This window comes from Myotis myotis, unplaced genomic scaffold (assembly GCF_014108235.1).
Source record: "Myotis myotis isolate mMyoMyo1 unplaced genomic scaffold, mMyoMyo1.p scaffold_m19_p_13, whole genome shotgun sequence".
Lineage (NCBI taxonomy): Eukaryota > Metazoa > Chordata > Mammalia > Chiroptera > Vespertilionidae > Myotis > Myotis myotis.
The window spans coordinates 22,449,641-22,903,733 of record NW_023416317.1 but is presented as its reverse complement, the minus strand read 5'-3'; the positions used below and the strand labels follow the sequence as shown (position 1 = coordinate 22,903,733).

General features: G+C 47.5%; 5 protein-coding genes across 34 annotated transcripts; 3 read left to right on the top strand and 2 right to left on the bottom strand.

Moving 5' to 3' along the window:
* The first annotated feature begins 566 nt into the window (after positions 1–566).
* ATP2B2 (ATPase plasma membrane Ca2+ transporting 2) lies at positions 567–368,041 on the top strand. 12 transcript variants are annotated; one of them, XM_036332183.1, is made up of 26 exons: positions 567–727; positions 76,247–76,290; positions 235,679–236,196; positions 275,322–275,519; positions 282,485–282,742; positions 283,764–283,889; positions 294,652–294,777; positions 296,409–296,441; positions 297,576–297,635; positions 302,516–302,557; positions 303,353–303,511; positions 306,319–306,533; positions 310,101–310,343; positions 332,245–332,486; positions 333,432–333,666; positions 342,259–342,438; positions 342,652–342,739; positions 346,237–346,343; positions 346,801–346,992; positions 349,820–350,033; positions 351,906–352,117; positions 352,261–352,368; positions 354,309–354,491; positions 355,665–355,840; positions 360,005–360,059; positions 363,069–368,041. In XM_036332183.1, exons 3-26 carry the CDS (start codon positions 235,998–236,000, stop codon positions 363,378–363,380), a joined length of 3,963 nt encoding a protein of 1,320 aa, XP_036188076.1. In that variant the 5' UTR covers positions 567–727; positions 76,247–76,290; positions 235,679–235,997; the 3' UTR covers positions 363,381–368,041. The 12 variants fall into 12 exon arrangements, with proteins under 12 accessions (XP_036188076.1, XP_036188066.1, XP_036188064.1 ...); XM_036332173.1 differs by lacking the exons at positions 355,665–355,840; positions 360,005–360,059 and adding an exon at positions 156,688–156,780 and having other exon boundaries at positions 363,069–363,380; XM_036332171.1 differs by lacking the exons at positions 355,665–355,840; positions 360,005–360,059 and having other exon boundaries at positions 363,069–363,380.
* Positions 368,042–370,234: 2,193 nt separating this feature from the next.
* On the top strand, positions 370,235–400,132 carry SEC13 (SEC13 homolog, nuclear pore and COPII coat complex component). 3 transcript variants are annotated; one of them, XM_036332162.1, is made up of 9 exons: positions 370,235–370,460; positions 373,517–373,561; positions 376,026–376,141; positions 379,439–379,590; positions 380,047–380,180; positions 395,606–395,739; positions 396,164–396,287; positions 396,933–397,025; positions 399,723–400,132. In XM_036332162.1, the coding sequence occupies exons 1-9, from the start codon at positions 370,458–370,460 to the stop codon at positions 399,834–399,836; spliced, it is 915 nt and encodes a 304-aa protein (XP_036188055.1). In that variant the 5' UTR covers positions 370,235–370,457; the 3' UTR covers positions 399,837–400,132. The 3 variants fall into 3 exon arrangements, with proteins under 3 accessions (XP_036188055.1, XP_036188053.1, XP_036188054.1); XM_036332160.1 differs by having other exon boundaries at positions 396,933–397,079; XM_036332161.1 differs by lacking the exon at positions 373,517–373,561 and having other exon boundaries at positions 396,933–397,079.
* Positions 392,624–414,447, bottom strand: LOC118668060 (60S acidic ribosomal protein P1-like). Of its 8 annotated transcripts, none has more exons than XR_004971507.1 (5): positions 414,404–414,447; positions 408,681–408,778; positions 400,867–400,935; positions 399,701–399,940; positions 396,761–399,359 (listed from the first exon to the last, which is right to left on the bottom strand). XR_004971507.1 is itself a non-coding variant. In XM_036332169.1 (2 exons), exons 1-2 carry the CDS (start codon positions 399,764–399,766, stop codon positions 392,695–392,697), a joined length of 483 nt encoding a protein of 160 aa, XP_036188062.1. In that variant the 5' UTR covers positions 399,767–399,832; the 3' UTR covers positions 392,624–392,694. The 8 variants fall into 8 exon arrangements, 1 of the variants encoding a protein (XP_036188062.1); XR_004971504.1 differs by lacking the exon at positions 414,404–414,447 and adding an exon at positions 409,503–409,746 and having other exon boundaries at positions 400,867–401,129; positions 408,681–408,933; XR_004971503.1 differs by lacking the exon at positions 414,404–414,447 and adding an exon at positions 409,503–409,746 and having other exon boundaries at positions 408,681–408,933.
* On the top strand, positions 412,189–420,047 carry GHRL (ghrelin and obestatin prepropeptide). Of its 5 annotated transcripts, none has more exons than XM_036332165.1 (5): positions 412,189–414,208; positions 415,589–415,724; positions 415,944–416,066; positions 418,889–418,997; positions 419,447–419,644. In XM_036332165.1, the coding sequence occupies exons 2-5, from the start codon at positions 415,617–415,619 to the stop codon at positions 419,614–419,616; spliced, it is 510 nt and encodes a 169-aa protein (XP_036188058.1). In that variant the 5' UTR covers positions 412,189–414,208; positions 415,589–415,616; the 3' UTR covers positions 419,617–419,644. The 5 variants fall into 5 exon arrangements, with proteins under 5 accessions (XP_036188058.1, XP_036188059.1, XP_036188057.1 ...); XM_036332164.1 differs by lacking the exon at positions 412,189–414,208 and adding an exon at positions 415,028–415,166; XM_036332166.1 differs by lacking the exon at positions 412,189–414,208 and having other exon boundaries at positions 414,629–415,724; positions 415,947–416,066; positions 419,447–420,047.
* A 4,128-nt stretch (positions 420,048–424,175) lies between these two features.
* Positions 424,176–451,183, bottom strand: TATDN2 (TatD DNase domain containing 2). Of its 6 annotated transcripts, none has more exons than XM_036332155.1 (8): positions 450,519–451,178; positions 449,968–450,387; positions 440,116–440,613; positions 436,780–437,652; positions 430,327–430,454; positions 426,835–427,081; positions 426,243–426,414; positions 424,176–426,102 (listed from the first exon to the last, which is right to left on the bottom strand). In XM_036332155.1, the coding sequence occupies exons 2-7, from the start codon at positions 450,379–450,381 to the stop codon at positions 426,274–426,276; spliced, it is 2,301 nt and encodes a 766-aa protein (XP_036188048.1). In that variant the 5' UTR covers positions 450,382–450,387; positions 450,519–451,178; the 3' UTR covers positions 424,176–426,102; positions 426,243–426,273. The 6 variants fall into 6 exon arrangements, 5 of the variants coding, with proteins under 5 accessions (XP_036188048.1, XP_036188049.1, XP_036188052.1 ...); XM_036332156.1 differs by having other exon boundaries at positions 426,835–427,018; positions 450,519–451,175; XR_004971502.1 differs by lacking the exon at positions 424,176–426,102 and adding an exon at positions 426,539–426,636 and having other exon boundaries at positions 426,273–426,414; positions 450,519–451,179.
* Between the last annotated feature and the right edge of the window lie 2,910 nt (positions 451,184–454,093).

The following is a 454,093-nucleotide window of genomic DNA, read 5'->3' as shown; positions in this document are numbered from 1 at the left end:
TTTTTGCTTTTCTTCTCAGGCTGGGGCTCTGTCCTGGTCTCCTCCAGGCCCTAGGCCATAAGCCAGGTTAGAGGCCAGAAGCCAGGGACCAACAGGTACCCCTGCCCTACCCCCATCCTTTCTAGAGTCAGTCCACCAAAACTATGTCTTCTCATATGCCGGCTCCACACCTCAATTCACCCCACACTGTGTGACCTTAGCCACACAGGTTCCAGTTGTACTGGGGAGCCTGGATGGGGCTGGGGCACCCTAAAACCAGGGGAAAGGGTTGGGAAAGGTGTCTCCAAGGGCCAGGCTGATGGTGGGGGTGGAGTGGGGTAAGAGGCAGGTTCCCATCGAGGTTCCTGGAGAAGACACCCAGAAGAGGCCAGAGACCCCTCTGCCGGCTGCCCCACGTGTGCGCTTAGTGGAGGGAGCCCGCTGGACAACGCGCTCAGGTCCTGTAGGGCGCTCTCCATGCAGAGTTTGGGGAGGGCAAAGGGGTAGTGCGCAGGGAGGAGGGAGCAGGGAGGAGGGAGCGGGGAGGGGAGGGAGGCGGGCGGAGCGCAGTGCAGCGGCGGCAGAGGCGGCGGCGGAGGGAGGAAGGCAGGCGGGCGGCTGAGGGGCCGCGGCGAGGCAAGCGCGGGCAGCCGCGGCAGAGGATCGCAGCCGCAGCGGGGCCGGGCCGGGCCGGGCGCGCACCAGTGGCGGCGGCAGCGGCAGCATCTCGCTCGCGGAGCCGGCGCAGGTGAGGCAGGGGCGTCGGGTCCGGACTCTGGGCCTCTTCCCCTCTCCCCTGGCTTCCTTTCCATAGGTACTCAGCCCCGGGAATCCCTGCGGGCCAGAGCCCCAGCCGGTGCACGTCCTGGGTCCCCTTGCCCCGCGCAGGCAGGCGCCTTGTCAGCAGTGACCTTGAGCGGGCACCAGGCGGCGAGTGACGCGGGCCGGGGTGGGCGCCTGCGGACCCGGCGCCGGTGGACGCCGGGAGGGGACGCTCAGCGCGCCTTCAGCGCGCAAACTTTCCGGCTGCGGCTGCGAGCAGCCCTGGAATTGGGGGGCATCCAGGGTGCTAGAATCCTCCTAATTTTCTCCTTCCCAGTTGGCTTGACTTCTCTGCCTGGTCTCTCCCCGGTATTACCCGCCTCCCCCCTTTATCCAGGCCCCGATTCCTGCAGGTCAGGAACATGACTAGAGCTGTGGACTGTGACCCTGGGCTGGGGGCTTCTGTCTCCAAAGGTGGCTTCTCCCCTGAGTCCAAGTGTGCACTGGTGTACCCTCCCCTCCACCAGGTGCTCTCCGCATCTCCAGCTTTGCCTTTTCCTTAAGCCCTTCACCCTGCCCATAGCTCCTCTCTAATCACAGTGGGGGTGGGGAAGGGTTGCTCTTGGAGGAGTCCCTCACCTAGTGACACATAGCTCTGAAGCCCCACACTGCCTTGGGCTCTCAGATCCGCAGCTTAAATTTTCAGCTCTGCTTTAAAGGCTCCTTCAGAAAGTGGGCTCAGGCTGGTATCCCGCCCCAGACCCCCATGATGGATTGATATGTTCCTGGACATCTGGACTCACCCAGCCAGGGCTTGGTCACCCTGAAGCCTCCTATGGTCTCAGGAGGAAGGGATGTCCTGGCCTTGGGGTGTGCCCTGGCCTCCTAGAACACTATTAGCCTTGGAAAAGGGAAATGAGGTTCAGAGAGACTTAGCCAGACTCAAGGTCACACAGCCAGCCTGAGCGGAGCAGAACTGGGCTTTCTCATTGTAATGGGTTGGGAGTGATGGAGAAGACGTCTGTTTGGTTCCTACACCTGGGGGATATGGCTCTGAGGACACTCTGTCTCTTACTATCTCTGTGACCTCTGAGAAGTCATTTCCCCTCCCTGACTCACTTTATCCATGTGTAAAATGAGGGTAGCTACCTCATAGAGTTGGTCTGATAGCTGAGTTAATGTTCTTTAAGTTCTTACCATTCATGCCTAGTGCATGGTCTGCGTCCAAAAATTTTTGGCTACAACATGTGAATTTCCTTTCTGAGCCTGGAAGGGAAAAAAAATCTTTCCCATCCTTTTCCTTCTGCTTCTGGCTCCTAGATTTATTGGGTTCACCCCTGTGGCTCTGTGGGCTGTTGGGAGCAGGCAGTGCCTGTTGGAACCCTGAGCACCTGTGCTCTACTAGTACATGGAATGTTGGGTGGAGGCAAGGGTTCCAGCACACTCAAGAGCCTGCTGGCCCACTGGTCAGGCTAACTTAAGCTGTGGCTTCCTGCTGCTTCCATGGGGAGACCTAATTTCTATCTGGGAAATGAAGACAAGGCTCTGCTGCGGCTCCAGGAAAAGACCCCCTCTCCATGCAGTACCATGGGAGGAGCATCATTCTCACCTCATCCATCTGACCCACTCTTCTCCTACCTCTGTGAGATGTCATTTCTTCCCCCAGAGGCACTATTGACAGCAGAGGAGATGGTGTGGGTTGGGGGAGGGGGGTCTCATTCATTCATTCATTCATTCATTCACTCACTCACCAAACCTTGATTTATGCCTTCTCTGAGTCAAGAGGTGCTTAGAAATACAGACAGATTGGCCATATCTGGCAGTTATGACATATCTACCAGGTGCCAGACCTTTGCTAGGTACCAGAGACACATTCATTCATGTGATAAATTTTTATTAAGTACTTAATATGTGCTAAGCACAGTTTGATGTGCCAGGGACATGGGTAAATAAAACAGACCTCCTCCCAACTGCTTAGGATGACCATATAATTTGTCATCCAAACTGAGACACTTTCAAGAACGAGAAAGGACATTATTAATAACTAGAGGCCCCGTGCACGGATCTGTGCACTGGTGGGGTCCCTCAGCCTGGCCTGCTCTTTCTCACAATCCGGGACCCCTTCAGGGTTGTGGGACTGCTAGTTTCAGCCGGATCCCGCAAATGGCCTGTGGGAATTGACCGAAACCCGCAGTCTGACATCCCCTGAGGGCTGTAGCAGTTTGCGAAGCGGCAGGTGGCCAGGGAGGAGCCCAAGCTGGGTTTGGGCACCGCCCTGCTCCTGCTCATCCTGTGTGCTGCGACTGCCATTGCTGCCACTCAGTAGCACTGCCTCAGAGGTGGGAGACGCTCCCATTGCCACAGCTGCACTTGCCAATCATGAGCCTGGCTTCTGGCTGAGCAGTGCTCCTGCTTTGGGAACACACTGACCACCAGGAGGCAGCTCCTGCGTTGAGCATCTCCCTCCTGGTGGTCCGTGTGCAACATAGCGACTGGTCAACTGATCGAGCAATTGACTGGTCATAATGGTTGCTTAGGCTTTTATTATACAGTTAACACCAGGACCATTCAACTAAAGTGGGATATGTGGCTATCCTGTGACCTTATGTGTCCACACCAGTGTCCGGGGAGAACTGTTAATATTTTGAGCTTGTTTTTTTGCCAGGCTCTGTGCTAAGCCCTTTAGGGTTATCATCTGATTGAATCCTCACAGTCTTGTGAAGTGGTTTACCATCTGTGTGCATCTGGTTACTAGTGGAGCCCCTTCTGCAACTTAACTCCTGGGCTGCACTGCCTTACCAGAGATAGGGTCCAAGGCTACTCTCTTTCTCTCTCAAAGAGGCACATAGACAACTGTTAAGCAGGAATACAAATGCTGTCATAGATGTGCCATGGGGTGCAGATGGAGGGACAGATTCTGCCTGGATGAATCAGAGGCAGCTTCCTAGAGGGGGGACCTTTGATCTGGACCTTGAGACATGAGTTAGGATTTTGACAGACTGTGCAGATTAAAGGGAGAGCGTTCCAGGCCCAGGTTGCTAAGGTCTGAAGGTGTGGGGTATGTGCACTGTTTGGGGATACCAACTCAAAATAGATCTGGATCCACTTGTGACCAGACATGAGTTATGTCTGAAATAGTAGGAGACAGTGGATATTCAGTCCAGAAGTAGTGTGCTATGGCATTCGATGAGCTCGGCATTTCAGAAGGATGCTCTAAAGATGGGCTATTCTGTGGGCCGGGAGCAGAGAGAATTTGTTGTACTAGATTTCCCTTTGACAAGATTTTCTAGTGTGTGATCTATACCAGAGATTGCCTGCAAGGTCAGGGAAATAATTTTGTTATATAGAGTCACTGCAGAAGAATTTTGCCAGCATCTGTAGCAGCAAGAAGGTTTCACCCAGCGAAGTGATTGCCAACAAGAGAAATATTAACCTACTTAAGGGATAGGGTTTTTAGTAGCACCATTTGCAAATAAAGAATATGCTTATACATTAAATCTTTTCTCTGTTAAATCACATTAAAAAAGCTCTAACTTCCTTTCCTTCTCTCCTCTCTATGTCATCACTGTCACCATATAAACCTGGGAATAATAAAACTATATTTTTTAGTAATGTCTCATTTCTCAACTTTTCATTAATTCAGATTGGTCTCCTTTCCTCCCTCTCCAATGCAGTGGAACTATCAAGTCTTTATGGCATCTAAAAATTTGGACCCATTAATAGAGAGCCAAAAAAGGGGGTCAATTATTGGGGTCTGGGGATTGGAAAATCAGACTAGAAAGGTCTGAGAAGTGGAAGAAAACCTGATGGATGATGGGAAGGAGGAAGGAGTGTGTGGCTTGTGCAGTCAGTCACACAGGGGCCTGTGTTGAGAAGGGCCACGTGATTTAATGCTCTGTGGTTGCAATATTCAAATGCTTAATAATTTTTCGCCAGGGGCCGGGGGGGGGGGCACATTTTCATTCTGTACTGGGTCTCACAAATTATGTAGCCAATCCTGGGAGGGAGGAAAAGATAGAGGTAGGAAGTGGTAGAGGAGGAGGGACACCACACAATGGGAAAGAGGGAGCAAATGGGAGGAAGCACTGGGGTTGGTCACAAGGCACAGGAAGCAGGGGAAAACATGGGCAGGAGCCTTTATTTTAGTTTCTTCAGAAAGGATTGGGAAAGGTGGGTTTACAGGTTTACCATTGCTTGGTTTGAATAACTTCAGTGGCTCTGGGACATAGGGGCTGTCCCTAGTTGTCTGGTACCTGGCACTGGGGTAATTAAGGCAGGAGAATAATGAATGGCCCGGAGTGCAAGAGCCCCATAAAGGAAGTAGTGAGGAGGAGTATGGAAGTATGCTGTCTCTGCCCCTTCCCACCTGTCCTCACTCCAGCAAGTCATAGAACTTTAAAGTTAAGGTACTCCTTCTCTTCAGGAGTAAGTGGGCCAACTCCGTGATTTCACAGAAAAGGGGAAAGATTGGCCCAGACAGGGAAAGCAACTTCTCCAAGGTTACACAGCATTTTAAGGGAGCTGAGCTAGAATTTGTTCAAACCACTACTTGGTTAGTATTTACTTTTTCTAGAACAGAGTTATAACTAAGCCAGATCCGTCAGACTGAACCAGTTAGGTTCTGAATTCCTGTTTCATTTAATGTCATCCCCAGTGAGTCTGGAACATAGTAGATGATCAATACACAATTGTATAAGTTTCCAAGGGCTGCTGTAACAAATTATCACAAATTGAGGAGCTTACAACAACAGAAACTTATTCTCTCACAGTTCTGGAATCTAGTAATCCTAAATCAAGGTGTCAGAAGGTCCACACTCTCACCAAAATCTGCAGGGAAGAATCCTTTTTCCCTCTTCCTAACTTCTGATGGCTGCCAGCAACCTTTGCTGCTCCTTAGCTTGTAGCTACATTACTCCCATTTCTGCCTCTGTCTTCTTTGTATGTGTGTCTCTATTTACAAATTTCTCTCTCCTTATAAGGACACCAGTCATATTGAAATAGGGCCCACCCTATTAAGTATGACCTCATCCTGATTACATCTGCAAAGACCCTATTTCCAAATAAGGTCAAATTCACAGGTACTCCCACATGTCTTTTGGAGATGACACAATTCAATGTACAACAACAGTGAACCAAAGAGTAAGTGAATGTTTATGATTTCAGATAAGAATGAGTTCCCTTCCCCAAAGTTAATACCATTTCTGAAGACTCAAGAGTCCTTTAGAAGGTGAAAACAAAAGCAGTAACAATGATTCAATCCACATGTAGAGAGAAAATAGTCCAAGTGTACACAACAGCATCTCCCCCCATGCACCAGCTTGCTTGGCTTATAAGGCTGGCACCATCATTTTCTGATTGTGTCTGTGTGATCTTGGATAGGTGGTGTAAGCTCTCTCTGTTTCCTCATATGTATCACAAGAGACTAACAGTTTCTACCACATGGGAACTTTTGTTGTGAGGAATGACAAAAAATTAAGTCAAGTTCTTCGAACAGTGCCTGGCACACAGGAGGCACTTTCTTTTTTTTTTATTTTTCTTTAAATATTTTATTGATTTTTTACAGAGAGGAAGGGAGAGGGATAGAGAGTTAGAAACATCGATGAGAGAGAAACATCAATCAGCTGCCTTCTCCACACCCCCAACTGGGGATGTGCCCGCAACCAAGGTACATGCCCTTGACTGGAATCAAACCTGGGACCTTTCAGATCGCAGGCCGATGCTCTATCCACTGAGCCAAACCGGTTAGGGCAGGAGGCACTTTCTAGATGTCAGCATTCATTGCTACCATCATCATCATCTTGTAACTTACAGAGCACTTTTCACATATCTTTGTATCTTTCTGTCTCTCCAGCAAGCCTATGATGTAGTTCAATAAATATCAGTTTCCACTCTAGCCAGTTTGTCTCAGTGGATACAGCATTGGCCCTCAGATTGAATGGTACCAGGTTCAGTTCCGGTCAAGGGCATGTACCCTGTTTGCAGACTTGATCCCGGGCCCTGGTCAGAATGTGTGAGGGAGGCAACCATGTGTCTCTTACATTGGTGTTTCTCTCTGTGTGTCTCTCCTCCTCCCTTCCACTCTCTCTAAAAATCAATGGAAAAATATCCTCGATAGAGGATTAATGTAAATAAATAAATAAATATCAGTTCCCAGCCCTCTGATGTGAAGACATTGCTATCAGATATTTTCTGCTTTCATGGGGCTGAGAGGTTGGGGAGCAGTGACGCATCAGGCCATGGTAGGGATGGGTGTGAGGGGAGGTAGACAGTACCCAAAAACGGGAAATAGCTTCAGCACCTGTTGCCCAGTTGTCACTGTGCTTCCTGGAAGACGGGACTGATTAGGTCTTTTGTAACCTTGCATCCTTAGGCCCTAGCATGTAGTAGTCGGTTGATAATGTGTGATGGATTTCTTATAAAACACAAATAGTCACTTCCTCCACCCCAATAACAATAACAAGACCCTAGGATGTGGCTATCTTGCCTAAGTAGTGATTTCTGTTCACCAAAACTCACAGGTGAGCTGTCAACATATGATCAACTTGGGAAAAAATCTGCTTTTGATGTTATTTGAGGGAACAAACTATTGAGGTGAACCTCCAAGAGTCATATTATAGAACTGAGTAAGTTCTGAGGGGCAGAGGTGTATAGAGGGTCCAACATGTAGGTGGGATATAAGAGGTACTGCATGTAGTGAATGGGCATTGGAGAGAGATGCCACATTGAACAGAATTTCCCAAATGTTGCCATCAGGGGTAGATAAGAACATGAGGCTAGGAAAGTTCTCTCTTAGCAAATCAGTGCAAAGGACAGCCAGTTGAAAACTGAACATTTTTATTGTTCAGTAATATAATGATGTTTAAGAGTGTGTAGGAACACATTCTGGACAGACTTCTTACTAGTTGTGTGACTTTGGGCAAGCTTTTCTGTGCCTCCATTTCCTCAGCAGTAAAAGAAGGAAAATAAAAGTAATGCATAGGATTATTTTAAGGATTAAGATTTGTGAAGTGTTTAGCAAGAGCCTGGATCATAAATGTCATCTCCCTCCCTTGCCCTCTTCTTCGTCCTCCCACTTCTCCTTCTTTTTAATATGCTGATTTGGTTGGTCATTAGTGATTTAAAAATACTCCCAGTTCCTTACTCTTTAGGCACATGATAAATTGAACTTTCTTACCTCTTTTGACATTAGTTGTAGCCATGTGTCTTCCTTGGCAGTGAACTTTGAGAAGTAATATGTGTTACTTCTGAGTGGAAGCTCCAATAATCAGCATGCTGTTTACCTCTTTTCCCTTTTCCTCCCTTGGCAATCGAGGCAATGGAGCCTCATTCAGTCTGATTCCTAAGTGAGAGTGATACAGAACAGAACCTCCAGCCAATCCATGATGGACATGTAGCATCACTGGGCAGTAAGCCTTTGCTTTAAGCCACTGGCAGTTTGGGCTTATTCATTATTGCAGCATAACTTGGCCCATCTTGACTGATACAGATAGGGAGTGAGTTGAAATAATCACAATTTGTTTAGAGATATCCATGAGTCTTTTAATTCCTTCAAGTGTGATGCCAAAAAGTTTAGCGTTTGAAGGTGTTATGGCCAAAAAATGAATAAGAACCACTGTCCTATGAGTTTAAGGCCAGTCTCCCTAGCATGACATATATGGACCTTTCCAATTTCACCCTGACCTGATCTACTTTTGTCTCCACATGTTCTCTGAGCTCTTCCTGACAAATCCACAGCATCCTTGAAATGGGCCACGTGTTTGCACATCTCCAGGCCTTTACTCATGTCCTGTCTAGAATGGGGCATCCTGTCACCCAATGAATGGCTACGGTGGAGTGGAACAAGTGCATGGGGGGAAAGGGAAGCACTGGGCTTGATCTGTGAGGCACAGAAGGCATAATTAGGACTGAGAATGAGATTCCTGTTCAAGGTGAGTTTCCTAGCCATTAGAGCTTGGCCTGGCAGAGGTGGGGCGTCATCAAGGGGGTTCCTGGTTAGCGGAATTAGTGCAAACTCTTCAATCCTGTCACACGTGACTTTAGGTGAGATTGGCCAAAGAAGGTGAATCTTAGCTGCAATTCTGTATCCATTTTTACCTTTTCAAAATAAAAATAACTTTTACCCCCTGATTATAGACATGCTACAAAATGATTATGGAAAATTCAAACAGTATTGAAAAGTACAAAGAAAGGAAAACTCAAATAAATGCCACAAAATAGCCAACCTCCAAAAACATTTTATCAAATGTCCTTCCAGACTTTTCTCTAAGATTGATAGGAAATAGAAAGATGGTTGTTTTTTTTTATCTTTCTCACTCAGTAGTAGAGTATGGACATCTTAAATATCAATAAATATACCTCTAATTCATCTTTTATAAGTAGCTCTGCCATAATTGATTTAATGGATCCCTTCCTGATGGACACTTAGGTTGTGTTCATAATTTTGCTATTATAGACAACACTGTAGAAAACATTCTCATATGTGGACCCCTGGGCATGTGTCCAGGCATTTTCTGAGGATGAATTCCTAGAAGTGGAGTTGCTGAATCAGGCAAAACTGTTTGGAATGAAAGAAGAGAAGAAAGCTGTGGTATGATTAGGTAGAGAAATCATTTCTGGCTTAAGGGCAACCTGAAAAGGGTCTGAAGGAAGAGGGAGATGAGTGGGAGATTGCAGCTGGGCTGGAAGGTTGGAGGAAGTGAAAGAAGGGGAGAGGATGTGGAGGGAGCTGGTTTAGAGGACCTCAGTTCCCAGTTTGAAATGATCCATTCCCCAGACAAAGGCAAAATGCATATGGCAGTTATGATTTATGTAGATCCAGACAATTATAAGCACTTGGTGTGCTCATTTCTATTCGAGCTTCGTCACCACCTTGCAAGAAAGATCTCTGTTCTCATTTTCAGAGGAGCAAAGTGAAGCCTGGAAAGGATGTGGTGAAATGAGCAGATAGATGTCCTCATTTTATAGCATGTAGGCTTCTTCACAGCCCTACACCTTTCCTTTGCACACACCATAGGCTAGCTCATGCCTCCAGTTTTTGCAGATGCCATTTCATCTGAAAGGCCAACACTTCCTCACTCTTGGGAAGGAAGACTGGTCATATGTGACTTCTTTGTGAAACTTTTCTTTATGACCCCTCAATCCACCCCTCACACCCCTAAAAGCAAGACAGAGTGGGACAGGGCTCAGAAAGCAGACCATCACCAGAGCATTAATTATTGTGTACTAACTGTTGAACTAGGGAGTCCACTTTTGGCTTCAGTGAATTGGATTCCCTGACTCAACTGAAAAACAAATAAGACCCCTTCTTATTGCATGTAACCAAAACTTTGCAGGTGGGTAATTCAACAGCTCATCCATGCCATTGAAACCCACAGTCTTTCTGTTCTTCTCTGCCATTAGAAGCCAGAAGTTCCTACATCCCAAGCATCCCCTGCAGATATCACAGTGCCCAGAGGGCAAAAGGCATCTCTGTGTCTCTTTTATCAGGGAAGATGTCCCAGCCAACTTCCCCTGTGTCTCATTGGCTGGAGTTGGGGCACATGGCCATCCATGCCGAAACCAATCACAGCTTAAAATGACCAAGACTGCCTGACCACCATGACTCAGTGAACCAGGAGGTGACTGTTCGATTCCCAGTTGGGAAACATGCCTGGGTTTCAGGTGTGGGGTGTGCAGGAGACAGGCAATCAGTGATTCTCTCTCATCAGTGATGTTCCTCTCTCTCTCTCCCTCCTTTCCTCCCTCCCTCCCTCCCCCTTCCTCTCTGAAATCAATAAAAATATATTTAAAATATTTTTTTAAAAAAGAGAACCAGGACTTATCTCTGAGTCAGTTGGGGATACAGTCAGGACTCTCCAAGCCAAAAAGGAGGAGAGAATGGCCACTGGAGGGGCAGCTTCCAGAGCCCATCCAACCATGTGCTCACTCTCCTGGCTCCCCTGCTAGGTTGGGTGATATGAGAGAACAGGGGGTTGGAGCTTATTTCTCTCCCTGTCCTTTGCAGGTAAGCACACAGTTTTTCACATGTAGATATTGAGGAAACTATTGGTTGAAAGAAATTAATCAGTAGGTGCTTCAAGAAACTCCATCAGACCTTGAGATTTAAGGATTCTCTGGGTACCAGCAATGCCAATGCTCTGTTAATTTGATGGGTGATTTTGGTATTTTGAAGAGTATATAGGAATGGCTTACATTGTCCTCATAGTTGTGGGAAAAATACTAGAACTTTAAAAAGATGTAGAATAGGTGCCCAGAAAAGCAGAACAAGGTGTATTAGGGACTAGATACCACGAAGGGCAGGGGTAGGTGGTGGAGAAAAGCACTTGTGTACTCCTCAGAGAGTGGACATAAGTGTGATGGATTTGAGGCAGTAAAGGCATCTACTAGGCCTAAAGAGGATTCATTCCTGAGAACCTACTCTGTGCTGGGCATCGTACTTGTACCTATTTTGTCTCACCCTTCTTGTGTCTCTATGTAAATGGGGAAGCTGAGGCTCAGAGGATAAGGTTGCTTGTCCAATATCACTGAGCCAAGAAGTGATGGAATTTGGCTGAAAAAGCAGATCTGTTCTGAAAAGCTGGCTCCCTTCTGCAAAGGGGAAGTGATGGCCATAAGGGGCCCACCTAAGTCCAATGGGAAATGGGAAGGGGAGCCTGGAAACTGACAGGAGGGTCTAGAAAAGGCTTGGTGCAGTGGAAATACAAGAGAAAAATCCCAGTGGAAGAGGTGTTTATACCAAAATTCAGGGTGGGCTTGAGGAGCCACTGTCTTTGGTATTGAACTTGACTTCAAATCCCTGATCTACCAATTAATAGCTATGATCTTGGGCAGGACACTTCCCTTTTCTATACCTCAGTTTCTTCCATTATAAAATTATGATGATAGTTAACTGCGTGCCCAGTGACTGACATATAATAAGAATTTAATAAATGGAGTGATTATAATTATCGTTACTGTTGTTGCTGTTCTTTTAGAACTTGGTGGGTAACCAGATCTAGAGGTGACTGGCTCTCAGTTATGTCGGTCACCATATGTATTGGACCTTGGCTTCATCCCTCCCAGCCTGACTCTCTAAGCCTCACCTGTAAACTGAGGGAGTTGGGCCCGTTGACTTCTAGCATCCTCCCTGGTTCCAAACCCTGCACTTGTGTGAGGTGGAAGGGGGAGGCTGTAAAGACAAAAGGAATCAGAATAGAGTGAGGGGGATGCCTTTATTCTGGGGAAGCAAAGCAAGGGAAGGGCAGAGAATGGAAGGAAGAACAAGGGGAGCCAGAGGAGGCTGAGCAGCCAGAGAGGACCAGGCAGGTGTGCAAGCCCCAGGCTGGGCAATTTGGAGGCGGGCACAGAAGTGAACAGCTAAAACTAAATGAGGCAGAAGCACGTTGAGAACAGCTGCCTCTAAAATCTGCCCTGGTTGTGGGAGAACCAGAGGGAGAGGAATCAATCACAGCTCTTCCTGATGCTTAATATCTGGGGTGTGGGGGGCAGGGCTTTGAAGCATGTGTGTTCAAAGACTGAAATTGAATTTCTCCAAAGTTTGCAGGAACACTGCAATTATGCCTGAGAACATGGCTATGAAATCCCCTTGAAATCTATTTTTGGGCACAAGGTTTTATAACCAGAGTCAGAAATTGAGTGGAAGTGTGTGGGAGGCTGACCCTGGACAGTTTCCATGTTTGAGAGGAGGGGAAAGAATATTTTTAACTGCAAACACCATGTCTCATAGGGTAAGACTGGGGAGGAGGCAGCCTCACCACTTTGGGTTTCTTACCCACTGCCATGTTAAGACAGGAACTATCTTTGACAGAAGTTATTAAAGTCTCTTACTCAGAGTGGGTGGCTGGAGGCTTGCGATTGAGCGATGGAACTTGTCTGGGACTTTTGCGTTTAGGAATATAGATATCTGAAACTTAATTTTCTAGAGACTCCTGCACTTGTGTACTTGTTATAGGACCCAGGGTACTTTGTCTGGCCAGAGACTTTGCTCTTACACTACTATATAAGTTAGCTACTGCTATGTAACAAACTGACCAAAACTTGATGCCTTAAAGCAGTAAGTTTGTATTATTGCTGAAAAACCTATAGGACAGCTGGATGGTTTTTCTGGTCCTGACTGGGTTTCCTCACATGTCTGTGCTTAGCTGTTGGTCAGGCAGGTAGCTCTGCTGATCTTGCTGGGCTCTCTCACATATTTGGGGGTTGGCTGGCTCTGATTAGCCTAGGATGATTCAATTGGGATGGCTCATCTCCATTCCAGGCTCACCTGAGCTTGTTCACATGGCAGTGGCAATGGCAGGGCTGTGTGAGCCAGGGACAGAAATACGCAAGGACTCTAGAGACCCAGGTGTAGAATTGGCACAGTGTCACTTTCAATGCATGCTGTTCGCCAAAGCAAGTTAAGAAGTCACCTCAAATTCAAGGATGAGGAAATATGATGATACCTCTTAATGGCAAAGTCAACTGGAAAAGGCTTGGATCTAGGCAGGCTTTTATCTAGGACCATTGATGCCTTCAATCTGCACAACCGCCAGCTTCAGTGTTGGCCTCCAGGGCTGTCACTGCCACAGTGGGTGGCCATCCCTCCTAAAAGTCCTCCTTAAGCCCAGGATTCCCTTTTTGAGCAAAGAGTTTTTCATAAGAGTCTTATTTGTGGAACCAGGAAAATGTATGCCCCCAAACAATGAGAGATTTTCACTCATGAGACTGACAGAAAATAAAAAGTGTGATCCTCTCAAGAATTGGTGAGAACGTGGGGAATGTATGTACTGTATACACTGCTGGTCAGCGTTTCCATGCCATGGCCCATTCTGCAGCATCTGTTAGAATTGAGAATACATGTAAGGATTTAAATGTGGAATACTACTCAACAATAAAAGGGAATGAACTGTTGATGTAAGCAACCACCTGGATGAACCTCAAGGAGTGAAAAAGGCCAATTCCCACTGCTTATGTACTGCATGATTCCATTTAGGTAACATTAGTGAAATGACATAATTACAGAGATGGAGAACAGGTGAGTGGTTGTCAGGGGTTAGGGATGGGGAGAGGGGCATGCAGCCATAAAGGGGGAGTAGGAGGAGGTCTTGTGGTGATGATACAGTTGAATATTTTGGTGGTGGTTGTGTGTGCACAAAGATACACATATGATAAAATTGCCTAGAATTACACATAGGCTTACAAGTGGCTATACAACTGGTATAATCTGAATAAACTCTGTGGATTGTACCAATGTCCTTTTCTTGGTTTTGATATTGTATTCTATTCATGCAAGATCTTGATTTTGGGAGAGGCTGCTGGAAGCGTGTGTAGGTCTTCACCATACATTTTCTTGACACCTCCTGCAAATCTACAGTTATTTCCAAATAAAATGTTAAATGTAACTACACAGGTTCTCTGGCCTGGCAAGCCCATGCTATTGTTAGTATCCATCACAGAGACATGATCCTGTGCCCTGGGAGGCTTATGCAGATGGTCACTGGACACTGCTTAATACTGAAGTGTTGAAAACCATTGGAAATAACCCAAATGTATTCTTTCACCTAATAACCATTTATTAAGCTCCTACTATGTGTCAGGCACTATGCCAGGCTCTGGGGATATAGCCATGAACAAAATAGTCCAAGTCCCTGCCCATGTGGGGTTCATGTTTTAGTGATTGTCCTACAATAGGAGATTAAATAAACCACCGAGTAGCTGCACTGAGGAATTCCACGGTTCTATCTCCAGAACATATTACTGTGAGGAAAGGGAAAGAAGCAGAATCAGGCATTTAATATGCCATTTATTTAAAGAAGAACAAAGAGCCTTAATAGATATTTACAGAACAGTTCATCTAAAAACAGCAGAATACACATTCCTTTCCAGTGTACATGTTCCATGTATAGAATGGACCACATGTTAGGCCACAAAACAAGTCTCAATAAACTTAAGAAGATTGAAATCATATTAAGCATCTTTTCTAACCACAATGGTATGAAACTAGAAATCAATTACAAGAAGAAAAGGGTGGGGAGGAGAACAAAAAACACTGTCAAATAAAGGAAGGGCCAAACTTTGGAGTGCACCCTGTTGGCTATTAAGCTAGCCCGCCTCACTAGAATTTTGAGCTGTTTTGTTCCTTCAGTAACCCCACATCAGAGCACGCCTGGCACAGAGGAGGAACTCAAATATCTGTTAAAGGAAAGAGATCATTGTACCCGTTTTATAGGTTGGCCAATGAAAATAGGAAGTCCTTAGCAATGATATATTGGCTTTATTCCCAAGAGAGCTGTGAAGTATCGATTGAATACCCATGATCTTGAGGATACCATATATTTTTCTTTCAACTTTGTCATCATGAGCGCATTTCCTGCAGCTCCAAGAAGCTATGATTGTCAAATCTTAGGTCTTACTTGTCTATACTGGTAGGTTGTGGAATGGTTTCACACTCTTATGGTTCATGATACAGTGTGTCAGGCACACCTGCCTGCACTATCTCATTTAATCCTATCAATCCTGTTTGGGACAAAATTGATATTCACACATTTTCTATTTAATCTCAGGCCCCAATCCCTCATGTACATTTTTATGTACACAGAGATAGATGGCTGGAAGCAGAGGGTCAGTATGGGACCCAGAAATTCCCTGGAACCTACATGAGGGCCTTAGAGGGCTGGGATGCATTCTCTTTCCTCTCTGCTCCCACTCAGCTTTTTAGAGACCCCACCATTGTCCTGTGATCCATGGGGAAGGCTCCTCACTCTCAGATGAGGGGCTTCTGACACCCACTATGTCTCTTCCTCTCTGTAACCTCTGTGTGTGGTTTAGAACTGAACACAGAACAGACACCTGTGAACTGTTTGCTGGGTTTGTTATGAGTTGAGAATGTTTAAAAGCAAGTGCTGGATTTTCAATCACAAGTAATGCTTGTACAGCACTTAGCTTTTACTGTAAGAGAAAAGAGTGGGTTCATCTCCTTCAAATCACACTAGAGTTTACTAGTATGTGGTAAGACAACTTACCAGTGAGGAAACAAACACTCAAAGCAACTCACTTATTCATTCATTCATTCACTAAACATGTCTGAGGGCCTCATTTGAGCCTGTGACTGGTCCTGAGCATGTGGCTTTGACCCCGCACCATCCTCAGGATGAGGAAGCAGGCATGCAGGTTACTCAGTGTTGCTGGAAACCTGCATCGTGGGGGTTCACAGCAGACAAGTGCTGCCATGCCTTGCTGTCCTCATCAGACCACGGACCATCTTTCCAAGTGTCAGGCAAGCTGCTGAAATATGAAGATGCTCTTGGGGTTACCGAGGGAATCATTTCAAACCCAGGGATCCCCCAGAATGTGGGCATCAGTAGCTGTGATCATGACCTCAACCTGTCCCCTCATCCGTTTCCCTGCTGGGTCCTTGCAAATCATTTATCACTGTGCTGCAGAAAAAAGCTTGCGAGGCCAGACGACTTGTCTGCAGCCCGTGAGTCTCGGCGCCCACAAAGCAGAAATTAATGAATGATGGTTGGGAAGAGAGTCGGGGAATAGGACAGCAGCTATTTTAGGCTCCCGCTGCCAAAGCAGATCCTAATGCCTGCATCTGTGTGTTAACTCTGTACTCCCTTCGAGCAGAAATCGAAATCACATTGGCTTGATTTTGTTTGCTTGCCAACTCCAAGCTCCTCAAGTTTGTATTTCTTGTAAAAATATGCAGATTTTGAATTAATAAGAAGAAAATAGAGCTACTGTGAAGATGGATTCTCATTCTCTCTCTTTCTGACTTACTATGAGTCATCAAAACTCTCTCAGAGCCAGCCAGTAAAATAGACGAAGGTCAGAATGACCTGAGTTCCCATCTTCACTTTTTCACTTTAACTGTCATTCGACCTCTCTGGGCTTTAGTTTTCTCAACTGTAAAGTGGGGACCAGAAGGCAGCATTGTTGGAGGGTTAAAGGAGATACTGTATGGAAAAGTTCCTGGCACCTGTAATCCCTTCGTTGATGTTTACCCCTTATCTGTAACGGAAACCATCACCTCCTTTCTTCCTAGGAAGAATGTGGCCTCGGGGTATTAAGGTTTGAGTGTGAGCTGCTGTGTGATCCTGGGGTTTGGGCATTGATGGGTTCATGAGACATGGGAGAAGGAAAGTCTCCATCCTTCTGCCTCAAGGTCTATGTCTGGGATAGGGAAATGGAAATATAATATTAATTGATTATCAGAATTTTGCTGATCATCTCCTAAGTGCAGCCGCATGATGACGGTGGGGACCTCCTTTTGACTTCTGGTGCTGGTCGTTGGTGCTGGGCCCACGCATCATGGAAATGGATCTGAGTTCAGTGTGGTTGTTCTCTAAAAAGCAGCAGTTTGTTTTCATGTATAAACCTGAGCATTGCCTTCCTGGGGTTTGGCCATGTCAGGCTCCAGTTGGAGGACTGCTGTAGAGGACCAGGAGAAATAAATGTGAGCTCTCAGGGTGAAGCCCTTGGTGGGGTGGGTCCAGAAAACCACAGCTGGAGCACTCAGGCCCTCTCTTGGCCAGATGGGGCTGCTGGTCTTGTCCTCCCAAGGCTGCTGGGATATGTGGGGGCCTGGAAAACAGCAAAGGGAACGTAACTTAACGCGGTAGCCGATTGGAGCCCACCTCACGGCACTTGTGGTCTGGAATGCTTTCCTTCATGGCACGATCTGCTGTGGGTTTTAGGAAGGTCACTCTCTGAATAGTCCTGTGATGGAGAGATGTCTTTATCTCCACTTTACAGATGAGACCCCGAGGCTCCAAGAAACTAAGGAAACCTGGAAATCACAAAGCCAGCAACTAGAATACAGCCAGAACCTTCTCCCCGCCCATGCTGTTTCCATTCTTATGTTACAAGAAATAGTCCTATTTTGACTTGAAAGTATCTGGTTATGAAGAACTGGAACCTGAGTAGGCCTTCAGAAAGTGCCTTCCACATGGGTAAACAATTCAGTAAAGTCTCTGCAGGTACCAGTTGAGCACCAACTATGTCAGTACTGTACTAGGTATTTGGGACTCACCAGTGAGCACAGCGCTACACAATAGGCGATTATGGATTGAGTTTAAGAAACTTGCTTCAAAGGCTTTTCTAAAATGGATTTGGGCATCTTTTAATTCATAACCAGGTGAGAATTACCAAGCCATGACCTTTCCCATAATTAAGTGAATGATTTTTTTCTCTGGGAGTCGATTTTGTTGCTTCTCACTGTTGTATGCAGGTGGGCTCTGTGCCCTATCAAAAGCCACTTTTCTGTCTCTGGGAGTCATTATGAGAAAAGTTTTATGCATCTACTTCACACAATTTAATCATCAAAAGGTAGAGAGTTTAAATTCTTTTAACAGCTTGAGTGAGTGACTAGAGCTAGTGACTTAAATTTCAGAAACCTGTTTCTTCATCTGTAAAATAAAAACCATAGAACCTTTTGTAAGAAGAGACTGAGATATGGAAATGTATATCTACTAGAGGCCTGGTGCACGGATTCATGCGCCAGTGAGGTCCCTTGGCCTGGCCTGTGGGGATTGGGCTGAAACCGGCACTCCGACATCCCCTGAGGGGTCCCAGATTGTGAGAGGGCACAGGCCAGACCTAAGGACCCCACCGGTGCACGATTGGGGCCAGGGAGGGACCGTGGGAGAGCTCCAGGGCATGTCCAGCCTGTCTCACCCAGTCCCAATCAGCCAAACCCCAGCAACAAGCTAACCTACCAGTTGGAGCATTTGCCCCCTGGTGGTCAGAGCATATCATAGCGACTGGTCAAATGGTCAAAAGGTCGAACACTTAGCATATTAGGCTTTTATTATATAGGATGTCTTTTTATCTTCATTCATTCATTCATCCATCCATCCATCCATTCATTCATCACTTAGTCTATATTGGCACGTGTGAGTGCTCTGAGTCAGCTGTTAAGAGTGTGACAGTCCAAGGTTCTATAGCAGGGGTGGGCAAACTTTTTGACTCGAGGGCCACAATGGGTTTTTAAACTGGACCGGAGGGCCAGAACAAAAGCATGGATGGAGTGTTTGTGTGAACTAATATAAATTCAAAGTAAACATCATTACATAAAAAGGTACGGTCTTTTTTTTTTTTTAGTTTTATTCATTTCAAACAGGCCGGATCCGGCCCCCGGTCCGTAGTTTGCCCACGGCTGTTCTATAGTAACGACAGCTCCCCTGTTGAGCCTTCTATTGATTTTAAAGGGGCCTTGTTCCAGAATCTGGGTGTATACTTTTCTGTGTCAGTCACAGATGTTGACCAAAGTCATGGCTGGGACCTAGCTCCCTCCCAGTCCCTTTTCTGCTTTGCCTTTTCAAAATGAAGACTTGCATTCTTTTGACATTAACATTATTGTTGCACTTTGTCGCCGGAGCCTTTGTGTCTGCTCTGCAGTGTGAGGACAGAATCCTCTGTATTTGGGGGATGGCAGGAATGGATTGGTGTGTGTTGGCCCTCCCCCCTTCAGTTTTGATCTCTGAGGCAGGCCTTCTGCCATCTCTAGGATGTTGTTCCTTCTCTCCTTTGAGCACCTACTCTGCCCACGCAACACCCACTGCTGGGAAGATGTGCAGCAAACATCTTAACAGCATGGCAGAGTGTAACAAATAAGGAAGGGCACTAATAGCCATCAGGCTTCCTCCATGTGCAAAGTATATCATAAGTGGTTTCCCAGCAACCGCATGGGGGCCAGTGCTGGTCCACAGCAGGGTTCTCTGGTCCTAGGAATTGAGGGACAGTGGGGGAGCTTTCTATAAAGCCAAGAGGAAAGGAGGCCCTTTTGTCCTCAGATTACCACCTCCCTACTCTTTCTGTGTTAAAATGGCCTTTTCTCTATGATGTTGATACAAGAAGGCAGTCTTTTTATTTATTTATTTATTCATTTATTTTTTGTTTGGCAACACTAGATTGATTTGCCTAATGTTATTTTGTTTGTTTGGTTGGCTGGTTGGTAGGTTGGTTGTTGGTTGGTTAGTTTTGTTTTGCTTTCAATTTTACTGGCCCAGCACATCCCTAAGTCTGGGAAACACTAGCTTATCTTATTCTGGGAGGGGTTTTATCTTTGTTAACAGTCCTAACAATTTTGTGAAATAGTAATGATTGTTCTCATTGCACGGATGAGAAAATTGAGGTGCAGGGAGTTCATAATAGCAAAGACAAGTATCAAACCTAGTTCTGTCTCATACCAAAGCCCTCACTTGTTCCCCTCCCTAGCCTAGGGCTACTCCAAGTGACTCAGGATGGTCAAGGTGATGGACTTCATAGAATATATTGAGATCTGTACCAGATAACTCAAGGGCTACATAGTGCTGACAGGTAGGTAGGTGGTCTTGAACCTTCAAATCTGGTATTCACACACAGCTCAAAGTGGATCATCTCCACTGGTCATGGATCTGTCCTTCTCCCCAGCACCTCACACTGAGTAATTGCAGCATGAACATTGGTCCACATCAGTACAGTGAAGGGGAAAACTTTTATAATCCTTTTGCTTTTCCATTTTTTTTTAATCTTCACCTGATGATATATTTATTGTTATTTTTAGAGAGGGGGGAGGGAGAGAGAGAGAGAGAGAGAGAGAGAGAGAGAGAGAGAGAGAGAGAAACACATCTATGTGAGAGAGAAACATCCATTGGTTGTCTTTCCTACATGCCCCGACTGAGGATCAAACCCACAACCTAGATATGTGCCCTGACGGGGAATCCAACCCACAACCTTTTGGTGTAGAGGATGATGTTCCCACCAACCAAGCCACCCGGCCAGGGCTTTGCTTTGCCTTTTTAAAGTGAGGACTACACTAATACCTCTCAGGGCCCCTTTCTCTCTTCACTGCAGTTCTGTCCTCAATCAGCCAGGGTTTCCATCTTGCCCATCTGATGCCACAGGAAATTAATGGCCTGGCATTCTGATGAGTAAGCACTTGGCGGGTTTTATAAAATGACTTTACTGATTTGGCTTCTGTTGGCCATACGTGGTTTGGTGAAGGATAAATCATGACGAAATGGGAATCTGTTTGCCTTAACTTTGTCCCCTTCTGAGAATGAATTTTCTTTCTCTGGTGGCTGTCTTAGAGGACTCAGGTCATTTGGCACAAACCAACAGGGACAATCTATAACTAAAATGGACTCTGACTCATTTCTGAATAAAATGTTTTTCCTTCTGATCTTGGACAGTAGGTAGTTGAGGCAAAAGACGTATAGAAGAGTGTTGGTAAGTAAGACATACCTGTTATTTTAGGTTTGTGCTCTCAAGAGTCAACGTGCTGTTGATGATAGGTTCCATAGCGGCAGGTGCTACACCTTAGAATTGGGATGTCCTTCCCACAGTGGGCCACTGGGGCCCTCTCTGTGGCTGGAGGTCCTCAGAGAATGGCTGACATCTGGCAGTAGGGACCAGCCCTCATTGTTTTGGGTCTGAGAAGCAACTTCACATATCTCATCTTCTGGGTGTTCCTGACAACCCCACAAGGTGGGCCATTGTGCACTGGCCTCTCTCAGTGTTAGAGAAACTGAGGCTGGGAAGAGTAAATAGCAAAAACACCTAATACTTTCCTCACAGGAGTTGTGGGGAGAATTTATTATGTATATGATATGAATAATGACAACAAATATATATATACATATGTGTGTGTGTGTGTGTGTGTGTGTGTGTGTGTGTGTGTGTATGTGTGTAAAAATCAGAACCAGTAGTTGGCACATAGGAAGTGTTTAACAAATTTTGGCTATTGACCATTATTATTATTTCTAGGGCCACACAACTAATAACTAGCAGATGTCTTGAGTCCCAATGACTCTTGATTTCCACTGTTTTATCACCTTGTTATTTGTTGTTCCACTGAGACTAAAATGTCTGATTAGAGCAAATTTCCTCGAGAGCTGTTCCCAGAAGTTTCTGAACTGTAGAAAACAGTGTTGGCCTGAAATGCCATTGGAATGCATCTTATATTCGATTTGTATATTCAACAGAAGCATTAAGAGCGCTCTTTAGCAAGATGATACAAGTAGACAGTACTTGAGCACTTGGTATATACCACACATCATGCCAAGCATTTAACATGGATTATCTTGCTTAATCCTCACAGCAATACTTTGAGCAACTTATTTGTATTGTTCCCATTTATATATGAGGAGACTGGGATGCAGAGGGATTAATTGTCAACCAAAGGAGGCTGCCAGTAAAAGGCAGAACTAAGTCTGAAACCCATGCTCTTTATTTCCTAAGGTATATGTGTATTAGAAGGTCTTCCATGTAGAAACAATTTCTCTATACCACCCCTTGGGTCATGCATAATGTGTCAGCCATGGCCCCATGTTCTCAGCACCAAATATGCTTTCAGAAGGTTCCAGTCCTCACTTGTGCTTCTCTAACACCCCAGACTCCTCTTTGGGCCTCAGTCTCCCTATCTGTATAATGAGCATGTTAGGTGGTTTCAGTACCGCACCCCCACCCCCACCCCAATGTTCCAGAATTAGAAGCTTCCATGAATGGAGTCCACCTGCTTTTGTTCCGAGTTTTATCTTTTTAGGGCATAGAAACTGCTATTTAGAAAATGTTCTCAGTTTACTTATCTGCAAAATAGGATTGCTGTGAAGATTTACTAAGAATGCAACAAGCACCTAGAATGGTACCTGGCACATAATGAGTGCTTAATAACTACTCACCTTAAGGAGACAAAAGTACTTCTATTCTATGGAGACACTTGTCACATACTCATGGGAGTCCCAAGACATAGTCCCTGTTCTCCACAAGCCTAATATCCGTTTGAGAAAACCACGTAGAGTTAACTGATCTCTTGGTGTTTTTCTTTGGAAAACAATTCATGCTGGGCTGCCTTTTTTCAGAGGCATTTACCACTATTTGCTTAAACAAATTAAAGTTCTCATTCTGCATGGCTCAAATGGGGCAACCATAAGAAAGCAGAAAGGAAGGGGAAGAAGACAAGGGACACAGGAAGGAGGAAGAGATGGAATAAGCATTTTACAAGTTAGCCATGAGAGGAGAATGAGTGGCTCATTAAAACAAATGGATGAGTGGCTCTAGATGGATCCATCTGATTGAAGGTTGTCCTTTGGTGTCTTTAGCTAAAAAGTCCACATGTCATATAAAAAGAGACTTCTTTTTATAAATGCGAAGCCTTTGAGTTGGGGCTTAAAAGACAAATCAGTGAAGAGTGGAACTAGAATTCTGGTTGCCCAAGATTTGTCCATCACAAAGGTCACACGTGTATGCATTCGTGTGTGTATTTGTGCATGTACACACCCACCACTAGAGCATAGGCACCTTTGTGCACATTAGGAAAAGGTGCCCCTCTGGACATAAGCAGGCCTAGGGCACCTCGGTTGGCAAGCAGACAGTGTGCTGGATGTAAACCCTATTTACCTTCTGAGCCAGGTGCGTGTGGCTCTGCACAGAGGTGAGTGCAGCCACACACATACGTACTCATACTCCCAGGCAGGAGAGGAGACTGTTAGCTGAGGTCTGGTAATCTCACAGTGAAGTGGAGACACCTCAGCTAGAGTCTCCATTGAACATGTGGCAGTGTTTGCTTTCCAAGAGTCACTTCTACAAAACCCACAGCTTTGCTTTGCTTTCTCAGCTGCCTGCTTGAAGATAATCAGTTTTGTTCTGTGCTCTTCCCAACCCTTCTGGTCCCAGCAAACACACTGGTCTGACTCCAGAGTGTGGATTTTATTCCTCATTAGGTACCTTCTTTCACTGGGAAACAAGTTTTGAGTCCTGCAATTTACAGAGTGCCTCATTTGATCCTTGCAGTAACCCTGAGGATTAGATAGTTGAGAATTAATACACCCATTTTACAAAAGAGGAAATGAGCTCTAAGAGTGGAACTTCAGAGAAACAAAATGTCATGGGTGATCTGGATTTAGAGAGTGTGTCACGTGGTCTTGAGTGAGTCCATAGCTCAATTTAGCTTCTGGTAAATTCTCATGAAAGTGTAAACCTTCACAATCTTTCAGGCCTAGCTTCCCTTCCCCATGTCCTCTGACTTGAACCCCCATCCTGACCAAGTATCTTCCATGATGAACTCAAACCAACAGAAACTCAATAGTTGTCTTGATTTTGTCATTGTCCCAAGTAAAATAGCCATCCAGTTGCTATTGGAACTTGTTGCCAAACAGTCAATTAGCTTTTGTTGTTAGTGTGATCCCTGCTGTGGTTACTGCTGTGGTCATCATTGCTACAAAGCTGTTCCTTAGAGCTGGACCTGGACCCAGACATGTTGAACACTTCTCTTTAGAAATTGCCTTCAGAGCCTAGGTCCCATTGCCACAAATACTTTAAGATAATAAATCTTCTCTAATTTCCACTTAGGCAGATAGCATATCAGTGCCAGGCCCAGAGTGAGTACTAAATAGATCATTGATGAATGAGGCAATTAATTGATGAATCCTTTGAGGGTGGTATTTAATAGAGTCTTCCAATTGCCAGTGGCCAAATCACAACACAAATTAATTTAAGCAAAAAAAAGAGAAAAGAAAAAAAGAAAAGAAAAGAAAAAGAATGTATTGGCTCACACAACTGCAAAGTACAGGGGTGAGGGCATCAGGCACAGCTGAATCCAGAGGCTCAAATCATATTACAAAGGCTTGGTTTTCCTCTCCTTCTCTCAGCTCTGCTTCCAGTGTTGGCATTATTCTCAGGGGTTCTTTCTTCATGGTAAACCAGATAGCCACCAGTAGTTCTGGCCTGACCTGGTTCTTACACCTAGCTCACAAACTTAAACAAAGGATAATCTTTTCCCTTCCCTGTCCACAAAGCAAATCTTATCAGTGGTTCTCAACCTTCTGGCCCTTTAAATACAGTTCCTCATGTTGTGACCCAACCATAAAATTATTTTCATTGCTACTTCATAACTGTAATGTTGCTACTGTTATGAATCATAATGTAAATATCTGATATGCAGGATGGTCTTAGGCGACCCCTGTGAAAGGGTCGTTCGACTGCCAAAGGGGTCTCGACCCACAGGTTGAGAACCGCTGTCATAGATGAACTGAGATGGCCCTGCTTAGGTCATGTGCCGTCCCCTTTAAACCAATCACTGTGGTCAGAGGGATGGGCTGCCAGGGTTGGCCAGGGGAGGCACAGTGATTGACAGCTTCACCCAAGCCCTAAAGGATGGGGAAGAGATCATTCTCTAATGAAGACTGGGGCTCTGCAGACAGTAGATGCTCATTCAAGGGCAGACGAAGATTCTGGAATGGGTAAAATGTCAGTAGGATTGTAAGTTGAGTGATAAGACTTTAAGTCAAAATGAGAAATAAAGTAAGGAAACATTTTCTTGGATGATTCACCACCGACCTTGAAAGGGGTGTTGGCAGAGATGTTCTCAGTGGTGGCAGCCAAAAAGAACAAGTCATGCTTCTCCCAGAGACTTCTTTGATGGGCAGAGAATCTTAAGGTTGGAGTTTATATTAGCCAATCACTGCTTCCCCCCCACACACCCCGATTCTATAGGAGGAAATGGGCAGAGCCATGAAGTCAGCAAAACTTGTCTTTAGCAAACATTAACACCCACTCCCCTCTTCCCAGCCCATGAGGAAGTTTTCCACTATAGTCATTTAGTAGCAATATCTTTCCTCACATTTCCCCTGTGTCTCTTTCTCTGGCTCATCGTAGGCATTAGAAAGAATGGTTAAGAGCACAGACCCTGCAGCCACTTGAACCTGGTTCAACCTCTCTGAGCCTCAGTTTTCTCATGTGTAAAATGGATCTAATAACAGTACCTATCTGGCAGGGGCCTTGTGAAGGTCAATGAGATCATGGAGGTGAAGTGCATACAGTAAAGACTCAATGGGCATATGTATGATCATTATTAGTAACCACATTCATTTTGTGCCCCCGTCTTTTAGCATATCAGATTCCATAGAAAGGCCTAATACGTGCACAACGCTTACCGGTCTACAGTCTCAGGACTCTGTGCACACAAAGAATAGGCCAGTCTCACATTCCAATTCCCATTCCAGTTGCAAAACTGCTTCCTGCCAGGTATGCTGTGGTTGCCTTATCAGAAGCCAGTGGAATCATGAACTGACCCTTGAGGCCTCCCATTCTCAGTCCTTCTTTAACCAGACTCCAGGCTAGGTATGGAGGATTCTGGAATTTCTTGTTTCTCTTGGATTTATTCACCTACCTCTGCCCTAGGGGGAAATCCTCATACTCAGAGTCCACAGGGACCCCTTGCCCGGGTCTGTCCTTTTTATGGACCTTCATGCAACTTCTCTTTCCTAGAAAGCTTCCAGGTTTAGAATATTAACTTAATTAATTTTATTTTATTTAAAATATAGGCTATGCTTACTAAGCATTCCCCTTAGTGCTTTGTAAATACTTGTACTGACTTATTTAATCACCCCTATAGGTTATAGGTGCTATTGTTATCTTTTTTTTAATGGGTGAAGAAATTTAGATATAAAGGAGTTCAGTAGCTTAAAGGTCACATAGCCAATTAATGGGGAGTTTGGATTTGAATCCAAGTCTCTTTGCTCCAAGGTCATGTTCTTGGCCAGTAATCTGATTCTGTACCTCTCTGATTCATGCTTCCTGTTTTAGGCTTTAATCTTAGGGTCCTCCCTACCTTCCAAGGTGAAACATGCATTTAAATAGGACTTAGTGCTCCAAAAATGCTGTCAGATGCAAAGCAAAGAAGATTTCAGACCTGGTGATAGAGGCAGATGGGAAGTCCTTAGTGGCATACCTTAGTAAGGCATGGACAGAAGCCCAAATAATCCTAAGATTCCTTTCCAGCAGTCTCTGATTATTAGGGGAATTAGTGTGATTTGTTGAGAGAATGGAATCTGGATGTGGAGTCCTAGTGAACTCCTACTCATCCCTTGATGCCCAGGTCCAATGCTTCCTCCTCAGGGAAGCCTTCCCTAACTGCCTCGTGCATTTGTGATCCCCCTAAGCTGCCAATCATCCTTTTATCTAGCAAGTACTTTCTAAGCACCTACTGTGTGTCTGGAGATCCTGAATTTTCCATGCCAAACTGCAAACTCTCAAGGCAAGGACTAGATTAGCAGAATAGTTACCTTTGCAGGTTTGGGAGCTAGACTATGTATTTGAATCCTCATTCCTTTATTTGCTAGTAGTATGACTTTGGGTAAATTCCTTAACCTTGGTCAGTCTCAGTTTTCCCCTCTGTTAAATGAGCCTAAAAATAGTACCTGCCTCTCAGACTCTCCAAGTGTGGTTGTAAATATTACTTGAGTTTATATGTCTGAATATGGTAGGGACCTAATGATTCTTGCTATGTAGCAGGTGCTTTATAAATGTTAGCAGTTGTTATCAAAGCTGTTTTTCATATTTGTATCCTGAGGATCAAGCACCTACACCCAGTAGGTGCCCCATGAATGTTTGTGTGAACAGGAGAAGGAGGGAGAGAAGAAAGAAAGGGGGCAGGGAGAGAGGAAGGGAAGAAAAAAGGAAGGGAGAGAGAGAATTGGATACTTCACCCATCTGCACGTGAATCCTCTCACTATGTGAAATAGGGAGACATACACCTGCCTCCCAGCTTGTTAGGTGGATTAGTGGGGTGCGTAGAATGTGACAGCACCTTGGAAATGGGAGGTGCCTTGCGTAGAGTGGGGAGATTGTGATCATGTTGGCTGCAGGAATAAATAACCTGGGGCTAGGCCTCTGGGACCCCAGCGTTGGACCCAGCCTGGGAATGTGGTCACTCAGGAATGGCCGGGAGACCTGTAGGAATCTGCCAACTGAGATATCCCACCTGTAGTGGGTCAGCCTCCAATGAGTTCTGAGACCACCCTCTGCTCTCCAGGAAACTTGCACCTTCCAAAAGGAAGAATATATGAAAACCAGTTTTTGCTCATCAATGAGAAAGGATTAGCATACTCACCGTAGATCTTGTATTTGGAAGGACACAGAATATGGCCTAAAAAGGGCTGTCACACCGGTCATAGCCTCTGATTGGCAGGTTGAAGATGGATCACAGTTCTCACTTTTTGGATGTGAACACTAAAGCATCAAGAGGTGAGCAATCTGTTTATGGTCCCACTGCTGCAAAGGCCAGAGTTGGGGCTTATGGCCACACAACCAAGCAAAGTCTGACCCCGCGCCCTTAAAAGAATGAGGGTAACTTTAGGTTCCATAAAAGGGGAAATTTCATAGGACAGATACTTGTGCTGGTCTCTGACAACCCCATCCCTCCCTCACTCTCTTGTTCACACAGATATTCATGGGACACCTACTGGGTGCAGGTACTCTGCTTGGTCCTCAGGATACAAATATGAAAAACAGTCTCAATAACAACTGGTAACATTTATAAAGCACCTGTGATATGGCATGAGTTATCAGGTACCTACCATATTCAAGATATATAAACTCAAGTAATCTTAACAGCCACACTCAGAGAGGCAGCTATTAGTTTTAGGCTCATTTAACATAACCAAGGGGAAACAGAGGCTGACCCTACTCACCTGGGCCTCCAGAATCCTCAGAGACCACAGACTCCTGCAGCAGGAGGAAAAGTAAGCCAGTCCATGCAGTGCTCCATTTTACAGATGCCAAAGTGGAGGCACCAAGAGGGGCAGTGATCTCCCAGGGCCACTGAGCAAGTTGGTGGCTGCCAATGGGAATCTCTGGTGCCAAGGGGTTTCAAGGTTTTCTTTTAAAGATTTCAGGATCTAACAGGGAATAATGTAACCAACATCATTTATTTATTCAACTAATATTTATTGCATACCTACTATGTGTCAGGCACTTTTCTAGGTGCTGGGACTCCAGCAATGAACAAACCAAAGGTCCCTCATAGAGCTGACATGCTACTAACATTCATGCAACATTAACTCACCACAAGCTTAAGAAATGAAATATTTTTCATATAATTGAACCTTTCTGCTCACTTATTCCACACACACCTTACCACCCTGGAAATGCCACAATCCGATTTTGAGGTTTATCACCCTCCAGGCGTCTTTTGATACTTCCAGTACATATGCATGTTTCTGTACTTTATGTAAGTGGATCGTACTGTTACCAGACAGGGACCGGCCCAGAGAGGGTCTACTTCAGACTGGCCTGTAGCATGTGGGTTCGTGATTTCCTGTAGGAAAGATTTCACAACATGTGTCCAGGTGATTTTGAGAGTATGTTTTATTAAAGCTGGGAACCGACCGTGAAACAAAGGAAGGACCTTGGGTAGAAGAAGCAACAAGGGAGAGCCTAGGCAGTGCTCTGCTTTGGCTCCCTAAAACATTATAGGAAAGTGAGCCACGTCGGGGCTGCTTTTAGCTCACAGGAAAGCCAGAGGAAAGGGGGCCTTGGACACAGGATCAGGGGGTAAGCCTGGGGCGAGCTGCCACTGCCACTGCTCCTCTGGCTGCAAGTCTCATGGAGACCCTTAGAGTTTAGGAGGAAGTACAGAAGCGGCATGGGTGGGCTCTAGATTCATCCCGCAGTGAGTCTTTGTGGGTTTGTGGGGGTTTTTCCTGTGAGCGAGAATTTTAGGGAAGGGTTTTAATAGAATACTTATCAGCTTTCCAGGTGTGTTTTTAATGTGCTGATGCATCAGGATGAGCATATAGGATAGTTTGGAATTATTCTTTGGTCTGTTTTACTGTTATCTTGGGTCTGTCTGGCTTTAATGGAGTTTTGCTATTTGTTCCCCTGACTTCACCTGTCCTTGGGTTTAGTTGGCACAAATGGCATTAATTGGGTCTCTGTTCTTTATTTTCCCCAACCTGGGTGATTTAAGCTATGTATTTTCTGGTTAAGGAGGAGGGGTATAAACCATTTGCTCTCAAGTGTCCTTGGTTAAGGTAGACAAGGCCTTGCGATTCAGTAGCTGGCTGTAAGTTGTTCAAATTGTTTGGCCTTGTTCAATTTTCTTAATCTGTTTCTCCATTCTACTTGCCCAGAAATTTTCCTAGCTTCTGACTATCCTGCCACAATGCTGTATATACCATATTTTTTTCCATGTATAGCACTATCTTTTTTCTAAAATCATTACACTGAAAATCAGTTGGCTTCTTATACATGGAAGTCAACCGAGGAGAGGAGCTGTGCAGGTACTTAGCTGCCCGTATCTTACCAAACAGGCTTCCTCCAATCACGAGCCTTACTGTTACTGATGTCAGCTGATGCCGTAATTGGAGGTGGAGGTGGAGAGTGCACAGATGCAACAAGGACCTGAGCATTCTGAGCCCATAAAGATGTCAATAAATAAAAAGATAAATACCGGTAAGCATTGTCTTACTCTGCAAAATTGAAACTGAACATAATCAGCTATGCAAGAGAGCATGGAAACAGAGCTGCAGAGAGACAATTTGGATCTCCTCGCACTGAGTGTATGATCAGACAGTGAGAAAACAGGAAGAACAACTCCTTAAGATGCCAAAAGAAGAAGAAGGCCTTAAGAGGAAAACCAGCAAAATGTTTAAAATATTGATTTCTTAATTTTGGGTTGGAAAAGTGGGGGGCGTCTTATACATGGAAAAAATACAGTAACTTTCTGCAACTTACTATCATTTGGGATATATTCAGATCAATATATGAGGGGCTAGTTCATTTTTTACTCTGTGCAATATTGCACTGTATGGAGATCTGACAATTTATTTGTTCTGATATTTCACAATGACAAGAGTCCCTTCAAACTTCAACTTCAGCCTTGACCCTCCTGATTATTCCCCAAATTGGACAGGACCTGGAAGCCAAAAAGGATATCTGTTCCTTTTATTCAAAGTGAATTGTTGGTTACCAAGCATCTACCATGCAAGCCCTTGGTTAGCTGTGATTAGGGGTAAAATGATGATGGTGGCCTCCCCTGGGGAGGGTATTTTCCTAGCTCCTTCAAGCCTATTCAGGGGTTCCAGATTGGAGTGCTAGGTTCAATGGAAGAGCAGTGTTGAACAGACCTCCCTAGAATCCCTGACATTTAGAAGAAGAGAAAGGAGATCAAATATCTGAGCATAGACTGTGTGTGTGTGTGTGTGTGTGTGTGTGTGTGTGTGAGAGAGAGAGAGAATGGCATGTGCATTATCTCATAAACATCCCTGTGACATAATTTATTAGTTCTCTCTTGCCGCATAACAAATCATCACAAACTTAATGGCTTAAAACAACACACATTTATTATCTCACAGTCTCCATAGGGCAGGAGTCCAGACAGGCTTATTTGGGTATTCTGCTCAGGGTCTCACCAAGCTGCAATCCAGGCTGGGGCGGGGTCTCCTCTGTGGTTCAGGGCCCTCTTGGCAGAACTCATTTTCTTGCAGCTATAGAACTCATTGGTTCTCCAAGGCCAGCAGGAGAGAGGCTGTAGACCAGGGGTGGGGAACGTCTGGCCCAAGGACCATATAAGGCCCACGAAATCTTTGCTCTGCCCCTGCCAATGCATTAGGGGTGAGTTAATTAAATGTTTGACTAAATATAGCAGGCTAATATTTAAATTCATAATTTTGTATGGCTCTCAAATGATTTTATAAATGCCCAAATGGCCGTTGTCAGAAAAAAAGGTTCCCCATCCCTGCCTAGACCCTCTTTTGAAGGATCACCTGATTAGGTCAGGCCCACTCAGGATAATCTCCTTATGGCTTTACCTTAAAGTCAGCCGATGAGGAATCTTATTTACATGTGCAAAATCCCTTCACCTTTGCTATATAACCTAACATGATCACAGGAGTGATATGCTATCATATGTACAGGTCCTGCCCACATGCAAGGGGAGAGGATTTTTCATGGTGTGTACACCAAGGGGTGGGAAACTTGAGGGCCACTTAGAATTCTGCCTACCACAGGTTGGTGCTATTGTTTCGCCATTTTAACTCAGCAAAGTGCATTGGTTAGCCAAGGTCACACCTTAAGCAGGTGGGTGCTGGGATTCAAATTCTAGCCTACCGTGAGAGCACAAGTTCTCTCACTGCTCCCAGAAGCTCTCAGTGCTTTTCTGAGAGGGGAGAAGGAACCTCCTCCCCATGCTTCACAGACATGTGCTCTCTTGGGCACCACCCCTTCCCAGGCTCCTCCTAGGAGAAAGGCCATCTTCTCAGCTAGACCTGGATTCACAGAAGCCAGGGTCAATCCCTTAGCCACCGAGCTAGCCCCCGCACACAGTAGGTGCTCAACAGATACTTGCTTGCTGTGGGCAGCTGGTGTCGCCTTTCCTTTTCTCTCTCTAAGCTGGCCGCTTCTGGGACTGCTGAGCACATCTCTCATTTTTTCAGGGAACACCAGATTTATACTACAGAGTTTCATCTCACAGTTTGGCGAGGACATGATGCTCCAGTTGACTTAGGGATTGCCCATCCAGATTTCATTAAACATTTTTATAGTTTCTATTCTTGTTATGAAAACAGTAAATATTATTTTCAGCATGGGAAATGCCAATGAGCAAAATAGAAATAATAAAAAGTTAAGCACCTAGACATCTAGCCTCCTGTAAGACCACTGTGCGCACCTTCTTCCAGCAGGCAGGATAGCCTAGCAGTTAGGAGTGTAGATGCTTGGGTCACTGGCCTCGTTTTTAATTCTGGCTTCCCTGTTAACAGCTGTGTGACCTTGGGGACAAGTTTTTTAATTTTTCTGTGCCTCAGTTTCTTCACCTATAAAATGAGTGTGTCTCTAGTACCTGCTTCATAGGGCTGTGGGAGGAGTAAATGGGGTCATGTATGGAAAGTACTTAGAACAGGGCCTGGCACACAGTATGTTTTATGTCATCATTTGTCATTAATATTGTTTTGATTTAAAAAAAAAAAGGGTCATACTTAATATGCTATCTTATAACCTTTCTTCACATCACATGTCTTTTCTTGCCAGTAGATATTTACCCATGACATAATTTAAAGTGGATAAATCCCCTTCCATTTCATGTATTCAAGCAATCCTTTATTGTGGGCCTATATGTATTTTCATTCTTTAACTATTTTAAATAACACTGTAGGGAACTGCCTTGCAGCTAGATTTTTGTGTAATCCTTACTTTTCTCTGCTCTAGAATGGCTTTCTCAAAGCATCCATGGGCCAAAGGCCATTCAGTTCCTTGGAGAGATCACCATTGCCCTTCTGTTGAGTGCCAGGTAGAGTCAAATTGACCTCTGGAGCCCTCGCCGATTTGGCTCAGTGGATAGAACATCGGCCCTTGGACTAAAGAGTCCTGGGTTCGAATCAGGCCAAGTGCATATACCTCCATTGCAGGGTCAATCCTCGGCCTCAGTTGGGGGGCACATGCAGGAGGCAACCGATCGATGTGTGTCTCTCACATCGATGTCTCTCTCTCTGTGTCTTTCCTTCTTTCCACTCTCTCTGAGAATCAATGGAAAAATATCCTGGGGTAAGGATTAACAACAACAAAATTGACCTCTGGAGACATTTTGCCACCAGTTTAGTCCTCACCAGGAGTCTGCGCGTGGTTCTGTCTCCCATGCCCAAACCTGCCACACAGAGGATTAGTCTTTATAGTCACTACCTGAAGGTGAGTGAGGACCTGCTCCAGGACCAGCTGTTCAGACACCGTGGACTGTGCCTGGAACCCCTGTTGGTATTTACTCCTCAATTATGAGCAAGGAGGTGCCCCAGTGTGGAGCAGGCCAGGCCAATGTAGAGGGCCAGAGTAGCTCCAGACGCTCCAATTTGTTCTTAGGACTGAAAACATATGATGCCTGATTCACTCTTTATTCCTATGAAAATAAATCAATAATCAAAAATGCCATGAACTACAGATATATGTAGCGACATTCCTGAATCTCAAAAAGATGATGTTGAGTAAGAGAAGGCAGACCCCAGAGGGAACTTGCTGACTGGTCCCTTTCGTGGGAGGGTAAAGAATGGGCGAACTCCCCGGCCGGTGTGGCTCAGTTGACTGGAGCATTGCATTATCCTGTATACTGCAAGGTTGGGGGTTCAATCCCTGGTCCGGGTACACATGGAGGGCAACCAGTCGATGTTCTCTCTCACGTCAATGTATCTCTCTCTCTCTGTCTCTGTTTCTCCCTCTCCCTTTCTCTCTCTCTAAAATCAGTGAGCATGCCCTCAGGTAAGGATTAAAACAAACAAACAAAAAGAATAGGCAGAATTAATCTGTGATGACAGAATTCGCAGGGAGGCTAGGATGGACAGGAAGAGGGCTTGTGGGAGGCAGGTCCTTTCTGTGTTTTGACCCGGGGGCTAGACACATAGGTGTGCTCAGTTTATAAAAATGCAGTACCTGACATTTCTGTATTTCTGTGAGATTTAATAAGATGTTTACTACAATTAAATCTGATTGCCCTCTACATCACCTATGTAGTATTCCTGTCTGGAATGTTTACTAAGAGTCTAACTGTGAGAAATAGTAAGGCAAATCCAATTAAGGGACTTCCCCCAAATACCTACATTGCAAGAAAGAAAACATCTGGAGAACTGTTCTAAATTAAAGAAAACTAAAGCGACATGACAACAAAACCTAATGCATAATCCTGGGTAGAAAAAGAAGTTGTAAAGACCAGGGACACCTGGGGAAATTTAAACAGGACTGTGGATTAGATGATGCACTGTGTCAATATTGAACCTCCTGGGATGGAAATGGGATGGTGGAATTGTGCTTGTGTGGGAGAATGTCTTTGTTCTTAGGAAATTCATGCTCAAGTACTTAAAACTAAAATGGACTGATATCTAGGGGGAAAGGGAGGGAGATAGGGAGAGAAACAGAACACAGATGAGGTTGAATGTTAACAATTGGTGAATGTAAGTGAAGAGGACTTCTGGCATTAAGATATTCTGGCAAATCTTCTAGCAGACTGACATTTTCAAAATAAAAATTGGGGAAATAAAGAAAAAAATACTATTTCCTATTTTTTTTAAAAAAAATTAAAGAAAATCTACCAATCATCAAGTTATGGAACTGTGTCTTTTACCTGTTAGGCATTTAATATGCATTACATACAATCTCATGAGCCCTTTGGGTCTTTACAAATAATACAAATCCAACCAAATAACTAAAGTGGATATTTATTGGCCCACATAGCTGAACAATCCAGAGATATCCAGCTTCAGGTCAGGTTTGATCCTTTCAGGATTTGAAAGGTCTGACACATTTTCTCTCCCTGTTTTCTCTGTTCTGGTTCTTCTAATTTGGCCTCACTTTCAGAATATTCTCCCCTCCTGAGCATTAGCTGGCTGCCAGGACCAAGTGGATAGAGGATAAACTCCCCACAGGGTGGAGGAAAAGGATGCTAGAAAGGCTCCCGAAATGGCTCCCACACCTGCATGTAACCCATGAGGCAGATGGTCTTACCCCCTCGTGTATATCAGGAACCCATGACGCAGAGAAGTTACGTAATTTGTCCAAGGTCTCACCCCCAGGAAAGGAAAGCTGGCATTTGAACCTGGGTCTGCCTGCCCTCCCCTTCCCTCTTTTTTATACAAGTGCCTGTGTTATTACAAAATGTCTGCGAAAATGGCAGAGAAAAGAGCACCTGGATGCCATCCCGACACCATCACATCTGTGTTTTCTTCCAGTCTTTCTTCATTTTCCAAAGGTTTTTTCTCTTTTTTTACGGGAAGCACATGAAATTAGATATTGATATGAGAACCCCTGAAGACCCCCAAGCTACCAGGACACCCTCCATTTGGGAGCATCTAGGGTCAGATGTTCTAGCCTGTATTTGAGGTTAACCCTTTCAATGCAGGGGTCCAGATTTGCCTTCACCAGGTGGTAAATCACCTGTTCAGGCAATGGGCAAGTACTTGGGAAATAAAAGCAACGGTAACAGAATTAATGGAAGCGCTGCATGTTCCCAGTGGTTCATATTGTCAATCACAGCATATCTTAACCCTCACCACATTCATGAGAGTGCACCTTATGACCCCCATTTTTTAGAGGCTCTGAGAAGAGCAATGACTGGCCCAGGTCACCATCAGCATGTGGCAGAGGCAGGAGCCAAGCCACGCCCTGCGCCAGCTCTTCAAATCACAACCTTGAGCTTCCACCAGGCCTTCTTTGAATAATTCTGAGAGCATGTGCCACCCTCTCCCCCACCCCTACCGTGGGTTATAAGAACTTGAATCAAAGGCCCCTCTGTTGTTGGAGAAGTCCTCTGGCTTTGCTTCAGCCCAGGCACTTTCTGTCAAGGGGTAGGATCTGCGCTAATAAAAACAAGTGTCATTTTACAGTGCTTTCTATAAATCTGTTAGTGACCTTTAATAAAAATGTATGACCCTAATAATCCTGTTCTGAACACCCTGGTCAGATCATTGCTCACTGACCAGTAATCTGCAAACCTTTAAAATTTAGTGACTGGACCTGGGCCCATGCCAGGGGTTCCGCTCCAAGTGATGGGAAGGGATGAATAATGATTAATCCAAACCACTTCGTGCCAAATGCAAAGCTGTTTGTGTGTGTGTGTTTTTTTAATCAGGTCTGGGAATCCTACGAAGAGCAGTAACTGGAAGACACCTGAGTTTCCCAGAGAGCCCATAAACCAGCTTATAACCAAATTTAGCCCCACCTGCCTGATCTTTCCCCAATGCCTTTCTCTTCCTCCATGTCATCATGGAGGAAGCCAAAAATAAAGTGTGACCCTCACTACCCAGCTGTTATGGACAAAATCCAAGGGCATGTCCTGAACCCATGAATGTGTCCACTTTGCTTACGGGGTTGGAAACCGGAGCACCGCAGGGAGGTTGGGAAAGCTGGGATTGACCTGGGTTTTCTCATTTGTTCATAGTTCTCTCAGCAGAAACCCAAGTGGGTCATTGAACCAGTGGGGATTTATAATCTTGAAGAATCGCCAAAAGTTTGCAGGCCCAAAACACCTTATCAAGTGTTTACTTGACTGTCTCGTTGCATAAAATCATACTGCTTTTGCTCTGAGGCTCTGTAACAGGCAGATATGGAGAGTTGCACAGACAGTGCCGTACTTTGGGGCTCCCTGCCCACAGTGCATCCTGCAGAGATCCTCAACAACTTCCGCCTTCTCCATCACTCAGGATTCAGGGGAATGATGCATCATGGGGACTTCAAGGTGATATATGTTCCTTCAGCAAAGGGGTCCTCCCAGGTCACCAGCATCCTTTGGGTCTTCCACCTCAAGTTGCTAAGCAGCTTTGGAGCTTCTCCACCAAATTTCTAATTTGAAGAAGGGGCATTTGTAAATAACATGGGCACCAGCCACAAGCACTTCTTTTTCTTTGTGGAGGAGGGAGCACGGATTCTGGAATCCCAGACTATCCAAACAAAAGGCACTGAAACCACAGGATCCTTGCTGCTCTAAGTGCGCCCCTCCCCTCACCATCAGCAGCATCAATATGGGAACATTACATAAACACAGAATCTCAGAAAAGGCTTCCTGGGACCTGGAATTCAGGGCTCAAACAGGATGGGTACCAGGCCTACTGAGTCGGCATCTGCCGTTCAATAAGATCCCAAGGTGATCCATGTGCACTGGAAGTTTGAGATGCATTGACCTAGCCCACACTTCCTGGCTGTGTATTTTGGAAACAGAGGCACAGAGAGGACCCCAAACCACACAGCAAGTTGGTAGCTGAACTGAAGCCAGTTCTCAGGATTCTCAGCTTTCTGCTTCTTTCTCCTACTCACGCCATCTCCTTTACCACAAACCTGCGTTCCAGCTGTGTTTTCTGCCATGCTCGTGGCTTGCTGAAAGAACAGGAGGGATGCTGACTATTAGGGTGTCTCTAGGGCAGTGTTCTTCAGGATGCCCAGAGGATAACCATTCAGATGAGAAATGACCACATTTGCACCTAAAACATTCAGGGATTTCAGAATTAAAGGGACTTTAAAAGTCAGCTGATGCAGAAAACCCTTTTTAGACTCTCAGCATCAAGGCCAGCCAGCTCCACTTGGATGCCTGTAGTGACAGGGAAGTTACTACCTTAGAGGGCACCAAATCCGTTGTTGGAAAACACTAATTGTTTTTGTATTCATTTCCAATATTAGAATTAATTCTGCCTTGCTGATCTTCTACCCACCAATGCCACTTCCACTCCCTGGAGTAGCTTAGAAAGGCCCAGGCCCTCTTCCACTCAAGAGTTCTGTAGGCACTTAAACACTAATATCAGGACTTACCCTGTTTTGTTATTTTTAGTGTGTTCGTTGAGTAAATGATTTTTAGATGCCTCTCCTTTCCTGCATCCTCAAACCACCATCTCAGTCATTATCTTCAGAGCTGCCTGACTTATTCAAATGCCCCTTATTCAACTCTTCAAGGGAGTTGAATATCACACTCTAGTTCAGAATGGCCTAGTCCAAAAAGAGGGGCACTATCACCTCTTTTGATTAGATATTCTACCTCTTTTAATGCAACCTAATTTTGATGTTTTTTATTTTATTTTAAGCAACAACATCACACTGTTAACGCCTATTAACCCTGTCAAATATGCCTCTCAAAGCTTCATCACATGAACTACTGCCAAGCAAATTCCCCCACTGATTTGTACTTAATTGTCTAAGTCCAGATGCCTGACTTTCAACTATCCTTGAGTATCATTCTCTCTCAGTCTTGGTTTCTGCCTGTTGGGATAATTTTGGCTCTCAAGTCTTTTACTTTGTGAATTAGTCATCCCTCCCAGCTGAGCTAACCTCAGCCAACCCTCAAAAATTTATTGAGCACCTACTGAGCATTCAGGGTCAAAATTAGAAGATAAAAGTGGGACATGTGTCCCTGTCTCTTCAGGGGTTTACCGTCTGGTTGTAAAATGAGGACTCATCTCCAGGGCACAGAGGCAAGTGCAAACCAAGGCCAAGGTTGGGAGGCAGCCTCTGAGGAAGCTCTTGTTCAGGGAAGTCTGTGAATCACCCACCTTACAACTGCCCAGGAGCTTGTCAAAAACACAGGTACCTGGACCCACTCAGCTCAGGGACCTAGCCCCTTATTTGTAACTCTGTAGGTGACAAGCCAAAGTTAGAATCCACAGTTTAAAGGGCTGTAGGAGGTGAGCCCAGAACGCAGGGATCAAGGAGGAGCTGGGGGAGGGGAAGGTAGGGGAGGGGTGGGGCACTCTAGATGCAAAATAAGAATGGGGCATGGGCACAGGCCAGAAGGAGCTCTGGAGACTGTGCTGGGTGAGACAGAGATTAGCTGACCGGCCATGCCCCAGCCCTGCTCAAGAAAATTCTGCAGCATCTCCATGCTGTAACCCCAAAGATGTGGCCCTGAGTTCAAAACACCTCAGTGTCCTGAGCAGGGCCCCAAACTGAGTCCTCTTTTCGACAAGAAGAGAAAAGCATTTGGCAAGTAGCCCCGCACCCTGTTCTCATGAGTCCAGGTTCCCCACCCACACATTCTGAAAAGGGTCATCATCTCCACCATCACCCCCCCGCCCCGCAACCCCCATATTATAGTCTCAGTATCTCAGTTGTTGGATGTTTGCTTCCTGAGGCTGAATTTAGCATTTACAAGTAGTGTGACTTCGGGACAGGTCCTCTAACATCTATAAAAGGGGGATAAAATAGTACCTCTGTCCTCAGGTTGCTGTGATTTAACATGATCCACTGAGTGCTTGCTGCTTACTGTGTGCTGTACTCAGTGCTCAGGGCTGGGGATATAGCCAGAAGGAAGCAGGTGGGGGCGTGGGGGAGGGCCTTCCCTGAGCAAAGATAAATTCTCATGGAGACAGACAGCAAACAAAATACACTGAGTGTTTTAGATACACTGAGGTAAGAAGTGCAATTTAAAAAAATAAAACAGGACAGAGGGATCGGGAAGTTGGGGCAAGGAAGAAGGGGTGCAATTTTAAATAGGAAGTTGGGAAGGTGACATTTGAGTGAAGACTTGAAGGAGGTCAGGGAGGGAGCCATGAGGATAACTGGAAAAGAGCCTTCTAGGAATGGGAACAGCCAGTTCAAAGACCACGAGGCAGGGGCATGGCTGGAGGCATAGAGGATCAGTTTATGGCGAGCACAGAGTATGCGATTTAATTGCTTGATATTATCACTGATATACTTACTAGTACTTATAATCTTGGTAGAGCCATAGAATTTCACTTGTGAAGCTGGGGCAGTTAGAGCATGGATCAGGAGTTAGATTAGTCTGGCTTTGAATCCCACCTCTGCAATTCTCAGGCTGTGTGATCATGGCCAAGTTACTTAACTTCTCTGAACTTCCACCCAATGGTGACAATACGTAATAAGACCTAAAGTTCAAATTTGTCAATCAAATGCACAGAAGTATGGAGTTGACCCTAAAGTGCAGGGCACTGGTGAGCTGCTCTGAGCACCCAGCATCACTCTCCCACTATACAGGCTGTGAAGCCACACCCCCTTGCTCCTGCACCTGGTCACATGGCACCAGTAAAGCCTGAGAGTTCTCTCACCCAGGCCCACCCCCACACTTTCTATCCTAGTTCAGCTATTTTTTTTTAAAGTGAAACTCAGCCTTTGATTTTAAAAATAGATCACTCAGAGTTCTCCTCCCTCTAATTAGGTTGTGCCAGTTGTTTATTTTGCATAGTGAGGACGGGAACTTGAAATTTACCTGGAAGACTGGAGAGAGACCTAAACTGACAGAGTTTTTTGGCCACCAGTTACGTCTCTCCATCCTGTTCTTTCTGAATGTCCAGAACACACTGGATCTGGGGTCAAAGGATTCAGGTTTGAATTGGGGCACACTTTACTTTAGCAACGTGTGCCCCAATTCAAACCTCTCTCGACCTCATTTCTAAATCTATAGAATGGGGTCACCACTCAAGGTGCCCTGTAGAGCTCAAGGGCTCTTTGTAAAGATCAAGAATGGGGACATGCTCAGTGTTGACCAGCTGAGTGTTCAGACGGTGTGGGACTTCCTGATGTGGCTGCAGCCCAGGTTAACATGCTAAGAGCAGGGAACCCAGAAAAGCCATGTACTGAGCCACCTTTCCCCACTGCCTTATTTCTGGGGGCGGTTATACTAAGAAAGGTCAGCCTCAGGAACCCTTCTGGGTCCTCCAACCCCTAGAAATGTCTCCTAATCTCCCAAGGGCAGCATGTCGCGCTGTTTGAGAGCAAGGACAATTCTGAATTAAATAGGTTCAGACTGGAATATGCCCCCATGGCTGACCAGCTAGGTGACCTTGAGCTAGTGACTTGGCCTCTGCCTCAGTTTCCTTATCTATAAAGTGGGGAGAATAAATAACTCTTCTGGCCATTGCAAGGACTTCTGGACAGTGCCAAGCAAAGAGTAGGTGTTGGTAGGAACTACTTTTGAAATGGTCCTGCCAAATCTTTTCATTTTTCAAATGGGGAGACTGAGGCCCAGCAGGGAAAAGAGTCTGCTCAATAACACACCACCAGCCAGTGGCCATGCTGGGCCTCTTGGGTCTCTAGGGCTCTGTCTTGCTGGAACCCCAGTGAGGGTGGAAACCTTACCTGGATCCTCACAGGAGTCTAAAGTGGAGGGAATAGTCCCTGTTGCCTGGTAACCTACTAGAGTGGGAAGCCAGGAAAAGGGTGGTAGAATTTTGAAGCTCAGAGAGTAGTTCAGGCAGAACTTCATGTTCCTGAAGGGATGAAAGACCCTCCCCTCTCCTCCAGCCAAACCCACTAAGCTCCAGAGGAAAGTAGATCTGGGTGTGGGGGACCTATGCCCCTCTGCCCTTGTGGGCTCCCCTCCACGGCAACAAGATTAAAAACATGCAGAGTCTCCCCATGCCAGGAAGGGAGTGGGAGAAAGATGGCCAGGGGCTGGCCAGGGATTGGAGCCTGGTCTATCCATCCATTCACTCTTCCTCTGAGCTTCCACCAGTGCATCTTGAAGGGTGCTGAGTGGACTGGGAAGATCATCAGATGTGCCCAGACTTCCTTTGCCTGGAGGAGGAACAGATGTACATATGGACATTCCTAATGAACAAGAGGCCCCAGGGACTGTGAGCCAGAGAGAGCCAGTACCATCAGTAGTGACCTAGGGGACTGCCTGCAAGAGGTGGAGATTGGAGAGCTCGGTAGGACTTGGTGAAGAGCAGGGAAAGGCCCTGGTTACTGGCTTGCAGCTCTGTGCAGATCAGCAACAGGGGTTCTGGGAAGGCAGGGGAGAGGCTCCTAGAGAAGGATGGAGCGGGGCTCTGGGTTCAGAGGTGTGTGTCTAACATGGGGCACAAGGCTACGGGGTTGATATTTTACCCCCAGTTGGAAGAGTTGCTTTCCTGGACCCTTTGGTGGTCTCTCTGAGTCGCTGCCAAGTCTCTGCTTTTAGAAGCAGCACCAGGTGGGGCAGTCCCTGACCAGCCAAATCCCTCTAAGTAAGTGTCTTTGGGGGCTCAGGCCAAGCAGCCAGGGGCACAGTGTGCAGCGGGAAACCTCTAAGCCATGAACTGGATCTGATCCCTGGTCTACCACAGGCTTCTTCTAACCAAAAGCAAATCCTTAACTGTGTCTGAATTTTGCTTACTTTCTCTGTGACGTGGATAGTCCCCACTCAGGAGACTCTCAGAAGTTCCTTCCACCCTGAGGAATCCCTCACGGGTTTGCCTCACAGTGAGGTCAGAAGCAGAGCCCTTCACCGGTGGGTTCAGGCAGCAGCCCTCTGTCTGTTTTCCCTTCTGTGGTTGATTTCTCTCTGCTCCCAGCTCTGACACCTGCCGATTCCTGTGCTGAGTGGGTGGGACCCCCAAAGCAAGAGCTGATGCCATGCCTGTCATTCCTTCGGGAGCTTAAGATGTCAGAAGGGGACGTGGAGCCTAAATTTTAGGAAGAAATTATTCTTTGGCAAGCACCAAAGTGGTTTCAATGACAAGTTCCCACACATCTTAGCTTTCATTCACTCATCCAGGCAATATTTATTGAAGGTCTACTATGTGCTAGGGGTACAACAATGAACAAAATCAGATGAAGTCTCCTCCCCATCCAGCTGGGAGACAGACGTTAATCAAGGAATCATCAAGCTATGTGTCAAGTTATATCTGTGGTGAGAGATGGACACAGGGCATACATGGAGCTGTGGGAGGGTTGTAGGGGTGCAGCCTGTGCAGCATGGTCAGGAAAGGCTTCCCTGAAGAAGTGATGTTGAGCCACAGCCTACAGGATGGGGAGGAGTTATTCAGGCTAAGGGAATAATGAAGAAACAGAAGTCGTTCTGTGCAAAAGGCCTGTTGCCTAAACTCTGAAAGTAAGGAGGGTGTGATGCAGGCTAAGATGGGTGGGGCTGGACCTGAGCTTGGGCAACCCCCTCTAGAATTTTTTCCTCACTCCCAATGCAAAGGGAAGTTTCATGGGTGTTTGAAGCAAGGGAGCTGGGGAGCAGGTGGTGAGGTGACACAGAGCAATTTGCATTCCTAAAAGGTCAGGTGGTAAGGGGCTGAGGTGGATGGGGAAGCCTGGGGAGGAGCCACCACAGTTACCTGGGCAAGAGGCCCAGAGAAGGGCAGCAGCAACAGGAATGGAGAGGAGTGGCTGGACTGAGAGGACATGGAATGAAATGACAAGACTTGGAGATGGAGCACGTGGGGGGAGGGGTGTCCTGATGAGTCAGGTTTCTGGTTTAGGTATCTGTGCAATTGCTCGTGCCTTTTTGTTTGTTTGTTTGTTAATCCTCACCCAAGGATATTTTTTCCCACTGATTTTTAGAGAGAGAGAAACATCAATGTGAGACAGATCGATTGGTTGCCTCCTGCATGTGCCCCCACCAGGGCCGGGGATCAAGCCTGCAATTCTTGACTGGAATTGAACCCGGAACCCTTCAGTCCTCAGGCCAGCGCTCTACCTACTGAACCAAACTGGCCAGGCTGCTCATACCTTTTCCTGAGATGGGAGAGACTGAAAGAAGACTAAAATTTGTGGGGAAAAGATTAACTTTTTCTTTTTCCCCAAATTAGGCAAATGTGGCCCTCTCCATTTCCTTTCCTTTTCAAGGCACCAGAGAGATCAAATACCTTTGCTCTTGTGTTTCCAACAATGTTTTATCATCTCTCTTACCTCTGAGAAAAAGCAAATTAAAAATATACTTCACAGACCCAGGTCCGAGGCTCACAAAAGAGTTTTGGTGAATAGGATTAGTCCCTAAGTCCCAGAAAAGCTGTGGGGTCACGCCAGGCGGAGAGGGAGATCCAACCTGCAGAGAAGCCGAATCTCATGACCAGGGAGCCTTTCAGAGGTGCCCTTGGTGACGCCCACTTGCCACAGGAGGAAAATCTTTCAGGAAAGGAGCTCCGGCCTTTGTAAGTAACTCGACTGCTCTGGAGTTGGGGGCTAGGCAAAGGGGGCTTTGCTTTGGGGGGAAGGGGACATGTGGGCTTGGGTTTCCTTGGAGACCCCAGAAACCTGCCAGGGAGATGACATGATGGAAGGACTCAGGGTCCTGGCTCCAGAGCGAAACACTCCGGGTTTAAATTCCCTGGCTGTGGGGGAAGATCACACCCCCCTCCTTAGAAGCAACCTGGGAGTGCTCTCTTTATATATCACTGACACAGAACCCTCATCTTAGCAATAAGAGTACCTGTTTTCCCATTCTCCAGATGAGCGTACTGGGGTGCAGGGCATTTCAGCCACTTCCTCAGGTGTCTCCCAGCCAGGGGTGGCTAAGCTGGACCTTGGGCCAGTTGTGGTCTGACTCCAAAGCCCAGGTTTTTTCCACACTGCAGCATGTATGTGATAAGGGCTAACGGAGAGAGAGAGAGAGAGAGAGAGAGAGAGAGAGAGAGAGAGAGAGAGAGAGAGAGAGAGAGATCCATTTGCAATTGATGTCAGAGGCAGGAATAGCAAATTATCATGTTTGGGCATGAGTGTAGATGATGTGTGGCTGACACTGAGCAGTCTGTGGAATACGGTGAAACTTTTCCGATAGAGATGGTGGGAATGGCATTGTGGAAAGAGGGAATAGCATGTGCAAAGGCATAGGGGTATGAAAGACAGTGCTTGTTGGGGAAGCATATGTGCCTTCCTCTTCCTGCCTCATCATTTCCCACCTCCTGACTGCCTCCCTGCTTCCACCCCAAGCTCCTCCAGTGTATCCTCCAACAGAAGCAGCCAGCAAGGAGGTTTCTTAAAATGTAAAATATAAAAATGTTAATCTGATCGTGTCTCACTAAGCCTCCTCCAAAGAAACCCTTCAGCGACTTCCTCTTCCACTTAGAAAAAAATCTAAACATCTTTCCATGTCCAGTTATCCCTGGTGATCTGACCCACCCAGGCTCACCCCTCATCTCCCTCCCTGCTCTCCTTCACTCTCACCAGCCACCAAGGCCAGAGTCTAGCTGTGGTCTCTTCTAGAGGAAGAAACTTTCTTCCTTTAGAGCAACGATTTTTAACCGGTGTGCCGCAAGAATTTTTAAAGCATGCAGTACTTGACTGTTTAGTCAGGGACACTGACTTCTTTTCCCTTGGATTGTCAAATTAAAAAAAAAAAAAATGACAACCGTCAACACAATAGCCATCCAGTGTGTTAATCAAAATTATACTGATTTTTTTGTCAGATTGGCAAACATGTATTTTCGGTGTGCCACAGAATTTTAATAATTAGTTTATGTGTGCCATGAGATGAAAAAGATTGAAAATCGCTGCTCTAGATCGTCACAGGGCTGGCTTCTTCTCATCCTTGAGGTCTCAGTTTATGTCAGTACTTAGAGAAGTCTCACCCCAGCATGTTGTCCTGTTGGATTCATTTGTAACACCAGTCGTCAGGCTTGACTGTTTCCTGGTCTTTCACCTCTTTATCGCAAGTGCCTCTAGCAATGCCTGGCACTCAGTGGGTGCTTAAGAATAATTGCCGCCCTACCTAGTTTGGCTCAGTGGATAGAGCGTCAGGCCTTCGATTTCAGTCCAGGGCATGTGCCTGGGTTGCAGGCTCACCCCCAGTAAGGGTGTGCAGGAGGCAGCCGATCAATGATTCTCTCTCATCACTGATGTTTCTATCTCTCTCTCCCTCTCTCTGCCTCTCTGAAATTAAATATATATATATATCAGAGGTCCTCAAACTTTTTAAACAGGGGGCCAATACACTGTCCTTCAGACATTCCACACATGCGCACTGCGGGCCCGGGACTAGTCGGCTGCTAAGCAGGACACGCAGCGGCAGCAAAAACACCCGGTGGGCCTGATAAATGTTTTCGGCGGGCCGCATGTGGCCCGTAGGCTGTAGTTTGAGGACCCCTGATTTTATATATATATATATATATAATATATATATATATTTTATATATAATTATATATAATTATATATATTTTTTATATATAATTATATATATATATATTATATATATATATATAATTTTTTTTTAAAGAATAATTGCCACATTTGCCTGATGTGTGTGGAAGGATCAGAGGCTGAGGAGAGGCCTTGAATGGCAAGGTAAGGCATTTGGACATAATCCTTTGAGTAATAAGGAATTACCAGTTCAGGCTGCAAATTTGCCCACAGCTAATGAAAATGGGGCACTTTCAAGTCTTGAAAAAAATATTCCCTGGGTGGGTTGCTGGGCAGCAGCAGTATGATAAGCATCATTACATGGCCGGCTTTCACCCTAACTGCTTTGGGGCACACCCATTGAACAGAAGTCCCCACATAGGAGCTCTGCCAGCCTGCTGCTCTGAGTGCTTACCTTAGAAGTGCCTAGTAGAAGAGACTGCATTTTTTTTTTTGCTTTGATTTTTTTTGTATTGTAGTAAAATATACACAACATAAAATTTACCATTTTAATCAATTTTAGTTATTTGGTGAAATAGCATTAAGTACATTCACATTGTAGTACATCTGTCAGCACCATCCATCTCCAAACTTTTCATCTTCCCAAACTGAAACTGCCCTAAACCAACTCATAATAGAAAGCCATTATATTGATTTACCATTGAACCGCCATTACCCTGACCACTAATTCCCATTCCCCTTGCTCTGAGCCCCTGGCAACCACCATTCTACTTTCCATCTCTATGAGTTTGACTGCTCTGGGGACCTCTTATAAGTGGAACATCAGTGGAATAATTTTCCTTTTGTTGCTGGCTTATTTCTTTTAGCATAATATCCTCGAGGGTCATCCATGTTGTAGCATGTATCAGAACTTCCTTTTTAAGACTGAATAATATTCCACTTTTTTTTTGTCCCCTCATATCTGTCTATTCATCAGTAAATGTACACTTGGGTTGTTTCCACTCTTTGGCTCTTATAAATTATGCTGCTAATTAACATGATTGTATAAGCATCTGTTCAAGTCCTGTTGTGTATAAACCCAAGAGTGTAATTCCTGGAACACATGGTATTTTACTTTTAATTTTTGAGGAGCCCCCATACTGTGTTCCATAGTGGCTACACCAAGGACACTGCCTTCTGCTGCATTCCTCCATGTACTTATGCAGCCAAGGAGGTCTTGGATTCAGATCACCCTGTAACATCTATGTGCAGTGTTACTATAACAACTTAAGTGACTAAGTTAAAGCAGATATCTAGTTTGCTTTGTGAGTTTAAAAGATCTTAACTTATAGCTTCACCTCATGTCTGACTCCTAAAGGGGACTGCCCATTCTTTATTTTCCTTGATGTAATTGTGGATGGGTGATAGATTTCATCTGGATATGATGGAAATATTCTACTTGAGGATGGCCCAGAGCATCTGCCCCTGAAGACAGTGTGTAGGATTACCAGCCTTCAGGGGCAATTCACACCAACCAGGCCACATCCAGGGATGGAATGGACACAAGAAGATCCATTTATTCATTTATGATTTTTAAGAAATAGCCTCATTCTCACAACCAGAATATTTTTTCCTTGAAGCCCCAGAGCTCCATGGGAAACCAACTCATAATAGAAAGCCATTATGTTGATTTACCATTGAACCGCCATTACCCTGACCAGAAACCTAGAACTATCATGATCAATGCATTCTCTCGTGGTTTACGAAGTTATGTGGGTATCATAAGATAGCCCCAAAATGAAGCAAGGGAGTAGAGGGAAGGAGTGTGGGATGCCATCAAGCTAAAGAACTCTCTCAATGGTAAGGATTGGTTAGACCAGTGGTCGGCAAACTCATTAGTCAACAGAGTCAAATATCAACAGTACAACGATTGAAATTTCTTTTGAGAGCCAAATCTTTTAAACTTAAACTATATAGGTAGGTACATTGTTATTAACTTAATTAGGGTACTCCTAAGGCTTAGGAAGAGCCACACTCAAGGGGCCAAAGAACCGCATGTGGCTCGCGAGCTACATTTTGCCGACCACGGGGTTAGACGATTGTAGTTGTTGATACTAGCTAAATCTACCACTACCTTCACCCACTAATTTACCCATCCACTGATCCATTCATCCATCTGTTCATCCATCCATATATCCATCCCTGAGCTAATAAGTTTAATAGTACAGAGAACATTTATCCAAGCTGAAGGAATATCATATGCAAAGGGCCTGAAGGAGTCTATTGGCCAGTAGAGCTGGATTGTGACACAAGATGAGGCTGGAGGGGTGAGCAGGGGCCAGACTATGCGGGCATGTTGGAGACCGTATGGAGTTCTGACTATACCAATGGTATCAATAGAACTTTCTGTGGTGATGGAAGTATTCTGTATATGTGGGTCCAATATAATAGCCACTAGCTACTTATTGCAACTGAGCACTTAAAATTTAGCTGGTATGACTGAGGAACTGAACTTTTGTTTCTTTTTCATTTTAATTAATTTAAATTTAAGGGGTCACATGTGGCTCATGGCTGCTGTGTTGGACTGTGCAGGTCTATACCCTAAAAATACTGGGAGGCCACATGAAGGGTTGTAGCAAGGGGTAAATCACCATGATCATGCTATGTCTGGCTGCCATGTGGAGAATGGATTGGGAAAAGAGAGGGTGTGGAAACACCCAGTGAGGAGGCTTCTGCCGTGGTCCAGTAAAGAGGAGTGGCTGCCTGGACTGGGAACAAGGCAAGATGGAGGTAAAGAGAAGTGAAGAGATTTTGGAAATCAACAGGACTTGGTGAGGAGGAAGATGGTGATTTTGAAGTGCATCGAGGTAACCTCCTGGCCTCTGGCGGACACAATGAGCTGGAAGAAGGGTGCTTTCTCTGAGACATGGAACCTGGAAGAGGGCCATATTTGGGGGAGTTTGGAGTTCCTGAGTTCTGCTTGGGCCACATTGAACAAGAGTCGTTTTGAGTTATCTAAGGGGATATGTCAATTGGGAGCTGGAGCTCTGAAAAGTGTGAATGAGTGGAAATTAAGAGCATGGGTGTGGATGGGCAAGGAAAAGGCATGGGCCCAAGCCTTGATTGCCTCCAACTTCAAGGAGGTTGATGCTGGGTGGAGGAAGATGCAACTGCAGAGGTGATGTCAGAGGAAACCAGGATGGTGTAAGACCATGCAAGGTCATTGCAAGGACTTTGTTTTCATTCTTGAAGACAATAGGGAGCCATTTGAGGGTTTTGAGACAAGGAGTCACATAATGTGGCTTGGATTGAACAGGACCAGTCCTGTTAGGAGGAAGCTTGGGGCAGTGACAGAGAGACCAGTGATGCCATAATCCAGGACAGAAATAATAGTGATGGAAAAATACAGTAGTTGGCAGTGGAGATAGTCAGATTCTGGATTACTTAAAGGTGGACTGAATGTGGGAGAGGACTTAAGGACACCACCCTTTGATAAGAACAAAAGATGAAGGACGAGAGAGAGAGAGAGAGAGAGAGAGAGAGAGAGAGAGAGAGAGGGAGAGAGAGAGGGGAAGAGAGAGAGAGAGGAAGAATAGGCAGAATCAGTCAGAGAATCTTGGTCCTCTTCTCTGTCTACATTTACTACCTACATTATCCCATTCCATGTTAAGACTCCCTAATTTATATCTCCATCCTGGACCATTGTATCCACCTTTCTGCTTGACAGTTCCTCTGAGATTTTTAACAGGTATCTCAAGTTTAATATATTTAGAAGCCAAACTCTTGACATTCCTCTCCACCCTGCTTTTCTGATTATCTTCTCTAGCTCTGTTAAAGACAACTTCATTCTCCCAGTTCTTGCCCTATATTGTCCCTCACTCCACCCAGCCATTAATAGATCCTCAATTTACCAGTCCTCAGTTTGGGCCACAAGAAGAGAGAAATGAACTTCTCTTTCTCAAGTGAAGTTCTAAAATCTCAGGGAAGGAATCTGATTGGTCTAGCTGGCTCAGGTGCCTATCCCTGAACAATCAGCTTTGCCAGGGTGTGTCTCCCTAAGTAATCATGTGGGCACAGTTCCCTGAAATGGCTGGGCATCCTGGGCAGGCACAAATCCAGTATGGTTTTCAAACATGGGTTTAAGGGCACACAAGTGACTCTTTCTTAAGGGAAGACTAGCCAGCAAGACATGGACCAGGAAATGCCTGTGTGAGGAGTGGTGTCTATACACCAGCACAGTCACTTTCCTCAGTTCCCCAATCAAGTTGTTGAAGCTGAGTCATGATTGACTACTGCTACAACTACCACTGTCATCCTCACAGCCCCTCCCATCACCTCTGTCAGCTCGGCAGTCTTCAAGTTGATTTCCTTGCTGATTTGCTGGGAAGACTGTTTTCAACCTTCTCCTCCCAACTTAGACCCCTAAGTGCTCCCATCTTTGCATTCAAAGGCACCCTATGCTCATTGCTGGTCCTCTGCTTCCAGGTGGTATGCCATCTTTTCAGGAATAAGCCATGGAGGAAAGTAGAGAGCAGCCTGGAATCAGGTGATGAGGACCGCTCGTTGCATGTGAACTTCATCATCTTCCCTTCAGGCCTTGTCCACCCTCCCTTCTCTCCCTGAAGAAGGGCGGTTCCTTAGGTGCACTTCCCTGGACTGCATTCACTCCTGATTTTTACTTCCCCATCTGACTGTTCTTCAACGATCACCATCAACTTCTTTTCTTCTCAGACATGTTCAGGCTTCCTCTTTTGATGCTTTCACTGTCCATGGATCATCTTTTAACCTCTCCTTCCTTTTCCAGCCTGAGTTTCCAAGAGAGAGCTCTACACCTGCTGCCCACCCGGCACCCCATCCTCTGAAACTCTAGCAGGGGCCCCAGCCTGTTTTGGGCAAACCCAAGGGGCCCTTTTCACCTCCCCACTTCCCCGAAGCAGCTGTGGTGACAGAGTGGGGACAGCTTGCCCAACTTCTTCTTCATGGAACTCTGCTGCTCGGATTCTGTGATGGAAAGTTTTGCACCTAGATGATTCGGGTGCTGGCGGGGGTGCGGGCGAAGAGAAGAAAAACAAAACAAAGCAAAGGGGGGAGGACTATTCAGATTTCAGTCTGATATGAGGGCACTTTCCCATCCACTGTGCCTCCAGATTCCTGCCACTCACCTTCCTCTCTCCCAGACTTACCTACCCAAGATCCCTGAGCACACCTCCTGTCCTGTTTTCACTTTTATAGGCCCATATCCCCTGTCAGTTATGCCTTCCCCTCATCTGCCCCATGGAAACCCTCTCCATGGGCTGACACAACTCAAATTTTTCTTTTGCCCCAATCCTGCCCCTTCCCAAACCCTCACCCTGTGGAAGGGGCTTCCCATTTGCTCTCACCCCCATCACCCACTATGCACAAAAGCCCCATGGCTTTGCTGAATCACAGCATCATATAATGTTCCTTTGTAGTCTGTCATTCACCTGGCAATTAATCACATCCTGCTGTGCCCCATCTCTGATGCTGTTGATTTGCAGGATGCTTCATGCCTTGTATTATTATGTAACTCCCCACGTGTTGTCTCATCAACCTGAATTAAGTTCCGGTGGGGGTGGGGGATAGGCAGGGTGACTTATCTGTCTTTGAATTCTCCAAAGCTCTTAACAGAATGGCTCACACAGGAGATGCTCAATAAATGCGTGACGATTGATGGGTTTGTTGTTGATTTTTCTCCAGCCCATGCTTTATGCTGCTGTCAGAAAAATCTTTCTCAAGGATTGTGTCATTACATAACTCATCTAGCTCCTTCAGTTCAGTCTGCCAGCATTATTGAGTGTTTGCTGGGTGGGTGGTACTGGGTAGGGACTTTGAGTGTGAAGAAAGGGTAAATGAAGAAACAACTGATAGAGGCCGCCAGGGGCCTGACATACTCAGGAAATGGTCGCAAGTGGAAGGTGCGTATGGAATTAGGCGATGAATAGAAGAACCTTGAAGGCCCTGGGAAGTCAGAGCAGTGGGGGGTCCTAATGAGCTTCTCCGGTCATCAAGGCTGATGTTGGGAGGTAGAGGTGCTTGAGCTGGGTCTCTTGAATGAGGAGGTTTGGGACAGGAAGAGAGAAATTCCTGGCAAGGAAAATTGGAGGAGCAAAGGGATGCAGCCAGGACTATGATTGCAGCGTTTGTGTCCTCTCAGCCATCCCCAGGACAATGTGAGAAGGTCAGAAACCAGTATGATTTGCAGAAACCTCTGAGTCTTTATAGATTTCAGGAGGGTCATCGATGTCCCCAATAGGCAATTTTGCTCAAACTGACAAACAGCGATATCAGCCAGAACTCTCTCAACACCCACTTGCTCTCCCATCTCTTGCCATTTTAGTCCCCGCCCCCCCTCCGTCACGTGGAAGCCCTCTGCCCCTGATCTGGCATCTGAATCCAGGGAGGCAAAGGGTGGGCTTTGAGTGCTTGTCTCTGAATAGGATGGCCCACTAGTCCCTTAGTCGCCTGTGATAGCGCCTAGCAAGCCACCCTGAGCAAGGCTCCGTGCATCAAGGTTTTTTGCAACAGGGAGGTCAGGTGGGTCCTCCCAGGTTCCTTGGAGACACATCAAAGATTTTGTGAGCACCGTGATGCCATGGCTTTGTGTTGCAACACAGGAGGGTGAAGCCCCCTCACTCCTCCCTTTGACTTCTATTCTAGTCACATAAGGAGACTCTGAATGTTTTAGGATGAAGGGAGATCCAGACTATCACCCCAGGAAATAGCCAAAGATGAAGTAGAAATGGGAACTGTGGGGGGGGGTGGGGACATGTGAACCAAGATTCCAGGTTTCACCCAGGGTGGTATACAGGAGATAAATAAAAATCCAGGTCCTGGGCCTTGTTTCTCACACCTGTCTCCTATGGCCTCTTTTTTGTCTTTTTGTAACATTTTTCGGGGGTGTAATTTCAACTGTTATTCACAAGCACTCACTGTTTACATTTTCCTCCTGTCTCTGTGTGTGCTCACGTGTGCACATCTTCTGAGCAAGTTGCAGACCTACTTATACTTCGCCTCTAAATATGTCAGTGTGTATTTCCTAAGAACATAAAGCCAGTACAGTTATCAAAATCTGGAAATTTAACATCAATCCAATGCTATTGCTTAATCCATTGTCCATCACATACCATCAACTGCCCCAATAATGTGCTTTAAAGCTTTTTCCCTGGATTCTTTTGAGCACACACACCCTTTTTTATTTTTAACTTTTTGTTTGCAAATAATTTTAAGATCTGAGAATAGTCACAAGAATACTGCAGAGAACATTTATAGATTGTATTTAGATTCACCTACTGTTGATGTTTTTCTCCACTTGCTTTATCATTTACACAGATTCTTGCTTTCATTCTTTCTTTCTCTTCCTCCCTTCCTCTCTCCCTTCCTTCCATGTTTCCTTCCTTCCTTCCTTCCTATCCACATACGTAAGATTTTTTTCCTAAACCATTCGAGAGTGATTTGCATTCACATATCCCTTTACACCTAAATACTTCAATTGTATTTCCTAAGAATAGAGACATTCTTTTACATAACCACAGTACAGTTATCCACTCCATAAAATTAACACTGATATAATTCTTTTTTATTAAGATGAAATTTACATAACATAAAATTAATCCTTTTAAAGTGAATAATTCAATGGCATTTAGTACATCACAATGTCATGCCATGCCACCACCACATCTATCTACTTCCAAAACATTTTCGTCCCTCCAAAAATAGACCTTGTACTCATTAAGCAGTTTCTCCCCATTTATCCCCTTCCTCTAGCCCCTGGTAACCATCTATCTGTGCTCCGTCTCTATAGATTTATCTGTTCTGGGTGTATCAATGGAATTATATAGTACGTGACCTTTTATGTCTGGCTTCTTTCACTTAGCATACTATTTTCAGAGGCATCAACATGTATCATCACTTCATTCCTTTTTTATGACTGAATAATATTCCTTTGTATGGATATACCAAAATTTGTTTGTCACTTCATCTATTGATGGACATTTTAGGTTGTTTTCACCTTTTGGCTATTGTGAATAGTGCTTCTATGAAGATACCTGTACATGTATTTGTTTGGATACCTATTTTCAATTCTTTTGGGTATATGCCTAGCAGTAGAATTACTAGGTCAGATGGAAATTCTATATTTAACTTTTTGAGGAACAACCAAACTGTTTCCACAATAGCTGTGTCATTTTACTTTCACCAGCTACATACATAGGTTCTGATTTCTCCACATGCTCACCAACACTTATTATTTTCCATTTTTGTTTGCTTATTTGTTTATTAGAGCCATTCTAGTGAGTGTGAAGTGTGGTTTTGATTTGCATTTCCCTGATGGTTAATGATGTTGAGTATCATTTTATGTGCTGTGGACCATAGATACATCTTTTTTAGAAAATATCTGTTTAAGTCTTTTGCCCATTTTTGAATAGGGTTTTTGTCTTTTTTTATAACTTTTAACAGTTCTTTATATATTCTGGATACTAGACTTTCATCAGATAAAAAAATTATAAATATCTTATTCCATTCTATAGGTTGTCTTTTCGCTTTATTTTTTTAAAATATATTTTTATTGATTTCAGAGAGGAAGAGAGAGGGAGAGAGAGAGAGATAGAAGCATCAATGAGGAGAGAGAATCATTGTTCAGCTGCCTCCTGCATGTCCCCCATTGGGGATTGAGCCCGCAACCCAGGCATGTGCCCTGACAGGGAATTGAACTGTGACCTCCTGGTTCATCGGTTGATGCTCAACCCCTGAGCCACACCAGTTGGGCTTTTCACTTTCTTTATAATGTTATTTGATATACAAAAGTTTTATTTTAATGAAGTCCAATTTATCTATTTTTCTTTTGTTGCTTGTACTTTTGGTGTGTGCTATAATTATTTTATCTAATTTGCTGCCCTGTTTCAAGGGGAAAAGATAGGTCACTTGCATTTGGTTGACATATCTCCTTAGCTTCCTTTAATTTAGAACATTTACTCAACCTTTCTTTGACTTTTATGACACTGAAATTTTTCAAAGAATACAGTCCCTGTACTTTTTTATAAAATGTTCTTCATTTTGGGTTTGTCTGATATTTCCTCATGATTAGCTTCCAGATATGCCTTTTCAGCCAGAACACTGCCTAGGCAATGCTGTCCTTCCCAGGACATTGAGCCTAGAGCACATGATGCCTAGGAGCCTCGCACTGGAGATGTTCATTTTGATTATCTAGCAAGGTATCGTTTAATTCCTCCACTGTATCCTTACCAATTTGTCTCCAACCTCAAAGACCATGTAAATATCCTGCTTCTCCACAAAGTTTTCCTAGACTTAGCATCCATTGATAACCCATGCCTGGTCCATCCTTTACTATGATGATTTCCAAATGAGGATTTTGCAACTCCAGCACTCTGACTGCATTTACCAGTGAGTCTTGGCACTCTAAACAGAGCTCTCCCTTCTCTCCATTGATTCATTGATTTATCTTTTTTTTTTTTTGATGTGTTCATGAATTCCTATTTTCCCTCAGTGGTTTATAATTCATTACTGTGTTTAATTATTTTGGTGGTTAAATCATCTCAGAATTGGCCAGTGGGAGCCCCTACAAGTTAGTGTTTGTGTCCTTGTGACAGGTCTCTCTCTCTCTCTCTCTCTCTCTCTCTCTCTCTCTCTCTCTCTCTCTCTGTGTGTGTGTGTGATACCTCCTTAACCTTCCAGCTAACAAGATGTTCCTCCTGGCTCACCATGAATCCAGCCTTGCAGTCAGCCATTTCTCTAAGGATCTATGGTTCCTGTTAGAGGAAAATTGCATTAGAGAGCAAGATCTTGGCCCCAGGTGACCACACACCTTTGCCAGGCCTTCTCCATATATAGGTAATGTGGGAGGATCAGAGCTGCTTCCCCCCCCGGCTCTGCATGGAACTTTGGCAGTCACAAGTGTGAAACACCCAGCCCACCATAGCAAGTACTCAAAAGAGATTGGCCTCAGGCATTATTTCATGCCACATCTCTTTTTAGCTAAATCTTTGTGCATACCTGTGATAATTTCCAGAGGAGTGAGCCTCCTGTGTCATGAAAAATTATGTGTTCTTTAAACATAGAAATGGATTATTTGTTGGTATGTGAGCACAGGGCTCTGCTGAGTTTTATGCAGGCCGGACACTTGTGCCTGTGTACTTGCTGTGGTCGCCAACCATCCTTCCTTACTCATCATGTACTTGGCCCCTAAAGGGTGTGAGTTTGCAATCCCAGGTCAAGACACTGCCTCCCTAGTCAACCAGTCCCAGGGGAGATTCGCTTTCTTGGCTGCAGCGTTCCACCTTTGCACCCCTGCTATAGTGGATCCTGCTGTTTCTGTGTGTTTCCTTTTGTTCAGTTATGGTCCCAAGGTTGTTGGCTGCCCTGAATTCATTTGAGACTCTGAGGTTGCTTCCCATCCTAGAGGTTCCCTAGTCCTCTCTGCCCTGAGTCTACGCTGTTGGTCAGGAAGCCATTAACATTCTCATCCAGATCACTGATCAGCATGTTGAAGTCCCCTTTAACAGAAACATGTGCTGTCAAAGATGCCCCTCTAGTTGACACTTCCAAATTCATTAGGTCATGCAAACACTGTGAATCCCTCTGCTATCCTGTGACCTGGTCCTCCTCTCTGCAACATTTCCTCAAAAGCATCAAGAGAGACCCCCACCCCCACCCCCCGCTCCCCACCTCAAACACACACACACACACACACACACACACACACACACACACACACTGTTCTTGTTTCTCTGCTTAGAGATCCCTGTGAGAGACAGCAGGAGGCAGGAATATTCCAGGCAGCAGTTGGGAGGATGAGGGGGTGACCTGAGGATGTCCAGGCCTTACCCCCCTCTTTCTTGGTTATAAGCTGCTCTCCTCCTCCATTGCTGAACTTCCCAGAAATCCCCAGGAAGGTCACTGCATCTCCCTGCAGCCTCTGGCCTCTCCTGCCTTCAGGCCCTCCCACAGTTCCTCAGATCCCAGACAACCACTGGGAGGTCATGTCACAGGGCCCTCCCTTCCCCTGGATGACCCCTAGAGAAACTAAGTGTTTCCAGGCCAGCACTACCCCCTTACCAACTCCCCTCTGTGGAGTTTGCAGCCTGAGGATGATTCTCCTTGACAGGGAAGACAAAAGCCAATCCTCAGGGGAACTGCTGCACTGTTTTCTCCCCTGGGGCCACCTGAGTCCTCTGTCCTAACCTTTGGCACAATGGCCAAATCATTTCCCACCTTCAGAGCAAGCCCTATATGGTGAAAGAGTACCTTAGATGTGAGATCAAATCCTGCTGCCTTGCTGTGTGGATAAGTGACTCAGCCCCTTATCCCTCAGTCTCTGCATCTGTACAAGGGGAATGAGAACATTGCCAGTGTGCTGGTTCCTCACCATTTGCCAATCCACCAGAGTAAACCACCACCCACCCACCCCCATCCCAGTTTGCCTGAGACTAACAGGATTCCTGGGATGCAAGATACGACAGGCCCTAGGAAGACCAGGATGGTTAGTCACCCTCTGGCCCTACCCAGATCCACTCTCCACCCTGCTCTGTGATGTGGGAGACTAACCCCCAGGGACTGTTCCTGTGAGCTCCTCTGCCCTCCAGCTTTAGCTTGGGTTCAGCCAATGGGAGGCATCAGCAGGAGATGGGAGGGCTGGAGGAGAGAAAGGGGGCGGTATTTCTTCCTTACTCCCTCTCTGCTTCCAGGCCTCTGCTATGGCTCCAGCTGTCACTGGGCTCCATTGACCCTATTTCTCCTTGTCCCTTCAAGTCTATGTGAGGTAGTAACCTTCCACCCAACTCTTAGCCCTTTGGGTGCCTTAACATCCCTTCCTGGACCCCATCCACTCCTTGCAAATATTGCCCGCATTCAAGTCTCTTATTTCTTTTTAAATTCATCTTTATTGTTGAAAGAATTACAGATGTCCCCTTTTCTTCCCCCATTGACCCCCTCCATCCTGCACCCACACCCTAAAGTCTCTCATGTGAGTCAACTGAGGTAAATGCTGCTGGGTATGTGGCAAGGATTCAATTATATACTGTGTCTGAAGGACCCAGCTCAGTGGCTGACACAAGATGAGTGCTCTGTAATCTTTTTACTGTTTACTCTTTTCATCGTGCTGATTTCTAGCTGTCACCTTTTTTTTTATCTGGGTGGAATAGAAAGTGTACTGGGTTTGTAGGTCCTGAATGTATGGCCTTGGGCAAATCCCTTCATCTCTCTGAGTTTCAGTTTCCTCATCCTGAAATGGAGTGAATAACAGTATCCTCTGCTGTTGACTGGTAGGTGTTTTGAATCTATGCTTGGTGTCATCTAAAGCTGTGATCAATGGTACAAGACCCTCCCTATGGCCTCCACTGGCCTGTGAGCAGGAGGACCATCATCTTTGCCCTCAAAGACTAGTAGTATATCTGGACGAGAAAGTGCTGCTTCTCTGTCCTTGTTTGTCCCCAGGTAAGCACTGGTGACAAAGTACAACAGTCAGAGGTTGTTTTCAAAGTTTCTCTCTTGGCCTCTGGCCCGGAAGCAGCTCCTTCACTCAACCTTTCCATCTGGCAGATCGAGAGGAGGATGCGAAATGTGGGTTTTTGCCAGCTTCCCAGTTAGTACAGCTTCTCATCTGCCAAATAGGGATGGCGCAGCACCTCCCAGGCACTCCCTTTGTGGGTTGAAACAGAATGTGAACAGCCATCATTGAGCTCTGCCAGTGTGTCTCCCAGGGGAGGTAGGAGAGAATGGGGGTGCAGGCCTTAACACTGGTTTAGAAAACACCCTTCTCAAAGTGAATTGCCCTGATGTGGCTGGTAGTGTAATGGTTAGCATAGTACACACTTAGAACCCTCAGATCCCTTCCAGCTTTGAGATTCAGAGGCTCTCGTGTCCCCTATTACAGTGCTCAAACGCCTGTTGCATTAATTTTTGTTAGGAGCACCCTGTCTTGTCTTTGATCATTTGGGTTGCAAGTTGTATAGCCTCAGTTTTGATGGTGGCATCTCTTTTTCCATCTTTTGTTTTGAACGTATTTGCCTTTATGTTGAAGTGCATTTCTTGTAGGCAGCACAGAGTTGTGTCTTGCTTTTTTACTAATCTGACAATCCCTGCCTTTTCACTGGGGCTGCTTAGACCACTTGCATCTATTGAGATCATAGATATGGTTAGCTTTAAATCTCTCATCTTGCTATTTGTCCCATCAGTTCTTTGTTTCCCTTTTTCTCTTTTTCTGCTGTCTTTTGAATTCATTGAACATCTTTATGACTCTATTTTATTTCCTTTGTTGATTTATTAGCTCTATTATTTTGTTCTTTTAGGATTTATAGATCTTTAACTTATCACAGTCTATCAAGTTACATAACATGTTACATATAGTATATCTTATAATAGTATACTTCCATTCCTCCCCCAGATCTTTTTATTAATATTGTCATATACTTTACTTTTGTGTATGTTGTAAGCACCACACTACTTCTTATTATTTTTGTATAAACAGTCAATATCTTTTTTAAAGTTTTGAATAATTTTTTAAAAATCTTCTATATTTGCCTATTTATTTTCCATTTCCAATGTTCTCCATTCCTTAAAAGGATCTGTATTCCCATTTGGTATTGTTTTCCTTCTGTCTGAAAGACTTCCTTTAGCATTTCCTATAGTACGACTGCTGGTGTTGAATTCTTTCAGATTTTGTGTGTCTGAACATGTCTTTATTTCGCCCTTGTTTTTGAAAGATATGTTTGCTGATAGTTTACAGCTATTTTTCTTTCTGTGTTTTAAAGATGTTGCTCCACTGTCTTCTCACGTATCTCATCACAATGAGAAATCCGTCATCATGTTTCTTTGTATCTTTTATTCTGGCTGCTTTTTAATATTTGTCTTTATCCCATGTTTTGAGAATTTTTACTTTGATGAAACTTGGTATAGTTTTCTTTATATTTTTTGTGCTTGGTGGGATTCTTTGGTTTCGTGTGTGTGTGTGTGTGTGTGTGTGTGTGTGTATGTTTATAGTTTTCATCCAATGTTAGAAATTTTTTAGCCATTATTTCTTCATATTTTTTTTTCTGCACTCCTTCCCCTTTCTTGTCTCCTAGGAGGACTATAGTGAACATATGTTAGGCCACTTAACATTGTCTCACAGCTCACTGATGTTCTGTTCAGTTTTTTATTCTCTCTTCTCATTTCTGTTGCTGTCTTCAAGTTCAGTAATCTTTCTTTCCACACTCTCTGATATTGATCTCATCTAGTGTCTTTTTCATTTCATGCATAGTAGTTTTAATCTCTAAAAGTTCAATCTGTATCTTTTTTTGTATCTTCTTTATCTCCACTTAACTTTTGGAACATGTGAATCCAGTTATAATAACTGTTATTGTGTCCTTATCTGCTCATTCTGACATCTGGATCAGTTCTGATTGACTGATCTTCTCATTATGATTGTAATTTCCTTCTTCTTTGCATGCCTGATAATTTTCATTGGATTCTAGACACTGCATTTTACCTTGTTGGGTGCTAGATATTTTAGATATTTTTGTGCTCCTATCAATATTCTTGAGCTTAACTGAGATGCAGGTAAGCTGCTTGGAAGCAGTTTGATCCTTTTGGGTCTGGCTTTGAATATTTGTGAGATGGGCCCAGAGCAGTGCTCAGTGTAGGGCTCATTATTCCCCGCTCCTGAGGCAAGACCCTTCCTTAACTCAGTGTCGCACAAATCCTGAGGTTTGCCAGTCTGGCTGGTGGCAACAGGCACTACTCCCAGCCCTGCCTGAGTGCCAGGCCTTGTTTCTTCTAATTCTTTGAATGGTTCTTTCCCAGAAGTTATTCCTGATCTCCCTGAGGTCTTAGGCATCTGGGCCCCTCTGCCTGAGTGAGCTTATTTCCTAGTTTCCTCACACATAGACCCTCTGCTGATCTCCAGAGATCTCTCTCTGCACTGCTCTCATCTCTCTGGTTCTCAGTCTTAGACTCTCAGCTCCATCTCTTCAATTCAGGGGGTTCACTAGGTTCCACCTGTTTTCCCTCCTGAGCAGTGAGTGGCCTGGAAACCTCTTAAGGCAGTAATAAGCTGAGGCAGTCACTGGGTTCACCTCATATTTTCCATCTCTCAGTTATCACTTACTGTCATTGTCGGATGTCTAGTTGCAAACAAATCATCGTTTTATATGTTTTGCCCATTTTTAATTATTTGCAGGCTTGAGGGTGAATTGGTCTTTGTTACTCCTCTTGGCTGGAAGTGGAAGACCACTGAGCAGTTTAAATCAGGAAAGCAATGAACCAGCTTTGTTTGTTGAACAATCCCTGTTTCTAGAAGTTATTCCTGATCTTCCTGGGGTCTTAGGCATCTAGGCCCCTCTGCCTGAGTGAGCTCATTTCCTAGTTTTCTCCAGCCCAGAAAGGTGGTGTTGGCATGAAGCCAGCCCTTGAGGACCAGCCCTGTACATTTCCCGGGAAGTGGCCCAGCCTCCCCTGCTGTCACCTCACATTCTTGTCTGCAGGTCCCTGGCACTCAGAAGCAGGGAGCGTTTGGGTGAGCAAAGCAACTTGTCACTGTATTGGCAAGAGTGAGGGAGTTGATGCCAGGAGAGCCCTCATGGGCCATGAGAAGAGGAATTAGGCTTTACACTGGAACAGCACCTCCACCTCAGACTCATCCACACCCTGACCCCCATGGGACTTTTAACCCCTTCCTAGAGGCTGGAGTTGTGGGAGGTCTCCCAGATGCTAAGTGGTATAATTTGTGTCTCTGAGCACTTGTGCAGGTTTGGGGGGCCCAGAGCAATGATTTGGGTGGCTCCAAAGGATCCTCTGCCTTTGCTCGTGTCCCCAGGAGGCCAGCAGGAAGATCTGGGAGTGACGCTAAAAGCCACCCCACAGCCTTCCTGCCAGCAGAAATCTCTTTGAGCTGAGGCCGGAGCAGCTCAGTGAAACACCCCCTGGGGACCATTTACAGAGGCAGGCCTTGCCTGGTCAGTGCAAAACTAGCAGGGATTGATGAGGAGAGCTGATGGGGGCGTGTGGGGGCATCCTCGTCAGGGAAGAGCAGGGCTTTGTGGCAGGATGCTTGTGGCTGCTGTGTTGTCACTGCATACAAAATGCTACCTAAGAGGAGCCAGTGGAATTTTCCACCAAGGCTAAATTATGGCAGACTGTGCTAGACAGCAGCCTCTGATTCTTGTCTGTCCCTGCGATGTCCAGTGCTCAGAACACTGGAGAAGGCAGAGGACACAGGAAAAATGGCACGGGGTGAAATGAAGAAGCTTCACTACTGGGCACACACCTAACAGCCAGAGTTAGTTGTGTTGTCTGGTGTCCTCAGATGTCATCTGTGGAGGGAAGGGAACTGCATGTGGCTTCCAGAGCTGCTTCCTGAGTACTTGACCTGCAACATTCCTAACCATTGAAATTCTAAATCAGAGCCTCCCAACTGGAGTGGGGGCTGGGGGGAGGGTCTTCAGGCTTACCCTGTGAATTTGTGTTTAATTTGTGTATATTACGTAATCTCGCCTACTGACTTAAACTGGAATTAGTTACCCAGATCCCCAAATTGGGTGGTCATGGGAAAACCTGAATTTCCAACTTCTCTTGAAAATTTAGAAGCGCAGGCATCCCTGAGCTGGGGAGTGGCCACTCTCCAAGCCCCAACAGTGCCCACAATTCCCTATTGCCTTCCACATACCAGGCCGGTGAGCACCCACTGATTCTTGTGGACACTCACCTTGTGATCCTGTGAGTATTGGAAGACCCTGTCCTCTGCTGTGTAGAGCCTGTCCTCCTCTAGTTTCCCACTCAAGGGGTCCCTGGAACTACATGGAAGGATCATCTCCCTTTTCATTTGTGACCATCTCATGCTGCTGTGTCTCCCTTACATACTCAACTCAAATCTCCCAGCCTCCTGCCAAGAGTCTTGGGTCCACATATAACAGGGCTTCCCGATCAACCTGCCCCTTGACAAAGTGACCTGAAGCTCATTCCTGGGAAAGTGGAGCAGTTTGTTTTGGCAAAAGGCAAAGCCTTACACCACAGGCATGACCTGCTCATGTGGCATTCTGGCTACTGAGGGGCTCACAGGGGAGGGACTTGGGGGACAGGTCCTTGTGGGTGACCTGGATAGTCTGAGATGGGGGGAGGGTGAAAAGATAATCATGTATTCTTCTTCCATGAAGAAAACAGTCCATCTCTCTGGAAGCAGGGGGCTGAGCCAAATGGCCTATGATTTGGAAGCTCCCAAAGGGATGCATTTTATATTTTCTTTATGTCACAGTGACCACAAAGACATGTTTCCTCAAGGCCACAGAAGAGAATGTTTGGGGGCTCTTTTTAGTATTGGGGAGCTTGTTCATTTGGTTGGGGTTTGGGCACTGGCCTGGAGCTTCTATAAGAGGCCATGGAAGGTACATTTCTTGAGGGGAGGAGAGGCTTGGGCCCCCCCCCCCACCCCCACCCCGGGGCTGTCTCCCGGGCTGAGTTGGATGGGGCCCTCGCAGGGTCACCTTGGGATACAGTGCTATGGCAGATATTAAAACTATGGAAACCAGGGTCTCACCATGCAGCCACTACCACCAGCTAACAGTGGGTTGGCTATAAGCAAGTCATAGGGCCTCAGCTGCCATGTGCACCTGGAAGGAGCATTTTGCCTGCAGGTAACAATACATAGCTAAAAGTACTAAAGTAATAAGCACCTAGTAGTGGAAGATCCCAGGTTGATTCAGTAAGGATTCAGGTGCCATCTCATTGTGTCAGGGAACCGTCACACTCAATGCCATCCAATAGTTCACCTACAACAAAAAATCATCTGCAGGCTGGATTCAACTTGTGGCTGCTGCCCATGCTCAGGAGGCCCAGAGAAGGATAGGATTTTCCTGAGATCACACAGCAAGATAGCGGCTGAGCCCAAATCTTCTGACCCAAGCAGGGACCTCCTGGGCCTGCTCCACATTAACTTCAAAGTCCATTCTCTCTCTAGATGTTGGACAGTATTTTAGCTTTGGGTTCAAACCACATAGGGTGAGAAATACAGCCCTCCAGAAATTTTTTCTGTAAGAAACAAACGGGGCAATTGACAGCAAGTTATGTTAAATCTTCTGGCACGGTCTGAAGAGTGGCCAGCAATCTTAATCCTGAAACTATGTTCGACATGGGGCTATTTCTGTCCTCTTGTTTAGAAGGCAGAGGACCCAATGCTTCCTCTTTAAGGGAGTCAGAGCCCATCATTCATGGAGTATGGAGCCCTGGGGTTTTGTCTGAGCTGCCTGGCCTCATGTAGGGCTAGGGGAGGAGGCAGTGGGGTACACTCTGTGTGATCTGTCCAGCTGTGTCCACAGCAGACCCTTGACAAAGACCTTGTCTCCCAAAGTCTGACCTCCAGGAGCAGGTCTCAGTAGGAGCTTGGGTAGCACTAATTAGAGGGGAGGCAGGGTGGTTAACAGCCCAGGCCTTGTTGCTGGATGGAACTGGGTTTGAATCTTGCTTCGTCACTTACCAGCTGTGTAAATTTGAGCAAGCCACTTCACCTCTCTGCGCCTCAGGAGTCTTCATCTATAAAATGGGTCAATAATACTTATGTGCAGAATTGGAATACAACTCTGTTCCTACTTAAAGTTCCTATAGGTAGGAAAGACAGACTTGTCACTCACCTGTTAACAGTGGTGTTAATTACAACAAATCAACATGTAGTTCACTGAATTAAGAAACTAAAAATTTGGGGACTGAAGGGTCCCAGGTTCAATTCCAGTCAAGGGCATGTGCCTTGGTTTCGGGCACATCCCCAGTGGGGGGTGTGCAGGAGGCAGCTGATTGATGTCTCTCTCTCATCGATGTTTCTAACTCTCTATCTCTCTCCCTTCCTCTCTGTAAAAAATCAATAAAATATATTTAAAAAAATATATATATATATATTTAAAAAAAAAGAAACAAAAAATTCGGGGTAGCAACAAAATTGGCAATTGCTTTCCCCTTCTGATTTATGCCTAGGTTAATTTTTTTTAATTTTAAAAATTATTTATATAGCATTTACTATGTGGAAAAATCTGTGCTAAGCAGTTTACAAATATTGACTCATTTAATCCTTACACCCATTCTCGGAGGCAGATACTATTTTACAAATTTACAGATGAGGAAACTGAGACCAGAGAGAGGAAGTTACTTGCTCCAGGAAATGAGACCAGGGAGAGGAAGTAACTTGCTCCAGTAACAAGCTGCAGGGCTGGGCTGCAAAACCAATCCATATGGCTTGGGGGCTGTTCAAGTAACCATTACTTCCTCCTTTGCTGCTTTATTCCTCTGAAACACTTTTTCCTATTTGGAATTGATCAACTGAAAGGAATAAACCATTCTTCTTCAACCTGAGGAAGTAGTTGAAAGACTGTGATGTTGGGAGATAAAAGACATAGATCAGATTTCCACCCTGCCTCCTGCCCAGCTGGGTGACACACGCCAAGAAAGTCCCCCCGCCCCTGAGCCTGTCTTTTCTCATCTCTAAACTGGGCTGATAGCCCCACCTACTCCTCAATTGGAGGGAAATGGACTTAGCCAATGGATGTGAAAGTGCTTTATGAAGCCTTAAATGCAGTCTTTGGGGCTTGGGGAAGTTAAATAGAATCATAACGCTGGTTTTCACTAAAAAAGTGTCCAGCACTTAAGGGTTGCTCTCCATTGTCTATGCGGGTCCAGAGGCTCACAGTGAAACCAGCAAGCAAAGAGCAACCCACACCCCTCGCCATGGCGAGTGATCATTCTGACCTTGGGCTTGTCCTATGACCCTCCCTGGACTCTCTGCTCCAGAGTTCAGGGGTATTTAACAATTGGCCACTGAGAAGCTCAGCCCTCCCTCAATGCACAGCATTAATACCCATGTGGGTTGTAAGAGGATTTCTGCCTTTGTGTTACTTGGCAATATTTTGTTTAAGTGAATTTATGCCCTGGATTAATATAGTTTGTGAGCTGAACTGCTTACTTGGCAAGCAGGGGGAAATGAACAGGATTTTAAGAAATCTGGTGTGAAATCAGTTTTTAGAATGAGGGTGTGCCTGGGGGGTGTGGAGCTGGGCTCAGGAAGAAGCACCCTTGTTTTCCATCCCTCCCGGGCCACTTCCCAATTGGGACACTCCACCTGCAACCAAAGCTCTCCCTCTCCTCTGGAAAATAACAGTGCCAACCACAGGGTGGTGGAGCAAGATGATGCACAGTCCCTGGTGTGTAACACTGCTCAGCTCCATGAGAGCAGACTCTGCACCCTCGATGGGCATGTGGCACATGGGAGGCCCTCAGGGAAACTGTGTGGAATCAACAAATGAATGGTAAATACAGTCATTTGTTGTTCTTCACAGATTCCATGTTACTTATTATATTCTTCTATTTGCTGAAATTTATTTGTAACCTCCAAATCCATACTCATGGTGCTTTCGCAGTCATTGTAAACATGTGCAGAGCAGTGAACATTTTGAGTCACCCAATGCACACGTTCCCAGCTGAGGCCAGACAAGGTGTCGTTCTGCTGTCTTATCTCAGCTCTCATATGTAAACAAGTACGCTGTTTTGCAGTCTACTTGGTGCCACTTTTCTTTTCTTATTTTTGCACTTTTTGTTGGTGATTTTGCTATTTAAAGTGACCCTATGCTGTCTAGTGTTCCGAAGCCAAGAAGGCTGTGATGTGTCTTATGGAGAAAATGAGTGTGTCAGATAAGCTTTTTTCAGGTATGAGTTATAGCACTGTTGACCATGAGTTCAATGTTAATGAGTCAACAATAGATATTAAATAAGGTGTCTTTGCACAGAAACATAGATAAAACAAAGTTATGTGTTGGTAAATTGATGAAAAGGCTGTGAATAGAGGTTTTCAGGAACCTAACCCTGTATTTACCCTAGGAACAAGATTTCAGTATTCACTAATTCAGTTTTGTAGACATGATTACTGCAAATAATAAAAATTAACTGGATAGCAATAGTTATATGATTATTATTTTTTTTTATTATTCAAAAGGGAGTCCATTAGTTGGAGCATCACCCCGTTCACCAAAGGGTTGGGTTCAATCCCCAGTCAGGAAGCATACAGGAGCCACCTGGTCAATAATGTTTCTTCTCTCTCTCTCTCTTCCTCTCTCTCTCACTCTCTCATTCTCCTTCTCCTCTCTCTAAAATAAATAACATGTCCTTGAGTGAGGATTAAACAAAAAAAGCTGTCAGGAAAGAGGTTGGAGTTTGGAGTTCTCTCATCTTGACCATGGTTGTGAGGATCACATATGATAATGTCTGTGAAAGGTGGTTGTAAACTGTGAAGTCAGTGGATGGGCATTGTAAATGGCATCACATTAACTATAGCATGGACAATACTATTCCAGGGAAGTTGTCCTGTGCCGAGGCCTCTGGGGAGGTCCTGCCTTGGTCCATGGGGCTGAGATTGAACTTTAGGGCCTTAAGAAACTACATTGAAAGAAACAGGGGAAGTCCTAGTGGACTCCACAGGCATCACTTCTCTGCATATGCCAAAACCTGGATGAGGACTGTTCCTGCCTACTGTCCACTCCATGTCCAGCACCCAGTCTGGGCCACCGTTGTCTCTTGCCTGGACAGTGGCATGACTGCCTCAGTGCTCTCAGCCTCTCCTCTGGGTTCTCTACATCCATTCTCCACATCACCGTGAATGGCCTCCTCACTCTTCCACTTTATGCCCTTTAATGCTTCCCATTTTTCCCAGGAAACAAACCCAAAGCCCTGCCTGTGATCCACAAGTCTCTGGGCAGCCAGGCCCCTGCTTATGTCTTCAGCTTCCCTAACACCATGCTGTCCCTCACTCTCTGCTGCAGCCATACTGGCTTCCTCTCAGAGCCTTGAACGTGCTGTGCTCCTCCTGCCACAGATCCTTTGTACTTGTTAAACCTGTTTTTGTAACCCAGTCCCCCCACCTCCACCGCTTTCATCTGATCACAGCCTGCACATCTTTCAGGTCTCAGCTCAAGTCACTTCCCTGATGACCCTGCCCAGGACAAAGTGGGCCCCTCACAGCCCCCACTCTACCCCACTTTCCCTTTTATTGAACCTGACACTTCATATTTATTTGAGTGACCATTTGGTAAATGACCATCTTCCCGTCCCTTCCCCCAAACTTTAAACTCTATGAGGTCAAACACTAGGGCTGCCTTAGCTCACCACTGAGTCCCCAGAGCAGAGGAGAGGGTCTGGCACATTGTAGGTGCTCAATAAACACAGTAGGTGAGCAAACATCCATGCCCATGCTGGCCACTGGGGAAAATCCTACTGGACAAGATCCAGGCTCTCCCTGGAGTTCACAAACGGAAGGACGATGAGCTGACATCTTTGGAGCCCCCCAACCATATACATGGATTATCTCCTTCAATTCTCTCAACTAGCCAATGAAGTGGAGAACTAATATGTCCCCTGCTTTGGAAGAAAATGATGATGCTTCTCAGAGAGACAGGGAGAACTGACCCAAGGTCACAAGCTAAGAAGGGGCAAGGACAAGATTTGTACTCAGGTCTGGCTGACTCAGGAGCCTGTGCTCTGACCCCTCCCTTGTCTTCTTACCTTTGGTTTGTCCACACCCTGTACATGACAGTTTCATGTGCAAAGAGATGCATTATTAGGGGACTGAGAACTTGACCTCACGTCACAGCCATTCAGATGTTTTCTCCTTTTTTTAAAGTATATTTGTATTGATTTCAGAGGGGCAGGGAGAGGGAGAGAGAGATAGAAACATCAATGATGAGAGAAAATCATTGATCAATTCCCTCTTGCAGCCTCCCCTCACCCCACCACCACCACTACCACCACTGGGGATTGAGCCTGCAACCCAGGCATGTGCCCTGATCAGGAATTGAACCATGACCTCCTGGTTCATAGGTCGACTATCAACCACTCAACCATACCAGCTGGGCTGTTTTCTCCTTTGTATACTCTGGGTCCAAAGGCAGAGCCTCTTGCTGATTCTGTTCTTGTTGGGGGGACTTGACTGACTGCCTTCAGTATATCACTTTGCAGAAGCCAAATCTGACAGACAGATTAAGTGCCTACAGTCAGCATTGGAGGTGCTTGGCGTGGCTTTGGCCTCTGGAAGGCATTGGAGGGCCACAGGATGCTGAGATAGTAGGACTCATTTGACTCAACCCCTTATTTTACACATGGGGAAACAGAAGTCCAGGAAAGGGAGGGAGTATAATTCATAACAGTAGCAAAATTACAGTTATGAAGTAGCAACAAAAATAATTTTATGGTTGCGGGTCACCACAACATGAGGAACTGTATTAAAAGGTCACGGCATTAGGAAGGTTGAGAACCACTAAGGTCAGAGAGTTTCAAAAACAAAATGAGAAGCAGAGGCTCTGGGATTTCTGGGCACTGTTGCTCACCTTTGCCTCAAGGCTTCGCTGGCAAAATGGAAACTGAGGAAAGTTTTCTCTACCAGTTCATTGTGGTACCTGAAATTTTTTTTAAATATATTTTATTGATTTTTTACAGAGAGGAAGGGAGAGAGATAGAGAGTTAGAAACATCTATGAGAGAGAAACATTGATCAGCTGCCTCCTGCACATCTCCTACTGGGGATATGCCCACAACCCAGGTACATGCCCTTGACCGGAATCGAACCTGGGACCCTTCAGTCCGCAGGCCGACGCTCTATCCACTGAGCCAAAGCAGTTTCGGCATGGTGGTACCTGAAATTTCACCATTAATTCCTTTGTCTTAGAGAAATTCTGCTAGTTCTCTAACAGAATGAAAATACTCTTGGATAGGTGAAGTGGGGAGAGAGATCCTAAATCATCAGTCAAACAATTTATTCATGTCTCCCCTCATTCCCTCTCTTTCCATCTATGTCTTCATCTATCCACTTAGCTGTCTCTCCAACCATCCTTATACCCATCCATCTACCTATCCATCCATCCACCCACCCATTCATCCATCCATCCATTCATCTACCTACCAACCCTTTCATCCATGCAGCCCTTTTACCAGATTCTCACTGAACACCAATTCTGTGGGATAAAACAATGAGTAGGTCTTAGTTTTGGCCTCTGCGGAGCCCCCAGTATCCTGGAAGCAGCAGAGCTATGAGGCCACATTTCCCCTGCACTGTGAGGACCACACGAAGGGAGGTGTTCACAGCTGGGCTTCATAAGCAGAAAGAATCTACTGACCCTCACCCTGAGTTCTTCATTCCAGCTCTTGCTGTGAGTGCTTGGGTAAGGCTGCTCCCCTTTGGACTCAGTGCACCCATCTGTGATGTGGGCAGATTGGACTAGACTCATGTTTCCCAGACGCCAGTCATTCATACACCTCCCTCCACACCTGTAGATTAGATCACCTGCTCTAAAAAGTACTTAATGTCTTTATTCAAATGAGCTCACTTTTTTTTTAACCTAAATAAATTTTAGAATGAAACCTTATTGCTACCATAATGGGAAAATATGGTAATAGCTGTTATAAATAAAAAGTAACTGTAAAAATAATTGTTGAAAAGGAAGCAAACTGTGAGGTGGCTAAATTCTAGGTAGACATTGCTTCCCACTAGTGTGATTAAATTCTAGGTAGACATTGCCTGTTCTTGGTTAGGAGAGAACTTAGCAAGTATTGGAGAGGTGGTCAAGTCACCTCAGACTCTCCCCTGGAGTGTTTTCCTGCAGTGTGCCTCAATATCATGGAGTGATGGTGGGGATGAGGGTCACCCCTGAAGGGTCTGAGTATAGATGCCACTCTTGCCCAGGAGAGGAAACATTGCCCTGGAGGAAGCTTCAGTTCACGTGCTGTCCCGGCCACTCCCTTCTGAGCCCTTTGCCTGTGCCCTGGGCCTGACCCCTCCTGAGAGGTCACACCTCTCCTGTAGGCCTCCCAGAAGGGTCAGGAAGCCGTGAGCCAGATTCTGTAACTCAAACTGGGTGGTATCTACTTCAAATCCTGCCTGAGGAGGGAAACCAATATGGAAATCTGAAGCCAGCCCATCGGTGCTTCGCAGGCATCAGGTGCAGCCCATCACTAGGAGAGGGCCCTGACCTTTTCCAGTTTTACCTTCAGCCACCAGACTTCTCCACCCAGTCTCTATCACCCCTCACCCAGGGTCCCTAAAGCCCATGACGGTATAGGGCCCCCAGGGTGTGGTCTTTCTGAATTTCCCTGTGGCATTATCAGGTCTGATCAGAAAACAATATGTCTCTTAGATATGCCAATGCCTGAAGTGTCTCACTAACTCTTCATGCCCCTGGAAGGCAGGTGATCTGGCAGATGGAGCCAGAAGGTCCAGGGTTTGGGTTACCTTGTGTTCTGATGGCTCCCCACACGTCCTCACCTCCGGGTTTGGGGGTTGCTGAGCCTGCTGTAGCAACATTAACATCAAGGGTATTATTTACTTGAAAAAATGTTCCATTTGGACTCAGATTTCAGAAGGATATTTGAAATACTAAAGCTGCTGCCAAATCTGTTGAGGACAGAGAAAAGGCCTTGGCTCCAGGTGGGGCCCATGGTAGGGAGGGGTGGTCTTTGCAGCCCCCAGACCCCACTCCCAGCTCTGAACAGCCAAATCAGAAAAGCCCAGAGGGGGGAAAGGTCAAAAACACAGCTTTGGGTTTGCCTTAGAAAGTGCTTTTCCTCTCCAGGTAATAGGTATATTCTCTCATGCAGTTCTTGCAATTCTGACCTTCCTTCCTCCCTCCCTTCCGTCCTTCCGTCCTTCCTTCCTTCCTTCCTTCCTTCCTTCCTTCCTCCTTCCTTCCTTCCTTCCTTCCTTCCTCCAGGCTGGTGTTCAACTAACTAGCATGGTCAGGAGAGCCCTGTGGGTTATTTATAGCTTTTGGCCCTCTAGGTACATGCCATGGCCATACTACTTGTCAAATATTTTAAATCTCCTGTATTCAAAAACATTTATTGAGCACACACTGTCAAGCCCTGGGACACCTCAGTGTCCAGACATGGTCCCTTCCTCAAATGCTTGTGGTCCACTGCAGAAGGAGATGTGCCCCCGACTGCAGTGCAAGGATTGTTGTGGTGGAGATCCAGACATGGTGGCTGCTGTGGGAGCCGGAGGAGGGTGCCTTCACATCTTGGCCAGAAATGAAGCAGATATTTTGGAAAAGTTACCCAGAGAGTGAAATTCCACACTCCCAACTTTTATTAAATCCCCTATTGACCGAGCAGGAAGGTACCTGAGAGATCTTTGAAACTAGTATTCCCTCCCAAAGTGGGTTCTGAGGAATGCTAATTTTGTGGTGTGTCAATAGACATTACTCAAAAAAAATGTTCCAAGGTCAAGGTAGTTTGGGAAATGCTGAGTCAAGCAAAAAATCTAAGCTGGTTTCTATGCTGCAGGACTTCTCAGAGCCTTGATCTATTTAGTTATTGCTTTCTTAAATCTACAAGGAAGGCGATGGCTCCAGCATGAAACACGGTGCCGTGTTTTCAGGAGCCTCTCAAAAGACTAGTGCTCCCTGGTGTCACCTGGGAAACTCTAATCTAGTTCAACTCCCCTGTTCACAGATAAAGGAAACTGAGGCCAAGAGAGTGGCTGGCACTTGCCCAATGTTTTACAGGGAGCAGGGGGCCAAGCGAGGACTAAAACCCAGGCCTCCTTCCCTTCAAAAAGGCTCTTTAGGGTGTGTGGTTTGGGCTTTGAGTGCTAGTGGCACATGAGAAGAGTGGGATCCGTGTGGGCTGAAGCAGTCCTGGAAGGATTCCTGGAGGAGGTAGGATATAAGCTGGAAAGTCCAGGGCCCCTAGTTGCCATTGACTCATGATTTTATTGTCTAAACAGTAGTACCACTGCGAATCAGATATACACTCACCGATGCCCAGTTTGCCTGGAAAGGACTTCAGGCTGGGCAAGGCTTCCCACCAGAGAGAGATTAGTCCCTGAACTCCCAAAGGATGCAAGCACTTGCAAGTGCGTTTTCCAGGTCCTCTCTTCCTGGAAGCCTTGCCTGACTGCACTGCAACCTCTAAGTCAAAACGATCTCTCACCCAAAGTCTTACCCTGGGTGTCATTTTCTTGTGAGTTTTGTTTTTAGCCGGTGTGAGAGCAGAGCTGGTGGTTTAGTCTTCTTTGTGACAGTTCATGTTTATCAGGAATTCACTGCGTGCCGGTGAATTCAGCGTTTCCCCTTCTCATTTACCTTCTCCACTCCGTCGCTGTTTCTAACCCCATTTTATGGAGGAGCAAACTGAGGCTCAAGAGGAGAAGTGACTTGCTTGAGAACATGGACCAGTAAATGGTGCAGAGACTCGAACCCAGGCCTTCGTGTCTCTTTAAGTGTCTGGCTTGTGAAATTGGACAGAACTGAGTCATGGATAACCTCACAAGCATCCTGCTCTCCCTGGGGTAGTGATCTGAAGCCTGGTCTCTCCTGTGTCTACAAGGCAGGAGTTGGGGCCCCTGCCCGGCAGCCATGCTCCACGCTCAGCACTGTCTCCGCTTGTTGACGGTAAGAGGATCCAGGGTGTGTGCCCTTCTACACCTGCAATGTAGAAGGGTACGAATCATAGTCTGACAGCTGGCATGGCCCCCAGGCTCCCATACCCACTGCCCCTGTGTCCGACTTGCCCAAGATCTTTAGGAGTCCTGATTTCACTCTACCTCATGTCGCTCCAGAACTTTCCATGCTGGGGGCCCGGCAGTTTTTCCACCAATTACCCCCATCTCAACCCCTCACCTTTATTTATGGACAGAAAACTTGGACCCAGGGTTCACAGCTGTTGTCTGTGTGGATGAAATTTAACAGTGGTGACACCCAAGAAGCAGCCTGCCTTGGTTTAGGCCAGGGGCTGGGGTCTTCTTTCTTCCATAATTAAAAATTCACCAGTGAAGACAGATTGCTCATCAATCTTTCATCCCAACAGTTCCCTCTGGGGAAGAAAGGGGCACCAGCCTCACTGCCCACAGCCCAGGACCTTGCTCATGTGTGTGAGTTCAGGGCCTTGTGTGTAGAGCAGGCAGGCCCAGCCAACCCGGGAAGGCCCCTTGAATATCACAGGGCACTGGATGTGACAGGTGGCCAATGCTGAGCTTTCTGCCTCCCATAACCTGCGACGTCAGGAAGAGGCCCACACACCAAGGGTCAGAAAGTGTGTGTGTGGAGCAAAACAGTCAGGAGGCGTTTGAATAGCCACATGGCTAGTCTTATCCGATTGAAACTAGGGGAGATGCACTCTTAAAGCTGCTAAGAGAGTAGATCTTAAATGTTCTCACCACAAAAAAGAAATGGTAATGCTGTGATGTGATGGAGGTGTTATCATTACTAAGTATATCAGATCAATACAGTTTACACCTTAAACGTACACAATGTTATATGTCAGTTGTACCTCAATAAAACTGAAGAAATATATACACTCCATGTTTTAGCCAAGTGGGAAAAGTTAATACAAACAAGCGAACGGTGGGATAAGGTGTTTGAGGACCTCAGCACAGGGCCAGCCTTGTCGGCAACGCTAGTTATTAATGTTGATGGTGTTGACTCTGCCTCAGAACTCACCAACTGTGCTGGTCTAAGGATGTTAGGTAACTTCTCAGGGGCTGAATTTGCTAATGGGTAACACGGGAATCTTAACAGTGCCTGCCTCAGGAAGTTGGGGTGAGGTGTGAATGAACTGGGGATCCCTTGATGTTGTAAAATCGAGTAAGCCCAGCCTAACATCAGTCGCCTGACACAGCCAGGCCCTCATGTGTCCTGGGCCAGGAGGAAGGAACAGCCTGGCAGACAAAGCACTGGCTCTGTCTGCTTGCGTGGCCTGTGCAAGCCCCACCCATTTCCTGGCCTCAGTTTTCCCGTCTGACCAAAGCAGGTACCAGAGCAGATGATTTCCTGGGTCACTTCCGACTCTGGGTTCCACGAAACCCTGCACGTGGTTGCCTCTTGTCAGGCTTGTGCTTTTCCCAGAAGAGATTTGGGGAGGGGAGCCCTCCGCTGGCCACTTTATGCGTCCTGTGACAGCTGTGTCAGCCTCGTGCCGGCAGCTATGCTCCCGGACCTCTGGGAACCTGGGCTGGGCTGTCTTTCCCAGAATGGAACAGCCTGCCTCCCCAGTGAGAGGAATTTGAAGGGTGTCTAGTGGAAGAGAACAGGCAGAGGCAGTGAGGGGGACTCAGGACCTGGGCTAAGCTCCAAATGCTGGGGGCAAGGGCAGGGGTAGGCACTGAGGGATATGGCAGAAACCTGGAGTTCAGGCCAGGTGAGCAGGACAGAGGCTCAGCACCAACTAATAGTCCTTGGCGTAGAACTGAGCTCCTGACACTTGCAGGGACCTGGTTAGCCTTGCCTTGGGGTCTGAGGCTCCTGTGGGTGAACAGAAACAGGACCACTGTGCTAGACATCTGCCATTTGCCCCTTGAGACTCACTCTCCACCCTTTCACCCCACCTGTGCTCCAGGGAGGTGTCTTGTATGCATCAGTGCCCCGCTCCCTCTCTGGCTTCCTGTTGACTTTGACCAATGTGGAGCTCTGGCAGGATATAGAGCAGTGATGGTGAACTTTGTGAGCTCGGCGTGTCAGCATTTTGAAAAACCCTAACGTAACTCTGGTGCCGTGTCACATATAGAAATTTTTTGATATTCGCAACCATAGTAAAACAAAGATTTATATTTTTGATATTTATTTTATATATTTAAATGCCATTTAACAAAGAAAAATCAACCAAAAAAATGAGTTCACGTGTCACCTCTGACAAGCGTGTCATAGGTTCGCCATCACTGATATAGAATGAGAGGGAGAAACGTTAGGGTATTTAGTCTCTCAGCTCGCTCTCTCCCTCAGAGTCACCTTGAGTTGGCTGCATGCCTTGACCACAGGTAACAACTCTGTCGGGGTCTCTTCCACGCAGCCCTCTCTGTGCCTGGGTCTGGAAATCATTCTCTCCTCCCACCCCCTTCCAGACTAGAGGTGGTAGCAAAGGAACCCTCACTTCTCCTCTCCTGCCCATGCCTTTGTCAAGATGTCGTTTATTAAACCCTCAGGACTCTGATTCATCTCCACAGCTGCAGAGCAGGAATGTTGGAAAGGGATCCTGGAGAGGGGGCAGCCGGGCTCCCCTTCTAAACTTTGTCTGGAGTCTGCCCCAATCTTCTTTCCCTTGATTTCTCCAAGGGACGGTCCTGGCATTCTTCCTCCGGACTTCTCAGTTTATGTGTCTGGAGCAGGAAAAGGGAAGGGAGGGGTGGGAGCCCAGGCAAACCCAAAAGGTGAACATGCTGGGCTTCCAAGTCAAAGGCAGACACCAGAGCAGGGGCTGAACTCCAGGTAGGGGGCAGAGGGAGATGGCAGACAGGTTGGGATAGAGGAGCATTTGTGGGCCTATAGGGGTAGCCCATGTGGATCCAGCCCTGCTGGCACTCAGCCCAGAGGTGCAGCTCTCCCCAAGGGATTCAGAAAGTGAGACTAATACATGAAATCCCTTGGTTTCTAAATACTGGGATCAGTTCAAATATTAAAATTTTAACCAAATATTAAATTTGAAACAGCCAGATCTGGATCCCTGGCCACCAGTTTGTGACCTGTAAAATACAAGCCCCTCTGATGGGCCTTTCTGATCTCTTTGCTTGTAGGTTTCCCACACCTGGAGCCAGACTGAGAGCAGCCCAGGAGACAGGTGAGTGTTTGAGCAAGACCCTTGGTTCACCTGGGGGGACTCGGGATCCCTACCCACAGCTGTGTGCACGCTTCAGCGCCGTTAGTAGCCCCAGAGCTGTTAGTGGTTTGCAAACCACCTGTCTGTACAGTCAACCACCCCCTATCTTCCCACCCCTGCTGCTCTGACCACCTTTCCAATACTGGAACTCTCAGCAGCCACTCCCAAAAACCTGTGGGCCTGCAGGTATTAGGGAGGAAGAGGGAAGCTCCAAGCTGATTGGAAGCTGCAGTTTGGATATATTTCCTGCATATATGACTTCTCCCCTTTCCAGTCCCCACAGAGCCTGGGTGTTGCCATCTTTACTTCGGTGTGATATTCTACCAAATAGAGGTGTACTTGGATTAGTAAATGTCCTTTTGAGATAAAGAGCAATGTTTCTGGGCGGACTGGCTCTCATATCAATCATTCATCCTTTAGTATCTTTTAACACCATCATGGAAGTTTTGTTTGTTTGGGGAGAGGGTACTTGAGAAGGAGGAGTAATGTGCCCAGGGCCTGAGCCCAGCCTGGGAGCCTGAAGAGGCCTATCCCCTGGGAGCTTAATGACTGTGAGTCCATCCATTTACAAATGAGCATTTGGGGACACAGCCCCCCTTGCCTGGGGCACTGCCTGGGAGTTCTGCCAGTGGCCCCGGGGCTCCTACTTCCCCAGCAACATCTAAGAAATTGTCCTTCACGGTGTGTGCTTGTGTGGACCTGGCTTCATTCCTAGGTGGAATAAGCTTGCTCCTGTGTTTGATAGAATAGAGCCTTCCCCACCCAGTGCCCCTCCCCATGACCTGTCATAGCACCCAAATTGCCACCATCTGTGTCATTCCTTAGGAGCAGATGAGAACGCTTTAAAAGCTTCCATCAAAATGTCATCTGTAGGTTAGTAGTGGTTATTTCTAAGTTATGAGAATATGAGCAATTTCGGTTTTCTGTTTTCCAAGTTGGTTTTCTGTTTTCCAAGTTTTATGTAATAAGTATGTGTTACTTTATCCCCCAACCCCCACCCCCAAATGCTACCTGGAGTGGTCCAGCAACCCATGGGCACCCATGTCCATTGTAGAAATTGTCTGACCAGAATAGCCCCAGCAGAGAGCAGGGTTTGGGGAACTGGGACATGGAACAGGTAACTTTTGATGGAGAAGTAAAAGGTGATACTAGGGAAGGAATAAAGATCTATCAAAAGTGAATGTGGCCTCCTCCTCTGATTTTTCTGTGGTCATGAGCTAAAGAGACAAATTATTTTCTGAAAATAATGTGGACTTGGTTTGTCCCTTTGTTAAACTGCTCAGAATATAATTGTTTCTCCCTCTCCACACTCTGCTTCTCCAAGAGCGGGGCCCTATCTACTCTGCATTTCCAGGGCTCAGCAAGGTGGTAATTGTATGGGAACTTATATTTGCTGAGAGCCTGTCCCATGATAGGCACAGAGCTAAGGATGTGATGGGAATCTCTTACTTCAGTTCATCCTGAGAACAAGACAGAATACTTCTCCCCATTCTGCAGGTAAGGAGACTGAGGCTCAGAGAAGTGAAGCAATTTGCCCAAGGTCACAACTGGTGAGAGGCTGGATAGGAACCCATGTCCATCTGACTTCAAAGACCTAATTTTTTTCCACCACATGCCTGTGAAAGCAACGTCACTTTTTTAAAAGGTTGGAAAACACAGATAACCATTGATTCGCAGTTTTACGTCGTTGCCACAGGGTTTTATTCCTATTTTTATCTATCTATGCTTGCTCTGACATGCTACTACATTCTTCTCTAGGCTGTCACACCTCTGTGGCTTTTCTCAAACAGTCAGTGCGTCAGTGAGAATTTGTGAACCAGATGAGCAGGCGGAGGGGCAGTCAGGTGGGCCTTGTTAGCTCATGTGCCTGTGAGGCACACACCAGCCCTGCCTCCTCCAGCCCTGCACACCCAGTGCCTCATGTTGCCAGTGAGATCAGAAGGTGGAACAGGACATCTGGGCTGGATCTGGGAGCCATCCTGGAGTCGTCCTGTCCCCACAGACCCTGTCCTAGGGTAGTGTGGTGTAATGGTTAAACTCTTGGTGGTAGAGCCAGGCAAAACTGAATTTCAGTCCTGACTGTTTCATTCCCAAACTGGATGGAGCCTTGGACAAGTGAGTGACAGTACTTCTCTGTGCCTCAGTTTCCCAGTCTGTAAAATGCATACCCAGTCCATCGAGTGTTGTGATTATAGCCAGACCACCTCCTTCCCTTTCCTTTCTAAGTAACCAGGCTCTAAGCTGAAGGGCAACTTTATCATAGCCAGGGATGGATATCACTTTCTGGCGTTGACGATAGCCATATAACGTAGGTTTTCTTTGTTCTTCCATTTGCATTTTTTTTTAAAGATGTCTAAAATTACTACATAGATTCTAGGGAGCTTTTAATATGTGTGATTAGAAGTTGTTACACCCCCAAGGTGGCATAACTTTATAGAACATTTTAGGAATTTAAAAAATTTTTCTCTTTCAAAATGTGAGTAATCAGTAATTCCACTTTTAGTGACTATGCCCTGAGGAAATAGCCCAAGACACATACTGAGATTTACCTACAGAGATGTTTATGGAAGCATTGTTTTTATCAGTGAAAAACAGGGAACACCCTGAGTGCAATAGCAGGGATTGGGGATGCCCTCATGGCACATGTAGATAGTGGAAGGTTCTAGGCAGCCATTGTATATGATGGTTGAGATGAATTTTTAATAACGTAGGGGGAAATATTCAGATTCCAGTGCTAAGTGAAAAGGCAAATTGCCAAAACTAATCCTAACTGCATTTTTAAAAATAGATAGAAAGGAACATAAGTAAGCAAAGTAGAAAAAGCAGAGAGAGAATGAGAGGGTGGGGAAGTGTGGGAGGGTAGCAGGTAAGTTATTTTCTTCTTTGTGCTTTTCTGCATTTTCTATATCCCACAGTGGGATGTTCACTGTGTATATTATTATCACAAAGAGTAGTTATAGTTAAGAAAAATTCTCTGCCCCCACCATATGCGTGTATGTGTGCCAGTCAGCAATATATAGTGGCATTTTCCACTCAAAAGAGTTCTTTTTCTCAAAACGTTTTTTATCCAAAGCCAATGCCAATGTCATGTGGTCTTCCTTCCCTAGAACTGTCTTTGGGGTCTGTATTAGTTTGCTAAGGCTGCCATAACAAAATACCACGGACTGTGTGGCTTGGGCGATAGGAATTTATTTCCTCACAGTTCTGGAAGCTAGAAGGCCAAGATCAAGATGTTGGCAAGTGTGGTTTCTTCGGAGGCCCTTCTCCTTGGCCTGTAGATGGCCACTTTCTCCCAGTGTCCTCACCTGTTCTTCCCCGGTCCTTGTTGTCTATGCCCTGATCTTTCCTTCTTACAGGACCATCAGTCATATTGGATCAGGGCCACCCTAGTGACCTCATTTTACCTTAATCACCTCGTTAGAGACTGTCTCCAAATACGGTCACATTCTGGGCTGCTGGAGTTAGGGCTTCAACAAATGAATTTTGGGGTCACAACTCGGCTCAATAGGGGCAGCCTGCCTACTTCTGGTGACTGTGGCTATCTATTTTGCAGAGTGCTGAGCTTGAAGCTTGAGTAGGAGCAGGGGAATGTAGATGAAGAAGACATTGTCCCTGCCTAGAGGTCCCCAGGGGAGTATAATGCAGACTCCTAATGCAAGGAGTATACCCGCCTCTCTCCAGCAGGACCCAGAGCAAAAGTATAACCCTTCCTAGCTGAGCCCATCCATCACCAATTGGCTGCTGAAGGTTAGAGCAAAAGAGTTCAGTCCACAAAAATTAATTTTACTAAGAAACTCTCATGCACTTCTACTATGCTAAGAAGTAGTGAGGTAGCTATAAATAATTAAATCATTCAAATGGACTTCAAAAATAATTTTTCTTAGCATCAACTCAAAAACTACTTTGATTTATAAAATCAGTGGTGGAGAGAAGGAATAGGATGAGCAAGTCAGGTATGGAAAGTGTGGTTGTTGAGTTAGTGGAAGCAATGCTGATTATGTCAGTGGGTAATGAGAGAAAAAGTTACTGAGAGTGATAGGGAGAAGCTGATGCAGGCATCCAGTGGCAAGCAGGCACCTTAGATTTAAGGTGAAAGGTAATAGGGAGCCATAGCAGGTTCTTGGGCAAAGGTGGAACAGAATGAGAACAGAGCTAAGAGAGACTGCAGCAGAAAAATCTAGTGAGGAGGCTTTGCAGAAGTGCTGGGATGAGGTGCTAGATATATAAATGGCACTCCAGAGGAAGATTTGGGAAGATGTTATTAGTGCTATTTCATTTTTCTGGGCCTTTGTCCATGCCTTTTCCTCTAATTCACCCCCAACCTGGTAAACTCCTAAGCACCCTTTAAGGACCCATTCATGGAGCCTCTCTGCCCTGAAGCTTTTCTTGACCTCCTAGGAAGTCACTCCTTCTCTTGGGCTTCCCCCACATTAGAGCACTGGCATACCATATTATGGGGATCTGACTACACATCCTCCTGTTTGCTCTGGACCTCACTCAGCTGAGAAGAGGCCACTAGCCTGAGTCCCAGTGTCAGGGCCCAGGCTGGGTCCCAGGACTGAGCCCAGGATCTTGGAGTTGTGGAGGGGATGGATGATTGAGAAAACCTGGCCCCACAATGCATGGCAGCTTGGTTTTAGCATTTCCCTCTGATTCAGCAAAATCTCTTTCTCAGCACCTTTCCTGGAAAACTGACAATTGATCGTTATTCCTAGAGATTTGCTTGGTACTCACTGTTTATTTCTTGCTCAAATGTCCTGGGACTTCCTGCCCTGGTAGAGGTTCACACAGGAGTAACCTAAAACACATGTGATGGGTCTGCTCCATCCACCTCTCAGACAACTCTGGCAGTGAGTCTGGGACACAGTTCGGGAGGGATTAGCATTCTCCCATTCTGCAGATAACAAAACTGAGGCTCACGGAGAGGAGGCACTTGTCCAAAGTCACACAACTCAGAAATGGGAGAAACAAGACTAAACCCAAGTAAGGAGTTTCCATGTCCAGTGCATTTTTCTCAATCGTGTTTTTTTGTCTTTAATTTCTTAGTAACTTTTGAAGTAAATGGTCTGCCACATTTTGCTTTCAGAGCATCTGTTTGTTACCTGCTACCAAAATATGTTTTTTATAAGGTTTTAAACTGTATAGCCCTATTGTGATTCCTTCCACATCTATGTAAATAAGCCTATATCAACCAGCTGCAAAGCAAGAGATTCCACGAGATATTATATCATTTGTATGAAACCTTTCCCTGCACCTGGCCAGTTTTCTTGGCAGCATATATTTATTCATTTGACAAATATTTATTAAGCCGATTACTGGGAATACAGCAGCAAACCAAGCGGCTGTGGTCCCTGTCCTCAGAGAGCTGCAATTCTACTAAGGGAGATGGATGATAAGCAATTACAGTCACGTATAATACGTCAGAAAGGCTCTCCAGGAGAATAAAGCCAGCGAGAGGAGAGAGAGGAGGGGAGGGGCTGGAGGGTGGGCAGGGAAGACCTCTCTGAGGAGGTGGCCTTTAGGACTAGAATGAAAGGAATGAGGACCTAGAACATTCCAGGGAAAAGGAAAAGCATAGCAGGTAAAGGCTTGGGCTGTCTGGGGAATATGAAGGAGCCAGGATGGCAAGAAATAGAGCAGGGAGCAAGTGGTAGGAAGTGAGGTCAGGGAGGGAGGTGAGTTGTCAGATAGTGAGGACTTTGCTTAATTTCAGGTGGGATGGGGGCATGTGAGAACTCAGGCAGGGGAGTGACTTGGGCTGACTTGCATTAACAGAAGCCCCCTGGTTACCTGCTGCAGTCCTATCTCATAGCTTTCTGGAATTTCCCTACCTAGTTCTCAGTATCTTCCATGAGCCCCTGAGAGGGGCAGTTAGGAGAGAGGAAAGCACATCTCTTGAGCAATTGCCATGTGCAAGTGCCCTGCCTGGAGCTTTGTGGGCACTACTTCACTTGAGACTTGCACCACTTCTGAAAGGGGTGGGCATCGCTCTCTCCATTTCACATGCAGGCAGACTGAGGCTCAGAGAGGCCAAGTAACTTACCGTTGATGACCCAGTCAATAAGCACCCAGAGCAGGATGGGAAGCAGTGTCTGTGGGACTGCAAGCCTGAGTCTGGAGTCTGCCTCCTGCTGCCCGGTGTGCACGCCCTCAGGTGTGGTCTGTGAAGCTGGCGCGACATTGATCCTGAGCTAGTCTCTCAGCTGCTCTCTTCTCCTCCATCGTCTTTGCAACCCTAGAGGCCTGCTCCCCTGAAATGCAATTCATATTGGACTCCACTTTGGGAATCCCTTGGGCAAATCTTGGGAAAGCCCAAGGTCCTGGAAATGCCCCTAAATGAGGCCACTCAAAAACTAAGCAAAGAAAATGAGCAGCTTTGAGAGTCCAGAGGACAAAACTGATTGGTCAGGGCTAGAAGGAAGGCTTGGGCCAGAGCCTAGAATAGTGGAATCTTTTCCTAAGGATGGATGCATAGATAAATATATGAGAGAGACATAAAAAGGAAAAAGGGGGAACAGGGAGAAACAAAAAAATCAGGAACGGTCAGAGAGGGTAGGCTGAGTCACAGCTTTTTCCAGACCTGTGATGAGTCCATTGGGAATGTGAGATGACATCAGAAGCAGCACAGTGTGGGGGGTTGAGAGGGAGGGAGCTCTATGGGGTCATTCACTGTCTGGCCATGAACTCGCCCATGAACAGACCAAAGGCACTGTAGTGTCCCAGTGATAGTCACCTCTCAGCCCTGAAACATCAAAAGATGCTGAAATTGCAAGTGAGTTCTGCTGTTCGTTATGTTGTGAGTTTTATACCTATTCCCATTAAAACAAAACCAAAAACCTGGTAGGCAAAGGAGTTAACTCTCATAGGGTTCACCTTCAGCTACCTGGAACTCCCTCTGCAGCCCCTCCCCTTGCATAACGGTCAGAGGGCCTTCCTCCACGCTGTCCAGTGACATTTTTGTGTTGGCAAATGGTTTACGTCCGCCCTCACCAATGACCTTTAGTTATATGTTCTTTAATTTAGTTTAGTTCTTTAATTTTCTACCTCATTTTACACACACTTGCGGAGATCCCAGTTTCAGTCAGCCAGGCGTGCCAAGGAGGCTCGTAGTAGCAGGACTGATCAATGCCGGGAGGCTGCTTGCAGCTGCCAGCGCCGCAGTCCTGGGTGGGGGTTGGCTGCGGGCTCTGCAGCAGTGGCTCTGTCCGCCTCTGATGCTGGCAGCCAGAGCTCCGGATAGCTGCTCACCCTGCAGAAGAGCCCAGGCCACCGGAGAGGTTTGCTCCTCTGTCAGCGCTGGCCCAGGACACACTTAGAAAGGTAAGTGAGGGGCTGCAGGTGCTGTGGACAATGGAGACTGGGAAGGAGCCATGGGCTCTGGGACTTCTAGAAAAACAAAGCTGATAAAGCTGTTGCTGCTGAAGTTGGAAGAGGAAACAGCTCAAGAGCTATTCTTGGTGATTCTATGAAGTAGCAGCAGGACTTGGCTCTGTCTACACTTGAGGTGGCCCAGAATTCTGGGGAAGGAAGGTTGCTATTGGCTTGCACCCAAAGCAAGGCGGTTATAGGACTTCCCCGAAGGACCTGCGCTCCTTCCCTCAATCTTTGCCAGGACCATATACATGCCAGGCTCCCGGCTGGGTACCAGGGGGTTCGAGGAGCACAAGAATGAGGCCTCTACCTAGAAATACTCCTCGTCTTGCCAGGAGGATGGCTGTTCAGATAACTGTGGTGTCATGTGATATGTGAAAGGAAAGGGTCTGTCTAAGTCAGGAAGAGGTTAACTGGGGTGCTAGAGAGTATTTTTCAGATAAGGGACCATTTGGGTTGGGTCTTGAAGGATGAGTAGGAGTTCCTCAAAAGGCAGCCAAGATGTTATGGACATACAAAAATATAATAATGTGTGGTAATGGGCTCATCAGGCCTGAGCAGAGGCTACAGAAAACAGAAGAGTCCGATAGGGCCATATCATGAAAGGCCTCAAATGCCAGGTAAAGGAGTTTCAACTCAGTCCTGCAGGTAGGTAAGAGGCACTGAAGACTTTAAAACAGTGGTGTGACGTGGTCATTTTTGCATCTTAGAAAACTCAATCTACCATAGCATGGACAGGGTGAGGAGAAATACCGGAAGATCCTGAAGAGAAAAACGTGACCTCAAAGTCATGGAAGCCAAGGCTTTAGACGGAGACCATGCAGTCCGGAGGTGGGAACAGGGGGCAGCACTGCTCTTTTCTAAGGTTGAGTGGCAAGGCTGGTGAAGGATCAACTGTGAGGGAAAAGGAGGGCAGGGCTCTGGGTGGGCAATGGGGCCTCTTGATGAGAGGGGAGAGGAGTGAGAGAGGAGGTAATGAACTCTGTGGGAATATCTCTGGAGGTTCCTAGTCAAAGCTGGATTCCTATTCCTCCACATGTGGACACGGAACTTGTGATATCAGCCATCAGTCAGACAGCAAGGTCTTACCCTGCACCTACTCTGTGCTTAGCCTCGTATTGGGAATCATATTGAGTACAAATATGAAAAAGAGGTGTGTGTCACATCCCCACTGTGGGCATATTTTCCAAATATTGAAAGGGAATGCAACTGTGCAGAGCCTAAGCTTGAAGTTGGGCATTTAGAATGACCTTGTGTCTTGGCTAAATGCCAAGAGACCCTGGACAGGGTGGCAGAGGGGCAGAGGAGGGGTGAATAGAAACTAGTTAATTGAGCATTGCCTCTGCCCACCATTGACCCTTCTCCTAGGAGGCCAGAGATTCTGCTTGGCTTTGGAAAAGACCTTAAGGTTAGTAGAAAGCCCCAGTGCTGGCGGTGTGGGGGATCTCCCAGGTCAAAGTCACCAGAAGAGACAATTCCATTGTACTGTGCCGGGCATTCCCCTGTCTGAACATATTCAATCCTCACACAAGAGGATCAGAGAGGCAAATCATCTAGCTAGTGTCACACAGCCAGTACATAGAACTGGATTCCTGCCCAAGCCTGGCCAACTTGGGTGTAGGGTTTCTCCTCTCCCTATACTGACCACCACACTAGTGGTGCACGTCAGTCTTTGGGTGAATTGAGACAGTACATTTAAAAACAGTTGGAAATTCATCCCAGAATTATCAAAATAGAGGTGTGTGTGTGTGCATGTGCGTGTGTGTATATGTGTGTGTGCGTGTGTGTATGTGTGTGTGTGCGTGTGTGTGTGCGTGTGTGTGTGTGTGTGTGTAGAATCCTTCATCATACATTTATTGAGCACCTACTATGTGCCAGGCCTTGGGGATATAGCAGTGACTGAGACCGACATTGTCCAGGCCCTCAGGGAGTCATGGGTGGGCATATGGGGAAGGCCTTTTACATAAGCAGATATGTACAAACACAAACACACACATAGGCATGCCTTGGTGTTCTAAACCAATGTTAGGAGGATAGACACATTCACCTCACCCAGACACACAAATACATGCCCCCATGCTCGCACTCACCATATCCACAGCTTCGTGCACACCTGTTCACCCACAGGAGTTAACTAAGGAGAGGGATCTAGAACTATAGCCTGATACGGTAGCAGGAGGATTTGAAGTGCCACCTGCCCTACTTCTCCACAAAGGCCATCGCAGGATCTCAGTGCAGGCTCCTACATCCACCCCCCTCCTCCCACCAGTCACAGCTGAGCTCCTGGAGCTAGATGGTGCAGACTGCAGCTTTGCCCAGGGACTTTGCTGAGAGTTGTCATCACCATCTGTTAAACATGGGCATAGGCACTTGGTGTGCATCGTTTCCTATCACCTTTACTCCAGCCCTGGAGATTGTTACCTCCATTTTATAGGTGAGGAAACCAAGGCTTTCAATACTGGGGAAGCCAGACAAAATATACCTGGGGACTTCAGTCTGCAGCCTCTCCTGGGATCTCTTGTCTAGGGTCTCATTCAGCTCGAGTGACAGCCTGGACTTGAACCCTGAACTCCTCCAATGGACACAGCAACCCTGTGCTAGGGCTGCTCAGGATGACCTGGATGCCAGGGGCCACCTTGGACAGTGGAGTCCTAAAGTCTTTCCTGTCACTTTCTGAAAAGCTGAGACTTCCCGGAACATGGGCACTTCTTTTCCTGACACTCCAGGCCTGGTTCCTGGAGCCACTGTCCAGTTTCCTTCCAGCATGGCCCCTTTGGGCAATGACTTATCAGGTGAAAAGAAAGGACTTTGAGCCAAACAGAGAGGCAGAAGGCTACTGCTCAGGGTGGTGATCAGGCCAGCTTTGCACTCCCCACCCCACTCCAGCCTGTCTCTCCACCATACACTGGGGATAATAATTGTATGCCACATTGGGTTCTTTTGGGTGCTAAATAGTTTGCACATGTGAAATACTTAGCCCAGAGCTTGCACACAGGCCAGCACTGTTGTTTTGTTACTGTTAGCATCTGTCCATCCTCCCACTAGTGATTTCCTGCAGGCCTGTCTGGTGGAGGAGTCAGTGTGTTATGCTGTAGAGAGATGGGGGAAGCTCACTTTCTAATGGGGAGATGGAAGTATGAATAAACAAGGGTGCTTTGATGTTGCGGGGGGTGGGGGGGGGGCTGTTTCCTCATCAGACAGGGTAAGAAAAGAGATTCCAGGAAGAGGAACCAGCAGAGGCAAAAGGTCAGGGCAAGAACAGTCAGATGCACTGGAGAAACTAGACATGGACCAGGAGGAGCAGGTTCTAATATCCATAGGACCCAGGCACATGAGCTAACTGAGAGGAGCAGGCTGGGTGTAAGGCAATATGGAGGGGTGGGGACTGTGGCCAACTGGAGAGTGCTTGCTGGCTCTGGAGGAAATAGGACTCAGCTCTAGGCCATTGTTGTTGTGAAGAAAAGCTGGCCCAGTATTGCCAGGTCTTCCAGGTTTTTAAGAACCTAGGTTTTTATGTGAAATCTCATAACTTTCAAACATGGGGCCAACACTAGGGAAGCCAAACAAATTATACCTGGTGACTGTAACCTGCAGCCTCAACTGTAGACCCTCGCAGTGGGGTGGATGGTGAGTGGTGGCACCAGAGGAAATGTAGCTGTGGTTCCAGACTCTACGTTGTGCCGGCAGGCTGGGTCTGCCACATAGGTAATGCCTAATCCACACTTGCTCTACAGATGAGTCAGGGAATTTGGACACTATCTGGAAGGTCAGGGGAGACTGGAAGGTTGGGTGCAGAGGAGTGAAGTGATGGGAAGTTTGTCTTATGGCTATCACTCCACGTGCCACAGGGAAGCTGGCTTGGAGCGGGGGCAGATGACAGGCAGAGAGGCGTGTCAAGATGCATAACAGGAGTCCAGGCAGAAGGTCATACTGCCCAGGACCAAGACTATTGGGTGAGAGGAGAGGAGTCCAATCTATGCAGAGATGAACTTGGAGAGTGCAGGAGAGGGGAGGCCAGGGTGTCCCACCAGCTCCCTGACCCACCTGGTGACCCAGTGGTGCTTCTCACTAAGGTAAGGAATTGGGGATGAGAAGTGTGCAGGGGCAGTACGAGGAGGGAGGATAAGTCTGGTTTGGGCCAAGTTAAGTTTAGATCCCCATGGGACACCCAAGGAAAGATGTGTCACTGCCAAACATGCCGGTCTCAAGAGAGGGAAGGCTGAGGACTCAAAGTTACATCCCCATCTGGCTCTCACTGGCTCTCCAGGGACCCCTAAGATCATTGTGCTCTGTAGTCTGAGTTGAGAAGTTTATTTCTTGGGTTTTGGTTTGTGTTTTGTTCCTAGAAAGGCTGAAGAGGGAAAAGGTGGGTTAATCCTTAGTGCCAGAACAGATATCTGTGAACACATCAACTCTGCATACTCTCCCCACACACACCCCATGAAGTCTTCCAGGTTTTTAAGAGATGCCAGGAACCTAGCATCTCTGGTTGTGGGGCAGGAACACATGGGTTACCCAGGCCCCATGGCTACTACATAATAATACCTTATTCCCAGAAGCCAGTCTCTGAGCCCAGTGTTCTGAACTTTTGCAATGGGATTTTACCTGCCCTTGAGAGAAGAAAAGGATTTGCTAAGCAGATTGATGGGTTAACAAGCCCACTTAGGAAAGCAGGCTTTTAGCAGCAGCATTTGCATTCCAACAATGAGTGTACAAATTATAAATGACTTCTTGTCTATTTTTAAAGCAGTTTTAAGACTTCTCATCTGCTGTCAAGAGTGTCACTGAGTGTACCAAGGATATTCCCAACACCGCTGTGCTCCTTTTTGAGAGAGGGAGGGAGGGAGAGGAGGGAGAGAGAGAGAGAAAGAGAGAGAGAGAGAGAGAGAGAGAGAGAGAGAGAGAGAGAGAAAGAAAGAAAGAAAGATTATCCTATTAGAGCATTGATTTCTACTGGTGTACCACAAGAATTTTGCAATACCTGACTATTTAGTCAGGGGCACTGACTCTTTTCCCTTAGATAAAGGAGGGGAGGAGGAGGAACGCCCAGCCCCGGGCCATATAAGGCTCTGAAGTCATTTGGTCTGGTCCTGCCAAGGCATTAGGGATGAATTAATTAAATGTCTGGCCAAATATAGCAGGATAATTTTTAAGTTGATAATTTTGTATGGCCCAAGAATGAAGTTATAAATATCCAAATGGCCCTTGGCAGAAAAAAGGTTCCCCACCTCTGCTTTGATTGTCAAATATCAAAATGACAATAGCCAACACAGCAATAGCTGTCTGGTATGAATGGATCAAAATTACACCTGTTTGTGGGGTTTTTTTGTCAGATTGGCATAAATTATATTTTTTGGTGTGCCACAGAATTTTAGTAATTAGTTTATGTGTGCCGTGAGATGAAAAAGGTTGAAAATCACTGTATTTAAGAACTAACATTTATTGAGCATCTGCGAAATACACCAGGCACTGTGCTAGGCATTTTAGTGTCATTTAAGGCTCACAGTGGTCCCAAGAGAGGTGGCTGTTTTGTCAATTTTTACAGAGGAAAGGAGGCGAGGCCCAGAGACAGTGCTGGCAGTGCAGATATGCTCAGCTTGCAAGGACCATGCCACCCCGCTCTGAGTTCTTTCTATATACACCTCATAGTGGTTTCTCACTAATTCAAGTTTCTGTCACTTGACCAGAGCAGGAATGGTCTGAAATTATAGCTTCTCAGGATTTGGAGAGCTGGGGCAGGGGTGCTGAGGGGAAGGAAAAGGTGGGAGAGGGAGCTAAGTCAAGAAGAGGACTTGTCCATCCACCCATTAGTTCAGAGAGAAGAAACAGGAAACAGCGTAAAAATGGAGAAGAAGGGGGTCTCTGAAGGAAAGTATCAAATATGATGTGGTTCAAATCCCAGCTGTGCCACAAGCACCCCTCGGACAAGCCCTTACTCTCTCTGGGTCTCAGTTTCTGCATCTGCAAAGCATAGCGTCTGTCCTCCATATCAGCTTTCCCCACCTACAGTCATCTGTGTTGTGCTTCACAATTTTCACCATATCTGAAAACCACCTGCACTGTTATCCACTTATTCTTACTTTTACCCATTCATCATTTTACGCTATTTTAAAGATAAACTTTATTATGCAACTCAACTGGGACAGAAATCACTTGTCAGTCATAGAAGCTAACCATCAAAATAAATACCAAAAAATGTATATTACGATGTTAAATTCTTCCCAGCTGTTGTGGCCTGACATCTGCTCCCCGCTCCCACCACTCCCATCTCTGTCTCTGTTAGAAGGGTAGGGGTTCAGCAAGTGCCAGCAGGTGGATGTTAAAAACACACTGGCTTTGAGCTGAGTCACTTTTCCTGGAAAGAACCAGCACGAAGAAAGGGAGCTGGAACCCCATTTCCACATCGTGGGGCAGCAGCATTTAGCGCCTCCTTAAATTCCCTCCCCAGCAGTCTCCAGGGTCTCCAGAGTCTGAGGTCATGCTCTGCAGAAAGCCAGGCCAGATGTGGTTCTAACCCTGCTGGTACTGACAGAGCCTGGGGAAATCTGGGCCTGAGAAGCCCACAGGGGGGCACAAAAGAGGACAGGAAGTAGGCAGGATTCCAGGACAGCCCCCCTTTCTGTGACGAGGAGGTGAGTGTGCTTTCATGCTTCCTCCCTTTTGGTGAGGCTGGGGAGGGCAGAGCCGCTCCAAGGGGCTTCAATCAGCAGTCTCTCTGCCGTCTTGGATTGCTGCTCGAGCCTCGGTTTCCTCCTCTGCCAGGTGGGAAGGACATCTTGAAGCCCCTCAAGCTTGCCCTGGGTCACCTTCAGGGTGGGGCAGCCTGTAATCCCTGTAATCCCATATTAATGAATTTATGTGCCCAGGATCAGGCTTAGTGGGGAAAAATGGAAAAAACTAAGCAAGCTCCTCTCCCGCCCTGGGAAGCTAGGGGGAACCGGCAATGCTCATAATGGAGTCAGAGTGGTGCTAAATCCCTCATCAACCCTGAGCCCCAGTCAGACTCCTTTGGGCTCCGACCAAGTTCTGGGGTTGTGGGTCCCCTCTGTGGCCTTCTCTGCTGTCGTGTGAGCGTGTACAGTACGTGCGTACATGCATGAGAGGATTTTCCCCCTCTTGGCCTCTGATGGGGCCTTCCCTACTGGCTTCACTCAGCTACTGGCCTTAATGAGGAGGGAGGACAGGAAATGGGAGGGAGAGACTTACTCTGAGCCACCAAGAGCAGACAGAGAATGTTAGATTAAAAGAATCTTAGAGACTTCATAGTGTATTGTTACTCCACAACCAGGGTTCAAATTATGAGCTCCATTTCACAAATGAGGAAACCAAGGCCCAGAGAGGGAAAGGTCTAACCGCTCGTCTGGGGCAGAGCCAAGCCAGACCCGGGTTTCCTGACTCTGGCCCAGGCCTCTCGACCTGCATTATTCCTCCTCTCAGGGGAGCTGATGTGGGTGGCTTCTGTCAGAAATGCCTGCCAAGTGGGTGTCCATTATATGGGCCTTATGCTCGGGGTTTGATCCAATTAGACTCTTACCTGTACTAATGCTAAAAGTTTCAGGAGCATCTTTGCTCACACTCACCTCCAGTTGTGGCTTCTATGGACACCTTCCCCTAGAGGTTGTAGCCACTTTCCCTGTCCTTTGCCAAGCTTGACATACAAAAATCTCACCAGGGCAGGCAGGCAAGGCTGCCCAGGCTCCCAGCACACATAAGAGGACTGCTCCCCCCTTCCAGGGTGTCCTCTCTTGTGCACCGGGACCTCTTCTTTCAGAGCATCTGGCTTGTGCAGGCTCAGAGTATATCCAGGTCTTGGAATCTGGGGTCTTGTCTGACTGCAGGATGGATTCCTTAACTGCTGGATAATGAGTCACAACTACAGACCCAACCTCTCTCTGGGGGACTTCTCAGTTTTGCCCTGCTCCTCACACTTCATCTAGTCTCCGCCTGACCTCCATCTGTTTTCCATGGTCACCCTGCTCATTCCAGCTCATCTTCCCAGGTCCTCCCCAACTTTGCAGGGAGGGAAGAAGTTGGCCTTCTGGTGAGTAAGGTAACTGTTGTTCCCCAGGCTCCCCTAGGACAGTTGCATGCAAGCCTTCAGAGCCCCCTGTCCAAGTCTGAGCCAGAGTTGGCACGGGCTGGGCCAAGAGCAGAGAGAGGGCTGTCGATCCTGCTGATGGAGAAGTAAAGCACCAACCCGTCTGGAGTTTGAAACTAGAAGCTTGTGAGTAAAGCCATAGCCGACGCCACTAATGCCACCGAGCCAGTTCCCACCATGAAAGGGCCTTTTGTTTTACTCCCTGGTTCCTGGGTGAGCAGTGATTCCATTTTAATTAAATACTCAGCAGCTGAGGTTGAGCAAGCTACCAGAGCCCTCTGCCCCCGGGCACAGGGGGAATGACAAAGGAGAGGTGAGGGGACCCCACCATGGCTGGAATTGTGAGCAGGAGCAGGGGAGAGCCCTGGGCAGGTAGTTCTATGCTGGTCAGCATCTGGTTAATGTTCAGTACAGAGGAATTCACCCTGCAGGATGCCAACCTTCCTTGGGTGTCTGGTTAACGGTACCTTCAGGGACACACTTGGGAAAGTAAACCCAAGGACAGGAGGAAGATATTTTTTTTATTTTGCACAGGCTCAGGAGGGACTCAGGGAGGGGCTGATGGAGGGCTGTGCTGGGATGGCAGCCTTTCTACCCCCTGCTGGCCCCAGCCCCTCTGCTCTCTGATACCATCTTCTCTGCCTGCCACATGCTGGCTCCTTGCTCAGAAACAGTCCACTGTTCAGCAAGACAGCACAGACAAAACTCTGAATCAAGAGACCTGAGGGAAAACTCAGCAGTTACCTTCTGATCTTACCTCTACCTTGATCCATGTCATTGAGGTTCAAATGTCTCCTCCCCTGAGAAGCCCTCCAAAATCTAGCTTAACTCCTACCACCCCACACTCTGTGTTACCCATCATGCTGAAATCATCTTGTTTGTGTATTTGAATTCTTGTGTGCTGGCAGGCTCTCCTCTGTAGAATGTAAGCTCTGTGAGGGCAGGGGCTTGGTCTACTTTAGTCACTCAGTGTCTGGCACAGATCAGGTGCTCAGTAATGGTTGATTAAATGAATACACTTAGGTAAAGTGTATTCTGCCTGATGGCAAAGACTCCATCTAAAAATGTGACATAGGGTAAAAGTCCATTGTGAACACCCTGATTCTGGGACTAATCAGCAGAGTTTCACTGAACCCCTGTCTGGCTCTGTACCAGTCTCTGTGCTGGGCAGTGTTGGGGTACAGAGATGAAGCCAGCACCATGCCTACCCTCAAGGGGCTGTAAGTCAAGGGGAAGACAGACACAGAACCACAGTTCGGTGGGATACAGCTGTAATGGAGGGGAGACTCTTGGAGGATCCGACAATCAAGGAGGATGAGCAAGAGCCCACCTGGCAGAGAAGAGCCCACAGTTAGAGGTGGAGTGTCTGAGAGGGTGGGGTCAGTTCTGAGAACCAAAGTTGAGACATGGCAAAGCCTGGAATTAGAGGATAAGTGAAGATCTGTCTCTTAAGGGGCTTCAAATGCCACACCTGGGCTCTGACTGCAGTGGGGAGCCACTGAAAGTTATTCAGCAAAGTCAGTGTCCCAGCAGAGCTGTGTTTTAGGGAGATGCCTCCAGCAGGAGCTGGGAGTGTGGACTGAGGCCCCAGAGGATGCAGGGCCTGCCTTTGCTCCCTCTGGGGAAAGGGAATACGATCCCGGACACTGGGGCCACTCTCTGAGGACGATTGTAAGTGCAGGCCTCTGCAGAGGGTCTGGTGGTAATGCAGGGGGAGGGGGATCACTTACCTGTTATAAGATATGCTTCCCTCTGAAAGGGATAATTTTCTTCCTAGATCAGAGGCCAAGAGGGCAGGTACCACGTCAGTGTTCCCTGGTATGATCTCTAGGCCTGAGGCTGCAGGTCATCACCCTGCTTAGTTTGTTCCAGGACTGAGAAGCCACCTCGGAAATGTTATCCTCTTGTTTAAATGCATGTTGTGCAGTCAACCAACAAACACTTATTTAGGGCAGACCAGGTTTTTGTTTGTTCATTTGCTTGCTTACTTTTTGCCTTATTCTATTCGACCACAGATTCTCCTAGGATGGGGAGTGAGGGGACCTGCATGGGCAAAAGCTCAGAGGTCAGAGTGAGTTTGGAGTAAGTTGAAGAGGAGGTTAAGGATATTTTCATTTAAATCTCTGTAGGCTTGGGGTGGAGTTCTCTTTCTCTCAGTGAACAGTTGGGAGATGTAGAAACACATTTCTTTGTGTCCACCCCACATTTTTGTCATTTAAGAGCAAAGTTTGTGTCATTAGGCTACACGCCTGATGACATGTAGACCAAGGCCCTGTCCTCATTGTGTTGGCCTTCTACAGGGGAGAGAGAGTCAGCACACAGGAATTCAAATAATTACGATAGGCTATCTCTTCATCTTGATAACAATCCATGAAGTAAGAACTGTAATTATCTCCATTTCACAGTTGAGTAAGCTGAGATGCAGAGAAGGTAAGTCGCTTGCTCAAGGTCACACAGTTTGGAAGCAGAGCAACTGGGCTTTGAACCCAGATCCTCTGTATTCACAAACCCTGTTTTTATCCACTACAGCAGTGCTTTGTCCTTTACATATCTCTGAAGCTAAGTCAGTTAACCCCAAATTATGCTCAATTCATCTCTTTCTCTTTTCTTTTTTTGTTTTTGGTTTGTTTGTTTTTTGTTTGTTTGTTTGTTTGTTTGTTTGTTTGTTTTGAGGCCTTTCTAAAACACACATCTCAAAAGACCTTCCCATGAATTCTGGGGAGGCCTGTGCATTCTGAGGAGTCTACTTTGCTGGTGGGTTTCTCACTTCTTTTCCCCTGATATCTGCTTTTCCGAGTAGCCCTCCCTGGAGTCTAATCCTTCCCCTCCTAATTCACCTTCACTGTCTGTAAGTCCTTTTCCTACTTGATCTTTGCCACGCCCTTTTGAGAGTTGGTGGCTTGAAGGCCATTTGACAGAGAAAGTGACCAGGGCACAAAGATGTGAGGACAGTGACCATAATAAAGTTGCAGCAGCTAAAATGTATGCAGGGCTTTCTTATAGGTAGTAGATACTGTTATTGCTGTTGTTCCCATTTAGCAGATGGTGAAACTGAGGCACCGATCTTTAGAGCAACTCATCCCAGTTCACAGCTAGTAAGAGGTGGAACTGAGGTTCAAACACAGGAAGTCTGGCTCCGGAATCCTCACTCTGAACCATTTCACTCAGCTGCCGAACATCTGGCTCATGGGGAGAGGGGCGGAAGCACGTAGCAAATATTTGGGCATGACTTGATTGGCATACTGCTCCCTACTTCAGCTCCATTGGTGGCTGCCTCTTTCCTTCCATCTCAACCTAGGGTTTCTGACTGCCCTGGCTACAACAGAATCCTGCAGGTTTCATGCTGCAGGGGTTGGTTTTAAGTGCTGTTAGTCTTGAGAGGATGTGTGTGTGTGTGTGTGTGTGTGTGTGTGTGTGTGTGTCCTTGGTGTGCCACATGCAGGTTTGCTGAGATTCCTTGTAGAGTATGCCTGGGGCAACCTAGCACATCAGCATGCTCTCTGACTCCCTGCAGCCTCCTTCATTTGAGGAGGAAGTCTTTCTTGACTGTGTGTTTCTCCCATCCCTGGATGGCAGCTGACTGTAGAGTTTTCATCTTAGAGACAGAGAGAAGTGGCCTTTCAAAATAACTTGAGCCTTTAGGAAACTCTGGGTTGTTGTTTTTTAAACTAAGCCATGTAGGAATGACAGCGAAGGAATTCACAATCCTGCCTGAGACTGTTTTTTCCTCTTTGAAGAAATATGGGGGGTTTTTTTTAGCTACTGGAGTGACTCTTAACTATTCTAAATTGACAGCCTCTCACTCTACAACTGTGATATGGGTCGTGCTAATTAAAAAAAAAAATGTTTTTAAGAACTTGTTTCAAAGCCTTGGCATAGCCGTGGGCAAACTACGGCCCGCGGGCCGGATCCAGCCCGTTTGAAATGAATAAAACTAAAAAAAAAAAAGACCATACCCTTTTATGTAATGGTGTTTACTTTGAATTTATATTAGTTCACACAAACACTCCATCCATGCTTTTGTTCCGGCCCTCCGGTCCAGTTTAAGAACCCATTGTGGCCCTCGAGTCAAAAAGTTTGCCCACCCCTGCCTTGGCATCTCTCTCGTGGTAATGAGACACACCTTGGAGACCTGCAAAATATAAATGTGCATGATATAAATGATAAACTTTATTTACTCAGCAGACATTTCTTGGGTGCCTACACTGTGCATGATGTGGGACTTACAGTGATGTTCAGACCTACATAGTCCCTGCCTTAATGGAACTTGGGTGCCATACAGGGAGAAGACAATGCACCAGTAAATCAAGTAGATCATTTCAGATAGTTATGAGTGCCCGGGAGCATATGGCACAAGGTGATGTGATAGAATGACGAGAGGCTACTTAGCTCAGGTAGTCAGAGAGGCCATCTCTGAAGAGGAGGCCTTGGAGCTGAGAGTGCAGTGACAAGCAGGCAGCTTTGCAAAGATCTGAGGGGAGAGCATCCTGGGCAGATGGTACAGTCAATGCAAATGCGTCAAGTTGGGAATGAGCTTGGTGAGTTCAAGGAGCAGCAAGGAAGAGGACATAAGTAGGAGATGAGGTCAGAGAACTGGGCAGAGGCCATTTACGTAAAGCCTTGTAGGCCAATCAAAGAGCTTGGATTTTATTCTATTAAGTAGACTACATTTTTGTTAATTAATAAATGATGTTTGACTCCATGAAAGGTGATAGATTATGGTTTATTTTATTGTTTTGCTATGAAAACAAAGTTTTCAAACATCAGGTAAACATAATTTTGATTAAGGTATGCAGGTTCTCTTTTTATTGTAGTTTTATGTTATTTTTATCTTTTTATTATTGTTTAAAGTATTACATATAGTATTACATATGTCTCCTTTTTCCACCATTAACCTCCCCCAGCCACCCCCACCCCCCAGGACATGCCCTCACCCCCTAGTGTCTGTATTCATTGGTCATGCTTATATGCATGCATGCATAGATGTCCTTTGGTTGATCTCTTACCCGCCCCCCCCCCCCGCCCCAACCACCCTCCCCTGCCTTATGCAGGTTCTCTTTAAATGAGTCATGGCAGCTTGATGTAATGATCACAGGGTTCAAGTTTCAGCTCTGAAGATTTCCTAGCTGTGTGACCTTCGGCAGGCCATCTACTATTCCCGAGCCTCTGTTTCCTTATCTGCATAGTATGGTAATATGTATAAACTGCCAGGTGTTATGTCACTGAAAATATGTATTATTCCATTGAAAATTCTCCTCTAAGACACCCCGTACTAATTAGGACCTTAGATTGCACCTAGGGGAGGAGATGCTTACTGGAGTGTTAAGAAAAGGTCTTGAATTACCTCAAATGGGTGTGGTGTGTAGAGGGGTGATATCTAAGAAGAGTATCTAACTAACACCCCAGCTTATACCTTCATGACCTCCACCACTCCTCCTTCCCCCAAAGGCTCCCAACACCTGACAGTGCCCTGTACCTAAAGACCAACTTATAGCAGAAGATGTCAACCCTGCAATGGTTTCCTGGTTAGAGTGGGAGGGATCTGTCCAGGACGGGCCTATGGGAGCCTTGGAGTGTACTGAGATCAAAATCCTGGAGCCAATCAGCACAAGGACTCTGGGAGCTCTCCAGGGTCCTGGCAAGTGGGGAAATCCCAGAACATTTCAGTCACCTCCAACTCCAGTTGCATTGTCTTAAATGAATTGTGGTTACCACAGCTGGACCAAGAATGAGTGTTTGGAAAAGGAACCACATTCAGGATCATGCAGACCTGGGCACAGACAATAGGGTGGCAAGGGCCTGGAGCAGGGTGGGAACCAGGTGGAGGGGAGCTATGGGGGGAAAAAGAGGGACATATGTAATAATCTCAACAACAAAGATGAATTAAAACAATATATCTAACCAGCCTTGGCTGGGTGGCTCAGTTGGTTGAAGTGTTGTCCCATGCACCAAAAGGTAGTGGGTTCCATCCCCGGTCAAGGCACTTACGGAGGCAGCTGATCAGTATTTCTCTTTCATATAGATATTATTCTCTCTCCCTCTCTCTATAAAAAAATCAATTAAAACGTATTTTAAAAATCGCTAACCGGATGATGACCTTATCCACTTAAACTTCCATTTCCTCATCGATAAAATGGGAATGGTGATGCCTATTTCTTATTGGCTGTATGAGTTAATGAGCTAAAGCATTAAAAGAACCTAATGCAATGTCAGACAAATATAGATGCTCATTAAATAGATGTTTCTCTCCCCAGGTAGAGATCTCTCCGGGGAACCTGTTCTGGGCCAGAGTATCGATTATAAGAGTATGGACTCTGGGGTCCCTCAAACCTAGTATAAATGGCAGCTTTGTTTCCTCCTGGATGTGTGAGTGACTAAACCATTATTAGTCTCAGTTTCCTCACCTGTAAAATAGGGCGAGTCCTGCATAATTAATAGGGTCTAATAGCTAGAATTTGGTAAGTACCCAACAAAGACTTGTGATTTGTATTGAATTTTTATGTCACCTTCATTTCCTTCTCTCTTCTAAATAGAAGTGAATTTGGAACCCACCTCTAACCTGACAGAAGGTCATTGATGTTTCTCTGAACCCCATTAAGAGGGGGAAGACAGTAAATGGCAGCAAATGAACATGTTCCATTGTGACCGTGTGAAAGGAAATGAAACCTGAGTTGTTTGAGTTGAGCAGATATTACCACCAGAGGAACACCATCAGTCTTAGGTGGAATCTAGGGCACATGACCATCAGTGTTTTATGGACATGACCCCAAGAAAAATGTGTGTTTTTTCTTACACCCTTGGAATGTAAGAGGAAAATGGCTGTGAGGTTTGTTACTAAAGTGTCATATTCATTGAGGAAGAAGAATGAAGCTGTGGTCCTTTGAATGCCTAAAACTTTTCCAACAGAAAAGCACAAAGGTGGGATGGGCAGAAACCCTGTGGAACAAAGAGGAAAGCACATGGGTGTGAGAAACCATAAGGCTTGACTTTCAATGTCTACTACACCCCTTAGCTAGGCAACATTATTTGTGTTTAACTTTTAATTATAGAGAATTTCACACTCTGCCTCCCGGGAACATGCCAGAGCCTTTCCCTTCTCCCTCTTCTTTCTCCACAAACATGTATCTCCTAAATTCTAAGGTACCTCATGAGACTTGCAACCAGGGGAGCAATGGGCAGTGGCAGCTCATCCCAGGCCAATCCCCTGAACCTTCCTCCAAGGCCCCCTTTTCTCTGACTCTCCACTGAGCTGACAGCAGTCCCGCCTTGGCTCACTTCTTTCCCATGACGTATCTAGAAAGCCAAAGCAGCCCTGCCTAGTCTTTCTCCTGTTTCTTCTTCTTCTGTCCTAGGCCCTCCTTGCTTCACTGTCCCCAGCTTCAATAAACGTACTCCCCAAAACACCTGGAAAAGGAAAAATATAAAGCCCCATGTACTCAATACCCAGCTTCAATAATAATCAACCATTGGTTAATCTTGTTTCACCTCTCCTCCATCCTTTTCCCTTCCTCTTGTATTGTAGTGAGGCAAATCAGTTGGGTGCAGTAAGTATTCACCTCTGTGAGCCCAGTTTCCTAAGCTGTCAATTGGGGTGATAGTAACATAACAGGGTGTCTTGGAAAATAAAGGAAGAGCATAATGAAGTCCTAACAGTGGTTGTCCTCAGTGCCTGTGAGTGCCCTTGTCTTCCCAGCCTCCCACCTAGTTGAACCATAGACCAGTGCAAACTGGGGCCTCAGACCTCCTTCTCCATGTTGAAGTTCTCTGATCTGCCTCCTACTCAGACCTGAATTCTGCATGTAGACCTTCTGGAACTAGGCCTCCATTATTCTATTTGCTTCTCACCTTTGGGAATTGAAGTTGCCTCTCAATCCTCTGGTCTATCTTGATCCAGGGCTGATGAAAATGCTGTGGAATTGAAAGTCGGGAATTTCTATCACACTAGTTAAATGGCTTTCACCAGTGCAGACCTCAGCTTCTTCATCTGGAATAGTACCAACTTCATGTTAGGAAAATTTAAGCAAAGAGTACTTTTTCAAAGCTAATATTTGTTATTCATTCACTTTGGAGTAAGCATTGTGGAAAGGGATTGTAGCCATCAAGGAATACACAGAAATGGAGCAAAAGAGATACCTGAGATCAAGAGAAGTTGTGTTTAAAGATGGGAGAGAGCACAGCGTGCTTGGAATCAGTAGAGAGGATCCAAGAAGAATGATTCAGGGGAGAGAGGCAGGGGTAGCCACTGGAATTAGCTCTGTGTGAGACTTCAGTGTCAGTGGGCCTTCAGTCACAGCGGCGTTAGTGATCAGCTGATGTGTGACCCTTATCCTTAAATCTTTGGGGCCATTGAAGGGCTTTGAGAAGGGGAGGTGACATGATCATGCCTGCTAGGTGGGGGACAGATGGTGAGGGCAAGACAGTTTGAAGAGGCCCATCAGTAGGGGTTTGGGGAATATTCAAGCGAAGGAGACCGTTTGCTCCTTACTGAATCCCCAGTGCCTGGCACACCCTCTGGAGGGATTCAGTTAAATATTCAACGAAGGAGCATCTGCAGTGCTTCTGGGACATCTGCTGGAGAAGTTCATGCATGGTGGGAAGCACAGGTATTCTTTTCAGGAGAATGTGTTGACTTGGGGGTCACCAGCACTGTGGTTCAGCTGTGGGAGGGAGAGGAGGATTTATCTGATGAAGTATATCTAGCCAAGACTTGTAAACTCTCATGCCTATAGGGACCGAGCACATTGTGTAAATACAGATGTAATTACAACAGAGAGTTGTAATGCAACAGGGAGTGGTAGAGACTGTGGCAAACTGGTGACACATGCCCTCTCAAAAGCTCAGCAGCTACTCGGCCCCAGCTCATCATTGCCTGCAGACCCAGTGTTGCCAGATTTTTCAAGAGGATACAGAAGTTTAGATTTTTTCTTTCTAATACTACAGCCTGGTAGCCCCTTCATTTTTTTAATATGTTTTTCTTATTGATTTCAGAGAAGGGAAAGGAGAGGAACAGAAAAATAAAAACATCAATGATGAAAGAGAATTACTGATTGGCTGCCTCCTGCATGATCCCTTCTGGGGTTTGAGCCTGCAACCCAGGCATGTGCCCTGACTGGGAATCAAACCATGACCTCCTAGTTCATGGGTCGCCTCTCAACCAGAGCCACACTGGCTAGACCAGAAGTTTAGATTTTTATGTGAACTTACCCATCCTTTAAACCAAAGTGATACATAGAAATATAATTCAAGCCACATGGGTAATTTAAATTTTTCCAGTAGTTACATTAAAGAAGTTAAGTTGCCTTGGCCAATTTGGCTAAGTGGATAGAGCATCAGCCCTCAGACTGAAGGGTCCTGGATTTGATTCCGGTCAAGGGCACGAAACTCGGTTGCAGGCTATGCCCTCAGCCCTGGTCAGGGCACTGCAGGAGGCAACCAATCAATGTGTCTCTCACAGTCTCACAGTGATGTTTCTCTCTCTCTCTCTCTCTCTCTCTCTCTCTCTCTCTCTCTCTCTCTCTCTCTCTCTCTCTCTCCTTCCCTTCCACTCTCTCTAAAAATCAATGAAAAAATATCCTCAAGTGAGAATTAACCAAAAAAAAGGAAGAAATTGAATTTTATTTTGATACATTTTATTTAACCAAATATATCCAAAGTATTATTTCAACATGTAATTAACAAGACAAAACAAAAAGGGGGAAGACATTTCTATCCTCTTTTTTTCACACTAAGTCTTTAAAACCCGGTATGTATTTTACTAAAGCACAGCTCAGGTGGGACTAGTCACATTTCAAGTGCTTAGTGCAGCGGTTCTCAACCTGTGGGTCGCGACCCCTTTGGGGGTCGAACGACCCTTTCACAGGGGTCGCCTAAGACCATTGGAAAACACATATATCATTACATATTGTTTTTGTGATTAATCACTATGCTTTAATTATGTTCAATTTGTAACAATGAAAATGCATCCTGCATATCAGATATTTACATTACAATTCATAACAGTAGCAACATTACAGTTATGAAGTAGCAATGAAAATAATTTTATGGTTGGGGGTCACCACAACATGAGGCACTGTATTAAAGGGTTGCAGCATCAGGAAGGTTGAGAACCACTGGCTTAGTGGCTGTAATTGTTTTAGAGCACAGTGAGGGTCAAACAGAAGAGGGCTCTACGCATTGGTGCCCAGCTTGCTGGGCTGGAATGGAGTAACTTGCCCAGAGCCTGTACTTGCTCAACCCTCCTGCTCTGGCATTTCTGCACTCAGGCCTGCCTGGCACCCCTCCCACTTCCCCTCCCCATGCTGAGTTGTCTGCCAGGGGAGACACCAGGGATAATGAGGCATTTTTGAATCTTCAGCAGGAAACTCTACTTGCCTGGTGTCACCACTCCACAGCTTGTGCAGTGTGGAGACCAGAAGGGGTATCCGGGAGCCAAACCTTCATGTCAGTGAACATGGCCAGCTGGTTTGAAACCTGATCCCCAGTCCCTGAGTCTAAGGCATGTGCACAGGGGCACATGCTGCAGACCCTCTTTCCGGATGCCAGCACTGTGAGCACAGCTGCCTTCCCCTCAGCTTCAGCAACTTCACCTGGGGAGGAGGGCGCATGGGGGCTCCACACAAATGAACTGACAGAATCCATAGCTCCCACAACCCTGGGAAGCTGCTGAGGAAAGCAAATGATAATGAAGAGACAGAGTAGATTCAAGAGCATCTCTGCCTCCCTCCCTACGACGGGGTGGAAAAGGTCGGGCTCCCAAGCAGGAGGAGGTGAGGACACACCAGCCCTGGGCAGTCCAGGGAAGGAAGGATTGGTTGGAAGTGGTCCTAGAGCTTTGAGCAAACCAAGGACATTTTAGAAGTCCCCCCCACCTATTTTATTAAGGTTAATTTTCATACAGTAAAAGTAACCTCTTTTAATGTACAGTTCTGTGAGTTTTCACAAATGCATACTATTGTGTAACCACCATTCTAATCAAGATATAAAGCAGTTTCATCACCCCGAAAAATTATCCCCTGTCACTTGGCAGTCATTTCTTCCCTCCCTCCAATCTCTGGCCACCATTGATCTATAGATTCGCCTTTTCCATAACACCATATTGATGTAATCAAACACTCTGTAGCTTCTTTCACTCACCATAGTGCACTTGAGATTCTGTACATATATCAGTAATTTGTTCCTTTTCATTGTTGAGTAGTATTCCATTATAAAGATGCCCCAGAGTTTGTTTATTCTGTCATTTAATCATTGATTGAGAGGCATTAGGGTTGTTTTCAGGTTTGGGTAGTTATTAATAAAGCCACTTTATTTTCATATGAACATAAGTTTTTATTTCTTCTGGATGAACACTTAGGAGTGAGATTGCTGGGTTATATGAGCTGATATTTAATTTTACATGAAACTGCCCAACTCTTTTTTTGGAGTGGGTGTCCCATTTTGCATCCCCACCAGCAATGAATGAGAGTCCCAGTTGCTTCACATCCTCACCAGAACTTAGTATTGTAATCACTTTTTTTTTAGCCATTTTGATGTGTTGGGGGCTATTACTAAGTACCTCCTAAGTGTTAGGCACTGAGTTAAGTGCTCTACCCACATTATCTCACCAAATGTTGGGTCTGTGATACCATTTTGCAGGTTTGGAAACTGAGGCCTAGAGAAGTCTCTGAGGTCCCTCAGGATAAGGACTGGCCCAGAGCATAGAATCACAACTGTCTGATTTGAAGCTGAGCCTTTCCCCTGGGCCATCCTGAGAGGTCGTGCCCAGTGTGGGGATGAGATCACCCCACAGGAAAACCGGATTCAGCACAGACTCACCTCTCCCTCTGCTTTAGCACGACTCTCATGACAGTCATTTCTTAGCCTGTCTGCCTCTGTTGAGGGTCTGTCAGCTTTTGAGGGACTGTGCCATAGTCAGCTGTATATCTCCAGGCCTGGGTCAGACCCAGCCAAAGAGCCAACCAGCAAGTGTAGGAGCTCCTGCTGCAAGACTGACTCCCAGGCTGGCCCCTGAGGGGCTTCTATCTTTCTCTGCATTCCAACAGCCTTTCTGGGCCACTGGTCTTATCCCCTAAAGAGGGAGCTACTGAGAAGATGGGGCAAGAGGTCAGGAGGACCAGGTCAGGCGTGAACAGTTCTGCCAGCCCTGACCCACGCCAGCCCCCCAGGTCCTCTCAAGGACTGGCTTCTCAAAACCAAGTGCACAATCCCCCTCCCCAGTCTGTGGGCTTTCTTTCCTCATGCCTAGAAGAGAAGTCAGGATCTGGGAAACTTCCTACTATCTCCCAATTCCTCCTAATATTTAATATACAGGCGCATGAGGCATTGCCAGCAATGGACAACTCTGGGAATCCATGCAGACTTGAAATATAGAAGGGAAGATTATTTCCAGTTGGATCTACATCTAGTTCTTTTCTTCTTAACAGTAATTTCTATTTTTGATTGTCATGACTAGGGAGGAGCTACTGACATCCAGTGGGTAAAGGCCAATGTACATGGCAAACCCCACAAAAGAATTATGCAGCCCAAAATGTCCACAGTGCCATGGCTAGGAATCCTGCCATAGTCAAAGAGTTCATAAGAGCCCAGTGCTTAGCACAGCTCCTGGAATACAGTGAATATGCAATACGCCATTTGTGAATAAGTGAGCATGTGAAAAGACACATACGTCTGTGATAAGGAAAATCTGGCAGAGAATGAGTAATGTAGCAGTGGCGTGGTGGGATTACTAAAGATTCTTATTTTCCTCTCTGCTTATCTATATTTTTAAAAATTCTCCCACTATGAATTTATATTGCTTCTATAATTAAAACTTAAGCCTTAGCCGGTCTTGCTCAGTGGTTAAAGTGTCAGCCCTAGGACTGAAGGGTCACAGGTTCAATTCTGGTCAAGGGCACGTACCTGGGTTGCCAGCTCAATCCCCGGCCCTGGTCAGGGCATGTGCCAGAGGCGACCAATCAATGTGTCTTTCTCACATCAATGTTTCTCTCTATCTCTCCTCCTTTGAAAAATCAGCGGGAAAAAAAAAATCCTCCAGTGAAGATTAACAAAAAACCCACAAAACTTTATTTAAGGAAGAAAAAGAATAGTTATAAAATGTGTACTGAATATACACAGTAATTAAATTCATTCACTTATTTAACCAATATGTATTGATCCCTCACTACATACCAGGCATGGTTCTAGAAACTGGGGACACATAAGTGGGAGGGGGTCGGGGGGAATAAAGTTACCCTCTTAGAGATTATGTTCTAGCAGAAAGAGACAACAAAGAACTAAACAAATAAATGTATATTTATAATACAACAGAATGGCGAGTGGTACCAAGTGCTACGAGGAAAACTGAAACAGGGTTAGGGGAAGAGTGTGATGAAGAGCTGATCAGAGGAGACCTCTGAGGAGGTGACTTTTGAGGAAGGACCTGAACGCTGCTGGTGAGCAGAACATGACATGATGAATGAATCAAATGTGGATGTCATGTGTGTTTAAAGCAAGATATGCACCACCCTTCTCTGGAAGGTCTCTCTCCGTCAAGCTTTGAGAAATGGCAGGGATTCTTATTTTGGAAGTGCAATCTATCAAGATGCTCCCTCTGACACCTCTGAGAAGAGGTTGATGGTGTGTTTCTAAGCAGTGCCTTCCTTCCTCTGAGGAGGACAGAAAGGATGCACTGCCATGCAAGGTATGGACTTTCAAAGATGGAGAAAAGGTTCTTTCAAGGAACCTCACAGGTCCTCTTTCGAGGGAGGCAGTGTAGAGTTCAACTCTCAACACTTGCCTGCTGTGTGATTTTGGGCAGGTTGCTTAAACTCTCTGAGCCCCAGCTTTCTTATCTGCAAAATGGCAACACTAACACATGCCCCACTGGAGTGATGGAGTTTCAGATGAGATGATACAATGCAGTGGGTATACCTGTGGGTTTGCTGAATGAAAAAAAGATGCAGAATCTCTCTCTCTCTGAATCTCCAGTCTAGAGAGGAGAAATAGAGTGATGGTTGTCAACTTGGGGAATTAATCAAAGACCTGCAAAGTCTCTGCAACTCTCAGGCATGGGCGCTCACAATAAGCTCTGCAGCACCTCTGGCTCTTACTCCTTTGTCCCTAGAGCTCGGGTCCCAAAGAAAACAGTGACCCCAAAACTAAGGGTTTCTCCCTGGACCTGGTTGCCACACGATTCTGCTTTGGAATGGGAAAAGGTATTTTTAAATGTTCTTGCAAGTGCCGAAATGTGTCTTGTTAAAAATAAGGTTTGTGTTCATTGAAATGCTGTTCAGGTTCACCACTCTGCCGCAGTGTTTAAATTAACCACATTGTGCACCAAGCGAATTCCAAACAGCGTGTGAATCATTTGAGTCAAAAAAGTTGGGACCTGCTATTTGCTAAAGTTGGATCTTATTTGTGTTCTGTATTTACCTAACACGCTCTTTTATAGCACGAACTCTGTGCCAGGCACTGTTCGATGTGCTTTGCAAATATCAGTACCTTTAACCCTCACACTAGCCCATGGTGCTTCCAATTTTACAGTTGAGGAAATCAAGGCAGTGAGTTAAATTACCCAGATTCCTACAGCGTGCCATTGGGGGTTTTTGCCAACATTTTGGCCACAGGGAAACCTTGCTTATAACCTCCCTGCCAAAAGCCGCCCAACTTTCCCTTGTGTCCTTTTTAGGAAATTAGGAATTCCTTGCAATGCCTAGGTAAGGCATTTCCTGCAGCATTCCCTCCTTCACCTGCCTGTGGACTTGGCAGCCTTTTGGAGTCCTGCAGATAAATCACCTATATGCGTTATTTTAAGTGTCCTTTTGTGGTTCCCCATCACCCCGGCTTTCAGCCAGCCTTCCCCAGCTGGCTCGTGCCCCTGCTTTGTCCCAGTTACCTGGCCCAGGCTTCTAGATTTCCTTATGTGCTCTTCCAGATCTCTGACCTCCCCCCTCCAGCTAAATCTCCTCTCCCTGAATGACTCAGCTCCGTTTCTGCCTCTTCCAAGAGCCTTCTGGGCTCTGCTGGCCCCATTTACCCTCATCTACAGAACTTACCTTGTACTTCCAGAATCTACTTGCAACATGCAAGCTAGTCCTGTTGTGCTTTTCTTGTGTTTGCAGTTAGAGGCTGTTCCTGGAATGTGGGACATTGGTGAATTCAAATCCCAGCTCTGCCACTTACTTGTATGACCTTGGGCAGGTCCCTTTATCTTGAGCCTCCATTTTCACATTCATAAAATGGGCATAAGATGTGAAAAATAATGATGTAAAATCTCATAGATAGTCTGCACTGAATCTATGGCAGAGGTCAGCCAACTTTTTCTGTAAAGGGCCAGATAATAAATATTTTAGTCTTTGCAGATTGGACAATTTCTGTCACAACTTTTCAGCTCTGTTGTAGTGTGTAAACAACCATAGACAATACATAAACGAGTGTGACTGTGTTCAAATAAAACTTTATTTACAAACACAGATGGAGCCAGATTTGGCCCACAAGCTATATTGTTTGCTGACACCTGGTCTATAGAGCAGCCTTTGTTATGATTGTCTCTGAAATGCTGTAGAAGATCAGAAGAGCGAAAGCTCCCACTCTCCTGACAGACATGACAGTGAAGAGCAAGGCATGGAAGCAAGCAGGCGGGGAGCAGGGAGTCAGGGAGCAGGTGTGCTGAGGACTGGGATGAGACCCAAAGATAAAGAAGCAGAGGGTGGGGGAGGGGCTCAATGTAGAGCATGTGTGCAGGGATATCATGAGAGGGGGCCTAGAGATATCCGTTCAGGCAAGGTCAGGCTGACCTTAAATGCCATACTCATTCACAGAATCACCAGTTCCCTCACGTAACAAGTATCGACTGAGTATAAGTGCCATGCATTGTGCTGTGTGCTGAGGCCACAGGAGAGCAAGACACACAAAAACCTGGCCTCATAAGAACTTAGGTTCCCTCGGAGGAACTGAAGCCCAGGAAGGCTAATGACTCCCCTGGGGTCACATAGCCATCCTTTGGTTCAGTGCATTCCAAAGTTATTGTTGTTGCAGTGAGATAATCACAGGACTCAGCTTCATGGTGACCTGGACTTGATCTCACTTCCCCTGCCAGGCATTCCTGTCACCTCTGTGAGCCTCAGTTTCCCTGTAGGCAATATGAGGCCCATGATCCACACTCCCCCATTGATGCAGGATGGTTGGGACCTCAGCCTGTCCTTCCTGTCAGAGACCCTGTGTCATGGCTTCACGAGTGCCCTGATGCCTCCCTGTGACCAAAACTCCTACCTGCTAGAGAGCATTAGCAACGTACTGAAGCTAAATGGAATGACTTGTGCTATGATTAAGGAAGGGCATGGGGAGGGGTGGCACTTTGGGGCAGAATTTCTGGGTCTCCTTCTGGGAGCATCCGAGAGTGAAGAGCAGCTGCACAGATACCCACCTTGGCCACCTGGATGGCAAGCCCCATTCTATGTGCCTTCAAGAGGAGCCCCTCCTTATTCCCATTTTACAGAGCAAGAAACCAAAGCCTGAGAGAATGAGAGTTACTCCCCGACTAGATTGCAGTTTAACTGTAGTGATCACTGAGAGTCCACTAGGAGCTGGGCACTTTCTCTTCTGTAATGTAATTCTCAGAGCACCCCTGTGAGATGGTGATGATCCTTCCCATCTCTTTCACTCTCTGAGTAAGATTGCACAGTAAAATGAAGAAAGCTGACATGTAGCTGGATAGATTTTTACCTCTGTTTATACCTATGTGACCACCACCCAGATTCAGTTATAGCACATTCCCAGCTCCCCAGGGGGCTCCCCCATGCCCCTTTCCCATGATTCTCCCCTTCACTTACCCAGAGGCAACCACTACTTGGACTTTATCACCACAGACTTGTTCTGCCTGCTCTTGAACCTGTATCAGTAGAATCAGATGCTGTATTCTTGTGTCTGGATTATTTTGCTTGCCGTGTCTCTAAGATTCACCCCTGTTGTTAGAGGCCTCCATGGTCCATTCTATTTCAGTGCTATGTAGTATTCCTTTGCATGATTGCATCACAAGTTCTTCTGTTCTCCTGTGGGTTGGTGGATGTTTAGGATGTTTCTAGGTTTAAGTCTCTATGAATGTTCATGTCAAGTCTTTGGACATATATTTTCATCTCTCTTATTCAGAGTGGGATTGTTAACCATTGGGTAGGTATAAGTTTAGCTGCCCCAGAAACTGCCAAACCTTTTTCCAAAATGGCCATTTCATTTCCTACTCCCACCAGCAATTTATGAGAGTTCCTGTTGTGCCATGTCCTCATCAACTCTTGGTACAATCGTTTTCATTTCAGTCATGCTGGTGAGGCTATAATTATACCCATTTCATAGAAGCAGAAACCGAAGCTCAGAGATGCTAGGCCACTTGCCCCAGACCACATGGCTACTGATGTCAGAGCAGAGATTCAGGTTCTATAAGATTCTGAATTCTGGGACTGTGTCACAGCCAAAATTCAAGACATGGAGCTCAGAACAGAATCAGAATGGCAGAGGTGCTTGTAAATGTTTTCTGAAAATGAAGCAGATGGTTGAAAACCAGAACATTAGTCAAGTGGCAGTGACAAGCCATGCCAGTGCTCATCCCCCCATGGCATAGTGCCTTGGGTCCCCTCCAATATCCCCAGGACGAGCCCAGGCTCCCTGGTAACCCTGCTCTCCCAGGCCACTTTGCCAGCAATGAGTCGCCATGGGCTTGCCAGGAAAGACTGTTCTTTTGGGGGCTGGCAGGACACAGTCTCCATTCTGCAGCCCAGGGCCCTCTCAGAGCCCCATCTCAGGGGCTCTGCTGTGCCCAAAGGCACTGATTGTTCCTCTCAGGAAAACAACGCATCTGAGGTTGGGAGATTAATGGTTCTTCTGGGACTGTCGGACATGAACATTCCTGGTTGGCTCTGGCTTAGCCTCGAATTTCCAGAGCCTGTGTTCCCCTGCGTGTGCCTTGGAAATTAAGGCTGGGACTTCGGACACTAAGAGCTCAAGATCCTAGACCAGCTCTACTACTGTCTTGCTGGGTGACACCAGGAAAGTCACCTTCCCCCTCTGAGCTCCTGTCACTGTGCATAACATGGAGACACTGGCTAAGAAGAGGCTGGGGCTTGAAGGCCTCCCTCAGGATTCCCTATGGCAACTTGGTAGTTTTGCCGCAACTGTGGACCACCCAGGCCAAGTTCTAATGTGCATATGATTCTCCTGGGGGTCTTGTTAAGTGCAGATTCTGACTCAGTGAGTCTGGGCTTGGGTATGAAATCCTGGATTTCTATCAAGCTCCTGGGTTATGCTGATGCTGCTATTCTAAGGACCACACTTAGGGTAGCCACAGCCTAGGCACCCCTCCCCCCAATCCCATCTTTTAGTCACCTTTTCCAGAACTTAGATTTATCCTAACCAGTATCATAGATGAACCACTGGTTTGAGGTACCAGGCATATTTTTTGCCAAACACACAATAAAATGGACACATTAACTATTGACATAAGCATGGTTTCCCAGGTTACACCAAGCTCATCTCCCTGGCCAGTTCTTTAAATGGACTCTGGCCCTTTAATCATTCTGGTTGAAATTAGCCTGGATAACGAGGGGAGATCCAGTCAGGACCACCCATGCCCATGTGGAGGACATTCTGCCAAGAGTGCAGCAAGACCTCCTCAGTCCCTGCCTTTTCTACAGGTCTCTTCACTCAAGGAAGTCATCACAGTGTCTTGGGCACCTCTGGAGGCTGGATACAGTCCGGAGAACTGGGTTTGACACTTTGCTGTGCCAGCAGCTAGCTGTGGGCCTGGGAGGAGCACATTACAGCACTCAGGGAACCATCCGTTGTGTGGAGAAAATTAGACAACATACAAAGAGCTTGCTAAGTTGGAATGTGTGCCTGTGAATAAGGGATGATTTACAATTTTTCTACCTTGTTTGGAACCAAGCACATGCAGTCTATAGAGCCCAGACTTTGTACTGTTTTCAGAAGTTAGATTCTCTCTCAAGTAATCATCCTCCTCTAGGTTATCCTAGAAGGCTATAGATTTGGGCCAAACAAGCATACATGGTTTAGTCAGAAATCCAGAGACTCTCTCCTGCCCAGCTTGCCCAGAGACAGCTCACCAGCCCCGTAGAAATCCTCCCACCAACCCCCACAAGTACCACTGTTAAGAACAAGGGACTTTTGTGCACCTTCCCCAACTTCCCTCCCCCAGATGTGACCTGGCCTGCACCTGCTTCCAGCTAAATCTTCCTCAGTTGGTACCCACAGGTCATCCACTTGCTCAAGAACCTTCATAGCTCCCCACAACTCTGGAACTCTATGCAGACCCCTCACCACAGACAGAGCTCCAGCATAACTTTGCAGCGCCCCTGTTCTACACACACACACCCTAATATGAAAAACTTGCTCTCCCCAGAACATTCTCTGAGCTTGCCCATCTCCAGTTTCTGCTCCTTCTCCCTCCAGGTGGACTGTGCCTTTATTCCTTCTCTCAATTTCCAGCAAGGTATGTCATTCCCAACTCCCATAGCCACATATGTGTTCTCTGACTTTTACATATGCATACACTAGTATACACCCATCTTTGACTCTGACTTACACTCACCACTTGTGTGTGGTGTGTATAGTGGTTCTAGCTTCTGCCAACTATAGAGCTAGTTTTACCTGGCACTAGGACCATATTCAGTGCTTTTTCCAATGACCTTTTATGGTCATTATCTCATTTGAACCACATCTGTCTCTGTTTTCTGATCTGCAAAATAGGTACAATAGCAGGGCCCATAGGCTCAGCCCTCTCCCACCTTCCCGCAGTACACCCTCTGCCCAGCAATTCTGGATTCTGTTTCAGACAGCTTTTGCTGGTGGTGAAGCCTGAGTGGGAGGGTTGGGGAACCTAGCCTGACCCATCCCTTCCCCTCAGGTACTCCCCATGGAGGACAGGATGCACTGTGAACCCAGGCACTGAGCAGTCTGGAGTGGGTGGCTTAGCCAAAGATTCAGAAATGCTGTTGTGTAGTCAGGGGCCTGTGGACATAGGGGCCTGGGTGTGTCCCAGCCCTGCAGGCCCTGAGAGGCAGGCCCAAGAGGCAAGTTAGTTGGCAATAAGAGTTGCTCCCACTGTAGACCAGCCAAGTCTCACACCCTTATATCTGCCCCCACTAAGTCTCCCATCCCCACACATCCTCCCCCATCCCCTCAAGTCTCTCACCCATGAATGATCTGCCCTCTCCTTCCCCACACTGCCAAGACCTGTTTAATCTTTAAAATTAATATTTTAAGCTTTGCCAATTTCCTTACACTCATGACCTAATTTAATCTTTAAAATAGGCAAGTAGTTATTAAATATCTTTTCTCCATTTTATGAAAGTAATATAGGTATAGTGAAACCAAGAGAACATTTAGAAGGTAGAGGTAAGGAAAAATACAAAATACAAACTCATTTCTCAAATAGGAAACTGAGGCACAGATACACAGAGTAATTTATCAACGGTGACCCAGTTGGCAATGCCAGAGCTGAGGCATGGATCAGGTCTGTCTCATTATTCTCTATGATTCCACACTGCCTTGATTTCAAACTGCTTTTTAAAAAAGTAATCAAGCAATGTTATAGAAAGTTTTTTTAAATCAAAGGAAAACTATGGCACTATCATGTTTTGTATTCCCTTATGGCTTTTTTTTTTTTTGCATTCTATTATTACAATATAATTGTGAAGTACAATCAATTTTATATTGTATTTTTTAATTGATTCATTTTTCAGTGTTCCTTTCTATAAAACTGGATGTGACCTAAGGTTGGAGTGAGGAAGAAACATTATCCTGCATGCAAAGCACAGGCCCAGCACCTATTAAGTGCTCAGTCAAAATAAACACTATATTGCTGTAGACATTATAATCATGAGTTTAAATAGCCATGCCCTAGAACATCGAGTCAGTGTACCGCAATTTACTGAACCATTTCTGTGTTACTGGACAATGAGGAGGATTTTAATTTTTTGTTATAAATAACAGTACAATGAGCTGGATTATGGCCTCACATCTGATTCACATGACAGCTTCCAGCATCCAACAGAATGGCCAAGTTCTCCCCATCAAGGGCACATCAGGGCACACTTGACTCTATACACCTATGTTGAGGAAGAGAAGAGTGAATATGTATTGATCGCCAATGGTGTACCTAGTAGTAGGCCAGATACATTTATACTTGTCTTCCTTAATTCTCACAAGTCCCATTTTACAGGTGAGGAAAACTGAGGCTCAGGCAGAAACACACACACACACACACACACAAAGAAATAACCTGCTCTCTATTAGCTAAGACTTGATTAGTTATAGTGTTATTTTTCTTAATATGGCACTTTTAAGGGAAAGCAAATAAAACCCAAGAACTAACTCCACATATGTCCAGGAGTAGCTTACCCCTTAACCTTCTCTGTTCCTAGTCCTGACTGGCAAGGACTTGGAGGGCTGGAGGGGGCTCAGTTATGAAAACCTGAAAAGCCCAAGAAAGACAGAATTCCGATGCAGCTTCTGGTCCCCTGAGACAGGAAGATAACCAGTGCGGGGGGGGCTGGGGGACACGTGGAAGCTGAGTGGGGATGGGACTGGGATTTTGGAACCCCTGCTGTCTTTTCACCTCTGTATCCCTCACTGTGTGTCCTTGGACAAGCCCATTTGTCTCTCTGGTCCTCCATTTCCCCACTTTTTCAGTGATCCTAGAAGCGACTTCCAGCTCTGAAATTTGATGAAGTGATTTGAGATTTTTAACAGTGAGTTAACTTAAACAAAATGGTTAGAGTTATTTTCCTTCAAGTTCTGTATTACTAAGAAAGTAGAAGAGAGAGTGGGATGGGGAGACAGGGAGCTTTCACAGGTATTGCATATATTTGTGAATTATGGGATATGTTTATACAGTAAACAGAAAAGGCCCCCCATGATCTCATTGACTTCATTGGCTCCCTCCTCCTTCATCCCTAGAGATGAAAGCAGCAGGACCCTTTGACCCTGTCCCTGCCCGGGCTGTGTCCACCCCCTTCCTGCACCAGGCAACCGCCTTTCCGCTTAAGGCCCAGTTTGAATTAAGAGCATGCTCAATTCAGAAAGGTAATAACAGCAAGAAGAGCTAGCATTTGCCAAGTGTGTGCCCTGCATTCGTGTTCCACACATTCTCTCCTTTCATCCTCTCAGGGGGGAAGTGCTGCTCTGATGCCCCTTTCACAGGGCAGAGACTAGGTTCAGAAGGGCCAGCACTTGCCAGGCCCCGGTAGATCCTGAATTAGGGCAGTCTGGCTCCAGAGCGTTCTTGCTGGGTGCATGAGGCTCAGAGGAAAGGCAAGCAGTGCTGGAGTGGGGACATGCGGCTTGCAAGCTACGCCTTTAGGGGGCATCCAGCAGGGCCTGCAGGGGAAGAGGAGCCTGCGCCACAGTGGCTGGAACCCGCAGTCTCAGGGGGTGTTCTGACGCACTGGGTGAAAATGTGTTGCCAAAACCGGTTTGGCTCAGTGGATAGAGCGTCGGCCTGTGGACTGGAGGGTCCCAGGTTCGATTCCGGTCAAGGGCATGTGCCTGGGTTGCGGGCACGTCCCCGGTGGGGGATGTGCAGGAGGCAGCTGATCGATGTTCCTCTCTCATCGACGTTTCTAACTCTCTATCTCTCTCCCTTCCTCTCTGTAAAAAATCAATAAAATATATTTTAAAAAAAATGTGTTGAAGGGCAGCTGAAGATGGGGGCAATGTCAGAGGCCATGTTAAAAGCAGGGTTTGGAGTAAAACTCAACAGAAGAAAAGGTCAATATGGGGAAAGCCCCTTGCCCTGTTTGCTCTGAGAATGCCTACAGCCAGGCAGATGCCCCAGGCAGAGGACTGGGCAATTCTTCTCCAAGGAAACTCACCAGCCTCCAAAGAAACCCCCATGGACACTGCAATATTAGAGTCTCCTAACTCACAGCCTACCTCAGCCACCTCCAGTGAAGCCCGGCCTGCAGGGATCACCCCCACCCCGCAGAGCTCCCAGTCAGCTGTTTAGTGCTTCTCCCCTAAATGGAAATAGACATCCAGGCTCAGCAAGCATCTGAAGGAAGCAGGGACCAAAACGGAGAAAAAAGAAAGTGGGAGAAAATAGAGATGATGCAGAAAGCAGAAGATAACTTCCCCAAACCACTGTAATTAACATCTCAGAGAGAGAAGGAGGAGATATGCATCCATGAGACAGGGAGGCAATAAAGGGACTATTGGGAGAACAAAAAGAACTCTTGGAAATGAGCATTTTAAAGTCTCAAATGAATATTCCAATAGGATTTGTAAAGGGAGGGGAAGGGAGAAGAGACTGGAAGGATCTGGCTGCTGAATGGATGTTTGGGGAAGAGCTGGTGAGAGACTTCTGGGTTTGAGCAGAGTCCTTATTTGCTGAGCTGGCAACTCACAGGAGAAAAGCAAGTTGTGGGAGGCCAAGAATGGATTCATTCTCAATGAGTTGGGCTGGAAGGCAATCTACCAGCAAAAAAAACGGAGGGTTGAAACCCTCTGAGAGGAAGCCTGGTGTCTCATAGGGCATCTACTTCAGCCAGCGCTTCTCAAAGGGAGCCCACACCCAGCCTCTGAGATACTTGTCGACAACACAGGTTCTTAGCCTGCCAGATCAAAACCTGGGGCGCAGAAATATGCATCTCAACAAGCTCCCCTGGAGTCAGATAAAGGCCAAAGTTCAGGACCCACTGATCTCTGGAGGGAATGGTCGACGGATCCAGGGAAGAACTAGAGAAGTTAGGATAAAAGGAGCGAACAGGAAACACAGGTAGGTTTAAACCCAGGAAAACACTCCACTGGTGCGCTCTGCCATCTCAGTGCAATGAAATTATGACTAATTTCCAAATAGCAGCAGCTAGCTCTTCGGTATTCAGTAGCAAAATCACTGATTCAGGAAGCAATTAACATAGAAATTCAATCAATTATTCATTGCATTACTAATGTGTAGCAGTAATCAAATTGGCCTTTTCATATGTATTTTTTCTTTTAATTAACTCTGTCCAAAACTGGAGTAAAGATCCCATGTATAAATGCATTCAGCTAATTTAAAAAAGGAGTGGGGGGGGGGCGGGGAAGCATTTTATCTCCTTATCACTCTTCAAAGAACCCTTTGCCAGGAATTGCTTTGTGCGCAGGTTGATGTCATGCTCACATGCTTTGATACGCATGAGGAATTCCCAAATCCCGTCTGTAGGTACCTGAGATTCCACCATTAGTGATTAGATGAAGCCTGATTGTGGCAGAATAGAAAGAGCACTTTACTAGGAGTCCAGAGACCCAGCTTCCAATTTTAGATCTGCCATTGACTGCCTCTCTGAGCCTCGGTTTCTCCCGCTAAGGGGATTAGACACTGCTAAACAGTCTTCCAGCTCTGACATTGCTCTTCTCGTGTCACCACTGCTAATGCCCCTGAGCCCATTAGTCTGAATGAGTTTATGTCCCTTCTTTTAGGAATTGACCAGAGAGGTCAGGTCCAGTCACCTGGGAGACTTGATGGACCACCATGCGCCTCCTCCTGCCTTCTGATCATTGCTAACAATTGTCAAGTGCTCCTTATGTGCCAGGCACTAAGTGTTGTTCTTTTTAACTGTGGTAAAATATACATAATGTCAAATTTACCGTTTTATCCATGTTTAAGTGTAGTTTAGTGGTAGTATGTTCACATCGTTGCACAAACATCACCACCTTCCAGCTCCAAAAAATTTCACCTTCCCAAACTGAAACGCTCGTGTAAGAGTTTTATGTGAATTATTTTCATGGACTCCTCACCACAACTCTATGAGATAGGGTCTGTTATTATCCCTGTGTATCAGAACCACAGCCATAGCCATTCTGTGTAATAAACATCCACAATACCTTAGCCAGATATAACCTAACCACTTCTTTAGCTCAGTATTCTGCAGGCGGGCCAGGGGTCGGCTGATCCAGGCTGGCTTGGTTTGTCTCTGAGCTTCTGCCTGCAGCCAGCAAATTCATTGAGGGGAATGTTCTTCTCATAGTGATGGCAGAGGCACAAGGGGGGGCAGATGGAAACCCGTAACACCTCTCAAGGTCTAGATCAGCGGTTCTCAACCTGTGGGTCGCGACCCCTTTGGTGGTCGAATGACCCTTTCACAGGGGTCGCCTAAGACCATCCTGCATATCAGATATTTACATTACGATTCTTAACAGTAGCAAAATTACAGTTATGAAGTAGCAACGAAAATAATTTTATGGTTGGGTCACAACATGAGGAACTATATTTAAAGGGCCAGAAGGTTGAGAACCACTGGTCTAGATTCCTATTGGCCAAACTACGTCACACAGCCAAATGCAAAGCCAATAGAAGGGAAATTGATTGTACTCCCTGAATGAGAATAACAGCAATGTTACTTAGCAAAAGGCATGAATCGGGCAAGATCAAGAATGGGGGCCAGTGATGTAAATGGATCTTCCATAGCTCCATTGTAGAGATTACTCATTCCTACCTCACAGAATCATTTAAAGGAGTGGCCAGGATGTCATGAGAAGTCATGCAGGACACTGCTGGGTGCAGAGGAGCCCAGCTCATTTCCTTTAGGTAGGGATTCATCTGAAATGCACTTACTTAAGGGCACACAGCCCTCCATCACAGAGATTTCAACTTTCTTCCACAGTTTACAACTCCCTCCAAAGCTTATAGCTTGGCATTCAGTGCTTCTGGGAGCAGAACTTGAACAGCCCAGCCAAGTTTATCTGGCCCACCCTGCCAGGCTCCCAGCACTTGCCACATTGTTCACCACACACCCTGTTTATGCCTTTGCTCATGTGGACTTCTTCATGGAAACCAAGTCAGGGCTCCCTTCCCCAGGCTGTCTGCCACTAGAGACTCCAGGCAGAGAGCTGGCTTTCATAGCCCATGGCGCCCAAAGCCACGGGTCACCCGCCCCATCTCCTTGCACCCCTGACAAAGGCTGTTTCTGACACCACTGGGTAGTCCTCCTGCCTCTAGGGCAAGGACCTTCCCCAGCTTCTGCCCATCTCAAGAGAGCTGGAGAAGCCAGGGTGATGGCATTGACCCTGTGGGCACCACATCCATCTTGGGAATATTCTTCTCTTTACCTGGGGTAACCACAGCATGAGGAACTTCCAGAACACCTCCCCCTCCTCAACCCCTAGAGTTTTAGAATTGCTGTTGGAGCAGTTGGAATATGGAGAAATTTCTCTCTTTTCATTTGGGGCCCTAGGTAGATGAAAAATATGAAGTAGGCCAGCTCCCTGACCCAGAATTTTATATTTAAACCTCGCTTTCCATATGTACTTTAGTAATGACAGTGAGAATTTATCTTCATTAAGGAACAAAGGACAGGGCGGGCTCAGGTGGACAAAGTGGGCATGGCAGACAGCAGGAGGGGCCTTTTAGGACTGGATCAAGATGGCAGGATGTTGATGGAGCTGAGAAATCATGGGAAGAAAAGCGATCTGTCCTTGGAAGACACAGGAAGCCCTTTGCTTGTGAAGGGCTGGGCTGGGCTCCAGCGGGGGTCGCCCTGTGCCAGTTTATCACTCCACATGCCAGGGGTTTTCTATGTGTAACTCTTCACCAAGAAGCCTTTGTGTTCACATAATTTTGTCAAAAAAGTAAGGAATCTACCTTCTAACCCTTGCCTTAATTATGGGATAAAATCAGCTGTGATAGTTGACAACTATTTCTTTGTTTTCAAGTGCAACTAGGACCCATTACAGTTCTAGCCCAACCTACTGGGAAGACATCGATTTCTTAAAAGCTCAAACAATGGACCAAGCTGACCACATGGTCACTAAGCAGAGCGGTGTCACCTTAGTGATGTGACTTGAAGGTTGCCAGGAAGCTCCCCTGCTGAAAATTGCTCCCACTCACCAAATTGCTGCTGCATGCAATTCCACCATTAGCATCAAATCATAAAACATCAGGTTGTAATTAGCCTGGGAACCTGTCTACTTCAATGTCCTGGCTCTAAGTACTCTTGGAGAATACCTGAACAGGCCCCTTATTTTAGAGTGAACTCATGGCAGAGCTGGGATTAGAGTTCAAGGGATGAGATTCTCAGTCTAACACTAAATTCCCGATGCTGGTGGTCTCAAACTTTGCTGTGCATTTCAATCTCCTAGGGATTTTGTTAAAAATGCATATTCTGGGTCAGCAGGTATGGCATGTGGCCTAAAATTCTGCATTTCTGACACGCTCTCTTATTCAATCCTCATGACTAGCATGAAAGAGATGTTGTTATCCTCATTTTATAGATGAGAAAAATAGAGGCTCAGAGAGTTAGGTAATGTGACATGCAGAATAATAGCTCTTTTAAAATGTTGGTGCTTTTATCCTAGGAATCTGTGAATCTGGGACCTTACATGGCTGAAGAGACTTTGCAGATGTGATTAAGGTTAAGGAACTTGGAGCAGAGGCTATCCTGGATTTTCTCGGTGGGCCCAATCTAATCACACACATTCTCAAAAGTAGAGACGCTTTCCCAGCTATGGTCCGAGAAGCTGTGACGATTAAAAGAGGATCAGAGATCAACCAAAGAACTTGTATGCATATGTGTATAACCCATGGATACAGACAATAGGGTGGTGAGGGCCTGGTGCAGGGGATGATGGGGACAGACTAGAAGGGGTCGATGGGGAAAAAAGGGGGACAGATGTAATACTTTCAACAATAAAGATTTAATTTAAAAAATAAAAAGGTTAGAGACATGTGATGTTTGCTGGCTTTGAAGATGGAGAAAGGGACATGAGCCAAGGAATGCAGACAGCCTCTAGAAGCTGGAAAAGGCAAGAGGATAGATTCTCCCCCAGAGCCTCCAGAGAAGAATGCATTCCTGCCCACACCTTGATCTTAGAGTGAGGCCTGTGCGGGAATTCCGACCTTCCGAACTGTAAGATGATACATTTGTGTTGTTTGAAGCCACTATGTTTGTGGTAATTTGTTATGACAACAGAAAAAAAAAAAAATAGCAGATTCTGGTGCCCAGAGCGGGTTGTTGCTTTTACAAATATTTTAAAATGTAGAGTAGCTTTAAAACTAGGCAGTGGGCATAGGTTGGAAGAATTTTGAGAATTTTGAGAAGTGATAGAATTTTGAGAAGTATGATAGGAAAACCCTCGAAGGCCTTGAATATGCTGTTAGTAGAAATATGGTTATTAACGCCTGGTTAGTGGTGACTTAGAAGGAAATAAAAAGCACCATGTAGAAACCGTCAGTAGCAATATGGACATTTTAAGGTGCTGCCAGAGAGGGCTCAGGAGAAAACGAGGATTGTGTTATTGGAAAGTGGAAGAAAGGGGATTGACCCCTTCTAGTCTACTCCCGCCCCCGCTCCCGCCCCCCCAATCATCTCCTGTGCCAGGCCTTCACCACCCTATTGTCTGTGTCCATGGGTTATTCATATATGCATACAAGTTCTTTGGTTGATTTCTGCATTGTTATACAGGGGCAGAAATCAGCAGGATTGTGTCCTGTGGTTATGTGGGAAACAGAACTTGTAATAATGAACTTGGATATTTAGCTGAGATTTCTAAGTAAAGCATTAAAAGTTGTCTGGTTACTTCTCGCTACTTATAGAAAAATATGAGAAGAAAAAGGCAAATTTGAGGGAAGAACTGTTAAACAAAAAGGAAGCAGGACTTGATGACTGAGGAGTTCTCTGCCTATCTCACTGCGAAAAGATGCTAAAATAAGAGGCTCACTCTCAGGAAATCACATTCTAGAGGAAAGCCTGAGTGTGGAGCTATACAACTTTCTGCTCATACCTTAGGAAGAGCAGAAGTGCAACAAGTTCAGTCACACAAAATGCTCTTTAAAGAGATTAAGGGTGTGAGTCACAGATCCCCTCTATCAAGCCAGAAAGTACGCTCGAGGTTGTAATTCCTCAGCCATCTCAGGAAATACCAAAAATTAGGAAGGGATTATCTAGGAAAGATATGGCCATAAGCCTCTTGTCTGATGGAGTGAACCTCCAGGGCATATACAGGAGACCCACAGTTTTTTAAGAATGTTATACCAGCAGAAACACTGTCATCTTGGGCTGAGATGGAATATGAAATGAAAGAAGGCTGTCAGACCCCCAACGTTCTACTGACAGTACAGAGGCTGATAAAATTAGTCATCCACAAACACATGCTACCTTTCACGAAAAAGGAAGGAAGACTTAGATGGTGACATGGTAAGCCCAGAGGACAAAACCCCAAGTCACAGAGGTTTATTCACAGACCTTGAGACTTAACAGAATTTACTTGGATGGATTTCAAAATTGCCTGGGAGCAGTGACTCTTCTTTTTCCTTCTATTTTCTTGTGTTTTGAATAGGAATGTCTATAACTGTTATCTTATATCTGTCTCATCATCATATTTTAGGAACAGATAACTTGTTTCTTTAGAGGAATTGGATCCCAGGCAGAATCATACAGAGCCCCACCCATTCCAATTTACATGGTTTAGTTGGTGACATTTGGGGCTTTTGAGCTGAAGCGATTCAAATGAAATTTTGAAGTTCAAATTGATGTAATAATAGGGTGAGAATTTGGGGGACCTTGTGATGGAGGGAATGTATTTTGCATGTGGGATGGACATGAATATTAGTGGGCCAGATGACAGTTTGTTGTAGACAGAATCATAACCCCCAGATCCATACCCTAATCCCCAGAACCTGTGACTATGTTACCTTACATGGCAAAAGGGACATCACAGATGTGATGAAGGTTAAAGAATTTGAGCTGGGGAGATTATCCTGTATAATCTAGGTGGGCCCAACACCAGTTCTTAAAAGTAGAGGAGTTTTTCCAGCTGTGGTCAAAGAGAGACGTGATGATGATGATGGCAAGAGGGTTATAGAGATGCGATGTTTGCTGGCTTTGAAGGTGGAGAAAGGCGTGTAAACCAAGGAATGCAGACCACCTCTCAAAGCTGGAAAAGGCAAGAGCCAGATTTCCCCCTAGAACCTTTAGGGAAGAACACAGCCCTGCTGACAACTTGAGTTTAGACTTAGTGCTGGAATTCTGACTTGCACAACTGTGAGATGATACACTTGCATGTTTTAAGCCACTAACTTTGTGGTAATTCATGACAGCAACAGAAAACTAATACAAGCAACTTCCCAAAATGGTACAGCTCAGAGGGAGGTGGTAGTAGAACTTGGGCTGCTTTGATTCTTATGCTTCTGCTCTTTCCCCTATAATGAACTTCTTCCGGGTGGAAGTTACGCATTGACCTCTTATTTTAATAGTAAATGTCCCTGGACAAGTAAGCCACGAAGTGCTAGATCTGCATGGATTTTAGACTGCAATCAACAGATTGATTCTGGATGATCTGGGCAGAAAAGGAGTTTATTAAAAGCACCTGGAGACTTTTAGAAACCCTCAGCGAGGACTGGGAACTGGGCTCAGGGATGTTTGACCAGGATCAAGGCCCCACACTCTGCAGCAGAACCAGCCTGCAGAGAGCCCCACACCCAAGGTCACTGCCTGTGCACTCACCAGTTCCCAATGCCAAGTCTGGGAGAGCTGTTCTGTAGTGTGGAGCCTAACCCTGAGCAGCAAAGGAGGTGGGGAAGCCAGTCACAGGCATTTTCAGCTTGTTGAGTAGAGAAGCATGCTCTGAGTCTCAAGGTTGGCAGCTCCCTAAATAGAAGAAGGGGTTCAGACACTAGGTAGCCAAAGTATATGACAAGAGTCCCAGGAACAATGTGACGGGCCAGGCTGGGTTTTAAACTTCCTTCCTGTGATCCAAATAAGCCATAAAATGGCCCCCAGTAGACACCAGTTTAGCTTCCCATTTCATTTCCTCTCTTTCCACTCCTGGAAATTCTCCAAAGTCCTTTGGCCAACCATGTGTCCCAGTCTGTGTGTGTCAAATAGAGTCAGTAGGTAGAGGCAGCCCCAGGGGATGTGAAGAGCAGTCCCCACCCTGAGCCCCACTAGCCTGGCATTGCTGACCCCTGGTGGGACCTTTCACTTCTGGGCCTCGGCTCCACCACTGTCACCACAGAGGGCTGAGCCCGAGCCCCTTCTAGCTCACATACTCCCCAAGGCTCCGAATGGCTCAGCTTAATATTTTTTCTTGAAGTCGCTTACTCTAACCATTTAAATATCATCCTTAGCTTTGTCATAAGGAATAATATCCAGGAAGTCAGCATTTACATTCTAGTTATGTTTTCTTTTCCTGGTTCATAAAAGTAATCCATAATTACTAAAATAAGAACAGCTGTTTGCCAGGGCACCTTCTAACAGGTAAAAGCATCTGTACCACCTTTTGGGAGAGGAAAGTAATCAAGTCAGTCCTGTTTCCACCACTTCTTCGCATGGGACCCAGGGCAAGTCACTTCACCTCTCCAAACTTCAGTCTCCTCACCCACAAAATAGGCTGAATTCTTATAAAATACATCACCGGTAAAGCCAGGGCAGTGTCTTGCACATGGTAGGTGCTCAGTACAGATTAGCTATGGTTTTCAAGATTATCACCTTTGTCACATTACTCTTGGGTGGAGCATGGGCTTTGGAGCCACATGAGGATTTGACACCTGACTCTGATGCTTCCTGGAGTGTAAACTCAGGTAATTCATGTTACCTCCCTCAGCCTGACTTTCCTCATCTGGAAAAAGAGGACAGCAACCCGCGTCACAGAATTAACCGGAGGCTCAGTGGAGATGGAAAGGGCTCTGCAAATAGCAGCTGTGGTTATATTTGGCCTGATTGTTTTTCCTGCTGATGGCAAAGCTCGATCCTTTCTCTATTTTTTTTTTCCATGGACACTGGTCAGTCTGCAGGCTTTTAGTTTGCCTGTCTGTTGTTCAAACAAAAATGAGGCAGGGACAATGGAAAATTGAGGCTACATGTCTGCATTCTAAATAGTGGAACCATATAAATGGAAAGAAATTATTTTAGGGTTGGAACGAATGGCCAAGGCTGGGAATGTGTTATCTGAATCATTTGAGCAGCTAGTAAGGGATGTTGCCTGATCTTATCGGGGAAGTCACCTATGATTCTCAGACCGAGCCAATGGCTCCCCAAGACCCCTCTTCCAAACAGACATTTCTGAAGCAGTGGGAGCCAAAAATAGCTGGTAGTAAACTGATTGTCAACAGTCAGAATGGAGGTGTGGGAGGCAAACTTTCCCTTGAGCTCCAGCCACCTAAACTTATGTCTCCTTAGATCTCAGAAAATTCAGGCTTTCTCTGGGCCTTATGTTCGGGAGGTTGTTTTTATCCCTTTGAATGTCAGGTGTGTGGATATCCACACTACAAGTCACCCCTAACCCCTAATCCTGCCAGTGGTCTAAAAGCTCAGCCTGCTTTGAATATTGCTTCCTGGACTCACATACCTTTGGAGTGTGGGTGGTGGAAGGGTGGGAGCAGGCTGGCTTAGCTCCACCATCATGGTCCAGGCAGGCCCTCCACCGCCCTCTCCAGTGTCCCCTGTGTAGGCTGAGCAGAGGGAGAGGGCCGCCTTTCATTCAGCAGCAGCTCTGCACCTGATGCTGGCATGACTTGAACCTTAGACCCCATCCCTAGAAAGGACCGGGTGCACCCTTCCTGGTTCTCCTTGACTCCCCTGAGGGACAGAGCCTGGCTTCAGCAACCAAAGGCCTCTGCATCTTGCCTTCCATTCACCCGGGGAGCAGGGATCATTTTTGAAATTGGCCAAACAGGAAATACTATCTTAGCCCTTCTCAGAAGACTATCAATGCTTCCTCCTTCACACAACTCACTCCATCTTCAATGGCCTTTGGGTACAGTAGGTCAATTTGTTCATTCTCATCATGAACCCAATACCATTCATTAATTCCTGGAGCACTTACTAGGTGCTGTGGATAAAACATAGTCCTGACTGGCATGGAGTGCCAAGTCTAGTCATTGTTTTCTATCACTATATCGCATTCCCCAAGGCTAACACATAATCCTTATCTATAATAATAAAAGTGTAATATGCAAATTGACTGAATAGCTGAACAACAGAACGACCATCTGGACAACTATTGGGATGACCACACTATGACACCCACTGGCCACCCACTGGCACCAGGCCAGCCAAGGCGGGTGTGATGTGATTGATCATCGCCCCATGATCATCCTGCAGAGGGAGGCCCAGGCCACCGACCAGCAGGCTGCGGCAGGTGGGCAGGGCCTACCTCTCTGGGGTGATCGATCATGGGGCTCCCCGACTGTGAGAGGGCACAGGCTGGGCTGAGGGACAACCCTCTCCCCCCCATGAATTTCGTGCACCAGGCCTCTAGTGTTCAGAATAACAATCAATAGAAATAATCACAATAATCTAGCTAACGCTTATGCTCTGGCTGAAGCACCTCTGCGAAGCACTTTGCATGAATTTTCTTGTGAAAATCTCACAATTATCTTGTGAAGCAACCTTTGGTATCCATTTTATAGATAAGGAAACAGAGACTCAGAGAAGTCATGCATCTTGCCCAAGGCCACACCCCTCAGATGACAAAGCCAGACTGGTGGGTTCCTGGTCTTCTCCCACCATGCCTCTCCTGTTACCATGAACAAAATCAGCATTAGTCAATTCAGGTTTGATTTGGCCTCCTCCCCACACAGGAGATAGTCCTATCGTGGTGATTCCTAAAGTTAAAGTTCAGAGAGGCCAATAGACTTTCTCCAGCTGGTACTTTGGTTTTGGCACTTCTGGTTGCAAATCTACTTTTGCTGAATAACGTAGCCCCTAAATTCCAAACGGGCATTTTGTCTCTCAATAGGTTTTGATTAGCTAGAGCTAAAAGGAAGTCTTATAAGTTTATAAAATATACCTTGGACACCTGGCCCCGTCACACTCTGGCTGGGAGGAGAGACTGGCATCAGAATAATCCATTCTGAAAGGAGGGGGCCCAGTCTGACTGTCAGTGGTGGGAAGGGGGAGCATTCCTGGTGTGCTACAAGATTTTTTAAAACATGCAATACCTGACTATTTAGTCAGGGGCACTGACCGCTTCTCCCTTAGACTGTCAAATAAAAAAAAAAAAAATGACAATAGCCAACACAATAGCCATCTGGTGTGGATGAATCAAAATTATATCTTTTTTTTTTTTTTGGTCAGATCACAAAAAATACATTTTTGGTGTGCCACAGAGTTTTAGTAATTAGTTTATGTGTGCTGTGAGATGAAGAAGGTTGAAAATATCTGCTGTGGGCTGCTGTCATTTGTGAGCAAGGAGCAGAGGTGCTATAGGCTCTGCAGTGCACATCCAGGATCTGTCCTGAGCCTGGCCAGAGTTGAATGTTTCATTGGATGTTGATGTCAGTGAAAATTCTGTTGGTTTGTACCTATGCTCAGAACCCAACTCTGCTACATATTAGCATAGTAACATATGCTGGAATTTCCAGGAGTAAAACCACCAGGTATATAGAAGGAAAACAGTACTCATTTTGTTCGGAACTTCACCAAGAACTGTTCCCATTTTAAAACTCAGGACCAGCAGCAGCATCTGTGGTATTTGATATGCAAATAACAGCCCTGTCTGTGTTAGTGGCTGTCACCTTTGCAGTGATTCAATGTATATATGTGAATATATTTACTTAGCCCTCACTTCAAAATGTCAAATGTAAAAAAAAAAATAGAGTTGACAATTCTCAGTTGAATATTGTCTCCTCTTTCATCCGAACTAGTTCATCCCAACTGGGATCCATCATCTGACTGCCTCATTATGTCTTCTAGTGTCTTCATGCCCAGGCATTGAGATGTGGAAATGAGCTTCGTGTTGTTACAGAAGACTTTCCTTTCATTTCTCCTCTATATTACAGTTGAGGCATTATACACCTTTTTAAAATTATGTGTATTGGTAGGTTACATTACCTGTGTGTTTGCTTTCAGGATAATCAAAAGAGTATTGGGTCATACAGGGCTGCCCTGTCCCTAACTGCTGAGACTTCAGAGCATTAGCTCTTACCCCAGGCCTCTGAAGTATGTTCCCCCACTAGACTAGTGGGTAAATAGTGGGTGTTGACAGAAAATGGGTGATGGCCATTTGGGTGGACAGACAGGAAAGTAAACAGATGGATGCATGGACAGGTGGGTGCACAAAAAAATTGAGTAGATGGATGGACATAGTAGGTGAACAGACAGATGAGTGGGCAGGTAGGTGGATTGATACAAGAGTAGGTGGACAAATGAGTGAACTGATGGGTTGGATTGGTTCACAGACAGGCAGGTGGTGAACAGATGCACTGATGGGTGGATAGATACATAGGTGGGCAGACACGGATGGATGGATGGATGGATGGACGGACAGATGGGAAGGTGGGTGGGTAGAGAAATATATGTGTGGGTAGTTAGGTAGACGCATGGATGAATGAAATGAGGAAAGATGGAAGGAGAGGCACAGAAAGGTTTATTCACTTGCCCAAGGTCACACAGATAGTCAGTAGAATTGGAACCCATTCTTTTAATTACTGCATTACATTTGATTAAATCACTTGCCCAAGTCACCAGTCAGAAATAGGTGAAACCCAAACTTTGAACCTGGATTTGTTTAACTCATTACTACTCCACTGGCTGAAGACTGGAAAATATCAGGGGTCAATTGTGACACAGGAGCCTGGACCTCATCCTCAGGCAACCAGAGAGCTGGCAAAGGGTTTGGTTAAGCCTGGCTATCACATAATCACTTCTGAGTTTAGAAAGACAAGTCACCTAGCAATGTAGTGGCAGGTTTTAAGGGAGCTCACCCATCAGGAAACTCTTGTAGTAACAAGGAGTTCAGCCAGAGATAAAGAAGCAAGAATGGTTCAAGAGACTTCTAGAATTTGAGCTGTCAGAACCTGGTGATTACGCCCATGTGAGAGATAAGGAACAACAGAAATCACAGATCGGTGTGACGAACATAGTCACTTCCCCTTCTTGAGCCTTGCCTCCTACATCAAATGTGTTAGTTAGGGCAATAAAGGCTAGGCTTCTATAACAAAGAGACCCAAAAATACTGTGGCTTAACCAAGGTGGAGTGTTTTTCTAGGATAACACTTGGCTGCTCTAGCCTGACATAGGTGTTCTGCTCCACAATGTCACTCATTGACTCAGGTTCCCTTCACTTCATTGCTCTGCCACTTAGGATGTTGCTCTCATCCACACAGCAGAAGCTGGGTTCAAAGCATATCACATTCCAGCTCACAGAGAGGGGAACCAGATGGAGAACACACACACAAATGTTTTAAGGCAAAGTCTAGAAGTAACACACATTTGTTCTATTCATATGCCACTTGATGAGGATTTGGTCACATGGCTACACCTAGCTGCAAGGGAGGCTAAGAAGTATAGCCTATCTGAGCAACCATGTATACAATCAGATCTCACTTACCCTGAAGTAAACAACTTTGGGAAGACAACAGAAAATCTATCATATCTTGGAATTGTTGGGGTACAGAGTTATTACCAGGACAAAATGAGATACTGTTCATGGAGTACCTGGCACAGGACTGGCATGAGATGGAAGCACACAAAGGAACAGTAAGGTGCTCCCAGAACTGTGAGGTATGGTCACAAAATCAGGATGTGGCGAAAGAGATCAGACATATCTAGAGGCAATTTCAAAATGGAAAGTCTTTCATGCCAGAATCTGGGTAAGGCAGGGTTGGGTGAGGGAATGTCATAGGAGAAGAGGGAAACAAGGTCAGCCTGGAACCAGGATCTGAAGGCAGAGGGATTTTGGCAAGACACATGCTTCTCCTTGGGGAGGAAGAGAAGAGGAGCTGCTGGTCTAACAGCCCACCTGTGGAGCCAGCTTAACTCAGATGTAAACATGGAGGTGCAGGAAGCCAATTGGAACACCAGAAACCACTCCAGGTACTTCAGACAGAGGGAATTTAATGCAGGGAATTGGTGGCATGGTAATAGAATAGAAGCCACATAAAGGACAGGGAGGCAAACCAGGGATTAGCAACAGCAGAAAGTTGCTGCCACCCTGTGGCTGTTGTTAATCAGTCCCTAAGAGTTTGGTTAGCATGAGTCTATTCCCAATGGACAGATCCGTGTGGCCTTAACCGCCCGGGTCAAGATTCCAAGCATCAGAGCCAAGGCTAGACCCAGAATGGATATCTGACTGCATCCTTGACACTTCTTTCTCACCAGAGTTACGGGGAAGTTTCTGCAGTGGCAGCACTATGGAAACACACTCCATGTAGGACTGGTATGTGTGTGGACACCACCTGTTATCATTTACCATAGCTACTACTCTTCCCCTTCCTGCCCTGCCTCACCATATCTCCTATGTCCAGGAGACAAGAGATCAATCTCCAAATATCTGAAAAGCTACCTTGGTCAGAAGTGTGGGCTTGTTTGCTGTGTCTTCTGTAGGTGGAACTGGGCTCCACAGGTGGAAGTGAAAGTATAAGCAGACTTGGTTCTCAACTTGGCTCCACTACTTAGGAGCTATATATCCTTGAACAAGTTGCTTAACCTCTCTGAGCTTCAGTTTCCTCTTCTGCAAAATGAGGATGTTAATACTGCCCCTGGAGAATTGTTTACAGGAATTAAATGAATTAGTCATAGCAAGGTGGCTAACACAGTGGCCTGGTTTTCTTGTTCATTGTTGTTATTAATGATATCTAGTTACAGTGAGGCAAATTTCAGTGTAAAGAAATGATTTCCAACAGTCTGGGACAACCAATGTGGAGAGGCTGCCTTGGTAGGTGGTGAGGTCCCTTTCACAAAAGGTATGCAAGTAGAAAAGCCTTGCTTATCAGGGCTCAGAAATCCACTTCTTAGAGGGAACAGTTGCTCTGGATGTCCTCTGAGGTCCCAGACAGCCTGAAAGGCAGCGATTGAAGTATTTCCTGTAACCTTTCAGGGGCAGTCCGGGGGGGTCACCCACATTCGAGGAGGTTCTGGTTCTCAGACTTGACAAGTTTAACCAGCAATGCCTGGTCATCGCATCTGTGATAATAGGAGGAGGAAAGCTACATAAGGTCTTGGCCACCCAAACAGTGAGGGTCAGAGTGGTTCTATGATGGCTTAACTGTATTATTTACCTGTCAGGAGGTAGTATGGAATAGTGGTTAGGACTTCAGGTTCTGGAGTCAGGCAAAACTGGCCTTCGTCCTGGTCTAACCACTGCTGAGCAGTTGACCTTTTAAAAGTTACTTAATCTCTCTGGCTTCAGTGCCTCCATCTATTAAGTGGTGATGAGAGTATCTTCCTCATAGGTTGATGTAAGAATTGGATGAAATAATATATGCAAAGTTCTTGGCTCAGTTGTTGAACCATAGCCAGCACTCGACATAAGGTGCTTGTATTATCACTACTGTAAGAATTTTTTTTAAATATATTTTATTGATTTTTTACAGAGAGGAAGGGAGAGAGATAGAGAGCTAGAAACATCGATGAGAGAGAAACATCAATCAGCTGCCTCCTGCACATCTCCTACTGGGGATGTGCCCACAACCCAGGCACATGCCCTTGACCAGAATCGAACCTGGGACCCTTCAGTCCGCAGGCCAACGCTCCATCCACTGAGCCAAAACGGTTTTGGTTGTAAGAATTTTTTAAAAGGATTTGTGTCTGCCTGTTTATACAATAAGATTGAAGAGAAATGAGCTAGGGAATCAAAAACAATGGTAGAAAAATAAGATGGAACCATGGGAAGGTTAGTTCACAGCATGTAGGCTTTGTATTTGGTTTTGAGTTTCCTAGAAGCCAAATCAGAGGGAAACCAGATTATTTGTGGATACATATATAATTGTAACAATACCTAATGTAAAAACAATCATATTCATTGTAGAATACACGGGTGAGCATTACATAATTCATTTAATTAATACCCATTGATGGGTATTTATATTGTTTCCAGTTTTTCTCTATCATAAACAGTGTTACAATGAATATACAAGTACCCACATGTTTGACTGATTCTTGAATACTTACCTAGCACTTCTATCAATTCAATGACCTTCCAGAGTCTTTCTGGAGAGAAAAGACAGAGATCGGATGGGCTAGGGGTCCTGAGAAGAGATCACAGACTAGAGATTGAGAAGAGCTGTGGGGGGAGAAGGCAAGGCAAGAAGTGATTCAGGGAATCAGACATCCAGGCATTGTTGCTGCTGAGTATTCCCTACTTCCCCAATGCCCGGTGGGAGAGATCCTAGGGACTGAAAAGGGAAAATGAGGCAAAATGCCCACCACAGCAAGAGTTCATCATGAGCCCTAACCGGTTTGGCTCAGTGAATAGAGCGTCAGCCTGCGGACTCAAGGGTCCCAGGTTCGATCCCGGTCAAGGGCATGTACCTTGGTTGCGGGCACATCCCCAGTAGGGAGTGTGCAGGAGGCGGCTGATGGATGTTTCTAACTCTATCCCTCTCCCTTCCTCTCTGTAAAAGATCAATAAAATATATATATTTAAAAAAAAAAAGAGTTCATCATGAGCTCATACTAGATAGGATACTGAGAATAGCAGCTCACCCTCCCACCCCCACACAGACGCATGCCTCACTCTTCAGCCATGCCACTCTACTCACCATTCCCATCATGCCTCTGCTCCTGCTACCCCTCCAGCCTGGAGCACCCTCGCATTGGTTCTGGCCCCCAGTAAGCCTCTCAAGATGCAGCTCAAATCATCCCTCTTTCAGAAAGGCTTTTGTCCCCACCCCACAGCACTAAGAGTAGCACAGTTCCTCCTACAATGTAGCACCACGACTATTTATGTATTGCTGAGCCCCCCCACCCCCCAACATCCGGGCTCTGATGTTGTCTTATTGAGTCCCTCATAGAAGCATGTTCTAGAAATGAACAAGGGACGTAGCTTTTGTATGAGGTGACTTGAAGGTACAGGGTAGCCTAGCAGTTAAATGAAGCAACTTTAAAGTCAGGAAGCGTTCAAAATTATGGCTCTGCCTCTTGCTAGCTATGTGACCTTGGGCAAGTCACTTCACCTCTCTGAGCCTCAGCCTTCTCATCTATAAAATAAGGATAATAATAATATAGCTGACATATTCTGATCCATGTGCCATACATTGCAGATATTTGCTTATTTAAATGTCAGGGGACTCACAGAGCGTTCATCACTATGAAGAAATACAGTACTTAGCACATGTGCCATGAAAGGCGGGTGCTGCCATGTGCCTCTCTGGCCAGGCATTCATAGATCAGCTGACTTCCCTGTCATTCACTCAGAGGATCAATCGAGCACCGACTGTGGACTGGGTACAGTGTTAGCCTCAGAGTATAACTTTAGACAGTACAAGTGTTCTCTGCTCTTGGGAGCTCTAAGCCTCGTGGGAGTGACAAGTATTAAACATATCATCATGCAGGTAACTGCACAGTTTCCATCCCAGGTAATTGCTATGAGAGACATGTGCATAAAGCTATGCAAGCCCGACAGAAATGACTTCTGGTTAGAGGGTAAGAGAAGCCATTCTGCAGCAGTGACCTGGCTGATCAAAAGGATATGTCAGGAAGAAATAAGTGCACAAGTGGTCCAGGTAGAGGCCCTGAGGTAGGAAGGGGTCTTATGCACTGGGAACTCTGAAGGAAGGCCAGTGTGCTGGAGCCTAGAGAGCAGGAGATGGTGCTGGGAGGAGAGACAGCAGGAGATGGTGCTGGGAGGAGGGTGGGTAGAGAGGGGCTTGCAGGATGTGTGGGGAGTTTGGACTTCATCCTGATTGCAGGAAAGCCATCAAAGGACTGAAGCTTCATGTGATAGGATTCAGCTTCCAGAAGACCTCTCTGTTGGAAAGTGGATTACTGGGGGCAAGAGTGGGAGCTAGGAGTCCCAGTGTAAGGTTCTGCATTCAGGCAGGTGAGCAAAGAGGTTGGACTTATGAGATTGGTGACAGTGTAGGGAACAGGGTGTAAGAGGTACTGGGTGTGGAAGCTACCAGATTGGGTGGTGGGCTGGTCGTGAGTGGATGATGGATGGCAGACAACTGGTTGACTGGCTGAAGAAGCCATATCCTGGGATGGGAAGACTGGAGGAGGAGCAGGCTGGAGAGAAGGATAGGGCTCAGTTGGGGCCATGAGACATTTGAGGTGCTTTTCAGTTGTAAAGGCCTGGCACTCAGAAGAGGGGTCAGCCATGAGGAGGTTTCTTTGGTTTTTCAACACATTAGAGAGCCTCCGTGCGACACCACGGGTTGTCAGCTCCTCTCTTAAACACCTGCTGAGCGCCGTGCCTCCTAGGAGGGCATGTCTTGGCTCACCGTGGCCATCGTCAGAAGCTGGGAGCATTCCCACTGCGGAGTTCCCACTCCCAAGGCTTCCCCATCCTGGCCCACCCGTGACACCTCGTTATAAAGGGCGTCCACGACACAGTGGTTTTCCCTGGTTTGTTCAGAAGCCCAGCTGCTGCCTTTGAGTTGTTCCCATCTCATTATCCCCGGAGTTTCTACTTCTTTTTGTGAAAATTTAATTTTCTGCTAGATTTGAAAGGGCCTGGACCAGCTGTTCAGGTTTGGGAAGTCAGAGTTAAATGCACCATGATCAAAGGCTGCAACAGGCCAGCAGCATCCATCTCAGCAGCTCCTTAAATCAGAGCAACTTCACTCCTCCCAAAATGGAAAGCAAATCGCTCAGCATGGACACTTGAAAGCAGGAGTGTTAGGCAATTCCCAGCCTTCAAACTGCCTGCTGCATCTTTAAACCATTTTGCTTTGGAAATGGAATACCCAGGCTTCGTCCTGAGCTCCCCATGAGAAGATGTGCAGAGATGGCATCTGTGGGCCTTGTACTTCCTTGAAGTTTCTTTCAAATCAAGCCCAGGATAAATCTCAAGAAACAACAAGCTCTGAGAATTATCTCCCAGCTCCCACTCAGCCCACCCCCATGTCTTCTCAGCAGGATTAGAAATCAGGCCACCTGGATGCAAACCCCAGCATCACAGGCTGGCAACCTTGAGCATGTCTGTCTGTGCCCTGGGTTTGCTCATCTCTAAAATGGGCTGATAACTTCCATGTTTGTCTCGCTAGGTTTTGAGTGGCCTTAGTAAGTCACAAACTGTGAAAGTGCTTTGTAAACAGAAACATCACCCCCATCAATGGTTACTATTGTTCAGCTTCTTACCCTCCCAGTGATACTTGCATTTCAAAAAATAAGGAACTTTGAGAAGCAAGCACTGTTTCTCAGGGAAGAAATGCATTTCTAAAATGCTGGAAAACAAATTAGTGTTTGAAGGGCAGGAACACCAGGTGTGAAGTTACCTTGAGAGCCATAAGGTGTAAAAATAGCAGAGTAGGTGACAGGAGCAGCTGGCCTCCCTCCTGGAGGCTGCAGGGCCACCGTCTGTTACTCTCCTCCTTCCACTCCTCTCCTCTCTTCCCCTCACCTCTCCTGCCTTCCTGTCCTCCCCTTCTCTTCTAATGTCTTCCCTCACCCATCTTTTTTTCTTTTTTAGCACACTGGGGTTTTTTTTTTAAATTTACCATCTTAACTATTTTAAAGTGAATGTGTACATTATATGCACATTGCTGTGCAACAAATCTATAGAACTTTCTCATCTTGCAAAACTGAAACTCTATACCCATTAAACACCAGTTCTCCTCTCCTCCACCTATCTTTCTCCTGTTTGTTTTTTTTTTCTTCTGAGTGCCATTCTCCCTTTTGGTTCCAAGAAAGCTATGTAAGTTAAGAATCTTTCTGTTGAAAGTGACTCAAACTGGCTTACACACAAAAAGGAATGTATTGGCTTGAGTAATTGAAAAATCCTGGAGTAACAGGCTTCAGGTACAGCAGGATCCAGGGGCTGGAACAATAATCAGAACGTATTCTCTCCTCTCTCTGTCTTTCAGCCCTGCCTGTGCTGGCTTTACCGTTAGGCATCCTCTACTTACTAGGATCCTGTCCTTCCTTCCCAGGTTTGTCCAGTATTGCATATGGGGGAAATGTCCCCATATTACTTCCTTGCCACAGTGCCATCGTAGTACCATATTCAGCCAGGATACAGCCCTGCCCCACCCGCAGCTTTGGGGCATACCTGACCCCACCACTGGACCTTCTGGTCCCACTTCCTCCCAATTACATTGGTCCTGCCACCATGATGGCCCACCTTCTAATTCCCAGAAGAATGACATAGAAACAACATAGGCTTCAGACTCACACCGATCTGAGTTCAAATCCCTACTCTGCCACTTACTGAGATGATGATGGGGGAAGGATAAAAACAGAATAATTATATAGAACATTACCACCTGGTACAAAGTCCATTCTAGCCATTTCTGAGCACTCTCCCTACCTTGTGCACAGCCCTCAGTGACTGCCTGCAGTCCTTTCCTCCTTCTTCCCCATGGGGCCAGCATCAGTGCCCTGTCCTCTGGGAATCTGTCTCCTCCATCCCTTGCCCCTGCATCCCAATGCAGCCTGGTCTCTCCTGCAGGCCTCCCCTAGATCACTCTCTCCATTACTCTCCTACTGAAAGGTTCTCCTGCCTCCTTCCTTTTCACTGCCGAGCATGACTGCCCTGGGAATCCAGCCTCGTCCAGGCAGCCCAGATGCTGCAAAAGCAGTGAGAGTCTTGAAATGATCTCACATACTTCTCATAAGTCCTTAAAGGTTCACATTTCCCGGGCATCTGCCTGCCCTCCAGCATCTTCATTTACCTCCTCAGCAGGCAACATCCCAGGGGCCATGAACTGGAACTGCCTTCCAGAGCCTACAGTGACCACAGAGGGCCTACATCCCATGTGCACCTCTGTGTCTCAGAACAGAGCCCAGCCTAGGAAGCCACAGATGTCAATAATAAATACCCAGCCAGGGAGAAAAGGAGAGAAGTCACCCCTGGGGCTGGGAGTGACTAATGGTGGGAGAGCAGGAATTATGGGGTGAGAATACCACCCCAGTCTGGTGTCCCAGGAGGAAAAGCAAGAACTGACATATCACAGTCCTGGGTTTAAATCCTGACTTAGCTACCTAACTGCTGTGTGACCTTGGGCAAAGCCCTTTACCTCTCTGAGCCTTAGTTTTGCTCAACTGCAAAATAGGGACAATTGTGCCTACCTCAGAGGATGGCTGTGAGCATTCAGTGACACAGTACATGAAGAGGGTCAATGAATATGAGTTTCCTATGAATAAGAAATAATAAATAGGCATAAATAAATATTACCTATAAAATAGTATAAATGATATAATAACATTTCAGTTCTGCATATGTCTCCTGAGCACACACTAGGTGGCCTCCCTCTGTTCCTCAAACCTGCCAAGCACACTCCCCTCTTCAGGGATTTTGCCCTTTCAGTTTCCTCCCCAGAAGTGCATTTTCCCACATTTCTGTGTGGCTCATTCCATTCCCTCTCTTCAGTCAGGGCTTAAATACCACCTCCTCCAAGAGGCCTTCTCTGCCCTCTTATCCAAAATAGAGGCTGCCCTGTTACTCCCTGCCCCTTGCCTTGCCTTTTTAGCTTCATCGCCGAGATCCCTTCCTGATACATCCTTTTTTTTTTTTATTTGTGTAGATTGTTCAGTGTCTGTCTCCCCTGCTGCTAGAAAGTCAGCTTTTGGGGACAGGGACCTAGTTCCCTCTGTCCTCCAAAAGCTAGAGGAAAGCCTGGCACACAGTAGGCACTCGATAAAGATCTGCGTTCTAAGACCTGAGTTCTGTCTAAGAGATGCCCTGGAGATCTCGGTTTTGCACTAGATGGCGTCTAAGATGATAACCATTCTAATGAAACCAAGTGACACTTGCGGCATGCCACTCTGTGCCATCACTGCGCTAAACCTTCCCCATGTGCTCCTCCCCCAATCCCACGATGGAGGTCTTGCCACTATTCCCACTGAACAGAGGAAATGAAGTTCAGAGAAGGGGTGGAACTGGCCCAGAATCATGCAGGCACAGCCAGGATTGTGCCAGGTAGATCTGCCTCCACGGCTTAGTCCCTAAACACAAAAATCAGGGGACCACAGGGGAGCCAGAAGCCCAGCACAAAGAAGAGCATGACCTTTGGATCAGGGAAGGCTACCTGGAGGAGAGGGCATTTGAGCTGGACCTTGGATACATAGGAGCCCTCCAGGCAAAGAGGGGGTAGAGGAGCACTTAGGTGTCAACCCTGAATCCATTCCATAAGCATTCATTTAGTGCCTCTGTGTGTCAGGCAGAGATAGCACCTTTTGGGAATGAGGCCTTCAAATTCCAAAGGAAGCTGAGGTGTTAGAATCAGCAGCCTTGGGAGAACCAGGGCAGGGCCTGGACCTCACTGAGAGAGAGGGAGGAGCAGGCATTGAGCACCCACTGTGTGCCAGAAGTGGTGCCACAGGCTTCCCTTTATCCTCTCATGTAATATCCTCAACATTTGATGTGGAAGGTGATGTTCCCACTTTTAGATGAAAAAACTGAGGCTCAAAGGCCATGCACTGCAAGTTCTGGCTCCAGACCACCTGTGTTTGGTGGGGAGGACATAGGAAGAGAGTGCCTTCTAGCTGCTTCTGGCCAACAGAAACAGAGGAGATGGGGTTTGGGGCCCAGGTCCTGATCAGGCTGGCTGTTGAGAATCAGCAGAGAAGTGGCCTATACAATAGCGGACAGTCTTGGTGGCCTGCAGGAGATCTGACCCACACACGGAGGTCTCTTTGTCAGTTGCTTTGTGACCCTGAACAACTCACTGTATTTCTCCCAGCCTCCTGTTTTCTTAACTCCAGGGAGTTAAATGTCTCCCATGCCCCTCTTCTGGCTCAGACCGTGCAGATTTCTAAGCTTGGTGTGTTTCCTATCGCTGCTCTGACGAGTTACCACAAACTGAGTTGCTTAAAGCTCACCAGCTAACATCTGTATAGGTCAGAAGTCTGCTGCAGGTTTTCTGGGCCAACATCACGGGAGGGCTGCGTTCCTTCTGGAGGCTCTCGTGGAAGATGACTCCTTGCTTTTTCCAGCTTCTAGAGGTGGCCACGTTCCTCATAGGCCCTTCCTTCGTCGTCAGGCTGGCTTTGGTTTTCTCACATGGCATGCTGACTTCCCTGCCTTCCTCTTCCACTTTTCAGGACCCTTGTGAATACATTGAACCCACCCAGATCATCCTGCATCGTCTCCCATCTCAAGGTTAGCTCATGAGCAACCTTAATTCCATCTGCAACCTTCGTTCCCCTTTGTAACCTAACATAACCACAGGCTCCAGGGGTTAGACCATGGATGTCTTTGGGTGGCCATTGTTCCACCTGAAAAACAAGATATTTGGGGGAGGCTTTGAGCAAGCTGCTTCTTCTCTTTGGACTTCAGCTTCTATGTTTAGAAATGGGGGTGATCATTATGACCCCCACCTCGTACAGCTGCTTTGTAAACAAACTGAAATGATGTGTGTTCAGGTGGATTGCAGAGGGTCAGGCACTGTGTGTGGGGTTCAGTCTTTATTTCTGGGGTGTTTCAGTGGCTGGTAGCATCAGCTGATGGCTCTCACTAGGTACTCAAGCCTTCTTATGCTTTGCCCTGAAAGTCTGCACCCCCACCCTCACACCCGACCCCGAGAAAACAAATGTGGGTCTGTCAACTGCTCCTGCTCGTTATAATCTGTCTTCTTTTCACAGAACCCCAGGGGGCCCTGGGATTTAGGAGTTGGGGAATGTCACTCAAGGATGCCTATTGAGCACTGAACAATAGCCCCTCATGAGGTCATTCAGCCTCTTAGCAACCACTCGGGCCCTTAGTAACCAGCCTAGAAGTGTTGATATTTACCCAACAGAAACTTTGGGTTATATGGATAACGCCCAGTTCCTTCCAGAAAGCCACAGGCCCTGAAAAGCAAGTTCCACCCACTGGTAGCTGCTGTTCTGGCTCTTCTAAGAGCAGGCCTGGGAGGGAGCAAGGAGCTGTTCCTCTCCTGGGACTCAGTTTCCCCCACAATACGGGGATCAGACTAAATGATCAACAAAGAGGGTGCCCATGCATCCTGTTTGGCCTAGAACAATCCCAGCTTATCGTGACTATTAAAAGTATTCTTTTCATTCTCAAAAGTGTCCCCAAATTGGAAGATCCATTTTCTGCTAATCCTAAAGTCATTCCCAGCCCGTGATTCTATTTTTCATCCACTCCAGTCTCTTCCCCTGAGCTGAACTAATCCTGGGACTCTCTCTGTGTCATGCTGTGAGCTTGGGAAACTGAGGAAAATCAGACATGGTGCCTGCTCTGGGAAGCTTCCAGGTCAGGGAAGAATACCACTTAAGCACTCTGCAGAACTCTAGGATTGAATCCAGGACCTTGTAATTCTCAGCCTCACTTACACTCTCCCCACTAAGCTATTTTAGAAAATAATAATATTCCTTAATATTCGAGTGGCATTTTGCAGTTTCTAAAGCGTTTCTCTTCTGTTACCTTATTTAACCCTGGCATCAATGGTTTTCATATATCCCCATTGCTCAGATGAGGAGCTGGAGGCCAGAGGTCATAGAGGGCGGTGGGTTAAGACAGCGAGTGGCAAGGAAGCAACTCAACCTCCATTTCCTCACCTGTGAAAAAGAAATGTTATCACCTGCTTCATAGAACTGTTATGAAAAATAAATGAGACAATACATACAGAGTTCTTTAAAAAAAAATTATATATATATATATATATATATATATATATATATATATATATATATATAGCAGCTGCCCTGGCAGTGTAGCTCACTGCCTTGGTTGGGCCTTGTCCCATGAACCAGGGGGGGTCACTGCTTCCATTCCTAGTTGGGGCACATGCCCGAGTTATGGACTCAATCCCTAGTGGGGGATGTGTGGGAAGTGGCCGATCGATGTTCCAGTCTCCCATTGATGTGTCTCTTTCTCTCTCCTTCTCCCTTCCCCTCTCTCTGAAAATCAATGAAAGTGAAAAAATAACAGCTGCCAAAAATGAAGGCCTCTGCTGTGAGCTGTCATGCCCAGCAGTTGCATTTCTGGAACATTTGCCTGCTTCTCACATGCCCGCAGACACCACTTTGGGGATCTCCTGAAACATTTCAGAGCACTAGAAACAGTTCTTGGAATTCAGCTTTGCCTCCAGGAGCTGTTTGACCTGCTTCCAGCCTCGGTTTCGTCGTCTGTAAAATGGGCATAAAAACAGGTAGTTCTGAGGATGAAATAGAGCAAAGCACATAAAGGGCTTGGTACTCAAAGTGGATGGGTCTGTATTACTTTTCTGATGTTTAGTATTTGAGGAGTCTTTGAACCTGGGGGACAGAAGGGAGCATCCACAAGGTGGGATTTGCCTCCCACCCCAGGAGCCAGTGCTAGCACACATTTTAGGCTCTCTGCTTCCAGTGGCATTGACAGTGAGGGAGTTCAGCTGATGAAAGCTGTTCCCTCCACGCCCTGTTCACCTCAGGGAGGAGAAGGAGCCCCCCTCCCCTTTTTCTTTACAGAGCAGCTCCACAGGGGCAACTCTGTCAGGTTCCATGGTGATGCCTAAGTGGTTTCCTGCCCACGCCTCTTGCTAGCGCTATGAGTCACCACCCAGCTCTGAGGTGGCGGCGGTGGGAAGGGTGTTCCCTCTCTGGCTGCAGAAATGCTGTTGCAGGATTGCTCTAGAAAGCCAAAACCAGGCCCCATGATAAGCACAGCTACCCTTCTTATGCAACTTTTGACATTGTTCAAAAGTAATGTTAATGTTCTTAACTTCCGTTTGCCAAAGGCCCTAGAGAGCTTGCCCAGTCCAGACCTCATGTTCTGCTTTCAACAGCCCAGGCAGAGGCTAGCGTCCACATTTGACAGGTGGGGAAACTAAGCCGCACCTGAGACCACAGGACTAGGACACTCCCAGCCTGGCTCTCTGCACCAGCCCTCAAAACTATCCCCACTGGCCATCCTAGTTAGCTTTTGGAACCAGAGACAGAACAAAACAGGTAAATTTGATTCATTTTATTCTTTTTCAAATGAATGTAATTGTTAGCATTTATGTCCTGCTGCTGGGGTAGAAGTTTGAACTCTGATTTCTGATAAAAGTCTATTTCTGTCCTATGAGCTAATTAAGAATCAGAGCTGAGCTCCAGGAGGCTGGGGGAGAGAAGGAGTATAAAATATTTGCATAGTCATTCAGGGGATTTTGCTTGTTGTCTGCCTTTGGCTGGAGTTCTCTTAATGAAACACTTCCACTGTCTTGCCCAGGCCAGGGGAGAAATAGCCATAAACAAGAGTGGATGGGGCAGAAAGGGTCCACGTGCATTCCACCCACCTCAGTCCTGTCTAAGCCTTAAACTGTCTTGGCCCAAATCAAGAAAAGCCAGACTGCACCTTTCAGCCAGAGAACCAGCAGGCTGAGTCCCATCCTGCTAGCAGCCCGGCCTGGTTGGGATTTCTGCTCTGCGTCAGGCCTTGGCTACTGTGCATAACAGCTTCCTTCTCTCCCAGGGCTACTGAGAGTGTTTCCCCTTCATCCGCACCATGACCTCACCCAGAATAGATTTCCTACTATTTGAAATTATTTAAAATTAATTCTGTAGATTTTGGGGTGACACTGATCCTCTCCATAACCAGAAGAGTATGTGATGTTGGTGCCCAGATAGCCTGGGTTCCTAAATGGACATGTTAAGTCTTGACAGGCTGCCTGTAAAATGATTTTTTTATATCAGCACCTGTATTGTATAGACTTTCATTGGAGCACTCCATTGAGAATGTGTCTGTCTGAAAGGGATGAGAGCCCTATACCTCAGATTATACTGGGGGTTTTTTTTTTTAGGAAAAAAGAGCCACATAGAGAAAAGTATGCTTCTGAAAATGAACAAAAAGTTTGATCTATAGAATAAGGATCTGCAAAGGAAAAAAATAAAGATATCGTTATGTAGTTTATAAATATTTCTCTCTTTTCCGCATCCAGCGCAGCTAGAGAGCAGTCCCTTTCCTGAGTAGGGGCAGCTGGGGGTTGAGAAAATGAAAGAAGAGACAGACACAGAGATAGAAGGAAAAAGCTGGGGCCGGGTGGGACAGCTGTCCTCTGATGGAAAGACAGTGACCCAGAGCCGATACAGCGAGTTTATTTTATACAGTCTGATTAAAACAAGGGTGGATTAATATGTATACAAAGGTTCTTATTTTGGCAACACTTGCTGCACCTCCCACAGCCCATTAGCTACTTAGGAAGGCATTAGGGAGGGCAAAAAGGTTACATTTAAATATGCTAGGAGAGCTCTGCCCTCCAAGCTGGGACTTGTTTGTGGCCCTGCCACAGGTCAGTCTGAGGCTTAATCCTATAGCCACTCCCTACAGTAGTTGAGTTAATCTTGAAGTGACTGAAAAGAGAAACAATAGCCTACAGCAATGTAAAATGCTCTAAGTTCCAGTGTGGTCCTTATTCTTCAGTAAAGTGTCTTGTCCCATCTCTGCTATTTGCTTAGGTTCTAAGTCTCAGAAGAAAAGTCAGTATGTCTTATCAGCTCCCCTTTGAGATAAATACTTACTGCTTTCATATTGTTCACAATTCTTCAGTTGCTCATTCTAATGAGACTTCAGAAGCTCTGTTCTTTGTGGGTAGCCAGCCACAAAACACTCACTTGGGCTGAGTCCCCAACCTGTCTTGCAATACAAGTCATTGTTATTATGGACTCTTTGGGGCTCTTAACAGAATGTAACCACATAGCATGACATTAGAAATCATATAGGATTTGGAGTCAGACCAACTTGGTATGTGGCCTTAAGCAGGTGACTTAACCTCTGAGCTCTGTGGCTTCCTCCCCTCAATTCTGACATTACCAGGCAAGGCCAGTTGCCCATCCTCATGCACCCCTACACTTGTATTGGCTTTTGTTCACCACACTGAGCTATACAGTTAGTTCCCTTGTCTATCTCCTCATTTCCCACAGGCTCCAAGAGTTCCCTGGGGGCAGAGTCTTGTCATATCTGTGTCCCAGTGCCCAATACAGGGTCTGGCAAGGAGCAGAGGCCAGGGGTTGGGTGGGTGGGAAGAAGGAAGGAAAAGAAGGATGGAGGGAAAAAGGAAAAGTAGAGATATGCAAACTTTAAACTCCAATGCAACTCACAGTTATTTATTATAACTGTGGACTGGCCTAAGTGATAAGACATGCTAAAAATGATAATATTGCTGCCACATATCACTTCCCAGTTTTCAGTCCTGACATAACCATCATTTTATAGTTAACCATATTGACTACTTATTTATACATGTGTGTCTGTTTACCCTCCCAACAATCTGTGAGGTAGGTACTACTGTGATCCTCCTTTTGATAGATAACAGAGAAGAGATAAGGAACGGTTAAGACACTCACTCACATGACACAGCTGGTACATGGTTAGAGCCTGGATTTGAGGTGAGGTTCCTAAGACTCCAGAGCCAGTGCATTTAAATAGTGTGCTCCCAGTACCCAACTCAAAGCTTGACAAGTAGTTAATTTCAATAAAGAGACATGAATGAATGAATGAATGAATGAATGAATGAATGAATGAATGAGTTAATGTTCCTCCATGGCCATTGACTCTCAGTCTTACTCTTAATTCATTCTTCCTGGCATATGTGATTATTAAAACAAAAATTCTAAGCTTAATTGGGTCTGGGTTCAGATCTGGACTTTCCATGTCACCCTGGAAAGTCGCTTCTCTCTGAGCATCAGCTTCATTCCCATCAAATGGGAATAATATTAGAGCCTTCCTTTCTCAGGCTGCGTTCTCCCAGAAGCAGACCACAAGACAATAATTCAAGTGCAAGTAATTTATGTGGGAGGCACGGGAATGCTGATAAGGGAGTGGGGAAGTGAGACGGGAAAGAGAAGGAGATCTTTTCAAGAAAGTTAATTACCACTTTGGGCAACTGGAGCTCAATCACGCTGGGGACTCCGGGAACCATTGGGGAACCCATAGCTCACAGTGTCCCCACCTGAGGAGCAAAGGAGCTGGGGTAGTGATATGGTACACCAACTCCCACCAGTCATTGGCTGAGGGTTCAGGAGTGAGAGGAGTGGTGTCACTTCTCTAGAACTTGCCCACCAGAGAAAGTCCTCAGGCAAAGAGGTGCAGATGCTGTGGGGGAAATCGCACCAAGTGGTTAGTTAGATCTGTGGAATTATGGGCAGGGCAATAGCAGCATCTCTGAACTCTTAGCATCACTATGAGGATTAAGTGAGTTCCTTAACCCGCTTGGAGTGCAAACTCTTGCACATATTAAACATTTCCTCCATGTGATACAAAACAGATGCCCTTGGGACTTGCTCTTTAGAACCTTGTCACCAATCTATAAGCAGCAATGTGATTCTGCTGAGTGCCAGGGGCTGGGGTACAGCAGTGAGCATTGCCAGCAGGGTCCTGGCCATCCAACATTCATAACCCTTTCTGGCTGACAGAAGATGAATGAGAAATGACAGACTCATCTCTGGTAATGACCGGGGCAGTGCTCAGAGTGGTGAGGACCATGGGAGCTGCCTTGTCCACCCCCTTCACTTTACAGAGAGGGACTCGGCCCAGGGCACACAGCTGAGGCGAGCAAGACTGGACTCCCAACTTCCTTCACAGTGGCTGTCACACATGTGGAGGGCCTTAGGCAAACCCTCCAGCTGGGATGCCAGCGATTACTTTTGTAGCACAGGAAGCATGTTCTGCATATGCCAAACAGAAATTCCCTGTATGTGGATTCCCTCCCACCTTTGGCACAAGATGGTTTTGCTTACAAGGGGCTTCACCTTCTCTGGACAGGTGTCCAGATAGTCCTTGCCTGAAAGCTCCCTGGGGGACAATATTTTAGAAGTTTCATGAAACAAATGCATAAGAACAAGGATCTGTCTTCCCTGTCATGGGTCAGCTGTGTGGCCTTAAGCTACGCTCCCTTTCTGATGCTGTTTCCTCATCTGTAAAATGGGGACTGTGGATGAAATGGTGGGCATGAGAGAGATTTGGGAGATGTAAACTGCCTACCTCTTATGGGCAGGGGGAGTATTATTACCATTGTTGTTGATATTGTTGTTAGGAATGGTGTCACTGTGGGCCAGCCAGTTCTTCTCTCTATGAATCCGCTCTTCTTTTCCCATCGGCTATTGTCAACCCCAAAGGACCAGGAATGTGAAGGCAACCGCCAGAGACCTGCAACCATAGACTGTGTTAGGTTTGGGGAAAAATTGTATGCTCCAACCCCACAATGGGGGAAACTGAGGCCTGGAGAGCGAAGAGGACTTGTCTAAAGCCACCCACCTTCAGTGGCTGTCAGCTTTTGCCCACAGACTCACCACCCACAGCTCTCCCCCACATCTACCAAAAACTTTGCCTACCCCGACCCCTCTGCCCCACACACCGGCCCAGCCAGGGAAGCCTGGGAGGGCACAGGCCTCTTGCTGTTCAGTTCCTGGCTGCAGGCATGTTCCCTTCTGCTTCAAGTCAACATTTCTGCCTCTGAGTTTGTGTGTGGCAGATGGCTCAGCAGAACTGAGCCTCGATTGCTGATGGGGGCAGCAGGTCTGGAGCATGGAAGTAGAGCCTACTGGCTCTGGGAGCCACACAGCCTGGCTCGGCCACCTTTAGGTGTGTACTTTCAGATATGTGGTCTTACCTCTACGAGTCTGCCTCCCGTTTGTAAAATGGGGCACTAAGGTGACTAGGTCATTCCTCATCAATCTGATAGGCAGGTGTGTCTTCATAGTGGGAGAGGATACAGATGTGGTGGGGGGACTTTGGAGGCTGATTTCTATCTCTGGAGAGGGGAAGCGATGCGAAAGGGGGAACCTCAGGAAGGAGGAATCCCTAGCAGGCCCCAAGCCCTGGCCTGGAGTGGAGCTGTCCACGGTTCTGTCCCTCCATTCCTGGCCCCCGCCCCGGGGAGGAGTTGTGTGGCTCTAGTTGTGTAGAGAGGCTGGTGGCTGGGCAGAGCCAGGCAAAGCCCAGGAACCTGGCCCCTTCCTCCGTTTTCAGTAGTTGACCCTGCACAGAGGGGCTGTGTAGGATCAGACTGAGGTGGGTGAGGGGGGCAATCTGAGGGGGTGCTTTAGTCCAGAGACTGAAGGCTGGGAAGGAGGGGGTGAGCTGAGGGGCTGTCAGATGCCTCCTTCCTCCCTCTCTAGTCCCCTGATGGAGTCAGGCTGATGGACAACTATCAGGCACTAAACTCCAGCCTCCGGAGGCAGGTGGGTAATCATTTAAGAAGAGGGAGCTCTGAGGGTGGTGCTAGAAAATGGGCAAGCTGGTTTTCTTATACTAACATGCCATGTGCTAGCATGTTTTCCTACATGCATGTTTACTATAGAAAATGGGGAATATATATAAGCTTTTTATAGAAGAACCAAAAATCTTAACTCCACCAAGTGTTGATATTTGGAGAACACGATATCTTTCAATGTTATATATTTCATCATTATGTCTTTATATATATATACTATAAACATAGGTTTCTTGTTGGGGTCAGGAAAATTGAGATCCTGTTTTATTTCCATTATCTATGTGGCTTTTTTCACTTGATGGTATTAAGACATTTTCCTGGGTCATTCAAAATTATTTGAAAACATGATTTTTGATAGATGCATAATCTTCTATTTTATGGCTGCTCAGTAATTTACTGAACTAACCCCCTAGGGTTGGATATTAAGATTGTGTCCAAATTATTGCCATGATTTAAAAGGGAAAACACTGATGAACATCTTTATGACTAAAATGTTTGCATTTCCAATTATTTCCATTAGAATATGTTCATAAGCAAAATTACTAGCTCAGAGGCTGCACATTTTGTCTTTTATTATGTTCTTATATATTTTGACATGTGCAAAAGAAATTATGTAACATATATATTAGTTTGATAATACAATGTATATCATGGACCTACCACCCAACCCAAGAACTGAATGACAGCAATTATTTTGTGTATTCCTAAGAGTGTGAGTGTCCCCATCTCAATCTCTGCTTCTTCCACAGGAAAGATTATCCTGTTTATCATTTCCTTGCTTTTTTTTTTTCCTATAGACTGTAATTTTAGAGCAGTGTTAGGTTCACAGCAAAACTGAGCAGAAAGCACATAGAATTCCCATGTGCCGTTTTTCTTAAACATTTTTATCTCGTGGGTGTATGCTTACACTACCTATAGTTTAGTTCTGCTTTTGTTTTAGTTCTTTGAAATAGCATTACATAGTTTGCAATCTTCTGAGACTTGCTTCTTCCAGGCAACATTGTTTCTCAGACTTATCCATGTGGTGGCTGTTGCTGGAGCTGATGCATTCTCGTTGCTATATAAAATTTCCTGGCATGACGATACCACAGTCTTCCAGGGTTGTTTCCAGGGTTCAGCTCCTGCAAACAATGTTGCTGGGAACATTCCTGGCCATGGTGCCATTTACTTAGAAAAGGAACACGGGAGGGAAAACATATTTGGAAGAGGGATTGCATCAAGAGTGGAGATGCACAAGCTTGAGTTAAGGTGTCTGCAGGCCATAAACTGATTTTTGAGGAGAGTTGCGACAAAGAACATCTCATGGGCTTGCCTGAGCTAGAGCAGTGGTCGCCAAGAGGTGGTCCGCGGACCACTGGTGGTCCGTGAGGTCCAAAAGGTTGGCAACCGCTGAGCTAGAGTATGCCGTTTCTCAAGCTTAGCTGCAGAGGTCAGTGATCTTGGGCCTGTGAGCACAAGTAGCACCTTCCGCCGTGCCCACCTTTGAGGAGGCAGGGTTTGTGAAGGGAACAGCTCCCCCACCTTTCAGTCTCTGCCTTTAAATCTGAGTGTCCCTAAGTGTGACGTATGTGTCTCTGAGGATATTAGGTAGTATGCAAGATCAGCCCATCACCTGATAGGAAAACTAGTCTGTTTTCAGTTCTCTTTCAGTCTTCCAGGTCACATCAAGGCAAAAGGAACTAGTGCATCTGTAATTACAGCCTCGTCCCCTCTAAACATTGGCTAAACTCTGAGCAGAGAGCAAACTCAGGGTCTTAAGGGGACAACCAGGTCCACTCAATGGAAGGACATCTTATTGCATTTCTCTGATGCAGTCATCTTTTATCTGTGGTGCGTAGCATTGGTTTTCCATTGATGGTAGTGACAAAGTTTCCTTTAAAAATAATGTTTATGTTTTAATCAATCAAGTTATTAAGAAAAAAAACACATGAGATCGATTAAAGGACAGATACTAACCGTCTTGACAGTATATTCAATTGACCCAGGTTTGGGAAACACTGACCTCAATCAGTCATTTTCAAACCTTCTGTCTCAGGACCCTCTATGTTCTTAAAAATGATTGAGAACTCCCCCAAGGAGATTTGTTTATGTGAATACTTTGCATAATATTTACCATGTTAGAAGTTAAAACTGGGGTTTTAATATTTATTTTTATTTTTTTTAATATATTTTATTGATTTTTTACAGAGAGGAAGGGAGAGAGATAGAGAGTTAGAAACATGGATTAGCTGCCTCCTGCACACCCCCTACTGGGGATGTGCCGGCAACCAAGGTACATGCCCTTGACTGGAATCGAACCTGGGACCTTTCAGTCCACAGGCCAACGCTCTGTCCACTGAGCCAAACCAGTTAGGGCAATATTTATTAATTCATTTAAAATATCAATCATAAACTCACTATGGTACCATATACAACATATTTTATGAAAAATAACTGTATTCTACAAACCAAAAATAAATTAGTGAGAAGAGTAATGTTTTACATTTTTACCAATCTCTTTAATGACTTAATTGAGGGCAGCTGGGTTCTCATCTGCTTCTGCATTCAATCTATTGCTATATGATGTGTTGGTTAATGTATATGAAGAAGTTCCAGCCTCACAGAGATATGTGGTTGGAAAAGAGAGAAGTATTTTAATAACCTTTTCAGATAATTATAGATTTTTTTCTTCAATACTACACCCAAACTCAACAAGTGATAGTGTATTAGTTTGCTACAGATGCCGTAACAAAATGTCACAGGCTGGATGGCTTTAATAACAGAAGTGTATTTTCTCACAGTTTTGGAACCTTGAAGTCCAAGATCAAGGCCTTAGCAGGATTGGTTTTTTCTGCGGTCTCTCTCCTTGGCTTGTGTGGGCTGTCTTCTCACTGTGTCCTCACATGGCCTTTCCTCTGTGCACACGCATCCCTGGTGTCTCTTTGTGTGTCCCAATTTCCTCTACTTATAAGGACATCAGTCCATTAGGGCCCACCTGAAATGACCTCGTTTTACCTTCATCGCCTCTTTAAAGGCCTTATCTCCAAATGCAGTCACATTCTGAGATACTGGGGAGTTAGGACTACAACACGTGAATTTTAGAGGGGACGCAGTTCAGGCCATGATAGCATCTTCAAAATTAATTGCAATGAAGAATCTGAAGCTATCTCAATAAATTTTACCTGCTGTGAATTAAAGTCCATTTTCTCTACCTTACACGTCAAGGAATCTGTTACCTATGCATGCTTTCATAACATCATTCATTGGCCATTTAGAAAATATTGGCTCATTGAATTGCATAGATCTTTCTAATATTTTGTTATATACGATTTTTTAAAGTCATATCTGGAATCTCACCACTGACCTCATCAGAAGTGTTTTTACATCCTGGGAAGCTATCAAGCTCATGATACCAAATATAAGTTTTCCAAAATTCTGATTTTCACTTTGAAATCTCAAATTTTATCATTAGCAACAAAAATTGTCAGTTGTTTTCCTTGAAGCAATAATCTTACTTTGTTCACTTTTTGAGAAAATTCTGCCAAACATCCAAGTCTGAATAACCTTCATTTATCTGTCGGTGGTTCCCTTGTGTAAAAAAAATAGCGTTTCATGAAAACAGAGGCTAATTCAGCTCACAACTCAAACGATCACACAAAAACTTTTCCTCCGACACCCATCATAATTTGGTGTGCAGCAGACATATTTTATGCATACTTCCCACTTCATGTTCTCAAGGGTCAAGCTTTAATAAAATTAATCATTTTTCCTGCTTCACCCAGGATATTCCTAAGTGAGGCTGGCATTTTTGTACCGCAACTGTGTGGCAATGAAAGAGTAGAATAACTGCTGTACAATTTTGTGACACTCCCTTGATTTGCACTAGGGCACCAGCAGACTTACTCACCATTGCTTTTGCACTAGCAGTGTAAATATCAACACAGTGAGGATGCAAATAGCATCCTAGTGTTATTAGAAAAATAATTTTGACCTCTCAGCCCCCCTACAAGGGTCTTAGGAACCCTCAGGGGCATGTGGATTACACTTTGAGAACTGCTGACCTAGATAAAAATACAGAGAAGATTTGGGGCCAGACAGGGTAGAGCCTCAAAAATGACATTGGTGCCAGAGTCACAAGGCCTTGGTGTGCACCAGGCTCTTCTAGTGTGGAACTAAGTGGGTTTGGACAAGTCACTGTTCTCTGGAAGCCAGACACTTAACACAAAAAAAATGGTGGGTGCTTCCCACATCCCAGAGCTGGGGAAGGGAGGAGATGAGGCCCACACTTGAGAGCCTCTTAATGCGTAAATGGTAATGCACAGACCAGTGGGAGGAACCAGCTGCCTTGAGGAATGAGGCAAAGTTATGAACTTTCACATCCTGGCTTAAGCCACTTATGATTAGAAACACTGCTCAGATTCCTGTATTCCCCTGAAGAAACATAAGAGAGCTAGACCTGGAGACCCTGAAAGAAATCCAATTAGGTTTCTAATTTTAACAAATTGACAACTTTGGGGCTCTGCTTCAAGTCACGCATTACCACATATAAAAGTCCACATTTCCTCTTGTCTCCTATTGGACAGGTAGGCTCTGACTCAAGTCAGGTAGAAGGCTGGAATCCCACGGGAAATGACAAGCATTTCAGAAAATATGATTTGATTAGCAGTGTCAAGAAGATAGGTGATTCTGTAAAACTTCAGGGAACTAGGAAGTACTTGTTGAAAGGTTTTTAAGTGGACTTCTGCTTCCAGGAGCATGGAGTAGAGGTACTTCTCCTTCTTCCACTCACCAAGTGCAACTAAAACTCTTGAACATTATATATTAAAAAACAAACATTAGCCCTGACCAGTGTGGTTCAGTTAGTTGGAGTATCGTCCCATACACCAAAAGATAGTAGGTTTGATTCCTGGTCAGGGAACATACCTAGGTTGCAGGTTCAATCCGCCAGTCGGGGCATCACAAATCAATGTTTTTCTTTCTCCCTTCCTCTAAAATAAATAAATAAATAAATAAATAAATAAATAAATAAATAAATAAGAAACTCTGCTAATGAAGAACATAAACTGATGAACAAAAATAGATCCAGAGATATAGAAGCATCAAACAGACTGTCAAACCTCAAGGGAAGGCAGGGGAGGGTGGGTGGTTGGGAAGAGATCAACCAATGAACTTGTATGCATATATGCATAACCCAGGGACACAGACAATACGGTGGTGAAGGCCTAGGGTGGGGGGCATGGTGGGCTGGGAGAAGTCAATGGGGGAAAAGATTTTAAAAAATAAAAAACTATATTAAAAAAAAATGCAGAACAAACCAAAAAAATCTCTGAAAGAGAGAGAGAAAGAAGACAGACCTGTTATGGATCTGCAGACCCAACACAGTAGTGAGTTCCTGGGCTTTCTTTTGTCTCACATATCCCAGAGTTAAAGCTAAAGAAGCAAGAAATGAGGAAATGCCAATGAGTAAGCAAAATACACACAAAAAAAACAAAAGACAAGACAAGACATCAACGGAAGTTTGCTCTCTCTAGCCAAAGAACAAGAAAGGGAGCAACACTTTTATTTTTTTAATAATTATTTAATAATTATTTATTGTTGAAAGTATTACAAATGTCCCCCTTAAACCCCCATTGACCCCCTCCAGCCTGCCCCCACCCCTACTCCAGGCCCTCACCACCCCATTGTCTGTGTCCACAGGGCCATGCATATATGCATACAAGGAAGGGGCAACACTTTTAGATAAAAACTGCTCTATCAGCCAAACACCATAAAAACACTGTGCCCCCTGCTCCCGCCAGCAAGATCCAGTAGAGAAACTAGACTTCTACTTTCATCAGGCTACAATGAGGCACCACTGGGATGGTGTCAGAGAAGGAGAAGCACGGAGTCAGGACTTTCGTTCCCCACCAGGTGGTAACAAGACCTCACCCCCCAGAACCCATGGTGTCAGTAGAGTAACAACAAGGCACTCCTACCCTTCCAATCCAGGGAGGTATCAGTGGAAGCCTAATGCAGAGCTGGAGTTCCCAACCCCCCTTCCTATACTGCAGTAATGTCAGAGGAAGCCAGCTGAAATACTGGTAGAAGGTTTAAATATGATCCAGAGGCCATAACATAATATCCCAAATGCCCAGGTTTCAATTGAAATTTATTTATACCAAGAACTAGAAAGATCTCAAATTGAATGTCAAACGACAATCAGTAGATGTCAACTTTGAGGTTTCAGAGATGTTATTTTATCTGACAAAGATTTTTAAAGCAGCCATCATAAAAATACTTTAAGGATCAGTTATGAACACACTTGAAACAAATTTAAAAAATAGAAAGACCCAGCAGTGAAATAGAAGACAGAGAGAGGAACCAAATGGAAATTTTAGAATTGAAAAATATGATAACTGAAATTTTGTTAGAAACTCAGTGGATGTGCTTAACAGTGAACTGGAGGGAACAGAGAAAAGAAATCATTGAACTAGAACTTAGGACAATAAGAATTATCTAATCTGGATAACAAAGTAAAATAGACTTTTACTTTTTTATGAGAGTATAACAAAAAAATCTAATGTGTATGTCATTGAACTCCTGAGAGAAAATGAAAAAGAGAGTGGAGCTGAAAAGGTACTTGAAAAAAAAAATTTCTAAAAACGTCTCAAATTTGGCAAACAAAAAACCATAAACCTACAGATTCAAGAAGCTGAGAAAACTCCAAAGAGGCTAAACCCAAATTAATCCACACCAAGATACAAAGTAGTTAAATTCCTGAAAAGTAAAAACAAAACTAAAATCTTTAAAGCAGTGAGAGAGAAATAACCCACTTATCAGGGGGAAACAATTTGAATGCCAGTGGATTTCTCATAGGAAATCATGGAGGCCAAGAGGAAGCGGCACAACATTTTTTTCAAATGTTGAAAGGAAAGAACTGTCAAGTAAGAATTCTATATCCACCAACAAGATTCTTTAAGAATTAAGGGAAAATCAAGACATTCTTAGATGAAGGAAAACTAAGAGAATTTGTTGCTAGAAAATCAACCTAAAACAATGCTAAAAGAAGTTTTACATGCCAGGACTGACCAGCAGACCCTAAGTGATGGATGAATTACTCTGACACATGTTTCTGTAAAAGAGAAGGCTAAGGGGCTGCTTGGCTATAGGCACCAAACAGCCCTATTCACTTGCCTCCTTAGACTTTTATTGTAACAACAGCTTGAACTAAAATTAACCTCTAGATACAATCAACAGGGTAAGTATCCTTGAGAAAGCACATGCTTCTACAAGGTTGGGTCTATAGACTAAACATAGAGATTCCAGTAGAATACCCAGGGGTTCGGACTTGTTTGGAAAAATCAAGGCAGGGGCTGCTGCCTTCAGCAAGGCTCCCCCTAGAGGTCCCCAACCTTTTGGAGAATTCTCCTTACAGACTTTCCAACAAAGTCCCATGCTTCCCCACATCTACAAACAGAAAGGGAAAAACTTTTTTTAAAGGAATCTTAGAATACCAGGAAAGAAAAAAGAATCTAGTAAGCAAAAATGTGGGTAAATGCAATAGAAATTCTTTCTCCAGTTGAGCTTTCTAAATTATGTTTGATGATTAAAGCAAAAAAAATAAAACTTTTAGATATGATTGTAAGTGTATGTAGAAAAAACAGAAAACAGAAAATAAAATTGTAGACTTAAATTTTAACATATTACATTAAACCTCCAAACCAGATAGTTTCACTGGAGAATTTTACTAAATTTTTTAAAAAAATAACACCCATTCTACACAATGTCTTTAAGTAAATGGAAGAGGAGGGAACACTTTCCAGTTCAATTCATAAAGCTAGAATTACCCTGATATCAAAACCAGACAAAGACAGTGCAACAAATAAAAATAAAAACTACAGGCCCACATCCCTCATACATATAGATGTGAAAATCTTGAATGAGACATTAGCAAATAGAACTCAACAATGTAAAAACAATTATCCCTTATGACCAAGTAGAGTTTATTCCAGTAATGCAAGGTTGGTTCAACATTTTAAAATCAACAAATATAATCCACCATATTAATGGGCTAAGGAAGAAAATTCATATGATCACATCCATCAAATCAGGAAAAAACATTTCATAAAATTCAACACTGATTTATGAGGTAATGCTCAGAAAAATAGAAATAGAAGGGAACTTTGTCAACTTGATAAAGAATGCCTACAAAAAAATACATCTAACATAATATTTAATGGTTAAAGACTAAATGCTTTCCCTAAAATTAGGAACAAGGCAAGGTATCAATTCTCATCATTAATATTCAATTACTAGCCAATGCAATAAGATAAGCCAGTGGTTGGCAAACTGCGGCTCGCGAGCCACATGCAGCTCTTTGGCCCCTTGAGTGTGGCTCTCCCACAAAATCCCGACTTCTGCACATGGGCCACGAAGTTTCAATCGCACTGTACATGCGCGCCCACACATGGTATTTTGTGGAAGAGCCACACTCAAGGGGCCAAAGAGTCACATGCGGCTTGCGAGCTGCAGTTTGCCGACCACTGAGATAAGCCAAGGCATGAAGATTGGAAAGGAAGAACTAAAACTGCTCCTGTTTGCAGGTAACTTCATTCTCTGCATTAAAAATCCCAAAGAATCTACAAAAAAAGAAAACCTCCTAGGACTAATACGTGAGTTTGGGAAGGTCATAGGATACAAGACACATAGAAAAATCTATTGCATTTCTGTATACAAGATTTGTATACTGAAAACTACAAAACACTGATAAAAGAAATCAAAGAATGCCTAAATAAATGAAGTGACATAGTGTGTTCATGGATTGGAAGACTCAGCAAAATTAAGATGTTAGTTCTCTGCAATTCCTACCAAAATCTCAGCAAAATTTTTGTGGATATAGAAATTGTTATTCTAAAATTTATACAGGAAATGTAAAAGAGCTAAAATAGCTGAAATAGTTTTGAAAAAGAATAAAGATACCTGATTTCAAGATTTATTATACAAAAATCAAAACTGTGTAGTACTGACAGAGAGATGACATATAGATCAATGGAATGGAGTAGAGGATCTAGAAATAACCTATACAAATAAGCCACACCAATTTTTAACGAAGGTACAAAAACAATTCAATGAAGGAAAAATTATAATCTTTTCAACCAATGGTTCTGAAGTCATTGGGCATCCATGGGTTAAAACACACACACACACACACACACACACACACACACACACACACACCACACCACACAAAAAAACCTTCTACCTAAATGTTGCACCTTATACAAAAATTAACTCAAACTGGACCACAGATTTAAATGTAAAACTAAAACTTCTAGTTTAAAAAAATGTAAGGGGGAAATCTTCAAGATCTAGAGCTAGGCAAAGCTTTCTTAGACTTGACACCAAAAACATGATCCATAAGAAAAAAGATGATAAAAAAGATGATAAACTAAACTTCACCAAAATTAAAAGCTTTTGTGCTACAAAAGATTCTGTTAAAAGGATGGAAAAAGATAAGCTACAGACTGGAGGGAAATATTTGCAAACCACAAAATCTGACAAAATACTGATATCTGACATATATTTTAAAACTCAACAGTAAAAAAAATCAAACAATCCAATTTAAGAAATAGGCAAAGTTCATGAAGAAACATTTCTCCAACGAGTATATTTACAGATGGCAAATAAGCACATGAAAAGATATTTGGCATCATTAGTCATTAGAGAATTGCAAATTGAAACCACAATGAGATATTACATATTTATCAGAATGGCTAAAATAAAAAATAGCACCACCAAATGTTGATGAGGATTCTGAAAAACTGGATGATTCACACACTGCTGGTGGAAATGTAAAATGGTACAGCCACTCTGTAAAAGTTTGGAAGTTTCTTTTTAAAAACACACACAACTAGACATGCAACTACCATGCAACCCAACAATTACACTCTGAGGCATTTATCCGAAATAAATGAGAACTTATGTCTACACAAAATACCTATACTCAAGTATTTATAGGAGTTTTACTCATAATAGCCCCAAATTGGAAATAACCCAGATGTTTTTTTGTGGATGAATGATTAAACAAACGGTACATCTACCATGAATAGCATTCAGCAATAAAAAAAAAAAATAACTATTGATACACACAACAACTGGATGGATAAATCTCCAGAGAATTATTCTGAATCAGAAAGTCAATCCCAAAAGATTACATATAGTGTGATTCCACTTATAGAACATCATTGGATGAGCAATATTCTAGACATGGAGAACAGTTTCATCACTGCCAGGGCTTAGGATTGAAGGTGGGGTGGAAATGAATGTTACTATAAAGGGTTGGACTCAGTAAACATGTGATGGAACAGTCCTGATTATAGTGGTTGTTACATAAAACTACATATGTGATAAAAGTGCATAAACCTACACCACCACAGACACAGACCCATAGACACACACACACACACACACACACACACACACACACACACGGGAATGCTCATAAAAATAGGTATTATCTCTCTCCTGAAGTTGGGGAAATGGAGGTTCAGAAAGGTTAAGCCACTGAGCCCAGGGACTCTTGTCTCTCTCCAAAGCATACTCGCATGACCACTTTACCACACCCCTGCCCTGGCAGGCTACCCCAACCAGCAGACAGAGGACAGAGACCCCAGCTTGACACCCCTGACAGCAGGTGGACTTGCTTTCCCAAGACGGAGCCAGAGAGGGGTGATGCCCACCAGGCAAGTTTTGATGGGGGAGGCAGGGGCTGGGTCCCCATTTGGTTGGGTCAGCCCCTACAAGGTAGGTGAGGAGAAGGGTGCCCCTGCTTCTCTTCTATCTCCATCCCTACCCAACTCTGGCCCCAGCCCAGTGCCAGCACACAGGATACTCCACACCAGTCTTCCCTTCCTACCCCTTCCTGACTCAGGTCCTCATCAAGTCACCCACCCCTAATCAATGCCATCTCCCTTTTCCACAGCTGAACTTCATCACCCCGTCCCCAGAGCCAGCAAGACATGGGCCCCACTTTCCAAACCCCCAACGCCTTTCATTTAACCTGACACATGGAGGGGTGAGTTGAAGACTGGGGTTTTGCTGGGGGTGGGATAGATGTGGGAAGAGGGCACTTTGGGGGGGCTACTAATGGAGGTTCAACCGAACAGGAAAGCAGGGTTTGACAGCAGTGAACTTTCCTGTGTCACCCTGGCAGGGACACATGAATTATTTATGCACCATTGTGCTGCTTTGGGAAAATTCCCTTACATCCCTTTTGCGTTTGCATAGGGAATAGGCATAGAATGCAAAGGAGGAGGACAGCATCACTTCACACAGTGAACCGAGTCTGTTCTCTCACCTGTAAAATGGGGACAGTGAAGCATCTCCTTGTGTTAGTCAAGCAAAGATGATCCATGTAAAGTGCTTAGCAGAGTAGCTGGAACATAGTGGGTGCTCAATAAATGCTGTGGAATGAATAGGCATACGAGGTGCCCAGTGCAGGTTAGTTAAATGGGCAGCCCTCTCTCTGGGGTCAAAATGCCACTCAGCCTTCCAGAGCCGGCTGACATGGCAGCTCTGTGAGAGTTCTCTGGCTCCTAGCCTGGATTAAGCACATCTTCCTCTGTATCCTGAAGCCCTTTGGGAGGGCCTCTGTTATTGCCTTGCTCAGTTTACCTTATGTTATATATCTCCGAACCCCGAAGTCCATGCCCCACACCCCCACGCCCACCCCTGTTGAGGACCAGAGCTCACACTGCTTATCTTCCAGCATCAGACCCAACTTACCTTCCGCAAGAACATCCTCTGAGCCAGAGCTCAGAGTCATGATCTTGTCTGACTTCCCAGGAGGCGTCTCTAACCCTTTCACAGATGAGCAGACTGAGACCTCCCTTGCCAGCCAGGAGGCGGGAGAGCCAGGATGCACCTCCAAGATCCTGAGCTCGCTTCCTATTATCCCACACTGCCCGGGCAAGGAAGATAAGTAACTCCAGACCGAATCAGGGAGGGAGCACACAGGCAGCCTGGCCAGGCGCCTCTGTCCCCAGCCCTGGAAGATCACCCAGACCTCTTGCTTTGCTGAAGTTTTGTTTCTCACCCAAGCACTCTGGGACTAACCCGATTGTTTGCAAACACATTACATAATTGCTCACATATTTATTTAATGCCGTCTCTTGAATATTAAACAATTGATAATACAGAACAGAAACATGGGCATTTAAACCCAGCAGCTTTTGACAGGCGTGGGTGGGTAAGGAGGTTGAGGAGAGCCATCGATGAGCCACCCTGTCAGAGGGGGAGGTGACACCTCCCCTCTCCTCCTCCCGAGATGAGTGAGAGGCTTCTCAGGCCCATGGCTGGCAACGGCAGTGGAGTTTTCACCGTGGGGCTCAACCTCTTTCATTATATAAAGAGATGCATTCTCTCTTCCCTAAAGGAGGCTTGGAGCCAGGGTTTATTTGTTTACTCGTGTTTATAGAGCACCCTCTATGTGCAGTCACTGTTATGCTTTTATTCACCCCGGGTGCCCTGGGAATGAAACAGACATGACTCCTGTCCTCATGGTGCTGACACTCCAGCAAACAGGTGACCAAATAAATAAAGAAGATAGGTTCAGGGCATCACAAGACTGAAGAAAACAAAACAGGGTGGCAGTGGGGAGTGATGGGCAGTCTCTGAGGAGGGAACTTTAACCAGAGCTCTCACCGGTAGAAGCAGCCAGACATGCAGAGGTCCAGGGCTTGAAGAAGAGCATGGAGGGCGGTGGGCTGGGAGGAGTGAGCAAAGGCCCCACATGGGTGATGCATGCAGAGGAATGACTGACTGCCCAGGGCCGATTGGGCCGGGCCTAGAAGCACCCCATGCAAAGTTTGAATTATAGTCTATGTGTAGTGGCAAAACTATTGGAGGGTCCTAGCAATCTAATGAATGTTTGGAAAACATTTCTCTGCATCTGAGAGAGGACTGGCAGGTGACAGGTGTGCCAGGAAGAGCTGGGTCAAAGTTCCTGGTCTGCAGTGCTGGGGAGTGGTCAGGGAGAATCTAGGGAAAGCATAGGAATGGCTGACAAGGCTCCAAATGCTAGTAGATCTGTCCAAGGTTATAATGAGTTCCTCCCAGGCAGCAGTGGAGGGCCTGGCCTGACCCAGGAATCCTAGTAACACCAGTGATATAGATGATAATAACAGTATCTAGGACAGGGGTGGGCAACCTTTCTGTGAGTGCGTGCCAAAACCAGCAAAATCTCTGACTCAAAATTCTTCTGCGTGCCAACCCTAATTTTTTGAGAACATGTTACGTCTACTTGATATCTCTTAAGGTGTACGTATGTGAAGAACCTTGAAGAAATAATAAAATTCGAGCAACAAAAACACAGTATATGATGATGAAAAATACATTTATTTTTTAATGTATACATGTACACTGATAGTCCGACAGAAAACTTTATGACTCCGTTTGATATTATCAGTGGGACTTTTGCTGCTGCATCACTGATGACAGAGATTTTACATCAGGTTTATATTTCGTGACCTTCAGAGATATGTACGAGCTACTTTCATCCGTCAGGCTACTCCTATTATGAGACTTAACAAAATTCATCACTGAGAACAAGGATTCACAAGCGTATGTGGATGAAACCAAAACACTGGTCGGATCTAGGAAGGCAAGGAGAGTTAAGGCAGAGGCATAGAAATTGCTCTTCCCTTCTCTTGTCAATCCATGTCTATGGTCTTTAAGATAATTTGTTATGTAAAATTATTTATTTATCTAAGATGCACCTACACTGAATTTATCTGAAAAATAAAAAAGTCGATATTAAGAAAAAATTGTAAATGGAAGATTGTAAGAGAGGGTTTCGTGTGCCAGCAAAAGTTACTGGCGTGCCATGTTTGGCACGCGTGCCAGGGGTTGCCCACCCCGATCTAGGATTTACTAAGTACTTACCATGAGCCAGGAAAGGACATGCCCTCTGTCCTCACCACCAACCTGCAACATATGCAGTTTTGTTGTTCCCATTTCACAGTAGAGGAAAATAGGCACAGAGTGGTTAAGTAAAACACCCAGGGTAGCTCAGCAGGTAAGTAGCAAAGCTGATCCATCTTGACTCCACACAATCCATGTTGACTGAAAGAATAACAATAATAGCAATTAGGATGGCAATCACTTAAGACAGTGTGGGTTATGTGCCAGGCCCTATTCTAAGTGCTTTAAAAATATTAATAATGTAGTCTTCACAACAGCCCCATAAGGTAGTCACAAACACTATTCCTACCTTTATAAAAGGAGAAACTGAAGCAAAGAGTATTAAACTCACTTATCCAAAGTGGTATTCAAACCCAGGAGGTCTGGCTCAAGTCCACGATTTTAGCAAAATGCCGTGGGAGTTGAGGAAACTGGGGAACCAGCAATCCAACTCAGCTATATCTGCATTTCTAAGTCTGGGGTTGAGGCCACTTGCTAGCAAGCGTTCAGCAGCACCCATCCTGGGCTGGGCCAGGGGATGCAGGTGAGTGAGGTATTGCTCCAGGAGCCAGGAGCAACCATGACTGGCAGGATTGTCCTCCCCAGAGCCATCTGGATCCCCATTGGCCAAAGAAGAGCCTCCCAGAGCCTGATCTACAGGCCTGCAACTGAGAAATGTGCCATTGCAGCCTAAGTGGAGAAGTGTCACCTCCTAGATCCAGGAATCGGGAAATCCCTTCAGAGCATCCAGAGAGAAATGAACTGAGAGAGGTTAATGGAGTCTAAGAATATTTATGGGAAACGTTTTACGCCAAGTCTGTGCCACAGTAACACCCAAAACATTCTCAGTGGAAATACCTTTTAAGTAAAAATTACAGGCATCCTTTCTTATAAATAAATGTGATTAGTAGAATTTCCATGTTGGAGCAATGTATTAGGCGGTTATAACTAACACCAGTGTACAAAGAAACTCATCCCCCTTCGAATGTGGACGGTAATTCCCACTAGAGGGGCTGTGGTAGTGTGGGGGGTGAGGGAGGGACAGTACATGGGAAGTGCTCTGAAAAAGGTGAAAGCTTGCACAAATGGGGGCTTTAAAAGTACCCAGGCTTCTTAAACACCTTGTCCTCTTAGGCAGTTGGAACATTTCCTTCCTTTCTGTTTTCCTCAATGAGAGAATGGAGAAAACCATACACACACACACACACACACACCCCACCCCCAGCCACAGTCTGAAATACAGGGGACAGAGCAAAGAGGTTGGGTCAATGCATCGCAAACCTCTGATACTCACCATTAATTCCAGGGAGCTCTTCTGCACAGGTCTGTCTTGGGGTTGAGGGTTGATGTGGCACCATATTGACAGCCTGGCCACACAGCTCACAGTCCTTGCTGTGCCGTCCTGCAGTTGTTTACATGCTCTCCCACCTCAATGTTCTCTGCTTTTAAATGGGAGTAAGAAGCCCTTCCTTTAGAGTATTTTGAAAGGATTGAGTGGGAGAGAAATCCTGATGTGTCCAGCAGGGGGCCTAGGATATCAGGCACTGCTTAGTGGTCCTCTGTTCTGGTGGCCCCAATGGGAACATAGCCTCAAATTGTGAGGACCCCGGGCCCCTTTCCACTGGGACCGTGTCAGTCTCTCTCACAAGCACTGGGAATAGACAGTTTGCCATCGGTATTGCTTGCTGAGGCTGCCGTAACAAAGCACCTCAAACTGAGTGGCTTAAAGTCACAGACACATGTTGTCTCATAGTCCAGGAGGCCGGATGTCCAACATCATGGATTCGGCAGGGTTGTTACTTTTGAGCATCGTGGCAGAGAATCTGTGCCAGGCCTCTCCCCCAGCTGCTGGCGGTTTGGTGGCAATCTTTGGAGTTCCATGGCTTCTGAGTGTGATACCCTCATCCCCCTTCACACCATCTTCCCTCCATGAGTGTCTGACTCTGTGCCCAAATTTCCCCTTTATAAGGATACCAGTTATATTGGCTCAGAGCCCACCCTAATGACCTCATCTTAACTTGCTTGCCTCTGTAAAGACTCTACCTCCAAGTAAGGTCATATTTACAGGATCCCCACATATCTCTGCGAAAGGAAGGGTTACAGTTCAATCCATAACACCATCATAATTGTTTGAATCTGACTCTAAACAGGCTGCCAGTTCATTCATGACATTTCTCAAATAGACTCGAAGAATATTTTGTGTCATTTTCCAAAAGAGCAATGTCCTTCTTCAAAATCATAGACTCCTAGCTTCCAGAAGATTCCCATTGACTCTTGGCCTTCACAAACTCCAGTCTGGGTCTCTGGTCATTATCTTACACGAAGAGGAAGTGGGTTTGAACTCAGGCTCTTTGTCAGCCCAATTATGTGCTGGACTCTGGGAATACGGGAGCCAGGGTCCTAGCCTTCAAGGAGGTCACGGGGAAGGCCACAAGGACAGGCAGATGACAGGCAGGTGAGCAGCTGGCTGTTACTGGGCAAGTGGGTGCTGGGGCCACCAGGGCCCTTCCCAGCAATGATCTACAAGGAGCAGGAGGAAAGGCTTCCTTCCTGGGCCACTTCCTGTCTTAAAGTGAGAAATGTCACCTTGAAGGGAGAAATGTCCTTCCTGAGTATGCCGAGGACCACGGGAGAACCCCAGTCACTCTTTGTGTGGTCAGATAATTGATCACCACTCAGCTTTCATTCTGGAATGAGATCCTGAGTCCCTGCCTACACAGCAAGTCTAGAAGTGCAGAGGAACCCAGAGCCCATCACCCCGATAGTACCCCAGCTTGGCCAGGGTCCCTGAGGGGTAGACCGCCCTTCTTGCCAGATCCTCATTCTTAAAATAAACTTCCCAACCGTGAATATTGGAAGTTCCACATCACTCGAACTGAGAGCACGATAACCTATATTTCCAACGTTATAGTGACCACGGAGGACAATGCACTATGAACTGGTCGGAATGCACCAGACTAGGCACACTAGGTGCTGGGTTCGAATCCCAACGCTGCCAGTCTGAGCTTTCTGACCCTAGGTGAACGTTGCCACTTTTTCTCAGTTTCCCCATGTGCAAAGTAGAGATGGTTCTCACCTCACAGATGAGGGAAGTCTATAAAGGGCCTCATGTGATACTGGCCCCCCAGCAGGTACTTTCCCTCTTCTCTCTCTGTGCCTCAGTCTCCTCCCCTGCAAACAAGGGACTTGGACGAAGTGGATTCTGGCCAGCTCTGTAGGGCTTTGGGGAGTGGCCTCCAGGAAGTCCAGCATCTGGCAGGGCAGAGGAAACTTCCCATACCCACAAGCCTATTTTGCCAGAAGCTGCTGTGTGACCTGGGCAAGTGCTCCCTGCTCTGTGCAGGCTGACTGGTGAGGCCTCAGGGGCTTCCATGGGGGTTGCTGAAGGAACCAGTACCCATGAGCCTGGTAGGCATTTGCTCAAAACTATTTCTTGCATCTGAGTCAAAGGCTCCTGGGCTCCAGGTATCACTGTGCTCCCTCAGGTCTTGCCCTCAGCCTTGGCCTGCCCTCCCCAGGTCAGTGGGAGAACTAAGAAGGGACCTGCCTTCCTTTCACTATTAAACTGGTAGGATCTTATTATTAGAAGGAACCAAAGAACTCCTCCACAACCGCACCCAATGCTAAAAGCTTTATCCAGAATCCTTGACTGGTAACTTTTTAATTTCTTCCTAGTTACCGCCAGGGATGGGGACCTCATTACCTGTTATGTGCAAAGTGGAGAGATGGCACGCCATTCATGAACTTCATGTTCAGGCATTTTGTGTATGAAGAACTCCTCACTCAAGGCCATTTGACTCTTATTTTAGACACAATTTTAACAACATGAGTTATCTGTTTCTTAAATTAGAGAATAGAAGACCCTTCTCAGGTTTCGCCTCCCCTGGAACTGTCCCCAGGGTAACTTCCATCCCCATGAAAATCAATCACTTTACCCTCTGTCTGGCCTCTTCAGATGTGCCTCTGTATCATAACATGTTTTATTAGGTTGTTTAGTTACATCTTTCCCACTAAATCCCAAACTCCCCAAAGGGGCAGGGGCAGGGGCGGTGGAAAGAGCTTGCTTGGGGCTTTGACTCAAATACGTGTAATGTTCATGCCCTATTTCTTCCTACCTGTGTGACCCAGAGGAAGTGATCTAACCTCTCTGAGCACATGTATCAATCAATGTGTTCACCATCTCCCTGAGCCCAGAGTCCAGGTCTTGGCGATCTCTGTATCCCTAGTCCCTGATACACAGTGGATGCTTAGCACTTGTTGAGTAAAGGAAGTATCAGGAGGCCTCTGGGTGGGGTACATTATGAAATCACAGGAGAGGGAGTTTGCTACTAGGAGCAAACACACCACGGTCATAGAGAGCTTACAGAGTTAAGCCAAGATCAGAGACAAAACAGGAAAATAGGATGCACGGGCTTAAAACATGCTGCTTAGTGAAGGGACAGCAGAAGTAAACATGCTTAGGGGAGCCTCCCATTACCACCCAGCAGTCACCCCACAGGAACCACCAGCACTGTGGTCCCTGCACTAGCTTGGACATAGGCATCTAGTACAGTGATGGCGAACCTTTTGAGCTCGGCGTGTCAGCGTTTTGAAAAACCCTAACTTAACTCTGGTGCCGTGTCACATATAGAAATTTTTTTATATTTGCAACCATAGTAAAACAAAGACTTATATTTTTGATATTTATTTTATATATTTAAATGCCATTTAACAAAGAAAAATCAACCAAAAAAATGAGTTCGCGTGTCATAGATTCGCCATCACTGATCTAGTACCTGTGTGACTTAAACTGGGTTTTAAAAAGCGAAAGAGGCTGGGAAACAAAGGAAGTCACTACATTGACTAAATAATATGTTTGCGACATAGATGTTCAACTATTTGTCAAATAAGAGCTGTTTTGATTAGCAAAATATCAATTCACTTAAAAATGAAATAGTCAGGTTAGTTCCTCACCTCTGAAAGGCTTAAACTAAAACATACGTCGGCACATGAAGAGGAAAATGGGAGCTGGGAAACTACTCGTGTGGAAACACTCCCTCTTCAGTGATGTTGGAGAAAGGATGTGGGCTCTGCTTCATGGGAAACAAGAAATGGTTTTTGCCTGTTCTCTGCAAACCCAGAGAAAGGATCAGGCATGTTATAAGGGAACAAGCAAGGAGTGTCATGGGGCCAAGAGACAGGGTGGATGGGAGATTGTCGCCATTTCCCCCTCTAGTCCAGGAAGGCTTCCTGAAGGAGGTGAGATCTGGGCTGTTGGCCCAGGCCCTCCCCATCTCTCCTGGCCTTGGCCTCTGCCCAGTGTTCACACCCATGTGTCCTGATTCCTTAGAAACCTCTGTTCTTGGGTCCTGCCAGTTGCACACATGGCAGCTGCCCTTCCCTCACATTCCCAGGGCCACCCTACACTAGCCAGCGTACAGGGAGTCCTCAGAACAAAAAGAACTTCCAGGTAGTCAGGACTGGAGCCAGGGCACAGCTGATAGGATCAGAAACTTCAAGTGAACAGTGGCCCAGGAGGAAACTGTGACACAGGAATGCCCACCACCCACACTGCTTTTGGCAGAGGCCACTGTTTCACCAATCACACAGCCCTGCGGAAGCCAGCCCATGGCCTTAATAGCCAGCCACCCTCCCCTGCCCCTCCCCACCCGGCCTCCCCACCTCACTGATCCCAAGGCCAAAAAGGAAGGCAGCCCTGCTGGCAGCAAGATGCAACCAGCACCGTGGCTTCCACACAAGGTGTAATAGCAGACTGCAGACGTCTGCAGTGGCTGTTGGTGCTGAAGCTGAGAGGTCAGAATAGGGGTTTGTGTCTGTGACTTGAGACCCAGCGGGGTCACCAGGGGATTCGCCACCATCTCCAGCCCAGGTATGGGAGGGTGGGTTCATTGGGCACTGCCCATGGCTCTGGACTGGCTGATCCCCTCAGGGGCCTGGGTCTCCAGGGCACAGGGTTGCTGAGATGGAAACAACTTAGTGTCAGGGGAGGGACCTGCAAGCCTTTGAATTCTGGGCTAGAAGGGAAGGTGGAGGGTGAGGCCTGTTCACAGGGCCCTTTGGAATTGAAGAGGACTTGGCTGGGGAACAGTCTCTGGCCCACAGTCTATGGATGCCCTTTCTCCAGCGGGCTGTTAGAGTGTGCAAGAGCGTGAGCTCTGGAGCCAGACTGCCCAGGTTCAAATCCTGGCACCTGTGTACAACTTTGCACATTTGCCTCGGTCTCTCTGTGCCTCAGTTTCCTACCCTGTAAAATGGAGGTGGTGATAACTGTACCTATTTTATTTGGCTGTTGTGAGGATCAAATGAGATGATAAACACAGCCCCTTAGCGCAGGTAAGTGTTCCATGGCTCTGAGCATCCTCACTGGAACTGGCTTTCCAAGGCCACAGGGTCAGCCTGGAGAGAAAGTTAAAAGACCCTTTAGGCTACCTGCCCATTTCACAGATGCAACTACAAAGGAGACCACCTTAGACTTTTGAGTCATACAGACCAGGGTTTGAATCCTGTATCTGTAAATCTGTCCGCTAGGAAGTCTTAGATAAGTCCTTGCCCTCTGACTCCCATTTTTTTTTCACATGTGAAGTGGAGATAATTATGGGACCTACTTCATGGGATACTTAAAAAGATGAAATTATGCTGCAAACACATAAAGGGCTTATCCTCTACCTCATACTTAAATTAGGAGCCACTATCACCACTACCATCATCATCACCATCATCATCACCATCATCACGGTTACTGCTTATTGGTGGTGTTGTTATTGCTATTGTTATAATTAATATCAGGAAAGGGAGACATAGAGAGGGAGAGGGACTTGCCAGTGGCCACACAGCAAGTCAGAGGGCAGGACAGGTCCCAGCATGGCCTTCTAACCCCCATCCCTATTCTTTCTGCTCCCCTCACCATCTCAGTGGCCTTTATTGGTCTTTGTTGTCTCTCCACACATCCTGCCTAGAGCTTAGTTTCTCTGTGCAAGAGGCCCCCCTAAAGCATCTGAGAACCCTAGAGCACTAACTGCATTGTTTCTGGGCGCAGATCTTGGGGCATCACACAGGGGAAACTGGCATCCCCCAAGAGGCTGGGCCAACAGAGAGCAGGGAGGGAGAGTACCATCTTCCATGATTTCCGCAGCTCCATCTCAAAGCCCTCCAGCTTCCCCACTGTCCCAGGGATCCTTAGCCAGGATGCAGACAGAATGCAGCTTTTGAGGGCAGATGTCGGAAGTACAGCACTTCTTGCACCCCAAGGAGCTCCTTAAGAAAGGAAGGATTGGGACTCCACCTTTCACCAGAGTTTCCTTGGACACTGAGGTAGGTCTGAGGGTTATCCTCAAGGGTCCCCTGGATCTATTAGTAGATGTAGGCCCTCTCTGCAGGCTTGTCTCTGTCTCTTTCACCATCTGGCATTCAGAGTTTGGATCTTCCCTAGCAGGGAGGGATGGAGACACAAGAGGAGTCAGGGAAGGGGGACAATTGGGTTTGCTTTGAGGAGAAATAAGAGCACATACCTGTTTTAATAATATAAATGTTACATGAGCAATTTATTCAGCACTTACTTATGTACCGGGCACTGTGCTAAGAAATTATGTATGTTATCTCAGTCAATCTTCACTACGGCCTCATCAGGTAAAAATATCACTATATTCATTTTACAGGTGAGTGAACTAGACGTGGCTTACTTATACACCACATGGTGACTACAGATACCAAGCAAATGATATCAAAGAATGATAGACTCAGGGTAGACTATAATAGGGAGTTCTGGGGACTGTGGCAAATTGAAGAGAGACATTCAATTGTTTTTTGTAGAGGCATGATACACACCCATTAAAGTGGGTAAAGTGCTCAAATCTTAAATGTAATACTTAATGATTTTTATATATATTTGTAGATGTGACCACAACCCAGATCAAACTATAGAATATTCCTGGTACCCTAAAACATTCCTTCTAAGGCATTAAAAAAATTTTTTTAATTCTGCAAAACCAAAAGGAACCTAAAGAGATGATGACTAGCCCTAACCGGTTTGGCTCAGTGGATAGAGCGTCAGCCTGCGGACTCAAGGGTCCCAGGTTCGATTCCGGTCAAGGGCATGTACCTTGGTTGCGGGCACATCCCCAGTAGGGAGTGTGCAGGAGGCAGCTGATTGATGTTTCTCTCTCATTGATGTTTCTAACTCACTATCCCTCTCCCTTCCTCTCTGCAAAAAATCAATAAAATATATTTAATTAAAAAAAAAAGATGATGACTAAATATAATGTGGTATTTGGAACAGAAAAGAGGACTTTAGGTAAAAACTAAGGAAATTTGAAGCGAATATGGGCTATACTTAATATTAACATTTCAATATTGATTTATTAATTGTGAAAAAAGTACCATACTAATATAAGCTGTTAATAATAGGGAAAACTGCATATGGATAGATGAGAACTCTCTGTATTTTTCTTAGCGATTTTTTGGCAAATCTAAAATTGTTCTAAAACAAAACATTTATTTATTTTTAATGTTTTTATTAATTTTTAGAGAGAGGGGGGAAGGGAGAGGGATAGAGAGATAGAAATGCCAATGAGCAACATCATCAATGGGCTGCCTCCTTCATGCTCCCTACTGGGGATCGAGCCCAAAACCCTAGCATGTGCCCTGACCAGGAATCAAACTGGTGACCTCTTGGTTCATGGATTAAGGAGCAACTACTGAGAAACACTGGCCAGACCAAATTTTATTTTTTTTTAAAGCATTTTGCAAATACTCAAGCAAAATATGTCCTTGAGCTGGATCTGGCCTTTGAGCTGCCAGTTTGTGACTTCCAGTAGTCTAATGTTCTCATTTTACATATGAGGAAATTGAGGCCCAGAAAGGGGAAGCCCCTTGTTCAGGGCTCCACATAATGTCAGTGGCAGAACCAAGACTAAAAGTCTGGTTGGTACTTCAGCAGTAAAAATTGGTCTGGGGTGTGGGTAGGGGGCTGCTGAGGTCTCCCTGACAATGTGCCTTGCTGAGGACTTGCCCTGCAGGCAGCTGCCAGGGGCCACCCCCCTTCCCTCTGCTGCTTCCTCCTGAGCTCTCTGGGCTGTTAGTTGGAAACCAGTTCTCCCACTGGCCTTAGCAATAGAGGGAGTGGTCATGGGCAGCTCCTTTTCTGACAAGAGGATGTCACTTTCCTGATCCAGCCAGCCTCAGTGCACCTGACAGCTGTCCCTCATGCCCAGCACACCGTCTGAGTTGAGTGCTGGATGGATGGGTGAGTAGAAAAATAAAGGAGGGAAGAAATAAATGTCAAGGGTGGGTGGTTGGGGTGTTTTGGGGCAGATAAAGCCAAGAGCAGACTCCACACCAGATGGCCTGCATCACACCCTGGCTCTGCCTGATCCTGGGCAAGTCACTTACCCTCTCTGTGTATCAATTTCCTCATCTTAAAATGGGGATAATAGTAGTACATGCACCTTACAGAATTGTTGAGAGAATTAAGGAGTTGATTAGCATATGAGGGAGGGAAGTAATAGATTAGGAGAAGAAAAAAAGGGAAAATAGGGGAGGGTGATATTTAGTTTTCATATTGGGACATAGAAACTTGGACAAAGCCACCAGTCTGACCACTAACACAGGAAAGGGGATGAGTAGTATCATGCTGTGGTTAGAGCACAAATTACAGAGCCAGGTTGCCAGGGTTCAAGTCCCAAGGCCACCACTTACTAGCCATGTGGTCTTGGATGAGTAAGTTAACTTCTGTGTGCTTTTGTGTCTTCATCTGTAAAGTGGTGACAGTGGCACTCACTTCGCAAGGTTGTTTATGAGAATTAAGTAATTTACTGGTATGTGATTAGCGCTTAGGACTATACCTGATATGTTTAAGACTACTCTTGGCATATAGCAAGTATTTGTTAAATAAGTGGGAAAGCTCACTCTCTTCTCTGAGAGGCCCTGACTGATCAGACACTGTAAATCCCTTATCTCCTGTATCCAGGCGAGAACCACCCTTAATGAAGTCAGATGAGGGGAAGGCTGAACTTGTAACCAACCAGCTGCCCACCTCTCTGGCCTCACCCACCTCTGGCCAATCCCAGAGTGGGCAGCACTTCCAATATTTTAAGAGAAACCAGAAATCTAGATTCTAATGCATGATCTCCCAATTTTTAAACGTTGGCATTTGTTCAATTTTATTTTAAGCTCTGGGCAAAACAAAGAAATGTATATTAAGCTGGCTGCTCTCCCAAGTGGCTGGTTTGCAGCTTCTACCCCAATCTAGCCCTGCTTTCTTTTATTTTTCTCCTGCATTTTAGAGGAAGGAAACTGAGACCCAGAGAGAAGTGCTTGGACCAGCTGTGTCTGACCAATTAGTGAAGCCAAAAGCAGTCTCCTAGCTCCCCAGTCCTGGTGGCTAGTGACAAGGGAGTCCCTGGGTAACTGACCAGACTTTGGACTAGGTGAGGGAGGGGAACTCGAGGGGGAATTTCCCCCTCGGCCTCAGGCTCTTCCAGTAGCATATTTGAAATACGGTATTTGTTAATTAGGTGCCATCTGCACCATGTGTCAGGGGTGCAGCTGAATATAAAGCAGGGGCCTCCCCATAGCAACGATTCACAATGCAGAGAGCCACAGATTCACTCCTGGCCCTGGCCCTGGCCCAGCAGGTGAGGAGCCAGGATTCCAAGGGGCTCCGGAATCTCAGGCTGAAAGAGGGAGCTAGCAGTGAACTCTATGGTCAAAAAAGCCACTACCTGAGAGCTGGAGGGGTTGAGGAGAGAAGAGCAGCATTTCTGGAGAGAAATTTTAGAGGGGTACTTTGGGGAAAGAGGGTTCATTTACAGCAGCGATTTTCAACCAGTGTGCCTCAAGAATTTTTAAAACATGCAATACCTGACTATTTAGACAGGGACACTGACCTCTTCTCCCTTAGATTGTCAAATTTAAAAAAATGACAACAGCCTCTCAGGTCAGGCGATTCAGTTGATTGGAGTGTCCTCCTGTACAGGTTTGATTCCTGGTTGGGGCACATACCTAGGTTGCTGGATTGATCCCCGGTCAGACATGTACCGGAGGTAGCCAAATGATATTTCTCTCTCAAATCAATGTTTCTCTCCCTCCCTCACCGTTCCTCTCTCTCTCTAAAATCAATAAAACATATCCTTAGGTGAAGATTTAAAAAGTGGTAGCAGCCAACACAGTCATCCGGTGTGACTGGATCAAATTTATGCCATGGTGTGTGTGTTTTGTCAGATCGGCAAAAAATATATGTTTTGGTGTGCCACAGAATTTTAGTAACTAGTTTATGCAAGCCATGAGATGAAAAGGTTGAAAATTCCTGATTTATAGGCTTGTAAAACTTTGAATTTAAGTTGTTTTTTTCTTTTCTATTGAAAAAATGCTCTTTGATTCCCTCTTACTTAACCTGTCTGCACCTCTACTTCATCATCTGTCAAATGGGGATCAAAATTGTATTCACCTCCTGCAGTTTGTGATGAGGATGAAATGAGACAACCAACACGTGCGGAGGATTAAACAGTACAAATCAGCCATTGTTTTCATTGTCCTCAGCAGCCAGCCTGCCTGTTTGCACTAGTGGTGGTTTGAGAACTTTCCACTCTTGGCCTTTCTTTATCCTGACTCTACACGTTTGTGATCTTTGTTTTGTCTGTAGAGTCAAGTGCATATACCAGCGTGGAGCACCTCTCGGGAGTCAGGTTCTGTGTTAGCCCCTTCCACCGTTTTCTCTTCCTTACCCTCAGAGCAGCCCTGGGAAGCCAACACCATCACCATTCTTTCAGATGAAGAACCTGAGGCTCTGGGAGGGAACTTCACTTACCCAAGGTCACCACCAACTGGGGACATGACCTTGAGTAAGCCCCATTACCTTCCTGAGCCTCCCGCTTCCTCATCTGAGGTTCAGGACACCTATCCCAGGGCTGCTGTGAGGACCTATGAGGTAATGAGTTGGAAAGTGCGCGGTCAGCTGTAAATCCAAGCCAAACGGACATCGATGTGAGTCCTGCAGAGCCCTGCTCCTGTTTAGGGTTCAGTTCATTTTGGCAGCAAGAGCTATGGAGAAAAGTTATTTCAAGTGTCTTTTTCTTGGGTGGTTTCCAAAATGCATCATCTCCCTCCAGCTAACAAGTGCAAAACTGGCTTCCGTAGGGGCTTTGCTCAAAGCAAGTAACTTCCCATGGGATAACCTGAGAGCTGAAAAAGAGAAGGGCATGAGGTCCCAGGGAAGACAGGATCACAGAGAAGGCCTCAGGCTACGGAGTCAGACAGATGTGGGTTCAAATCCTGGCTTTCCCACTTGTTAGCTGTGTGACCTTGAGACAGCTAGTTAACCTCTCTGAGCCCCACCCAGAGGATTGTTATGATGAAGGGGATGAAAACAGTAGTTGAGAAGAAGCAAAGCATGGGGGTCCACTAACATCCAATGAGACCAAAGCCAAGTCCAAGGCTGGGGCTGCAGACCTTGCATGGTGTGGGGAGCAGGATAGAAACCAGTCAAGGGGCCCAGAAAAGGGCCAACTACTGAACCTGGAAGGGAAGATTGGTCAAGTAGTGCTCAGCAGAAAACATACCCTGGACCATGAGCAGCTGGAGAGCAGGCACTGTGTACTTTTCATCTCAGTGGCCTGGCCCCTTATAGGTGCACAGCATCCATTTCAAAAACTGAATTTAATATTCACTTTCTGCCTCATCCCATCCATTCAATCCTCTGTGAAGTGTAGGACACTAGCCAGTTCTGGTAATTGACAGATTTAGGTTCCAATCCAAGCTCTTCCCTTTCTGGCTAGGTAGCCTTGGGCAAGTGACCTCCCCTCTCTGACTCTCAGTTTCCTCTTCCGCAAATGGGCTGAAACTGCCTCCCCAGCAGTTATTGTAGGACTGAGAGATGATATATGTGAAAGCACCAACATGCTCCTAGACATTCTGAGAGGCAGCAGTAAATGCTGTGGCTCCTTACAAGGGTAGCCCATGGCCACCTCTGCCTTCCCTCCTCACACACAGGTTGAATTCCCTAAGGCGTTCAGGATTTGTCTTTCCATCTCAGGTGACACAATATAAGCACCTGGGCTGCATACATCTAGGAAGAGTGAAGTGTCACCTCTGCTCCCACAGCAGCTTTATATTATTTCCACACTGCACTATGTTGATTGGACATGGTGGGGTTAACAACATCCATAAAACAGGTCAAAAATGAACTAGTACAGGCAAACCACTCAGGATCAAGGAACAAACTGCCCTCAGGAATTAAAACACCCAGCCTCCATCGCTAACACCACCCATTGCTGCAGGTTTATTAGTGTCTGTGGACGTTTTTAGGTTGCTAGTTCAAGAATGGAGGGCTTTCTGGTGCCACTTTCCATGTCTTATTCTCAAGGATGGCCTGTCAGCTCCGCACTGTCGCTTGACTATTTCTGAGTGCTTCTCTGGTACCTGCAGGTCAGGCTGAATTCCCGAAAGGTGGGACTGACTCTATCTCTCCCTGTGGCAGAAAACCCACCAAGATGGGGCCTGTGAGGCTGGGGCCCAGAGAGGGGCAAGTTTGGGATGTGTGTGCCCTTGAAGTCTGAAGCTGGCAAAGGTCTCAGGCAGAGCTTGACATGTCTGCTAACTCTCTCCCTGTTCATTCAGTGCAGAACCTGTCCTGGGAACCTCCTCCTCAGAACTGGGAACAGGTTTTGCCCTGTGATTGGTTGGGAAAATCCTGCTTTCTCTCCTGGCACCATTGGAGGATCGCCATAGCTATCTGCCGGGGGCCTTGGAGACTTTATCTGTAGCAATTTAGCCTCATCAGCAACCTCTGAACCCATGGTGATGTGTTGCCTAAAGAAGTCACATAGTTTGGTCCAATACCTATCAAAATGCATGAGCACAATCTCAGCTCCTCCAGCCCACACCTCTTTCTCTGCATTTATTTAGGATTTTTCTCCACAGGCAACAAGGGGTTTGCCCAACCTCTATTAACTGGCAAGACCAGGACTCTGAGCTTTAAAACCAGCCCCACCCCGCCCCCACCCTTTATCACCTGCTCCAGCGCTGACTCCCACCCCGGCCTCTACCTCTGGGCCCCAAAGCTAATTACAGGCTTCCCTAAATCACGCTAAGGTAAAGCTAATTAAATCAGGGTCGGCCAACAATTTTCTGGCTTGGGGCAGGCAGTCCAACACCTCTCTTCTACTCCAGGATCCTAAAACCATGGCTTGCAGCTTCATTCGAGTTTGAGAATAGTGTTTTATCACTTAGGTCTGATTTTAGGAAGAGCAGCCAACGGAACATTTTTTCCCAACTGCTCCTTTGCACCATCTCAGGGTGACCATGTGGATCAGGTTGGGGGCTTGAAAAACTGAGGTGCGGCCAAATCTGTGCTGCTAGGGGAAGGTGTGCGCAGAGACAAAGTAGATAACATCTTCTTCTTGGCAACTCCCCACCATGGGGGTGCCCCGCCCATGCTTAACGTGAGCAAAAAACCCTATCTTCAATCCCAGTCCTGCCACTTGCTAGGTGAATACCCTTGGGCAGGAGACTTTGCCCCTCTGTGCCTCAGTCTCCTCATCTAGTAATGATAGTGCCTACCTCACAGACTTGCTGAGAATTAAATGAGAAAACATCTAAGGCAGCCAGTGTGGAACACGTTTCTGAGCCAACGTTGAATGAACAAGTGCCTGGCACAGAGCCACATACGGAGTAAACACCAAACCATATTAGTTTCCTTGTCCCTGGATTTATAACTGTGAATATTCATGGGACAGAGTGGCTAAGTTCCCAAAACCTTTATGTGAATAAATTGCATGCTTTCCCCCTTTGAGATGCAAGGGTGAGGGCAGCAGGGGTGGGAACGGAGGACTCTATTCTCACCACCTGCTCTTCCTTTTCCTGGGCCTCAGCGTCCCCCTCTGTGAAGAGAAGCCACTTGCTCAGTGTCACTCAGAATGAGAGACTTGTACCAGATGTAAGTTCCACCTGTGATTCTCAGTCCCTTCCTGCTCTGTTTCCTCATTCGCTGTGTCCTCACTATCTTCCTAGAAGGGGCCAATGTCCAAGACCAGCACGTGGCCTTCATTATTTGCCACCAACCTGATCCACACAGTCACCCTGACATGGTGCAAAGGAGCAGCTGGGAAAATGTCATGTTTGCTGCTCTTCCCCAGCCACTTGATTACAGACAATGAGTGACATGCTTACCTAATTAAGGAGACCCCAAAGGCAGGGAACATATGGGGGCAGGTCCACTATATGACTGAGGACCTACTTTCAGCCAAGGCCAGCATAATGCTAAGGATACAGACTCTGGAGTCTGGTTTGAATCCCAGATAGCTGTGTGGCCTTGGGCAAGTTACCTAACCTTTCTGTGCTTCCATTTTTTTCTCTGAAAAATGGGCATGATAATAACTGTATATCCCTTATAGTGTTGCTGAAAAAACTGAGTTTATATGTGCCAAGTGCTTAGAACAGGACCTGGAACTTAGTTGGTGCTCCCCAAACATTTGTCATTACTCATATTTCAGAACCAGGATCTCACTGAAACTCGCCACAGCCAGCCCAGCCTGGGGTTCTGATGGCTCCCATTTTATGGATGAGGTTCAGGGAGGAGAAGCCACGTGCCCTGGTCACCCAGAAATGGAACCCCTGCTGCAGTCCTCTGTCTCAGTGAGGACAAGCAGGGCTGGGGCAGCACAGGGGCGACTGAGAAGAGCCAGGCCTTCCTCAGAGGTGCAGGCAGTGTAGGGAGGTGGCTATAAATATGAGAGGCAGGGGCTTTCTAACTAGGCCAGGAATGTGTGTTAGTCATTGAGGTCAGAACAGGCTGCAGCAGCTCTTGGCTGGGAAAAGAGTGTATCCAGGAGTGAGCTCTCCTGGGCTCAGGTAAAACCTGATGATTCGAGGAGGAGGGTGACAAGCAGTGCTCAGCTAGGGGACACACTGGCACCACCCACCTTTGTGATAGGGGCAAGGGTGACCCCCGGGAATGCCTCTCCTACCCCTTCTAATTGCCAAGAAATCCTTCTATAACCCAGATGAGATCAGTGGGCCCAGGCCACAGCTGCCGATCGCAAAAAGTAGAGCTAGCCGCCATTCTGGGGAGTGAGCAAGCTCATCCTTTCTATTTTAATAGCTGTGTACTTATGTTAATGTGTTAGGAGAAAAATACAACTATGATCAAATCTATGTTCTCGTGGCTATAAATGCTTAAGATGATGCTCAGTAGGTGTATATGTCTTCAAAAAAGGGAGTTTATTTTTTAAGAATGTGAAGTATGTAGTAGTACATGTGGAACTGGCAAACATTATTACTGAGGTTTCATGGGTTCTGGGTCACAGCTGAAATGCTAACCTCCTTGCTTTGGGGTTCCAATTATTTTCTGTGACTCCCACCCACCCACACCCAGCCCTGCCTTGCCCCAAACATCCCAGGCACTTGCACCCTACCCCACCTCTACTCTCACTGTGCCCACCATCTGGGATGCCTTTCCCATCCACCTTTCAACTGGCAAGGACCAGGAGAAATGAGATCCTCGCTGGAACCTCCATGAGGCCAAATGGAGGCATCCTCCTCCAGGCCACCCCAGGCCCTTGTCCGTCCACTGCCAGTCCCTGCACTGCCTGAGGCTACCATAGCTGGGACCATCGCCCCCTCCTGTTATGTGGTGATGGGGAAAGCAAGGTCTGGGTGTGTCTGTTTTCCTACCTGCTGTGCCCAGCTCAATGCCTGGCACTGAGCACAGACCAGGAAGCAGACACCTGGGCACATTCTGAAGCTGTCCCTGCCCGGCTATAGGCCATGCATATGCAACCTCAGCCTTGAGGCTTAGTTCATTCCCTCATCTCTCACATAGGGGACAACAAGTTCCCTTCCGGGAGGAGGGAGTGGTGCATGGAGTCAGTGAGTTACACCACCTAAAGGTACCTAGAGGCATGTGCCTGGCAGGTTGTCAGCGTTCTGCAAACATTGGCTCTGATTATTCACATCACCAAGGCTGTGGTCATTATCAGAAGCCAAGGGATATTCACTGAGTCCACAATGATGCAGGATGGAGGGGAGGGAGGTAAGACTAGAGCATCTTTGCATTTAGGACCAGAGAAAGCCCTTGGCACCTATTTACTTCACCCCTCTCATTTTGAATATGGGGGAAACTGAGGCCCACACCCCAGCCTGGAACAGAGCTCATGACTTCCACCTATGGTTGTCCCACCATCATCTCCCTCCCCAGACTAGGGGGGGCGGGTAGGTGACTGAGGCCAGGACTCACCTGCCCATCGAGACACTGTAGTCCCCTCTCCCCCAGTTTCCCTCACCTCTTCAGCATAGGCCAGCGAGACCCAGCCAGGAATTCAAGGGGCTATGGCTGGCAATTCTCACTTCACTGAGGCAGTGAGTCAAAAGCCTTATTCTTTCTAAATTCCTCTGATAGGTGGGAGCAGACATGACCTTTGTCATTTGTTATTTTTAGCTGAGCAGGCGAGGAATAATAAAAACCTGTACGGGAGCTGACTATAAATAACATGTCTGTGGCGTATTTTTCTAAACACATCTAAAAATTGTAGATCTAAACAAGTCTTGTCCTCCAAAGCAGAAAAGCAGTATTAGCATGGCACTTTACAATCAACAGAGCCAATTTTACAAAAGCCATTGCTGGGGATCACTACACAGGGCCCTGAGGGAGACTCTTTTATTGCCCCCATCTTGCAGATGAGGAAATAAGAATGAGATTCGGCCAGTAAGCTGTCAGCAGAGCGCCTGCCCCAGGACAAGAGCCCCAATATAGATCACTGTTCTTATTGTGGTGCCTTCAGGAGACCGAGTAGCTTGTCCAGGGAGAAGGAAGGGAGCAGGCCCAGACCGCCGTGGGGCCACCTGTCTCTAAAAGCCATGCGCCATTAGCCATTGGAAAGATGAGAGGAGTGGGCAGTGGGTGTTGTGGAACCTTCAGAAATAGAGGTTGAGTAAAAAGGTGGTGGCTAGAGTGCTGGAGGCAAAGAAGGAGGGGGAGAGAAGGTAATTGAGCATCAGTTTTCTAGGGCAGTGCCCCACCAGAGTCACCCTCTGACACTGAACTCCCTTTGAGCAGAGCGGTGATGCAGTGATCCGAGGCAAGCCCCTGGTGGGAGAGTAAGAGTGGTGACCCAAGAGCAGGTTCCCAGCGCTGGGTGGGCAGTGGCAGTGGGCAGGGAGGAAAAGGTCAAAGGAAACTAGAGCAGAGACGTGGTCTGGGGACACAAAAGGCAGTGACTCCAGACAGCAGCGTTGAGCTCCTGCCCAGGGCTCAGTGGTGCGCAGTGAACTTGGAGTGACCAGCTCTCAGGAGATGAGGGTGCACTTTATAGTGTCCGCCAGTTTTCTGGCAGGCGCGGGGTGGAGGGGTAAGTGCTCCCACCCTGGCAAATTGCAAGCTACCAACACAAGATCGTCAATATGCACAGTCAGCTCTCGAGTCAATGCAAGCAACTCCAGAACACCACTGGGCAAGACTGCCGCCACACCAAGCCCCCAGGATAGGATACTGAGGTCCTGCTCGCTTCCAGGGAGAGAAGAGGGACTCGGGGGTCATTTTAAGCTACCATTAATTGTGCCTGTAACACATGAGCTAGCTGTAGTATTTCAGTTAATTCTCAGCACAATCCTCCGAGGTAGACATCATCTCTCTCTTACTCCTAGAGAAACAGATTCAGAGAGGTGGAGTGACTTGTCCAAGGGCACACAGCCAGTGAGTGGTGGAACCTGGATTTGAACCTAGGTGTGTGTGAGTTCAGAGCCCATACCCAGGGCATACACCAGCTGGCCTCAAGCCAGGATAATTCTACTGAGTTGGGGATGAGTTTTCAGGCAGGAGTTCATGGGTGGACTCCTCTGTGGGACTGGCAGCTGAGAGCCCCAACCAAGTCTCAGAGGAGTTGGTTACCAACCTTGGGGGAGGTCCTGAGAGGCTTGAGACACCCCTACGGGGGGGAGGGGGATGCTGAGCAGGAGGAACACTGTCTCCCCCTGGTCTCAGGGCAGAGCCACCACTTGGCACCTCACAGGGCTCCCTAAACCATCCCTCCCTCCTTCTATGCAACTGAGTATCCTATGGAGCCCTGCTCTAGGAGGCAGTCCCCACACTGCTGGGCATGTAGTAGGTGCTCAATTAATGCTAGAGAACTGAAGAAATGAACCAATGATATCTTCACATTCTCTGTCATTTTGTTTGAAATCAGAGACCAGATTTGCTGTGACTTAAAAGTGTTGTTACCTTTGCAGAACAGAGATGGAGAAGCAAGGCAGACTTTGTTAGGCACTGTGTTATGTGCCCCATACATACATGTTACTCATTGAAGCCTCCTAACACTCTCATAATTGCAGGTATCATTATTCCCACTTCACAGATGTAGAAACTGAGGTTCAAATTGGCCAAGTGATTAGCCCAAGGCCACCCAATACTAAGTAGAAGAATAGGGGTTCAATCCTGTATCTTTTTTATCTCCAAGCCCCTGCTCTATTGTGCTATGTCCCCCCGAAACAAAATAGCAGTTTATATCTGAGAAGCTGCTTTCAGTTTGCCAAGACCCATTCATGTCCTTCTTATATGTCATTTTTGCAAATCAGCCTGTGGGGTGGGCAGGGCAGAAAGGCTGGGAGAGAGGAGGTTGGACTCAGGAGAGCAGGACATTCCCTACCCAAGCTGGCTCCTGATCCAGTGTTCGCCCCACCCCATAGGGCAGCCTTTCGGTGGCCTTGTAGTGAGAGAGCTGCCCAGACTTGAGGGCAGTCCCATCCACAGAGGGCCTGCAGAATGGAACAAGTAGGCCTGGAACGCCCCCCCACTGATGCAGGGTCTCCTTGAAGGAGAGCTCTGGCCTCTGTGCAGATGTTCTTTGGAGCCATATTTGATGAAGATGGGTTCTAAGCAAGGTGGCCCCATAAGGTGACAGTGGGCTTTTCTTGTAGGTTAACGGGCTGTCCTGGAGCCAGCCCTTGCCTCCCAGCCCTTGCCTTGCTGTGATGTGTCCAAGGTAGGTGGCTGCCCCTCTCTGGACCTCAGGTTTCCCATCTGTAAAATAGAGTAAGGCTGACAGAGGGTGCCCAGCAGCACCTTCCGGCCCTGGTGGGCCACAATTCCACATAAACCAGCTCCACAGGCAGGTCCCAAAGGGACTTCCCACTGGGGAGAATGTGGAGGCCCCCATGGAATTGACTTAGGAGACCATCAAGGCTCTGTCAGCATTGCCCAACATCCCTCGGCCCCACCTCTGGTTGCACACCCCACCTACACCCTGCTCCCTTTGGCCACTTGCTGGGCCCAGGCATTTCCCAGACTGTAGCATGGTAGTGAAGAAGTTGTCTGAGCTCAGAACCCAGCCCTACTTACCAATAAGACAACCTTGGCCAAGTTATGTGACCCCTCTGTACCTCAGTTTTATCATCTATAAAATGGGGATGATAATCAGACTACCTTAAAGGGTAGGAATTAAAAGAGCCAAGACATGAAAAGTTGTTAGAATAACATTCCATGGCATGTAGTAATTGTTCAATCAATGCCACCTCTCAGTACTATTATTTGTAATAATTCATAGTAATACTACCTCTTCTACTCAGCAACTCTCAAACAAAGCTACCATTAGGGGCAGCCTTGGGGCCTAGAGGGAGCACTGGATTGAGAGTCCTCGGCCCAAAACTCCCATTTCAATTACTCATGGCCCCAGGGAGTAGGGGCTTCTTCACTTCTCCTGGCCTCAGTTTCCCCTTCTGTCAGGTAGCTCCCCTCAGCTCCCAGCACATTTGGGACTCCATAAAGACCTACTGGATGTTCTTGTCCTCCCTGCTGTGGCTCTGTGCAAGCAGGACCCCTATCCTGCTTGCTGACGTGTGCCCGGTGCAGGGTCGCCTCCAGTCATGGTTGGAGGAATGAATGTGTTGCCTGTGGAAGGTGTGATGTTACTGTGGTGTGGCTGTCTGACAACAGTGTGGAATTCTATCATATGGCAGACCCCTCACCAAGGGCTTTATGTTCCTCATCCTGTTTAATACTTAAAACCCTTCTAAGGTTCCTCCTATTTCTGGGATAAGGACAGAAATCTATAATGTGGTCTAAAATGCTCCCACCCCCTTCCCCGTTCATTCCCTATACTCTTCCCCTCTGGTCATTCAGGCCTCCTTTCAATCCCTTGAGAATTATTAAACTCTTTCCAGCCTCAGGGCCTTTGCATATGCCATTCCCTTTCCCAGGAACATCACTTTTACCCAGTGAGCTTCAGTTCAGCCTGCAGACCCCAGCCAGTCACCACCCCCTTGGGGAAACCTTTCTGTGATTCCCCCTTCTACTCCCACCAGAGGCAGCCATGTCCTCCTATGGAATGTGCTCATGGCCTCTGCCCTTTCATCTCATGCCCTGGTGTACAATTACATTGGTTTGCGTGTTCATTTCTTTTCACATCTGTTTTTAAACCCTCTCCAGGGTAGACACCATAGGCTTTTCTGCTTACCACTGTATCCTCAGCCCATAGCACAGAACCCAGCAAATACTAGGTGTTGATGGATGCTTGTTGAGCAAATGAGCAGGCAGAGAGGTCGGAAGTATGCCTATCTTACACATAAGGAGCTTGAGGCCAGAGAGATTAAGAGACTTGCCCAGAGTCAAGGGGAAACAGGATTAGAACTAGTCCATTGGGTTCCAGCTCCCAAGCTCTTGTCACCCAACCTCACTCCCTTGTCACCTTTGAGTGCAGTGGAGGACCGAAGCAGGTGGGCCCTTCGCATCTCAGAGGAAGGGGACTTGAGTGATGGGGCAAGGTCTTCTGTTCCTCTGAGAGCCCTGGCTGCTTGGAAACCTTGTACGGGGTAAGCCCACATCCCACTGCACCTCTGCCAGTCTTCCAGGAAAGATCTGAGTTCTAATTCTGGCTCTAGCTATGTACTTGTCACCTCCACACTCCAGACCTCAGTTTCTTCATCAGTAAAATGGGATGATACTCTCCACATAGTGGGTTAAATATATGTCCATAGATTGTGCATTGGCACATAGGAAAGCACTCAGCAGAGACAGCTGATGTTGCCCCTGTAGACTCCATCCCACCCCGATGACACATGGACAGCTGGGATGGCCACATTTTATTCCCTAACTTCCTATTGGTTCCAGTCCCGGCAGTGTACAGCCATCAAACCAGTCAGCTTGCAGCATTCTCAATTGTCACCCCCCCCCCTTCCTATTCTCTCTGGAATCGCTATTTCTCTACTGGGTCCTTCCGGCCTCCTCCATGGGAACACATCCAGAGAGATCACAGGCTGTGTGGCAGACAGTGGTTTGAATGCCCGGTCCTGTTCCTCACAACTGTGCACCCCTGACCAAGACACATACCCTCTAAGTTGAGGACTGATAACACCAAATTCTCCTGGGGTAGTGATGAGGACTAGATGACAGCTCATGTGTTAAGGGGCTGGCACATAACAGGTGCTCAGCAAATGTCAGGTTTCCTCCCCTCCTCTACTGACACTCCTGGAGTCATCACACCCATCCCCTGTTTCCTTTTTCCTCTTCTTCTGTTTCCTCAAAGGAGTCAGCCTTCCAGCAGGGATGAAAACACACACACACACACACACACACACACACACACACACACACACACGTTAACAAGGGACCCCAACACAGAACCTCACATTCAGTGAAAGCTGACTGTATATTTGCTGAATTAATAATCCAAAGGAATGCATTAGTAATGGTGAAATGTCAGGCTGTAGAGGGAGCATTTAGGGACAGGGACTCCTCCCTGCGTGCTCAACTCACCTCAAGTCCAACCCTGGACTCAGGCCTTCTGGTCCCAGTTGAGACATTTCTGGACTTAGGTATCAGAGTGAAGTTAGGGTCTTTCTTTCCCTTGACCTTGCTGGGCATACAGAAAGAGCCCTGTTCATTGACAGGCTCAGGAAATAGTAACTCTTAAGCCAGGACCTCCAAGCAAATGCCAAGAAAATTTCCAGAGCCACAGAAAGATACAAATACTAGTTTAAAACTACCAAGGGAATTGTTTTTTCATTCAACAAACCTACCCTCATCAGTTCAATCAATATTTATTGAGGCTCTGTGCCCAGTACTGGCAATACAACAGGCAGATGAGACCTATTCCCTATCCCTAGAGAATCCCCTGGCCTGATGTACAAGACAGATGCACATAAAAAGCTCAATTTGAAGAATCTCTTCTTAGAAGGGGAGGGGAAATGGAGGGGAAATCACTAAAGGCTTCATGGAAGAGGAGTTGCTGGATCTGATCTTGAGGGATGAGGAGGTCTTCTTCAGGCAGAGAAGTGGGGGGGGGGGGGTGAGGGGTGGCCCCAACAGAGTGGTTGGTGCATGCAAAGGAACAGAGGCACAGAAATACAAGAGTGTGTCTGAGGAGCGAGGGAGGCTTGGTGTGGGGAAAGCAGACAGAGGACAATGGGAGGTGTGTAAAATGGTCATCCGGGCCTCATGAACCATGGTAAGGAATTTGGGTTTGATGCCGAGGACACAGGGGAGCCAAAGAAGGGTTTAGAGGAATTGAGAAAGCCCTTTAAAATATAGGGGGTAGATAAATGGGAGGAAGATGCAGGAGAAGAGGCAGGGAGACGGATGTAAGGAGTTGGGATTGATGGATGGGAGAAGGCAGTATGTATGAGTGCCTATTAAAAAGATGGCATTAACTAAAAGGGGTAGGATAGCTGAGACCTGGAAAAGGCAGCCTCCCCCAGGAAGTTCTCCCAGGGAAGCTCTTGACTCTTCAGGCTCTCCCAGGAGAGAAAGTGCCAGCTCCCTAATTGGCTCCTGTTCCTGGCCTCTTGGCCTCTCAGAGGGGTTACAAGGTCAACCATCACAACACACTTGCCCTGTCAGCTAGAAGGCTAGGATAGGCCCTCCAGGCTGAAGATTTATGACCTGTTACAGTGAGAAGACACACCCGCAGCTGTGGGAAATTCAGGTTCCTTGTGGCTCCCTGGACAACATAGTCTATCAGCTAGGAGTGGGGCCTCATGCAGCACTGGATTTGAGCCCCAGTTCCCCTATGACCCTGGGCAACATTGTTTCACCTCTCTATGCCTCAGTTTCCTCATCTGTAAAATGAGGATAAAAATAGGACCTACCTCCCAGGATGTTGTGAAGCTCACACCATATGAGACACACAGTAGGATGTCAATGTGAATGGTGGCTGGAGTTTGCCAGCAGTCAGGCCTGAACCCTCCTTATTGAGGGAGTAAGAACCATGGGGAGGAGCCAGGAATTAGGGCCTGGGTTCAAGTCTCAGCAGAGTTGCTTGAGCCCTAGAGACCAGTCCTGACCAGCCCCAACAGGTGACATATGAGAGCCCTCATACTCCAGTGGGATGAGGGGCTGAAATAGACCCACCCTCCCCCCAACATTTCTCAGGAGCCATCCAGAGAATCTTACCCCTCACCCCCACTCTTCTATTAATAACAGCTGCCTTCTCCTTTAGCTTTCAACTCTGTCAAATAGGTATTATTGTTCCCATTTTGCAGATGAAAAAACTGGGATTCAGGGAGGTTGGATCATTTGCCCAAGGTCACATAGCCGGTAAATGAAGGAGCTGGAATTTGAATCCAGGTCTGTCTAGCCACAAAGTCCCAGCCCAAGGTTGGGTTGGCTGAGAGAGGGGCCTTGGTAGGAGTGGGGATGGACCCGCAGATGGTGGAGGAGCAACTTGGGACAAAGCAGGCCATGTGGTCCTCCAGGCACACATTCTGTGGCCTCTGAAGGCCATGGTCCTAGGAGAACCTGAGCGGTGTGCTTCACATTTGGGTAACTTGAGGCAGGGACAGAGGGAAGGGTCTAGAGCAGTGGTTCTCAATCTGTGGGTCGCGACCCCTTTGGGGGTTGAACGACCCTTTCACAGGGGTCGCCTCAGACCATCGGAAAACACATATATAATTACATATTGTTTTTGTGATTAATCACTATGCTTTAATTATGTTCAATTTATAACAATGAAAATACATCCTGCATATCAGATATTTACATTACGATTCATAACAATAGCAAAATTACAGTTATGAAGTAGCAATGAAAATAATTTTATGGTTGGGGGTCACCACAACATGAGGAACTGTATTAAAGGGTCGCGGCATTAGGAAGGTTGAGAACCACTGGTCTAGAGCTTGAGTGAGACAGATCTGGTTTCTAACCTTGCCTCTTGTCCTCACTGGCTCTATAACTCCCTGCAGGTTGCTTGAGGTCTCCAGGCCTCAATTTTCTCTTCTGTAAAATTGGAAGAAGCCCAGTTTCTCCAAGGGTGACTTGTGGAGGTCAGACAAGGGAGGGATGTGAGCAGCCTTTGGAAATAGATTCTTGTCCCCTAAGGGGCCCTGTCAGCATCTCTTTGTAACAGCAGCTGACCCAAGAGCTGCCCTGAAATCCCTGCCCAGGTGTCAGAAGACCCTGAGCTGGGCAAGGTGAGGGCAGATGTAGCCTTCAATCCTGCTTCTCCTCAATAGGGGAAGCAGTGGAGAGCCCACAGCTTACAGAAGACACAGCTGGCCTCTGAGTGCATCTGTTTCTGCCTCCCTCAGACCTGTGTGGACCTACCTCATCCATCTCCCTTGTGCAGATTGCCTCCATCAGGCTGGGCCAAGCTGCCCACCCCCATCCCTAGGCAGACTGACCCTCTCCACTCCCCACACTCCCCTGCTCTAGGATGTGTTCCAAGAGAGAAAACATGGTCTGGCCAACTAAACACCATCTGAAAATAAAACTAGGCTGGCTCTCCCCTCACCCCTGCCTTATTTCTCATGCCTTTCCTCAACCCTGACCCTCGCTCCATGTCCACCATAAGCCAAATCAGTAATCCTCCTGGCCAGCTTCCTGCCTCTCTCCTCCTCTTCCCTGTGGGTAACCCTGACCTGTCATTTCCAATCTTCCCGGAGTTGCAACACTAGCACCATTATTTGTCTGATTTCACAACACCTCTGCCTGTCCAGTCGGCCCTGCCTCCAAACATATCCTGTAAGGACAGGCCAGATGCCCCAGGTGTGCCTGCTGCAGAAAGGGGAGGCACAGGAGGCAGGGCAGGGACAAATGTCTGTGACCAAGTTCCACACTCAAGGGTGACCTTGGGCAAGTCGTCCTTTTCTTGAGGCCTCAGTTTACTCAACTGTAAAATACGAGAATTGCATAGGAGTCCTTGAAGGGCCTTCTAGTTTTGGCATTTGACTAATCAAAATCACAGCAGCAGATTCATTCAAGGTTTTACTATGGCATCTACCATATGGGACTCTGGAGACAGCTAATGTGGTCATAGGCCAATGAGAGAGACAGATGTGTAGACCATCACAATACGGTGTGGTCAGAGATGGACAGAGGCATGAACTACTTCTCTTGGTGGAATCAGGAAGGATTGTCTGAGAAAAGGGCACTTCAGTTTGACTCTGAAGATTGGGTAGAAGTTCATGGGCCTAGCATAAGGAAGAACTTTCAAAATATGCTATTCAGCATTTGGGCTGTCTCAGAAGTTAGGGGGGCGGGTATCCCGAAATTAGGGTGTAGATACCGAAGTACACAAGGCCTGGAATGCCAAGGAGATGGAAGCTTAGCCAGGTGCCAGTTCTAGCCTTTGATTCTGGGAACCAAAATCCAGGAGTTCCTGAGAATTTGGTGTCTGTTGGTGAAGGCCCAGCCCACCACAAACAGGCCAGTGAGCAGGCAGGACTCGGGACTTCCAAGTAGATGAGTGTGAGGGCTCCCAGCCATCCCACACCATGCTGACCTTCACACGGAAAGAGCCCTGGGCTTGGAGTCTGTCTTGGGTCACAGGTTTGGCTTACCCCTTCCTAGCTGAGGAACCTTGTCCTGGCCACCACGAACCTCCAAGCCACTCATAGCCTCCTCATCTGTAACTTGGGTGCTCAGCAGCTACTCTGGTAGTTGTTATGAGGATCAAGGGATTTACTGTTTTGCAGGCAGGTGGCCTTTTGCAAACTGTAAACTGTGTTGGACATGGGAAGGACAATTATTATTGAAATGGTGGTTCAGAACCAGCCCCTTGAGGGGCTATTTGTTTTGTAATCTGGTAAAGTGTTGCCCCCAATGGTGTAATAGTAATAATGGTGGGATTCAGGACACAGACTCATTTGCTCAGACCACATATGAGCTGCAATATGCCTTTCATCCTCTGCCCTTCTTTGCCACCCTCACTCCAGCCATCTCAGATCACTTTTACTTAGTCCTATGTTGGGGGGCAGAGGCTGCCTCTAGGTCTTGGAGAAAAGGGGACTCCTGGCCTGGCCCTACCCTGGAATGGGGGCTGACTTAGAAGTCTGCCTGGAAGAGGCCCCCCACCCGTACCCCCCAAGAAGTGGGCTAATGTGGGAACTCCCTGTCCTGGGCTGTTGGTGGGAGGCAGGATGCTTTCTGAGAGCTGTCCTGGGCTGCTCTGGTACCCTAGCTAGGTACCTGTTTTGCCTGCCCAGTGAAACCCAGGGCCACCCAGTGCTCAGCATCCTTAGTTTCTCAGCATCCTCCCTGCATTGAGTCCTCTCTATCTGGCCCAGGGATAGAATGGGACCCTTGGTGGGGCTTGGGTGGGGAGTGTGGGGGGGAGGTGATGGTGGAGGCAATGAAGAGTAAGGGGTTATCAGTGTGGTCCTGCTGGCAGGGGCCCTGCTGTGGTGCTCTCAGCTCTCTGCTTCCCGCGGCCCCTCTGCCCAGCCAGTTCTCATTTTGGTGCAGTGCAGACTTTCAGCTTAACGAGACAAATTGATATTCTGTGCCAGCCCAGGGATGGAGCGGCAGCTCGGGACACTCTGGCAGGCAGCTCAGAAGTGGGCAGGGGGTGGGGGCAGGGGAAGGAGGCAGCTTCCATCTGGAGCTGCCTCCTGGGGCAACTCTCAGCGCTGCCCCCTCTCCCTCCCCCCCTCCCCATGCACCCCCTCCACACTGACAGGTGCCCTGAGACACTGGCCCTGAAGGTCCTTCTACCTTCAGTGCCCTCCTCCCAAGCAGAGCACCCCCTCCTGGAGGGGGCAGGGCAGTGGAGTGGGAGGCTTCTAAATCTAAGAGAAGCCCCTCCACCCACTGTGACCTCCTAACCTTGCTCCTGGGGCTGCCCCCACCATTCTGGATTAAAGGAGCAGCAGCTCTGCCAGAGATGAGGCAGGAAGATGTGGGAGGGGTTCTACTCCTCTTTGGGAGTCCCTGAGGTGCTCTGGACATCATCTGTCCCCCAATATGGCCAGCCCCCAACTCATCGCAGATGTCCCCATGGATTATGTAGATGCACAAGACATATGCAGACATCCCTGCCAGTGGGCACCTGTCAGGCCTTCTTGAAGGGGTCTTCTGCCAGGCCTGCAGCCCCCGCAGGTGGGAGTGCGTGCCGGCCTGTGGCTGGGTTGCAGAGGTAGTGTTTAGGTGGCAGCAGAGAACTCACTGCAGGCTCTACTCTGCAGGCTCTGCAACCACAGATGTGTAAGTCCACTCCAACTCCCACGTAACCTTTGCCCCCAGGCATGGGAGAGTCCTGACTGAAAAGAGGGAGGGGCAGACTCCCTTCCCAGCCACTGTTGGCCCCCCAGAAAGAAGGGGAGGACTCAGACCCATTTTTTCCCCCTCTGCTATCACCACCCCACCCCTTCCACCGCTGGAGGGATCCCTCCCTCCTGCTCAGCCCCAACCCTACCCTCACCATGCCCTTGACATTCCCTCCTACTTCGAGGGAGCCGGCTGATTCCTGGGACTCTGCCAGCTTTAGTTCCTCTTGATCCCACGGGAGGAATTAAAACCGCAAACAACACCGTGGTGGTTCGGTCCAAGCAACAACCCCGCACACCGCCCCCTACTCTCCTCCCCGGTCCGCCCCGCAGAAAAGCCCTCGCCAAGGCCCTCCCCCGTTCTCCGCCCCCTCCCCCCAGCCTCCGGCAGCGCAGCGGCAGGGGTGGCCTCTGCCTCCCCCGAGATCGCATTTTGCCGGTGCGATGCTCTCCTAGAAGCCAGCGCCGCGCCTCCGCCCCCCGCCCCCCCACCTGCTCGGGAAGGATGGTACAGTCTGCAGAGGGACCGGGCACGCTGGCTGGGCTCAGCCGCGGCACCAGCTGCCGCACCGCGATTCTGGGGCTGCCCGCCTGTAAACCGTGCCGGATTTGTGCTGATTTTCGTAGCCAAGTAAGTACCGGCATCCCCCAGCATGAGAAAATAAAAAATAAAAAGCTCCCCACTTCGCTCTCCCCTTACTCCCTCACCCATTTTATTTTGTTTCATTTCATTTGCTTTTTCTCAGCGCTGATGGTGGTGGTGGTGGCGGCAGCGTGGAGGGGGGTGCGAGCTGGGCTTGTTTATCTGGCAGCAGCCGAGGCTGCATTGGGAGTTGCTGCTGAGAGAGACACTAGTTTGAGGGTCTGTCTGTGTGTTGGGGCTGAGGGCTGGAGTGCCGGGGACACGGGCAGGGGAGCCTCGGACAGGCGGATGCCTGGGGTCTCAAGTAGATTCCAGGTAGCAAATGCCCCATTGGATGTTATGCAAGGGCCGGCCAGCCGGTGGTGGGGAGCGGGTGGGGGCAAGGTTCTCTTCCCTCTGAGCTCCTGGACCTGGGTACCCCGCCTGCCCCAGCCAGGGTCCCAGGAAAGAGGCAGCAGGAGCCCCCCACGGAGGGTCCCCTTGGTGGGGTAGGCTGCCCTGTGCTGGGACCCACCAGGTCTGGCCGGCCAGCCTGGGCATGTGGCAGCAGGAACCAGGTCCCTGAGACGGCCAGGATGGGGACACGAGTAGGATGGCCAGGCCGTTTTGCAGCAGTCATGCTGGGTGGTAGAGTTGGCACTTTCTGCCAACTGGAAGCCCAGTTCCTCAGCCAGCCTGGGTGGCCTCTGGCTGAGCACTTGGGCACCTGGGCTTTTCCCTGCCCCCTGCAGGGTCAAAATTGGGAAAACCAGCAGGGGACCTCTGAACTCCCAGAGGAGGGGCTGCTGTGGGCAGCCTCCCCTTACTAGCCAAGTGGCCGTTCCACACCACTTTGGTCCTCTGCTCGCCCAGGTTGTGAAGGGAGGGGTCTCTGCACTGGCCAGCCCCAGTCAGGCAAGGGCCCCAGGAGTCTCAGGGTCCCCACACAGAGGCCCAGCCTGGCTCGACCTTCAGAAGGGTAAGTGAGCAGGCGAACTCGGCCAGCAGATGCACACCCCTGGCCCAGTGCAGAAGGGACTCCCTCCTCACCTGCATTGCTCTCTAAATCGCTGAGAGGAGGCAGAGCTGATATTTGGGGCAGTTCCAGGAGTGGCGGGCGCCATCCAGAGAAATTCTCCTTTGACGTGTGCAGTAGGAGGGGGCTTGGAGTACAGACTGCCAGGGCTTCCGCCTATTAACTTCCTTGAAGGGGCAGTGGCAGGTTTGGGGCTGTGGCTCTAGGTTCAGGAAAGATGCCAATGTTATTTAGCCACCTTCATATGTCCAGTCCCATTCTCATCAGGGCCTATTCATATCCACAGATTTGCACAGATGCATATATACAATAGAGTGCCCATTGTAATGCACGATATAGTCCAATCATAGACACTCATACGGAGTACCCATGCCCACAGATACAGCCCACCATATGGGACTATAGCTCACATCCCTATGTACCATCTAGCTCACCTGCAAAATACAGCCTGCACATGAATGCAGCATGCACGCACACACACCTGTGAAGAACGCATGCCCACATATGCAGGTAGCACAAACATAAGAATGCAGTGGGCTGCACATGGGCAACCGGCCTACATGTAGTGCCCTACAGCAGCCACAAGTGTGGTATGTGTCCATGTGAGGGCTGGCCCTAGTGTGAAAGCTATAAGCACACACACGTGTGAGGTCCTGAATGCCAGCTGCATGCATGTCTGCACATTGGCAAGTACATGGCATGCTGGAATGTGCCCACAGGTGAATGTAGGTTGCACATGTAGAAGACGGCCCTGGGCACACACAGATGCAGCACCTCTGCGTGATACTATATGCACGCCCCCACTCAGCCTCCAGGCATCTCGTGGAATTAAAGGTGCCTCAGGCACTGGGGAGAGGCTAGCCCTTCAGGGGCCTTCCGGTGAGGACAGAAGGACACTGGCCTCCAAGTGGCAGCCGCAGCCCTACACAAGCCTGAGGGGAGGGCCAGCCCACATTCCCAGAGAGCTGAGATTGGATTCAGCAAGGCCATCTTGGGTTATTGATGTTCTGCAGGGAAGGCTGCCCAGTGTTGGAAAGGAGACAGGAGGGGGCGGGTGCAACTGCTTCCCATGGCCCAGACCACCAGGACCCCACAGGCCCCCTTCCCTGGCACCAGGAAGCCAGTACACTTGTGGGGGATCTCTGAGAGATGGGGCCCCGGATGCCTCTAGCATTCGCCAAAGTCCTCTCCAGACAGGTCAGAAAAGCTGCCTGTGGCTTATGCTATAGAAAGACTGAATCGCTGGGCCCCTTTATCTGTTCTCCAACGGCCCCCTCTCCCTTTCTCCCTACCCAGCACAATTATGGGTCGGGGAATTGGGTAAATAATAACCCAGGAAGGACTCACTGAGCAGATTACTCTGCATACATCACTACAGTGGGGCTTCATCTGGCCTTGTTATTCTCATGCACAGATGAAGCAGCAGCACAGAGAAATGTAGACACTTACCCAAGGTCACACAGCTAGAACATGCAGAGTTGGAAGCCAGGCCGTCCGTCAGGCTCCCTGCCTCCCATCTTAGACCCTCACTTCCCCTCCTGTGTGAGTCCAGTTCCAATTTGGGGTGCCAAAATCTCGAGAACCAACAGGTCAAAAATGTGTGATTTTTTTTTATTTTTTATTTTTGGTGAGGATCCAAGAAAGGGTCTAGAATTCTAGAGCAGCGGTTCTCAACCTGTGGGTCGCGACCCCTTTGGCGGTCGAACAACCCTTTCACAGGGGTCGCCTAAGACCATCCTGCATATCAGATATTTACGTTACAATTCATAACAGTAGCAACATTACAGTTATGAAGTAGCAAAAATAATTTTATGGTTGGGTCACAACATGAGGAACTGTATTTAAAGGGCCAGAAGGTTGAGAACCACTGCTCTAGAGAGTCTCCTGTAGGTAACGACAGAGCCTCCCTGGGCCGATGTGGACCTGTCTTAAGCAGCCAGATAACTCCGCCACCCCTCTTCTACATGGAATTGATGGCACCTAAAAAACCAAAGCAGATGAGTACACGTTGATGTTACCTGGCCTGTGTCTGTTTGCTAGAGGGAAACTAAGGCCTGGTCAGGTCCAAGGTCACATTGTGCTCTCTAGAGAACAGGGAATCTTGCCAACCTCTCTCAGGTCCCAGGCAAGAAGCAAGCAGCAGCTGCCTGTTTGCACCCCTCATTTTCCCCAGATGTCTGACTCCACGTTAAAATGATGAGCACGCCAGGCCCAGCTTCTGCTCCCGACTAGCTATGTGACCTTGGGCAAGTCACTTCGTCTCTCTGCATCTCAGTCTTTTCACCTGTGATCAGGACATGCCTGTCCTGCTCTGCCTCAACCCACAGCTGTCTGAGAGCCTTGGACACTGTGGAAGGCTGTGCATAGGGGCGGGATTGGCACCAGAACCTGGAACCAGAGCAGCTGAGCATCTTGCTTCCGCTATTGGCCAAGGTCAGGAGGGGGATCAAGGAAGGAAAATCTCTAGACTGGTGGATCTCAAGCATCAATGGACATATGAGTCACCTGGTGAGAGCCAGGTTTCTGCTCCCCTCCCCTGATTCAGGAGGTCTTGAGGGCTACATTGTCACAGGTGCCCCAGCGACCAAGGTGATTGAGAGTGGGCTTGAGGGAGCTCATAGGCTTTCAGAGCTGGAGTGACCTGGGTATCATGCTCTGCCCCCACTCCTGCCACATCTGCAGAAACTGAGGTTGCCTGGCAAGTTGGTGACAGAGTAAGACTGAAACTCAAGTCCCTAGCCCTCCGTCCTCTATCCCACCCCTAGGCTTTGGCTTCACCCTGCATTGCTAAATCAGGCCCTTCTGACGGCCGGTCAACCTTCAAATCCAAAATAAGGCTATATTCTCAGCAATGTGGCTGGAAAGCGTGCTCCAAAGAGACCCACCGAGCCTTCTGGTTGGTCCTGGTGAAGCCTCTTCCGGGCATTTGACAGTGGGGAAATGACTCCTCTTCTGCAAATCTTAGCCTTCATTTTCCTAGAAGGGGGATAGATTTAAACAGGGATGTTTGGAAGATTTAAAATCATGTGTGCGAGGCAACTGGCACATAGGAGGTGCAGGGTCAAGGTAGACAGTACTGGGGGACCCTGAGGTGCAGGATGTGGCTCCTCTCGGCCTCCCTTAGAGGAGCTGTGTGGTGTGCAGGTGCTGGGTGCTACATGCACACACATGTTGTGGCAGGGGGTGGGGTGGGAGAGTGGACAGGCTTCCCCCCCTAGTCCCACCTGAAGTACACAGTTCTGTGTGGGATGCAGGGCTGGGTCTCCTGCCTTCTCCAAGGCCAGGACAGTGAACCTGCAGTAATTCATTTCTCCCTTCCAGTGGGAGCCTCAAACAAGAAAATAGGGAGAATGTTCTCCCAGACAGATTCAGTTGGATGTCTATAAGAGCTGGTAGTAGATGGAGAAGATGGCAAGGGCCTGGCGTTCACAGCAGTAGGGTGGTGCCTCAGTTCACCCATCAGTAAAATGTATGATAATAGTACCCACCTCTCAGGCTGTTGTGAGGGGCAAATGAGAGAAGCATGGACATAACGTGCTGAGCTCTGGCCTGTATTTATGGCTCAGTGAATGGAAGTTGTCAAGGTTGACAATCAGAAGGTGTGAGTTCAGTAGCTACCTCTGCCACTTAAGGGTGCCCTTGATTAGTCACGTTGCCTCTTCAAGCCTTGGTTTTTGATCTGTAAAATGGAAATATGCCACTCCATTTGGAAAATAGAAGGCTGCCCAATTCATAGGACTGCTCTATGACAACAATAAACAATAGGTGACACTTTCCGAAGCAACTCCTGAGAACCTACTGGGTGTGCTGAGGGCTTCACCGTGGTCTCTGGTTGAGAGTCCTGCAGTGGAAGGAGGGAGCGTTATTAAGATCTTAGAAGCATCACCTGGCCAGTGTGGCTCAGTGGTTGAGCATCGACCTATGAACCAGGAGGTCACCGTTTGATTCCTAGCCATGGCACATGCTCAGGTTGCAGGCTCCATCCCCAGTGGGGATGTGCAGGAGGCAGCCAATCAATGATTTTTCTCTCATCATTGATGTTTCCATCTCTCTCTCCCTTCCTCTCAGAAATCAATAAAAAAAAATTTTAAATAAAGATCTTAGAAGCATCATACACAATCCAGGAAACCTCTGAAGAGTCAGAGTGGAGGGCAAGGTAGCTGGGCCTGATGGAGGTGGGGGTGGGGGGCCAGGGCTGGTGTCCCTGAGGCTAAAGAGGTCCCCAGGTAGGGAGAGAAGGCCTTTTGGCCTGAGGGCCAAAATAGCTGATTCTGGGCCCAGCTCAGTTACTGTGGGTGACCTTAGGCAAGTCGTGTCAGCTCCCTGGTCTCATGATTTCCCTTTGAAAGAGGCGGCAGTGATCCTGCCCACCTCGTGTGTCTTCAGTGAGCCTCCTGCCATCTGGCTCTAGGGTGAAGGGGCTGAGACAATGCAAGTCTGCAATAGCAGTTACAGCCACTGTGTTTGTTTCCTACAGTTGCCTTAACAAATTACCACTAATTGGGTGGCTTAACACAGCAAATCTTAATTCTCTCACAGTTCTGGAGGCTGGAAGTCTGAAATCAAGGTGTTGGCAGGGCTGGTTCCTTCTGGAGGTCCTGAAGGAGAGCCCACCCCTTCTTCTGCCAGCTTCTGATCGTGGCCAGCACTCCTTGGCATTCCTTGGCTTGTAGCTGCATCACTTCAATCTCTGCGTCCATCCTTACATCACCTTCTTCTCGGCGTGTCTCTATGTCCTCTCCTTTTTTTTTTATAAAGACATCAGTCATTAGATATAATCACCCTAAATCCAGGATAATTTCATCTCCAGATCTTTAACTAAATACATCTACAAAAAACCTTTTTCTAAATAAGAGCACATTTTGAGGTTCCAGGTGGACATGAATTTGAGGGGAGAAGATATTCAACCCACTATAGTCACTAATATTTATTTACTGCTAGTAAGTCCTCACTATCTCCCATTTTACAGATAAAGAAACCAAGGTCAGAGAAGTTAAGAATATGCCCAAGTCATACAGCAAGTGAGGGACAGCTCTGGGATTTGAACCCAGGAGTCTGGTGATCTTTCTTTTTTTCACCTTTTTGGAGCTGGCTGGGGCTGCCCATAGCCAGGACTTATGGGCAGGAACTCCAGCAAACTCTGTGTTGACACAAAGAGAAGAGCTGGAGGTGGGCAGGGGAGTTTGGAGGTGTGAGGGGGCTGCACAGCAGAAGGTTGAGAGACCACAGTCCTTTAAATCTGTCACTCACTCTCTGTGAACCTCAGTGTCCTCACCTGGAGAAAGGGGACAGCAACGCCAAACTTGTGGAGTAATTGCCAAGTTCTAAAGTGTTAATCATAGTACCCGTTACTAAGAGCTAAAATGTGCCCATCCTCAAGCACTTTGCAAACATTTTTTCATTTAACATGTGGTACAGTCATTGCTAATTGCAGGCCACATCCTACCTAATAAGTGACTTTACCATTGAAGAGTTGTGTATTGTTGAACTAGCGACTTAACCTCAGTTTACTTCTCCATAAAATGAGGGTCACATTAGTACGCACCTTCCTAGTTGTTCTGAGAGACAAACGGGATTTAGGTCAAGTGCCTAGCCTGGGGTTATGGTCCAGTTAAAGGATCAGAGGGTGTTTCCTCATTTGTAAAATTGGGGTAATAATCGTGTTGTCGTTATTATTGTTATTATACTATTTGTTGTGTGAGGTTTTGGTGAAGTAACCAGAGGAAGCACTTGGCTCAGGGCTTGTCCAGAGATCAGTATTTAGGTGGACTCCTCTCATGCCACCAGAAATGCAACGAATTAAAATCCCAATGCCAATGTTTACTGCTGTGTGACCTTAAGCCAGCAGCTTTGCCTCTCATGGCTTGGCGTCCTGACAAAGTGGGGTTGAGAAAACCTGCCTCACAAAGTAGTATGTGTGATGTGATGTGATGGATAGAAACCTGTCACAAATGGAACCCCAGTCATCCCAGACGTTCGAAATATGTCAAGCTTCTGTCCTGCTTCCGGGGAGAGGCCCTCAGAACAGGCCATCCTAGTCCAAGGGGGAGGACTGGATTTTTGCAAAGATGCTGAGAGGCCATGCTGTGCTGGAACAGGGGTTGGAGGAGCCTGTGGGAGGAACCTGGGAATGGGTGGTTAGGGTCCAAAGGCCACAAAGCCTGGAAGAAAGGAAGCAGGTCTCTCTGGGGCTCCCATGCCAACCTGAGCAGCTTCCTATAAAGTGGTGGCGTTCTCCATGCTGGCTTGGGCTGCTCCTCTGGGCCATGCCAGGCCGCCCCAGGGGCGACTTTGCAGGAGCCATGGGGAGCATCATCCAGAGGAGCTTTTCCAGCCTGGCTCCTCAAACCCCTGCCTCACTGGGCTGGCTCAGGGAGCTAAGCTGTCAGTTTTCTGTTGAGGCTGTGGAGGGGTGGGGCATACTTGGGAAGCCTTTCGGGGGGTGTCCTCCAGCCTGCCTGAGGTTCTGTGTTGGGTGAGGGCCACAAGCTCATTGGGAGCAAGGGGTGCTGAGCTCTGGCTAACAGTCTTCTCAGCATTTTAATCTGTGCCCGTGAGCAGGGCACACAACCCACGTGGCCTGACTCAGCTGTGACGTAGCATGGTGGTTCCAGACCAAGTCTGCCCAGGGTCAAACCCGAGGTCTCGGGGCTGGCCAGCTATGCGTCCTTCATCTTCAAGCCTCGGTTCCCTCAGCTGCTAAATGGGGATGGTAATAGTGCCTGCCCTGTAGGGTTGTTGTGGTTAAAGCTGAATTGTGTGGATTCCCAGATGCATGTTTTGGTATCTCTGAAACAGGGTGCCTGTTACAACTGGCAAGTCACAGTAGACCAGCCATGCCTTTGTCTTAAGTACACATAGAGTAGTGATGCATCTTACAATGGATGCATCTCAGATTCAGTGAAATATGGTAAGTAAGATAAAACCTATAAAGAATTTAGAACAGGTCTTCCAGGCTGGTGGGAACAAGCCATTCTCCCATCTGCCTCCCAAGCTCAATCATGGTGAGACCTTAGGTATTTCTGTGTACCTCACAGGAGCCTTTGTGCCCTGTTCTGAAACAATGGGCATGAGAATACCCACCTCCTAGGGTTGTTATGAGAAGACAGCACATTTATGTGGTCTCACGTGCCCAGCCGAGTGCCTTTATGGAGTAGGTGCTTAATAATTCTCAGCTCAAAACAAACAGCAAAGATGATAGTACAGAGAGGAGTTTAAAGCATAAACTCTAGGATTCCAATTCTGCTCCACCGCTTCCTTGCTGTGTGACCTTGTACAAGTTTCTTAACTTCTCTGTGCCTTAGTTCCACCATCTGTAAAAATAGAGATAACAAAAGTATCCAATTCATAGGATGGCTATGGGAATTAAATAAAATTAAAGTGCTTAGGGAAGTGCTTGGAAAAAGTGTAGGCAATTATTATTTGATGAACTTCTAACGAGTCTCTTCTAGTTCAATAAATGGTAGCTAAAATAGACACTTGGCTCAGTAAAATAATAACAATACAGACCACACTCATTTTACAGATGGGGCAGCTGAGGCCCAAAATGCATCTTGGTTTGTCCAAGGTCACACAGCTGCCTCTCCCCAGTGCTAGAACCACATCCCAATGTCCAGGCACCAGCTTGATGTTGCCTCCTTGCCCATCAGGACTCTGTGATTCTTATGAGAAGGGGGTTCTTGACAAGGGAGGGTTGGTTTCTAGAAGCTGCAGCCAGATGTGGTTTCCTTCTTTCTTCATGTCTCTCCCTATTTACCACAGTACAGGGAAAGGGGCTGGGCTGGGCTGGGCTGTGCCCAAGGTCAGCTGAGCCAACCAACCACTGCATAAGCCTACCAGCCAGCACTTCCTGGCCTCCAAGTGCCTTCTCAGTGGCTGCTGCAGAGTTGACACAGCAAAACTCCCTCCTGAAGAGAGCAAAAGCTCCGGCTGGCCAGCTGGTCCAGCCACCAGGCAGTGCCAGGGCCACAAAAATGGATTGGGGAAGGCGTTGAGGAGCAGAGACCTAGGTGCACAACCTGGCCTTGACAAACACTGGCAGTGACCTTGGGCCTGTGACAGTCCCTTTTGGACATCTCTTTCCCATCTTTGAAATAAGGACTTTGGGGCCAAAAAAGGGCCTCCAGGCACTTTAAATGTCTAAGATTCAAAATTGCTCTGGTATTATTGATCATCAGTAATAGGAAGGGATACGGTAAGGAGCTCACAGCTGAGTGTGTGTACACTTCCGTGTGGATCTAGGAGCAAGCCTGACCCAGCAGCAGTTGCAGTTCATCCCAGGGTGGTTCTTCAGAGAAGGAGGTAGATGGAAGGTACACAGCCCAGCAGCTAGGGCATAGGCACTGCAGGCTGGCAAAGGGTAGCCTGGCAGGGCAAGACAGTGTCCAAGATGTCATATATATTTGCAATGCAAGGGTTGTTAAACCCAGTTTTTCCTAGCAACTATCTAAAGACAGGAGATTAAGAGCTCTCTAAGCCACTTTAAATTTATCAATTTATGTGACTTACTTCAGATTAAAATTCGGCCCTTTTCCCCATTCCCACCTCCAGCAAATTTTAGGTTTCTAAACTCAGAGGATCTTGAAAAAGGGAGAGAATGTAAATCAATAAAACCAATACCAGCTAAGGACTTGGTGTGTGCCGGCCATGTGCCAGGCTCCTCGCTGACCCAGACGTGAATCAGCTCCAGAAACACCTCTCACTGGGGAGCCCAGGCAGCCCCAGAAGAAGGTGGCAGCTGATAGCAGACATCCAGCTGGGGGCTGGACCATGAATAACTTCCATGGCCGTGACTGGGATCCTCACCAACTGGACCCCCTAGGGCCTCAGTTTCTTCATCTATAAAATGGGGCCAGTGTAGGACAGAGTCTGTGGCCTTGGCTACCCCTATGCTCAGACAACAGAACTAAGTGTGGCTGGGTATTGGGGTCCAGGGCTGTTTCTGGGTGTTTCTCTGCCCCCTCAGAGACCTGAATCTGCTCCAATGGCCTCAGGGGAAGGGAATTCCAATAACTTCCCTTGCCCTGGGAACCTTCTCCAGGAAGTCTCTCTGAACTCCAGAGTCAGACCTCTACAGTGGGACTGCAGCAGCGAAACATGAATGCAAATGCTGGCATTGGAAAGGGGCCAACAAGCCTTTACACCACAATCTCCCCCAAGCCGCACTACAGCCTCCAAGGCAACCTGGAATAACAGCCGTCGTTAACGGAGCACATTCCATGCTCGGCTCTCTATGCGCAAGTGTTCCTGCACCCCCACAACTGTGAAGGGACCCACTTACAGAGGAGGAGACTGGTCTCTGAGAAGAGCTGAACTCACAGGGAGATTGAGGCCCAGAGCAGAGCTGCCCAAGGTTGCCCAGGGAGAGCCCAGAAGACTGGGACTCTGTCCATGGTGTTGACTACTCCTGCCCTCCCCCCCTCTGCTCACATACCACCCAACCCTCCAGGAGAAAGGGCAAGGTCTTGAGCCAGACCTTAAGCCAGGAACAGGGCCATTCATACCCAGCCTGTGTCCCCAGCACAACTGCCCACAGGGGCACAGGGACAAGTTTAGGACACCCTTAAGCTGACCCCTTGGCAACGACAGGCCTGGGCCCAGGAATCAACCATGTCCTTGCTCTTCATCTTTAATCCCTAAAAGACACTGGGTAACTAACCCTCATTAAGTTGGAGGTACACTAGGTCCATATTTTGGGGAGAGAGGACTTACATTTCTTAAGCACCTACCAGGCACAATAGAGGGAACTATAGTTCAAATACCTGTAGGTGAGTTATTGTTCCTTTCTGCCTCAGCTGCTTTACCTCTATATGGGGGAAATGACTGTAGCCATGTGGAGATTATGCAAGATGCGAGTGAAAGGCTCTGTGTAACTCCTGTCCAATTCCTGGTCACTGCTGTGATTATCACCTGACCAGAAACATGTCCATCTCATGTCCATCCTGTGAAGAAGGCATTCTTATCCTCACTTTACAGATGGGGACACAGGTCCCTCGGAGAAATCCTGGGACTCACTCCTGGTCCCCCAGGTTAACAATGGCGCCATGAGTGGGAGCCCATCCGTTCATATACTATGAGTCATAGTCTTGTAACTTCAAATGGCAGCCGGGGACATACTATAGATGGAGATTGTTTCTGCCAGGGAGACAAAATCACAGATTGCCGAACTGAGGAATCATAGATGGAGCAGACAGCACAGGTAGTGGTTAAGAGCAAACCCTAGACTTTGATTTTAAGCCTAGCACTTCTTAGCCCTGTGACCTTGAACAAGTGACGTAACCTCTCTGTGCTTCAGTCTCCTCACCTGCAAAAGTGAAGTAAATAATAGTACCAACTTCTTGTACGAATTAAATAACTTAATAGATGTAAAGAACTTAGGATTTAGAACAGTGCCTGACACAGGAAGCTCAATGAAGTATCAGCTGTTTATTATTAATCATGGAATTAGAATGGGAGGGGGAGCCGGGCCCTGCCCTTTCCCTCTCTCCCTGAATCTTGCCCCAGCCTTCTCCATGGACCCCCCATGGCCAGCAGGGGACCATTCTAAGAATGTCATCTGGCTTGCCCCTTTCTGGTCAAGGTCTCCACTGCTCCCCATTGCCAAGCAGATAGGCCCAGTCTCCTCGGCCTGCATTCAGTACATCTGAGATGTAGCCCCTACCTATCCTTCCACATCTCCTCCACGATTCATCTTCCTCAGTTAATTACTTCATCCACTTAGTCAAGAATTTGGCCATTCAATAGAAATTGGAGTTGAGCTCTGCCCTTTCCCCACCTCTGAGCCTTTACCCAAGCTGTGCCCAACCCCAACACACCCTTTAGCCATTCTTCCAAGCCCCCCTTAAATGGTGTTTTCTTCAGGAAGCCTTCCTGCCTCTCCCTTTATTGTAAGCTTCCAGGCTGCAGACCCCAGACCTCTGGCATCATGCCCCAGCTGATGAGCTTGGTTTGTTTTCATTTTTGTATTTTTTGGAGATTTCATTAGAATGTTTTTTGATAAACACAATGAATAAATGAAAGAATGAACTTCCTCGTTGGTTCTCCATATCCTGTCCCCCCCACTCCACCCCAATCATGTGTTCTCCCTAAGGGGCCAGGTGGATCCTTTTAACAATATAAGTCAGACTGTGATGCTCTCTGTTTAAAACCCGATAGACCTCCCCATGATGTACAGGATCCAGACTCCTTCCCATAGCCTGTGAGCACTTCATGGTCTGGTCCCCCACCTACCCCTCTTTTCTCACTCTCTCTTCTCTAGCTTACTGGCCTCCTTTCCAGTCCACAAACTCATCCGCCTCTTTCCTGCCTCGGGGCCTTCGTGTGTGCTGTTTCCCCATCTAGAATGCGTTTTCTCTTTCTCCTTACAAGATAGCTTCCTTCTCATCGAGCTAAATGGTATTTCCCCACTTGGGCTATTTAAAGGAGCTTCTTCTGTCACGGCACTTGTTTTTTAATAGAATTTATCACAATTGACATTCTTTTCAGTATTTATTCCCTTGTTTGTTGTCTGCCTCCCTCTACACGAGACAATCACCTCCTTGAGTGCAGGAAGCTTACTATATTGTTTACTCTTGTATCTTAGGGCCTAGGATGGGAGGTGAGGGGCTGGCGGGTTCTGTTCTGTGCATCTGTGAAGGAGAAAGCAGTGTCCTGACTCAACATCACACCTGACCTGCTATCTGCAAGGCAGGGGAGGAATGATTGTGGGAGGTTTCCCAGGAACCTCATGCTCACCCCACCTCTCTGTGGGGGTGCGGTGGAGAGAAAGAGAGTGGGCAAGAGGTGCAGCCTAAATGACGCAAATGCAGTTTCTAGTCTCCTTCCATTTACAGTCTAGCTGGGGAGAAGGCAGCAGAGAGGTGGGTCTATAAATTGTCTAACACCAGGTCGCAGCACAAGGGTTTGAGGCAGGAGAAAGCTGAGGAAGGCGCAGGAGGAAGAGCTCGCTGGCGTGCAGCCCTCTTGGAAATTGGGCTTTGTTGCATTGTTTGTCGTCCTCTGAGTATTTTTTATCTTGAGGACACCTCGTTTAGGAACCAGGACTTAATAAAGGGAAATTTCTGTTGACTAAACCCATATAGAGCTGAGCTCTGGAAAGAGCACACCTGACACTTACCTGTCTCACCCCGCAAGTCCCCAGCCTTCTCCCCAAGCCAGGCACCCCAGAGCTGCCAACCCATGAGGTGGCCAAAAAGGCAGCCAGGCAACAACCATTTGGCAAACCCTATTTTCCTTTTGAAACTGCAAATTTATGTCGCATGCTTGTTGAAACAAAGGAATGATACAGACGGATCTATAGTAAAATAACTAATTTTCTTCTCCCCACATGTGCCTCATGTCACCTCTGTTAATATCCTGTTTTGTCGATTCTGGATGTACATTTTTTTCCCACATTTCACATTCCTGAGGTCAGGATATAGGTGGGAGCTGATGACAAGTCACAGTTTTGCTGGAAGCACTCTATCTTTCCTAGTGGTACGAAAAATCATGGTGGAACATAGGATTCGACTTAGAGTCAACGAAATCTGGCAACTTGCTGTTCTTTCCCTTGCTTGTTCATTCACTTACTGGCAGATATAAATTCAGAGGGCTGCTGTTTCTTTTCTAGTGGATCATTTTATTTATACCCATGACCTTATTCTGTCCCTAGTGGACTGTGGCCATCCAGGTGGCTCGGCAGGCTTTGAATGAGAGACAGCAGAGGTGAGTGCACATGACACTGGCTCGGGAGCTGCCAGCCCTGCCTTTTCCCAGCTGTGGCGTGCCCTCTCTGTGCCCCCATGCTCACATGAAGGCACTAGCATGTGTGCACCTGGGGCTGGCACTTCCCTCCTTTCCCCCTGACATGGATGGTGTGGCATAACAGGACACGTCATTGCCCCTCCCCTACCAGGTAGCCCTGAGACCCAGAGGATGCCAGGGAGTCTGAGCTCAAATACAAAAGTTGGGTGCAAAAGGTTGGCTTCAAAAAGGCACATGCAAACAAAGGCAGGAGGTAAAGTCAGAAAACAGGCTCAAAGGTCAGAAGAGAGAACAGAAGGGCAGAAAACATGAACCTGAAAAGACATTTCCCTCAAAGCAAATAAGACATATTTTTAAATATCAATGGAAACAAATAGAGGCTTCTTCCTGAGGAGAAAGGCGCAGAAAGTCCAAGGTGATCTACCGGCCTCGTTGGCTCAGCCCTCTTCAGGTAAAGGTCCAGCATTCCAGGAGTCCCTGGCAGCCCGATGCACCTGCTGGCCACAGACCCCTGAGTTCCTTCTGGCATAAGTTTCTGAAGCAGAATGCTGCTGACTGAGCACAATGCCATTGACTTAGGCACTGTTCTCAGTGCTCTGTGGGGCTTAGTTACTACACCATCCCTCTGGCTGTTACTATTCCCATATGAAAGTCAAACGGCCAGAACGACTGGTTGCTTTGATGCCCACTGAGGCCCCAGTTGACTCCCTCACCCCAATCAGGGGCGAGGCTGGCCAGCCAACCGCCCATGTCCCCTCCCTCCAGCCGGCCCAGCCCCAAGCGGCCCCAATTGAAGCAGGCTGTCCAGACCCCACTGGTGCACGAATTCATGCACCAGGCCTCTCATGCACTAGGAAACTGAGGCTCTGCAACATACAGTGACCTGCCCAAGGGCACCCAGCCAGCACCCATCTTAACCAAGACAACAGCAGCCTCACAGTCCCAGAGTGCTTAGTCTAGCAGGGAGATCAGTAAACAAGAAGCAACATGAGCACCAGGCCAGGGGCAGGCACTTTGTTGGGCAGCCAGGGAACAACCTTGAGAGGGCTGCACACGGTAGCCAGCCGAGTGGAAGGATAAATAAGAGCTAGCCAGCTGGGAAAGGAGGTAGGAGGTGGGGAGGTTGCTCCAGGCACAGGCACAGCTTAAGCAGTGTGGAGGCCACCACCGGCCAGCAGCCCAGAGGCTCCAGGCAGGGGTGGCGAGTGCTCAGCTGGAGAGGTGGCTGAGCCAAGCAAAGGGCTGAACAGTTTTAAGCTGGGAAGTAATATGATCGGATTGGCCACTTGGAAGATCCTGTGGCATTAGTGAGGAGAATGGTTTGGAGGGAAGAGCCTGGAGGCCCACAAGGAGAAAGTCAGACAGGCATCCCATGAACAAGGGCAAAATGGAGGACACGTTTCCAAGAGGGGACACGGGCCAGCTGACAGGGCTTTAGGACTCACAGCAGGCATCAGGGGAGGGGAGGGTGAGTCCCAGTTAATGTTGGAGTTGTTGGGGCCCTTTAAAAAGGGATGGAGGTGGTGAGAGGTGGACCAGGCAGAAGCAGTGAGAGCCCAGATCACGTACGGCTTTGTAGGTCATGGTATGGAGTTTGGGTTTGATCCTGACATTGAGGGTCTTGGGCAGGGTGCGACACATACACAGCCCCATCTGACTGCTATGTGAAAAAGGGATTGTCACCTCATTCAGTCCTTACAACAGTTCTGGGCAGTTGGTGATGAAATTCCCATTTTAAAGATTTAAAAAACTGAGCTGCGCGGGTAGTAAGTAGCAGAGGAAGATTTGAACCCATGTCTGCGCAACCATATCCTGCACGCTTGATCAGTGGGCACCCATGGAAGGTTCCTGGACTGGGAAATGATATGGTGCAAGTAGGATTGAAGGAGGCTAACCAGGGGGAGGTGCCTCAGGTTTGGTTCCTGCCCCTGCACCTCCATACCCCTAGGAGCAGAGTCCGGGCTGAAGGGCCAGCCTTTGGGCCAGATAGGGAAGCCCTTTCCTTAAGCCACCCAGTAGACCATGTCAGCTGGTGCTCAGCCTGTCTTTGTGATTCTCTGCAGAATGAGCAGGAAGGATGCGCAAGGCTCTGCCCACCCGCACCCACATCTCTGGAAAAAATACGGAGAAAGGCAGAGTAAATTTGGTTTCTTTGCTGTAATTCACAAAGGCCTGTTCTATAAAGCCTTCATGAGGAGACAATCGAGGGGCAAAGGGAGCAGGACCCACTGGCTGGAGAGGAGCCTGCTGCAGGCCTGCCAGGCCAGGGGAGGCTGTGGCAGGTGTGACCCCCACTTCCCTTTAGCAACCGCCCACAGGAGAGGACGTAAAACCATCACCTGCCTCCTCTTCTCCCTTTTGTCACCCCACTGCTCCCCTCCTGTGCCCTGACTCAGTGCAAAGCTCAGGGATGAAGGCACTGCCATGTCTGTCACCCACCAGCCAGTGACCTCACCACTCTGAGCCTCAATTTCAACAGCTACAAGAAGCCCTTCACTCAAGGCCTGGCACATCGTAAGTTTAAAAAGCAGACACTGCCCCTGTGGTGGCAGAGATGACAGTGGCTACCCAGCCTCCTCAGTCTCCTGGCCTCTTGCCCCATGCCTCTGCCTCCCTCTTCTCCCCTCCCCCCTCCTCTATATCCCTAGCTGAGGCCAAACAGGACTCAAAACAAGCCCTCACCCAGCGCCTATCACAGAGGGTTCCCATCGAGTCAGCTCTGCCCAGGCTCTGCTCCAGGCCAGGCTCTGTGCCAGACCTTCTGTCTCATCCTTATCTTATCCTCCCAACAACAGTGCAATGGACACGTCCTCATCCCCATTTCATGGCTGAGGAAACCGAGGCTCAGAGCCATGAAGGAGTCCGTACAGAATGTGAGGAGCTGGGCTCAAACCCAGGTCTGCACAGGAAATTGCCTCTTTTACCAACCTGCTGGGGCATTTTCCAGGGCTATCAGTGAAGGCTGTATTCTGTTGAGGGCCTCTAACGTGTAAGGGGATTTTCCTGCATTTGGAAGTGAAGTTTTACGAGAAGAGAGGTGATGCAATGGGTCATTGCCCCAATTCTGCTGTAGCTGGGAATTAGGGCTGTGGGAGCCCTGCAGCAGGGTTGGCAGGACAGGGTCAGAGCTGGGATGAGCAAAATCAGCCTGGCTGGTGAGTGAAGACAGTCCAGAGTAGGGCAACCTGGGGACAGGTGGTGAGGAATTAACCAAGGCGGAAGGGGGTAGTGGCTATAGTAGGTGGGTGTGGAAAGCTAAGAATGCCAGAGACCCTGCCAGAGCCAGCAGCCTTGGAATGACTGTGGTGATAAAGGCGGGGAGATGCTGAGGATCCTCACCGTTGTGCAGACCCCCAGCCTGTCCGTTCCTCTCACGGAAAGGCAGCTGGGGAAGCTGTGTGCCTGTGGGGAGGCAGATGGTGACCAGGCAACGAGGAGGATCCAGCTCATACCCTCCATGACCTGCAGAGCAGTCAGGTCTCTCCCTCCCAGAAAGCCTCTGGTCTCTTTAGAGCAGCGGTTCTCAACCTGTGGGTCGCGACCCCTTTGGTGGTTGAACGACCCTTTCACAGGGGTCGCCTAAGATCATCCTGCATATCAGATATTTACATTACGATTCATAACAGTAGCAACATTACAGTTATGAAGTAGCAACGAAAATAATTTTATGGTTGGGTCACAACATGAGGAACTGTATTTAAAGGGCCAGAAGGTTGAGAACCGCTGCTTTAAAGACTGCCGAAGTTTCTCTGCACCCTTCCCATCTTCAGTCCGCAGAACTGACACACCATCAGCGCCAGCACACATCACTAATGCTTCAGACCTAGAGAATTCCTCCAGTTGCCTCTTTTCACAGGGCGGAGTTGGGCTCAGAAAGGTCTAGTAACGAGCTGCTCAAGGTCACACAGTGAAAAGGTGGCAGAGAAAATAGACGCTGGGCTTATGACTCACTCCTAGGGGAGCATCTTAGGTGTTTCCATCCAGAAGAGAAAGGGATCCCCATTTTCCTTGTGCTCTGTGCTGGGGACTGATGGTGATGCACTGGTTCCTGCACTTCTTTGTGAGCAGCTCCAGCGTCTGCCTGGGCTGCAGTGGGCCAGTCCAGCAGTTTGGTTTTACTTTTTTGGAAGTATTTTTCAGGGAGGTGTTTGGAGGCCAGCCAACGAGTCTTTTCTGCCTCCATGGAAATTGCCAACAATGGAATTATTAAAACCTCCCGCGACCCTTCTCCCACCCCACTAATGAAAAACAGCTCGTTGGTGGCCAGGCAGGGGGCAGAGCAGCTGAAATCCCAGAATGAAACGTGCAGAGAATTCCCCAGCGAGAGACTCCCAAGTAGATGGCTAATCAGACCCACGGGATCCCAGTTTGGAACCCAGGCAGCCTCTCAGGAATGGATTTCAGGAATGGATTTCCAGCTGCTGTGGGACAGGAGCCAGGGTGTCTCCTGAGCCCAGGACTTCCTCCTGTCAGAGCTCGAGCGGTGTTGGCAGGGTGGGCAGTGCCTTGCACATCATTGATACTCAATAAATGTTGGTTGTTAAATAGGTACGTAAGTGGGTTGGTAAGAATGAAGGACAGAGGGAGGATGAGATAGGTCCCTTTAGAAATCATCTGTGCCGTGTGACCTTGGTCAATCACTTTACTCCTGTGCTGTCCAACTTTCTGTAAAATGGAGACAGTTATACCTACCATTCAAGGTGGGTTGAAATGAGAAATAATGCATGTGAAGTGCCTGGCATAATAAACACCAGTGACTTGATCATCTCCATCATCACCCTGAAGATGAAGCTTGGGAGACAGCCCTGAATATGTCTCAGAAGCCCTTTATGAGCTTTGTCACCTTTGGCAAGTGACTTCACTTCTCTGGGCCTCAGTTTCCTGATCCATGAAATGGGGATAAAAAAGGACCATCTGTTGCAAGGTTGATTGTCGGGATCAAATGAGAGTTAAATTTGCCCAGGAAGCACTGCTCCTCCCCCCAGTGTTGTTCCTCTTGTTCTGACCAGGAGGGGCAGGACAGGGGGTAGTGGTGGGTCTAGAATGGCAGAGAGACACCCTTCCCTGAACTAGGGAGGGTAGGGTATTTTAGGTTAGACCTCTGTGAGCGAGCAGAATACAGGATTCTCAGTGCAGGGGTTAGGGCCAGCTGAGAATGCCACTGTGATTGACAAGCCTTCAAGGAGACCTGGAGCCAGTGGAGCCTGGACTAGAGGGTCCCTGGGGATACACAGCTCAGGGACAATGACCACCACACTCTGAGGTTCCAGCCTTAGTCCAGCCCCTGAACTTCCCACTCTCCCTCTTCTCTCACCACCAACCTGTCAGGAACAATCTGCCCTTGGGCCAGTTCTCACCCACTTGGGTGGGGCAAAGCAGGGAATGGGCTTCTCTGGGCCCAGGCAACAGGAGCTAAAGCTCAGTTGGTGTGAGCAGAGCAGGCAGTAACTGGGAAGCATGCATTGTAGAACAATTAAGGGTTTGACTTCTGGAGCCTGGCAGAGCTGGGTTCCAGTCCTGCCTTCCCAGCTGTGCAGCCTGGGCAAGCTGACCAAGCCTCAGGCTCCTTCCTCATCTGTAAAATGGGCATAACCGGTTGGCTGTGAGGATGAAATGAAATAGTGCACATAAACACTGCAGGGTACTACCTGGGAAGGGCCTGCACTCATTTACCCACTCAACTGTGTGCTGAGCATCTACCATGTGCCAGCACTAATGTGGGCAGGGGGGGTTATGGTGAACAAACAAGGCAGTATAGGGTGATCAACATGCCCTGGTTTGCCCAGGACATTCCTAGTTTTAGCACTAGAAGTCCTGCATCCCAGAACACGCCTCAGTCTCAGGCAAACCAAAATAGCTGGTCACCCTAATACAATCTGTGCCCTTGTGAAGTTTAAAGTTTAGCGGAGAGAGACAGACAGGTAAATATGTAACAGTCATGGTAAATAAAGGTGTTATTTAAATAATAACACAGAGTAAAGGGGTAGGCTTGTTATTTTTGATGAGGTTATCAGGGCAGGCCTCTCCAAGGAGGTGACATTTGAGCAAGGACCTCAAGAGGTTAGGGAGTGAGACATGTACCATCTGGGGAAAGCACTCCAGACAGAGGGAACAGTATAGGCAAAAGCCCTGAAGTGGGACATTGTAAGAACAGAAAAGGGGATAGGGTCAGTTGAAAAAGGTTGGCCAGTCGAATTAATTGGGACTCCCTTCAAAAGTAAGTAATGTAAGTGCCAAGTCAAGTTAGCCTAAGAAAAAATTATGCTTTGGCTAACCTAACAGGAAAAGAAAAGGGTATGACTATATCCTGGTGCTCAAATAAGGTCTTTTCATTCCTCAGCTCGCATCTGTGTTATCTTCATGTTTAGGAAGGTCCCAGCAGCCCCTACCCATCTGTAACTGCAGCAAAAAGACATGCTCTGTTCTGGGGTCCAGGCATGGCATGTGGCAGCATTCTGAGGTCTAATGTGGCTGGAGCAGAGAGTTGGAAGATAAAGATGTAGAAGAGGAAGGAGGCAGGAGGAGCAGCAGGGCCAGAGCACCTGGGTCTGGCCTTGTAGATCCCAATGACTTTGGATTTAGTTCTGAATGTGCTAGAAGCCACTGGAAGATTTTAAGCAGAAAATTGGCATGATCTAATTAATGTTTTAGGGATATCAATCTTGTTGGTGTGTGGAGAATGAGTTGTAGGAGGCTGGGGACAGTAGGGAGAACAACTAGGAGGCTAGTGCAATCACCCAGAAATGAACAGAAGGAAATGGACTTGAGAGGGACTTGGGACAAAGCCTGGACCATGCTTTGGGTCTGGGTAGGAGTAGGAATACAGGCAAGAACTTGGGTCTCAGCCCCGAAGGAACTGGGGTATGGGTGGGAGTTAGGGACAAGGTAGCCAGTCCCTAGAGTTGGGACCTATTTGCCTGGATGACATAAGCCCCCTGAGCCACATGGGATCTTTGAATACCCTCCCAGTTAGGTGAGCCCAGAGTCTGAAGCCTTAAGTTTGCAAGTGGGTCCAAATGGCCCCAGCTGTGAGGAAAGAAGTATGGAAGGGCAGGGAGCCTACCAGCAACCATGGGAGACCCAGAATTGAGGGAGCCACCTATTTTAGCCATGGTTATTCCTCATTCCTTCAGTCCTTAGAGGAACATCAGAGGCCAGCTTGGGCCCCAGAGCTTCTAATGTTTTGGCTTTTACTTTGTGCCTAAGGGCAGCTAAGGTGTCTCCTCTGCCCACCAGGGAGACTGGTTGGAGTCCAATGCAAGAAAAGACTTGCCCAGAAGGTTTTGACTTGTAGGAGGCAATAAGCCCTCATTGGGGTCACCTGCCTCCTGAACCACCAGGTTGGACTAAGTCCTGGGCCACTTCTAGAATGGGTCTAGTTTTGCATGTCCAAGCAGATGAGCCATGATCACTTTTATAAGGTTCCTGACCAGGCTTCTGGTATGGCCATCTCCAGGTATAGCTAAGTTAAGCCTCTAAGGACATACACCTGGAGGCAGAAGGGAGTCAGTTCTCCCTGCACCATTCTAGGGATGTGTCCATGCCCAAATCTGGAAGCTGATGAACAGAAGACTAAGGCACAGAGAATCTAGGAGAGTTGGCTGTATTTGGGAGCATGGCTGGGCTCAAGGTCATCTATGGAACACCCCTTTGGGGGCTCAGCACTTTCATACATATCAACAGCATCTCTTCCAATACAACAATTTTGCAGGGGGTGCTGCTTTTCCCACTTTCCAGATGAAGAAACTGAGGCTGAGAAAGGTCTGTATGGCATTTGTTACATAATAAGTTCCCAGAAATTTGAAATGAACAAAGTGAGTGTCACCTCCTGCCCCCTAGAGATCGTGCACTGAAAGTCATGGCTTCCCACCTTGGGAAGAACATTCATAGCCAAGGAAATCAATCTTTTCATTCCATGCATCCATCCTTCCTTCCTCCCTCCATCCCTCCATTTCTTTTTTCTTTCCTTCCTTCCCATACTATTTACAGATGACCTACTGTGTGCTAGACCCTGTGCTAGACCCTTGGAATACAATAGTGATTTAAAAAATACAGGCCTTGCCCTCAGTGGTCTAGTGTCGAACACCAATCCAACAGTCACACAAAAACATGTAAAATACAATATAGTAAGTGAATCAGGGAAGCCCCCCAACCCCCCAGCCCCGAGCAGGTGGGATTAAGCTTAGAATAGAAGGAATAGTAGGAATTTACTAGGTGATGATGGGGAGGGAACAACATTAGCTTTCCAGGCAGAGAGAACAGAACAAAGTCCTGGTGGGGAGAATGAGTAGCATGGCTGCAGCAGAGAGAGGCAGGAAAATGGGGTGTTGGAGCCAGGACAGACCACCCAGGGCTTTGAAGATCACATTAAAGCGTTTAGTCTTTATCTAAAGCAGTGTGGGTGGAGGAACGTTGTGATATGATCAAAATTGCTTTTCCAAGTGCCAGCAGAGAAGCCAGTTAAGAGGCTTGGCTGGGTGGCTCAATTGATTGGAACATTGTCCCATACACCAGAAGATTGCAGGTTCAATTCCCTGTCAGAACACATACCTAAGTTGTGGATTCAATCCCTGGCTGGGGCATGAACGGAAGCAACTGATCAAGGTTTCTCTCTCACATCAATGTTTCTTTCTCTCTCTCTCTCTCTCTCTCTCTCTCTCTCTCTCTCTCTCTCTTTCTCCCTTTCTCTCTCTTTCTCTCTCTCCCTTTCTCTCTCTCTCTCTCTCTCTCTCTCTCTCTCTCTCTCTTTCTCTCTAATCAATAAAAATGTATATCCTCAGGTGAGATTTAAAAAAACAAAAGAGGCTACTGTACTCATCCTGACAAGAGTTGAAAAAAACTTGAACAAGGGGTAGGAGCTGTGAAGATGCAGGGAAATTAGTGGTTTCAAGGAAATGTAGGGTGTAGCAAAATCAATAGGACTTGGATGATGGAGAGGAAAGTGACAGGAATGACTTGTTTTCTAGCATACTAACAGTGAACCCCAAGGGAGAATAAGGTAGGGGTAAGAAAGCTTAAGGGTTGGATTTCAGAAATGTTAAGTTTGAACTCCTACCTTATACCACACACAAATCAAGTCAAGATAGAAGAAAAGAGGGGGTGCGGGGCAAGCTTCATGACATTGGATTTAGCAATCATTTCTTAGATGTGATAACAAAGCACAGGCAACAAAAGGAAAAAAAAACAGATAAATTGGACTCAATTACACTTAAAAAGTTTTGTGCATCAAATGATTCTATCAACAGAGTGAAAAGATAACCCATGGAATGGGGGGGAAATACCTGCAAATTGTATATTTGATAAGGGGTTAATATGTAGAATATATAAAGAACTACTACAACTCAACAAATAAAAGACAACCCAATGCAAAAATGGGTAAAGGACTTGAATAGACATTTCTCCAATGAAAATACACAAATGGCCAATAAACATGAAAAAAAATGCTCAACATCACTAATCATTAGAGAAATGCAAACTAAAACACAGTGAGATTCTATCTCATACCCATTAGGATGGCTACTATAAAACACAAAACAAAACAGAAAATAATGAGTGTTGGTGAGGATGTGGAGAAACTGGGACAATGGGTGCTATTGGAGGAAATGTCAAATGGTACAGCTGCTAGGGGAAATTATATGGTGTTTCTTCAAAAAATTAAACATAGAATTACCATATGATCCGGCAATTCCACTTCTGGCTATATCCCCAAAAGAATCGAAAGCAAGGACTCAGATATTTCTATATCCTTGTTCATAGCAGCATTATTCATGATAGCCAAGATGAGGAAACAACTTAAGTATCCATCAACAGATAAGGAAAGTGTGGTGTATACATACAAGGGAATATTATTCAGCCTTAAAAAGGGAAGAAATTCCACCTGGCCAGTGTGGCTCAATGGTTGAGCATTGACCTATGAACTGGTCAGGACACATGAACTGGGCTACAGGCTCAATCCCCAGTGTGGGGCATGCAGAGACAGCCAATCAATGATTCTTTCTCATCATTGATGTTTCTATCTCTCTGTCCCTCTCCCTTTCTCTCTAAAATCAATTATACACACACACACACACACACACACACACTCACGCACACACTAGAGGCCCAGTGCATGAAATTCATGCACTGGGCGGGGGGTGGGGGGTGCCTCAGCCCTACCTGTGCCCTCTCACAGTCCAGGAGCCCTTGAGGGATGTCTGACTGACGGCTTACGCTGTACTCACCAGTCATGAGCCCGGCTTCTGGCTGAGCAGTGCTCCCCCTGTGGAAGCACATTGACCACCAGGCGGCAGCTCCTGCATTGAGTGTCTGCCCCCTGGTGGTCAGTGTGCATCATAGCAACCGGTCATTCTGCCATTCAGTCAATTTGTATATTAGCCTTTTATTATATAGGATATTTTAAAGGGAAGAAATTCTGACACATGCTACAACATGGATGAATCTTGAATACATTGTGCAAAGTGTCACAAAATGACAAATATTGTATGATTCCACTTATATGAGGCCCCTAGAGTAGTCAAAATCATGGAGCCAGAAAGTAAAATAATGTTTGCTAGGGGCTGGGGAGAAGGGGGAATGGGTAAAAGGTTTCAGCTTGGGAAGATTAAAAAGTTCTGGAGATGGATAGTGGTGATGACTGCACAACAATATGGATGTTTTTAATGCCACTGAATATACTCTTAAAAATGGTAAAAATGGTAAATTTTTGTTATGGAGATTTAACCACAATAAAAAGACAAGTAGATGAAAAAAATTAAGATAATTCATAGTTCTGAACATAAAAACTTACAATTATAAAGCTTCTAGAAGAAAACAGGAAAATATCTTACCACCTCGGTGTAAGAAATGATTTTTCAGAGAAGACACAAAAACACTATCATAAAAGAAAAAATGGACAAGTTGGACTTGAGATCTGTTGAGTATGAAGTGTAGTAACATCCAAGTAGAAAGGCCAGTAGGAAGCTGGTATCTGTTGGTCACGATGAGGCCTGGACTGGAGGGCCCCCATGTTGAGGCTCCTGCAGTTACCTACAATCTGCCTTTGGGGTCCACAGTGGGGTCACCTACCTTATGGCCCACCAAACTAGACTAAGTGACTTTGGGCCAATTCTGGAATGGATCTAGTTGTGGATGTCCGAGCAGATGAGCCCCTGAGTGTTTTCCCAAGGTACCTACTCGGAGCGGCATCTCACTGGGGTGCAGCCAAACTTGGGGTGCATCTGTGATAACAGATCTCTGTACAGCTCTGTAGCCTTCACTCCTGTCCTCAGGGCTAATGAGGGAGTCAGATGAAATCTAATTTCCTCTAAACTAGAGGCTGATCAATTATGGTTATAGGAGCTTGCTGTCTAGAAAAATTAGCTTTGCCTTCTGCTCGGGAAAGAACAGCATCTGAGTCCTTTCTCCTCCACCATGTTGGCGTGGGGAGGAGTTGGTTATTGTGGGAGCCCAGGTCGTGGGACCATGGGAAAGCTGTGGAGCGGGAAGTGATTGTCAAGTGGTCTTGCTTTGCTGAAGCATGGGGGTCCTGGACTCAAACCTTGCTCTCTCTAACCATCCCCAGATGCCTGAGTTTCCTGGCTTTGGCATCTTGGTGTTATTTCTACCCAGCATTCATTGGAAAGCAGGGAGTTGAGTTGGTCCCAGTAGATAGTGATTCTGGGGCTTTGTGGTACAAAGGGGTCAGAGACTCCTTTAAGAAGCTGATGAAAGTCACAGGCTTTCTCCTTAGAAAAATGTAAATCTACACAAACCTTACAAAGGACCCTTCATGGACCTCAGCTAATGACAGCCTGATATGGGGCTCCCTAAAATGGCACCCACCTCACCCAAAGCTTTCTTGCTTAGCCCTCTGGTTATCTTCTGGGTAAGGTATCATTATGCCAATTTTGCGGATTAAAAACCTGAAGCTCAGAGAGGTGACCCAAGCTGCCTGCCTGGTCCCGAAAGAAGCAACAGGCCCTTTGAGCTGGGAATTCCCAAACTCACTCTCTCCTCCTATACATTCGGGAGGCCCCATCCCCAGCTTCTCTGAGTGGGCGTATAAAGTAGTCGGTGGGGGGATCCTGGATGGTGGAGGGTAGAGCTATTGTCTGAATCACCTTTGAGTTCCCAGTACCCAACCCAAAGTTCCAGATTTAACCAACTGAATGATGAGATGGGAGGAGTTGGTCTCTGGCTTTGGAGGTAGATATGCTCTTAGACATCAGCTCTATCCATCCTAGCTCTGTGACCTGGGCCTCTCTGAGCCTCAGTTGCCCTGTACAAAAAAAGGGGGGGGGAAGACCTCAACACTCCTCTAATAAGGTTGTTAGGAAGATGAAAGGAAGCAGTTGTGTGTCAGGCTTTGTGCTCAGTGTTTCACATGTCACCTCTCTCAAAGCCGAAGCAGCGGGGTATAAATAGCCCCATCTCACAGATGAAGAAGCTAAGGCCCAGAGCAAGGCAGTTACCTGGCCAAGGCCGTGTAGCAAGCAGGAGAGCTGGAATTAGAGCTCAGGTCCACCTGACCCATCTGTGCCCTTGACCAAATGCATGGCACCTGACACCAAGCAGGTGCTCCAAAAACTCGCAAGTTGCCCCTCCTGAGCTTTCTTCAGGACCTACAGCTGGTAACATTAAACATAAGACAGAGTAAAAGTGGCCCAGGGAGGGTGTAGGAACTTTGCATGAGCCCCTCCAGGCCAAGTCCTTAAAGTACTTTCTGATTTCCTACACAGTAAAGTCTCTCATCGTGAGCTCAGGGCAATCGTCAGGGCAGTAAAATTCACTGCTCTGTTTCTCTGCTTTTATCTTTTCATTTCTCTCTCCCCACTACTACTGCAATGGCAGGTGGGAGGCCCAGCAAATGCCCAGTGTGACCACCCCTCATTCTCGCACCTGCTCGCCTCCTCCCTCTGTTAACCTTCCTTCTTCCAAGTGTGTTCAGAGCAGCAGCCCAGGCTCAGACTGGAAGTGATGAAGTTCACGTGCTCAGCCCACCGCAGCCGTGATGGTACATCTCAGATTGTGGGGCACAAGGGCTCACCACAAGCCTTGGACACGCTGGGCCCAAGTCACAGAGATGGGCCAGCCTCCTTCCCCTTGGAGCTCCCAGAAAGACTATAATAGTGTGGTATGTTCAGAAGGCCATAGAAACACAGAGGAGGGTGTTGCAAATTCTGCCCTGGAGGAAGCAAGAGTTACAATTCACTTTTGCCTGCACAGGGACACCTTTGCCTGGGCAAAGGCCTGGAGGTGTGGAACCTCCCAAGGTGTTTATTATGATTGGAAAGAAGGATACAAGGAAAGGGTCCCAGGACGTGAGATTGGAGAAGGAGGCAGGGCCTGTGTGTCAGGCTAAGGATTTTGAACCTTGTTCTGAGGCAATAGGGACTCACTGAAAGCTGTTGAGCAGAGAAGCCACCTAATGGGGTCAGCCAGTGTGGCTACATGGCTGCTGGGGCTCATCTCTGAGCCTCTTCCCTTCTGTCACTACGCTCTCTCCTCTGGTGATCTCACCCTGTCCCATGGCTTTAAATACATCCCTAAGCTGCTGATTCCCATATTTATATCTTCAGCCGGAGTCTCTCTTCTGCACTCCCAACACATCATCCAACTGGCCACTTGGCATCTCTCCTTGGACATCTCACAAGCATCTCAAAGTTAACAAGTCCAAAACAGGATTCTTGATCATGCCCACCCACCCCCCCAAACCCACTCCTTCCCCGACTTCCCATCCCAGTAAATGGCACTGCCAACCAGCTTCTTGCTGAAGGCAGAGTCTTTATTGGCCATGCTCCTCCTCCCCCTTCTCCTGGATCAACCTTTTGGTTTCACATCCTAACTCGCACCTGCCCACGTCTCTTCAACACCACTGCCGCCCCTGCAGTCAGCGCCCTGTCCCCATTTGCCCAGTAGCCACCTCTTTCTCCCTACTCTCCCTTCTTACCCCCTGATAGTTCATTCTCCAACGAATGAGGGATCTTAAAAAAAAACACAAAAAAACTTTGTGCTAATCTGCCACCTAAAATTCTTTAGAGGTGCCCCTCTGCACCTGGGATAAAATCCAGCTCCTGACCATGGCTTTGAAGCCTGGCAGTCTGGCCTTTGTCTGAGCTTACCTTTTCTCACTCTCCCTTACTCACATGCCCCTGTCTGGGTTATTAAAAGCATGCCCCACCCCTCCCCACCTCAGGATCTTTGCCTGTGCTGTTCCCTGGAACACTGGGGCCCAGCTCTTTACATATCTACCGAGCAAAATAGGTCCCTTGACAGTGGTCATAACACCTTATTCTCTTCAAAGCACTTTTCACCATCTATCTTCCCTAGGAGCAAGCACAATGTGCCAGGCGCACAGTAGGTGCTTATTAAATAACTATTGCATTAATAAATCAGAATATAGCAGGGGAAAGAGAATGAGATCTGAAAGGATAATGGAAGAGCAAGTAGAACAGGAAATACCACCAGATGGGATGTGGGGATTTGATTCTAGTCTAGAGGCACTGGGGAGCCACAGAAAGTTTTTGAGCGTAGTCATGGAAGTGGAAGTGATCAGTAGAGCAAGGGAGGCTGTATGCCTTGTGGTCATGTGATTGTGCTCTGAAATCAAACTGCCTTAGGTCAGATCTTGGTTCAACTCCTTCCGAACTGTGAGACCTTGGGCAAACCACTTAGCCTCTCTGAGCCTTGGTTTCCTCCTTGGTAAAATGGCACCTTCTAATGAAGCCTACACATAAGGCTATTGAGAGGTTAAATGAGATGATGCATGTAGTGTTCTTGGGATGTCATAAGTGCTCAATAAACATTGGCTGATTCTGCTGCTGTAGGGTTGTTGGTGGGGCTTATTACAGCCAGGTGTGTCTGGCATCACATTTGGTGCTGGGGAACCAGCCCTGGCTGTTATTCAACTCACAATCTGGTGGGGGAAATGGGCAGATAAAAGCTCTGCCTTTGGTTGCTCAGGTTAAACACCCTACTGTAGGTACAAGCTAGGCCCTGTGCAAACAGAGAATTAAATCTGGTAGAGTCTGGGAAGCCCTCCCAGAAGAAGTGACATTGGATTTCTGGGTGACAATTTCCTTGAGAGAATATTTTGAGTCAGCAGCCACTGGCCCGTGAACAAGGGGGGTGGGGTGGGGCGGTTCTGGCTGCTCAACTTCCAAAATAACCCAGATTCAAGGGCAGACAAGCAGGCAAGCCCCAAGAGCCACTACCATGCCTTCCCTGGATGGGTTCCAGTGACCTTGGAGCAGTCCTTGCCCTTCCCAGGGCCCCTAGATAGCACAATGGCCTGGCAGAGGGATGCCCAGGCCAGAGCTCACCCCCATCCCCTTCAGGCCGAGGATCTGGGTAGTCAGCGCAGGCACCACAGTGTAGACCCTCTCTCCTCTCACATGCAGGCCACTGAGGTACCCCCATGAGACCTGAGTCATGTTTGCTTTCCGGCTTCTAGGCCAGCAGTTTGACTGCCAGGGCCAAAGAGGACGTGCTCTGGAACTCGGGCCCTGCCCTCTCCCTCGGCCTCTGTGTCTCAACCCCCATCCCACATGTACCCATCACTGTGTCTTTGCTCCAGTTCCTCTGACTCTTTGTCTGTCACTCTACCTCCCTCTTCCACTCCTTTTTCGTTCTTTCTCTTTTCCTCCCTCTCTCCCTCCCTCTCCTCCTCCTTTCTATCTATCTCCCTCTCCCTCTCCCTGTCCTCTCTTTTCTTCTACCTCCCTCTCAGTCTCACTCTCTTTGAAGTCTGCCTCTGTTTCTCTCTCCCTCTTCCCCCCACTCCCTCTCACTTCTCAGCCTCTCAAGTTTCCCTCTGCCTTACAACTTCTTTTTCTCCCCTTTCTTTCCCTTCCACCCCTACCCCCTTCTCTCCCTCCAGTGGAGGTATCCTAAAACACAGGGGTGTGTGCACAAATACACACACACACTCTCTCACACTCTGATCCCCCTTAAGACCAGAGTCTAGGCTTTAGCCCTGCTGCTTCCCACCTCCAACTCCCATCCCTCCCACCCATCCCGAGACCCACAAAGCAAAGCCTGGGCCAGGACACAAGGATGAAGGTAGGATTGGACAGAGAGGTGGATATTGAAGCTAATGGAGATAGCCGGGGAGAAGAGGGTGTTCCGTCTTCCCCCTGACCTTCCCTCACCCTTGTGCTCAGAGCAGGGGCCCGGGAGGAGGTTCCTGAGCTGTGTCCTCCCTCTGTGCAGCTGCTGGGCTTCCCAGTGTCAGACAGCAGGTCAGGTCATTGGGCCCATTCAGCAGAATTATAAATAGCAGCTTGTACCCCGCCTGGCCCACAGAGCAACCTACGCTGCCGCAGGGTCCCCAGGGCCCCTGTCCTCTACCCCTCCATCCATCTCTCTGAGGCAAGGCCTGCCCCTCCCCTGTGCCGCCAGTGGGTCCTCAGGTCAGTATCCGATGTGCTGTCACCATAGCAACCTGCTTGTCCAGCCCAGGCTCAGGTTGCTGGGAGGTGTGGGCAACTGAGGGAGAGGTCCAGTGGCCTGGAATCAAAGGTTATGCCTCTGTGCTGGGGCTTTCCTCTCTTGTGGGCTGGGGAATGGGGTCCTGTCCCCCAGAATTCTCAACCTTCTGGGGGACAGTGGGCAGAGATGTCTGATACTGGGAGACGTGGCATAGGGGGGCCACCCGAGGCCTCTCCCACTGAACTGGGGCAGTGGGTTAGCCCTGGCCTTGAAGCCAGAGAGTCGTGGGTTTAAATCCTACATCCACACCTGCTACTTAGGTCACGTTGGGACCACCATTTAACCCTCTGAGCCCCCCCTTCCCCTCTTCCAGGGGTTGCTGTGAGGCAAGTCCCTCAGTCTTCATTCTACTCCTCTTAGCCTCTGGGGGCAGGGCAGGGGCCGGTAAAGCTTGCACTGACCTGGGTTCCAGTTGGCTTCTGCCATTCACCAGCTGTATGATCTCAAGTAGGTTGCACAATCTCTCTGGGCCTCAGTTTCCCCATCTATAAAATAGGCACAAAAACAATGTCTGCACCTCACCATGTTGTCTGAGGATGAATTGGGCCTCAGTGGGAGAAGCCATTGGTATATGGCAGCCACACTTGCCATCACTTTCTGAACTGTTTTTTCTATTCCAACCTTCTTGGCAGAGGTGACCCTGCCTGCATCACTAACTCACTCGTCACTTCAGACAACACACTTTCTCTCCCAGATCTGTCTCCCCATCTGCAAAATGACCACAGGACCACTCAGGCCCTACCCAGGTCTGAGATTTGTATATCTCAAGCAGGCCCACTAGGCTGGGCCGTATCTAATATTATATACTGACGTCCTCGCCAGGCCCTGTCCTTAGCTCCTGAAACTTGAGCTATGTAGTTGCCTAGCAACCAAGGCGTGAGCTCAGAAGGCTTGGGTGTCAGGATGTCCAGCTGCAGCCCCTTCCCTGCAGGCAGAGTCCCAGCAGGGGGGATAAGGCCAGGGACCATTGCCCAGCCCAGCCCAGGAGGGGCCTCCTGTTCCTTTCACACCTGTCGGGTCCAGCCTGTCTGAGAGCCCACTTTTTCAGGGTAAAAGGGACCATTGGTCTCAGATATTTTTATAGGTAGGGCACATGGTCAGACTCAGAGAGAAACCGGAGCCTTCTCTCGCTGCTAACTGATACAGTGGCTGTCACCATCACCATCTCCCTGGAAGCTTGCAGCCCAAGTTTGTCCTAAAAGCATGGAGAATTCCCTGACCCTCTCTCAGCACTGCCCTCAGGAGGCTGATGCCACCTCCTGGAGCTCCCAGGGCACCTTGCATGGCCACACTTAACAAATCTTATCACCCTTACGTTTACCTGCACGACCTCTCTCATGTTTCCATTCATTCACCCAACAAATGTTTTACTGGCCATCCATCCCCGCTCTATTATATTCTGCCCGAGTGACCTTGGGCAAGTTACTTAAACTCTCTTTGCCTTAGTTTCCTTTTCTGAAAAAATGGGGATAATAAGAATAGCTGCCTCAGAGAATTGTGATGTGGGTCAGATGAGATGACATGTATACAGTGCTTGGCACCTAGAAAATGTTCCATAAATAGTAGTTTATTATGATTTTTTTTTATTAAACTGTTATAATGTTCAGTCGCTGTGCCAGAGGGAACAGTGCACAGCTTTTTGAGAACAGGGGTTTATCCAGTTGCACTCCATCCACATTGCATGCCACAACTCCTGGCCCACAGCAAAAGTTTGCCCAATGAGTAGAGGTGAAAAATGAACTGTTTCCCCTGAAATCCATTACTGCTCAGGGAACTAATTAGTGAAACATTGACTTTAAACATCTTTTACAGTCCGGGTACAGCCTACATCATCCACAAAGTTACCGAAATGGGTTTGAAATCTCGTTGTAGATTTTCCACCTCTGCCTGTGTTTGGGGTGGGGAGGGACAAATAGTCCCATGGACGCCTGAGGTGGACTTAAACAGCTCGTGGAGGGAGGGGATCTGGCATTGACAGGAACCTGAGCATGAATACCTCCTGCATTTTGCACCCTAGGTGTCGATTTGCCTTACCCTAGCCCCAGCACTGTGTCCTCTTTGAACCTCAGTCCTCTCATCTTTAAAATGGGCACCCTGTTCCCTCTGCCTCATGGTCACAGGTGAGACAAAGGAGGTTGTACTGGAAGAACCCTTTCCAGTAACAGTCCTTCTTAATAAGAAGATAGTGATGCTACCCATGGAAGAGCGCTGGGCTGGTGGCCAGCTCTCCCCAGAGCCTAGAATTCGTGAGCAAAGCCACTTTGGGTGGCAGCCAGCCCTCTGGCCTGGGGGCTGTTTCTAACAGCAGGTAATGCGGTCAGGCTGACGGCTCCAGGATTTCACCCTCGACTTCTTCCAAACACAGGAAGGGGCTGCCATCTGCTTCCCACCCCTCACACCCAGGCTGCCAGGTCAGCCAAAACCCCCGCCCCACACCTGTCAGCAGTGCAGGGAAAAGAACCCAACAGGGGGTTCCCTAGTGGATGCTAAAGCTAGTGATATCCAGGGTGGCTCCCCCAGGACACTGCGCACTATTCCTCCACTTTGGGGAGGAGCAGGGAGACACTGGGTTTCTCTCTCCCCGCTGAATACCACATTTCACTCCACTGGTGTCCCCACTATGGGGCAGCCCCATTTGTGCTGATTCTGGGTCTGGAAATCTGTTGAGTGCTGCGGCTAAGAGCACAGCCGTGGGACTCAGACCCTAATGCAGACTCTAATGTGACCTTGCCCAGCCACCCCACCATCTGAATCTCAGGTTCCTCGTCTATAAAATGCAGAAGAGTGTCTACCTCAGGGCCTATCATGGGTATGAGTGAGATCATGCCTGGAAAAAAAGCTGAATGCAGTGAGTGGTACTTGATAGTAACAAAACTTAGCTGCTCCTAATGATTATTTTTGTTTCTGTTACTGCTGTTCTGATGCCATTATTACTGTGGCCACCTTCCTGCCAGAAATGTTACCTCGTATCCTCTTCTATCGTTCCTGCAGGCCAGGGCTGGTACACAGAAGGTGCTCATTGCATGTGTCTGCCTTTGTATTTAAATTCAAATGTTTGTTGAGGAAGTAGATGAGCCCATGACCCAGGCAGCCTTGTTCTCTCTCAGTTTATGAGGTCAAGCTATGTGTTCCTCTAACCCAGTGGTTCTCAACCTTGGCTGCACATTAGAATCACCTGGGAATCTTTTTAAAATCCTGATTTCCGGGCCTCATCCTCCGGAAATTCTGTTTCTTTGTTATGGGTGGGGCCACAACATTAGTAACAAAGAAACAGAATTTCCGGAGGATGAGGCCCAGAAATCAGGATTTTAAAAAGATTGCCAAGTGATTCTAATGTGCAGCCAAGGTTGAGAACCACTGATCTAACCACTCAGAAAGCTCCTATTAGACACCAACTGTGTCTGTCAGGTGCACTGGGGACCTAGAAATGGATGGGCACAGCCCTCTAGGACATGAATAGCCAAGCCCGGTGGAGGGATCAGTTCACTCTTCCTGGAGAATGGGTCAGCATAGTGTTCACCAAGGTGGGGCCTTCTGAGTTGGGCCCTGCAGGGTGAATAGGAGTCTACCAGACAGAGAGGCAGAAGGGAAGGAAACAGCTTATGTTAAGGCATGGCAATTGGTCCACAAGGGAGCTCTGAGTTGATTTTTTTATTAGTAAAGCAAGAAATCCTCCCATAGATATCTCAGAGGATAACTGGCTGATTCAAGGGCATACACATGCCCATCAGAGTGGGGGGTGCCAGGAGCCAGGGAGGCTCCTTCCCTGGCCTATCCCAGCATCTAAGACTTAACACAACTGAACATGTGAAGGTCTCTTGGAAATCATCTAGTCCAACCTCATTTTACTGATGGAGAAACTGAGACCCAAAGAGGGAAGACAGGGTAGCAGGTACAACTAATGGGGGACCTTCTTGCCAGGTTGGAGGTGACCAGCCCTGGAGTTGCATCTTCTGTGCAGGATCTTGAGCCCCCCCATCACTTTGTGAGGATGTCACTCTCTGTGGGACCTGTGATAGGCCCCTGAATCTCTTTAGCCTTAGTTTCCTGCTTGTGAAATAGAAAAATCCAGTAGGTTCTTGGTGGCCTTCAAACCAAAGAGCACTTTAGGAACACTCTTGTAAAATGCCATTTTGTCATCACTGTCTTTTTGCTCAGGGTGAACCCTACTGGCAGAGTTCCCTGAGAGCTACAGTCATCTGATGGAATGGTTTCTGGGTTTAGAGGTTCAGGGCCAGCCTGTAGACAGCCTCAGAGATAGTGGTGAGCCATCTATGACAAGCAGCTATCCACACCTTATATGTAACCACACATGTGCTCTGCTCTGCCCTGACATGCATAGACACACATCTATACATGCACAACTGGTTGCACAACCATGCACACATTCTACTCTACATATACACACATATACAGCACACATTTATGCAATCATGGACATGAACTTCCAGTGGAAAAGAGGGAGCAGGGTTGTTCTGCATGAGTCATAAAATGCCCCTTAACTCTGAAATAATAAAAATAGAAGAAAATTTCAGGTCAACCTAAAAAAAAACTTTGTAAAACCACCAGCACTGGCACAGATGATTATGGAAGGAGGGAGTGAACCCCTGTCAAGGGAGGCATGCACACACAAGCAGGACTGGACATGGGTGCAGTGAAGAGGCTTAGGCATCACAGAGATTTTCACCTCGAAGGTCCCTTCTGGTCTCTAGAGTCAAGTGAGCTCGGGGAGTCAGGGCTTCTTCTGGCTTTGCAAATAATGGTGCCCTTTTGGTAACCCTGCATAGACTCGCACTATCTTCCAACAACCCTGTGGGGTAGGAATGATTATTGTCCCCACTTCAGAGGTCTGACAACTGAGGCCAGAGAGCTGCCTTGATTTTCCCACAGTCACTCAGTGATGGCAGAGCAAGGGTTCTAGCCCAGATTTCTATGACTCTAAGCCTTAAACAAAGGGGTTAAGCCCCCACTAAGTTGTGAGTCAAATGAAAAGTGGTTTAAGAATCCAGAGAAGTTAAGTTTCTGGAGTGAAAGGAAATTCCCAAGAGAAGGTGGCACTGGCAGTGGTAGATCTAGAGACCCAGATATGGGGTGGAACATAACAGGCAAAGAAGAAATGGTGGTCCAGGTAGGGATTCCTGCCATGCAATATATGGAAATGCAGCTGTCGGGGTGGCCACAACGATGGGGACAGAGGGGTGCCAGGCTGTACATATCCGCCATGCCTTGCTCACTTTCATTTCTGGGCTCGGAGCCTCAAGATCAGGCCATGGGTCTGCACAGCTTCAACAAGGCTGGGGTCCCCTGGGTCTGCATCCCCCAGGGTGGTTGCATTTGCATCTGTCTCTGCACAGATGGCTGGTGAGCACAGCTAGCAGCCCTCATCCCCACCCGCACCCCCTTCTGTCGCAGGGACTCGGCTGCACCGGGGAGCGTGGTATGGTTTTATTTTTAGAAGTGGCACCATCTGTTCAAGGTGCCGGGTGGATTCTGTTTGTCTCCGCAGTGGCCGGGACGGCCATGCCAAGTCAGAGGAAAACTGCAGAGCTGGCCGGCGGGGTAGTCACTAATTAGCATGCCGACCTGCTGAATGCAAGAGCCAACGAGATTCCACAGGCCTCAGGGTGTGAGATTCTTGAATCCGGAGGCTGGGGCTGCTAGTGGGGTGGCTCTGGGGCCAGGGCAGCTAACTCAAAGGACAAGCTCAGCGTGGGAGGCTTCCTGTGTTCCCAGCACCCTGCCTAGTCCCTGGGCCTGAGCCTGGGCCTGCCTCCTGGCAGATTCAGTGTCCTGCCCTGATCTTATCCCTGACCTCCAGCTTTGGGTGGAAAATGGGGAAGAGACATCAGGAGAAAAGAACAGTGGCTAGCCCAGAGGGATCCTCTGTGGGACCTAACCCTGGGTGTGGCAGAAGACACTGTCGTGAGCAGTTTGGTTCAGAAGGGCTGGCACATCTCCCCACTGGACTCCAAATGCTTCAGTGTATCCCACCGCCTGAGCTACCACCACACTGGGCTTCTGAGTCATCTTGGGGAGGATTTAGGCTGGTGATTCCAAGCAGGCGCTCTGATGGAAGACTGCCTGGGTTCAAATCCAAAAGTTATGTGATCCTAGGCAACTTCCTTAATCTGGCTGAGCCTCCATTTGCTCGTCTGTGGAATGGGATGCTAGTGGCAGCTACCTCATAGGTTCCAGGTGTAGATTTGCCGAGTTGCTGCCTATAAGGCTGTGGCATGTACCTGGGTGCATTCAGCATCAGCTCTTCCTACCATGTGGCTGATCCGGTTCACTTTTCAAATGCAAACTGCACCCTAACGTTTGTTGTCCTCCATGTCCTTCCACAATCATATTGCTTTCTCAGGTGTGGAACCAGTACTGGTGGAGGCCTATGCCATGCTGAGGGCCGGGGAGGTTTTGTTCTCCGGAAGTTCATGGTCTAGTGAGGGAGACACGCTGGCAAGACTCACTCCAAGAATGAAGCTGGAGGGTGTGAAATCGAGGAACAAACCACACATGATGGGCTGGCAGTGGGAAGAGGGTTGGAATGTAGAGCCAGGGAATTAGAGACGTTGGTATGCTGGGCCTTGGAGAGGAAAGTTTTGATTAATGGGAAAGCAAGTATAGACAGTCCTGGATAGAGGGAACAGCGTATGCAAAGGGTGGGAGGCAGAGCATGCGTTAGTTGTTCTGGACATGCAAGAGTTCTGTTAGACCAGAGCTCGGGGAGGCTAGCTCCAAGCCAATCAGGCAGGATCCTGGATGGCAGTGGGGAGCCAGCGGTGGTTTTTAATCCAGAGAGTGGTGTGCGCAATCTGAGAGGCAGCACAATATGTTGGTTTTAGCATCAAAGAGGTCCCATTTCTGCTCCTGACTCTACCGCTTGCTAGCTGTGTGACCCTGCACATGATGTTATTTTACTTCCCTGAGCTTCAGTTTCCTCACCATAATAATGCCTGCCTTGAGGGCTTATTGTAGGATAAGGTGTGTTCAGAGCCTAACACAGCTCCTAGCACATAGACACCACTCAGTAAAGGACAGTTACTATCAGCATCACTCTGGAGACAGTGAAAGGACAATCAAGGGGCCACTCAGGAGTCCATGGATGAGGAGCCTGCATTCTCAGCCCACAAAGAATGACTTTCCCCCACATCTTACCTTCCTTCTTCTCTGGTCCGCACCCCAAAGGACTCACTTGCTATTCAAAAGTAATCTCCCAACTTGGACTCATCCCCTGGCACACCTGTGGATGAATAGTCCTACTCCAGCCCATAGAGGAAAAATGTTAATAAGCTCAGTCAGACTGAGATGCCACCACTTATTAGTAAATATGGTTCTGGCAGGAACCAGAAGGAAAGAGCCATGCACAGTGCAAAAGAATGGGTCACTAGTGGTGGTTTTCTGGCACTGGTGACAGATGGCACTGATGGACCAAGGTGAGTTCTCTGGGCATGCGCTTTAGTGTCCCTGAGTGGCCTTTTGTTTAGTGTCATTTTGTTGGCTCACACCTGTTCACTAGGATACCCCATTGTCTGAGAACCTAGCTTTGAGTGTCAGTACCAAATATCTGAGGTCAGCTCCCCATGCCTATTCACAGAGCTCATAGAACAGGCCCTGTGCCTTCCCCAGTCAACCTACACCCAGCACCTCAGGCTTCCCAATCCCACACTTTATTGGTGGGCACTGCTATCCTAGACAGCTCTTAGGGGCACTTATAATCCTTTGCTCTATATCAGTCAGCACCACCGCTTGTGGACAGCTCCTTGGCACCGGGTTCTTAAAGCCCACCTCATACCCTCAGTCAGCACTGTGTCCTTGGGAACAGCTCCCAGTGAAGACACTTCCCCAGTGCCTGTTTCTTTGTCCTCCCCAGAGGGTATGTCAGTCAGCACCAGGACCACGTGGACAGCACTCACTCCCAGCCACTGCTGGTCCGCCCTGCAGGGAGTGGGGGCCTGCAGTTATCAGGTTCCTTGACCTCAGCCATCCAATCCCTCCCAGCACCCACCTCCATCCATCAATCAGTACTTTATCCCCAGAGACAGCTCCCTGCACGGTCAGAGTTGAAGCCTGAAAACTCACCAAGTGATCTGTTGTGTGTGGCCAGAGCACTGACTACGCAGGACCCTGTGCTTCACTACAGAAACCAGAGGCAAGGGCAGGAGCCTGGTCTTTTGGAGAAAGGGATGTGAGTGAGCAGTGGGGGGGGGACCTTAAGTGTATCTCTGTGTGTGTTTGATATCTGGCTCTGCTATCCCCTAACCAAGGACCTTACACCAGTCACTGTACTCTCTTTTTCCCTTTTTTCTCCTCTGTAAAACAAGGTGCCAACAGTTATTGTATCACAGGGTTGTTGTGAAGGATTAAATGAGCTAACAAATGTAAAGTGCATAGGATGGTGCTTGGCACATAGTAGCTGCAGTCTAAGCATTGCCGTTATTATCATTCTTTGTCCCCCCCGCCCCACCCCCTTTTCAGGCCTCTGCTTGTAAACCATGGGAGAGCAGGAGGAAGATGAAGGTAGGATGGGACAGTGTCACTGAAACCAGTTAGGATCTAGAGGCTGGGGGCAGTCAGGGCAGCAAAGGGAGCCTCAAGGAGGTCAGTGCAGCTATAGGGATAGATGGGCAGGTGAGAGCTGAGGCCAGAGAGGTTGCCAAGGCTTTTGGCTGAAGCCAGAGGATGAGGTCCATCCCAAGCACAGTCACAGTCCTCAACCTTCTTAATGCATATCCCTTTCTTGCAGCCCCAAGTGAAGTCTCCACAAGGCTTTCTTGCCTCCATCTGCTAGTGACTTTACTATTTTAGCTTCATCAGGAAACTCTCAAAGATTTTTTAAGGAAAGATTTCTAAATAAGGAGCATATCAAGGGTACAAACCTTGGAAAGCATTCATTGTCCTGCCAAAACCAAGAAGGGCAGTGCATGTCAAAGACAGCAGGTGAATTTTGATCAGCTCGTGACTACTGGGTTCTAGGGCATTTCTCCTTCCTTCGGCCTATAGCCAAGCTGGACTTGGCCTGCAGTGGGGGTGAGTTGGTGGCAAAGAGGCCCAAGGAATTATGTGGGCTCTGAGGAGCAAGTATCAGATGATAGGAGAATCCTTGAGGATGGTGCTACACTGGTCCTTTGAGACTGAGTATTTTTCCAAACTCCCTCTCACTTTACAGAAAAGGAAATTGAGGCACAGTAGAGAAGGCTGTAGTCCAAGGTTATACTACAAGTTGGTGAAGGACAATGGGGCACAGAGGAAAGATGGAGGCCTTGGACTGAAGCAAGTGTACTTAAATTGTGCCAAGTCCTATCTGAATAGCCTTGGCCAGCTGTAACCTCTCGGAGTCCCCAGCTTCCTCGCCTGTAAAGCAGGGACAGGGATACCACACAGCCCATGGAGGCTTATACTAAGCAAGAGAATTAATAGTAGTGGTCAAGCCGAGATCAGGACCCAGCAGATCTGGTTCCCAGGCAAGTGCAGTTTGAATTACATCCTTCCAAAATCTGAAGCAAAAGTTGTGCAGGAATCACTCAACTCAGCCTGCAGGTCCCGATCTTGGAGTTGTCACGGGGGCGTTCTTTATGGCAGAGTGATCAGACCTTAAACCGCAGGGTCTGTGTACCTCTCTTGTTCTCCTCGGCATCCTAATGATTTGGGGCAGGGCCTGAGATGCACCTCCTTAGGTTGACTGAATGAGTGGAAGAATTGAGAGATAGACAGATGGACAAATGGTTGGACAGCAAATGATGGATGGATAGATGGATGGACAGATAGATAAGTGAGTAGGTGCATGGATGGATGCATGGATGGATGAACAGATAAATGGACGAATGGATTGACAGGTAGGTAAGTGGGAGGATGAATAGGTATGTAAGACACCTGGAAGACTAGAAATGGGTGTTTCCTACCATCTAACATTGGCAGCTCCTCTGGAGAACAGGGATAGTGGAGGGAGTTGAACATGGTAGGCAGCTAAGGGCTGGATCTCCTCTCCCTCAGGACAGGCATGAGAATGAGAGGGTTCACGAAAAGTCCTACATCCCGAACATCCCACTCCCGGCCCTGCTTCTGCTATCTGTGCCTTCAGGGCTGATGCATGGCTGTTTCTCTGAGACTTTTTAAATTTTTTTTGGATTTTCCTTTTCTGGTTAGCAAGATAGGAGTTTTCTAAAAATAGCACTAAATTCACCTCTGAGGTATTCATTTTTCAGTTCCCTTCCTCCTTCCCAGTTCCCTCTCCTAAACTGTGAGAATTCAAAGCTGAGATTTTCATTGTCAGCTTTGATACACACACACACACACACACACACACACACACACACTGTGGAGCCTGTCTACTTAGAGACAGGGGTGAGCACAGACATCTCTGGCTCACTCACACTCACAGACACACATTCATGCTGGCAGTCCAGTATAACTGTACAGCAAACCTTTTCCTTCAGGGTCACCTACATTAGGCACAAATCTGCCAACACACCGCAGGGACCATCACACACACACACACACACACACACACACACACACACGCACGACCACAAGACTCACAGGCCCAAATCAACACTAATATTTCACATTCCTTATGACCCAGGCGTACCCCCAGACTATGGACTAGCCATGATGAACATCTACCATCACACACTCCCACTGACCTTACACATTCACACTGACTGACTCCTACCCTCACACTAACATGCACACTCTCACTCACACTCACATAGTCACTACAGATCCATCAGGCTCTCTACACACATACACACACACACACACACACACACACACACACAAAGGGACATCTAAGGCAGAAAATACAATAGTCTGGCTGAGGCTGAGGGAGGAGCAGTTGTCTGTCTCTGGCTGGTGGCTGAGTCCACCCATTTTCCTGGGTGATAGCCTACATGGAGGTTCCCATTGCTGGGACAGGAGGCCCTACAGAAAGGCCAGAATTTGCATCTAGGAGAGGAAAGAAAATGTCCTACCCCAAAGAAACTAGTTAGCCAGGACCAGAGCAGACAGGAAACTAGCCTTGTATGCTGTGTCAAGCTGGGACCCTCCCCAACCTTTTGAGTAGTGCCAAGGGCTTTGTGGGTATGGTCCTGTCAGTCTGAGTTCTGCGTTGAGCACAGTAGTGTGGGGGACTGAGGATAGAGGCATTGAGCTATGATTAGAACAACCACATTTAACAAGTTCTTCCTCTGTGCCAGGAACTGGGCTAAGCTCTAGCTCAGTTAGTCCTCACAAAACCCTGTGAGGTAGGCTGTGAAGTTGGCTTTGTTGGGGAGGAAAAAACCAAGGCACAGGGAGAGGTTAAGAGCCTTGCCCAAATCACAAAACTAACCAATGGCAGCATCAAGCCTCCTCACCCGGGGTCCCTAGACAGGGCCTGTGTCCCCTACATTTGTCATGGCTGCCAGAGATCATTCAAAGAGAAGATGACTTTTAAAATACATATTAAGGTGGCATTTAAATTCAGCACATCTTAAAACAGAAGAATTCAGCATTCAAAAGTTATTTTTAGCACATAATTCATTTGCAATTGTCCCAGCTACCATCCTTCAGTAGGATTTAAAAAGCTGTTGGTTTGGATTTTGTTTTCTTTTTTAATCCTTCCTTCGAAAGATAGATTCCTTCTTTGTTAAATTAACTCAAAAAAAAAACATTGCTCCTTCCTTTGCAAGCGTCCTTCCTAGCAAAGACTTTTTATTAAGGTGCCCCTAACCTATTCTTGAGTCATTGAAATGTAACAATACAGAGTCATTTAAATGCTAATAAGATGAAATCGAAATGCATAAATCCAATATTGTCAGAATGTTCTCCTGGATTCTGAAGGTCCTGGCACTGTCAGAGCCTAAAGGGACCCTCAGAGAGCACTAGTCCAATCCCTTCACTTTCCACATGGGGAAACTGAGGTCCAGGGAAGAAAGGGGCTTGGTCAAGGTCATGCTGCAGAGCTTGGAAAACAGGGAGGGGCCTTCAGTGGACTCTGGCCTCAGGTGGCTATGTGACCCCTAGTATGTTGCTCACCCTCTCTGCTCCCAGAACTGGTCCTATGCCCTGCCCAGGTCCCTGTCTCATGCCCCACAGACACTATAACAGAATACCATAGACAGGGTTACTTAAACAACAGAAATTTATTTCTCACATTTCTGAAGACTGGATAGTTCAGCTCAAGGTGCCGACTGATTGGGTTCCTAGTGAGGGCCCTCTTCCTGTCTCGCTATGTCCTCATATGGCCGAGAAAGATCTTCTCTCGTGTCACTTTTTATAAGAACACCAATCCCACGCGTGAGGGCTCCACCTTCATGACCTAATTACTTCCTAAAGGCCCCACCTCCTAATACCATCACATTGGGAATTAGGGCTTCAACTTGTTAATTTGGGGTAAACACATTCAGTCCATAGTAGCCTGTGTGCCTATGTGGGTTTTTTTAGGGCAGGAGTGTGCAGTGTTGAGAACTGGCTGCAAATGAACCTCATCGCAACCATCAGAGCTTCACTTCTAATAACAGGGTGGGAGGGGAAGGTAGAGGAGCCAGCGTTGTTGGGTCTCCATAGGTCCTCATGGCAGCCTGTTAGACAGATGGGTCAACTCGTTTGCAGAGAGGCCCACCAGTGAGGTTAGATGACTTCTCCAAGGTCACACCACTCATTAAATGTCTCAGCTATAGAGTGGTAGTTCAGGTGATATTTGGGCAAGGCAGCAAGGATGTCAGAGTCTGGTGAGCTGCGCTTGAGGGGACAGCTGCCTGCTCCAGCCTCACACCCATGCCTCGTTATGATGAAAGGAACCTGGGACATGGAGAGCAGGGGATGAATCTCAAAGGAAAAAGTATGACTACTGATTGTGATATCTTTCCTTATCTCTAGCAAACCTGTAAGATAGGCAGGATAGGATCACTAGCCCATTTTACAGATGAGGAAACTGAGATCTAAGGACTTCCCATGGATGGATGACCCAGGGGCTAATCTAGACATTCATTCATTCATCAAGCATTTATTGAGTGCCTTTTGGATGCCAGGTACCATAGTAGGTACAAAAGTGACATGGCTACTGCCCACTGGGGAAGGGAGACAGCTAAGCAGGCCCAACCAATAGTGTGTGAAGTGTGGTATGATGCAGGAGGCACCCAGTAGTCAGGAGCATTTACATAACCCTGCATGGTCAGGAAAGGCTTTCAAGTAAAGGACATTGCTGGACAGAACCAGCCATTGTCAAGGCAGCAAAGGCTGGGGGAGTGGAAAGTGTTCCAGTCTAGAGAATTCAGAAAACTGATAGATTCTACACTAACTAGCAGGTCTTCAGCTCTGTCCGTCTATCAGAATATCATCTGAGAGGCATCATTTAAGTACTTCTGGGCCGATGGACTTCAAGCTCCCTAAGCAAGGAAATCCCACAGTTAAATCAAATACCAAAGTGAGCTCTGCAACTTAGAAGGAAAAACCAAGACACCCAGAACAGGATTGGTCTCATGCATGCACTGGTGACATGTAGGAGCAAGGGGTGATAGGGTTTGGGGACAAGCCACAGCAGAAGAGTAACTACAGTGGGAAATCTCAAAGAAGGACGTTTAAGATCAATCTTCTACAGTGTTAAAATTCTGATTTTTAACTGATTTTGATATCCCAGCATTTCATTCTTCTATACCTGCTCACACAGATCCCTTTCTGAACCTTTTACTATGTCCCTCCTGACCTTTTACTAATAGATAATTGTATAGTTCAATTTCTTCCATGTCCATCTTTTGGCTTAAGGCCTACTTAACCTGCAGAAGGAAAAGTATTCCCTATTCATCTTCCTTGATACCCTGGGTCAGATCAGATCTTCCTTCTCTGGGTGTCCACAGCACCTGGGACTCGCCATCATGGCAAACCCATCATGTTATATAGAAATCGCCCATTTAATTGTCTCTCTTCTTTATTGTCAGCTCCTGGAAGGCAGGGACCATGTCTGGATTGTTCAGTGCTTGAAATAGAGTAGATGCCCAAAATAGTTATTGAATGGATGGATGGATGGATGGATGGATGGATGGATGGATGGACAGATGGACAGATGGACAGGTAGATGGGTAGATAGATGGTTGAAGATCATTATTCATCTTAACACAGTAGTCATTAAAATTACCAGTAGGCCATTATTAACTCATGCCTACTATTGTCATCACAAATATAATTACTGCTAACGCTTCTCATAGCTCATGCTGTCAGATGTAATTATGAGTGCCTCTAAGTCACACCACGGGTATCAGAGGGACAGATAGAAACAGTGCCTAAAGTTTAGAAAGTGCTTCGTGGTTTACAATGCACTTACATTCACATATGACATTATATTAAGTATCCTAAGAACCCCAGGAGGGAGTTTCACCAGGGAAGGCAGCAAAGTGTCCTGCTTAAGAGAATGTCTCTGGACCCAGAGAACCTGAGTTTAAATCCCAATTCCGCCGCTCACTAACCGTGTGACCTTGGACAGGTTGTATCTCCTCTCTCGGCCTCAGTTTCCTCAGATGTTCTATGGGGATAATAAGACTGTCTATCTTCTAAAGCAGTTATATGGGTTGGTAATAATCGCAATAACTATGGAGTGCTTATTCAGTAATTACTAGGCTCAGTTGTAAATATTTTATGTGAAATAACTAATTTAAACCTCATAACACCTACAAGATAGATACTATTATTCCCCCTCCCTTTTTAAAGATCATAAAACTAAAGTTAATTTGCCTCCCATCATGCTGGGAGGTGGAGGAACCAGAATTTGGCCAGAAAACTGTGGCTTCTAGAGCTCCTACTGTTAACCTCCACAGCACCTGTACACGCAGGCATCCTTGGTCCCTGCCTTGTCTGTTGGTCCCAGTGTAAAGATAAGGCTTCCGACTGCAGCCTTGGGTAAAAGTGCCCTCCTGGAAGGCATGACCGTTTCCTCTGCAACTCCAGTACCGCCCCCCACCCCACCCCCACTCCAACCCCCCCCCCCCACACACACACACACACACACCCTTAGCTAGGAAGCACCATACCCCAGAAGGAAACATCAGATTTGAACATGGTTTATAATTAGCTCCCAGTAAATTAGGAGGCAGCAAGAGGAGATTGACTATTGTCTTACATATGAGAAAACTGAGCCTCAGTAAAACGGAGGGACTTGCCCAGGGTTCCACGGGGTTTGGGAGAACTTGGATGGGAACCCAGATTGCCCTGACTCCAACCTGTGTTCTTCACTGAATTCAGGCACAATCTACCCAGCAGCCTCGGCTCTTCGAGAGAAAGGAGAGAGTGCCCCTTAGGGGAAGGGGAGAGAGCACTAGGGTGGGAGTCAGGAAACCAGACACTCAGGCCCCTCTGCTTTAGCTCTTTGTGGCTCTGGGCAAGGCCCTTTTCCTCTCTGAACTTCAAGTTCCTCACTGGGGAAAATGAGATTAACTCTAAAATGTCACCAGCTCTGAAATTCTGTGCAAGAGGAAAGGATTGCAAAGGAGAGAGATGGGGCAAGGGAGAGGCGACAAGAGGGAGAAGCTGGGGTGGAGTGTGGGCTCAATCCCATCTTCCTCCCTCCATTCCCCCTCACTGTCCTGGACCTAAGATGGCCAGCTCTCTGAGACTGCTGGGTGGAGCCAGTGCCCGTGCCAGGCCCAGCCGAGCTCAACAGGGGCCCTTTGTCACCCAACGCTTGCCGGGGCCTTGGCCACTGGTGTTGGGTGTCCAAGCAGATTGGATTCTCTCCTGGCAGCCCTGCAGATGCCGCACTTCTGCAAGGGTGGCCAGGCAGGCAGAGAGAAGCCAGCGCTCCCTCCTTTTCCTGGGCTCCCAGAGGAACGTGGAGGCCACTATCTATGGTGCTGGACTGTGAGAGCCCCCAGGTGAGGTCTCCCTGGACCCCAACTCTGCTTTGGGCCAAGCTGTGGGCTCAGTGATGTCCTGGGGAATATGCATGAGCTGGCTCCTCTGGCCCAGCCGAGAGCTTTAATTAATGTGATTGGGGGCTTAGGGTAGAGGTGGGTGGCTTTCTCCCATCCCCATGCCTGTAAGACCAAAGTGGAGAGGACAGTGTATATCAGCAGGTGTAGGTGGCATGGAATGGGGTGGCATCTATAGGTGGGGAGTACGCCCCAAATTGTGTGGACATAGGATGTGTGTAAACACGTTGGCATAGTGAGAGAAATAGGGGCCTGTGTGTGCACAGAGGGACTGTGAACACAGGTGTTTTTGAGGGAAGGAGGTTGGGATAGATGTATGCCAAAAGTGTTACTGCATGTAACACTGTGTGTGGCAGAGAGGGGGGTGTTTACCAGCATGTGTGGGAAGTGGGGCTTGTGAATTGTGTGTGTATGGCAATGGGGTGGGCCCTAAAAGTAGGTGGATTGGGTGTTGCAAGGCACCCTGAATCTGTGGGTCTGAAGGTGTGTGTGCACCAGGGTGTGTGTTGTGAAGTCAGTGCATTACATAGCACAGTGGACAATTAGAGAATTGGGTATTTTATGCCTTGGGGGTGGTATATTGTGGGGTCTCCAGGCGAGTACCGGTATGTTAGGATTTACAGTGTGTGCCGGTGTGTTATGGGGTGTCATACAAAAGACCCACATTAGGGTTCCTGGGTGTTATTTTGGATGGGCACACATACACACATACACTGGGCCTTTCTGAGCACCCATCCCATAATGCCTCCAGTTCCTGATCCTTGTCACCACTCTGTGTTTGCCCCCACAGGAGCCACCATCCCTGACCATGTAGATGCCAGCTCCGGGAAGCAGCATGGGCCCCACTGAATGGAGACTACTGGGTCTCGATCCCTGAGCCCCTCCAGCCCCTGGACTTCACCCTGGACCCAGAGGCACCCCTTGGAGTTCACTACTGCTGCTGACAGCCCACCTCGACTGCCCCCTCCCCCTGGGACCCGGAGTCGGCCACCGGGAGCTGCAGCCATCCAGTGAGGTTGTGCTGAGGACAGCCACACAGAGCCATCACCCAGTAGCCTCTGGTCCAGTGCTGACCCTCGGGCCCACCCTGAGCAGGGACTGTGGCAAACATGGGTGACATGACCAACAGCGACTTTTACTCCAAAAACCAAAGAAACGAGTCAAGCCATGGGGGCGAGTTCGGGTGCACGTTGGAGGAGCTCCGCTCCCTCATGGAGCTGCGGAGCACTGAGGCTGTGGTCAAGATCAAGGAGACTTACGGGGACACCGAAGCCATCTGCCGGCGCCTCAAAACCTCACCTATTGAAGGTAAGTGTAGGGGACTCAGATCCAGGGCTGTCGCCCTGGTGACTGCCATTTGTGTTGGCTCCAGGAACAATATGCATAATATTTAACCACAGGGATGTCTTAGACAGGGGCTGATATGCCACTATGGCCATTCTGGTGTAGTCTAGCTGAGGGTCAGCCCCTTTGGATAGGCCAGAGGATGAGGCTTCCATTTTCTCCCCATTGTGGGTTGGGATCTGACCCAAGCCACCTGCAGAGAGAACCACAGGAACAGAGCTGGGTCAGGGGCTATGTTCTGGAAACCAGATGCCAAAATCAAACAGAATGTGCAACTCACATCCACTTCAGGAGTGGGCTCATCAGCCTGGAAATCTGGGAGGCACCCAGTCTCCAAGGCGGGGCCAGAAGAGAAGCCATGCTTCGTCAAAGCTCAGGCGGGGCTCCTGCTTCCCCCTCCCCCATCTACAGTGGCTGGATTCCAGGATTCAGCCACCCAGCCCGTGGCCTCCCTTCCCCAGGCCCCAAAAATCCCCTTGTCTGGGCTCCAGCATGGAACCACAGCATTGCTACAATGCAGCCAATTCCAGCTCCCCAACCCCTGCCTCTGGGCTGGGTCCTCTCCGACTGCCCCAAATCCAGGCTCTGATTTGGGGACTCCTAGGTCTCCGGGCAGCCATAGGCCTTGGAACTGCTGGACAGACAGGCCAGGCAGGAAGATGGGCCATCACGGGAAGGGTGACAGGTGCCATGTATGTCTTGCCCTTGACATGGGTGTGGAACTTTCTTGCAACCGCCAAAATAAGTAGCCTGCAACTCCAGAGAAAAGATTTCAACCTCCTGGGGGCTTCTCTGGAGGGGGCCAAAGCCCAGCCATCTACCGTGAGATGGAGAGGAGAGAAACCAGTCCAGGTCAGGCCCCAGAATTCAGTTTGAGTCTCCATCCCCACATGAAGGAAAAGAGTTCCCCACATGAGCCCCAAAGGCATGATGTGAGGCTCTTCTCAGGGAATCCCCAACCCTATAACTTTGTGCAAAGAGGCTGCATCAAGCCTCAGTTTCTTTCTCTGGAAAATGGGGCCAGTGCCTACTTCACAGTGCTCAGTGGAGGCCTGAGAAGGCAGTAGGTGCTCAACAATTGGCAGCCATATTATTCTAAGGAGAGTGGGTGACAATTCCTCCCCCAGGTATAGACCACAACCTGGGAGGTAGGCAGCCTCTGAATCCTTATCCCCATGTGACAGAGAACAAATCTGAGGCCAGAGATTCTCCTAACTCCAGTCCCCATGCCTTGTGCATGGCTGGGCACTAACCCTGAACGCATTTCCTATAGAGGTTGCTTATGGACCTAGATGCTCAGCTGGGACCTGCCAGTCTGTGGTTGCCTGTGCCTGCACCCCACTACACCCAGTAGCTTGGGGCATCTGAGTCTCTCTTCTTCTGGGGCCCTTTTGAGTCAGGAGGAAGAGCTAAGCCTGGTCCTTCTTCCAAGATTGGCTGCTGTCTCTGATGTTGTGCCTATGGGCTGAGCCCAGGCTGAAGTTTAGAAACACCTTTGTATTCTTGGTGTCTGATTGTTTGGGCAGGGAGAGTAGGAATGGAGGAAACATCCTCTCTTCACTGTGTGCTTCTAGCTCAGGTCTTGAGAATGACCACATGTGGCCCTGCAATGGGAGCGATCTCTGTGTTGGGACTCCTGAACCCCAGCCTTGTACAGACACTAGTCTGTGACAGAATGGCCCTGCGCACCTCCTAAGAGGCATGGCTGCCCAAGTGGTCTTTACCTTGTGAATAGGACCAGGAGAGTCTCTTGAGTCAGGAATGTTTAAGTGTCTCTGGGCTCCAGGCCTGGATGGAAGCTGTGGCCCTTCTCCAGAAAAGCAGCCAACTGCATGCAACAGATGTGGCTCATACCATCAGGCCTTCACAGAGCGCCACGAAGAATTCCGTCCTCCCCTCCCACTTGACAGGCTCTCACACCCTGGGACATTGAGTGGCCCATCACCAAGCTCCAGCACTGTGTTGGGCCAATTCCAGTTGGCTCATTGTGTCCTGTGCCTGAGGGCAGGAATCTGTCCTGCTCCTCTCTGTACATTCACCACCTAGTCTGGTGCCTGGCACAGAGGAGAGTAAATAACTGCCCATAAAACCCTGAGACATGGCCATTGAGTCCCTAGCCCACAGGGAGCAAGCAGTTCAAATGTCAGCAACCAAAACAGCAAGTAACCCAGACCAAGTGCAGCACCGGCCCCGGAGCTCATAGGAGAGATGAGGTGGGTGGGCAGTGAAGGTCAGATCAGGCTTCCTGGAGGAGGAGGTGTTGGGCTCTGGAGGAAAGAGGAGAGAATAAAGCATGGAATAAAGCAGCATTTCTTAGAATTCCACAGAATATCAGTGTGTTACAAGAGTTAGGCATTCCATGAAAAGTAAAGGGGACTCAGTTTTCTCATCTACAAAATGGAAAGAATAGTGACAGCTCTGACTAGTGTTCTGCCACCTGCCAGCTGTGTGTCTGCCTTTACACCTTTTGTCTGACCTCTATAAGCTTTGGTTTCCTCATTTTTCACGAGGACCAAATGAGATCTCTGATGGAAAAGGTCTCAGAGGAGGAGGAAAGCCTGTGGTAGGGATAACCAGAGCCCTGCTGCATTGGTCCCTAGAAGGATCTCCCAGGGTGCAGGTGGAGCTAAAAGAGGCTTGGGGAGGGGCAGAAGAGCATAATACCACAGACCCTAGATTTGGATGCCCTGGGTTCAAATCTCAGTCCTGCCATTTACTTGCTGTGTGACTGTGGACTAGTTACTTGACTTCTCTATGCCTCAGTTTCCTCATTATCTCCTGTAAAATGGGGAAATTGATAGTGGTTACCTCACAGGATTGTGGTGAGGACAAATTGGAAGAGCTTGGAACAGCACTTGGCACATGGGCAAACTTAAACACCTCAATTTCCCCATCAGTAAAATGGGTTGGAAACATTTTTATTCAATGAGATCAGGCCAAGTGCCCAGTATCTAAGTGCTTAATGAATGTCAGCTTTTATTGGTCTTCATTGATTATTACTACTCTGGAGGAAGCAGTCACATTCTCCAGAAAGGGTGGAATCTGACTCTTCTGGAACACTGGTCAGTGTCCCCACATGGTGCCTCACTTTGTAGTAGGCTATTCTGCATCCTTATTACACATGTGCCTAGAAGCAGGAGTTGTTATCCCATTTTAGAGATGAGGAGCATGAGGGTTTGAGGTCATCACCACAGTTCACAGTTTACGTCAAAGCAGACTTTGAACACAGCTCTGATGGCGCCCAGGGGTGCCATCAGCCCTGAGCCAGGCATGTGCACCTGGGCACAGTCCTCTAGGTGCTCTCTGTCTAATGAGGGCCTGAGTAGGGTGGACCACCAGGGAACTTTTTATTCTCTCTCATGTTTAGCATTTGTCCTGCCCTGTGTGCCCTCTTCTGATTTACAGAAGTGCTTCGCCTCCAGCCCCAGCCCCTAACTTAGAGCCATGTGATGTGGATCTGTGCCAGCTCCACACAAGGACTCAAGTTGGCCATTCCTGACAGCCCTGCCCCAGTCTGCCCCCAATGAGCAAGCCCTGGCCTCTGAGTCACACTATAGGAAACTCCTCCAGGCCATGCATAAATTAGCCTTCCCATTCATCCAGCTAACTTTAAGCAAAAAGATCTCTGCAAGTGATAGGGTTTAAAGTCTTGGAAATCTTTTCCCACCCAGGGTACCGCCTGCTGCCAGCACAGACAAGAGGCTCAGCTCCCACAGCCAGGCAGTGTTGGATTTTCTACCAAAAGGCCCAACTCTGGGGACAACTGTTGTGTAAACCTCGTACCTGTGAGCTCAAGTCAGGGGTGGTCTCTGCCCCTGGCTTGAGCTTCACTTATTTCCTTTTCCTCTACTAGTTCTGTTCTATTCTGGTAAGGCCTTTTCCTCTGCCCTCCACTGCCCCCTTCCCTCCCACACCCTTTCACTCTGGGACATAGAGCCCCAGAGGCCCAGGACAAATGCTGGCTGGCTTACTCTTACAGGACACTGGGAGAATTTAATGTAACCGCTCTGAGCCTTAGTTGCCTTATCTGTGAAATGGGGATACTAACACTACCTACCTCTCAAATGTTGTCCACATGAAAGGCTTAGTGCAGTCTATGGTAGACCCCAGACACTTACAAAATAGTGATATCATTGTTATCATTATGCCTAATATTTCTTTTCAAAACAATATGCATGAGCCCCATCCTTGTGAAAGAATTAGGCAGTGCCCAACGAAGAGTTAATGTGCTGTTAGAGCAGGCTTCCCAGAGGAGGCAGACTCAGGATGAGTCTGGAAAGATGGGTAGTGGATGTTGGGGTGTCTTGTGAGATCCTAGAAGCAGGAGCTGTTTTTCATTCTCCACTGTGTCCCCAGTATGATGCCTGGAGGCTCAAAATTATTCACAGATGAAGGAAGAGATGGGGAATACCCTGGTGTCCCTTCCTGTGTAGGATAGAAGGCTGCAACCTGGGGACAGGACACAGGACACCCTATGTGGAACAGTTGGCTTCAGGTCCCCAAACCTAGAGTGGCACTTCCCTAAGCTGCTCCACACACACAGCTCACGTCCTTCACTTCCTGTCACCCGCACCTCAGGCTGTCGGAGGGGCAGCTCAAACAAGTCCCATTGGGCACTCTCTATATTGCATGTTTCGCAGTGTGGGAGAAAGGGGGACAAAGAAGATGGGGCAGCAGCAGGTGGGGTGGGAACTGGATACTTCAGAGTGTTGTGAAACAGAACCTCCGGTTAATTTTGTATGAATACTACAGCCTGCCCAAGTGGAGAAGAGAGAGGGGCTGGGGGAGGATAGGAGGGCAGATCATGGGGGGCTGGTGCCTCGTGATGCATAAATACGATGTTAGTGGAGAATGCCCTTCCGACCTGGCAGGGCTCAGGTCATCCACAGAGCTGCTGCCACCAACTGGGCATGGGAGAGTGTGGAAGCAGCACGTGGGGGTCTTCTGTTTGTCATTGTGATGCCATTGTCTATTTCCCCAAGGATCACTGGGCCCTGACAGGTTGACAGGGAAACTGAGGCAGCCACAGATTCAGTTGGGTGCCAGATAGGGTGAAGCTGGGGACTGCTTAAATACAAGGTCCACATAGGGAGTTCACTGCCTGGCCAGAGATAAACGAGAACAGCTCCCTGGGTCTTCATTTAAGGCCCAGGACTCTGTCAGGTGCAAGGCCTGGAGGAGAAAAACATACCAAAGTATTTAAGAGACTGAGAAAACTAGCCACCTTTGCAAGTACATGCATGGGTGGGGAGGGGAAAGCATGAATATTGTTGGGGGCTGGGGGTTTCAGCCTCATCTGTCACCACAGACAAGATACTTAGGTTCTCATGACCTCACTTTTCTTATTTGTAAAATGGGGATTGTGCTACTTCACTCTTTGCCATTCAGAAATAGTGAGTTGAAAGTGCTTTGAAAGTTTCCACAAAAGAATTATCATCTTCCTGTATTTATTGAGTATTTCTGTCTACTAGGATTCTGGTTGATACAAACCCGTCTCAAATTGACTTATGCAAAAAAGATATTTTCTGACTTGTGCAACCAAAAAGTCCAGGACTTGGTTGGCCTCAGGTGTGGATGGATCCAGAGTCTCCAATACTGCAGGAGGACTGTGTCCATCCCTCTCCTAGATCTTTCTTTTCCACTGTCCTCAGGCAGGCCCTCACCCTTTGAGGGCCCCAGCATCTTCAGGCTAACACCGTCCCATCTCAGCCACTCCAGTGCCAACAGGCACCTCTTTCTCAGGGCCTCCCCTTAACTACCAGAACAGACTCTCACTGGCACAAGCAGGAGTCACATGGCCAATCTTGAACCAATCTATGTGTCTGGAGGATGGAATAGGCTAATAGGTCAGACCTGGGTCACATGCTTGCTACAGAGGGGCCAGCCCACCCAGACTACATGGAGACTGGAGGAGAGGGGAATGGAGGCAAAACACACATGCTTGTGGGCCTACTGTGTAGAAGGCTCCTACTGTGTGCTGAGGAGTGTATGGAGGAAGAGCAGGCATGTTCTGTGCTCTTGAGGGGTGTTCAGCCTGATGGGGAGAAAGGATAGAATTAAGAAGGCAGTTGAGGAGTGAAGGCAGGATTCAGAGCACCAAATATGGAGTGATAATAGCCAAATCACAACACTGTTAATTATTACACCAGGGTAATAGGCATAAGCTGGGTCTGTCCAGGCAAAGTAGCTCTACAACTAGTGTTCCAGCAGTGAAGTGGCCCACTCATGTCATAGTCAAATTCTGGCTCTACTTCTTATGCAGCTGTGGAGCATTGGGCCCATTCTTTACCTCCTCTGTGCTTCAGCTTCCTTATCTGTGACATGGAATAATAACAGTGCCTCTTTCATAGGGTTGTCATGAGGGTCAAAGTCATATGTGTAAAGCACTTAGTGCCTGGCACATGGCAGGTGCTATAGCAGGGTCAGCTGTTTTATTATTCTACTAGAGGCCCAGTGCATGAAATCCATACATGGGTAGGGTCCCTAGGCCTGGCCAGCGATTAGGGCCAATCTGCGGGGCCAATCTATCTATTAGGATTCTGGTTGATAAAAACCCGTCTCAAATTGACTTATGCAAAAAATATATTTTCTGGCTTGTGCAACCAAAAAGTCCAGGGACTGTTTGGCCTCGGGTGTGGCTGGATCCAGGGTCTCCAATACTGCAGGAGGACTGTGTCCATCCCTCTCCTAGTATCTTTCTTTTCCACTGTCCTCATTCAGGCCCTCACCCTTTGAGGGCCCCAGCATCTTCAGGCTAACACCTTCCCATCTCTGCCACTCCAGTGCCAATGGGTGTCTCTTTCTCAGGGCCGCTCCTTCACTACCAGATAGATAGATAGATTGGTGGGGCGATTGGGAGCCTCCGCTGGCACCACCTTGACTGACCTGGGGCCTGTGGGCTGGGGGCAGCTCCTGCATTGAGCATCTGCCCCCTCGTGGTCAGTGTGTGTCATAGTGACCGGTCGTTCTGTCGTTCAATCGATTTGCATATTAGGCTTTTATTATATAGGATACCAGGAACTCTCTGTGTGACTATAAGGGACAAGTTGGGTTTAAATTAGTGGAGCTAAGGAAGGTAGCTTATCTGAGCAGATCAATGGGCTTGAGCAACACATGTGAATCTATGATATTTTTTAAATGTCAGCACCATATTTGATTTGCAGTACTTATACACCCCACCCCACCACTGCCACCAGGGGGAAAAATCCTTTAAAAGCACAGCTTTCTATGAAAGTCTGGTGAATCATATGTGGACACTTTCCAGAATGCTACCCGCACATCTTTCTGAATCATCAATAAAATAAACCCACCTGTTGATTATTATGGCTATCCACTGTCCCAGGGTGGGGGCAAGAGAGTGTGTGCTAGGCAAACAGTTCTGCAGGCCTGGGGGTGGCTGGCAGTGCAGAACAGTTAGGGAAAGAGGCCGACCTGTCACTGACCGAGTGCTTCTAAGTGGATGTCAGCAGGACTAGAGGACCTCCTGTCCCAAGGAAGGCATGCTGGCCAGGTAGGTGCTTTGCACAGTCAGGTATCTAAAGGGGGAATAGAGGATATGGGCAGAGGGGGGAGCTTCTCACCAGGCAGACTGACCATGCAAAAAGCCTGAGTCCAAAAGCCACCCAGCGGCTATAATTTACTGTGTGCAAACTTATCAGGGTCAGACTCTCTCTCTCTAATATAGTCCTCACAGCAGCCCCTTGAGCAGGAAACAAATGCTTGGAGAGGAAGCCATCTCCATGGAGGCATCTTTGCTTTGCAGAATGAATATGCACTAAATACTAAGTGCCTAGTGCATGCTCAAAAAAGAGAAGGAATGAGAAGAGCATTAACTAGGAGTCCCAGCTCCTGCACTGAGACCCTTGAGCAAGTCACTCCATCCCTCTGAGCCTGACTTCCCCATCTGTAAATGGCATCATAATAATGCCCACCTTCCAGAACCGGAAGATACAGGCGTTCAGAGAATATCCCATTGCCTCCCCTGCTTCTATCATGCCAAGTGGAGATGTAGTCTGACACATGTTCATTTGTTAAACAGATATATGTGTTCTATGTGCAGGCTTGGGCCACATTGCTCTTCTGGGAAGAGACTTCTGGGAAGAAGTGTTCCAAACACTTCTCAAGAGTGATTTGTGTGTGGTGTGGCTATACATGAGACAGATGGGAGGCCGGGACAGGGACAGCCTTCCAGGACATTCCCTTTCCATCCAAGGAGCAGAGATAGAGATCAGACAGGAGATAACCCCAGGGGCACAGAGGCAGGCAGGATCCAGTAGGAAAGATGGCAGCCAGGGGCAGGGGCCAGGGAGGAGCCCCCTCCTGACTGCCTTCCTTTCCAGAGCTCCCTAAAGATTCTCAGGCAAGGGGGTGCAGAGTTGGGTTGTATGTCACCCCTTTCCTGAAGACTATCCCCTTCTAGCTGCAATCCAGGCTACTAGCTGTGATATCAGAGACGCATCACCTCATTGAATCTTCATCAACCCCTTTGAAGCAGGAACTGTTCGTATCCCCAGTTTATGGATGGGGAAATCGAGGCTCAGGGCACCACTACTAACAAGAGGCCCAGTCAGGATTGGTATCCACACAGGCTGGGTCTCGAATGTGCACACATCCTCTTTAATCTACTGCCTCCTGTTGCCAAAGTAATTCTACAACAAGAGGGCGTGTGCTGAAGGTTAAGGAAGGGTCAGCCCTGCCTGGTTGGCGAGGCTTCCAAGGACAGGGAGGAGCTGAACATGCAGAGCCAGGGAGGAGAGCATATTCTTAGTGAGGGTGACAGCCTGAGCGAAGGCCCCGAGGAGAGAACCGGAATGTGCACGGGGAGACGTGAAGAATTCGTTGTGCTGGAGCTTCGGATATATCTCAAAGGGCAGAGGACTCCAGCCCACAGATGATGGATTGACTTCTGTAGACTCTAGGTTTTAGTTGGTTTGTTCATGCAGTTTGTGCAGACTGTCAGCTTGGATAACAGTGTTTAGGTTTTTCTGTGCCATCCATGTGAGCGTGGAATGAGCTGTGAGCTCTATGAGGGTAAGGCCCTGAGAATAGTTCCTCTCCAGGGGCCAGGTGAGCCAAAGAACTCACTGAGTGCAGGGAAACTGAAGGTTTGAAGAGCTGATTCTCATACTGGGTTCCTTGGGTTTTCACAGAGGTGCCTTAGGGGACAGGGTGGTGCTGAGTGACCTTTCCTCCCCACCATGTACCAAAGAGGCTCCTTTTTTAAAATCTATTTTGCATGGTAGGGCATCTGGTAAAATGTTTTAAATGGGGCAGGGGAGGTTTTTGCTTTTGTTTTCAAAAGAAAAGAAAAAATTTTTTAAAACTTCTTGTATAGGAAAAAGGAGCTAAATTAGAGTGTCTAAAGCCTGGGTTGGGGCCCAGGTAATTTAAGTTCCCAGTGCCTCAGTTTTTATATCTGTAAAATGGAGCAAGTAATATCCAGCTCCCAGGACCCATACTGTTCTGTTGGTTAAGTGAGAAAACACACACAGAGTACCTGGTCCCCAGGGGGCCCTTGGGGAAGGTTCACCTTGCACCACCCCACCCTAGCCATGGTCTGGCCTCATGTGCTCCAACCACCGGTGTTAGAAGACACACTGAGCTGGGAAGATTAAAGAGGAGACCAGCCTGACTTTGGCCCTTATTAGCCAAGACTCTCCCCAAGCCCCACGTTAAAAAAGAGGGTGGGTCTGGCAGTCTCTGCGGCTATTCCAGGCTCAGACGTTCTAGAATTGTGGACTCACTGCCGCAGTTCCCCCAGGAGTGCCGACATCAGACTGGCCAAAGGGAGGCTAGCTCACAGCCGGGCCCCAGATTCCTCTTCCCTTGAAAGACTGACTTCAAATCCTTTGGGTATGGCCAAGGCCCCACCACAGGCAGGCAGGGGCAGTGCCCTTGGCCTCTCCCCCCAAACCCAGGCCCAGCAAACTTTTCCTCCCAGGTGGTTTTGGAGCCCTACCCACACTGGCTTTCAAAGGCCTGTGTGTGTTCCCTGGCCGGGGCCTCTGGGACTCTGATTACCTTGCACCCCTGAGTTTCCGTTTTCTTATCTGTCAAGTGGGCTGAGGGATGAGAGGTGTTGCTCAGTAATGCAGGCTGGACTGTCTCTAGCGTTAGGCAACCTCGAATGCCCACCCAGCCTGGGTCCCACAGAGGTCAAGAGAGCTGGAGCAGCCTCCCCCTCCAGGCCTGCCTGTCACACGAGAGGCCCTGACAGAGCAGGTAACTTATTCATGCAGGCCCCCCTCACCCCACAACGATTATCTTACTCTTCCTGGCACAATCCAAGCCCCTGCTGTGGTTTCAGACCTGCAGTTATTTATAGTCAGTGGAAATTAGCACCTCTGCAGATGGTTCCCTTGTACCCACCTGGCAGCGTCAGCCTCCACCCCAAAGGGAGGCCCCCTGGAAATTTCCGTGGTCCCAGCAAATGATCCCAGGGACCATTTCTAAACAGAGAAGATTCGGCTCTTTCTGTGGGATAGCTCTGGACAAGTTGCCATGGAGCTGAGAGGTAGAAGCAAGCTCTTCCAGCCCTATGAAAAGGAAGGGCTACATGGAAGAGGTGGCATGAAGCAAGACGTTGAGAGATAGGCATGGTTTGCAGTGGAGAAAGGCACTCCAGGTAGAGGGAAAAGTATGGACAAAGGCACAGAGGCAAAGAAGGGTATGTAAAAGGAAGAGCCAATCATTTTGGTCAGGGCAGGGAGCAACTAGAAGTAGTGATGATAATTAAGAGTAACTGAGCATTATAGATGTCCTAGATACCATTCTAAGAGCTTTACATACACATACCTCGTTGAATCCCCCCAACCACCTCATGGGGTGGGCACTGGTATTATCCTCATTTTTATACATAGAGAAATTGAGGCACAGAGAAGTTAAATAACTTGCCCATGGTCACACAGCTAATGAAGAGAGGAACTGGGATTCAAATCCTGGCAGGCGACTCCAGAGTCTGTACTATGACTCTAAATGTTAAGTCAAAAAGTTTGGGCTTAAATTAAGAAGCAAGAAGGAGCCCCTAATGTTCTTGAGCAGAGAAGAAGTGTGGCTAAGACAATGGGTCTGGCAGTAATGAGTTCGGTTTGGAATGGGGAGATAAAGCCAGTGGGGAGGGGGAACAGACATCTGAAAGAGGGGTGACAGGGTTGGACCTGGCCAGGGAAGTGGTGATAGAAAGGAAAAAGCTTCAAGCAGCAGAACTCAGCCTGTAATAGGTGACAGAGAGAGGGGTGTCAGCGCAGACTCACTTTCAAGATAGCACTAGCTGCTCTTGATAGAGATGAGCCAACAAGGAGAAGAGCAAGGTCAGGGGTGAGATAAAAGGTTTGTGCTGGGCACTGTGCATTCTCAGGGCCTGGGGGATAGGATGGCAGGCCTGGAACCCTAGAGAGACGGTGCGCCTGGAGGTGGAACATCCAGATGACAGAGATATCTATAGAGAAGTCTTGTCTCTACTAACAAGTCCCAAACCTGCATGGGGGAAGTCAACCGTGGGAGGGCAGAGATTTGGGCCTGTGTTGTTCACCACTGTATCCTGGAACCTAAAACAATACCCAGCACAGAGTACACTCAATAAATATGCAGGAATGAATTCACCTGGGGGTTCATCAAGCACAGGTCCTCAGGGAGCATCAGCTACTGAGGGAGCAAGCATCAGGCAAAGTAGAAGTCAGAGAACAGAAGGAGAGGGTTGGCTGCAGATAGGGTATGATCAGGGTGACTGACACTGGATGAGTAGTCACTTAGACATAGGGGTTACAGGAGAGTTGAAGGAAGGCAATGAAGGAGTAACAGCCTCAAGGACAGACTGCTAGATGAACTCTTGGAAAGATGTCTGCTGGACAAAAGAGCAGAATACAGCATTCCCTGGGGCTGCCCTGCCAAACACACACCAGCTCAGTCCAGGCAGGGCAAATGGGACAGGAGCCTGGGGGACTCATGGACCCATGGGACCACAGGTCTAGAATGGCTCTCAGAGATGGTTTCATCCAACAATCCCAGGGTGCACATGAGACTCTGGCCCAGGAGGGAAGGGACTGAACCAAGTGCACAGTGGGTGAAGACCCAACCCAGGGCTAGGGCCGCAGAATTGCCCCTGCACTTGGTGAAGGGGCAGATGTCCCTCCTCCCTATCCCCATTGCAGCCTCCCCACCTCCCCACAGACCCTCAGCTCTCTCATCTATCCCCACCCTCCCACGGTGTAGTTTCCAGGGGCCGCCATAATAAAGGACCGAAAACTGAGTGGCTTAAAGAACAGAAATGCATTGCCTCGATGTTCTGGAGGCTGGAAGTCTGAGATCAAGGTGTTGGTGTCGGGGGCGGACGGACACAACTCAACCCAGAACATTCTAACTTGAGACAGTCACTTCTGTGCTTGCAGCCACAGTTTCTCTCCTATAAAGTGGGGACATGATGGGAACAGATGAGGACTGTGGTGAGAGCAAATGAGCTCACTTCTGTATGGACCTGTGTCTTCAAGAGCCCATCACGCAGTGCAGCCTAACCATTAAGCAGCAGGCGCCCTGGGTCTGAATCCCAGCAAATGACTTCACCTCTCAGAACCAGTTTACTCATCTTTGAAATAGTGCTGATTCCTGGGCCGTTGTGAGGAATCAATGGGCTGGTACAAGTAAGCACGCACAGCACAGTGCAGGAAGTGCACAGCGAGTGGAGACTGCCATCATTATTATGCAGTGGAAACTAGCATCAGTGACATTGTACATTGAGGCACAATGTACCCGAAGTCACTTGCCAACAGGTTGCCATCATTCTATCATTATCATCATCATCATGAACATATTATAGTTGTAAGAAGCTGAGGCCCAGAGAGTGAAAGATCTTATCCAAGCTTGCACAGCCATCTGGCACAAAACCAAATGAGAATCTTTTTTAACCACATCCTTATGTGATATATTTTTTAAGTAATTCCTAAATGCCCAACATTAACCCTTTCAGCTGTTCCATGGAACATTACAGAAAGTAGATGTTACAGAGAACATAAAGCAACGTGGATGAGGCTCATGAAATAATGTGGCATGAACAAAGCAGGGCTTGGCATGGCACATGGCAAGAACTCCATAAAAACAAACGCAAGGAGAAAAGACTTAAAGGATACATCAGGCTGTTCCTGTGTTGGGGTTGTGGCATGAAATTAGGGGCGATGGTTTTTCAGCTTCTCATTCTGCACTGGTGAGTAAGGTGGGCCAGCGAAGGCATGCTGGTTATAAGCAAAAGAAGCTGTCTTCGTGGGCAGAATGGGGTGGTCTCCCAAAGTTGGAGCAAAGGCTGAAAACCCTAGTTGTGTTTTCCTGAGTGAAACTGGGACATGCAGGGATCTGTGGCAGGACTGGCAGAATAGATGCCCTTTGGGGAATGTGGGGCAGGGGGAAATCCGCTCCTGCTGTTTTGGGCCCTGTGTCACTCAGGATTCCAGGCGGTGCTGTGCTAGTACATGCACATCACCTAGCTCTCTGGGTCAGGAGGGAATCCTCCTTTGCGGTGTGTGCTGATTTTGTAGTGTGAAGGCTCCCACCATGTCACCAACACGATGGCATTAATGCAGAGTTGGGAAGAGATGTGCAGTAGCCCACCATTATATAGTATTTCTACCATGCAGATTCACAAGAGTAGAGCCTATGTGGCCAGTGTGGGTCAGTGATTGAGTATCAACCTATGAGCCAGGAGGTCACGGTTCAATTCTTGGTCAAAGCACATGCCCAGGTTTTGAGGTCAATCCCCAGTAGGGGGCATGCAGGAGGCAGCTAATCAATGATTCCTTCTCATCATTGATGTTTCTATCTCTCTCTCTCCCGTCCTCTCTGAAGTCAATAAAAATATATTTAAAATAAATTAAATAAAAGAATCCAGAGCTTAATCCTGAGAACAGCAAGTCAAAGGACCCAGCTAGGAGCGGTACAGGGACTCAGAACAGCCACAGCCAGCCCACACCCCAACCCCACCTCAGCCCCCACCTTCTCTAGGGAGGAAAGTAAATAAACTAAATCTCTTGTCACAGTGCCTGAGAGCCCACCCTTAGAAATTCTCACAAGAGGACATAGACACCCCTAATTGAAGAATATCCTAGGACAGTCTTCTCAAGTGCCCCTAAGGGTAGATGAGAGTGAATGGGGACACTCAGGGGTTGGGAGTGAAATACCCCTGAAGGCTTAAGTAGAATCCCACAACCATAGAGTGGGCGTCCTAAGCCCAGTGAATCCGTGATTCGCTAGGAAGCCCCGTTGACCCTCAGGAAGTTGCTAGGTCTCTCCTGTGACCACACGTCTCTAGTCGTGGCCACAGTTGGCCAAGGTGAAGAAGCAGCCTCCCCACCCGAGAACCCGCGTGTCTCCAGCTCCCTCTTATTGGGGAACATCTGGTGGCCAGCAGAGGGCTTGGGCTTGGCCTAGGACCGTGGTCGGCAAACTGCGGCTCGCGACCCACATGCGGCTCTTTGGCCCTTTGAGTGTGGCTCTTCCTAAGCCTTAGGAGTACCCTAATTAAGTTAATAACAATGTACCTACCTATATAGTTTAAGTTTAAAAATTTTGGCTCTCAAAAGAAATTTCAATCGTTGTACTGTTGATATTTGGCTCTGTTGACTAATGAGTTTGCCGGCCACTGGCCTACGACAAGCCAGGTGATCTGATTCAGAAAGGAGCCCAAGGAGAGGTGCTGTCCTGTCCTCCAGTAATAGCTGAGGTGGCGACTACCTTGTACAGAGCAGCAAACCAAGATGACACTATTATCCATCCCTATTTTGAGGAAACAGAGTTGACTATCTTGCCCAAGTCACACAGCTGTTGGAGTAAAACCTGGGCCTAGATGAGGCCATACCTCCTGCATTTAACCATGTGTCAAGAGGGGAGGAAGAAGTGTCCCAGGACTCCGTGTTCCCCAAAGAGTGGTGCTTGGATTCTGGCCCAGAGGCCTGGGAATTTTCAGTTGCTCCAAACACCCTGGAGCACAGGCCCAAATATGAGAAAGAGGGGCGGGGTTGGGGTTAGGCAGACACCTGATCTGTTAATGGGGTGGCCGAGAGCTTGATTCTGATTTCCGGGTCTCACGCACTGCCTCCTTGTGTCCAGCAACATCCTCAAGGCCCCCCGGGCCTGAGCCTCATGGACTACAAAAGATGAGTTTGGGGATAAATGGTGATAGGAGGAGAGTTGATTTGGGGTGGTGAACACACAATACAATATACAGATGATATATTATAGAATTGTATACCTGAAACCTACATAATTGTATTAACTAGTGTCACCCCAATAAATTCAGTGGGGGGAAAAGGAAAAAGGGTGAGTCTGGAATCCCAGACCCAGGGGTTTGTAGACTGTCATCCCTGGAGCCATTTGGCAGGGCCTGGACATGGAATACTGACTGAGGGTCCAATGCTGGCTCCTCTACTCACTTGCTGTGTGATCTCAGGTAAATTACTTGCCCTCTTTGAGCTTCAGTTTTTATATCTGAAAAGTAGGTTTAGATATGCCTGCCTACAGGGTTAAGAAAATTAAATAATTATGGATGTATAAGCCCCTTCACTTTTCATCCTCCCCCCCCCCTCCAAATTCTTCTCCCCACAGTGACAAGAGTAAACTTAATTATGAGTCCACTTATGCCACCCCTTGCTCAAAACCTATTGGCTCCCACTGCTCTTAGAATGACATCTAAACTTCTCACTGTGGCCTGCAGACCTGGCATGATCCAGCCACCACCCTATCGCAGGGTCTTCAAGAACAGGCTGCCGGGCCCATAGGAGAACTAAGTCTCAGAGCTTCCTTTAAAACTATAGAGCTGGACCCTGCATTAATACCACTTGGGATTCCAGAATAAATTAAAGGTTGTAATTGAAAATCAATGATAATAATTATAATGTTGAAACTATAGATGCCTTGCTCCTTACTACCTTCCACAAAATTTTGACACATTCTTTGGTGGGGTATGATGCCCCACCCCCTGGCTAAGAGTTATTGCATTCATTTTTTCATTTATACATCCTTTAAAGAAGTGTTTATTGAGCGCCTATTTAATACTAGATACCGTCCTAGGTTCTGGGGATAAAGCAGTGAACAAAGATCCCTTCCCTCACAAAGCTTACAGAAACAAATATGTGAACAAGAAGATATCAGATAGACAAGGACTTTAGGAGTAACTAGGGGGAAGGACAGTTTAGATGGGCAGTCAAGGGAGGCTTCCCTGTGGAAGTGACAATTAACCTAAGTCTCAGCTGACATGCTGGATGCCTAAGAATTGTTTTCCATGGTTGACGAAGGGTGAGTTCCAGTGGGGCTCTGGGTCTTCAGTGTTTTTAGATCCCCTGTTAATGTCTTGGGCTCTGTCAGGCATTCTGCCAGGCCCTATAACTTTCATGACCTCTTTTTATATCATGGCTACCCTGGGAGATAAGCATTTTCAGCCTCTCATTTTATAGTAAAGAAACTGAGGTTCAGCCCTGGCTGGTGTGGCTCAGTGATTAGAGCACCGGCCTGCGCACTGAAGGATTGCAGGTTCAATTCCCAGTCCAGGGCATGTACCTGGATTGCAGGTTCGATCCCCAGCCCTGGTTGGGTCTCATGCAGGAGGCAGCCAATCGATGTGTCTCTTCACATTGATGTTTCTCTTCCCTCCCTCCCTCCTTTCCACTCTCTAAAACAATCAACGGAAAAAATATCCTTGGGTGAGGATTAATAAAAAATAAAAAAGAAGAAGAAGAAAATTGAAGCTCAGAGAAGACTTGCGCAGGCTCACACAGAGTAAGTGGGTAACAGAGTCAGGACTTATCTTTGAGTCTCCTAACTTGGCCAGTACTGTGCCCCTCCCCACACCTCTTTCCTCACTGAAATGAGTTTGGGGGGAATCACGGTATTGGGAGAATAAAAGCCTCCTACTCCATTAGAAGCTGATGTTGTCAGCTAAGGCCCAAGAGGCCAGTGGGAGTTCAGTGAGATAAAAGGTCACCAAACTAGTCCAATCCCAGAGAAACAGGTATATGGGGAAAATTCTGGGCAAGACCCACTGCAGGAAAAAAAAAAAAAAATCTCTGCCAAGGCCAATTGTTGAGCGATAGGGTAGCTTTGTAAATTACCACACTTTGGCTCAACTCTTAAAGGGCTAAAATGTTTTCTTTCCACTTGAGAGAGGCATCCGTAGCATATCTTATGGGTAGGCAGGAGCCATTCTATACTTTTGGATTTTGTGCTTTCTGAGGGCAAGGGCAGTTTCATTTACCTCTGAAACCCCAGCACCTAGCAAGGATTCTATATAAGTAAAAACCTGAGTGATGATTGCATGCGTGTGTGCATGTGTGCATGCTGGACTGCCCGGTCCCTACCCCACCTCCCCAAACCAGACCCACAACCCAGTTCAGCTTAGGGACCACAGATTTAGCAGAGACTCTAACCCTGGCCAAAGCCTCCAGCAGAGTCTCCACCACCTCCCTGTACATGTCCCTTCCCAGCTTCCCTGCATTCCCTCTGCCTGGAAAGGTATGTCCCTTTTATCCCTGCCTAGAGGTTGGGTCCTGGGGGAGGGTACCAGCCTGGGAGGGGCTGCGATCTGACTACCACCCCCTTGCCAGCCTCAAGGACATATGAGCTGGCACAAAGCCACCAGCATCCTCTTGAAGTCCTGGGAGATCTAATTACCCAGAAAGGAGAAAGTGTTGAGCGAATGAGCACAGGGCTCCGCGTAATCAGTTTTTGACTGCTGCAGTTAATGCGAGCCCAGGCTGCAAAGCTGTCCCTCTGATGTTCTGATAACAGGCTCCCTCCATGGCTAGCTGTTTGATCTGAAACTGCCAGCTTTTCTGTCACCCCCAAAAGCTTTTCTAAATTGTCCTAAAATTACCATCTCTGGGAGCCAGCCATGCTTCAGGCCCTGGCTCAGGAATGAATAAAGTACAGCCAAGAGGTGGGAGGCAAAAAAAAAAGTGGGAGGCTGATGGAGACTTCCCTGAGGGCTGGGGTGAGTCCCAGTCCTGAGGTTAATTCTCAGCACTGGGGTAGGGTGGGGTGGGGTGGGGGGACTTGCATCTCATTTCAGTATTATGGCCATTTTACAGATGAGGCAACAGGTACAGTGTACCCGAGGTCACTTGCCAACAGGTTGCAGAGGTGACATTCCCACCTGGCCCAAGCCCCCCGTTCCTTCAATGTATTCCAGATGCCCTCAGGTCTTAGATATTTTTCCCTCTCCCTATTTTGTGCATTTGAATTTCAGAGCCCCATGGGACATATCATGCCAGCCAGCTCTGTCCTGAAGTTTTGTCCCTGAAAAGTGCCAGGGATGATGATTTTCTACAAACGTGTTTCTCAGTTAATCAGTATTTCTACCTTTTGCTATAAATAGCCAAAAAATAATTGCCTTCAGTAGATTTTTGGACCAAGCAGTACAGGGTTTAGGGTATCAGCCACGCTCCTTTGCAGAAATGCCTAAAGTTAAACTAACAGTGAGAGGCTTATGAGCACCTACTAAGCGCTGGGCATTGGGAAAACTCCTTCATTTGCTTATTCACTCCTTCAAAAGAGGTTTCCTGAGCACTTACTGTGTGCTAGGCCCTGGCTATAGATACAGCCATGAATAAAATCAATGTCACTGCCCTTGTGAGGCATGCATTGGAGTGTAAATGGCAAATAAGTAAATAAATAACTTAAATTATCTATTGCAGTAAGGTCTATGGAGGATGTAAGCAAGAGCCTGGGATTGGGAATAACAGATCTTCTGAGGTCCTGGAATCAGGAGGCAGGGAAGACCTGGATAATGAAAGGGAGGCTGCCACGTGGAATGAGGAGGGAGCATGGGCAAAGGCTCAGAGATGGGACCTGAGGCAACATTTGGCAAGAGGTGAAGCCAGGATGATGGGCAGGAGCTGGACAGCAAGAACCTGGAGGAGTGTGGGTTTTTCCTCTAAAGTGAGGCAGCTGCAGGAGAGCCAAAAACAGAAGAGTGACATGACACATTATCCCACTCATTTTCACCAAGGCCCTGCAAAGCAAGTACTTAATCCTCACTCCAGCAGGTGAGCAGTGTCAGAGTCTGAGAAGAGAGATGGCTTAGCCAGTGAGGTGACAAAGCCACTTGTTGAACCCAGATGTGGGTGAGGATCTCTGCATCGCCCAGCCAGCTAAGGGTGGGCATGGCCAAAACCTCAGCTAGGCTTCTACCCAGTGCCCTGCCCCCAAATGTCTTGGCACTTTGTTCTGTTCCTTTTAGTTTTGTTGCTGGGCCTCAGGCTGAACAAAACTTAATGGGATGTGATTTGAGGGTTCATCGGGAACATTTTGTTTCCCCATAAAATAGCAAGCCTTGGCAGAGATGTGCGTTCCTGGTTGCTGGGCAACCAGGTATGACCCCATGAGTAGTGGGGGCAATGATTCTTCCCAGAGAGAAGTGGTTAGTCCACCCACCTTTCCCTCCCCACAACTCCCTTCCAGATGTAGACCCTCCCATCCAGTCAGAACTCACAATGAGGGGGACAAAACACAAAGTAGATGTAAGCAGGAGAGGGTAACAATTTCAAAGAGACATTAAATGGGTTCAGCCCCACCCCAAAGGAAAAGTAAAGAGAAGGACCTATTCCAATATGCAGGGGAAATCCTTTATGACCACAATAGTGGCCCACACTTTACCATGTGCCAAACACTGTTTTAAGCATGTTAACATATATTAATTCATCATATCTTCACAAGAACCTTATGAAGTAGATACTATCATCACCCCTATTTTAAAGATGGAAAAACTGAGGCACCTGAGGCAGTCTGGCCCCAGGCCTGGAACCGAAGCAATCTGATTAAGAGTCAGCAGAGAGAAATAGAACACGAGAGATTTACTCAAAAACTGGAGTTGAATCAATTCAACTCTTAACAGGGCCCTGTTGTGTGCTAGACAATTTACTTTCTACAGGAATGAGGTAAAGAACTCAAGCTGGTAGAACAGGAGTAGAAGCAAATAGGCCATATTTACCAGAGTGTGGTAGGTACGATGAGAGAGAAGAAAAGGATGCTGGGAGAAGATGCACTGAGGCAGATCCCAAAGGAGGGGACAGACGTCAGCCTGGGAAAGGAACAAAAGACGGAGGAGAAGCATTTCAGGTGGCATTTTATCACCTTGGATGGGAATTCATTTTTAAGGTGCCTGTCTCTGCTCTACCATCACCACCCCAGCCTGTGAGCAACTCAAAGCAAGGGTCATGTGTCATTTATCTTTGTGTCCTTAGGAGACAACACATATCTGACATTTTGTATACAGCAATCACAAAATGTTTGTTTTAAATATATGTAAACACATATAAAGGAAAGGGAAATGAATGAATGAATGAATGAAAATGGGCTTATCTATAGAACAAGGGGTGTTAGACACTGTTTGCTGAGCATTTAGAGCCATTGCAAGTTCCAGAGTGGAGAAGGAAAAGTCCACAATGGGCACTTGAGGGAGATCAGAGCAGCATAAATTGTGAGGCAGAAAGTGGTGGGACTGGGAGGGAGACCCAGTGAGGAGCCATTGCAGAAATCACTAATTGAGAGATGCTGGGAGCCCAGATTCAGATGATGATCTCAAGAGTGAAGAAGGAAGGTCAAATCCAAGAACCACCAAGGAGGCTGGTCAGTCTGGTCTGAAAGAGGAATAGATTTGAAAGAAACCAAGAGCTTGGTCTTAGATTTGCTGAGTTGGAGATGTGGGCAAAACAATCAAGTGGGGCTACCTTGTGGGCCCCAGGAAACCCTGACCCAGGGACTGAAGGAGAGAGGACAGGATGAGAGACACAGCAAATACCTGGAAGGCAAGTCCCCACTTTCTGGACCCTCATCTGTGGCAGACATCACTAATCAATCCCAATGCTCAGACTCCTCCATCTCAACTCCAGATAGCCCCTATTAATCAATTACAGTTGACTTGCAAGATTAAATGTTTTTGTTACCCCTATCCTAGGGGCAGCCGGGGGAGCCTTCAGATTGAGCCACTCTCTGACAACCAGAATAAAAGAGGGAAGGGGGCAATGAAGGAGTAGATGTGGGATTGGTGAGTCCTCTAAATTAATGTCAGGTGTAAACCACCTGAGATCCAGGTCGGAATCATGAACTTTTCACTCTATAAGCCTTTAAACTCTTCTTTTAAGAAAGACTTTAAAAGCGTACAGAGTTTACGCCCTAACTGGTTTGGCTAAATGGATAGAGCGTCGGCCTGCGGACTCAAGGGTCCCAGGTTCGATTCCGGTCGAGGGCATGTACCTTGGTTGCAGGCACATACCCAGTAGGGAGTATGCAGGAGGCAGCTGATCGATGTTTCTAACTCTCTATCCCTCTCCCTTCCTCTCTGTAAGAAATCAATAAAATATATTTTTTTTAAAAAGCTTACAGAGTTTAAATGCTTAAATTCTTTAAGAGTTAAAAAAAAGAACTCCTTTTTTAAGCAAAATCACCCAGCTGTTTTTATTCTTTCGTTCCAATTAGTGAAAAAGCATTCATTCTTATAAATAATAATATTCTGAGGGTACAGTTTGATAACTTTCCTGGTAAGCCTAACTATTCTCAACTTATTTCAGTATTATTACTTGGTAAAGACTTTAGGGAGCATGCTTTTTTCCTACTGAGGGATCTGTAGCATGCCAGCCATTCATTCCATGCCTGTTTGTTGAATACCTACTGTGTGCTGGGCTCTGTTCTAGGTAGCATGACTGTCTCCACCAACCTCCTCATGGAGCTCACAGACTGGTGAACTAAAACAACAGCCAGCCTTAGAGCCATCTATGGCTTCACAGGTGGCCAGGCCTAGCGACCTTTCCTCCTCACAGACAGTCAGCTTAACAACTGAAAAAAGAGAGAGAATGTTCTCAGTCTCCTTCCAATTATCAAGGAAGCATTGAATGTCCCTGCTTTCAAACTGGCAAGAGCAGGGAATGGATGTTCCTTCTCTTTCTAAGAAGGGCAGACTACCTTCCAGCAGGAGTGTCACCCAGGGGATGACCAGGGACCTGTGGGTCTTCAGGCATCTCAGGAACCAGATTTCTAAACCAGAGACACACAACTTCTCTAGTGCTTAGAATTAGCAAAACTTCAGGAACAGTTTGCTAAAGGAAGCACACACTCTCCCAAAACAATGCACTTCCAAATAATACCAAGAGAGAATGTGGCAGGTTTCTAGATAGAGACTTCCGTGGGTTTGGCCATAAATCAGTAAATTAATGTGATGACAATGGATGCTCCAATTGGATTCACTGCGTATGTTTTCTCAGGGGTCACCGTGGCTCTAGTATTAGTGTGAGTCTTGGTCAGTCCGTTACCAACCATCACCACCCCAGGCGCCTGAGGAAGGGGAGTAGCCAGCTTCCTGCCAAACAGGGAGTGGCTAGCACATGAAATGAAAGAGGTGATAACCCTTCTCAGTTGCACAGGCAGCAACAGAGGGGCCTTTGTCAAGTTATTGGAGAGACAAACAAAACATTTAAATTACAAAAGAATCCCCAACAGTGTGCGGTAAACATCAACATGATGGTAGATGTGGGGTGCAATTGCTTAGCCATTTCCGAAAGAGACACCCACAAGCACCAGTGTCATAGGACAACAAGAGCATGGGGTCATGGTATCTCAAGGCCTGGGTTCTTGTCCTTGTTATTCCACTAATAGTTGCATGAGTTCAAACAAGTCACTTCATATCCTGTGCCCTCCTCCATAGAGTATAGACAAGACTATTGGCCTTATGTAGTTGAAGTGCAACCAGTAAATTTAGGGCATAATTATCAACGTCCACTCTATGCCAAGCACTGTGTGCTGTGCATTATCTCATATAACCTTCTCATCAGCCCTCTGAGGTCTGCAGGATATCCCCATTTTATAGCCCAAAAGGCCCAGAGAAGTTGACTTGCCTCAGGTCTCCCACCTGGAAAGTGGTACAGCTATAGCCATTGTTAGTCACTGGATGCTGTGACCATACAGTTCAAAGGATATGGTAACTGCATTACAGAGTAAGGCCCCCAGATGGGTGTAGGAAATCCAGGGAGGTTGGGACCTGACATTTCTGCTCACCAGTGTATGACCAGGGGAGGTGCACAGTCATAATTTATCGAATGAATGGATGAATGAATGAGGCCAAACACATGGTAGTTCAGAAGAGGACTCAAGTTGGTTTCCCTGGGTTCTGCCACTTACTAGTTGTGTGTAAAATGGGATGATGATAGGCCCTCCCACAGAAGTCACTTCAAGGATTAAATGAGTTTATACATGTGATAGCAGGTAGTGTAGAAGCTGGTACAGAGTAGACATAAGTGTTGTCTGTAATGGTGAGGGTGAGGGATTTAACCAGAGGGTTTTATATGTATGCTGTGATTGAGCTGCCTAAATGTTGTTATAGCCAATGACCCTCCTTCCCTCTCCCCTTCTTCCTCCCCTCCCCATCACTTTCTCCCTCCATCTCCCTCTCCTTTTCCCTCTCTGCCTTTTCTTCATCCGTAAGCACAGTGAGTATTTACTGTGTACAATCTATAACCAAGGACATAAAATGAAATGACACAGGCTGTGCCTTTCAGGAGCTCAAAATTGAGTAATCACAAGAGCCAGTTAAAATACCACTTAACCTCATTAGGGGGACAAGGCAGCAGAGATGGGACATTAGATCAGTGTGGGTGGTCAAGGGTGGCTTCCTGAAGAAGGTGCTATGAGCCATCCCAGAGGGTGGGGGTTGGAAGGGCAGCCCTGCAGGTGAACAGCCGGAGCGAGAGAGAGCAGGCATGTGGAGGGGCAGAGGGGCAGAGGGGGAAGAGAGAAGAGGTTTGCCACCACACTGACATGGACAGCAGGGCGCCCTGCACCCTCTGCGCTGCTCACGCACAGCAACAGGTCATCCCCTCAGTCGGGAAGCACCCTCCACTTGGTGTGGAGCCACAGCACTGACCCAGCAGCCTTATAAGGCCCTTCATGAAAGGTTAATGGCTTCATGAATGAATGATGCAGTTACAAGAGAAGTGTACAAAAGGATCTTGGAATTTTAGAGCAAGAAGAGTCCTTTGAGAGCTAATCCAAGCCCCTCAGTCAAGAGGAAGCAGAACCCAGCAGGTCACGTGGCCAGTGATTGGAGGAAGATCAACATGTCTTCATTTGGGTTCCCCCAAAAGCAGGGTGAATTGACAATGGGGTGCAGGTTGTCTATTTAGGAGTGGTCTGAGGAATCAGAGAGAGAGGAGAGAATAACAGAGGAGAGAGAAACACCCATATAAGGTATGCTATTGAGCTGGTTACTGCTGTGAGCAACAGGGCTCAGTCCTACCAGGGCCTTTGCAGCAAGCATGTGGGCTGTGCCTCAGAACTCCCCTTCCCAGGGTACAAGGCTAGAACATTTGTGCTGATTCCCAGCTCCTGCTGCGTATGGACAGTTTGGATAACTCCTAGCACTCCTGGGCCTTGCAGGTGATCAGAACCTGCCAGGTGGCCCAGGTGCAAGGAGCATGTCAGAGTTCAAAGCTCTGAAACATTCCCCTTCGAAGGAGTCAGCATGCACGAACAGTCCAGGGCATGGGTCCAGGCACCTTCAGTGATTCACCTTAGGGAGAGGCACTTTCTCCCCTCCCTGTGCTTCAGTTTCCTCATCCATAAGACGGGTCTCCTGTAATGCTTTCCCAGCCTCCTTCATAAGGGTCAGTCTCGGGGAAAGAGCTAGCACAGGTTCTCTGCGGTGAGGGAAACCCGGGTTCATGTTCTCGGGGGTATGGTCCCGTGGATGAGACAGATTCTAGATTCAGATGAGCCTGGAGTTGAAACCCAGATGATACAGCTTTCTTTATATCCCCATGCCTCGATTTCCCCATCTATGAAATGGGGTAACAGCCGAAACCGGTTTGGCTCAGTGGATAGAGCGTCGGCTTGCGGACTGAAAGGTCCCAGGTTCGATTCCGGTCAAGGGCATGTACCTGGGTTGCGGGCACATCCCCAGTAGGAGATGTGCAGGAGGCGGCTGGTCGATGTTTCTCTCTCATCGATGTTTCTAACTCTCTATCTCTCTCCCTTCCTCTCTGTAAAAAATCAATAAAATATATTTTAAAAAAAAAAGAAATGGGGTAACAAAATGAAGTCACAGGGAAATCATGAGACATACATGAAATAATGCCCACATGGGGCCTAGCACAGAGTAAGTGCTCAAGGGAGCCGTGGGTGTCATCATTACTTTGACCTTTAGCTATGAAACCTCCCCTGGTCCCTTAGCCTCTGTGAGTCCAGGTTTCTTCATCTACAGGAAAGACCTCTGAATAGCCGCCTCATAGAGTTGCAAGGCCCACACATGGTAATGATCATGGAAAGTCCTAAAACGACTTTCTCAAGGGCGTTTCTCTCAGCTTTCTGGGATCTTCATGGGTTTTCTGATTTGCTTAATAATTGTCACCACCACCTTCCTTCCCCATCCCAAGTCTCTCGTCCACCCCCACTCCCCTAATTCTTTTTTCCTGAAGGGGAATCGATTTCTAAGAGACACCTCCTGGTCCTCAGAGAAGCTGCCTTTGTAAAGAGCTGGAGAAGCTAGTGTTACAGAAATGAAGGCCTCTGCTTTCCTGGCTTTTATTTCTGTTATTGGATCTCACCGACAATTGCCCCCCAGTAATAACTTCAGGCACCTAATTGGAAAGTATGAGGGATGCCCCAGGGTGAGGCTGAGGCTAGACATGTGTGCTTCCCCAAGTTCTTTTGTGAGCTGTTTCAGCAACAAAGACAGAAGAGTCCACTGAAGCAGTTGGACACAGAAAAAAAGTGACTTGAGAAGACACCAAGTATCTTCCCCGTCCCCCAATCCTCAGTGTGAAAATGCCTTAGGGCAGACATTGGAGTCGAGCATTGCCCACCCCTTACCTCCTTTCTTCCTATGCAGGTGTGTCTAGGAGAGGCCACGTGTTGATTAAATATGTATCAGACCAAGACAATGCAGTGCCTGCCCTCTTGGAGCTTGGAGTCAGCAGGGGAACCAAATATTAAGAAAAATCAATTACATTATTAATTATTAAAATCATAAGATAAAAGATTTTCTGGGAGCTATAAGAATATTCAAAAAGGGCTCAAACCTATGGGCGGGGGAAGGGGACAGATTCGCCTAAAGGAAGCCTGAGTTAGGTGCAAGGTGGGAGGAACATTCCAAATAGAGGGAACAGCACATGCAAAGGCCCTGAGACAGGAAAGCACTTATATTGAAGCCACATAAAAGAGGCTGATGTCACTGGAGCATAGTGGTGGTGAAGGGATGTGACGTCAGAAGAAAGCAGGGGCCACACTGTACAGGGCCTTCCAGATCTTGACAAAGAAAGTGGATCTTAGCTCTATGCAGAGGAAGCCACTGTCGCATTTTCAGCAAGGGTCTGACATTAACAATGCACGTTACACTTTTAAAACATCCCTCTAATCACTGGATATAGACTGGATTGAGAGACCAGTGAGGTGGCTACTGAAGCCATCCTAGACTAATGTGCATGTGGGGAAGGGGAGTGGTCATATCTGAGATAAGTGTTTATTTGGGTGGATGTACACAAGTAGTAGGTGATGAAGCCAAGATTTTAACCCAGGAATATTTGTACCCATGTCCACTGCATCCAAAGGTTATATGGAAACAAACCTATATTTTCTTACAATATGGACTGATTTCCCCCTTTAAATTATATTTTCAATTATTCAAGTAAAACATGAGCACATTCTCTTGGTTAAAATTAAAATATTTCAGTCAAAGCTAAAGTCTCCTTGGCCACTGCAATTAATCGTAGTGCCCTTCCCCCTCCTCAGAAGTCCTACCTTCATGTGTTTGGAGCAGATCCTTACAGACCTGTTGCTACATATTTACATATATGTGTACCCATAGAAAATATACACTATTGTTTTGTTAAATTTTCTGTTTTACATAAATGGAATTAAACTATACACATTACTCTGTAACTTGCTTTTTTCACTCAACAGTTTGCCTTGGAAAGCCTTCTATGCTAGTACACATATATGGATCTCTCTTTTTTTTAACTGTTGCATAGTATTTTATGGACTGTATGTACCACAGTTTATTTAGCCCACTCACTTTCCAAAGACAGAAGTGCATTTTTGCTATAAATGTTGTAGGGTTTGTGAATTTTTTTCTTTTAAAATATAAGACTTTTATTTATGCTAATGGAGGAACCCACACCACAGTGACAACACAAATATTTAGCAACACCCAGCCTGGTGACTAAGTTTTCCCATTTCCCTTCAGGTGCTTGGCATCCCTGTGAGCTAGTTCTTGTCCATTGCCAAGTCTCTGATTATAGCAAAAGGCTGTCTTGAGAGCAACAAGGAGAGTGGTAGAATTGTCGGCTTTTATTTCAGTGCTGGGTCCTGAAGCACACACAGTCTGGCACGGTGTGAAAAGAATACAGCTATGTAGCCTTGAAAACCTGGGTTTAAATCCTGGCTTTAGTTGTGTGACCCTGAGCAAGTCACTTTTCCTCTCTGAGCCTCAGTTTGCCCACCCATAAAATGAAGTTTATAATCCCAACCCTATACAATGGCCAGGAGGATTAAATGCAAGTCATGACATGTAAAGTGATAGTCTTATAAGAGCACATGCATGTGCATTTAGCACCTGCCCTCCTTACCCCTGCAGCCCCAGTGTAGTGTGTTGGGGAGGTCCTGCCTCTCCGAAGGAATCACTCAAGGTCACAGAACACTGCAGCAGATGCAGTGTGGGGGTGGCATTTGAGGAAAGAGATTTTTCTGCCCAGATTCTAGACACCAACTGTATGCCAGACACTGCCCATATTGCACCTCCTTTCTTCTTCACCCCAGTGGGCAGAGCTAGGTTGCCCCTCTGTCCCAATTTGGGGATGAAGAAATTGAGAGGAGACACCATTTGCCCAAGGTCTCTTTAGGTGGTAGAGTGAAGCCTGGAGCTTCACCCCCTCTGCCTACACAAGCTGGCCTGGGAGGCTGCAGGCAGCAGCTCCTCAGAGCGCCCCCTCCTGGAGGGATAGGGAAGCTCCCTTCGTGATGACATCTATGTTCAATCATCAAGACCCCTGCACAGATGAGGAGAAAAACAGTTTTTCTGACGTCCATTTTTCCAGGGGGATGAGATAAAGGCTTCTCAGATGTCAACTAAGGACATTCTGAACCAAATCTCTTTAAAGGGCAGAGAGAGAGCATATGACATGGCCATAATTTTTGTGCAATAAGGTTCAGTACTTTAAATTCACTTGAGCAAGATGTGTCCCCTCCCTTGGTGAGTCAGGAATCAGGAGTCCAGCCCTGCCACTGGATCACCCTGTATCTGAGCCAAGTCATTCCCCCGCCTCTCAATTTTCCCACCTGTCAAATAGGGTGAGACTACCAGTCTTGCTCTAACAGTAGGGGAACCAGGAGAAAGGACTGGGGGAGCTTTAAGATGGGGTTGTCAGATTTAACAAAGAAAAATACAGGATATCCTGTTAAATTTGAATTTCATATAAAAAATAATTAACGTTTTTATTATTACTATGTCCCCAATATTACATAGGACACAACTTATACTAAAAATTGTTTACCGTTTATCTGGAATTCAAAGTTAACTGGACGTCCTATATTTTATCTGGAAAACCTATTCAGGGCCCCCAGCTCCATTGGACATCCTCATTGTTTGGTACAGATAACTGATATTTTCATCACTTCCAAGATGAACCCTGGCCACCCACCTTTCAACCAGGTCCCCACCAGCGGCTCCCATACGCCCTCCATACACACTTCCCTGCCCACATTAAAATTCTGGAACCATGAGCAAAGAGGTCTAAGAATTTCTACAGTGGAAACTGGTGTGGAAATTCAGTCTGACTTGGGGAAAAGACATGTGATGCGTTTAAATCAGTGGGGAAATTTGTGCCTATATATGTGTCAAGATGGTTAGAGGGACACTGTCTGGGATGCTTACAAGCAACTGGTTTCATTCTGTGCCATGTCCATGTGCACATAAACTAGTGGACACCACATCCACACATTTATAGAAAAACCAGCCAGTGCTGTGGCCGTGCACATTCATGCCAATGGTCAAATGCTGTATCCACAGCTGTGTGCTGCATCTGTGTGCACCTGTGCATAGCTAGATGCCGGTTTTGTATGTGAACAAGTGAACCAATAACACTACCTACATGTGATCACTCATAATGGATCCATAGAAAAGTCGCCTGGGGCTGTGACATATCAGAGAGACATCCCTGACCCTGCACCCTGCCCATCAGGAACCATCAACACTGTGAAATGATTGTAAACTCCAGGCACTGACACATGCCCACCGTGCCTGCTGGACAATAGCCATCAGATTTGTTCTGAACTTAGAGCAACTGCCCAGACAGACATAAACCACAGGGAAACCACACTGCGCTCTTTTCCCACAGCGGAATTGTTGAGCCATGTTTGTTAACTGGCTCTTACAGGTGGCACGTGGCCACCCACGTGTACAGGCACCTCTGGGTGGCCTCAGCACCCACATCTCTATGTCTGCTCCCCAGGGAGGCAGGAGAGGGAGGAAGGGAGGGAGGGAGGGAGGTTTCCTGAGGGCCTATTTTGTGCTGGCACAAACAGCCTCCTCTAGGGAGTGAAACCAGCATCCAGAAGACAGTCACAACAAAGGGTGGGTCTCAGTCAGTATTTGACCCCCAGAGCCAAAACCTGGCACAGGAAAGATGCTAGTGAATGAGTTACCTGGGTGACAAATGCTACCGGGGAAGGACAAGAAGGTTGGGTTGTTCTTTATTTTTTTTAATATATTTTTATTGATTTCAGAGAGGAAGGGAGAGGGTGAGAGAGATAGAAACATCAAGGCTGAGAGAGAATCATTGATTGGCTGCCTCCTGCATGCCCCCTACTGCAATCCAGGCATGTGCCCTGACTGGGAATCGAACTATGACCTCCGGATTCATAGGTCAACACTCAACCACTGAGCACACAAACCAGGCAGGATGGGTAAATCAAGGAAGGCTTTCAGGAGGTGGTGGTAAATTTTCTTCTGGGTCTCAGAAGACTAAATAGTTCAACAGAGGAGAGGGGTGGGTGTCTTGGGTTAGGAGCCAACTGAACCAAGACAGGCAGACAAATGACAGGTATCTTATGAGGCCTGTCTCTTGGCAGGAAAGTGGGATAAACACAGCCAGACTGAGAGTGAGGCAAGGAGAGTTCTTTGGGACAACCTCAGAGAAGCTATCGTGAGCCCAGGAGTTGGATGCAGCAGTGAGTGGGTTGTAGAGCAGGGCAGGGACACTGTCAGAGCAACCTTGAGTGTGAGCTCCTAACCCCACACGGCCTGATCTCTGCTGGTTTCCTTTATCTCCCACCTTATTACTAGTTTCTCCTTCTCCAGACCTTTTCAGCTGGCAGAAGACAGGTCTGTGTATGGTCCCGCATCCCCTGTGGCCTCAAGTCTGAGTTTGTCAGCTTTTCAAACCGCAGCACTATTCCCTCCTCTGCTGCCTCAAGGTAGATTGTGAGCCTGACTGTAGGCAGCTTTCAGGAAGGGAAACTGGCCCTGTGGGAGCTGGCAAGCCCTGCAGAGGAAGACAAAGGTAGACCCGGACCCTGCCCCCACCCACTGTGTGTACTAGACAAGCTGCTGTCCTCGCGGGGCCTCAGCCGACCCCATATGCCAGGGTTGTTGGTGTGGCTTGAAGCCCCTGGCAGGTGAGTTCCCTCCCTCCCTCTCCCACGGGGCCGTGGTTCTTCAACCAGAGCCTGCATTCCTGTCCCCAGGGGAGAGCTGTCCCAATGGACAAGCCTGGGCCCCACCTCCAGAAGATCCAAGGCAGGAAGTCGGGGTGTGCCTGATAATTTGTTATTTCTAGCCTGTGTCCAGGTAATGCTGAAGCTGCTGTTCTGGGAACCACAAAGTCTTAGATCCTGGCTGTGTGTCCCTGGGAAGTTCTTAAGACTCCCAAGCCCAGGTCTCACCCCAGTCCATTTTCATGGGAATTTCTAGTTTTGGAGCCCAGACATTAATATTTTTTCAATGCCCTGGTGATTCTAATGTACAATAAAGTCAGGAGCAAGGGGTGGGGGGGGGGCGGGGGGGAGGGAGGTAATCAGAGTAACTGCTGATACTTATCAAGCTCTTACCATGTGCCAGGTGTCAGCTCCTGCACATCAGATGTGCTTCCTCCTCCCACTGACTCTATGAGTTATGTGCTATCACTATTCCCAAGTTGCATGTGAGAAAGCTAAGGCCCAGAGAGGGAAAGTCATCTGCCCAAGGTCACACAGCTGGGAAGTACCAACTCTCAGACTCCCATTCATTGTTTTGTCTTGAACATTGTGAATTCCCCAAACACCCCAGCAGCGATGCCTTTGCAAACTGCCCATTCTCCCTGGTCTCTGACAGGGTACACACACATCAACTCCCCCTCCCACATACAGCCCCGTGCCACATACCTTCAGGTGTCCAGACCTGCACACGGACACACAGCCTCGCCCTTAGGTGTGTGCATATCTGCACAGACAGCCTCTCCCATGTTCTCCATCACACATCTGCCTTCTGGGGGGCCTAACAGGCACTACCTGATTTGAATCTTGGTTCTGTTTTTTAAATGCACGCAGCAGGGCCATGAAATCACCTCTGGTTTTCATGGGAAAGCATTCGCAGTTCTTTCATCTGAAATGTCCTAAGCTCCCCAGAGTGATAGGATCAGGCTGGTGTGAATTAATGACTCATGTCGGCTTAAGCAGGGAGGGTCACTGTAGGGCTTTTGTTCTGAGCAGACACAGGCCAGATCAGGCTGGCGCGGGGCAGATGTGAGCGCTGAGCTCTGTGGCAAGAGGCCTGAATCCATTGCCTTCCCAACAGTATGACCCTGTGCCTCAGTGTACACACCTGCATAATGGGGTGATCACAATAGAAGAAGAGAGTCTTACAGTTCACAAAGCACTGTTAGAGCCTTGGTTCTGTTTGATCCTCAAGTGAGATAGCCTAAGGCTCCTCCACCCCAGAGAGAGTGAGGGATGTACTCAAGGTCACACAACAAGTAAAAATGCATCTAAACGAGGTCTCAGGACCAAAGTAGAGGTGTGTTGTGGCTGTGATGGTGGGTTCTGATATATCTAAGACAGGGTAGAAAGTAAGTCATATTTTATGTCCCCATTCTCTCAGAAATATCTGGGTGCCACCTTCCAGGCCCAGAGTAACAGAAGGAGTGGTAGTGTGCTAGTTAGTGGTAGTATGCTAGTTAGTGGTAGGGAGGTAGTTAGTGGTAGTGTGCTAGTTAGTGGTAGTGTTCTAGTTAGTGGTAGTGAGGTAGTTAGTGGTAGTGTGCTAGTTAGTGATAGTGTGCTAGTTAGTGGTAGTGAGGTAGTTAGTGGTAGTGTAGTAATTAGTAGGAGTGGTGGTAGTAGTAATAAGTGCATCTATCATTTATGAGGGTCAACTGTGCCAGCCTCTAAGCCTTATCATATTCTTGATCTTCCATCAATCCTGCAAGACACTTGTACTTTTATCCCATTTCACAGAAGTGGCAACTGAGGCTCAGAGTGGAAAATGATTTGCACAAAGCACCTACTCTGAACCAAAGAGCATCTGGGATCTGAACCCAGTTCTAAAGTCATTGGAAATAAGGGCCTGACCCAACTGGCGTGGCTCAGTGGTTGTGCGTCAACCTAGGAACCAGAAGGTCACACTTCGATTCCAGTCAGGGCACATGCCCGGTTGCAGGCTCGATCCCCAGTAGGGGGTGAGCATGAGGCAGCCAATCGATGATTCTCTCTCATCATTGATATTTCTACCTCTCTCTCTCCCTCTCCCTTCCTCTCTGAAATCAATAAATTTTTTTTTTAAATAAGGGCCTGGTTCCTACGCACCCCAGCTCTGGAAACAGCCTGCCCTCAGCTCACCTCTCCCTCCCCCTCGCCTCTGCCTCTGCCTCTGCAGCCGTGGCCTCCTGCCCCGGCATCTGAGGGGGCACTTGGTTTTCACAGCAGCACTCAGCAGCGGGTGGAGAGTCTGAGGGATGTGCTTACTTTTTACTTGAAATGATTTGCTCAGGCAGTAGACAGGCCCACTCAGCCACACAATGCCTCCCAATATCGAACAGCGTCAGTGGGCAAAGTTCATTCCGGCTCCCACCCGGGATTGAAAAAATTCCCCAGGGTCCCTTTGCTGGAAACAAGGATGCTGAGCTTCAGGGGGCCGCAGAGTAGGGGAGGAGAGGTCAGGAGTCATCTGGATGGCCTGGAAAACTCACCTGAGCCCCCCCCTCCCCCTATAGCCAGAGGCCGCTATTTTTATCCCAGCCTGTTGGCATGAGGTGCTTTGTTTTGGGGCCCCATACCCAGAAAGAACAATGCCCTGTCCCCAGTCAACAGGGCAGAAAGTAAGTCCTATCTATGTCCCTATTCTCTCAGCATGCCCCTTTATCCTGACACTCTGACCTCTAACCCAGCACCTGTGCCTTTACTTACCTCAGTAGCTTTTTAAAAATTCTGACTAATTATGCATGTCTTGCCTCTAAAGCAGCTTATGAAAGTTTATTTCATACAGAAAGGTTTTATATGACTTAAGTGAGGAAATTCAGGCAAAGGGAAGAAAGGAAAAATAAGATGATGATTCACAGGCATAACGCATGCCGATGCGGGGAGCTGCAGATTCAGTGCTGAGCTACCATACAGGCAAGGGGAAGAGGGCGATACGTTGAGTTCCATGAGCCAGAGTCTCCATTAGATCACCCTTCACCCTCACCACAGGGCCTGCATAATGATGGCCCTTTGTGGCACACAATGCAGGTGTCCTCTTCTGTGGGGACCATCTGTCCCCGCTCCTGAGGGGCAAACCAGGGAACCTCCAGCCACATTAGCTTTACTCAAGCCCTTTAAGGTTTCTTAGGCCTTTGCAGACCCCCTCCGCCCCACCCACATCCTTTCACCTGATTAACCCCCTCTTTTTCTTCTAAGCTCACCCAATTACACTTCCTACAGGAAACCCTTCCTGGCAGCCAGTCTTCCTCACTGCAGTATCCCCGACATACAGAGCAATGTTTGGCTCATAGTCGGTGCTCAATAAATATTTGTTGGTTGTTTAAATGAGCAAGTGGTGATCAGATGCATACCATCCAATACGACTCTAACTACTCTCTCTACCTTCAGAGGGGCTGAATAGAGGGGGAGGAGAAGGAGGAACTCAGGCTTCCTTAAATAAGAGGCTCCTGAGCACTGGGGCCTCGCATCTGGTGCCAGGACACCCATGGCCAGTAGTCCAGCCTCTGCATGCGCTCTCCCTTTCCTTCCTCCCTCCAGCACCCATCCACCGGCAGCTCGCCTATAAGGAAGAACCCTCTGCTTCCCTCTGCCCCCGAAAGAACCTAAGCCAGCACTCACTACCCCCCCCCCCCCCCCGCCCCAGCTTTCCTTAACTGGAAACATGTCCCCAGAGCCAAGGCAGGATCAATGTTCGGGTCAGAGAACTTTCACAATTTCCAGCTCCCTGAGGTCTGTGCGCCTGCGTTGGAGCCAGATGTCGGGATGTTTATGTGGAATAGCCTGAGTTTTTAATGTTTGTGACAGATTTCCATTTGTTTAAAGCATAGTGCCAACCAAACAAAACCCCTCTGATGGCCTGAGGCTACCATTTGTAGCACTCAAGGCTGGGTCCAGAATGGCTAAGAAGAGAAAGGATGGCCTTCCAAGCAGAGAAATTAGGGAACTGGCAAAGGCAAAGGCTTAAAGGCTGGGGTAAAAAAAATGCAGTTTATGTCCAGGTCAGCTGGATAGAGATGAACTCTGGGACAAGGATTCCTCAAATATCCAATGACAGCCAGCGGCCATTACAACAAACAATTCCTTTACAACTAAAGTCCCCCACACTCTGCACTTGGCTCTCTCCTTTTATGTAACAAATAGAACACACAAGTTCTGACTCCAGGTGCTGGGATATTTTTTACTGTGAAGGCACTGACTGCATCTTTGCCGTTTAGATAGCATTCACTCACATTCCCCTCTGAATAGCTCGCCACAGTCTAGAAGTTATTTTGCTCCCATTTTATTGATGACAAAACTGAGTCTCTGAAGCAACTGGCCCAAGTTCATCCACAAACCTCTGCCTCTTGCACAAAAGAAACTCATGTTGAAAACCCACAACCCCACACAGCGTCCAATATCAATTCCCAGGCATTTGTGTTTCTGAATTTTCAGGGCCTGCCTGGTCTTCTCTAGCAATATTTGACACAGTGTATTCATTTTTAATATGCTAAACGGTGAAATGCTCTTTAATCTAACTTGAATCTCCAACACCATTCATCTCTCACACCAGCCTTGGTTATTTCTGCTCCCCAAACTAGGCATGTTCCTTTTCCGCCAGAAGGCAGGGGGACTATGCGATTCCACTCCAGGGTGGGGTTTGGACTCAGATGTCATGGGTTCAAATCTCCATTCTGAGTGACCCTGGGTAAGTGACCCTTATTGCCTCAGTTTCCCCATCTGTAAAATGTGGGCAACAGCAGGGGATTGGTATCCCAAGCTACAGCTCAGCCTACCTTCTCCTGAGAAAGAGAGGTGAGCGAGAGGTCATAGCCACCATCTGCCATTTCAGCTGCCCCACATGGGCCTCAACACTTGAGGTTCCCATCTTGGATTTGCATACTGGGGTGTTCGTTGTTGTGGAAACTGCCTAACAATTTCTACCATAGAAACAGCCCTAGCAGAACACACAAATATTTTTATTCTATGAGCTGTTATTTCTGAAAAACAGAGGGGCTCACGGAAGCTTGTGAGGAGCAGGGCGGGGCCTGATGCTGGGGAGGGAGCAACTCAGGAGAGAAGAGGAAGTGACAGAGAGGCTGTTCTGCTCTGTCCCCTCCCCCTTCCAGCCTCCTCCCCCTTCCCAACCTTGGGTTCTCAAACTAGCAACCTGGGGGCCAAATTCAGCTACAGACGTGTTGTATTTGGCCCGGGAATGATTTTACTGGGAAGATTTTACATCAAATTCCAGGTGTCCAGATTATTTTAGGAGATCAGAAGATCTTCCACATGGGGCCCACCTTCTGCCACAGGAGCTGAGAAATAACTGCTCTCTTTAGAAGAGCTGAGATTCTTCTCTTTGTCCCAGTCCCCACCACTCTCTGTTGTCTCCCACCCATCTACTTCACTCATTCATAAAACCTACCTGGCCCTCACAGCAATTCGAATTTGCAACCCCTGGCCTCTGCTCTGTCCCAGGACCCAGCATCTCAATGTCGGGCCTGTGAACCCCCAATGTGGCAGAACCCCTTAGCCATGGCCAGATTCCCTGAACTAGAAAACACCCTACATTTTCAACTGGTCACACTGTAGACTCCAGAACATTGGAATCACAGACTCAGAAGATTCAGCGATGCACCTCTCTCTGAGTCAATCTGGAGGGGCCCAGGAGATGGGCTGGCCACACCCCCACCAAACTTCTTAGTGAAGCTCTTTATTTACACTAAGCCTGATGAGGAACCCTAAAATACCAACAGACCCCAGCAGGACCATTTCAGAGCCTGCAGACCTGGGAACCCTGGATCCTTCTATTGAACTCCCCTCTTGTCAAGATGGGGAGACTGAGTCTCAGAGAAAGGAACTGGGTAGCCAAAGGCATAGCAAACTGCTACAATAGGCCAATGTTGACTGGTCATAACCCCCTTCCTCAGAGGCCTACCCACCCTCTTGAATTCCCCCTTCTTCCGGTGATCAAAGCCCACTCCCAGGAGAAAACCTGAAACTCCTTCAGACCGTGGTATCCAGAACTGGTGATGGCTTTTGCCTCTCAGGGAATCTAAAGGAACTAGAGCTTTTAGTTAAAGAAATGAAACCCATGGAAGAATTGCTGGCATTGGCTGTGGATAGAATTAGGCAAAGGAGGAAAAACAAGGAACCTTCCTGCAGTTCCTAGAATCACTCTACCTCATGCGTGATTAGAACAGGGCTGCACTGGGTTCTCAGCCCCAAGGCAGCAGCTTGGTCTCATGAAGGCCCCAGTCTCCCCACCTACAAAATGGGCATAAGCCAGCTCTAAGAGCCCTCATTCTCAGTGCACAGGCAGGACATTGGATATCCAGAGCTTATCCCCACTAATAGGCAAGGCGGATGCAAGAGCCATCCCCGGCCTATCCCGCAGGGTCTCAGCCAGTCTGGCTCTTAGAGGCTCCCAACGGAGGTCTCATTGTCAGCATCAGAGGAGGCTCAGCACCTAAACCCCAGACGGGGACATGCCCATCTCCCTGTATCCCTGAGCCATAGCTGCTGGACACCCAGGACCACTGAACTTTCTTTACAATCACTCTCCCCAGCACCGGCACCAGATTGCACCACAGTAGAGGTTCAAGAAACATGCATCGAATGAACAAATGGATGAATGAGCCAACAAATGGCAGGTTGTTAGAATCCCATACCAATGTGACATTAGACGCCATGCTCCCTTAACTGGAACAGCAGAATGTTCCATCGCTCTGACCCCCACATTCTAATAATGGTACTGTTCTGGGGATCCCTCTGGATCCCCCCTTCTCACAAGTGGACTGGGGCCAGAGGTCTGATGAGGTGTGTGCCCTCTCCCCCCCTCCCTCCCTGTCCATCCCCCAGCTGTCTTCATTAAACCACAGGTGAGCTGAGGTTAATGGCTGGCCTCAGGGACAGGACTGACATTGCCCTGCTGCAGGGGACCATTCCTGCTGCCTTTGCCATGATGACACCTCAGGGCAGGCTCATAATACTCGAGCATGTCACCTGTGTCCAGTGGGTGGGAGGAGTCTAAGGTGGTTGGTGGCCTCGAGTGCAGGCCCTGGAAGAATCAGACTGGGTCTTTTCAACAAGGCACAGGTTGTACACGAGTTGGAACACAGGTAAGCCCTGCTGTGGTCAAGGCCATGCTCGGTGATGGCAGGGAGATGCGGTCTGCCCGGGGTAGAGGGCGGGCTTCTCAGCAGAGGGCGCTGAGAAGGGGCTCACCAGTGTAGGTGGGAGGAAAGGCTCTTCCTAGCTCACTGTACAGCATGAGCAGGGCAGGAAGTGTGCCAGGGCACTGGTTAGGGGAAAATGAAATGGCACCAGTGACTTGGGGTGACACAGGGTAGCATCAAAGGAAAGAAAGAAGCAAGGGGAAGCACTTGCCTTCAAAGGGCCCAGTAAACAGAATAGCTGGCCCCTCCCACTGGATCTGCCTTTGTCTGTCCCACCCCTGAATTCCCACTGTGAGAGGTTTCTGTTCCAGGCTCCTCTTCTAAGGCACAAATGCACCTGAGGGAAGGTGAGGCCATCCACCCAGTTGAGCATCCACCCCTCCCCTCCAGGCACCACTCGAGCATGTCATGTGTGTTCTTGGGGGGTCAGCCCTTCGGGACAGGCACTCTGTCCTTTTTGCCACTCTATCCCAGTGTCCAGAACAGTGTCAGGCACACAGTAGGTGCTCAAAAGACACTTGATGACTGCATGAATTACCTCATGAGGCGCTCACAAGCACCCACGGGTTAGGCACACTCACCCTCCCACACAGTCTGGGATTCTAACCCAGGCAGGAGCTTCCTAGTCTGTGTTCAACAGGGCAGGCAAGCGCAAAGCAGGAGCAAGGGTGCGGGTGCAAGGTGGGCATGATGCTGGGGATTCACTTCCTGTAACAAATGACCATAAACCAGTGGCTTTGAATAAGGGAAATGGATTCTCTCACAGTTCTGGAGGCCAAAAGTCTGAAATCAAGGTGTTGGCAGGGTCATGCTCTTTCCAAAAGTTCCAGGTTACATTCCATTCCTTGACTCTTCCAGCTTCTGTTGGCTCTGGGCTTTCCTTGGCTTGTGGCTGCATCGCGACAATCTCCACTCCAGCTCCACATGGCCTTCTTCCCTCTGTGTCTGTGTCTTCTCCTCTGTCTCTTACAAGGACACTTGTCATTGGGTTAGGGCCTATCTGGGATAATCCAGGGGGATCTCATCTCAAAATCCTTCGTTTTATCTGCAAAGACCATTCTCCCAAATAAGGTCACATTCACAGGTTCTGGGGAGTGCTGGGCTCTAGGCTGGTGCCTGCAAGTTTCCCGCTTTGTTTGTTCCTCTCTCCGTTCTTTGCCATGTGGCCAGACCCACTTGGGACAATTCCGGGAACATGTGTGTCTCTCCTGGGCCCTCCAGGCCGACCTTTCTGTACTCTGTCCACAGGTTTGCCAGGCACGGCTCCAGACCTAGAAAAGAGAAAGCAGATTTTTGGACAAAACTTTATACCTCCAAAGAAGCCAAAAACCTTCCTGCAGCTCGTGTGGGAAGCGCTGCAAGATGTGACGCTGATCATCCTGGAAATCGCGGCCATCATCTCCCTGGGGCTCTCCTTCTACCACCCACCTGGCGAGAGCCAAGAAGGTAAGACAGGGGGACCCCTGCCCCCCTCCCTGCAACATGTGTGCCCAGCCACACCAGAGGGCACTCCGGGCTAAGAGCCACTCCTCCTTCCAGGTGAGGAAACCAAGACCCAAGGGGCTGGGTCTCACCCCCAGCCAATCAGTGGCCAAGCCAAACCCCAAGCTCAGAGCCCTGCCCCCAGGGTTCCCGAGTGTGAAGTGCAAGGGCTGGACCAACAATAGTAATAATTATAATGATCATTTATTGAGCACTTACAGCATGCCAAGATCTGAGCTGAAATGGCCTCCTAACAGCCCCCATAAGGTAGTGCATGATTATGCCCATTTTATTTTTTTCTTAATTTTATTTTATTGATTAAAGTATTACAAATAGTAGTACATATGTCTCCTTTTTTTCTCCATTGACCTTCCCCCGGCCTCCCCTACCCCCCCGCCCAGCACATTCTCTCACCACCCCCGCACCCCCAGTGTCTTGTGTCCATTCGATTATGCCCATTTTAAAGACATGGAACCAAGGCACAGAGAAGTGCATTAACTTGCTCAAGGTCACCCAGCTAATAAAGAGTCCTTAGTTTTTGTAGTGGAGCTTAGAAAAACTGCTGCCAGGCCCCTCCCTGAGAGTCTGGTTTTATTGGATGGAATCCAAGTGAGGGTGGCTCTGGACGTATGTCCAGACTGCTCTCTGAGGGCTCCCCACTCTCACATCTGAGGACAAAGCCCCCAAATTGCTTACCTGGTGGGCTGCATTCATGCTTTTTGATTTGACAGTGCTTCAGCCCATTCACAGAGATGAATGGGTACTGCCCTCTGGGTACTCCAGCCTCTGAGGGACCCTCCTTCAGCTCCAAAGCTGGGCTTCTCCTCAGAACCCCAAGTCACTCATTCCTTAAGGCATGCAACGATGAAAAAATTTCATGCACCGAATATTCTAGAACAAGGATTACAAACGATAGCCCACAAGCCAAATCTGGCTCACTTTCCTGTTTTTGTATGGCCCATGAGCTAAGATTGGTTTTTACATTTTTCAAATGGTTGAAAAAAGTGAAAATAATATTACTTTGTAACGTGGTTTTTACATGAAATTCCTACTTCATTGTGTAAAAAGAATGTGTTATTGGAACACCCCCATTTCTTTTTCATATTGTCCATGCTGCTTTCCTACTATAATGGCAGAGGTGAGTAGCTGCGACAAAGTCTATATGTGTGGTCCACAAGGCCTAAAATATTGACTATCTGGCCTTTTACAGAGAAAGTTTGCCAACCGCTTTCCTAGAAGGTCAGGATGTGGAGTTTTGCCTCAAGAAAACCATTCTCCTTCTCCTTAATCCCCTCCACTCTGAGTGTGGAAGTCAGCTGCCTCAATTTTATACTTAATATTACTAAGTTGATTTTTTTCTCTCCATGGCATCATCTCTCCAAAACGGGTTTAAAGACATGTCTCATAATATGAGATCAAATAGAAAGCCAGACATAAAAGGAATGGAAGCAAATAAACTGTGTTTGCTATTATGATTGGAATATAAATTTGATTTTGAGCTTCCTGGCAGCCAAGGCAGAAAGGGAATTAGGATGGTTTGCATCGCTCAGATTATCAACAGGAGGAAACAGAGTCCTGTAGGAAGAGAGCATGCCTCTGACGATGAATTCTGGGATGAACTTTCACATAGGCCATAGGAGATGAATCATGGGCGGCATTCTTTGCAGAAGTTTTATAGAAAATGTTGAAGAAGATGGTGCATGGCTATTTGAATAGGCCTTGAACAGAGCTAAGGGTGCAACACAAAAACATAATAACTGTTCTTACTATTTTTATAGCTACCACTAGCTGAGAGCTTTTACAGTAGAGGTTCATTTGATCCTCACAACAACCCTGTGGGTAGGTGCTATTATTATCCAGGAAACCGGGACCCTGAAATAGGAAATGACTTGCTCCGTCACACGCTAGGAAGCACAGAACCATGACTCAGACAGAGACGTTCTGGCTTCTGAGCCCTCGCTCCTATCATTCAGAAAGAGATGGGGTTGAGGCGGTGCCAGCTGAGTAAGTGACCTCATGTGACCCAAGTCAGTGCAAGATTAGAACTCAGAGGGCAAGTGGTGGAGGGGGTGCACATAGAGCTCCCAGTGTGTGCCAGGGAGAGCCTTCCAGAGCCCTCCAAACAGATGCCTATGGACGCCTCCATCTTCAAGAGGTGGAAACCAAGGCCCAGAGTGAGGAAGCACTTGCCGAAGGCCGCACAGCTTGTTCACAGTAGGGCTGAATCTGAAACCCAAGTCATCTGGTTCTTTTCACTGCCTCCAGCTGAGACACTAGTGCAGACCGTACTCTGGGTCGATGAGGGCAGTTGTGCACACTCTGGCTCCACAGAGTAAAGTTCCAGAACTTTGTGATGATACTTACGCTCCCTGACACCCAGACCCTGGCCTGAGCTCTGAGCTCTGGGCTGACCATGTTGCCAGGACCACCCCCGTGCCAAGTCAAACGCAGGCTTCATCAGTTAACTAAAAATTGATTCAGGTGATAAATTAAAAGGTTATAGAGTGCCTTGCAGCACCCACAGCCCTTCCCTGTTTTTGTTCTTGGCTCAGAGAGCTCTAGACACTTGTCAGAGGTCACACAGCATATTTGTGGCAGGGCTGGGATCTACACACCCAGTGCTCCCAACTCCCTGCCCATGACAGTTTCCCTAGTGCCAGAGTGCTAGCAGAGTGACAGGCACATAGTAGGTGCTTAGAAAATGTTTGTGGCTTAACCAGTTTTGAGGGCCCTTATTTGGTAACCACCTAGGAGGTAGCTTCCCCATGTTACTGGTTAACAAACAGAGAGAGGCCCAGAGAGGCCATGTGCATTCTCCGAGGTCACACAGAATGAAGCCACACCTTAGAAAATCTCAGGTCCAGGGAAAGAAGCTGCAGATTCCATAGACCCTGTGGTCACAATCTCTAGGTCCTGTTTCTGCCCCAGTCTGAGGGGACCTAGAGGAGATCTCAGCAAGGCCTGCCCACTCTCTTCTTTCTTCCTGTTCCTGGTCTCTTCCCCATAATGCACCAGGGGCAGCAGGAGTTGTTCCCAGAGTCCAGCGGCTCCCGGTGGCTAAAGACCTAACCCAGAGATCCAGACGCCACTTTCTGGCCATTCCAAGGCACGATGTAACCATCTGACAGTTGTCAGAAGGAAATTAAAGCTAATGGGCTTTGCTGGCAGAGTGAGTGCTCTGACGGGCCCGGAGGGCTCCTTAGTGTCGAATCAGCAAGAGCAGCAGGCAGGACTGGGAGTCAAGGCAATGGGGTGTGAATCCCACTCAACCGCCACGCCTGGTTTCCAGAAGCCAGTCCAAGGAGAGCAGCTCATGAAAAGGGGGAGAGAACCAATACTTATTGTGTGCCATGTGCCAGGCCCTTACTAGGTCCAGGTCGCACAAATTCCCTGGGGTCATCGCACTTTACAGCTGTCCAAACTGAGGCTCAAAGAGGCCAAGTACTTCCTCTTGGTCACACAGCAGAGCCTGGACTTGAAGCCAGGTCTTTCCACCTGAAGGCTTTCCACTGTCCTGGGATGTTTCCAAGTGTCTCGAATGCTTCAATAACTAATCAGGGGGGGAGAGGGGTATTAACGAGGCACACAACAGGGAAAGAACAGCCTTCCCCATGTACAGAGCATGTAGCAGGGTCAGGGAATAACAAAAGCCCTGTAAAGTGAAGCACTGGGCTCTGTATCTCAAATCACTCCCCTGAAGTTCAAGAGAATGCGTTTCCATATACTGGGTTTCTATTTAGCAAGGTTCACCTGTGTTTTCCAGCTTTTTTTTTTTTTTTTTTTTTTTTTGGTGGGGGGTGTAATTGGTGTCATTCATGGTGGTAGAGGGAACTCTAGTTCCCCTCCTCCTGCCATCACGTGTTCTGGAATATAGCTAGATCCCCTCTGTAACGCGGGGCTCGCGGCTCCATTCAGGCTGGCTGTGGGCCTGGACTATAATAATGTGTGCCAATGCTGGGCAACGGGAAGCAGCAGCTTTAACTGAGCCGTTACTGTGTGCACACTGCAATAGCTGCTTTACATAAAGGCTCACCCTGAGTCCTCCCAACCCCCTAGGAGGGAGTGCCTGTCAGTGCCCTCATTCTGCAGATGAGAAAACCCAGGCACAGTGGTTCAGTAGCTAGCTCCTGGGCACACAGCAGTTAAGTAGTACAGCTGGGATTTGAACTCAGGGCTGGCCCCATGTCCATTATCCGCACGATAAGGAGTATCATTACAACCAAAGGCTGATCCAATTAAACAGTTTAAAATAGCTAGAAAAGCTTTGAAATTCCCAAAGGAAAAAGGTAGCTTTGAGAACCTCATACAACGATGTGATTGTTAACTAGCCTGTGCAGAATGGCTGGTGACACACACTGACCAGCCACAATGATTCTATACCATCCCAGCCTGGACACACCAGCTGAGCCTGGACCCTCCCAGGAGCTGGGAGCTAAAAAAAAAAAAACAACAACTCCCTGGTACCACTTGGCCTTTCTGTCATGTTGTTTCTGTCCCCTGGCTTTCTCAGAGGCTCCTGCTGGGGTCTCCTACAACTGCTGTTCCTCCCTGGCCGGTGTGGCTCAGTTAGGTGGGTGTCGTCCCGTGCACCAAAAGATTGCTGGCTCCATTCCCAGTCAAGGGCACATGCCTAAGTTGTGGGCTCAATCGCGGGTAAGGGGCATGCAGAGGTAGCCAATCAATGTTTGGCTTCACATCGATGTTTCATTCTCTCTCTCTCCCTCTCCCTTCCTCCCTCTCTAAAAATCAATAAAAAATATTTTTTAAAAACCTGTTGTTCTCTCGCCCTGGCCAGAGTGACTCAATGGTTAGAGTATTGGCCTGAGCACCAGAGAGTCACCAGAGAGTTTGATTCCCAGTCAAGGGAATGTGCCTGGGTTGCAGGTTTGATCCCCCAGGGCACATGTAGGAGGCAACCAATCCATGTGTCTCTCTCACATCAATGTTTTTCTCTCTCTACTTTCTCTCTCTCCTCCTCCCCCCTCCCTTCCACCCTCTCTAAAAATCAGTGGGGAAAAATATCCTCCCATGAGGATTAACCAAAAACAACAACAAAAACTGCTGTTCTCTTTTCCTGGGGATTGAATTGGACTTCCATACAATTGGCCATAGGTCTATGGCAATGTTTTCTACTTTTCCACATGAGGCCAGCAAGTGGCAGAGAGGGCACTAGGCTCAGGGACAGTGGGCAAGGCAGGTCCAGTGTCAGATCCTAGGCCCAGGCCTGGATTCAAACTCCAGATCTGCTGTGTGACCCCGGGTGAGTTACTGTCCCTCTCTGAACTGCTTCCCTTTTTTCAGCCAGCTTGATGATTGAAGTGAGTGCTTGGCATATAGCAGGTCTTGCAAATAGCCCAGTCGCCTGCCCAACCCCCATGGAAGAGAACTACCCTGAGTTTTCCAGGAGTGGATGGTCAGACATGGAAAGGGCCGTTCTCTACCCCCACCCTCTTCCCCAGTGGAAAAAGGAGCTAGTCCTGGCTGCAGCAATCACCTTGGCCGTGTCACCTCACCCCTCTGGGTCTCAGTTTCCTCAGCTGTCAATGGGGGAACTCACTGTCTGGATCCTATGGGGAAGCAGAAGACAGTGTGTGAGGAAGGGCTAGGAAAGGCCCTAGCACTCGGCACCATGTGGACAGGACCTGCCTTTGAGTCTGAGGCCTTTGCATTAAATATGTGTGGTGTTTTTTCATTTTCTTTTTCACATGGTGGGCCTGGCAGGCCTCAAGCAATTTGAGGGCCCAGATTGGGAGGTTCAACAGGGCAAGGGTGTGAGGTGTAGGTCACACAGAGGCTCAGATGGAATGTGGGTGTCCTCACTGTGTGGTTGGGGCTCAGCTCCAACGAAGGCCGAGTAAGAACCTCCTGTGACTGAGCACAGGCCGGAGCATCCACCTTCTTTTCCTTGAGCCCAGAAGGTATTCTCAGTGAACCCCAGTTTGCAGATGGGGATGCTGCAGCTCAGGAAGAACAGTGATTTACCCAGGTTAGTTCAGGGACAGCAGTGCAATTAGAACCAGCTCGTCAGAGGGCAGGTCCAGTGCTCTGGTTCCTACCCCACAACCTAGAGACCTGCCTCGTGGTTGCTGGGAGAACGGAAGGAAAGGACAACAGCAAAACTGCATTTTAGACCCTAAAGCAAGCACAGTGTTGACTGGTCCCATTCTGTTACAGCCTCACTTTTTCTCGTTTCTCGTTAAGCAGGCCTCTCTTTTGTGCCAGGTCTGTGCTGGAGATGCCATGGACCTCACCTCATTAAATGCCAGCCCTCTGAGTGGTCCCCAAGATAAGGAATATATTCCTACTTTATAGATAAGAAAACTGAGGTTCAGAGAGGTGAAGTCATTATCCAAGATCTCACAGCTAAACAAAGGCAGAAAATCAAAGTAGCTAAGACAGTAGGCTCCGAAGTCAGATATCCTAGCTCCCCACTTGCCCTTCCTAGCTTAGACAAGTCATGTGGCTTCTCTAAGAAACCTCAGCTTCCACATCTGTGAAATGGGCAGAGTGAGTACTCTGAGATGATGTGTGTGAAGCCCTTTGCACAGGGCTTGGCACCCAGATGCACGGAATAAATTATTCATGATTATCTGATTATCAACATTTTTTGCTTGGCAGACCTGGGATTTAAAGCCAGACCACTAGAGGCCCCATCTGCTCAGTGGTCGGCAAACTGCAGCTCAACAAACCATGGCTCGTGAGCCACATGCGGCTCTTTGGCCCCTTGAGTGTGGTTCTTCCACAAGATACCGACTTCTGCACATGGGCCACGAAGTTTCAATCACACTGTACGTGCGCGCCCGCACGTGATATTTTGTGGAAGAGCCACACTCAAGGGGCCAAAGAGCCGCATGTGGGTCGCAAGCCGAGGTTTGCCAACCACGGGCCTAGCTGATCCCACACCATCTGCTTCCTTCTATTCTCTACAGGATGCGCCACAGCCCAGGCTGGGTCTGAGGATGAAGGGGAGGCAGAGGCAGGCTGGATTGAGGGGGCTGCCATCCTCCTCTCAGTCATCTGTGTGGTCCTGGTCACGGCCTTCAATGATTGGAGCAAAGAGAAGCAGTTCCGGGGCCTGCAGAGCCGCATAGAGCAGGAGCAGAAGTTCACCGTGATCCGAGCTGGCCAGGTGGTCCAGATTCCTGTGGCTGAGATTGTGGTTGGGGACATCGCCCAAATAAAATATGGTAAGTGTCCCAGCCACAGAGCTACTTGCTAGAGCTGGAGCAGAGATGGGACAGGCCAAGCAGACCCAAAGAGGCTGGCCCAGGGAAGCGGGAGGGTCCCTGAAGGCTGATCCCAAGCCAAGATGTCTTCTGGGATCCTTTGGAAGTAGAAGGCTACTTCCTGGAAGGAGTAGATTTCAGAATTGCTTTAACTCAGAAATGGCAAATACTTGGCACATGTGTCACCACTCTCAATACCTGCAGACATTACTAATCAGTCACAGCTCAGGGCCTCCATACAGCCTCAGAAGCCTTCTCAACACAATACTCCAAGGACTACTAATACTCGGAATGGGTTTATGGGATGAAGTCCATTTCCTATCCCTGATTTGGCTATTGATGGATAGTTGTTGGGCCAGATGCGTGTGATGAGGAGTGGACATAGATGAGTGAACATTCTAAGCCTGTGATACTACCTTGGAGAAAGTGGGCAAGCTGGTGCCAAAGGAGTTTAGATGAGTATGTCCTTGGGAAAGTAGAGGCAGAAGATGGAAGCGAGATTGGAGTGTACTCCTCCTCACTTAGCCCTCGGGGGTTGGTTTCCTCTGATAATGTGACTGTCCTGGAGTCTCCTCTGCCTAGCCCAGATGGACTAGTCCCTTTCAAAAGAATTCCTCAAATCATAGTTGAAACCAGAGAATGAATCGTTGAGAAAACTAGGCCTCAAGACCACACCAGGCCAAGAAAAGCACTTAATAAACTAAAGAACATGCCTGCCTGAGCTAGGATTGTTGGGCCCAACCTCAGCTCTCCCCCCGCCCCCCCCCCCCCCCGCCCCCGCAGCCTGTACCATTCACTTCGGCTCCAGTCTTCAGCTGCCTATTGGCCTGTGATGGGCGCCATGTTGGTTCCTGCACCCTGGGAGCTCTAGGCAGCTGGTCCCAATAATGAACCTTCCCTTATAATCATAACTTCTGGGGACTATTCCAGCCTCTTCAGCCACCTGAGACCCTGCTGACTCCCTTGACCTTCCTCCCATCAGGTGATCTCCTCCCTGCTGATGGCCTCTTCATCCAGGGCAATGACCTCAAGATCGATGAAAGCTCCTTGACAGGAGAGTCTGACCAGGTGCGCAAGTCCATGGACAAGGACCCCATGCTGCTGTCAGGTGAGCTGCAGCCCAACAGTGGGCTCACTCCCATTGCTGGTTTCTGTCCCCTTCATGAGGCTGGAGGGTCTTGGAGACTTTGGTCCTTGGCTCCAGATCTCTGGCCAGCTCAGCTCCAAGTGAGAACTTCCTCTCTTTTCCCCAGCAAACATTCATTGGGCCTCCTGGGCTCTCAGCACTGCTTTAGGGATACCACAGTGAATAGAATCGATAAAGAATCTCTGCCCTCAGGTAACTTACCTTCTAGTGATTTAGTTTTCTAAAAAGTCAAACATTGAAGCCCATTCTTATCAGGATGAGAAAGAATCAGCCAGGTGACAATTGTTTGTTTTGTTTTGTTTTGTTTTGTTTAATCCTCACCTGAGGATATTTTTCCATTGATTTTAGAGTGAATGGGAGGTAGAGGGGAAGACAGAGAGAAATATCTATGTGAGAGAAACACATCAATGGGTTGCCTCCTGCACGCCCAGACCAGGGCCGGGGTCAGGAAGGAGCCTGCAACCAAGATGCCCTTGACTGGAATTGAACCCAGGACCCTTCGATTCCAGGACCCTTGGCCCAGGCTCATGGGAAAAGACAGTGAGCCAAACTGGCTAGGGCTGGGTGCTAAACAAATAGGAAGGGATGAGGCAGATGAGGCCTCAGTCCTGGGGAGCTATGGTGTAGTGAGGAGAGATAGGCAATGGGGAAATTCCAGGTGGTGGTAGGTGTGTGGTAAAAATAAAGCAGGACAAGGGGAGGCAGGTGGGGGCCATGTGTGAGCTGAGGTGTCAATGATGAGCAGGAGCTGGCCTTGTGACTATCCAGGGAAAGTATAGTAGGCAGAAGGAACAGCATGTGCAAAAGCCCAGTGGCAGGATTGTGCTGGAGGACTATGAACAAGATGGAGATGTGGAGGGGCCAGATGTCAGGCCTCATGGGCATGGTCAGGAGTTTGGAAATGTGTTGTGTAATGAGGATTCTCTGGAATGGTTTTAAACAGTGAACTGAACACATTTACTTTTTTAAAATCTCACTCTGGCTGCTGCAGGGGGCAAGACAGGAAGCAAGGAGACCATGCAGAGGTAAGGCACCAGCCAGGTGACCACCCTCCCTCCAACAGGAACACCCAAAAGGCCTTATTGTCCAGCAGAGCTCACCAAGTAGCCTCTGATCAGCTACTTTGGGCCTGACCCTGGACTAAGCAGTGGGACCCACCTCTGGCTTCAGGAGCCTCCAGCCCAGATAGGCTGGGATAAGCAGACCAGCAAACAACTAATTCCACACTGGAGGAGTGAGGACGGTGTACAAAAGCCAAGAAGGGAACAGAGGGAGAGGTGGAATTGAGCTGGGTTTTAAAGCATGGGTAGCAGCCCACCAAACAGAGTTTTGGATAAAGGGCCCTCCTAGCAGAGGCAAACATTTGAAAGGCACAGAGGTTTGAAGGCGTGTATATGTCATCCTCGAAATACAAGGTCCCTGCCCTCCTGTAGCTTAGACTCCAAGAGACAGACAATGAAGCAAGCAAGCACATATATAACGTAATTTCAGATAGTGATAAATCAGTGATAGTGATAATTCTGCTATGGTAATGAACTAGAGACCCAGAGGAAAGGACAGGAATCTTAGCTGGTCAGGGAAGGCGTATCTGAGGAGATTGCATTGGAGCTAAAACTGGAACTGTGACAAGAAAGAGCATTATAGACAGAGGGATAGCAAGTGCAAAGGCCCTGGGGTCTGACTGAGAGATGGAAATCCTCAAATGCTGTCTTGGAACTTAGGGCCACATGGCCCTGTGGTCCTAGTTCCAACCTCTGGTTAGCAGAGAGGCGAGCATTCTTGGGAGCCATGGCCAGGTATGTCAAGTGGGTCATCTGGGTCAGTGGAAATTGAGGGGAGGTTCTGGGCCTGAGTGGATGGGTTGTGTCTGTACCGCTAGTCCATGAGAAGCCTCATAATTGGGGAGGGGTAATAGGTTGTCTCCGAGGAACTGGGTGTCCCAGAAACCATCCAGAGAGCTTACCAGGGGTGGGCAAACTTTTTGACTCGAAGGCCACAATGGGTTCTTAAACTGGACCAGAGGGCCGGAACAAAAGCATGGATGGAGTGTTTGTGTGAACTAATATAAATTCAAAGTAAACATCATTACATAAAAGGGTACGGTCTTTTTTTTTTTTTAGTTTTATTCATTTCAGGCCGTAGTTTGCCCACGGCTGGCTTAGACCCATAGGCCCTTGGAGACTTGGCAGTGATCTCTGCCTTCAGTGGGGAAGAACAGGGGACTAGGGACAGACAGAAGCATTCCAGGTCTTAACAAGAATCTGGGAGAGCCCTGTGAAGCTCAAACTGGTGGGATCACAGTAGGGTCAGCACTGGTAGTCAGCTCGGGAATGGGCGGTCTCTGAGCACTGGGAGATGAGAGGCTCAAGTTGAACCAATTGCTTTAGTCTCAACCTGTACAACTGGCTGAAAGCCTAACTATGAACTTAGCTCTGAGCCTTTGGATGTCAAGAGACAGCAGCCACGGTCTCCTATGATGTCCTTGTGGACAAGATGGAGAAGGCTGTGCCAGAGGCCAGGAGATTTTGGCCAGTGTGTGCTGATTCTTGGATTGCGGTTATCTGGTTTCTAGTGGCCTTCCCTGGAGCTCTGTCCTGTCACAATATGGAAAGTGTGCCGTCAAGTTCACAGAGACCACCAGCCCAGGGAGCATGGCAAAAAGAAAGCAAGAGTCAGGACCCACAGAGATCACCAGAGTGCAGGCGAATTAGACGGAAGGAAATGGAGCTTGCCTGCACACAGCAGTGCTCACATTCAGAAACACAATTGCATGGGGGAAGGAGAAGCAAGTGGCTTGGCCCTGGCTCATGGGAAAAGACAGGGAGAAAGTGGCATCATTGGCCCAACAGAAAGTAATCTAACTGGGGAGAGAATTCTGTTGCAGAAGAACCATTCTAGGACAAAAGAGGCTGCCTGTAAGGTAATGAGTTCCCTGTCACTGATTGGAACTTAGGGCCACATGGCCCTCTGGCTCTGGTTCCAACCTCTGGTACCAGAGAGGCGAGCATTCTTGGGAGCAGTGGCCTGGACAGGCTGTGGGTGGGAGTGGTATAGAGAAGGCCCAAGCACTGAAGGGACACTGCATTCAGTGCCCCTTCTAGCCGTGAAAGTCACGGATTCACCACACCCTGCTCACCTTGTACCTCTGCTACAAACCCACCTGGCTCCATTCCTGTGCCCTGCCTCTGCGGAAGCTGTTCCCTCCTCCTCATGGCCCTCCTCCTCCCTTTCACATTGCTCATTTAACTTCGGCCCATCTGCGTGGGCTTACCTCCTTCACAAAGCCTGCTCTGAGCACCACCTCCGGCAGTCGCTCCCATACCACCTGGGGTCCTCATGTCAGCCTGTGACATCCACTCTGTGCACAGCCTTGTAATGTTGATTGAGTTTTTTTTCTGCACAAACTGTCTCAAATGAAATAAAGAGCAAAACCCATCCACACTCCTGCCACCCAGACAGATCTAATGGGTCTCACTTTTATGGGCTTCTTCCATCTTTGGCCATACACAGATAGAAGACACCAGGACAGACACACAGGTGGTACACTTCTATTTCGGTCCTCTCACCCGAACAGATCCAAGCAGGTGGGAGCCCAAGCCTGAGGTTCTCAGGAGGACATGCCCAGCTCCACCCCTGGGCCCTGCACACCTCAGGGCTCAGGCACTGCCTGCCAGAGTGAGGAAAGAGGCTGCATTATAGAAAGAGCAGAGTTGAGCCAGGCTGAGCCAGATCCGGGATCTGGAATGAACTCTCTGTGTGGCCTCAGGCAAGTTACTTCACTTTTATTGTCCCCTGTGAGGACAATAGGGGTGCCCTGGTGTAGGATATAGATGAAGCCCTACCTAGCATAGCGCTGGTAGGGGGATGCTCATGCTGGGTTGGTTCCCTTTCCCGTTCCTAGGATGGAACCTGGACTTGGGTGCAAAATAGTCTTGGATTCCAATCCCGACTCTGCCCCTTATTGTCTGGGAGACCCTGGACAAGCTTCTTAGCCTTTCTGAGCCTCCATTTTCTCACTTGTAAAATGGGAGCGTAACCCCAGTTCATAAGATTATGTCAAAGCATCCACTTTCCTCTCTCTCATTCATCTCAACTGTCTACCCTTGCCCTCTCTCTGGACTGCCCACCTTCTCTCCACCATCTCCTCCTCCCACCTTCGGCCTGCAGGAGCCTGCTTCCTCTAGTTGGGGGTTCCTTGAAGCTCCCTCCCCAGTGCTGTTAATTCTGGATAACTGCCATTTGGATGCTCATTTTTGCGCATGACCAGACACCTCAGACCCTGTCCCTGTGCTGGGAGGCCTTGCTGGGCCTTTTGGTCAGATGACCCTCAGGGAACACAGAGGGACCAGGATAGGGGTGCCTGCGGGGTCCTTGTGGTAGTGCAGAAGCCCCCTTGTGGTATTTGGCACACTGTGTCAGCCTAGAGCAGCAGTTCTCGACCTGTGGGTCGAGACCCCTTTGGCGGTCGAACGACCCTTTCACAGGGGTCGCCTAAGACCATCCTGCATATCAGATATTTACATTACGATTCATAACAGTAGCAACATTACAGTTATGAAGTAGCAACGAAAATAATTTTATGGTTGGGTCACAACATGAGGAACTGTATTTAAAGGGCCAGAAGGTTGAGAACCACTGGCCTAGAGGAAGGCCAAGGACACTCCAGTTCTGAGTCATTTGGCCCAGCCATGTCTGGCTTGTGATCCTGGACAGGTCACTTCATCTCTTGGAGCCTCCATGTTTGTGTCCGTACAGTGGGGAAGCCGGTGGGCACCCCCTCCCCCCACCGCGCCTACCCAACAGGGTTGTTGTAGAAACCACATGCACAGACGGATGTGACTGTCCTTTGTAAATGGTGCTGTGTGAGGTGCTATGTGAGGAATAACAGCAGCGTTTGGAGACAGAACACTCAGGTTCTAGCCCTCCATCAAGCTTTGGCTTTGACCTCTGCCCCCCAGGACCCCAGTCTCCTCATCTATTACCCAGCAGCATCTACTCTGATGTCCCCAGTGCTCCAGGCACAAAGGAAATCATAAAGGCCTGGAGCTCCTTCCCCAGGATGGCCAGGCAATCCCCAGCCCATGTCCAGTTCTTCAGACCAGGCAGAGTAGAAACAGTCAGGAATCACAGGCTCACTGGTCCCTGGGTCCAGGCATCGGGGTGGGGGCGCCAAACCAGAGCACAGCTGCTTCCAACTGCTGCCTACAGAAGTGCCCCTCAGTGCAGCTGCTGAGTTCCCTGTGCAAGGGGAGCCTCCCAATGTTTAAATGTTGGCAAGAAATCCCTATTCTTTTCAAGCCTGTGTGGATCAAGCAACAGATGGGCGGGCCCTAGAGCACAAACTCTGACCTGGGCCCATTTCTTTTGTTTTAATTTTTTATTTTAAGATAATATCAAACTTTCAGAAAACTTGCAAGAACAGCACAAAGAATGCGTACGTGCCCTTCCCTCTGATTCCACTGTGATTACCGTTCTGCCCTGTCTGCTCTCTCAGGAGCCTCCCTCTTCCTCGTCACGCACGTGATTGTCCTGGGCCCCTTCACATTTCAGTCTCTGCCCTAAGAAAAGGTATTCTCGTGTGTAACCACAGCACAGCTGTCAATTCAGGAAAGTCGACATTGATGCAGTACTGCAACCTAAGATACTGTCCATATTCATGTTTGCCTACTGTCCCCACAGCATTCTAAAACTGGGACCCGGTGCAGGGCACTGTGTGGCATTTAGGTGTCCTGCCCCTTCGGCCTCCTTTAACACGGAGCACCGTTCACGGAAGGCCAGTGGTTTTGAACCCTCCTGGGTCATGAACTCTGGTGACAGTCCCATGGAAACAGTGATCCCTCTTATGAGAAATAAATACCTAGACTTGTGACTTTGCAACTTTTCAGGGGATTTACAGACCCCTAGAGAACCTAGTTTTGTCTTGATTTGCAGCTGGGGAAACTGAGGCCCAGAGCAGGAGCGTAAGGCCCCACAGAGGGGAAGGCCAGAGAGAGACCCCAACCCTCTAGCCCCCCAGCCCTGTACTCCTGCAGCCCCCATGAGTGAGCTCTCCTCCAAGGGCCCCATGACTTCTGTTACCCAGCAGCATGGCCTGTTTGAAATGTCTTATGGTAAATTCCATCGGGAAACCAACAACTAGGTGCCATCCGTGTGGCCATGGAAGGGTCAGGGGACCAGGGTGAGGGCTCGTCCTCAAAAGCAGCAGGGTCTGGCTCCAGCAGGCCCAATAGCTCTGTCCCCTACAGGACCCCCCAGCCTCCTCCATCACCACTGGAGCCAGAGTGTTAACAGCACGAGGTTGCACAGGACATCAGCAAACCCTCTTGGGCCTGCTGCCCACCCTGCCCATGGAGTGGTAGGCCAAGCATGGAGAGCCACACCTGCCACCACTGCTGCCGCCTCCAGGAGCCTAGGACGATATCATGATGCTGGAAGGCCCAGTCTGCTGCTCGGCCCATGCTCTCTCCATTACACTACCCTGCCTCTTCTCCATGAGAGGCAGTGGGGTGTAGTGGATAGAGCATGGGTTCAAGTCCCGGCTCCATCGCTCACAGCTGTGTGACCCTGGGCAGAGAGGCCACAGGTGGGTGGAGGGGCTTGGGGGGTTGTGCTTGCACCAGAACCTACCTCACCAAGCTGTTGTGAGGGAGACAGGCTCACGGGCACTAAAGCACTTTGCCAACTGTCTAGTGCTCTGTAAGTGTGTGTTATTACTGTTAGCAACGGGGCTGGGAATCTTATAGCTTTGCTTGGTGTTTGTGCCTAGAGGCAGATGATAATCCCCAGAAATGTCTTCCCTTCTTTTTTCACATCTCTACCCCCAGAAAGAGACCTTTTGGAAGGTATGACCTCACCCCTCTTCCTGTCCAGAGAGAGGCCTGGGAAGTCAAAACTGGGAGAGCGAAGAGCAGTGGGTTCAAGCCCTACCTAACCTATGCCTCAGGTGCTGTGCAACCACAATCAGACATTTGCCTTTTCTGGGCTCAAAAGCTGCATTTTGTAAAACTAGGCCTCTCCAGCTCTGCAAACAAGGGCTCAGTATACCCCATTTGCCACTGCATGAGGCTTTGGCCCCAAGACAGCTAACACCTGGACCAGGTCAGGTGGGGGCCATTTCCTACTGCTCATAGCAAGTCTCAGGTAGAGATGAGCTTCGAGCCTGCAGTCGGGAAGGTTGTGGCCTGCCCTCTGCTACCAGGTTAAAGGTAAGGTTCCAGTGAGATAGGACAGGCTGTCCAGTTGGCAGAAGCCACAGTGTTCCCTGGCCCTGAGCTCCTTTCTCTCTCACAGACGGACAGGAGCTGGATGGCTGTCCCAGCTCCCCCACCGCTCTCCTGCCTTCCAACTCTGCCCTAGCCTTCCTGGCAAGGTGGGAAAACAGAGACTAGAGCCCCACCCTCACTCCACCCCAGCTCTGCCCTCTCAGCTGAATGTGGAGATGACCTCTTGAGGCAGCTTCCCTGCCTGTGAAATGGGAGGGAGATGATGATTACTCACAGAGGGACTGTGAGAGCCAGGAGGAGAAAGCAGCTCAGATAGTAACTGACACACAGTGAACCAGCTCAGTAAAGATTAGTTCCCTTCTTCCCTCACCCAGTGGCTCCCTGCTGAACACCAAGCAAACCCCAACTCTGCAGCCCTCACACAGGCCGCTCCATGTCCTGCTTCTCTCCCACTCCTCCCTTCATGAGCCCAGCTGATCCACTGCCGTCGCCTGTCCCACCTCCCACCTTTGCCTGGGCTGTGCCCCCTGCCAGGACACCAGGCCCTTGGATCTCTGCTGTCTTGTGCTGTATTGATCTGTGTGTCTGTCTGCTACCCCTCAAACCCAGCTGGACTGTGAGCTCCTGGAGGGCAGGGATCACAAGAGACCCTCCCTTCCAGCCCCAGAGTCTAACACAGAGTTGGCACTCCACCATATCTGTCCATCAAATGAAAAGTGTGGCCTGGCAGGAGGCTTCACGTTTGGTCATCTATCCACACAAGGCTCTGATGGCCCCATCTTAACTGAGATCCAAACTTTCCAAGATGTAGCCTTTTAATGGAGGCTGCCCTACCCCGGCCAGGGATGGCCCTCGTCTCCAGGAACCAGGGGACCCAGACTTCATCACTGAGAGGTGAGACCTAAGCCAGGCCTCCCCATTTTTCAGAGAACAAAGAGAGGAGAGGGCTGGCCTCAGGCCACACAGCAAATCAGAAGCAAACACCAGTCTGGTTCCCAGGTCCCCTACTCCTTAGCCCAGGGCTCACTTCACCCACCCCCACCACGTTTATATATCCCGAAGGGCTCCATGGGAGCTTCAATGAGGTGGGAGCTGCAGGATAGTGCCCAAGAGACCACGGACAGTGAAGTCTTGGTGCAAGGCCCTGCGGGGCCCCCACACCCAAAGGGTTCTCACCTTAGCCCCTACCCAAAGACCCTGTAGTTTTCCTTTGAGATATTTAGTCATCCAACCTTTTATTTGAATGCCTGTGGTTCTGCCATTACAGCCACAGGCTTTGGGGTTAAGCATTGCCCTCTGTAGAGGATCCTGGAACTGGGGTGCGACAGTGTAGGGGGAGTGACCTGGTACACTCAATTCTTCCTCTGGCAGAAGGGGCAGCCAAGCCCTGAGGTCCTTGTAGGAGAGAGATCCTGGTAGAAGAGAAGGAACTGAGGGGAGGAAGTTTCGGATGGGAGGTAGGGGAAGAGCATTCAGTAACTGTGAGCAAAGGGGGTGGGGGACTGGACACAAGGCCCAGTGAGCTATGCACACTCCCAAGGCAGAGGCCACGGGGTAGGAATCAGTGGTCAAGGGCCAGAAGAAGGCCGGGGACTAAAACAGGGGGTACTGACCGAATTTGGACTTTAGGGCATTTTGGAGGGTGTCTGAGCTGGGGGACAGTGGTCAGAGCTGAAGCTGGGGCACAGAACGAGGGAGGGCCAGAAGGAGAGGTTGATGTCCCAGCTACTGCTGGGGCCTGGAGGACCACCTGGGGCTCATCTGAGGCTGGGCAGGGGGCTGTGCCTTCATGTTGTCCCCTGAGTTATGGCCAGAGGTCACCTCCCTGGCTTCCTCCTCCTTCCTCCCTCCTCCCTGCCTCCCAGTGCAAAGCCGCCAGCTCCCTGCAGTGATGGGAGTGATTAGATTAGAAGGTGATTTTGGGGTCTGATTATCTTGGGTGGAAATTGGCCCCCTGTGTCTTTTTCCATCCCACCTAGAGCTGGGGAGGTGGGGAGCAGTATTTCCATTGCCACCCAGGCAGAACAGACTTTCACAAATGTGTTTAAGACCAGGGTGCGAAAACCTTGTTTCCGGGAGGGACAGATGACAAAGAAGATAGTCTCTATCCACTTCAGACAGGAAAGTTCAAAGCCTGGCTCTGCCCCTCACCAGCTGTGACCCTGGGCAAGCAACTTCTCCCTGAGCCTCAGTGTCCTCCTCCATAAACTGAGGGTCAGTGTGAGGACTCAGAAATGACTGCTGTGAGGGGCTTAGCACACTGCCTGCACAGAGCAGGTGTCCTCCAGAAGGTAGTGCCGGTATCGGCAGTGCTGTCTGCACTCTGAATGCATGAAGTGTGTTCCTCCCTCACCTTTAAAGATCTACAATGACCCCACCCCCACATGACCTCTCTGGGCCTCAGTTTCCTTATCTGTCTAACACTGCTGGCATTTAACAACCCCTGCTGACAGCCCACACACAAGCTGAGCTGGTGCACCACAAAGCATTTTAGCAGCAAGTCATCATATTATCCAGGGACCCGTTACTGGGCCCTGGTTCTCCCTCTTTGTGCTTCTTAGGGGCTAGTTAGGTTGCAGGGTCTGCCTGTGAGAGAGAGACACCAGGCCTGGGATGGTTGGCCTAGAATCAGTGTCCAAGCTCATCATGTGCCACCCCTACTCGGAATTATACTTTCAAATGCATAAAGCAAAATATTCTGGGTGACAAAGGAATACAGTGAGATTGAAGTAATTAAAGTAATAAAATGCATGGTATAGTGATGCATGGGTTTCTTCATTAGCACAGTGCATAACAAGATCAGCAGTCAGTTTAATAACTGCCTTATTTGTAAAATAAGGGTGAGTATCATGATATCTGCAACAGCTGCCAAGCAATATGAAAAAAAACTGTGATTCTTGTAACATGTATGATGGTGTTGGGGTTTGTTGCCTACATTCATAATGGGAGGAAATGCTACATTTCAGCTAGATGTTTGTAAAACTAAAGATGTCATTATTTTCACCCAATTTTACAGAGTCCTGAGTTCTTTTACCAGATCTTTAAAGAGAGGGTGGTGTCCACTTTAAGAAGTCCTGTAAAGGTCTTAGTTGGCATTTCTTTGCTGGTTATAGAATTAATCAAAATGAGGTCTCATTCTAGATAAATCAATAAGAAAAAGAGAGAGTGGTCCCTGCTTGGCCTGTAAGGTTGAGGGAGGAGACGCGAAAGAGAGATAGAGGCAGAAGGGAATCTCCAAGAGAGCATGGCAGGTGATAGGCCTGAGCTGTCTGGAGGCCTAAGAACTGAGGTATAGCAGTATCTGAGCCCCAAGCCCATCACAGTGCTGTCCCAAAGTGAAATCATCCTAAAAGGTTCATAGTTTGAACCTTGACTATGGGCAGTACCCTTGGACCTCAGCAGACAAATTGCCAGCAGATTCTGGATGGAATTCCTTCCACTCTTTTGGGGAGGGGACTTGGTTCGTGCAATGGTAACTTGGATTCCATTCCCTTCTCCAGGGACCCATGTGATGGAGGGCTCTGGACGGATGGTGGTGACCGCTGTGGGTGTGAACTCTCAGACTGGCATTATCTTTACCTTGCTGGGAGCCGGTGGTGAGGAGGAAGAGAAGAAAGACAAGAAAGGTAAGCCCAACCCCCTTGTGGACCAGGAGAGGAGCTCTTAAGGCCACTTTTTTGTTGTTGAATCATTCACTCCACAAAATAGTTATTGAGTGCCTTTTATGTCCATGCCCTGTGCCAACAGCCACATCCTGCATCCTCAAGGCCCTGCTCATGCCAGGAGGGTTCTGTCTGTTCCATCTCCAGGGTCTTGTCCCAGTCTCTGTCTTGTCCAGTCATGTCATAGAAGCCCCTCCTTCTCCACCACTGGACCAGGCCAAGGATGCTGAGGATTTGTTGAGTCTCCAGCCTGAGGTGTAACTTGGTCCCATCTGCACCCCTCTCATCAAGTAGAAATCCCTACCTGGGAATATTTCTCCACTCTTCTCAACTCCACTGAGCAGAGTGGCAAACCCATTCATCATAGATTCTCTCCCAGATATGGGCAGAGAAGCTTCTAGGGAAGGTGGTTCCAAGTCAACTACTATGAGCCCCTCTCAGATGCCCCTGTCACTGCCACCTCACCTAGGTTCTGGCTCCTCCTCCCCCTGAAAACAAGTCCTTCTTCCCGGGGCCCTCCTCAGAGCACCAGGCTAGCAGCCTGGGCTACAGGTGCCTCTCAGAGGAGAAGAAGAATGCTTAGAAGACATAAGAGCCCAGGCCTCTAGCCCTGGCATGGCAGGCTCCTCACCCAACACTCACACTTGGTCAGAACAGCTCCCTCTCACATCTTTAGTCTTTTGTCTTGTCTCCTTCCCCAAACTCCAGAGGAGGGTCCCCAACACCCAGACTTTCTGAAGTCCAAGAGAAGGAGATGGTAGCAGGTGACCTGTCCTTGGGCTTTAGGGGCAGCCCTGCTACCTCCAGTTCTCAAAGGTCAACCAGGCACAGAGCCTGGATGACAATCAAAAGTTATTTGTCCCCAAGGGTGAAACTCATTTCCTAGTAGGGTTCCCTTAAGATTATGGCTTCCTCACCAATAGGGATAATGGAACTAAGGTGTGATCTGTGAAATCCATATCTGGAGAGCAAAAGGAGAGCTCAAGTTGAAACTGAGAACAAAGTCCTGGCCAAGAGGCCCAGAGCATGTCAGAACAGTGTCCATACAATGGCATAGAAGCTGGCCTGCTGTGGCCCCAGGTTACAGGCAGTTAGGTAGATGTGGGCAGCTGGACAGGATGCAGCAACCTTTGACTATTTCCTTGGCCTCACTGGGGCCTGGGTTAGGGGCAGAAGCTCCTACAGGCCACACCCGTGTTTTTTAAAATGCCAGTAGGAAGACAGGCCTCTCCTGCCCCAAAGCACAGGACAGAGTCTCTCACTCAACATTTACTTACACTCCAACGAAATGAGGGCATCGGTGTAGAGGGAAGAGGTGGGAAGTGGAGGCAACATGGCAGAGGAAGATGGGTACGGGCTTGCACCTTACATCCTCGTGAGCAGCACAGCTAGGGCTGGGCCCTCAGCACTGCCATCCCTCCATCAGGGACATTGCTTAAAGCCTGATAACTGTGAGTCCCCATGTCCAGATGACCTTGGTCATGCCAGGATGTGTGTGTGTGTGTGTGTGTGTGTGTGTGTGTGTGTGTGTGATTGTACACAGATGAGGCTGTGTGCTTCTCCTTCATTAATATGTCTCAAAAATCATCACACAGGTGTGAAGAAGGGGGATGGCCTTCAGCTACCAGGTACAGTAAGACACCCTTCAGGGTAGATGGGGCTTTTAGAAATAGCAACAGCCTTTGACCACTGAGCCTGGGCCCTAGACACCAGCACACAGCTGGAGGAGGCTCCCTGACTGCAGGGGCACTGCCAGACCCTCAGCTGTGCCCCCAGGTGATGGCAGTCCCACAGGAAAATCCAGCACCTCATTCTACCTACTTGATCCTCCAGTGCATCATCCTGTGGGCCAATGCCAATGGCATCACCAATGTCTCCACCTGGGCTTCAGCCCCACACACATACATTCAGGGGCCCGTCACCATGGGACCCCCCACAATCCTGCTCCCCTGCATATCCCCACAGAGCCTGGCTGGCTGCCCCTAACCCATGGTGTGTTCACTCCACCCAGCAGTCTCTTCCCTCTCCTTCCCACAGAACCGGTTACCCCACCCCAAGAAAAAAAACAACATGAGTGAATTTGACCATCTTGTATCATCTTTTAATTTCTAAATTAAGGGAAACTCGCTAGGACCTTCAAACAGAATGTGACATGTTTGATTTCACCTTTTAAATGATGGGGACTGCTGATTAGGAAGGAGGAGGTGGCCATGGGTGGTGACCTGAGCTAAGGACGTGAATCCTGCTAAGTCACAGCCCTCAACAGATGTTTTGCTAGAACAAGGGATGGTGATCATAGCAATACCCATTCGGAATGGCCAGGGCCACAGTGCACCAGTTGTTGAATGTCTTGAATTGACTCAGTACCATTGGCCCCTCTGATGGGAAGCCAGAACCCCTCTCCTCATAGAACTCTAACGGGGATCCCTACCTGATTGGTTGAGCCAACTGGGTGCATCTGTCTAGACCTCACCACAGAACAGTGCCATCCCGCCTAACCACATTGATCATATTCCATGTTTTATTTCAATGACCCTCCATGCCTGAGTTTTTCCCCCCTGACTTCTGTGGCATCTCTATGAGAACATTTCACCCCCACCCCTGAATTTGAGTTTCTTGATCTCCAACAGAGATTTTCTTTGAAAACTATAGTCATGTTACTTGCCACAAGTTGGTTCATGTCTTTATTGTTGTTGCTGTTCTGCATTGTTGCTTTTCTCCATTGTGACACACTGCATTTTCCATCCCTCCCACCCCCGCAGCGGCCGATGGTGCGGCAGGTTCAAATGCTGCAGATAGTGCAAATGCCAGCCTAGTCAATGGTACGTCTCCCGTGGCAAGCTCTCGGTCTCGGGTGGATGGGCGTCTTCTCCTCCACCCCCAACTTTGGGCTGGCCTCTCCCTATTCTGGACCCGCACAGATCTTGGATGTGCATGGACAGCTCTGGGACAGTCGTCCTCTCACATGGGGTAGGCGCTTAAGAGAGAAGCCACCACCGGGAATCAGCTCCATGCCCCCTTGCGGCACCAAAATGGCACTGGCTCCTGTGGGGCCTTTGACCCCCAGTAGAGCTCTGAAGAGGAACATGACTTTGGCTTCAGATTTGGCCCAAAGAAGCAACGTCCCACCTGTGTGGCCCTCTCCTAAGTACGTTCCTGGCCCCCGCTTTGGGAAGAAAGCCTGGGGTCAGGACCTGGGCTGAAGCTGGCGTCTGGGTCCTCAGTGAAGGCTCCAGTCCTCAACTCTAAAATGACCTCGAGGCTGGGGGATCCAGGCCAAGTTTCAGCTCTTTGGCCCCACCCCATAGCATGGCTGAGCCACCAATAGACATTTCTTCCTCTTCTCTTTCATGGAGCGAATGGGCAAGGGGTTCGCTTGGGCTCAGGCCTGGTCTGTCCCTCAGATGTGGACTGGTGTTTCTTGCTGTTGCCTGTGCTGGAGCATTTGTCCTGGGTCTGTGCATTCTGACTGGCCCCCTCGGGGAGGGAGCTGCCACTGTAGCTGATCTGCGTCTTATCTCCTCGCACACAGGCAGGGAGGAGTTCCATGCACTTGCCTCCAAGCCTTTAGATGTCTTATGTCTCTACCCTCTCATCTTCAGAGCGGTGAAGCTTCTATTACTCAGACAAGTTCCTTGTTCCCAAATTAGGTAGCAAGAGAGTCGCCAAGGCTGTTTCTGAACTGCTGAGAGCTGTTAGGGCTCAGTCATGAAGCCAGTGCCCCAGCATCGCTGCATACCAGGCTGTGGGTTTCTTATCCATTGTATCATTTACTCCTCACCACTCCTGGAAAACATGGAGATCTTGTCCCACCTCATCTTGCCCCAGACCAAAAATGGAAGCACTTCATAGATGTCAGGGGCTGGGCAAGACACTTCTGCAAGCAGCGCCTTGCCAAGAAGGGCTAATTTGGGTGTGGGTCTATTTCAGGAGCAGGAGGAGAATGGAAGACAGCTTGGGTTGTGGGAGGTGTCATTCGTCAGGGAGGGGTGGTGAGGGATGACAGAGAGAAACGTAGGCAAACCCAAAGCCTAGGAGGGAAGGAAACAGGATGTGGCATCCTGCCTCCCCCAGGGTAATGAGCCTGCATCTGGGCTGGCCGGTTCCTAAAAAAGGGCACCTTCACTTCCAAACTATAGCAGAAACTCCAAGTACCCCAAGAAAAACTGCAGGAAAGATGGGGAACTGACATTTCTCCACCACGTAGGCACTTTGCAAGCATTTTATGCTTGCCATCTTATTTAACCCTCATGACAACCCTATGATACAGAGTTTATTATCCCACTTTAAAGATGAGGAAACTGAGGCTCAAGGAGATCAAGACCCTAGCCCAAGGTCACAGACCTAGAAAGTAACATTGCTGGGATTTGAACCCAGGCCTGGCTGGCTCTAAAGTGTGTGTTACTCTGCTGGATCCAGAATTTCCCGATGGAGTGTGTCTTGAAACTTCACGAGGATATTAAGAGATCTTTCCCCCCAAGAAAAAGATCCTGTGGTCAAAGATGTTTAAGAACCTCTGGATAGAACTGGTGTCTTCCCTGGTGGCAGGACTCCTCACTGCCTTGAGTATGCTGGTGTGTAGTGGCGAGTTACAGAGCCATGCAGGAGTTCCCAGTCTGATTTGGCTGGAGGACATTTTCTGACTGAATCTGTGGGATTGTTATGCCTGCATAATATACTTTGGGAAACAGTGCTCTAAGCCATTAAAATGCGATCAGAGGAACAGAAGGCTGGACATCTCCTAGAAGCTTGTTAGAAATGCATAATCTTAGGCCCCACCCCAGACCTACTGAATGAAAACCTGCATTCTGTCAAGCTCTCCAGGCTCTGAGAGAGTCCATAGAGGTTGAGAGGTGAGGGGCTGAGGCGTGGTGAGTGAGAGGATTACTGTCCCTTCTCCCTCTCTCCTCTGAGCCAAATCAGGATAGAAAACAAATTAGAGATAGAAAACAAATTCAGTGGCAGTATTCCCCCTGCCTTTACTATCCCAAACCCCATCCCAACTGAAAGATGGTTGGGCACCATTCATCTTGGAGGCTTATGACTGCCATTATTCTTTTATTTTTTTATGATTATAAATATAATCACTGTTTAATACATCTCTTATAATCGTGATTAATAATACATTACTCTTAACTCCAGACATTTACAAGACACTTTGAAATTGTTGCATTTCACAGAGAAAGAAATGGAGAAGCTGGGAAGAGGTCTCCTCATTAATGGTCTGTCTCCCCATGAGTCAAGTCACCTCTCCATGAATCCTCCACATCCATGCTTTTCACACCCATGTCCCCGATGATACTTGAAGAGAACAGACCCATTTGGCAAAACTGCATCTGGCATCGGATGCAGAGGAGCCTCCTAGTCTCCACCCAGTTCCTATCTTGGGTCCTGTCCTATATCCCAGCTCTCCTGAAACACAATCCATCCCACACGGGGCCAGAGCTGGCTGTCCCGCCACAATTCAGGACCAGGCAAGCCCCCGTTTAGCTGAGGAGAACCCCAGAAAGTCCTTTGCTTCTGAGAAACCAGGCCATCTGCACCAGAGCACACCCAGAACACAACTCCCTTCCTCAAGCATATGCATTGCTGATTATTTTTCTGGCCACGTGGTGACTGTGGAAATAAAAGAGGAAATTGCTAGCTTAGTTAATGGGCACACGCATGGACTATTGCCCCCGATAATATGCAATACAAATAAAGGCCCCTTTGTGCCATCTAAAAGCAACTACTGAAGCAGAGTCCTCTGGTGCCCAGTTCATAAAGTTATGTTTTAAAATAAAAGTAATTGTGTAGTTCATTTCTGTTTGCTCTGAAAAGGCCTTTTTCTTATTTTGTTTCTTAATTTTGTAGAAAGAATTTTACAATAGAGCAACAGGGCCTTTCTCTTTGATCCCAGCTGGGCCACTGAGCCTTTGCTGTGAGAGGCAGTGGAAAGAGGGGGAGTGGGGTTGAGGTCCGTGAAGGCCACTGTCCCTCCCCCCAAGTCCCTACAATGGGGTGTGGTGATGGTGATGACACTGTTGATGGAACTAATAACATAGCCCAGGATGTTCTATTTGAGGGCTGCCTCTAAACCTTCCCTGGTCTCAGTTTCCTCATCTGTAAAATGAGCAAGAAAAGCCCGCCTTGCAGGGTGTCAGGGAGACTGATGGGAGATGACACTTGCACACTGCAAAAGGCTGAATGGGCCAGTGATTGTTACTAAGGCCCTTTTATGTTCTGGGGGGGAGGGGTGAACCTTGCACCCCCATTTTACAGAGGTAGGAGCAGAGGCTGGGAGAGGAACGTCACACAGCCAGTTGATGTCAAACGGGGGCTTCGGGAGCCCAGTCCCCCAGTGCCACCTCAGTGCCCCTCCCCTGGGCTCAGAGGGCTGAGAGGTGGCTGTGTTCTCCCCGACTGGGTGGAAACATGCACACACTTTGGAGCCAGCTCTCCATTTACCCACTGAGACCCGGGCAGGCCTCAGTTTCTCATCTGTAAGTGGGTATAAGTATAGGGCGTCCTTGTAGAGATGTGGTGAGGACTAGATGACATCATGGAGGTCATGTATGCGCCTGGCACATGGTGCGTTCTTTCGGAACGTGAGCTATGGGACTCGCCTTTGCAGCAAATGTCCTGGGGTAGCTGACCTCCTTAGACTCCTCCAGAGGTGGTGAGGTCTGCATGCAAAGTTCTGGGCGAACTTAGTGGGCAGGCCTGGGGGAGAGGGTGTCCCTCTCCGCAGTGCCAACGGGTGAAGGCAGGTGTCTCAGCCACCAGATAGGAGCCTCCGGTTTCTCCCACTTGCCAACACAGCCTACACCTCTGGCTGTGGACAGGGCCTCCCAGGCAGCCCTGATTAAGGGGTGGGAAGCTCTAGACTCAGCCTTTCTCCAGCACTAGGCAACATCAGACCCTGGTATGCAGGGCCAGGGGTGGGGCACTCACGGGAGCCCACCAACCCGACCTTTCCTATCTAACATTGTCTGAGCTGGTCAACCTCAGAATGAAGAGCACACATCCAAACAGAAAGGAGGTTGGCAGCTTCCCCTGGGAGCTGGGGTACTCCCACCAAGGCCCCTGGACACACTTGGGGTACCTCAGAGCCCACCCTTTGCATGGGTTGCTCTCTGTCAGGCTGGGCATGGGGTTGTCCATGCTGTGGTTTCACATCCCTTCAGAAGGAAAAGGAGAAAATAGTATTATTTCTTCTGGAGCCAGGAACCAAGGAATACATTAACCAAACTCTTCCCCATGTCCCATTCTAGCCTCTCTCTCTCTCTCTCTCTCTCTCTCTCTCTCTCTCTCTCTCTCTCTCTCTCTCTCATTTTCCTTTGCCTCCTCTTAGCCCACAAAAAGCACCAAGCAAATTACTCATGGGTACCTGAGAACTCTCACTCCTCTGCTTCCTGCAAGCCAACCCTGGTCCCTTTTACCCTCAAGACTGTCCTTTAATCTGTAAGATGCCTAGAGCCAAAATAATTCCCACAGAAACACTCTCTCCAAGCCCCCAGAGAATCAAGACAGACCTGCAGCCAACGCGCTGGCAGGTTTGTTCTTGTCTCTGAGGCATCCCCAGTATCCTGTGTGGAGGGATGGAGTCGGCTTGGCCCTTCCTCCATCTGTGACATGAATGTCCGTGGCCCTGTGGCATCTTTGTGATGACCGACGTGTGTTGTCTGTTCTCTGTTGTCTGTTAAAATTCTTTGTCGTGTAGGTAAAATGCAGGATGGCACTGTGGACACCAGCCAGAGCAAAGGTAACCCTTTTGTATTAACCGGGTCCTGTGGTCCCTGCGGCCCCTCCCCACCGGTTCTGAGGCCTACGCCAGAGGCAGATGCAGCTGCAACTATGGGTGCCTGACGTCTTTGGGGGGTATAGCCATGATTCACGTGGCACCAGGCCAAATGGAGACATCACCTGGTGAGGATGGGACACCTGCAAGCCAGCTTCTCCCAGCCTTTGAGCTGTGCTGCCCGTTTAGCTGAAAAATTGAAGCTGATTGTTTGAGATCCTTAGGGGATAAGGAGTAGGACCTCAGGCCACTAGTTAGTCCTGATCTGAATGAGGAGAGGGCTTGGCACCCATGGATGGGCACACTCTCTTTTACCTTTTAAGTCTCCTTTTTGGTCCCTGCTATCCCAACGACATGGCCTAAGGACCACTGGGTAAAGCCCAAGCCTATGGCTTGTTTGAATGTGGGAAAAACTGACAGGTCATTGGGAGAAGGCCCAGAGGAGCCTCCAGCCCACTCCTGCTGGGAGTCCAGGGTAGAGCCTTGTCATTCGCTGCTGTGTCCTGGATTCCAGGCCCCAGGCAGGCTGTGGCCCTGGTTGCAGTGTCTCTGGCTAGAAGAGACAGGACACCACCCCCATCTCAGGGCTTCTGTGCCGGCCATGCAGGGGCCCAGGCAGGGAAGTGGGTATCTCACCACACTCCCCCAGGCAGGCAGGGTGGGGGCCAGCATCCCCACCCTGCAGGCTGACCTGTGTGTGTGCATGTCTGTGTGTCTGTACGTGTCTGTGTGTACACATGTGTGCTCTGCCACCTGCAGCCAAACAGCAGGATGGGGCCGCCGCCATGGAGATGCAGCCCCTCAAGAGTGCTGAGGGCGGTGATGCTGACGACAAGAAGAAGGCCAACATGCACAAGAAGGAGAAGTCGGTGCTCCAGGGCAAGCTCACCAAGCTGGCTGTGCAGATCGGCAAGGCGGGTGAGTGTGCAGGATGCGAGGGGGGACACACAGTAGGACCCCAAGCAGGGCCCTGCTCCAGTCTGGGCCTCAGTTGCCTCATCTGTAAAGTGGTAGATTGCATGAGATGGTCCCTGAGACATACCCTTCTCCATCACAGCAACCAATCTGTGCCCTTACACAGTAGGTGCTCAGTTAGCACTTAGAGAGAAGAGTGAAGCTGAAAGCCTGAGTTGTGGGGCACATGGCCTGTGTTCTTGTCCAGCTAAGGTTGTGAGAACTTAGGCAACTAACTTCCCCTAGCTCTGAACTCCTGCCTCCTGGTCTGTGAAATTGGGATGCCCAGTGGTCCCTACTTCACTGGTCGCTATGAGGATTAAAGGAGATTATGCACAGAGTGTTTAGCACTTGGTGGGTGTGGTGACTAGAGAGGGGGCAGGTCCTACAGGGCCTGGAGTTTGCAGGCGTTATCCTGAGGGCAGTGGTAGCCATGGAAGAGGTTTGACTAGGGGATGGCAGGGATGCATTTTGGACTCTATAATGAGCACCCCAGCTGCAGTGCACAGGAAAGATTGAAGAAGTTGGGAGCAGTGCCAGGATCCCCAGCACAACAAGCTGGGCTTCCCAGCTGAGTTGGTAGCTGCAGGTGAAAGCTGGTGACAGCCCCTCTGGCCCAGGAAGCTGAGCCCAGCTGCAAGGTGAGCCCTGCCCATCTGACATGGCCTTGGACTCCCCTTCTGGGTAAGGACGTAGCAAACACCAAGGCCTCCCCACCTGGCTGCTTGCTCCTCCATGGCTGTCTCCCTGCTCTAATTATAGGCACCACAGTGTGGAGAAGGGAGGCAAATTACAGGCTTGGCTGTCTATATTTAAATTCGGGGTCCTGGTGACAGCTCCCGGTTGCCGGGAGCTTGGCTTCCCGCCCCTGGCGACTGTCAGACAGGGATAGAGCAGGCTCTGAGGCTCCGCAGCTGGAGGGGGTGGGGAACAATGGGCACAGAGATTTCCTCCATCCCCACCATGGAGACTCCCAGGAAACATGGCACTGCCACTGCAGGGCAGGGCAAAGCGGGGAGAACATTGTGGCTTTCAAAGTCCGCCCTCATCTCCCTCCCCTCCTTGGCCCTGCCAAGGATGGAGTTCAGAGTAGAGCACCTCTGGGTTTGCATCTCACCTCTGCTTCTCTCTTGCGTTAAATCCCCTGAAAGCAGAGCTGAAGCTGGGTGGGCTTGGGATTTGGAGAGGGGGTGCACACAGGTGAGACCTGTAAAAAGTAAAGGACGAGATAGGGCCAAGGAAGAAGCCAGATACAGCTGAGGTTTCGGGGGGGAAATCCCAGTCTCCACCTGCTCCATGGGGAACGCTGGAGCAGAGGACCTCTGCAGGGTCTGCTCCACCTTGTAGCAAGGGGTAGGTGGTGTTGGACCCCCCAAATCAGCTGTTGGATATTGGTCATCCAGTTGGAGTGGAGTGCATTCCCAGGCACTTCCTGAGAAGGAGGCTCCAACACCCAAGGGCAATTCTCCTCTGGCAGAGGCACCTGCACAGCAGCTAACGCACAGGAACTGGCAAAAAGGATCGCAGGGGATCCCAGCAGGCAGCCACCTGCATTTGCTAATTCTACCGTGCCTCCCTGGCTGTGGCCTTGGGCAAGTCACATCCCCTCAGTTTTCTACTGTTTCCTCTGTCAGGAACTCTCTTCACCCAGGTCCTCACCTGACTGCTCCTTCTCATCGTTCACCTGTCTGCTCATCTATCACCTCCTCCAGGAAGTCTTCTCTGGCCACCATCTCCAAACATTTCCTTGTGGTCTTTTGTAGTTTGGGGGTTTTTTTTGAGGGGGTGGGGTATGGGGGTTGGTTTTGGGGTAAAACCACTTAATAATCTATCCTCTTAACCAGTTTTGAAGTGTACAACGCCACATTGTCACTACAGGCACCATGTCGTACAGCAGGGCTCTAGAACGCACTCCTCTTGCATAACTGAAACTTTATACCCCCTGAAAAACAACCCCTGCTTCCCCTCTCCCCGCAGCCTTCTGTTCTCTGCTGCGAGGAGTTTGCCTGTTTTAGGTTCCTCATGCACGTCCTCCTCTGTCTGCCTTACTTCACTCAGCAGCATGTCCTCCAGATCCATCCATGTTGTCACAAACGGCAGGAGTTCCTTCTTTTCAGGGTTGACTAATATTCCATCGTAGGTATGCACCACATTTCCCTGCTCTTCATCCGTCAGTGGGCAGTTAGGTTGTTTTCTTATCTTCGGCCCCTGTCAGGATCTAGCATGTCATCTGGAGTCTTCTCCACAGCATTATCCGTCTCTGAATTGTCTTGTTCATGTTTGTTTCCCGTCTGCCTTCACCTCTAGACTGTCAGCTTCCCAAGGGCAGGGACTCTGTCTGCTCTACTGCCGTGTCCCTAGTGCCTGAATGCATGAGTCAATACGTGGCACTGACTGCACATCATTATTGTGTGAGAGCACCATCCACGCAGCTCGATTTATCACGTGGTCACTCAGCACACATTTCTTGAGCGCCTACTATGTGTCGGGCACTGTCCTAGGCACTTTACATGCAGTGATCACATTTGATCCTTACAAAGCCATGTGAAATAAATATGCATCCCCATTGTATAGAGGAGCAGCTGAGGCTCTGGGAGGGTCAAGGACTTGCCCCAGGCCGCAAAGCAAGTAAGTGGCAGAGCTGGGATGTGAGCTAGGCTTGGCCTGACCCCAGAGCCCTTTTGGCCAAGGGTGCGGTCCACCGCTCACTTCCCAGGGCCCCCGACCCCCAGGACCGCCCCTGATCAGGTCCCTCCCACCCCGTGTTGCAGGCCTGGTGATGTCGGCCATCACGGTGATCATCCTGGTGCTCTACTTCACCGTGGACACCTTCGTGGTCAACAAGAAGCCATGGCTGCCCGAGTGCACGCCCGTCTACGTGCAGTACTTCGTCAAGTTCTTCATCATTGGTGTGACGGTGCTGGTGGTGGCCGTGCCCGAGGGGCTCCCTCTAGCCGTCACCATCTCGCTGGCCTACTCTGTGAAGGTGAGCTGTGGGGAGCAGGACCATCCAACTGGGGGTCTGTGGGGTGCCCAGGGGCCATCGCTGGGGTTGAGAGAAGAGCTAAGAAGAAGGGAATGGACACATGGGAAGCTCACAGAGAAGATGTAAATGGGCACCCAAACTCACCTGCCTTCAGGGGCCTGTGGCAAACTAGAGAGCCACACCCTAGCTAAAGGGACAACCGTTATTTAGCCCAGCCAGTGTCACCTTGTGGGGACACAGGCCCAGTGTTGCCAGATCTTTACCTTTTTTTTTTTTCCAAGAGAAGCCAGAAATCTGGACTTACTATAAACACTCCTTATTTTTAAACATTGACAATCAATGCAACTTTAAACAAAAAATAAAATGCAGACATTACTGTGCAGGCCCAAATCCATCACACCCAGAAGTCCGGCCGTCACAGGCACGGGGCCCACCATAGCCTTAGTGCGTACATGACTACTAATCTCAGTGGTCATTTCCTACAGTTTGAAAGAAATAAGACTAAAACAAAAAGGACGTCTGACTTTAGGAAAGGCCCCTCCTCTCGGGAGTTGGGCTGAAAATACAAGGTTTTAAAAGCAGTTCAATGAGGGCACCTTCCTAAATGCTGCCCTGATGGCACAGCCCCACCACCCCTGCCCCCAGGCCTATGGCCATCTTCACAGCCTGAGCGCTGAACTGAGCAGGCTAGTATCCCCGTGGGCACTGCACGCCCAGCCCTCCGAGGGCACCTCCAGCCTGGCTCACCCCCAGGTCCTCACACCCTGCACTCATCCTCTCTCCTTTTCACGCTGCAGGCGGAGGGCTGCACTCCCCTTTCCCAGGGCCCCCATGCCAGGGTGACCCTGCAAGGGTGGAGGCCTGAGCGTGTTGATAAGTAAGGCATTTGCTCTGAGACATTGGCAGAGCCACCGGAGGCACGGCGAGCGTCAGTTTCCAAGCTGGAATTTGGGCTGGGCTCGCCGATGTAATTTCATACAGAAAAGAGATCTCAAGGCAGGTGCCAGAAAGTGGCAGCGCGGTGTAAAGGATACTGCCCTTATCGCCTCCCTGTTTTCGGGCTCTCCGAGAAACTCCATCCCACAAACCAGAGCCCAAACAGGTCACAACACGATGCCCAAGGGCCAGGCCCCTGGAGATGAAGGTGCTCACACAGCCAGGAGACAGGACCCTCACAGGAGCCAGCTGAGCTCGGGTGGAAGGGGTGGGATCTCCTTGAAAGTCCTACGGAGTTGCTTTGGGGGAATTATGCACAGACATTTTTAGGCCGCCGCACCTTCTGCAGTTTGTATCTCTGGCACCTGGTGCCTTTAGCCATCTTAGATAATGTTACTTATACAGTCGCTTGATAGACTTAGGACAGCACCCCAACCCAGGAAAAGCACACTCTCCCTTCTCTGAGCCTGGACTTACCCCCCTGGACTTACCTCAAAAGAAAAGAGATGACCACTTACATCAGCGCTGTCTAAGAGAGATCTAGTGTAAGCTGCAGGTGTGATTTTAAATTTCCGAGTAGCCACGTTAAAAAGAAAATTTTTAAAGAAACAGGCAAAATTAATTTTAATAACATAATTTACTTAACTTCATATGTCCAAATTATTATCAAGCCAACATGTAATCAATATAATGAGTTATTGCTTGAGATATATTTTACTTTTTTCACAATAAGTGTTCAAAGTTATATGTGTATTTTAGACCTACAGCACATTTCAGACCAGCCGCATTTCCAGTGCCCAGTAGCCACATGTGGCTACTGTATTGGACAGCACGGGCCTAGGCCTTTTTAAGCCCAGCAGACAAACCTTCCTCAGCGAGTACAGATGGGCACAAGCCCGCTCGAGGGCCAGGGTCCTGGAGATGGAATGATCCAGCTCGGAGGTTAAACAGAGCTAGGCTCAGATCCCAGCTCGAACCCTCACTAGGTGTGTGCGCGTGGTCACGTCACTCGGCCATGTCTTCTTCAATTGCCAAGAATCCTCCCAGGTTTCACGGATTCTTATAACATCAGGCAAGAAAATAAGTGCAGAAGAACTTTGCAAACTGTAAAGTGTGTTGCAAATTCAAACTGCTGTAGGTCATCCATTCAACATACTTTTATTGTTACAGTTACCACAGGTTACAGTAAGAGACACTGCAGTAGTTACATAATCCCACCAGTACTCATCTCGGCCTCTGGTTTCCACACTGGGCGGAGGCCCCGACGCCAGGATGACCCTGCAAGGGTGGAGGCCTGAGCATGTTGATAAGTAAGGCATTCGCTCTGAGACATTGTCATTAAAGGTATTCTAGTTGCGCTCTCTTTTTACCCCTCTTATAAAGAGTTACAATGAGGAGAAAGAATAAAAGAAATCAAATTCCTAGTTCCTGGCAAGAACTACAGCTGATTCAGCAGCTTTTACTCCAGCAACATTTCATGTCCCTCCTTGCCTTTTGGTCACTGTGATGGAGGGCCTGCATGAAGCAGGATGGTTCCTAGAGAATTACTTTATTTGCATTACTTGCTTGAGAACCTGGAAGAAGCTAGGAGTGTGAACCTGGGAAGAGAGAAAGAGAGGTGAATACATTAGAAAATTAATAATAATATGTATAGTAGGATTCTGTTTTTGTTATGAATTTTTTAAAAAAAGGATGTTGATGTGTGGGGTGTATCAGTTATGAGTGGTAGCATTATGGCTGATTTGTGTGTGTTTTTATGTGTCTATAATTTTTAAAAATTTGTGATTTTTATCATGCAGATTACAGCGTGTATTTCTTATAGAAAAAATAAAATCTATAGATTTTTTTTAAAAAGACAATAAAAATCTCCTATAGGTCTACCACCCAAAGATAATGACACTAATATTTTTATATTTTTCCAGATATTGTCCTATATCTATAAACACATATATCCCCCAAGTGTATTTACTTTTGGTGAAACCAAAGTGACAGTGAAAACCAGGCACAAGTTAAAGGTGGTACATTTGAGAAAATTCATAATGAATAAAAAATAGTTATATTAGGGTGTAAGAGAAAAATATTTGTAGTAATCAGAGAGGGACCCAATCTTAATTTATCCTTATCCTTATTTTTCCATAAAGAATGTATATTACTTCTGTATTTGAAATTAATAGAATCAATTAATCAACTTATTTTTTTAATCCTCACCCAAGGACATGCTTTTATTGATTTTAGAGACCTAGGAAAAGAGGGGAGGGAGGGAGGGGAGAGAGAGGGAGGGAAGGATGAAGAGAAACATACATCAATGTGAGAGTGAAACATCAATCGGCTGCCTTGACTAGGAATCAAACCCACAACCTTTCAATGTATGAGAGGACGCTCCAACCAACTGAGCCAGACTGGCCAGGGCAATCAGTTCTTTTAAATGGCTCAGCTAATAAAAGGGAGGAAAGGGTGGCGCACACAAAGGAGCCCAGGTGTCAGAGGCTGTAGAAACCAGGATCCTTTGCATGTGCAAAAGCAAAGGGACAGACTATGGCAGCCTTCCTCTTTTACTACATGTTCACCCAGTGCCCCCCACACCCCATTTCCCTCTTCTCACTGTCACCCTCTCACATGCCCCTCCCCCAGAAAATGATGAAGGACAACAACCTGGTACGCCACCTGGATGCCTGTGAGACCATGGGCAATGCCACGGCCATCTGCTCAGACAAGACGGGCACGCTGACCACCAATCGCATGACGGTAGTGCAGGCCTACCTTGGTGATGTCCACTATAAGGAGATCCCGGACCCCAGCTCCATCAATGCCAAGACCATGGAGCTGCTGGTCAACGCCATCGCCATCAACAGCGCCTACACCACCAAGATTCTGGTAAGTGGTATAGTCTCCACTATAGAGAGCCATCTCCATGGGGGATGCAGAGGTACTGGGCAGGTTCAGCACCATGTTTCATATTTTTTTAATCCTGCTGATGTATTTTCAGGTGATCAGATATTAAGTGACTTGATTCTCTTTGACTTAGTTTTTATGTTTGTATGACCAAAAACACAGGGTGGGGCAAAAGGAAGTTTGCAGTTGTGAGTACATGAAACACAGGGTTTATTCTTGTATTATGTATTAATTAGTGTATTATTTTCCATACAAACAACTGTAAACCTACTTTTGCCCCACCCTGTGTATATATATATTTAATTGTCATTTTTATGACAGAGTGTGTGTTTATTTTTATAAATTTATTGGAGTGCCATTGGTTAATAAAACTATATAGATTTCAAGTGTATAATTCTAAAATACATCATCTGTATATTGTATTGTGTGTTCACCACCCAAAGTCACATCTCCTTCCATCATCATTTATTCCCCTTTATTGTCTTTTTAAAATCCTGTCATTGCCCACCCCCTAAAAGAACCGTTTTAAAAAAACGTTTTTTATTAGTCAGCTTTGCTACCTAACAAACTACTCCAAGACTTCCTGGCCCAGATCAAAACTATATTTAGCAAACAATTCTCTGAGTCAGCAATTCTAACTGGGCTTAGCTGGGTGGTTCTTCTGGTCTCGGTGGGGCTAATCTTGGCAGGACTGGAGGCTGATGAGAATGGCTCCTGCTGGGTGGCTTGTCTCTGCTCTTTGTGATCGGTCCCACCTCCTCCAGGCTTGTCTGTTGTTAAATAATATAGATTCAACTGAGAAAATTTTAAATATCTTACTGGCTTATTGAATGGTTCATGAATCGGGCAGTATTCCATCTAGCAAATAGAAAGGAGCTCTGAGGAGCTGTACAAAATGGAAGGCTTTTATAGGTAAAGGGGGGAAAGAGTGGGATTGTTTCAGGCGTAGGTAACCTACTTTGGGGTTCAGAAGGGAGCTATCAGATGAATTCCCTCACTGGTGCTGACCAGGAAATTCCAGATTGATTGGTTAAGATTAAATTCCTGGGAGAGGCTGAAACTGCCATTAGGTTAGGCATAAAGTATTGGTTTGGTGATGTGGATTTAGCACAAAGGACTCCATTTCTGGCTTCTTACCTCTTTTCTAACAATTCCTCCTTTCAACCAGACTCTCAGCTTAACTGAGAGAAGTGATAAAACTTTAGGGCATTAACCACTCTCAGCTACCACTTCGTATTTCTCACAGCTTTTACTGACCCTCTGTGTGATTCAAAGGGCATGACTGAATTTCTGTGATATTCAGGCCACAACTTCAGATTCACAATTTTGAAAGTCAGTCACTCTCGTCATTCCTTTTCTGGTGATCCAGTCTTAGGAAGATCATCTGCTTGGTTAGTGGCTGCAAACATGCACTTAAAGCTTTTGAGAGACTACAATATGCCAGGGAGACTACTCTGACTATGATAAACAGGGTAATTCCCAGTATCTAGAGTGCACTTTGGAGCCATGGTCCCCAAGATCTAAAACAATTAAAATCAAATGAGTCAAAGGAATTCCCTACTGAAGGTGTCACCTTTTTAAGCCGAGTAGCCTGCTCAGTGGTCTGATGTAATTGTGTTTCAACTTCCTCAGAAGTGTTAATCCAGGTGCAATAGGTGGTGTTGGCCACAGTTTATAGACACCTTCCTGCTCAGCTAAAAGCTGATAAGGAGACTATCATCAGGAACAACTTTGGCCAGAGAGTCTAGGGTTTTTCTTGGGTAGCTATCACCTTAGCAGTGGATTCTGCAGTATCCTCAAGAGTTTAGGAGAGGTTTCTAATCGTAACCTCATTTATATTTACTCCTAACCAGGGAAGTAGAGCTGTCCCAAAGGAAGTGAACCCTGAGTTATGAATGCCTTCTGGTAGGGCCTTTCTAACTCAACAATGCAAATTCAGTGGAGTTGACCCACGAGGTGTCCCACTTTGTTGTGTAAACAGTTAGGGGCTTAATTAGATAACCTAAGAAGTGCTAGCCAGTTGTGTGCCAGCCATTTAAGCATTCGTAGGCCCAAGGAAAATGATGACTGCCACAGACAGAGATAAAGCCTGTCAGGGCACAAACCACTTCCACTTCCTAATGGACTCATTCGCAGGGATTGTTATACTTGCCTGTTCAAGCCAGGGGTCACTTAAGTTTTCAGGGTGTTCTGGAAGTAAATCTCCTAGCAGGAAATAAAAAGATGTTTCAAATTCCAGAGGTTACCCCTCTTAGCAATGTCCTGGGAGATATGGATTATGGAGTTATCTTTCCAGGCCAATGCCAGAGTAAAGGAATGAAAGAGAAGAGAGGGTTTCATGCTTCAAGTATGAAGTCTTGACCCAGCCTCTTCGGAGGCAACAGTCTACATGGATGTCAGCTAATTCTCTTCCTAATCAATTTGATGTGGAGTCACCAGCATTTGTGCAGGACCAGATGTCAGGTGGAGCCTTCTTCAGCTGTGAGATGTGTTTACAAGGCTCGAGGCCCTGAGGTCAGCCTGCAATCTGGATAGTGAGGAGGACCTGGTGTAGTCCCTTCCCAGAAGATTTAAGGGCAGTATTTGTTCTTAGTGATTCCAAATCAGAGGGTGGGAGAAAATTGGAAACATTAGTTTGGATACAGGTAGCCAAATTTGTTTAGAAAACTAGCAGAATTTAAGGTCCAATCCAGTTTATAAGCATATAACAAAACCTCAAAGACAATTGTCTTAACTTGGTTGGTGGCAAGAATTAGAATCTAATACAGACAAAGATGCAAAAATTTTTCTCCCTACAATTATCCCATTTCTCTTTTCCAAATATAATCACAGCAAAACTAATTTGTTTGCATTAGACTTGGCCTGATTATTTACATAAGTGCAGCAAGAATAGTGGTTGCTTTGCTGGAATCTTGTAAGCAAGGTACCAAGGCCAATTTTTCCAAGGGGATTTATTGGCCTTAAAATCATCTGGTCAGCCCTAGCTTGTTTGGCTCAGTGGATAGAGCATAGGCCTGTGGACTGAAGGGTCCCAGGTTCGATTCTGGTAAGGGCACATACCTCAATTGCAGGCTTGATCCTGGTCAGGACTGTGCAGGCGGCAACCAATCGATGTGTCTCTCTCTCACGTCGATGTTTCTCTCTCTGTGTCTCTCCCCTCCCTTCCACTCTCTCTAAAAATAAATGGGAAAATATCCTCAGGTGAGGATTAATAAAAAAAGAAAAATCATCCGTTCATATCTGAGTCTATGCACTTCTTTCTCAAAGGGGATATTCTAGTCCAAGCCTTGGTAATATAACCAATATTTCCCACTGTATCCTATTACAAGAACAGATTGTCATTGGACTTAACTATGTTGTCATGAAAAGAATACTCAAGTTTCACAATTCTGGAGAAATAAAGTAAGGAGTAAAGAGTAAATGTTTCATCTTTGTTTACATAGATATATCTTACCAAATTATTGGTAGCTAAAGAGAAAAAATTTCCTGCCGGGCTAGCATGGCTTAGTGGTTGAGTGTCAACCTATGAATTAGGAGGTCACAGTTCAATTCCTGTTCAGGCCACATGCCCAGGTTGCAGGCTCAATCCCCAGTGTAGGGTGTGCAGGAGGCAGCCAATCGATGATTCTTTCTCCTCATTGATGTTTCTATCTCTCTCCCTCTCCCTTCCTCTCTGAAATCAATAAAAATATTTTTTTTTTAAAGAGAGAAAAAGTTTCCTTAAGTCTGGTAAAGCAAAACATTAGAGAGCCATCGATGCTTCAAACAAGAAGTCAAAAATTATAATCTTCCTCCTCAGTTCATTCAGTCCCGTGTTAATAATTCTTAGTTCTGCTTGAATCCAGTTTTTCCGGAAATTCTTACCCAGTTCATTTTAAGATCTTAAAGTCATCAGAGAACTGTACTGGTCAAAGTTCTCTCATGAATCTCCTCAAAGAGGAAGCACTTTTGCAGGAACGCATTTCTAAAAGCACCAGAATAAAACAATAGCTCTCTGTAATGACCAGACTTTTTAAATGCCCTTATTAAAGATCTAATAAGAGCTCATTATAATGGAATTGACAATGAAACTTGGTTATCTCTGTAATATATAACAATTTAACTTGATAACAGGAATTATAGCTGATGACATCACACCAGGACATATCAGATTTCCAAGAATTTCACACAATTTCTGGAACACTTATAACATATACCCATTCAGATACAACATAAAGAAGGCTTAGTATTATTTCTTCTTTTACAGTGCTTCCCATATGACTTAACATATCAAATAAGCCTAATTAGTTTGTCTCCTTTTTTTATAAGGAGAGAGAACAAATCTTTTGAGATGTTTCGAGGACCCTCTGGAAAATCCCAAAGTTAATTCAAGGTCAAAAAGAACTCATTTAAGATTTGATTTAGAGCCAGAACTAGTTTGGCTCAGTGGATAGAGCGTCGGCCTGCGGACTCAAGGGTGCCAGGTTCGATTCCAGTCAAGGGCATGTACCTTGGTTGCGGGCACATCCCCAGTGGGGGGCGTGCAGGAGGCGGCTGATTGGTGTTTCTCTCTCATCGATGTTTCTAACTCTCTACCCCTTTCCCTTCCTCTCTATAGAAAATCAATAAAACATATTTAAAAAAAAAAAAGATTTGATTTAGGGGAAGTTTGTCAAAAATACAAAAAAAAAAAACACATTTCAAACACTGGTTAGATAGAATCACAGTTCACTGTGAAGCAATACTTACCTATTTAACCAAAGTGAGAATAAGGACTTTAAAGGCAAATTTATACAGTTCTGAGCAAAACTTAGTTTTTTTAATATTGAGAAGACTACATTAGTTAGGAGATTTACTTAAGTAACCAAACACCTGATAAAGACAACATGGAACATAGGTGATTTTTATTTCAATTACAGTTGACATTCAATATTATACTAGTTTCAGAAGTCTCATTTTAAGTTTTTAGCTATGAGACATGCACAATAATATAAAACTCACTAATTATAAAACAACTAGAAGCCCGATGCACGAAATTCGTGCAAGAGTAGGCCTTCCTTCCCCCGGCTGCCGGCACCGGCTTCCCTCTGGCACCTGGGACCCTGGCTTCCCTTGCAGCCCTGGCTTCGTCCAGAAGGTCATCCAGAAGGACATCTGGTCTAATTAGCATATTACACTTTTGTTATTATAGATAGTTGGAATAAATTAAGTTTATCTGCTCAGATGGCTAAAGTTTTTCCTACTAATATTTGTGGAGAAGGCACATGATTTTTTCATTCACCTGAATCCCAAATGACCTTTCCACCTTTCATTTTCTTTCTGATAGGAGTAACCTCTGAAGTCTGTAAAACGTTCTTACCTCAAAGATACAGGGAAGGACTTCGAGTTCCTCCAAGGACTTTGGTTTCCCAAGGCCATTACAAGCCTTTGAGATAAACAGGGGAGGTTTGGGGGTTGCTGAAAGAAACAGGTGAACTTTGAACTGCCTCTAGAGCTTATTTCTCGTTTGGCAAAGATGTATAAGACAAGGACAGTTGCTCTCAATTCCCCCAATGAACTGGTTTGCAATTTAAATGACATCATAGATTGATCTACCCACAAATCCTTTTACAAGGGCTTTAAAAGGTTTTTTATCCCCTCTGGGTACATAGTTTTTATTTGAACTTAGGGGAAAAGGCCTAAACATTTTTCTATCAGGCTCTGCCTTTCGGCCAAATTCTAACCACAGAGCTACTTTGTAGTTTTTAGTCAGGACAAACAGGAAATATTTTTGGCAGCCCTGGCCAGTGTGGCTCAATAGTTAAAGTGTTGGCCCTCGGGTTTGATTCCCAGTCAAGGTCAGGTATCTGGGTTGGGGCACATGCGGGAGGCAACCAATCAATGTGTCTCTCTCACATCAATGTTTCTCTCTCCCCTCCCTCCCTCCCTTCCACTCGCTCTAAAAATCAATGGAAAAAATATCCTCGGGTGAGGATTAACAACAACAAAAATATTTTTGACAGTATTGAACAACCCCTTGGATTCAAGAGGGACCCCCAAAGAGGGTGTAAAAGACATTTTATTTTCCTCTCTCTACTGGGGACTGACTACAGACAGAGATCTGGTAGAGCTGACTCTAGTAAGAATTTTCACCTTCAACCGGCTTCTGCCAGTTTTTCCAGGTTCCCACCTGCAGTTCTGAGTGGGGTTTAAAGTAGAGAGTACAGCTTCAATACTGTGTTTGCCAGTATTGGGCAAGGTTGTTTTGTTTATTTTTAATTAATTTTAAGTTTAGTTCCCCCTTGGCTGTTTTAGGGACTAATGTAGCCATTTACCAGAGAATTCCTCAGAGGCTCATCAACTCTGGGAGGGGTCCATATGGGGGCCCTCCTTCGAAGGTAGATGCAGGGTGTCTGTAGGGCCCTTACCTTGGCAGAATTTTGTTTACGGTCTGTAGTCTCTCCAGAGAGGAAAGACAATTCAGACAGAGGATTCCTAGGATAAATACTCAAATAAAGGAGGGGTGATGGGAGCAGTAAGAGTTGTGTCCATTATATAGCATTTTGTTTTAGATACCTCTTGTCTCCTTAATGTTTTTCCTTAACTTTTGCCTGAAACTTTTAGTGGAGCTATTTTGGAATTTTGTAGACTTTTGGAAGTTTCTGCATGCCAATTAAAGCAGGTATCCCATTCTGTTTGTTTAATTTGGGAGCCTTCACTTCAAAGTGCACTTCTTAAATGACCTTATCTCATTGGCACATTCCCCCTAATGGCCACTGTAATACCTCTGAGGGCTCACAGCAGTGTAGTAAGACCCCAGCCCAAATGGAGTACAGCCCACATTTCTGTCTGGCTGTATTTGGGGTCTCCAAACTGACAGTTACCAAGCCAAGCTCTCAGAACACAAAACAAGCTTAGTGAGATTTTGCCATTTCTGTAGATATTTATAACTTCTAGGACCCTAGTTCTTAGTTATAAAATAAGTAGGTGTGCTGGAAGGTGCTACTCTTAAATCTTTAGATTTTAAGGATTCCGTCTCTTTTCAGCAGAGTTTTTGGGTCTCTCAAAGCCAAAATAATACCTAAAAGGGACGTGTTGCTGGGTTGGGGATTGTGCTGTGTTTTGCAGGGACCTTGTTATACAGAAATTTTCTTAAGGTTGGCAATCTAACCAGCTCTGTGACCATTTATCCTAACATGGGAATCTTTGCAGTAGGTGATGAGTGTTCTAATAGCTCCTTTTACTTATTTATTTTTAATATTTTTTCAATTACAGTTTACATTCAATATTATTTAGTATTAGTTTCAGATGTACAGCATAGTGGTTAGACAATCATATACTTTACAAAGAGTTCCCCCCTGACATTTCTAATAGCTCTTAAATGCTCAACCAATTCCCACCGATTTTTGTGGTTTCCAAGATTCCCATTAGCAACAACCTTTACCTACTGGACCCAGTCCAGCTCAAGTCAGGCGCAGCCTAATCCCAGACCCAGTTCAGTTTTTTTAAGTTGGACCCAGTCCAACTTCAGGCAGAACCACCAAGAGATTCCTACATGGAACCTGGGGGTTGGTGAAAGGATCGAACCAGCAGACTTCAACAAATGGGGACTGTGGGCTGGGGGCTCCACATAAATGGGGAACTTGGAACTGCCCCTACAGTTCCCACGTGGGTCCTGGGACAGACTCAAGGACTGGGGTTTCTAAGCAGACAGGGAACTGTGGAATGCCATTTAGATGAGTAGCACATTGCAAAGAAAGCAGAGCTCAGAAACAAACGGTATTTGCCCACAGCCCTCAGAGATGGCAAGAAAGGCAATGAACTCAAAGGCTTTATAGGGTACCACGCTTATGTTTCTCATTGTCCCAGGATGCCTTTAGAAGTTTGCTTTGGATACCATTGATGCTACCAAATTTGTTAAGTAACAAAAATTCAACTGAGTAAAATTTAAATACCTTATTGGCTAATTGAGTGATTCATGAGTCAGCATCCCATTTAGCAAGTAGAAGCTGTACAAAATGGAAGGCTTTTACAGGCAGGAGAGGAAAAGGGTGGATTGTTTCAGGCGTAGGTAACCTACCTGTGGGGGACAGCAGGGGACTGTCGGGTGAATTCCCTCACTAGTGCTGACCAGGAAATTCCAGATTGACAGGTTAAGATGAAGTCCCCGCAGGAGGCTGAAACTGCAATTAGGCGAGGTATTATGTCGGGCTTAGCACAAGTGACTGCATTTGGGGCCCATTGTCTTTTAATACTGGGCTTGTTCACATTGTCACTATGCTACAATCTATTGACTAACGCAAGTCAAGAGACCTGCCCAGATTCAAGGAGTAAGGAAACAGACTCCATTTCTTAATGGAAGGAAATGCAGATTCACATTGCAAAGGGCATGGATTCGGAGGGGAGACTAATTATGGCCGTTTTCACAACCTACCACCAGTGACACTATGTTGTTAGTGACAGTAGTGGTATTCCTAGCTTTGATAAGAAAAACTCTCATGTTCCTGTCTCCACTAAGCTGCCATGACTCATCATGCTGTGATCCCTACTTGGTTTAGAAGCCCAGGTTGCCTTTTTTGTAACTCACCAGCATTTGAGCATTTGTGGGGAGAGAAACAGAATTGTCCATCCAGAGGTCAGCTGGCACCCCGGAAATGTGGGGCATCTCTACATGTGAGCATCTGGTTGTGCAGCTGAGCTTTTTTGCTAACTCTCCAACTGTGCCCTCGCTCTGCCCTCTCCAGTCTGCCCCTGAGACCGCTCACACCTTCATGAGCAGGTTGGGCTGTGGGAGCTGCCAGCACTTTATTGCTCTGGGGAGGAGAACAAGAACCAGCCACAAGGGCCGAGGGCTGATGGGGGGAGGAAGAGGAGACAGCTCCTGCCTCCATACACTGGGGCTGCAAGAACTGCACCCAGAGCTGCAGGCTGAGGGAGGCAGACCTGACCGAGGGAGAAAAGTAGGTTGAGAGGACGCATGCAGACAGTGAGAGAATCCAGGGTGATGCCAGAAATGATGACGTTTTTTGTCTTGCCCTTGCACCCCCACCCCCAGGCCCAGTTTGGAATTCAAGGGAGGTGAGCAGTGCTTTATTCCATTCTCCAGGCCTTTCTAAAATAACGGAGGTGCTGTTAATAATCTTATCCTTCAGACATGGCAGACAGGGGAACAGGGTGGGTCCCAGAGCAGGCATCGGGTGAAGGGGCAGCCACTTGGATTGAGATATATGTTATGCAATTACAGTAAAAGGGAGTTGTGGGACCCACCTGGAGGGCTACAGCAACATCACTACAGTGATAAATAAATCTCAATTAGACAGCGTTCCTTAGCCTTGGAGGCAAAGCTAAAATCTCAATCCCAGATGTAGGTTGACAGAGGCTGTGACCAGGTAGCTGAAAGGACAGGGGTCAGTCAGTCTCTGCAGAGAAGGTGTAACTACTGAGACAGGAGAGAGGTTAGGGACCTTGGAACTAGGCAACTTGGTTTAGAGTCAGGCCAAGTCACTTCTGAGGCACCAGTGTCCCCTTCTGTGCCTGGAGCCCTGGCATCCTAGGGCCCCTGTGCCTCTCTCTGGGTGTTTCCTAAAGGACCCTAGCCATATGGTTCTCCTTGCTGGGGCTGATGGCCTTCAGTGTGAAAGGGACAGCAGAACCTCCTGGTATGACTGGGTGGTGTTAAAGCTTATCTTCTGGTCCAGGCCAGTTTGGCTAGGTGGATAGAGCATCAGTCCTTGGACGGAAGGGTCCCAGATTCAATTCCAGTACCTCAGTTGCAGGCTCCATCCCTGGTCCTGGTCAGGGCATGTGTGGAGGCAACCAATCTCTATCTCTCCCTCTCCCTTCCACTCTCTCTCTAAAAATCAATGGAAAAAATATCCTGGGGTGAGGATTCATTCTCTCTCTCTCTCTCTCTCTCTCTCTCTCTCTCTCTCTCTCTCTCATACACACACACACACACACACACACACACACACACACACACACACTAGCTCATCTTCTGGAGCCAAATGGCCTGGGTTCAAATCCCTTACTAACTGTGTGAATGTAAACAAATTATTTAACCTCTCTATGCCTCAGTTTCCTGGGGGAAATTATAAGATTATTGTGAGGATGAAGTGAGTTTTAAATGGAATATGCTTAGCACAGTGCCAGGCACATAATCAGCATGTGGTACAATCAGTGTTATTTTTATTCAGCAATAACATATCCAGTAAATAAATAGACAGCAGAGACATCAGGGCTACAGAGGGAAAAGGTCCTGCTCAAAGTCACACACCCAGTTAGTGGCAAAGCCAACTTGCCGGTACCCTAAACACAGCTGTTGAGTAGGGTGTCTTGGTCTTATGATGGAAGCCCTAGGGTCCAGAGGATCCAATTCACAGCCAGAGGCTAACAGCCATTGGGAGCAAAGGGATTCTTGGGGACCGCCCTTCTAGGCCCAGAGGAGGCCTGAGCAGAGCAGAGGCTGCTCAGTCCAGGGCAGAAATCCAGCCTCTGCCACACCAGGCTGGGAAAGCTGGACTGCAGGACATCCTAAACCTGCAGGAGGAGACAGGCAGGAAGGACCTGCAGTGTCTTCCCCGATCTTTGGCTGGTAAACAAGCCTGGCCTGGGGAAATAAGACCTGAGTAAGGCTGTCTTTCCCTCTCCATGAAGACACCGATTCTCCTGTGCCTTGCTCTCTGGTGGAGGTGGTGGGCTCTTTGAAGTGAGAGACACGGCTGAGTCATCTATGGCCCCTGGCTTAGGCTCTTAGGAAGTACTGGTTGGATAGGTGAGGTAAGCGAATTGATTGGTGAATAAATGTGTGTGTGTGTGTGTGTGAGAGAGAGAGAGAGAGAGAGAGAGAGAGAGAGAGAGAGAGAGAGAAATCAATGATGGGGATGGATGGATAGATGGATGGGATGGGTAGATGTGGGTGGGTCGGTGGGATGGAAGGGTAGATGAATGGATGAGTGGATGGATGGATGGATGGATGGATGAATATGTAGGTGATGGATGGATGAATATGAACTAATAAGATGCTCAGGACATGACTGATATTTCTTCCTCTACTTTGCTGTTCTTGTGGTAGAAAACGGTCGGAGTTAGGCCTAGTCCCAGTCCCATGGTCAACACTAGTGCTTTCTCAGCACCTCCAGCTTACTGAGTTGATTTCTTCTGCAACTGCCCTGAGCTCTCTAGTCTGCATTGATGCAGATTTCTCCCAATTAGCTAGTGCCTTTTATTCTTTCAAAGAAAGCACAGTAGATGAATATTTGCAAGGATAGGTTGTGTGGGTATCATCTACGTAGATTCACAGACCTTGTAGACCACCTGGTCCAGCCCCCTCACTTTACTCTGAGGCCCAGGAATTGAAGGACTTTTGCCAAGCCACCCATGGGTTAGTGGAGTTAGAACCCAAATGTCCTGACCCCTAGTCCAGGAAGTGATGGTTAAGAGCTTTGGCTCTGAAGTCCATTAGACCAGGATTTAAACTCCAAGCTCCAAAAATCACTGAGTGTAACCTTGGCAAGTTACTTAACCTCTTCAAGCCTCTGTTTTCCAGTCTGTAAGCTAATATAAATAATCACTAACATTCACTTAGCCAGGCTCAATGCTGTGTGCTTGCACCATCTTGCCTTGTACCACAACCCCATGAGGAGGTGACATCACATCTTTAATCCATAGTTATGCACACTGAAGCTGGGAGGAGTTATAAAACGTGCCCAGAGTCCCAGAGCAGATAAGAGGCTGAGCCAGGACTAGAACTCAGGTCTATGAGATCTAGAGCCAGTGCACCCCACCACTTCCTGCCCAACTCACCTGGCTGCACCTTTGCCTTAAGGCAGCTCCAGGGCTGCTGTGAAGATCAGATGAGAAATCTGTGTGGAGCTCCCAGCACTTGGTCCACACTGATTCTTACTCTTACTGCCTCTGTGATTCTTTCTGAGCCTTACCCTCTGTAGTTTGCTTTGCCAGCCACTGTCTTGCTTTACCGTCCACACCCCTTCCAGGTAATCAGGCAAATATGAGCATTCCCATCTTACAGCTTAAAAAACTGAGATGCACAAACATCAAGTAACCTAACCACCAATTGACAGAGTTGGGCCCAGAGAATTCTGGAGGAGTTTAACAAGTGGGCAAAGGGGCATAGCCCTGCAAAGGCCCAGAGACCTGAAGATGTATGGCTTATTCAGAAAATGTGGGGGCCTGTGGCCAGGGCATGTCTCTCTCTAGGCTGGAATAATGAGAGGTGAGGCTGGAAGGGGTGGGGGGAGCTAGGGAGCAGCAGATAAGCTCTTAGTAAGTGTTCAGAACCACTCCAGACATGGGTGGTGGGTGATAGGAGGGCCAGGGCTGTTGGTAGGGAGCCCAGGAGGGCCCTCCAGAGGCCTCAACCCCAATCCTTCTGAGGATGGCAGCAGCTTTTTTCTTTCCACTCTTATTTCTAATCGTTAGGAACTAAACTTGCCCTCAGAGAAAAGCTGCATGAGTCATCTTCTTGGCAGAAATTGCTTCCCTGTCTCAGAAATCCTGGCACCCGCTCCAATTTCCTTTGCCATCTCCGACTCTTTGAACATCAAGACTTCTACCGGCTTCTTCTCTTCGCCTGGCTGCTTCTGAGAGCACAGCTGAGCGTTAGAGGGAGATAGCTCCTTGCTCAGACTTCCGAGGCACAGGCGCTTTCTTGGGAAAACATTCTCCTTTTCTACCCACATTTATTCTGCGTACTGAGACCACCTAAGTGACCTCTAATTTCATATTTTATGAGTCCTCTTTAAAGTAGGTTGACACTACTGTTAACATTTGAATTATTAACCTGAGGACGGGTGCTTTTGAAGCTAAGTTGTTGGAAAGTTATGGCATATTTCTGAAAACATAAACTCTTCAGAGAAAGGCAGACCTCCCTGGAGCCCGGGGAGTGTTCTGAGGGAAGGAGCGGGGAAGCACTTTCCTGGGAGGATGGTTTTCCTGAGTAAATAAGCCACCTTCACCCCGTTAGACACCCAGGTCCTCAGCATACCCATCCCTACACTGAGATGGCTACCCAGTCACCCCCAGAAGGTGAGAACACGTTTAAGGGAGAGGAGGTAGTGACTCTGGGAAACAGAGAGACAACTCTTGAACCATATCTCCTGGCTCAACTGAATATTTGAATGAGCCTCAAAGTCCCCCAGTCAAGCCATGTTCTGAGACTGGCTCTGGCCAAGCGAGGGGCGCCAGAGGCATGGAAGACTCTGGAAATGACTTTGCAGGGCACTAAGATGGCAAGCGGGGTAGGGAGTGGAGGTCTGGTATACAAAATGGCAGGACCTCGGCATTGAGTTCAGCAACTGTTTGGGGCTGTATGTGGTTTTTTGGTTTTGGTTTTGGTTTTGGTTTGATCGTTGTTGTTGTTTTGTTTTGCAAACACCATCTCTGGGAGAAGAGTTTAAAGCAAATAACCCCAGTAGGGGAATTCCAATTTTTAACAGAGCTGTTAATCCCTGCATCTTACCCCCTCAACCTATACACACACATAACACAACACACCACATATACTCACTACACATACACACCACACACACAAATACATCCATATGCACATACCACACACTATATGCATATACAACACAACACATACATAGATCACACCACACACATACACCAATGTCCACACACCTACACACAGTATACTACACACATACACATACCACACACATCACATACATACACAATACACCATATACACACACATATGCACAGTGTATTGGTGAGCTTGAGAGGATCCCCAAAGACTTTGCTTTCCCCAGGGTTTTAGCCTGTCCCATCCATCACCCTGGACGCCGCACCCACCTTCTCGGGGAAGCCCCTGTGGCTCGCTGGCTCAGTCCTGCCGCCTCATGCTCCTCAGGGGGCCTGGCACCTGAGAATCTCCTGAGGAGGTAGGCCTCTACATGACCATCCTAGAGGCAAAAATTCTGACGAAATTCCATCCCATCTGGCCTCTCATGGGCAGCAGCCCACACACGAACACAAAAGTATCCATTTATTCATTGGTTATCACACAGTGGAAGGCAGAAATAAGCAAGACAGGCGCACACAAACACCCCATTCTCCAACCAGTGACCTAGTCAATGAGCAAATGCTAGTGCAGAGAGGCAGGGCTGCTGGGAGAGCATGTGCCGAGGGCTCAGAGCCAGAACACCTGGGGGCAAATCCTAGCTCGGCTGCTTCCTGGCAGGGTGACCTCACTTCTCTGGGCGTCCATGTGGACAACTGTAAAGTGGAAATAACAGCAGCCTGCCTCCCACAACCAGATGATACACGTGAGGCGCTTAATAAAGTGGTGAGCAGAGCCGGTATTCAAAAAATGGTCCCTGCTGCTGCTGTGGAGGCTGGCTGGGCCACCCGGCACCCGGAGCCAGTGGCTGTCTTCGATGGGTGAGGAGGCAAGGCCACCAGACACAGCCAGTGAGCAGAGAGGCGTTTTCAGATGGACTCAGAAGCAGCATGGTGTTGCAGTTGCTGCTGTTCATCATGCTACTATTGTTGGGTTGTTGGGGGGGGGGGGGGGAGGATTTTTTAAGGCTTTTTAAAATTGTGGTAAAATATACTTAACATAAAATAGTATCATCTTAATTGTGTTTAAAGTGGACAGTTCAGTGGTATTAAGTAGATTCACATTGTAACCATCACCACCATCCATCCCAGAACTTTTCATCTCCCAGACTGAAGCTCTGCCCATCAAATACTAACTCCCTATTTCTCCCTCCCCACAGCCCCTGGCAACCACCATTCTACTTTCTATTTCTACGGATTTGACTATTCTAGGTACCATATAAGTGGGATTATACAGTATCTTTCTTTTGTGACTGGCTTATTTTTTCACTTATCGTAATGTCCTCAGATTTATCCATGTTGTACCCTGTGTCAGAACTCCCTTCCTTTTTAAGGCTGAATAGTATTGCCTTGTATGTATAAACCAAATTTTCTTTATCCATTTATCTGTCAATGGACACTTAGGTTGTTTCCACCTTTTGGCTATTGTGAATAATGCTGCTATGAACACGTGTGTACAAATATCTCTTCAAGCCCCTGCTTTCAGTTCTTCCAGGTATATACCCAGAAGTAGAACTGCTGGATCTTAGGGTAATTCCATGTTTAATTTTTTAAGGAACCACCATACTGCTTTTCAAAGCAGCTGCACCATTTTCCTTCCCACCCAGAGCGTACAGGGTTGCAGTTTCTCCATATTCTTATCAACACTTGTTTTCTATTTTATTGTTTGTAGTAGCTACTCTAATGATTGTGAGGTGGTACATGCCAGCTACATTTTTTAATCTCACTTTTGCAGATGTTATTTATAACTTGTAGCTCTTTAAGTCATCATTTCTTGATCTTGGATGTATTTACTCCCAAGCATCCCAAAGCAGGAACATGAATTGTCCTCTCAAAGTTATAGCTGTGGCTGCACCAGACACTCCTAAAGGGCTCAGCGCCCACACAGGGAACCTGCACAGGGAGTCAGGAGGCTTGGGGAAAGCCCCAGGCCTCTCCTCAGCAGGTCTGTGAACATAAAAAAGTCACTTCCCTCCTGGGCCTGCTTCCTGTCCAAGACGGAATAATACCCACACCTTACCTCCCTACAGTATTGGAGCCCTGGGGATAAAAAGCCTCCTGGAAAGTCTACAGCAATAGCAAAACCTCTGGGTTTGTCAAGATTAAAAAAGCCAAAAGAGAAAAGGGTGGACCTCTGATTCTTGGTAATGCATGTAGGCAATTTCAGAGCTCAAGTCCATGGAAACAAATTGAATTATGTTGAATTATGGGGGAGGCAGCTCTGCCATTTGCAACCATGGATTGTTTGAGATCCTTTTAGGGGAAAATTAAAATATTTCACAGAGGGTAATAAAATGCCGGGTGTTTTGTAGGCATAATTGCTCAGCTCTCTTGGGCAAATAAGTAATTAGGCATTTTTATTTAAATCCTCTGTGTCGTCGTTTTCTTTTATTAGTGGAGGGGGAAAGAAACTATAGTGGAAAATACATAAAATTCTGAAAATCGCCAGAAGGTTAATTATAAAATTGTTTTAAGAATAAAATAAAAAGTAAATAAATATATAAATTTTAAAAGCACAGCATAACAGCATTCTGCAGAGACAACGGAGAGGGCTTAGCATTTATTTTCCTGAACATCAGAAATGGAAAGCTGTATCAAAGATTCCTTTGTTTCACAGCAAATCCCACCAAAGAGCTTGGCAGGGGGAACCCTTCCAAGGAGATGGAGCCAGCATGGCATGGGAGCAGGAAGGGTGTCCTGAGCCTCCTTCCCACGCGCACAGCCCTGCCTTGCCCTGCCGTCCCTCACCCTGATCCGCTTGATGGGCAGGGTTGATTTTTCTCTCGGCTAGAGATGTCTGCTCCAGTCTCTCCATTTACAGATGAGAAACTGAGGGCGAGGGGTTGGAGTCCAAGGCTCAGTCCTCCTATGACTTATCGATGCCCATGACCCCACAGGTCTCGGGTCAGCTCCCCAGCCTAAGCCCTAAGTGTAGAAGTGAGGGGAGGCAAGACGCGTGTCTATTTGTTGCCTGTCATCCACATAGCTGGTCCATGTTAGCATCTTCTAGAGTCCACCTTCCAGTCTAGGCTGCTCTTTTAAGCAATAAGAGGAAGAATGAGGATGAGGATGCAGAGGGTTTATGTGCAAGGCCAGTCTGAGACCCATGAAAAGCCACTAATGGTATGGGGGAGGGGAGACTCGGACATGTTCATAGGTAGTTATTCCTCTTCAAATTCTCTCTAAGATTTGGGTTTATCTGTGGTGGCTTTTACCACTCCCAAAGCCACCTCCACCTGAGTAGCTACATGTTAATTTTGTACAAATAATATGAGTGGTCATATGCACATGTGTGTGAGTTGCGGGGGAAGTGAGTTTACCTGCAAATAGGAACTTCCCACAGCTTTCTGCCAATCCCACAAGTTAACCTACACCTCCCCCACCAGAGTGGTCTGCATTGAGTCATCCAGCAAACAGTTAGTAAGTGCCTACAGTATACTGAGCTCTGTGCTGGCCCTAGGAACCCACAGGGAAAAGAATACAACAACTCCTTTATACAGAGCAATTTTCAAAGAGAGAGAGATTTCAGCTGGCCCTTAACGGGCTAGGAGGCGTTTGCCTGGCAGGGAAGGGAAGAAACAGCAGGGGTGCAGGTACAGAGGCATGAAGCAGCCCGGTTCAGGCAGCCACTGCAAAAGTGAGAGGGGCTGGGGAGGTGGTCGGGGGTTCACTGAGAGTCTTGGGTCAGAGGCTGTGGTGTTCATGCAGCCCAGCACCTGGGCTGGAGAGCCAGCCCTTCGCCGGTGCCAAATGCTGGAGAAAAGGAAAAAGGAGGGAGCAGGAGAATGGAGAAGTGAATTGTGGTTTATCACGGAATTGAATTCATAGAGCAGTTCAAACTAGCACAATAAACATAGATGACTCTCAAAAATGTAATGGTACATGAGTAAAGCAAGAAGCTTTCAACATGCAAAATAGCATTACACATACACACACACACACACATACATTAGGTTAAACTACATGAAATTGTCAATGTTTGACCATTTTGACCTACAAAAATAACATTTCATTTGGTTGCACCTGGTGGACAGCTTCAAGCCACACCAGATTACAACTCTCCCACCTCCATGTGTGACACATTCAAGGGGTGGACTCAGCAGGCACCAAAACCCTACTGAAGCAAGTCTTGCTCCATAGGGTTGATTCTTGCACAGCAGCTCCTCCACTGTAGTCATAGCTGGTCCTCACATCCAGTCAGCCTGGTGGTCAATCCCTCTCAGTGACATGCCAACAGCAATCAAGGCTCAACTATAGCAGGACAGTATATACAGCCCACACAGGGGAGGCTGCACCACCAGCCCTACAGGATACTGCTATGTAAGACCACTCTACCAAGCCCAGGAGACATAGCAGTTCTACCTGATACCTAGAAACAAATACAGAGAAGCAGCCAAAATGAGGAGATAAAGAAACAGGTCCCACATGAAAAAAGAGGAGGAATATCCAGAAAAAAAGAATGAAGTGAAATGGAAGCAAGCAAACCACCAGATATAGAGTTCAAAATAACAGTTTTAAGGATGCTCACAAAACTTAGTGAGAACGTCAACAGCATAAAAAAGGACATGGAAACCGTACAAAAGAACCTGTCAGAAATGAAAAATACACTAACTGAAGTGAAGAATAAATTACAGGGAATCAACAGTAGAGTAGATGAAGCAGAGAATCAAATCAGTGATTTGGGATATAAGGAAGCAAGAAAACACCTAATCCAAACAGCAAAAAGAAAAAAATAATTTAAAAAATGAGCATAGCAGAAGGAACCTCTGGGACAACTTCAAGTGTACCAACATTCACAGCATGGAGTGCCAGAAGGAGAAGTGAGAGAGCAAGAAATTGAAAACCTATTTGAAAAAATAATGACAGAAAACTTCCCTAACCTAGTGAAAGAACTAGACCAGTGATGGTGAACCTATGACACGCGTGTCAGAGGTGACACGCGAACTCATTTTTTTGGTTGATTTTTCTTTGTTAAATGGCATTTAAATATATAAAATAAATATCAAAAATATAAGTCTTTGTTTTACTATGGTTGCAAATATCAAAAATTTCTATATGTGACACGGCACCAGAGTTAAGTTAGGGTTTTTCAAAATGAGACACGCCGAGCTCAAAAGGTTCGCCATCACTGAACTAGACATACAAATCCAGGAAGTGCAGAGTCCAAAATAAGATGAACCCAAAGAAGCCCACGCCAAGAAACATCATAATTAAAACGCCAAAGTTAAAGACAAAGAGAGAATCTTAAAGGCAGCAAGAGAAAAGCAGTTAGTTACCTCCAATGAGCTTCTATAAGACTGTTAGCTGATTTCTCAACAGAAACTTTGCAGGTCAGAAAGGATTGGTACAAAATATTCAAAGAAATAAAAAGCAAGGATCTACAACCAAGATCATTCTACCCAGCTAAGCTATGTATAATTTAGAATCGAAGGACAGAAAAAAGAGCTTCCCAGAGAAGAAAAAGCTAAAGGAGTTCATCACCACCAAACCAGTATTACAAGAACTGTTAAAGGGTCTTCTTTAAGAAAAAGAAAAAAATTAAAATATAAATAATAAATGACCTTGTGACAGCATGGATGAACATAGGGGGTATTATGCTAAGTGAAATATGTCAGTCAGAGAAAGACAAATACCATATTATTTCACTTACTTGAGGCCCGTTGCAGGAATATTCCTGCAAGAATAGGGCTTCCTGTGGCTGGAGCAAAGCAGAGAAGGGAGCGAAACTCGCTGAGGCGGGCTTCGCTCCCGCTTCAAGCCCCTGCAGCTGGTCTTGCCCTCCTGCTCCAAGCCGCTGCCCCTTATGCTCCCAAGCCACAGTGGTTGGGTTTGCCCTCCCGATCCCAGTCCCTGGGGCTGGGCTTGCCCTTCCAATCCCAGTGGCTTGGGCTGGGCTTGCCCTCCTGCTATCAGTTGCAGGGGCTGGGCTTGCCCTCCCACTCCCAGCCGCTGAGGCTGGGCTTGCCCTCCCACTCCCATCCTCTGGGGCTGGGCTTGCCCTCCCGCTCCCATCCTCTGGGGCTGGGCTTGCCCTCCCGCTCCCATCCTCTGGGGCTGGGCTTGCCCTCCCGCTCCCAGTCGCTGGGGCTGGGCTTACCCTCCAACTCCCAGCCACTGCCCCTCAGCTCCCAGCCACTGCCCCTCCCCCCTCCCCAGCCGCTGCCCCTTATGCTCCCAGCCACAGTGGTTGGGCTTGCCCTTCTGATCCCAGTGGCTGGGGCTTGGCTGGCCCTCCCGTTCCAAGCTGCTCCCATCCGCTAGGGCTGAGCTTGCTCTCCCGCACCCATCCCCTGCGGCTGGGCTTGCCCTTCTGATCCTAGTGCCTGGGGCTGGGCTTGCCCTCCTGCTCCCAGCCGCTGCCCCTCCCCTCCAAGCCTCTGCCCCTTCCAACCCCAGCCACTGCCCCTTATGCTCCCAGCCAAAGTTGTTGGGCTTGCCCTCCCACTCCCAGCCACTGCCCCTTCCTCTCCAAGCCACTGCCCCTCCCGCTCCCAGCCGCTGTGTCTGGGATTTCCCTCCCGCTCCCAGCTGCTGCCCCTTCCCCTCCAAGCCACTGCCCTTCCCGCTCACAGCGGCTGCAGCTTTGTTTCTGTCCTCGCAGCCTCTACTTGGCTCCCTTCTGTACCGCTTGGCCTCCATGTTGTCATCAGTCTTCGCTCGCAGCTAGTATATGCAAATTAACCGCCATCTTTTAGCTTCTATAATTGAAACATTGTATCTTTTGGAGCTGTTGCTTCAGGAGCTCAGAGGCCGGCAGTGGCAGGCAGGGAACGTTGGAGTCCTCCATCACTGAAGCAAGCAAGCCTCATGTTCGCTTTAAGCTGCCTGGCTGCCGGCCGCCATCTTGGCTGGCAGTTAATTTGCATATCGCCCTAATTAGCCAATGGGAAGGGTAGCGGTCGTACGCCAATTACCATGTTTCTCTTTTATTAGATAGAATATGTGGAATCTAAAAAGCAATATAAACAAACAAAACAGAAACAGACTCACAGATGCAGAGAACAGACTGATGGTTGGCAGACAGGAGGGTGGGTGGTTAGGGATCTGGGTGAAAAAGGTGAAGGGATTGACAAGCACAGACAGTTATAAAATAGTCATGGGGATGGAAAATACAGCATAGGGAATATAGTCAATAATATAGTAATAACTATGTATGGCGCCAGTTGTGTACTGGAAATATCAGAGGGAACAATATGATTGTCTAACCACTATGCTGCACACCTGAAACTAATACAAATAATATTGAATGTAAACTGTAATTGAAAAAAAAATTTTAAGAATTTTTAAAATTTCTTATGTGGTTCTGGGTGCAACCAGGATCACAGGTCTACACAAATACAGCCTGACTTACTTGCATCAGAACAAAAGAGAGCTACTGGATGTTCCCAGAGAGCAGGGAGGTAAGGAGTGACATTGCTACTGAATGTGAGACAGGCAGGATAGAGGCAGGAGGAAACCTTTATGGTCAAGTCCCATGACTGCTCTATACTGGTCAGGATTAATACCTATTGGAAAGTGTTGTGAGCTGAATTGTGTCCCCCTAAATTCATATGCTGAAGTTCTAACTCCTAGTACCTCAAAATGTGACTGTATTTGGAAAGAGGGTCTTTAAAGAGCTGCTGAGGGTGAGTGCTCATCCAATGACTGGTGTCCTTATAAGAAGAGGCAATTAGGACACGGACGTGTATAGAGGGCAGGGCATGTGAAGACGGACGTGTATAGAGGGCAGGGCATGTGAAGACGGACGTGTATAGAGGGCAGGGCATGTGAAGACGGACGTGTATAGAGGGAAGGGCATGTGAAGACGTGGGAGAAGATAGCCATCTATAAGCCAAGGAGAGAGGCCTCAGGGGAAAACAGTCCTGCTGACACATTGATCTCAGACGTCTGGCCCGCAGAACTGTGGGAAAATAAACTTTCGTTGTTTAAGAAAAAAAAAAAAAAAGACATACAAGGTAATGATTAATGCTAAATTTAAGAGAAGGTTCTTTCTGGAACAAGGAATGGATTATGCCAATAAAAAGAGATACATGGGGCGGGGGGGGGGGGGGATGCAATTTTACCTGTCTTGTTTTCCTTCTTAAAAAAGAAAAATCTGAAGAAGAAAAGAAGGCATAATTCTAAGGTTCTTATTTTTTTCTATCACTTTTGATGTTTGAAATAGCTTGTAACTTTTTTAAAGTTGATCTTGCATAACTCCTTGCATCCGGAGCCAGGATTGTGTCTGGGATGCAGAGGGCTGAGGGTGCAGGGGAAGGCAAAGGGCTCCCAGAGCCTGGCCCCCACCCCTCAGACCACAGAGGCAACCCCTGGTGAAACCCGCCCACCTCTGTCTTCACAGCCCCCAGAGAAGGAGGGCGCACTGCCTCGGCAGGTGGGCAACAAGACCGAGTGTGGCCTGCTGGGCTTCGTGCTGGACCTGAAGCAGGACTACGATGCTGTGCGCAGCCAGATGCCGGAGGAGAAGCTGTACAAAGTGTACACGTTCAACTCTGTGCGCAAGTCCATGAGCACAGTCATCAAGCTGCCGGACGAGAGCTTCCGCATGTACAGCAAGGGCGCGTCTGAGATCGTGCTCAAGAAGTAAGTGGCACAACGAGCGGGCCGTGGCGCGGGGAGCCAGGGACCATGGGTGTCACAGCTCCAGCTGTCCAGCCAGAGGAGCCATCTGGCACCCAGAGGCTCAGAGAGGGCCCTGCCCACCTCCAGGTCCCTTGCCCGGTGCTTTTCCCACTATTTCCTCTTTAAAATTTCTATCGAGAGTCCTCCTCCTCCTCCTCTTCTCTTAGTAGGAAGTTCTACACATTATCACTGTTAGATCCCTCTTATTTCACTTCCCTTAGAATAGAGTTGGTTGATGGTAGTGATTTTCACTGTCAGCCAGTCTCCTCTGACTCCAGGTACCAGATCTAAGCCTAGAGAACTAGGCAAGTTACTCCCTGACTCTGGGCCTCAGTTTCCCCACTTGTACCTTGAAGGGATTGGTCTAGTCTAGAGGTTCTTAACCCTAGCTACACCCTAGAATCACCCCAGGGAGCTTTTAAGAAACCATCGATTCCTGGAATTATCCCAGACAAACTGAACTGAAACTTCTGGAGTAAGGCTCACACATGGGTATTTATTTATTGTGTCCCTTGTGCCATTCTAATGTGCAAGCAGGGTCAAGAACCACTAGCCTAAGTTTTATACCCTTTAAAAGCCATTTTTGCTGTGGAACTATTTTTTCAGATGAATCTTGTGAATATAAAACAGATAAAAGTAAACCTGCTCTTGCTGAGTGCGCTGGGGCAGATATTACAAGGAGGCTGCCTGATTTCTTTTTGGTGGTTCCTATTTCATCCATGCCTGGGGCCCATGGGGCCTGTACCAGCCCTGGAGCCTTATGGGAGATGGGCTGGACAGGCATTGGATGACCCACCACAGCCAGCTGGGCATCACTGGGGAGAAGGAGGTAAACTTGAGCCAGTCAGAGAAAAGATCCCTGGGCCCTTGGCTGGACCTTACCCATCTCCATCCCACCCTCCCCAGGTGCTGCAAAATCCTCAACGGGTCAGGTGAGCCCCGGGTCTTCCGGCCCCGTGACCGGGATGAGATGGTGAAGAAGGTGATCGAGCCTATGGCCTGTGATGGGCTCCGCACCATCTGTGTGGCCTACCGCGACTTCCCCAGCAGCCCCGAGCCTGACTGGGATAATGAGAATGATATCCTGAACGACCTCACTTGCATCTGTGTGGTGGGCATTGAGGACCCCGTGCGGCCTGAGGTAGGCCCCCCACCAGCAGATCAGGAAAAAGGGTTGAGGCTAGGAGTCCAGCCAGCTGGGTGACCTGGCATAAGTCACCTCACCTCTCTGAGCCTCAGTTACTCTGTGACACACCTAGGGTCTTCTTACCTTCTCTTAGACATACAGACTCATCAGACCAGCATAGGCCAAACTTGGCATTGATCTGCTCAGGTTATAAGGCGGAATCCACACCATGCCAGCAATCCTGGAGCCGTCCACCCAGCCATTCAAGACCTTCCACTGGCCCCCCAAAGGATAGGCGTGAGTGCTGCCCTGTTTTAGAAGCCTCCTACTCCACAGGAGCCAGGACCTCCTATAACAAATTCATAGGCCTAGATTCCTATGTCCATGAAAAGGAGATGGCCAGTAACAAAGGTCACCAGACTCAGGACAATCCCAAGTGTGGTATTCCCGTCAGCATCTAGAGTTCTCTCTGTCCAGATCCGGTTTACCAATTAGTTCACACTCGCCAACTTGCCTAGGGTCATAGCTGACAGTCTACCTTGATCAGGTTTCCAGGGGAACAGACCTAGAAAGTTAACAGAAGGTCAGATTCTCTAGCTGAAGGGTAAGGGAATGACGACAGCACAGCCTTCCCCATGAGGATGGAGGGAGTTGATGTACCAAGTTCATCTAATGCGGTGCTCAGCTTACAGTAGGTCTTCAGTCTCCTTTAGCTGAATCTGAGCCAAGAATTCAGGGCTGAGGGTTTGCAGGAAGGATGGGATATGGGTGGTTAGTCAGGCTGCCCAGGCCAGCGAGAGGCTATGGGGAGAGGAGAGAGCTACCTCAAGTCTCCAAAACACTGATGTGGACAGATGGAACGAGTCACTTACCCTAAGGGGCCCAGAGGGCAGAGCTTAGGACACCAGGCAAGGAGAGAGGGGCCAGCCTCTCCTTCCTCCCAGGACTGACACAGCCTGGGGTCTAGACCCGATTTCCTGGCCAGGCCCCAGCTGGGCGCAGGTGGCCACCGCTGTAGGATTGGTGACAGTGCTCCAGGAACCACCCTCCTCCATCAGTGGCAACTTCCATCTTTTCCACTTGCCCTGACTATTTTCTGGGGCCTCTGGGCATTCCCTGCTCCTTTTCGAGGGAAAGGGGTAGACAAGATGCTCACCAAGTTTCCAGCCCCAATGTTGATTCCAAAGACCAAAAGAAACAAGAAGGTCACAGACATGGACTTTCACGTTTAGGCAGCAGGGAGAGGGAGCAAGAGTGTGAACTCAGGCATCAAACAGACCTGGGATCCTGAGTCCTAGCATTACTGGCTGCGGTGACCTGGGACCAGTTACATAACCTCTCTGAGCCTCCATTTCCTCATTGTAAATGGGATAATAGTATTCTGCACATGTGCGTTCACACACACACACACACACACACACACACACACACGGATACTGAAATCACCAAATCATGTACATACAGGCAATAGGAAGGGTGGCACAAGATAGGTGATCCGTAAATGTGGATCCCCTTCCTTTCTGCCCCTCCCCAATAGATTCATTATTCTGGATCTAATGACACATAACAGCCCCTAATACAGAGCCTCGCTTTGCAGAAGTTGCTCGATAAGTGTTTGTGAAAGGAATGAATGAGAATGGATAGGACTTGAACCCCAATCTTCTAACACTGTGCCTGGTGTTCATCTTACACACTCACACACACACACACACACACACACACACACACAGGCCTCCTCACTCCCACCCAGAGCCTAAAACTGCAAAGACAACTAGTGCCCTGGTGCTTACACCAGAGCCCATATGCGTTTTCCTGCAGACCACATCTCTCCCTGGACAGACAGGATGTTTTTTCAGCCCCCATAAGGGACGCCTGCTCATTACCAGCTGCTAATGGGTTCAGGCTTCACCGTGATGTGTTATCTCCTCACAAGCCCTGGAGACTTGTCCCTGCACAACGCATGAGGCTGGCCTGCAGCTCCCCTGTCCTTCCCATCCCCAGGATCCCCCTCCAGCCCCACATGCCCAGAGCTCCTGGCTCATCACCCTGCCTCAAAACACCCCTGGGGTGGGTGGAAAGTAGCCATGAGTGCAATGATAAGAAATGTATCTTATGTCATGACTCAGCAAACACACATGCTTAACTGAAATAAGAATCTCATAGAGTCATGTAATACACTTAAGTATTTCTTATTCTCTTGTATTTCTTTCTTTTTTAAATTCTGGTCACCACCCATTAAACTGACTTCACAGTCCACTAAAGAGGCAGGGGGGCGACTCAAGGTTTGCACTGCTGATCTAGTCCAAACACTTCCCCACACCCCCAATATGCAGATAAAAACACTGAGCCCAAACAGGGAGAGTGACATTCCCAAAGTCTCTCCTTGTAAGTGGCCCAGTGAATTCAGATTAGAACAGGTTTTCTGTCTTCCTGCCCCAGGACCTTCTCCTGGGTGCCATAAAAAAAGAAAAGGCACCCTAACCGGTTTGGCTCAGTGGATAGAGCTTCGGCCTGCGAACTGAAGGGTCCCAGGTTCGATTCTGGTAAGGGCATGTACCTTGGTTGGGGGCACATCCCCAGTAGGGGGTGTGCAGGAGACAGCTGATTGATGTTTCTCTCTCATCGATGTTTCTAACTCTCTATCCCTCTCCCTTTCTCTCTGTAAAAAAATCAATAAAATATAGTTTAAAAAGAAAAGAAAAGGCAAGCACCTCAGGAGGGTGAGGAGAGAAGAGAAGATTCCTGAGAGGGGCTGAACTGGGCCCCTGGCATTTTCTGTTGACAGTATGATCATCCAGAGACATGGCTGCAGGCTCAGGCTGTGGGAGGGGTTGCTGCCCCACCCAGCAGGACGTGGGTGCACTTTCAGTGCACCTGGAGGCCTCTACAGTAAAGAAAGTGGGCCTGGGTCCAAGCCCCAACCCTGCCACTGACAAGCCACTTCCCTCTCTGTGCCTCAGTCTCCTCCTCTGTAAAATGGGAGGTTGGCCCAGGTGCCCCTCAGGTCGCTTCCAAGCTCTGACATTCTGAACCAGCTGACTGGAAGGCTTACCTTCACCCCTTTCTTCCCTCCCTTCAGTCAGCACATCCCTGTTGGTGATCTCTCTCACTTGGCTCACCCCCAGGATATAGATTTAGAAGTTGTAAATTGTGTTAGAGCGCAGCAACTTACTGAAGTGACAATAGCAGTCAAGGGACATGGGTTCTAATTCTGTGCCTGCCACTCCTTCACAGAAGACCTCCGTGCGTCTTTTCCCCGGGCCTTAGTTTCCCCATCTAAACAATGAGAAAGTTGGACATTCACAGTAGGAGTTACTGATGACACTACTCAAAGGTATAAAGCTCTTACCTGTTGATTTAGCATCTCCCAGAGGGGGAGCGAGGGGTGGATACGGGGCCTGAGGAAACTGGCAGGTGTAGTTCTTTTATTCTTGTTCAGGCTAAGTAATCTATGCACGTGGAGCCCAATTCAAACAGCTCAGTGGTTCAGTGGCACAGACAGGGTGAAGTAGCCCCCCTGCTACCCCTGATTCCCCAGTTCCCACCTCAGAGACAGCACCCTCATCCGTGTCTTGGATGGCCTTGGGGAATATCTCTCTGCCTTCAGTGAGTGTGTTTGTGTCAAGTTCTCCTGGGCAGCCCTGAGGCCAGCCAGGGTGAAAACCTCAGCCTGGACCACCTCTAGGGCCCGATAAGCACATTCAGACTCCGTTTGCAGCTGCCACAGGAAAACAAACTCTGGCTCCTTGGTTTCCCCATCTGTCAAGGGGGAGAACCTCAGATTGCCTTCCTCCCACAAGAAGACCAGGACAGAACAGATAAACACAGTCTTGCCAAGCACTCCACCATAGGACGCTACTGCAGGTACATTTTCTGAGGCTAATTGAGGCCAGTGTGGAGAAAGCCATCAGGAGTGTGCCTGTCTGGGATTTGCTGGGTTATCCGGGGGTGTGGGAGCCCTTGGAGTCACAGACAACCGGCTGTCACCAGAACAGCAGATGTTTAAAAGCCTTTATTTAATGAAAACAGGAAGCGCCCATTTCCTGGCTGTTTTTCCTCAGTGAGAAATATTTAGGATAATTTTAGCAAAAGAAGGAATCTTTTTTTAAGTTTTATAGCTACTTTATCTATGTAGAAAGCATATTTCAAGCAGATTGATGTCCCTGGGGCTTGAGTTTTAATCATCTCTGAATCCTCAGTGCCCAGACCATTAAACGTTCAATAGCTGTTTGCTATAAATGAATAAATGAATAAGTGAGCAATAGGAGGAGGTACTGAGAGCAGTTGAAGGAAGTATGCCCTGGGGTTGGAGAAAGCAAGGATGGCTTATGAATAGAGAGCATTTCCCATGAAAGATGGGACATCCAGGCAGAGGGCATAGCACAGGCAAAGGCAAGGAGGTGGGAAGGGTTGCTAAGTGTGGGAGACTAGTGAATACCCCAGTCGGGTTTATAAGAAAAAAGGCTAGAAATGGATCTTGGAGCTAATTTGTGAAGGGTTTGCAAATCCCCATCCAAACGCATGCATCTGGCCGTGCATAAAATCTCATGCCCCAGCTCAGACTTAAAGGGACTTAAGCACCGAGCTGGCTCACAATGCGCGCCATTTACAGAGCACCTTCTCTGTGCCAGGCCCTCTGGAGGGTACCGAGCCATGGGCAGCACCCACCCTCCAGAGCCCAGAGCCTAAGGAAAGTCTGGAGAAGGGGAAATGTAGATGCCCAGCACACAAAAGCATGAAGCAGGACCAGCTGAAGCACAACCAAGGCATCCAGTTAGGAGGGCCACTGCCCAGGAAGGAAGTGGAGTATCTCAGGTGCGAGGGAGGCCCCTCAGGTGTTTCCAGGTCTGTCTTGAGTACCCCAGCATTTGAGGCAGGTCACCGGCCCCTAAAGTATCTGACCCAAGAGTCATGGTAGGGTGCCCATCCATCCCACTACTACCACCGGCTCCTCCTCATGCCCAGATGCCCACTGCACCCCACCCACCCTGCATCTACATCCACACCCCCTCACTCCTCTCCCCTCCCCCAGCAGAACAACACAAGCAAGGAAGACTGGGGTGTGGATGCAGATGCATTCTTGTCACCAGCATCTGCAGGCCCTGTGCTTGGTGCTGCTCGGCCCCTGTCACAGGAACCTCCAGCCTCGCTGAAGGGTGGAGACTGTCATCCCCATTTCACAGAAGAGGAAACCAAGGCTGAGGTGGAGCCCAGGGCAAAGCCCTAAGCCCTCTGTCCTGAGGCAGGGAGGCTTTCACTGCACAGAGAGAAGGGTGGGGCCATAATAATTAGCCTCCTCCTCTTTCTCCCCAGCGGACCTATTTGGGGGAGACCCAGAGAATGGGGCTCCAGGTCGGCAGTTTAGCTCCCTGAGACAGTCTTGAAAGCAGAAGTCTTTCTAAAACATGGCACCAATAACCTTCCCAGTTCAGAATGTGCCATGGCTCCCAGGCCTGAGGGAGCAAGGCTCTGGTTCGAGCACCTTTGGACCTCAGGCCTCTCTCCAGCCTCATGGCCCTCCCTCAGCCTCAGCCTCAGCCTCAGCCTCAGCCGCTCCAGGCTTCCCGCAGCGGTTCATCGGCAGCACCCCTCCACCTTCCCTGCCTGTGCACCTCACGGGACAATCTTCTGCAACCAGGACCACAGCCAAGGTAGCGTGCCAGGCACCAGAGCCTCAGTTCGTGTTGGCTGAACAGAAGCAGCTCAAATGTCCTCTCTTCCAGGAAGCTCTCGCAGATTTCTTCTCCCCACCGACTTCCTTCTAAAGTAACAGCATCCTCCCCTGTGCTCCCAGAGCCCTTTATGCAGATCTTTACCAAAGACAAAGACCCTGCCTCCATGCAAGAATACAAGGACAATTATGTGAAATATGTGGAAGGACTCGATAGACTTGTTCCACTGTGGAGCAGTCAGCCGGGCAGCAGTGAGCACCCTGTCATCAGAGGCGTGCAAGCAGAGGCTGGCCGGCCTTCTGTCGGGAACACCTGGGGGGAGATCTAGGCAATGAATATAGGTCAGAGTCACAACCTATAGCTCCTTCCAACTCCAAGACCTCAAGTTTCTTTGAAACAAATATAACCTAAACTATTTCTTTTAGGGCAGGAGCCACATAAGGTATGCGTCCCCAAAAGAACAGTGGCTCCTCCCTATCCTCTGGGACTGGAGACAGCGGGGGCTGCAGCCCCAGTGACAGCCATTGTGAGGACACGATACATTATGTAAACAGGATGTGGGCATTCCACATCCCCACTCCCTCCGGCTCCATAAAAAGAGGTCACATTTGCTTATGTGAGCAGCCACTGTGTCACAAGGCAGAAACCTTGCTCATGTGACCCCCACCCCTGAGTAGGCCCCAGAAGGCTCCTCCTTGACCCTGGACATACACCTCAAAGAGGCCATGCTCAGCTCACCCGTGCTGGTACCTCAATGACAGGGAGATCACTACCTGCCACCACAGAGCAGGCCTCTTAGGGAACTCGTAGCTGGAGAGCCCTCCTTATCAGGACCTGACCTGCCTCTCATGCCATTTGTTCCTCACTCTGCCACAAGGTGGTCATTCTTAGGAGCCTGGATTTCCTCTACCAGGGGCAGCCCCTGAAGGAGGTGACACAGGCTGAGCCTCAGCAGGTCACGCTCCTGGTGGTCAGGGTAGGGGAAAGAGGGAAGAGGGGCAAGGCCAGAGGCAGGGAGGCTGAGGCGGGGCTGGGCAGTGACCCTGACCTGAGATGATGCTGTAGAAAGGTGTGGACAGAGGCCAGATATTTTCAAGGTCGACACTTGTTATTAAAATCCTGGAGGCAGAAAGGGACCAGCAGGCAGGAGTCATCAGCAGTCAGGTTTTGGACCAACATTCTAACTCTCTGTGTTTGCTAAGGCTGCTGTAACAACCTGGGCAGCTCAGACAACAGAACGGTGCTGTCTCCCAGTTCTGGAGGGTAGAAGTCCAAGATCAAGGTGTGGGCAGGTCAGTTCCTTCTGAGGCTGTGAGGGAGGGACCAGTCCCAGGACCCTCCCCGGCTTCGGTGCTCGGCTGGCAACCTTCAGCACTCCTTGCCATGGAGCAGCATCACCCTGACCTCTGCCTTCTTCCTGTGTGTGAGTCGTGTCCAAATGTCCCCTCTTTATGAGGACACCAGTCACATTGGGTGAGGGCCATGCTAATGACCTCGTCTTTTTTAAAAAATATATTTTTTTATTGATTTCAGAGAGGAAGGGAGAGGGAGAGAGAGATAGAAGCATCAATGATGAGAGAGAATCATTGATCAGCTGCCTCCTGCATGGCCCACACTGGGGATTGAGCCTGCAACCTGGTCATGTGCCCTGACTGGAAATTGAACTGGGACCTCCTGGTCCATAGGTTGACACTCAACTAGAGCCACACTGGCCAGGCCCTAATGACCTCATCTTAACCTGATTACCTCTATAAACACCCTGCCTCCAAAATAAGGTCACATTCTGAGGTGCTGAGGGTGAGGATGTCAATGTATCTTGGGGGGCGGGGAGGGCACATTTCAGCCCCAAACAGTCTTCAAACTCTCTCAACAGTGACTTGGCAGATTTAGCTCCCTGAGACACCCCCAGGGTGGACGTGAGCTCCCAGGTACTGAGATGTGCAGGAGTGGGATGTGGGACTCAGCCCTTCCAGTCCAGAGGTGCTACAGTGCTTTGGTCTCTTAGTACATAGGGTTTTCTGCCCTTGACATGTCCTCTCCTGCTAAAAAAAATTTTTTGCACCAAATATTGCCTTATTACTTTATTATCTGTCACTGTCCATGGGTAAGAGTTTTGTCCAGTTGATCTGTGTTGTCTATAAAGTTGATCTGTGTTCTGGCAGCTCCAGGCTGGTTTTTGCAACCTAATTGCTGGCCACATCCACAGTTCTGCATAAGGTTGGGGTCTGGGTGAGGGGATAGGGTGAGGCCTTGCTGGCCTCTGATTGGCTAGCTCTGCCTGGCCTGATTGGCCCAGATACCAGTATTACAGAGAGGGCAGGAGGCAGTTGTTACTCTCACAGGGAAATGTCATACTTTACATGAAACATAATCATTTGCATTTATTATAAGCCAGTGTCACATTCTGTAAATAAAGTGTCCCCAAATGCAATTCCCCTCCCCCCCACACACACAAAAAAAAAAAAAAAACTAAAAATACACAAATATATTTATCATTGACTTTGCAGGAAATGTGCATGTAGATAAAGCAGAGACAAGATCCTGTGCAGTAGAAGAGTGTTCTATACTCTCAAGGGGCCAGATCTGAGGGAGTGTTTATTGGGTCCTTTCTCAAAGTCCTTGCCTAGGTCTGGATAACATTGTTTTTATCCTAGGGTGGGCTATCATGGCTGATAGGTGGCAGCTGCCTGGCTCTCTACAGAGAAGAATTCTGAGGCCACATCAGGGTTTAATCAGAGGGTGCTGCAATTGATTAATAATGCCTTCCATGGGAGAAGCAGGGGTGGAGATGGTCCATGTGCCATCAGTAGCTCCTGGTCAGCTAGGCCCCTTACAGTGGCACTGCCTGTGAGTGGGGCTCACTCTGAATCCATGAAGGCAGGGAGGGCCTAACCAAGGTGATGCCCACCCCCATGGCGCCTGCCCTCCCACCCAGGTCCCAGAAGCCATCAGGAAGTGCCAGCGGGCAGGCATCACGGTCCGCATGGTCACCGGCGACAATATCAACACAGCCCGGGCTATCGCAATCAAGTGTGGCATCATCCATCCTGGGGAGGACTTTCTGTGCCTTGAGGGCAAGGAGTTCAACCAGAGGATCCGCAACGAGAAGGGGGAGGTATGTGGCCCAGTGCAAAGGGCGCTCAGAGGTGTGAGCTTGGATGGAGGGGGGCGGGGGGGCGGGGACTGGGAGGCATGGGTGCTGCATGATTGTCCAGAAGCCAGCGAATGTGCCAAGAGCCCAGTGATTCTAGGCACCTCCCTCCTTTCTCCAGCCCTCAGTTTCTCTCCCCAACCCCACCAATCCGCCCCCTCCTGCATCCCTCTCCAGATTGAGCAAGAGCGAATCGACAAGATCTGGCCAAAGCTGCGGGTGCTGGCTCGCTCCTCCCCCACAGACAAGCACACCCTGGTCAAAGGTAAGACCTGGGCAGGCACAGGCAATTCTGAGACCCAGGTGCCAGGCCCCTACAGCCTCTCCTCCCTGGCACCTACCGCTTCTTCCCAGGACAAAAGGGCTTTTGCCTGGGGCTCCCCACATGTGGGACACCCTGATCTTGCCCTCTTTGCAGCCCTGGAGGCCTCCTAAGGACCATAATGAGATGAGGAGGCTGTGAATCTTCTGTCTGGGCTTCAATTCCTAAAGGAGCAATGAGATTGCCTGTCTAGGGCCAAACTCATGGCCTGAGGACTGAATGGGGCCCACAGATGTATTTAACTTGGGTGGTACAACGCCTCTTTTATGTTGAATTTGAATGACTTTATACAGATCCTGCTCTCTCATGATTGACGCCGTCTTCAATACTCATTTTCTGACACTCAGCACACTTCATTTATTGATGCTCTGTCTGGCCCCAGAGCTTGGGAGTTTAAGACCTTTAATCTGCCTGGTCTCTGAGACCTGGAGGATGGCCTAGGAATTGCAATCTGATGGTTGAGCCCACAACCAGCATCCTTCTCCCTCCCTGTCTCCCTCCAGAGAGAGAATGTACCCTTGCTGAGTCCACTCAGGTGGCCAGATGCTGGGTACTTTCAGGGTCACACAGCCCTGGGTACGAGTCGTGGCACTGCCACTGACTTGCTCTGTGGCCTTGGGCAAGTCCCTCCCACTCTGACACTCAATTTCCATCCCCATCTCTTATTCAGCCACTTGTTCACTCATTCACTCGTTCATTCACTCACTCATTGTCTTGATAAATGCTTACTGAGGATCTACTATTGCTGGGCCCTGCTCTTGGTAGTCATAGCCTTTCCCTCTTGGAATTCATGGTTCAGGTTCCATCCAGCAGATAGTAAATAGCTGGTTTCCCTACATAGAGATAAAGGCTTCACTGGGGGGAGAGAAGGGTGATCTGAGACCCTCTGCTGGTGTCAGATCACAGGCCATGGAAGATGGTTTGCGGGGGCCAGGAGCAAGTGCCTATGTTTGAGGCAGGGCAGGGAACTGCACTGTGGAAGCCCAGAGGCAAAGACTTCCAGGCACCTTCTGGTGTGGAAAGATGTTCAACTGGCTGGGCTGGGACCTCGAGGGGAGAGGGCGATCAGAGGAGGAGACCAGAGACGGAGGTGCCAGCCTCAGCTCATGCAGGGCCTAGAACACCAGACAGTGGCCTACACGGCCAGCTCAGGGTGGGGACTGTGGGAGGGCCTTGAAGGGACATGCACTGTTTTAGAAAGCTCACTCCCTGCTGTATGGAGAGTGGCTCGGAAGCAGAGGGACCACCAGGATTGTCCAGCTGTGAGAGGTGACACCTGGACCGGGTGGTGACAGTGCTGGTGGACAGGAAGTTAGCAGGTCTGAGAACTGTTCTGTGGGGGAAGGGCTGGGCCTGGCAATTGTTTGGATGTGGTGGAGGGATGAGGCAGACACGGGTCCAGGATCCCATAAGTCTCCACTGTTTCAGAGCCGGCTGCCCACCAGCATGCATGTGGTTTTTGAGCAGCAGCTAGGTGTTAGGAATTAGGAGAGAAGGACAGATTTGAGGGAAAACTCGGTGGCTGAGCTAAAGGCCCTCTGACACCCACGTGGAGATGTCTGGAGGGCAGATGGCTATCTGTGGAGTCAGGGCTCAGGAGACAGCTGGCCAGAGGTGAAGACACAGGTGGGGTGAACCCAGGACCTCACACCTGAGCGACAGGCAGAGAGACAAAGGAGTGGCAGCCAGAGGGAGGAGCACAGCCAGGAGCAGTGGGCCAGGAGGCAAGGAAGGAAGCCTGGTGAAGAGGAAGGGGTGAACCACAGCATGAACAGCTCCTGAGAGGTCCAGAGAAACAGGATAGGGATGTGACCACAGGAGGTGACCGCAGGAAGGCCCCTCGTGGCCATGCATGGCAGGGCCATGCCAGCACTGCAGGTGGTGGACAGGAGTCTGGTAGAAGGTGTCCTCCCAGCTCCCTCCTCTCCTGGGAGCAGTAGGAGGCCTGCGGAAAGGTCAGTGCCAGCCTGAGAAGCCTCAGAGGAAAAACCAGCCCTTCCTCTGCCTTGGAGAAGCACCCACGCAGGCCAGGGGGCCCTGCAGGGATGAAGGCAGCAAGTGCCAAGTGGACAGAGGCTGGAGAGTCCGTGGCAGCGGGTCAGCTGGGGTGCAGCCGGGACAACTCCCGAGTACATGCCTTGGAGCTGGGCCTGGAAGCAGGTGGAACTTGCATGGTCACAAAGAGCTGGGTGGGGGGGTAGGGAGCACAGTGCCCGAAGTCAGGGAACTCATTCCCTCCTTCCACAGGCTGTGCTGTTTGCCAGGTTCAGGACAGAGGGGCACGTGGACGGATGGGAGCTACAGTGATCAGTTAGGGTGAGGGCCTGCAGGGGGTCACAGAGGCTTCCCAGAGAAAGTGGCTCTGAGCTGAGCCTGCAGGTGGGTGACAGGGAGCTGGCTGAGGGAACAGCCTGTGCAAAGACAGGGCCAAGTGGAGCCGGCTCTGCAGGACCAAGAGTCATTCCTGTAGTTAAAGCACAGATGAGGGATGGCCGGGGGCTGAGAGAAGAGATGATCAGAGAATGGGCAAGTTCTGACCATGGAGGACTTTGTGAGCGGAGCTAAGAATGCAGATGTCCCTCCAAGGCCAAGTGGGCAGTGAGAGAATGACTCAGCTGATACTGGGGGCCAGGATCAGACTCAGGCGCTGCTGTGCAGATTGGAAGGGGAGCCCTGGGTTAGTGAGGCAGAAGGGATGCAGACAGAGAGAAGCAGAAGGATCCCAGTGGGATCTCGGAGCCAGGATCCTCCGGCCTTGTTGACACATTTGATGTGCAGAATGAGAGAGCGACATGACATGGTTGACACTCAAATTTCTGTCCTGCCCATAAACTCCACAGTGAGATCTTTCACCCATCCTTTTCCACTGGCCCCAGCTCAGTGACAGGGGCCACATGACATCTGTTCATTCTCTTATTTATTGAGGATTTTATTGAGGATAAATGTCTAGAGAGAGATCAAGGCCAATACAGTGGGTCAGGGGTCATTGGCGAGTGGCACAGCCTAGACCTCCTCAGGTGTGACTGAACCTCCCAGAGAGGTGGTGCTGGGGGAGCACATGGTAGGCCCCTGGAAAAACCCTGGAGCCCCTGGAGCACAGTCAGGGGGGCAGCGATTCTGGCCAGGGTGGCTGCTGGGGTGACCATGGGTTGCAGAGAGAAGAGAGGGTGCTGGAGAGGTGAGCAGACCCAGACCATGGAGGGCTGCAAGCCAGTACTGGGCTAAGATGCCCGACATCCCATGCAGGTGCTGGGAGCTATGGGTGACCCTGGAGCTGGGAAGAACCACAAGGAGGGGGGGGGGGGCAGGCAGGGCAGGGGAGGGGACAGAGAGGAGGCTGTGCCCAGTTCTGTGTCCTCTTGAGGTTCAGGACTGGCCAGATTGTCCCTGCCCCATGGAGCACCCCAGGGCCCTGAGCACACCCCTGCCCCCTCCCACAGGCATCATCGACAGCACCCACACGGAGCAGCGGCAGGTGGTGGCCGTGACAGGAGACGGCACCAATGATGGTCCTGCACTCAAGAAGGCGGACGTGGGCTTCGCCATGGTAGGAGCGGCTTGCAGGGGCCGAGGGCAGCATCTGGCAGGCACTCACGGGCAGGGGGTTAGGGGAACATGGACAATACAGCCTCAGGCTGGCGATGCGGGTCCCCCATTTCACACTCAGCCCACCCACCGTCCACCTCATGTGCCCAGCCTGGCCCCTGGGAAGGACAGAGGGAGGCTCCCTGCACTAAGGGGTCTGGGTTGAGGGGAGGGGCAGGAAGAGGCTTCCTAAAGAGAGGCTGGCCCCAGGGTGCTAGGTCTGTCAGGAGTAGGTGTGTGTGCATGCATATGCGTCTGTATGCACACATGTGTGCCATGTGATCTGGCTGTGCTGGCAGTTGGGTGTATATATGTGGGGGTTGTGTAGGACTGAGGATGTGGAGGGGAGGAGAGCAGTGTTGATAGAGCTGCTTGCCTCCTCGGTTGACCCACCCAGGCTCCTGTCCCCGTCCCCACAGGGCATTGCAGGTACAGATGTGGCCAAGGAGGCCTCGGACATCATCCTGACGGACGACAACTTCAGCAGCATCGTCAAGGCGGTGATGTGGGGCCGCAACGTCTACGACAGCATATCTAAGTTCCTGCAGTTCCAGCTGACAGTCAACGTGGTGGCTGTGATTGTGGCCTTCACGGGGGCTTGCATCACGCAGGTGGGTCCCCCGAGGGGTGGGCAGGGTAGAGCATGCCAAAGCCTGGGGGAGGGCACCCCAGGTTGTCCCACCCATCAGTGGCACCTGCTGAGGGCCAGGAGCTGCAGCACAGGCCTCAGGTGCCAGCCCAGCGGAGCAGAGGAAATGAGGCTCAGAGATGTGGCAGGGGGTTGTCCAAGGTCAGCAGGCAAGTGGGAGAGGTTAGACCTCACTTCCATGCCTGCCTGGCCCAGGCACAGCGCTGGTCATTGCTCCAGGAGGCGGGAGAGGCTATCCCCAAGGGAGGCAGAGCTGATGGCCAAATAAAGGACTAGAGGGAGGGTGGGGCAGGGCTGGGCCCAGGGGGATCAGGCAGCCAGATGGGGGGCAAGGAGCCGGCAGGGCCCAGGGGGCCTTAGTTCTGACATGGAGTGTGTCGGGTGAGGCCTGGTTGCCTGGGTTCCTGAGACCAATTGGGAGCCATAGTGGGGAGTCAGGGACTCTGTCACGGGGAGAGACAGTTGTCTGTCAGGATCTCAGCCTGGGTCTTGAGCAGCCCCAGGTCCTGAACCCAGGGGCAGTTAACCACAGGCCCCACATCAGCAGCCCTGCTTCCTCACCTGCCCCATGCACAGGAAACAGTGATGATCCCCATCTCACAGAGGCAGAAACTGAGGCTTGGGGTATGGACAGGCCAGGTTCCTGCCACTGCTCCCACAGCCTCCTGCCTCCCCCAAAGGCTGACCAGGCTGGCCCGGGAGGAAACAGGTGTATTCCAAGGCTGGCCCCTCCTTGTGGCCAAGTGGGCAGACAAGTTCCTGCCCACAGGAACCCCGAGGCCCAGGGGCCGGCACTGCCCCAAAGAGCTGTGTGGCCCTGGGAACACTGCTCCCCTCTGCTTTATTCTGAGCTCCTGGGGATACACATGGCAGCACCCAATACCCAAGCCCTGAGAGGGTCTGAGGGTCGGCTGAAGGGGTCCCTTCCTACTCCAGGGCCTCTCCAGGTTTGTGGGTGAGAAGCTCCCTCTAGTGGTGGCTTGGGGACACTCCCACAACCTGGCATTTCACAAGGCTTCTTGGAGACCAGCAGATGCCAGACGGGGAAACTGAGGTTTCAGTTTGCCTAAAGGTCTTAGATTGGGTTGGTGGCAGGGCCATGGAGACCTTGATGTGGAGATCGGGGACCCTAACCCCAAGGGGCACGTGATCAGAGAAGGCTGATGGCAGGAAGAAGCTGAGGGTGTGGGGAGTAGGATGTGACTGAGCTGGGGCAGAGGTGGGAGAAGTGGGCAGGAGGCGGAGCTCTGATAAATACCTAGGAGGTAGTGAGAATATGGGGTGCAGACAGGGGGCCTCAGGAGGAACATGGATAGGACAGAGGGACCAGGAACAGCTCAGTTCAAGCTATGAGGCTCTCAGGGCCTGTGTCTTCCTGGAGGAGGTGTTTCTCCGGTGGATGAGGCTGAAGCCACAGGCAGAGGGCTGGGCTGGAAAGTGGGCAGTGTGGGGGAGGATGGGGCCCCTGCAGCCAGGGGGCAGGTGTAGGAAGAGAGCAGGGCTCAGGAAGGGCCCCGGGAGCACAGATTTCAGAGGCAGAGGAAGAGGAGAAGCACCCTGAGGGAGATGGAGAAGGAAAAGGAACATTCAGAGAGGAGGAGGAGCTCGAGGTGAGTGGGGTCAGGGGTGCAAGGAGGAGGCTGTGGCCAGACACCAGTGAGGCCAGTGAGATGGGCTGGAAGATGTGTTCCTCAATTGTGACAAGTGGGCACTGGTGACCTTGGGGAAAGGCTTTTGAGGGGCACGGGGAGGCCAGAGTCTGTCTGCAAGGACAAGGCACACAGGGTGCGAGGAAAGAGGGAGACGGATGGATTCAGCAACTTTGGGCAGTGCAGACTGCATGGCATGACGGCGCAGGACGGTATGAATATGTGATCCCATCTCAGGCAGAGGTGTGGGACGATCTACGCCAGACTGGACGGTGGGAACCTATAGGTGGTTCAATCACTGATGAGTTTTAGCTTCTGCGCTATTCCTTACTTGCCCAAATTTTCTACCATAAAAATGTTATATTTTGGAACAGTAACTGCTGACATCAAAGTGGGGTAAAGGATAAAGAGAAATTGAGTGGTGGTGAGAAGAGGACAGGGTTGGGGCACTGCTGGTAAGGTAGGAGAGACGTGAGCCATTAATGGTTGATGGCAGCGGTTCTCAACCTGTGGGTCGCGACCCCTTTGGTGGTCGAATGACCCTTTCACAGGGGTCGCCTAAGATCATTCTGCATATCAGGTATTTACATTACAATTCATAATAGTAGCAACATTACCGTTATGAAGTAGCAACAAAAATAAGTTTATGGTTGGGTCACAACATGAGGAACTGTATTTGAAGGGCTAGAGGTTGAGAACCACTGGTTGAGGGGAAAGAGGCAGTGGGGAGGGGCCAGAGGGAGACAGAGGAGATGGAGTCTGTGCTGGAGATGGTGAGAGACGTTGTGGCCTTGCCTGGAGGTGAGACTCATGGGAGGGGGGGAAGGGAGGTGACAAGCAAGGATGTGGCTGTATTTACCCGAGAGCCAGTGGCCACTGACCCTGGGAGTCCATTTTGTCCTTGGGGGAGAAGACAGCCAAAGTGGGCAGGTCTGGGCTGTCCTCCAGGGAAAGCCTCGGCGAACCTGCTCAGGAACCCAGCGGGCAGGCCAGTGAGGGCAGACCCACTGGACAGAGCGGCCTCAAGGCTCCAGCAGGAAGCTGCTGAGCCCCCAGTGATGAGCCCCACACCAGGCACATGGTGGCAGCAGGTGGGGCCGGTCTCCCCACGACAGCCCTCTCCACGGTTGCTGTCCCCAGGACTCCCCTCTGAAGGCTGTGCAGATGCTCTGGGTGAACCTCATCATGGACACGTTCGCCTCACTGGCGCTGGCCACCGAGCCGCCCACCGAGACCCTGCTTCTGAGGAAGCCGTACGGCCGCAACAAGCCCCTCATCTCGCGGACCATGATGAAGAACATCCTGGGCCACGCCGTCTACCAGCTCACCCTCATCTTCACACTGCTCTTTGTGGGTGAGTCCCCCACCCCACCCCCCGGAGACTGACCCAGCATTCTGATCGACACCCGCCTTCCTGTTTGCCAGTGGGGGATGGAGGCCCAGGGAGATGAAGTTAGCTGCTCAGAGTCACAGAGAAAGACTTGGGCAGAGCCAGGCCCTGTCCTGCATCTGGCCAACCCCCAAACCAAGGCTTTTTCCCCAGACGCCATCTCTGAGCAGAGTACACCCTACATGAGGTGGTGCCCAAGGGTTGATGAATGCCCCTCACGCCAGCCCCAGAGGAGCCTGAGGCTTTTGGGGGAAATGACTGGCCCTTCTCTGATGCATTCCCACAGGTGATCCTTGCCCCGTGGAAGGCTCCCTCCGTGAGGCTTCCTACACACCTGCCTTCCCCCAGTTATTTCCACAACACTCTCACCTAGGGTGCCAACCACTCCATGAGGCAGGCACCTCTGCCATCTCTCCCCATGACAATGCTAACAGCAAGCACAGAGTGGTGAGGCGACTTGCCCAAGGGCATGCAGTCTGAGGAGGGGCCTGGGCAAAGAACCAGGTCTGGATGGGCTAAGACTGGCCTGGCTTCCATGGGTGCTTCAGAGATGAACCATGCAGAGCCCACCCCCCGGGGGATAGATGAGGAAATAAACACCCGGAGAGGGGAAGAGGCTTGCCCGTGGTCACACAGCCAGTCGGGCCCAGCTGGAGCCCTCGCCTGGGCAGGCTCCCCCCATGTGAGCCTCCTTGAGCTGGACTTTCAACACCAAGGAGCACTTGCTTTCAGAGTAGAGAGTACAGATGCGGTGGGGCACGGTCCTGTTCCTCAGAGGGCAGGCCTCCTCCAGAAAGCTCAAAGGTGGAGTGCTGGCAGGACCATTGTAAAGATCACCGGAGAAGCCGTGGAGGACGCCACAGGAAGGCGGAGAGACGCCCAGAAAAAGCTGCAGGCGAGGGAGGGGGAGGGCCGCCGCTGCCTTACGGGCTGGCTTCCCCATCTGAGCACCTACCCTCAGTGGTCTTGGGTTCATGGGCACACCTCTCACACAGGAAGCCCCACAAGCCCTCCTGGCACCACCTCGCATAGGCATGCCATCAGCGGGTGCCCACACAATACCCGGGGGGCAGCCCACACTGCCCTCCACCGTGTGACAGCTCAGCTGTAAGAGAAGCAGCAACACGGGTGGGTCCCAGCCAGTCTGGCCGAGGAGCCCAGCCTCCACACCGGAATTATATCTCTTATAATAGCCCTCAGAGCTTCCCGAGGTCTCAGCAAGGGACATGCCCAGTTACAAAAAGCAGCACTTTTGGGGGAGCCCAAAGCCATGGCCTCCCACCAGGTATCCCTAGTTCACCTCCAGTCCTCCCGTCCAGATGAGTCTGTCATTTTTTATAAGCAACGTCGCCTGAGAACACAGCCAGCATTCCACCTTTACCAGATTTCCATGGAAAAGTGGAAGGAAGTTCACCCAAGGTCTTGTTCCCCTAGAGCAGTGGTTCTCAACCTTGGCTGCACATTAGAATCACTTGGGAATCTTTTTAAAATCCTGATTTCTGGGCCTCATCCTCCAGAAATTCTGTTTCTTTGTTATGGGTGGGGCCACAACATTAGTAACAAAGGAACAGGATTTCCGGAGGATGAGGCCCAGAAATCAGGATTTTAAAAAGATTCCCAGGTGATTCTCATGTGCAGCCAAGGTTGAGGACCACTGCCCTAGAGGATAAAGAGTTTTGTTACCCCTTCACTCACACTCATGGCCACCCAACGGCACAGGCCTACCTACCCCGTGTCCGGGGCGTGCCTCCATGTCTGGGCTGCCCACCCTGCTGCTGGGTCCAGGGTCTTCTCCCACCCCGGCCCCGCCCAGCTCCTGCACTCTCGGCTTGGCAGGTGAGAAGATGTTCGAGATCGACAGCGGGAGGAACGCCCCCCTGCACTCGCCGCCCTCGGAGCACTACACCATCATCTTCAACACCTTCGTCATGATGCAGCTCTTCAACGAGATCAATGCCCGCAAGATCCACGGCGAGCGCAACGTCTTTGACGGCATCTTCCGGAACCCCATCTTCTGCACCATCGTGCTGGGCACCTTTGCCATTCAGGTAGCCAGGCCACCATTTAACCGGGGCCAGCGGGCAGTGGGCAGCTGGAGCCCCCTGCAGTGTCCTGAGAGCCCAGGCCTCCGACCTGGCCCCTGAGGCCCATCTCTCTGTCTGTCTCTGTCTCTGCTCCCTTTGACCTCCAGATAGTGATCGTGCAGTTTGGGGGGAAGCCGTTCAGCTGCTCCCCGCTGCAGCTGGACCAGTGGATGTGGTGCATATTCATCGGGTTAGGAGAGCTCGTCTGGGGCCAGGTGAGTCCTGAGCGGGTTACAGGAAGTGCCTCTTTTTGGGAGAAGGGAAAGAGCATTGGCCAGGAAATCCGGGAGCCCCAGGAATGGGTCCCAGTTCTGCCAGGGACTTGCTCTGTGGTCCTAGGACAAGGCCCTCCCTGCCACTGGGCATCTGAGCAATGGAAGTTGGCCCAGGTCCCAAATGCTGGGACCTACGTCATTTGCGTATCATCGCTGTGATTTTTGCCATATATCTCTGATCATGTTATTTACTTAATAGTTTCTTTTTTAATTGTATCAGGCTTTTTTTTCATTGAAATTTATTTCAAAAGACAACTTTATATTACTAATATGAGTGGGAAATCAATATCACTTGTCATAAATAGAAGCTAACAAAAAAATAATGTAATGAGAACAGTGGTATTAAACTCTAACTGGATGCCATGGCCCACGGAGGCTCAGAGCCTACAGGCAGCTAGCTGTTAAAAAGGGAGATTAGTTAAATGGTGTTACTGAGGGTGCTGATGGGAGATTAGTAGTTGGAGCCACACCAAAGAGAAGCGCCTTCAGATGTTCGGAGAGAACATAAGGGCAACTCCGCCACATGGCAGACCTACTCAGTGCTGTGCCTGTGGCATCTGAGATCCTCCTGGCTTTGGGCACCCCTGGGCTGGATGCTCTGTGGGGGCCTTTCATCTATGACCCCAGAACATCCTCCCACCAGTTCCCTTTCCTACTGTTGCCCATGTTCTTGGGACACACGCGCACACACACACACACACACACACACACACACACACACATCACAGTGCTCACAATTTGCAGCTCAAGGCTCCTGACCAGGACGTGGTGTTTATGAGACGCACCGGAGCTGGGCCAAAGGGGTTTTATCCCTGAGGTGCTGTCATCCAGGTGTGGGGGCGTGGGGGGGCCAATGGGCCTGAGACAGTGTTCTTGCCTCCAAGCTGTTCCCAGGCTGGAGTGGGACATGCCTGTGGCAGAGATTAACTAGAAGATAAAGAAGAAAGTTTAGTTTTATTCAGAAGAAACTTTTTTAAACTTCGGGGCTTCTTTGGAGAGTTGACAAACTAGATTTGACTCAGCAACCCCATTCCCTGGGCACCCTCAGGGCCAGGCATCTTTACTCCACTGGGGCCCACCCCTTAGAGAGCTCAGGGTGTCTGGGTGAGCAGACTTCTAATGCCTAAGGACGATGCCAGCAGGCAATGCCCACCTTAAACTCCCAGGGAACCCCTGAGGCTGTGTCCAGGTCAGCCCGTCTATCCCTCCAGGGGCTACAAGGAGCCTCTGACCTCTGCCACCTCAGGTCCCCCCATAGGGCCTGCCTCTCAAGCCTCGTGGACAAATCCTCTGGAGAAAGAGGAAGAACGAAGGTTTACCCCTTCTCACGTTGCCTCCCCTTGTTAGGAAGGCAACCATTCCCAGAATCCCCAAATTGGCTCTCCCAGGGTATGCAGGCCCTGAGCCCCTCTTGCTCAGGTTGGGTACCCGGGACCCAGTGGCCTCAGGAGGAGGGAGCCCAGGAGCTGAGGGCCCTCCAGGCTCGTGCATGGCATCTTAGACACACCATCTCGCTTAACCCTCCAGCCCTGAGAATTGCCTTCGGCTTTACAGGTGGGAAAGCCAGAGCTCAGAGAGGTTACAGGACTTGCCCAAGGTCACATGACCAGTAAGGTCTGGTGTATTCAAAGTCACATCTGCCCAACTCCTAGAAGCCAGGATTTTCCACTATGCCCCCCTGACTCTGGATGAGTGAATGAATTGAAAAGCAAATTAATAGGAGATATAAAGATTGAATTGGGATGAGTGAATTAGTTGAACCTGTAATTGGGTTAGAGAAGCAGGAGATTGGGAGAGCAAGAAGGGGGTGGCAGGGAGGGAAGGAGGCTGACTGAGGAGGGACAGCCCCCATTGCCCTGACCTTGCCACATCCCCTGCAGGTCATCGCCACCATCCCCACCAGCAGGCTCAAGTTCCTCAAGGAGGCGGGCAGGCTCACGCAGAAGGAGGAGATCCCGGAGGAGGAGCTCAACGAGGACGTGGAGGAGATAGACCACGCCGAGCGAGAGCTGAGGCGGGGCCAGATCCTATGGTTCCGAGGCCTGAATCGGATCCAAACCCAGGTACAGGAGGCTCCCGGGGCTGGGCCCACACCTGGCTGGGCAGGCAGGTGATGGAGTGAACGTGCTCCATCCACCTCCCGGGGCCCCAGAGGTCAGGGTCCTGCTCTCACCACCTCACCAGCTTTTTGTACACCCACATTCCTCGCACGCACTCTCGAGTGGCTGCTGAAGAAACAGTGGCCTCCTCAGGAACATTCCACATCACCTTCTCGGCCAGCAAGGGATCGGACTGGGGTGTCGGGGGTTGCCCCTGAGCAGGGGAGGGGTTGACCCAAGAGCTGAGGGGACTGAGGGACTCTAGTCAGGGCTGCTGGGGGGACTGGGATCAGAGCTTCAGGGCAGCTACCAGGAGGGACAGCCCAAGGCTGGAGACTGGTCCCCTGGAGGCCAAGATGGCAGCTTCAGGCCAGGGTTGGCCCCAAATTGCCCCCGGGGCCAGGGGCCGGTGAGCTCCAGGGCTTATGCACATTCGCACATCCTCGTACTCCATATTGGGTTTCCGAGTTCTCAGGCAGCTCTGGGGAGCAAATCTTGGTTTTCCCTCACAGACACACACATGCACGCCAAAGAAACCTGCAGAGCACACGTGTTTCTTCCCCAGCACAGAGACTGCACGGCTGCCACATGCCAGGTGCTACAGTGTGCAGCCCTCCCCCGACACACCACAGCCTCTCACAGGAGCCAGCCCCTCTGCCTGGGTTGGGGTTATAGTTCACATCATGCTTTCACAGCCTATGTAACTAAGAGAGGGTCGGTCTCTTACCCAGACCACCTGGGAGAGCTGCTGCATCTGGCAAGTTCATGGCCCCCACCCAGAGCCCCCACCCTACCACTCAGGCTCCACCCCTGGCCCCAAGTGGCACTAAGCACCCCTCTTGCTTCCAAACACCATGTTTAATCACCCCCAGCCCAGCCCACTGGCCCCTGAGCCCCTGGAGCAGAGCCAAGGCCGGGCTCTGGGGTCCTCCCTAGGACCCTGGGCCTGCAGATGGGCCGGAACCGAGCAGGCATCTTTCAGAGCCTTGGCGTGTGTCTGGTACTTTCTGTTTTGATTTCAGTGACGTCGTCATTGTTGCCGTGGCTGCGGCTGTTCTCGTGGCATTGCGCCTGTCAGTCGTGTAGCTGTTGTGCTCGTTCTTCTCGCAACTCGTCTCGTTCTCTCCTCCGTTGCAGATTGAAGTAGTCAATACATTCAAGAGCGGGGCCTCCTTCCAGGGGGCCCTGCGGAGACAGTCCTCCGTCACCAGCCAGAGCCAGGACGTAGCCAATCTCTCTAGCCCTAGTCACGTGTCGTTGTCCAATGCTCTTTCCTCTCCGACCAGCCTTCCTCCTGCTGCAGCTGGGCGTGAGTGTGAATCCTTACCGCCTCGGGCACCACCGACGCTAGCGCCGGGCGGGCAGGCGGGCAGGGGCCGGGGCACCAAGGACATGGGGGGCAGCCAGTCATGGTTAGGCCCAGGGGCTGAGGGCCACAGTTGGTCAGTGATGGGGGGCAGTCTCTTGGTGGGCCAGAGTCAGCTGGGGTCAGAGTCAGGGGTTACAACCAGTCAGTCAAGGTGTCGTGAGGGTCACAAGTGGTCAAAAAGTCTGGATCAGTCAAAAGATCATCATCGGCCAGGAAGGTTTCGGTAATTAAATGTCCCACTGCACCACAAGGTCGCAGCCGCCAAGGGGGAGCAGTCAGCCAGGGGACACAAGGTGTCCCCATTAGTTGAAGGTCATATCAGTGACAAAAAGCCTGGCTCCCAAGGGCAAGGGTGAGAGTTGGCCAGGAAATAGTCTCCAGTCAGTCAGGCAAAGGGTTACCGTGGGCCAAGGCCCTCAGGGGTCACAGTCAGTCACAGTGGGGTCCAGCCAAGGGAGCGGTCACTGTAGGTCAGAGGTCATAGTCCGTCTGGGGTCCCAGGAGATCCCAGCCCAGTGGTTTGGAACCCTCTGCCCTCTCTCCTTGCACACCTAAAAGCATCAGCTGCCTTATACCACTTTCCCTGCATGCTCAAGATCTGATGCCTTCCTAGAAGGGACAAGGCTCCTCACCATTCAGCTTGACCTCAAGTAGAAAACAGTGGGCCAAGCTTCAGGTCTCGCGTGGTGCTGGAGGCCCTGAGGGATCTGGTCTAGCCCTCGGCTTCCTGCCTTCCTTACCTGAGAGACAGCCTGCGGCTCTGACCCCCTCCATCACCTCCCTCCTGCTGAGCTCGTCACCTCACGCCATCACTTTTTACCTGGCTCTCCCTTCTCTGGCCTTGTCTAGATCTTTCTGAACCCCTATGTCCTCAGGTCCTAGAGCAAATAAGAAGTCTCAGTTTACCACCTTCCTCCCTTTCCTTGTCTCCAAACTGCAAGGGAGCCCTGTTCTGGTCTTCTCAGATGGCCACGATGGTTCCCTTAGCCAGCCCTTGGGCTTCTTCGAGGAGGCATAGACTCCAGACCACATCTTTTAATACTTTATGAGGTGCCTCTACCCCCGTCCAAACACAGAGCACCCATAACACACATCCCCAGCCACTGCACGGGAGAGCACTTGTGTGCTCAGTGGGAACCACGCCATCTGAGCCCTCTGGCAGGGGGCATGAGCCACAGAGAGCCTCTTGAAGGCATATGCTGATGTCCCATGACCTTTCAGTGGATGCAGTCCTGCCAGGTATGCCTGATGACAGGAAGGATGCAGAAACGGTGGGAAAGCCCCTCCTTGTTCATTCATTCACTAGCACAGACCACAGTAATGAGGAGGCCAGACTAGCCAAGGTGAAGTGCAGACCTATTTGAGCAGATGGTGTCCAGAGTCACATTCCCATGAGGTATCACTAGGAAATCACTGGCAGGCTTTCTCAGGGCAGGAAACCAGAGCCAGTGGTGAGGTCCCATCCTCTCCCCTTCACATTAGAGAGCCCTTCCCTTGGTGAGAGGCCCTCACCCAGCTGACCTACTTCTGCACCAGCTTAGCTCTGACCTTGCTCCGTGACCGGAAGTGTTCTGGCCTAGAGAGCCACTTGAGGAAGACTCCATTCCTCTGGTTTCTGCCACTCTCCCCCTGACACCTGCATCCCTCTAGCTGGGTCTGACCGCCAGAAGCCTAGCTTCTGAGTGCACACTTAGTTCTTTGTCCCATCTTGGTCCAGCCTCCTTCTTGACGTGTGGCACTTTGCACTGGCCGCAAGAGAGCCTGTCTGGCATTCCTGCCTCACAGTCTTTGAAAGTCTTCCCTTGGTCTGTCCCCCTTCTCCTAGCTTTCACAGTCTAAAAGGAAGAGCTCAGTCATCTCAAACCTTAGCAATTGAATTCTCATCTTTTCTGTCATTTATAAAGCCATTCAATAAGGCTGGTCTTGGGACAGTCAGTTCTTAGCAATTCTCCCTCAGAGACATGCCCTTTTCTGCCCACCCTGCACTTACTTCCTATCTCTAAGCCAATTTTCTTCCAGGCCAGATTGATCCCTTTTATCCCAGGGTGACCCCAACTTTGGAACAGTCTTTGAAAAGGAGCTTGTGCCATAGCCGGTTTGGCTCAGTGATTAGAGCTTCGGCCTGCAGACCAAAGGGTCCCAGGTTCAATTCTGATCAAGGGCACGTACCTTAGTTGCAGGCTCTTCCCCACCCAGACCCTGGTCTGGGCTCCTGCAGGAGGCAACCAATCGACGTGTTTCTCTCACATCGATGTTTCTCTCTGTCTTTCCCTCTCTCTCCCACTCTCTCTAAAAAAAAGGAGACTTTAAGCCTTGACCCTTCATTCTCTAAGAGACCTCAGAGGGGCTCTGTCCCCCAGCCACCACCTTGCCTCTGCCCCAGGAATCATACCTCCTTAAGAATCTTGTATTCCTACCCTCTATTGTAGAATCCAGCCTGTAATTCTGGGTCCATTCTTGGACCCTTCTTGGACATATGGTCTCAAAAGGAGCCTGTCTGTCCCCCTGCCCAAGGGTACTGGTTCCAAAGGGATCGCAACCTCTGTGGCTTCAGTGCACACACTTTGGTCAACGCAGTCACAATGCAAACTCTAAATAATTATCCCCTAGTTCCTCTTTTTGCTGAAATAGTTTCTATAACAATGGCACATCCTTTGGTCTCCAAGGTCTCTGAGGGCCCCCTAGACACCAGGCAAGGTCCCTTCAGAAGCCAAAGGCTTTCTTCCCATGGGGATGGGTGCAGCAGGTGGCCAGGAGTAGGATTGGGTGAGATGAATCAGTGGCTGCTTCCCGCCTCCTCTCAGCAGGGTCTTCTTCCTGGGGGTTGTCCAGCAGAGGAGGGTGGCCATGTGTATGCTGCATGGAAAACGCTGGGTCTGTGTGCTCTGACAGGAGCCAAACCACTGTGCCCTGGGGTTAGCAAGAGCTGGCTACACAGGCCAGGTGCAGGGCACTCTAGACGTGGACTGGCTTCTGACTCACGACATTGGGGTGAGGAACCTGCTCCCCCCACGACACACCTCCCTCCCCCAGCACCACTGTGAGATGGAGGGCCCCAGGCAGACAAATGCATGTGGTGCCAGGACAGTCCTATCCGACTGGCATCTGGAATGTTCAGGAAGGAACTCTGGCCTGCTTGCTTGCTTTCTTCTCCTGACTTACTCACAAGCAAGTTTGCTTTTACCCCCAGAAACTTAATAACACACCCTCCTGACTTATCCTTGAGCCTCACTCAACACCTTCCCAAGCAGTTGCCTACATCCTTCACTTCACATATGCCTCTAACTGAAATAGGAGGAGGGAGGATCTGCCAATACATCCATTTACCTGAAAAAGACACTGAGGCTCAGAGAAGTGGACCGACTTGCCCAAGATCACATAGCAAGTGAGTGGCAAGAGGTCTGAGTGCAAAGTCCCTCCTTTTTCCTACCACCCCATAGCACTTCCCAGACAGGCCCACAGACCTGAGCCCACAGAGGTTGGATTTCCTTTCTGGAACCGGTACCCGCACCCAGAGCCTCATTCAGCAAAAAGAGCGAATCCTTGGGGTCCAGAGTCCAGGGGAGTTGTTTCTCTGCTTGACTCTCCCCAGCCTGGCAGGGACGGGAGAAGGGTGCCTTCCCACTGGTGATCAAGGACAAACCAGCATCCAGCTCTTCCATCCAAGGCCAAGTTGCATGACCCCACTGCCTCATTCCCCTCAAATCCCTAACCCATCTCGAGCCACCTTTGTACGCAGCACGTTTGTAGCAGGCTCCGTGTTCATCAGTGAAAGTCCTGCTTCTTCAAACCAGCCCAGGCCGCGAACCTCAGACGCCTACCCCGACCAGCCACTCGCTCTGGACGCTGCCCCCGCTAGACAGGGCCTCTCCTGCTCCCACTTCCCCACTCCCCCTCCAGACTCCGGGTTCTGAGGACTGCGAGGGCAAGGAATGTGCATCTCTTAGGGGGAGGGATGTAGGAAAGGAAAGGAAGCTGGACCTCTCGTTAGCATGTTGGTAACTAGTTTAGTGCAGTCTTGGGTTGACGAGAAAAATGGCTTGCTTCTGGGACGGGGGGACCCTAGACCTCTCTGCTTTCTGAATATTCCATGTGTTTGTTTCCCTAGAGGGCTAGAGAACCCTGGACACAGAGTTCAGCAAGAGAGAGTGAAATTAAAAGAGGTTGTGAGTCTTTAACCTTGAGCCTGAAATGAATGTGAATCAATCCCAGACTCTTGGCTTCCTTGAAGCCGGGTAAACATTCGAGTATGTCGAACCATCCCAGACCAGGGCCTCTGCATTTCCTCAGAGCCCTCCTGCTCCCTTTGTGCTGATGAAACCAAAATGCCTGAAACCTCTCCCCTCCCCCACGCCCCATGCGGCTCATATCACAAAACCCCATCTTCAGGGTAGGCAGGAAGGGGAGATGGAAGAGCTTTTTTTTCTTCCCATATTTTTTTTCCATTTCAGCCGTGGAGAGAACCGAAGTGGAGACTTGAGATGGCCGTGGCGGGGTGTCCCAAAAAGTCTTGTCCCCACAGTCTTGTCCAGAGCAGTTCATTCTTTTTGTTGTCTCCATGCCAGGGGGAGGGCGAGGGGCCTGCATCTCATTGTGTGTCGTCCCCTCTGCGTTGTCAGTCACATGACAGGGTCCTGCAACCATCCCTCCTCCTCCACCAGGTGCTCCGGCTGGAATCTTATTACAGTTCAGAGCCTCAGAACATTCTGGGCACTAGGCTGGGCAGCTACTATGATCATTAGTATTCCCATTTTACAGATCAGAAAACTGAGGCCTGCCACACCTTTTTTGTTGTTTGCACTTAATCAAGGGTGTAATGGCCCACTACTTATCAGGACATCAGAATATTAATAATCTCTACAGAGCCACAAATATGGAGTCCAGGGAGAAAGAAATCTCAGGGCAGCCAAACAGCCATCATAGAGCACCAGCACTAATGCACCACGCCTGGCTGGCTCTCACTCGGCACCTGAGGCCTCCTATTTAAAGCAGTGGACAGGGTTCCCTGGAGTCCCCAGCCAACAGCACATAGAATATATCCGGATCGACTGAGATGCTTTTTTTGAGAAGACAAGGAAAAATCAGAACTAGTGAGTAATGACTGACATCAAAGAACTTTTAAAAAATATATACTTTTATTGATTTCAGAGAGGGAAGGAGAGGGAGAGAGAGATCGAATCATCAATAATAAGAGCAAATCATTGATTGGCTGCCTCCTGCACGCCCCACACTGGGAATCGAGCCCACAACCTGGACATGTGCCCTGACCGGGAATTGAACCATGACCTCCTGGTTCATAGGTTGACACTCAACCACTAAGCCACTCCGGCCGGGCAAAGAAGAACTTTTTTTTTTCTTCCTATTTTGTTTCTTCTTCTTTCATTTCTAGAACTTTAAAAAAAAAAAAAAAAAAAAAAAAACCCTGTAGGATCTTACACAAGATCAAAAGATTCTTGGCAAAGTCCACTTCTTCTCTGTGTACACTAAATAAAACGGCAGAGGAGCATATGATGTGCTTTAGAAAGACTCCCCTATGAAATAGCAAAATAAACCCTGAGCTGTGACACTTGAAACCATCAGCCACAGTCATCAAGAGAACTCATTTCCATGGACAGGCTTTCCCCCACCTTGCCCCACCACCGAGCTGGCCCTGGGTTTACTCGTCCAGTCCTCTGCCCCCCACAGGCCTATGGTGTGGGAGCAGCCGCTGCTCTGCAGGGAAGGCTATGCAGGGTGCCCTCAGGACCACAGCCACTTCGGCTGAGGCTCTGCTCCTTGGAGGCACTGCTGCTGCCCCCACTGCACTCCCCTTGCTGCTGCTCTGCTGTGAGGCGGGCTGGGAAAAGAGAGGGAAGAACTTTGTCCCAAGTCCCCTCAGTCCCTTGAGCTAACAGTCATGGCTCCCCCTCCTAGGTGTCCAGAGGAGGGTCCCCTCTTCTAAGTGAGGGTCCTGTTCTCTGCACCCCGCAAGGATAGAAGTTAGCCAGGGAGGGAGTATGGCTCACCCACTGTCAAGCACCAGAGGTGGCAGAGCTAGGACTCAGACTCCAGATCCAGTGCTCTTCCCACTAGCCCGGTGGATGCAAGGCCCCACCTCCTTCCATTCTTCAGAGAACCACAGGTTCCAACTGAGACACAGAAAATGAAAGAACTTGCTATTTTGAGTTCAGTTCCACACTCCCTTAGAGCCCCACCCAGGGCGGGGATTGACCCTCTGATTCTGGCCTCATTTTTTGGTTTTGTGTTTTCAAGGCACAAATAAAAAATCAAATACCCCAGGAAATAAGCCAACTACAATGGCTGGCCAGGGCTTTGAGTCAATACTCGAGTGTTTACCTCCCAAATGCATGAAGGAAAGAAACGTTGGGTACAAACGACCTCCGTTCACATTGTCCAGGCTTCCAAGTGTAGCGTGTGTCTGTCTGCGTGTGCCGTGTGGTTCCTGACCCCCACCGTGGCATGCTCCCCTCCCGAATGTCGCCCGTCCGCCGGCTCCTTCGTGCTTTCTGGCTGCCTCTGCTCTGCACCCCAGAAAGCCCTGGGTTGGCTTTGGTTTGCTTTGCTGCCTTCGTTTTGACGTTCCTGTTCTCTGTTTGGCCCTCGTGTGACTTCTCTCATCCCGGTGTATCCATCTGTCTCTCCTTTCTGTTCCTTTTCTGTTTGTGACATGTTATCTGTTCCATGTGGTATGGTTTCTTAACTGCGTGTGGGGTGTTTTTTTTAAGATTACTTTTTTAAAAAATAGCTTTTCCTCCTTCCTATTCTGTTCCCACCTGGCCCCATCACCCTTCTGCATGGTCGAACCTGCTTTAAAGTTAACAAGGCTCAGTCTCTCCCTAGGTCTGGGTGCCCGCCAGAGTGGACCATGCTTCCTCTGACCAGTTTCCCATCATCTCTTTGATGGGGCTTGATTTCTCCTATCCTAATATTGTCGTTTTGACCAAAACCAAAGCAATGCTAAAAACCTCATGGATGCATATAACCTGAGCCCCGCTTCCAATCTTCCCTCTCCTGCCCATGCTCATAACACTCCGAGACTATGGACTCCACCCACTTTCTATGCCCTGACCCCTCTCCCACCTGCCCCTCCTCCAAGCCCCCCAGAGCACGCACACACACACACACACACACACACCAGGGCACTGCTTCTCACCCCTACTCTTCCCTTGCAGATCCGCGTCGTGAAGGCGTTCCGTAGCTCTCTCTATGAAGGTCTAGAAAAGCCTGAATCTCGAACCTCCATCCATAATTTCATGGCTCATCCTGAATTCCGGATCGAAGATTCACAGCCCCACATCCCCCTCATCGATGACACCGACCTGGAAGACGATGCCGCGCTCAAGCAGAACTCGAGCCCGCCGTCATCGCTCAACAAGAACAACAGCGCCATCGACAGCGGGATCAACCTGACGACCGACACAAGCAAATCAGCTACCTCTTCAAGTCCAGGGAGCCCCATCCACAGCCTGGAGACGTCGCTTTAGCTGAGGACCCCACCGCCACCCACCTCCCGGGCACCCACCCATCCAGACACCCAACTCACTCAAGCAGCAACGAGCAACAACAGGAAACCAAATACTGGAGAGAAAACCAACGTTTCCACCCAACAGACCCTTTTTCTGGCTGTGATGCTGTTTGAACTCTTTCTCACTTTGAGGCAAGGGGCAGGGTCTCCTCCTGGGCTAAAGGGAGTGAGCGATTTTCCCAGAACAAGCCCTTCCTGGCTCCTGCCCACACATGGACCAGCCATGCGCCCGCCCAGCCGCCATGTCCCCTGCATGAATGTACTGTACACTTCCAGTCCTCCGCTTGTTTGGTTTTGGGGGGCTAGGGAGGGTTTTTGTTTGTTTTCTTAGGCGGGAACTGCAAACAGACTATTTTCTGAGACTATTTATCCAATCTACTGGTCTGTGAATTTTTGAAATGCTTGCAAAGCATGGTCTCAGTTGTATAGGTTAATTTAACAACTTTTTGACATTGCAGAGCTTAACTCGCCTAGTAGATTTGCACCAATGGAACCGAAGAACTTCATAGACACTCACAAGGTTATATCCATTTATTTATATCTATATCAACGTATACTTACTCAAGACTGTATACGTCCATATAGATAGGTAGATATATATATATATATATAAATATATATACATGGATATATAAAGTTTCTTTGCCGGCATGTTGCCTTGTTTCTGCTTAAATTGCTCTATTTTAACTTATTTATGTTCTAAAAGAAGAATGTAATTTGTTTACAAACCTGTAGATAATGTCTTTGGCTATTTGTATGGTTTAAGAACACTGGTGGCTGAGATGCTATAAAAACAGCTCAGCTCAACAGACACTTCCCTGGATTGCATCCTTGATGTTTTACGATAGCCATGCTCTGATTTTTGCCTGCTATTTCCGTTCAATAATGTCACTACCACAGGAGGCTCAGGCAGAAGCCAAAAGTTACCAAGTGTCCATCCTGAGGGCTTTAACACCATGCTCCGTAGACAAAGGGAGAGGAGAGAGAAGGCTTCGTGGGCTTGGAGTGCTAAGGGTCATCCCGGCCCAAGGATGACGGGAGTAAAGCATTTTGTTGAAGACTTTTCTCTCAATGAAACTCGCTTGGGTTTACAAAGAGCATTTCGCAAAGGGGTTCTCTTTGGCGCTGTCCGTTTAGAGATTGAGGTAGTGTTGCAATATTATAAATGCTATTGTGTTGATTTTTTTTTTTTTTAGTTAGTGATTTAGAGGTTTATTCCCTTATTAATTGCAGCATTTAAGCTGTTGGTGTATTGGATGAGGATCATTATGGCTTGCTGCTTTTATTTTTATTTTTGAAGAAGAATAGCCTTTTTCTCTGCACTATTTAGATCCGAACAAACCTTATGATGTGTATATTGAGATGTATTCAGTGTGATTTTTAAACCAAACTGTCTTCCTATAGTCGCAATATATACTGTAGCCTTTTAACAGCAAGTCGCTTTCCCGACAGAAAGCCATTCTGAAACCCTACAGTATCACAAGTGAGAAGGGGAGGTTATTTTCCCTCAAGACAATTACAGCACTAGTAATCCCACGTAATAAGAGCTCAATTAATTGTATGTCAGCCTCCTAACTGCTAAGCACTTTGTGGGTATCAGCTTTTTTCATAAAAGAACTTTTGTATTTAATACAAAGTTTGCTTTGAGACTTTTCAGCATACGATCTTTTTCCATAAACTTGTACAGTGCAAAAGACATTTTGAATACCATGATCGATGACGTCCCATGCTTTAAGGAAAACCAAACACGTCCCGCCTCGCTTGTGAAATTCATTCCTCATAAGGACCCTTCCCACAGTTGCTCTGCATCACCCCGGCCCCTTCCCTTCTCCAGGCCCAGAGAATTCTTCCACACACAAGATGAGAGCCACGCGGGAAAAGAGCCATAGTCAGCTGGGAGGGCCTACATCTGGAGAAACCTGAGGGTGTGGGACCCCAAGTCAGCCCATCCCACCTGGCGAAATCTTCCTGGAAGGAGGACCTTCTTTGCGCAGGAGCATCGCCTGAATGCTGAATGTCGAGAAGGAATATCTCTGAACCTACCCAGCAGAGGAAACTGCATCCCCAAAGGGGTGACCAGCCCTCAGTAGGCTTATTGGATTCCAATACCAACACCACCAAAAGCCAGCCTGCCGAGAAAGGAAAGCCCTGCACATGCAGAATGTTGGGCAGCCTTGGAACATGGGGGTTTTGTAGTTTCCTTTCTCAAGGTTTTCCATCTCCCCACTTCTTGGTTCCAATCCTGTGCCCCTGACCTCATCCCATGGCCCTGGGAAAGCTGCCCTTGCACACCACGCTCCCTATTTACTTGGGGCCAGGATGCAAGGGAAACAGAAGGGGTTTCCGAGTGGATCATAGCTGGGGGAACGGGGAGCCACGGGAGCTACCGAGAATGCCCCGCGTTAGGGTTGGTCTTTTCTTGTCAGGAATGATGGATGCTCACGCACACGCACACACGCACACACCCTCCCTCTGACGCTTGCACACACATACACACACACAGGAAATGACTGGGTTTGTCAAAACTCACTGTAGTACATAAAGCTTGCACTCTGTGTCCTATATCTAGCAGCATGGGGTACGTTTGGCAGTTCACCCCATTAGGGGGTAAATAATTTATGACCATTCATCTGTTTTTATGAATTTTTTTATCTAGACAATAATTGTAAATAAAGAACTCACCGTCTCTGTTCATTTAATACTATGCAATGCTTTCAATTGCTGACTCTTCTTACTCCCGCACTGTGGTTCTGAAATGTGTGTGGTTTAAAAAAAAAAAAAAAAAAAAGGCAAAAAAAAAATCAAACAGAATCTAGTAAATATATATCCTGTAACTAATACTTCTTTCTATAACTGCACCGTCCACTTAGCTTCCTTTCTGTCCTCCGGACAAGGGCTCCAGGAGGAGACTCAGTTCTAGGTCTAAGCTCACCAAGTTGTCTCTCCCCACAGCTGAGGGAGGAGCAGAGGGCCCATCCAGTGACCCCTGGGGCTGTAGAGTCACCCGCCTTTGGAGGCAGGCAGGGCGGAAACCGAGGGGTTTCCTTCCCGCAATTTGGGCAGCCCTTTCCCTGACTCAGAAGCAGCCTTGACTGGCCCCTTCACCATGGCCCCTGGGCCCCTTGTCCCAACCAGAGCATAGAGTTGGCAAGAGGGAGGTTGTCCTACTTCTGAGACCAGACCAATGGCAGTGACTGCAATGGTGCCAGGACTCTGGACCTGTCTTATCCTGGGTATCCCAGTCAGTGAACAGCCCCTCTTTTCCCCAACCATGTTGAAATGTCACCTTTATCATACTGCTATCTGCTGATAGCAGAGATAGATGTGGGTCTATTTCTGAATTTACCTTCTATTCCCTTTCTGGGTGTCTCATCTGGCACCAGCCACATAACTTTAATTATTGTCACTTTATATAATGTGTTATTATATGGTAGGATATGTTATAATGTTTTATCATGTGGTAGGATAAGTACTCTTCACTCTTAACAAAATTTCCTGACTATTCTCTCACATCTGTTCTTCCCAGTAAACTAAAATTTTGCAAGTCCTCCGCCCACCTCAAATACTGGGCCCTGTCATTCTGTGTGTAAACATCTTCCTGCCATTGTAAGTACTGTCCACTCGGGGTCTCTAAATAGAGTGTCCTGTGAGGAGAAACAGAAGGGGCATCCTGAATCTTGAGGGAAGCCCAACATTCATTTCATACTCCCACTTGCTCCCTCGGCCAGGGTGTCATTAGGAGAGGCCACCAACGCCCCCCCCCCACCCCCAATCCCAGTTTGGGACCCAAAGAGTCACCCACTTGGTTGTCTAATTCTCCTCCTGGAGAAATGTTTATTCCTGCCTCCCTTTCCTCAACTGCTTTTTTGCTCTTTATTCAAAGTTTCCAGTGGTTGTTTGATACGTCCTTTGGGGTGCAGCAATTTCTTGTCTGGACCTTCTCACCACCCTGACTCCCCCTACTGTTGTTGTTCTACTTACAGGAGGCTGTCAGCTGGGCTCACTGTGACATGCCTCCCATCCAAAACTCTCTCCATAGTGTCCAAGACTCCACCATTAGAAGATCTGGGCGGGGGGGGGGGGGGTGCATTTCTTGAAGGCTTTTGGGTCTTCCAGAACCAAGACCTAAATCAGACAACAGCAGAAATCCCTAGGTCCTTCCCAAGTTCCAAACCAAGCTCTCCTGGTTTTGATGTAGAGATCCTATTTGCCCAAGTGGGGAGAGGGGGATCCTAGGTCCTGAGTATCAGCCATCGCCCTTCTGCTGAAAATAAGATATCTGAGGCTGCCCTTCTCAGCCCCCTAAGTCTGTTTTGTAATGCCTGTGGTGCTTCCCCTCCGAACCTTTCCTCTCGGGGGTCGCCACACTTTGCTAACTCTTGTGTGCACATATTTTATAACAGAGTAGCGAGGAAATGGTGCCGCCTCCAGCTTCCACAAGCTGCCCAGGCTCTGGGTAGGGGGGTTCTGGGACAATCGGGGCTGGGAAGTGACTGTGCTCTTATTGTACACTCTTTATTTCTCTGTATCTCTGGCTTGTGCTTTTTGTAATTAATGGGATTTGTCTGCCTTTTCAACACTATACTGAGCAATAACAATAAATGCACACGTGGAAACACAGACACCGTACACATCACAAGGCCTTTTTCCAAAGGACAACTGGGTCCCCACCCTCGTGGATCGGAACTCGGGAAACTGAGTCCCTGGGAGGGGAAGGCACTTTGCCCCAGGGTGTACAGCTCAGTGGGTGGTCTCTCTCCTTCCAGCAAGTCACACCTTTCCAACATCTACCATTTGAGGGATACAAGTTTAGCCTGCCAGGAGTCATTAACCTTCCACAGCTAACAGTCTCAGACAGCAAGACTTGGGGTGAAGAGACCAAAGGAAGGAGGAGGAGGAGGAGGAGGAGGAAGAGATTCAGGGAGCAGAGACTCTGGGAGGTAGGGGCATAAATTGGGAAAGCTCAGAATGGCCTGATTTGGGGTCTGGTATTAACCAGAGCAAGGTGATTGAAGATATGGACAAAAGATGTAGGTGGCATCCCCTACTGGGGAGGTTAACAGAAGGGGGCCTGGCACCCTAATCCCCAATGTTGGTCCAAAGGTTGAGGGTTGCACATGCACACATCACACACACGCACTAAATCCCAGCTCTTTTCAGGGAGAATTGATCCCCAGATCAAGCACCACAGGCCCATCCAACTTCCAAACAGTTTCACATCCAGGACCTATTTAATCCCAACATCAACTTTCAGAGGAGGTATTATTGTAATACCCACTTAACAGAAGAGGAAACAGCAGCTCAGAGAAGTAGAGGGTGTGCCCACCAAGTAATTAGGAGATAGAGTACTGATTCAGAGCAGTTTTTATGCCAGAATTGGCACTCAAAACCTCTCTGTTATAATGCCGTTCAGTCCTACCAGCAAATACCTTAATGAATAAGATAGTTGCATTGCTTGTCCCAAATCCCCAATCTCTCCAACTTCAACACCCACACCAAGGAATTCTTCCAATAACAACTATGCCCCTATATTTGTATTATACCTAATATGCCATTGTTCCCATTTTCCACTCAAGAAAAGTGAGGCTCAGAGAGAAGGATATGACTTTATTTTTTAAATATATTTCTACTGATTTCAGAGAGGAAGTGAAAGGGAGAGAGAGAGATAGAAACATGAATGATGAGAAACATTGACTGGCTGCCTCCTGCACACCCCCTACTGGGGATCAAGCCTGCAACTCAAGTATATATCCTGACCGGGAATCAAACCATGACCTCCTGGTTCATAGGTCAATGCTCAACCACTGAGCCACATAGACCATGAGATGACTTTATCACCCAGAGAGTCAGTGATACAAATACAGATCCAAGGCCAGGGAGGGCCTATCCTTTGAAATACAGGAAACCCAAGAGCCCTGCCCTCTTTATTCCCTGCTCCACTCTAAGCACCACCCCCTCACACCCCTGCAATATGTCTTCATTCGAAGGAAATAAGGAGTCTTGAAAGCTGAGGTGGAGGTGAGAAGGTGGGTTGCTGCCCAGAGGCCCAGCCCTGGATTTTGTAAGACCCACTCCCCTTGGCTTCTCCAAAGCTCCTTAATGGTCTGGATCTATCACACTTTCTGAGACTTAACATCTTCCCTCCAGTAGTGACCATCTCCAGCCAGGGTCTCCCCCCGCCCCACAACACCCCTTTATAGAAGAGGGAACTGAGGAACTGTGACTTACCCAAGGGGAGCCCAGGCTCCACCCAAGTCACTACACTCCTTGTCAAGAGGGGCCCAGGGCTGCCAGACCTGAGGGGAGCCCCAGGCTCTATCCAGAGTGCAGCGTTCTCACTGTGCTTGTGGGAAGCCAGGGACCTCAGGATTAGGAACACTGAGGGGTGGATCCTGAGCTCTCGCTGCTGACGCTTGGCTGAGAGTCCTCTTTGCCTGGGGAAATCTACTTGATGGGCCAGACTCCCCGGGTCCCAGAACTGTGCGAAGAGGCAGTTTAGGGATCCCATGGCTTGGAAAAGGCAGGGCAAGAGGGCTCAGCCTCTAGTAAGGGGCATTCCCCCAGCCTTCTCGGCCCCTGGTCCCAGCCTTGGATCCTGAGGAGGGACTAACAACAAGGAAGCACTAGGACCAGTCTACCCACTCCCCCCAAAATTGATCATCCTTTAGTGTTCATCATAAGGCCCTTCGCACCCAGAATCCCAGGTAATACAGCTTTGTAGTTAGGAATCCTTTCTATCACGTAAGGATGGGGGGGAGGGGGGGGGTTCAGGGTTGGCCAGGAGAGAAGAGCTTCAGTACCTAAAGCCTTGGAAACAAGAGGCCCACTGTGGGTCTCACGCGCCCCTCACGGAGAGAGGAGGGCCCAGAGGAGGGCGCGGCGCTGCAGCCCGGAACCTTTGTGCGAGCAGAGCGCGTTGCTACCCGGAGACTCCTGCGCTACAGCCCGGCCGGCCAGCCAGGCGCCGGAAGTGAGGTGTCGGAGGCGCCACTGGGAGCTGCCACGTCCGAGGCCGGGAGCCACCGCCGCTGCAGCCATGGTGAGTGTTGCGGCCCGGAACGCCGAGCGGGGTCCCCGCCTGGTCTGACCGTCCCCCGCCGACCGCGCTGAGGTTCAAGTTCCAGGCCCGGGCCGTTCAGCTCCCACCGCGTAGAGGTTGGGGGCCCCCGGCCCTGCCTCTCGGTACCTTTCGCGGGGAGAGGCCCGGAACTCTACCGGCCGCTCCTTTCGCTCCTTCCTTCCCTACCCCCAACAATGGAAAACAAAACCAGGGACATTGTAGGAACTACTGTGCCATTAGTAAATGCCAAGCATTGTTCGCAGTCTCAGCCCTCTCACAGCCCTTACCGTAAAGTAGGTGCTGTTACCGACACTTGACGAGGAGGACGCCCCTCCGAGCGGGAGGTGGCGGGGCCGAAGTCCCAACCCTCTTCACCTTCCTCAGTGGTGTGTGTGGGACGGGGCCGGGCCCCCCGGGTAATGGGCACTGGAAGAAGCGTGTCAGGGTGGGCGAAGTGTCTGAGGGCAGGGCCTCGGCGTTTCAAGTCTGTGGAACCCACGGTGTAGGTTCTCTCCACGCTTCCTCGCTGAGTGAGTGACTGGGTGGGAACTGATGGATGAAAGCATTGGCCTGAGCCTGGCACCGAGTGGGGGTTCGGGAAACCAGTGCTCCCAGGAACACGCGTGTGCCGGGAGGTTTTAGGAAACCTGGGGAGCCCAGGTGCCAGGACTTTGGGTTGAACGTTTGCTCGGCGCGGCGGCTCGGTTTACATTGCTCGTCCGAGCCTCTGGTTCTTCCTCTGAGAATTGGCAATCCCTGTGCTCGACGGTCAGTTCTTTCTCATTGGATGTTTAACGCACTGATTGTGAAGAGCGGGTGTGTTTTGAGAGCTGCCGCTTTCCACTTAACAACGGCCAGGACACTTCCGGTCCCCGCAGCAGCGCTCGCCAGCCTTGGACCTCGGGGACCCCCGGCGGGCGGCCGCTGCTCCAAAGCACTGGGTTCCCCAATCCGGGCTGGTGGTGAGAGTCGTTAAAATAGATGCTGGTTAGCCCTGGCCAGTGTCGTCAGCTCGCACACCAAAGGGTTGTGGGTTCGATCCCGGTCAAGGCCAGGTACCAGGGTTGCAGGTTGGATCCTCAGCCCCAGTTGGGGTGCGTGCGGGAGGCAGTCTCTCTCTCTCTCTCTCTCCCTCCCTCCCTCCCTCCCTCCCTCTCTCTCCCTCTCTCTCCCTCCCTCCCTCCCTCCCTCCTCTCCCTCCCTCCCTCCCTCTCTCTCCCTCCCTCCCTCCCTCTCTCTCCCTCTCTCTCCCTCTCTCTCCCTCTCTCTCCCTCTCTCTCCTCTCTCTCCCTCTCTCCCTTCCTCTCTCCCCCTCCTCTTCTCTCTCCCTCCTCTCTCTCTCTCCCGCCCTCTCTCTACCCGTTCCCTTCCACTCGCTCTAAAAAATCCATAGAAAAAAATATCCTGGGATGAGGATTAACAAATAAGTGCTGGTTATCTCTAAGGTCCTTTGGTGACCTGATAGGAAGCTACTAGTAAACTTCCTTCCTGGCTTTACTTAGCCCTCGGGCGTTAATTTAGGGAATTCGGGGTAACACCTGCTTTATGTCCTAGGTAGGCAGCCTAATGGATTGGGATGCTTGTGGACTGGGAGTTTGCCCAGCCCCACGTTTAACTAGCTCCGCCGCTTTAGTCCAGGGGTGGGCAAACTTTTTGACTCGAGGTCCACAATGGGTTCTTAAACTGGACCGGAGGGCCGGAACAAAAGCATGGATGGAGTGTTTGTGTGAACTAATATAAATTCAAAGTAAACATCATTACATAAAAGGGTACGGTCTTTTTTTTTAGTTTTATTCATTTCAAACGGGCCGTAGTTTGCCCAGGGCTGCTTTAGTAAGTCCTTCCTCTCCGCTGGGTTTCTTCAGTTCCTTAGTCTGTCAGACAGCTCTAATCGACTGCCGTTCATCCTTCCCAGGGCACATGTGAAAGCACTTGGGGACCTGGCTAGCTTGGCCCACCAAGGGGATTTCTTTTTGTCTTGCTTGCTTGTCTTTGTGGACCTGGGGGCCCACTCTTTAGAGAGTCCAGAATTTGAATTTGATGAGAGAGCCTGTGCTTACTTGGTGGTACCTTTTGAACTGCTCTGCAGCCATCCTCCTCCAGTGTCTGCCTTTCTGAAAAGTCGAGCTAGATTTTATGCTTCCAGGGTTTGGGCTGGAAAAAGAAGAAATGGGGGAAATGCTACGAAATACAGTTCCGAACTGAAACCTTTTCAGTCCTTTTCTATCCCACCAGTTTTACGAGAGTAGAGGTTGAGCAAAGTAAAACTGTTTGTTTTTGTTCATTTACTTACTCATTCAGCAACTAGTCACTGAGTTCCTTCTGGTTGCAAAGCACTTTGCTGGATGATTTGAGAGGATTCAAAACTGCAGACAACACAGAGCCTAGCTCCAGGGAGCATGCCTTCTAGTTGGGAGAAGAAACAGCATAAAGGGTTGTAGTCATTTAGTGCTGAAGATACTCAGAGGAGTACAGCCAGGGGGGCCTGAGGATCTTCGAGAAGGGGGCATAATTTGATCTGGACCTCAAAGAATGGGTGGAATGGTGACCACTGTGGCAGCTGTGCTCCAGACCTACAAGCTGCTCATTACTCCCTCGGGGTCTCTCTTCCCCCTCACAGGTAGCCAGGACTATTTGCATCTCCCCTCTTCGCTCATGGTATGCCCTGTGCTTGGACTGTACTTTTATTTCCTGTGCCACCTGGCAAATTCCTTATCATCTAAGTCCCAGTTTGTGTCCAACACCCCCAGCCCTTCGGGCTGCTATAGCACATGTAAACCACTTTTAAAGTCATTATCTTGCTGTGTTAGGATTACTTGTGTGCAAGCTTGTCAGGGGCAAGAAGCACCTCTTATTTGTATCTGTATCTCCAGTTCCTGGCACAGTGCTTGGCAAAAAGAAGGTACTGGATTGAATGAGTGAGTGGATGCATGAACAAATGCAGTTAAGAACTTTAGAAATGATTGGTGGGTTTAATAAGATGATTGCATTCTAAATGCCATCAGTTCATTTACCAATGATATCTCTGGTTCTAGGTGTCAGTAATTAACACTGTGGACACCTCCCATGAGGACATGATTGTAAGTATTCTTTCAGCCCTCCCTCACGGGCTGTGGAACTGGGCATTTCTGTGGGAGGGAAGCATTCGTGATTCCAGTGTGGCTTTGCAGCCTTTGCCAGTCAGACTGCAGCTTCAGGGATATAGTCAGTCTCCCAGCAATGCCCTCTCAGTTAGCAGGGCTGTGACAGTCTGGTCACTCTGGTGGGAGGAAACTGGGACTGGCTTGTAACTCAAGGCCTCAGTCTTCTGACCAACAAAGTAACCGGGTCTGGGATGCAGGCTGAGTAGGTACAGAGATTGACAACAGTCTTCCTACCTGTCTTTCTCCAGCTGTCACTTCTTAGCCCCATTGAAAAGGGGGTTAAAAGAAAAGAGAGTAGGAAGATGACTCAATATGAAGGCAGGGGGCAGGCTTGGCAAAAGCCCAAGGCAGAGTCAGGTAGAACCACCACAGACAGAGGTGCCAGACAAGGACCTTTGGACCAGAAGTCATTAACTCAGGGTGTTTCCTGAGGCAAACATGGGCTCAGTATAAGACAACAGGGCTATAGGAGAAGGTTCAAAGATTAAAGTCTCCCACAGCAAAGATGCAGACTCTGCTTCATGAGGGTCAAGCAGTCCAGGCAGCCTTTGAGCAAGACCCAGGTCAGCTTACAGCATTTCCTCCCAGGGTTCCTGCCCACCAGTGGTTCTTTTGGGCCTTCTCAGAGTTGTCTATGTTCTCTGTGGTCTAGCTCTAAGATCACACCTCCTTGGAGTTAGTGTGGCACCATCAGGAATAAGATCCAGTCTGAGACTCCTTAGCCAGTCTCGACTCTTCTGAGCCAGCCTTGATTTCCTCATAGTTAAAATGGGAGAAATATGAATGTGATACCTGCTTGTGTGGGTTCGATTTGAGGAACAGATAAGGCAAAATAGTAATGACTAATGTCTGCATGCTCACTAAGTGTCAGATCCCATGCTAAATACTTTCCATTCATTATCTCATTTAACCTTCATAACAACCCTTGAAGTAGCCCCATTTAAAGATAAGGAAACTGAGGTTCACGGAGACTAGGTAATTTTTCCAAGGTTGTACAACAGATAAGCTGAGGAGATAGGATTTAAATCTGTTAGGTACTGTGCCCTACTTCCTCCCAAAGTGCGTGATAGCACTCTATAGGAGAAATGCTTCAGAAGTACATTTACAGAGAAGATCTGTCTTAACACATTCCGTACCGCTCAGGAGTTTTCTCGTGTTTCGCGCGCCATCTGTTAGGACCGCTCACGAGTGTTCTCGTTTTTTCACGCCCATGGAAAAAGGAGCGAATCTAGATACTTAGGTAAATTTTGTTTGGTCCCTCTTCATAGAGGAAAATGTTTTACGCAGTACCATCCATTAAAAAGTACTAGGAACTTTAATTGTTTAATTGTTTTTGTAAATAAAAATGTTATAATTATTGAAAAACAACACCTAAAGTGCATTATGATGATTTAAATAACGTGCAGTTTGCCCAAAAACGTGCGGTCCCTGGCGTATGTCTTAGAGATTTCTATGCGGTGCGCAATGTGTTAACACCTGCATTGACTTCCAAGAAGAATCGGGAAGTTTTCTTTAAGTAGGGAGGCGAGGAAAGAATGTTGAAGCACAGGGACAGATTGCTTCTGTTGAAAGGGTATAATTGTTCCTGATGACCACAAGAGTGACAGCTAGTAGTTCTTGAAATCCACAAGGTGGGATAGCTGAAGAAAGTGCCATTTGTTGGAATAGGAAGGGCCAGCAAACAGTGGGGCAGCAGGCGTAGTGACTCAGAGGAGTCATTGCCCCAGCTGGGCAAGTAGCTGTGGGCAGAGGTTCTGATAGCCCGTCAGCATCTCGGAAGTGGTTGGACGAGTGACATTTAAGATGTATGTGGACAGTCTGGGGTGCTGGGCACATTACTAGGAAAAAATTTTTTAAAAAAGGCCAAGCGGAAACCCAGGAACAAAGGTCCACAACGGATCCAGGGCCATGGATGGAGGAAGGAGCTGTGCTGAATAGCACCCTGTGTCTAGGCCAGATGTGCATGATGGAGTACCTGATTGGGGCCACACTGATTCCATTTCTTCTCCTTTGGGTCAGCATTAGCCTTTGGTTCTGGGCTGAGCTGAACTCCAAGTGTTGTCCCCAGTAGCTCACAGAGCCTCAAAACACAATGGGGGCTGAGGAGACTAGGCCAGCTTTTTTCTCCCATACCCACCCTGCAGAACAGGATGAGAAAGGGCTCCCCATGTGTATAAAGGGTCTACAAGTAGCTGGGCATAGTTTGTCTTGTCCCGTTAGGAAAGGTATTACATGTCAGAGAAGTGAGATTGTTGACATGCTAGCTTCCTGCCTGATAGTGATGATTCTTTGAGGTTAGATTACTTTCAGGTAGAGTCTGGTCCAAACTAGATTCTCTGTCCTGGTAACTGGCCCCCACCCACCCAGCCTGCAGGCTTCCTGAGCTGTCCTCCCTTTGCAGCACGATGCCCAGATGGACTACTATGGCACCCGCCTGGCAACCTGCTCATCAGACAGGTCCGTCAAAATCTTTGATGTACGCAACGGAGGGCAGATCCTCATCGCAGACCTCAGGGGGTGAGTGCAGCCAACCGTGGGCAAGGACTGACAATGATTGGGCTTTTCAGGGAGGGCAGGGAAGCCTGAGAGCCAGAGCAGAGCAGCCCCGCAGTGCAGTTAGCAGAGAGGACACTCGGGTCCCAGCCAGCCTGCTGCCCTCAGTTGGCATCCTGGGCTGATGGATCCAGGAGTGAATCCAGCTCTGCCACCCCTGTGCCCACTAGAAGATCTTGGACAAGAGTCAGTTTATCTGGGAGCCTTCACCCGCTCACCCTCAAAATGAGCTGATGCTGCCTGTTCCCAGACTCCCAGCAAGCCTTCAGTAGCTACTTTTGAATGTGGGAAACTTCCTTTTTTGCTTACTCAGCATGATCTAAGTGTCACTGAAAGGTGGTAATGTAAGAATGTAATGGTGAGTATATAAATCCCGTAATTCCGCCTGTTTGTCCACGGCAGATATTAGTTTATATTTACAAATGTTTATCCTTTCTCACCACTGAGATTCTTGAGATCCTGACTGTCATTTTTTTAAAAAAAATATATTTTACTGATTTTTCACAGAGAGGAAGGGAGAGGGATAGAGAGTCAGAAACATCGATGAGAGAGAAACATCAATCAGCTGCCTCCTGCACACCTCCTACTGGGGATGTGCCCGCAACCAAGGTACATGCCCTTGACCGGAATCGAACCTGGGACCTTTCAGTCCCCAGGCCGACGCTCTATCCACTGAGCCAAACCAGTTAGGGCCTGGCTGTCATTTTTATGGCCACATCTCTATTGCTTTCCCTCGGTTCACTGCCTTTCAGATAAATGGGGGTTTTTAACCTGGATCCCATGGATCTCCAAGGGTTTCATGGATAGAATTCAGGGGTTGAACTGAGGCAGGAGGAGAGCATCATCTTTATTTTCAGTGACTGATATTTAGCATTTCCTTCCATGAAGGATGTAGGCTGGAAATCACAGTAGTATTCATAATACCTGTTACCAGTGGAAGTCAGATATTTTCCTATCACATTACAGTTGTAGCTATCTCAAAATAGTGGTTGCTAGACCTGCACACATGTCACTATATCATATTTGTTCTTTAACGTTTTCATAACTGTATTTCAATATAATTGGGTTTCTTGTCTAATCCTAGCTCTATGTATTTGATCCATTGTTCTAAAAAGGGACCATAACCTTCACCAGACTGTGTAACAGAATTTAAAAACCCCTAACCAGTGGTTGCTCAGTACGTGCTAGTTAACTGAATTAAAGAAGACACAACTTTGGAGCCATTTGGGGAGACATTCCCTTCTTCCTGGGTGTCCAGAAAAAAGTGACTGAGGAGGCCAGTGCCACGTTTTCTGTGCAGCACCCCCTGGCTGAGCAGAGAGCTCCTGGGGGGCTGCCAGCCTGACAGAGGGGGTCGCATCAGCTGCCACTCAGTCCTTTCTGCTGTTTTTCTTATGCTCAAAAGATGTGAAATATTGGAGGGATAAATTGAGACCTCCAGTATTTTTTTGCCTTGGTTAAATCTTTGCTAGGTGTAGGATATTTGAACCTACTGAGAGTTTCATTAGCAGCTCCTTTGTAAGGCCTGGGAATGTGCTATTGTTCCAGCCAGAGGGAGGAGGAGACTCTGAGTGCCTGCAGACTTGGGGTGAGGGAGAAGCAGGGACAGCAGTAATAGTGACAGACATTGAGTGTGGGGCTTTTTTTGTACCAAGCAAGCTTTTTATGTGAATTGTCACAGATATTTCCCTCATGCCCAGCCTATGAAAGAGGTGTTGTTTATCCCTCCATTAAGAGACTAAGCCATAGGGAAGATGGTCCTTGCCTAAAGTAAAGCAGCCGGTGAGTGGAGAGGGGGCGTGAGAGAACCTGGCCCTGTAAGCCACGCATGTCAAACTCAAAGGCTAACACGGGCCAAATAAGCAAGGTTTAAGTTGATATGGGCCACAAAAAGACAAAAGCTTCAATTTTCATACAAATGTAGGTTTATTTCGATAGAGGCATGCTAAATACAAAGGGCTGAAATTAATGAGTAACTTAACATAAAATAATAGAAAATTTTAATAAAAATATTTTCTCTTGAACATTATCTTACCAGACACTGGATAACTGTACAAATTAATAAGTGTAACACAAATAAGCCTATTTTTTTTGTTTTCCAAAAGCGAAATATTTCCTGTTATGCACACCAAACAAGTCAGTACAAGACTAATGAGTGGCAATTGGCTGCTAAAATATTCACTGCTAATATGAGTGGAGAGAAATGGTGCACCTGCATGTAAAGCACATAAGGGAGATGAATGCACACAATTATAGTAATCAGTCATTAGTGAACATTGTAGTTTGTTATTAATAATTGTGTATAACAGGATATTGTTAAATTAAATTACTAAATTTTTATTAAAACATTTCTTACATACATTATATTAGCTGGGCTGCAAAAATATTCGCTGTGTGGCGCGAGTTTGACATGCTTGCTGTAAGCAGAGTTACCTCTCATGTGCTGGGTGCCCACTTTTCCCTGAACCCAGAGATGGCCCCAGCACCAAGCCTGGCACAGGGTACATGCTCAGATGATACTTAACATGTGAACATACAAAGATCAGAAGATAAGAGACGTACCTTTTGAGCAATTTTTTTTAAAAGAGTAGCAGAAAATACCAAAACAAAACAGATACTGCTGCCTCAAGAAGTTGACCATTTGGGAGGATAAATGATTCACTCTACAGATACTTAGTGCTTGTGGGTGCAAAACCTAGATTGATCAGTGACTCTGCTGATGACAGTAGGTGTTGGAGCAAGTGAGGGTTCTGCTGGGTTGGGACTGAGAGGCTAACTTAGAGTCCTGCCTCACTTACAGCGCCTCTTTAGTTCTAGCCTGTTTGGCTCAGTGAATAGAACGTGGACCCATGGACTGAAGGGTCCCGGGTTCAGTTCCGGTCAAGGGCACGTACCTTGATTGCAGGCTCAATCTCTGGCCCTGGTCAGGGAGTGTATGCAGAGGCAACCAATCGATGTGTCTCTCTCACATTGATATTTCTCTCTGCATCTCTCCCTCTCCTTTCCACTCTTTTTAAAAATCAATGGAAAAACATCCTCAAGTGAGAATTAACAACAACAAAAGCCTCTCCTGGGTCTCAAGGTCCTCACTGCTCAGTGAGGTCCCTTTTGGCAGTGACATTCTATGTCTCCCTTTGAAATTCTTAGGCAGTTCTGTCCTGAGACACACTCTGCCTGCCGTTTCTGTCCACAGAAGGGGCTGGCAGAGCCCTGTGGGTTCCTTGGCCCATCTGAGCAGCCTCTGACCCTCTCCCCTTGCAGTCATGAGGGACCAGTATGGCAAGTGGCCTGGGCCCACCCCATGTATGGCAATATCCTGGCATCCTGCTCCTATGACCGAAAAGTTATTATCTGGAAAGAGGAAAACGGCACCTGGGAGAAGACGCACGAACACACAGGACACGACTCCTCAGGTACACTGAGCGCGGCAGGAGGAGGTGGGAGGGTGGTCCTTGGGTGTGAGAGAGGCCTCTGTTCTGGCTAGTGCTCGATTTTTTCCCCTTGTGATGCTTCTTATTGATCCCTTGGGTTTGGGTTGGCTTTTTTGCTGGTCGTCCACATGGGAGATAGGCCCTAAGAAGACTAAAGCCAGTCCAGAGCAAAATGAGAAAAGCAAAGATAATACAGTTCTTTAAGGTTTATTCATTTTAAGTACTGGCCTTTATTCTCAGATAATTGTCCAGCCTACTTTTTGTTAATATAGGCATTAGTTTAGGAAATGATACTAGCAGGTGGTGGATTTTAAATTTCTTCAGTTGACAAAGTTACAATTCCCCTCTGGTGGTCCCTGCAATTGTTTTTAGAAATTTAGCAAAATGGTAAATCTGGAAAATCAAAGTTTGCTCACTGTGCCTCCCTCCTTCCTGCAGTAAATTCTGTGTGCTGGGCCCCCCATGACTACGGCCTAATCCTGGCCTGTGGGAGCTCAGATGGGGCCATCTCCCTGCTGACCTACACTGGGGAAGGCCAGTGGGACGTGAAGAAGATCAACAATGCTCACACTGTAAGTCTGGACCCTGCCTGCCTGCAGAGGGTAGCTCTGCTGACTGGCCATATGTCTCCTGTAGATCCCCTAGAGAGTGGGCCAGGGGAGGGGCTGCTGATCAGACATGGTTGGTAGAGCAGCTTTGACCTTCTTTGCTGTGAAGCCAGACAAAGACTGGGTTAGCACTGGTTCCTCCTTGCCAGCTCCTAAGTTGGAGAAGACCAGGGCACTGGCAAGGCAGCAGCAGCAGCAGCCTGCCTACCTGCCTCCTTTGCTGTGGATGTCAAGTTGACATGCTTTGTGGTGGTCATTGGGACCCCCTGGAACTGAGTGGTGTTACAGAAACATCATAGGAATTTAGTTTTCTGTACTTCTCGTCAATGGACATTAAGGTTGAAATGGTCAAGAAAACACTGTGGACATAGAGGGGGAGAGGGGGGACTCATATTTTCTTGAGCACCTACTATGTGTCATGTAATTCATGAATGTTTGTGAACAAAAGAAGCTAACAAATATGCAAGGTATGCAGTCCTAGTCAGATTTTATGTTGAGGCAAGTGAGGCCCAGAAAAAGTAAGTGACTGAGAGAAGGCACTGCCAGAGTTAGAACTCTAGAATCTGCCTGCCTTCTCTCTACTCAGCAGTTACGGCTTTGATGGTCCCAAACACTTCTGAAATCTACCCAGATGGAAGGAAACTGAAGTCAGTTTCCCCCCCATTCATGGATCCACAACCTGCCCAGCCCTCAAGACCCTAGGAACTTGTCTCAGGGTCTTATTACTTGGGGACTTCTGATCCCCATCTGCTGACTAATTTGCAAAAATGAATAGGTTGAGGGGCTTCTGGCAAGATATTGGGGAGGGGCATCATAGTTTTCAATCTTTCTACATCTCTACATAAAACCAGCAGAACAACTAGGTAGCAAAACCAAAACTTCATGAACAACACAACAAAACTGGGTAACAAGCTATTTCCACAAATTTAAATATTAGTGCAGAGGAATCCACCACCAGCAATCCCTGCATAGTATTGGTATCTGAACAGGAGGAGAAAGAAAGCAATGGGGTGCCTTCTAAAATAGCTAATAAATATTCACTGCAAAGCATAGCTGAAACTGGGAGAAGTTTTGTTTTTAACTTTTTAAAAAATTAATATCTAAATTCCCATACCATTAACACCCCTTTTTTTGTTGCTGACACTATTACAGATGTTCCCCATTTTCCCCTGCTTTGCCCACCTCCACCACTGACCTTCACCACTTTGTTGTCCGTGTCCTTGGACTATGTATATGTGTTCTTTGGTTACTCTCTTCACCTTCTTTGATCCGGTCCCCCCACTTACCCCCCCTCTGAACTCTAAGTCTCCAGTTCCATCCGTGCTGTCACAGAGAGTAAGAGAGTTCCTTTGTTTACAGCTGCTTAGTATTCCATTGTGTAAATGTACAACAGCTTTTTTATCCACTCACCTATTGATGGGCACTTCAGATCTTGTTTCTGAAGTGCCCATCAATAGGTGAGTGGATAAAAAAGCTGTGGTACATTTACACAATGGATATCCTTTCTGAATGGTGTTTATTGGAATCTATCTTAGGATATATTTCCGGAAGTGGGATCAATGGGTCAAACAGCAGTTCCATTCTTAATTTGATGAGAGAACTCCATACTGTTCTCCACGGTGTCTGCACCAGTCTGCATTTCCACCAGCAGTACACCAGGATTCCTTTTTCTCTGCGTCCTTACCAGCACTTGTTCATTGATTTATTGATGGTAACCATTCTGGCAGGTGTAAGGTGATACTTCGTTGTAGTTTTAATTTACATCTCTGATGAATAGTGATGTTGAGCATTTTTTCATATGTCTATTGGCCATGTAGTCCTTAGAGAAATGTCTAGTCAGGACCTTTGCCAATTTTTTAATTGGATTGTTTGCTTCCTGGTGTTCAGTTATATAAATTCTTTGTGTATTTTGGAAATTAATCCCTTATCAGATGTATCATGGCGAATATGTTCTCCCATATAGTAGGTTCCCTTTTTATTTTGTTGGTTTCTTTTGCTGTGTAGAAACTTTTTAGTTTGATGTAGTCTCATTTGTTTATTTTCTTCCTTTGTTTCCCTTGCCCTAGGAGATATGTCAGTAAAATATGGCTATGCCAGATGTCTGAGACTATTTCTTATGTCTTCTAGGATTTTTTATGATTTTGTTACTTATATTTAAGCCTTTTATCCATTTTGAGTTTATTCTTGTGTATGGTATAAGTTGGTGGTCTAGTTTCATTTTTTTTTTTTAAATCTTTATTGTTCAGATTATTACAGTTCCTCTCCCCCCGCCCCATAGCTCCCCTCCACCCAGTTCCCATCCCACCCTCTGCCCTTACCCCCCCCCCACTGTCCTCATTCATAGGTGTACGATTTTTGTCCAGTCTCTTCCCAAACCCCCCACACCCTTTTCCCCCTGAGAATTGTCAGTCCACTCCCTTTCTATGCCCCTGATTCTATTATATTCACCAGTTTACTCTGTTCATCAGATTTTTTATTCACTTGATTTTTAGATTCACTTGTTGATAGATATGTATTTGTTGTTCATAATTTTTATCTTTACCTTTTTCTTCTTCTTCCTCTTCTTAAAGAATACCTTTCAGCATTTCATATAATACTGGTTTGGTGGTGATGAATTCCTTTAGCTTTTTCTTATCAGTGAAGCTCTTTATCTGACCTTCAATTCTGAATGATAGCTTTGCTGGATAAAGTAATCTTGGTTGTAGGTTCTTAATATTCATCACTTTGAATATTTCTTGCCACTCCCTTCTGGCCTGCATAATTTCTGTTGAGAAATCAACTGACAGTCGTATAGGTACTCCCTTGTAGGTAACTAACTGTTTTTCTCTTGCTGCTTTTAAGATTCTCTCTTTGTCTTTTGCTCTTGGCATTTTAATTATGATGTGTCTTGGTGTGGTCCTCTTTGGATTCCTTTTGTTTGGGGTTCTCTGCGCTTCCTGGACTTGTAAGTCTATTTCTTTTGCCGGGTAGGGGAAGTTTTCTATCATGATTTCTTCAAATAGGTTTTCAATATCTTGCTCTCTTTCTTCTTCTGGCACCCCTATAATTTGGATGTTGGTACGCTTAAAGTTGTCCCAGAGGCTCCTTACACTATCTTGATATTTTTGTATTCTTTTTGCTTTTTGCTTTTCCGGTTGGGTATTTTTTGCTTCTTCGTATTTCAAATCTTTGGCTTGATTCTTGGGATCCTCTTGTCTGCTGTTGGATCTCTGTATATTATTCTTTATTTCGGTCAGTGTATGCTTAATTTCTAGTTGGTCCTTTTTCATATCCTCGGGGATCTCACTAAATTTATCGGGGGTTTCTAGAAAATTCTTGAAAAACCTTGTAAGTGTGGTTTTGAACTCTATATCCAATAGTTTGCTTTCCTCCATTTCTGTCATTTGTGATCTGTTTCTTTGTCTCCCCATTTTTTATGCTTCCCTGTGTTGATAGAGTGGTTTTGTGTGCTAGGTGTCCTATAGTGCCCAGTGGCTCAGCCTCCCCAATGACCTGAGGTAGACACTCTTGGTGCACTCCTTTGTGGGCTGTGTGCACAGTCTTGTTGTAATTAAGCCTTGATTGTTGTAGGTATCACTGGGAGGAATTGACCTCCAGGCCAATTTTCTGTGAGAATCAGCTGTCTACAGTGGGAGAACTTCTGTGCTGAAGACACCCTTATGGGGCAAGACTTGCTTCAGTGGGGCTTTGGTGTTCACTGAGTCTGCCCCCTGAGTGTGTTCCTTATGGATCTGAGGAGTTGTAATCTGGATGGTCCCAATCTGACCACTGGGTACACGGGCTCTTGGATCTTTAAGGAGGTGCTAATTTAGCCTCTGCCTGAGGCTACCCAGCAGGAGCTATGGAGAGATCTGCAGATTCCTCTTCCTTGTTTGGGGTTTGGAGGTGCCCAGATGAGGCCCAGCTGTGAAGCAATGCAAGCTCCTGTGGGGCCTTGAGCCTTCTTTTGGATGTTCTGGGTCTCTCTGACTCAGCTGCAGTTTGTTAGGTAATTTTAGATCTCAAAGGGCCAGCCCATTCATATGCAAAAGCCTCTGCCGCAGCTTGGGTGGGGCGGGGTCTCAGAGAATCAACAGGGTGGAGCAAACAACTATGGCTGCTCCTCAGCCCTGCCCTAAGAGGCCCCTGGGTCTCAGTGTCCCGCGGTAATCGCTGCAAGCACCTCTGAGAGAAAGCTGCCGAGTTCCACCCGATGCCAGAGAGTCCAGTTTCTCCCCATATGAGTCTGGGTTCCCAGAGACTCGCCCAGAACTGGAGTTCAGAGCAGTTGGGAGCTTGTGACTCCCTCCCGATTCAAAAAGACACCGGAGTCCTTCATTGCCAGCCCTTTCCGCACTCGAGCCTCCGTACCTCTGCAGTTTACTTCCGCACCTCCTCTGAGTCTCAGTGTGCTTTTCTCTTTCCTTCTAGTTGTAGAATTTCCACTCAGCCAGCCTTCCTGTGGTTCTGGATGATGTCCGTTTTGTCTTTTAGTTGTATTTTTGAAGTGGTTGTGTGAGGCAGCAATTTCAGGTGTTTACCTATGCCGCCATCTTGTTTTCTTTAGTTTCATTTTTTGCATCCACCTGTCCAATTTTCCCAATACCATTTATTAAAGAGATTGTTTTTACTCCCTTGTATGCTCTTGCCTCCTCTGTCAAATATTAATTGTCCATAAAGGTGTAGGTTGATTTCTGGGCTCTGTTTCTGTTCCATTGATCTATATGCCTGTTCTTATGCCAATTCCAGGCAGTTTTGATTACAGTGGTTTTGTAGTATAGTTTGATATTCAGTATTGTGATCCCTCCAACTTCGTTCTTTCTCAAGATTGTTGAGGTTATTCGAGGTCTTTTTTGGTTCCATATACATTTTTTGGAATACTTGTTCTAGATCTATGGAACATGTCCTTGATATTTTAATAGGAATTGCATTGAATCTACAGATTGCCGTGGGTAGTACGGACATTTTTATGATGTTAATTCTTCCAGATCATGAACACAGTATATACTTCCATTTGTTTGTATCTTCCTCTATTTATTTCTTCAATGTCCTATAGTTTTCCAAGTACAGATCTTTTACTGTCTTGGTTAAGCTTATTCCTAGGAGCCTTGTTTTTTATTTTTTGCTGCAGTAGTAAATGCGATTGTTTCCTTAGTTTCTCTTTCTGAGAGTTCATTATTGGTGTATAAAATGCCACCAATGCGTGTGGCTCAGTGGTTGAGTGCTGACCTCAGAACCAGTAGGTTGCGGTTCAATTTTCTGTCAGGGCACATGCCTGGGTTTTGGGCTCTATTACCAGTGGGGGGCATGCAGGAGGCGGCCAATCAATGATTCTCTCTCATCTCTGATGTTTTTATCTCTCTCCCTCTCCCTTCCTCTCCAAAATCAATAAAAATACTTTTTTAAAGTGCCACCAATTTCTGGGTGTTAATTTTGTATCCGGCTACTTTGCCAAATTCATTTATCACATCTAGCAGTTTTTTGGTGGAGTCTAGGTTTTCTATGTACAATATCATGTCATCTGCAAATAATGACAGTTTTACTTCCTCCTTTCCAGTTTGGATGCCTTTTATGTTTTCTTGTCTGATCGCAGTGGCTAGGTCTTCCATTACTATCCTATATAATAATTCTATATACTAAAAGGGTAATATGCAAATTGTCCCCTTGACTGGGAGTTCGGGGGCAGGGGGAGATGAGGGGAGCTGGCTGGCCAACCGCCCATGGCTCCTCCCCAGGCCGGCTAACCTCCTGCGTCCCCTCCCCTGGCTGGCCCGATCCCCTGAATTCGTGTACTGGGCCTCTAGTGTTGAATAAGAGTGATGAAAGTGGGCATCCCTGTCTTGATCTTAAGAGAAACACTTTTAGTTTTTTCCCATTGAATATAATGATGTTGGTTGTAGGTTTGTCAAAATGGCTATTATTATGTTGAGGTATGATCCTTCTGTTCCCACTTTGCTGAGAGTTTTTATCATAAATGGCTGCTTGATTTTATCAGATGTTTTTTCTGCATCTTCTGATGTGTTCATGTGACTTTTACCTTTCATTTTATGTGATACTAGAGGCCCAATGCACGAAATTCGTGCAAGGGGCTGGGCTTCACAGCCGCAGCCCTCACAGCCCCAGCTTGTCCAGAAGGTCATCTGGAAGGACATCCGGAAGGTCGTTCGGCTGTCCGGTCTAATTAGCATATTACACTTTTATTATTATAGATAACACATTCGCTGATTTGCAAATATTGTACCCTTGCAACCCCAGAGTAAATCCTATTTGATCATGGTGTATGATCTCTTTAATGTATTGCTAGATCCAGTGTGCTAATATTTTGTTGAGGATCTTAGCATCTATGTTCATCAGAGATATTGGCCTATAATTCTTTATAGTGTCTTTATCTGGTTTTAGAATTAGGAAAATGTTGGCCTTGTAAAAAACGCTTGCAAGTCTTCCCCCCTCTTGAATTTTTTGGAACGGTTTGAAGATGGGTATTAGTTCTCTGAATGTTTGGTAAAATTTGCCTGTGAAGCCATCCCGTCCAGGACTTTTGTTTGCTGGGAGTTTTTTTCATTACTGCTTCAGTTTCATTACTTGTTATTGGTCTCTTCACATTTTCCTGATTCAGTTTTGTGAGATTGTATGTTTCTAGGAATTTGTTCGTTCATCTTTTCAAAGAACCAGCTCTTAGTCTCATTGTCTTTTTAGTCTCTATTTTATAAATCCTTTCTGATTTTTATTTCCTTTCTTCTACTAACTTTTGATTTCATTTGTTTTTATTCTAGTACTTGAGATGTAAAGTTAGTTGTTTGAATATTTTTGTGTCTTGAGGTAGACATTTATCGCTATGAACTTCCCTCTTAGTACTGCTTTTTCTATATCCATAAATTGTGGTATACTGTATTTCTGTTTGCATTGTTGTTAATCCTCACCTGAGACAAATGGAAATTGCTCTCGATGGTGTGGTTAGAGAAACATCAATGTGAGAGATGCACATCCATTGGTTGCCTCCCAGCCCCCCCACACACACCAGGGCTAGGAGTCAAACCTGCAATCCAGGGGTGTACCCTTGGCCAGGAATTGAGCCTGTGACCCTTTGGTGTGTGGGCCAACACTCTTAACCGCTGAACACACTGGCGAAGACTGTTTCCATTTTCTCAAGGTTATTTTTTTTCTCTTTTGATTTCTTCATTAACCAGTGGTTCAGTAGCATGATGTTTAATTTCCATATATTTGTGAATTTTCCAGCTTTCTCATAATTGATTTCTAGTTCATACCATTGTGGTTAGAAAAGATGTTTAATAGGATTTCAATCTTCTTATATTGGACTGGTTTTGTGGCCTAACATATGATAGGTCCTGGAAAATTTCCCATGTGCATTTGAGTTAAGTCTCTCTGATTGAACATGTTGTTAAGGTTGATTTTTGTTACTGATTTTCTCTGGATGATCTATCTATTGATGTATGTGGGGTATTAAAGTCTCCTATTATTATATTGTTTTCTATTTCTCCCTTTGGGTCTGTTATTATTTGCTTATATATTTAGGTGTTTCTATGTTGGGTGCATAAATATTTACAAATACTATAAACTAGAGGCCCGGTGCACAAATTTTTGTGCACCGGGGGGGCGGGTCCTTCAGCCCAGCCTGCACCCATTTGCAGTCCAGGACCCCTTGGAGGATGTCCACCTGTTGACTTAGGCCCACTCCCCGGGGGATCAGGCCTAAGCTTGCAGTCAGACATCCTTCTGGCAGCCAGGGAGCCCTCAGGAGATGTCCAACTAAAGGCTTAGGCCCCCAAGGGATCAGGCCTAAACCGTTAGTTGGACATTCTTAGTGCTGCCACAGAGGTGGGAGAGGCTCCTGCCACCACCTCTGCGCTGGCCAGCCATGAGCCAGCTTCTGGTTGAGTGGCACTCCCCATATGGAAGTGCACTGACCACCAGGGGGCAGCTCCTGCATTGAGCTTCTGCCCCCTGGTGGCCAGTGCGCATCATAGCAAACGGCCATTCTGCCGTTCAGTCAATTTGCATATTAGCCTTTTATTATTATTACTAGAGGCCCGATGCACAAAAATTTGTGCACTCGGGGGGGGAGGGGGGTCCCTCAGCCCGGCCTGTCCCCTCTCGCAGTCTGGGACCCCTCGGGAGATAACGCCCTGCTGGCTTAGGCCTGCTCCCGGGTGGCAGAGGGCAGGCCCAATCCCTAGGTGCAGCCCCTGGTCGGGCTCAGAGCAGGGCCGATTGGGGAGTTGGGGCGCCACCCCCTGTCATGCACAGAGCAGGGTGATCGGGAGGTTGTGATGCCACCCTCAGTTACGCTCAGGGTAGGGCCGATTGGGGGGTTGGAGCACCGTCCCCTGTCACACTCAAGGCAGGGTCGATGGGGAGGATGCAGCGCCACCCCCTGTCATGCACAGAGCAGGGCCAATCAGGGGGTTGGGGCACTGCCCCCTGTCACTCACAGAGCAGGGCCCATCAGGGGGGTTGGGGCTCTGTACCCTGTCACGCACAGAGCAGGGCCAATCAGGGGGTTGGGGCGCTGCCCCCTGTCACGCACAGAGCAGGGCCCATCAGGGGGTTGGGGCGCCACCCTCTATCACCCACAGAGCAGGGCCCATCAGGGGGTTGGGGCGCCGCCACTCTCACACTCAGGGCAGGGCCGATGGGGAGGTTATGGCTCTACCCTGTCACACACAGAGCAGGGCCCGTGCGGGGGGAGGGGTTGGGGCGCCACACCCTGTCACACACAGAGCTGGGCCGATCAGTGGGTTGGGGTGCCGCAGCTTGTCACACACAGAGCTGCAGGGCGACCAGGGGGTTGGGGAGCTCCCCCCTATCAGGCACAGAGCAGGGCTGATCAGGGGTTGGGGCGCCTTCCCCTGTCACGAACAGAGCAGGGTGGATAGAGAGGTTGTGGCCCCGCCCCCTGTCACACACCGAGCCGCAGGGCGATCAGGGGGTTTGGGCGCTGCCCCCTGTCACACTGATCCCGGTGCTGGGAGCCCTCGCGGCTCCGCTAATCCCAGTGCTGGGAGGCATATTACCCTTTTACTATATAGGGTAGAGGTCTGGTGCACGGGTGGGTGCTGGCTGGTTTGCCCTGAAGGGTGTCCTGGGTCAGGGTGGGGGTCCCCACTGGGGTGCCTGGCCAGCCTGGGTGAGGGGATGATGGCTGTTTGCAGCTGGTCACACACCCTTCAGGGTGGGGGTCCCCACTGGGGTGCCTGGCCAGTCTGGGTGAGGGGCTGAGGGCTGTTTTCAGGCTGGGGGTGACTGAAGCTCCCAACCGCTCCTTTTTTTCTTTTTTCTTTTTTTATTCTGGGCCAGCTTTAGCTTTGAGGCTTGGCTCCAGCTCTTAGGCCTCCGCTGCTGAAAGTAGGTTTCTGGCCTTTGCTTACAATGTTGCGAATCTGCTGGCTGAAGCTCAGTGGACTAAAGCAGGTTTCTGGGGTTTTGTTTAGCTTCTATATTTGTTACATAGTTGCTTAGAGTTGCAGCTCAGAGGCCTGCAGCAGCAGGCGGGGAACGTTGGAGTCCGCCGTCACTGAAGCAAGCAAGCCTCGTGTTAGTTTCAAGCTGCCTGGCTGCCGGCCGCCATCTTGGCTGGCAGTTAATTTGCATATCTCGCTGATTAGCCAATGGGAAGGGTAGCGGTCGTACGCCAATTACCATGTTTCTCTTTTATTAGATAGGATATAGGATGTCCCTATTTCCCGCCTTTTGCCCCCTCTACCCAGCTGTTGCCCCCCACTTCTCTCTGGCCATCACCATACTATTGTCTGTGTCCATGGGTTGTGCATATATTTTCTTTGGCTAATCCCTTCTTTAAATTCACTTCTTTAAATTTTTATTTTCAGATAAGTGCTTATAACTGCACTATTATATATTTTCTATTATATAATTTAGAATTAAGATATCTTTTAATTGAACCCTTGTAAATTTTAGCACAATTTAATAAATTATGCTAGAAGCAATTAGGAGATTTTTCATGTAATGCAGATACATTTCAATTAATATTTTATTTTTAATTTAATATTTTAATTTGAAATAATCTCATACATGTAAAAAAAATTATAAAATACTATAGCATATTATATGTACCCTTCACCCAATTTCTTAGGTGTTAATAATTTAAACTTAACCATTATACAGTGGGGCCTTGACTTACGAGTATCCCGACTAGCGAGTTTTTCAAGATATGAGCCGTCTCTTGGCCGATTTTTTGCTTTGAGTTGCGAGCTAAAATTCGGGTTACGAGCCAGCTTCAGATACCCCACCACTAGTTGGTGCAGCGAACGTCACAGTGAACGCCACATCAGCCCAGCATCACGTGTCATTGTAATGGTGAAAATCGATTTGACATACAAGTAATTTGAGTTACGAGCTCCGTCACGGAATGAATTAAACTCATAAGTCAAGGCCCCACTGTACAATTAACAAAATTTGGAACATATTTTTCTTATAATCTCTTTAATGTTACTTAATCCATTTACTTTGTTTTTGTTAATCTTCACCCAAGGATATTTTTCCATTGAATTTTAGAGAGAGTGAAGGGAAAGGGAGAGACACATTGATTGGTTGCCTCCTGCACAGGCTGTGATAGGGACTGGGGATCAAGCCAGCAACTGAGGTACATGCCCTTGACTGGAATCGAACCTGGGACCCTTCAGTCCATGGGCTAATGCTCTATCCACTGAGCAAAATCGGCTGCAGCTTAATTCATTTACTTTTAATCTATATGTGTCTTTATATTTAAAGTGGGTTTTGTTTTTGATTCACCCTCACATAATCTTTTAATTGGTGCATTTATGCCACTGACTTTCAGAGTGCTTACTGATAGAGTCACTGCCATATCTGGCGGCTTCTGGGGCTTGCGGGGCGGGCCTGCCTGCGGCCCCGGGACCAGATCATCGGGTCCCGGGCAGCAGGCAGGCGGCTCCTGGGGTCATCCACAGGGGCCTGGATGGCGGCTCACACTGTCCCACCCTGCCTGCAGTATGCAAATTAGTCGCCATATTTGTTGGCACTTAATTTGCATATCTCGCTGATTAGCCAATGGGAGGTGTAGCGAAGGTATGGTCAGTTGCCATGTTTGGCTATTATTAGATAGGATATTTGTTGGGTTGACACCTTTATAATTATGTAATGCCCTTCTTTTTCTCTTATTACAGTCTTCATTTTAAAGTCTATTTTGTCTAACATAAGTATAGGTGTGTTATACCAAAGGGTCACGCACTCCCTGGCCAAGGGTGCACGCCTGGGTTGCAGGTTTGACCCCCAGCTTTTTTGTTTTCCATTTTTCCATCCCTTCACTTTCAGTCTGTATTCTTATATCCGAAATTAGCCTCTTGTCAGCAGCATACTCTTGGCTTTTGGTTTTTTATCTATTCAGCTATTCTTTTGTTGAATTTAGTCTGTTTTACAGTTAAAGTAATTATTGATAGCCCTGACTGGTTTGGCTCAGTGGATAGAGCATCGGCCTGCGGACTGAAAGGTCCCAGGTTCGATTCCGGTCACAGGCATGTACCTTGGTTGCGGGCACATCCCCAGTGGGGGGTGTGTAGGAGGCAGCTGATCGATGTTTCTCTCTCATCGATGTTTCTGGCTCTCTATCCCTCTCCCTTCCTCTCTGTAAAAGATCAATAAAGTATATTTTTTTAAAAGTAATTATTGATAGGTATGTGCTTATTGCCATTTAATAATTGTTTTGTGGCTCTTGTTACTTCCTATGTTCCTTTCTTCTTCTCTTGCTCTCCTCTTACTAGTAGTTGTGGTTGGATGACTTTCTTTGGTGGCATGCTTGGATCCCTTTCTCATTACCATTTGTGCATCTACTATAGGTGTTTGCTTTGTGGTTTACATGAGGCTTACATATAACAATCTATATTCATAAGTTTGTTTTAAGTTGGTAGCTTAAGTTTAAATACATTCTAAAGCTCTACATTTTTACTCTCTACCCACTCGTGTTTTATGTTTTCAATGTAACATTTCACATCTTTTTATCTTTTGTATCCCTTAATTATTGTAGTGATAGTCATTTTTACTATTTTTGTCTTTTGACCTTCCTAGTAGCCCTGTAAGTGATTAGTCCACTAACCTTACTATATATTTATTTACCTTTACGATTATACTTTCATATGTTTTCTTGTTACTAATTGGCACCCTTTATTTCAGTTTAAAGAAATCCCTTTAACTTTTTATAAGGCTGATTTAATCATGATGAAGACCTTTAACTTTTTTTTTTTTTTTTTTTTTTTTAAATAAGCTGCCCTCTGAGAAAAGGAGTTCTAACTCATCTCCCAGCTCACTTCATCTCAAGCTTTTGCTTGTCTAGAAAAAACTCTCCTTCGAGTCTGGATAATAACTTTACCAGGTGGACTATTCTTAGTGCTAAGTTTTTTTTCTTTCAGCACTTTGTTAAAAATGAGCAAACACATCTCTTAAAGTTTCGTTTTTTATTGGATGTGTTACAAAAGAAATGTAGTCAAAAAGACCAGAGCCCGTGACATCATCAGACTCTAGATTCTTCTTTCTTTGCTTCCACTTTCTCCTCCTCAGCTGGGGCAGCAGTGGTGGAGGGGGCAGGATCTTCTGCTGGGGCAGGTCCATCTGCCCTTACATTGCAGATGAGACTTCCAGTGTTGACATTGGCCAGAGCCTTTGCAAACAAGCCTGGCCAGAAAGGTTCAACGTTTACTCCAGCTGCTTTGATGAGGGCATTGATCTTATCCTCCATCACTGGCTCCACGTCGTCGTGCGGGAGAAGGACCATCGTGCAGGATAGCGGCCGGGTAGATGCAGCTCCGAGGTGGAGGCCTTGGTGTGGGCGGGTGCTGGGTGAGTGAGCGCTGCCGGGAGTGGTGCTAGTTGCCAGGTGAAGCGAGGGCCTCCTCAGCTTCCTTGGAAGGACGGAGCAGCTTACCAGCAGCTGGGGAAAGAGAGATATGTTTGTTATCTTGATTGTAGTGTTAGTTTTTCAGGGTATATCTATGTCAAAGTTCATCAAATTGTGTACTTTATGTGCAGTTAATGTCAGGTATACCTCAAAGCTGTTTTTAAATTTCATTTTGGAGAATAGAAAGTTGTTAGTATGCAAGAACTCAATAATTATTGTTTTCATGAGCCCTTCTTGAGGCAACCAATCGATGTGTCTACTAGAAAATAAGCTTCAGACAACAAAAATGACTAGAAAGACATTTATATATGCATACCTCATTTTATTGCACTTCACTGATGCTGTGCTTTTTACAAATTAAAGGCAAGACTCCACCAACAAAAAGATTACAACTCACTTTATTTTGATACTTTATAGCAGTGGTCTGAACCACATCTGCAGTATCTCCAAGGTATGCCTGTATAAATACAGTTTGTGGTAGAGAACTAAGACTAAATGAGGATTAGAAGGCAGAGTACAGGATGTATTGGCCATGTGCTCTGCTAAGGCAGAGAGTGCTGTATCAGTGGTTAGAGTGTGGGTCCACACACTGAAGGGTTGCAGGTTCGATTCCCGGCCTCGGTTGGGGCACATGCAGGAGGCAACCAATCAGTGTTTCTCTCGCACATCGATGTTTCTCTCTGTCTCTCTCTTTCTAATTCTACCCCCCTCCCTTCCTTATCACCTTCCTTCCCTTTTAATCTCTCAAATGGAGAAAATATCCTCTGGTTAGATTTAACAAAAACAACAGTTTGGCACATGAGCAGCTGAAGATCCACATATTTTCATGTTGGTACCATTCACACACAAACACCTCCTCCCGACCCCCACAAAAAATAAAATAAAAGCATGGAGAGCCCGGCCAGCGTGGCTCAGTGGTTGAGCATGAGCCTATGAATCAGGAAGTCACTGTTCAATCACCAGTCAGGGCACATGCCCGGGTTGCAGGCTTGATCCTCGGTGTGGGGCGTGCAGAGGAAGCTGATCAATGATTTTCTCTCATCATTGATGTTTCTCTCTCCCTCCCTTCTCTGAAATCAATAAGGACATATTTTTTTTAAAAAAAAAGAACTAGTGGAGAATAGGAAGAACATTGCATACACTTTATTAAAGATTTTAGTAATCATATTGGCAATATTATTATAAGATAAATAATTATGTGGCAGAGAGCATCCCTAGCACCAGATTATGGTCTTGAATACAGCTTCTCACTAAAGGAAACCAGAGCTCTTGAGGAAATGGAAATTCCAGGTCTGAAGTAGGAAATGTACAAGATGAGCTTGTACGTCTTGTCATACCAGATTGAAAAGAAATAAAGTCATATTTTGACATACTAGGATTATGTCAAAGGAGCCAACTTGGACAGGTTCACAGTGCCAAAGATGGGCAATACGAGTGTCAAAAATGAGAATAATTGCAATGAACTGAACCTACCACATATGCTTAAATCCATGAGTTCAGACATTGAAGAGAGAATCAGTCATCTTTGGAGAAAGTTAGGGAACCAATTCTGAAAGAATCAAGCATATTCTGCCTTTCCTATCTGATCTGTACCACTGGGCAACCAAATATTAAGAGGGGAATTGTCCCTATTTAGGGTATTCCATGTAATAAATGACAAAGAAATGAATTACAGTATCACCATTTTGTAACTCTCGGTGAATTAAGAGAGGCATAAATTACTGACAGGTTCTGACAAAATAGAGACAATGTCACATAATGTGCCTGCTGATGAAAGAATACACCACCACATGTTGTCTTGGCAAAGGGGTCAAACCTGAGTCTGATCCCGTCCTGGATCCAGCTCACAATGTAGGAATTCAGAGGAGTATGTTGAACTGAGTATTTAACAGCAAAACCCAGCCTGAGAAACTACAGATCAGATGACACTGATTCTTCAACAGAAAAATTACAAAAAATAAAAGGATCAGAGGAGGAAGCTATAAATTAGGAGATGTGAAAAACATTAAAAAAAAAAAAACCAGCAAGACTAAACTGTAGTGTCAGGATGCACATTTGGGTAACAAAACTAAAACAAAAAGATTATAAGTCAGGATAATGGGTACTTACGGGGTGAGAGGGGCTGTGAATCAAGTAGGACATAATGACAGGGCTTCCGGGGTAAATTGCAGTCTTATTTCTTAACTTGGTGATGGTTTCAAGAGTGTTTCAGAGTAATTCACGAAGCTAGATATTTACTATGTATGGTTTTCTGAATCTGTCCTCCTTTCATGTTTGAAAAATGTTCTGTTTCTTAAATTCCTGAGAGTCCCTAATTCTCACTTTAAATGCATACTGCTGAAAAATATACACCCTGGTAGGAATCCTTAAAGGAGAATTGAGTGGCTAATCCTTAGTTCATCAAAAACTGCTGTCCTGCCTAAGCCAGACCTGAGGACTAGAGGGGAATGAGCAACAGCCTTGGCTCTGCCAAAGCGTGTTCTGTTGCCAGGCAAAGGGGCCGAGTCACAAGTCCCCCTCCTTACAGATTGGCTGCAATGCCGTCAGCTGGGCCCCTGCTGTTGTACCTGGAAGCCTCATAGACCAGCCTTCAGGACAGAAGCCCAACTACATCAAGAAATTTGCCTCAGGCGGCTGTGACAACCTCATCAAGCTGTGGAAGTAAGTGGGGTTCACGGACTTCTCAAGGGGACAGCCTTCTACTCTACCTCCCATGACAGCCACAGTTCAGAAAAAAACAGAATCATCTTTTTTCCTCTTGCCCATAGAATACTGTTTTCACTGTCAGAGGACATCCTTTAAAAAAAAAAAAAAAAAACAACTTGCTGTTAGCTGAAGCAGTTTCATTCACTCTTTCCCTTATTCCTAATTGCTAGAGCTGACTTGGCTGTGGAAAAGCAGTGCATTATAGCTGGTGAATTGGATAAAACTCTGCAGACTCAACAAATGAAATCAGACAGATGGAATAGTTTCTCAGCCCCTGTGGAGCTTACAATGTGGAGAAGGAATGTGATCCACGTGCACAATAGAGGTGTGGGAAAGGCTCCTGGGCTGCTACCCGATTCTCTTCTGATCTCCCCTTTAGGGAGGAAGAGGATGGCCAGTGGAAGGAGGAACAGAAGCTGGAAGCACACAGTGACTGGGTTCGAGACGTGGCCTGGGCCCCTTCCATTGGTCTCCCCACCAGCACCATCGCCAGTTGTTCCCAGGTCAGTCAGGCCCCTGAGGGCATCCTGTATTATTTAATCTCTGAATGAGTCCCATCAGCCCTTACAGTCCCCTTAGGGGAGAGTCCTTGAAAGGTAAGAGCAGGGCAACAAGTACCTTTGGGCCCGTGCAGATAGCAGAGTGTGGAGCAGGTCATCACCCAGTGAACTCTTGATATGAAGCCACAAGTGGCTTGCCTCCACTGAGCCAAGAGCAGGACCAGCTTCCCCTGCTGAAGCTTGTGTGAGTAGAGAATGGAAGTGCTCAGGTACAGTTCTGAGAGATTGTTCCCAAACAAGGACCAGGGCAATGGGAAGATCTTAAGACCTGGGCTCATCCACTACCCACTCTTCCCGGGCAGATCACGAAAGTAAGACCAAGGACAAGCCTTTAATTATAAGCTACCCAACACCCCAGGCCAGAATTAAGCCAGGCCTTTTATATATATCATTTGTGCCTGTTTTGTTTGGTCCTATTTTTGAGAGGTTTTTTGTTTTTTTTTTCTCCCTTCTCATTCTCTGAACTTGGTTTTTAGGCAGCCAGACCCATTCAGTTGAGAAAGTATAGACAGCAGAGGGAACTGAAACAAGAAAGTGACTTTGAAGACATGAAAACTGCCCCATCTCCTGACTCTCCTGTCTTCCCAGGATGGTCGTGTGTTCGTTTGGACCTGTGACGATGCCTCAAGCAATACGTGGTCTCCCAAACTACTGCACAAGTTCAATGATGTTGTGTGGCACGTGAGTTGGTCCATCACAGCCAACATTCTGGCCGTCTCGGGTGGAGATAATAAGGTACACAGCATTTCTGGGGACAGGGCCCCATTTGTCTTTACCCACTGGAAAATGCAGTTAATGAAGCCTGCATTTTGAGCATGTGTCCTAATTATATCCTTAAATCTTACTGCCCTTTAAGTTTACATAAGGATGTTAACTTCATATTTTATTACTGTTTGAGTTAATTCCAATTTTCTTGAAAGTTAAAGATATTTCTAGCCCACTGGTGTGGCTCAGTGGTTGAGCATTGACTTATGAACCAGGAGGTCACGGTTCGATTGCCAGTCAGGGCACATGCCCAGTTTGTGGGCTCAATCCCCAGTGTGGGACGTGCAGGAGGCAGCCAATCAATGATTCTCTCTCGTCATGAATTATCCCTTTATCCAGCATATCTATGTCATTGTCATAGTCATAGTGACTATTGCGATAGCACAGTGCTTATGTTCAGGTAACCCTTTTTGTACTTAATGGCCCCAAAGCACAAGAGTAGTGATGCTGGCAATTCAGTTATGCCAAAGAGAAGCCATAACGTGCTTTCTTTAAATAAAGGAAGAGTGTAGTACAGTAAGATAACTTTGAAAAAGAGACCATATTACATAACTTTTATTATAGTATATTGTTTACAATTGTTCTATTTTATTATTGTTACTCTCTCTTACTGTGCCTTGTTTATAAATTAAACTTTGTCGTAGGTATAATGTATAGGGTTCAGTACTACTATCCACGTTTCAGGCATCTACTAGAGGAGTCATGGAACATATCCCTTATGGATGGGGGGCTACTATATTGGTGGTGGGGTTTTTTTGTGGGGGTTGGTTCATTAGGTCCCATAATTCCTGTAGGCTTTCTATACTCTTCTTCATTCTTTTGTTCTTCTGACTGGATACTTTCAAATGTCCTATCTTCCAGATCATAGTTCTTTCTTGTACACTGTTGAGGCTGCTTTGGAATTCTTAAGTTTAGTTTCTGAATTTTTAAGTTCTAGGATTTGAGTTTTTATTTTTTGATGGTTTCTATTGCTTTGCCAAAGTTCGTGTTATTCATGCATTGTTTTAACTAATCTCATTTATCCTGTAGTTCACTAAACTTCAAAAGGATTACTCTGAATTCTTTATCTGATAGTTCATACATCTCCATTTCTTTAGTGTCAGGTACTAGAGCTTGATTAGTTTCCTTTGGTGGTGTCATATTTACCTGGTTTTTCATGATCCTTGGTACCTGCACACTGGAGTGTGGTCTCCTCTTCCAGGCTTTACAGGTTCAGTTTGGTTTTCTGGACGTGTCTGTTAGTAATATCTTTGGACAGATGAGGTCCTAATAGCAAAGATAGACCCTTTGCTGTTAGGATATATCTTTGGGTGAGGCAGCTGTTTGAACACTGAGGTAGGGGGTGCTATTGGCTGAGAACAGCTAGATACAATTGCTGGCTTGGTTTCCTGCCCTACTGAGTCTATAGAATGAACTTCACAGTTGCCTGGTCAAACTTACTGCATGGTCAGGACTGAGTATTCTACTCAGCAGTAGGTGGGGCTGTGAATTAGCTTCCCTGCTTTGGTGGGACAGCACCCAGAGCTCATTTGGGGACCCCAATCAGGCAAGAGTGCACTGAATATCGTGGTCAGGTGAGGTCACTTGTTTTGCTCTGGAGACAGGAACAGCCATAGTCTGTGCTTTCTGTTCCAGTGCCCCTAGCAGCAGGGATATTTGATGGAATACACCGCTTCGCATGTGCTCTGGGAAGGGTCCCTGGTCTGAAGGCTGTTTTCAGCAGTAAGTGTGGTTACAAATTAGTTTCTTTCCTGGGCTCAGCAGGAAAAGCAGCTCTAAGGCCACTAATGTTCTTTATGGCTTTGACCTAAGCCAGTGCATGCCCCAACGGATGACATGGCCGAACGGGGCCACTGGCTTTGCGCTGGAGGTAATCAGCTCTGCCTGCCCGCCTTCCTCTCAGCTATACAGTTGGTGGGACTTGTGGATTCGAGGTGTTCTTGCCGGCTCTTCCTGCAGCAGGTAGGGAGGGCTGTGACTTACAAAAGTAGGCAGAACTCTGGTTTGGGGACCTGAATTAGGCGATCTGCACTCACCAAGTTCCCTGGTCAGACTGTGCCCTGGGACTAGCCAGATTCTGCAGGTAGGAACTACGTCTGCGAAGATCTGAGTGCTGGTTGTTGGAAGCCCCTTCTCCGTTACAATCGGATTCCCAGTGGTTGACCCCACAGGTTCACCTGCAAGCCCCTCTTGTGGTGCTGGATGGATGTCATCCTAGTGCTCTCCTCCCTCCGGAAGAACTGCACCTGCCTGGAGGAGAGGTGCAGTTAGCATGTAGCCATCCCTCTTACCTAATGCAGTCCAGCCTGGTCTCTAGGGCAGGGGGTGTCAGCCTCACTCCCTCCCCTGTTCTAGGACTTTCTTAGTGGTGTCTTGTCCATGAACAGTTGTTCTTTTAAGGGAGAGTGAAATTTGGAACTACTCATGTCACCTCCTTTGTGTAGATTTTTCTTCTGTTTTGATGGGATTTCAGTGAGGAAACCAAGATTAGTCCTCTGTTTTCCCACATGGCTGTGAGCCATGGTTCTTTGGGAATTTGGGCAATCATTCAGGGATCCAGTGAGATGAGAGCAGAGGGAAGGGGTGCTGACCTGTGTGTGTGCTGGCTTGCAGGTGACCCTGTGGAAGGAGTCAGTCGACGGGCAGTGGGTGTGCATCAGTGATGTCAACAAGGGCCAGGGTTCCGTGTCTGCTTCCGTCACAGAGAGCCAGCAGAACGAGCAGTGACAAGACTGGCGGGCCAGCTCCCCACCTGCCAATTCCTGGACCAACTGACCAAACAGCGGCAAGGAAGCGCTCCAACAAGATGACTTTCCCAGGAATAGTTAAAACTGCAACGAGATTGATCATCTGCCTTAACATGATTTGATATGGTTTGTAATTTAAAAAGCACTCATTATGAGGGAGAAACTACAAATGATCTATTATTTAAAAATATTTTTTGGCCATTTTTATGTACCTTTTGGGTTCAGGCATTATTTGGGAGTTTGTGTTTCCAAAGTAATTAAACATGATGTTTATAATTCTCCCTACATTAATTATCCTCCCTAAAAAAGTTCATTTTGACTCTTGTTGGTCAACATGAACCAAGTCCCTGCTGGTCTGTCACAGTGTGAGCATCCTGGTGATTGAGTTTATACAGAAGGTACCATATACAAAGCACAGTAAAAGGAGTGCTAGGCTTGACTTCAGTTACGGGGACTGTAACCCTGGCTCTGCATGCACATCCTCTTCTGTAGAATGAGACTAATAAAGTCTGCTCTACAGAATGGTTGCAAGACTCAAATGAGCTAATACATGTGGGTGATCCACAAAATGCCATGTAAATGCAGGACAGTACTAACCAAATATCAATATAGTTAAGAGACTGGCCGGAAGGGGGGGACACCATTTGTTCAGTTTATTGACCCTGTCAGTGACAGGAGGGGTTCTGGTCTAAATTGACCCTGAGCCAACTATCACCTCTCAGCAGAGGCCCTGGGACCCTCGCCTGAATCATCAGTCACAACAATAGCTACCATTTCCTGAGACCTGCTGTGAGCTGGCAGTGCATTTGGGTCTTTCACACATTAAGCAGCACAACAAACTATAAGCATATACTCCCAATTTACTGAGAAACTGGCACAGAATTGACCACTGCCAAGTTGGTAAAGCCAGTACTCTCAATGTAGAATGAGGGGGCTCCTCAGCTGTTATCTAGGAGTGGATCACAGTAGTTTGATACGAATGCTCTTAGACAAAAGGTCAAGCCACTCACCTCAGGAGGCTGTGTGCACAGGTAAGTGTGGGTCCCCATTCTTCTGTTTCTCATCCTTCGTTTGTTTTTCTGCAGCAAAACCCGTTTTGACATAAGTGTTAGATTGTAATATATAAAATGGGAAGCAGTGAAACTATGTTGACTGAAGTGAGGATAGAGAGGCCATGGCCCAGCCCACCCAGACTTCCAGGTCATTTGGTAAAATCCAAGCCTTTGTAGAACAATATGAAAACTGCAGGTGATTTCTTTGTGTTTTTTCTTTCCTGTTAGAGAGAAGAAAGACCCAAGAAGGCACCTTTGCATACTTTTCTCAGTGGACACAGACTACACTAATTCTAGTTAGCTTTACATACATGTCTGCCTTCCCTAACAAAACTCTGCTCCCCAGGGACAAGTCTAGTCTTCCTGATGGTGCCAGGTACTGTCAACAAATGAATGAGAAGGGACTAGTTCCATGTCACACACTGGGTTAGTGATAGGTCAATGCTGTCCTGGCCATGTGCTCTGTGTGTAATTTACACCAGGGAGGATCAGTTTAGATAATCTGGAGGTATATAAAATTATCACTTTCAACAGTTTATGCTTAGAGTAGTAACAGATTCACCATTTGGGGGTAAGAAAAATCCCCCAAATTTTTTGACTGTAAACTAAGCTAATTAAGTGGAAATACTATGTTAACCTTCCAGGACAGTTAACACCCAAATGAGATGAATAAAATGATAATTTAAAAGGTATAGAGTGCTTGACAAGACAAAAAGGCAGTAGCAGCCATCAGTTTTTAATCCTTTCACAAAAACAAAGCAACTAGTGTGGCAAAAGAAACCCCCAGACAACATTAAGGTAGTCCCTCAAACCACTGAATCTGGAAGAGTAGGGCCACATCATTCATAGCCATGATACTTGTGTGGGATCTACGTGGGGGGGGGGGGGGGGGGGTTCTTATGGTCCTTTGAGCCAGGTAGCCCAATAATTACCATCAAATAATTATCCATTCTGAATAGAAAACAGCAAGTCAATGAGAACAACTGTCAAAACTAGACATTTCACAGGCTTTCGTTCTGAGTTCTACAGGAGCGGTCTCCACTTGCGCACATGAAGGATTAACGGCTGTGATTTTCATCACACTGTAAACCGCTAGTACATATGACAACAGGCAGTACTAAGGAGAACAAAAACAAGTGAGGGGAACACAATTATCCCAGCCTACTGCCAGGCCAAAGGACAGGGAGACGGAATCCAATGGTCTGAGTTGAAGAGACAGATCAGAGTTCAGGAAAGCTAAGCCACAACATAGGGGGCAGAATACTAAAAAGGAGACAGCAGGCTCCTGCGATCTGCAAAAGAGGTTCTTAGAATCTTTGACCAAGTGTTAATCTGCATATATCATCATGACTGGAAAGCAATAGACCAAACAATTCCTGGGAATTCACAGCAGTTCATTTTCCCAATAACTAGAGTGCAAAAACTTCATAAACATAAGACATTGGGTACTAAGAAAGATGCATACCTTAACAGTAAATCCTAATTTAGGCCTAGAGGAAAGGTTGCTCTGGATCTTAAAGTAAGTCTTGAAAAGATCAAACTGATCCAGCAATAATTTCACTTAGTGCCAGATCAAAGCCCAACACTTTGTAAATTTTGTTTTTCCTTTAAAAAGTCTATCAGCCAATCCAAAATTACCAGCATGCAAAGAAGCAGGAAAATACTGCCCATAACCAGGAGAGGAAAAAAGAAACCTGACAATCACAGAAATGAGACCATGTAATTAGCAGAGTACCTTAAAACACTATTATAAATATATTAAAGAACGTAAAGGAAAAGGAACATAAAAATGGAAGAAAAAAAATGTTGCCAACAATTCCTAGAAATGAAAAAATCAGTATCTAAAGTGAAAACATACTGGATGGGAGTAAGAGCAGATTAAACACTACAGTGAGAAAGGTAACACTAAGTCAGAAGAGAGAGCAATAGAAACTACAAATTAGTGCAGAGAAAAAGGAACTCAAAAGATGAACCAAGCAACTGTGGGACAGTATTAAGAGGTCTGAAATGTGTAAAGTGGAGTCCCAAGGAGAAAACAAGTTTAAGGGAGGGTAGGGGAAAAAAGATATTTGAAGAGCCTGGCCAGCAGGAATCAGTAGTTGAGCATCGACCTATAAACCAGGAGGTCATGGGTCAATTCCCAGTCAGGGCACATGCCCGGGGTACAGGAGGCAGCTGACCAATGATTCTCACCATTGATGTCTCTCTCTCCCTTCCTCTCTGAAATTAAAAATATATCTTAAAATATATTTGAAGAATGTCAGAATTTTTCAAATTGGGAAATTATAACCCTACAGATCCAAGAAAATTGGAGACACAAGTAGAAGAATCAATAAACACATACATACCCCATAATAAAATTGCTGAAACTTTATATCATACACGCAGCCAGAGAAAAAGACCTATTACATAGAGGAACAAGTACAGTCGGCCCGCCATCTCCGCAGGTTTTGCATCTGGGGATTTATCCAACCACAGATGGAAAATACTCAGAAAAAAACTCCAGAAAATTCCAAAAAGCAACACTTGAATTTGCCATATACCAAACACTGTTGAATTCACCCACACATCAATGAAAGTGCTACACCACATTAACAAAGTGAAGGATAAGAGTCATATCTCAAGAGATGCAGAAAAGTATTTGACACAATACAGCATCCACTTAGGATTTAAAACCTCTCAATTAAAGGTTATAAATAACAAACCCACAGCTAACATACTCTGGTGGAAAGCTGAAAGCTTTTCCTCGAAGATCAGAAACAAGACAAGGATGTTCACTCAACTCTTATTCAACATAGTACTGGAAGTCCTAAACAAAGCAATAGGAAAGAGAAATAAAAGGCATCCAAGTTGGAAAGGAATAAGTAAAATTGTCACTATCTGTGGAAGACATAATTTCATATATATTTTTTAAAAATCCATCAAAAACCCTGACCGGTTTGGCTGAGTGGATAGAGCGTCGGCCTGCGGACTGAAGGGTCCTGGGTTCGATTCCAGTCAAGGGCATGTACCTTGGTTGCGGGCACATCCCCAGTGGGGGGCATGCAGGAGGCAGCTGTATTTCTCTCTCATCGATGTTTCTAACTCTCTACCCCTCTCCCTTCCTCTCTGAAAAAAATCAATAAAATATATATTTTTTTAATCCATCAAAAGAATAGAAATAAATGAATAAAGTTGCAGGATATAAAATCAATATACAGAAATCTTTTGTATTTGTATATACTACCAACGAACTATCTGAAAGAAAAATGAAAACAATCCCATTTACAATTGCAACAAAAAGAAGAAAGTACCTAGAAACACACTTGAGGTGAAAGACCTATACATTGAAAACTACACAGGAAATGGAAAGGTAGTCTGTGTTCATGGACTGGAAGGATTACATTGTTAAAATGCCCATAATACCTAAAGCAATCTATAGATTCGATGTAATCCCAATGGCATTTTTATGGAAATAGAAAAAAAATCCTAAAATTTGTATGGAACCACAAAAGATTCCAAATAGCCAAAGCAATCCTGGGGGATTGGGGGGGGGGTACAAAAAATACTCAGAGGTATCACTCTCTCCAATTTCAAACTATATTACAAAACTAATCAAAACAGTATGGTACTGACAGAAAAAGACACACAGACCAAAAGAAAAAAGAACAATGGGACAGAATTGAGAGCCCAGAAATAAACCTACACATATATGAGGCAGTTGACGTTGCACACCAGTAGTTTTATTGCTAGTGGCCAGATAAGTTTTTACCCAGTGGCCAGATAAGTTTCTATTTACAAAGTATCATACTTTAAAAAGATCTTAGCTTGTAAAAACATGTAATAAGTAACTTCAAAATGCAACAGCTATTTAATTTTAAGGCATGCCTTTAATATGTATGTAAAACACTGTGTAATATAAAAACACAAGAATGCTCATGATCTGCCCACAATGTGTTAATTTACAACAAAGGAGCCAAGATAATACAGTGGAGAAAGGAAAGTCTCAATAAATGGTGTTAGGATTACTGGACAGCCACATGCAAAATAATCTAGACCACTATCTTTGTTGTGATTCCTCACCCAAGGATATTTTTTCCATTTATTTTTTGAGGGGGATGGGGGACAAAACAGAGAGGGAGAGAGAAACATCTATATGAGAGGGACACATTAATTGGTTGCCTCCCGCATGTGCCCTGATTGGGGCTGAGGACTGAACCTGCAACCAAGGTATGTGTGCCCTTGACTGGGAATCGAACCCATAACCCTTTTGTGTGCAAGCCAATGCTACAACGAATGACTCACACCACCCAGGCCTTGACACTATCTTATACCATATACAAAAATTCACTCAAAATGGATTTAAAGACCTGAATGTAAGACCTAAAATAATAAAATACATGAAAGAACACATAGGTAATAAGCTTCTGAACAATCAGTTTCAGTGGTGTTTATGTGAATTTGACTTCAAAGACAAGGAAAACAAAAAGAAATGGGACTATATCAAACTCAAGAGCTTCCTCACAGCAAAGGAAACGACCAAAAATACAAAAAAGGCAACCAACCAAATGGGAGAAGATATTTGCAAATGATACTTCTGAATAAGGCATTAGTATCCAAAATATATAAAGAATGCACGCACAACAACAAAAATGATTAAAATATGAACAGAGGATATGAATAGATATTTTTCTAAGCAAGACATCCAGATGGCCAACAGATAAGAATATATGTTCAACATCAATAATTATAAAAATGCAAATCAAAACCACAATTAGATATCACCTCATACCTGTTAAAATGGCTATTATAAAAAATGCAACAGCCCTAGCCGGTTTGGCTCAGTGGAGAGAGTGTTGGCCTGCGGACTGAAGGGTCCCAGGTTCAATTCCGGTCAAGGGCACATGCCCAGGTTGTGGGCTCAATCCCCAGTAGGGGGCATGCAGGAGGCAGCCAATCAATGATTCTCATTGATGTTTCTATCTCTCCCTCTCCATCTCTGAAATCAATAAAAATATTTTTTTAAAAATTTTTTAATTAAACTACCATATGACTCAGCAATTTCTTTTCTGGGTATTTATACAAAGAATATGAAAACATTTAAAAAGCTATATGAACCCCTATGTTCATTGCAACATTATTTACAATAAACAAGATTAGCATTCATCAATGCATGAATGGATAAGATGTGCAATATATAGATATAATGAAATCTACCATGACATTAAAAAAAGTTGAAATATTGCCCCTTGTAACAGAATAGGTGGATTTTGAGGGTATTGTGTTAAGCAAAATTAAGTCCGATGGAAAAGGACAAAAATCGTATGATTTACTCATCTGTAGAATACAAAACAAAAAAGTAACAAGTGAACTAACAAAACAAACTCATAGGTACAACAAAATGGTGGCACCAAAAAGGAAGGGGATGGAAGAGGGCAAAATGGGTAAAGGGGTCAAATATATGCTAATGAATAGAAACTGAACTTTTAGAGACGAGAACACAATAGGGTACACAAATAAATCATAATACTGTACACCTGAAATTTATAGGATGTTAACCAGTTACAATAAAAATTAATTTAAAATATAATGGTGCTAATTTAGTATAATAAATTTTAAAGATAAATAAAATTAAAAGGTGAAATACAGGCTTTAAAAAAGAAAATCTGAAAGAATGAATCACCAGCAGAGCTGTATTACAAGAAATGTAAGGAAGTTCTTCAGGCACAATAAAAATACTACCAATGAAAATCTGGATCTACACAAAGAAACAAGGAGCACCAGAAATAGTAAATATCTGAGTAAATATAAGACTTTCATTTCTTTCATCTCTCTAAACATATTGACTAAAGTACATTGTGGGCTTATAGCTTATGTAAAAATAAAATATGTGACAACAATGGAAAGGGGAAATGAAAGTAGCCTTTTGTAAGGGTCTAGTATACCTGAAGGGGTGTCATATTTGAAGATATACAGTAATATGTTGAAGATGTATTTGTAAATCCTAGGTCAACCAGTAAATAATAAAACAGAGGGTAGCGCCAAGACCGGTTTAGCGCAGTGGATAGAGTGTCGACCTGCGGACTGAAAGGTCCCAGGTTCGATTCTGGTCAAGGGCATGTACCTTGGTTGCAGGCACATCCCCAGTGGGAGGTGTGCAGGAGGCAGCTGGTCGATGTTTCTCTCTCATCGATGTTTCTGACTCTCTATCTCTCTCCCTTCCTCTCTGTAAAAAATCAATAAAAATATATTTAAAAAAATAAATTTAAAAAAAAAAAACAGAGGGTAGCTAACAACTTAATAGTGAAGGTAACATATAAAAATACTCAATCCAAAAGTGGGCATGAAAAAGAGAAAAATGTGAACAAAAACAGATGGGACAAATGAAAAACAAATACCCATGTTGCAGATTTAAACCAAAGAATATAGGTCATTACAATAAATAAAAAGCCCCTGGTAGAACTATCAGAATAGATTTTTTTAAAGACCCACTATATACTATTTATATGAAACCCACTTTAAGCCTAAACACACAGATAAATTAAAACAACGGGAATGACTTTTAAAAATATATAAACACCACCCTAACTTGTTTGGCTCAGTGGATAGAGCATCGCCTGTGGACTGAAGTATCCCAGGTTCGATTCCAGTCAAGGGCACATGCCTGGGTTGTGGGCTGGATCCCCAGTAGGAGGTATGCAGGAGGCAGCCGATCAATGGTTCTCTCTTATCATTGATGTTTCCATCTCTCTCCTTTCCCTTCCTCTCTGAAATCAATAAAAATATGTTATCTATTCTAATAAAAGCCTATGTGGTCATCACGCCGTAATAACCCATCTCCAACCTGCGAGCGCAGCAGGCACAGGTGGGTGGGCGGGGCTGCATGTGTGGCGAGGCACGCATGGGTGGGCGGGGACTTGACGCTGCGTGCACAGCTCCACGCAGAGCCGGGTCCTGGCGCGCCCACATGGCGAGGCTGGAGGTCCCGGAGGCTCCACGCTGAGCCGCAGAGGCGGGACCCCAGCTCCGGCCTACCTCTTTGGGGCAATCCATTAAGGAGCCCTGGATGGGTGGCAGGGGCTACCTCTTTGGGGAGATCGATCGCAGGGCTCCCACACTGTGAGAGGGCACAGGCCAGGCTGGGGAAACCCCCCCACTGAGTGCATGAATTTCGTGCACCAGGCCTCTAGTGTGTGTGTGTGTGTGTGTGTGTGTGTGTGTGTGTGTGTGTACACTAATCAGAAGGTAGCTGAAGTGTCTATACAAGTTTCCCCCAATATCTGAAAGTAGAGCATTCCTGTGAAACTTCACAAGCCAAAATGGCATAAAGCGAAGAAGCAATTACCATTATTTTATATGGAAAAAATTTTGAGCACTCCCAGACCCAAAAGTAACCTACCAAATAACATGTAAAACTTAAAATAACACTACATATAGTAAAAGCAGGAATTATATGATAACATACCATGCTTTAAACACCCATCAATCCACTCAAGCAATAGACTCCATCTTATCCATTACTTGATGCCAACTTAAAGAGACTCCTTTACTACTAGCAGAACCAACAGTAACTTCAACAGCTTTCAAGATTGTGTGTGTAAATAGTACAAATGGTGGGCTCAAAGTTCAACACTCATACAATATATTTCATTCACCACAATCAAAATACTTACGTACAGTTTTACACTAAACATGACACCCATATATGTGCTCTCTCAGGTTTTTCTGATACCTTGGGACACATCATGCTAATGGATACACGAAAGAAACCAAGATAAAGCACAGACACTCACAGACACAGCTCGAAGCTCTGGTGCCTGGCGCTGAGATCCTGGGTGTCGGTCCTCAGGAGGGAGATGGGTGGTGCCACTCTTGCTGCTCGGAGTGCACGCTGCAAAATAAACAGTGAACACACTTTTTGCTTTTTGACGTTTTCATAAAAATGAAAATCCTCTTCAGATTTCTTTCATTTGGTAAAAACAGATAATATAGGTCTTTCATAAAAACGAAGCAGCATAACATGAACTTTCAAAGAGCAGGAGATACCTGTATTAATATAAGATAAAAGGACTTCAGAATAAGAAATATCAGGGATAAAGAAGAACATTAAAAAAAGGAACATGAATTCATCAAGATTACATAACAATCCTAAATATGTATGCACCTAAAATAGAGCTTCAAAATATGTGAAACAAAAACTGACAGAATTGAGAAATAATCCACAGCTACAGCTGGAGATCTCAGCACTCCTCTTTCAGTAACAGAACAAGTAGATCCCTCAAAATCAGTAAGTTTATAGAACATAAAAAACCTATCACTCAATGACGTAATTGGCATTTATAGAATATTCTACCCAGTGGAACTTAAATGCATTCTTTTCAAGTGCATCTGGAATAATCATCAAGACAGACTGATTTCTGGACCCTAAAACGAACTTTAACAAATCTAAAGAGAACTGAAATCATACAAAACATATTATCTGACTATAATGAAAGTTAATTAGAAATCAATAATAGAAATATATTTGGAAAATCTTCAAATATTTGGAAATTTGAGCAATACACATAGAGATAATTCATAGGCCAAAGGAAAAAAATCACAATAAAAATAGTTACCTTTAGCCCTAGCCGGTTTCCCAGTGGTTAGAGCATTGGCCCTCAGACTGAGGGTCACAGTTCTATTCTGGTCAAGGGCACGAACGTCCTTTGCAAGCTCGATCCTCAGCAAGGGTCCAGGAGTGTGCAGGAGGCAACCAATCAATGTGTCTCACATCAATGTTTCTTTCTGTCTCTCCCCCTTGCTTCCACTCTCTCTAAAAATCAATGGGAAAAAAATATTCTCGGGTGAGGATTAAAAAAATAAAAAATCCACCCAGCTGGTGTCGCTCAGTGGTTGAGCATCAACCCAGGAACCAAGAGGCAACCAGTTAGAATCCTGGTCAGGGCTTATGTGGGCTTGATCTGCTCATGGGGGGCATGCAGAAGGGAGCCGATCGATGATGTTTCTCTCTCATCAATGTTTCTATCTATGTCCCTCTTTCTCTAAAAATCAATTTTAAAAAATATTTTCAAAAAATAAAAAATCCGCCTGGCCGGCATGGCTCAGTGGTTGAGCATAGACCTGTGAACTCAAGGGTCCCAGGTTCAATTCCCAGTCAGGGCTAATGCCCCGGTTGTGGGCTCGATCCCCACTGGGGGGCGTGCAGGAGGCAGCCGATCCATGATTCTCTCTCATAGATGTTTCTTTCTGTTTCTTTCTTTCTCTCTCTCTCTCTCCTCTCTCTCCTCTCCCCCCCATCATCTCTCTCTAAATAAATCAATTTTAAAAGATTTTTTAATAAAAAATAAAAAGACCCTGAGTTTATGATAGAAATAAAATTTTGGAGGTAGCTAGGACACCAAATGTACTTTGAAAATTAGTAAACAAATAGAAAAATAATCATGTATTTTGCCTTTCCTGTATAAACTATATTAAGGAACAATTTTAAAAATCACCATTTGTAATTCCTAATAAATGATGGATGTACACAATTATCAATAGAAGATAAATCCATTAAGTGAAAAGTTAACAGGGAACTTTAAAATGAATAGGATCATTTAACAACACTTGAATTCATGGATAAATCTTATTCTTAAAACTTCAGTAAAAGTGGGGCTACCAGATATTGTATGCCTTGTAATGGAATTCAATAATAAGTACACAATACCAACAATGAAGTATTCTCCCCCAAAAGTAAAAGTTAAATCCTAATGAAACTTCATCTGAAGATATAACTACCAGTTTATAGAAAGCAGGGGAGAGAGAAACAAGTTAAGTAATACCACAGGAAGCGATCAGCAAAGTCCAGAAGGTGGGAAATTGTACAGGACAAATAACCTGTTTTTGTTTTTGTTTTTTTAATAAATGGCATGGACCCTGCTGGCTTGGACCCTGCTGGTGTGGCTCCATCGGTTGAGCATAGTCCTGTGCCCCGGAGAATCACAGGCTTGATTCATGGTCAGGGCACTGCTTGATCCCCAGTGGGGGGCATGCAGGAGGCAGCCAATCGATGTTTCTTTCTCCCTCTCCCACTCTAAAATCAATTATATATATATATATATATATATATATATATATATATATATATATATATATATATATAAATAAAATAAATGACTTGGGATGAAAGAGAGGAGGAAGAGGTAAGGGAGATTGTTGTAGACTAAAAGAGACTTAAGACATACATCAACCAAATGTGGGTTTTGTTTGGATCCTTATTTAAATAAGGCAACTATGTATTTTACCTGTTAAAGATATATACCTAAGTTTGTAAGGCTGAAATTACACAATTACTAGGATTTGCTTTTACATTATTCCCAAAAATGACAAAAACAATGTGGGGTTTAAATAGAAGAAGCAAGATGTTAATAAATGTTGAAGTTGATGGTAGATGCTTGGAGACTCATATTACTCTACCTTTTTTTTTCATGTTTGAAATTTTCCAAAGTAAGTTAAAATATACATAGTTTATCTTCCACATGGCCAGATTTTCTGCTAGGATCAAGCATTATTTTATACTCAGAAATACTAGTACTTGTTAAAATATAGACCCTGGAGCCCCCCTCCGAACATCTGGGTCAGAATCAGAAGATTAGGCATAAAATGATCTGCTTCCCCCATGAGGCCAGTGCAGCTCAGCTAGGTATGCACCCAGCAGTTGACACTGCATGGTCCCTAGGCTAAGGCTGCACCAGCAACTCTGGGTGGAGATGAGAGTCAAGCTATAGGGCTTTGAGGGATCAGTGCACAGTAAGGAATAGGATGCAGAGAAAGGAATTCTGCCTGGAAGTGGTAGCATGAAGAAAGGGGGATTGGTATAAAACAGACTTTTCCAGGATTAGAGACCTGGGCTGAGGGAAGAAGATACTGAAGAGAAAGACTAAAGATACGAAAGAGACAACTTGTTGGGGCTCCAGCCCCACGATGGCAGAACAGGGAAGCCCCCGGGGGGGAGGCTTGGTGTGGACAGCAGGGGGATGAAAGGGCGAGCATGGGTCCAGTTATGGAAGTGTGAAGAGCGGCACCCATGAGTATCTAGAACTGCTGTCCCGAGCAGTAGCCATAAGCCACATGCAGCTACTGCACACTGAAATGTGGCTGGTCTGACTTGTGTGCTGTACCAATACGATGCACTGGACTTTGAAGATTTAGTAAAAAAAAAAAAAAAGCCAGGGTCCTAGCTGGTTTGGCTCAGTGGATGGAGCGTCAGCCTTCAGACTGAAGGGTACTGAGTTCGATTCCGGTCAAGGGCATGTGTCCAGGTTGCAGGCTCGATCCTCAGTAGGGGGCATGCAAGAGGCAGACAATCAATGATTCTCATCATTGATGTTTCTATCTCTCCCTTCCTCTCTGAAATCAATAAAAATATACTTTTTTAAAAAGAAAGCCAGGGTCAAATACCTCATTGATTATTGTTATATTTATTACACGTTGGACCAATAATATTGGAATATTTAGAGTTAAAATATTATTAAAGTTTATTTTACCTGTTTCTCTGTTTTTTTAATGAGATTCCTGGGAAATTTAAAATTACATAGAAGCTCTTATTTGAAGCTGACATGATATTTCTATTGAACAATGCTGACCTAGAGGCTACGGGAGCCAGAACTAGGAGGAAAAGGCCACCGAAAAGCCCCATCTCAGAAAATAACACCTCTTCCTACAGCCCCCAAACCTGCCTCATTCAGACCAAGGCTCAGCCTAATTAATGAAAAAAGTGCTTGCTAAGCCAACTAATTATTAGTACAAATGAATTACATTGGAAAGTGTATAAAGATAATTTGTTGTCAGACACCATGTACACATAGCAATTAAAGTGGCGAGTGCTTCTCCACTCATTAAGGCAGGCCCTCGAGGCCCTGCAATGGGAAGAAAATCAGCAGCCAGCAAGCTATCCAGAGGAAGCATGCGTAGAGCACCTCAGTTCTCAGGAGGACGCAGGCACAGGGAGGTGCCAATCTGGGCTTGGTATTACCCACCCTGGGAAGGAATGAGGGGGGAAGTGAGCCAGGGAAGTTGGCTCTTTCCCCAAGTCGATGGTCTTCCTCCTGGTCCAGATTTGCATGCATTTCCACCCGGGTCTGTCCCCAGTCCCCAGCTCTGAGTGGGCGGAGGTACTTTTCTGGGTGCTGCCACCCTCCTCCCTCGGTGGTTCTGCCGTCCATCAGATCTTCCTTCCTTCCCACCAGCCTCCTCTGTGGTATGTGGTCAGGGTGGTTTCCATCACACAGGCCACCTCTGTTTCCCAAAGATAAGACAACCGTGTGGGTGTTTGCTCGCTGGTGCTGTTATCTAAGATCAACACAGCGGTTCCTACCTCCAGAGGCCTCCAGGGTCAGGAAAAAGCAGAGGCTTCGTGTCTAGGTTGGTGCCTGGTCACCATAGTTGGGGTTTCAGGTGGTTTCCTTCTGGTGGGGGCGAGGGTGGCTGTGAACAAGCTGTGGGTCTTCTCCCCGCCCACCTCCACCTTCAGCCTCTGGCCCTAAGCTCAGGTGGCTGTCAGGGTGAAGCCCCCGCTGCAGCTGGTGATGAGATGTTTTTCAGCAGGAGGTACTCAGTCCCTCACATTCTACTGAGGGGCTGTCCAGCCCCTCCTGGGCCTCCACTGTCCCGAGAGTCTCTACATGGGTCCTGTGCCCCCTGAAGTCAATCGTCAAGTCGGGTGGCATTTAACCATCAGCTGGTTCTACTGCCTCAAGACCTCCCCCTAACTGGTTCTCTGCCCCAGGCCCACCCTGCTTGGGGCACACTGACTTTCCTGGAAGCAGGAAGGAGAGAGAGCACTGGATTAGGCTGGGTGGCTTTGGGGGAAGTTGTCTTTTTTCTTCCAGTGAAATAAAAGGTCCAGCATCCCAAGTCTTTAAGGCTTTCCAACTCGCTCATGATTCTATGCTCTGTCCCTCCTGTTAAAGACCCTTCAGAGGGCTCCCTCCTGCACATAAAGCCCACGCTCCTTGTGCCAGCAGCTTTCGAGGCAGTGCAGAGCCTGACCCCAACTCCTTCGAGGCCTTTCTTTTGGCCTCCTCCCACCACCACCATCCTCCAAGCCACCCAGCCTTCTCACTGCTGTCCCCAACGGTCTACACCGTGTCTGTTTGCTCCCACCACTCATGCCACTCTGTCTGCAGCGATGCCCTCCCTTCAAAGCCTGCTCCACTGCCACCATCTGCCTCTTGCACGGAGCCCCCGCCTGAAGTGAGCTTCTCCTGGGACTTAGATTACAGACATTGCATTCAACCCTAGGAGTCACTGCTTGGGCATCCAATAGATGAAGCAGGTCAAGGTTAGTTAACCCTTCATCCAAGGACGTGTGACCATCGCACATGCTTGGCACAAGGTCTTGGGCCCGATACAAAAATACTTGTCATCTCTACGCTGCCTTACAGATTGTAAGAATCCTCAAAACCACTGAGAGGCAGCCCTGCCACAAGGGGGATTATTAGTGATCTGCCTAACGCCAACCAATTTGAGTAGTTACCTGTGCCAATAGCAGGTCACAGCCCTTCTGCCTCCAGATCCAATCTGTTCCCTCAGAACTGGGCTGAGGGAGGGGAGGCAAGCCCACAAGAAACACCAAGCCATGCAGAGTCATCATGCCTCACCCAGGAGGAATGACTGAGGTTTAACCACTGATTAAAATGATCCCTACACCTGCTCCTTAGAGGACAGTTAGGAGCTCATGCTGCCGACCCTCCCAGCAGTTTCCTCATCTGTAAAGAGGGGCTTCCCTCACTGGGGAGGCAGAATTACATGAGCCAGGCTCCCTTGTGCTCCAGAGGCTTGTGGAAGCCAGAGCAGCGTCAGTCAGAACTGCAGGGGCAGGACTAGAAAGCTTAGAAAGCTAATGACGGTAAACTCGCTCTATCCAGAGCTGAGGGGGGTTCAGAAAGGAGTGAAGTCTACAGCCATGCTACCCTGAACCCACCCAATCTCATCAGAAAGGCGTGAAATCTCACAGAGCAGCAAAGCCAGCCTGGACGCCCCCGGCCACTCCTCTCCCTCCCACCGAAACCAGGGCCATCTGTGGACAGCTGGAGCAGATGGCCACCCCAAGCCAACCCAACAATCTCTCTGGGCATTTAACCTCCATTGTTGATTTCTACCCAGAGGACCCAAGGAATGTAAATCAGCCCCTGGAAACTAGGCTGCCCTGAGATGAGGTTGCTGGTTTAAAACAAACACAAGGCTTCCTATATAAGGACCAGCCAGCCACCAGGCGTCACCTCTGCCAGGAATCCCAGGTAGGCACCCTCACTCACTCTGTGGGTTGCTTATGGGTTTAACTTACTGGCCGTTCACAGGCCCATCTGAACCAAGGGGAGGTTGCACAAGCTAGGGTAGCCTGGTTGCTCAGACATAACTGGGCTTCGGTCTACTGGGGATCTTGCTGGGTCAGCTTCATCACCTGTTAAGAAGCTTGGTGAGGTCTTTGGGGCTGAGGCAAACACATGGGGAATCCACTGCCAAGGCATCTGCCCTGAACAGTCTTGGAAGAGAACACAGACATCCTTCAATTCATTCTGCCTTAGGCAGTGGGGGGAGCTGCCATCCCAGGTCAAAGCCCTGTCTGCTAGGCTCCTACCTGCATTTTGAGGCGCTGGGAGGGCAGTGGACGCGAAGGGAGAGGAGGGGCAGCGTGTTAACTGGAGGCTCTCTTCTCTAGGCCCATCTGCCCCAACCCAGCTGAGGCCATGCCTGCCCCGGGGACCATCTGCAGCCTGCTGCTGCTCAGTGTGCTCTGGGTGGACTTGGCCATGGCAGGCTCCAGCTTCCTGAGCCCTGAACACCAGAAAGCTCAGGTGAGATTCTGCCCACAGAGCCCCACATTCTGACGGGGCATCTCATTCCAGCCCTGCCATAGCAGCCAGCTGTGTGACGTGGGCAGTGGCTCAACCTCTCTGGGCAGCCTTCTCAGAGAACACAAAGGAGGGCCCTGGGTCTGACTTATAGGCCCCGCCTCTCTCTGCTCTGGAAGGATATGGGGGCTTAGGGCACTAAAGAAAACTCTCTCTCTCCAGCAGAGAAAGGAGTCCAAGAAGCCACCAGCCAAACTGCAGCCCCGAGAGCGAGAGCTTGAAGGCTGGCTCCTCCCAGAAGATGGAAATCGGGAGGAAGGGGCAGAGGATGAGCTGGAAATTCGGGTTGGTTCCTCTGTAGTTTTATGCTTTTGTGGTGGTGAGGGGGGGGAGAAGGGGAAGGCTGGGGGCGATAGCATGAACAGGGGTCCACTTACCAGCATGAAAATAGTTGACTGCACTGTGCTCTATGAGGTCTGTGCCCATGAAGAGGCAAATATCTAAGTAACTCTGCTACCACAGAATGGGAACGTGCAGGAACCATGAGCAGAGGAGAGAGAAGGGGACACTAGCAGGGGCCAGATGTTTTCAAAGGGTGCAGCAAACGGGGTACCCAGAGAAAGATACCCAGGAAGACACAGCTGGCCGTAGACTGAAGGTGTTTCCCCGCAGAAAACGTTCTGGTTGGCCCAGGGCCTCTCAGACCTCACCTGGGCTGCAGTGCGCCCAGACCGCATCCTGGCCAGCAAGCTGCTGCTGGCGGGGCTGCAGGGCCCACTCGCTGAAGACAGACCAGCCAGGCTTGCCCTGGCTCTGGCTAATCTTGCCTGAGATAAGGAAATAGTTTAGAGATAAATGGAGGACTAGGAAGGGGGGACTGGGGCGGGGGGAGAGACATGGTTTTCATAGGGTCAGCCAGGTAACTTTCCTGAAAGGCTGGCTGTGTGTGGTTATCGGACGGTTCTGACAAGATTTCGGTGGCGACAGACACCTCCATGCAGAGAAACCAGAATTCCCTGGAGGGTACTTAATACTCAACCATGGCAGTTACCGAGCTGCTGGGAGCTGGTATCATTGCCCTCATTGATTAGAAGTTCAGACAAGGTACTTGTCTGTGATGCCACAGCCAGAGGGCGGCAGCGGTAAAACTGAAGGTCAGGGCTGAGTCAGTCCCCAAGTCCTCTCTTCCTCCTTACGGTCTGACAGAGGGAGTGCCTCTCACTCTCTCTGGCCTGAAAGAAGCTGAAGTGTGTCCTGCCTTGGCCTTTCTCTAACCACCCACCAGCCACTTCTCCTGTCAGGGATGAGCTCCCCAACCCATGCTTTCTCTGACCCTTCCAGGTGTTCTCAGGCACTTCCTCCGTACCACCTGGGACATCCTCAGCCCACCACATCCGCACTCGATGGCCTTAAATGAAAATCAGGGAACTCTCTTAGGTTGCCAGCTCCTGCTGGCAGGTACTCCCCCAGCTGGGGTCACTCTAAATTAGCCCAGATGGGGAAGAGATTTCAGTGGCGGCTGACTCAAGGCAGGGCTGGAAGTTTCTAGTTTCCACAAAGGCTGGCCTCAGAAGAAACGGCCCGGGCTGCCTCAGCTAGAACCAGAAGTCTGAAATGTCTGGGAGGTGGTGTAGCCGTAGGAGACAGGTGGGGCAGGAGGCCAGCAACACCTTCTGGGAGCCCCTGCCATCCTAGGGCTCCACCTCTTTCATCCCAGGCCCCCCACTTCCTTCAAACATTTTCCTCCTAAAATCTAGTTTCAGAACTTTAATATTTTCAAACCAAGTCCTTCCTACTCCTCTACCCCACCCATCTCCCACTGAACAGATGAGACGCCAAGGGAGTCTTGTCAGGTCACCTGAAGCTCATCTCCCACCCACCAGTCGCCACGCCGCCTCTCAACTGCCCCTGCCACCCAGTTCCAGCCAGCAAGTCCCTAAGAAGTCTGTTCCAGTGATCTGACCACCCCACATTAGCCACGGGGGGTCGGGGGGGAAGTATCATTGAATCTTTACTGAAGGGAGATAACGGGAGGGTCCAAGTTCCCTAAAAAACCAATCATGCCATTCCCCATACTCTCCACCTTCACAGTGAAGACAAATGGGGAAGGTAAATTGTTTTAAAGGAACAAACAGCCATTTGTTGCTTTAATAACTTCTCTGAGCAGTTCGCTCATCTGTAAAATAGGAGTCATAGTGGCACCTGCCTGGAGGGGAGGACCGAGGGCTGGATACCCTGGGCGTTGCCACACCCCTGGGGTTAGCAGGGGTCCCGGGACTGGTGGACTTAAGAATCCTGCATTCTAGTCCTTGGCCACCAACTCCTCTGAGGCCTCAAACAAGTCCTTTAACCTCTCTGGGTCTCAGCTGCTTTATCTGAAAATGGGGGTAACACCTCCTGTCTGGAGGGTAGTGGGCAGAAGGACCAATGACCAGGGGTTCTTTCCAGCATCAAGAGTCCTCCACTGACCCATGGAGGTGTTCAGACATCTCAGTGACCAACATGGCCAGGTGCTGAGGCAGCACCTGATAAAGATACAGTCTCTGGTCTCAAGGGAGAAAACAATGATGTGGCTGCAAACACAGCTCTTTCCTGTTTCCCCAAAGCTTTTAGTGACAGGAAATCACCTCACAGACTGCCAAGTAGGGAAAACGGTGCACTCTCTCTGCAGAAGGAAAAAAAACAGAAGCTGAGAAAGAAGGAACTTAGCTCTAGGAAAAGGTTAGCTTCCTGCCTGCACTGAACAGAGGCCTGTGCATATGAGGAAAAGCACCTGGGAAAGGAGAGGTGGGGGCAGAGACCATCACGTAGGCTAGTGCTATGTACACCAGGTAAGCCCACTTCCCCCAAACCTCCCTGCCAGGGCCTGAAATTCCACCATTGCGATTCAACATTGTCTTCAAAAACTGCACGGCAGGGAGGGAGCTTGCTAGGGGACACCGCAGCTTTTACCTTAGCAGTAAAGGAAGAGTGTCAAGGTTAGCCTCCTAAAGATGGAGGGGGCAAAAAGAATGGGCGTACAAAGGAGAACTGAGCTATCCCTCAGTGCACCTGCTGGGCCCACAGGCCCTTTCCCTCTCTGACCCTTTGGGATGAAGTGTTTGGGGCAGGGGTGTGGGAGGCTGTAACCTCTGACATTTCCTGGGTCCTCCCTACTCTCCTCCTAGTTCAACGCCCCCTTTGATGTTGGAATCAAGCTGTCAGGGGCTCAGTCCCACTGGCATGGCCAGGCCCTGGGGAAGTTTCTTCAGGACATGTTTTGGGAAGAAGCCAATGGTAAGTCCCTGCCCGGGTCAGGTCAATTCAGAGTTTTCTCAGAGTCCCAAATGTGAGCCCACATTATGGGTGACACAAGAAAAGTTCTCTTCCCTGACCCCTGCCTCTCAAAGAGCTTCTAATTCCTCGTTCCCAGATAGCGGCAGGAGTGGGCGGGGCTGGTATTTGAGTGGCTTGGAGGGTGTTGAGCCCAGTTTTTGTATTCAAAGAGGGTACTAAGTTCTGAGAACTAGCTTTGGAGCCCCAGTGAACCCCAATTTCCATAACCATAAAATGGAGCTAACACCCCTAATAGAGTATAAAATTATTTGATGTTACAACACCTTTACTGTATAATTTTACTTCACAAACAACAGGAATTAGTGCTACAATTGCATTCAGAAGAATGGGCTCCGCAGCCAGTTAAGCAGTTTTTTGTTTTTATTTGAATCCCCTCTTACCTTGTAAAGAAACCACTCAACTTTCCCCTGATCAAGGAGGCCATTGGAAGCACCTTGCAACCTGCAAAGTACTTCTGTCACCAACATGGCATCACCTAACCCATCCACCACTCGAGGCAGACAGAGAATCGCACTCACCCTTCCATGCAGATAAGGAGACCAAGACTCCGAGCCTTTAGTGACTTGCCCAAGTCACAGTCCAAGGCTCCCCCCATTACAAGACACCACCTCACCAGTCACCACTGTGTAAGAAAACCATCTTTGATGGCACTGGCCAGATAGCAGACTCAGAATTTTGACATCTACACCCTTGCTTTTCAGAGGTCCCAGCAGACAAGTGACCATCCACAGGACGGGCCCGCCTCTTTGTTTTCCTACTACCCTTAGAAGTGCTCACCGTGGCTTTTAGATTGCTTCTACAACTCCCAGCTCTGAGTGGTACTAGCTTAGGAGCTGAATAAATATTCAAAATGTGTGCTAAATGTTCATAATGAGAATTATTTCACCAAAGAGGAAAATGTCACTGGAAAAATAAGTCTTGTTCTATGGTCAATAGAAAGAGAAAAGAAGGATATGTAGCAAGGCAGGTGTGCACGCTCAGAAAACCACACTAGACCACCTCATACAAGCAGACAGACTACTGGGTATGTGTGCCAGAAGAGGAGTGGAGGAGAGAGAGAGACAAAGAATAAGTAAGAGGGGAAAGGGAAGAGAAGGGGAGAAGAGGATGGGGAGGGGAGAAAGAAAGACACAGTTCCTTTAAATATCAAAGTGCAATGTTGCAATGAGAGCTTATTATCAAGGACTGTGTGGCCCTAGCTGGTTTGGCTCAGTGGATAGAGCAGTGGCCTGTGGACTGAAGAGTCCCGGGTCTGATTCCTGTTAAGGGCACATGCCCCAGTTGCGGGCTCCCTCCCCAGTAAGGGGCGTGCAGGAGACAGATCAATGATACTCTCTCATCATTGATGTTTCTATCTCTCCCTCTCCCTTACTCTCTGAAATCAATAAATATATATATAGGACTGTATGGACAAAGAAAGTACGGGTGACATTATCAGAGCTAAAATCTACTAACACATTCAAGATGAGAACAGGATTCTGGGAATGCCAGAGCATGAGTCTAAAGTTATTAAGTGGGTGCTAACAATGGCTTCTAGCCACTGCTGGCAAGGGCTTCCTCTTTGTTCACTATTGAGAAGTCCAGCAAAGTAGATACCAACTCATATAGGCAAGGCAGACCACTGCCTTCATTACTTCACTGATACCTGGTAGTTGTCCCACAACATTTCCAACTCCAGCTCACAGCTGAATCGAACCTTGTTCCTTAAGTTCCCCAATTTAATTCCAGGGAAGACACCAGCCTTCCTAGGAGGAAATGTCACCTATTGGTCATTTACACTTTAGTAGCATAAACATGCAAACTGGTTTCTGAGAGCTGGTGATGATGGGTGAATCAATAGGAGAGAAAAGCAATCAAGGAGGGAGATTCCAAAGAGATGCACTGCCAGTCAGACACATGATCCCCTAGAAATATGTAGGGCACCCCTCTTCAGAGTTGGGGTAACACCCACACTGGAAAAAACTACCACAGAGAGCTCTAGAAGCCAAGTATCTTCTTGAGTAAAATTTTGGCCACCTGGCACTCAAGGCACAGCCCTATAGGTAGACTTAGTAGGCACACTGAAACCAAACTGCCATTGATCATCCAGGAACTCCATGTAATCTGTGGATCATCTGGGAATTCCTTAGAAATGCCATCTTGGGCCCCATCCCTGCCCTACTATATCAGGATCTGCACTTTAACAAGATCCCAGGTTATTAAATGGCTTCTATAAAGTGGCTTAGAGGGATTGGACTCTATTCAGACAGCACAGCACTCTGCAGCCAGATTGCCCCACCTGGCATACAATAGGTGTCGATTGTTATAAAACTTAAAAAAAAAAATTGAGACCTGACTAGGTGGGACCCTCAACAGAACTGTGAACACATGAAAAAGGTGTCCTGTTTCTTCTCTCTTACCTTCTTCCCCATCGATTTAGTCCCAGCTCTGTTGTAGACTCTGTTGGGCAGATGGCAGACCATGCACACACATACATACATACTCCCATCTCTCAGATGACCAGACACCTGATTATATGACTACACAGTGACTTCATTCACTGAGTCTTTACTTTCAAAAGCATCTTCATCTAAGCCACAGACTGAACACGTTATCACCATTAAAGGAACTTAAGGTATTGGAGAACAGATGAACTAAGTGGGGGGAGTGGAAGAAATAGAAATGGAGGGAAATGACCTTCTACAGCCCCCAGATAGCAGCTCCCTAGTACTGAGGTCTAGACGGACATGCTGCCCTGAATCTTAGCCATATCCCAGTTCCACTGTTTAGTGGGGGCACAACCCTGGTCACTCTAACCACACCCACAGCCCTCTTCTTAACAGCTAGAGAGGATGGAAGGTCCAAGTGTGATCAAAATGGCCCAGGAAACCAGCTGCTGACCTGGGGAAGCAGCAGCCATGGATTGGGCTGGGGGCGGTGCTTAGGAGGGGGATGTGTGCCAGGCCCTGGTGGGAATGCTGGTCAGCTCCATCCCATCAAAAAAAAAGAACAAAGACTTACTTTTCTCTCAAAGGACTCACAAGCATTCTCTGCCACTTGCCTGCATCATTCATTAAAAAAAAAAAAAAAAAAAAAAAAAAAATTTAACATTTTTTTAAGCCCACTCTGGACTGGGCAATCTCACCTGGGGCAGGCCCATGATGTGGTTGAGAGCTATGCCTCAGACCTGAATTTGAATACCAGTTCTGATCCAGACCAAAATATTGTTTCTCAGGTTCCTCAAATTAAAATACCCACCTCCCTAGGTTACTATAGAGACTGAACACAGTATCTCCCTCAAGGACACCTGGCACATAGTAGGCATTCAACTATTCTAACCATCATCACTTACTTCATCCCTGCAGTGCACCAGGCGTTGTTCTAAATACTTGTAAGTAGTTAATGCAATTTCAGCTAATTTTCACAAGCTACTTCGGAGGGAGGAAACTGAAGTTTGGAGAAATTAACTTTCCAAGGTCACACAGCAAATACATTGCCCACTCATATCCAGAGCTGTAGTGGTTGAGTCCATGCGTTTCAAAGTCTACTGCCTCTCAATGGTATTTTCTTGCCCTGCTGCCTAGGGTCCAAAGGGATTTCTTTTGTTTTTTAAAGTAAAATTTTTTAAAAAAGTTTATTGACTTTTAGAAAAAGAAGGGAGAGGGAGAGAAACATTGATGTGAGAGTGAAACATCGATACGCTGCCCCTCCTGCATTCCACCCCCCCCCCCCCCCCCCCCCGCCCAACCCAGGCATGTGTCCTGACTGGGAACTGAACCAACAACCTTTTAGGGCTTGTTTTTTTTTATTTTCCTTCATAATACATTGGGTCAACTTCAAGTCAACAACTGGCAGAAATAAAACATCAAAGGAAACAAGGGACACACTTGAAAAAATGTAGCATTTCAAACAAGGTCCTATGTCACCCTTCTTAAACCTATTCCTCTAACATTATTTAATGATACCACTAACTTAAGGTTCTCTGAATGGGGTGTATTTACCCTTGGGGTGAACAAGAAATTTGTTGAAGGAGTGCTCGCTTCGGCAGCACATATACTAAAAGAAATTTGTTGAAGGAAAAAAATTCTCCTTATAAAAAGCTTATTTTGTGTTTTAGGATATACCTAGTATATCAGTATACTAGCACATGTATTTAACTCATCATACACTTACAGGTGTGTGCTCAGAAATTCCCTATGGCAACATGTAAACAGAAGAATGGGGACCCATGCTTAGCTACCTCCCTTAATCTGAATCCACTCCAAATGAGCACTGACAGGGACAGGGCTGGCTAGCCACTGATCAGCAGTTCTGCTGCCATCTTTGTTTGAGTTTGTTTAATCACTGAATGTTTCAGTGGCCATTTGCCCTCACTTTATAAAATGAGTGGCATAAAAATGAAGGTCCTGACAGCAAATGATTAGTATTAGTCCCAACTCAAAACAGAAAGAAAGATGTAAACACCAGCAACACCAAGAGCAACAGATTTTCAGCCACAAACCGACTATCACTGAGTAGACACAGTCAACTGTGTGTTTAACTGGAAAGGAAACTGAACCAAAGTGAAGGAATATGCTGAAAACGCAGTCAATGACTGTGTCTCAAAGATGATGCATTAACAGAGATTTCAAATTTGTTTAACATTCTCGCAGCAGAGCCTTCCTTTTTCCAGGTTTACTTTTGGCTTGTGTGTTTGTGTTCAACAATACCTCCATAAAAATTAGAGGATTGAGTTAAATACATGTGCAAGTAGTGAAATAGAATGTCCTCCAGTCTACCCAGAGGCATCAGATCACAGTCCAAAAACAGTACAACTGATTCATCAGTACCACACCTGTGTACTCGATATTTCTTCCTCTTACTGCACTGCTCTGGAAAAAGAAAAGAAGGTATCTATATAGTTTTCAAAGGCTAGGAAGCAGCAGTATATCTGAGTTACCAAAGTTTAAGATAAAAGTTAACGCTCAAAGGCAGAACTTTTGAGAAGATACCATGTCTTACTTATCTCATGCAATTTTGCAGAGGCACATGAATATTCGAGAATGTCAGACCTCTGGGATCGCAGGTTTCGAAGTCGGCCACCAAATGAACCACTGTTCTCATTCTGAGAACTCTAAACAAACGTGGAGAGCATGGGAGTTGGCTGGGAATCTATCCCTTTATTTTCAGAAACTGATGGGTAGGGGTAATACAGAGGCATTCCAGCAGCACAGCAAAAACAATCAAGTCAGCCACCCAACATCAAAAACATTGCCAACCAGCTTTCACGCCACAGCACAGAAGTAATCCTAAATCCTAGAGATAAAAGTGTATAGCACCTTGTGCGTTACCTTGGCAGGAAGACTGCATAGGCTCTGAGATATCCATTTAGTCATCCCTTTAACCCTTTAATGCAGGACTAACTGGTTTCCCATGTAGGCAGTACTGACATACAGGGTTTATGAAAGAGATATATATGCTGCAGTTCATTTGGATGACAATGAAGCACTCTGAAATATTTAGCAGTTCCCCAAATCTTCCAAACAGGAGAACGAGCCCCCAGTTCCCCACACTGGCAAACATGAGGCACAAACAACGCACAACTAATCCATGGAAGGTCAACAGGGAATCAAGGCCCACTTCTCAGGCCAGCAACTGTGCACAGGGGCAAAACAGAAATACCGTCTAGAAAAAACGTTAAGCCCATTTCCTTTTAACTTACCAGGCTCAAATGCACCTTCCAAAATCACCTAGAGAGATCCAGCATTAAGTGATGGATTTTATGATATAAGCCACCAGGTTCCAAGAAACACACAAGGAATTTGGTGGCCTGTCTCACTGCAGATTGGGGTAAAGGATCCTTTTGGACAACGTGCAGTGTCCTTACATTTACCCCGTGACCATTATAACCTTCCAGGGCCTGTAATGAATATACCTTTACAAGGCACCAGCAGGAAACAGAACACAGCTTAAAATCTGAGATGACCCCAGATGCTCAAAAGTCAAAGGAGAGGCTCTCATTTACAACACAGAGAAAGGACACAGAGGAGGCAAAGGCAAGGGAGACCACCCAGAGGGGGAATGAGAGATTTACAGACATCAGGCCTGCTTGTTGGGCAAAGGCAACAGAACATGGCCGAGTGACCCCAGCAGAGCTCTCAAGAAGTAAACTGATTTACCTCTTAACCTGGGAGGGACACACAAGAGGCTGTCATATGCAATGAAAAAGTATGAGTATTTCTGGTCCAGTGTTCCAGGGAAAGAGAGCAAAATGGAACGAAGGGCGGCTGGGACCTCACCAGCAGACTAGCAAGTAGCTTCTGCTACAGGCTGGACCTTGATCAGTTTAACACAGCTGAGCTGCAGCCCTGGGGGATCAGTAAGTAGAAACACCTTCTTTGGGGTCCTCTTCCTCAAGAAGGCCTCTTCCTTGAGTTCCCCCATCTGTCCAGATCTCCATCAGCCAGAATTTTCCCTGGACAATGCGTGCCTTTCTGCCCCCTCTATATTGATGGCAATGGAACCAATGAAACCAGTAGTCGAGTCCTTCCACCTGTGCCGATGCAGAGTTGACACAGCGACAGCCACACTGAAGAGTTATCCAGGGAAGAGAAGGGGATGACTCCTTTGGTTGCAGGGGGGTGACTTCACCGGTCTCCAGCGAAGATCCCCCATAGATTTCTCACTGGGAGCTCATTCTCAGAACTGAGGACCAGGAACCAAGTTACACACCAACATGGGCTTAGACTAGTAGGAGGGTGACTTTATTCACAGACTGCTCAAAAACACAGGCTGCAGAGAAAAGAGATTTGGATTGGCAAACTTGTTGCACCCTTCTACTAGTCTTTCTTCCTCCCTGACTGCCCTGGAGCATGTGGCCAGGAGGCAACCTCCCTTCCTGCTCCCCACCCCGCTCCACTGCACCCCATAACCCATAGCCAAGATCAAAAGCCTGATGATGAAGTTTCAAGAAAAATCCTGTTTCCTATCTTGGTTTTCTCCATTCCAATGGGCTCTCTAAACACACCCTTGTCCTGGACCCAGGCAGAGATGAAACCCAGCCTATGCTGTTAGGTCACTGGTCGTCCTGGAGGGTAGGGAAGAGAAAAAGAAGAAGGTTTCAAACCAAGTTCACTCAAGACAAATCAGGCTACTCTCTACATTAATAAAATGCAGCAAAAAAGGTTCTGTCCCGATTTTTAAAAACATAAATGTAAATTTTATGACCTTTTATAGAAAACTCCTGCACTCTCTCTGCTTATAGATTGTAGAGGCGACTGGTGTTCTCACGCAAGGTAGCCAAGGTGCGGGACAGCGGTTGATCTTTGACCCTGGCAATCTCTCGAACTGTATGCAAGGCCAGGCCCGGGTGGGCATACTGGCAAAGGCTTTTGGGAACCTGGAAGATATCAAACATTCAGAACATCGCTGTGCCGTCTGCGCACAGTCATTACACAGAGATCCCTCCCCGGCCCTTCCCCAGTAAGGACCTCTTTGGGGCTGCCCTGTAGAGACCCCTTTACCTGCAGGTGCAGGGAGAGTCCTAGTCATGGGGGGCTCTGGGTGAGCAGGGTCCCACGCTTCCTTGGACTACCCTCTACAGGGTAGGGCTTTGCACTGCCTGGAAGAGAGTGGTTACCCTTCAGCTTCTCAGCCCCCTAGACTTTTGGTTCTGCAGAGCAATACAAGGAGACATCTATATAGCCAAGGGTGGGACCTGGATATCACTGGGGCTCTGGCCCTGCCAACCTTGTAATGGTGACCGCCCACCTCCCCACCCTCTCCTCAGTGCCTCAACTCAGCCTGGAGACACCCCTACCTGTCGAGGCAGGAAGTAGGGGGCATCAGTTTCCACGATGATTCTCTCCAGCGGGATCTGTTTCAGAGCTTCCCGGGCCTCCCAGGCAGAGGAGTACGTCAGGACTGCCGTGAAGCCCACAGACATGTTTGGGAAGTGCTTCAGCAGGGGCTCAATGACCGGGTAGCTGCCAGTGAAGCAATGCCTGAGAGGAGAAGTCCAGATCAGCGTTCTCTCACAATCCCCTGGACAGCAGCTCCAACTCCCTCTAGACATATAACCCCTTTTAAATTATTTTCTGTGGATAAATATCCAGAAATGTAAAGCTTGCATCTAAAGGAAGGACTCCACAGTAAACACAGACAAGAGCTGGTTTCAATACAGTAAGACCCAAGATGATTCCTGGTGAGCAATGCTCATCCATCAACCCATTACATCGCAGAATACTATAAAGCCACTTGAAATAATTACCAGGAACATACAGCAACAATACAGGGACAGGGTATGCTTATGACACAAAAAGAGAAGCAGAATTTAAAACTGTGGCCCCTTTAATATTACAACTACAGTAGGTAAAAATTATGTCCATGCAGTCAAAAGAACTCAAAGGAAACAAAAAAAATATATCAAGGAGACTATGAATGAATTTTCTTCTCTTAATTTGAAGGCTGTTCATGTTCCATGTTCATAATATAATAATAATTAAAATATAATGTAATCCTATCCTATCAAATAGACAAACATGGTAATTAACCATACCTCTGACATGCTTCCCATTGGCTAATCAGGGTGTTATGCAAATTAACTGCCAACCAAGATGGTGGCCGGCAGCCAGGCAGCTGAAGCGAACAGGAGGCTTGCTTGCTCCAGTGATGGAGGAAGCCAAGGTTCCCCGCCTGCAGCTGCCCAGCTCTGAGCTGCACTCTAAGCAACTATGTTGCAATTATAGAAGCTAAACAATCCCCAGAAACCTGCTTTCAGCCAGCCGGGCCTCAGAGCTAAAGCTGGCTCTCAGCTCCAGTGACAGCCATAGAAGGTAAATAAATCCCAGAATAAAAAAGAAAAAAAGGAGAGGTTGGGAGCTTCAGTCACCTGCAGCCTGAAAACGGCCCTCAGCCCCTCACCCAGACTGGTCAGGCACCCAAGCGGGACCCCCACCCTGATCCAGGACACCCTTCAGGGCAAACCAGCCGGCCCCCACCTGTGCACCAGGCCTCTATCCTATAAAGTAACAGGGTAATATGCAAACTGACCCTAACAGCAGAAGGACTGGGAATGACTGGTCACTATGACACACATTGACCACCAGGGGGCAGATGCTCAATGCAGGAGCTGCTCTCTGGTGGTCAGGGTGCTCTCACATGAGAGGAGCTCTGCTCAGCCACAAGCCAGGCTGATGGCTGACAGTACAGCGGTGGTGGTGAGAGCCTCTCCTGCCTACTCAGCAGCGCTAAGGATGTCCAACTGCAGTTTAGGCCTGCTCCCCGCTGGCAAGTGGACATCCCCCAAGGGCTGCCGGGCTGCCAGAGGGATGTCTGATTGCCATCTTAGGCCCAATCCTTCGGGGAGCGGGCCTAAGCCAGCAGGTGGTCATCCCCTGAGGGGTCCCAGACTGCGAGAGGACACAGGCCGGGCTGAGGGGCCCCCCCTCCCCCCGCCCCGAGTGCACAAATTTTTGTGCACCAGGCCTCCAGTCCTAGATAATAAAAGGCTAATATGCAAATCGACCAAACAGCAGAACGACTGGTGCTATGATGCGCACTGACCACAAGGGGGCAGACGCTCAACACAGGAGCTGCCCCCTGGTGGTCAGTGCGCTCCCCACTCAGCCAGAAGCCGGGCTCACGGCTGGCGAGCAGAGTGACAGTGGTGGGAGCCTCTCCCGCCTCTGCGGCAGCACTAAGGATGTCTGACTGACAGCTAAGGCCCACTCCCCACAGGGACATCCCCCAAAGGTTCCCGGACTAAAAGGGCGCAGGCCAGGCTAAGGGACCCCCCCCCGCCCCCCCGCGCACGAATTTCGTGCACCAGGCCTCTAGTATAATGTGTGTGTGTGTGTGTGTGTGTGTGTGTGTGTGTGTGTAAAATCAATCTGGAAATTCAGGCCTTCCTCCAGCCACAACATCTTGTTGGACCATCCTAGCCTCCTTCAACCTACGACCAGTCATTAGAATTCCTTTACAGTCAGCCCAAAATGAAGCAATGAAAAACCAACAAACCAACCAGAAGGGCTGAGTGACTATGCCTCGTCTCTGATGTGTGCCACCAGTCAGAGGTCAGAGACTTCACTCCCTGCTTGGACCCTCAAAAGGCAGCAGCTTAGAGGCCAGACGGGCCCACCCATTTCTACCATCTGTCAAGACCTGGTTTGGATTCTAGACTCCCTGCTTTTTTCAGTTAACTCATCTCACCCATCTTGATAGAACCAGCCCAGGCATTGCCTCCTGATCCCTTTAGAGCCAGGCTTAGCTAACGGCCCCTGATCTGGTTCTCACAGTACCGTATGCCCACCTCAGACCCACACTCTCTACAGTAGAGAAGTAACCAGCTGACTCACCTGTCTCCCACAGCTAAACCAACAGCCAGGACAGGTACACAGTAAGAGATCAGGGAGTATGTCAAAGTGAACTTAAGAACCTCTAGATCAGGGGTGGGCAAACTTTTTGACTCGAGGGCCACAATGGGTCCTTAAACTGGACCGGAGGGCCGGAACAAAAGCATGGATGGAGTGTTTGTGTGAACTAATATAAATTCAAAGTAAACATCATTACATAAAAGGGTACAGTCTTTTTTTTTTTTTTTTTTTTAGTTTTATTCATTTCAAATGGGCCAGATCCGGCCCGCGGGCCGTAGTTTGCCCATGGCTGCTCTAGATACTATTCACATCCTGCACTTTAATGAGCTTTCAAATTCAAAAAAGGAAAGAAATTTTCTTTTCAGGTGCCCTGGAATCTTCTGTGTGCTAAGTCACCGGACTCCACAGCAGTCTTTCCCGAAATCAACAGCCCCCATTTCTGAAAACTGAGACTCCATTCTCACCTGCCACCGGGACAGAGGTCACAAAAGCCCCTTTCTTGCTCACTGATGATTTAGGGTATTAGCTCAAACCATATGAAGTTGCAGTTTTGTAAGTAAAAAATGGTTAAATAACAGAAATTTCATATGGTTCAACCTAATATTTAATCTTTAGTAAAGATACGACATAAAAACATAATAGTATCTATGCTCTCCTACTGAGTTTTCGTTTTTCCAACTAACAGCCTAGACCAGTGGTCGGCAAACTGCGGCTCTTTGGCCCCTTGAGTGTGGCTCTTCCACAAAATACCAACTTCTGCGCATGGGCCACGAAGTTTCAATCACACTGCACATGCACGTCCACATATGGTATTTTGTGGAAGAGCCACACTCAGGGGGCCAAAGAGCCGCATGTGGCTCGCGAGCCGCAGTTTGCCGACCACTGGCCTAGACAGAGGAAGCATTCGTTTCATTTGCCCACTGAAGCTCCCGCCTAACCTATGGATCTTGTAGTCTGAGGGCACAAATTTTTTCATGATGCTCAGCAGATCTTCATCAGCTTCTCGGCAGTGAATCACCAAGGGCTTCTTTAGAGACACGGCCAGCCGCAGCTGTCTCTCAAATACCTGGGAGAAGACAAAGTGACAATACGTGCAGGTTAGGGCCACTTCAGAAGTCTGTTACCTTCAGAACACCTAGTCCAATGGGCAGCTCCACTGTCTCAAACTCTGTGTTTTTAAACTATAATGTTCAGTAACAGATAAGACTTAATGGGTCTTACTAAAGAGCCAGGTAGTACTCAAAGCACTTAAGGTACATTATGGCCTATATCGCTCACAAGCACCCTAAGTATTGCTCTTAGCCCATCCTGCAGTTGAAGAAACTGAGGCTCCAAGTGAAGTCAAGTAACTTGCAGCTGAGAAGCTGTAGTGCCACCAAATCTGAACCCAGGCAGTCCACATAGCAACCACTATGCAAGGCTTATTTGGGGTTGCAGGGGCAGAATGGGGCTCAGGTACAGAAAGCACAAGCTAAATGTCCTTCCCCTCATTCTTCCCAGCTCTACTCCCAAGAGGTAATTACCTTCTACACCTTTTCCTATACATACTCAATATCAATGCCTGGCTTTCAGATAAATACTATACATATTTTCTTTACTCAACCAAAATCAGATATTCTTCTAGGTGAATACCTACAGATATGATATATTCTTATTAAACTCTAGCTATTTTTAAACCTTTATTAATAAAATACACATACTGTTAATGATTTCAATGAAAAAGTAGGGCTAGGCCTTAATTTTTCCTCAAGTCCAGGTTTAGAACAAACGTATTAATTCATTATAAACAAATTACCTCGTCTTAAACTTAATGTTTTCATAAGTAGTTTTTTTCAATTGTGGAATATAATTCATTTTGTATTTTTTATATCAAATGGTACGATGCTTTTGGTAATTTGAGTCAGTTGATACTCACTTGAGAATGACATTTTCGAGTCTAACATTTGTGCTACCTCTTCTTATAACAGAAGCATTGAGCCAGTACCAATTCTAATGTAACTCTTGTTTAACCTGTGTGTTCAACCAAAGGAAAATGACCGAAAGAACCAAAATCACAAAATGCTTGGTAGGCGCTTTAAAGATGGGCTAGTTCCAGTATCTATAGCTGGCTGGATGTCCTCCTGAACACATCAGCCCTCCTTGAGCCTCAACAGAGGCAGGCGGTTGCAAGAGATTATAATTCCAATGTTGAATTCTTGCTTCCAAAATATAATTCTTTAGGGCAGTAAAACTAGTACGGTTCTTTGGGTGGACTATGACACAAATGATAAAAAGCATATTTTTCAAAGTATATTTAATGAAAGAGAACATGTTCACAAGTGGAAAAATCATTCAAAACGATTACTTTCGCCCGGGCAGCCTGGTTCATTGGTTGAACGTCAATACATGAACCAGGAGGTTATGGTTCCATTCCCAGTCAGGGCACATGCCCGGGTTATGGGCTCAATCCCCAGTGTGGTGTATGTAGGAGGCAGCTGATCAATGATTCTTTCGTATCACTCATGTTTCTATATCTCTCTCCCTCTCTGAAATCAATAAAAATATATTTTAAAAAAGGAAAAAATATATATATTTTAAGTTTCAAAATGATTATTTCTTTTTAACTTCCTAATTTCTTTTTTTAAAAGTATGTACATACAACACATATTTCCTTGATTCTATGACAAGTGCTTATAAAACATGCCACCAGGGGGGGGTTAGAGAGCAATGAAAGGACTTATATGCATGCATATTAGCATAACCGATGGACACAGACACTGGGGCAGTGGGGGCTTGCCGGGCTGGGAAGGGGTAGGGGAGGGGGTCAATTGGGGAAAAAGGAGACATATGTAAAACTTTAGACAATAAATAAATAAACAAATAAATTAAATTAAAAAATAAAACATGCCACCAATTTTCCCTTGCAATTCTCCAAGGGACAATGACATTAAAAATATAATATCTGGCCCTGGCCAGGTAGCTCAACTGTTTGGAGGATCGTCCCATACACTAAAGGGTCACTGTTAGATTCCTGGTCAGAGCACATACCCAGGTTTTGGGTTTGATCACTGGTCTGGGCACATATGGGAGGCAACTGATCAATGGATGTTTCTTTCTCTCTCTCCCTCTCGCTCTCAAAAAAAATAAATAAAATAAAATAAAATTGCTGAAACCGGTTTGGCTCAGTGGATAGAGCGTCGGCCTGCGGACTGAAAGGTCCCAGGTTCAATTCCGGTCAAGGGCATGTACCTTGGTTGCGGACACATCCCCAGTGGGAAGTGTGCAGGAGGCGGCTGGTCGATGTTTCTCTCTCATCGATGTTTCTAACTCTCTATCTCTCTCCTTTCCTCTCTGTAAAAACTCAATAAAATATATTTTAAAAAAATAAAAATAAAAAATAAATAAAATAAAATAAATCAATAAAATCATACCCTCAGGTGAGGATTAAAAATAAATAAATAACGTTTTGTAAAACATCTGAATTTCATAAATGCTAGTTAAGATAGAAGAATTGTTAGTAGGCAGGAGCTTGTGGCTGGACTGGACAAATCTAGAGCATTTGTCCTCGGCAGAAACCTGGCTGAATAAAAAACCAGGAGTGAATGAAGTGCAGATAAATTATTTACCCAGCATAATTACTCTCTTCTGCCTGCATAAGCTCAGATCCATTATTTCCAGGGATTCCAGAGTTAATCAGTCTCTCTTGGGAGTGGCCCTCCCAGCAGCTCTTACATAATCATTACCTCAATATTTCATTCCAGTCAAACACAAATACAGACAGAAGCAATCTGGTTCAGCCCGCCCAGCCCAAGAGGGGAGACACAATCTATTCACCCTGGCCTTCCAACTCCAGAAACCAAGAGATTCTGATAAACATACTGGCTGATATGTGCAACCCACAAACTATCCAGGACCTAATTCTTTGGAATTAAACAGGACAGTAAACAGTTAAATTTATGAACACAGGTAAGCAAGGAAAAGTTAACTATGGTTTGCTCTGGATAGCAGAATCATTAGTGTGTCGTCCCCCCTCCCCCAATTCTTTTGCTTTTCTGTACTTTCCAATCTTTCTGGAAAATATTAGGTAAAGGAACCAGACCTAGCTAGCTCCCTCTCACTTGGCTAGATACAGTCCTCCCATAGGCTTTTCTTCTTCCCTTCACAGATAAAATATTCAGCAGGATACATCAAGAACTTGCCAGCTACTCTGCTTGTAGGCAAATGCAACTCAATGCCAACATCCAACTAATACACTTCTAATTTTGGTGCCCAAGTTTAGATTTACATCAAGAACATGGCATCCTCTTCCTGCAGTGCTCTACAGAAATACCTTATCATCCTCTCTTCTTCTACACACAGTTCAGCCCTCCCCCTGCCAACAATTTATTTCCTTGAATTGCCATTTTCCAATCCTGAATCCAATTTCACCAAGCCAAATGATACTTGCGAGATTCTACTTATCACCCTATGCTGTAACTTCAAGTTCAGTCAGCATGCCCTGGATAGCTCTATATGCAGATCTGATACGACAATGATTTAATAAAGGGAAAAGTTACTGTGAAATACTTAGCACATTTCCTGGCACACAGTAGGCATTCAATAAACATCAGCTATACAATCCTATATAATAAAAGGCTAATATGCAAATCGACCGAACCACAGAATGACCAGTAGCTATGACGCGCAATGACCACCAGGCGGCAGACACTCAACAAGGAGCTGCCCCCTGGTGGTCAGTGAGCTCCCACAGGGGGAGTGCCATTCAGCCAGAAGCCAAGCTCACAGCTGGTGAGCGCAGCAGTGGTGGCAGGAGCCTCTCCCACCTCCAAGGTAGCACTAAGGATGTCTGACAGACGCCTTAGGCCCACTCCCCGCGGGTATTCCCTGAGGGCTCCCTGAGGGCTCCCGGACTGCGGGACCCCTTAAGTGCACGAACTTCATGCACTGGGCCTCTAGTTAAATAAAATGCTTCTCCTCCTCTTTCCAGTCACCTTAGTGTACACATTTCTGAACTGTGATCCTCTTTCCATACCACAACTGCCCTGTGCCATAGAAACTAGATGGGAAAGCAGAATATTAAATACTTGTCTCACTTTCTTAAAAACCTATTTCTTCCTGTTTTCAGGTTTAGCTATTGTTCCATTCATTTTTGGCTAATAAATCACTGCCTCAAGACAGAAATTGTAAACGTTCTAGTGTTAGTAACAAAAAGGAACTCTGGCAAGAGATTATTTGAATGTACAAGACAAACCAAATTCTGAATTGAAACCTAATCACTATACTAGAAATCTATTCAAGTGGAAAACTGAAAACATTCACACACATAATATCTCACCCACCTGTCTGAATGCAGACCAAGTCAAAATCATGCTGCTCAGAATTTAATAAACTTAACAGGTCCTAGCAAATTCGTCTAAAAGAAAATCCTTTTTGGATTTGGAAACATTTTAAGTTGTTTCTTACGGAAATTAACTGTTAAGTCTGGCATGCTTACTGGCTGTCATAGACAACTATATTCAAACTGAAATCTCTAGCTCCTAAAAGTGTACAAAGGTCTAGTCTTCTGCTAGAGCAGAAGGGCACCATACCTTCCTTGAATTTTTTCTTTGATCAAAAGAAAATTAAGAAACCACTGACTCTGAAAATTCCTTCTTTTAATTCAGATGCAAGTATCAATGGTGCACAGCATCAGTGCGCTGCTGAGGATGCCCCCAGTTAGATTGGGGACAGCACCAAAGAGAAAGCTGGTACCAAATTTGCCCAGGTTGGAATCCATACACGCTCACCAAGGCCTGAGCATATTGGGCATGCAGACCCAGACTTAACAGGCATCAACAGAAAGGCAGCACACAACAAATTCAACCTGGCAACATGCATAGCGTGAGGGTCTTTCTCCTTTTCCTGCTCCTGCCTAAATCAGAAACTACTCATACCCTGCCAAATCTCCATGCTAAAAAGATATTGGGAGTAAAAAATATTAAAATGGTAATAGTTGTTATCTCTAGTAGAATGGGAAATTATCACCTTTATACATTTTTGTATTTTCCAAATATTCTACAATTGGGCATACTTAACTTCAAAATTAGAATAAAAATAAATTAAACGAAATTTGTTGCTTCCCAAGAAAGAAAATAAATGTTTTGATACATATCATTAGCCATAAGTCACAAAGTACCTATCAATTTCCCCCATCCCCATATATAGTAAACCTGAAAGAAATAGCTTGTGAATAATTTGAGAAATGACATATAGATGGTCTGGATAAGAGCAATTGCATTTTTAGAAATTCTAAATTCTTTAGTTCTAAAAAGACACCCCCACCCCCAAGTAGAAAAACCCTATGGTTAGATTTCAACAACTAAAAGAAGAATTAACACTGTAAACAAGTGGCCCTGGCCAAGTGGCTCAGTTGGTTGGGCATCATCAGGGCACATACTTAGGTTGTGGGTTTGATCCCCAGTGAGGGCGAGTATGGGAGTCAATCGATCACTGTTTTTCTCTCACACTGATGTTTCTCTCTCTCTCTCTCTCTCTCTCTCTGCTCCCTCTCCCCCTTCCTCTCTAAAAAAATATATAGAACATATCCTGGGGTAAGGGTTTAAATTAATTAATTAAAATTGTAAGCAAGCTGGCTGCCATCATAACATGGTAACTATCTGACCTGGAAGTTCATGACCAATAGACTACTTTAGTGTAAACCAATGGTCACTGACATTCTTCACCCAAGGAAGGCAGCAGTACTTAAGACAGAAATTTGGGAAAAACTAGCCAAAATGTCTAAGATCACACCAAATATCATCTTTGTATTTGGATTCAAAACCCACTTTGGCAGCCGTAACTGGTTTGGCTCAGTAGATAGAGCGTCGGCTTGCAGACTGAAAGGTCCCAGGCTCAATTCCAGTCAAGGGCATGTACCTTGGTTGTGGGCACATCCCCAGTGGGGGGTGTGCAGGAGGCAGCTGATTGGTGTTTCTCTCTCATCGATGTTTCTCTCTATCCCTTCCTCTCTGTAAAAAATCAATAAAATATATTTTTTTAAAAATATATTTTTTTAAAAATCCCAAAGAAGTTAATAACTCCAAAGATATCAATCCATTTATTTAAAAAAAACAAAAAACACTTTGGCAGTGGCAAGACAAGTGGCTTTGGCATGATTTATGATTCCTTGTATTATGCAAAAAATAAAAAAGAACCCAAACATAGATTAGCAAGAAAAGCCCATATGAGACTTCAAGAACAGAATGGAAGAAAGTCAGGGGAACTGCAAAGGCCAATGTTGGTGCTGGCAAAAATGAGCAAAGATTCTTCAGTGGCTTTATCTGTATAGATTTTTCATGAGAGGATTAATAAACTAAGAACTTAAAAAAAACACACACACAAAATTATAAGCAAACTAAAGAGAACCCCATTACCTTGTGCTGTTCTGGGACAGGTGTGGTGCATTTGTAAGAGTAATCCAAGCCCATTTCCCCAAATGCCACGGCCTTGGGATGCCTTAAGGCTTGCAAAAGATTTCTTTCTTGACTCTCAGTGTAGTAACGAGCAAAATGAGGGTGACAGCCAAAGGCCCCCCAAACCAGATCCTCTTTCAACAAATCCTCCCATAGGGAATCTGTCAGTGTCCTGGGATCACAGAAGTCAGAGATGCAGCCCTGAAATTCCTTAGGGAAGGAGGTGCTATAAATTTTCCTGAACTTGCTAAAGGTCCCTTTGAAAGACAACTTGGAATAGAGCATATCCAAGTGACAATGGGTATCAATGAAACCCTCCTCTAGGTTTGGCTCTAGATGGCCCCTTGGCAGAGAGCTAGATGCATAAGAACGGGGTGGCGTCTCCTCCTGGAATGTTCTTTTCTCCTTCACCTTGTCTTGAAAGCTTCTGGAGAAATTATATGAGCGAGAATTCTGGGATCTACCTTCCTCTGTCGCCTCCAAATCTCTAGAGGTGTTTTGGGAGCTCACTGTAGAGTTGGGGGAATAATCACTCAGGAGGCCCCGGCTGCTCTTCCCAGCCTGCAATGTGTCACTGCTGCTGCTGCTCATGGAGGGGTAGCTAGAAGGCTTGCGACTGTTGGCCCAATAGCTGGCAAAATCACACCAAGGACTACTGTACAAGTGAGCCGGGTACATGACATAGTCAGTGGGGAAGGCAGAAGGCTCTGGAACTGCTGAGAGTTTCAGTGAGATGGGCTCCTCCTGAGAGAATCTGACTGTGGAGACCTCTTCCACGTCGGACCAGTCACTTCCTGAAGAGGTGTGCTCTATCACCACCTCCCTTTCTTTAGGCTGCAGAAAAGAAGCAACAAAGGGTTAGCCTTCCTGTGTGAAGACAGCCTCCCACACTCTGTCATCTAGAGAACATAAGCTCTGGCTTGTTTTTTGGCCATGGTGAAGGTTTTGCATTGGCTCATTTAACTTACCTGTCACCTAGATTTCTTATTATTTCCAGAAAGTGAGCCAGGTTATAGCTATGAACAGTCAAATCAGGGATAAACTCATAATGCCATCCCTAAAGGGGATGCTGTATCTGCACTCTCTCTGAATGATCCCTCTTAAGAAAAACTGCTCTGTGTATTGGGGATATTAGAAAAAAACAGTGCCAGGAATCTCATCTCTAACAACACATTTCTAATACATTCAAAATGCAAAACCACACAGTTGACCCTGCAACCTGGGAATGTGCCCTGACCAGGAATTGAACCCACCACCTTTTGGCCTATGGGACAACGCTCCAACCAACTGAGCCACACCAGCCAGGGCCATTTTTGTGTTTGTTTGTTTTTAACATTTTTTAATTGATTTGAGAGACAGAAAGGGAGAGAGAAAAAAAAATCAACTTGTTGTTCCACTTATTTATGCATTCATTGGTTGATTCTTATATGTGCCCTGACTAAAGATCAAACATGCAACCTTGGCATATCAGGACGATGCTCTAACTGACTGAGCTACCTGGTCAGAATTTCAGTTGTGGCATTGTAATATGTGTCTGCAAATTCTGACACTACTCCCCATTGAAAGATGGTGGTCTGTCCTTGAACCTGGGCCTTACTGACTTACTTGTAACCAACAGAGTGCAGTAGTGAAACCTCCAAGAGTAGGTCAAGCTGTAGCTCCCTCTAGTATCTCTCAGCTTGCTCCTCTGGGGGAAGTCAATCACCACATAAGAAATCATACCCGCCCTGACCGGCTTGGCTCAGTGGATAGAGTGTCAGCCTGGGGACTGAAGGGTCCCAGGTTCGATTCTGGTCGGGGGCATACCTTGGTTGCGGGCACATCCCCAGGAGGGGGTGTGCAGGAGGCAGCTGATCAATGTTTCTCTCTCATTGATGTTTCAAACTCTGTATCCCTCTCCCTTCCTCCCTGTAAAAAAATCAATAAAATATATTTTTTTAAAAAAAGAAAGAAATACTGCCCGCCCTAACGGTTTGGCTCATTGGATAGAGCGTCGGCCTGGGAAGGGTCCCAGGTTCGATTCTGGTCAAGGGCATGTACCTTGGTTGCGGGCACATCCCCAGTAGGGAGTGTGCAGGAGGCAGCTGATCGATGTTTCTCTCTCATCGATGTTTCTAACTCTCTATCCCTCTCCCTTCCTCTATGCAAAAAAACAATAAACTATATTTTTTTAAAAAAAGAAAAGAAATCATACTGGCCAAGACCACTGTTAGAGAGGGTCATACATAGGTACCAGCATCAACTGCCCAATGTGTGAGTGAACTTTTTTTTTATTATTATTATTTTTAGAGAGGGAGGAAGGGGGAGAGAGAAACTTCAATGCCTGACTGAGGATCGAATCCACAACCTAGGTATGTGCCCTTACAAGGAATTGAACCCATGACCTTCCAATGCATGGGACTATACTCCAACCAACCAAGCCACATCAGCCAGGGCTTTTTTTTTTTTTTTAATCCTCACCTGAGGATATGTTTTTATTGATTTTTAGAGCAGGAGAGAGAAACATCGATGGGTTGCCTCCCATACACACCCCAATCTAAGAATCAAACCCGCAACCTAAGGATCAAACCTGCAACTTAAGAATGTGCCCTGACCGGGAATTGAGCCCAAAACCTTTTGGTGTACAGGACAATGCTCCAACTAACTGAGCCACCCAGCCATGGCTCACTCTCTCCTTCTTAATAGCAATGAAAGTTTATCTGGGTGTAAGTCTGCCCAAATGGAAGTTAATTCTCCAGATTCTCTTGCAGTTAGGTGTTGGCCAGGTTTCTAGATTTTTGTCAGTAGATATGAGCAGATACTATGTGGACAACTTATGAGCCAAGCTCTTAAAAGGGAGGGGGTGTACTTTCATCTATTCTTCCTCTTGGCTGGACTGATCAATGTAATGTACTGAGTCCTGTCAGAGCAGTCATCTCAGACCACAGGACAGAAACTGCTGAGGAGCAGCAGAGCATCAAGACAGAAGGCATCAGCGTCCCTGACACGGTGGAGTCATCCTCCTCAAGTCAAACTTCTATTTAATTTAAGCCACTATTATTTTGGGTTTTGTACAGCAGGCAAATCCATATCCTAACAAGCATATAAATTCCAAAAAAAGAAGATAGCACTAATCTGAGATTTCTTAATTAACTCTAAAAGGTATTTTGGAAGAGAACCATCAATTTGTTGCCTGGAATCCTGAGTAAGAAAAGCACTGCTTTAATGAGTAACAATTAGGCTCAAACCAGAAAGAGCAAATACTACATTTAATCAAGAGAACTAAAAACCTCCATTCTCGGCATGAGCAAGACTCACCTTGTGGCTTTCTGAATGAGAGTCAGAATCATCCAAAAATTCTAGGGGTGGAGAGCGCTTGTCAATAATTGTCCTTCGGTCACCAAGTGGCTCCTCACTGGGTTTCTCCTGAGGGTCTATCACCACTCTCCTGTCACAGAAGCTGCTTCTCTCTAGCACAGCCTTTTTTTCCTCTTTCACTCTGACCTCTGGGGTTGCCTCCTTCTCTTTCTGAGGAGTAGACACAGTGACACTCCTGGCTGGTCCTTCTCCACGGTTGGGACAATCTCCTGTGTCTGGTTTTGCCCTAGTGGCAGTCTCGCCCTTCCTTTTTGGCATTGACTTTCCCAGAATGCCCTGGATAGCCTTCAGGTAGATCATTGTAGAGCCTTGGTCTCGAAGTCTATCCCTCTTCTTTTTCTGAACCTTGCTTGGTTCCTCAATTTTATCATTTTGACCCTCAGCTTCAGCTGCAAACTCAGAGTTCGTGGAATTACGAGAACTATCTTTGGAATTAACCTGGAAGAAAACACAGATCATGAAAAGATCAGTTCATACATAAAGCACTTGGCAAATTAAACGCCAGTGGCACTCCGCCAATCAAAGGGAAAGTGATAGTGGCCAAGACAAAGATTCTCTTTGAGTGATAGTTTCCATCCTACCCACTGTAAAAGGGACTGAACTGCTGCTATTTCTTTTTCTCTTTTTTTAATCCTCACTCAAGGACATGCTTTTCTATTGATGGGAAGGGGAGGGGGAGGGGGAGAGGAAGAGGACATGCTTTTATATTAATGAGAGGTGGAGGAGTGGAGGGAGGGGAGTGACATTGTGAGTGTGAAATATCGATTGGTTGCCTCCCACACACACTCCAACCAGAGATCAAACCTGCAACCCTGGTACGTGCCCTGACCGGGAATTGAACCTGCCACCTTTTGGTGCACAGGTTGACACTCCAACTGAGCCACACCAGTGTGCTGCTGTTTCTTAATGTTCTCACTTTCTCACACTTATCAGACAGCATCCTCGTACTGCAGTAGGAAGGAATGAGCTGAGAGAACTTCCTTAAGAGCAAGGACTACCATATATTTCAGAACACACCCAGGCAAAACAAAAGTTTAACATTTTTGTACTGGAAAGGTCCCCAGAAACCAGATGACCCAATCCCACAACGAAGAGTGAAGGAACCACGGGCCCTGTGAAGAGTGAACGCCAATCTTCTGACTCCTGAGGGCAGTGTGCTTTCCACTATACCCCCAGCTTCCTTGGAGTTCTCTGCAAAATCCTTCCCCCAAATCAAAACCTTGGTTTTGAAAGGTACCTTGGTCCCAGGGTCAATCAAGAGACCTAGCCCCTCACCCCAAATCTCCTCAGAGATGAAAGTAAAGTCTCAGCCCCTTTCTTCTCTACCTCTCCACATGCAGCCATTACAAAGTCCACAAGAAATAAGCTAAATTACTTACTCACAATATTAATTTGCTGTGACACTCAGATCTAGTCTAATCCCAGCCTGGTGTAAGAATGCTCCATAAATCTTCCCTGAGAACCATCCCCAAAGCAGTGCACTCCAAACACCCCACTTGTGACCTGTCCCAAGGCAGCCTACAGCTCCTACAACTTGTACTTCTAATTCACTTGCATTAAATTCCTCTCAAACAATTAGTAAGAAACTCCACACTAAACTTGCTAATCCTTTTCCTCTACTGAGGAAAAGTAGAGTCCATGCAAGAGATGTCCAGCAACAGGGATTGATTAAAGTAAACAAATTCAACTTTTAAAAAGAATGAGGGAGCTCTGATGTCCATGCTATACAGTAAGTAACTAACAAGCACAATGTATAAATTCACATTTGAACAGACAAAAATGCCTTATATGTATATATTTGCAAACAAAGTCTGAAAGACCAATTGTTTCTTCTAATGGCTATCTTTGGGGATTAAGGGGAAAGATGAAAAAGGGGCTTTAGCTCTTACTTTATATGCTTCTTGTATTATTTGAATCCCCCCCCCCCCCCAAGAAGCACATATCCTTGTTTAAAAAAAATAAACCTGCCGAAACCGGTTTGGCTCAGTGGATAGAGCATCGGCCTGCGGACTGAAAGGTCCCAGGTTCGATTCCGGTCAAGGGCATGTACCTGGGTTGCGGGCACATCCCCAGTAGGAGGTGTGCAGGAGGCAGCTGATCGATGATTCTCTCTCATCGATGTTTCTAACTCTCTATCTCTCTCCCTTCCTCTCTGTAAAAAATCAATAAAATATATTCTTAAAAAATAAAAAAATAAAAAAAAAAATAAACCTTTGGAAACACAGAGTGTCCCAAAAAATGTATTCACTTTGAATAATTCACTCCAATGGATTAAATCTGAAAAGAAAGAAACATCAATTGAGCTATCAAGGCAGAGGTTTGAACTAGAGGCGTGCATGTGTGTGCGTTTAAGATTTTTTTTTATTGGTTTTTAGAAAGAGAGGAAGGGAAATGGAGAGAGAGTCCTCAAAAAGGCACATTCCCTGACCGGGAATCAAACCAGCAACCTTTTGGTACATGGGACCATGCCCAACCAACGAAGCCACACTGGAGCTAAAGGCATATATTTTTAATGTGAACTCCCCAAAATTTTAAAATTTGTGAGGACCTAGCAGGCCACATTCAGCATATGGACCGCCTTTTGGAAACCGTGGTAGAGATCAGGATTGTACTTGTGGAAGTAAAAAAAAGGTAAGGGATATAATACCATAGCTTATATTTCCATATACTTAAAATTTACAGAGCTGCCCCAGCTGTTGCCCCTCCTTACAGAGGACAGTGTCACATGAATTTTAAGTGGCAGAAGCAGGATTCAAATTCAAGTTCCCCCTAACACCCTGGAAACCAAGGGAGAATAGGGAAAATATGAAAGTTTAGGAGCAGTATCAAAGGCTGAGATGTCAAAGGCCATGAGGACCTAAGATCAATGAGGAAGAGTTTCAACAGTGGATAGGACGCTATAAAGGTCAAGATTAGGCGGAAAGTACTGGAGCAGAGACAAACACCTGGCTTTGAAAAGGAGAGATTTAGCCCTAACTGGGTGGCTCAGTTGGTTGGAGTGTCATCCCATACACCAAAAGGCAAAAGGTTGTGGGTTCAATCCCTGGTTGGGGTGCTTACCGTACAGGAGGCAAATGATTGATGTTTTTCCCTCTCTCTCTCAAATCATATTTTTCTTTATTTTATTTATAAAGTCACAGAAGTAGAAGTGACCTATAGAAAAAAGTGGGCTCACGAAACAAGTTACTTCTAGAGGCAAAAGAAAAGACCCTTGGAGCTTAGGAGAGAAAAGAGTAAAGGTAAGTAGGGGCAGGGGGGTGGGGGTGGGGTGCAGGGGAGAGACCCAGGAAAGGCTCAGGTGTGCTCCAGAGATGGAGAGTGCCCAGCCTGAACATTTTCAAGAGTTGCTAACAAGCTTCCTGCCTACTCCCTCCCATCGTTTCTCTACAATGAGCCAGAAGTTCTAAAATCTGGCAATGTCACACCTCTGCTTAACACCCTTCAATGGCTCTGCATTTGCCTACAGAATGCATCCCACACTCCTGAGCATGACATTGGAAGCCCTTCCCAGGCTGCCCCCCAACCTTTCTTTGCCGCATCATTTCCCACCTTTCTTCATACAGCCAGGTGCCTGGGGAATGAAGAAAGACGCTGGAGAAGAGGGGAAGGAGGACCCACAGGAACCAGTAATGTCCCCAAGCACTGCAGACCAGCAGTATTTCCTGACACTTTTTGGACACACATTGTTCCTGTTGCCTGAAATAGCCTTCCTCCTCCTTGTCCACCAGAACTAAAATGATACCTCTTCTACGAGAACTTTCCCTGTGACTTGTCACCCATTCCTTTGACCCTTGGTACTTCAAATATTGCTGTTACAACACTCCATGCACTGCACTATGATGAAGGCTTTTTTCAGTCTGTCTACCATTGCCTTATTCTTTGCACATCTAGCCTCTAAAACAGACTTCCACCCAAGCACTGGACATCTGCTGAGGGAATATGCAAGAAATGGGTTACATGCGAAGAAAGCTTTAGCATTCAAGATCCAAGGTACACAATGGTTTCTTTTCTTTTCTTTAATATATTTTTATTGATTTCAGAGAGGAAGGGAGAGGGAATCATTGATTGGCTGCCTCCTGCACGCCCTCTACTAGGGATGGGGCCCGCAACCTGGGCATGTGCCCTTGACTGGAATCGAACCCGGGACCCTTCAGCCCACAGGCCGACGCTGTATCCACAGAGCTAAACCAGCTAGGGCCACAATAGTTTCTTGTGTCTGGGCTGTGTCACCTTGCAGAGAGCACCACAGGAGAAGGATCTTGCCCTCTTCATCTCTCCATCCCTCACATCTAATGCTGGGCCAGGACAGAGCAGGTGCTCCAGAGGGCAGCAATGGAGAGAACCCTGCCTTTTAAGCCAGTCTGATCTGGCATTACACCACAGCTCTGCCACATACAAGCTGCATGGACCTACTTAAGTTTTTTAACCTGAGTCTCATTTTCCCAGTGCCTTCACATAGTAGGTGCTTAAATATTTGTTAATCATATGTAAATATTTGTTAACTAATGTGCAAAGATAACACTACTTCACAAGACTCTGAGAATTATGAGTCTATAGGACAAACATTAAGAATATTTGATCAGCCGAAGCCGGTTTGGCTCAGTGGATAGAGTGTCGGCCTGCGGACTGAAGGGTCCCCGGTTCCATTCCGGTCAAGGACATGTACCTGGGTTGCGGGCACATCCCCAGTGGGGGGTGTGCAGGAGGCAGCTGATCGATGTTTCTCTCTCTCTATCTCTCTCCCTTCCTCTCTGTAAAAAATCAATAAAATATATTAAAAAAAAAAAAAGAATATTTGATCAAAGCCTATCACATTATGAATGCTCAAATTTTCCCTTCCACTCTTCCTTTCCTGTTGAATATAAAATTTTATGTCATAATTAAGACTAAATTAAGGTAGGTGAAGGTGTTCATAATAGACACATTTAACTTTCTCTATAAACAAAGATCATCAGCTACCATTAGGATTTGAGAAAACCTCTCAAACAATTGTCCTAGAGGTGATAAGGAACAAACAATATGAGGCTGGCCAGCAGGACTCTCTACTGATTCCAAAATGCCCCAGTCTAGCTATGGTCTGAATGTCTCTCCCCTCACACCAAAATTCATATTGAAATTTGACCCCAAGATGATGGTACTAGGTGGAAGAGCCTTTGAAAAAAGATTAAGTCATGAGAGTGAAGCCCTTAGAAATGGGATTAGCCCAGCTGGCATGGTTCAGTGGTTGAGCGTCTAACTATGAACCAGGAGGTCACAGTTCAATTCCTGATCAGGGCATATGCCCTGGGTTCGGGCTTGATCTCCAGTGTGGGGTGTGCAGAAGGCAGCCAATGAATGGTTCTCTCTCATCATTGATATTTCTCTCTCTCTCTCTCTCTCTCTCCCTTCCTCTCTGAAATCAAAAATATATTTTCTTTAAAAATGAAATTAATGTTCTTCCCAAAGAGGCCCCAAATGACCCCTTCTGCCATGTGAGGACAAAATGAAAAGTCTGCAACCATGGAGAAAACCATCACCTGACCATGCTGGCACTCTGATCTCAGACTTCCAATCTCTAAGACTGTAGGAAATACATTTCTGTTGTTTATAAGTTACCCAGTCTGTGGTATTTTGTTATAGCAGCCATAACAGGCTAAGACAAACATCTTCCCCCGGCTGGGGTGATATGGCTCAGTGATTGAGCATTGACCTATGAAGCAGGTCACAGTTCGATTCCTGGTCAGGGCACATGCCTGGGTTGTGGGCTCAATCCCCAGTGTGGGGCATGCAGAAGGCAGCTGATCAATGATTCTCTCTCATCAGTAATATTTCTATCTCTCCCCCACCTCCCTTCCTTTCTAAAATTAATAAATATATTTTAAAAAGAATCTTCCCCCTGAATATTCTATGACCTGGCACAGAGATCTCTGTGTTGAGGCCGTGGAAAGGGGGGTGGAGGTAACCACACACAAAACCAAGTGTGTATCCCTCAAAGGTTACAGAGCAAACAGAAGAGCAGGTAATGTGTGGGTAGAAGAGTGCAGAGGGGACCTTGGAAGAACCTAGATAAGAACATGCCATTTTTTGTGTGCCCCTTAGCTTGTTCTTACTAGACCAACAAGTTGGTCTGCAGAGAAAAGGGGTAAGAGGTACAGATTGAGGGGGAAGGTAAGAGAGACATTTTGTAATTCATCAAAATGAGTGAAATACTGTATACGTTGTTTACAAACTTACTCTAGGGAGAGCCCTTAGCAGTGCTAGAGACAGACAATTAAGATTGGTAATACAGTAAAACCTCAATATAATGGACTAATTCGAGCAAAGGGAGGTGTCTGTTAAAGTGAAATTCTATTATATAATAAAGTTTTCCAAATGCATGTTAAAAAATTGATAAATTAGTTTTTACTTATGTAGACACATCTGTGTGATTAGAATTAAGTATATATGAAAAGTTAAATTTAACAGAAAAGTTTTCTCTATGCATTACTGTAACTTTAAATTTATACTGAATAGGTCTAATAAACGCGTGCATTCACCAGTCACCTCGAGTGAACAAATGCACACGACTGAGGCGTGGGTTAGCGCACATCGGAATATCACCAACATGAGTTAAAACTCCTGCAGGAATTCACCCTAAGAGACAACAGAACCAATTACCTCGGGGCAATGCAGTGAGATCATGTGCTAATCATTCACCAAACACAGCTTGCAAGCAATGGCTCTTGGATTTATATATGTAGACTACAGTTGTAAATATGTAATATTTATGTTAGCACAACTGCTACAGTGTTTTTTCCAACATATGGCCTATTTGCTAAAATTTGTTCAAAATAACTGAATAACAGAAATAACATATTCATATAATTATAACCAAATCTTGGTTAAACGCATTTTAAAATTACCAGGGTGTTAATTTTCACGTACAGACTGGACATTTTTTTTAATTAAATATATTTTTATTGGTTTCAGAGAGGAAGGGAGTACAAACATCAACGCTACCAGAGAATCATTCATCAGCTGCCTCCTGCACACCCCCTACTGGGGATCGAGCTGGCAACCTGGGCATGTGCCCTTGCTGGAATCGAACCCAGGACCCTTCAGTTCACAGGCCAACACTTTATCCACTGAGCCAAACTGGCTACAGCATTTTTGTCCCTTAAATCCGAAGCCCATTAAGTCAAAGGTCAGAAAAATCAAGAGTTCACTGTATCAACATCCTCATATTCTAACCTCACTCAGCATGAATGATCTTTCAAAATGCAAAGCTACCTTCCCTCTGTATAGAGTCCTGTATAAACTCGAATGGCTTAGAATAAAATCCAAATTCCCTTGGCTAATAAACCCCTGCAGCAATCTGCCCCCTACCTAGCTCTCCAACCTCCATTCTAGGCTTTTTGCTCCACCATAGACAGTCTCATGACTTCTCCAACCCTCCCAACAGACTGTGTGCTCCTCAGAAGCCATTTCCTGCTCCAAGACCCAACAGAGTGTTTGGCACACAATAACCGTAAATGCTTATTGACCGAAAGCAAGGCACTGATAAACCCAAAGACTGCTAGACAGGCCTGGACTACTCATTGCTCCATGGTTAACCATTAAATTGATTTTGGCAAAACAAGACCCTTTAGGGCTAAATGAGAGAAAGGTGGGTCCATACTAGGATTAGACCCACCTGGCTTAGAGGCCACCAGGGATGCAGCATACCTCAAAGACTAATAATAAGCAAGGTTAACTTTCTGCCCCTCCTAACACCAGGCTTCACTCTATCTGTAATTGCCATAGAAGTTAAATTTAATCAATTGAGATACATATAGATATATTTTCTTTGGTTAATCCTCACCTGAGGATATTATTTTCAATGATTTTTAGAGAGAGTGGAAGGGAGAGAGGGAAAGAGGGATAGGGAAAGAGAGAGAAACATCGATGTGAGAGAGACACATCAACTGGTTGCCTCCTGCATGAGAGTCCGGACCAGGGCTGGAAATCAAACCTGCAACCCAGGTACCTGCCCTTAACCGGGAATTGAACACAATACCCTTTGGAGTGCAGCTCTTCCACTGAGCCACACCTGTCGGGGCTAATCAATTAATACTATTTTATGTTGTACCAAATCCACAGAAATTACATCAAGAAGGATTAATGACAAGATTAAATTGTATGCACAAAGCCCCATACTCACCTGATTTACAATGAATCATATTTAGCATTTTTTTTTCCTTTATCCTCACCTGAGGACATTTTTTCCACTGATTTTTAGAGAGACTGGAAGGCAGGGAGGAAGGGGAAGGGGGGAGAGAGAGAGAGAGGTGGAAACACCAATGTGAGAGAGACACATCGATTGGTTGCCTTCCACAAGCCCCTGACCAGGGCCGGGAGCCTACAACCGAGTACATGCCCTTGACCTGAAGTACATGCCCTTGACCTGAATCGAACCGGGAACCCTTCAGTGGCCGGCGCCATAGCCACTGGGCCAAACCGGCTAGGGCGTATATTCAGTATTCTTATGCCAAAGACAAAGCTTTTAAATTCACTATTAAAGTTTGTAAAAGACCCACATGACCATATAAGGTTCTGCGAGGTCCACACTGAGAACACCTGGCTTGGAGCACTCAGCACAAGAGTTCTCCAGGATGAACAGCCAAATACCACAGCCTCATTGCTCCGCTCCACATAAAAAACCACTGAACAGACTTAAAGACAAACCCAACTTTTCTTGGGGCCTTGTTTTTATTGCTTTTGTAAAATAACTCTTTTCTAGGGACAGCCCACCTTCCCCCCACCCCAGATAAAGACTTTTTCTCCACTCTTCCACATGCAGACCTCCTCACCTTATAAACTTGAGCTCCAAAACCTAAAATGCAATCTCTAACAGGGCAGTGATCTTTGTTTCTGTTACAGGAGCATCCCAAGCAACTAGAACACTGCCTGACACAATCTAGGCCCTCAATAAATATTTGTTCAAAACCTGATTAAGTGGATGAAGCTTACACAGTATGCCTGGTGAGTGATATCAGCTAGTGCTCGTTCTACTCTAATGGGGAAACAGCAGACATGAGATTGAACTGTGTTTGCTTCTATTTCCAACAGACTCATGTTCAACTTTTACACACTTACACACACACACACGCTGGGAAAATTTTATTACCCCTTTCAAAAAACACACGTTAATATAAAATGAATGAGTAGGTGTAAATCTCCTCTATGAAGCACTCCTTAGTCCCCTTGCAAATACTCAAAAACCCACCTGTGTGTTCCCATCCGGAACTAAATGTTGAAACCTGCAAAACAACTCTTCTTGCCCCACCAACCAGAATTCCAACATTCTGGAAGCCGTAACTTTAGTGAAGGGCCATAGCAAAACCAAATTCCTATCCCCTGGTTCGGATGCAGAGTGGTCCAACGTACAAGGACACAATCCCTAAATGTACACAACTAAACTACATACGTATGTGTCTCGGGAGCACGCAATCCCTTCGACTGCAGGGCTTCTCCAACCTCGATGCACAGACCACACCACCACTCCAGCCCCATTAAATCAGGGTGGGTGGGGGGCAGGCCCCAGCGTTTGAAAGCTTTCCAAGTAGTTCCAAGTGCCGCCAAGTTTGAAAACCACCTCTCCAGGCCACCTCCCCGGGCAACTGCTTGCTCGCTCGTCTGTGTTTGCACGAAGAAGACCTCTGGGAAGAACCCAGGGATCTTAAAGGACATGCTCTTTTTCAGTCTCCTTCCACCTAAATCCCCCTCCCCAACATCGCGAGCCACGTGGAAGGGGCCTCCCAGGTGTCTGTCGAGGCGTCGCGGCCACCTACCTACCTTAAGGCTACAGGTTTCCTCCTCTGGAGAAGCCATTTCCTCTAGAGAGGGGCTGGCAGGGCGCGGAGGGGAGCCCCCCGACGGAAGGAAAGCCCGCGTGCTCCGGATCAGGCAGCCTTTGGAGGCAGCCCCGTCCACACCTGGGCCGGAGGACCGGGAGGAGGCAGAGGAGGAGGAGGAATCTCGGCGGCGGGTGGCGTCCCAGGACACCTCGGGCGGGCAGGCCACATCGTCTTCCTTCTGGGCTTTCAGGCGCTTGGGGCTGCGGGCCCCGCCGGCACGCGACGCAGAGCTGGGAGCGGGCCGTCTGGAGGGGGCCACATCACCGGCCTCCCGGAGGCAGCTGCGCTTGCGGGGACGCCTTTCCGAAGGGCTGCTCCAGTGGTACTTGACCTTGCGCCGCTCCGACGCCATGGGCACCTGCGAGGGAAAGAGGAGGCCGGGAGTCCACCACCGCCCCTCCCGGCTGCCCCTCCTCCGACGTCCGCCATCCCGGGCCCGCCGGGCCAGGGCAAGCCGGCAGGCCAGAGCCAGGAAACCGCCTTACCGACCTTTCCCCCTTCTTTCCACTGCCCATCACAGTTCTCTCGGTTCCGGAGATGCCAAAGCGCTTCGGAGGAGTCGGACCACTGCAAGGTTTACTGCCGGCTTCGGTTCGGCTTCCAAGCCCACAACGTGTTTCCGCGATCACCAGACGCTTCAGTTTGCACCACGCTACTTCGGAGACGTCAAAGCGCTTCCGGGGCTACTCGGCGCTTTGATTTAGTTTGCAATACAAAGCCCTTCGGAGATGTCAAAGCGCTTCAAAGACGACAGGCGCTTGAAGGTCTACACATGGCGGCCGGACCCGCGGCCCTGGGGCGGGCGCGCCGCCCGGAGGCCCAGAACGCCGACGGCGGGCCGCAGGGCAGGGCCGGACCGGCGCGCAGCCCGCCCTGCTCCCGCGGCCCCGCGGACCAGCCCGGGCCAGAAAGGGGCCCGAGCCGCCCCTCAGGAGCCGGAGACTCCCGGGTCCGCCGCCTCGGAACCACCCCCGACTCGACCGGCCGCCCCTTCTGTCCCTGTGCCGCGCGGCCCAGACGTCGGCCCGCTGCCGCCCGCTCGCCGCCCGCCCCAATACTGCGGCCTCCGCCCGAGATCCGACTCCAAGGGCCTCCGCTGCGCCCGCCTCCCGGAACGAGCCCTGCGGCCCGCAGCCCGGCGTGCGGCGAGGCGGGTCCTGCGCCGGACTGAGGGCGCCTATTGCTCCCATCCACGAGGGGCGGGACTCCGAGCAAGACGGAGCTCGCCTGTTGGCCAGGAGGCTGGAAGGCGGGACCCTACGCCTTATGAAACTCGTCCATTGGTCGGAAGCGAGGTGAGGCGGAGCCACTCACGTGGGTCGGAGCCACTCACGTGGGTCGGAGGAGCGCGAAGTTGAAGCCAAGGCCGCGCACTTCCTGTGGCCGCCCGCTCAGGAGGTAGGGGGCGGCCGCGGACCGGGATTCCGGAGAGCCGCTCCCCGCTGCTCGGCGTGAACCCCTCAGCCCCACGCGCTCAGATCTGCACATGCTCATCAAACCGGCATCATCAGCATCATCACCCCGTCCATATACAGCGCAGGAAACTGGCTCAGAGAGACCAAGTGACCCGCCCAGAAAGTAGCAGAATTAGGAGTTAGAAGCCAAGGAGGGAAAAAGAGACTACACGCAAATGTAAAATACCCGCTTGGCAAAAAATACCGAAGTCGAAAGACAAGAAAAATAGTTGAAACATATGACAAAGGTCTGATGGCCTTATCATGTAAAAACTATAGCAATAAGAGAATTCGTATTAAAATGGACAAAGGAATGAACAAAGAAATTACGAAAGCCTAACAAAATATTTTTTAAATGGCTCTACTTCAGTCAAAAATACAAATAAAATTGTTTTCACCCATTAGATTGGCAGTGATTAAAAAGCATAAATGTTGCCCTGGCCAGTCAGAGCATCGTCTGGATACACCAAAGCTGTGGATTCAGTCCTCAGTCAGGTCACATACAAGAATCAACCAGTGAATGCATGAAAAAGTGGAACAACAAATCGACGTCTCTGTCTCTCTCTTGCTCTCTCAAGTCAATAAATATATATTTTTCATTTTTTTTAAATATATATATTTTAAAAGCATGATAAGATTCTTTGCAACTGAGAAAAAAAAAAAAGATTCTTTGCAACTGAGAATGTGGGGAAATGCTATCCCATATGTCACTGAAGGACATGTAAGTTGGCACGAAGGCATCAGTATTTGTAGTGCAAGAATGAAAACAACCTCAGTTTGCAACATGCAAAGCTCGTTATATAAAGTGCAGACTATCCATAGTGGACTATCAGGCAAAAAGAGTGAAGTGACCCAAATGTACTGTTGAGAAAGAATAGCCAAGAAAGACATGAAAAAACACAGAATCCAGAGCAGCGTGAATGAAATAACCCGTGTAAAGCAAAAAATAATAAAAAGAGAGAGGAGTGGAACCTCAAGATTTTTTTAAAATATATTCTATTGATTTTCTTACAGAGAGGAAGGGAGAGAGATAGAGAGTTAGAAACATCAATGAGAGAGAAACATCCATCAGCTGCCTCCTGCACACCTCCTATTGGGGATGTGCCCACAACCCAGGTACATGCCCTTGACCAGAATCGAAACTGGGACCTTTCGGTCCGCAGGCCGATGCTCTATCCACTGAGCCAAACCAGTTAGGGCAAGATTTTTTTTTTAATGCCTAAGATTGACCATTGTATATTTGTGTGTTTCTAACAACTTTATTGAGATATAATTTATATACCATAAAATTCACCTATATATAGTTTGATGGGTTTTTAACATATTTTTTTAGTATATTTAGAATTGTGCAACCATCACCATAACTCTAATCTACTTTTAGAACAGTTTCATTACCCCCAAATCTTGTGACCATTACTACTTCCCTTCTCAACCTCCCCCACCCCCACTCCTAGTTTCTGTCTCTGTAGATTTGCCTGTTCTGGACAGTTCATAAAAATGGAATCATATATTTTACTTAGCAAAATCATTTCAAGGTTCATCCATGTTGTAGCATGTATCAGTACTTCTTTTTTATGGATAACTTTTAATTAAAAAAATTTTTATTAATAATCTTCCAATGCTTGGATATAGCACATTCTGTTTATCCATTCATCTGTTGATGAACATTTGGGTTGTTTCTACTTTCTGCTATTCTGAATATTGCTGTGAACACTGGTGCACAAGCTTTTGTATGGACATATGTTTTCATTTCTTTTAGGTAGCTATCTACCAGTGGAATTGCTGGGTCATATGGAAACTACTAGTATATTTAACATTTTGCAGCTGAGAATGTGGGGGAAGCAGCTCACCATTTTACAATTTCACCACCAAAGCATGAGGGTTCTAATTCCTCCACATTCTTTTTTTTTTTTATCATTTTTTAAAATTTTAAACGTTTTTATCAATTTCAGAGAGAGCAGGAGAGATATAGAAACATTGATGAGAGAGAAAGATCATTGATCGGCTGCCTCCTACACACTCCCTACCGCAACCAGGCACGTGTCCTGACCAGGAACCAAACCATGACCTCCTGGTTCATAGGTAGACACTCAACCACTGAGCCACGCTGGATGGGTATTTCTCCACATTCTTATCAACACTTTATTGCCTGTCTTTTTTATTATGGCCATCCTAGGTGTGACGTGGTATCTCATTGTGTTTTTTATTTACATTTCCCTAATGACTAATGCTTACCTTAGTTCAGTCATCAATTAAATGGAGACTGCAGCCAAGAAATGAAGAGAAGGCTGAGACTCAAAAGGTCAGGAATGGAAGACTTAGGAAAGGTCACCCAGAGCTAAGAAGTGTCATTAGAAACCAAAGCTAAGGTGATCCACACCCTCGTATTTTCAATTAGCATGTATGGATGGCAAAAGTTGGACAAAGAAGAAGGCTAATCGGGAAGGAAACAAGAGAGTTAATTTGAATATGATGTTGGAGGGAAGCTCTACAAATACCCTGGACTACCCATGAGAAGCCAGGGTTCCTTGGAAAAGACAATAATGCTGAGAAAAGTAGAAGGCAGCAGGAAGAGAAAAAAGCCAAATATGAGATGGATTAACTCCATTA

Coding starts and splice junctions, on each gene's coding strand:
- LOC118668060 (XM_036332169.1), bottom strand. CDS start 399,766: ATGCACACCCACTGCCCGTCGACTGACTCCTTCCACAGGGTCACCTGC. Junction 393,112..399,700: donor GCAAGCCAGCACACACACAG/GTCAGCACCCCT, acceptor CTCTTTCCCCAG/CTGCTGGTAAGCTGCTCCGT.
- ATP2B2 (XM_036332183.1), top strand. CDS start 235,998: ATGGGTGACATGACCAACAGCGACTTTTACTCCAAAAACCAAAGAAAC. Junction 352,118..352,260: donor TGGGCACCTTTGCCATTCAG/GTAGCCAGGCCA, acceptor TTTGACCTCCAG/ATAGTGATCGTGCAGTTTGG. Junction 360,060..363,068: donor AGAGAGTGAAATTAAAAGAG/GTTGTGAGTCTT, acceptor CTTCCCTTGCAG/ATCCGCGTCGTGAAGGCGTT.
- TATDN2 (XM_036332155.1), bottom strand. CDS start 450,381: ATGGCGTCGGAGCGGCGCAAGGTCAAGTACCACTGGAGCAGCCCTTCG. Junction 430,455..436,779: donor CTGTCCCAGAACAGCACAAG/GTAATGGGGTTC, acceptor GTCTTCTCCCAG/GTATTTGAGAGACAGCTGCG. Junction 426,415..426,834: donor CCTACTTCCTGCCTCGACAG/GTAGGGGTGTCT, acceptor GATATCTTCCAG/GTTCCCAAAAGCCTTTGCCA.
- GHRL (XM_036332165.1), top strand. CDS start 415,617: ATGCCTGCCCCGGGGACCATCTGCAGCCTGCTGCTGCTCAGTGTGCTC. Junction 416,067..418,888: donor AGGATGAGCTGGAAATTCGG/GTTGGTTCCTCT, acceptor CTCTCCTCCTAG/TTCAACGCCCCCTTTGATGT. Junction 418,998..419,446: donor GTTTTGGGAAGAAGCCAATG/GTAAGTCCCTGC, acceptor TACCTTGTAAAG/AAACCACTCAACTTTCCCCT.
- SEC13 (XM_036332160.1), top strand. Junction 376,142..379,438: donor CTCATCGCAGACCTCAGGGG/GTGAGTGCAGCC, acceptor CTCCCCTTGCAG/TCATGAGGGACCAGTATGGC. Junction 380,181..395,605: donor AGATCAACAATGCTCACACT/GTAAGTCTGGAC, acceptor CCCTCCTTACAG/ATTGGCTGCAATGCCGTCAG.